At 45.9% G+C, this 576716-nt stretch overlaps 3 protein-coding genes and 1 long non-coding RNA gene across 10 annotated transcripts in view; 1 reads left to right on the forward strand and 3 right to left on the reverse strand.

The window, feature by feature from the left end:
* Positions 1-37814: 37814 nt before the first annotated feature.
* Positions 37815-180678, reverse strand: LOC146859368 (sterol 26-hydroxylase, mitochondrial-like). 3 transcript variants are annotated; one of them, XR_014980096.1, is made up of 9 exons: positions 180208-180678; positions 117261-117451; positions 104565-104764; positions 93123-93320; positions 77755-77918; positions 72878-73044; positions 69141-69222; positions 48401-48580; positions 37815-45226 (listed from the first exon to the last, which is right to left on the reverse strand). XR_014980096.1 is itself a non-coding variant. In XM_085650052.1 (6 exons), exons 1-6 carry the CDS (start codon positions 180457-180459, stop codon positions 72874-72876), a joined length of 1176 nt encoding a protein of 391 aa, XP_085506178.1. In that variant the 5' UTR covers positions 180460-180678; the 3' UTR covers positions 70829-72873. The 3 variants fall into 3 exon arrangements, 1 of the variants encoding a protein (XP_085506178.1); XR_014980095.1 differs by having other exon boundaries at positions 48401-48601; XM_085650052.1 differs by lacking the exons at positions 37815-45226; positions 48401-48580; positions 69141-69222 and having other exon boundaries at positions 70829-73044.
* A 73-nt stretch (positions 180679-180751) lies between these two features.
* Positions 180752-426098, forward strand: LOC146859369 (uncharacterized). 3 transcript variants are annotated; one of them, XR_014980097.1, is made up of 9 exons: positions 180752-180888; positions 257211-257386; positions 286915-287105; positions 331616-331753; positions 357249-357304; positions 363918-364000; positions 392622-392677; positions 392773-393037; positions 425671-426098. It is a non-coding gene; the product is annotated as an uncharacterized LOC146859369 (long non-coding RNA). The 3 variants fall into 3 exon arrangements; XR_014980099.1 differs by lacking the exon at positions 363918-364000; XR_014980098.1 differs by lacking the exon at positions 286915-287105.
* Positions 293933-433861, reverse strand: LOC146859370 (sterol 26-hydroxylase, mitochondrial-like). Of its 3 annotated transcripts, none has more exons than XM_085650049.1 (10): positions 433662-433861; positions 432886-433136; positions 362958-363148; positions 344891-345090; positions 327023-327220; positions 325898-326061; positions 322351-322517; positions 302465-302546; positions 301202-301402; positions 293933-300160 (listed from the first exon to the last, which is right to left on the reverse strand). In XM_085650049.1, the coding sequence occupies exons 2-10, from the start codon at positions 433123-433125 to the stop codon at positions 300041-300043; spliced, it is 1563 nt and encodes a 520-aa protein (XP_085506175.1). In that variant the 5' UTR covers positions 433126-433136; positions 433662-433861; the 3' UTR covers positions 293933-300040. The 3 variants fall into 3 exon arrangements, with proteins under 3 accessions (XP_085506175.1, XP_085506177.1, XP_085506176.1); XM_085650051.1 differs by having other exon boundaries at positions 433388-433861; XM_085650050.1 differs by lacking the exon at positions 433662-433861 and adding an exon at positions 433380-433587.
* A 49183-nt stretch (positions 433862-483044) lies between these two features.
* LOC146859371 (sterol 26-hydroxylase, mitochondrial-like) overlaps positions 483045-576716 on the reverse strand; it is a 152503-nt gene continuing 58831 nt past the window's right edge. Inside the window, exons 2-9 of the mRNA XM_085650048.1 lie at positions 569275-569465; positions 554972-555171; positions 537594-537791; positions 525887-526050; positions 520859-521025; positions 501258-501339; positions 495270-495470; positions 483045-494313 (exon numbers count right to left, since the gene is read on the reverse strand). Coding sequence (XP_085506174.1) covers positions 494182-494313; positions 495270-495470; positions 501258-501339; positions 520859-521025; positions 525887-526050; positions 537594-537791; positions 554972-555171; positions 569275-569465 — 1335 coding nt within the window. The 3' untranslated portion in view covers positions 483045-494181. The remainder of the gene's footprint in view (positions 494314-495269; positions 495471-501257; positions 501340-520858; positions 521026-525886; positions 526051-537593; positions 537792-554971; positions 555172-569274; positions 569466-576716) is intronic.

Consider the following 576716-nt stretch of genomic DNA (forward strand, 5'->3'; position numbering starts at 1 on the left):
CTGTTTTGGGTAGGTACATAGTTTCCTAAGAGACTGTTGAAATCGTTAGAAGTTGGAAAACCAACGAGGTTAAGAGAGAGGAGCTCCACATTTGTGTGAGACGGCATGGAAAGAAAAGAACTGATGTCAGCAGTCAGGGGTAGTGCTAATATGCAGCTCCACTTGACCACTTCTAGGATGATGTGGAGTCAGCGTGGAGCTGCATGATGTCTGCAAGTAGGGCAAGAAAGCATTGCTATAAAAAAGCTCCCAGATCCAGGCTGACACCTAGGGAGATATTCTATGGTTAGGAATCTGTAGTCCATTAGTTATGTTATGTTATAAAGGACTTCAAAAGTGCACGTACACCAAAAGGTTTCATGGTGCCAGGAGCACTAGCCGCAAGGCAAAGAAGCACATTAGTCATAAGCTTGTCTGAAAAGCCACGTTTTTTGCAGAGTTCTGAATTGCTGATAAGTGGTTGATGCTCATATGTTATCTGGAAGGGAGTTCCAGGCACCAGGAGCCAACACAACAAGCCTGGTTCCCCCAGCTGTCTCCTAAGAAATTTGGGGACCTCTAGGAGATAAAGATGTGCCGATCTGAGGTTGCGTTTTACTTATTCTGAAAGAAACAAAAGAGGGACTTTTACTCTGCCGGATTTTGAAGATCGTGCAACCTGTTTTGAACAAGGTTCTTTATGTGATTGGAAGTCAATGAACGTTCCTTACCCGGGGTGTAGTATGGCAGTATCTTGGCTATTGTTAGATCAATCTAGCAGCCTGGTTCTGAACAAGCTGCAGTCTTTGGCTCAAGCCTTCGAAAGTCCCAGGTAAAAAGCGTTCACGTAGTCAATACGAGACATCACACATCCAAGTACAATCTGGATGAGGACTTCAGTCGAGAAGACATTCCTGTTTTTTTATTTCATTTTAAGTAACTGAAAGAAGCAGGAAGAAGTCACTGCTGCAATCTGGGGTTTCATTGAAAGGTCTTGGTCAATAAGTATACTGATGCTCTTATCTGCCTTTTGGGAGGGGACCTAACTGTAGATGCCAAAAAGAGGGACCCCAGCAGTGCAATTTATTTGAAACCATCATCCCCTTGGTTTTATCCGAGTTCAGCTTTAGTTGATGACTATTCACCCAGTCCCGTATAAAAATCGTAGTGCTCTGGAAAAATGCTGTTGAATCTGGAATGTCCACGAGATTGAATACTAGCTGCAAATCACCAGCATAGAATGGTTTAGCATTTGAATGGTGCATTAAGTGTTCTGCAGCAACAATGAGATGTTTACTCCTTCGGTGACCTGTTAAATGAGAAGGAAATAGCCATACTCAGATGGGAAAAATTGCAGGCAAATAGTAATTGTGGTTTTCAATGTAAATCTAATAGATCCTATTGTGGTTCAAATACAATCAAATCCGCACAAAACGGGATCAGAAAGATTGGGCAGGCGTCTGAACCCTTTTGGACCGTGCAGGAGCTTCTTCATTCAAGTACAGGGAGACTCGGTGAATTGGTGGCCGTGCAAAGCTATTCGATGGAGCGGACGATGGCTCCTCACTCCCTGGACACAATAGCAGGAATGCTTTCCAGACGACAACCTGGAAGATATATGGCATGTATCCATCAGTTTGCTACATTACACCATTCAGTCTCCCAAGTTAAAAAGAGACCACCGCTATAGCATCATTAGTTTATATGGACTCCAGCAAAAAGAACTAAGAGGAATCCCTGGTGTTTCATGACTGCAATGGAAGCGCGATCTGAGCTAATGCTCTACCAATGCTATTCGAGTTGCTTTCATCTTCTTTTCGTAAGTGGTGGGTAAGGGTTTTGTTTGGTATTCGAGCAGACTATAAACTATTCACTAATTCACCACTGTAGCACCAATGTACCACTTTGGAGGATTGATGATCTCACGTGAAGCGCACTCACTATGGTGATGGAGTTGGGTGGTGGTAAAGATGCCCGAGTGGCAATTGGAACTCATTTAAACGATTTGTCACGGGTCTAAATGCATTGCACGAGGGTGAGGTGGAACAAATTGTTATTCATTCCCTTCCAGTCCGTTGATCGCTCCACCCTCACTGGTGTTAACCTGGTGCAGGGTCACGCATTCCAGAAGAGGATCCAAACTGTGTGCATCACCAAGTGTTATGCCCACTCCACGGCGGGTACATGTTTGCAGTGGTGAGGCTTGGTGGCTATATGAGGAGGAAACATGAAAAAGCCCCAGTAGCCACAGTCCAGGTACAGCAGAGCTACCTACCTCTATTCCTATTTCTATTCCAGGCTGGAAGTCCCATAGAACATTGGGTCAGAGGAGCAGTTCATGTCCCCCAATTGCTGGTAGCTCAGGTCAACTCTCCTCTGCTGGCATTTGTTTCTGTACAGAGGCTGTGGAAGCGGTTCTGGGATCTTCAAAGGAACACAGCTTCATTTGTGTTAGATAATTCAATATTGCGAAGCCTGGAGTATCCGAGCGGAATGCGCATTGGATCATCATAAGCAGCAGAGAAGGATCCGCGCTAGGTGGCACTACCCTGCAAGTATGTTACTATGCCAACATGCACGACTGGGCAGAGGATCACCATTGAGGCAGGTGCCAGTGGATGAAGATGCAGAGCAGGATCTGGGGATTTAGGAGGAGACGATCGCCCCCTGACCACGGCTCCGCCAGACCCCGATATAATAGTAGTTACCCAGACAGATCAATTCTCAGAGAGGAGATTGAGAGATCGGTATGAGAGGGCGGAGAGGAAACCCTGAAAGTGGCGTGCTGGAGGAAAGGAAAAGATATTGGCTGCAGGATATTATGGGGCCTCAAAATGTACGAGTTTCCCTTTGATTTCCCCCCCACCCAGCAGAAAATGTAATTAAGTTTCACAAGTTGATTTACTTAATGAGTGTCCACTAATGTATGATACGTAGAATAATAGCTGATAATAATGTATGTATTGCATAGTCTTGTAAATGGCAAAAAGAATAAAGATTTTTTATTTTTTTAAAGATAATTAGTACGGTGGAAGGATTGAGATCTGGGCAATGGTAGTCTGTGTACCTGTTTCCGTGTTGACATAACACGGCTGTAATAGGAAGTTATCAAGCACATCTAATGTAGACTGGATGAACTGGTTTTGTCAGTATTTAGCGTGTGTTTTCAATGTAAATCTAATAGTGAGTCACTATGGAAGAGGTGCCACTGATGTCTTGACACCCAAGGAGCGTGCATTGAGAGGCGGTGGCTTCAGAGCTGACATGTGCGATGCTTCCCCTGGCTTGTCCCTCCTGGAGTCCTTTCTGGAAGATGCAGTCCGTCCAGGCAGAGCACGGGAGCTCTTCGGAGAGTTCACTCTGCTGTTCCCTCCTCCCAAGGCCCCTGGACCCAAGCAGTGTGCAGCCAGCTGCATGTAGTGAGTAAAGGAAGTCATGGCGTGCATGGACCCCTGCTGAGAGCGAACAGAGCTGCTTCATCACCACACCAGGACCATCAAAATATGTAGGACGAGCCCCATAAGATTGCGAAATTATTCTAATGTATTTAGCAGTGAGCGGTAAATCCCACGTAAGGGCACTGCTTACGCTGCTGATGTATTATGTATCAGAGATGTGAGCCAACAGACAGAACAGCTTTAATAATATATGTACAAGTATTTACCAAGCACTAACCTTGCTAGCGAGCGAAGTGGCCCTGCACATGCGAAACAGAAAGGAAAAAGAACTTTACGCAGAGACTTCAACAATGATTGTACAATAACCCGGCCTCGCCCACACTGGTGATGCTGGTGCAAGAAGCTGGTGCAGGGCCCGTTCTTATGGTTCGTGAAGAAACCGGGGTGAGACAGTAAAACTCCAGTGAAGCTTGCACGCCACAGCTTTAATCTGGCGACTCGTTTCACTCTCACAGGGGCTCCGTCACAGCCAACAGCCAAACACTGTGCCCAATCACCTTTGGAACAACACAAATCAAAACCGCGCCATAGACATGAAAGAAATAATACTGTTTCAGCAGGCTAAAACAAATATCGTGAAAATACATTTCTCCATAATCGTAAATGTCGTACATTTTTGATAATGGGTATATAGCAAAAGCATTTATGAGATAGGGATGTCATCCCAAATCAAAATACAATGAAATCAGCTCAGATCAAAAGGGAGAAGAGAGGAGTATTTGCAAGAAAAACGTTTTTAACATTGCATGAATGGAAACATGTCAAACTACATTTAAAAAAATTACCAGGGAGGCATGGCTGTACATAGCTCAGAGGTTAAAGTTAAATCATGACATATTACCTTGCACATTCAACGTCAGTAAATAAGTTACAGCCAAGTGGCTGAAAAACATAAATCCCTTTAGACTCCCTGTGGTTGTGAGGCAAACAGCAAATGTAAGCATGAAATTGTTCTCATGTTTATAAACCTGCCTAGTGGCTGATAGGGTCGCTTCTACTAGCTCCCCTGGTTGAAAGGGGTTTGACCATGTTTTCACAAAAGAAAAATAATTAAGATGTACAAAAGGCTTGCTATAGAGCATACAATAATATTAGAATCTAAAACTATTGACACACATCCACTCACCATAGGTTCACATCAACACCTGTATCAACAACACATGTACACATCTGCCTTATCTCTTCACTATTGGGAATTCTACCACGCATGAGTATTATAGGGACACTAACATAGAAGACAAAGAAAAACAATGTATTCATCAGAAATCTTGTATATAAGGAAACTGTGTAAATGATCTATTCAAGAGCAGATCAGACAGCGAGAGAAGTTGTACAGACTACACTTATCATACGTCACATGTAGTTCTTCATCCCAATTGAGGCCTCTTGGGATTTACTCCCAAGCAGGATGATATATTCAGACTCCAGAAGTCCGCGTCTCCTCACCCTGTCGCCTCCATGTACATTCTGCAGGACCCTGTCAATGCCAAAATAAGATAGCAGATCAGCATTATGGACACTGGCCCAATTTCTGGCAACTGGATAATTCACATCCAAATTCTTAAAAGCTCTATAATGTTCTAGAAATTTACACTTAAAATGCCGTACACAACAAACACTCGAAATAACTTCCACCTACCCACAAGGAAATCTGCTCCAAATCTCTCTTCCTAGCAGACACACGTCACATTCACCGGACCAACAGCAGAGGCCGCTCCTTTTTCCACCTGGCGGCTAAGACCTGGAAAAACCTCCCCCTGCAACTCAAGGCATCTCCATCACTCCAGCAGTTCAGGAAGGACCTCAAGATTTGTATGATCACTCTCCCAGCGGATCGAAACAACTACAGGTGATGTGGTCGTGCTCTTCAAATTCAATTGATTGCAAACTCTCTTCTATACAGGGCATATGTTACTGCCAACTGATATCCATGTGGACATTGCATCACATACACCACAATCATTTCTACATGTAATGAATTTGTTCATGCAACGTCCCGTAGGTAGTGTGTACTCTCTGTGGTTCATGCAGGCTTTGCATCTAGCACATTTGTAGGAACCCCTCTGTTATTGTAACCATCCTTGTCTATCTGTCAGTTTCGTAGTGTAGCTTTGTACCAAAATGTCCCTCAATTAATTATACTTGTGGTAGGTTGCTAATGGGTGGGGTGGCATGACTCTGCCAATAGGTGGGTCTGTCTTGACCAGGTGCTAGTGCCTGTAAATATTTTTCTTAGGGCAGCAGAATCACTGTTGTAAGTAGTGATACGCCTGACCGCATGAGGATCCTGGTGCTTTTCTTTCCCGTGTTTACAGACAAACCCCGGATGTCTGGGCTTCTTTGCCACTGGCATCTTTCAAAATGTTGTAAGGGTAACCCCTAGCTCTAATCTGGAAGTCATCCGTCCATCCTCCCCACTGAAGCCCTGTGTAATGCTGAAAGCCCGTTTGGCACTCAAAAGTTCATATGGAATGCTCCACTTCAATTTATGTGGGTGATGGCTATTGGCATGGGGAAAGCTATTGTTTACTGTCTCCTTGTGATATAAGCCCTTTTGTATATTCCCATCGACAATCTTGATAGATACATCTAGGAAATCGATCTCCGAGTAGTGGATCTTGTGTGTGAAAGCAAGGTTGAAATCATTCTGGACAATATGTGTCAGGAAACCATGTAGTTCATGTAAGGGACCCTCCCCTATCATAAACAAATTGTCTATGTTATGAATCCAAAATGTAGTGTGGTTGGTCCAGCTTTCATTTTCTTCTACCCACACATGCTGCTCCTCCCACCACCCCATAAACATACAAGTGTAGCTTGGAGCAAAGCAACTTCCCCTAGCACTCCCAACTAACTGGCGGTACCATACATCATTAAACACAAAGAAATTTTTTTCGAGGCAAAAACACAGTACTCTCAATAACATTGAGTCGTCAAACTTATGTATTGGTTTATCTGTGAAGGGATGCCTTCACGCCTGTATACCCAATTTGCGATCAATGATTGTGTATGGGGGTACCACATCTAGGATGACAAGGGTGTAACTAGGCTGCCATGGTATTTCCGAGACTTGGGTGATAATATCTGTGCGGTCCCTGCAACACGATGGTTAGGCCGTACTGCGAGGACTATTTTAACACCACTGTAGAAAGGTGAGGCAAGGCTGACAGATACATAAACAAAGCCTGTATCGTATGTGTTTGTGTACGTGTATTTAATCCATAAAACAAGTACAGTTTAAAGGGTGTTAAAGGTTGACAAACATAAAACATGGCTTCACCATTAAAAAAAAGCAGGCAATTAGCAAATTAAGGTTTTAAACTGATCCAGCGGCGCACCAACAACAGATACTCCAATATCATATATTCACCTGGGCCCATCAAACACACTTACACTCAAAGTCACCTGGTTAGCCGCTGGGAGTTTTTGTTTGTTTATTCCATGGATTGATCAGTACTGCAAAAATTTGTATTTCACCCTATTTATTATCACTGATCAACAAGTTCTTTCCATTGGGTGGATGAGCCAAATTAGTTGGAACTAGTTGATGGTGACGATGCACTTAACCTATTTTGCAAATAATTCATCTATAATAATAAAAACAGACTCCGGAAGTTTTCAAAACCTTTATCTAAAGTTTAAATGTGAGTGAACTATTCAAATACACCACGGACACCATCAATCATTAGGGAGGAAGAACCCATCAATTCAAATACTCTCACGCTTCAATAGATTGACGTTGCTCAGAAAGGAGAGGATAGAGACAGCAGTACATGAGGAAATAATACGAATTTTATAGTTACCACAGATGGTGTGAAGACCAACCCCCTGGCCAAAGGACTGGTAAGGGTCCCTGGGAAAGATCAGGGACAAAGACTTCAGAACAGGAATCAGGACAGGATAGTGAACCTCTGTAGACCGCCGAACACGTCGCACCCCTCTCTGACACGCTCTTCCTCCTCGAGATTCTTCTGCGATCTTCTTTCTAATCAATTGCTTTAGATCTGTAATTTTGTATTAAATCTTCTTCAGCATCGCTGCATCATCAATAACTCAGACAGCATCTTCCCTCTCAGCATTCTCTCAGGATCACGCACACCCAACTAACTAAACTACCTTAGGTATACCTTTTGGGATTCATGTACCACCCCCTAAAGTTTCAATATCGTAAAAATATGAACTCTGATTGGACAGGCAAGGGGTGTCTTGGTCATCACACCATGATGGCATAGCACTTTCTTTGTTATCAAACCCATCCCCTTAATAATATGCATTTTATTTTATTTCCCACCCAAGTTTACTCACAGTTGATACCATTTTATCAATAATGTTCGTATGACTTTAGCCACTACAGGTCTGACATCAGAGTTTCCCCAGGGTTTAGCAGTTGATGGCCTTGGATTTGGTCCAATCATGGGATCATTCTTCCAGGGGAAATAGCGGTCACACATGCGCAGAAGGCTGTCTTTCAATCACTCAGGTTGCGGCAAGAAGGCTCAAAATATGAACTAATAAAAGGTGAAGAGAGAAAATATTAATTCAAGTAATAAATGATTTCACTGTATACCACCTGCATCTACTCTATTCCCCTTTGTTTATTTAATACTTTCCCTGCATTAGCTCTTAGTAAATAAGGCGTTTTCTAAATTGCAAAGCAGTGCCACGCATATGGGTCTTGAAGATGCCATGTTCGTGCATTTTGCTCATGCGTGAGAAATTCCCTCCAGAGCTTGTTAAACGTCAAATTACGTAGATGTAATTGACGCATGCGCAGTAAAGTTCTCCCTGCTAGAGCTGCGCTTTTAGTCAGCTATCCGTATTAATGGTTAGAAAACACATAGGCAAGCTTCTCTGTCTTATTTATGTAGCTGTAAGGTGCAGGGATTAATCATGAAACATAATTACTAATTCATGTTAATAAGTTAAACGAGTGAATTGAATTCGAGCAAGTTTACATAAACGAGTCCTTGCTCCAGCAATCCTCTCCCTGATGGCATCTTATGCCATCATAAACTATCCACCCTAAAACAGATACCAACTTTCAGGATTCCCTAAGCTCCATTTCAGTTTCCACTTTCCTTTCTTTCTCATTATTCTCAAAATATTTCATGTCTTTATTAAGTTTGCCTTCATTTCTTCCATCTCTATTTCGTCATTTTTCCTCTTTATTTTCCTTCCTTTATCATTTACTTCATATTTCCTTCTACTTCTACAACACTTACACAAAATCATTATTGTTAATGCTATTATTGTCACACCTACTAGGGGCAGAATTATCTGACCAAAAACTTTTCCCTATATTAGTAAACCAAGTCCCTGTTGAAGTTATACTTTTTGTTATTCTGTCCCACACACTGTCAACCTCCTGTGGGTTAAAAAAATCATGAAAGTTTGTAATATTCTTTATGTATTCTTTTCAAGAAAGAAAAAGAGGGGCCCCTTCAGAACCAAAGGACTAGGGCACTGTTCAGTGAAAAGGAAACAATCCTCTGGTCAAAGTTACATCAATCTATGTGCTCAACCCTCTGTTGTACTAGAGAACCAACCCTTCTAACTGTCTAGAGCTAGAGACGATTGGACCATGTATAATCAACAGGCAAGTTTAAAAACAATAAATTTATCCAAAAAACAAAATAGAACAGAGAACATGGCGGCCACGTAAGCACGTAGGTCGTAGCTCCTGAAGCTCCCGGTCGAGCCGAGCCAAGCATTGTGCCTGAAAAACTTATTTATTATCGTATATTTGTATACCCTTCCGCTCCTATGCGCCTTGAACGGGGGTATTACCTGAGTTCCTTGAGCCCTGAATCGCCCGGTATCCTCCGGAATACGGACAGCGGTCCGCGTTGTTTTTCAGCCGCCCTGGAGCTCAGGAAGAGCCGCAGGGCAGCAGCGCGAGGCTATCCCGGGACCAGCAGTGGCAGCGTCAGCACATACCCGGTGGTCACACATCTGAATTGTTTGGGAGTTGGAGCTTCCTCGAGGCAATTATCGGCCATCTCCTGCACCAAGGTGGAAAAATTACAGAATGCGGAAAGTAGGCGACCTAATGAGGAGGGAGTGTTTTGCAACAATGCCAGAAAGGGCCCCTTAGCAGAGGGAGGAGAGGAGGATCAAAGTAGTCAAAGTGAGCGTACGGAGAAAAGAGGCGGGCAGATCTTAGAGTGTGATTTAGCCTCCTCGAACCTTACTACTGCGACTTCTGAATACTCTCAGAAGGGGCTACCCAAGGGTAGTACAAAGCAAGACACTAAAAAGAAGGGCAAAAAACAAAAGAAGAGAGGAGATTATATAGAGCCAAAAATTAAGATCACACCATCTTTACGCTCTTTTTTCAAAGTCCAGCCTTCAGTACTTGCCCTAAAAAGACCTTCACAACCTACATCAGTAGATTTAAAATTAAGGTCTAGTACAACTGTAGTGACTAGAGTTAGCATGGCTACTAATTCTACTCCCGTTGTTATGAAGAGTGGTGTGGAGAATGGTATTAATTCAGGACAGGGGAGCCCCAAGGAGGGTGTTGTAAATAAGGATCTTACAAACGCGGATATAACCGAACTTCCTCATGAGGTGATTAACGCTATTGACAGCCCGAATATAAGCGATGGGGGTCATGTTATTGTTAATATTGAAAACGGGCAAGATACCAACATTGTGCACATTACAAGCTCAGACATAGATTCAGCGATCAACACAGCTTCTAGCAGTAGAGATTCGGTTACTCAGCCATGCATGCCTCTGGTTAACCCGCTAGAGACAATGATGGGGAGCTTATCGGTGGAAATAAGGAGCGGATTTGCAAAGTCAGAGGCAAACCAGCGTGAGATTCGCGGGTTTTGTGAATCTCTGGAGAAAAAACTAGATACATTAGCAGACAGGACCGAGATCCTGGAGAGCACAGTAGAAGAGTTAAAAAAGGACCTCGTCAACAATAAAATAGAACTCCAAGCATTGCGTAAAGAGGAACAGGGGCTTTTGGAGAAGGTTGAACAGTTGGAGAATAACTCAAGAAAAAACAATCTGAGGTTACTTAACGTTCCAGAAGGAAAGGAGAGGGAGGACCTAAAAACTTATGTAGTCGCTCTCATAAAAGCAGCAGTTGAGGTGGAGGAGAGCGAGATGGAGATTGCCAAAGACATTCAAAGAATACATAGGGACCCCTTTAAAAGAGCCCCGGGGAGAACAAAGGCAAGGAAGATCTTGATAAACTTCCATACGTATGCTCTTAAGGAAAAAATATTGATAGCCGCGCTAAAACTCAAAACCCTAAGGGGTCCCGATTTTTCTTTTGAAATCCGATCGGATTTAGCACGAGCCACACTAGATAGACAATGGGAACTTGGGAGGCGCATGGATGACTTTAAAAAAGTGGGGGCAACTGTACAGCTCAAATTCCCAGCCTCTCTACGAGTTATGTTTAATAACAAAATGTATATGGTTAGGAGCATAAGAGAGGCTGAGGACTTGTTAGGAAGTATTAAGGGGGGGAATGGAGACGGAGGGAGTAAGGGAGGAAACTGAGAAGTGAGGAGAAGGGAGGAAGAAAGAAGAGGTGGGTTCTTTAGGCATTTATATTGAATATACACTATACACTATAGGTACACATATAGGAGGCGATTTCCTCTTCTTTCTTTCTTTCTCTCCCTTTGCTAAAATTTAGGCATTTTCATACACTTAATGAGATTTAATGAGACTTGGCGAGACTGGGAGGCCAATGGAGCAAAATCTAACTTGGACCAACATCATGTCCAAGAGGAAGAAGCAGGGGTGGGTTCTCCAGGGGAGGGTGGGTGAGGGAATGGGGTCACAGGGTGGGGAGCATATGGGTAAAAATATAAAAATAAAATCCTCAGACACCTCAGTATTAGTGCTTATATTTAGCATTAAATTATCAAAGATATGTCCATACAGATATTATCCTGGAATATAAATGGGTTACGGGTGAAGGGTCGAAGGGCTAAGCTACTCCAATATCTAAAAGACTCCCCCGCACAAATATTGATCCTACAAGAAACGCATCTATTGAAAAAAGAGTGTTTAGACATCTTTGGAAAATTAAGATGGGTACAACAAGTTTTTTGCACGGATCAAAGCGGGAATACCAGGGGGGTGGCCATAATAGTAAAAAAACAGGCAAAAGTCTGGGTAACACGTACAAAAACAGATAAAGGGGGTAGATGGATTATTGCAGAAGCTAAAATCGACGACAGATCATTGACGCTAGTAGGCTATTATGGACCAAATTATGATGATTGTGAACCTTTGACGAACCTATTCTCTAACCTCTTAGATTTTAGTGGTCCGATCATTATGGGAGGGGATTTCAATGTGGTGCTAGATTTAAAACTGGATAAATCAAGTAAAACTAGAACCATTCCAACCCCAAATTCACGTACATTATTAAAAAATTTGATGACTCAACACACAATATGTGATCTTTGGAGAGAAAGAGCAGGGTTTCAACAGGGAATATCATTTCATAATAAAAAATATGGCAGTAGGTCAAGGATTGACTACTTTCTTGTGGATTGGGGTCTCAGAGAAGATATCTTAGACATCAATTATAAGGCGGCTCATTTATCAGACCACTCGGCAGTATTTTTAACTCTAAAAAATAGCAGTGAGCGTGAAGAGATTAGATGGACATTGGATAGAACTATATTAATGGATACCGAAGTAATGGAAAAGCTCAAAGCTGACGTAAGAGAATTCATAGAGATTAATATAGGCTCGGCTTCAAATGGAATAGTGTGGGATAGTCTAAAGGCCTTTTTAAGGGGTAAAATCTCTAGTATAATGATCCATACAAATAAAAAATACAGAAGTGAAATATCGCAACTAGAGGAAGAGATGAAAAACATAGAGCTACACATTAGTGGATCTGAATTAGAAGAACAAGAGGAGCTGGGGAAGCAGCTACTATCTAAGAAAAATCAACTATTAGAGATTCTCCAGTTAAGAGTTAAAAAAAGGTGGGAGACCAGTAAGTTGGCACACTTTGAGTATGGTGAGGGGGCGGGAAAACTTTTAGCTTGGAAAGTCAAGTCAGATCGGAGCAGGAATAGGATTAAGGAGATCAAAGAAGAACGGTCTGGAGCCATACTTAACAGGGAAACGGAGATAAGAGAGACTTTTAAAGACTTCTTTAGTGATCTATACACAGAAGAAAAGGAGGATCTGGTAGGAACTGAGGTAAAGGATTGGCTCAAGGAATCTATTAGTCCTATAGATATTAGTCAACAGAATATTTTAAATCAAGTAGTTAATAAGGAAGAAGTAATTAAAGTAATTCATTCCAGTAAAGGAGGCAAGGCGGCAGGGCCAGATGGCATTCCAACAGAGTTGTATAAGATCTTAGTCGACGAGATATCCCCACTCCTAACATTAGTGATAAATGAGATACTAGAACAAGGAACACAATTACCAAAATCATGGAATGAGGCGACGATTACCCTTATTTTGAAACCGGGTAAAAACCCTGTATTTTGTGAGTCTTATAGGCCGATATCACTCTTAAATTCAGATTATAAACTTTTTACTAAAATGTTAGCTGACAGACTAGCCAAAATTGCAGGATATATCATCCATGAAGACCAGAGAGGTTTTGTGAAAGGAAGATATCTACACGAGCTTTCTTATGAGCTTGTTGGGGCTATCGATTTTGCAACTTGCCTTAATACACCGTTAGCTATAACAACTTTGGATGCCTCTAAGGCATTCGATAAGGTTCGATGGTCTTACCTGTTCTCTGTATTAAAAAGTTATAATCTGGGTGATAATTTCTGTCAGGCTATAAAACACATATATAAAGATCCGATGGCAAGAGTATTAGTTAACGGCAGATTATCTTCTGCCTTCAAGATCTTCAGAGGCACAAGACAGGGATGCCCCCTCTCTCCTCTGCTATTTAATTTATATATGGAACCCTTGGCCTTTAGAATTAGACATTCAGCCGACATTCCACCATTTTGTCAGGGTAATTGGGTTAAAAAAGTCGCCCTTTATGCTGATGACCTCATGATATACTCATCTAATTTCGACGCCGCCCTGCCTATTATTATGCGTATAGCGACAGACTTTGGAACAATATCGGGGTACTCTGTAAACGAACTTAAGACCGAAGCTATGATATGGAACCAGGTTAGCTCTAATCCATTAGTTAAAAAGGAGATACGGTATCTTGGTCTTAGAATAGTCCAGGATATTAATCAAATTGCTGAAACAAACTTAAGAAGAGTGTCCAAAGAGATTGCACAATTAATGAAAAACTGGATATATCTCCCATTAACTATTTTAGGGAGAGTCAACCTGGTAAAAATGTGTATCATGCCAAAAATTACTTTCATATTTAACTCATTACCGTTACATTTTAACAATGCTACTATACACAGTATCCAGCATGCAATTAACTCCTTTATTTGGGCTAATAAAGGGATTAGGATTTCTTGGAAGAAGCTACGTAGAAGAAGGGAGAAGGGGGGTTTAACTTTACCCGACATTCAACTATATGCGTGGGCCTTCCAATTAAAAAACTCCAGAGTGCTGCTGAAGACCTCCGATAGATCTGTAATAGGTTCAATGTTTACAGCTATGCTAAAAGAGCAAAAAATTAAACCTGATGGCTTTCTTTTTAAATTTGGAGATCCTAAATTCTTCAAAAAAGTTAAATTGAAGGTACTGCACTCAATGGCATCAATGTGGTATCATATACGACGCTCGTTGAAAATGGACTATTATTCTTATTTTGCCCCGATCTGGGATTCCCCAGGGACCCCTGAGTGTCTTAATGATAAATTGGCACTATCAATCAGAGAAGCCAAATTAAACATCTGGGGGGACCTGTTTAGAGATGGACAATTATTATCTTGGTATGACTTAAATGGATTGATGATGGGCTCCCTCTCAAAATTTAAGTATCTACAATTAAAAAGTTGGGCGCAAAGCAAGACATCGACATTGGGTACTAATTACACCCTGGAAGATCAACTGATAAGTAAGCCACCGGGAAGTAAAGAAATATCTCTTTGGTACTGGCACCTTCAAGACAGCATGGATGGAGAATTCACTTTGGCGGAGAAGCTGTGGGGAAAATACTTGCCTGGCAACCAGTTACAGAATATTTGGCAAGTATCTATGCGCACTCTTTATAACACAGTTAAACCCGCCTTTTTAAGAAGAAACCATCTCTTTTCACTTCATAGGGCTTATATATCACCAGAGAAACTTTCCAAGATGGGGAAAGGAACCCAATCCAGTTGTGCAAAATGTGGGTTGGAAAAGGCAGCCGATGTCCATATGTTCCTCTTATGTCCAGAAATTAGAGAGTTCTGGAACAAAGTAGAAACAACCATGACAGGCATTTTGGGTCGGCCAATAAAGGTAAGCCTCTCTCTGGTTATTTTTGGAGTGGATGATGAGATAACAGGTACTACTAGAGATCTGCTGTTTTATGCTGTATTATTGGCCAGAAGGGAAATCTGTCGTAAATGGGTAAGCAATATAAACCCACAGCATTTGGATTGGTTGGAATCCCTAACATATATGTCTCGAATGGATCTCTCTGGGAAAATGTCAAAAAAGAAGGCCTTCTGGAATCTATTAACTGTCTGGTTGGAGGGTGAATGAAGTATTGGTTGAGGCTATATTTTACGATATTAGTATGATTTCACGTCCAATGATTACACCGGCTAACACTCCTGCACTGCTTTAGGGCCGGTAACGTTTGTTTTCTTGCAGTACCGGTATAATACCGGGTATGAGATACAGCCGCAGAAAGGTCGGTGTTTATTGGAGTATGCCCGTTAAGAGGCCAGTAACCAAAACAAACGATAAGGGCAGAAAAAATGGACATCTTTCTCTTTTACTGAGGTGAATGAGGACAAAAAAAAAAAAAAAAAAAAAAAATATATAAACATAAGATTTATTCACAACATCTCACATGTGATAACACAATAGTAATTAGCATTGTATCTGGCAATATTCACAAACAGTACATAATTAAAACAGATTCACAAAAAAAACATAGACCACACATACTAAAAGGAAGAGAGTAAAAAATAGACAAAGTATGTCATTAGACTTTACATATCCGTGATATCATACTAATTTCTGCGTAGAACTTATTGTTTTTATGGTTTTCAACTCGTTCTGTCGCCTGTGTTCATGGATTATGTAGTTAAAAAGGCATCGACGCGTTTCGATGGTTTCAAAATATTTCCATCTTTATCAAGACAACATGATGGACTCTCTTGCGTTGATTAAAAAAACCTATTAATATAACCAAATAGAAACCTAGGTCAATATTATAAAGACCAATATTCTTCATATGATTTCTGGGGTTCAAATGAAAGGGTGGTTGGTTCTGTCCAAGCTTGTAATTGTCAATTCTTATACAACGACCGTCCTATCTTAAGAATGGTCTATAGGTTATTGGCTAAACCCCAATGTAGATAATCCAAAACGGCTGCTCCAATGTTCTCAGCCTGGTACTGTTCCCTTTTAAATTGGGATCAATTTGCATAGATGCACCCACCCGCGTGGATTTAGTCAGGAAGAAGGGTTGGTTCTCTAGTACAACAGAGGGTTGAGCACATAGATTGATGTAACTTTGACCAGAGGATTGTTTCCTTTTCATATTCTTTATGTACCCTTTCATTTCTTTACTTTTGTCAGGAATATAAGTGCAACAATGTTGAACTTTCGACATTCCACAGACTCCGCCCTCCTTTGCTAATATGATGTCAAGTGCAAGACGATTTTGTAAAACCATTGATCTGATCGCAACCATTTCTGTATTGATCATCAAGAAACCACCAGCAGTATCAGTCGATAGACGATCAACTACTGTTGATAACTGACAAATTCTATGTGAATTTAGTATGACGCCCACTGAAGGTATTATTGAACTAATTCTGAAAAACGGGTTCTCTTTGTTCATGTTAGTTCATTAGAGTTTTCATTGCTTCCAGTGATTCTTTTTATATAGTATATTTTCGGAAATACAATTCCCAGGTAGCAGCTTCCATACCATTGTGCAGGTAGCTTAAAATAAGCATGATTACCACGCACATAATAAATGCCAGGAAATACAGAATCAGTTCCCCCTTTTAGTCCGTAACCTCCCAAGATTAGGAAGTTATGTTCACATTCACTGGAACCAATAAATATGTTATTGTAATATGTTTTTAACCTATGAATGCAGATCTTGCCTTCCTTTACAAAGTCCAGGGACATCGCAGCATGAGTCTAATGCAGGAATACCAAGGTCCAGGGATCCCAGTTCCAGAGGAAATTGCCCAATTTATATATAACTTATCTCTCGCGGAGGTTGACTCGAGACACTGGACCTCTATGGTCTCAAAAAAGAGTACATGCATTAAGTTATGAGTCAATTCACTCCTTCTTGATTTGGTTTTAAAATGAAGAAAATCAGTATAGATTAATAAATCCAAATTATTGTTTTATTTTGTTCAAACAAAAAAGTTCTGTTTCAGGTAATCCAATCATTCAGGATTGTATTCTATATTATTTCTTTCTTCACATTTCATAACTTAATACATCGCAGCATGAGCCTTGCCAGCGGTATAAATTCCCTCCCTTTCAGCCTATGTTGGAACATGAGTTTTCTGTTCAACAGCTTTCTTTTGGAAGTTCTGCCTTCTTTCCTCAACTAAATTCAGGAATATATTTCCCTCGTCACGTAATGTGCATGTTAAATTGTTTTGTGTGCTTTAACTAAATCTATAGACTTCATTGTCAGAAAGAATTCACCCATGAACTGTGCATTCCGAGCACTAAGTCCTGGATTCATGTTCCCTCGAATAGGAAGTTCTGGAAATAATACATTTAAGTTTGAATAATAATACTGTAATTTCCCGGTTGCATAAAACAGACTTGCTATACCATATGCCAAAAGGTATGTGATGGTATGTGACTCCCTCTGACACAGACACTGGTAACTTCATACAAACATAACAACTACTAACTTCCATTGTGTCAACATATTCTATTAATAACTTTGTGAAGACATATAATGATGTGTCATTATCTTTCACTGTATGATGGAAATCTCTCTCATCTGTTGCTTGTAATTCTACCCTATCTCTTTTATATGTAGCTGTGTTCTCGTTAGTACCTGTGTCATTCTTCTTTTTTTTTGTCATAAGTAACGGAACTGCTACTGTTAAAACTAACCATATAAGTATCACTATTGTAATACTACATATGAAGGCTTTACAACATCTTTGTACACTATTTTGTTTCAGTTGCTCAGTAACTCTCTCTCTTGCCATTTTAATCTGTGAGGGTAATTTCTCCTCTTATTTTAGCACCAGAATTTACAGAATTTAATTTTAATGAACTCTCTCTCTTTTTCTTTCACTGTTGTAGGATTCTGATTTTCAGATTCCTCTCATGTCCAGATTCTCAAACTCTTCCAGTATATTGTAGGTCCACTCAGGACCTTGATATTTATTGTTCAGAGTTTTCAATCTTGGAGTTCTTCGTAAGTTTCTCTCTTTCTTTTGTCTTGTTCGGGTTTGACTTGAGATCTCATGCACTTGTTCTAGCTTTTCAATTATCCTTTTCAGAACATATCTCAGTCTTTTCACTCCACCTGGCCAGTTGTCACCTTTTCTGGCTCTTTTTACTTGTACTGCACTTTCATCCTCTTGGTCTTTATTCAGTGTTCTTTTCTTATTATAGAGGCTTGGCACAACTTGTTCGGTCTCAGTTGATTCACTTTCTGACTGTTCCTGTTTAGGATTTTTGTTTATCATCTCATTCACCTTCTAGCTGGCCTTGTTTAGGACTGTGTTTAGCTTGTCCTTCCTCTTCTCCCCAAACTTGTTCTTCTTTTCCTAACTGGTCCTGATCAGGTCTTATTGCAATTTGCTTGGCTGATGCCCAACTGTGTTGTTCTTCTCCTAACTGTCCCTTCTCAGGATTAAAAATAGTTTCAGTTTCATTTACCTGAGTATGTTCTTCTTTCCCTGTCTGTTCCTGCTCAGATTCTGGATTTGCTTTGTTCTCTTCTTCCTGAGCGTGTTCTTCTACACCTATCTGGTCCTCACTATCGTCCTGTCTGTCTAATCTTGTTCTGCTTCTCGTTTGGACAATTCCTTCAGGTATATTAAATTCCGGTATCCATCCCTTCTGGCTTGTGCTTGACTGTTCCAAGTCTTCTATTTCAGAATCCAATTCTCTAGATTCTTCAACTTCACAACCTTCAGCTACTTCAACTGTCTCAGTCAGTTGTTCAGTCTCAGAAGGGGCAGGTACCCGTTTGGTATGACTAGCATGTATCCAATTGGGTAATCTGCACACTTTGCTGCACTGGTAGTAACGAGTATGACTTGACGAGGATCATCCCACCTCGGTGCTAGGCACATTTTCCTGGCGCTTTTCTTCACTACCACCCAGTCTCCAGGATTCAAATCATGCGCTTGCATTGGCTGCCTGGCAAATGTGTCTTCTCCAAGCTGGTGAGAGACGGAATGCACTAGGTCAGGCAATCCTTTGCAATAGTCCATTACCAAATCATCATTTATACTCATCAATTTATTTCCAGCAATAAATGCTTGTCTCATTGCCCTTCCCATGATGAATTCATGGGGACTTAGTCCGGTTTTCCTGTCAGGAATACTTCGGAGTCCCATCAACACAGTCTCAATTTGATTGTGGCATTCATTTGTTCAACCACTCCAGAAGCCCCTGGGCGGTATGCACAGTGCCTTTTCTAATCAATTATGAATGCTTCACAGATCACTCGAATTACCTCATTGTTAAAATGAGGTCCTCTATCTGATTCCAAAGTGACTGGTGAACTGAAACGTGGGATGAGTTCTCAACAATAACTTGGAGACTGTGAGACCATCATTTCTCCTAGTGGAATAGGCCTCCGCCCATCGGGAAAATAAACACACTATAACAAGGACATACTTCAGTCCTTTTCATGGGGGTAACTCAATGAAATCTATTTGTAGTCTCACAAATGGACCTTCGGCCTTTCCAATTTTTACCCAACTGACTACTGTTTTTCTGGCTGGGTTTTGCTGTTGACAAATTAAGCATCTCTGGCAAAGGCTCTCAGCGACCACCCTGAACTTTGGATTATACCAATTTTGTCTGAAAAGTCTAATCATGGCATCCCTTCCTACATGTGTGTCACCATGATACAATTGGGTCATTGGGGAAAGTAAGCAGTCTGGCATAACTGGTTTACCATCAGATTACACCCACACTTCATCTTCTGGTGCAACCTGCCCTTAACCAGTTTTCCTTTTCGCTCACCTCAAACTCATCCTGTAACTGCCTCACCTCTTTCCATGTTTCTGGAGCTGAGAAAAACATAAGTTGGCATCTGTTTTCACTCGTTTCAATTTTTCGATTCAGTGCCATATTAGTTTTAGCACAATATTTAGCAATTTGGTCAGCATATCTGTTCCCGGCAGTCACATAGTAATTTCCTGACTGGCGAGCAACACACTTGACCACTGCTACTTCTTTTGGCAACTGAATAGCTTCCAATAGCAATTTCACTATTTTCCCATTTCTTATTGGAGATCCTGACGAAGTCAGGAATCCCCTATCCAGACAAATCTGGCCATAGTCGTTCACAATATCAAAAACATATTGACTGTCAGTAAATATGGTTATCCTCCAATTTTTCCCAAATTTACATGCATTAATCAAAGCCATCAATTCAGCTACTTGTGCAAACTTTACTCCTGGTAAATGGGATGCTTCAATTACACCTGAAATTTTACAAACTTCGTAGGCAGCATTAAGTCCTCCTTCAATCCTCCGGCACGAGCCATCTACAAATAGCTCGTGATCTGGGTCTTTCAGGGGCTCTTCCCTAATGTCAGGTCGGGGCTTTGTACACAGCTCTGTCACATCCAAGCAATCATGATCTATCTCATCCATCACCTCTTCATGGGTGGGATTTGGCAGTAAAGTGGCGGGGTTTAATACTGTACATCTCACTACTGTCATGTTTTCTGCTTCCAGAATCACCCTTTCATACTTAGTCATCCGACTGGGAGTAAGGTGCTGAGTTGAAGTTCTGGTTAAAAGAATTTTAACTGAATGTGGGACGAAAACCTTGATAGTATGTCCCATCACAATAGGTTTACTTTGTTCTAGGCTCATACAAGTAGCAGCAACTGCCTTTAAGCAGCCAGGTAGAGCTGAAGCTACAGGGTCTAAAGTAGCAGAAAAATAGGCTACTGGACGTCTGCTCAATCCATGTCTTTGGGTCAAAACTGAAAGTGCACAATTTTCTCTTTCACAACAGAACAATGCAAATTCTTTTGTGTAGTCAGGCATGCCTAAAGCAGGGGCTTCACACAGAGTCTCGTAATCTCATCAAAGCTTCAACACATTTATCTGTCCAAACAATTGGGTCATTTGCACATTTTCACGTCATCTGGAATAATGGTTTTGCTAACAAGGAGAACCCCTATAATCCATTGTCTACAATATCCAACTACTACCAGAAACATTCTCATTTCTCTTTGAGTGTGAGGTAGTGACATTTGTTTTAATATTTTCATTCTTTCTGTAGTTACTTTTCTGACTCCTCTTCCCAAGGTGTGGCCTAAGTATTTTACTCCTTGTTTACAAAATTGCAATTTCTCAGGAGATAAGTTGTGTCCTCCTTCTGCCAAATGGTTTAACAATGCAATTGAGTCAGTGACACAGTCCTCACGAGTCCTTGATGCGACCAGCAGGTCATCAATATAATGCACCAGGACTGACTTTCGGGGCATGACTAGTGTTTCCAGACACTTTTTCAAGATCAGGTTAAAGATTGAGGGACTCTCTGTACACCCTTGAGGAACTCGGCACCATGCCAAGACACAGTCATCAAACTTAAATGCAAACAGATACTGACTATCTGGATGCAAAGGAATAGAGAAAAAGGCATGGCATAAATCAATTACTGTAAACCAGCCTGCATTCCAGGGTATCCGATATAAAATCACTGCAGGGTTTGGTACTACTGGACAACAAGGCACTACAATTCTATTTATTGTCTGCAAATCCTGCAATACTCTGTACTTTCCATTAGGCTTTTTAATTCCTATTATGGGCGAATTACAAGGGCTGCTCATTATTTCTTTTAAAATGGATTGTTCAACCATTCATTCCATATCTAAAGCAACTCCTGCTTTAACTTCTGGACTCATCTTGTATTGTCGGGTATTTGGATAGACTGCACCTTCTTTCACAGTTACTTTCACAGGATCTACATTTGCCATCAATCCAGTTTCTTTTCCTGTAAAGTCCCACACCTCTGCGTTCACTGTAGTTCTTAACTCTTCTGGTAATTCATTTGAGGTCATTAGAGAAAACATTTCATTCACTTCAGTACCTTGCTTTGATAACATTATCTTATAGACTAGATCTTCATCAGGGGTTTGGAAAGCAACACCATTCGGTGTGCAATAGATTGTGCAGTTCATCTTGCACAGCAGGTCTCTCCCTAATAAATTCACAGGACTAGAATCACAAACAACAAATCGATGCATATCTTTAAAGTAACCAATATGCACCTCCATTGGCCTTGTAAGTGGGGTTTTAATGTGTTGGTTCGAAACACTGACGACTTGGATGCTATCTCCCGAGAGGGGTAGGTTTGGGATGTCTGCTGTTCTCACAGTAGAACGGGTAGCACCAGTATCCAATAGAAAAGTGATATCATTACCTTCCACTTTCCCATCAATAAATGGACCTGACTGATCTACCAGCAAGGATGTGCCAAGTACGCACTCGTCTTCCTCCCCTTTCAGGCACCGTTAATCATCTGAGTCACTGTCAGTACTTTTCAAAAGATATTGTGAAATCAAAATTTTCTTACCACTTCCTCCTGGAAATACGGCATCTGTGTGGTGCTTTTGAGGGTTCACAAAGTTTGGCATAGGAGCTGGAGGCACCTGATACTGTGGATTAACTACCTGCTGTGGCTGATTCACAACCCCTTCAGTCTGCGTCTGTGGGTTTAAATTTTGATTTGACCCATTATTATTCTGAAAATTCGGACACTCATTTCTCCATTGTCCAAGCTTTCCGCATCCGTGACATGGAAACTTCTTTTTCACATCCTCTCAATTTACCACCATTCATTCCCTGATCACTCTGGTTCAACCCTTTGTCAGTCTCTGCATTTAATTATAATTCCTGCTGTTCTGCTAATTTTACTTGTGCCCACATCATCTTCTCTTTTAACTTTTTAAGTCTGGCTTCAAAATCTTCGCCACAATATTTGGCGTACTTCAAAATATCATCAATGCTTTTGCTCTGCCAGCAAAGCATATGCTGTTGAATCATCTGACTAATCTCTGGTCTCAAGCCATACACAAACCGATACACAAAATGCCCCATGTCCTTATCTCCAATATTCTCAAAACCGTTGTACTGCTTGAACACCTGTAACAGCCTCTCATAATAGGCATGTACAGACTCATTTGATTCTTGGGTTGTCCTGTCTAGCTTTACCAAATGTGTTTCCTTTGGAGGAATTTTCCCTTGTAATAAAGTAATTACTTGGTGATACTTTTTCATCACATCATCTGAGGGTGCTCCTGTTTTAGTATCCCTTGGATACTCCTCACTTGGCCAACCAACTGTGATTTTACACTCTGTCCACAAATCTGCAGGTACCACAATGCCAAACAACCCATCCAGGTCCTTCAACAAAACCTTCAACACCTTCACAAACCTTTGAACCTGCTTGTACCACTCCACAGGTTTTTCTCTCAATTTCGGAAAATCATTTGTAAATGACAAAATATCCTGTCTGCTCCATGGGACATGAACTAATCCTCCACCAGGAACTTCTGTCGTGGCACACAACCTTTCTACCTTTTCTGTCTCTTTCAATAAGAAAGCAGATGTTGACGCTTCCCTAGCCTTTGCTTCCTCTTCCTTTTTTGTCCTCCTAGTTTTCCACTTGTCCATATCTCCCCACTTCTGCAAAATGTTCATTAATTCTTTTACTTGTAATTTTCAACCAGACACATTCATGTTTTCCAAATCCTTATCTTTAAATTCCAATTGATAGGGCTTCAGAAACGCCTTAGATTTCCCTATGTCTATTTCAATTTCTGCTGCCATTTCCATCAATTTTTCATGATGCACCTTTGAGTTTTGTGTAATACTCCTACATTCAAACAACAATATTTCTTCATTGTAATCATTCAATCTTCCTAATTTCACATTTCCAGCAATCATTTCCTCTAACTCCACTTTCAACTTATAAATGTCTAAAATCTTTGGGACTGAACTAAGTCTTTCTATTCCCTGTGACCACCTTTCCAAATCTTCTGGAGTGACCGCTGCTGTTCTTTTAGTGATTGGAGGTGCCAACTGTTCCTCTTTTCCTCCCATGATCAGGTAAACTTCTTTTTGGAGTTCCAATTACTGGTTCTCCTATAGGGAGATCCATTAATGAAATGACTGAACTGCACTCACTGGCTTGATCTTCCGCAATTATTATTTCTGTTCTGGAGTTGCTCATTGGGGTAGGCACAGTTTGAGAATTTTGAACATTTGCTTTATTCCTGAATAATGGTATAACAGGACCCATAGTTACAGGTACTGACAGGGCTTCTGTGGGCAAATTTAATTGATTTATTTTCTGTATCAATTATTCTCTATTTTTGTTCAAAATCTCAATTTCTATTTCTTGGAGCACACTATTGAGTTATCATGCAAACTTTGCGGAACTAAAGGAGTTCCCAATACTGGGGCACTTGGGGTGACTACTCTATTGAGTCCTTCCTGATATGGGGGAGGATTTTTCATTAAAATATCCTCTAAAAATTCATCCTCTGATTCTCCATACCCGGTCACACTCATGTGCTTGGTTTTCTCTCTACACTTTCTTCAGCCGTCAGCACTGGATATAACCCTTCTGATACCATTGGTCTTCTCCATTGTTTCATCTGATCTTCTTGTGATCCATTCATATATCTAGGAAAAAATCCCTTCATTCTCCCTCTTCCATGTTTCTCTCGCTCGTATGACTCAGTTTCCCATTCTTCTAAAGTTTCATACGGAGTTACTCTAGGTCTTGGTTCTAAATCATTCATTCTCAAATTCTGAAGAACTCTCCCATTAAATGTACCATATTCTGGTAAAGCTAAGACTCCAGCACCTTTGGTGTAATTTACCCAATTCTCTAACCATACATAGGTATGATAACCTCTCTCCAACATCATGAATGAAGCAGGTGTTTTTGGTGGAGGGATAAGAATCCCCTCTCTAGTCCATACGGGCTTGTCTTTCTTAAAGAAATTCTTAATTCTTTTTATTAATGACATTTTTCTCTCTTCTCTATACATTTGGGGTAAGTATCGATGTATAAAGTTGTAATCTGCAAATCCTAAAAATCTCCTATCTGGGCGGTTACTTACAATAGCCTTTTCCCAATCTCGCATAATTTTTCTTTTGCCAATCCTAAAGGAGCTTCTATTTTCCCAATCTAATCAAACTCGGGCTCACACTTGTGGTTTGACCAATCCCAGCACGGCCTTTTGTGACTTCAGTATCACTCCTTACGACTGACCCCTCCTTTACAATCTGCGTTTGTCACACACGCCTGCTGTTTCCACCAATCCCAGCGCGGCACACTGTGACGTCAGTCTAACTCCAGCAACTGACTCTCCCTTTACAAGGTAATGCGATGACTTTTCTCAATACTTTTCAATAAATTCTTCGTTAGTAACAACATAAAAACATTCGCTACTCTGCCCGTTCCACTAAACAAAGGATAGATTTATTTTCACTGCGAGTAACACATTGCCCTTACTCTTTATTGAGTAAGAACTTCCGTTTACTCTTCCTACACTGCGAGTAAAACTTTCTACTCACTCTTCATTGAGTAAAGTCTTCCATTTACTCTTCACTTAAGCTCAGAAGAACCTGCTACTCCTTCGGTATTACCCTTTCTAGGTTATGCATGACCAAAGTGTCACCAGCGAACTCTTTTGCTGTCACTCTAGCTCAGAAGAACCTGTTACTCCTACAGCGTTATCCTTTCTAGGTGATATAACACTAAAGTTTCACCAGCGAACTCTCTGCTTTCAATCACTCTCACTTTTACACAAAATAGTCCCTAATTTTAACACTGCCAGCCCTGCATAGCTTCTCAGTGCTATTCCAATAGACGAGTAACCTCAACGCAGCGTGGTTACTTCCACAACCCGCTATTCCTTCCCGGGAGTTCCAGGTATCACCATACCCGTGTTTCCAGACAACATAAAACACGGCGCGGAAGGATTTGTTAAAACATAAATTAATAATCAATGATCAATAACCAATACTCATCACTAAACTAGTCAATAATAACCATAACTCTGCTACCAGAAAACTGATCCAGCGGCGCACCAACAACAGATACTCCAATACCATATATTCACCTGGGCCCATCAAACACACTTACACTCAAAGTCACCTAGTTAGCTGCTGGAGGGCTTTGTTTATTCCATGGATTGATCAGTACTGCAATAATTTGTATTTCACCCTATTTATTATCACTGATCAATAAGTTCTTTCCATTTGGTCGATGAACCAAGTTAGTTGGAACTAGTTGATGGGGACGATGCACTTAACCTATTTTGCAAATAATTCATCTATAATAATAAACACAGACTCTAGAAGTTTTCAAAACCTTTATCTAAAGTTTAAATGTGAGTGAACCATTCAAATACACCACGGACACCATCAAGCATTAGGGAGGAAGAATCAATCAATTCAAATACTCTCATGCTTCAATAGATTGACGATGCTCAGAAAGGAGAGGATAGAGGCAGTAGTACATCAGGAAATAATACGAATTTTATAGTTACCACAGATGGTGTGAAGACCAACCCCCTGGCCAAAGGGCTGGTAAGGGTCCCCGGGAAAGATCAGGGACAAAGACTTCAGAACAGGAATCAGGACAGGATAGTGAACCTCTCTAGACCGCCAAACACGTCGCACCCCTCTCCGACACGCTCTTCCTCCTCGAGATTTTTCCGCGATCTTCTTCCTAATCAATTGGTAATTTTGTATTAAATCTTCTTCAGCATCATCAATAACTCAGACAGCATCTTCCTTCTCAGCATTCTCTCAGGATCACGCACACCCAAATATCTAAACTACCTTAGTTATGCCTTTTGGGATTCATGTATCAACCCCTAATGTTTCAATATCGTAAAAATATGAACTCTGATTGGACAGGCAAGGGGTGTCTTGGTCATCTCACTATGATGGCATAGCACTTTCTTTGTTCCCAAATCCATCCCCTTATTATTATGCATTTTATTTTTTTTCCCACCCAAGTTTACTCATAGTTGATACAATTTTATCAATAATGTTCATATGACTTTAGCCACTGCAGTTTCGACATCCGAGTTTCCAGGGTTTACCAGTTGATGGCCTTGAATGTGGTCCAATCATGGAATCATTCTTCCAGGGGAAATAGCGGTCACACATGCGCAAAAGGCTGTCTTTCAATCACTCGGGTTGTGGCAAGAAGGCCCAAAATACAAACTAATAACAGGTGAAGAGAGAAAATATTAATTCAAGAAATAAATGATTTCACTGTATACCACCTACATCTACTCTATTCCCCTTTATTTATTTAACCCCTTCGATGCTCATGACAGAGCGGTTCCGTCATGAGCATCGGTTGGGCTGTGCTTATGACGGAACCGCTCCGTCATGAGCACAGCCCCTGGGGGAAGCGCTGGCGCTCCCCCCCTGGGGGCTCGATTTTGTGACCAATTGGGGGGTTGGCAGCAGAAGAGTTTCCGCTGCCACCCCCGAGCTCCCCCACGCTTCCCCATGACGTCAGTGCGCACAGCGCGCGCCGACGTCATCAGGAAGCGTTGGACGCGCTGGAATTCATTTCTTCCAGCGCGCCCAACGGAGAAGGTAGGTGTTTGGCTCCGGTGTTGCGGGGGGGGGGGGGGAATTGGGATGCCTTGAGGCATCGGGGGAGAGTATTTCCTCTCCCCTGATGTCTCAATGCTGGGCATTCCTGCTTCACGATCGCGCACAGCGTCGCGATCGTGGAGCAGGGATGCCCCACTAGACACCAGGGATGTGTTGTACTGTGTTAGGAAGCGACCCCTTGGGCAAGGGTCGCTTCCTGGGGGCGAATATTCATGTTAAGACTTTTCTGCCCCCCCCTGGGGGCAGAACGGTCTCATAATTAGCCGTTTCTGCTCCCAGGGGGGGGAGGGGCAGAAAAGCCCACTAGACACCAGGGATGTCTTTTCTAGGTTTAGGAAGTGACCCCTTGAGCAAGGGTCGCTTCCTGGGGGCGAAAAATTTAATTCAGACTTTTCTGTCCCCCCCGGGGGCAGATCGGTCGCATAAGTCGCCGTTTCTGCTCCCAGGGGGGGGGGCAGAAACGCCCACTAGACACCAGGGATGTCTTATCTAGTTTTAGGAAGTGACCCCTTGGGCAAGGGTCACTTCCTGCGGGCCAAAAATTTAATTCAGACTTTTGTGTCCCCCCCGGGGGCAGATCGGTCGCATAAGTCGCAGTTTCTGCTCCCAGGGGGGGCAGAAAGTCCCACTAGACACCAGGGATGTCTTTTCTAGTTTTAGGAAGCGACCCCTTGGGCAAGGGTCGCTTCCTGGGGGCTAAAAATATATTTAAGACTTTTCTGCCCCCCCTGGGGGCAGATCGGTTGATTATGTAGCCGTTTCTGCTCCCAGGGGGTGCAGAAAAGGCCACTAGACACCAGGGATGTTATTTTTTGAGTAAAGGAAGCGACCCCTTGGGCAAGGGTCGCTTCCTGCGGGCCCAATTATTTATCAAGACTTTTCCGCCCCCCCTGGGGGCAGATCGGTCTTGTGTGTAGCCGTTTCTGGTCCCAGGGGGGGGCAGAAAAGCCCACTAGACACCAGGGAATTAGTTTAAATAAAAATGGAAGTGACCCCTTGGGCAAGGGTTGCTTCCAGCGGGCAATCTTTCATAATATGTATTTGGACCCCCCGCCCCTGGACAGATTAGCCTGGTTTTTTTCCTGCTGTTTTCTGCCCCACCTGGCACACAACCCGATTGACCATTTGGGTAGTTACATAGCATATTATAATGTTTGTTATATTTTTTGTGATTTGCAATTGTAATGTTTTTTTTTTTTTTTTTTTTGTTCTAGGTGAAGGCTTTTGCTCTTTCCAGTTTGCGGTTTCGTTACTGGTGGTTCTGCTGTTTGTGTAGTTTGGTAAGAGACTTTTTTTTTTTTACAATGTAAATGTGTTTGATTTCTCTGCATGAATTTTTTTTGCAAATGGTGTAATAATAGCAGTATGTTTGGTTTTTTGAGTGTCAAAAACTGTTTGCATTGGTGCTCGATGTGTATTTTGTTGTCTTGTGAGTAATTTGTTTTTTTTTCTTCTTTCTAGTTGGATATCATTGGTTTTTGTTGTGTCACTGCAGAGTAGGTTCTGGTGAGTGCAGCTGTCTCTTGTAATTGAGTGTATAGTTTTTGAGTACATTGATCTTTGTGATAAAGGTACACATTTCTTTACTTACTTGGTTTGCACATTGTTGGTTGTTGTTGACTTGTTTGTGCAGTCTTCTATCTTAGTAAGTATAATGGCTAGCCGAAGGATTACTGCTCAGCAGGTTGTTGGTTTGCTGTTTAAGTCTTCCTCTGACCATGGTTCAGAGACTGACTCTGCATCTGAGGGAGAGGAGGCAGGGGACGATTCTGGCAGTGAGTTTTCTCTCCATATGGAGTCATCGGATGATGAAGATACTTTTAGTGCGGATGAAGTGCCTGTGTTAGAGGAGGAGACTGATGTGCCGATAGTGTGGCAAGAGGCATCTGGGCTGCAGCCTGGGGCTGCAAGGCTTCCCGTTGGTGTAGTGCGGCAAGAGGCTTCTGGGCTGTAGCCTGCGGCTGCAAGGCTTCCCGTTGGTGTAGTGCGGCAAGAGGCATCTGGGCTGCAGGCTGGGGCTGCAAGGCTTCCCTTTGAAAGTGATGACCTCTGGGTTGTGCCTGGCATGGTGCAGCCGGCATTGCCAGACTTTACTGGTGTTCCAGGGTGTAGAGTGAATACTGAAAACTTTTTGCCAATAAATTTTTTTCAGTTGTTTATGGACGATGTGTTTTTAGCAGAGATTGTTGAGCAGACTAATTTGTATGCCGAACAGTTTTTGAGGGACAACAGTGCCAGTCTTAAGCCACACTCTAGAGCTACCCGGTGGACTCCCACAAATCTTGAAGAGATGAAGAAGTTCTTGGGTTTAACTTTTTTGATGGGCTTGCTAAGGAAGCCATCAATGTCTTCATATTGGTCTACTAGTCCCTTGATGGCAACTGCTATTTTTCCGGCAGTCATGAGTCGTGACAGGTATTTGCTTCTGCTTCGGATGATGCCTTTTGTTGATAATGGTTTAGCGTTGCCACGAGATCACCCTGAGTGACCGTCTTTTTAAGATTAGGCCTGTTCTTGATCACTTTGTTGATCGATTTTCTGAGATCTATGCTCCTGGGAAAGAAATTGCAGTGGATGAGTCTTAGGTGTTGTTCAAGGGCTGCTTGGTTTTTAGGCAATACATTCCTAGTAAGAGGGCACGCTATGGAATTAAGCTGTATATGCTGTGTGACAGTAGGGCTGGATATGTCTCTAATTTCAGGGTGTACACCGGTAAGGAATCCAGGATTAACCCCCCTGGTTGTCCGTCCACTTTTGGAGTGACTGAGAAAATTGTTTGGGACCTTGGTAGAGGATTTTTTAACAAAGGCCCCCATTTATATGTAGATAACTTCTACACTGGTGTGCGGTTGTTCAGGGAATTGGCCAAAGTGGACACTGTTGCTTGTGGTACAATCCGCTCTAACCGTAAAGGTTTCCCAAAAGAACATGTTTGTCAAAAGCTTGTGCGGGGACAGTGCAGTGCGTTGCGAGGAGCTTCTTGCTGTGAAGTTTTCAGACAGGAGAGATGTCTACATTCTGACTACCATCCATGATGAAAGCACTGCACCTGTGAGTGTTTGGTGTCAGGTCGCTGAAGCGCGCAAACCTGTGTGCATTTTAGACTATAATAGGCACATGGGTGGTGTTGACAGAGTAGATCAGAGGTTGGAACCTTACGCTGCTCTTCGTAAGGCTTACATTTGGTACAAGAAGTTGGCTATCCATCTTTTCCACTTGGCAATGTTTAATGCTTTTGTTGTGTTCCAGGATTCTTGCCCTGAGTCAAAGATGGCTTTTGCTAAGTTTCAGGAGTCTGTAATAGGCAGCCTTGTTGTAGTGGAACAGGCAAGTGTTCCTAGAGTAGGAGTGGTGGAGGATGTTGCTAGATTGAGAGATCGCCACTTTCCTGAACACATTCCTCCCACCCCCTCAAAAGATTTTCCCAGTAGGAGATGTAGAGTCTGTTGGCGAAGAGGTACGCGGAAGGAGATTCGTATGTACTGCCCCGACTGTCCTTCTAAACCTGGGCTGTGTGTCCCTGCTTGTTTTAGAGCGTACCACACGCAAAAGAATTTTTGGGAGCATTTATGAGTGGTAAAGTGAACTGCCTGGTCTGTATTCTTTGGAAAATTTGATTCTGTTTCAAGGTTGGCGTTAGTGCAATGTATTTAGTTGCTGATTTTGTGTTTGTAGATTTGTATCTATTTGCGATTTGTTTGTGTTTTTATTTTTTTCTAAAAAAATCCTAAATGTGATGGCGGTGTGTGTAGGCTGGCACTTGGCTGTTGGTGTGTGTGGACTGGCACTTGGTTGGTGGTGTGTGTGGAATGGTGCTTGGCTGGCGGTGTGCGTGGACTGGTACTTGGATAGCGGTGTGCGTGGACTGGCGGTGTGCGTGGACTGGTCCTCGGCTGGTGGTGTGCGTGGACTGGAGCTTGGCTGGCGGAGTGCGTGGAATGGTGCTTGGCTGGCAGTGTGCGTGGACTGGTACTTGGCTGGCGGTGTGCGTGGACTGGTGGTGTGTGCCGACTGGTGCTTGGCTGGTGGTGTGCGTGGATTGGCGATTGGCTGCCGGTGTGCCTGGACTGGTACTTGGCTGGCGGTGTGCGTGGACTGGCGGTGTGCGTGGACTGGTCCTCGGCTGGTGGTGTGCGTGGACTGGAGCTTGGCTGGCGCTGTGCGTGGAATGGTGCTTGGCTGGCAGTGTGCGTGGGCTGGTACTTGGCTGGCGGTGTGCGTGGACTGGTGGTGTGTGCGGACTGGTGCTTGGCTGGTGGTGTCCGTGGACTGGAGCTTGGCTGGCGGTGTGCGTGGATTGACGATTGGCTGCCGGTGTGCCTGGACTGGCGATTGGCTGGCGGTGTGCCTGGACTAGCGCTTGGCTAGCGGTGTGCGTGGACTGGTGTTTGGCTAGCGGTGTGCGTGGACTGGCGCTCTGCTAGCGGTGTGTGTGGACTGGCGCTCGGCTGGCTGTGTGTGAGTAGTGACTTTCTGCTGGTCACTACACACACTGCTAGCTGAGTGCCACTCCACGCAATCCATCAGCCTGTGTAGTTGCTGTGTCAAGATTGTGGGCGTGTGAAAGTGATGGGCCCTTGAATGGCGCTGTGTGCTGGTGTGAGTTTTGTTATGTGATGGGCCCGCGGCTGGCGGTGTGAATGGTTTTGTATGTCTCACACGTATGAAAGGTGTATGAATGGCCTGTAAAGAGGTTTGTGCCTTGTCGTGGCTTTGCAGCTCACGAGCTGAGTCAATGGTTCAGTTTCTCGCCCTTTCAATTATTAACAGTGCATTTCATTTTTGTGAAATCACTTGCTAATACAATTGTATCTACTGAACCATCACTCACCCTCATGCCAAATTCAACCAGTATGTGTGTGTGCTTGAGGATTAGATGGCTGTGCAGTCATATTTGTTTTTCTGAAGCAGGGTGTACCTTGTCCCTTTTTGTGAATTTTGTAATGTGTTGCTTTTGTGCCTGGTGGTGTGAATGGATTTGGGAGAAAGGGGGTGGTGATGGACAGAGTTTCTGAATGATGCAGAATACTCTTACCAAGTCAAGAGATCATGGTTTTAATCCATCACCGTTTTTTAGCTCACTGCACCATCCCAGCTCAGAACCTGGCTACATGCAAATTAGTCTGTACCTGTCCCAGTGCATGATGGGAACAGGGCAAACCAAACTACCAAGCCAATTCTTATACTGGGAAGGAAACAAGCTTCCGGGGACCGGTTTCTGGCATCACAGCCTTCGTCGGCCCGGCTTGCCTGAATCCTGATGGTGCAATGAGCAAGGGACTCACGTCTGAGCATACCCTCCCACACTGAGTGTGGATAAAATCGATTTGGGAGAAAGGGGGTGGTGATGGACAGAGTTTCTGAATGATGCAGAATACTCTTACCAAGTCAAGAGATCATGGTTTTAATCCATCACCGTTTTTTAGCTCACTGCACCATCCCAGCTCAGAACCTGGCTACATGCAAATTAGTCTGTACCTGTCCCAGTGCATGATGGGAACAGGGCAAACCAAACTACCAAGCCAATTCTTATACTGGGAAGGAAACAAGCTTCCGGGGACCGGTTTCTGGCATCACAGCCTTCGTCGGCCCGGCTTGCCTGAATCCTGATGGTGCAATGAGCAAGGGACTCACGTCTGAGCATACCCTCCCACACTGAGTGTGGATAAAATCGATTTGGGAGAAAGGGGGTGGTGATGGACAGAGTTTCTGAATGATGCAGAATACTCTTACCATGTCAAGAGATCATGGTTTTAATCCATCACCGTTTTTTAGCTCACTGCACCATCCCAGCTCAGAACCTGGCTACATGCAAATTAGTCTGTACCTGTCCCAGTGCATGATGGGAGCAGGGCAAACCAAACTACCAAGCCAATTCTTATACTGGGAAGGAAACAAGCTTCCGGGGACCGGTTTCTGGCATCACAGCCTTCGTCGGCCCGGCTTGCCTGAATCCTGATGGTGCAATGAGCAAGGGACTCACGTCTGAGCATACCCTCCCACACTGAGTGTGGATAAAATCGATTTGGGAGAAAGGGGGTGGTGATGGACAGAGTTTCTGAATGATGCAGAATACTCTTACCAAGTCAAGAGATGGTGTGAATGGTCTTGTTTGTATCACGTATGAAAGGTGTGTGAATGGCCTGTAAAGTGGTTGGTGCCTTGACGTGGCTTTACAGCTCACGAGCTGCGAGTCATTGGTTTGGTTTTTTGTGCATTTAATTATTGACAGTGCATTTCATTTTTGTGAAATCTCTTGTTAATAAAAATACACTGAACCATGACTTGCCCTCGTGCCAAATCCAACCAGTATGTGTGTGTGTTTGAGGAATAGATGGTTGTGCAGGAATCTTTGTCTTTAGTTTCTCTGCCAAGGTGTACTTTCCATGTAAGAATAACCCACCAACTGTAGATATTGTCGAAAACCCATGGGAGTTCATGGTGATGTCTCTCTTGTGAATTCAAAAAGTTTTTTTATCCCCAATGTCCTGCAAACCTCAAAATGTCTGCCACATTTTCATTGCAATATTGTTCCAAAATTCTCACGCTGTAGGAATGAAGCAATAGTTATGTCTAAACAATCTGGTTTTGCAAGGGGGGTCACTTGGGTTTTTGGCCCGGTGCTCGGTGGCCATCTAGGGAAACCTAGACACCCGGAGGCTTCCAGGGAGGTATGGCTTGCGTGGATCCCCCAACGTTTCCTTACCCAGAATCCCCTGCAAACCTCAATTTTAGCTGAAAAAAATCCCTTTTTTCACACATTTTGGTGTGGGAAAGTTGTGGCATCACCGGGCTCACACAAATTTTCCACCACCCAGTGTTCCCCCAGGTCTCCCAGTAAAAATGGTGCCTCACTTGTGTGGGAGGCCCAAGTACCCGCGGCAGGCAAGGGCCCAAAACGTAGTGAGGCGAAATCAACATTGCCTATCCAAAAAATGTTTGGGCCCTTGCCTGCCGCGGGTACTTGGTGGGAAATTTGTGTGAGCCCGGTGATGCCACAACTTTCCCACACCAAAATGTGTGAAAAAAGTGATTTTTTTCAGCTAAAATTGAGGTTTGCAGGGGATTCTGGGTAAGGAAACTTTGGGGGATCCACGCAAGCCATACCTCCCTGGAAGCCGCCGGGTGTCTAGTTTTCAGAAATGTATGGGTTTGGTTGGTTTCCCTATGTGCCGGCAGAGTTAGGGTTCAAAAACTACAGCTATGCACTTTGCCAAAAAAGGGTCATTTTTCACTGCAAAATTGAGGTGTGACCACGTTGTGTTTTGTGCCGTTTCCTGTCGCGGGCACAAGGCCGACCCGCACAAGTGATGTACCATTTTTCTCGTAGGACTTTGGGGAACACGGGGTGGGTGGAAATTTGTGGATCCACGCAGATTCCAGAACTGTCCATCACAGAAATGTGGGGGAAAAGTGTTTTGTCAATTTTTTAGGTTTGCAAGGGATTCTGGGTAACAGACCCTGGTGGGAGGCACTCAAGTCACCCCATCCTGGATTCCCCTGGGTGTCTAGTTTTCAAAAATATATAGGTTTGCTAGGTTTCCCTAGGTGCCGTCAGAGCTAGGGTTAAAAAACTACAGCTAGTCACTTTGCCAAAAAAGGGTCATTTTTCACTTCAAAATTGAGGTGTGACCATGTTGCGTTTTTCGCCGTTTCCTGTCGCGGGCACTAGGCCGACCCGCACAAGTGATGTACCATTTTTCTCGTAGGACTTTGGGGAACACGGGGTGGGTGGAAATTTGTGGATCCACGCAGATTCCAGAACTTTCCATCACAGAAATGTGGGGGGAAAAGTGGGGTTTTTTTTTGCCAATTTTTAGGTTTGCAAGGGATTCTGGGTAACAGATCATGGTGGGAGGCAGTCAAGTCACCCCATCCTGGATTCCCCTGGGTGTCTACCTTTCAAAAATGTATAGGTTTGCTAGGTTTCCCTAGGTGACGGCAAAGCTAGGGTTAAAAAACTACAGCTAGACTCTTCGCAAAAAATGTGTACATTTTCATTGTGAAAATGTGGTGTGTTCACGTTAGGTTTTGAGCCACTTCCTGTCGTGGGCACTATGCCTACCCACACAAGTGAGGTACCATTTTTATCGGGAGACTTAGAGTAGTTCAGATTTGTAAAGCAACTGTTATTACCTATTGATTTGTGATGCATTTCTCCATTCCAAATGAAAGACATTGTGTAAAAAAAAAGTCAATTTGAAAAATGACCAATAATTCTCATGCTAGTATGAGAATTCCCAATTTCGAAAATGCGCAAATATGCACTGTTTCTAAACTCTGTAATTTGTTCCCATTTCAGAAATACATAGGTGTCTTTCATAACGATTTTTCCATGTATACATTTTCCCACAATAATTGCTATATACCCGGAACATAATAAAAAACCATTACAAAATGCTGCTCAGTTTTTTACTCTGGGTTCGTTGGGCTCTTGGTGAACCTACAAGTCCTATATATCCCCACAACCAGGAAGGTCCAGCGGATGTAACGGTACATTGCTTTCAAAGTGATGTCATAATTAGAAGAAGTTACAGGTGAAAACGTTGACACAAAAGGCTGCTTTTTTCAACTAATTTTCAATTTTTCCTATATTTAACTGTTAGTTTCTATAAAGAAAACTTGATAGATCTACACAAATGACCCCTTGCTGAATTCAGAATGTTGTCTACTTTTCAAAAATGTATAGCTTTCCAGGATCCATTATTGCTTTTGTACCCATTTCTACCATTAACTGGTAGGAGGTTGGAAGCACAAAAAATAGCAAAAATAGGGTATGTCTAGCGGAGAGTGCAACGTATAAGGAGAGGGGGTGCCCACGTAAATGGGATCACAAATGGGGGAAGTGGAACAAGTATAGAGGCAACATCTGTGTTTCTCCGGCAATCGAACTTAGGAAGGAGAGACAAATACTAAGGGAAGGAGCTACACTGAACCAGCAAAATCCTGAGTGAAGGGTCCCAAGAGGCCGTCTGTAGGGGGGAAACAGGGTGAAAATGAACAGGGTATCCTGGCGGGTGTCACGGGGGACGCTCCCGATACGAGGAACTGTAATAATGTTCGCTGTAGGGGTGGTAAGAGGCGCAGAGAAATGGATGGTAAGGCAATAGTATACATTTTCGCATTGTCAAATGTATTTGTTATGCTCGCTGTCTTGGTTATTAATAAAAAGTATTTTTTTTTAAATAAAAAAAATAGGGTATGTCCCAGAAAAATGCCAAAACTGTGTAAAAAATGTTGGAATTCTGACAAAAATCTGTCATTCCCTAAAAGCTGGAGAAATGGTGATTTCAGCACCACAAACCCTTTTTTGATACCATTTGCAGAGAAAAACCCAGACGCTTTCATTTGCAGCCAGTTTTTCCCATTTTTCACAAAAAAAACAAAATGTTGCTGTATTTTGACCAATTTCTGGGAACCCTCTAGGAGAATCCACAAACCCTGGGTACCTTTAGAATCCCCATGATGTTGGAAGAAAAGGACGCAAATTTGGCATGGATACCTAATGTGGTCAAAAAGTTACAGGGGCCTAAGCGCGCACTACCCCAAATAGCCAAAAAAGGCTTAGCACAGGAGGGGAAAAGGCCTAGCAGCGAAGGGGTTAATACTTTCCCTGTATTAGCTCTTAGTAAATAAAGCGTTTTCTAAAGAGCAAAGCAGGTGCCATGCAGGTGTGTCTTGAAGACGCCATGTTAGTGCATTTTGCTCATGCACGAGAAATTCCCTCCAGAGCTTGTTAAACGTCACATCACGTAGATATAATTGACGCATGCGCAGTAAAGTTCTCCCTGTTAGAGCCGCGCTTTTAGTCAGCTATCCGTATTAATGGTTAGAAAACACATAGGCAAGCTTCTCTGTCTTATTTATGTAGCTGTAAGGTGCAAGGATTAATCACGAAACATAATTAATAATTCATGTTAATAAGTTAAACGAGTGAATTGAATTCGAGTAAGTCTCACATAAACGAGTCCTTGCTCCATCAACATCATGGCCTAGCCCTACAGTATTACAATGAAAATGCCCCGCACCCAATCCATCCTCTAGAGGACAATGCGTATTGAACAGAAATACTTGTTGTTTCGATTCCCAGAAGCGCAGCGTTACCGCGGGTGCCAGGAGACTCAACACTTGTTGAGGGTGCGCAACCAGATTCATTTAGCCCGATCATGCAACGGTTGATATTTCTTTGCAAAGCAGAGCAGCAATTTAACTTGAGGTGCTATTACAAGGACTGCACACACACTACTAACAGTAAGTCGCAGAAGATTTGTGGTTACTTTCACCTTTAGATTGTGCTAACTTCTGGACAACCAGTATCCCATCCTAGTCACCAAAATAATGTACTGATAATCGCACACCCTTAGTGAGTAATTATTTAAGACTGTGACAAGAGTCAAAACTCACCACAAATGAAAGATCGATTTTTTTGAAGAAATATGTTATTTATAGTGGTTAAATAGGTAAATTGTTGTCACACACACACAAATGATAGAGCAAACAAAACAAAGATGTTGTGACTTTGGTGAGGAAATGTGACAAAAGTGCTTATAAGATTTAAACAAAAATAGACAAATTCAGATGCACAGAAATATATACAAGATGTATGTTCATCTCTTTTTATGTACACGGGTTCTAACAACACCTTTGAAATGCCTTCCTCTTAGTAGAAGGGTGAAGAGACTCGGGGAACAGACAGAAAATGAAGCGTTGACATTTTGACACAAAGGTGTGCCTGGTGAAATGAGTTTTTCATACATATAGGTCGTATGCACTGTGGATAAAATCCCTCCATATATGTAGGATATGTGACCCCTCCTTTCCCACATGACATTCAGACATTTAGTCATTTAACAACTGCACTGCCATGGCCTCAGCAATTGTTTAATACATCAATGTTGACCTCGTCCATCTATGTAATGTAACATGCGATTTGGACCTCTTCAGGGTAATATTTTTGTTAAGACTTTCACACGAACAATGTTTAAATATCTCTAGTTACGTGGTTTATACAAATCAAGACTAAATGTGGATTCCTTTGGTCATATCACTGTCTAACCACTGTGTACATACACAACGACTTAATTGCATTTGTTTATAACGTTCTGTTGAATATGAGAATATTCATTCATCTATGTAACGTAAACATGTGTTTTCGCTCAATGAAATGTTATTAAGATATGCACCTTATTAATACTACCCATTACCTCAAGCTTCTACTGAGTGTGAACAATTATGCCACTATACAGATACATGACAACACAATTAATTGCAATTGTTCGTACCATTTTGTGTCTTTAGAGTATGAGATATTCCCAGCACTTAATTTAAAAGAAACTATTTCCAAAAACTGGTTTGCATGGTTCATCATGCTCTATACTTATTTCAGTAAAAATACGCCCAAACTCGATCAGTTCATACTTAGAAGACACGCGTCCACGCCCTGATGTGTTAGCAATCTTCAGTCTTTGACAACCTCTCAGCATGCACGCTTGTGACTGGAACAGTTGCTCTCTTGGTGAGGTCGTGAATCTCGTTTTCTAAATCTTTTCTCCACCCTGCGGGTAGCTCGAGTTTGCATAATTCCACAGGAGGGGAGTATGATTTTTTGTAACCCTCTTTTACCAACTGGATCACCTAAGTGTCTGTTACATCTGCTTCCCAGTATGTTATAAAGAAAGTTATCCGACCTCCACATGGTTCTCCACAGACCTCAAGGACTCCAAAAAATCTCGCCGAACTCTAGAGAAAGCCTGGCGCCAAGAACGGACTGCGGAAAACCTCGAGGCCCTTAAGACCGCCACACGCAAACACCACCAGCTCATCCGCATCGCCAAGAGAACGGCCTTCAGAGACCGCATAGACAACAACGCACACAACAGCAAGGAGCTCTTCAGCATCGTGAAGGAACTCTCCAACCCAAGCTCCAACTCCAACGACATCCCCCCCCTCACAGGACCTCTGCGACTCCCTCGCGGCCTTCTTCCACCGCAAGATCGCCGACATACACGACAGCTTCGCAAACCAGACGCCTCCACCAGCCGCAGAACCAACGCCCCCCACTGCCCTCCTCAGTCGCTGGACCCCCGTCAACACCGAAGACGTCACCCAGATCATGAACACCATCCACTCCGGCTCTGCATCCGACCCCTGCCCTCACCACATCTTCAACAAAGCAGACACCATCATCGCACCCCACCTCCGAGACATCATCAACAGCTCCTTTGAATCTGCCACCTTCCCTGAGAGTTGGAAACCCGCTGAAATCAACGCCCTCCTTAAGAAGCCGACAGCAGACCCCAAGGACCTCAAGAATTTCCGGCCCATCTCCCTGCTCCCCTCGCCGGCGAAGGTCACCGAGAAAGCAGTCAACAAGCAACTGACCAACTTCCTCAAAACCAACGGCTCCCTCGACCCGTCCCAGTCTGGCTTCCGCAACAACCACAGCACCGAGACCGCCCTCATCGCCGCCAAAGAAGACATCAGAACCCTGCTCAACAACGGAGAAACCGCAGCCCTCATCCTCCTAGATCTCCCAGCTGCCTTCGACACGGTCTGCCACCGCACCCTAAAAACACGTCTCCACAACACAGAGATCCAGGGAAAGGCCTTGGACTTGATCTGCTCCTTCCTCACCGACAGAACCCAGAGAGTCCGCCTACCCCCGTTCCACTCAGAGGCCACCAAGATCATCTGCGGCGTACCCCAAGGCTCATCACTCAGCCTGACACTCTTCAACATCTACATGAGCCCCTTCCCCGACATCGTCCGCGCACATGACCTCAACATCATCTCTTACGCCGACGACACCCAGCTGATCCTCTCCCTGACCAGAGACCCAGTCACCGCCAAACCCAACTTCCAAGAAGGAATGAGGGCCGTCGCCGAATGGATGAAGATCAGCCGCCTGAAACTGAACACAGACAAGACGGAGGTCCTCATCCTTGGACCATCCCCCTCCGCCTGGAACGACTCCTGGTGGCCCGCCGCCCTGGGCACAGCACTGACACCCACCGACCACGCACGCAACCTAGGTTTCGTCCTGGACTCATCGCTCACTATGACCAAGCAAGTCAACGCCATCTCCTCCTCCTGCTTCAACACCCTCCGCATGCTACGAAAGATTTTCAAATGGATCCCCACGGAAACAAGAAGGACTGTCACCCAAGCCCTCGTCACAAGCCGGCTCGACTATGGCAACGCACTCTATACAGGGACAACGGCCAAGCTACAGAAAAGACTGCAACGCATACAGAATGCCTCGCACGCCTCATCCTGGACATCCCCCGCCACAGCCACATAACCGCCCACCTGAGAGACCTGCACTGGCTCCCCATCAGCAAGAGGATCACGTTCAAGCTCCTCACCCACACACACAAAGCGCTCCACAACGCCGGACCCGAATACCTCAACAAACGCCTCTCGTTCTACGCCCCGACTCGCCAACTCCGCTCAGCCAGCCTCACCCTCGCCACCGTACCACGCACCAGAAGAACAACAACAGGCGGCAGATCCTTCTCCTACCTCGCCGCCAAGACCTGGAACTCCCTCCCCACCTACCTCTGACTGACCCAAGACCTTCTCACCTTCAGGAGACACCTCAAAACCTGGCTGTTCGAGCAGTAGCAGCACCCCCCCCACCCTCAGCGCCTTGAAACCCTCGCGGGTGAGTAGTGCGCTCTATAAATGTACTGATTGATTGATTGACTTCCCTTGGATAGTCATGCTGAAATGTTTGTTGGAGCTGCAGATGTTACAGGATTCTGGTGCTGGGGATCTTGAAAGAGCATGCCACGGCCACATCCTCTTCCTCAAAAGGGCTGACCAGAAACCATTCCCAAAGATGAACCTCAAAAACTTGGCAGAAACCAAATACTCTCCCTCTAAACAAAGACTTCACCAGGATCAGCAGCTTATGGTCCTCTGCCGATGTCCAACATATTCTCCAGCTGTGAACCCATTTACCTAGAAACGCTGAAAGGGAGATGAGAGAGTAGGGCCTTCGGAGGGGTACCGGCTTTCAAGATTCTCATCCAGACATAACTTTGAGCTGAAATGATTGAACCAGCAGCTGATGCGATCGTCGAAAGTGTGTCAAATGTGAGGTCTGAAGACCTGACTTCCTGTTCCATTTCCAACAATCTAGAAGAAGCATCTACCCTCCATCCCGGAGTTCTGCCAAAATGTGGAAATCATGTAAGAAATACTGGACAGTGTACAATGTATAGGAACCCACTCAAATTAAAAAGTTAATTGCCGAATAAGCATGTTTATTCGCTCCCTCCAACTTTTTATCCATTTGAACTGGGGGGGGGGGGGGGGGGTATGCTCTGAGAATATGGTGCCACTAGAAGCTAGACCAGCCATCTAAGAATGAACTTTCACAGCTGTTGGAAATTCATCAGCAAATTGCTGTAGAGGAGATTTCCTGAACAGAAATCTAGGAAAACCAGTCCGTTCCACGTCAGACCATTCCCTAAATAGAAGTCAGTGAACGGCGTTACGGATTGGCAGACTCTTAGGTTATTTTCTCCTATATTGATTTAAAAAAATCACCATCATCTACCTCTGCACCAGTATCAGACAAGGAAAGGCACTCACGGATATGTTTCAGAACTTCTTTTAAATCTGAACCCTAAATGTAGCGGCCTCTGAGCTCCTCATCTTCAGACTTGTCAGGGTCAGCAGAGTTTGAAGGTTTAGGGACCTTTGGAGGAGGCCAGCCCTCTCTAGCTACAAAGGCTGCCTCCATGTCTTTATTAATAATCTGCTGCAAGACTTCCCAATCGCGAGAAGGGCTGCTCCCTGCTGTAGCCTCATGGTCTTTTGCTGCTGGGGAGCCCTGATTGTCTGAATTGGATGCTCACTTACCCTCCATAGCTTTCACCAGGCCCTATGGAGGAAGTGCAGTTCTTTAAATACAGCAGAAACTACTTGCCAAGCAGCACCACTTACAAACCAATCAAGAAAACGTATAAATGAGCAGCATAGGTGCCGGCACTGACACTAATATCACAGTGGTCACAGAGAATCTTATAAACAATGGTAGGTGCTACTCCTTTAAAAAAAAAAAAATTATGTGATCAGCTTCCTCGGTGGTTAGAAGCGCACCACATAACCATGTGGCCTGTGAAAACCTGATGCTGCCTTCCGTCAGCCCAACAGGGAGGTAGAAGTTAAGAACCCCACCAATGGACGCACCAAGAAGTGAGCCGGTGGGGGAAAATGTTGTATCAGCCAACTGCTTCCAGTACTCTTTGCAGTGGAAGAGGCAACATAAGTAAACGTAGATGCTGCCTCTTCGATCGCCCAGCGGGGGAGGCAGCACACCGTAACAAGCAGCAGTCAAACAGCTGTTGATGCAGGCCGATACTATGCACTAAAGCAAGTGTGCATGAAACTGAATGCAAATGTATATAAAAATGAATAGACCACTGTCAGGAGGGATAAACATCCGTCGAGTATATAGAACGAAAAAAACAAGAAGTTGTGTCACAACTCCACCCATATGGGAGCATCAATGGACATTTCCTGTGACCTACTTTGGTAAGTTTTTTATTGGAGATGTAAATTCGGTTTGTGAGCCAGAAGAGCTACTTTTGTTAGGACTGTGGCGGAAAAGACGATTAAGGTAGGTAATGATGCAGTAGGTTTTGCTTGGTGCGGGCTGGCAGCATGATGAGCCAAGAGAAGTCAATGAGGATCGGATGATGTGATCATATTTCTTCAGGACATGGCTGAAGTGTGCTGTGGCATGCCCTTCAGTGTGGAGTACGGGAGGCCGTGAAGAATGGCAAGTCCACCATCCAGATGCAACTGTAAGATGGCTTGAACAGCAGTTCTGAAGTTGCTTTCTGGTAGAAATGGTTCGACCTTCTTTTGAAGAGGGAACTGGTACCAAGCAGACTGCTTTTTGGCAATGTATACTTTGAGGGTGAGGTTGGTATCCAGGATAAATACAAGAGACTTGGCATTCAGGTAAAGTTGGGGTTCAAAGCCATGATGGTTTATGTCATAGAGGCCGATTTATCTTTTATTATTAACACATTCTCTAGAAATATTTTTCTGAACCATAAATATGAAAGTATTGTATTTGTGGAACCTTAAGTACAATTGTACCTCTCAAGTTATGAGGGAAGAGACATAGAATAAAGTAACTAGGGAGAAGCAAGGGGAGTAGTTTTCCCACGAAGAAACAGATGCATCCAAATATTGCAAATAGGTGTACTTTGAAATCCCTTTCTCTGGGAAACCAGCCACAGCAACTTCTGAAACATGAGGCTATCCATTTGACATGGTTGTTAGTGGATACATATTCATGCCTTCATATTTGTAGACAATTGCACCAAAAAAGCTCTCTAACGAGCCGGGATTCCCTCATGGATGAGATCATCGAATGTTGTATATTAGTTGTCTAACTAGGCTCTTGTACAGTAAATCATGAATGACCAGAGTGGCAACGGTGGGCTGCATCACCAGCACTTACGGCAACGCTTCCAGGCTATGCTATTCAGCATCAGCATGGATAACTCATCACTCAAACTTCTGAATTAAATAGAAGAATTGATATGAACTAAAATCATTTCAATTTTGAAATTGTATCTAATCACATTTCAAGTCTGTTAAAGTCTTAACATAGTGCATCCCCTGGATAATAAAGAGTGTCTTTTCTCAGGTGAAGAGCAACTTATATTGAGACTTTAAAACATGTTGATCCAGCTCTCAGGGCAGAACTCTCCAATCTACTCGGTTATCAAAATAATGGCTCCAAAGTTGTCCGTAAATATTCAGATGACAATAGAGTGACACAATTCCAAATTTCATCTCTTAAAAGTCTTTTCAAATTTTAGATTGGCCAATTACACATGGTTTAGCCTCATTCTGTTGCTATCTTATGTGCTTTCAGTCCCATGAGGAAGTGCTATGAAGAAAATTCGAATGGATTCCGCTGCATTTTTGAACTTTTCTCGGTGTCCATTGGTATCAATCACTGAGTTTACCTTTTATCTCAGTATAGCTGTGCTTGTGTTTCTGATTGAGCAGTGGTCTTTAAACTGGCCCATATGACATAACCAGATTCGGTCAAAACCATTTGCAACTGGTCAACTGCAATTTCCACCAGAGAGAGAGAGAGAAATGAATTCCTTGAAAGTGTGCTGGTGCACCAGTATTTTTCCCTTAAAGACAGAGATCCTATTCTCGGCCTATTAGAACTCTATGATACCGTTCGATGTCCATTGTATACGGTGACAAAGCTGGGAAGGCAATTCAGATGTTTGTTTGATAATTCTGAAAAGTACATTTGTAGTACCTAACATTTCGTGCCCTACCAGAAGATGGTGGGTTGGAGAAAGGTCTGAATCTGAAGACAGCGAAAGGACTATTAAATATGAATTATAAAAGTAAAAAGTCAGATTTTACATTCTTATGCAAGAGTAACTCAGCACCTGTTATCTCAACAAGTACTAGGGTGAAGTCAAAGCAGACATTCACCATTCGTCTGTCAGAAGCATCCAATCTGCCCCACACTGTATTCCACTACTCAGCTAATCACAGCCTGGATTTAACTGGAAATGTCATGCAAGGTCCATGGAATATTACTTGGACAAGGCACATGACCAAGACCAGTATCACTTTCATTTGTCTTGCTGGGGTGCAGTTTCATGACACCCCACCGCCTCCAGAAACTCCATCTACGCCATTCAAGTCCATGATGCTCTGTTCAGTCATCTTCTGTTTCTGTCCAGGAAGTCGAGGGAGATCGCCTTGTCTGGGATCAGGATACCCTCATTCACAGCTTTCACTTCCCCTGAATCCGATGCTGGGATCATTTCAAACCTTTGCACCAACTGCCGATTTAAGGAAACACATGGGGAAATAAAACGACTGAGTTTAGTAGAGCCTCACATATACTGCAGAGTTTACAGAAAATACAAAATGCTGGCGTTTGATCTGTTTCTACTAGATCAGAACTTGGCAAACAAAGGAACTGGTGGAGCACAGAGAAAATATAGTAAATTGCCCACGATAACAGAATTTGGACACCTGGACTGTAGTCTCCTCCCCGGTCTTTGCCCTTTCAACATTTCAGGAATGTGTAGGATTATCTTCCAATATGGCAATATTTATGGTTCCAGAGTTGCTCCCGCTCCTCTGGGAACTTCTTGATGCTAGAATATGGCATGACACAAACCAAAAACAATAGAAAGAAAAATCTGCTATTTACGGAAATAAAAAAATAAAAAAAACTGTTGAAAATGACAAACTACATGAAATTTACAGTACTTCCCATGTTGAAAACAAAATGAGGACAGACCTGTAGATTAAAATGTAAAAACAATAATGTTACACAGTTTCTATATATGTGACATCCTCCATTCGCTGATGAACAACCACACTCCACTGCTGCACCTAAACACACCCTTGACCCTAGGCTACACCTCTCCTTCATAAAGAAAAGCGAGATCCTCTCCTCGCAAAAAAGAGCACATTTCAAACCCTCTGACCTCAGTAAGTATTGTACCATATACCCTCCTCTCATTGTACAAAATATTCGAAAGGGCAGTATCTTCAAGATCACCTGGACACAGCCAACCACAACCAACCTCTACAATAGCAATGGGCTCTGCGTATCTTTTTTGTGTGTATCAGGGCTTCTATTTAAGTGGTCATGATGTTCTCTGCATACGAGATAATGACCACTGATCATCATTGATCTGTTGAATGTATTTGACATGGCGGATGACTATCCACCTGAACAATGTTCATAGAACAACGTTCATGGAAATCCAACGATCCGTATTTGCAAGTTTCATTGCATTTACTGTAGGACACACCCAAATTGTGCAAGAAGCAACCTTTCGATTCCCTCACTGTATTCCAGTCACATGTGACTGCACATCTTCCTCCATGATCTTTACTCACTACACAAAGTCCCTGGGAATTGGACTGCATCTGTATGCTGATGACCTCATGGCATGCTCAACATCTGTAGCCTCAATGGAATGCATCCATGTTCTCAGCATATTTCCAATGCAACCTAACAAAGACCTCGTTCATGCTGCTCTTCAAAGATGAACGCAATGTAGGCGCTTTGATCTTGTTTAAGGACAACAGCTTTTCACTTGGTCTTGATCAGATCACTGGTTCCCTATGTAGACAGGTCACCTATAATCCAATCCAACCCGCTGCCAATTTACTCTTTCATTAAAACCCTTTTTCTGCAGTGTTTTCATTTTCTAAAATGTCTTCAAGTAATCTTCTTATCTATTTTTGCTACCATATCTACAAAATAGATCCAGGTCTCCTTTTCCTCTTCCACATTGAAAAATAAAATCCAAAGCACCTGGTAACAATCCATGCTGCTCAGGAAAAGCCCCCCGCTTCCTGGTTGCAATCTAGTGTCTTGTGATAGTTTTTTGCTCATGCTAACTTAGCTTAACGGATGTGCCTGTTGCTTAGCGTTAGACATGTTGAAGGATGGCGGTGCTGTCCAAACTAGTTTGCTCAGTCGAAACTGTTTACATTTTTGTCACTTGTAAAAAACATGCATTATTTATCTTGAATTCTGATGGGCACCTACTTGCGCTCTCTGAGAATTGATCATGTAAGCGATACTTAGAACTGTGCGTAGAAAAGTATAAATTTGAGACTTCACTTCTCTTGGGGAGCTTGGCCCCATTGCTGATATATGGGAAACCACTGCATCTATAGTTTCTGTGATTTCACAGATATCTTTTGAATTAAACACTGAACAGCCTTAACCCAGTGTGATTCAGCATTTTGACAACTCATTCTTGCAAGACATACTCTTTCAATCCACTAACCACTGCACAAATTCAAAACTGCCAATAAAGAAGCAGTCATTTTTAAAAACAAATACATATGTATTGGCATTGTGAGCTATTTGACTCATTCTTGCATTCATGCACACACCAATGCCCATATGGAAACAAGTCAGTGAATGAAAAACCACTTTCATTTAGAGAAAAACCCAGGTTTAGTGGTTTTATCACCCCCTACTTTTACTATTATTGGTAATCTATTATGAACCAAGATTGTTCAATGAGTTAACACTGCCTGCTAACATCTGTGATGATATACAGGCAACAAATTTGTTTCAGGGCGAGGCCAACTCAACATTCTATCCTTCTGGAGGCTGTAAAAACTGAGTACCATTAAACTGGGTATTAGTAACAGCTGTTATTTACCAAAACAGAAGAAGACAGGTTGTGAGCTTTTCTAAGGGATTTTAAAAGTCAGCCATCCAGTTACAATGACTTGCGTAAGAGATGTGGTCTTAGGGTTACATCACCAATTGTGGAGGAACGGCACCTGTAATGTGGCACGAAGTTCCACAGTAGGCTAAATCATGTGGTCTTGGGTATATTACTATTTTCCTGTGCTTAGCATGCCAACCGCCCACTGAACTGGTCAACCAGAAACGAGCACTATGTGACAAGTCTAGAATAAATGATGCAGTATAAAAAGATGGTGGAAGAATCCATTTTGAAACTAGGTTGCATTTAAAAAGAAAACTGATTTGTTTGCAGTACAATTATCTTCTTTGATGCAAGAATCACCTATACACAGGTTATTCATAGAAGCCATCTCTCTTGTTTCTCTCCCTCACTTTCCACATCTGCTCCAAAGAATGTCTCTTCAATCTTATGAGATACCTTTGCCGCTAGTAAGTTCTCCCACTGAGTTGAGAGGCTGCTGCAGAGATCAGTGTTTATCATACTAGTAAAAGAGGCAAATTCCTGACTCAGCCATCCATTCTCCGGAATGTGAGAACACTTGGGCTGAATATTAATAATTAATCAATCTATAATATATAATAATAATTTGGAGCAACTATGATTAAGTGCCAAATACAAGACAATATAATTTGTAGTGTGACCTACATCAGTAGGCATCATATGGCCCTCCCTTATCCACCCACATCTCAGTCATGATTTCTAGTCAGCCTTGATACCGTTTGGCAAAATTCTTACTTCCTTTAGAATCCACCATCAACCTACCCGTGAGAGGGTCAAGTACATTTCCATTTCTGAGATCCGCCGACCCACACAGGCCCGGACTCCAAACCCAAATGGAATGGAGCTGAATGGATGGGGCTTCAGGTCTGTGTCCCGCAGCCAGCGACGGGGCAGGAAGCAGTCGGGCTCCGGAAAGTTGGTTTCATCTCGAGTGAGGGCAAACTGGCAAAAGAGGAAGGCAGTCTAAGAAACCGAAGACAAAAAGTAAACCTTGTAAGAAAACCACCACAAATACCAGCATAAAAAAGAAACATTAGCTCCCTAGGTTTTTAGGGAGTAGACACGGACTGCATGGACAAGTAATGTGAACTTAACTCCCATCTCACTCCAGCAAACAAGCTGCAATAGTGAGATCCTCTGGAGTCGGAAGGACTAAGGAGCAAGATTTCAAAAAACACTTTTGCCCGAGCGACTAACCCAAACATGTTTCTGCTGATAACATGTGCACAACCACATCTTCCACAAAAGTTTCTTCAGTGTGAGATTTGCTAATAACAGAAAGACTTTCAAGATTGGTGACTTGAACTGGTAGTGGGAGGTTGTCGCCAGTCATGGTTTCTGCTTACATCTACTGCCCCTGTTATGTTTATCCTGCATTGTGTGGAATAAACCTTCATCCTGTCCAACCATGCCTGTGCCTCAGCTGTAGTGCTATATGTATTGGGACCAGAAGGTGACCTTTGACTACCAGTGTTTTAAATGACTATATGTTTTTTTACTCACTCCATCTTGAATGTACAACAATTTTGTGCACATTTAATTTGCTTTTTGATTGCATTTTGTGTCTCCTTATAGCTTCAGAGTAGGATTGTTTATCTTCTCAGCCAGAGCAAAACTGCCTTGCCTGAAACAGAACATGTGGGATGTGCAATTGAAAGCATGAGAGACAGAAATGGTTGGAATGAGCTTCCCGGTCTCAAATTATAGTGCTCAAGGCAGTGGTGTGCAAATGTGCATTATGCTGTACATTGGGAAATGAAGTTTTACCTTTTCGCTTTAACAAACCCTAACTCCATTTTGTATTCTGACTTAATCTGGCTTGAGTTCTGCACACACAAGCAGGCCCCCAGATTACTCGCGGTTATTTAGGTTGTGCATGTTCAAGATTGTTTTCCTCATTGAGGGTGTTTTTTGTACTTGTGAGATGTTTTCTACTTTTTCGGGCTTAACCAAGATAAGGGGCTGAAACATGTAGTGTGGGAGCGTGATGGGAATGCGTGAGGAATCATCGACCTTGGGAGGCTTGCAGGAGCCTGGCCAGCACCAGTAGATTTACGCGACGTAGGGGGTGTCTTTTTCGCAACTTCTCACGCATTGAGATTATTATAAAAACTGGGGCTTCATGGCTCGAAAACCGATTTCTCGTAGAGATAGTTATTTCTACATGTATTTTTGTGTGTTAAGTGACCAACCTGTGAAGTATTTCTGTTCTGTATTCAAGTACATACAGTTATTCTCCTATACATGTATTATTTGCTTGTGTTCTATTTCCTTGCAAATGTTCCATTTTTATAATCTGCTTATGTTTGGCTCCATTATTATTATTTGGCCTGTGAGTGTTCTGACTTGTATGTGTTATTATTTATATGTGTTTTATCCCATGCATTTGACTATTTTGTGAAGGTTTCATTATTAGTTGTATATATCACCACCTAATATCCAGTTAGGTAGTACTAGCCGAAAACTGAATAAAAACAGTGTGTGGAAGCCATCTTGGTTGTGGCATCCATTTTGTTAGCCATGAGATTCTTCCGTCTTCACTGTTGCTTGCCTTTCTATTCTGCTCGAGTCATCAGCTTCAGTTAACTCCTTCTATTCTAAGCTCAAGCAATGTATGAGCTCAGAGAGGCCTGTAACTGCTAGAATGCACCGGTTTGAAAATGTAACTGTCCATCATGTCTTACTGATGTAAGCAGTTCTGTTTCCCCTCCCACTGTCCTGACTAAGTGATATCCATCTGCCCATGTTGGTCTATAACTATTTCTGTGAAGAACTGAACCTTCTATTGGAGTCTCCATGCTTACTCTGCAACAAACTCAGTATAAAAGACCCATGGTCTGTATATTCAAGCCACTACCTCCTGGAACACTTGAGGGTGTTGTAAGGACGTGGTCTCACTCATTAGTGAATAAACTTGTTCTTTGAATTCGAGCTTTGGTGCAAATCTCTTCTATGTTGGTTTAAGGACCCGTGGACAGATAAGGGTGACCCCTGCACCGGTGGGCCCCTAAAAAGGCTCATTTCCACAGTTTGGCACCCGACTCATGGGGCTCTTCGGAGACGCGGCCGCCCGAAGGAGTGGTCTTGATGGAGGAATGGAATATTGCAGAGGAGGAACCCTGCATGAGGATAACCTTGTCTTTGCAGACCAAAGTGACTTTTTCCGGTTTTCCTGATCTGACCCTCCGGGTGGTAGCCGGTTCCGACTGAGATTTCCTTTGGCGCACGTTTTAGGTCAACCAAGAGATTGGCAGTTGGGGGCTGGAGACTTTTGTTTGGTAAGGTCGCTGAAGCGGCACTCTTGATTTCAGATTTGCTTGCCAAGATTCTGGTTTTGTTTGTTTGTTTATTTATTGCAATAAATAAAGGTAGGTAATGTGGGGATTTATCTCCTTATGATGTTTGTTTGAATGGGTATACTTGGAAGAACATGCCTGCATTTAGTAAAATTCATAAGTGGTCATACGGTGAGCTCTTGAGTGTTCCGCCAGGCCAATTGGTAATTCGGTCTCTTCTTGCAAAGGCTTGGGGGTTTTACCCTATCTTGTTTTAAGTGGGTCTGCGGACCCCTGTAATAGGCATGCCTTCTGGAATAAGTATGATTTGGTAAAGACACAGAGTATTTGCGAACACTCTGCCAGACCAACTGGTAATTCGCCTTATTTTGGAAAAGGTCTGGGGCTAGAGCCCGTCTTCTTGAACATTAAACCGTCTCTGGGCTGTTTTACTTGTCTTGGTGCAGTCTCTGGACTGCTTTTGAGAGCTCATTTGTTTGTAAATATGATTTACAATTGGTTTGGTTTGAGTACAGTCTGTGGACTGCCTTTTGTTTTAGTCCCGGTGTTGATTTGTGGTTTGATTGTGTGTTTGAATGTCTATGAGGTTTGTGGACTGACACCGGTGGTGATGCTTGTGAAGTACTTGTTTGAGTGAATAGCGACTGTGTTCTTTGTGTAAGGATGGCTTGCCTCAGCAAGCTGTGTTGTGTGTTATGAGTTTGTGGCCCCTTCTTGAAAATGTCTGGAATGAGCTCAATTTGGTTTGTTGTCATCATTGTGTTCTGCAGAGGCCATTGGAAGAATTACACTTTAAATTTGAATAAATAATAATGAATAAATAAAAATATGGTTTGATCAGAAATACTAGTAACAATGTACATTCGTTTTTACATAGGAAAAGTGCAACTTTTGAAAAATGTAAAGAAGAATGTGCGTTTAAATTAAACAGTGCAGTGTATTTCTGTGCTTAGAAAGACATGTATTTTAAAAGTGCATGTAGGAATGTGCTCTCTTTCTCTATGAAAAAGAAGGGGGGAGAGACCAGAGCGGACGAAGGAGGGTTTATTTCTGGCAGGTTCGCTCTGGCACTTTGACCTTGGTAGACATTGCGAAGGAGGGGGCTAGAGTGTAGAGAGAGAGGGGAGGCTCTGCTTATTATTTTTGGCAAAAGACCAGACAGGTTCTATGAAGCCATACGAGAGAAGGATGGGCAGCAGCGTCTGTGGGCCATGTGCAGCTCCTGACACAGAGAGCAGCTTTGCCATGCATGCAGAATAATGGTTTCAATTTAAGGTTGCTGTGCCAGGGCCAGATGAGGAGGCAATAAAATAAAGTTTGCATTAATGCGCCATCATGTCAAACAGCACAATAAGCTAAAGGAATGGCAGTTTGTCATTGGATTAATGTTTTCTAGTCAGCTCAATGTGGTTGTACAGCAAGATTTACAAAGTGGTACAGTCCAATAGAATTGGACATGGCCTCTTTGGTGTGATTTCCCCTAGTTATTTACCTCTTACAAGTCTGTTCATGCCCAGCTGCCAAAGGGGGTAAGTATTGTCGACAGGAGGTCATCTGGTTAGGTTACCAACTGTTGAAGGGGGTAGGAGACTAGTTCCTGGGCAAATTAAGGGTAAGCAAAATTAAGTAACAAGCTGTGTTTTTTTTGCTTGGTATATGTATTATTGTGTCCTTTTTTCTTGGTTTATGTGCCTATTATGTGTATTATTGTGAGCTATTCTGCGTGGAATGTACGCAGGGCAGCTTGTTGTGTACTCTCTCTCGAGCCTGTCTGAGCTGTCTAGGAATGGCCATGAGACAATCGGTTGGGCTCGCTTTAGTCATTCAATTCACAGGATGCTGTGAATATGTTTTTGAATAAATAGAGACAAAGCACCTCACCAGTGCACGTCTAATTGGCTATTAAGTAATACTGTTTCAACAAATTGTTAGAATTAACAAAATGAATTAATAAATACGCCATGTTACTACCCCTCCTTTCTGTAAACTGGTGGAATTGGATAAGGATGAAAGGATGGGTAGAATAGACTGATGTTCCCTTATTTGACCTTTAAGGGGGAACTATATATTGGTGGTTTTTGTTCAAAATTCCCAGGTGGCAACACCATTATTGTTGATGTTATTGCAGCACTACGTAAGTCGCAGAGGCATCACGAGTCCCTCATCAGTTAGTCTATGTAATCGAGCTGACAGCCCTTGCTAAAACTGATGAATAGGTTTCTCCCCTGAATAGGATGTTACATGGCCCTGAATATGATATTACTTGGCCCGGATCGTGAAAAGTATGATGCATATGGTTCACAATGCTAGGAAAGATGCCCAGATGCCCTTAACACACATTTTAAGAACAAAATGTTCTTTGCTTGTTTTCTTGTCTGCCACAAAGATCTGCTGGAAAATTCATGTACCTATTAGGTTATGTTTAATTTATCAGTTATTCATGTAAAATGGATCTCTGATACATTCACAGTTTTAGAGTTTCCCGCTACACCTATAAGCGCAAAACATGGTTGTTCTTATGCAAGGAAAATAATTTTAGAGGTGTCTGCAGTTTTGCACAATAGTGAAGGTTCACAAAGTAGAAGATGTATCATGATTTCTATGACTTTTAAGTACAAGTTTGTTAAAAGAATAGTTGTTTTGAAATTCTTCAGAAGAATAATATAAGGGTGTTTCTGAAATTGAATATCCTCTTTTTATTGAGTATTTGTATGTTGTGTCTAAAGATTTCCATGCTGCTCCCTAACAGATATCTGCTGCCCTACAACCATTGCCAGAGAGGCCAGGATATCAAGTGAATGCAAGTCTGCACCTTTGTTTGCTGATAAGGAGGTGCCTGGGCACACTAGGTACAATCTGCGGCCCCGACGAAAGAGCAGTGCGCCAGCAGGGCAACACAGGAGTTAGGGAAGGACTAGAGTTAAGGGTACTGGTGCTGTGTCTTTGGTGCCTGTTAGATTAGACTGAAAAATGGCCTGATGCCCTGCCCTTAGCACTGGTCTCCATTAGATCCATACCCCATACTCGATCTGGCCTTACACCTTATGAGGTGGTTTTTGTCATACCCATGAATATTTGGGGGGTCCCAAAGCCACGCCCTATACATGATGAGTGACTACTTGTCACAGTTGACTGACAGCTTGCTTTCTATTCATCAACAGGTCCGAGAAGCTCTTCCTGACAGGTCGCAAGGTGATGGTCATGATCTGCGACCAGGTGATGGTGAAGGTGTTCCAGCGGTCGATCAGCCTGGAACCTCGGTGGCGGGGTCCTGAGCAAGTTCTTCTGGCGACCAGAACTGCAGTCTAAGCGACCAGTCGGAAGAACTGGGTCCATTCTACCCACTGCAAGAGGGTGCCGTCCGCCTTGGTGGAACCTGCTGCGCTGCAAGATCAGCGCGATATCCTGGACACCAAGAGAGGCCGAGCTGCGTCACCTGAAGGATCTGAGGAAGTCTTCCCGGACCACACGATTCCTGGTACATCTCGATATCAGCTGCAACCCCGGAAGAAAGACACTTCGTTGCTGAAAAAGACTGTTTGAGCCACTGTCCTGGGTTAGTGAAAGTTTGAGTAGCAAAGGGGGGCGGACTCTTTTAGCGATACTCGTCTCAACCTCAGTGAAGAAACCAACGGCAGCCCAGGACCTTAGGGCACCATCTGTTTTTCAACGTCGAGAGGAATATGCCTACAGAGAAGAAATCAACTGCTGCAAGGGTCTGTGATCGAAAGACAATGTTCATTATTGGACTCACTTCAATTCTTGTTCTGATCGCTATAATAACATGGGTTGTAGAGGGAGTAGCTCCTGCTCGAAATCTATTGACTGCTACTACTCTTGTCCCTATTGAACACCACTACTTCACTCTTCCTTATTATGAGAAGAAGCACCGAATGTCCTATCTCAACAATATGTTCATTCAAATGTTGCATCACACCCACAATGCTACGAACACTACCAACTGTCGGGTGTGTAGAATGATGCCAGCCAACCAGAAAAAGGGAGGAACACCTTTTATTCCTCTGCCGTTTTCACATAATGGCTTCTGCAGAGCCTGGTTCACACGGTTATGGGCGTCTCAAAGTGCTAATATTACTGACACTGGTGTAGGAGAACTTAATGCTAAGCTAAATAAAGTCTGCTATCCTGATGAAGAAGGAGAACCAAAAGTCAAAGGAACTGTATGGGAAATGGAGGACTACCGCCGAGGAAATTCCTCCACACACTATGTTTTCCCTAACACTCGAACTGCCAAGGGTAATGGACCTCCTGTTACAGCTGTTAGTAGAGCTCGAGCAGACCTTTGTGTTAACAGTATTGGCAGTATTCCTGTGGGGAAAAGTGATTGTACTCTGGTGTTAAATATTACTGGAGCAAACAATAGCAGTTTTTTGTCATTACACAACACCTATTTTATTTGTGGAAACAAGGGATATTACCTTCAACCTATTGGTTGGTTGGGTACATGTTTTGTGTCCTTTTTGCTACCACCTGTGTTCTTAGCAGCTGCATCCTACCATAAAGACTATAAACTGTTTAATGACATTTCGAAGAACTGATTTAAGAGGACAATAAATCCTGATGAGGTGGATCAAACTGATACTACATTGCAGCAGTACGTTGACTTTAATTTGGGACTGTTCTTTGTTGGTGCAGCCTTAGCAGAAAGATAAGGCATTTGACGCATGTTGTAGAGGCTGTAACCAATCAGACAGCCATGGCACTTGGAAATATCACAGAACTACAAATTGAGAGAATTGTGGTGCTCCAATACAGGATGGTTTTGGATGTTGTATTGGCTGATCGTGGTGGAGCATGCTGCATCATGGGGAGCAGTTTTTGTGTCTACATCCCTGACCACGCCCCTTCAGTTTTTGAAGCAATTTCTAAGCTACATAAAAAAGCCACTGAAATCCATCAGGATTCAGGAACATGGACTTTGACTGGATGGATAAGGACTATTTTTACTGCTTGGGGCTGGAAGTTATTGTCAGCTCTATGCATATTTGTTGCGATACTTTTTTCCTGCACTTACGTATCCAATGTGGCCCAATGCTCTGTTCCCTTTGTGCTTCCACCAGTACCTCATGTATACCAGCTAAATGAAATGTCACAAATGCAAATGCCCGACTAGTAACAGACCAAGAAATTAGTGAGCTAATGATGATTGACGTCCATGATATCTTCCATGCTTCTCCTAAATCATAGAGATGTCTAGAGCTAATGCTAAAAGGGCCGTCTGTGGAAATCGAACATAATTGCTATTAGGATAAGCTGAAGCATCTTGATTGTGGCATCCATTTTGTGAGCCATGTGATTCTTCCGTCTTCTCTGTTGCTTGCCTTTCTATTCTCTTAAGTCATCAGCTTCAGTTAACTCCTTCTATTCTAAGCTCGAGCAATGTATGAGCTCAGAGAGGCCTGTAGCTGCTAGAACGCACCTGTTTGAAAATGTAACTGTCCATCATGTCTTACTAATGTAAGCAGTCCTGTTTCCCCTCCCACTTCGCTGGCTAAGTGATATCCATCTGCCCATGTTTGTCGATAACCATTTCTGTGAAGAACTGTACCTTCTATTTGAGTCTCCATGCTTACTCTGCAACAAACTCAGTATAAAAGATCCATGGTCTGTGTATTCAAGCCACTACCTCCTGGAACACTTGAGGGTGTTGCATGGATGTGGTCTCACTCATGAGTGAATAAACTTGTTCTTTGAATTCCAGCTTCAGTGCCAATCTCTTCTTTGTTGGTTTAAGGACCCGCGGACAGATAAGGGTGAACCCCTGCACCGCTGGACCCCTAAACAGGCTAATTTCCACAAGTGTCTCCAACGCATTCAAGCGTGATTTTTTTATTTTATTTAGAGCAGCAACAATTTCCTAAAGCGTTTCAAAGCTTCCTGCTCCTTGATCACGGGTTAGGTTACATACAGCTTCCGGATTTTTTTAAAGGAACACCACGTGTGATACAACAGTGTAATAGACATAGAAAACAAACTTTTCAGATTTGTGACTGATTTTTCATAACAATGTTGTTGCAGGATTATATTCAAAATAATTCTATTACAACAAAGTAATACTCACTTATTAACTTGCATCAACTGCTACATCTTATTCACGCACAGGCCTGCATGTGTATCGGCCCCTGAAAACCATGATGTTCATTTCATACCGCCCTAATAGACACATAACTCCTTAATATGGTTGTTGGACCTGCGATGGGCAAGCCCAGCACAAAGGGGGGTAGCTTGGCTCGAGTGACAAGGCGGTAGAAGGCTGTTGTGTTAAGCCGGCTATGACCAAATAATAACTCCCTGCACACCACATAAAAAGAAGGACACCACACCACTGTTATAGAAAAATACGTTTCGTTTATGTAAAAGTTCTCTGGGTTGGAAGAAGTTCAATTAGTTAATCACATTCACCTTTCTTACATGGGTTTGATTAGCTGTGTACTGGTTGCGTAGGAATAAATGGTTGGACTCTAATAAATAAATATACTGGATAAATATCAGGATTCAATACATTTGGAATAAATATCAGCAATGACTGGAATAAATATCAGCAAAACATCACAGTTGCATAGCAAGTTAGATACCGATCGTTTCACATAAATATCTCAGGGTCATACTGGTATCGCTGCCACCAATTAATCACTTTCAGGGTAAACACATTTAGATTGCCATTTAATGCGGAATGCGCGCTCTTACAGTTTTTGAAGTGTTCACGGGTTCGGGCTCTCTGGGCACACGATACTCGTGATAATCCTTTAGTTGCACTTAAGCATATTGCGCGTGTATCTGGAAGATAAAGACATACAATGACTACGGCAATTACACTCCGCGGCCAGCCGGTTTAATACTACTGCGGCCGGAGGAGTCTGTGCGCTTCTGTCAACGCAGGCGGGGTCTCCGAAGGCGGCTTCAGTTCACGAGTCCTCAGACCGTTGAACGGGCTGCCGGAGGGGTCAAACTACCTGCGCGCACAGTTCAAAATTGGAGCCGCACCTCAGTCCCGGAACAATGCGGCAACTTCAGGGGAAGAGACGGTCCCACCTCACTTTAGCTGCGCCGGTAAGCGCTCCAGTCAGTATGGCCCTTCTCCCAAGGGCGAAGGGGGGTTCCAGGGGCTCCGCGATCCTCCCTCAGATCTCACTCACGGGGGGGCTCCCGCCCACAACAACAGTCCCCAAGTCACTCGGGCAGGGCAGAGACAGTACTCTCGCCCAAATGAAGGCCAGCCTTTCCCCGCCCCAGCGCAGCACCTCACCTTCTGTCCACGATCAGCGCTTCGACGGCGGTGGGTTCGGAGACGTCCGAACGCCTGCCAGGAGGCACTTAAGTTGAAGGGGCCCTGTCAAGGGTCGCAGTCGCGATCTCACCACTGGGGGAGGCTCTAACTATGGCCAAAGTCTCTGAGGGGCAATTGGGCACTCGCTGGCCAGGCGCTGAAGGCGAGAGGTCACTGCTCGCGCTTCTGACTGGAACGCCAATCAGGGTCCACGCCAACAACCTCGGCTGTACTTCTGCCTGCGCTATCAGCTGCCTCAGGGGGGGGGGGGGGGGACAGGGCAGGTGTCAATCTGGTGTCAAGTCCTCTTCTCCACTTTTTCTCATCATGGCCGCCAGGGACTTGGCCTTTTATAGCCAGTGCCCTGGGGTGCCAGCACGAGCCAGAAGGTTCTAGAACCTTCCCGGGCTGTGTCAATGACATGGCCCTTCCAAGGTGTCTTTTTGGTCATTAGGAGCCACCATACTGGGCTTCCTAAGGCAGCCATTTTGTGTACTTGTAACTTCTGAGGGGATTCCTGTCAGGTTTGCAGGTTACACAAAGTGCGCCAAAACCTCCAAAGGGTCAGAGGTCAGAAGGACTCCAATGGGAGTCACTCTCATAGGGGACAATGGTGTCCACCATTTTAGGGTTGACAACCTCAGTGTGTAATGCCACCGGTTCCGTCAGGCGCCTTGTACATAGGTGCCAGGAACTTGGTGAGCAACTGAGCGTCAAGGAGCATCTAACCCCATGGGACAACACACAAAAAGGTCCTGGTAGACAAATAAAAAGCGACAAATTTTAGGAGGCACGGGGCAACAAAATAAATCATGGTGTGAGGGGACTCTCAGAAGCAGACAGGTCTAACAATGGTACACCACAACAAGGAGTTATATGCCCATGTAATTATTACTTTGTAATATTAGAATTATTTTGAATATAATCCTGCAACAACATTGTTATGTAAATATGGTCACAAATCTGCAAAGTTTGTTGTCTATGTCTATTACACTGTTGTATCACATGTGGTGTTCCTTTAAAAAGATCTGTATGTAAGCTAACCCACGATCAACAATTCAGTTTTCGGCTAGCACTACATAACTGGATATGAATCACAACTTGGTGGTGATGTTCAAGGGTTTGCTACCCCACTGCGTAGCTCACCGTGATCAAGAGGCTCGGGAATTAGCGACACAAAGAAGTTGGAATATATATGTATATCTACATTTGCATGTTGTTTTATCTGACTCATTTGACATCTGGGAAAGTCTGTTAGAGAGAGTTGCACTAAAAAAAAAACACGCTTTATTCTGAAAATGGTACGGGTGCCATTTATCTGAGAAGGAGGATCCAACACTACAAGCCCCAACGGGCCTTGAGGTTCTCAAGGCAGTCCCTCATGCTTATTCCTAAGTTTGGCCGCTCTCTGGCAAGTGGACGCTCCTTTCAGGTTTTAGCGGCACGTTTGTGGAATTATTTGCCCTTACATCTCAGACAGGTCCAGAACTTGCTGCTTTTTAGGTGACATCTAAAAACTTGGTGGTTTCAGCAATAGCACTCTGGTAGGCAAGGTCGTGGTAGGCAAGGTCGAGTTCATCTTGTTGGGGTTTCTGGTGGTTTAAGCGCCGGGACACTATGTGAGTAGCCATGCGCTTTATAAATACCTATTTTCATTTCATTTCAAAACTTTCTCTTGATGTACCTCATTTGGTGAGCGTGGAGCCACCACCCCTTTGCAGGGGCTTTCCTGGTTTATTGAATGCCTCTGCTGGGGAGTGCTGAATTCCTTTTATTTGGGAGTGTAAAGCAAAACATCAGTTCATTGGGAGACTGCACTTCGCTAGCAATTAGAGGGCCAGGAGCAGCAGGCATCCTGATCCCAAAGTAAGGACATGTCAGGGAATCTTGGAGTCTGTGTCTGGTCTGAGGCAACCATCGACTACATGTTAACAGATGTTGTCATAACACTCACCTAAATTGCACCATCCATACATAGTAGTGTTAGGGGGGAGTTTTACGTGGAAGTATACTTAAACACTTAGCGTTTTTAGCTTGGCTGTGCCATCACAGTGAAACTGATTTCTAATGTGATGTGGACATTGAAAGCGGGTACGCATCCCCCCCACTGAAGCTTGGAGTGTACAGGGAGTATGGGAGGTGTAGGTTTAAACCCTAATGAGGTTTTGAGCATGGGTTCAGAAAAGAACTGTAAGGATTTGGAGAAGCATGTAAATTGCGGTGTCTGGTTAATAATCTTGTATGGAGGTTTGGTACAAAGATTAGGACAGCCCCGGAAGCTCTTACACACTGTATATGCCCAGGAGGATACACAAAGCATAAGATTAATACCCTTGGGAATTTTTGGGGGGCATTTGAATTTCAGAGGCAAAACATATAGGTCAGTATAGGTGGCTGAACAAAGTTTTAGGTTGGCCCCACAAGGCGGGGATGGGTATCAGATTTTTACCCTCTGGTTAATCTCCCAGTGTACCCGGTAATGTGTGTTTTCAACCTGGTGGTGAGGCACACGTGAGCAGTCAGAGAGTATAGTAGTATAGTATTGTTTATTGTTTCAATTAACTAAAATTGTTTTTTTTGAGTTTAGATAAAACCTAATCATTTCATTTAACAAAACTGTTATTCATATATTTGACAATCATTTCTTTAAAACATTCTAATGGTTACTACTTTAAGAAAAGATGGGACCGCAAGATCAAGACTACAGTTTGTCTCTAGTCTTTAGCTGAGTCATTATATAGCAGAACTTTCACCTTGTGGGCAAATTTCGCTAATCTTGCTAGTTCCATTGGGATCTCTAGCTTGAAGATAAGTTTCATGGCGTCTGTTCAGGTGTGTATCCCATATTTTAAAAACAAGGGTTTCAATAAAATGCGACGTGCAGGATTCAAACGGTGACATATGCAGTCTATGTGGGCCATGGACTCCTCATGCTGATGGCACAATCTGCAAGTAGTGACTACCTCTAATGTTTTCCAATGGCTGTTGATAGTCTTTTATCGGTAGTATCATCAGTCTCACAGACAGGATTTGCTTTAAGATTGACTTGTTCAAGGCGGAATCAAGGTATGGCTGGCTCATTTTATCGTGGAAGGAACTGGCTAATAGCCTGATGTTGCTACTGGAGGACTCTAGTTCCTTCAAGTCCTCTTCCTTTGATAGCAATCTAACTTGTTTCTTTAAAATGTTTTTTAAAATTCCAGATTGATAAATAAAATCCTGCCAATTGGACATGTCAAGGTGCAATTCAGTGCAAGCAGTTAGATGGCCATTTACCCTGTCATTTTCCATGAAACTTTCCTTTAAGATTGCCTTCATTGTGTTTGGGGGGGGCAGCACAAACCCCTCGATAATAACGAACAAACGATGCCCAATGTTCATAGCGCTGTTTATTAAGCCCAAATTCAAGACGTACCAAGGTGTTCCGAGCATAGGCAGGGATGTGAAAGATCTGTTTAAATGCCCGGCAATTGGCGCGTTCCATGATGTTAATTGATGCCGCTGGAAATGCTAGTTGACCGTATGTAATTGTCGGGAGTAGCATGGCTCTTATAACCTTTCTAATGGGACCTGTTGTTGGACTACTTAGTTTGGAGTTTAGTTTGCACAGGGCGTACGTCACTGCCTTAGCTTTTGATTCAATAGATGCAGTGTCTATTGACTATGACTTCCCACTGCTCATAATCCAAACCCCTAAGTAATTGTATTTAGTTGTTGTAGCTACTTTCAGGTTACCCATTTGCCATTGTTTTTTTTGTTTGTTCGCATACTTACCGAAAATTACTACTTTTGTTTTCCCTACATTTACTCTTAGATCATTTTCATTATTATAGATGTTTAATGCAGCCAGTAATCGTTGCATACCCGTTTTGGTATGGTCCATAAGCACCATGTTGTCCGCATACTGCAGTAAAAACAGTCTGGTAGGCCCAATTTTCGGGGTAACAAATTCGCTTTGGAAGTTGTTTTGCCAAGGTCTGCAGTGAATGTAAATGTATTTGTACTTATATAGCGCACTTCTACCCAGGGGTCTCGTAGCGCTGTATTCATACCGCTGTGGAACCCTTCCTGGTTTTCCTGTGAGATGTCCACTCCTGGGCACCCCCAAGGTGAAGCCAGGCATCCTAGCGCTGTGGGGGCCGTTGTGGAGATTAAGCAAGCTATTGCCCAGAGTTGCACAGTGGGACTCATGATTAGAATAGGCACGAGGCGAGAATGATCAGGTCCGGGGAAATTGAATCCAAGAGACGCCGAGGCAGGAATTGAACCCTGGTCCCAGGCCAGACCTCTGCATCAGGGTCTGCCGCTCTAACCATTGAGCCACACTTCTCCACAGTGTAGAGATTGAAAAGCAGGGGTGCCAGTACACACCCTTGTTTTAGACCACGATCTGTGTAAATCTTTTTGGTCGCCGAGTTCATCGTTACTTTCACTCGTACCCAGGTTCCAGTGTAGAGAGCAGTAATTGCTTTCAACAGTGTAGTCGGAATCCCCCAGTCTTGTAATTTCCTCCACAGCAAATTCCTATTGACGCCATCGAATGCTGCAGAATAATCCACAAAGAATGCGAAGAGTGGGGGCTGTTTTTCCTCGATAGACTGTGCTACCAGGTAGGCAAGGGCTAAGATGTTATCTAGTGTCGAAACTCCTGGCCTAAAGCCGGACTGATATACTGGAAGAATTTCATTTTCATTCGCCCAATTTTGCAGATCTTGCAAAAGGAGATTTGCATATCCTTTTGCCTCAATATCCAAAAGGGCTATCAGCCTGTAATTGGTTGAATCGGTTGGAGCAAGGAGCCTTTCCAGGCTTCAGGCACCGTTGAGTTATCCAGACAGAACTGATAAAGTGGAGTAAATAGGGTTCCCCAGAAGTCGCTGTCTTCTTTGAAAAGGCTTCCAGACAGGCCATTGGGTCCAGGGGCCCCATCCTTTCTGATGTTTTTTATTATTGGCGTTACTCGATTTCCTACTTCAGAAGTTTCAGATGGTTCTTCCGTGCCACTTATACGAGAATTGGTCGTGCTGGAATTAGTGGAAACTATTTGATGGTATACTGGTCCATGGTCTGGAGCACTGCAGTACAGAGTTGTCACGTGGGAGACCCATGTATGGCTGCCGACCCCATTGCGCCGGTCGTGGCCGTGGCCGGACAGCCTGTTGATATATGCCCAAAATTCAGCCTGTCTATTGGACATCAGAGAGAACTTTGTGTGTTTAGCAGCAAGTTAGGAAAATACGTATTTTACACACAAAGGAAGCAGTCCCAGAAAGACATGGCTAGTGGAATGTCCTGTTGTTGTACAGGGATATACTAAAGTAGATGTTTAATGACCTCCGAGCCAAAGATATAGAACCAATAGAATCATCTCCTTCGGTGGCTCCAGCAGTGAGCTGCACAACAGTTGTGGGGACCTCGGCTTTGAGAGTTCATAACCATGCCTTCTGGAGAGATCAACATCTCATAACTAGCATTTACAAGATGCTGTAAACTGTGGCGGGTGCAAGGGTACCTGGTGGCACAGAAGCCCTCCTTTCTAGAGGTTATCCTAGTATTTAGAAAGGGCTATACACAACATTATGATAATCTTGAGAGGGCTTTTGATGCCATAAGGCATAAAGAGACTCACGTAAAGACAATATTAGATGCCACTATTCTGACTTGCAAGGAGCAGCTATTGTGGTTTCTATGTCTCATGGACTTTACTCAAAGTTTGTAGTGGATTACTCAAGCAAGGCTGAGCCTTTGAGAATACTGTTGAAAAACGTTTGTAAATGGTGTGGGTAAGGAAGAGAGCAAAGCTTTTGGGTTTCTTAAACAGGATCTTGTGAGTGTGCCTTGCTTGAAGCCCATTAGATGTGGGAGCAGTGCATTGCGGCAGTGGACACTGGTTACTGTGCACTGGAGCAGTGCTAATACAACACATCTGTAGAGGGAAGGTATTGTGGTGTATGGCTCCAGAGGATTCAGAGGTTGAAAAACATTTTTATGCTCATGGAAAGGAAACATCTTGCATGCACCTCGGATTTTGAGAACTTCTGTATGTTCTTGCGGAGGACAAAGTTAATTCTAAACACCGATCACATGCTATTAGTCGCCATTCACCCGCCTGGTGGTGAAGGAACACTTACAGCTAGGTTGGCTTCTAAGCTTCAGTCTTTTCAATTTGAAGTTGAAGGTAGCTGTATACGAGCATACTATTGTGAAGTAGCCTCCACTATTGACGACAATGGCTCAGATAAAAGGGAATGTGGCAAATGAGCCAAAATTGAATTGTGTGGCCGATAGTGATCCTGTTTTTATAGAGTTGGAGATTATATAATGACATGATGGCCTTAAAAAAGAACCAACAGGGAAAACTTCAGTAGTTTGTTAAGATTGTAGGGGGGTTAGCATCGATTAGAGGTATTCTTATGAGAAGAAGTAAAATAATCTAGCCTGGATGTTTTAGGAAGAAGATCAACTTGCCGCTATGTTCAGCTCCTCGGGTTGAAGCACCGGATCCTCAGTTGATAGCACAACCTGTATCCAGTACTGTATCAGCGCCAGGATGCTCCTTTCGGAGTGTCAGTTAGCGCTTTATAAATAGCTCATTTCATTTCATTACTTGAGCCATTCAGGTAATGCAACTGTGAGGAGTATCGCCATCAACCAGGTGCTCTCTATCAAATTCAAATAATTTGTATTGTCTTAACCTTTATATGTTTTGTATGCTGAGAACAAGTGCACAGTCAATCTTCCTGCCAGTTCAATGCTATGAAGGGATGTGTACTGGTAAAAGAAAGAAAGCGGGGAATAATGAAAAGAAGCAGTGGCAGAACATGGTAGGGATGACCAGGAACAGTGAGAATCAGTGTGGATGAAAGGGGTAATATGTATGCATTTACATAGCACAAACCTGGCTGTAAAACATCCTCTTTGGGGGGGTCTGGAGATGAACTACAAGATTGTGTACATCAAGTGGGGATTACACAAATACATTTAACACACATTTAGACAAAGGAGATTAAGTGGTTTGCCCAGAAGCACACAATGTTGTGGCTAGGTAGCACCAAGGCCGGGATTCGAATCTGGATCCCCGGGTACCAAAGGCGGCAGCTCGAGCTGCTAGGCCACATCTACTCCCCAGACAATAGGGAAATATGGAAGTAAGAATGAAAAAAAGGTAGGGGATGAAAATGGGGCCTGAATAGAACAACAGCAAAAGAACACAGTTAGAGAATAATCCTCCTCCTCATCATCATCGTGATACCACATCCAGAAAGATCCTGTAAGTTGCCAACCTGGATTGCGGCAGGAAGCTGAAAGTGAGGCAGACGAAGACAGCCCAAAGATAAGGCGGCTACAGAGGATGTCGAGTGGCAGAGTAGGGGAGGCTGAGGAAGGGAGATACCCCTGAAAAAACCCAACCATTACCTGTCAAAACGTAACAGCTGTGGTGATGCACCAAGGAGCCTTTAGGCAGAGTGCAGGGTGGAAGAGGACATACGGGGTGATAATCCAGGGAAGAAGAGGACAGGTGAGAACAGGTAGGGATAGTGCACTGGAAAAAAAAAAGAAAAACAAGGGGGAAGAACCTGTTAGGAACGCCACAACAAACAGTGCCGATGGCAACAACAAAAACAGAGAGAGAGAGAGAGAGGAGCAGTAGGCAATGGTGTGGAAAGGGAAAAAGGCTACGGAAGTGAAAATGTGGCAGGCTACAAGCTCAGACTCTGAATTTGAGGTCATGTGGCACCACGGCTAAAGTGTCTCCATCACACCAGTTTGTTGGTCATTGTGGAGCATCAGAAGTGGATGCACGGGTGAGCAGCAAAAGTGGGATAAATATGTGCTCACTGGGATAGCATGAGCTGGCACCTGGCAAAGCTATTCTGTCTTACAGTTGTAATGTGTGTATGCACCCTGTACTTCAAATGCCAGAAACTGCAGCCAGGCAAAGTCCCCAGTTAAGAATTCCTAGTTATAGAACATATACAGGATGCTCAAAGGATAGTGAGGAGCAGACTGCACTATATCAAGGAACGTAGAGTGGTGAAGAAAGTCTGCACTGGGACTATTTTACAGTTGGGTGGTGATGGATAATTTACTCATTTTTTAAGAATTCACTCTGTGATACGGATACCGTACTATCCCTATAGTGGAGGAAATTCATTGTAGTGCTCCGAGGAATCCGAGGATTTTCCACTACCCGCCAACTTTTAATCACTTTTGCTGTGTTTTGGACATGTGCAATCCAAGTGTCCTAGACCAAGGCAGAGGATCAACTCCGGTGCACCCAATATTGACCACATACCAACTGATGAGCAGCAGCAGCAGTAATTTGTTTTGGAATGTATGATTCAACACATATAGATTATAGATTTATATTTATAAGAGGCTGGTTAATGATCCATACAACCTCCCTCTTCTGACTGCAGCAATTACTCCAGTTGCTAAAGTCTGTTAGTTACAATGATCCAGAGGGGGGTGAATGCAAACTGCAGGTGAATCTGTGCTAAAGAGAGTGATAGGTGTTAACCGCCCCTTAGTCGACCACGCCTCTATGCACAAGTCAAGTCACCAGTGCTCTGAAGGGCCTCCTCAGGTGGACCAGTGTAGGTCACACGTCGACCGATATTCAACTGATCTTGGAAGACTGCACGATCCCTCTTCCAGAGAGGCAAAACTAAGGACCACTAAACATCACCTGCTGGTCAGTATGGCAACTCCAACACTATGGTGGCACGTGGCAGACTAGGGAGCGTCACACCAGGAGTCTAGCTCTTTAGCTGGAAATGCCCAAACATTGGGGAAAACACCACAGGTGTTCCAACATTCAGAGAAATACAAACATATTGTAGTAACTTAGCTTTAGCTGATGCAAAGAAAGGAATGTTAGAAGGACCATAGGACACACAGATTGCCCAAATAGTGCCTCCTTTGGTCTCCAAGTCACATATTGACTGAGAACTTTCCTACTTTTTTCGCCCTTTACTTCTTCCTATCTTTCTTTCTCAGCCACTGGCTGAACAAACTCACCGCCGGCCTCATCTGCTCTCTCTCGCTCTGCAAGCCAACCAACAAGTTCTTAACTCGCTCAGCTGGGTCAATTCATTGCATCTGACCACAAACACAACTTCCCCTCCATCTTACGAACATGTACAGGGGTTTGATAACTAAGTCATCTAATTATAGGTCAAAATATCCTTGGGATCGGAAACTGCCACGTGGACCTCCAACCAATCCCCACCTTCTTAAGCAGATGATGACATCATTAACGCTAATTTAGGTTTACATGATCCAAGCAGCCTGTGCAGACACCAAGAGGTCAATAGGTCCCACAAGCAGACACCACAGTCTACAGGCGTATCGCCTTGACATTGAACTGCTAGACTGCAGCCCCGAGGGTACAACATTAAAAACAAACCCTCGACTGGACTAGCACTTATTGAGAACTCATTGAATACCAAAATAAAAGATCACTCGTCCAGCCTGGAATTTGAGAATTTTTGAATTAATTTCGTTACTTATTACAAAACTTTTAATCTGTGCAATTTTTACCAATAAAAAATTATAACATGGTTCAGCAGTTCTGCAAGTCCGTAAATGAGTCCCAGCTGATTTCTGAACTTAGCAAAATCTTACTTCAGCGGCAGTTATCTCTGTGGTGTCTCATAAGATCTCTGTGGGACATGTAACCCGAATTGCGTCATTTTGATGAATTCCTAAAATGAAGGAAGTCAGCCTAAAGAAAACAGGCTAATAAAACTTCATTTTAGGGAAAATCTTCTATGACGTGAAAATATATGTATTTTTTTAAAAGGTAAATGTAGAGAAAGCAGTGGACAGCTTGCTGGAGAGGTTATAAGGGAAAGGGATTGGTATACAGGACAGGGGTACCGTAGAGGAGGAGTCAGGGGTTTGTATACAAAAAAATAGAAATAAACCTGGAGTGGGAGTATGGGAATTGCAAAAATAAATGGGAATAAAATGGGATGGGAGTGAAATGGGAGTAAGTGTTTTGTTGCAAAAAAAAAAGTAAGGGGTTTGTAAAAAGAAATGAGGGAGTAAATTAGAAGGGGAAGTACATGGTTTTATATTAAGAAAGGAGTAAATAGGAGGAGAGTAAAGATTTTTTAGTTTTTTTAAATTAGCCAAACAGGAGAGAAAGTAAGGGGTTTGTTAAAAATATAAAAGTGCAAAAGGGAGTAAGGGGTTTGAAAATGCGAGTTGAGTGGGAAGGGGAATGACTTTAAAAAACAGGAGCAATGCAGGAGTGATTTGCAAATTAAAATGGAAGTAAAGCAGGAGGGGGAATATTTTTCTGATAAAAAGGAGTAAAGCAAAGAAAGAACTGAAGCTGGAGGAGGTTGAATAGAGAAGTTTGAAAAAAGGCAGTAAAGTGGGAGTAAGGGGTTTGTAAAACATGGGAGGCAAGCAGGAGGCAGAGTAAAGGGTTAAACAAAAATTAAGTACAGCTGGGAGTGGAAGAAGAAAGGGGTAAAGGATATGTAACAAAGGCAGTATATTGGGAGGAGTTAAGAGTTTGTAAATAAATAGGAGTACAGTCGAAAACGGAGTAAGAAGTTTGGGAAAAACTGGAGTAAAGTGGGCAGGGGGAATTAAAAGGATAATGAAAGGCAGAAATAAAGTCTTTAAAACAAAACCAGATTTAAAGGGGTGGTGTTTTAAGCCACAAAACCAAAATCAAACATGAAGAAAGAAACGTTTCTTTAGGAATCACTTTCAGCAGCCTGGTGTCAATCTGGTAAAAGTCATCCCAGAAGAAAAATTGTGTCAAGAATGCTTCAACAAAATAAACTTGTCAGAACCATTTTCTACACGTTGTTTACATATAACACCTATGAACATGGAGATTAGTCAATAGTCAAAGAAAAATCAAATAACTCTTCTCCGTCAACGGATCACAGCTTACCTTTCTGGGGAAGTGGTAGTCGCCAATCACTATGTCTTTCTCAAGAGCAATTCTGCCATTCAACGGAACCACTGGATAGAGTCTGAAAGAAGCAATCAGAAAATCACCTCTGTACTCATCCGAGTAATAGTGCACCTGCACGGAGGGATGGTTAACTGAGAAGTGAAAGAGCCCACAAACCTAAAAATGTATCTAGTCATGATGCCATCTTTGCTAGCGTTCCAGTTTCCCAAAAGGTATGACAAGCTATTAACCAATGCAGCTCAAAACTATAGCAAAAACTGAACCTTCTACACCATCAGGTTAAAAGTAGGAATCGGTCACTACAAGATAGAGCATGGTGTGGTGAGATGGGCTTTCTCCATTTTGCTGTCCAGGTTATCGGATGCACAATCATAAATGTGGATAGATACAAACTATCTTAAACTATATATAATTTTAACATGGTCAATGGAGGGAAGATTTAAAACACCACATCACCATAGGTTGGCATGGAGAGAACACTAACATTCGAGCATGGTCTTCTGAAGAAGCCTCCAAGGATGCTTCAACCATCTGGCTTTTCTAAAGGTAGAAGAATAGGTGAAGTTGTTCGCTGGGCAATATTACATACCGAGGCAGAGAATAATTTTTTGTGAATTACTTTATCCACCAACCACTATGTTTTAGCAGAGGGAGCAGAGAATAATCTCAGTAATATCATTTAGAACACAAACGTTTACTTTTTGTTTCTTAAGCATGGAGCGTTGATGCGACTAAGACACAGCAGATCCCCTTAAGATGGCAAGTACGTGCAAACGGGACTATCTCATTTATATCTATATGGTTTACCCAGGTTTAACTGCAGCAAAACGTTTGTTGCAACCTGAATGGAGCACTCTTCTGAACCTCACATATGACTCCCAACACTTCACACAGAGGGCACACTACATACCCACACGCGATCAGCCACGCATAAACAACGCAGCAATGTCTCGCCACAAAAGGTTTGCGGCCATGATTGGTGAATGAGTTTTGTCTAATGTATACCTTTTTATTCATTTTATTGAAGTGTATCTTTCATGATGTAACAATCGAATAAAGATTTTTTTTTTTTTTTGAAAAACCTTTATTGACATGTCAATCAAGAACAAGTATGGGCCTACAACCCCCCGGGGCCGGCCGCTAAGCAATCAGAGCAACAAAGATCAAATGTAAACACAGGCAGCACCTCGGGGAGCAGAATCTTCATGCTAATACTGTGAACAGCGCAGGTAGGACACCAGGAGAAAAAAAGGTTTTCATTTTACAATGGAACAAGACAGAAGGATCAGGTGCCGAACAATTTCCCAACAGCGATAAAAGGTATGCAGAGTAATAGACGTAAGCAATAAACAGCAATCTATTGGATCAATGGCGCAGACACAGGAAATTCAGGATGGGGAAGAATATCATAAACAGTTGCGCCTGCAGTCCCCCGCCCGAACTCCCAGAAAACACCCCGGAAATTGTGGCACACATGAAACGGCAACGAGTCATAACAAAGGAGGTGTATCACACTGATCCCAGAAAAAGAAAAACAAGAGAAATCAGAGAAGAAAAAGGAGGCCATGGAAAAGAAGGTGAAAGACTAAAGAATCCCCTCCCCCAACCCCCCACCCTGCACCTCTGCAGATGAGTACGGCCCCCCCCCCCAGCAGTGTGCCTGTCGCCCTAGAACCAGACCCGAAATATAGAAGAATAGGGAAAAGGAAGTAGGAAAAGAACCCCACCAGACGGGGGGGTATAGAAAGTGTTAATAAACTGGAGGAGGGCCTTCAAAACATACCCCCGGCTTCTCCCTCCCGCACGGTAAGTTTTCCCCAAAGTAAACAATAAACAGCACAAAATCGATCGTATCAAAGAAAGATGGGGAACATTATGCACCTATTATGCTAATAGCTATGCCATGAGAGCACGCAACCCCTGAGCCCGCCCGTCCACTAGATGACCACCCCTGAAGGATCAGTCTTATCCCTGACCACTCTTTGCAATTCTGCCCATGCCTACCCCTCGACCCAGCGCCATGTCCGATGTTCCAAGGTAGAGGAGTGTCCAAAACCGACCGAGAAGCGACGCACACAGGTGGGGTGGAAGTCTCTGAGCACCAACACAGTCCGCATCATGGAGGGACGGGCTTCCCAGTGCCGCCCCAGGATCTGCACTGCACTCGAGGTCCAGGAAGGCAGAAGCAGCCAAAGTAGACAATTGTTGCTGGAATTGTCCCCGGGTCGCCGGAGGCTGTGTACGGGACGAGGCCACCACCTCCCACTCAGGTCCAATACCTCCGGGACAGATCAGACCCTCAGCTAGCCGATCACACGGTAGCATATTGTCCGGAGTGTCCAGCGGTGCGCTAATCTCAGGGGTGGCCGCAACAGTGTCCTCCTGTGCGCAGTGTGGGAAGTCCCTGTGTACCTGAGGACAGGCGGGCCGCCGCTGTCCCAACGCTGATGCCACACCGTCGAGCTTACTCCCCAAGACCCCGACGCCATGAACCAAGGAGGAATGAAGAGCACCAAGGGCCTCGAGGAGGTCGCCGTACCCCAGCACAGCTCTCTGCGATCGCTCCGCCACACTCCCAAAAGTCACACACTCCCAATCCTGCTGCGACCCAGTGGACAGGATGGTAGGCCGCATCGCAACAAGATGGCCGCCAAGTATGCCCGACCCGTATTGGGGCCGGGACCCAGGGACAAGCGCCTCGAGGTCCACGTCGCTGGAGAAAGGGTTCCGGGGGCAGGCAAAAAGTTATCCATTGCGTTGTCACGGGCAACAGTCGTCCCCACCACTGACCAGCTCCCGCGAAAATCCGGGAGCGGCCCGCAAGGATCAGGGCGAGATACGGGTGGCGTCCAGGCAGCTCACCATCAAAGGCAGGGGCAATCACCGGAGGATCTGAGAATTGCACCCCCGGGCATGCACTCGGTCCGCTACGCTTGACAGTAGGAACAACCCCGACGAAATGTAGGCCGAGTTTGGCACCGCTCCGGTGGACCGACTCCACCCAGTCACCACAGGCCGCTGTTGTTGAACTGCCACCCGGCCAGGGCGTCCACTCGAGGTCCTGGCTCCAGGGCTGCACGGGCCGCAAAGTTCAGATGCACATTTCTCCGGCGATACCGCAGCCAGAAACCTCGGAGTCACACGATCGGGTGCCACTCTCCTTCAGAAACACAATCGCATAGCACAGGCTAAGGATCTCGTGCAGGATATCCGTGCGGGATGCGGAGGTTCACGGAGCCGGGAGTCTACGCTACCGTCCCGGTCGCCATCTTGGCTCCTCCCCCGAATAAAGATTTGTTGATTAATAAAAAAAAGAATGAGTTGCTGCGCAAATGCTAAAATAGAATAATCTACCACCACCAGAATCGTAATAATTAGCTTCCTTTTAAGGCCTTTGTAGACTTAAAGATCCAGGCTCTGGTTTATAAATGCCTTTAGGGAACTCTTACATGGTATCTTTGTAAGCAAAAAAACAAACAAAAACAAAAAATTGAAAAATGTGGACAAGCCAATCTCCGAAATCAATTTCTACTGCATATTTGAAAGAAAAGTACTTGCTGTCCGTGCACAAAGCTTTGAAATCCTGGCGGTCTCTGATCTTATGATTGCACAACCTTTTGACTGTCCGCGTCTAGATACGTTTATTCGGTTTTGAGCACAATCTAACTAAATAAATCATTCCCACTAGGTGTGAACCCGATGAGCCCCTTTACCATAGCGTCTCCTTGATGACGGCCTTCAGAAGTGGCATCTTGGTGATGTCCCCCATAGTGGGAATTTGGCCAGCAGGAACCACCCTGATCACCTCCTGGAAGAGGGTCCCCTGAAGCTCAGGATCCCTCGCGAGATGGTACAGGGTCCAAGCCAATGTATTGGAAGTCTGTGAAGTGGAAGAAAGAAAGATCAGGCATGTGGGGATGAATGTGGCATTGACTTAATGATCAAAGATGCGAGACTAAAGTAGAATGACTGTAACTCCATCCACATTTCATATGCCAGCGATATCCGGAATGAAGGAGTCTCCATTTAAGTAAAATGATGTGTGGAATGAGTGATTCTACATTGAAGGTCATGAGGCCACTGATGTGGGGAATGAGTGAATCCACTGAGGCGCAAAAAAACAGTGATGTGGGGAATGAGGGAGTCCCCACTGAAGTTTCTGTAGACAGTGACCAGCAGAATAAATATATGCCTGAATTAAAGCATGAGAAACCAGTGCCGTGGGAAATCAGTGAGTCTCCAAATGAAGTGTGTTAGGTCAGTGATGTGGAGAATGAGTAAGCGTTTATTGAAGTGCAGTAATGTGGGCACTGAGTGAGTCTCCATTAAAATGCAAGACGCAAGTGCTATGGGAAATGAGTGAGTACCAAATGACGTGCATGGGTTCAACGTTTTAGGGAATGCGGGAGTCTCCACTAAAACATTTGACGCCAGGGATAGGAGGCGGCATTTCAACTCAAACGTGCTGAGATCGCTAGCGCAGAAATTAAGCTCCTTGGAGGATTCACACACCAGGGATGTGGAGTCAGCAAGACAGTTGTAAGGGCAAGAATTTAGTGGCTATAGCGTTTTCGTCAAACGCAGTGCATGGATTATTCAAACGGTATAGTTAATGAAAAGAATTAAACGTATTTCATCAAAATGCCTGGAAAATATCAAGACATGGGGGCAGAAGGGGATCCTTTAGAAGGGTGCAGAAAAGAAGCTGTGAGTGTAGCACATATTGAAACAGTGATTATTCTTGTGAGAAAGTTAAAAGAACAGAAAAAGGATTTAGAACGTGGAGAACATGAAGTGACCAACACGACTGGGAGATGGAGTCTAAATTCTTACAAGGCAAAAAACCAGAAGCACACTTATATACACTCAGAGTTCAGAGGATATGAAAAGAAAAGCCTTGCAATTGGTGCTAGCATAAGAGAGTTCAAAACTAAGCAAATTACGAAACAAAAGGATGAGGATGATAGAATGCTAAGGTTGGGAGGCCACAAGAAAGTAGGATGGGTAATCAAAGTGACCAAAACTTGAGGTAAGAAACAAAAGAGCAGATTAGACAGGAGCAGTGAATGAGAAAAACCAAGCAATGCATGGAGTGTCTGAAAGAACCAACCACTGGTGAGCACTCCTAGCCACGTTTTCTATCGCCAGGGACCCATTCTGGGCCCAACCAGAAACAGTCCAACCCAGACTCCAGGAAAGGGCATGAACTCCAGAAATATTTCACTTGTTTGGACTCAGTGACGCATAGCTTGCATCCTATGGCAAAGAACACGCTGGGACCCACATCTGGACCTTCTAACTTGGGGTAATCCAATGAGCAATATATATAATAATGTCTGGGACAATTGAATGAATATCAAAAATTCATAAATATTCTGGGCCTCAGTCAGTCCATTGTTTTCTTGCTCACTGTACCATTTCAGACCGGGAACAGCCATATGCAAGTCAGTTGTGGACCGCCAAATAAACAGAAATTCAACCTGACTTGCCCTCCATTCCCTCCACCGTGGAGGACCCTAAATGTTGAAACCTATTTAAAGCCAACTGTGTTTTGATCAAAGGGGGCATCACCTAGCAGTGCGAGTCAAGTTACGCCCTTTTGGGCAGCACCAACGCCGGTTCGCACATGCTTGGCACAGATGAGCTAAAAATAGAAGTCCACACAAAATAAAAATGGAATGTACTTCATCGAAAGTAAATGCCAGTGGGTAACATTAGGTCCGTCATTTCCATACATCGCTCAATTGCTATCAATTTAAGACAACCCTCAGTGCGGTCGCCATTCCCAAATGTAAGCCCAAAGGTAACTATGTAATACGGACTAAAGCGCTATCTCATGGTGTTCAGCACCTCAAGACCCTCACGGGTTATTTGCTGTGCTCTATAAATGTCTGATTGATTTGGTTGTATCTCAGAATATCCTTTACAAAAATATTGCCTGACATAAGTTGAACCCTAAAAATAATTTACAAAAATATCATCCCATTGGGTGTAGATTTTCAATTACTAACCCCAATACGGTGATGAATTGCAAACTATAATGAGGACATGAGATTTAGGTCAGATGATATTGTCCTGACGACAATTCGATACACCAACATCTCAATGGCGAGGCCCCAAGAAACCTGAAACAAAGCTTGGGGTGCTTTCGTCCCCCATTCAGAAAGGATGTGGCCTGGCATTTGCGGTTGGACTGTTTGCTTTCAGGCACATCCAAGCCTTATAAGCAGAGGATTGGGTGCTTTCTTTAAAGACACAGACGAGGTAAATTATTTTAGAACACACTCTGCCTAGAATGATTCCCAGTGTGTATGAATAATTTAAGAGTTTGCAACCGAATGGAAGTGAAGAATCAATACCAGTCGTAGTCTTGGAAAGAGGAAAAACACGGGGCAAGGAAGAGGGGATGGGATGTGAGCAAAATATAGACCACAAGAGGTTTGAGTTGAGAAATAAACTCACCTTTATTAGAGTTGGAGTGAACAGAACACTAGGTCATCTACAACTGGATTGCAAATAGGCACGAGGAAATAATATCATGTAGTTTACAAGAGAGAAGAGAGACAAAGATTTTTTTATTTATGGTATCCAAAGGGAAAACAGATTAGAGAAAGAGATAACAAGCATAGAGGGATGCAAAAGGAAAGGCAGACTAGAGTGGAGGTAAAAACAGACAAACACATATCAATGCAGGGGAATGGCCTCCCTCATCAGGGATATCCTCAGCCCGCACCCATCTGTTGCTTCCCCTTTCACTCGGTTCAGCCGGACATTTTGTGCCACTTTACACAACTGGTTTGGATTAAACCAATAAACTATCATTATTCTCCTAGGACTTGTCTCCGTCCTAGATTTGATTATTAACAACCCCACACATCTTAAGGTTGATAATTAAATTTTGTTGGCATGTGTGACCCTAGATTTGTATATGAAACAAATTGATCAATCAATTCTAATACCAGGCTTTAATGTTTATTCCCATGACTACCAAGTAAAAAGGTTGTGCAATTGCTCAAGAAGAGAGAAGCAATTATAGTTTAGATATGGGGCCTATGTGCACAGCTGGAGCTATAAAGGCGATTGCTTCATGACTTGGCTCCAGCAGTGCTCCTGGAACACAATTGAAAGACCGCCAATAACCCTGATCATTGGGTAATCATTCTGCCAGATGTATTTAATGCGTGTGTGTTTCCATCAGTGGGATATTCAGGTGTCCAATTCTTTTCTGATGTTGTGGCTGAAGCTCCTCATTGGTCACTCCAAAGCCTCAATCACAACCCTGGTGCAGCTTGCGTCAGGGAGGCAGAGAGTACGACTAGTATGGTATATAATCGCGTACACCGTGATGCGGAGTGTGAAACCCACCAGTGCAGAGAGAAAGAAACTGGATGAGGCAAGTGTACTTTATAGGTGTGGCTACAACCCTATAATTCACACTTTCCTCATCAGGACATCTAGTAAACATAAATGGTGCAAGGCGAGACACGGTGTAAGAAACATAGGGCAGTGTAGTTCCAGTCAGGCAGCGGGGATGGGAGAGACTCGGGGAAGAGCACTGGAGTAGACCAATAGACAGAAGCAGATATGGCATGCGAAAAATACAGAGACCAAAAAATGCCCACTCTCCAGGAATATGGAACTGCAGGGCAGGGCAGGTGGTGTCAGCAAGTGGTAGTAGTATGAGCTGAGCAGGAATGGAAGAGACATGGTGGGGCAAGGGTGTGCATAGTGCAAAGGAAGCAGGAGAGTGCAACATCGGAATAGTTCATATCAGGCATCAATCTGGAACAAATGGTTCCTTAGCAAGAAGCCACAGCGATGAGACAGGATTCATTCATTTAGTGAACTTGAGAGAACCTCTGCCAATGCAGCGATGGATGCCTGGAAGGGGGAGCAAACCCTAGCTGAGATCCCTTTCTCCAAGTGCCAGTATTGCGACCTGTGTCCTTCAGCCACAAAATCTGGTAGATTGGGATATGGATAGCGGGAGCAGCAGACGGCGGTGCATGGGGCTGCTTTACACAGCTCCTGATGCTGGCAGCTGTCACTCACAGATTCAAGCTATCTCTCATGGACAGCTTCCACGGTACAATGATTGATGGAAATCACTTAATGCTTTGCGATTTGAAACCGTGGATGCATTTCAATGAAATTTACAGTGAAAGGGGCGCACCCTTCTGCCGCCACTCTGCCTTGCAGTTCACATGGCTTTGCGATATGTTACTTGTGGGTTGTAACAACACCCCAACATTCATAACTTACAGTGATGCATTTTGTGTTTTTTTTCTCCAGAAAAAGGGCTTCCATGTTCACAGGTCCTGAGCTTTGGGTATTATCACTATCTGGACAAAATGTTGTTCGGTGAAGCACACTTTAAAAATAAATTGAATTTATTTAGTAATTGCACCTGAAAAATGTTTAAAGCATTCCATTAGCTGAAATATACCCTACCATTTAGCATTTGATAGAATTAAGCAGAATTACAAGATATTTTCCATTCTAACCGCTAGTCTGTGTAGGAGGGTAGGCCTTTCAGTCTGACTTCTATGTCCATATCCTGTTTTTGTGACCAGGAGCAAGCTCCACCTACCGTATCAATGCCGGCCTGTAGCAGCTCCTCAATGATGCCGTATGCTTCATGGATGGTCATCTTTGAGTCCGTGAGCAGGTGCGTGAGGTAGTTCCCCTCCACTTCCTTCCCACTCTCCAGCCGCGACTGGATCTCCTCCATCTTTTTATTGATCAGTTTCTTGGCTGAGGATGAATCAATTATGCTGTCATTAGGACACTATAGGATTGGTTGACTAAATAAACATGCCTGTGCTGCATGATAACCAACATAAAAGGTTTGCTCACTTGCTACACAATGAACAACCCCCACATTGGCTAGTTGCCCTTACAACTGCCTGGGGGCCGGTGCTGTGCAGTTCACTTAATGATGCCAGTCCCTAATAAATATTCAGGAGTTCAGAAACCTCCTGCATATCATGGGCTCTATTTGCCAAAGAACAATAGTATCATGGTGGCTTAAAAGATATAACACTCATGATTTTAAGGACTTCGTGTCACAAAACAATTACAGCTCCTCAGATCGACACAACATATAATTAGTTTCTCATGAATCATACAGGCAAGCACTGGATCGCTACAAGTGAACTGGGGATTCTATGTGCATTGGAAGAGACCCAAGCCCTTAGCGAATGAGTCCCAAGATTAAAGGTGATGAGCCCATGGAATCTGTTCTACACAAATGCATCAGACCGGCTGAACGCAGTACCATGATCATAGGTCCATAGACCCAGAAGTCCATCCTAAGGGGGGAGAGAGAGTGTGAGAGTGTGAGAGTGTGAGAGTGTGAGAGTGTGAGAGTGTGAGAGTGTGAGAGTGTGAGAGTGTGAGAGTGTGAGAGTGTGAGAGTGTGAGAGTGTGAGAGTGTGAGAGTGAGTGAGTATGAGAGTGTGTGAGTGAGTGTGTGAGTGAGTGAGTGAGTGAGTGAGTGAGTGAGTGAGTGAGTGAGTGAGTGAGTGAGTGAGTGAGTGAGTGAGTGAGTGAGTGAGTGAGTGAGTGAGAGAGAGAGAGCTAATCTGTCCTTAACACCTCCAAACTGTCTCTCTGGAACTTCTCTAAAGGGAGGTCCTGGTTCCAGGAACGATCCTTCGCATTGACGAGTGATGACCTTCTACGGTATGCTGGCCCTCCCAGACCAGGAGAGGTTGGTTCGAGGTGAGAACATGATCTAGTGTGTGAAAGGTCATTTATTTTGCCTTTTTACATAGTGGCACAGCAGGACGTATGACGGGAAACAACGAGTGACACATCTCAACATGTGTTGGACCTTGTTACAATTACAGCAATGTAGAGAGGAAAAGTGACAAGCTTTGGTAAAGCCAAAAGATCTGGATTATTATTAGAGTGGGTACTGGGTAACTGATGGGCGAGTTTGTGTGTTGCGCTATGCAGATGTGAGAATGACTGAATGTGAGGGTCAAGTTAGTAGGGTTAATAATGTGAGCGATGGTGAATGGAAAATGGATGAAGGGGCTCATGTATGAATGAGTGAGCAAGACAATAAGTGAGTGCATGGATGGCCTCAGTCCTGTTGATGGCAGAAGGCTAGCCTACATTCCTGCCACTGCTGTTCGATCACACGTTCTTCCATCATCCACGCAACCAGTCGCTCACCCATTTATCTGTCCATAATCATCCACAGTCCCCTGCTGCATCCGCCCAGCCTGGGGTTGGATACTGAGGCAGGAGCATTTATTCAGGCGAAAACAGTCAATGGAAGGCACTTTCTGGGGTGACTGTACCCACTCTAGGACTCTCCCTATCCACGTCCACCTTTCACTCCCACCATGTCCCCTACAGTTCTTGCTATAAGCGACAACTGATTTGCAAAGCTTGTGGGCAAGTCAGTCCGAGAACCCAGCCCTATAGGTGCTCAGATACCTCTCTATGTTACTTCTATAGAAACAAACCTCAGATTACAGCTAACAACCCACATGAACACTACAGCATGAAGGAATTAATGAATGAAAAGATTTTGTAAAGCGCGTGATAACCCTAAAGTGTCTTAGCGCTATAGGCAGAGCATCAGAACCAGTCAGGTGCTGAAACTCAATAGATTACAACAGCGAAATGAATCAACAGCTTTGGTAAATAGCCAAGTCTTCAGCTGCTTCCTAAATTGCATCAGAGAAGGCTGACAACGCAGCATAAGCGGTAATGAGTTCCAACATTTTCTTGTCCCTATGGAAAATGCCCTGCCCCCTGCTGCCTTCATGCCTGCTGGACCAGAGACCGGGACGCACCACCAGCTCCAGGATTCTTTGTGGCCAGGAGCCGCTTGAGTCACCGCATTGCACCAGGAGGCGCCTTAAAACCAGCCGCGGGATCCTGCAGCGCGGGACCCGCTTCCTGCTGTCTGCTGCATTCATCCCTGTTGAACCAGAGACCGGGGGGCACCACCAGCTCCAGCATTCTTCGTGGCCAGTAGCGAAATAAGTCACCGCATTGCGCCAGGAGGTGCCTTAAATCAGCCCGGGCCAAGTGCGGGTCTGTCCTGCGCCCGTCAGCGCCCAGAAGAGGCTGGGCTGGGCCACCCCCCTAATACCTCCAGTTCGAGGACCTGGGCTGTCTCATTCCTAAGGTACTATTGTTTTTTAGGTCTCGCCTAGCTATTGCGTTTACGCAATCGCTATGCGAGACTCTAGTAAGAGGGACATTTCAAAGTGCTCCCAAAAGGGGATTGCATGGCGAGCACGTGCACAATCACGTGCATCATGCCGCCATGCAATCCCCTTTTGGGAGCACTTCAGCCCACTGGCGCCCTCGGCATCATACTTCAAAGGGTCCGCTCCCCCGCCTGGAATGCGCTCCCCCGCCCCCGCCACAGCATGCCGAGAGATTGGGCAAGTTAATCACGGCATCTCAGCTTCTGCACTGTGTGATTTTGCCCAAATTCTTTTTCACGAAGCCGCTTTTGTGCACATCACAAATGACCGCACCTTCAAATGTGCCAGTTCGGCAAGCTGTGAAATGCGCCTACATGTTACAGAAATGCATTCTTTTAACTTTAAAGACATTTGATCATGTATTTGTTTGTGTCACAGCTCGCCAACCTTCACCCCTTCCCTCGCTCGCTCTCTCCCTATTCCCCGCCTCCCCTTTGCTTTCTCCCTTCCCTTACTTCCCCTTCCCTCATCTCCTCCACAATCCGAGCTTAATCACGGCGTCTCTGCTTCTGCACTGTGTGATTTTGGGCAAGTTGAACTACACAATGCACGAGTTCGGAAAGCTCTGAAATGCGCCTACACGTTACAGAAATGCATTCTTTTAACTTTAAAGACATTTGATTATGTATTAAATCCGAGCTTAATGACGGCGTCTCAGCTTCCGCACTGTGTGATTTTGGCCAAATTCTTTTTCACGAAGCCGCTTTTGTGCACATCACAAATTACCGCACCTTCAAATGCGCCAGTTCGGAAAGCTCTGAAATGCGCCTACATGTTACAGAAATGCATTCTTTTAACTTTAAAGACATTTGATCATGTATTTGTTTGTGTCACAGCTCGCCAACCTTCACCCCTTCCCTCGCTCGCTCTCTCCCTATTCCCCGCCTCCCCTTTGCTTTCTCCCTTCCCTCACTTCCCCTTCCCTCATCTCCTCCACAATCCGAGCTTAATCACAGCGTCTCTGCTTGTGCACTGTGTGAGTTTGGGCAAGTTGAACTGCACAATGCACGAGTTCGGAAAGCTCTGAAATGCGCCTATATGTTACAGAAATGCATTCTTTTAACTTTAAAGACATTTGATCATGTATTTGTTTGTGTCACAGCTCGCCAACCTTCACCCCTTCCCTCGCTCGCTCTCTCCCTATTCCCTGCCTCACCTTTGCTTTCTCCCTTCCCTCACTTCCCCTTCCCTCATCTCCTCCACAATCCGAGCTTAATCACGGCGTCTCTGCTTCTGCACTGTGTGATTTTGGGCAAGTTGAACTGCACAATGCACGAGTTCGGAAAGCTGTGAAATGCGCCTACATGTTACAGAAATGTATTCTTTTAACTTTAAAGACATTTGATCATGTATTAAATTCGGTTGTGAATATTACTGGATACCCCACACACATGCCGTAAAAATATGTACTTGAAGCTCCGCCTACTCTCCGCCCATATTTTTCATTGAATTATGTAATTGTCGTTTGTAAATACTGCCTTCTGATTCTTAATAGGCTTGTTAGTCCCTCCTTAATACAGCCTTGTCTTCATTCGTAACCTCCCATGAGGACTGGCCCTTTTTTTTTATAAGCAAATTTTTTTATTTTTGCAACTAAACATACAAAAATATATGGACAACCGTCCAAGCAAACTGGCATCAAAAGATATTGGATACAGTCAATGACCTTCATCAGCACAACCTCCCGCCCCCTCCCCAACCACTTCACTCGCCCACCCGCATTGACACCCCTATATTATACCCGCCAGCCACTTCCCCCACACTCTGCGAAACTTCTTAGGGCAGCCCCGTGCCGAATACATTGTGCGCTCCTGCGTTGCGCACCAGTCCACCCCCCTCCTCCACGTAGCACACTGAGGACTGGCCCTTTTACTTCTGTTACACAATATATCTTATTTAGTCTGTAAGAAATAGTTTCTTTGATGCGTTTGTCCTGCTGCAGGCATAAACATGCTTTCCTGCAACATGCAGTGCCATGTGCACTTCACTTTTCAAGCAGCCCGGGGAAATAGCGGCCGCTTCTTTCAAAGGAAATAGGTCTTGCATTTACAGGAGATGAGCTATTGGCATTGTAAATGACAATGGCTTTCATTTATTTGTTAATTATAACAACAGATAAATAAAAGGTATTCTCAGTTACAATGCCAATAGCTTAAACTCTTGCAAATGCGAGACCTATTGCATTGCAAATGCTTGTTCTTTTAGCTTTTGACTGCCCCATACTTGTATCGCCTAATTCCTCTTACCGTCCCCTGCTGTATTGACTCATTGTCTGCTTGGCATGTGGAAAAGGAAAGTAGCTAAGGCTGCCGGGAGGTACCACAAAGAAGAGATCCAAGAAACGGTCCCAGGTCTCGAAACTGGGAACGAAGGGGTGCATGGGGCGAACGTGCTAGATCGCATTGGGAACATCATTGCAGATTGTGAGGGATTGCTTACGACACCTGTTTCGTCCATTGACACCCCCGCCCCCGCTCAAAGGGCTTCTCACCCACATACCTCTGCTGGGTCCAACACAGGGTATGGGAACATACCAAGTTTATTTAAGAAAGTGGCTAGCAAAGTACATCCAACGCCAATCCTGGAAGTGGTAAAAAAGCCCCCTTGTAGCCTTCTGTGCCCTTCGAGTGAAGCCGGCATCCCCGATTGTGCTATGTTAGCCGACCTCCCCCTGAGTAATCGCTTTGCACCTCTTGCAGAGCAATCGGCCACAAACGATGTAAATAGTCACCCGGATCGTACAAGTATAATAGACAAGGAGTTAAACATGAACCCTTCCCAGGGCGAAAGGACGGCTGCTAATGAATTCTTAGCCTCTAATTTAGATTTTCAGAGGGAAATAGTAGCTCTCAAAGGTTCTATTGAGACTTTGCCTGTCTTAGTGTCAAAACTGTACCATTAACTAGAAGAATGTAGCATATCCCAGTCCCCCCCCACCAGTGCTCACCCTAAATATTCACACACACTCAAGGATGGGCCCTATCACTTCCCTTTGCATGCAAACCGGACATAATGCTTTGAACTCTAATTCAGCCCCTCAGTTTGGCCCATTTGGTTGCAATGATAGGGCTTCTGGTACCTTAACAACTGTTCATGGCACGTATCAGGAAGAAGAAGGGTGTAAACATAGGGGTGCACCACGGGACCCGGCGGGGCATGGGGTGCTGACAGAGCAGGTATCGCAGAGATCGAACACAGGCTGTAATAGGGTACCTTCACCCTCCCAGCCACTTCATCCCATACATACTGCTCCCTTGCCCACAACTATCTATATGACCAATTTTCCCAAGGTCGACAATAATAGCTATAAATATGAGAACGACGAAGTCTTGAAAATAACAAAGCTTTACATTAGTTGAGGCACACCAGGGGATGCAGATCTATAATAAGGGATGACAATGTGCAGGCAAAAAGATGCATCCTAAAACACAGCTCTGTTGATGCAATAGATCTTATTCTAACCAGTCAATACTTGGTGCATACCTTAGTTGCCCTGGAAGCTAGAACTCATCCACCACCCGTTACAAACATCCGGCTGAAGCTAAACATCCCTACTACGACCGAATTAGCTAAAGTTACCCCACAGCCCCATAGGGACGCTCCAATTTCAACTTTGTACCAGAACGATTGACTACATCCAGTATCTGCCAGGGAACCCATGCACATCTGCAGTATAGATTGTTTCTTCACTTCCCCTATAGCATACAGTCACCAAGAGGGCCCCTTCCAAGGGACTGAGACTATGACACCCAACTGAGTTCAAATATAGTATGTCAAAAAATAATGGTGGAGAATGAATGTGTTGTAAGTACTAAAGTAGCTCCACTGAAAGAAACAGTCTGTACGGATCAGGCCCAAGCCTATAAAGGCAATGTTAACATCATTAATAATATCAGTGAAAATGAAATCTCCTTATAAATGTAGACACAAAGCTCTAGACACATAATAACTTCGTCCACCATGATGGCCGATTTAAATCTTTCCAGCCATCCACATCAGGAATTTTTACATATTATGACATGGAATGTAGCTGGGGTAAGGAGTAAACTGCGTGACACTACTTGGCTTAAAAGTATACAACAGTGTGACGTGGTTTGAATACAAGAAACATGGCTTATTGATAAAAAAAATGTATCAATGGGTTTAAAACAATCTCAACAAATGCGATTCTCTCAAAGGCAGGTAGGGCTAGCGGAGGCCTGGCAACACTTATATCATTATCCTCTAGGCTGATACTAAAAAAATCATATATTAAAGCACAGCATTTCCAGTTTTTACTTTGTTCAGCTAAGGGAATACAGGAGATTATAGTGATTAACTTTTGTAATAATATTTTTAATGCTTCAAGACATGAGGTTATTACATCCTTAGACGAGGAGTTGACTGAGTTCATGAAGAGTGCAGGGCCGGATTGTCTTTGAATCTGGGCGGGAGACTTTAATATCGAACCATGTAATCTTATACCTGGGATTCAATATGGTTATGAGGAGGAACCTAGGTGGTAACTCCTCACATTTTCCACATAATAATTATGGGGAAAGTATAAACCTTGTAATGTCTAAGTATAACTTGGAAATTACGGAGAAGGTTGCACAGGAGACTGACCACGAGGGTAGGGGTATTACCCACAATTTTGAGGGAGTCAGGTCAACATCATGTATTGACCATTTTATTACTTCAACTAATCTTAGGCCCCTCATACTTAATTATGGTGTATGCCCTAACCTAATAACTGATCATCACCCTTTGTTATTAACTCTAAAACCTCCCCTTTTTAAAAAACTCGAACCATGCATTCACGCTGCCGATGTAAAAACGCAGGGTGAAAATGGGATCTCTATTAAATGGGTGAGAGTTGATCCAAATGCGTTTTCAAACAGGATTGTACAAAAAAATAATGATCACATTATAACCTGCCTAGATAAATCTTCGAGTAGCATGGACATAGTTATGGCCTTCCAAAACATATCTGTTGCAATTTCATGTAATTTGAAAAGGAAGCCTAAGACAAATATGCCTTCTTCCCCAAGATGGTTTGATAAGCAATGCGCCAGATTAAACAGGGACTTAAAGTTAGCTCTAAAAATTACCCCCCGTAATAGGGAGGTTATTAGTTCCCTGCGGAAACTATATAAACAAGCTCTTATCCAAAGAAAAATGGAGATTAGGGATAATGATTGTGAGAACTTAATTAAAGCCGCCGAGGCTAAAGGCTTGACACTCTTTTGGAAAACCTTGAATCGACCACTCTTCATGGAGGCCCAATCTGCCAAAGTTAATACAGTGGTGACTCCAGAAGAGCGGTTAAGCCATTTTGAAGCAATTTTTAACGAGAAGCATCAGTGTACTATAAATAGAGAAAATAATACCACTATTATTTTAAATAACATTAAAGTAGAAAGTATAAGCCAAGAGGAGATCAGAACAGCCCTCATGAATAGTGCTAGTGGTAAAGCGCAGGCCCAGATGGGGTCCCCATTGATGTTTTTAAGTTTAATATGGATTTTTGGGGGCCCATCCTGCACACATTTTTTTATGCAACAATCAATGGGGTGATACCTGCAACCTGGGCTGAGAGCCTGATAGCCCTCATTTTTAAAAAGGGCGATAGGAGTAGTGCTAGTTGTCATCGCCCAATATCTCTGCTCGACTCTACATCTAAGGTAATGGGCAGAATGATGCTGGCCAGGCTGGAGCAGTGGGCAGAAGAAAAAAACATCTCATCTGTAGCCCAGTATGGTTTTATACGGGGCATCGGAACAATTGAACAGTGCCTGGACCTTGAACTAATAATAGGAAAATATACTCTTGCAAGGGAAGGCTCCCTTCACCTTTGCTTTGTAGATTTGTCAAGTGCTTTTGACTTGGTAAATCATGCAAAGCTATGGCAGACGTTGGAAGGGATGGGCGCCCCACAGGATATAATAAGTTTTTTTTATCTCAAATTTACGCATGTCTGACTGCGAAGATACGCTATGGGAAAAATGGGGAATGCACAAAGCACTTTAGTACTACACTCGGGATAAGACAGGGCTGCACTCTTGCGCCTCTTTTATTCTCACTTTATATAAATTATGTTGACTAATTTTTACAAAACCTAAGGGTAGATGTTCCTAAGGTCGGTATGCGGGTCACACCATTATTATTGTATGCCGATGACGCTGTCCTAATTTCAAGGGCAGCAAACGGCCTACAAACACTGATGGATAATTTTAGTAATTTTATGACGGAAAAACATTTAAACATGTATTAGAGTAAAACTTTAGTTATGTCATGTGGGAAAAAGAACATCAAGACCAAATCACATTATATTAATGGCATACTAATAGAGAGAACATTCTCTTTTTCATATCTGGGGATTCTTTTTAATAGTAAGGGCACGTGGAATACACACATAAATCTATGTAATTTGAAATTTGTGAAATCAGTGGAGGCCATCTTTAGATTCTCCCAAAAAATTGGTAAAAAAACAGTACGGGAGATTCTGAAGTTATATGGGGCAAAGTGCATTATCGGGAGTTGTTACGGGGGGGCCCTTTGGGGCTTGGCAGATGTATCACCGTTACAAACCCTGGAAAATAACTTTTTAAGAAGAGTGTTAGCCGTACCGACCTCCACGTCTTCTATCATTTTAAATAGGGAAACTGGCTCGCCATATATACACAATTTGATTAGTATGGCCACTTTAAACCTGTGGCACCGTATCTGGACTAGGGAAGAAACGCACTTTACGGGGGATATAATATTAGATTGTGTGTCCCAAGACCACTGTAAGAAAATACAGTGGCTAAGCTATATCAGTGGTCTTTTAGAAGAATGCAACCTGGCCCTGAACTGGAAGCAACCCGAAGACATACAGAATCTTAGTAAATTGGAATTAAAAAAAAGAGTCTCCTCAACGTTAGGACGTTGTCGAGAGATGTGGTCTCGGGTACTATGACCACTGTATTGTTTTATCTTGAAGGGCCAATTGCTATGGGTATACAGCCATATCTTATTTTTATAACTAATGTCCAGCATAGATTCTACCTAACCAGATTACGGATAAATATGCTCCACTACCTTTTTGCTTTCCCTAAGAGGGGTAAGTGGTGCGCCAATCTCCCTAAATGTCCGTGTGATGGTAGGTCTACTCAGAGTACCCTTCACTTTTGATTTTCTTGTAATTTTTATAAGGAAATTAGAAAAAACTTTTTCCGTCCTATTTTTTGAGAAAATTGCCTGTATTCCTTTAAAGCTGCTTTTAATTATATTCGAAAATTGGAGACTGTATTAATTTGCAATGCAGTCACTTGTTATATTATATCGGCCACTAAACAAAGGAATGAACTTGTATACTTGGAAAAAATGAATAATGAAACAAATTAGATTGTATTTGATAGAAGTTCTCTCATGCAATGTATAATTGGATAAGAACTATGTTCTTTTTTTAACTATAAAATGATTATTGATATATTTGTACATAAATGTATTCTTTTTTTTTAATATAGTATGCTTTTATGGACATTATGTATGTACCGAATAAAGCTTGATTTGACTTTGACACCCAACTCACAGCCTGTCTCAGCTATAGCCGTATTCCCATTGATGAGAGATCATGTGCAGGCTAGTGGTTTAGATACACTTAGCTACCCTCCAATAAAGCCGACTGATCTAACTGCCTTACTGCCTCCCCAAGCTCTCTTCCTGATGACAAACAGCAGGACGTTGAAAATAGTGTTGTGGAATGTGGCGGGCTTAAGGGGGAAGCCCGATTGCCCTTACTGGCTCGAGTTTATCAACCAAGATGAGATCTGCTTATTGCAGGAAACATGGGGCCTGACCCCCACTTTCATCCCTGGGTTCATGACCTTTCATAGACCGGCAATTCCATCTAAACATGGCCGGCCGTCAGGTGGGTTGCTCATCCTAATTAATCTCTCAATAAACTGTGTCATCAGGGAGCTGGTCAGCAATAGCTCAGACATCCTTGGGATTAGGCTAAATAGTGGCAAGGGCAAATACATTGACATTTATAATGCCTTTGCCAGAAGTTCTAGAGGAGGTAGCTCCCCAACTCTCTATGCCCTGGACAAGTAATTGGAGGCTAGGTACGACAGCCACCCCCTAATAGTTGGCGGAGACTTTAATATTACATACGAGCCACTAGACTGGGTTGACTCCTATGAGGTGAATGAGGAGGACAAAGTGTGATTGTTACCGCCTCTAGAGCTCCCCCTAAAAAAAAGTGGTCGCAAGCAGCTTTGAAACTGAATGTTATATCAGGAGGGGGAGGTGACCTTCAGTGGACCAATGGGTCAAGTAGGATAGATTACTTACTTGTGGATCTTACCCTATGGCCTCTAGTACAGGACATGGTCATCATCCAGTCCTGTGATAGTAACCATAATCCCCTTAGCCAGACTGTTGAACATCCATGGGGTGAAAAGGGGAGGGTCACTTCTACCTCATTGAGCACCAAGGAGGTAATCCCTACAAATGGTAAACACCAGCTCAAATGGCCCGCAATCATGGCAGACGAACAAAAGATCAAATTAATTAAAAATAACCTAGAAAAGCATTTGGAGAGCCTGTCACCAGCGACCGATGATTTGACTACACAGACCAGCTGCAGCGCTTTACACACAGACTTATTTGAACACTTAGCTAGATCCTTTTATGTTCACACCCATAAGAACAGACCTAAACAGGGGAGATCATTAGAAACATATCTGTGGTTTACCAAGGAGTGCAGGGTATTGAGAGGGAGACTGTCTGTAGCCATCAGAAACAGGGACACCCCCATAATACGCAAAATCAGGAGGCACTACAAACAGGCACAAACCAAAGCCAAGAGAGAATGGGATGAAAGGAGATGGGAAGAACTTGGGATGGTCATCCTGCACCCAGATAGCAGGATGTTTTGGTCACTTTTGTCTAAGGGCAATTTTGAAAGATCGCCCCCTTTGGCCAATAACATCCCAGCTATGGAGTGGCATAAACATTTCAGTGATCTGTACTCCATCACTAACATTCAAGATAGACCTCCGATGTTTCTTGACATAGGTCATTTAGTAGGAAGGCTCTCGTTCACCAGAGAGGAAATTTTAAGGTAAAAAGGGGCTTTAAGAAATTGCCGCCCTATGTTCGGGTTGTAAACTTGCCGACTGTCCCATACAATATATGCAAATGCACTAGCACTTGAGTTATGTGGTTCTAGTGCCCCGCCTTGTATTGCTGGAGACATCAAAATTATGGCCCTTTTAAGAATTGTATCATTTACGCTCTTTTGCACGTTGTTGTTATTGTGCCATTCACGGCTATTTTTTTATCTTCAAATTGCTCCATTCGCCATTTAAATGTTTCTTTTAAGTCAGAATCTATTCAATTATGACTTGTGTGGCTGTATCTCTTATTGTTTTTATCAACCGAAATAAAGTGGATTTGATTTGAAAAGATTTTGTAAAGCGTGTGATTACACTAAGGTGTCTTAGCGCTATAGGCTGAACATCAGAACCAGTCAGATGCTGAAAAGGAATAGATTATAACAGCGAAATTAATCAACAGCTTCTGTAAATAGCCAAGTCTTCAGCTGCTTCCGAAATTGCATCAGAGAAGGCTGACAACGCAGCATAAGAGGTAATGAGTTCCAACCTTTTCCTGCCCCTATGGTAAACGCCCTGCCTCCCCTTCTTGCTTTATTTGATCTGGGAATGACGACAGATCGTGAGGAGCTGGATCGGAGATTCTGCTTGGCCTATACCAGGAGAACCGATCCTGAAAGTACTTATTGCCAGTTTCCTGTAGGGCCTTATAGACTATACACATAGCCTTGAAAACAATCCTTTTTTCACAGGAAGACAATGAAAATCCTGCAATGATTAAGCTACGGAGTTAAACGTAGGAATTTTGAGTAGCAATGTCACTGCTACATTTTTGTATTCCCGCAATTTCTTTATCACACATTTATGAACACCCAAATACAGAGCATTACAATAATCCAGCTTTGAGAAAATAAGTGCTGTTATCACTGTTTTTTGCAGGTCAAGGGTAAAAAACGTAAAGAATTTTTTCAGGACCTTCATCACAAAAAGCCTGAAGAGGTGACTGAATTGGTTTCGTCAGAAAAGGATAAATTTGAGTCAAAAATAACTCCTAGATGTCTTACTTTCTGGACAGGAACAGGTTACGTGCCGAGGCTCGACGGCCACCATGAGTCATTCCAGAAGGTGGTCTCTTTACCAAAAAGCATCACCTCGGTTTTATCAGAGTTCAGTTTCAGACAATTGTTTTGCATCCATAGTGCAACTTGGGACATAGAGTTACAGAAATTTCTTGCTTCTTTGTTTACGTCCGATGAAATAGATACCACTATCATGGGCATAGGAAAATACAGCTAAGACAAAGCTACACCAAGTAGTGGATTAGTTAAGGAGCTGGAGGCGTCCTGTGCATCCAGTTCCTTAGCATAGGTTAAGACGTCATCTGTATTTAGTATGTTTATTGGAAGATGGAATTAACTTTCGACTGAAAAAACTTTGCCAGCTTGTTACAAAATGATTTATCTGGATTTAAGAGCTCTGATTACTCCATTTAGACATGGATTGAACTGTTTTAATGAGTTCTCGGTTTGAATTTTTTGCTGAATTTATGCTGTTTTTATTAGGCACTCATACTGTACAAGTAGTTCTTTATATTTTGCCTTTTTGTTTGGACAGTACTCCTTCCCCCATAGGTGCTCTTGATGCCTGCATTTTCCTTGAAAAGCATTGCCCGGCCCACCATCCAGTAGCAGAACTAACTACTCCCACAGAAATAAATACCTGTGACTGGGACAAACTGGACAACTGGAGCTTGCAACTCAATAACTGTCTATGGCAGGGATAGTTGAAGCTCCGGAGACTCGCTGCCTGGTTTTGCCACGCTGTTACCGCCCTGCTGCGCAGCAGCGGCTCACAAAAAACACTGTGAATCTCGACTGGTAAACTAGACCTGGCCTTTAAACCAATACCATGAAATAAAGGTCGAATGTGAACAGTGAGTTGTAGAGTTAGCTTTAACTTCTGCCTGCAGACTAATCACAGCCTCGGACAACATATGTGAGACAGCGCTTGAACAAAACAGGAAATCTACAAAACAACTCATGACCGACATCTCATACACGGGTATCCTGACTTTTTAGGAAAGCCACTCAAAGAAAACTTTGGACTATTTTTTTCTTTTCATGATCATCCTTCAAAAATGCCACTTACTTCAATGCAACTCAATTATACTTTGGGAAAGGAGGGAGACAACCATCTTTTTTCCTTGACAAGCCCTTCACCCACTGGAATCTGGAGGGTGGAGACGCAGGTCAGGTGGACTGCCAAAGTGTTGCGGTCAGGCCTTGAAGGTGAGCTGGCTGCCAGCAAGCTGAAATCTTGGTTCACACCATCAGGTTCACATGATAGCCAGATGAAATGAAGGCATTATCTCCACAATGACGAGAGCTCTAGGTTTTCTTTCTATGCCAGACTCGAGCACTTGCCTGCTGCTCATGGCTTCCTGCTTCCCTGCAGCACCTGAGCAGCAGAGTGGGGAACTCCAGCACCAAGTGGAGTAAGCTATTAATAACCTGCTCCCCACAAGTGCCTCAGAAGAAACTCATCCAGGGCTATGTCAGTGACAGACTCCTTGTTAAACACAACTGCAAATGTTGACCTGCACAATACTCCTGTGGGCTGGTCCAACATGTGAAAGACACATGAAACTTTCATTGGCTGAACGGGGCTGCCCAATGCAAACAAATCGCTGACAAGTACTTTCTCAAAATCACTTTTTGTATAGTTTTTAGAAGACTGATAGTATTACTTCCTGTTTTTTTGTCAGGTTTATGTATTGCAAGTAATATTACTTGAAGGCGTATTATGGTAAGACAGGACCAGTTGATGGTTTAATGTTTGTCAGAAGGCTACTGGACGCTATGTTGCTGAAACTACCACTGACAGCATGTGGCAGCTCTGAGTAGAGCTAAGTAGGAGCTAGGAACAGTGGAGAGCTTCAAATGGTCAGATCGGATCTTCGAATTGTCTGATGTTCATGGAATGTAGTGAAGGAAGGACTAGGGGAACAGGACTGAGGGTGTCGCAGAACATAAACTGGTTGTAAAGGCCACAACACCAGCAGATTACTGTGATGGTAGAGGACTGTGATAGCTAATGAATGGAGCCATCTTACCCCTTTGTGTTCGAAAGGAAGGTGGATTAAGGTATCCATTTGGGTAAAAATACGAGTTTAAAGATTATGAAGTATTAGGAGTAGGAGACCAGCTTGAGTTTTTAGAAGGTACACATCAATTGTTTATCTAACATACTTCAGCGGAGTTCATACTAATCTCTAACTTTACACTATGAAAGTAAAACGTAAGTCGTACATTTCTATTAAAGAGGAATCTACAGTAGGTAATGGGATTAAACAGAAAAATTATTTAAAACAACGGTTTTAAAAAGAAAACACCCTGAAGAGAATTAATTGAAATTTTAAATCTTCATTGAGCCCAGACTTTCCAAATACATCAATTTCACAAGATGGTCTATAAAGCCCTAGTTGAACTTTGCCATGAAAGAGTTTAAATGTAGGTAATGCCCATAGAGGTTAATTATCAGCATTTTTTCCCAACCCACACCTCCACTGGTCAAAGCTACCTGAATGCGACACTTCAGCCAGTTTTGTTAGCCAAAATCAGTACAGACCTGCCCAGCCTCACCATAAGCCTCAATGATGTCCGAGCCTTCCAGGAATCGCTTCCAGTAGGGAAGGATGCCCCTACTCCATGTGGGGAGGAAATCAACGTATTGTGCATTCTTCAAAACTTGCCCAATGGAGTTGATAAACCTCACGGTTTCAGGAGAGACCTCTTTTTCCAGGCTGCCAATGCGGATATTGAAGAAGATACTGCAGAGACCTGGAAAACAGGAGAGTGTGCACTTGAAATGGGAGCAGACAGATTTGCTAAGGAAAAAAGGTATAACCTATTGATGCATGTGACCTTCACAACGGAGCCTGACAAACAGGACACCTCCGAAAGTGGAACTGAAATTGGGTGTTAACCCCTTCGGTGCTCATGACGGAACGGTTCCGTCATGAGCCACGGTTGAGCTGTGCTCATGACGGAACCGTTCCGTCATGACCACGCCCGCGCAGAAAAGATCAGCACAGCAGGGGAATCCGTCCAGCATGGAAGGGGTTAAAGAAAACTTCAACTGTGTGGTTGTATAGTGACTTGATCAAGTATGGTCACTTTGGTGAACCAATGAGCATGGCTGAAGAGAAAAAAGCTGGTGCAATGGCTTCTTGTATGCCTTCTCCCCCAGAACATTATAGAACTGGATAAATGACAATCTTAACTCCAGTCCTAGAATATTTGGGAACAAATACAGGAGATCAGGTTTCCACACAAAATGGACTCTCTTAAACTGCTGTGTCCCTTGTCCCGATCCCTACCCAAGATTCTGCACGCCCTATTCCCTTCATTTATTTTATTCGGTCACGGCTGCGTGCCTTCCACATATTGAACCTATTCCCTGTGCCCTTTCCACTCTCAGCCTTATTGTTCCTCCTCCTTTCTGCTCTGTTTCTGTGTCCATACTTACCCTTGCTCCTAATGTCTAACTGCATCCAGTCTGCAGTATTGTAAATGCTATGCTCAGTCTTGTAGAAAAAAGAGAATTGACCCTTTAGAAATGAAATAACTGAAGGAAAAGTACAGCCAAACTATACACAGAGGTCTCTGTTGCATCCACGTTGGCAGTATCAGAAGTTCTTAGTAGGACACAGATGAAAACTAACAAGTTGCCTTTGGCTCAAATCTTGCCCACCACATGCTTGTTCAATGCTCATCTTTTAAACTCTGTCCTGAAGACTGTTCCAATACTGCTCTGCCTCCCAAGGTTACAGAAAAGTTGAAGCCTCTTCCAGCCATGTTACTCAACAGCTATTTTCCTCAGGGAGCCCGTCAAAACACTCTGCAGCTAAGCGCGTCACCAGATTGACAGTGAAGCTATTTTAATAATTCAACAAAGGCCCTTTCACTGGACAGAAGATTCAACGCAGCGTTCACAGCAAAAATAATATTGGGGACGAGAGGGAGAATCTACAATGACGTTTGGTGGAACATCCCTCACCCATTGCTCCAAAAAGCAAAAGTTCATAGACGCAGAAGATTTTTATCTGAGCTTTGTATCATTTGCCAGTGTGACCCATACTCTGCTTTGAATATTCAGGAAAACTGCAGAGAATGGTTTCAATGATCAATTTCACTGGGCTGTATGTCCTGCTGATTGATGTTGAAGGAATTTTCTTCTAAGGCAGTGAAAGGGTGTCCTTTTCATCTCATCCGCTAGGTCAGGCTTCTTCCTAGAGGCCTCGTGATATGGCAGATGTAATATGGTTGGTTCGTTCCATAAAAATGGTTACACCTAAATGGCAGGCTTCCATCTGATCAACTGGAAAATTGCATGACACAATCCAGTCACTCATTCAGTGGACTTTCATCCCATGTGAGAGTCCATCACTGCATCTAAAATGAAATAGACTTTTTGATAATAAACTGATCAGAATCCTTAGAAATTCACATTCTCTCCCTACAGAACAAAACCATTCAGCGCAAGCAAAATGCAATCTGCAGTCCCTGAGCATTAAAGCATATGATGAAAAGACACGATGCTCTACACTATATTTGCCAAAGATAACCTTGAAAAACGATTGCAATCCTCTGAGAATCTACCAGAGGGATTTCCAGAAAAACTATTTTAAAGGTAGCAAACCAAAGAGTCCCCTGGACTACCATATGAAGTGCAAAGATACCTGGTCCTTGTCTAGCACCGGAGATTGTTTAAGAAATTAGGCAACTAATCAGACCCTGAAACATGCCACATTTAAGCGCAAAGCAAATTGTTTTAGTACGGGAAATGACAATCAAAACAATGTTTTTGTACTCAAAATCATATTAAAAGACCATCATCAAATAGAATTGTTGGATAGTGGAACCCAAAAAAATTATTCTATCCTGCTGGCTATGAAATGTCAGAACTACCCTTAAAAACACAGCATGATCAGTGATGGGAGCTAGGCCTCTTAACTCTGCTCTACATAAAAACTGCAAAAGGCGTGAACTCAGCGAGAATGATCATCCAAAACAGGAAACCTGGTCAAGGCCTGGGCGCTGTGAAGGTCTCTCAAGTTCCACGTCTTGACTGCCATATAAAAGGACAACTACTGACAGTACCCACGGTACCAAGCTGCACGTAACAGGACTAATGGAAGGTGGACTGTGTCTCCTTAAGAGGGTCCCAGCTAAGTAAAAATGATGGAAAAAATCCTCCTTTTATAGCTTTGGATTGAAAATAATATAGAAACAGATATGCAAACGCATCAAACTCTCCCTGAGATCAAGGAAGCAAAAAAAGAGATAAGAAAAGACATCTAAATGGAACAAAGGCTGCTGTGAGTGAAAAAACTAATGTAAATAAAAAACAGAGAAAAATTAAGGTTTATCTCAATCATCACTTGGTAATGTCTCCATTACATATGGTTCACACAGGAAGTAACATCACAGGAAACGACTCCACTTCATTTTCAATCGGGAACCTCGGGTAGAATTTTGTTGACCAACCACCATCTAGGAAAGGGCAGTTCATAAGGCTTGAACATGCCTCTCTCTTTCACAGCATGACCGCCAGAGACCATCCAAAGAGGAAGACCTAGTTCAACATCTCATATCAGACTCCGCAGTCCCTTCCCACTCAAAGCTCCTCGCGGGTCTCGGAGTACCCCTCCAAATGACCAGACCCTGCACCTGGCCCTCGTCCTGTCCAAAGCAGCTGAGCACCACCTTTTGCAGCACTGCTAACACACATCACAGGTTATACTCAAGCTTTTGGAAATGTTTTGCCTGAATCCCCGCGAGGACTCAAGGTTGTCAGGCGGTCATGGCTAGCAGCATGAGCCATCCCATAGCGGGTACAGGTGATGTGGGAATGACTGATTTAATTTAGTTATGCAAGACTTTATTCAGCCTGGCACTATGGACTCTCTTGGGTTTCTGGATGCTGTTCACCCTATTTTGACTTATTTGTGTGTGTGTGTGGGGGGGGGGGAGCTGATCCCCTTGGAGTATACTGCTGCCATGATTGGGTAAATCATACCTGCAGTCTGAGTATACAGGACAGAGAGACACCTGACGCACGCTCTGACGCAGCACAAATCAGTCCTCGGACCCAAGCCCGAGTCCCCTCCCAGCCCGCCCTGCTGCTGTGTCATGGTAAAAGTAAACCTCGGCCTGCCGTTGATAAGAGTGCGCGCACCCAGCCTTCAGTTTTGGCGCACTGCGTCTAAGATGGCGGGCCACACTGACAACGCGTAGCACGCACTGCGTAAGGTCATAAACAGACAGCAGATTCAATATTTCTGAGAGCTTGCAGTTACTGTAAACACATAACCCAATGTCAGTTCCTCGGAAAGCTGGAATGCCTCACTAAAGAGCATCTGCGTTCACAATGACTTCTGGCTGAACCTTTTGGAAACACACTTGACAAAGATTGGGACGTTACTTTTTCACAAACTGATACATTTTATTTCAACACGGCCCATCGTACTTTCTCTTTAAATGTAACAGCCGCATCCTGTTTTCCAGCCCCACGCACTATCAGGCATTTCAATCCAGGATCTTTCTTTGCATTCAAAGGTTTGCTATTCAATTCTCACTGCTTGTGTCTCCTGCCACCAGACGTTAAAAGAATCAAGCCCAGAGAGCCGAAATCAGCTTTCTATCCTTCTATCTGTCTGTCAGTAAATTGGCCAAAAGGAACACCTAATATTTGCCCAGTTAAAAAGGCAAATTAGCATAACACAACAATTAGTTGTTACTTGTGCAACCTACCAGAGACACGGCACATTTTATTATCTGTGATGTAACCCACACCTGCAAGTGCCCGTGCAATAAACGAAACCCTCATCATATTTTACTATTTCTAGAAACATGGGGCTGAACACTGGAATATCAGTTTGTTTTTGTACTGTACAGATTTTCTTTTTCAACTGCTCCTGACAAAGTGTCAATCCAACTGCGACGCGTGATTAACAAACATTACTCATGGGACGCTGCAAATATAGAAATTTCACTTATTTGCGTACTCAAAACTTGGCAGCAATAGCCCTCGAACCCAATCAATCCTGAGCGCTAATGGGTTTACTTCCGATTCCGGTTTACGATTTCCGGTTTGCAGAAGACCTTTGCAGAGGCTCTGGTGACTTCTCTGGTAACCCTACTTAAAACGTTGAAGGGGGCTGGAGTAAGTATTGCAGACAATGGCAGAGGACATCGCCCCAATACATGAACAAGAGAACATGCCAGAATGTGACAATCATCCTGGCCTATTGCAATCTCAAATGTAGATGCAGAAATATTCACTTGGGTGCTTGCATCCCAACTAAGATTGGCTCATTATCTCCCCATCGTGGTCTACCCGGATCAGTCATGCTTTCTGAGGGTTCATCCCACCCATCACAATGGAGAGGCAAAGTCACAGTCACATGGAATAGGTCATGATTCAAGAAATGTTAAGGAAAGTCACTACCAACCATGGTGCATCTGCCCCATCACGAGCCCTCTACGAAGAAGATCGACCCAGCGAATGAGATGAAAGAGGGGACACTTTCACTGCCTTAGAAGAAAACTCCATGAAAAATCAATGGGCAGAAAACCTTGCAGCCCGGCGACACCGGTCATAGAAACCATTGCACTGTGAAAAGGGAACCTTCTGCAACTTTCCTGAATACTCCAAGGAGGATATGGGTCTGGATGAGAAATGAGACCTCATCCAAAAGACAGACTACGTTACCTTAAATACCCCCACTGCCACTGATGTTTACAGCCTTTTAATTAATAGCTGTTGTTTCTGTGATTGTTAATGTTTTTGAGACCCGGCGTGGGTATTCCACGTTTTAGAATACGCTGCTAGTGAACTTGATATATACAGATCAATATGATCACACTAAAGGTAGATCGGTTTTATCTGGTGCGATAAATATTACATCTCCTATTGGGCTACTTTAAGGCAGGGCCAGCATTCTATTGGAGTAGCAGTGGAGTAAGCGTGAGCGCTTCCATAAAGCAAGGCAAGGTAGCATCTTTATGATGATAACTAGTAGTGAAACCTAATTAGTGAAAACAAAATCCAGAAAATGGGTAGCTAGGTTTTTAGGTTCTCTTTGAAGGAACCCTTGTCTTTGGTGGCCCATAGATGGAAGGGAGGAGCATTCGAGCTACAGGTGGCAAGGGCAGAGAAGGAAGCGCCGCCCCATTTCTTCCTCCTGGCTTTTGTCATGACAGCTAACAAGGCATCTGAGGAATGCAGAGTTCTCGCTGGAGGATAGTGTTATGTTATGTTATAATTTGATAAAGCGCAAACAGCTGCCCCAGCAAAGAGGCGTCCCGGCGCTAAAGAACCACGCAAACTCAGCGGAGGACAAAAGAGAAAGCAACTAGGAGACCTAATAGGAGGGGAATAGGTGAGTTTTGACGGCTTTCCGGAAGGCAGACAAATTTTCCAATGAGCGGATGTGAACTGGCAGGGAGTTCCAAAGTTTGGCTCCCAGCACTCTGAAAGAACGTCCACCCGTGCGGGCGAGCTTAATGCGGGGGACCATCAACAGATGTTGGCCTAGGGAGCGTAGGTTACGCTGAGGCACATAAGGTGAGAGGAGTGAACGGAGAAGATCAGGGCGTCCAGTTTTAAAGATTTTAAAAATCATGATAAGGGTTTTAAACTGGATACGAAATTCAATGGGAAGCCAGTGCAGCTTACGGATTGTGGCTTTGGCTGAACATCTACGTGGAAGACCGACCAAGGTTCTGGCCGCAGTGTTCTGTACACGTTGCAATCGTGCTATCTCTGCTTTGTTGGCGCCCAGAAGTAAGACATTGGCATAGTCCAAGCGGGAGAGAATAGTGGCTTGGACAATCACTTGGCGGACCTTGGGGTCGAAGAAACCGAGTATAGGTTTGAGGCTCCTCAACAGTCCCACACAGGTGGCCGCTACTTTTTTTGTGTGGGTCTGAAAATTGAGTGAGGAGTCCATCCATACGCCAAGGTTTTTAACCAAGGATTTAGGGGGTGGAACGGCGCCCAACGACGAAGGCCACCAGTGTTGATTCCAGTGGCTGGGGTTTTTTCCAAGGAGCAGCACCTCTGTTTTGCCTGCATTAAGCTGCAGGCAATTGTCTGTCATCCACTGGGCCACCGCAGCCAGACCATCTCTGAACCTAGCGGCTGAGGTGGATGGGCCTTCGCTGAGAGTGATGGCTAGCTGTGTGTCATCAGCGTATGACACCAGCGTAAGGTCCCATTCTCTAGCCACTGCCGCAAGTGGTTGCACATATATGTTAAAAAGGGATGGGCTGAGTGCAGAGCCCTGAGGGACTCCCTGTCCGATGGGGTGGGGCTGGGAGAGGAATGGAGGAGCTGATACCCGGAAAGTTCTGTCTGTCAAGAAGGAGCGGAACCATTCCAGTGCAAGACCTGAGATTCCCGCCATAGCCAGACGATGTAAGAGAATGTTATGAGATACCGTGTCAAAGGCGGCGCTGAGGTCCAGAAGGATCAGCGCAGCACTTTGACCGGCATCAAGTATCGTCCGGAGATGTTCCGAAGTGGCTAGGAGGGCAGATTCCGTGCTGTGGCCCGGTCTAAACCCGTTTTGAGAGGAATCTAAGATGTTATTTTGATCCATGTGTTTAGACAGGATGATGTTTACGTGGGCCTCTGCAAGTTTGGACAGCCATGGGAGCAGTGAGATGGGTCTAAAATTCTCCAGTTTGGAGGGGTCAAGGGTCGGTTTTTTAATTATAGGAGAGACCCATGCTTGTTTCCAGGCAGTCGGGACACTGGCGGAGGAGAAAGAAAGGTTCAGTATGAACGCCAGGGTAGGCAGGAAAAAGTCTAGAGATTCGACATAGTGAGTCGGTCTCATAGGGTCTGCCGGGGAACCTGTTTTGACCTTTCTACATAATTTAGTAAGGTCCTCATGAGAGACTTCATGTATGTGCCTCAACATGGTGCCGTTGCTGATGGATGTAGAGAAGCTGGACGAAGTAGCGGAGTGCAGTGGGAAGGATCTATAGATTTTTTGCACTTTTTCAATAAAGAATGTGGCAAGGTCCTCACATCGCTGCGCAGAAGTAATGCTGGAGGGAGGAGATCTATTACTCTGTAGCTCTTCTACTAGTTTGAAAACAACTTTGGCGGGGTTAGGGCTGGTGTTAATTTCTTCAGCATAGAAGGCAGCGCGTGCAGAGCAGATAGCTTTGTGGTATCGTTTTTGTTTGGCTAGATAGAGCGCTTTGTCACTGTCATTGTATTCTCGCCTCCAGACTCTCTCAGCTTTCTTACATTCCTTCCGCATGGATTTCAAGGTGTTGTTATACCATGGGTTGGAAGGGGAGCTGCGTCCCTTAGTCCATTTGAGAGGGATGAGGGCATCTAGTCCCTTAGTGATCCAGTCATGGAAGGCAGCATATGTTGTATTAGTGTTTATATGTGCCCTTTGATGGAATTCTCCTAGGGTGGACTGCAGGTCTTTGGGAGCAAGTTTGTGCCATGGTCTTTTTAGGCGGCGGGTAGGCTCAGCTTTATAGAGCATTTCCTTAATCGAGATGGTAAATTTAATTAAGTAATGGTCTGTCCATCCCATGGGTTTGGGCGTTTCGGTTATAGTCTCTGGGATGTTAGTGAAAACAGGGTCTAATATATGTCCAGCAGAGTGGGTAGCGTCCAGGATCAGAGGGTAGAGTTGTAGGGCTGACAGGTCAGCCAGAAGGTTTTTAATGGTGGAATCTTGGTTCTGGTCGAAATGGAGATTGAGGTCTCCTAATAGAGTGAAGTTTGCTGAGCCCACCACAAGGGTGTTCGCCACTTCAAGGAGAGCATCAATGAATGTGGACGTAGGTCCGGGGGATCGATAGATGTACAAGCCAGAAAGGGAGAAGTGAGGGCCCGTTGTAATCTTAAAACGAGCACTTTCGCAGCTCGAAATGTTTTCTTTAGTAAAAGAGCAGAGAAATTGCTTTTTATAGATGACAGCAATGCCGCCGCCTCTGGTGTCTCTGTTTATCGATTTCATATGGTAGTTATCTGAGAGCGTGAGGTTAGAGACACTGGTTATATCGTCATGGAGCCAGGTTTCACAGATGAAAAGAATGTCGGGCTTCTCTTCGAGTAGGAGACTATTAACCTCAGGGTGGTGTTTATAGAGAGACCTAACATTTAGATGTAAGATGGTAAGAGGGGTTTGTTTATGCACAGCTTGGAGATGCCTAAGTAGGCAAGGGCTAGGAGTGGAAAAATGACAGGACTTACATTGAAGACATGTCTGTCCAAGATGTCCGGATATCGTCTCGCAGCTCTTTCCAGGGTTCAGGGCAACAAGGCGTTCTCTATCATAGTGGTAGGCTTCCCGTGTAGTTTGGCCAGGGGGACAGGCGAGAGGCGATGTCTTGGCGATGACGGGCGCAGACGGGCTTGCCTTAGGCGCGCCTTCGGCGCGCAAACGGCGTGCCCGCTGCGCGTACGGTAATGGCACATGTTTATCGAGGAGGTGAAAAAGGGCGTGGGGCGTGGCCTAAAGTGGGCGTGGCCTCGCCGCCAATGGCGGCAGGGAATGTTTTGTCCTCGAGTCTGCACCAGCACTGAATCCGCTAAGAGGTAGCTTCAGTGACAGGCGGCAGAGTCCTGAAGAGCCAGGAAGTGCAGTGAGTGAGTTTAAAATACAACAAAAAGCACACAGGTAATTTTTAAAATAAACACCGTAGCGCTCCCGGCTTCCGCCTCAGGAGGGTACGTGGGTCTGAAGATGGCGCTCGTATTCAGCGCTTTTATTCAGATTAGGGCGGGGGACGGGGCCTAAAGTGGGCGTGGCCTCGCCGTCAATGGCGGCAGGGAATGTTTTGTCCTCGAGTCTGCACCAGCACTGAATCCGCTAAGAGGTAGCTTCAGTGACAGGCGGCAGAGTCCTGAAGAGCCAGGAAGTGCAGTGAGTGAGTTTAAAATACAACAAAAAGCACACAGGTAATTTTTAAAATAAACACCGTGGCGCTCCCGGCTTCCGCCTCAGGAGGGTACGTGGGTCTGAAGACGGCGCTCGTATTCAGCGCTTTTATTCAGATTAGGGCGAGGGGCGTGGCCTAAAGTGGGCGTGGCCTCGCCGTCAATGGCGGCAGGGAATGTTTTGTCCTCGAGTCTGCACCAGCACTGAATCCGCTAAGAGGTAGCTTCAGTGACAGGCGGCAGAGTCCTGAAGAGCCAGGAAGTGCAGTGAGTGAGTTTAAAATACAACAAAAAGCACACAGGTAATTTTTAAAATAAACACCGTGGCGCTCCCGGCTTCCGCCTCAGGAGGGTACGTGGGTCTGAAGACGGCGCTCGTATTCAGCGCTTTTATTCAGATTAGCGCGAGGGGCGTGGCCTAAAGTGGGCGTGGCCTCGCCGTCAATGGCGGCAGGGAATGTTTTGTCCTCGAGTCTGCACCAGCACTGAATCCGCTAAGAGGTAGCTTCAGTGACAGGCGGCAGAGTCCTGAAGAGCCAGGAAGTGCAGTGAGTGAGTTTAAAATACAACAAAAAGCACACAGGTAATTTTTAAAATAAACACCGTAGCGCTCCCGGCTTCCGCCTCAGGAGGGTACGTGGGTCTGAAGACGGCGCTCGTATTCAGCGCTTTTATTCAGATTAGGGAGGGGGGCGTGGCCTAAAGTGGGTGTGGCCTCACCCTCAATGGCGGCAGGGAATGTTTTGTCCTCGAGTCTGCACCAGCACTGAATCCGCTAAGAGGTAGCTTCAGTGACAGGCGGCAGAGTCCTGAAGAGCCAGGAAGTGCAGTGAGTGAGTGTGCAAGTCTGTTGGCCAAGTAACTGGGACCAGACTTGTAAATCGCTCCATGAATCACCACAAGGCCCTTGAACTTTACTCTTCACAGATTGGTCGCCAATTCAAATCCTTGAGGAACAGAGAAATGTGGCAATATTTCCAAAGATTTAAGAGAAGCCGGGCTGCTGTATTCTGCACCAACTGGAGTCTCTTGCGTTAGTATGCAGGGAGGCCCCAATAGAACGCACTGGCATAGTCCAGATGTGAGGTTATAGGACCTTGAATAGTCATTTTCTAGCAGTGGGAAGGGATCAAGAATAAGAACTTTTTTAAGGATCTTAGAAGGCTGAAGCACGTTCCCAACACACTGAGCACCTGGGATCTGAAGGATAGCTTATTATCAAATTTGACCCCTAGGTTGCGTACGACAGACAGGGGTAGGGGCATCCCTAGGATGGAGGAGGAGTGTCGAAAATGAACACTTCGGCTTTGCTGGTATTGCATTGCAGATTACTCGGGCCCATCCACTGAAATACTGTTGACACACGCTACGAATCTGTTCTGAGCGCTGGGAGTGTTGTCCCACATGAGTAGTACACGTGTATTGTCTGAGTAGGACACCAGCTGTACCCCAAACGATTCCACCAGAAGTGCCAAAGGAGTCATGTAAACATTAAATGCGTTGGGCTCAGGGCAAAGCCCTGAGGAACGCCAAATCTTAACGGCTTAGGGTCAGATGCAAAAGGTGGCATCCAGATTGACTAACTTCTGTCAGATAGAAAAGACCCAGACCATGGCAAGGTGGCACCCCATCCCGATATTACTCATTCGTTGAAGAAGAATAGGGTGGGAAACCATATCAAACACAGACGACAGATCTAAGAGGAGGAGAGCCACTTGCTTCCCCTGGTCTAATGCTAGCTTGATGGTGTCAGATACCTCCACCAGTGTTGCCTCTGTGCTGTATCCAGGATGGAAGCCCGATTGAATTGGACGCAGCAACTGAATTTCAATTTAATCTTACTTTTTTTTTAACCATCAACTTTTCCATCGAAGACAATTTTTAAACTCACCTATAGTCATACAACTCCACAGTGTGTTAAGGTTTTCCTCACCTTCTGAATATAGGCCTGATCTCAAAGTCAAAGATCTATGGGATAGTTTATCAGTTGAGAGGAAATACCCTATCCTTGAATGCGCAATTGCAGATTCACACTGTTTATCATAACCCTCATTCCACCAAGCAGTGCTCCCCTCCCACCAACAAGACAAATTTCACCTCCATACTTTCCAAGGCAAGTTTGTAGAGCAGGTCGGTCACATTGCCCACGGTGGTGCCGGACAGGCTCTCCTCCCTTGTGCACTTAATCCTAGTGATCAGGTCTGTCACCACTTCGTTGATGGATTCGGTGTGCAGCACCACTTCTCGAGACAGCAGCATCCGCTTGTTCAGGGCGGCCCTAATCTTGTACCACTGCTCTCCGTCCCTGTGAAGAAAAGGACAAATGAACCTCCTACCACTTAGAAACAGCACGGAGGAGCTCAGAAAGGGTTGTGGCGAGTGGGCGCTCGCCCAAAGCAAAGGGTCACCATGACCCCCCGCCCCCCAATGGATTTACACATTCCTTATGCATAGCGTCTAGTGTCATTCTAGTGGCCTAAAGAAGCTTTCGGTGGGGAGGTCTCCATTTGATTTCAGCGACTTTTGTTTGGTGCAGCAGTGATTTGGATGCCATTTCAGGACCTCATATCATCATGAAAAAGAGGTCTTCGAGCGCAAGGCAATCAGAGTCTTGGGGAGTTTGATTTATAGGGCAGCTACCCTTCAGAAATTGAGTTTCTATGGAGAAGCATCTGCATCTCCTAACGCTGTATTTAGCTGCGAAGTCGAACAGCACCTGGCAGAGAGGAAGTATCTAATGGGAGTTTTAAGATGCCAGTGAGCCAGTAAGGTGCAGTGACATGTGGGTCTCCTCCTTAGGAATGTGAAGGCAAAGCAGAGTGTTTGGAGTTGTTTTTGCTAAACTATTGGGAGTAGCGGATATGAAGCTCCTGGAGTTCTGAGGAACTCAATTGACTGTTTTTTGTTTGAGGGGGGGAGATAACTCTAGATGCTGCTTTGTGAACTCTTCGCAGCATGCACGGATGATAACGGTAGACAGGAAGGTCAGAGCAGCAAATTAGTTTTTTAAGGGTTAGTAAAGGTTTGGAGGTGGAGGGAGGATTGGTTGTGCCACTGGGAGACCTTTAAACGTGCCTGTGCGTCATCTGCGCACATAAAGCATGAGGGGGCAAGGGTTCTGAGATGGCTGATGGTGGGAGTAAACATTAGTCAAAGAGGCTGCCTTCTCTGGCATCAGGAATGTATGTCCACCCTTTGGCCCCAAGTTTTAATGAGTCTTTTCAAGGTTGATAATAAAACATTGTTCTGTTAGGTACATTACGTTAGAAGGTTTTATAGACTTCAACATTCACCACAAGGCTGAAGCTAGACATGAGGTGGTTGCTATGGGGTCCATCTAGGGTTTGGTGGGAGTTGGACATTTGCTGTAAACTGACAGTTTTCATGATGCTTCTTTCACCACATTCAGAGGTTCGGTAATCCATTCCTTTTCAATGATAAACCCTCAACTGACCTCACCCATGGAACCTTTACAGCCAGAGGCTCATCCGTCATAGCAGGTCTATGGACTTTGACTCGTTCCGAGGAGTCTCCTTTCCTGAAAGCATGGCGGCATTGTTCCTCATGGGCCCTCTGATTGGAGACTAACTGAACTGGGCTTAGGAGTCCTCTTTGACGTTGATTGGTCAGAAGCCAGATATCGCCTGTGGGATCAGCAAGCATGACATCACGCTGTGCTCTGCTGTGGTCACTTTAAAGGCACAGTGAGGCCCCCTTTTTCCTATCAAGTAGATTAAATACAATGTACTGTCGTGTATAGCCCTTTTGTAGAACTCTGCCTTAGAACGAGACACCCTTTATTACTCTATACCTAGATATGTTAGTAGTTTTCAATATCTCGGAGGCATGCAAAGGAGTCCTATGCACTCTTTTCATGCATAGAGGCTCCATGTACACAAGTATCCCACTGTTGCCCTGTATGTATAATGCATATGATGCAAATCACAGTAGCGAATCATACCCCCTAGGCCCGTATTTCCCAAAATATATTCTCAAATACTTATCCTCATGCACGCCATGAGATAAAGAGCTGCCTTTTTTGCACATTTGGTTTGCCTTGTGAGAGTTACTATGAAAAAGGTTGCTATCTGCTAGAGTCTTCGTCTAGGGATCTGTGATCCAATGGACAGCTTGTGTATTCAGCGAGCAGCTCGCCGCACCTGTGGGCATTGCAAACACCTCACTGACTGTTCTGAGGGCTCTTCTTGGTGAGACCGCCACTTTTATGCCCTCGGTCTTATCGGCGGAACAACATCCCTGAAGGATGAAGTTTATCATTTGCTTTCAGCCTAGTAGAGTGACTTGGCCTGCTTCACCCACAGGCGCTGCACAAATATCAACATGGACACATGAAGTCATTTCACTTCCACTGTCCACATTTAGGTAGGTCTGCTGTCTTCAACAAAATCCATGGACTGGAGAGAGCTGGTCCAGGACACTTTCCACCTTCATTATCCGTTTCACTGTTTGTTATAGGAGGCCCCTGTACTCCTCTGTGCTGTCACCTTGACCAGCCCTACAGGTTTTTCATTGGGTTGCAGGGACATCACAGTTCATTTTCCCTGTGCCTTCTCGTGGCTTGAACTAATCTTTAGTCTCCGCCACTGCACCCTACGTCATCCCACAGTACCAGGCCCTCGTGAATAATGGTTCTTCTGCTGTACGCTTAAATTCATCTCATTTCCCAGCCATGATGCATCTCTTTCCTCTTCAACTTTCTTACTCAGCTGCACTATGCCTTTCTATTCCCCAATGTTTAAAGCTAATGACGTTGTCGCCTTCTCTGTACAGCTCTTTTCAAGGCTGACAAAATACTGGCATGGTGGCATAGAGCATAAAGCCCAATGCTCCCATCATGCATATAAAAGATAATGCGAGGAGAAGCGGAAATAAGTACGGGCATTGGTTCCCGTTTGGCTAAGGCATAAAGATAGCAGGACTGGGGAGACTAGATGTGTACTCAAGATTATGTCCCACTTACTAAGGCAGAGGCAATCACAGCCATACCTTGTATGCAGAACGTACGGCCAACTATCAAGGCCTTTTCTATACATCTCTACCAGGCCTTCCCTGGTACTTTGCAGACAGTGGATTGAACTTCTTGGAAGCACACAAGAAAAACACAGCTCAGGGTAACTATGAGGTGAAGTAATTCTGGTCTTAATTTCAAAGCTAGATAGAAACCCCACAGATGTGGGACTTTGCATAGCACTGTCTACGATCAATGCAGATGCAAAGATACGGAGAAAGATATTAGCAAATGGGCTACTACAAGCAATACGGCAGCTACTGCATGGCAATCCATCTGGGTTCATATCACAGAGAACCAAAACACATACGCTGCAATGGCTCAGATGTCGCACACATTCTAGAGGTAAAGACCAGACAAATCACACTAGCGTGGTCGAACACCGAGAAGGTATTTGATGCTGTTGGCTGGGCATACATGTGGAAGGAGCTAGACAGCGATAGCACATGGGCACGAGATGCACGTTCCTAAATTGGTTTAAGTTATCTACAAATCCTACTATATAGGTTTGCACGGGGACTGAGGTCTCAGAAAACTGGACAATGGAGAGGAGGCGGCAGCAGAGGTAGGGCGTGTCTCATGTTGCCGCTGTTTGCTTCTGCAATCGAACCGCTGAACGCCATTTAAGAATTACTCTCAGAGTCTGGGTATAAAAACTAGAACTGTGAACAATGTTGTTTCCATGTACATGGATGATACCTCTATTTGTTTGAAGAGACCCTCTGCAGTCCTTGCCTATACTGCTGAGACAGCTACCGAGGTATGGATGAGTAGCAGGACTACAGACCAACTGGGCAAGTCAAAACTGTTTCCATAGGCAAGACTTATCGACTAGATGGAAGGACCTATCCAGATTTGGGAGTCAAATGAGAGAGCGCAAGGTTTAGATACCTGGGCATTCAAATCATGCACGATGCGGGAACACGGCACATGCTTTATGCGAATAAAGTGGCAAAAGGGCTGAATTGTTCATTTCAGTATGGGATGGTCCCCCACTGTAGGGCATAGCAAAGACTTGATATAACATTCATTGTTTTTCTATTTTAGGTATTGCCCCTTTGGATTATACATGTTCTTTTATTAGGTGTATGCTTAAAAGACAAAATGTATAGTTAATAGTTATGGCCAATAGACTGACGTCCGTCATCACTACTGTAGTCCACAAGGATCAATCTGGCTTTGTGCCTAACAGGAGCACGCGCCACAACCTGCGGAGATTATATGGTGTGCTCCACCTAACAAGGGCCCTTCGACCCAACAAACGGCATTGATGGCGCTGGACGCATTGATGGCCTTTGACAGTATAGAGTGGCCTTATTTATTCTCAGCGCTCATCCGGCTGGGCTTCAGCCCCAATTTCTGTAGCTGGGTGAGACTTCTCTACCAAGACTCACAGGCCGAGTAAGAGTTAATGGAGAGCTGTTAAGGCCCTTCCTGTGAAGGGGCACCAGACAGGGCTATCCCCTATCGCCACTGTTTGCCTTGTCGCTGCAGCCCTTAGCTCACTGGATTAGGACTGACTCGATAATCTGGGGTATAGAAGCGCCAGGGGGCTGGGAGGAGAGGGTTTCGCTGTACGCGGATGACATACTCCTATATCTTGCGAGGCCATACTAGTTCATAGCAAGGGTACTCCACATTTTCGAGCTATTTGGGAGCTACTCCGGATACGCCATCAACTGGTCTGAGTCGGTGGTCTTCCCGCTGTCTGGCAAGACTGCCCCCACCCGAGACTGCTGGCGAGGTGTGCAGCTCCAGTCGTAACGGAGGGGTTTAAGTACCTAGGCATTCATATCACCTGCAACCACCAGTTGTTCCTGAAGAGGAATCTCATCCCCCAACTCTACAGGCTTCATACTGATTTCCTCCATTGGCGCTCCTTGCCGGTGTCCCTCATGGGCAGGACCGCCCAATTTAAAATGATGGCCCTGACACGCCTATTATACGTCCTGCTGAATAACCCATGTCTAGTACCCCTGACAGTCTTTAAGCGTGTGGCCCAAGAAGTTCGGACACTGTTGTGGCGGGTGGAGGGGGGTTCACCAAGAATAGCACTCTACAAGCTGCAACAAGCATTTGCAATGCAATAGGTCTCGCATTAGTAAAAGTGTGAGCTATTAGCGTTGCTGATAATAATGCAACGCGAATAACAAACATTTAGTAATGCGAGAAGACAGGAAGTTGGGAGAGCCCTGGTGGTGGAATGTGTGGCCGAATAAGTGACCTCTAGGTGATGCACGCATGAAGGGTGAGCAGGAGCTCGAGAAGGAAGGAGGGGTAGGAAAAGATGGATTGACAGTTGTGGAGGGTGGGGGCTGAGAAACGGAGTGTGTGAGCCGACGAGTGTTCTCTGGGATGTGGGGCATGAGAGAGCAGAATGTGAGGACGGAGCGCGGTCTCCATGATGGATAGTGGGGAATGCGTAAGCTCAGAAATATGTCCCATGGAGAGAGGGGTTAGATTAGGGATGGAGAGTGGGACAAGGTGGAGCGCACTTTGGAATGGTGTACCTGCGTGGTGGACGGGGTAGGTGATCTCAAAGATAAAGGGTCTGTGAGGTGAACTCAAGGAATGGCTGAGGGAATGATGGGTGAGATCATGAAACAGTGTGTGGAGGAACAGCGAGAGAGGGCGGCGTGCATGGTGATGGGTGAGAGGCTTCGAGGATGGAGGACGCGCTAGTTCGGTATATGGGAAGGTGGGGGAATTCCAGATCGTGCGGTGGAGACGGGGCAGTGGGTGAGGTTGTGGATGGAGAGTAGGTGAGATGGCGCGGGGGTGGAGAGAGTCGGCCAAATGAGAGGCTTGGGGAGGTTGCTTAATGAGAGTGAAGGGCAAGGGAGGCTCAGCGGGTGGATAGCAGGTGAGATCAGGGCTTGCAGACTGTGAATGAGATCAGGCGACAGAAAAATGACTGAAAGAAGTGGGAACGGAGAGCATAAGGCAGGTGAAATGAATACACGGAGCGAGAGGGTGAGATCGGAGCATGGAGAGTGAGGAGGAGTGGTGGGATGGGGTTGGGGAGGTGACATTGTTGCATTGTTTCTGCAGAGCTTTGTATTTCTTCAGCCCTTGTTCCATATTCTGAGTCAGACTCATTTATCATCATGAAGCGGGAGCGCGTCCGTGCCCAGAGATGATATTTTTAGCCCGAAGAATGATGTCTGCTGCACTGGGAATGGTGTGGGCTCCGAAACACCAGGAGGGCTGTGCACGCGCGACTCCGGGGACAGCTTGCATCATCTAGTGCTGACAGATTTCACCCTGCTCAGGTGACCCGAGCTCGGCAGCAATGCCTGCGAGTGAACTCTATGCAGCAGCGGCTCCAGACGGAAGCAGGGTTCCCACATCATTGTTTGTACAGGGCAGCAGGGCTCTCAAACTATAGGTGTGGGAGCTCCCAAACGCTGACCTTACCTCATGTCTCCCAAAAGAACATCTTAAACATCCGATTGCTCCTACGTGGCTGCCAACTAAAGGCAAGTGCAATATTCGAAAAAAATGCAGCTCCGGTTACCTTAGTGCAGAGGTCTTCAAACTTTTGTAGGTTGAGCCGCCCCAGTTGAATTTCTTTTAGATGTTGGGCCCCCCCACCACACGACAGAAATTTCTGGAATCTGGTACACTACATATTCGACTGCCACGCGCATATCACGTGCCATATTTGGCAAATAATGTTCAGCACTATAAGAGTGTTTAGTAAACTGCAGGTTTGTGAATGGGTGTGGAGGAATGACAGAGGCCTATTACACAGCTCAAAACACAATTTTCCAAGATAAAATGTGCGCAAATTCTTTGTACTAGGATGCTTTGTTTTATACAGGACATAGATTAATAATAACACCACCAACATAAATGTGATGGGTGTGCCGGTTTTAATCCACATAGACTGTCAATCTCTGGATGGATTTTTGCTACTGCCATCCTCAGGTTGTGCTCCTCATCCAGTCTTGAACGGTACTTAGTCTTTAATACCGCAAGAGCTGAGAACCCAATCTCACATAAATAGGACGAGCTGACAGGGAAGAGAGTTTTGATAGCAGTTTCTCTCAAAGCTGAATACTCTGCAGACATTTTCAGCCAAAACAGTGACTGTAAGGGAGTACGATAAGTTGCTTACCTGAAGCAGTGGGGGTTTAGGACACGTCGGGCTTACGTTAAAAAAATAAAAAAAAATAGAACTGATAATAAATTAAAGATGTTGCCTATTTTACTTCAGAGCAATATCGTCTGACAGACTTTGTGGTGGCAGGGACATGTAAAGGAGTTTGGGTGCCCTGGGCCAGTACTATTTTGGGGGCCCCTGTTCAGAACAGCTTTGAGATTAAATGATTCCCTTTCAGCTCTGCCATACCCTCTTTAGCCAGGCTACTAACGGTGCACAGGCGCTATGTTCGAAATTCTAAAAGTGTTTACATTTAATATTCAGAGATAGTGATGTGTGTTTTCACTGTTGTAACAAAGCAGCAGCCCACTAATTTTACAACAAATAATATCTGGGATATCCTCCAATTTCTCATATGTGAGGACCTGTTTTGATCTAAAATAAACTTTTTTATGGTTGTTGCACGAAACAAAAACATTTCTCTGCAAATAGTAATAGACTCTCTCACATCAATCACATTAAAAAGAAATTAAACAAAACAGTATTTACAAGAATCTGTTTAGGAATTATTCCAGGCCATCAGGGCAAAAACGGAGCTGCCTCTATCAAGGAACCCCCTGAAAGGCTGGATTGCAGTGCATGTAAATTTGTCCTGTTGTAATTTAGGACGAAAACCTTGATGGGGCATGACATGCCCATACTTGTGTACAGGGGTGCAACTAGACCCAAACTTGGGGGGTGGCTAACACTCCCATCCAGGGCTGGCCCTAGTACTGGTCGCACACAGTGCAATGGTCTGTTTTGGCGGCCCCTCCCTCATTTCCTCCTTCTCCATGAATTTCCTCACTACCGCTCACCAACAATGCACCCCATCTCGCTATAGCACCTTTCTGGCAAACATTTCATTTTTTTTATAGCGCTACTCACAGTTTACCCACACTCAGTTCTTTGATCTGGATGGTATACGTTCTTTGTAGCAGGCACATTAAACCTCTGCGCTGTGTGGGTGGCATGAGTACCCATGTGAGTGCAGGGTGAGCCATGCAACAGTGTGAGAGTAGGGTAAGAGGAGCAAGTGCAGGGTGAGTGAGGTGAGGTGACCATATGAATTTGGGTGCGGATGTAAGTGCAGAATGGGACAAATGAATGTATGGTTAGTGATGGTCTTATTTGAGTGAGTTTGCACATTGAGCAGTAAGGGGGACATGTGAGTGAAGTGTTGCATGAGTGCAGGGTGAGTACTGTGCTTGCGTGACTGCAGGGTGTGGTACAGGGTGAACAGCACAAGTGCATTGTGAGTGCAGAGTGATTACTGAGTTCAGGGTGAGGAGTGATCAGTGTGAGTGCATGGTGATCAGTGTGAGTGTATTGTGATCGCTGTGAGTGCAGGGTGAGCATGAAAGTGAAGGGAGAGAATGAGGAGTGAGTTGTCTGAATGCAGGGTGCATTCCCAGACACTTGAAGTAACTCAGCAGGTTATTGACGGCAGCGTAGGGTTTCAGATGTGTTGAACTATTGCTATTATGGCATTACCAGGGATCAGGGTGGAGGAAATACATGTGCTGATCTTGCAACAAACTTTGTTTTATGATTAGGGTTGCCAGCTCATTATTTTGTTGTCCCATGAGGTACAAAAAACAGTCACCTAAAGCTGTATTGTCAGCACTTGTCTGTGCATACTTTGAACAGCAAATATAAATAGAAGCACATTTAATTGTGTTCTATAGCTGCCTGAATTGTCCATGACTGATAATAAAATGGAACAAAGACAGAAAAGTCACATTTCAAATGTGTATATATACTTATTTATTTTTAAGCATATATAGTGTCAAGACCAGCAATTTGCAGGCTGTTTAACAAAAACATGGCTGGCTGGCATTTTTCTGTTGGTAACTTGATCCCTGTGGGGTTGTGGCGTCTGCCTGTGTAAATTTAAAAGAAACTTTGTCTCCTTTCTGCTAAGAGCTAACCCTCCCAGGACGGGGTTAAACTTGTAGAGCTGAAATGCTTCAGCTGCAGTGGGAGGCAGGATGTCTCCTCTCCTAAAACTGAAAGAAAGGAACAGACAGTCATTCAGCTGCTGCAAGAAGTCTCCTCTGATATGAAATCGAACGTGAAGGATTTGCTTTCGGTTTTAGCAGAGGAGACACTGCCTCCCACTGCAGCCCAAGTATTTCAGTGCTACTAATTAACCCCCTCCTGGGAAGGTCAACTGTTAGCTATTTACAGGACAAAAGCGCAAGTTGTGCCTCATCTATTTCCCCTCCTTCCCCCCTCCCCCCTCCAACCCTCTTATCGGAGCTCGCCAATAAAGAATTCCCATTTGAAATGGGTGAAGACTTGCGAGGCCTCTGACAGTAAAGGTCCAACAAAGGTAAACTCTTAGCTGGAGTGCGCGCCCCCTGAGATGGTGTCGCGCCCCCCCAGGGGGGCGCGCCCCACAGATTGAAGAACTCTGCCTTAGTGCAATGCGGCGGGGGCTCAGCAGTCGGAGCGATTTCGTCTTCGGGACGCTCCCCGGCCTCAGACGCAGCTCCGCTTCCTGGAACGAGCGTGGGGAAGCCCTCGAGGCTGGGACCAATCCCAGTACGGCAATGACGAGGCGGGAATCCCTGAAGGCTGAGACCAATCTCAGCGTGGCACGACAATGCGGTCAGCGGACTCCGGGCCAGCAGCGGTGAAGTGGAGGCGCAGGGGCGAGGGAGCGAGGCAGCAAAGAGAACGCGCTAATTAGAAACACATGTCTGCTGCGCGCAACAGACACCGCCGGGAAATGGGCGGTTATATTTCTAAAGAAGTTGGGACATTAACACACCTTTCATCAATGGCGTGCCGCCTTTTTCACAAAGACGCATGCTAAAGCCAATAGCAGCTGACAAAAACAAAACCACATGCACGAGCGTTTGGTCAGCTTCCAGAACCCCCTTACAAGACATCTCGCGCTGCACGAGCAGTGCTGCACGAGCAGTGCTGCGCACTGCAACGCTAGGCACGAGACCTAAAAAGGGGTGTACATTGGGGTCTGGCTGTCCCACATATTAAGCTATACTACTAGGCCTCACAGTTGCTAGTTATAAATCATTGAGTCTAAGCCGACAGCAAAGAACCGGCTTACAGGGTGGATAGGGGCTCTATACCAGGAGGTAACTGGCAGCTACTTCTATATACCGGAGGGCAAGTCCAGAATGTCCTACACATACCATGACAGAGTTTGGTGCTGGTACGAGGCAAACAGGTTTCTGGGGGGGCAGGGGAAACAAACCAGCTGGACGCCCCTGTGGCCCGTGGACCCACTGAGGGAGGTGGCCACATTAAAAGGCTATAGAGGATGGCAGATAGGCATTGAATGTCTGGGAGACGTATGCAGGAGCAGCGCTCCTCTCCCTTTCGAAGACCTACAACAAGAATATAGTTTGACTCCAACGCAAAGATATCCCTACTTGAGGCCTATACACGCCCTACAGAGAGACATCCAGCGGTGCACACTAAATCCCGACCACTCCCCTTTGTAAGATAGACTGCTGATAGATCGCATTCCTGAAAAAGCGACTTCAACAATATATCGCAAATTAATAAATACCATACCAGACCCTCTAACGGCCCTCCGTGCTGCATGGATCGAGGATTTAGGAAATATAGAAGATGAGGAATGTATAGAAGCGCTGCGGAGCCTCAGGGAAATCGCAATTCGTACAAAATTCCAGCTGGTACAGCTCAAGATATTACATTGCTTCTACTACCCCCGCACACACCTACACAAATGGGGTGGGGAACACACAGCACTTTAGGGGCTGCCAGCGGGGCTGCCAGCGGGACCCAGGGTCACCCGGTTCTGGCGGAAAATTACGACAGTAATGTTCAAAATGTCCAGAGAGGAGGTCCAAATGGACGCTAGGTGGCTCCTGTTAATGATCAAGGGAGAGACGGACCAACCCAGATACGTCAGTCCCTGGCTGGCTCTAGCGGCAGGGATCGCAAAACCAAACATCGCCAGATGGGAATTATTCTCATCTTTAAGAACCAATATAATACATGGAAGCTTACAATATCTTTAGCAATGCCTGTCTTTAATTTCCTTATTGCAGAAGGCTTATGACATCCCTAGTTGTCTGTAGTAAAGAATGGACGTAGTTGCTCAAATGTAATGACTTATTACAACTGAATTGTGACGTCACAATGTCTGCTCCCAGCAGCCATGGGAAAAGGCAGGTCTCTGCGCATAATTAAAACAGCACTTTAAAAACTGAAAGTGAAACGTGGCTTTTCTTTCCGCCCTATTTTTTTTACGGATAAAAGTGATAAGCAGAAAGAAGATCCGTATTGCGAGATGTTTATTTTAGCCTCCCCATAGGTAACTATAGGAAAGATAGGATATCTCTGCATGTTTCTACCCATTCTGAGATACATAGTTGTTTTTTTATATACAGCAGGCTTGTAGTATATTGATTCTAATATCTTGTGGCAACAAATCTCCAACTGCTTTTTGGCGTATTATTTAATTTTACACTAGAGATTCTAATTTTACTCTTCAGGTTTACAAACATTTGATCTCTTTTATATGAATGCGCACTACATCGAGAGACCATGTGGTTTGTGGGAAGTGTAATTGGATGAATGTGTGTGTTATTAAGAGTAAAGCGCCCAAGGAACACCTTGGAGTTCCAGGACCTCAGAAATGAACTCTGCCTTCGGCCTCGTTCCTCTAAATGGTCACAGAACTCCTCAGTAACTTGCAATATTCTGTGAGGCAGCGGGTACTTTATCCCATATATTATAAACAGGAAACCTAATATCGTGGTGCTGGCACACTAACATCACAAGATATTTCAAAAGAATAATTAAGTAACCCGCCAGGGAAGATTTTAGACAGCTTAATACTCATTGGTGACAAATGTGATGTTCAAGAGATCTTGACTTCTAATTCAAACAAGCAGATTCGGGCTTCTATCCTTAGAAAGACGGAAGATTGATTAACATTAACTGGGTCACAGCAAAACCTGTTATTTACAGTGCTTCTGGACGGACGAAGTGAGGCATGAACGTTACATAAAAAGCTAGTTATTATTAAAGTTATTTTGTATATTCCTGCATGGTCAGGAGACAGATGCAAAGCCTCAGAATTTGGTTTAGGAGTCTGGAGTACTTTGATCCTGGGTAAACCTAGTGCTTTTACGAGTTATTTTCAGAGAGCAATATAATAAACAGGTAACATAACAAGGAACATAACAGGATAGTTTTAAAGGAAAAATAACTATTGGCTTGATGTATCAAACAACTTCTCCTTTTCAATGCCTATAGGGAAACGAGCCGATACTTAAATCCCTAGATTGACCACGCCTCTGGATCGCTGGTGACATTTAGGATTTTGAGACTATAGAGTTATGGGTGTCACAGCTCTAGTCCAAGGCCCCTCCGTGCTGCAAAGTACCCCTCCCCCTCACTCACACCCACAGGAGAACCATGGAAATCCAGCATCTTGGGAAGCCAAGGTTGTCCCCAACAGAAAACACTATCTGGGGTGGGTGGGCTTGTCCACAGAAAAGGTAGGTAGGGTTGGGGGTGGCCTGGTTGTCAAGGGATAGAGCTTTTAGAGACACAGCCCAGTCTGACATTCTCTTGGCAAGCCAAGCCCTGGACATCAGGAGTTCCCCCTTCATCTGTACTCACGAAGTTAGGGGTCCTTTAGCGTGATCCCTCAGCTCTCGGTGTTCCTTCAGGGCGTCCATTTCAGACCTCATGGGGCGCTTGCCCTCCTGCCGCAGGACGGCTTCGATGAACTCTGGGCTCGCAAGGCCCACATTTCCATAAATTCCGAGGCCAGTCCGCCATATCGGTCCATACATCTTCCTCTGCACAATCTAAAACCCACAAGAGACAAAATGTGACTGTGTTGCTACAACTTGAATGCGCGGTATTCATTTATGCGCGACATGAAATCCGGAATAGGGGACTTGACCCAACGTCCACATGAGGGGGTCAAAGCTGTGTCACAGATTTCATGTAGGACTGGCAAGTACTCATCATTTTGTCTTAGGATGAAAGCAGCACAGACCCTGATAACGAGCCATCATTATTAATGTCTTTAGAGCATCCTTCAGTCCCGTCACCACTACCTCTGAATGGACCACATAGATGCACTACTGTGATGTCTGTTGTGCATCGTTCAGTAACCAGACAGATGCACTACTATAGAGCCTGTATTACAACTTTTGGGCCTCCACTATGTATAAATGGACCCTACAGACCTGCTACAGTGCGTCTGCTGCGCATCCTTGACTTCCCTTTCCACGAAATCTCAATGGACCCTACAGACCCCGCTACTGTGCGCCTGCTGCGCATCTTTGACTTCCGTCTCCACTACATCTCAATGGACACTACAGACCGTTACTGTGAACCTGCAGCGCATCCTTTTTTTATTAACATTATTATTCAATAACATAACAGTGCAGATCCGCATGTGTTACAGCAACCTCATAGTTTTCTTTACAGTCACTCATTCAAATCACTTTTATCGCGATACATCTATATTCTCATACCCTTACACGTCTTCGTCCGACCCACTATCCTGTTCTGGGGGTGAACAAATTTCTCCTCTATGTGTGTTCCACTTTCCCCACACCCTAGCCCATTTGCGAGGGCAACTACGATTTACAAAGGTGGCCTTCTCCGCCACCATGACAATATCCATATCTCTATACCACTGCGCTATTGTTGGTAGTGTTCCCACACCCCATTTCTGAGCTATGTTCCTTTTTGCTATCATCATGCCAGTTGTGGCCCACAGGCGTTCAGCATGGTTAAGGTCTGTCGAAGCCCAGACGTTAAGCAGACAGCACTGGGGCTCGACTGGAACCTGCTTCCCGGTGACCTCTATAATCGTGCCTATCACCTCCTCCCAGTAGGTCTTTAGTTTCGGAAATTCCCATAGCGTGTGATAATATGTACCAATTTCCCCGCATATGCGCAGACAGTTAGGTTCAGGAGCCCTCCCCATCTTGTGTAGTACCGTCCGAGTGAAGTAGGTCCTGCAGCGCATCCTTGACTTCCGTCTTCACTACATCTCATGACCCTACAGACCCGCTACTGTGCATCTGCTGCCCATCCTTGACTTCCGTCTCCACTAAATCTCAATGGATCCTACAGACCTGCTACTGTGCGTCTGCTGCGCATCCTTGACTTCCGTCTCCACTAAATCTCAATGGACCCTACAGACCAGTTACTGTGCGCCTGCTGAACATCCTTGACTTCCCTTTCCACTACATCTCAATAGACCCTACAGACCCGCTACTGTGCGTCTGCTGTGCATCCTTCGCTTCCGTCTTCACTACATCTCAATGGACCCTACAGACCCGGTCCTATGCGTCTGGTGTGCATCCTTGACTTCCATCTTCACTACATCTCAATGGACCCTACAGACCCGCTACTGTGCGTCTGCTGTGCATCCTTGACTTCCATCTTCACTACATCTCAGTAGACCCTACAGACCCGCTACTGTACGTCTGCTGTGCATCCTTTGCTCGTTTGGTTTTTTATAAAAATCATATACATACCTACAAAATAAATCAATACAGTACATAAAAAAATAGACTAAAAACAATTCAGAAGTTTATTTAAAACAACACTAAGGCCGATATAATACAGTTAATTCGGTATTGTATCCTTAGCTCTTATCAAAAAACTAGACATGGCAAAATAAGTATGTTGATCCTGAAGCATCTGCAAAAACATAAGAGCAACTTTTGTCTGTTTAAAGTTACATTCGTGTAAAAGCGGTACCAAATAGCATTACTGCATACAGCTGTAAAATTTACCCAAAAAAACAAAAAGAGATATATTATATATGAATAGACACCGTCCCACTCTCCGAATTTAAAAGGAGACACAGGTACAGACCACAACGTGCTGCTGATATCCAGTTTTCAGTGCAACTTTACTCCGTGCAACTTGACATGACGCGTTTCGGTCATGTTTCCACGGCCTTGATCACATGGTAAGCAACAGGCGGAATTTCCCTTGGTAGAGTGATTACAGCAGGTCTTGCAGACAGCGCATGCATGCTGCCAAAGTTCGACCTAAAAGAGTCCCTGTGCATCTTCTGATAGCGACACAAAGGGGAAAGGCTGGAATTGGATGGTGTCCTATAAATAGTTCAGACCCAGTTTCTCATGACATAAAACTATGTTGTAGAGCCAAAAGGAGTCTGAAGAATCTATTTTCTTCAATTTGTAATCAAGACACTTTGGAATAACCCATATTCCAGCACCATAGCATGCAATAATTTCTCAAAGATGTAAGGGAAAGTTTAGAACCAAGTCTAATGGCAAACTTAATTACTTCCAGAGAGATGGGACAAACTGCTGGCGTCTCAAAGTTAAGAGGGATTCTCACTTGGTAAGATTGTCAAAAGGTATTACCATGTACAAGTAGGAGAAAGAGCAGGGGTGGGTGGAGCATCACTACGTGGAATTCTTCAGAATTGAATAAAAACGCAGTGAAATTCCGCTTCGCTCAACCTAGATAAGCCACCAATCCAGGGTAAGGCCAGGCATAGGGGGCCATTGCGGGGCACCAATATGGGAGAGATGGGCTATCGCTGCCCGAGGTGGAGCATAGCTCCTGGGGATGATGCCGGGAAGCTCCTGACTCCTGTGTAATGCACAAAACAAACAGACAGCACCTCATCGGTCCATCCGGCGGCACCACTGGCTGAACCAGCAAAAGTCATTGCAAGGGGCCCCCTGAACCTTCAGCACTCGCCACCAACCTGTCAGGTTCAGGACATCGGAGTGTTTCAGAGACACTCTTATTGGCTGCAGCACCTCAAAGTCGATGACGTTCTCCCACTGCCTCCTGCAGCCAGCCCCCGAGTTTCGAATGGATTACCTCTGCCAGCCTGGTCTGCAGCTCTTGAGACTCACTCAGAGCTGGATGTGCCAGAGCACACACATGACAGCCACAGGACGTTCAGAATGGAAAATGAATCCTGCAGGTAAGGTCGGCGACTGTGAGCCACCGCCGCAGCTCTGCGCATTGGCCCTGTGATCTGGCTCCTCAATTTCCTCCTATGCCACTGTAAGGAAATAACTTTCTACGGTGGTGGGTTGCAAACTCCACTACGCGGCGGCAGTCGAAGCTCCGCGTTACAAGCGGAATGCGGAGTTGCAAAACTCTGCAAACTGCAAAGCGAAGTTTTACGCCCACCCTTGAAAAACAGAGTTAACCGACCCAATGGCTTTATTGTTGATCCAATAGATCCTAGTTTTCGTTTGCTTGGGACCTACAACCATACAGAAAGCCTTGGAAATATGAATACCCAAATCCAACTGTACCACAAAAATTAACAAAAACATCATAACATCTGGAGCTTCTTTGATCCATTGACTGTTCTAGCTACAAGTACAGCATCATCGGCAAACAGAAGTGCTGGAATTGGGCAGCAGCCCACCAAAGGTATCCTCTGTCTGAACTTTCCTACACAGACTCCGAAATCATTAACATATAGAATGAATAAGAACAAGAACAGGGTCAAATACCTGACAAACTCCCCTCCAAGTCAAAAGAGTCCATATTTTCCCTACATAGGTTAACCCTTACACTAGCAGAAAGATTACTTTGTAGCCAACAAAGAAAATTAACAATAGTGTTTCCAACCCTTCGTAACCTACACGATTGAAATTAATTTGAACCAGTCAACTTGTTCATAAGCAGAGCAGAGGTCCATGAATGCCAGATGCAGTGAACCTTCTTTAGCAGAGGTGCACTTATTGATTAAGAGGTGTAAATTGAACTGTTGTTCCATGGTGTCAAAAACTGGACGGAAACTATATTGGAGATCAGCTAAGATGTTAGCATTTTTGCCCAGTCAGATAGTCTTTTTGTAATGACCCTACCCAGGACTTTAATGGAGTCTATTTGGGAGATAGGTCAATAACAAGCAGAGTCTTCTTTATTGCCCTTCTTGTATACAGACTGCATGACCGAGTGGGCTCCAGATGAGAGGTGACTGGAATTAGCAGTAGCTTGAAGGATATTAGTGAAGGCAGGAACGCTTACATTAGATTTGCTTTTATACTAATTGTAGGAAAGTAGGCCGGCATTCATGGTTACCCTCAATTTTCGACTGGTGTCATTCTGTTTTATGACTAGTCTGACTAGGAGCCTGCTAATCAGGACCCCAGTCACTGTGCTTTCTCCCTAAATTAAACAGCGGTAAGTACTTTGGTAACTTCCTAATTGGCTACTGGTGTGCCCTTCTAGGTCCCTTGTATATGGTACTAAGGTACCCAGGGCATAGGTACACCAGGGGTCTCCCATGGGCTGCAGCATGTATTGTGCCACCCATGAGAGGACCACTCAAACTGTGACTACATGCCTGCCATGGCAGCCTGTGTAAGCTGGTGCTAGCACCACTTACAACAAATGTAAGTTTTCTTATAACTGAGGTCACTGCACTTAAAACCTACAAGTCACCCCTAAGGCAGGCCTTTCAATGCTGAAGGCAGGGTGCTAGGTTAGAAGTGTACTGTGAGAAGTTGGCCTGGTATATGATCTCCACTAATTAAAGCGGTCACCTTGCACCAGTCCAAACAACCTTTATGGTGATTTAAGAGGTCAAAGATAACCTTAGAAAGCTATCCAAGTGGTAAATGTGGAGAGCAGCCTTCAGGCTTAGTCTTGAAGGTTAGATAAGCAGCTTGTTTTACCAGAATGCAACCTTATTGTAAGTGCTGAGGGGTCAGTGTCCAGCGGGAGCACCAACAAGCTTTGGCAGCGGCAACCCACGAAGAAGGTCGAGTAAGGGTACGGTCTGGCCCAGGACCAGGAGACTTACCACAGCAAGGGGAGTCAGGGCAGCTCTGGAGCAGCCAGGGGAGCCCAAGAAAAGCAGTGTTATCCCTCAGATGGACCCACAGGTCGAAGGCACAGGAGTAGCGAGGGGACCTCTAGCAGTTTCACAAAGTAACAGCTTGCAGGGCGCAGAGTGTGAGGAGGCCAAAGTCCTTTGTACGAAATGTGCGCTTAGGTTGGGGCTATCGATAGCCCAATGCACTTGGTGGAGAATGTCAACAAGCATATGCGCTTGCAAAAGTACGCAGTGCACAGGGGTTCGGGTTATGCTGTCCCCACAAGGGATACTGGCCTCAAACTTGGTCAGAGGGCAGCTCGACCTCAAGAAATGTAGGCACCCACCTCTTGTGTTGCTGGAGCCTTCGGAGTCTGCAGGAGCTCAGGATCAGCAGGCCGGTCAGTTGCGTTACGGTGTCTGCGAATGCAGGGGAGTGACTCCTTCACCCCAAGGGAGATAACTTCAGTTGTCCTTGATGCTCCACAGCTACTTTGGACGGAGAGGGAGACAAAGTCGAGTCCAGTCTTAGTCCAGTGTGTCCAGACGGTCGAAGATCAGTGGTTTCTTGTTCAGAATCTGGTCCACGTCGAATCTAGGGTCCTACAGCCAGGTAAGCCCTTAAGTACCCACGGGAGAGGGTTCAACAGATTCAGGGGACAGTCCCAGGGTAGGGTCAGGACAGTGGGGAGGATACTCCCCTGTCCTTTGTCCAGTTTCGCGCCAGAGCAGGAGCCAACGGCTCCCAGGACTGATTTGAACTGGACTGTGCACAGGGACACAAGTGTGCCCCTCGTGCAGACTTTCAGGCACTTTGGAATTGCACCCACCCAGCACCAATACACTAAATCCTGTCTGGGAGGTGGTCACACCTCCCTGGGACAGGATGCCCATTGTCCTGCCTTCCTCTGCTGGAGCTTGGCTCAGCAACAGGATAGCAGAAATGTGTCTCTGATTGGCAGCAACCATTTTCTGCTGCCCGTGTCGAGAAGGCTGATACCGGGAAGACCAGGGACCCCACAAAGCTCACTTCAGAACGGTGGAATCATACCTCCCACACCGGTTACCAGTGTGGAGGTATGATGCCAAGGCGTTTAATAACAAATACAACATGTTTTATTGCAGCCGTTTGAGATAGGATTTTACGCGAGCATAAAATGCACCTCTACCTATATGTCTGGCTGTGTCACCGACAACCTGGGAGAATGGTCTTTGAAGGCTGCAGTTGTGCTCTGCTCATGCAGGGGCACCCTCTCATGTAAACCCAGCACCCTGCCTTCAGGATTGTAAGGCCTGCTAGAGGGGTGACTGATAGGTTTTACGTGTCGTGACCTATAGACATAGTAAACCTATATCTAAAGTAAGTGGTGCATGCACCATCTTACACTGGCTGCAATGGCAGGCCTGTAGTTCCATTTTACATGGCCTCTCATGGGTGGCCTAATACATGCTTCAGCCCATGGGAGGCCTCTGGGGTACCTATGCCCTGGGTACATGTGTACCGTTTACTAGGGACTGACAAGGGTACCCCAGTATCCAATCTGGAGTGTACCCAAGTACATGGCATAACAATTTAGGGAGATTAGCAGGATCCCAGTCAGACTAGTCAAAAACAGTGTAACAGCAAGCAAAATGTGAGGGTAACCATAAGAAGCAGATCCTACTTTCCTACACAACCCCCCCCCCCCAAAACGCAAGGAGATGAGACTAACCTTGCCCAGTTGAGTCTTCATGTTCTAAGTCGAAATATCTGGAGAGTCCATCTGCATTGGCATGGCTACTCCCATGTCTATGTTCCACGGTATAGTGGATCCCCTAAAGGGAAAGGACCACCTCAAAAGTTTGGGGTCATCTGTTTTAGCCATAAGAGGGGCTTACGGTGTGTCTGAACAATGAAGTGAGTGCCAACTAAGTATGGCCTCAGCTTCTTCAGAGCCCAAACCACAGCAAAGGCTTACCTCTCAATGGCTGACCAAGATTTCTCTCTTGGGGTCAAACCTCTGCTAATAAAATCTACTTGTTAAGGCTGACCCTCTGCATTAATTTGTGACAACAGAGCCCCTACCCCAACTCATATGCATCTGTTTGGACAATGAATTGTTTGGAATAGTCAGGCCTTTGCAGAATGGGAGCAGTGCACATGGCCTGCTTGAGATCATCAAATTCCTTCTGACAGCTAACTGTCCACTGAACTTTCTTGGCCATTCATTTTGAAGTAAGATCATTCAAGGGAGTCAATATAGACCCATATCCTTTCACTAATCTTCTGTAGTACCCAGTCAGGCACAAGAAAGCTCTGACCTGTGTCTGGGTAGTGGGAGCAACCCAGTCCATGATGGTCTGGATTGTGCTCTGCAATGGTTGAAACTGGCCTCCACCCACAAGGTGGCCCAGGTACACAACCTTACTCTGCCCTATCTGGCACTTGGTGGCCTTGATAGCGAGACCTTCTTTCTGCAGAGCCTCCAAACATTCTTACATTCTTCAGGTGGACCAGGTGATCCTCCCAGGTGGAGCTAAAGACAGCTATAGGACTTTATTCACCAGCCTTTGGAATGTGCATTTGTCAAACCAAAGGGCATGACAATAAATAGATAATACTCACTAGGGTTTGAAAATGCTATTTTTGGGTTTGGCATCCTCAGCTAGTCTGATTTGCAAATATTCAGCAGTGAGGTCAAATGTGCTCAAGAACTTGGCTGAGGTCAAAGAGTCAATGAGCTCATCTGCCCTAGAAATAGGCTGAGCATCAGTCCTAGTGACTGCATTGAGCCCCCTGTAGTCCATACAAAACCGAATTTCTCTCTTAGCACCCTGGTTATGAGGTTTGGATACCAGGACCATTGGACTAGTCCAAGGGCTATCTGAGGGTTCAATCACTCCCAATTCCAGGATCTTCTGTATGTGTAAGTGGAGAAGTGTGGCTCAATGGTTAGAGCGGCAGACCCTGATGCAGAGGTCTGGCCCGGGACCAGGGTTCAATTCCCGCCTTGGCAGGTCTTGGGCTCATAATTCCTCGGACCTGATTTCTCGCCTTGGTGCCTATTCTAATCATGGGTCCCACGCTGCAACTCTGGGCAATAGCTCCACAACAGCCCCAACAGCGCTGGGATGCCTGGCTTCACCCTGGGGATGCCCAGGAGTGGACATTTCACAGGGAAAAACCAGGAAGGGTTCCCTAGCGGTATGACTACAGCGCCGGGAAACCCCGAAATGGGGTAGCTGTGCGCTATACAAGTACAAACACATTTACATTTACATGTCAGTCCTGATGCAATCTCTGACATGATCAGGCTGCCTGTAAATCTCATTTTTAATAGGTAGACTCTGAGCTGTGTCCACTTCATGGGTACACCAGGTGGTCTGACAAGGAGTCAAACAAAAGATATGTCTGTATTGATTGAGGACCTTCCTGCAATTATTATTATTCATTCACATTTGATAAAGCGCGTGGCTACCCTTAGGCATCCCAGCGCTAGCGGCAGCAAGAGAAGGAGAACAGTCTCAAGGCAGGTTCTGAAAGAGCCATGTTTTTAGTTGCTTCCGAAATGAGAGATGATGGGTCAATGAACGGAGATATGTCGGAAGCGTGTTCCATAGTCTCGTCGCATTGTAAGCTAACATACGGCCTCCGGCTCGTGCTCTTTTGATTTTAGGTACTGTTGCCAAGAACAAATTAGCTGATCGCAGGCATCTTGAGGGACGGTGAAAAGCCATAAGGGCAAAATTGATTTTAGGGCTAATCCCCCACAGGGTTTTGTGCGCTATGCATAAAGATTTGAACATTATGCGTTCTTTTATTGGTAGCCAGTTCAATGATTGCAGTGCAGGCTTAGCAGACTGATCTGGGGATGTTGTGCAGCAGCCTGGCTGCACAGTTCTGCACAACCTGCAGTTTTCTTGTGGTGGCCTTTGGGGTGCCCAGGTAGAGAGAGTTTCCATAATCTAACCAGGACAACACCAGTGCCTGTACCATGGTCCTTCGTGCAGTTTCAGGAAGCAGTGGGAGAATTTTACGCATCTGTCTGATGATGCTGTAACAAGAGGCTGCTAATTGTACGGCTTGGTGGTCAAATTTAAGTGACCTGTCCAGCCATACTCCCAGGCTTTTGATCCTTTCTTTGGGTTTTGGAGACGGGCCAAGACATTTGGGCCAACTCAGTGCAGGAGTAGTGATGGAGTAGTAAACAAGGATCATTAACTCTGTCTTGTCTCCACTGAGCTTGAGACACAACTGGTCCATCCAGGTGGCCACCGTTCCCAAGTAAGATTCCAAGTTAGCTGGCACCTTCTTTGGGTGGCTTAAAGCTACCACTAGCTGTGTGTCGTCTGCATAGATCACAATCTGGATCCCATATGGCAGGACTAGCTCAGCAAGGGGTCTTAAATAAACATTAAAAAGGGTGGGGCTCAATGAGGACCCCTGTGGGACTCCACATGTGAGTGGTACCCTTCTTGAGACCTGATAGGATCTATCTCTTATAAAGGATTTGATCCAGGTGAGGACTTTGCCTGACACTCCCACCATTCTGAGTCTGTCAAAAAGGATGTTGTAATTGACCGTGTCGAATGCAGAACTCTGGTCAAGCAAGATGATCGCCACTGGGCCTCACTGATCAAGGATTTTCCGTGATTCCTACACTACTGCTAACAAGGCAGTTTCTGTGCCATGGTTAGGTTGAAAGTCTGTCTGGGAAGTATGTAAAATCGAGTGGGATTCAAGGTACTTAGAGGATTCTGTTTACACGTTTCTCTAAGATTTTACTAGTCATGGAGAGAAGCAAGATTGGCCAATAGTTGCTCCACAGTTCAGGGTTAAGGTTGTTTGTTTTTTTTAGTAGTGCTCTTACCATGGCATTTTTCCATGACCTGGGAACTTAGCCGGAGATTATGGAAGAGTTTAGTACTTCCAATAGCACTGGTAGTGTGACATACTCCACCTTGCGCAACATTTGCACAGGCGCTGCATCAAGGGGGGATCCTGAATTTGTTTTAGTGAAGAGTTGGGATAGAGTAGGCGTGTCTATAGTGGGAAGGTGTTCTAGATGTGAGGAGCCGCCCCGAAGTTTCTACTTCTATGTCCAGGTTCTTGGGGCCAGAGGCGTGTGGAAACATGTTGTAAATATCTAAAATGTTATTACTAAAAACTTCTGCTTGTTCGCTGCGGCGCGGATTCTGTAGGTAATTCAGGTGAGGGGCAGTTTGTCTGGTTTTTCGCTATTAGGAAGATTTCCCTTGGAGCATTGGCTGCCGCTGTGATTTTCTCCTCATAATATTGTGCCTGAGCTCTCTTTGTTTCTGCCGGATACATTTTGATAGCTTCTCTGTACTTCTGTGTTTTTTCTAAGCTGTATTCTTTATTCCAAGCTCTATCTAGTTTTTTACATTTTTGTTTAAGTTCTCATACTTTAGGGGTGTACCACTGTGATCGCTTGTCCTTAGACCTTTTTTGACTCAATTTGTGTGGTACAATGGAGTCCAGGGAAGATTCAATCCATTGGTTAAAATTGTCAGAAGCTATACTGGGGTCGGGTCTCCTAAAGGTTTAGAATTCAGTAAAGTTGTGGACCAACCCTCAGGCATAAGAAAACAAGTTACTTACCTGTAACTACACTTATCCAGTATTGGTATCTTTCATAGATTCACATGCCTGAATCATTCCCCATCGCCGAGATGGGAGTCCCGTGGTAAAATACAAAAGTAGTGCCAGAAGTAATAAATAGGCCAAAGGCTATATCTTAGTAGCCTATCTACGTCCTTGTATGAAAAGGACTAAAAGTCAGCTCCAACCAATCAGCTATCGGCACCAACCGATCTGCACCCTCTAGAACACTCCCAACAGAAGCAGTTCTCCTCAGATTTTCACCGCACGTCGTGTGTGAAGGGAGTCTCCCTGAGCTCTGCTCAGTTTCTTCAGCTATTACTTATCCAAGATTATACTTCAGGTTTAATTTCTCTGACCCTGGCGCTAAAATGGCAGTATTATGGCAGAAAACAAGGTGATAGACTATGAAATATGACTAACCTTTTCCTCAAAAACGCTCATGTTCTGAGAGATGAGGCTTATATTGGGACTACAGAAACTTAAATCTGTCACTTCTGATGAGGACAATGAGGATTCCTTCACCTCATAGGAGAGGTCAAAGGGAGAGGTCGCGCCAAGAGTCTCCAGAGCGCTCGCAAGAAAGCCATAAAGAAGACTTACCTTGAGTCTTGATCAGGCATTTCTCACAGAGGCAATAAAAAAAAAAACCTCCTCAGAGGCAGATCCTACAATTCCTATTCAACCCTGACACTACATCATGGAAATCCTCATAACCTGGCAATAAGGAATCTATAACAAAACTCCATGCCTGCTATTACTGCCTCACCAATATTGACCTCATCTACGATGGCCTTGTCTACGATGGCCTCCTACGACGATAGTCTACGACAGCCTCATCTACGACGGTCGTCGATGATGGCTCATCTACGACGGTCGTCAACGACTGCGTCATCTACGACGGTTGTCGACGATGCGTCATCTACGACGGTTGTCGACGATGGCCCATCTATGACGGTCGACGACGATGAACTCATCTACAACGGTCGTCGACGATGGGCTCATCTACGACGGTCGTCGTCGACTGCGTCATTTACGACGGTCGTCAACGACTGCGTCATCTACGACGGTTGTCGACGATGCGTCATCTACAACGGTTGTCGACGATGGCCCCATCTACGACGGTCGTCGACGATGGGCTCATCTACGACGGTCGTCGACGACGGGCTCATCTTCGACCGTCGTCGACGACGGGCTCATCTTCGACCGTCGTCGACGACGGGCTCATCTTCGACCGTCGTCGACGACGGGCTCATCTTCGACCGTCGTCGACGACGGGCTCATCTTCGACCGTCGTCGACGACGGGCTCATCTTCGACCGTCGTCGACGACGGGCTCATCTTCGACCGTCGTCGACGACGGGCTCATCTTCGACCGTCGTCGACGACGGGCTCATCTTCGACCGTCGTCGACGACGGGCTCATCTACGACCGTCGTCGACGACGGGCTCATCTACGACCGTCGTCGGCGACGAGCTCATCTATGACGGGCTCATCTACGACGGGCTCATCTACGGCTTCATCCAGTCCAGCTGAAAGGACATTACATTCATTGGATGCAAAAAGGGGTTTGAAGTTTTATCTTCAAAGGACTAAGGATATTAGAAAGACGGATCAACTGTTAGTGACCTATGGTCAAGGAAAACGGGGAACAGCTGTTACAAAGCCACAATAGCCAGATGGGTCGCATCTGCCATTCAATTCTGCCACGAAAAAGCCAACAAACCTCTCAAGTTGAAAGCTAAAGTGCACTCCACCAGAACTGTCGCTGCATCCACAGATTTGTTCGCTGGAGTTACGTTGGGCAAGAATGTCCACACGTTCACAACACACTGCTGCCTCCAATCTGCACAATAGGAGGATGCAGCAGTTGGACAAGCTGTGTTACGTCATCTCTTTCACCAAGGTCAGATTCTTATTTCTTTAATGCTTGTCTTTTAGTAGCTTTCTTTACTGTTGGATTGCTTACAGTGTTCGTGCTCCTATGTTTATCAGCTTATACGTTTCTTATGCTGATATTCACTGTATGATTATTGCTTTTATGCTTTGTCATTGCAATGTTTGAAGATTGTGGATGTATATTGGGAGTTTTAAACTACATGTCTCCCGCCATCCTCAAACGACAGTACAATTGGGAAACTGCTTGCTATTCTGATTCAGGCATGTGAATCTATGAAAGATACCCCAATACTGGATAAGAAAACAAGTTACTTACCTGTAACTACAGTTATCCAGTATTGGTATCTTTCATAGATTCACATGCACCCACCCTCCTCCCTGTGGAACCAGTTCTCAGTGATTTTAGGGATATTTACTTACCACTTGTGCTTGGAAAATCTGAGGAGAACTGCTTGTGTTGGGAGTGTTCTAGAGGGTGCCGATAGCTGATTGGTTGGAGCTGACTTTTAGTCCTTTTCATACAAGGACGTAGATAGGCTACTAAGATATAGCCTTTGGCCTATTTATTACTTATGGCACTACTTTTGTATTTTATCGCGGGACTCCCATCTCGGCGACGGGGAATGATTCAGGCATGTGAATCTATGAAAGATACCCCAATACTGGATAAGTTTCGCCCACGCTAGGTACCAGCTCCTAGAAGGTTGCCTGTTAGTAGTTGGGAGTTGGAGACTTCCTGTGCATCGGGATTACAAAATGGCCAGACCATGGCACTGGAGTGGGACTGTCTACTGAGAGCTGATCATCATTCGAGAAGACCGGATCTAGGATGTGGCCCTTATGCGTTGGGCTCGTGACTTTTTGTATTAGTTGTATGGCCTTTAAATTTTGGGCAAGGTTCAGAGCCTCAGATTTGCTAGGGTCCTCTAAGTGCAGGTTAAGGTCGCCTAGAATAGTGAAGTTAGGTGCGGTACTTGCGAGTGTTGCAGCAGTGTCTGTAAGGGATTCTACAAACATCCCACACAGGCCCGGGGTGATAGATCAGAATTCCTGATGATGAACAGGTGGGAGAAAAGGTGAGTGTGAATGCCATGCTTTCGCAGTCCTGTATGATGTCGGCCTCTATACGCCCCTTCACATGGTTCTTAAAAATAACGGCAATCCCACTGCCCTTCTGTAACACCCTATCTTTCCTTAGAATGTGATAGCCTGGAGGTAGTGCTTGTACCACATCAGGTTCGGCGTATTTATGCAGCCTAATTTCTGTCAGGAACAGAGCATCCGGCTGTTCTCTGCTCAGGAGTAAGTTGATTTCTGGGACATGTTTTGGCAAGGACCTACAGTCGAGGAGAAACAGTTTAAGCTCTGTCGCGTTCTGCGTTATGGCATACCGATGCTGGGCGTAACTTAAATAAAAGGGGCAGTTGGAGCAAGATCTGGGCCCCCTTAGGATATTAATAATAGAGTACCTGCATATGTCTTTGTGGGGTGTGCGTAATGCATACAATTGGAACGCCGAGTATCTTAAAAAATCTTTTGTTGGGCCAGGGGTCCTGGCCCCTGGTCCCGGATGGGCGCAGACGGGCTTGGCATAGGCGCGCCAGCTGCACGTGTCCGCGCTGCCATGCCACTGAAGTAGTCAGTGGCTCCACCTGCCTGACCTGTGCCCCGCCTCCTCTCGCCGTCTCCCTCCACACAACTGGAACTTTCCGTGGTGGACCAGGGATTGGCGCAAATGGTGTAAAACGGAGCGCTTACTGAAAAGTGAGTAAAAGCCTTAAAAAAGTTACAGCCCCTTTGGGTCCACGTTAAAATATCCTAAACCAGTTCATAGCAGATTTAAAAATTGCCTAAAGTGCTCTGTGCAGATGGGAGCGTGTGTTCTGTGCAAAGTTACAGCGTGACTGTTCACTCAGCTTGCTTGCTCGTCGCTGCGCGTCCACGCTGCTATGCGACTGAAGTAGTCAGTGGCTCTGCCTGCCTGACCTGTGCCCCGCCTCCTCTCGCCGTCTCCCTCCACACAACCAGAACTTTCCCTGGTGGACCAGGGACTGGCGCGAACGGAGCGTTTATTGAAAAGTGAGTAAAAGCCTTAAAATTGACAGCCCCTTTGGGTCCACATCAAAGTATCCTAAAACAGTTCACAGCAGACTTAAAAATTGCCTAAAGTGCTCTGTGCAGATGGGAGCGTGTGCTCTGTGCAAAGTTGCAGCATGACTGTTCACTCAGCTTGCTTGCTTGTCTGCTTTTGCTCAGTGAGGCTGACTGCCAAGGCTACACCATCAACTGAGACATCATCTGGGTTCTGAGAGAGGTCAGGGAGTGGGTCACTCTTTTCCTCCTGTCCCTCGTCAGTAGCCATGCGCAAGCCCATGTCTGTCCTGTTCACATAAGGTTTGAGCCTGTTTCAATGGAGCACTCTATGGGGTCTCCTGGGAGTTCCAAGGTCCACCAAGTAGGTGACCTCTCCCTTCTGTTCAAGAATAGTATGGGGTTCACTCCACTTGTCTTGGAGGGCTGCTGGGGCCACCGGCTCCAACACCCATACCTTCCGTCATGGCTGATAAACAATCAGTACAACCTTTTGATCATGCCAAGCTTTTTGCCTTTCTTGACTTGCCTCAAGGTTTTTGCTCGCCTTTTTCATGTACTGAGCCATCCTGAGTGTAGACCAAGTACATAGTCCACAATGTCTTGTTTACGTGGTTTGAGAGATAACTTCAATCCATCTTTTACTAAACACAGGGGACCCCTAACTGGATGCCCAAACGGAAGTTCAAAAGGGCTGTAGCCAACCCCCTTCTGTGGGACCTCTTTGTAGGCAAAGAGAAGGCAGGGCAACAGGACATTCTATTTTCGCCTGAGCTTTTCTGGGAGGCCCATCATCATGCCCTTGAGGGTTTTGTTGAACATTTCAACTAACCCATTGCATTGTCGGTAATAGGGTATGGTGAATTAGTAGTTCATTCCACACTCCTTCCACATAGCAGTAATGTTACTTGACTTGAAGTTTGTACCTCTGTCAGTTAAGACCGCCTTAGGGAAACCCACTCTGGAGAAAATTCCCAGGAAGGCCCTGGCCACCACAGAAGCAGTGGGGGTTCTATGGGGTACTGCTTCTGGATACCTAGTGGTGTGGTCCACCACCACTAGTATGTAACTGTGCCCAGATGCAGTAGGAGGGTTCATGGGACCAATAATATCAATCCAAACCCTCGCAAAGGGAACCCCCACCACAGGTATGAGGGGTGTGACATGTTGGCCTGGTATATGCTGTCTACTAGTTATAGTGGCCACCCTATACCAGTCCAAAACAACCCCTTATTGTTATAGGTTAGAGACAACCTTTATTGAAAGCTATCCTAGTGGTAGCTATGGAGAGCAGCCTTCAGGCTAAGTCTTAAAGGAATGTAAAGCAGCTTGTTTTACCAAAGATGAGAAGAACCTGAAAGCAGAGGGGACAGATGCTGGGTCACTAGCCAGTGACCAGGAAGGTGATAGGCAGATGCACACCGATGTCGGGAGATTTCAGGTGAACAAGGTGAAGCTGGACTCTTCAGGCACGAGGACCAGGAGGCGTAGAGGACGGCCAGGAACTGTATTCAAGCTGTCCCACGAAGATGTCGAGTGCTGCAGTGCTGGTGCCCGGAATGGACACAACAAGCCTTGGCAACAGCAACCCACGCAGAAACGAGAAAGATGCAAGGTCTGTGGGACTCACCACTTGGTGGGGAGTCAGGGCACGTCTGCAGCAACCAGGGAAGCCCAAGGAAATACAAAGTTACCCCCTCAGGGACCCACCAGTCAACGGACCAGGGATCGCAAAGGGACCTAGAGATGAAACACAAAATGGCGGGCGGCCCAGGGGTCACTCGGAATGACCAGGCCGACAATCTTCGGTGGGGGCTACAAGTTAGCCCAAGCACGATTTCAAGAGACGTCGAGAAGTCAATGCACTTGCAGAATTGCACGGTGACCAGGAGTTCCACGCTACTCGCGAGGCTACGGGTCTCAGCTTTGCTGGGGACTCGGGTCGACCTGTGAGATGTCTGGAAATCCTCTTCCTGGGATGCAAATACTTCGGAGTCCGACGGGAGCTTCGAAAATGCAGACCGGCAAATTGCTTCGTTGGTGCCTGCCAAGCAGGGGAGTCACCCCTTGACCCCAAGGGAGATTTCTTCAGTCCTCTAGTCTGGAGTAGAGCGTCGAAGTTCCAGGATTCAGCTTCAGAGTATATATATATAGTTTCGTTTCGTATATATACAAAATCCTGACCCTCCAATGTCAAAGAGGGATTCTTTAACAGGTACGGACCACAGTCTATGTTGCATGCCAGAGAATACACCACAAGCGATTTCAAGGTGCCAAATATCCTTCTTTAATTCATCAGACAAGTGTCCGCCTCAGACGCATTTCGATCGCCTTTGCAATCTTGGTCACATATTATATATATATATCCTATATCACAGTAAGGGGTGCATGCACCACCTTACCCAGGCTGCAGTAGCAGACCTGTGCTGTCATTTTGGGTGGCTTTCCAGGGGTGGCATAATACATGCTTCAGCCCAGGTGTTGCCAATTTGTGGACCGGCAAGGGGGAGAACATGGCGGCCACGTAAGCACGTAGGTCATAGCTCCAGAAGCTCCCGGTCGAGCCGAGCCATGCATTGTGCCTAAAAAAAAAAAAAAAAAAAAAATGTACTTAATTACCACATATTCGTATACCCTTCCGCTCCTATGCGCCTCGAACGGGGGTTTTACCTGAGTCCCTTGAGCCCTGTTTCGCCCGGTATCCTCCGGAATACGGACAGCGGTCCGCGTTGTTTCTCAGCCGCCCTGGAGCTCAGGAAGAGCCGCAGGGCAGCAGCGCGAGGCTATCCCGGGACCAGCAGTGGCAGCGTCAGCACATACCCGGCAGTTACACATCTGAATCGCTTGAGAGTTGGAGCTTCCTCGAGGCAGTTATCGGCCATCTCCTGCACCAAGGTGGAAAAATTACAGAATGCAGAAGGTAGGCGACCTAATGAGGAGAGATTGTTTTGCAACAATGCTAAAAAGGGCCCCTTAGCAGAGGGAGGAGAGGAGGATCAAAGTAGTCAAAGTGAGTGTACTGAGAAAAAAGGTGGGCAGATCTTAGAATGTGATTCAGCCTCCTCGAGTCTCACTGCTGCGACTTCTGAATACCCTCAAAATGGGGCTACCCAAGGGTAGTGCAAAGCAAGACACTAAAAAGAAGGGCAAAAAACAAAAGAAGAGAGGGGATTATATAGAGCCTAAAATTAGGATCACACCATCTTTACGCTCTTTTTTTAAAGTCCAGCCTTCAGTACTTGCCCTAAAAAGACCTTCACAACCTACATTAGTAGATTTAAAATTAAGGTCTAGTACAACTGCAGCGACTAGAGTTAGCATGGCTACTAATTCTACTCCCGTGGTTATGAAGAGTGGTGTGGAGAACGGTATTAATTCAGGACAGGGGAGCCTCAAGGAGGATGTTGTAAATAAGGACCTCACAAATGCTGAAATACCTGAACCTCCTCATGAGGTGATTAACGCTACTGACAGCCCGAATATAAGCTATGGGGGTCATGTTAATGTTAATGTTGAAAACGGGCAAGATACTAACATTCTGCACATTACAAGCTCAGACATAGATTCAGCGATCAATATAGCTCCTAGCAGTAGAGATCTGGATATTCAGCCATGTATGCCTCTGGTTAACCCGCTAGAGACAATGCTGGGGAGTTTATCGGTGGAAATAAGGAGCGGATTTGCAAAGTCAGAGGCAAACCAGCGTGAGATTCGCGGGTTTTGTTAATCTCTTGAGAAAAAACTAGATACATTAGCAGACAGGACCGAGATCCTGGAGGGCACAGTAGAAGAGTTAAAAAAGGACCTCGTCAACAATAAAATGGAACTCCAAGCATTGCGCAAAGAGGAACAGGGGCTTTTGAAAAAGGTTGAACAGTTGGAGAATAACTCAAGAAAAAACAATCTGAGGTTACTTAACGTTCCAGAAGGAAAAGAGAGGGAGGACCTAAAAACTTATGTAGTCGCTCTCATAAAAGCAGCAGTTGAGGTGGAGGAGAGCAAGATGGAGATTGCCAAAGACATTCAAAGAATACATAGGGACCCCTTTAAAAGAGCCCCGGGGAGAACAAAGGCGAGGAAGATCTTGATAAACTTCCATACGTATGCTCTTAAAGAAAAAATATTGATAGCCGCGCTAAAACTCAAAACCCTAAGGGGTCCCGATTTTTCTTTTGAAATACGATCGGATTTAGCACGAGCCACATTAGATAGACAGTGGGAACTTGGGAGGCGCATGGATGACTTTAAAAAAGTGGGGGCAACTGTACAGCTCAAATTCCCAGCCTCTCTACGAGTTATGTTTAATAACAAAATGTATATGGTTAGGAGCATAAGAGAGGCTGAGGACTTGCTAGGAAGTATTAAGGGGGGAATGGAGACGGAGGGAGTAGGGGAGGAAACTGAGAAGTGAGGAGAAGGGAGGAGGAAAGAAGAGTTGGGTTCTTTAGGCATTTATATTGAATATACACTATAGGTACACATATAGGAGGCGATTCCCTCTCTTTTTTTGTTCCTTTTTCTTTCTTTCTCTTTGCTAAAATGTAGGCATTTTCATACACTTAATGAGACTTGGCGAGACTGGGGGGCCAATGGAGCAAAAATCTAACTTGGACTAACATCATGTCCAAGAGGAAGAAGCAGGGGTGGGTTCTCCAGGGGAGGGTGAGGGAGGGAATGGGGTCACAGGGTGGGGAGCATATGGGTAAAAATATAAAAATAAAATCCTCAGACACCTCAGTATTAGTGCTTATATTTAGCATTAAATTATCAAAGGTATGTCCATACAGATATTATCCTGGAATATAAATGGGTTACGGGTGAAGGGTCGAAGGGCTAAGCTACTCCAATATCTAAAAGACTCCCCCGCACAAATATTGATCCTACAAGAAACGCATCTATTGAAAAAGGAGTGTTTAGACATCTTTGGAAAATTAAGATGGGTACAACAAGTGTTTTGCACGGACCAAAGCGGGAATACTAGGGGGGTGGCCATAATAGTAAAAAACAGACAAAAGTCTGGGTCACACGTACAAAAACAGATAAAGGGGTAGATGGATTATTGCAGAAGCTAAATTCGACGACAGAACATTTACGCTAGTAGGCTATTATGGACCGAATTATGAGGATTGTGAACCTTTGACGAACCTATTCTCTAACCTCTTAGATTTCACTGGTCCGATAATTATGGGAGGGGATTTCAATGTTGTGCTAGATTTAAAATTGGATAAATCAAGTAAAACTAGAACCATTCCAACCCCAAACTCACGTACATTATTAAAAAACTTGATGACTCAACACACAATATGTGATCTTTGGAGAGAAAGAGCAGGGTTTCAACAGGGAATATCATTCCATAATAAAAAATATGGCAGTAGGTCAAGGATTGACTACTTTCTTGTGGACTGGGGTCTAAGAGAAGATATTTTAGACATCAATTATAAGGCGGCTCATTTATCAGACCACTCGGCAGTACTTTTAACTCTAAAAAATAGTAGTGAGCGTGAAGAGATTAGGTGGACATTGGATAGAACTATATTAATGGATACCGAAGTAATGGAAAAGCTTAAAGCGGACGTTAGAGAATTCATAGAGATTAATATAGGCTCGGCACCAAATGGAATAGTGTGGGTAAAATCTCTAGTATAATGAACTATACAAATAAAAAATACAGAAGTGAAATATCGCAACTAGAGGAATAGATGGAAAACATAGAGCTACACATAAGTGGATCTGAATCAGAAGAACAAGAGGAGCTTGGGAAGCAGCTACTATCTAAGAAAAATCAATTATTAGAGATTCTCCAGTTAAGAGTTAAAAAAAGGTGGGAGACCAGTAAGTTGGCACACTTTGAATATGGTGAGGGGGCGGGAAAACTTTTAGCTTGGAAAGTCAAGTCAGATCGGAGCAGGAATAGGATTAAGGAGATCAAAGAAGAACGGTCTGGAGCCATACTTAACAGGGAAACGGAGATAAGAGAGACTTTTAAAGACTTCTTTAGTGATCTATACACAGAAGAAAAAGAGGGTATTGTAGGAACTGAGGTAGAGGATTGGCTCAATGAATCTACTAGTCCTATAGATATTAGTCAACAGAATATTTTAAATCAAGCAGTTAGTAAGGAAGAAGTAACTAAAGTAATTCATTCCAGTAAAGGAGGCAAGGCGGCAGGGCCAGATGGCATTCCAACAGAGATGTATAAGATCTTAGTCGATGAGATATCCCCACTCCTAACATTAGTGATAAATGAGATATTAGATCAAGGAATACAATTACCAAAATCATGGAATGAGGCGACAATTACCCTTATTTTGAAACCGGGTAAAAATCCTGTATCTTGTGAGTCTTATAGGCCTATATCACTCTTAAATTCAGATTATAAACTTTTTACTAAGATGTTAGCTGACAGACTAGCCAAAATTGCGGGATATATCATCCATGAAGACCAGAGAGGTTTTGTGAAAGGAAGATATCTACATGAGCTTTCTTATGAGCTTGTTGGGGCTATCGATTTTGCAACTTGCCTTAATACACCGTTAGCTATAACAACTTTGGATGCCTCTAAGGCATTCGATAAGGTTCGATGGTCTTACCTGTTCTCTGTATTAAAAAGTTATAATCTGGGTGATAATTTCTGTCAGGCTATAAAACACATATACAAAGAGCCGATGGCAAGAGTATTAGTCAACGGCAGATTATCTTCCGCCTTCAAGATCTTCAGAGGCACAAGACAGGGATGCCCCCTCTCTCCTCTTCTATTTAATTTATATATGGAACCCTTGGCCTTTAGAATTAGACATTCAGCTGACATTCCACCATTTTGTCAGGGTAACTGGGTTAAAAAAGTCGCCCTATATGCTGATGACCTCATGATATACTCATCTAATTTCGATGCTGCTCTGCCTATTATTATGCGTATAGCGACAGACTTTGGAAGAATATCAGGGTACTCTGTAAACAAACTTAAGACCGAAGCTATGATATGGAACCAGGTTAGCTCTAATCCATTAGTTAAAAGGGAGATACGGTATCTTGGTCTTAGAATAGTCCAGGATATTAATCAAATTGCTGAAACAAACTTAAGAAGAGTGTCTAAAGAGATTGCACAATTAATGAAAAACTGGATATATCTCCCATTAACTATTTTAGGGAGAGTCAGCCTGGTAAAAATGTGTATCCTGCCAAAAATCACTTTCATATTTAATTCTTTACCGTTACATTTTAACAATGCTACTATACACAGTATCCAGCAAGCAATTAATTCTTTTATTTGGGCTAATAAAGGGATTAGGATTTCTTGGAAGAAGCTACGCAGAAGAAGGGAGAAGGGGGGTTTAACTTTACCCGACATTCAACTGTATGCGTGGGCCTTCCAATTAAAAAACTCCAGCGTGCTTCTGAAGACCCCCGATAGATCTGTAATAGGTTCAATGTTTACAGCTATGCTAAAAGAGCACAAAATTAACCTGATGGCTTTCTTTTTAAATTTGGAGATCCTAAATTCTTCAAAAAAGTTAAATTGAAGGTAATGCACTCGATGGCATTAATGTGGTATCATATACGACGCTCGTTGAAAATGGATTATTATTCTTATTTTGCCCCGATCTGGGATTCCCCAGGGACCCCTGAGTGTTTTAATGATAAATTGGCACTATCAATCAGAGAAGCCAAATTAAACATCTGGGGGGACCTGTTTAGAGATGGACATTTGTTATCTTGGTATGACAAATGGATTGATGATGGGCTCCCTCTCAAAATTTAAGTATCTACAATTAAAAAGTTGGGCGCAAAGCAAGACATCGACATTGGGTACTAATGACATCCTGGAAGATCAACTGATAAGTAAGCCACCGGGAAGCAAAGAAATATCTCTTTGGTATTGGTACCTTCAAGACAGCATGGATGGAGAATTCACTTTGGCGGAGAAGCTGTGGGGAAAATACTTGCCTGGCGACCAGTTACAGAATATTTGGCAAGTATCTATGCGCACTCTTTATAACACAGTTAAACCCGCATTTTTAAGAAGAAACCACCTTTTTTCACTTCATAGGGCTTACATATCACCAGAGAAACTTTCCAAGATGGGGAAAGGAACCCAATCCAGTTGTGCGAAATGTGGGTTGGAAAAGGCAGCCGATGTCCATATGTTCTTTTTATGTCCAGAAATCAGAGAGTTCTGGAACAAAGTAGAAACAACCATGACAGGCATTTTGGGTCGGCTAATAAAGGTAAGCCTCTCTCTGGTTATTTTTGGAGTGGATGATGAGATAACAGGTACTTCTAGAGATCTGCTGTTTTATGCTGTATTATTGGCCAGAAGGGAAATCTGTCGTAAATGGGTAAGCAACATAAACCCACAGCATTCGGATTGGTTGGAATCCCTAACATATATGTCTCTAATGAATCTCTGGGAAAATGTCAAAAAAGAAGGCTTTCTGGAATCTATTAACTGTTTGGCTGGAAGGTGAATGAAGTAATGGTTGGGGCTATATTTTACGATATTAGTATGCTTTCACGTCCAATGATTACACCGGCTAACACTCCTGTACTGCTTCAGGGCCTGTAACGTTTGTTTTCTTGCAGTACCGGTATAATACCGGGTATGAGATACAGCCGCAGAAAGGTTGGTGTTTATTGGAGTATGCCTGTTAAGAGGTTGGTAACCCAAACAAACGATAAGGGCAGAAAAAATGGACATCTTTCTCTTTTTCTGAGGTGAATGAGGACAAAAAAAAAAAAAAAAAGAAATACATGCTTCAGCCCCTGGTAGGCCTCTGGGGTACCTATGGCCTGGGTACATAGTGTACCATATACTAGGGACTCACAAGGGTACCTCAGGATCCAATCTGTGGTGTACCTAAAGTACAGGTAATCAATTTAGAGAGGAAGCAGCTAGGCTGGGGCCCTGAATAGCAGGGTCCCAGCCAGACTAAAGTCGAAAAACAGTGAAACACCAGCAAAAAGTGGGGTTATACATGTGAAGCAGATCCTACTCTCCTACAAGGGGGCCTATGTGGTACCACCTGACTTACCACTGGCTTGACAGATGGTACAGGAGCGACAAAACTCCTGTGTGTCCTCTGACATGTGAGGCCAGTGAAAATGAGGTACAAGCCTGTCCCAAGTCTTACTTTGGCCTAGGTGTCCTGCCAAGGGAATGGCATGTGCCAAGGTGAGTGGAAAGCCCCTAAACTTCAGATGTATAACCAACCTCCTGGTGGCACCAGGCTTGGGGTCTCTACCCTCTGAGTAAAGGAGTAGCTCATCCCAATAGATCCTGTGGGATCCACTGACACGCCTCAGCAGCAGCTTGCTGTCTGAGGGGTTCAAGAGAGGGGCAGGATTTCTGCTCCTGGCTCAGGTCTGCCCTGGAAGGGCCCCCTGTCCCAAAGAACTCAATCTGATCAGGTTCTAGTTCATCTGAGACAGTTACTTCACAGGGACTGAGATCATCTCCCTCAAGAGACTGATCCTCCCTCAAGAGACTGATCCTCTCTCTGAGCCTGGGGGAAAGACACAGCCTTACCCCTCCTGCTTCTTCTCTTGGAAGGAACCTGATCCATTTTTTCAGAATCCAGGGCCTGTTTAGTAGAAGTCAGTTTGGCCTGTGACCTGGACACAGCAAAGACATCTGCAGAGATGCCCAGGATTTGCTGCATGAGTCCTAAGTTCCACCTCAGGCTGAAGTCTCCAAATTATTGCCCAACAAGCATTACACTGAAAGGTCTGAGCGAATCACAACTTTCTTAGGGCCAGTTGCCCCTCCCCAGCTGATATTAACAACTGCCAAGGAATGATCAGTCCTGACATTGTTAGCATTGGTTACTTGGTACATCTCACCAAGATCTGGATAGGGTCCACAAGATCTTTTGTCACCATAGTGACACTTGCACCGGTGTCCCTGCATGCCGTGGCCTCCTTACCATTAATCAAAGGCTGCTGCCTGTATTTGCCCAGGTTACTGTGACTGATAAATAAGGTGGCAATATCCATACCACCATCACAGACAAGTACAGCCTGAGCTGGAGTTCTGACTAAACCAGAACCCATCTCAGAGCCCAAGGTTAACCCTACTAATCCCTTGTACCCTGTACCAACCCTTGAAACTGGACTAGAGGCAGCAGTTGCCTTAGGGGCAGTGGTGGTTGGAGTTGAATCCTTGGCCTTTGGACAATTGGCATCTTTTGTCCAATGGGTCTTTTCTTTACATAATTAACACCAAGGTTTCTTTTTGCCTTTTCCCTTGTTAGATTGTGCCTCCTCCCAACCCCCCCCCCCCCTATATGCAGGTTTTTGGGGCCCTGGTGAAGACTTCTGGTCTTTATTTTTGTCCCCACCCTTATCTGAGGTTTTAGAATCTGTTTTCTTCTGGTCACCACCATTGGTCTGAGTTTTCTGCTTCACCCTGGTTCTGACCCACTTATCTGTCTTCTTTCCCAATTCTTGGGGAGAAGTCAGATCAGAGTCAACCAGGTATTGATGCAGCAGCTAATTTTGGCAATTATTAAAGACATGCTCCCTCATAATCAAATTGTAAGATCCTTTAAAATCATCCAAATCAAATCAAATCAGCTTTATTCGATGCTATACAAATCACCATAAAAGCAACATAAATATGCATACAATACGTTCATTTGTTCGATCTGACATTTAAAAAAGAAAAAACATATATAAGGTCTTCACCAAAGTAAAACTCAGTTCATAATTCAAAGGCCCACAAAACATTGTCTATTTACATATAGGCAACTACTTTCCAACCTACACATTCAATTTTGGTGCATAAGAGTAAGACAACAATTCTTAAAGTGCTAGTGCTATGAGTTGGTGAGTACCATAAACAACAAAATTTAGACAATAATTTCTAAATACAATAAAATAATTTTTAGTCTAGAAACAGCATTTCTTAACTTAATCCTAATTTGACCCTAAGTGTCCCCTTGTGCTTCTTATTTTGAATGCAACTTTTAAAAAACTTGTTATACTTGCCAGGGCCAATGGTTCTTCAGCCCTTTGCAAGTATAATAGGGCGGCCTTTGCTTGCCTAAATTTCCCATTTTTTAGTAATCTAACTAAGTAACGACGTCTAGGGAATGAATAAAAAGGGCATAACAATACAAAATGAAGGGTATCCTGCGGAGATTTGTTATTGCAGCCGCAAGCACCTTTCTGCTCAACGGTAGCAGTGTATCCTGATGGATCCGCTAATACATGATGAATTAGGTTGAGCCTAAAACGAGTGAATAGGAACCTGGTCTGCCCATCATATATTAGACCAAGATATGGTTCCATAGCGACTGCAGTCTTGGTCATACTATGGGTACTAGCTAAAGGCTTTCTGCCTTCTGTGTTGACTCTGTTTTCTGCAGCTTTTTTCAAGAGCAAATCCTTAATCCTATTCTTATCTTGGGATATTATAATACTTGGGTTAGTAAAAAAGTCTATACAATCTATTCCATCCAATGATGTTTTTACATAACTGAGCCACGGGATACGCATCCCCCTGTCCCTAGTCAAACAGTCTGCTATAATTTGCCGCCCTAGTTCTGCGTCAATATTGGTCCAGATCCTAATTCAGGCCATAGCAGGTCTAATCTTAATTAAATCCTCAATATATGATCTCCCTAGTTCAGCATGGGTGATGTATGCCGATGAACTTTGAGGAATTTTAAGTATCTTACGTAAAAATTTGTTTTCCTCGATCTGTATTCGCTGCGTCCCAGCAAACCCCCATACTTCTGCTCCATACATTATTTTAGCACAGCAGACTGAACCATAGAGGTACATAACCTGCTCAGGTGACCAACGGCCCAGCCTTCTTCCGTGACTCATGATTGCTCCTGTTGACTTAATCAATTTAATACTCCGATCTTCAATTAAAAGTTTAAAATTTAAAAGCCCGTCAAATAAAAGACCCAGGTAAGAAAAAGTTTTAACTTGTTCTAGAATGTGTGACCCTATATGGTAGGTAAATTCTTTGCACGGTTTTGCTCCTGCTAACAATACATAGGACTTGGTTAGGTTAGCTGACAGATCTAAAGTGCCCATAAAGTCTACAAAACCGTCCATTAAGGTCTGCAGGGTTTTCGGTGTGCGTGCCAAGAGGACCACGTCGTCCGCATACAGTAACACTGGTAGGGGACGATGACCCACCATTGGGGTGTCTGCATTCAAAGTGCACAATGATTTTTCTAATTCATTAATGTACAAGGAGAACAAGAAAGGGGCCAGTATGCAGCCCTGTCTTACTCCACTTGTACAACTAAAAGATCCTGTAGTGTCCCCGACCGGATTATACCGTACCTTTGCGGAGGTTTTCCAGTGTAAAGCTCTCAAAATGGTTATAAGTTCAGGGTCAACTCCCAATCTTGTCATGAGTGCCCATAACTTTTCTCTATTTACACGATCGAATGCCGCCAAGAGATCCATAAACCCCAGATATATCGATTGGTCGCTGGCTATGGTATATTTTGCCACCAATAGGTAAAGGTTCAGGCATTGATCCGTGGTTGATCTGCCTGTCCTGAAACCATATTGAAAATCTGAGATTATGTGATATTCTTCGGCCCAATCCAATAAGCGATTTAAAATCATTCTACCTAAAACCTTAGCTGTTACGTCGATCAATGATATAGGACGGTAACACTGCGGATCATTTTTTTTACCTTTTTTAAAAATAGGTACTATGGTGGCTGTAGACCACGAGCGTGGCATACCCACTGCAATGGCCTCATTAATTACACGAGTGAGGATTGGTGCCCAGAATTCTACCTTATATAAAAACAAATCAGGTGGTATGCCATCTGGGCCAGGTGCCTTGTTTTTTGTGAGCCCCAGTATTCCAGCTTTAACTTCTATAACAGTGAATTCAATCCCTGCTCTCCATGGACACATATCCACTTCCACCAATGAATTCACAGTTGAGAAGTTATATAAACTTTTAAAATGAGTGACCCACTGATCTGGGGGAATAGTCGTGCCAATCACAGGAGCTGTGGACTCCTGGAAGCAAGGGTTATTTATAATTTTCCAGAAAGTGCCTAAATCTCTCTTTTCCGCCGCTTCCCTTAGAGATTCCCATGTTGATTGTTGTAAGGCACATCTTCTTTGTTTTGTGGCTTTTTTATAAGCAGCCCTACATAGGGCTATTTGCGATTTGTCCCTAGGTCTCTGTTTCAGACTTTTTTTTAGGTCCTTCTGTGCTTGTGAACATTCTTTGTTAAACCATTTGGGCACATTACTGTGTTTCCATGAGCGAGTGGATTTCAAAAGTTTGTCTATATGGTTAGCCATTAACTCAAATGCGTTAATCACATCCAGACCTCCCGCTAGGGGGTCGCTACAGGTTTCGAACTCTTTTCTCCCCACCCTAGTGAGGGTTTCATAAAGAGCGTCTCCATCGATACGGGCCCATCTTAGATGTCTCCCTTGATCGGTTACTTTCTCGAGACTATCTATCTGTTGGCCTCTTCTATCTTTGAAGGCTAGCTGATTTTTAATCCAAAGAGTGAGTGGGTTATGATCACTAAATATACTCCAGTCAGTGGTCCGCTCCTTTATCCACTGCAGGAATGTGTTTGAGACTAATATAAAGTCTATTGTGGAGTTACACCCCCTCCCTTTAAAAGTTGTTGGGGCACCATTTCCTTCTTCCACTGATACCAGGTCGAGCGTGTATTTTAGTGAGTGCGTTTTCACAACTTTTTCTAACTCCCTCCCCTCCTTGGTATGTTCAAAGTGCAGACCTTCTGATGTGGTACACCCGGACAACATTCCCCTGCGAAATGTTATATTTGAGCATAGGTGACAATTTAAATCACCCACTAAGATGATGCTAGGGCCACTATAGAGTTACCCTGCTCCATAGCACTGGTCAAATGACTGTTTAAGTCAGATAGTATTGAACCTTGCTTGCTAGAGGCTGTGGCATTATAAAAATTTACTAAAATAATGCACATTTTATTTATTTTAAGTCTCAAGCCTTGGAAGTAATGGGAACTCCAGTTCAAATTGGTCCACACACCTTCCAGTTTTAGATCCACATAGATGGCCAGTCATCCACTAGCCCTTCCCATAGTTAGTTTTTGTGCCGGAACCACAAAACACCCATATCCTTCTAACTGAAAGGGATCATAATCAACCACCCATGTTTCCTGGAGACAAATCACATGAAACCTTGCTATGTATTCCCTCCATTCGGGGTTGTCAAATTTTGAGGCTAGGCCGGCTATGTTCCAGGAAACTAATCCTAGATCCTCAGTCGGCAACTTCTCCTTAGTAGTTGAGTTACTATTCATGGGAATGGATAGTCAGTCAACCTCCTCCAGTCCAGAAAGTGTTGCAAACTGATTTGAGGTTGTAACATTAAACGTTGAGCCTATCGATGGCTCAGTGTTTGAGCGTGTTAAGCACTCATCTCTGCCCACCAGGGTCTTGGGATAGAAATAACTTAGATCATGGGTAACTATCCCTCCCTCCTGACCCCCTGGATACCAATCTCTGATATGATTTACCACCCTGTGACCCCTAAAGTTAACAATGATTGCATCACCCTTTTCAGTTTTTGGTCGGCGACCCACCCACCCTAGCCTTCTGACATGGATAATTTCCCCGTCTAAATTGGCGGGTAATGGCCTGTTCACACTAAGCCAGTGCGTTACCTTATTCTTGAGGGTCTGATGGCTTTCATGATTCTCATTTGCTAGCTCTGGGACCTTTGTTAATACGATGACATAGGGTTCTGCCTCTGGGGGAAGATCTATACACGGAGATGAGCCCTCAAAATTCCTATCTATATGTACTCTCCCACCCAACTTACTACGCTCAATGTTCCTCTTATTTGTGACTCCACTCCCCCTTGCCTTCATAGAGTCCGAATTCATATGTTGCATGGTCGGACTAGTCTCCCTATGTGGGGGGGTTGTCTTAGCACTGTTTACGGGATTAACTGAGTTCATCAGTGGCTCGGGTACCAGACCTGACGTATTCAAGGTACACTTTCTCGCAGTTATTTCTCCCAGTGCTTTAGTATTGGCCACGCCATTTTCCTGTATTGACACTAGCTGTTCGGTCATTCTTTTTACCCTTTCTGCCAAAGGTGACAACAGAGATTTAATTAATGTTTCTATGTCACTCATTAGCTCCTGATAGGAATGTGCTGCCAGGCTTTCTGAACTAATCTTAAACTCACCAGAATCTATAATACTTGTGGTGCGCATAGGATTATTTAAAGATTTAGCCCCATCTTTTTTTCCCTTGCAGGTACCACGTGTTTTTTTTCGTTTTGCACAATTATTTATTGGGTTAATTTTTTTACTTGTACCATTTGTCTGTGTGGAGGTCTTTTTTAGCTGGGGCTGGTCCTCAATAAGATCTTCTAAATCTGTCTCTACACTGCTATCTAGAATGACAGAATCTTTCGTGCCCAATTGAGTGTCTGCCTGTATATGAAGCTGTGGGATAACCTCTATATCATTTGTTTGTTCAGAATGTGTGATACAGCTGGTGTTATAAGATGACGTGGTAGCTAACTGAATGGCCCCCAATGAGGAACGTTTCCTCTGTAATTCAGTTGATATACGTCTTTCTGTGTGCACAATTTCACGTTCCAATATTGAGGTTGCCCTTGTGATAAATTGGTCTAGGGTGCCCCTGACAGATCCTCCCGCCAATGATTTCCTGTTTGTGCTAAGCCTGGTATTCATCGCATACAATATAGACCAATAACTTCCAATGTGTACAAAATTATAATTTAACTTAGCGTATTGGACTTTAATAGATAACTACCCCTCTTTGGGGTTCTGTCCCCGTACTTTTAAAGCCACTCAATGCACTCAATTTACTCTAACTCTACAAATGGCATGTGTTTTCAGAGTGGTAGTTTTTACGGTTTACAGTATTAATAAGCTACTCTAGACATGGGACCCCAGACAGCCAATTTCTAGTACATGTATGCCACCAGCTTTTAGCACAACTGTACTCACATAGCAATGTCCGGCAGTCAATGTTAGAGGGTATGCCCAGCCCGGCCTTCGACAGGCAAGGACGGGCCCGCCCTTGGCCCGGGCTTCGCCCGCGCGCGTCCCGCGCTGCGGTGACACCTGGCGGCCTAAGTAGTAGTCCGGCGCTGCCAGGTGTCGTCACCGCAAGCGCCGCTCGCCAGGGATGCCGGGAAATGTAGTTCCGGTGTGCCGTTCCCCTCACGGCAATGGCGGAGGTATCCGCGAGCAGGGCAAAGGCAAAACAGAGGAAGCAGAGGAGTATCCCCACTGAACTGGCCGTTCCCCTCACGGCAGGTAAGATATCAGGGCAGCAGGCAGGTCTGGTGCAAAGCGTCCCGCGCTGCGGTGACACCTGGCGGCCTAAGTAGTAGTCCGGCGCTGCCAGGTGTCGTCACCGCAAGCGCCGCTCGCCAGGGATGCCGGGAAATGGAGTTCCGGTGTGCCGTTCCCCTCACGGCAATGGCGGAGGTGTCCGCGAGCAGGGCAAAGGCAAAACAGAGGAAGCAGAGGAGTATCCCCACTGAACTGGCCGTTCCCCTCACGGCAGGTAAGATATCAGGGCAGCAGGCAGGTCTGGTGCAAAGCGTCCCCTTTGGGGCGTGGCCAAGATGGCGGCTTGAGCGGACGCGTTTCTCGGTCTCTCCTGCCGGCCGTCCTGCAAAAGCACCGGCGACCGGCTACACCCCGAGTCTCAGTGTTGGTGGGCCGGTCGCTGCATCGACAGCTCTGGGGGCGGCATTCCCGCACGGGCGCGAGTCCCTGGCCCCCGCATGTAGGTGAAAGTCGAGCCTGTGCGATCCGGCCGGGAGGAAGCGAGGCGCCATTAACAGGTGGAGTGCGGGAGGCCTGACCGGCGGCGACGTCCGGAGGAGGGCCGGAGGCCGGCCCGCACGCTGTGATCTCCCCCTGCCTGTGTACGGGGGGTGTGCGGAGGAGAGCGGTACCGACCTCCCTGTGGCCTGCTGGTGTGGCGGAGGTGCGGAGACCCAGGGGAGCACCCGGCGGAGAGGAGCACCCGGGGACCCCGGCGGAGCCGTGTGAGCAGCGAGATGATCGGGTGAGCGGTGGCCTCTGGGAGGAGCTGGAGGAGGCTGAGGGGAGCGGGACAACCCGAGCCATCGGAGACACGGAGAGGCCTGCCCGGGGTGCCCGGGGGAGGACGGCCAGCGAGCGGATGGCGAGAGCTTTGCCTAAGACGGCCGCCTAGACACGCATTTGGGACCCGCGGGCCTGAGGGCCCTCCGCCCTCACGGAAGCTGTGGACCCTGCGACGGCTGCAGACTGCGGGGAGCGACATCGGCTGGCGGCTTGGCGAGGTGAGGAGGCCTGGACGCCCCGAGAAGCGGTTGGAGGGAGCGGGCATTGGCGGGGGCCCGGTGGCTTGCAGTGATGCTTCTCCACCCTGGGGTGGCATCGAGGAGCAGGCTGACGCCGGTGAGGGCCGGAAGAGGCCCAGCACGTGTGCAGGAGCCCCGAGCCTCGGGCCTACGGGCAGGCGGCGGTGATGTAGAGGCCTGGTAGGAGCCGCCTGTGGGACGCCTGTGGGACGGGCCAGCCGGCGGGGGACAGTGGTTGAGTAGGCGGCACGAGCAGGTGGCCTGGAGCTGGAGGGCACGCGAGGTGGCACTGAGGGCGCAGCGTGCCAGAGTGGAGTCTGACATCCGCCCCGTTCCGCTGGGGTGGATTGCTGGCAAGCGGTAGGGTGCGGCAGCGGGCCACGGGCGGCGGGGCTGGGCCCTCCCATGCACGGACGACGACAGGAAGGTAGGGGCGAGTAATGGTGCCCCCGAAGCAACGGAAGGACAAGACGCTGAAAGAACTGTTTGCCCACCCCCCGGCGGGTTCCGCGTCGAGAGCCATGGCGGCGGCGGCGCCTAGCCACTCAGCGGCACAGCAGGAGGGTTCTGAACAGATTACTTCCTGGAGTCCATGTTCACAGCCCTACGAGCAGATATTCAAAATCTGCAAAAGGAATTCACAGCCGATCTCAAAGAGGTCCGTAGAGACGTGGACAGCATCGGAGAGAGGGTCGCGGTGCTGGAGGAGAAGGGCGACGGGCGGGACACAGAGCTGGCGGCGCTACAACAGGAACTTATTCGGGTCCACGAACAGCAGGTGGACCTCCAGTCCCACGTGGAGGACCTTGAGAATCGTTCCCGATGCCACAATATCCGAGTTCGAGGAGTAAAGCTTACGGAGGACACGAAAGATCTATTCGGCTTCACGACAGCGCTCTTTAACCACATCCTGGACCGTCCGTTAGATGCGGACCTGCGGATCGACCGGGAGCATCGCGTGGGTCCCCCCAGGTCGGGGGCCGCCGCTCCCTCGGACATTCTGGTGTGCATACAGGACTATCGCACCAACGAAGACATACTCCGGAGAGCACGTCAGAAACACCCTGTGACTTTTAGGGAACATGCCCCGGTCCTCTATCAAGACCTCTCGGCGCTCACGCTCCACAAGCGCAGACGGTTCCGGCCGATCACGGCACATCTACAGCAGCGCAACATCCCATACAGCTGGGGGCATCCTTTTCGCCTAGTGTTCCGCATTGAAAACACCCTATACCAATTGCGCTCCTTGAAGGAGGCGGCGCAGCTACTGGAGATCGAGCTGCCGGCGGAGGACAGCGGAGACGAGGGTGGCTCGGCGGACAGGCTGCCCGAGCGGCCGGGGTGGTGCCGACAGGGACGTGGCAGGCGCGCCAGGAAGCCCCCGGCGGCGGAGATCCTCAGAGGCCAACAGGCGGCGTTGGAGACTGTCTCTGCGGGGTTGCGCGCCCCCTCACCCACCTGAGCGGCAAGCTGCGGTGCCTGGCTCGCTGGCTGGGCTGTCGGCGGGAGAGACGCCTCCCCATTGGGACACTTTATTCCTCGCCACTTCCTTCTCCCCTTTGGGAAGATAGAGGACATTGCTGCAGGACTTTTTTTCCTTTTTCTTTCGTTTAATTGTTGAAATTTGGTTGTGGGGGGGGTAGGGGGATGGGGGGTGTTATTTTCAACAGGGTCCGGGGTTCCACGTCCATCACTAGGCGGGGTTGCAGCTGTTGGCGGGCTGAGGAGCGGGCGCGTAGGTCACACCTGGGGCGCTCCCTTGTAGGGCATTGTATAGCAGGTCGAGGGCCTTCTAGGCTCTATAGATAAAGCACATGGCCCCTCATACACTTAGGGTACTATCACTTAATGTCCGGAGGCTTAATAATCCGGTCAAGCGGAGGGCGGTCCTGTCCTGTCTAGAGAACACACGGGCGGACATCTGCCTCCTGCAGGAGACGCATCTCCTAGCGCGGGACTGCCATAGGCTCAGGTCCCATAAGTTCCCGACACAGCTCTTCTCCTCTGGTCCTACCAAGGCAGCGGGGGTGGCGATTTTGGTGGCCCAGCGGTTTCGTGGGGAGGTTTTGCAGAAGGAGGTGGAGATTAGGGGACGGCTCTTGGCCTATAGGTTCGTTCTGGGGGCCCAGACCTTCACCATTGGCTCCATCTATGCCCCGAACGAGGGCCAGGAACGCTTCTTACAGGCCGCACTCACAGAAGTCATGTCCACCAGAGACCGCAACGTCCTTTTGGGGGGCGATTTGAATCTCGTTTTTGACAATATACAGGACAGGTCCTGCCAGCGGACACATCAGGCGGGGGCGCTTTCGGCGGCGGGAGTGGCCCGCCTACGTGACTTGGGACTGTCCGACCTGTGGCGGAGTTTTCACCCCCGGGATCGCGAGTTCTCCTATTACTCTCACGCGCACAAGACCTACGCCAGGCTGGATTATTTCTTGGCGTCATCCACGGTACAGGCATTGGCCACGGAAGTGGAGATAGGGGTAGCCTCCCTTTCTGACCATGCGCCGCTCCTCCTGGTTCTGGCTCTGCCGCCAGTGGTGCGCCCGGACAGAGTGTGGCGTCTCCGAGACACTTTGCTGCATCGAGAGGAGGTCATGGTGCAGATACGTAGGGCTATCAAAGACTTTCTCGACCACAACGCTAACGCCGACACGACCTTAGCGACCCAATGGGCGGCGCTGAAAGCCGTCCTTCGGGGGGAATTCATTGCTATTTCGTCTGCCGACAATAGGGAGCGGGGGCGCAAAAGGGAGGAGCTCACGCGGGCGACCAAAGAGCTGGAACAGATACACCAGAGGACGGGGGCTCCCCGGGTGTGGCGCCAACTTAAAGCCGCCCGACAACAGTTAGCGGCTCTAGATCAGGATAGAGCGGAGTACGCCGCCCTACGCCTAAAACATGCTTACTATACCGGGGGAGATAGATGCGGGCGGCTATTGGCTCATAAGCTACGGGAGGCCCGCAACAGGCAGGGAGTCCGGGAGCTATGCCGGGAGGACGGCACGAGGCTCACGGACGACCGAGAAATAGCTGAGGCGTTTCGTGCGTACTATGCCGACCTTTACACTGGCTCTCGCCTGGCGGCCGATCAAGGGGCGGACTATCTGAACTCGATCACCCTCCCGGCTCTGTCTGGAAGCCAGGCGGACCAACTGGACAGAGACATTCGTCCGGAGGAAGTGATCGCTGCCATCGCGCGACTGAAACTGGGGAAAGCCCCGGGGCCGGACGGCTTCACCGCGATCTTCTACAAACAATTCTGCGCCCAGTTGGCTCCCCTGCTCACCAAACTATTTAACTCCTTCGCGGCGGAGGGTGCGATCCCGGCGGATCTACTGGAGGCCCATGTAACGGTCATTCCCAAGCCGGGGAAGGATAAGACCAGATGCGGGGCCTATCGCCCCATTTCCTTATTGAACGTCGATCTCAAGCTCTATACGGGAGTTTTGGCCAGCCGGTTGGCGCCTTGTATGCAGGGCCTCATAGACCCGGATCAGGCGGGGTTTATCCCGGAACGTCAGGCCCCCGACAACACGAAACGAGTCCTACACCTGATTGAGAAGGCCTCCAGGACGACGGGGGAGTACATGCTTCTCACGATCGATGCAGAAAAAGCGTTCGATCGGGTCCATTGGCCCTACCTGGAGCAGGTGTTGCTGAAGATGGGCCTGGGGGAGAGATTCCGCACCCATATCTTTAACTGTTACAAATTCCCCTCGGCAGCGGTACGAGTGAATGGGCACACGTCCTCCAGCTTCCGGATAGAACGGGGCACGAGACAGGGGTGTCCGCTGTCGCCGCTGCTTTTTGCGGCCTATATGGAGCCTCTAGCCCAGAAGATTCGACAGAACCAAAATATCTCTGGCATCAAGTTTGGGGGCTATATACATACCATCAGCCTGTATGCGGACGATGTGCTGCTCTCCATCGCTAACCCACGGGAATCCCTCCCGGCCTGCATGGCAGACCTGGACACCTTCGCGGGGGTGGCTGGGTTTAAGGTAAATATGGATAAGTCGCAGCCTCTCAGCCTCTCTTTGACTCGGCCCACCCGGGAATACCTGCGGTCCCTGCTTCCCTTCCAGTGGGAGGAGGAGTCTATTCCCTATCTGGGGATACAGCTGGCTCCGACGCTGCCGCAGGTGGTGGCCCTCAACTACGCAGCTCTGAGCCGGAAAATCCATAGGGAGCTGGGGCGCTGGAAGTACTGCCCCCTTTCATGGCTGGGCAGAATCGCCGCGGTCAAGATGACTGTCTTGCCACAGCTTCTCTACATATTCCGCACGATTCCCCTATACCCGCCTACCGGTTGGCTCCGACGGACGCAAGCAGAGCTGGCCCACTTCATATGGAACGGGCGGAAACCGCGCATGAAGAGGCTGTTATCCACTCTCCCTCCTGAGAGCGGGGGGCTGGGGGTTCCCGATCTTCAGCTATACTTCCGAGCCGCACAGCTGCGCTACCTAGTGGAGTGGAGTCGCTGGGAGTCGGAGAAACACTGGCTGTTCCAAGATCAAGCAGTTGCAGCCCGGCCCCTGCAGGAGATTCCCTTTCTACGTAGGGAACACAGGCCCCCTAACCTGTACGCCTCACACATCACCCGAGTGCCTTTAGAGATCTGGGATCGAGTAAGCACTACGCATGACTTCACCACGTTCCCTTCCCCGCTTACTCCCTTGTTTGATAACCCGGAGTTCACCCCCGGGATGAACACGGAGGTGTTTAGCCGATGGAAGCAGTCGGGTTGCCGCTTCCTTTATCACATGTATGACGGGGAAGGTGTCTATCCCTTCACACAATTCTCACAGGAATACGGACTGCAGGAGACGGAGAGGCTCCGTTACTTGCAAGTGCGGCATTGGGCGCTGGACAGACGGGTGCGCCCGTTGGCCGATCGGAGATTCTCACCGTATGAGAGGTGGCTCCTCACGCGCACCTCGGATAAACAATTAATCTCCGACTTGTATGGACTGTTGCAGGCCCGGCATACACATACCTTCAACGCGGGGAGAACGCGGTGGGAGAGAGAGTTGGGTCGAACCTTGACCCACAAAGAGTGGGAAGGCATATACTACAGAGCCCGCCACTCTGCGTACCATATGGGCCTTACCGACACGCTCACGAAAGTGGCGACTTACTGGTACTATACCCCAGAGCGGCTCCATGCCATGGATCATCAGAGGGAAGCGTGTTGTTGGAGAGGATGCGGGCAGGTGGGCACACTGACGCACTTACTGTGGGAGTGTGATTATATCCGGCCGTTTTGGGCGCAGGTGCTTGATGAGGTGGACAGGCACTTTAACACTGAGATACCACGTTTTCCTGTCTACACGCTGCTGGGCCTGCCAAATCCCTTGACCTACCCGCTTCGTTCTAGGAGGGGGAAGACTGACAGCTATAGCACTGGGTTCTGCGACACAAACTATTCTCACTCATTGGAGCACTAACAACACTCCATCCTTCACTGAGTGGCTGCATCGGTTATGGCACGTCCTGGGCATGGAAAAACTCTCATTGACGTTGGCAGGGGAGGGTTCTAAATATGGGGAGCTATGGAAACCCTTCTTGGCAGTGCTGGCCTCTGAATTCCGGGAAGTTACTTGTCCCCGATACCTGCGCTTACTGCGCCTCGCCGAGGAGCAGAAGACAGAATAGCGCTTTCAGATCGAAGGGGTCCCCGAGGGATGAAGGGAGATGGGCGTGGAACGGAGGGTGGAGGGGGGGTAGGAACGGGGGTGGGAGGGTGCAGGGGGGGGGTTCTTGGGACCCTGGCGCGGGTGCTGCTACAGAACTGTCTGGAGGGGAGGCACGGGCTCGCGCCACGGTCCCAGGGACAGGGGTTCTGTTTCATTTTGGTTCTTTGTTCAATTTGGGAGCACCACGGGGAGCTTATAGTCTCAATGGGTCGTCTGCTGTCGGGCGCGGCCTGGGGCCTCCTGACTATTACATAAGGCCTTTGGACAACAAGTATGTGCTCCTACCCACATTTTGCAGACGCGGCCGGCCCGGAAGGGTTGTAGGCGACTTGCTGTGTATAACTGTGAACAATGCACTATACTCTGTCGCTCCTTGATGTTAGCAGCTACACGGTACGCCGGCCCTCTGGGTTGTAGGCATTTCGCTTATGTTCCTTGGTTTGGGCTCTGACAATCAATAAACAGATTTAATCCTAAAATCATCCACTTTGCTGCCAAGCAACCAGCCTTCCAGAGCCTTAATGGCACTGTCCACAAAGTCTACCTAGTCCTTATTCTGCGTCTTCTGGGTGTCTGTGAATGTAATTCTTTAATGTTCAGTGGTTAAGCCAAACCTATCAATAAGAGCACTCTTCAGGACTGAATAATTGTCAGCATCCTCTTCTCCAACAGTGAGGAGCTTAACTCTACCTTTGTCAGCAAAGGAGAGCCACAAGATAGCTGCTCACTGCTATTGAGGGACCCCACTGTACTTTACAGGACCTCTCCAAAGCAGTTATCCATTTATGGATGTCATCACCAACATGGTGGGGAGGGACAATCTTGCACAGGTTCCTATTATCAAAGGAATGTTCCTTAATTCTAGGGACACTGTTGCTGCCACCATGGGACTCCAGTCCCAACTTTTTCTAGCTCTCTGGACTTCTAGGGACTCTTTATCAAGGGCCAATTGCTCTTGCCTGTGCCTAAGCCTAGCTTTCTCAAGTTCAAGAAATTGGTATTCCCTATCAAAAGAGTGGTCCCTCTTGCTAGATACAGAGGTCCCTACAGACTGTCCCGAGTGATTAGACTCTGCAGAGGGAGGTCTAGATCTCCTTGGTAAACTCCACACTCTTCCAGAAGGGGTAAAGAGGGGGGCTTCTTGGCCTTCTCCATCATCTCCCTGAAGATCTGAGTTATCCAGGTGGGAACCATCTTGTTCCTCCTGGCTAGGGTTTGAGTCTAGGTCATAAAAGGTGTAACCTCCTGACCGGTCCACATTCCCTGTCCCACCCACTCTCTCCTGTTCATATGACCCAGGGGTCTTCCTAAGGTCATCAAGAAGTAACGTCTCTATCAGATGTTGAGCGTTGGCACTTCACCCTGTCTTCAGCTTTCTAGAGGCACACCGGGCTTTCAGTTCGTGGAATGAAAGCTCACTGTATCATGAGAGAGCAGAGAGCCACTGGCATCTCCTTTAGAAGACATACTAAGTGTGGTGAGGTGTTATACATACCTAACCTAGTAGGAACTAAACTCTGAGGTTGGAAAAAGGGTATGCTAGACCCTTGACTTACCCAACCCCAAGTTCAGTAGAACTTACTTATTCTAAGCTAGTATTACATGCACCTAGTAGTTTTCAGTTAATCAATACAAAGATTTATCTGGTAAAACAAAGCAAGCTTGAATCCCAACCGCTGCACACCAATGTGAGAAGTTGGCCTGGTATAAGATGTCCACTAATTAAAGTGGGCACCTTGCACCAGTCCAAACAACCCTTATGATGATTTAAGAGGTCAAAGATAACCTTAGAAAGCTATCCAAGTGGTAGCTGTGGAGAGCAGCCTTCAGGCTTATTCTTGAAGGAAGGTTTAACAGCTTGTTTTACCAGAATGCAACCTTATTGTATTGGCTAAATGAAAGGAGAACCACACAGTACTTATAAAAATGTGTATTTATTATTATAGCACACACTAAATACCTCACAGTATCTACTACATGCAGATAAACCAAAAGCACACAAAACTTTAGCACAACAACAATCGTAAATAGCACTAATACACAGTGGGCTCCAGGGGGAGACCAAACCATATACTAAAATAGTGGTATAAGAACCACGACTCGAGTCAAGACAGTGTCTAGAGGTTGTAGAATCACTGGGACCCCAAGGACCACCCAAGGTGAGTAAGTAAGGACCCCATGGAGGACAGGTGCAGTGTGAGAACACAACTGCGTGCTACGTACAATTCAATGGGAGAGTCGCGGTAGCAGTTTTCAAGTTTAAGGATCCTTCCTAGTGGATTACGGAGAAACCCTTTGGAGAATAGGAGGTTTGAGAGCCACCCCGCCCGTGGATACCGTAGTACCAGTTACCTATCCCAGGGAAGCCGGGTGCATAGGGCTGAAGTAGTGTCGGAAACCGCCGATCTCAATGGAGGACTTCAAGAAAATGCCACTGCAGGAAAGAAGAAAAGTGTCATTCAGAATCCAAAGGTGGATTCATGTTGAAGAGTACCTGAAAGCAGAGAGGACAGAGTCTGGGTCACCCAGGAGTGACCAGGGGTTCAGTAGATGAATGCCCACTGATGTCGGGTGCTTCAGGTGTGATGATGGAGACCTTGAATCTACAGCTGCAGGGACCAGGAGACGTTGAAGACAACCAGGAGCCGGATACGAGCTGTCCCACAAAGGATGTCAAGTGCTGAGGGGTCAGTGTCCGACGGGAGCACCAACAAGCCTTGGCAGCGACAACCCACAAAGAAGTTTGAGTAAGGGTACGGTCTGGCCCAGCAAGGACCAGGAGACTCACCACAGCAAGGGGAGTCAGGGCAGGTCTGAAGAAAGCAGTGTTGTCCCTCAGATGAACCCACAGGTCGAAGGCACAGTAGTCGCGAGGGGACCCCTAGCAGTTTCACAAAGTAACAGCTTGCAGGGCACAGAGTGCGAGGAGGCTGAAGTCCTTTGTATGAAATGTACCCAGAGGTTGGGGCTATCGATAGCCCAATGCACGTGGTTGGGGGAACGCCAACAAGCATATGCACTTGCAAAGGTACACGGTGCACAGGGGTTCGGGTTATGCGGTCCCCATGAGGGATACTGGCCTCAAACTTGGTGAGAGGGAAGTTTGACCTCAAGGAACATAGGAACCCACCTCCTGTGTTGCTTGAGCCTTCGGAGTGTGCAGGAGCTCAGGATCAGCAGACAGGTCAGTTGTTTAATGGTGCCTGCGAATGCAGGGGAGCGAATCTTTCACCCCAAGGGAGATAACTTCAGTTGTCCTTGATGCTCCACAGGTCCTGCACAGAGCCTGTTTGGTGCACGGGCACAGACGATGCTTTGGACAGAGAGGGAGACGAAGTCGAGCCCATTCGAAGTCGAGAGTGTCCAGACGGTCGAAGATCAGTGGTTTCTTGTTCAGAATCTTGTCCATGTCGGATCTAGGGTCCTACAGCCAGGTAAGCCCTTAATTACCCACAGGAGAGGGTCGGACAGATTCATGGGACCCTCCCAGGGGAGGGTCAGGACAGTGGGGAGGATACTTCTCTGTCCTTTGTCCAGTTTCGCGCCAGAGCAGGAGCCAACGGCTCCCAGGACTAATTTGAACTGGACTATGCACAGGGACACCAAGTTTGCCCCTCGTGCAGACTTTCCGGCACTTTGGAAGTGCACCCACCCAGCCCCAATACACTAAATCCTGTCTGGGACCTCCCTGTGGCAGGATGCCTATTGTCTTGCCTTCCTCTGCTGGAGCTTGGCTCAGCAGCAGGAGGGTAGAAATGTGTCTCTGGTTGGCAGCAACCATTTTGTGTTGCCCAGGTAGAGAATCTGGTACCGGGAAGACCCGGGACTCTACGAAGCTCACTTCATACCTCCATACCTGTACACCGGTTACAGGTATGGAGGTATGATTCCAAGGTGTTTGATACCAAACACAACATGTTTTGTTGCAGCCGTTTTCGAGATAGCATTTTACGCAAGCATATAATGCACCTCTACCTATATGATTGGCTGTGTCACCGACAACCTGGGAGAATGGTCTCCGAAGGCTGCAGGGGTGCTCTACTCATGCAGGGGCACCCGCTCACGTAAAACCCAGCACCCTGCCTTCAGGATTGTCAAGGCCTGCTACAGGGGTTTTAAGTGTAGTGACCTATATAGTATACTTATATCTAAAGTAAGTGGTGCATGCACTATCTTACACAGGCTGCAATGGTAGGCCTGTAGTTCTATTTTGCATGGCCTCTCATGTGTGGCATAATACATGCTTCAGCCCATGGGAGGTCTCTGGGGTGCCTATGGCCTGGGTACATATGTACCATATACCAGGAACTGACAAGGTTACCCCAGTATCCAATCTGGAGTGTACCGAAGTACATGGTATAACATTTTAGGGGGGAAACAGATAGACTGGGGTCCTGATTAGCAGGATCCCAGTCAGACTAGTCAAAAACAGTGTAAGATCAAGCAAAACGTGGGGGTAAGCATAAGAAGAAGATCCTACGTTCCTACATGTACAAACCCCAGAGTTGAGTCTCCAGGCTTTGTAAGTGCGGTCAGCCATTTTTATATATAAAGCAGACATGCGTCAATACACAACAGCTAACTATATATTGGCTGTGCCAAACCTGGGCATATTTGTTATCAAACAAGTAGGAAGCATACCGCAACACCGTTGTCGGTGTTGGAGGTATGATTGCATGCACTAGGGGGCTTCTCCTGGAAGCACCCAGTACTCCTGGTAACAGCCGTCCAGGGTCTGCCAGCAAGCTAGTGCTGCTGCCGACCCCAAACACGTTTCTGACCCCCGCTGCTGAGCTGCACCAAGGAAGACTCCTGCTGCTCCTGGTCTAGCTGTTCTGCAAGTCTTCTTCGTCGTCTGTGCATGTGCTTCTTCCAGGTTCCTCTCCAGGCCTGTGGGCATCTAGGACACCCATAGGAATCTCCCTTGGAGTAAAGGAATCTGAACGCACCGCAACGAAGCTGACTGATCTGCTGCTGCTGACGTCACACTGACTTTGCAAGGCCGAGGAACACAGGTGGTGGTTGTGCAACTCCATCGAGGCCTGACCTGTCCCATCAGCAAGTTTGAGTCCAGTATCCCTCGTCGGAACTGCTGGAACTGAACACCTGTGCACCGCGTCGACTTGCCGTTGCCAAGAATTGTTGGCTCTGTAATCCAGAGATCTTCCGGCTACAAGAAGCTCAAGCCTCCAGCATCTCTTCCTGCCAAGATCTTTGTCCTCACCGCATCCTCTGCACCGTGGGGCTGCATCCTTGGTGAGCTGCTCAAGGTCCTCGTGGACTCCAGTGCCTTCGGCCTGTGGGTCCTCTTGAGGGTCTTTGGCTTCAGTGGCCTCCACTGCTTGCTCTGGGCCTGCTATGACTCTCCTGCAATTGACGAGTCCCTTGGCCCTTCGTGGTCTCAACGTTGCTACTTTATCGTTTACCACGTCTGTTGCTGCTGCCAAGGCTTGTTGGTGCTCCTGTCCAGACACTGACCCTCTGGTTCTCAACTTCCAATGTGGGACAGCTCATGAATGGCTCCTAGTCTTTCACAGCATCGCCTGGTCCTCACAGCTGCCGCGACAAGGTCACCGTCATCACTCCTGCATCTTTGGTTACCAGTGGTCATTGCTCTTCCGTATCTCCAGGTGACCTCCGAGTGACATCGACTCTGTCCCCTCTGCTTGCAGGTTGTTCTTTTCAAGAATCCACAATTGACTTGTATTGAGTATGCGGCTGTGCTTCCACTCTGCACAGAGACTCCGTGGGGTTCCTGGGTTCTTACCTCGGGTGGTTCCTTGTATCCCCAGCTCTTCTGAGACTTCTGGTCCAAGTCCCGACTTCAGTCGTAGTTCGCATTCCACTTCTATGTGGTTGGATCTCCCCCTGGAAACCACTGTGTATTTGTGCTTACTTTCCTGTTTGCAATTGGAGTATTGTGTGTATTTGTGTTGATATCTCAGGATAGGAGATATGCCAATGTGTTAGTGAGTGTGTATAATAAATAGACATATTTTTATAACTATACAGTGTGGTTCTTTTTTGTTTAACTTGCACTATATAATTTGATCTTGTAAAACAAGCTGCTTAACACTACTTCTGGACTAAGCCTGATGGCTGCTCTCCACATCTACCACTTAGAGAGCTTTCTATGGTTTTCTAAGACCACTAAAATCCCTATAAAGGTTGTCTGGATTAGTGCAAGGTACTTCACTGAAATAAGTGTGCCCCATAATCTAAGTCAGCCTCCCACACTAATCCATTGTGACCCCATTGGGTTCAGGAGCCTTTCCTTTGGGGCTGTTTGCAATTGTCTGAGAAATTCCAATAGGGTCGAAAATAATAGAAGGGTCTGACAAGGCAATGGACGATACATCCTCATTTATGGACATGTGGATTTAAGATTACCCGTTGAACAGAATAAATATTACTACTGTGAGCGAACCACCTATTAGCCTTAATGGGAGTTACAAGAACAGCAGTATTATCACCAGTAAAAAGGGTAAAAGTGAACAAAAAGGCACTGTTAGACTTGGGGGTCTCTAGTTGGCACAGGTATGCACTTGTGACAAATAGGGACCCTCGCCTCTAGTCAGGGTAAGGGGGTGCACTCCTAAAATAACCCCTGCTCACCCGCTTGGTAGCTTGGCACGAGCAGACAGGATTATCTCAGAGGCAGTGTGTAAAGCATTTGTGAACACATACAGTAATACAGTGACAACACTACAGATGGACACCACACAGGTTTTATATCAAAAATAAGTATTCTTCATATAGATTTACCACAAGACCATTAAACGACAAATACACAATACTGTTACTTTAGATGGTAGAATTTTGCTTAGTTCTCTTTAGTTCTTAAATGCGACACTTTAAGTCAATGTACCTTTTAGATGCGACACGCAGGGCAACGAAAGTGTTGCAGCGATGTTGATGCGTTGAAGATTTTGGTGCAAAGAAATAAAGACGTGAAGATCTTCCAGATGCAGCACGCTTCTCCGATGTTGCGAGAAGACTCGATTCGATGCTTCAGCTGCAGCGGCGACACTTTACGCGATGCGACAACAGCGACACTCTTCTCCGACGTTGCGAGACGCTTCCGCTCGATGCAATGCTTTAGCGATGACAACAGCTCTGACGGCGGCACGCTTCTCCGTGGATGCGGGGCGCTTTTCTTGATGCGGTGCAATGCGACAACTACGATGGCTGCGATGGCGACGCGCTTCTTCGGCGTTGCGAGACACTTCCTGGATGATGCGAGATGCTTCCGCTCGATGCGACAGCTGCAGCGGCGACACACTTTACGCGATGCGACGACAACAGCTCCGACTGCGGCACACTTCTTCTTGAATCGCGCTTGCAGCTCCTTGCGACACGCAGCCCCTCAGAAGGCCCAACAACAGCAGCAGGCACTTCCAAAGAACTCTGGGGAGCTGGGGGGTGAAGTCTGTTGTTCCTGAGACTTCAGCAGGAGGCAAGCTCTTTTCCAAGCCCTTTGAGATTCTTCACAAGTTGAGCAAAAGTACACACAAAGTTCCTTTCTCCTCTCTTTGGCAGTAGGCAACCCCTGCAGGCCAATCTCCCAGTTTCAGGGATAGTCTCTCCTCAGTTTTTTCTTGGTTCCTCTCCTCAGCAGAGTTTCTTCTCGTTTCCCAAAGTGATCTAAATTCTTGGGATCAGGGTCCCAATACTTATACCCCAAAATCCTTTGACCTCTGAGGGCAGAGGTGCCTTTGTCTTGTTCAAACCGGTGCTGGTCAGTCCTGGAGCACTTTGTTTACAGACTCCTTCTTTCCTTTTAGAGTGCAGGGCAGAGACATCAGACACACTACAGGAGGTGGAGCCAGCATTGTGGAGGGAAGGCACAGCCCTATTCAGGTCCCAGGTGCAACTCCTCCCACCCATCTAGATGCAGATCTCTCTATTCACAACTGGGACACCTCACCCTGTCTCCTGGAATTCCCCAGCCCTGTCACTCAAAACTCCAGACAGGGAATACACAGCCTAGCAGAGGCAGGTCTGAATGGTTAGACAAGAAAATACCTACTTTCTAAAAGTGGTATTTGCAAACACAGAATGTTAAAACCAACTTCACTAAAAGATGTACTCTATCATTCTGAGTTCAGGCATAATAAATTTGAATTTCTACCATGTTCCCTGAGCCAGTTAGGATTATAAAATGTAATAACCAAACTGCCCATTCTGGCCTATGGAGAACAGCTAGCCTTGCAATAGTGAAAAACGAAAATGGCTGTAATTCACTATTCGAACATGCCACACACACCAGGGCATGTCCTACCTTATACTTACAATGCACCCTGCCTTTGGGCCTACCATAGGGGTGTCTGATATGAAGAAAAGGGAAGGTTTAGGGACTGGCAAGTGGGTGCACTTGCCCGGTCAGCATGACAGTACCAGACAGCATGCAGGCTCTGCAATGGCAGACCTTAGACACATTTTTACAGGCTGCTTCTGTGGGTGGCACAACCATTGCTGCAAGCCCACCAGCAGTATTTGGATTTACAAGCCCTGGGCACTCCTGGTGCACTGTACTAGGGTCTGACAGGTAAACCAAACCAACCAATCATGGAATCACAAATCATACATCAATTTACAATAGGGAGCACTTGCACTGTGGCACTGGACAGCAGTGGCACAGTGCCCTGAGCAACTAACTCCAGCAAAAACATATGAGGCAACAGCGAAAAATGGAAGGGAGACCCACGCCAAGGTGCCAGGTCTAACAAGCACCTTAGTAATTCATTGCACAAGCTGCCTCTAATTTTTCCCAGGCGGCATATCAAAGGATCGATTCCCCATGCCTTAAGGGCTTTTCTGTAATTATCTCTACATATGGTGACAACAGATTTATCATGGGGTCTTTTTAAGTTCAGACGTAGAGTGTAAAGTGCATCAGTGCATAATGTATCAAACCATTTCTTGGGTTCTGAGTGTTTTCATGTAAATCTAACAGCAAGTAGTCTTTGGCCAGGTTAGAAATTCTTTGAAAGTTCTTAATGTTTCTTGTAATCCATGATCTGAAAGAAACACGTTAGTTAGATTCCTCACCTTAGAATATCCCCAGGTGTCAGACTGGATCCGGAAGATTTTTCGTCAGCAATACCCCTTGCGCGTCGCTAGGCGTCGTCTGCGGCTCCGCGTCCGTCGTCGGCGTCGTGCGCCGGGATGACGTCGGAGTACTTAGACGCCGCCCTCGCGCGCTGACGTCAGTTCTTCTTTTTTCCGCGCCAGTAAGCGCAGATCCGGGAGAGCTACCCCTTTAGTCAATTTTTGACTAACTTTTTGATCCTTTTTGATCCTGTCATATCGACACCGGTGCCGGTAGGATGCCTGGGTTTAAAGCCTGTACGGACTGTAACCGATTGATGTCGGTTACGGACCATCACCGCCGGTGCCTGTACTGTTTGGGCCTCGACCACGACGCGGAGTCGTGCTCGGACTGTAAGGCCCTGACCTCGAAGGCTAGACGGGAGCGGTCCCGTAAGCTCCTCGAGATTCGCCACTCGGCTCCGCGCGCCTCTCGATCCCGGTCCAGGAGGAGGTCCAAGGATCGGTCGCGGAGCCGCAGCCGACGTCACCATCGGTCGTCGGGATCAAAGTCTTCGGGTAAGTCGAAGCATTCCAAGAAGTCCAAGAGGCGACACCGCTCTTCGGACTCCCCTCGCCGGTCGCGCGACTCGGTTGAGGGTCAGGGTGGTTCCACCCCCGCGGCTCCGTCGGAGCCGCAGGCGCCGCGTCCGTCCCCATACCCTCCGGTCCCTGGGACTAACGCGACGCCGGCGGAAGTCAGTGCCTACCTCTCGGCCATGAGGAACCTGGCTCCGCCGTCGGCGCCCGCTGGTGCGCCTTCGGGCCCCGCGGACCCGACTGGGCTGCCTTGCCAGCCGGCGGCTCCGGCCCCGGCGCCGTTGACGGCTCCGGCCTCGACGCCGCAAGCGCCCGAGGGACCCGTTCTCGAGTCCCCGTCGACGCCGGTCGACCTCGTCACGCCTCCTCCACCGGCGTCGACTCCGGTTCCACCCCAGACGCCGACGTCGACCCCGATCGACGTCGTGCCCCAGTTCAGTCCCGCTCCGGGCCCGGCGTCGATGGACGCCGAGATCGGCGCCGCTAGAGACACATTTTGTCTACCGCCCGGCTCCGTTACTTTCTCCTCTACACCAGGAGTCGGATGATGGGGACTACTGGGAGGGATCCGAGGATCCTATGGCCCATCAGGCCCAACTGTCCCAGGACTGGGCAGATGAACTGGGGGAGGCCAGTGGTCTGGATACCTCGCCAGACACTGGATTCATCTCTCCTCCGACTGTGGCTTCGGAGGAGGGTGCTGCTTTCTCCGTGGTGCTGCGCAAGGCGGCCGCAGCCCTTGGGCTCGAGCTACCTGCCGTGGCTGTGAGGACGAACGTCCTCACTGAGGTGCTTCAGTCTGCAGCAAGCTCCACTGAGCCTCTGCTGCCATTCAATGAGGCCCTCACTGACGTTCTACAGGGCACCTGTTCCAAGCCCTCCACAGTTCCTCCTGTGGACATGAACGTTGCCAGGCGCCACCGCCCTGCTCCGGGCGACCCCAGTTTTCTGTCCCAACACCCTACCCCCGAGAGCCTGGTTATCCAGGCCTCCACCTCCCAATCCTCTTTCCCGACCGCCCCGCCGGACCGGGATTCCAAGAGACTGGAGCAGTTTGGCAAGAAACTGTTCTCTTCCCTTAGTTTGGGCCTGCGGTCTTTGAACACCGCTTGTCTCTTGGACCGTTATTCCCACTCTCTGTGGGATGCGGTGGAGGACGCGCTGCCCCTGTGTCCGGAGGAGGTCCAGACACGTCTTACCCAGGCTCTGGCTGATGGGAGGGATGCAGCGCGACATGCTATACGTTGTGGGCTTGACACCACGGACTCGCTGGGTAGGGCCATTTCTACCACTGTGGCGCTTCGACGTCACGCCTGGCTGCGGTCCACGTCGTTTTCCGGCGATATCCAGAGCACTCTCATGGACATGCCGTTTGATGGCACTCGCCTGTTTGGCGAGAAGGCGGACAGTGCGCTGAACCGCTTTAAGGACTCCCGGGCTACGGCCAAGTCCTTGGGCCTCTCGGCCCCGCGGTCGCAATCTTCCGCTTTTCGCCCCTTTCGTGGCCAAGGAAGGGGTGCCTCCTCACGTGCGCCTAGCCACCAGCCGCAGAACCAACCTGCGCGCGGTCGTGGACGTGGTTTCCGCCGAGGCGGATCTGGAGGACGACGAGGTCAGCCCACATCCACCCCGGCAGCATCCGCCTCAAAGCCTTCCTAGTCCGAGCTTTCAGGCCCATTCTACGCCAGTGGGCGGCAGAGTTCGCCATCACCTGCTCCACTGGCGGTCCATCACATCGGACAGGTGGGTGCTGCAAATCGTCCGAAGGGGCTACTCCCTCCCCTTCGAGACGACCCCTCCAGCCATGCCACCGCAGCACCACCGTATCTCGGGGGATCATTTGCATCTTCTCCACGAGGAGGTTTCCGCCCTCTTGGCCAAGGGGGCCGTTGAGCGCGTTCCGAGCCCAGAAGTAGGTCGTGGTTGTTATTCCCACTACTTTCTGGTTCCCAAGAAGGGCAAGGGGGGCCTACGCCCTATCTTGGACCTTCGGAACGTCAATGCCTTCCTCCGGAAGGAACGGTTCAAGATGTTGACTTTGGCTCAGGTTCTAGCTGCCCTAGACCCCGGAGACTGGATGGTAGCGTTGGACTTGCAGGACGCCTATTTCCACATCCCCGTCCTGCCGGCCCACCGGCGTTACCTGCGGTTCACGGTGGGCCAAGAGCACTTTCAGTTTACCGTGCTCCCCTTCGGCCTCACCAGTGCCCCTCGGGTGTTCACGAAAGTGATGGCGGTGGTCGCAGCTCATCTGCGCAGATCAGGGGTTCCAGTCTTCCCCTATCTCGACGACTGGTTGTTGAAGGCGGGCTCGCCCCAGGCAGTCGTCTCCCACCTCCAGACTACGGCGGATCTCCTGCATTTGCTGGGGTTTTCCATCAACGTGCCGAAGTCACACCTGAGTCCCTCTCAGAAGCTCCTTTTCATCGGAGCGGTTCTCGATTCGGCGCAGTTCCGGGTCTATCCACCGGAACAGCGGGTCCGGGATATACAGGCCCTGATTCCCATCTTTCGGCCTCTATCCTGGGTTTCGGTCAGGCTAGTGTTGCGGCTTCTGGGGCTGATGGCCTCCTGCATCCTACTAGTGCATCACGCCAGGCGGCGCATGCGGGCTCTGCAGTGGGACCTGAAGTTTCAGTGGGCCCAGCATCACGGCAACCTGTCCGACCATGTCTTGATCTCGGAGGGCACTGCACAGCAGTTGCAGTGGTGGCTCACGGACCGCGATTGGGTCATGGGCAGGAGCCTCTCCCTTCCCCAACCGGAGCATGTCGTAGTGACGGATGCGTCCCTCCTGGGATGGGGTGGCCATATGGGAGAGGCGGAGATCAGAGGTCTCTGGTCTCCGGCGGAGTCTCGTCTCCACATCAACCTGTTAGAGTTGAGAGCGATCCGACTTGCACTGAAAGCCTTCCTTCCCTCTGTCAGGGGCAGTGTCGTGCAGGTGTTCACAGACAACACCACCGCCATGTGGTATTGCAACAAACAGGGCGGGGTGGGGTCGTGGACCCTTTGTCAGGAGGCTCTGCGCCTCTGGACGTGGCTGGAACACCAGGGCGTCACCCTAGTGGTTCAACATCTGGCGGGCTCTCTGAACGCCAGAGCGGACGAACTCAGCCGCCGGTGCATGATGGATCACGAATGGCGTCTGAACTCCGAAGTGGCGCAAGGTCTCTTTCAGCAGTGGGGAGAGCCTTGGTTAGATCTATTCGCCACCGAAGAGAACGCGCAATGTCAGCAGTTCTGCGCGTTGGAATTTCCAAGGCGGCACTCGCTCGGCGACGCTTTTCGTCACGAGTGGAGTTGCGGTCTGTTGTACGCCTTTCCGCCTATACCACTTCTGCCCAGAGTGCTGAAGAAGATCAGGCACGACCGGGCCCAAGTCATCTTGGTGGCTCCGGATTGGGCACGAAGATACTGGTATCCCGAGCTACTCAGTATGTTGACCGAACCCCCGATACGTCTGCCCCTTCGGGAGGATCTTCTGTCGCAGCAGCAGGGGACGGTCCTCCACCCGAACCTGTCCAGCCTCTTCCTCCATGCGTGGAGATTGAGCGGCGGCAGTTGATGCCATTTGACTTGCCTCCTGAAGTCTGTGATATCATTCTGGCAGTCAGGCGTCCCTCCACAAAGACGGTATACGCCTGCCGGTGGAACAAATTTGTGGCATGGTGCACAGCAAAGGCTGTGGATCCCCTTTCCGCCCCTCTTTCTGAGGTTCTCCTCTTTCTTCTTTCTCTGGCCCGGCAGGGCTCTGCCCTGGGCACCCTGAAAGGTTATCTTGCTGCCATCTCCGCCTTCTTGCGGCTTCCTGATCAGCCTTCTCTCTTCAAGTCCCCTGTGGTTACACGCTTTCTAAAAGGCATTACTCACACGTTCCCTCCTGTCCCTTTTGTAATGCCTCAGTGGGACTTGAATCTGGTCTTGACATTCCTGATGTGCGCTCCCTTCGAGCCTCTTCACAATTGTCCTCTTCGTCTTCTGACTCTTAAGACTGCTTTTCTGGTAGCCATCACCTCGGCTAGACGGGTGAGTGAGCTCCAGGCTTTGTCTTCAAAGCCTCCTTTTCTGTCTGTTCATCCGGACAAGGTTGTCCTTCGGCCTCGTCCCTCCTTTCTTCCGAAAGTGGTGACTCCATTTCATCTTGGGCAGTCTGTCACCTTGCCCACCTTCTTTCCGCCTCCGCATCCTTCCAAAGAGGAAGAGAGGCTCCACCGTCTGGACCCAAAACGTGCGCTCTCCTTTTATTTGGACCGCACAAAGCAGTTCCGGGTGGACGACCAACTTTTCGTTGGATACGTGGGTGCTAAGAAGGGGAAAGCTGTGCACAAACGGACCATCTCTCGGTGGGTCGTTCTGTGCATCAAAATTTGTTACTCTTTGGCAAAAAAGGACCATCCTGTTGGGCTGCGCGCCCATTCTACTCGGGCCACAGCGGCTACTGCTGCCTTGGGACGGGGAGTCCCTTTGCAGGACATCTGTCAGGCGGCGACGTGGGCTTCGCTACACACGTTTGCCAGGCATTATTGCCTTGACAGCCAAGTCCGGAGGGATGGCTTCTTTGGCCGTTCTGTCCTCCAGGACTTTCTGGTGTGATCTTGGTTCGCAGACCCACCACCGGGGATGGTATTGCTTGGGTATCTATTCTAAGGTGAGGAATCTAACTAACGTGTTTCTTTCAGATGAACAAGTTACTTACCTTCGGTAACGATGTATCTGTAAGAAACATTAGTTAGTTAGATTCCTCACCGACCCACCCATCCTCCCCGTTCTGCGAACTGACATCTAGGGTGAAGGTTATCCTTTTCAGGCCCCTAGATTTTATTTTGGCACCAGTGTCGGTCTTTGCATGGCTCTGCGTTCCTGGCGCGGAAGGCTATGTACAAGAACTGACGTCAGCGCGCGAGGGCGGCGTCTAAGTACTCCGACGACGTCATCCCGGCGCACGACGCCGACGACGGACGCGGAGCCGCAGACGACGCCTAGCGACGCGCAAGGGGTATTGCTGACGAAAAATCTTCCGGATCCAGTCTGACGCCTGGGGATATTCTAAGGTGAGGAATCTAACTAACTAATGTTTCTTACAGATACATCGTTACCGAAGGTAAGTAACTTGTTCTTTAAATCTAATTAACAAAACAACTCTTAGGCACATGTTCACAATAAATCCCCTAGGAAACTCTCTGGGTTAACCAGTTGCCAGTGAGTTCTGTGTCCCTGGTCTTGTAATGTCTGGCACAGGTTAAAATGCTAACATCTGGAGCATACAAAGTGATGGTACATCCCGATATGTAGTGATCTGAGTAGAGACATTACAAGAGCTTTAGATGGTAACATAGTGGAGTTGTTAGTATTGATACAGGTGATTGACTGCATCAGTTACGGGTATCGGAAAGTTAACAGTGATAGAACAACATGTATTGTGTTGAAAAGGCACATATATTTGCGTTGCTAAATGGAGTGCAGCTTTTTAGGTTGAGCCTAGGCAGCTCACATGCGCTGTCTGCAAGACCTGCGGTATTTTATAAAAGACTTTGCTCCCGCCTAACGCCTTCCCATTGGTTCAGTGCAGTGTCACTCTTCTTTGCCGCTTCCTAAATGGTTGATGCAGATATGTGTCACTTTAGTTTTTTCCTCATGAGAACTGGCCAAGTACAGTTTCCTTCCGCTTCTTTTGTTAATTTGGTGTTTTGAATAACTCTTTTCATGTTTCTGGTGCACCACGACTTCAGGTGCAGCCGCTTTGCTTTCCACCCGTCGCTGCGTCCAGACGCCATCTTGATTTGGTGTGAGGCAGCAGGATCCCTCTGCTGCATTGAGCCGATTTCAAATCTTACACTACAACCACTGTTAAGTGAACGTCATAGGCAATCTTTTTTCCCTGGCCCAGCGAGGCACCTGCTTCATGAATGTCATGCTTTATTTTTCACATAATTGTTGGGATCCGGGTAGCAGACCATACAACACCAACGGTGGCCAGTGGTGATGCTCTCTGTGGGTGTCCATGCCTTAATCTTGAGGTTTAGTGCCTGTAACAGGTCATGGGCATGGTTGTAGCACAAGAAGACGCATTGGGCTGTCTGGCCTGCCTTAGGGCAGCTCTTTTTCATTTGAGTCTCCTGACGTGCATGAAAACTCCATTTGGCAGTCCACTCTGGATTATCCTTCAGTCTGGGGCTAACTGTTACTGCACCTACTTTAATCCTTTTGCTAGTCTGTTCCTCCTTTTGTCTCTATTTCGGAGTCACAGTTGCCCCTGGGCCATTGGAGCTGTGCCTCTTACCTAAAGGATCCGCAGATCACCGGTGTGGACTGAGACAGTGCCATTTTCTTCCTTCGACCCATCTCTCTGCTTGAGGTCTTGTGCCCGCATCTGCTTCTCCTCCATCAGTTCAAACCCAGTCTCCTCTCTTCTTCTGGACCATCTTCTGATTCTAAAACTGCATCCCTCTCTACTCTCTTCCCCTCCCTCATATAATCTTGGCTGTAGTAATGTGTCCTTCACTATGACCACTGGGAAACCATTGGCTGGGTCCATGCTTATTTGTTTTGTGTATGGAATGTTCCTGGATCTCATAATTTCAATGTTTCTGTCAAACATCTTTGGCTTTTTTCCACTATATTATACTGGGTCAATTGAGGCCTCCTTCAAAACAAGCATACTCCATCCACTGCCCTGGAAAAATGGTGGTAAATTTGTTTACTAGCTGGCACCAACGTCTTCCCCAAGAAAAAGGCTCACATCATTCAGGTGCTACCTAAATCAATTACCATGAAATAAGACATTTGAAGACTTCTGTTCTTACACTTTAAATGGATAATGCAAGTTCGATATATCCATGCAGTGAGTGCGAGGTGGACACTTTCTTTCCCTTCGCCTGTTTAAGCTCTTACTCTGTGCTTGCATGATTGTGCGCATTCATTTTTAAGGCCCCAGTTTCAACACTGAAGCCTTGCAAGACTAAAAAATAGAACTCAAGGGCCAGAAACAATTCATCTTTGGTCTATGTATAGCACACCATTGCCTTTTCTAACAAGATTGGAGTGAAGACATCTAAGCATAGTGAAATCGAGAAAGCTGTTGCTGGTTTAAGCCTGCCTCAGAGTTCAGCATGCTACTGTTTAAAATCATAGGTTCAAATCCTTTTGCGGTCAGTTCATGTTTACAAAGTATGAGAAGTGAGTGGGGTAATAGTGGAGTGTTTTGAGGCATGTAGGTTTGATCGGTTAACGGATAAAAGATTAATGCGTATATGGGTCACTGAAAATAGAGTTTAGCAGACACAAAGTTATAATGTTAGAAATGTAACTTTACTCACTAGCTCCCTTCACCTAATCTTTCAATTTTAGCATTATGTTTCACTCACTCGAATCTCCATTGCTTAGTTTCTGTAAAAGTGAAGTAAATCTTGTTCAATAGCTTGTCACAAATGATGCAGCTGTGTCTCTGTTCCCAGTGGTAATTGTTCATTCTTAGTCCTCTAGACAGTGCTGCAGCTGCATCTGTTACCAGTGGTAATTCCTCATTCTTAGTCATCTAGCCAGTGCTGCTAGCTGCTTCTCAGGTCCCAGTCGTAATTCCACAACCTTAGTCCTTTAGCCAGTGCTGCTAGCTGCTTCTCTGGTGCCAGTGGTAATTCCACATCCTTAGTCCTTTAGCCAGTGCTGCTAGCTGCTTCTCTGGTGCCAGTGGTAATTCCACATTATTAGTCCTCTAGGCAGTGCTGCTAGCTGCTTCTCTGGTGCCAGTGGTAATTCCTCATTGCAAGTCCTCGAGGCAGTGCTGCTCCCTGCTACTCTGGTCCCATCAGTAATTTATCATTCCAAGTCCTCTAGGCATCGCTGCAGCTGTGTCTCTGTTCTAAGAGGTATTTCCTCATTCCAATACCTCTAGATAGTGATGCAGCTGCTTCTATTGTCTCATTGGTAATTCCTCATTCTTAGTCCTCTAGACAGTGCTGCACCTGCGTATCTGTTTATACATACACTACACTCCAAACTAAATCACATTGGTAAAAGACATTGTCATTTACGGCGCCAATAGCTCTAACTCTCAAAAATGTGTGACCAATTGCTTTGTAAATGCTGGTTTCAATTGCTGTCAATCTGGTTTGTACTTGCACAAATAATCCTTTAGTCGACGATTTGAAGTTCATCAGAGTGGTATCAACCTTAGATGTAGTTTAAGTGATTAAGTGTTTCCTTGTTTGAGGAGATCCAGAGTCTTGATATGTGAACTTAAGTTTACCCCTCGATGAAGAGTCATTTAAAAACACTTTTTTAGTAGGGGATACTTTCACTCACTTAACTCAGTGAAGGGATTTCGTGTACATCAGCTTCAATGGTAAGGGAGCTCTGAGATATACATGGGTTGATAGCCATTAAACTAGTGTCCATGACATGGTCATTAATGATAGCTGCAGTGCATTCCTGGGTCATGTAAGGTTTCACTGACACCACAAAGTTCCTGTTCCACTATACTTAGTTCTTTAAGAGCACCAGCTGCACTGGTTAAATAATTTACAACAGAGGATGTGATGGAGCGGTCTTTATCCTCAACAGATGTGGATGGTACTTTCCTCTTCCTCAGGATCACAGAAAATGACTGGATCAAAAACACAAGGACCAAAAAGTGTGGGCTGGAATCTATTGTGTGCAGATGGCCTGGTCTTCTCCTGGCACATCCCTCACAGCAGGAATGGAGAGCTCTGTAAGTAGCGCCCGATGCATGGCGTCAGCCTCCTCCTCCAACGCTTTACGTGTGTTGCAGACTGGAAGGTGTAATCTCACCCTGCCCGGTAGTTCAAAGCAGCAACAGTAGTTCGAGCGTCCAACGCAAAGGGATGGAAAGCACTGTAGGAAGGGCCTGGGCAATGGTGTCCGCCACCTCCCCCACCTCCCACTGTTCATTGCAGCACAGTGTTAGTCTTACCTTCAAAGCAGCAAGAGCACGCAAAGCATCTTTCTTTTCCTCGTCTACTACTGAGTGCAACCTACAGATGCACTAGTGTGGTGTCTACAATGTATTCGTTGGTTCCACCTCCACCAGTTCAGGATGGATCCTATAGATGCACTACTGTGCTTGGAGTAATACTTCCTTAAGTTCCGCTGATGCCACTTCTGAATGGAACCTATGGATACACTACTGTGGTGCTGGTTATAAGTCCTTCTGTCCTACTACCACTGCTTTTGAGTGGACCAAAAAGCACTACTGCGCTGTCTATAGTGTGCTTCTGGATCTATTTCAACTACTTCTGAATAGACCATGTAGACGCACTACTGTTGTGTCTGAAGTGCATTCTTCAGTTCCCCCTTCACCTCTTTGGAAGGAACCCTTGAGCAGCGCTACTGTGGCGTCTGTAGGGGACCCCTCGGTTTGTCTTTCGAGTGGACACAATACATGTACTACTGTGCTGTCTGCACTACTTCCTTCGGTTCTGCCTCCACTACTTCTGGATAGACCCGGATGTGCACTTCTTGGGAGCCCGTAGTGTTTCTTAGGTATTATTGCCTTAGTCGTCCTATAGTTTCAGATACTTGTGGTTATGTGATCTCTGGGGGCTTCACCACGGTCAGGTTAAGTGACCCTAGTTTTGCCTTCTGGTTCCATCATTCAGTCTCACAGAGCAATAAACTTGGTACGGTTACTATGGTAAGTATACATGTAGGTGCCTATGCCGTACACATATCTTTTGTGCATGACATGCATGATCAATGCCACAATTTCACTGCAACAATTTCACTGCAACAAGTTTGGAGCACTTTATTCATACCTCAATCACAAACTACCATTCTGCCCATGCAAACCAACTAAAAAAAACACTACAAGCCGTGCATAACGCAGCAGTGCCTTACTCGTCCACACCAAAGCCCGTTGGGCCTCAACAGATATCAAATGGATAGGTAAAAGGCTTACCCATGTTCTAAGCGCATGTCCATCAGAAGATGATCCGTCTTATGTAGGAAACATTGATTTCTCATTAGTATCCTTTGGAACGGTGAAAAGCTGACTTGTTGTTCACTTGGCAGGGTGAAAGACTTAAGCGTGATTATTATTATTATTATTATATATCCCTCAGACGAGAGAAAGGGTTCAAGCGTGATCCAGATTATGAATCCCTTGGAAGTGTGAAATGGTTATAATTGATTCCCAATGCCTATCCCTTGAAAGGGTGAGAGGCTTACCCAGAATTCTCCTTGTATCGCTTGCTAGGAACAAGGCGTATGCACGATGATCATTATATACATATCCACTGGAACTGTATAAAGGACACACAGCTTTCTTGTTACATATTCCTTACATGGCCACGATTCTCATTGTATGTGCCATGGAGGGTTAAAAGTCCTATGAATGATTCACACTGTAGAGCTCTTAAAAAGACCAAAGGCTAAGGTAGGACAATCACTCAGTATCAATGAAAGGGTGGAAGGCTTACTCAGTGGAGTGTTAGTAGGCATATACACGAGTCTCTTTATACATATCCCTGGATGGGCTGAAGGCTTTCCAGTGATTGCCATTATATGTTCAATCTAATGGTGAAAGGTTTAATCAAGATTCTCATTATATATGCCTTGGAAATGTAAATACATTTCAAAACGTACCCCTTGGAAAGGAAAAAGGGTATCTTGCAAGCTTACTCATAATGCTCACTGCATGTCCTGTAGACGAGCGAAAGGCTTACTCATGATGACTGTATGTATGTCTCATGGAGGGTGAAAAGCTTACACGTCATTCTCTTTACAGAAGGAAAGAACAAAACTATTATAAGGCTGATTACAGTATTACAGCTTTGAATTGATAAAATACCAACCAAGCCAACCTGAAATTAACAAAAGCAACCCCTGACAAAGCTATACCTCTCTGAAGAGCTCTAATGAGACCGAAACATTTGTCATTGGTTGCTTTTGTTCATTTCAGGTTGGCTTGGTTGGTACTTTATCAACTCAAAGCTGTAGAAACTGCCTGGAGTGGTAAAAGGCTTGTGTCATTTTACAGCTTGGCATGGACAGCACAGTGCTAATCCTATGCTTAAAAACGTATCTGTAAAAATGGCAGAAGACTTTGTCCCTTTCTATCACGGCATAGATGGCACTGTGCTAGTCCTATGCTTAAAGACTTGGATACAAAGGCAGGCATTGAAGATGAGCAGATTTAGAGTGTCGCTGGTGTTGAGGGTGCTCTCTCTAGGAGAAGCTTTCCACCTCAACTTGAGAACTACCCAGAGTTTTCTGCTTCTTTTTTGCTTAATTTATGTGTCACTATGCCTGAAAGGGTATCATTTTAACTCGTGCTAGGTGCTCTGTTGTGTCTGGACAAAGCTATACCTCTTGACAGAGATCTAATGAGAGTGAAACACTAGTCAGGGGTTGCTTTTGTTCTTTTATGTTGGCTTGGTTTGTATTTTACTAATTCAAAGCTGTGCCTGGAGTGGCAAAAGGCATTGGCCATTTTACAGCTCGGCACGGACAGCACTGTGCTAGTCCTATGCTTAAAAACGTAGCTGTAGAAATGGCAAAAGACTGTGTCCCTTTCTATCTCAGCGTGGATGCCACTGTGCTAATCCTATGCTTGAAGACTTTGATAGAAAGGCAGGCATTGGAGGTGAGCAGATTTAGAGTGTAGCTGATGTTGGGGGTGCTATATACAGGAGCTGCTTTCCACCTAAACTTGAGAACTACCCAGAGTTCTCTGTATCTTTTTTGCATAATTTATGTGTCACACTATGCCTGAAGGATATCGTTTGGAGATGTATATATATATATATAAAAAAAAAACTTTACCCTTTTTTCCTAGTCCCTCCCACTGATATTGGCAAAGTCTTTAGGCCAGGCATGAATGGGATACGTAGCATTTGTTCATGTAACACACTTGAACAACATTTGTGAATGCCTGGGTTTCCATATGATGGCACACTTCTTGGCTTTGCCAGCGTTTTTTGGGGGGTATTTGAACAACAAAAATAGAGGGTTCTCAGTCAGTTCCCATTTTTTTTTTTGGTGGAGCCTACTAGAAACTGCATGTGCTGTCGGTTGCAAAGCATATTGTGGCTTACCAAGAGGAATGAGGGGTTAGGAGTCTGCATATTGCTTCCCATTGGTTGGCTTTCCTTGTCACTCATTTGCCTGCTTCTTATTGGTGTCTCAGCTTATCAATCTTCTGTTTGCCCCTCCCATAGACCATTGGATCTTTACAATCCGCCATGTTGGCATCATTGCTTCGACTGCTTGCATTTCAAGATCTATTTTTATTTGGAGCACTTCACTAAAGTGTGTTTGTTTGCATGCAGTCTACCTCATCTCTTCTCCTGTACTCTGTGTTGCTCTCTATTGCCCATCTGCTTCTATTCGCCCCCTCCAACTTGCACATGGGCTTTTCCCCACTGGGACCTGTGTATTACTTTCCCCAAAACCCCATGTGGCTTTTGCGTCCTAGCCGGACCCCACTCCCCCCACTTCTTTTGCATGTTTTATTTTCTTTTTAGTTACCAATCCAACTCAGATCTGTGACTCAAAAGAAAAAAAGGCACATGTCATTTTGGAGGAACAGCGCATGTGGCTTCAAAATGCCGCAGGCAGCCGCATCCAAGGGTTTTTTCTTTTAATGCATCTCGCAACACACCTCCCCGGATGCTGTGCAGCTTGGCCAAAAACACAGCAAAGCCAATAGGCTAATAGGCAGGGCCGGCTCTAGGGCGGAGCGACCGGTACGGGTTCTGACTTTGGGTGAGGGTGCCTTTTTTGCAAGCATATTTAGATTTTTAAAAGCACCTGCTGCCACGTTCCTGGCTGCCAACAATTTTCAGGCAACAATAAAAATTTAAAAATTACTCCGGAGATTAATGTTCTTCATGGAGAGAGATTGGAGGTCTGTCTGGAGGATGTTTTGACTTATGGTAAGGTAGCGCAGAGGGTTAATATGCCTGATGCGAAAAATTGTGTACCATGCAGATCACAAAGTACATATAATGAAAATAGGTCAGTGGGTTACCGATTTTTTCATAGAGATCCTTTTGTTACTTGAGTTTATAAATTAAAATCCTAATATAGAGCAGTGTGCTATTAACCATCACCATAGAGCTGCATGCCAACTGCAAGGTATAGAGTGAAGCGTTATTATATTTTCCCCAGTCTTTCATAATCCTAATGTTGCAAAAAGGGTTCATTTGGGTAAAAATTATTATTATTGAAGTGAACCCCTAACTATGGTGTTACTTTTTAAATTCTGAGCTTTTGCTTCTCAAGACTAAACACTCAAACTATACTGCCTACCAGTATGGATGACGTGCAACTCCTACATCTTGTAGTCCTCTGTCTTATCTAACGTTTCCTATACACTGATTTGCACACCTATGATTGATTGTCTCTGTGGAGTGTGTGTGATGCAAAGTGCTCCGACACTTTACTCTGGGATGAGTGGCGCTATAAAACGAATTAAATGCATCAGAGAGAGTGAGTGGTTATGAAGACTTGAAGGGCACTGTTAAAAGGTGGTGGTGAGGGAATCCGTGGTGGAGGTAGTCACCACCTCCACCATGGATGGGGAGGGGGGTGCCAACAAACAGTGTCGCACCGGGTACCACCAGCACAAATGCCGGCCCTCCTAATAGGTAATAAATGTGAGAACCAACGGCTTTGTTGATTATGGTTTTCTAAGTCCGGGCCTAGCCCCTGCCTGGCCCCGTCCCACTTAAATGACTGACATTAGGTATAAATAATGCTTACCTCACCTGAATTCTTCGTGCTCCACACCTGCTGCTCTCAAGGCACGAGTCTAGGGTACACGCGGGTACACGGGGTCCACCCACTATTTTCACAGGGTGGACCACGTCCACCCTGCCAAGATGTTGGGCCCCACAGAAATATAATGAACGTGTCCCAGTGTAATTTTCAGACACCGGGACACGTTCAGCAGGTCCTGCACTTTGTCTGCTTTCCATTCCCAGCAGCAACATGAAGGCGAGGGGATGGTTCACCTCCAGCTGTGCTAAAGATAAAGGCAGAAGTTAAGGGGCCATAAGGCCTACTTTTGATAGAATATTGGACTGGAGGCCTGGAACCTCACACTTGCATGCAAATGCAACAGAGAGGGAACAAAAGCACATAGCTTGTTATCTTTTCACAGGTACTTAAGAGATGCATGCTTTTTACTTTGTTCAGTCCCTGTATAGAAGTGCATGCACTGTAAGAACGTCAGATGGGTTTGTCCGTCCCAGTATTTACACAAATAATTTAAATAGCCCTATTTTATGTGTTTTATAGCGCTACTCATACCAATGCAGAGTGTTAGAGCGCTTTACATAACATACACATTATCCATTCAAAATAAATCACGTAAGTGTGCAAATCAATGTACAAGATGTGTTACATGAGACAGTCAGATTTACAAGGTGTAAGAGTCAAATGTCCTTCATAGCTCACTGTGGTCTACTAGAAGGATTACAATTTATGAATCGCAAGTAACAAAAGGATCTCTGTGTTCAAAGCAGTAATCCACTTACCTATCTACATAAAATAAAAATCTGTGATCTGCATGTTACATGATGTGCTTTGCAGGAGACAAGTTTAAAAAAAAAGACATTTTATTGTATTTTCAGTTGGAAAATGTTATATCATACACATATCAGAGCACCATTGCATAATTATGTGGTACATTTATGTCCACAACATTGTATAAGATGTACACCAGGTGTGTTGCGATAACACGAATAATAAACCTGGAGAAGGAAGTAACAAAATAGAGGTTTAACAATCCTAAAACGCCCAGTCCCACCCCCCAAGATTAATGGGTGATTATGTTGTGCAGGAGACAACTTAATCTTCTTACTACTTTGATTCTAATTTGGGACTACACAAAACACAGATATCTCCAACAAATATGTTAACATCCAGAGTTATCTAAACGTGATTATTATTCCCTAGGATTTACTGGGCACCTCTGCAGCAGATGCCTTAACCCCATAAAATATTTTAAAATGCAGACTTTGCAACCAATTAAGCAGAACTGATCTACTACCATGCTGTTCCTTGTTGCCAATTTCTTTGTTGTAGGGGTTATAAAAAAAAATATTAGTTGGCGCCCAGATTTTGCATCAGGATTGCGCCACTTTTTTGGCACACCCAGTCCTCAAATCTCATTTGTGGAATATCATGGTGCACTTAAATTTACTCATGATACACCTGATAAACATGTGTGTGAGATCTTAGCATCTGATGTCACTTCTTGGGCTGTTACTTCCAGTGAGGCCACTTCCTGTGATGCCACCTGGAAAGTCACGCGTCGTGACGTCATGTGCTGTGATGGCACGCTTCGTGATGTCACTAGAATACTGCCTAAGTTGGTCAGTCCCGCAACTTCTTTTTATAGGACTTGTGCCCTGCCTAGAAGTAATTAGTTTTACATAGCAGCACTACACATCATTTATTCAAATGCATAGAGCCAATGTTTGAAAAGTGATACACAAACTTTCAATACATATACTTCTGCAGGAGAGGACTACACTGTGAAACGACCCCTACCTGTAGCTCGTGAAGGCGACGCATGTACCCCTTGACGTAGAGCCAGTAAAACGCCTGCAGCCGACTGGGCCCTGGAAGCTCCTCGTAGGTCTTCAGTCTCTTCTGGGCACCCTCGGACGCCAAGGTGGTCGTGGCCCTCAGCTGGGCCCGATAGGCCCAGGGCAGTCGGGCCCCTCTCTCCAGGGCCATGAGCATGGGTAAGGCTGGGGGGAGCACTGCAGCAAGGGGTGCTCGGAGGCAGCACATGGCCATTTAGGCTCCTTCTTTTACAAAAAAAGCATCCGTGCCTGGTGCAAACGAATAGGGGGGGGGGGTCCATTCAGGTCCTGTAAGTCACCCCAGAGCACCCGCAGCGTTCACCGTGTGCTCTTTCTATGAAGCTAGACTCCACACAGATGTGAGGGGGGGGGGGGGTGATCAGCTGAGGGCAGGCGCGTGCCAGGGGAGCCCCGCCCCCTGATACAGCCACTTCAAATGGAGGGAGGACCAGGCACCGCCAGATATGGAACCCACGGAGCTCTGAAACAACCCGTCTGGGGACTAGCGAGAGAGAGCCCGTCTATAGAAGAGAAGGGAGCCCCGGCCTCGGGCACTCGCAGCCTCGGGACAGTAAGGGGAGTGCTACCCGAAAAGAGAAAGAGGAGGGACGCAGCGCCACGCGAGTCCATGTCAACAGAGACGGCAAGTTCCTCTCCTACCATTTCCGTGTTCAGGTGTGCTAGAAGAGCAAACTGACATAGACTATGAATCCCAGAATGCATTAGTTTTGTGATAAAGTATGCTGTGGCTAACTGTCGTGTCGTCTCGCCTGGCGTCGCCTGGCGCGACGTCGGGACAAGGTCAGGCCGGGTGGTGGGCGGAAGGGGCGGAGCCGCGGGGAAAAGCGGCAGTTACGAGCTGGAAGGGGAAAATAAATACTGTCCCCAATGCGCCCGTGTCTGTGTCTCCTTCCTGAGCGCGAGGGACACAAAAGTGGCGACGAGGGTTGGATGACCCCCCTCGTTCATCTCACGACGGGGGAGAGGCGCTGCTGCTGCCAAGTGAGCTAAATTGAATAACGCGTGAGGCAGGGGGCTACACGTGCATGCAACCTGAAGTGCTGAGAGCCCAACGATCAGGACACCGCCACTGCCCTAAGGAGAGACAACTCACGAGCAGGGGTAAGCTCTGTCACAGGCTCCTTTGAGAGAAGTGAAGCATGCCTGCATGAGTCCCTTTCGGCGGCCATCTTGAAGTCAGGCAAGCCCCATTGACTAAGCCTAATCCTGATGTGGCGGCCATTTTAAAGTCAGGCAACTCACTGAAAAGACCCCTGAAACCTGTAAAAAAAAAAAAAGTGAAAGTAAGCGGCTGCGGACGTCACCGAAGCCTCGCAAAACTACATTTGCGCCCCCACCATGTCAGACCCTGACTCCTCGCAGCAAGCGGCGCCTGGCCCGGCTCACAATGCCTCACCGCCTGGACTGATGCCCATGGGAGTATCGTACCTGCGCCCCCCTGAGCCACTACCATTGACGTCTGGTAGCAGCATGGGCCCCGCATGGAAGAGCAGGCTCGAGGACTTCATGAAGGGGTCACAAGTCCGTGACCCCGACCAACAGCTCATAGCCCTACGCAATCTCGTAGGTAAAGACATCGGACAAATCATCACAGACCTGCCGTTGACCAGCGCTGCGTCATATGACAGTGTAAGAGACGCGCTGAATAAGAAGTTCCTCCCCAAACGGAATCTAGACTATGAGCGCCTCACTTTCAATCTCGCGTCTCAGGAGCGAGACGAACCCATGGGCGACTTCATCTCCCGCCTCAAGCGTCTAGCCCGCTATTGTGAGTTCGACAATTTCAACACAGATGACGCACTACGTCTACGCATTATTTACGGATGTCAATCTGGCTCCCTACGTCGCCGACTCCTGAAGAAACACTACACTCTAGATGAAATAGAAGAACTCGTGCGCATTAATGAACAAGCCGAAGAACACGCAAAGAAAATGGAGGCCAGTAAATTCGAAAAAAAAGAACAGGCACTTCGTGTACACTCTCACGCAGAACCGAGACGTCACTCAGACCGACACTCATCGGGGAGATTTGCAAGACAGCCTCGCGTGAAGTCACCTCGCCGAGGGACACAGAACAGTCACTCCCGTAGACAACCTCCACAATGCTACCGGTGCGGCCAAGATTACCCTCACACGGGTCAATGCCCAGCCATCGGACAACAATGCCATCAATGCGGGAAAGATGGCCATTTTGAAGCCGCTTGTCAAGCTCGCCGCACGGAACCGAGACAGGCGAGGCAGAATCCAGGATCCCATTACTATGCAAGGGCTGTACAAGGCCGACGAGACCATTCGACAAGCTCGTATACATCCAGTACCCAGTCACATAGCTCCTACAGATCTCGGCGCTCAACGTCCAGAGAGTCATCCTCCATCACTCCGATATCACAAGACAGCGAAGAAATACCCGCGACTCCACATTCAAATAGGAAATCACACGGCCAAGTTCGTTTTGGACACAGGTGCATCGCTCAATTACATCTGGGCCACTGAATACCAGAGCATGAGTCTCAAGCCGAAACTGGAACCAGCCGCAGTGCGTGTCTACACGTGGATGTCCAGAGAACCACTGCCGTGTTTAGGGCGGTTCCCTACCACATTGACCTACAAGGACAGGAAAATCCAAGCGTACATCCACGTGATCAAAGGCCCTGAAGCAGCAGACTGCCTCCTCAGTTTACCAACGGCGGAACGCCTGCAGCTGGTCGAGATCTTATACAAAGTAGACGACTCACCAGACATCATCAACAAGTTCCCGAAACTATTCCACGGTCTAGGGAAGCTAGCCCACTTCAAAGTCAAACTACACATAAATGAGCAAGTAACACCAGTGGCCCAGCATCACCGTAAAGCGCCTGTTCACCTACAGCAAGCGGTGGATGAAGAACTACAAGACCTCTTAAAAGCAGACATCATTGAGAGATCAACCGGACCCACTCCGTGGGTGTCTCCGGTTGTGGTCGTATCCAAGAGGGGCCAGGGCAACAAAGTACGCCTGTGCGTTGACATGCGAGCCCCAAACACAGCCATTGAACGGGAGCGACACCCAGGACCTCACATCAGTGACATGATCACACGCCTGAACGGAGCGACAGTTTTCTCGAAATTAGACCTCAACAAAGGCTACCATCAACTTGAACTACACGAGCGGTCACGTTACATCACGACTTTCACCACACACCAAGGACTCTTCCGATATAAACACCTCAATTTTGGAATCTCTTCTGCTGCGGAGATCTTCCAGGAGGCTGTCAGGCGCGTAATACAAGACATTCCAAACGCTTTCAACTACAGCGTCGACATCCTAGTGTTCGGAGAGACACAGAAAGATCATGACAAAGCGCTGGACCGGGTCTGTCATGCCCTACTCACCGCCAACCTCACACTTAACCAAGAAAAATGTGAATTTCACAAGTCAACTCTCAAGTTCTACGGCCATATCTTCTCGAGGGAGGGCATGAGACCGGACCCTGACAAGGTGTCAACGCTCTCGGACACTTCACAACCTCACGATGTCAGTGACGTTCCTGGGGATGGCCAGCTACTGCGCCCGATACATCAGGGACTATGCCACAATTAGTTATCCCCTCAGAGAACTCACTCGACAAGGACAAAGCTTCCAACGGTCAGCTGCGTGTGACCGAGCGTTCCGCAAAATCAAGGCAGCTGTGAGTTCAGCCATCAACCATGCCTATTTCAATCCCAAACGAAAGACTGAAATCACGGTCGATGCCAGCCCCGTAGGGCTAGGGGCAATTCTAGCACAATATGATGATGATGCAGACCAACGGCACATCATCGCGTATGCCAGCTGCAGCCTCACTGACACCGACACAGCCTACTCCCAACCGGAAAAAGAAAGTCTGGCAGTCGTGTGGGCGTGTGAGAATTTCCACCTTTTTGTGTATGGTAAACATTTCACACTCATTACCGACCACCAAGCACTGATCACCATCTTTGGGAACCCCAAGGCGAAAATGCCTCCGCGAATCGAACGGTGGGGCCTCCGTTTGCAAGATTATACATACACCATCATTCACAAACCGGGGAAGGCGGAGAATCCGGCGGACTACATATCACGACACCCCCAGACTCTGACGCAGGTGCGCCACTCTGTGGCTGAAGAATATCTCCATTTCGTCATTGACCGAGCCTGCCCACCAGCTGTCCCACTTGAAGCCATCATCGAGGCATCGGCAAATGACGCCACAATTCAAAACGTCATGCATCGGGTTCGCACTGACTCGTGGCGACATCTAGAGGACCCGAAGATCAGTGACACCATCAATATGCAGGAACATGCGGCATTAAAGCACGTCAAAGATGAACTTTCCATCAGCGACATGGGCCTGTTATTAAGAGGTCAGAGAATTGTCATCCCTACCCAGCTGCGACAGGGAACTGTAAACCTGGCACACGAAGGACATCGAGGGGTAGTAGCCATGAAGAAAGCGCTGCGAGAGCGTGTCTGGTTCCCCTCCCTCGATCAGATGGTAGAGTCCACGCTCCGAGATTGGCCACATTGTCAACTAGTAGGGCGTGAAGAACCACATGCCCCCCTGCAAATGTCGGACATCCCAGATAGCGTCTGGCACCATGTAGCTGTCGACTTTGGCCCATTGAAGTCCGAAAAATACATCATTGTTATCATGGACGAATATTCTCGCTTCCCCATTGCCCACCAGACTTCCTCTACCAAAGCGACCACTGTCATACCTGCAATTGATGAAGCCTTTGCCGCATGGGGCATCCCCATGGTGGTGAAAACTGATAACGGTCCACCATTCAATGGACAAGAATTCGCAGACTTCGCGAGACATCTCAATTTCAAACACCGGAAAATCACTCCCCTGTGGCCTCAGGCCAATGGAATGGTGGAGCGATTCATGGCCACCATTAAAAAGACTATACAACAAGCTGAGCTAACTCTACGGGATATCCAGCCAGCACTGAACGAGGTACACCGAGCATACAGGACCACTCCACACAGCACCACAAACCAATGCCCGGCTACCCTGATGCTCGGGCGGGCCCCTCGTACCCGGATACCAACCGCAGACGCTATCACACGATCCAGAATCACAACTTCAGACCACGAAACCCTGGTCGAGCTGGATCAAAACACGAAGGCAAAGATGAAAGAATACACTGATCACCGCAGACACGCCAAAACATCTGACATCCAAGAAGGAGACTGGGTACTAGTGAGACAAGAAAGAAAGTCCAAAGCAGACAGCCGTTACCACCATCACCCACTACAAGTAACGCCAAGGAAAGGGACTATGGTCACGGCTGAGTCAGGAAACAAGAGAGTGACCAGAAACGTGTCACATTTCAAAAGATGCAACCCAACAGCCTACACCTGGGCTCGGAGACCTGACTGGGACACGGACGTGTCAAGTCAAGAAGAAAGCAGTCATGAAGAACCCCTACGAACCTTGGGGACACGTGACCAGAGAAGTGAACATCCTCACAGTCAATCACGACCCAGCCGACCTCGACAGGACATTCGGAAACCTACCCGACTCATTGAAGAACTATAACAGTGACGCTGAATTTCTAAAATACAAAAGGGGGAGATGTCGTGTCGTCACGCCTGGCGCGACGTTGGGACAAGGTCAGGCCGGGTGGTGGGCGGAAGGGGCGGAGCCGCGGGGAGAAGCGGCAGTTACGGAAGGGTAAAATAAAGACGTGTCCCCAATGCGCCAGTGTCTGTGTCTCCTTCCTGAGCGCGAGGGACACAAAACTAACGACATGACTTCAACCCCTAAGCTGATCCATGACGAGAGGAGAAGTTTTACACTCGGGGAGGGAAGGAGGACGGTGGAAAATACAATAATGGAGAAAGGAAGAGAAGGGAGTGGGACGCGTTGAGAAAGGAGAGAGGATGCTGCTGGAGAGAGGATCACCCCATAAGGTGTAGCTCTGATTGGGTTCTCTACAGTGCTTGGCTCATCAGGCAGGTATGGCAGCATAGGTTGGTTACAGCTGCCTGCCCTTGGATCGCCGGTAAGATAACCCACCATATTGCATACTTTTGTATGGAATATGTGAGAAGGTGGCCTGATATATGCTGTCCACTAGTTCCAGTGGGCACCTTGTATCAGTCCAAACAACCCCTTATGGTGATAGGTTAAAGACAACCTTTATTGAAAGCTATCCTAGTGGTAGCTATGGAGAGTAGGCTTCAGGCTAAGTCTTGAAGGAATGTAAAGTAGCTTGTTTTACCAGTCTATAATCTCTTGAATGATCACATGAAAAGACAACCACACCAGGTATATATTCAAAATATATGTATTTAAGATAAATCACACCCCTCTAGTCTCTTTATGAGACTGGAGTTCGAAGTACTTCCGTTAAAAGTGTTTAAGCATCAGTAAAAGCACAAATACACGTTTGGGCCCTAGGGGCGTACCAAACCATATACTAAAATAGTGGTATAAGAACCACGACTGAAATAGGTAAGGTGCTGGGTGTCGGCAGGTAGGAACCCGCGGTTGTGTTTCCACACTGCATACAGCTCCCGTGGGTCTCCTGTGTCACTACTTTGGGTGGTTCCTTGGGGTCCCAGCGATTCTAGAGGTAAAAGGCACCTTGCCTATTTCAGTTGTGGTTCTTATACCACTATTTTAGTATATGGTTTGGTACGCCCTTAGGGCCCAAATGTGTATTTGTGCTTTTACTGATGCTTAAACACTTGTAACTGAAGTACTTCGAACTCCAGTCTCATAAAGAGACTAGAGGGGGGTGTATCCTTCTCCCCTTGGCGTTCTCTGTTTCGCTAGGGACGCCGTCTCCCACCCTACCGCTTACCCGGCGTGTGGGGTGACAAGTTTCATGGAATGTTGCAATATTTTCCTTATGTGTTGCAGGCGGAGTTACAGGGTGATCTGGAAGCAGATGAGTACAGAGAGGTACCCCTGCACCGCACAATAGCGGTGCCAGAGCCAAATAGCAGGCGCCTCATTGCAGGTTCCTGGAAAACCGCATCAGTGCCCTGTTAGTCCTTCGGGCGGTTGTGGGCCTGAACAAACGGGGGCTTGCCTTGCTACGCTCCGCCCTGAAAGGGGCGTGAGTAATAAGGGACCAATGTGTCGCGTGATACTGAAAGAGGATCACCCCATAAGGTGTAGCACTGATTGGGTTCTCCACAGTGCTTGGCTCATCAGGCGGGCATGGCAGCATAGGTTGGTTACAGCTGCCTGCACTTGGATCTCCCGTAAGATAACCCACCATATTGCATACTTTTGTATGGAATAAACCTGCAGCAATATTTTTCAGAAACAAAAGTTGTGTTGTGTTTTTGTTTATTCAGCATGTATGCTCTGTTGTGTGGGTGGGGTGTGTTGCCAATATTGGCACGAAGCCAATCCTGATAGCACAAAGCCAGTCCTAGCATTTTAGCAACCAACGCTGCGCATGCTGGTGTTTTCAGCCGCAGGTAAATGCGAAACTACATGCCTCAGAATGCAACTGCACTTGTCTAAGCAGCTAGGCTGATTGAAGGGGGTTCTGTCTCTGTGTCAGGGCCGGACCTTCCTCAGACAGCACCCCGGTGCAAAACAGAATTGGTGCCAGTCCTAATAGGCTTCCTCCACCCCCTCCCAATGGTGATCCAAGTGGGGAGGTGGGTTGGGAGGCTTTTGTGCTCACGGGTCATGTCCTTGATGAGGGAGAAGGAAGGTGGCCTGGAAGTTAGGGAAAAAAATATTAATTCCAGGCAGCTCAGGAGGTCAGCTACCTGCTCCCTCCTCAACTGTAGGCGGCCAGGGCCAGCTCGCCCGCCCGCGCCAAAAGGCGGGTCCTGCGCAAGGCGACGGAATACTTAGCATTCAAAGGAACAGGGGTCTCACCTTGAAATATCATGAACCACATAACATTGACATACAATGAAATTTAAATGTCAAAAATTCAAATGGAAGTTAAATTGCTTACTCACCCTTGCTTTTCCCTGTCTTTCTAGAAGGCATTTTCGTTTCAGGCATAACTCAGAGGCACAACTAGAGCCAAATTGGGGGGGAGGGCTAATTCTTCCAGCAATAGGTAGAGTGGAGATGCAGGGGCTCTAAGAAGGGGTGAAAAAACAACAAAGCCTCATTAACAAGCAAATGGTCTTTTAAAAACCTGTGAAGTACTCTGTTGCGGCTGTGTGTGTGCCCGGGAAGCTGTCTCAGCCCGGGCTGCCACACACGACGGGGGCTAGGGGGCTGAAGCCCTTTGAGCCCAATGGGCGTTGCGCACCTGGCATAACCCCTTATGTCCTGATGATGGTCCATACATCAGATTACGGGATCAAACCATAGTCAATAGTACCATGACTTCTACTATTGTGTATGTACTTAGATTTATGAGCATTGGTACTTTAGAATATATGTGACTTGACCAATTTGTTCTTATTGTAGTCACATGAAAAATGTCAGAGGTTAGAAGTTCTCTAACTTCCTCTCTTTGTTTTTCGCACCACATTGATGCAATTATGTTTTAGGACATGCAATTTAACTTCCATTTGGATTTTTGACATAGGTTTTATTGTATGCAGTGGTTAATTTGTAGAAAAACATGACAGTGGGCTCTCGTCAGGAGGCAACTTTCAAAGCCGCCTAAAACTGAACCAGCCACTAACCATAAAAATGGGGAGAGGATGTGACATAATGGCCAGAGCTACTACCCTCAGTAGCTATGGAACCAGGCTTGGGTCTCAGCGGCTCCACATCCTGTGATTCTGGGCAAATCGCTTAATCTCCCTGTGAATGAATAAATATTATTGATATAAAACATAACTAGTGTTCATGAAAAGCGCTGGTGTTGATGATTAATTGCCAGTGCTGAGCCCCGGAAACCACCGGCTCAAATTAAGCACTGATTGTATGTCTATGAAAAATGGTTTATGATATTTCTTGGCAAAGGACCCCTGTTCCTTTAAAATACTTACACCCACCCTCGATACCCCTGGGTTTCCCTTGTTAGGTCATGCCTAGGCAGCAGTTGTTATCTCCTCTATAGGTTTTTGGCATGCCCATGAATTGCCATTTGTTCGTTGTTGTGCCATTTAGAAATACAGGGTTTTTATTGGTGCATTGGGTCTGATTCTCCCGCATTTGCGTGCTTGGGTCACGCCCAGGCAATTTCACTCATTGTTTGCTTGCGTTTGCCATCCCAGTACGTCCTCGGTTCTTCCTGGTCATCCTGATCTGCCTTTTTATTTTGTAGGCTATCAACATCGTTTTAGGCTTTCAGGCCGTTTCACGGACCAATGCTCTGTTCGGCACCTGTACAGTGGCAATTTCTGTCCAGTAGCTGTTGCGCTATGCCAATAGCTCTTACTCAACAAGCATTTACAATGCAATAGGTCTCGCATTTACGCAAGTTTGAGCTATTGCATTGTAAATGACAATGCCTTTTATTTATGTTTTGGTTTTTAAAACATAAATACAAGACATTGTCATTTACAATGCCAATAGCTTCAACTTGTGTAAATGAGAGACCTATTGCATTGCAAATGCTTGTTTCATCCCAGCTACTTGGCGCTGCCCTGCATGGGAATTCCTACCTGGAGAATGACAATGCTGTCCAGAACTGCTCATTTCTTCCTGACTTCAGACCTTGCATGGCCTCCACTTTTACCCTTACTTTATCAGTACCACAGAATCAATACTTCGAGGTTATTTTTTGCCCAAATATACTTCTGGGGGACAGTTCCATTGATTTGCAACACAGGAAGTAAATCAAGGCCATTACACTACAAGTCTCATAGGCAGGACCACTGGAATAACGCAATATTGTTGCCGCCGTGTTCTCGGAGTATTTACATATTTTCCACACTTGTTGCATGATTCAGATCTTCGGTAACAGTTGCAAACATTGATTCTAGCTCAGATGGATCAAAAGAGGCTTTAAAAAAGCATCAGCTGTGGTCCCCCGGGGGGACAGACGCTTTGCAAACATTAACAGTCACCATTTAGTTGCTGACAGCTGTATTTGGGTGTTATAGTACTGCTAATGAGGAGAAACGTTTGCCCACATAGTACTACTGTGTTGTAAAATGAAAAAATAGCAAAATATTATGACAGAATGTGCCATATTACAGTGCATCATTGCACCACTTCTGTGTCTGATTAGGTTTGTACCTTTCCAGTTCCTGTAGCACCTGTTCTGACCTGGGTCTCAAGCTATACAGTAGCTCTGCTGACCTGGTTCTCTGGCTCTACAACAGCTCTGCTGACCTGGTTCTCTGGCTCTACAACAGCTCTGCTGACCTGGTTCTCTGGCTCTACAGCAGCTCTGCTGACCTGGTTCTCAGGCTCTAGAGCGGCTCTGCTGACCTGGTTATCTGGCTCCAGCGTGGCTCTGCTGACCTGGTTCTCTGGCTCTACAACAGCTCTGCTGACCTGGTTCTCTGGCTCTACAACAGCTCTGCTGACCTGGTTCTCTGGCTCTACAGCAGCTCTGCTGACCTGGTTCTCAGGCTCTAGAGCGGCTCTGCTGACCTGGTTATCTGGCTCCAGCGTGGCTCAGCTGACCTGGTTCTCTGGCTCTAGAGTGGCTCTGCGGACCTGGTTCTCTGGTTCTACAGCGGCACAGCTGACCTGGTTCTCTGGTTCTGCTGACCTGGTACTCTGGCTCTAGAGCAACTCTGCTGACCTGGTTCTCTGGCTCTAGAGCAGCTCTGCTGACCTGGTTCTCCAGCTCTAGAGCAGCTTTGCTGACCTGGTTCACTGGCTCTACAGCAGCTTGCTAACCTGGTTCTTTGGCTCTACAACACCACTGCTGACCTGGTTCGCTGGCCCAGTTGTCTGGCCGCAGAGCAGCTCTGCTGACCTTGTTCTCTGGCTCTACAGCAGCTCTGCTAACCTAGTTCTCATGCTCTAGAGCGACTCTGCTGATCTTGTTCTCTGGCTCTACAGCTGCTCGGCTGTCCTGGTTCTCTGGCTCTACAGCAGCTCTGCTGTCCTGGTTCTCTGGCTCTACAGCAGCTCTGCTGTCCTGGTTCTCTGGCTCTACAGCAGCTCTGCTGACCTGGTTCTCTGGCTCTACAGCAGCTCTGCTGACCTGGTTCTCTGGCTCTACAGCAGCTCTGCTGACCTGGTTCTCTAGCTCTACAGCAGATCTGCTGACCTGGTTTTCTGGGTCGAGAGCACCTCTGCTGACCTGGTTCTCTGGCTCTAGAGCAGCTCTGCTGACCTGGTTCCTTGGCTCTAGAGCTGCTCTGCTGACCTGGTTCTCTGGCTCGACAACGGCTCTGCTGACCCAGTTCTCTGACTCTAGAGCGGCTCTGCTGACTATGTTCTCTGGCTTTACAGCAGTTCTGCTCACCTGGTTCTCTGGCTCTAGAGCGGCTCTACTGACCTGGTTCTCTGGCTCTACAGCAGCTGTGATGACCTGGTTCTCTGGCTCTACAGCAGCTCTGCTGACCTGGGTCTCAGGCTCTACAACGGCTCTGCTGACCTGGTTCTCTTGCTCTGCAGCAGCAAAGCTGACCTGGTTCTCTGGCTCTACATCAGCTCTGCTGACCAGGTTCTCAGGCTCTAGAGTGGCTCTGCTGACCTGGTTCTTTGCCTCTAAAGCAGCTCTGCTGACCTGGTTCTCTGGCTCTACAACGGCTCTGCTGACCTGGTTCTTAGGCTCTACAGCAGCTTGCTGACCTGGTTCTCTGGCTCTAGAGCGGCTCTGCTGACCTGGTTCTCAGGATCTACAGCAGCTTGCTGACCTGGTTCTCTGGCTCTAGAGAGGCTCTGCTGGCCTGGTTCTCTGGCTCTAGACTGTCTCTGTTGACCCGGTTCTCTGGCTCTAGAGCGGCTCTACTGATCCGGTTCTCTGGCTCTAAAGCGGCTCTACTGACCCGGTTCTCAAACTCTAGTGCGGCTCTGCTAAACTGGTTCTCTGGCTCTGGAGCGTGTCTGCTGACCTGGTTCTCTGGCTCTACAGCAGCACTGCTGACCTGGTTCTCTGGCTCTACAGCGGCTCTGCGGACCTGGTTCTCTGGCTCTACAGCAGCTCTGCTGACCTGGTTCTATGGCTCTACAGTAGCTCTGCTGACCTGGTTCTCTGGCTCTACAGCAGCTCTGCTGACCTGGTTCCATGGCTCTACAATTGCTCTGCTGACCTGGTTCTCTGGCTCTACAGCACCTCTGTTGACCTGGTTCTATGGCTCTACAATTGCTCTGCTGACCTGGTTCTCTGGCTCTACAGCACCTCTGTTGACCTGGTTCTATGGCTGTACAGCAGCTTGATGACCTGCTTCTAAGGCTCTACAGCAGCGCTGCTGACCTGGCTCTACAGCATCTCCGCTGACCTGGTTCTCTAGCTCTACAGCAGCTCTGCTTACCTGATTCTAAGGCTCTACAGCAGCTCTGCTGACCTGGTTCTCTGTCTCTACAGCAGCTTGCTGGTCTGGTTCTCTAGTTCTACAACACCTCTGCTGACCTGGTTCGCTGAACTGGTTCTCTGGCCCAGTTCTCTGGCCATAGAGCAGCTCTGCTGACCTTGTCCTCTGGCTCTACAGCAGCTCTGCTGACCTGGTTCTCAGGATCTAAAGTGACTCTACCTGACTATGTTCTCTGGCTTTACAGCAGTTCTGCTCACCTGGTTCTCTGGCTCTAGAGCGGCTCTACTGACCTGGTTCCATGGCTCTACAGCAGCTCTGCTGACCTGGTTCTCTGGCTCTAGAGCGGCACTGCTGACCTGGTTCTCTGGCTCTACAGCAGCTGTGATGACCTGGTTCTCTGGCTCTACAGCAGCTCTGATGACCTGGGTCTCAGGCTCTACAACGGCTCTGCTGACCTGGTTCTCTTGCTCTGCAGCAGCAAAGCTGACCTGGTTCTCTGGCTTTACATCAGCTCTGCTGACCAGGTTCTCACGCTCTACAACGGCTCTGCTGACCTGGTTCTTAGGCTCTACAGCAGCTTGCTGACCTGGTTCTCTGGCTCTAGAGCGGCTCTGCTGACCTGGTTCTCAGGATCTACAGCAGCTTGCTGACCTGGTTTTCTGGCTCTAGAGAGGCTCTGCTGGCCTGGTTCTCTGGCTCTAGACTGCCTCTGTTGACCTGGTTCTATGGCTGTACAGCAGCTTGATGACCTGCTTCTAAGGCTCTACAGCAGCGCTGCTGACCTGGCTCTACAGCACCTCCGCTAACCTGGTTCTCTAGCTCTACAGCAGCTCTGCTTACCTGATTCTAAGGCTCTACAGCAGCTCTGCTGACCTGGTTCTCTGTCTCTACAGCAGCTTGCTGGTCTGGTTCTCTAGTTCTACAACACCTCTGCTGACCTGGTTCGCTGAACTGGTTCTCTGGCCCAGTTCTCTGGCCATAGAGCAGCTCTGCTGACCTTGTCCTCTGGCTCTACAGCAGCTCTGCTGACCTGGTTCTCAGGATCTAAAGTGACTCTGCTGACCTTGTTCTCTGGCTCTACAGTGGCTCTGCTGACCTGGTTCTTTGGCTCTACAGCAGCTCTGCTGACCTGGTTCTTTGGCTCTACAGCAGCTCTGTTGGCCTGGTTCTCTGGCTCTAGAGCGGCTCTGCTGACCTGGTTCTCTGGCTCTACAGCAGCTCTGCTGACCTGGTTCTCTGGCTCTACAGCTGCTCTGCTGACCTGATTTTCTGGCTCTACAAAAGCTCTGCTGACCTGGGTCTCAGGCTCCACAACGGCTTGGACAGTTTACCCTCCAGAGCTAATTTCTCCCTGGCGAAGGCCATCTCAGCCTACGCCATCTGTTTCTGAGCTAAGACCCTCTCGGTCTCCAGCTTGGCATGCTCTATCCTGAGCTTCTCCATGTCCAGCTGATGCTCCCTTTCTTCCCTCCTATCTACCCACTCCTCTGGGGACAGGGAAAGGGATGGTGTGCTGCTCCTGACACTGGACCCAGCAAGGGACTCCCTATCTACTGGCGTCCCTGTCAGGTTACTTTCTTCCTCCTCTTCTGAATCTTCAGGGCTCCCCACAGACTCACCACCCTCCTGGTGTGAGGCCCGGGCCCTTATCCTACTGCGCTCAATACCCCATTGACCCTTTTGCCATAGGATCAGGCTGCTTCTAAGTTCGGACTGAGTGTCTGACTCATCCACCCCTATGTCTCTCTCTTCACAGAACCTTACCAACTCCAACATACTGTACCCAAACAGATCACAGAAATCAAAAGCTGGCTCCATTTTGGCGGACGTTCTTGAGAAAAGATTACACAGGGAACCTAGGGGTCTGAGCTTAACAGGAACACACAATTCACAAAAAGGGTTCAGCAAGCTCTCTATCCCAGAGAACTCACACTCACTTGCCTAGTGCCACACACCATTCATCCACACACAACCCTCCCCTCGGACTGGTAAGGCAGTTTCTACCTCCCCTGATTCCTCAACCTGACCACACGTGACACAGGTACCAAACTCTGGGTGCAGGGCGGGGAACAAATGTACTGGACACTGTTATGCTGCCACCACTGGATCCCACCCTTACTGGTGAATCCAGAAACACATTTCCACAGAAATGACAAAAACAAACTTAGCACAATAATCCCTATACCATGTGATTATCTAAATGCAGAGTTTTGTGGTGCAGCCAGTTGCTGCTGCAGTACAGCGCAAACGCAAGTCCAAATCCCACCGCTGATCACCAATGTTAGAAATGGGATTTCCGGTTGGCTAGGGCTTGCGCCAGAGCCAGGCAGAAACCACCACTCTAGTCAGGGCTGGGGAGTTACACGCCAAAGATAACCCCTGCTCACCCCCTTGGTAGCTTGGCACGAGCAGTCAGGCTTATCCCGGAGGCGATGTGTAAAGCGTTTGCGCGCGCACCCAGCAACAACACCCAAGGCCCACCACAAAAGAAACTCCACACAAGGTATTATATAAAAATAGCCTTTGTATTACCAAAACACATTAGATAAAAACACACACTTTACAATGTGCCAACAGGCACGGGCAGAGTTTACAAGGGATTATATGTACAGGGGACAGGGCCACATGGACCACTGTCAGGAATTAGCACTTTGTAGGAATTAGCACTTAGAACATAGGAATAATGCTTTAGAACATAGCACATACAATCACTGTAGCACTAAATAACATATGTAGCACACGACCAGTAACTACTGGTAACAGGTAAGTACCACCTACGCAACCCTAACCACCTTAGGAAAATATTGTGCAGGGAACCAGGACCTCACTAGCATCACCTGTACTAGGAGAAAACAACCACCTAAGTATCACAATACCTGTAGGGGTATACGCACATTACACATGATGCATCACATTCAGAGGTGTAAACACAAGGCACATGACGCATAAAAACATTCAGAGGTGCAGGTTAGGAACAATATCGCAAAACTCACATTAGCCACTACTTGTGGCAGTCCCTAGGCCAACTGGCCTTGTCGGGGCTAGAACGCCCTGTGTCCAGCAGAGTCAGGGCGCGCCTGCGCAGGCTGCGCAAACCAGGGCGCACAAGGCACAACCTACACGTTGCAGCTGCCCACTAAGTGCTGGGCAGCTGGGAAAGGGAGCGTGGGCACCACGGTGCCCTTTAACACAAATATGCCGCACTCACGTGGAGCCTCTCCTGGGCTCTAACCACACGAAATGCCCCCTAGAGCCTTCGTGGCTCAAGAACAATGTGCCCCCAACGTTGGAGTCCTGGTCCTGGACTCGAGCAATAATGCCCCCGTAACGTTGGAGCGTGCAAGCTCTATAGAACAACCAATGCGGGGGACGGGGGAGCCCTCTAGGCTCTTTAAACAAATACTTTGCCCCCAACGTTGGAGCTACACTGAGCTCTACACAAATGCGCCTCGTGGGAGTCCCTTCTGGGACTCTGAGCGAAGGGAAGGAACTGCCACCACGTTGTAGCGGCCCGCAACTGCGGCGCCGCTAAGAACCCAAGATAAGGAGGGGAGGTTAGGCCTCCAGGACTCCCGCCGTAGCGCGGGACGCGCTGGTGCCAGAGATCATTCTTCCGTTAGGAAACGCGGCCAGCCACAGCCCATCCGGACCTCCCCCCCTCCCCCCAGCGCCAGTACCTTCGGATCTGCGGGGCAGGGGAGACCTCCCACTGGCCTCGACTCCGGGCGACGCTGCTCCGCTTCTCGGAAGCTCCCCAGGGTCAAGGTGCAGGGTTGCTGGCCAGCCAATGGCAGCACGGCCCTTCGCGGTGAGCCCCCAGGCTCAGGAACGCCTCATCCAATGGCAGCGCGGCCCTTGCGTCGAGCCTCCAGGCTCAGGAGCACATCAACCAATGGCAGCGCGGCCCTTTCACGGAAGCTCCCGGGCCGGTGGCGCTGATTCCTTCGGGACACAGACTTTCGCCAGCACAACACGGGGTAGGCTCCCGTTATCTCTACATAAAAGTCCCTGGCGGGGTGGGCACCCGCTGAGGGTATAAAAATGTCACGAAGTCCCTGGCGGGGTGGGCACCCGCTAGGGATATAACAACAGCACACAATGCGGGGTAGGCTCCCGCGTCACTCTCCCTGCTCGGGGGAATCCCCACGGCGGGATTTCCTCGGGGAAACCGGCCACTTCGCGCTGCGGCAGTCAGTGGACGCGCTCCTCCGTTGGTGGTTACAGAGCCAAGCGCTCTAGCGAAGTATAAAACAAAGCGCCCCCAGGGTGCGGCCGGCAAAAAGTCCAGGAACAAAGTTTTCCTCTGTGTGCAGCAAGGCAGGGGGGCAAGGCTGGGCCCGGAGCCAGCTCACTGGGCCTCCAGGCAGGGAGGTAGACCAAGTGGCGGTCCTCTGGCCCAGCAACAGCAGCAGCCCCCTCAGGCAGGATCCTGGAAGAGAACAACATCAGTGGGGACACAGCCCCATTTTTATACACCTTTCCCCTTTGTTTCAAGGTGCAGGGAAGGGGCGAACCAGTTACAACTGGTTCCTGAGCACTTTGTTTTGGTCAGCCCCTCTACCTATTCAGAGAGCAGGCCAGGGTCATCAGTCGCACCACAGGGGGCGGAGCCAGCATTGTGTGGGGAAAGCCCAGCCCTATTCAGGTCCTAGGTGTACTCCTCCCACCCATCTAGCTGCTGATCTCCCTATTCACCACTGGGCGACTCCTCCTGACTGGGGATTCCCTAGCCCGTCACATGACCTCAGTCAGCCAATCATGCGACAGGCAGTCTCTACACATTTATGCCAGCATCCAGAAGTGGCACTTCCATACTAGCTACATGCACGCCGCACACATCATCGCGCAGCATTTCATCACACGAATCTGTACATACCAGACTCGACCCTGTACACCCCACGCATCAGGAACTACCAGGGACACATACATTCCCCATGCATTCCTATGGGAGGGCAGGCCTATCTCACCACATGCACTCAGAGTGCGCACGCACTTTACTCTGGGACACAGGAATCACTACCACCAGGTCACCAATAAAAGCAAAAAGTTCAGGGGTGAACCTGCCAGAAGGGCCAAGTCCAACAACCTGGTTCTCTGGCTCTACAGCAGGACTGCTGACCTGGTTCTCTGGTTCTACAGCGGCTCTGCTAACCTGGTTCTCTGGCTCTACAGCGGCTCTGCTGATCTGATTCTCTGGTTCTACAACACCTCTGCTGACCTGGTTCGTTGACCTGGTTCTCTGGCCCAGTTCTATGGCCATAGAGCAGCTCTGCTGACCTTGTTCTCTGGCTCTACAGCAGATCTGCTAACCTGGATCTCAGGATCTAGAATGACTCTGATGACCTTGTTCTCTGGCTCTAAAGTGGCTCTGCTGACTTTGTTGTCTGGCTCTACAGTAGCTCTGCTGACCTGGTTCTCGAGCACCTCTGCTGACCTGGTTGTCTGGCTCTGGAGCAGCTCTGCTGCTGTTGTCCTGGTACTCTAGCTCTACATGGTTCTCTAGCTCTACAGCCGCTCTGCTGACCTGGTTCTCTAGCTCTACAGCCGCTCTGCTGACCTGGTTCTCTGGCTCTCCAGCAGCTCTGCTGACCTAGTTCTCTGGCTCTCCAGCAGTTCTGCGGGCCTGGTTCTTTGGCTCTACAGCAGCTCTGCTGACCTGATTCTCTGGCTCTACAACAGTTCTGCTGACCTGGGTCTCAGGCTCCACAACACCTCTGCTGACCTGGTTCTCTGGCTCTATAGCAGGACTGCTGACCTGGTTCTACAGCGGCTCTGCTAACCTGGTTCTCTGTCTACAGCAGCTTGCTGACCTGGGATTCTGGCTCTATAACACCTCTGCTGACCTGGTTCACTGACCTGGTTCTCTGGCCCAGTTCTCTGACCGTAGAGCAGCTCTGCTGACCTCATTCTGTGGCTCTACAGCACCTCTGCTGACCTGGTTCTCAGGCTCTAGAGCTACTCTGCTGATCTTGTTCTCTGGCTGTGCAGCGGCTCTGCTGACCTGGACCTGGTTCTCTGGCTCTACAGCAGCTCTGCTGACTTGGTCCTCTGTCTCTATAGCAGCTCTGCTGACCTGGTTCTCTCGCTCTATAGCAGCTCAGCTGACCTGGTTCTCTGGCTCTATAGCAGCTCAGCTGACCTGATTCTCTGGGTCTAGAGCGCCTCTGCTGACCTGGTTCTCTGGCTCTAGAGCAGCTATACTGACCTGGTTCTCTGGCTCTAGAGCAGCTCTGCTGACCTGGTTCCCTGGCTCTAAAACGGCTCTGCTGACCTGGATCTCAGGCTCTACAGCAGGACTGCTGACCTGGTTCTCTGGTTCTACAGCGGCTCCGCTGACCTGGTTCTCTGGCTTTACAGCAGCTCTGCTGACCTGGTTCTCTGGCTATACAGCAGCTCTGCTGACCTGGTTCTCTGGCTCTACAGCAGCTCTGCTGACCTGACTAAGGCTCTACAGCAGCTCTGCTGACCTGGTTCTCAGGATCTAAATTGACTCTGCTGACCTTGTTCTCTGGCTCTACAGTGGCTCTGTTGATCTGGTTCTTTGGCTCTACAGCAGCTCTGCTGACCTGGTTCTTTGGCTCTACAGCAGCTCTGTTGGCCTGGTTCTCTGGCTCTACAGCAGCTCTGCTGAGCTGGTTCTCCGGCTGTAGAGCGGCTCTACTGACCTGGTTCTCTGGCTCTAGAGCGTGTCGGCTGACCTAGTTCTATGGCTCTACAGCAGCTCTGCTTACCTGGTTTTATGGCTCTACTACGCTCTACTGACCTGGTTCTATGGCTCTACAGCAGCTCTGATGACCTGGTTCTTTGACTCTACATCAGGTCTGCTGACCTGGTTCTCTGGCTCTAGAGCGGCTCTGCTGACCTAGTTCTCTGGCTCTAGAACAGCTCTGCTGATCTGGTTCTCAGGCTCTAGAGCGACTCTGCCGATTTTGTTCTATGGCTCTACAGCAGCTCTGATGACCTGGTTTTTTGACTCTGCAGCAGCTCTGCTGACCTGGTTCTATGGCTCTACATCAGCTCTGCTGACCTGGTTCTCTGGCTCTAGAGCGGCTCTGCTGACCTAGTTCTCTGGCTCTAGAGCAGCTCTGCTGACCTGGTTCTCTGGCTCTAGAGCAGCTCTTCTGACCTGGTTCCCTGACTCTAGAGCAGCTCTGCTGACCTGGTTCCCTGGCTCTACAACGGCTCTGCTGGCATAGGTCTCACGCTCCACAACGGCTCTACTGACCCGGTTCTCTGGCTCTACAGCAGGACTGCTAACCTGGTTCTCTGGTTCTTCAGCGGCTCTGCTGACCTGGTTCTCTGGCTTTACAGCAGCTCTGCTCACCTGGTTCTCTGGCTATACAGCAGCTCTGCTGACCTGGTTCTCTGGCTCTACAGCAGCTCTGCTGACCTGACTAAGGCTCTACAGCAGCTCTGCTGACCTGGTTCTCAGGATCTAAATTGACTCTGCTGACCTTGTTCTCTGGCTCTACAGTGGCTCTGTTGATCTGGTTCTTTGGCTCTACAGCAGCTCTGCTGACCTGGTTCTTTGGCTCTACAGCAGCTCTGTTGGCCTGGTTCTCTGGCTCTACAGCAGCTCTGCTGAGCTGGTTCTCCGTCTGTAGAGCGGCTCTACTGACCTGGTTCTCTGGCTCTAGAGCGTGTCGGCTGACCTAGTTCTATGGCTCTACAGCAGCTCTGCTTACCTGGTTTTATGGCTCTACTACGCTCTACTGACCTGGTTCTATGGCTCTACAGCAGCTCTGATGACCTGGTTCTTTGACTCTACATCAGCTCTGCTGACCTGGTTCTCTGGCTCTAGAACAGCTCTGCTGATCTGGTTCTCAGGCTCCAGAGCGACTCTGCCGATTTTGTTCTATGGCTCTACAGCAGCTCTGATGACCTGGTTTTTTGACTCTGCAGCAGCTCTGCTGACCTGGTTCTATGGCTCTACATCAGCTCTGCTGACCTGGTTCTCTGGCTCTAGAGCGGCTCTGCTGACCTAGTTCTCTGGCTCTAGAGCAGCTCTGCTGACCTGGTTCTCTGGCTCTAGAGCAGCTCTTCTGACCTGGTTCCCTGACTCTAGAGCAGCTCTGCTGACCTGGTTCCCTGGCTCTACAACGGCTCTGCTGGCATAGGTCTCACGCTCCACAACGGCTCTACTGACCCGGTTCTCTGGCTCTACAGCAGGACTGCTAACCTGGTTCTCTGGTTCTTCAGCGGCTCTGCTGACCTGATTCTCTGGCTATACAGCAGCTCTGCTGACCTTATTGTAATGTAATGTAATGTAAGTGCCAATTTGTATCGCGCGGCAATCGCTCCAAGGAGCATCTAGGCGCCCAGAAAGGGCCACCAGATGTTAGGTAGTCCCTATGCTTACTTGACCGAGAACCCGAATTACACTAGGCTTCTGGCAGTTATATCTTGGAGATTAAAGATCCAGGTTTTTAGATGTTTACGGAAGTCTATTTCTTTATCCAGTAATCTCAACTGGGGGGGAAGAGTATTCCATGCTTTTGCTCCCAGTACCGCCAGAGATTTGCCCCCTCGAGTTTTGAGTCTGAAACTCGGGACGGTAAGCAGGTTGGCCGTTGAAGAACGCAGTGCTCTGGTTGGACAGTATCTGCTGAATTTTTTCCTCAGATAGGACGGGCCTAGGTTGTGAACAGCTCTAAAAGTAATTAACAGTACTTTAAACAAAACCCTTTTTGTAATGGGCAGCCAATGTAATGCCTTGAGGGCTTTGGTTGCAGATGATCTTTTCGGCCATTTTAGAACCAGCCTCGCTGCTGCATGTTGCACCATCTGAAGTTTGTGTGTGACAACTTTATTTGTACCAGCATAGAGGCTGTTGCAGTAATCGATGCGCGATGTTACAAGTGCAACCGTAACTGTTTTCCTTGCTTCAAGGGGCAAAAAATCAAAGAACTTTCTCAGTCCCTTTATTACCCCAAAGCACATGCCTGCCACTCTAGCTGCTTGTTGTCTAAAAGACAGGTCAGAGTCAAAATGCACCCCCAGATTACGGGCCGAGTTGGTTGTATGAGGTGGTATTTCAGCTTTTTCTGGCCACCATAATCGTGGGGTGAACTCATTTTTTGGGCCTATAGGCATGATCTCTGTTTTACCTGTGTTGCATTTCAGGTGATTTAGGCGCATCCATTCAAAGGTGGCCGTTAGGCAACCTTTGAGCTTATCCTCCCAGGCTTGGTTATCCTTATCCATTACCAGGATAAGTTGTGTGTCATCGGCATAGGCTATAACGTCTATGCCAAATGACGATATCCGTTTTATCAGGGGTGCAGTATAAACAGGGTCGGGCTCAGGCTCGAACCCTGCGGAACTCCCGTCAACAGCGCTTTTTCACTGGAGCAGAATTCCCCGAGGGTCACCACTTGCCTCCTGTCACTTAAAAAGTTTCTTATCCACTCAAGCACTGTCCCTGTGACACCAGATGTTATTAACCGGTCTAATAGGATGGCATGTGAGACCGTGTCGAAGGCCGCCGATAGGTCTAATAAAATCAGGACGGCCTTCTTGCCTTGGTCTAGGGCTGAGCGGATAGTTTCTGTAGTGAACAGGAGGGCCGATTCGGTGGAATGTTGGGCCCTGAAACCTGCCTGGTTGGGGTGCCATACATCACTATCTTCCAAGAAACGAGTAAGTTGTTTATTTACAATTGACTCTGTGACTGCACAGAGCCGGAAGTAGTGAGATGGGTCGTAGGTTCGACAATGTGGTGGGGTCAGGGAGTTGTTTTTTTTGCAGTGGTTTCACCGCTGCCAGTTTCCACTCTGGGGGGACTTTGGCTGTGGACAGTGAGGTGTTGACAATGGCATTTATTATTGGATTGGCAATGTCCACAATGAGGTGTAAAAGTCTAACTGGGCATGGATCGAAGGGGGATCCGGATTTTGTTGCCAGAATTCCTCTTTTGGTATCCTCCAGGCTAACTGGAAGGAAAGTTGACAACTGCGTGGCCCCTTGCCTCACTATATCATCCTCTGTTCTTGGCTCTAATATAGGGACATCGAAGTCCTTCGTCAGCCCCTGTACTTTTCCCTCAAAGAAATCTGCGATCTTGTCACAGAGTGCCTGCGAGGGCGGGATATCCTGCGCTAAACATTTAGACTTATTAAAGCCGTTTACAATTTTAAATATTTCCTTTTGTTTGCTGCTGGCTGTTTCTATTGCCAACGAGAAGTACCTTTTTTTAGCCTGTTTAATTAGCGCATGATAGGCATTTTTTATCCTTTTGTATTTGCTACGTTCTAGGCTAGAGTAGTATTTCCGCCAGCTTCGTTCAGCTCTTCTAAGCTCCCCTTGTTTATCTTTGAGATCTCGATCGAACCAGGGTGCAGATGTTTTCTTTCTACCCTGCCTCGTTCTGTTTTTTCCCTGCCCAACTGTACCTTTCAGATCATTCATCCATGTTCTGAAACTGATGGGATTTACAGGTCCTACCAGCTGGGGTCTACAGTTCCTGGCTATAGTTATAAGTTCTGGGTGGGACAGTATCGTTTTCCATTCATCCCTTGTGACCTTGCTGTGTTCCTTTTTATGATCGTTTTCTCGGTAGGACATAAGGGGAAGCATAAAAGGAATCAGCATATGGTCAGTCCAAATTTGGGGTCTAAGGGGGTTAGTTGTCAAAGTGTCTAGGTTAGTGGCAATGCAGTCTATTGTATGCCCTGCCTCATGGGTGGCTAGTGTGTCTCGAATAGTGAGGCCCAAAACCTCCATGGTTTCCCGATAGGAGGCAGCAGGTGCATCGGTTGTGGACTCTAGGTGGATGTTTATGTCACCCATCAGAGTGAAATTAGAATATCTAAATATCAATGGGCTGAGCACCTCTCCGATGTTACCCAGGAAGCCAGCACAGGGTCCTGGTGGGCGATAGATCAAAGCCCCCGAGAAGGAGAAGTTATCATTAATTTTAATTATGAAACCCATCCCTTCTGCATCTGTTAGCTCTTGCAGTGGTATCGTCGAGCAGCTGAGGGAGTCCCTATATATCATGGCCACTCCTCCCCCGCATTGTTCATTCTCTCTATCTACTCTTTGTATTTCATATCCAGGAGGCAGGGTGTGAACCACATCAGGGGTGCACCAGGGTTTAAGCCATGTCTCCGTAATGAAGAGACAATCTAAATTGTCATCTATCAATAAGTCTTGGATATGCTGGGCATGCTTCGGTACAGATCTGGCATTTATTAGGGCTGCTTTAAAGCTATCCTGGGGTGTTGAGAAGGCCGAAACTTGGGACCACAGAAAAGTGTGGCGACAGGCCTGGCAGCTCACTGGGCCTGCCCAGTATGAGGGATCGAGTTTATTTGAGCCACAGCAGGGCTTTGTTTGTAAGGCAAGCAGATCTTGTCTATCATAGCACCTGGGTATGACATTTTTCACAGGGTCCCTGGCCCTGTGCCCGGCCTGTGCGCGGACGGGCGCAGACGGGCTGGACTCTGGCTTGACTCCGGCGTGAATGCGGCGTGCCCGCTGAGCGCGTCCGCTGCGCGGAGTCATAGCCGTCTATTTATATACTATCTAGCCCTACCCAAAATGGCCGCCGCCGTATTCCTTCCGTGTCCCGGCAAGACCGCCCTGAACTGGCCGGTTGGTCTGGGGGGAGGCTGAGGTGCTGTCCGTGCAGCGCGGAATTCGGGGGGGTACAGGAGGTAATTTTAAAATATTAAACAAATCTATGCCTCCACCCTCAATTGGTGGGGGTAGGACACAGAGGGAGTAATATCACACAAGAATATTTAAGAATCAAGTAAAAGCATCTGCCCGGCTCAAGCCTCAGGCATCAAGTGGCATGGTATCTCTGGCTATACAGCAGCTCTGCTGACCTGGTTCTCTGGCTCTAGAGCAGCTCTGCTAACCTGGTTCTCTGGCTCTAGAGCAGCTTTGCTGACCTGGTTCTCTGGCTCTACAGCAGCTTGCTGACCTGGTTCTCTGGCTCTATAACACCTCTACTGACCTGGTTTGCTGACTTGGTACTCTGGCCCAGTTCTCTGGCTGTAGAGCAGCTCTGCTGACCTCATTCTCTGGCTCTACAGCAGCTCTGCTGATCTGGTTCTCAAGCTCCAGAGCGACTCTGCTGAACTGGTTCTCTGGCTCTACAGCATCTCTGCTGAACTGGTTCTCTGGCTCTACAGCAGCTCTGCTGACCTGGTTCTCTGGCTCTACAGCAGCTCTGCTGACCTGATTCTCTGGCTCTACAAAAGCTCTGTTGACCTGGTTCTCTGGCTCTACAGCAGGACTGCTGACCTGGTTCTCTGGTTCTACAATGGCTCTGCTAACCTGGTTCTCTGGCTCTACCGCGGCTCTGCTGATCTGATTCTCTGGTTCTACAACACCTCTGCTGACCTGGTTCGTTGGCCTGGTTCTCTGGCCCAATTCTCTGGCCATAGAGCAGCTCTGCTGACCTTGTTCTCTGACTCTACAGCAGCTCTGCTAACCTGGATCTCAGGATCTAGAGTGACTCTGCTGACCTTGTTCTCTGGCTCTACAGTGGCTCTGCTGACTTTGTTGTCTGGCTCTACAGTAGCTCTGCTGACCTGGTTCTCGAGCACCTCTGCTGACCTGGTTGTCTGGCTCTGGAGCAGCTCTGCTGCTGCTGTCCTGGTTCTCTAGCTCTACATGGTTCTCTAGCTCTAGAGCAGATCTGCTGACCTGGTTCTCTAGCTCTACAGCCGCTCTGCTGACTTGGTTCTCTGGCTCTCCAGCAGCTCTGCTGACCTAGTTCTCTGGCTCTCCAGCAGTTCTGTGGGCCTGGTTCTCTGGCTCTACAGCGGCTTTGCTGACCTGGTTCTCTGGCTCTACAGCGGCTCCGCTGACCTGATTCTCTGGCTCTACAACAGCTCTGCTGACCTGGGTCTCGGGCTCCACAACGCCTCTGCTGACCTGGTTCTCTAGCTCTATAGCAGGACTGCTGACCTGGTTCTCTGGTTCTACAGCGGCTCTGCTAACCTGGTTCTCTGGCTCTACAGCAGCTTGCTGACCTGGGATTCTGGCTCTATAACACCTCTGCTGACCTGGTTCGCTGACCTGGTTCTCTGGCCCAGTTCTCTGACCGTAGAGCAGCTCTGCTGACCTGGTTCTCAGGCTCTAGAGCTACTCTGCTGATCTTGTTCTCTGGCTGTGCAGCGGCTCTGCTGTCCTGGACCTGGTTCTCTGGCTCTACAGCAGCTCTACTGACTTGGTCCTCTGGCTCTATAGCAGCACAGCTGACCTGGTTCTCTGGCTCTATAGCAGCTCAGCTGACCTGGTTCTCTGGCTCTATAGCAGCTCAGCTGACCTGGTTCTCTGGCTCTAGAGCAGCTTTGCTGACCTGGGTCTCTGGCTCTAGAGCAGCTCTGCTGACCTGGTTCCCTGGCTCTAAAACGGCTCTGCTGACCTGGGTCTCAGGCTCCACAACAGCTCTGCTGACCTAGTTCTCTGGCTCTACAGCAGGACTGGTAACCTGGTTCTCTGGTTCTACAGCGGCTCTGCTGACCTGGTTCTCTGGCTTTACAGTGGCTCTGCTGACCTGGTTCTCTGGCTATACAGCACCTCTGCTGACCTGGATCTCTGGCTCTACAGCAGCTCTGCTGACCTGATTCTAAGGCTCTACAGCAGCTCTGCTGACCTGGTTCTCTGGCTCTACAGCAGCTTGCTGATCTGGTTCGCTGAACTAGTTCTCTGGCCATAGAGCAGCTCTGCTGACCTTGTTCTCTGGATCTACAGCAGCTCTGCTGACCTGGTTCTCAGCATCTAAAGTGACTCTGCTGACCTTGTTCTCTGGCTCTACAGTCGCTCTGCTGATCTGGTTCTTTGGCTCTACAGCAGCTCTGCTGACCTGGTTCTCTCGCTCTACAAAAGCTCTGCTGACCTGGGTCTCAGGCTCCACAACGGCTCTGTTGACCTGGTTCTCTGGCTCTACACCAGGACTGCTGACCTGGTTCTCTGGTTCTACAGCGGCTCTGCTGACCTGGTTCTCTGGCTCTTCAGCGGCTCCTCTGACCTGGTTCTCTGGCTTTACAGCAGCTCTGGTGACCTGGTTCTCTGGCTCTACAGCAGCTCTGCTGACCTGGTTCTCTGGCTCTACAGCAGCTCTGCTGACCTGGTTCTCTGGCTCTACAGCAGCTCTGCTGACCTGGTTCTCTCGCTCTACAAAAGCCCTGCTGACCTGGGTCTCAGGCTCCACAACGGCTCTGTTGACCTGGTTCTCTGGCTCTACACCAGGACTGCTGACCTGGTTCTCTGGTTCTGCAGCGGCTCTGCTGACCTGGTTCTCTGGCTCTTCAGCGGCTCCTCTGACCTGGTTCTCTGGCTTTACAGCAGCTCTGGTGACCTGGTTCTCTGGCTCTACAGCAGCTCTGCTGACCTGGTTCTCTGGCTCTACAGCAGCTCTGCTGACCTGGTTCTCTGGCTCTACAGCAGCTCTGCTGGCCTGGTTCTCTGGCTCTACAGCAGCTCTGCTGACCTGGTTCTCTGGCTCTACAGCAGCTCTGCTGACCTGGTTCTCTGGCCTGGTTCTCTGGCCCAGTTCTCTGACCGTAGAGCAGCTCTGCTGACCTGGTTCTCAGGCTCTAGAGCTACTCTGCTGATCTTGTTCTCTGGCTGTGCAGCGGCTCTGCTGTCCTGGACCTGGTTCTCTGGCTCTACAGCAGCTCTACTGACTTGGTCCTCTGGCTCTATAGCAGCACAGCTGACCTGGTTCTCTGGCTCTATAGCAGCTCAGCTGACCTTGTTCTCTGGCTCTATAGCAGCTCAGCTGACCTGATTCTCTGGGTCTAGAGTGCCTCTGCTGACCTGGTTCTCTGGCTCTAGAGCAGCTTTGCTGACCTGGGTCTCTGGCTCTAGAGCAGCTCTGCTGACCTGGTTCCCTGGCTCTAAAACGGCTCTGCTGACCTGGGTCTCAGGCTCCACAACAGCTCTGCTGACCTAGTTCTCTGGCTCTACAGCAGGACTGGTAACCTGGTTCTCTGGTTCTACAGCGGCTCTGCTGACCTGGTTCTCTGGCTTTACAGTGGCTCTGCTGACCTGGTTCTCTGGCTATACAGCACCTCTGCTGACCTGGATCTCTGGCTCTACAGCAGCTCTGCTGACCTGATTCTAAGGCTCTACAGCAGCTCTGCTGACCTGGTTCTCTGGCTCTACAGCAGCTTGCTGATCTGGTTCGCTGAACTAGTTCTCTGGCCATAGAGCAGCTCTGCTGACCTTGTTCTCTGGATCTACAGCAGCTCTGCTGACCTGGTTCTCAGCATCTAAAGTGACTCTGCTGACCTTGTTCTCTGGCTCTACAGTCGCTCTGCTGATCTGGTTCTTTGGCTCTACAGCAGCTCTGCTGACCTGGTTCTCTCGCTCTACAAAAGCTCTGCTGACCTGGGTCTCAGGCTCCACAACGGCTCTGTTGACCTGGTTCTCTGGCTCTACACCAGGACTGCTGACCTGGTTCTCTGGTTCTACAGCGGCTCTGCTGACCTGGTTCTCTGGCTCTTCAGCGGCTCCTCTGACCTGGTTCTCTGGCTTTACAGCAGCTCTGGTGACCTGGTTCTCTGGCTCTACAGCAGCTCTGCTGACCTGGTTCTCTGGCTCTACAGCAGCTCTGCTGACCTGGTTCTCTGGCTCTACAGCAGCTCTGCTGACCTGGTTCTCTCGCTCTACAAAAGCCCTGCTGACCTGGGTCTCAGGCTCCACAACGGCTCTGTTGACCTGGTTCTCTGGCTCTACACCAGGACTGCTGACCTGGTTCTCTGGTTCTACAGCGGCTCTGCTGACCTGGTTCTCTGGCTCTTCAGCGGCTCCTCTGACCTGGCTCTCTGGCTTTACAGCAGCTCTGGTGACCTGGTTCTCTGGCTCTACAGCAGCTCTGCTGACCTGGTTCTCTGGCTCTACAGCAGCTCTGCTGACCTGGTTCTCTGGCTCTACAGCAGCTCTGCTGACCTGGTTCTCTGGCTCTACAGCAGCTCTGCTGACCTGGTTCTCTGGCTCTACAGCAGCTCTGCTGACCTGGTTCTCTGGCTCTAGAGCAGCTCTGCCGACCTGGTTCTCCGGCTCTAGAGCAGCTTTGCTGACCGGGTTCTCTGGATCTCCAGCAGCTTGATGACCTGGTTCTCTGGCGCTATAACACCTCTGCTGACCTGGTTGGCTGAGTTGGTTCTCTGGCCCAGTTCTCTGGCTGTAGAAAAGCTGTGCTGACCCCATTCTCTTGCTCTACAGCAGCTCTGCTGACCTGATTCTCAGGCTCTACAGCAGCTACACAGACGTGGCTCTCTGGCTCTACAGCATCTCTGCTAACCTGGTTCTTTGGCTCTACAGCAGCTCTGCTGACCTGTTTCTCTGGCTCTACAGCAGCTCTGCTGACCTGGTTCTCAGGATCTAAAGTGACTCTGCTGACCTTGTTCTCTGGCTCTACAGTGGCTCTGCTGGTCTGGTTCTTGGCTCTACAGCAGCTCTGCTGACCTGGTTCTTTGGCTCTACAGCAGCTCTGTTTGCCTGGTTCTCTGGCTCTAGAGCGGCTCTGCTGACCTGGTTCACTGGCTCTACAGCAGCTCTGCTGACCTGGTTCTCTGGCTCTACAGTGGCTCTGCTGACCTGATTCTCTGGCTCTACAAAAGCTCTGCTGACCTGGGTCTCAGGCTGCACAACGGCTCTGTTGACCTGGTTCTCTGGCTCTACAGCAGGACTGTTGACCTGGTTCTCTGGTTCTACAGCGGCTCTGCTGACCTGGTTCTGTGGCTCTTCAGCAGCTCTGCTGACCTGGTTCTCTGGCTCTAGAGCTGCTCTGCTGACCTGGTTCTCTGGCTCCACAGCAGCTGTGATGACCTGGTTCTCTGGCTCTAGAGCGGCTCTGCTGACTATGTTCTCTGGCTTTACAGCAGTTCTGCTCACCTGGTTCTCTGGCTCTAGAGCGGCTCTACTGACCTGGTTCCATGGCTCTACAGCAGCTCTGCTGACCTGGCTCTAGAGCGGCACTGCTGACCTGGTTCTCTGGCTCCACAGCAGCTGTGATGACCTGGTTCTCTGGTTCTACAGCAGCTCTGCTGACCTGGGTCTCAGGCTCTACAACGGCTCTGCTGACCTGGTTCTCTTGCCCTGCAGCAGCAAAGCTGACCTGGTTCTCTGGCTCTACATCAGCTCTGCTGACCAGGTTCTCAAGCTCTAGTGTGGTTTCCCTCTATACCAAGCCAACTGCTCGCAATATTCTTCTACAATACACCAGTTATCACCCACGTAGTCAGATAGACAGCATTCCTTTTAGTCAATTTCTTCGGTATCGCAGGAATTGTACTACTATGAAAGATTTCGAAGTGCATGCGGAGCAACTTAAAACTAAACTGTTGGACAGAGGTTGCCCTAACAGGTTTGTTAGGGACTCCTACAAAAGAGCAAAATACTATGACAGAATGGCTCTGTTGCAATCTAAACAGACCAAATCAGAGGAGAAAATTGTGTGTGTTACCACTCACTCCATTATCAATCATAAGTTGCGCCAAATTATTAACATCCAGTGGCATATACTTAATTCAGACTCTCAGAAAAGTACTCTCCCCAAACCTATTTTTGCGTTTCGATGCAATAGAAACCTGAGAAACGTGCTGGTCAAATCAAAAGAACCTCAAGGTAACAAGTTTGTTCAGAAATCCATTCTTGGAAAGGACCCTGTTATGGGAACACACAAATGTGGCCACTGCCACGCGTGTGTGTTTGCCATAGTAGGCCATGTCCTGAATTGGGGTAAACGTACTTTTAATTTTAAGAACATGACCAACTGTCGCACCAGTAGTGTTATTTATCTTATCCTGTGTCCCTGCCACAAGGGTTACGTAGTTGAGACTGGCAGGGAATTCAGAGTAAGATTTAGCGAGCACAAATCAGCTATATCTAATCACCGCACTGGAGCCCCTATGGTCTCTCATTGGTTGGAATGTGGACACTCAGTGAAGGATCTCCGTTGGACTATTCTTGAGCACATACTACCTCCTAAGGATGGGAATATCGATGCTTTCAGACGCACACAAGAGGTATTCTGGATCTATACTCTCCGGACAGTTGGGAATGGACTCAACGAATTGCTGCCTTGGGAGAATGCTATTATTTGATCTCCGCCTCTGATTCCATTTTTATTTAATTTATTTATCGCCGATTTACTTTTTATTTGTTTATTTTTTCTGTATTGTGAGCTCTTCTTTGGTCTTTATCCGTATCCAGTACTCTGTTAATATGGCCGACTTTTGGGTGATGCTTTCCCCTAGTTTTGTCATTTGAGCCGTTTTCTATCTCCATGAACGGGCTCCCCTGACGCGCATCACGTGATCTCGCGTTTCTTCACGCACGGTATTTCAGCAGTGCGGTTTGTGTCCAGGCGTTTACACCGCCGGGGCTTGATTGAGGGACCCCGCTCTTTGACAATTGGATGGCGATACATGCGGTAAGCCGTCGGCGTGCTCACATACAGTCTCTTTACATTTTTGAAATGCATCCTCTACGGTTCCTTATACTTAGATACTCTTGGTTTCTCTAGGTCTTGGAGATTCACGAGGTACCCTGGCATTACTTGTAGCGCCACGCATGATTTATATTTAAAATTATACTTGGTGAGTCATTTATATGTTATCCATCTTGTCTCTCTTTAACTAGATAGACTTTTTTAGGGTATTTATCCCTGTATCTCTGTTCTTAGATCTTTAGGGACACGAGAGGATGCATTATATTATCCTGTATCTTTCATCATTGTGGATCTACCACTAGTGCGTGCTTGTCTTATATTTGAGGTATGTCTGTCTCTTTATGACTTACGTGCCTCGACCGGCATGTAATAATTCAACTCTTTTTTATTGTTTGTTTACTCGATGTGCTGCACGCTATTTTTCATCTAATATATGTTCTTGTTGAATAGGTTATAATCACATTACCCTTTGGAACATAGAGACTTTCGAGGAACTTTATATTATCCCGATTATTTATCTTATGACTCATACATTATTACCATCTGATGCCGCACTTGGTGAGTCATTCATATGTTTGTCTAGTGTTTTCTTTTTTCTATTTTAGGCGGTTTAAATTAGTGTTCTCAGCCTTTGTTTAGATTTTGATAGACTTCAGAGGATAGGTAATAAAATTCTGCTTGACCATTTCTCAGTATGTGGGACCATCTATTAGCACGTATTTCTCTAAGTTTTTGAGATATGATAGCTTCTACCTGTTTTAGAGATTACTTACTAGGGCTTGCCAATAGAACTTATTTGTGTTGGTGTGCCTACTCCCTGTGATATGTAGGCTACTCTTTCATTCCATATATGCTTTTTTGCAGCAAGTTCTAAACTTACCATCTCTTTATTCGTACCTGTGATCGCATAATCCTGTTTCTAGATGATATTCCATTATTCATTTAACAGGTGTGCTTTTCAGCTAAGAATTGGCCTTCCGGTTACAACCTTCTAGCGTGATGGATATGCCAGATTTTTAAGCCTCGCTTACATTTTGGACTTATATTCCTGGATGGGAAGACCCTCCGTTTCTAGGTACGATAAAATGTTTTCTTTCTTTAATTGTTTTTTTCTACACTTTTATTTTTTTGGGGTTTATTACATGTTTCTTCACTGTGTCACTTTCTCTTTATAATTATAAAACCTCTGGAAGATATAAATTACTTCACTTGGGTTATCTTTTTCTTTTCTTTTTTTCTATTCTTTGGTATCTATATTGAAGGTTATTTACACTATGTCACTTTCATCGTCTTCTTTAGTACACGGTCTTTTTGGTGACGGATTATTATTCTCACTTTGGTTACCTGAGTTTGGGATTGCATCCGTGTCTGCAGTTTTCTTGTATTTTATATTATTCTAATTTTGGTTTTGTGTTCCACAGACCTTCAACGTACTTTGTGCTTCATACCCGACATGTAAATTCTTATTCAGTTTTGAAAGAAATTACTTGGTTTAACTTATTGAGACTGTCAAATGTATTTGCGCCCTGAAGAAGGAGCTCATTTACAAGCTTGGGATCTCCGAAACGCGCGTCGGCGCTTTACTGTCTTGGTTATATTGTATTCTCTCAATATTTCTTTACTTTTGGCTGTCGTTTTGATATGTTTGAATCAACTTTAAATATTGTTTGGCTGTTTCATTACAGTTGGGTTTGTGCATGATTGTTTTCTTTCTATAAAATCCATTGTGTCAAAGTCTATTTTATAATGTATTTGATGTATATGTAATAATTGACCATCAGTAGCAATTTTGCTACCACAGTTACAGTAGTATGTACAGCCTCATTTTAGAAAAATAAATGAAAATGTGAAAAAAATAATACAAATTTTTTTTTTTTTTTGTTTGGTCTGTGGACACAGTTTCATTTATGGACTTATTGCCTATATATATTGTGTCAGTGGGGGGAACGTGTTCCTGTTTTTTGTATTGATTATTCCCTGACTACCTTCCCCTCCCATTCATTGGTTCAGGGTCCCTCTTTGTTGTACTATTGATATTCCCGGCACGTTGCTGTGAGGGTTGTTCGAATTTTGGTTCTGGAGCAATCCCTACTCTTTATCTTTGTCTCTATTTGGATTCTAGTGTGATTCCTGTCTCACTAGTCTGTTATAAGTTGGTGTTGGTCTAGTGTGATTCCTGTCTCACTAGTCTGTTATACGTTGGTGTTGGTCTTGTATGTATATTGAATTTCTGTTATTTCTCCCTCTCCTATTAGGGGTTTCCCTCTTTTTTTTTTTTTTTTTTTACAGGAGGTTGTGCCATATAATTCTTTGCATTATATATCGTTCCTGAGTTTAGTTCAGACTCTTTCTCAGTATGGAAAAAATTAAGTCCTTTGGGTTCAGTGATGAAGATTTCTCTAGACTATTGGGTGGCAGTTCCAGTTCTGATCGTCAATTTACCATTAGCAACAGCTCCAATGATGAATGGTTCAGATTGCTTAACCTAAAGAAAAAAGCGAGAAGGACCGAATCACACGCGGAGTTCATGTTGGAATACTTGAGAGCCGGAGTAATCCCTAATGGACTCCGAGTTAGAAACATTCCCGGCCTTTTCGTAGAAGTCAGAAAGTTCTTAGAAAAATGATAACTCATAGCGAACAGGTGCTCCAAGGACTTAATGATGCTCATCATTGAAACAGCAAGAGAAATTGTAGAGACCCTGCTAAAGGAAATTGCAGAGATTGAAGATACTCTCAAGAAAAACAACCCTGTCGAAGATGCTAAAAAGAAACTAGAAGAGATCAATACTGAGAGGAGTGTGGCTCAATGGTTAGAGCGGCAGACCCTGAAGCAGAGTTCTGGCCAGGGACCAGGGTTCGATTCCCGCCTCGGCCGGGCTCGGGCTCAATTTCCTCGGACCTGTCTATTCTCGCCTCGGTGCCTATTCTAATCATGGGCCCCACGCTGCAACTCTGGGCAATAGCTTGCTTAGCCTCCACACCGGCCCCAACAGCGCTAAGGATGCCTGGCTTCACCCTGGGGGTGCCCAGGAGTGGACACTTCACAGGGAAAGCCAGGAAGGGTTCCACAGCGGTATGAGTATCAGCCCCAGGAAACCGCAAAAGGCGACACCGCAAGGAGTCCGTCTGGTGACAGTGCGCTCTATAAGTACCTTGACACTTACCTTTACATTTGAGATGATCTCTTTTTGTGATTATCTCATAAAAAAGAAAACTGATAAACTCAAAAAAGATATTAGGTACTTTTCTGAGGAAAGAATTTATCCCTACCTAAAAAATGGCTATTACAACTCTGAATATGAGCATATACAACAGGGGGAACGCCAATATTGGTCTAATAAAAATGTTCTCACATTCTCGGATACTTCTGGCTCGGATAATGAGGGAGGCACCAACAACTCTGGGAAATATGGGAACTATGGATATAGAAGACCTAATTCCAATGGCCCCTCAAGAAATGGCTGTTTTTTAGGCAACCGACAGGGACCGGCTCGAGTGAGATTCAGGAACGAGGGCAGAGGGGGCTACCAACCATCAGAGAACTCGCCCCAGTTTCTTCAAACTCGATGGAAACAGTACTGGAAGGAATAGGCGAACTTTCCCATTCCCTAGCGGGTGGGACGGAACATACTAAACCTATCCCTATTTTTAATTTGTCCAAAACAGTGCTTGATCACCCTTCCATGCAAGTTCTTTCACGGGGCCTCTCCTTCGTACCTAGTACTTACCTTGACCTTTTCAAAATGAACATAGACATTCAGGTGTTTTTCCGTAAAATTAGACTCAGGAGATATTTTGAACAGAAACCCTTTATTGAAACCGATAACAAAACAGGATTACGTCCCAAATCCACCTTCACGCCTCCTCTTGACCAGGTTGGTGCTGAAGTAGGTATTTTTTAAAGAGTGGTCAGCAATAAAATCCATCAACTTCTTGCTCATGTTCCCAGGCCTCCTTACAACTTGGAGTATGAAGAATATCAAGCTCTTAAACATCTAGCTGATAATACTGAGGTTACCATAAAACCCGCTGACAAAGGGGGTGGTATTGTAGTGCTAGACAGTTCGGCTTATAAGAATCACATTGAGACCATGCTCAGTGTACCTGAACATTACACTGAAGTTAGGTCTTTTCCAGAACAGAGAATTAAAATGGAGATTCCAGAAATCACTCAAAGAGCGTTAGACAGAGGCTCTATATGTACACAGGAATTCGATTATCTCAATGTCCCTTTCCATAAAATTCCTATTTTGTATGGGGTTCCCAAAACCCATAACAATTCTATCTCTCCCCCCTTCAGACCCATCGTATCTACTATTGATACTCGTTGGCTTCATTAAGGATACTGGTCACCTTATTAACTTCATAGAAGGTTTCACCTTTAATCCACACACGGATTTCCTGGTCTCAATGGACGTTGAGGCCTTGTATACTAATATCCCCCAAGGGGAAGCTTTAATAGCTGTCAAAAAGGCCTTAGAGACTGGGGATATTAACTGTGATCACTTGTTTGTTTTGGAATGTCTGGCCATTGTCCTGAAAGAGAACTTTTTTGAATTCGAGGGTAATATCTATAAGCAGATCCAAGGAGTAAGTATGGGTGCGGCCTGTGCGCCCAATGTTGCCAACATCTATATGGGATCCTTCGAAACTAAACATATCTTCAATGAAGTTGCCCCTTTTAGTGAGAACATCTTGTGTTGGCATCGCTACATCGATGATATTTTTTTTATTTGGAGAGGCCCTGAGCAACAACTCGAAGAATTTATGCTCTGGATTAATCTATGTAATCAACATCTTAGATTTAGCCCCAACATCAGCAAAGAGAGAATCGAATTCTTAGACATCTGGATTCAGGTCAATGGCCAGAATATAGAGGTTTCCCTCTATACCAAGCCAACTGCTCGCAATACTCTTCTACAATACACCAGTTATCACCCACGTAGTCAGATAGACAGCATTCCTTTTAGTCAATTTCTTCGGTATCGCAGAAATTGTACTACTATGAAAGATTTCGAAGTGCATACGGAGCAACTGAAAACTAAACTGTTGGACAGAGGTTACCCTAACAGGCTTGTTAGGGACTCATACAAAAGAGCAAAATACTATGACAGAATGGCTCTGTTGCAATCTAAACAGACCAAATCAGAGGAGAAAATTGTGTGTGTTACCACTCAGTCCAATATCAATCATAAGTTGCGCCAAATTATTAACACCCAGTGGCATATACTTAATTCAGACTCTCAGAAAAGTACTCTCCCCAAACCTATTTTTGCGTTTCGACGCAATAGAAACCTGAGAAACGTGCTGGTCAAATCAAAAGAACCTCAAGGTAACAAGTTTGTTCAGAAATCCATTCTTGGAAAGGACCCTGTTATGGGAACACACAAATGTGTCAGCAAAAAAGTCCAGAGGTAGAAAAATATACAAACACAAAACAAAACCAAATGGGCTCGGAGTGCCTGAATGTAACTAAACTAAAGCCAAGCTAAACTAACAAAGTCCTTACAAAGAGGACATAATCCCATCACCCACCGTGGTGGCATGCTTCATCATATGGGATCTCCTCTCAACCAAACCTAGTTTGGCTGAGGAGCTACTACTCCCAGTGTGGAACTACGGGAGGAGCTCGCGGATGTTTTAATCTACGCTGGTGGAAAATGATCTCCTAAAGATCGATGAAGCTGTCTTAAGTGAGGTGAATATAAGGAGTGCAGTGTAAAGGATGTGAGTTAAAATTGACTACAGGAACAGAAATAACTTTAATAAGGAATATCCCTGTGCCAACGTTAAAAACAAGGTAATAGCGCGGACTGGCCCAATGACCAAACGCACTAACAAAACCAAAAGACGGTCTACATGTTTCAGCCTATACCGATCAAAAAATTGGATCTAGGCTTTCATCAGGACCATTATGACAAAAACTACTGCACCTACACCGAAGTGCACAAAGCACCAATTGGTACTAGTATTAAGATGGAAACAGGCCGATACACCAACCTTGTACCGAAGGATCAAATTCACTAGTTTAAAGTATCCTGTCAGTCACAGTGGTAAGTACCTGTGTAAATAAAACTAAACAATCAATAAATGGCTAGGCAGTGTAAAACAAACAAAACACAAGCCCACATGCACCAAGACCATCGAACTGCAATGTCTCAGTCTTACCCGTAGTTAAATCGGGACTACGCCTGCCGCTCCTGGTAACAACTCAGGGCGTGAGACAACTCTCTGTGAAAAAAATAGATAAAAACAGCGTATAGTGTAATGAACTAAAGCCAACAGACACATACCACACCACTCAGACGGTGGTTATTAATGTTGAAGGAGGATAAAGGTGTATCCATCTCCTTTCAGACGTAAATAGATAATTACAGGTTAAGTCCCACTGTGCAAGGCCAAGGAATAGAGCCCTTCACAACCCATCAACTGGATAACGGCAGGACCTATCGTGGCTGGACTTGGGAGCCACTCTCAAACAGGGCGTTTTACCCCAGGCTTTAAACTTTTCGTCAACATATACACAAACTGTTCTCTTGTTGAAAAGTAAAGCAAAACATGGCCATCAGTTTGCTAAAGCGGGATGTAAGTGCATTATGACAACAACCTGATGGCTTACAAACTGCAACAGAGGTAAGGACTTGCAATCCGGAATGGATTTAGTCAACCGGACAAAGTACGAAAAATGCCAGTGTTACACCAATTGAGGTGTGTTATTATTAATGCAACGGGGGATGTCTTGTTGTAATACTCGTGTCTCAATTACACACGAGACAAAGATTGCGATACAGGGACTGCCGCTCTACAAAGCAGGGATCCACAACCATGAAGGCACTCCGGGGAGGGAAGAAATAACCAACCCAATCAAAGTTCCTTGTCCGGGTCAGTTCGCTGTTGCACTTCAGAACTGCTAAAGCTAACCACGGCGAAAAATGCAGGAGCCAGCATAACAAGAGAGTCTCCTATCTTTCCGGCGCTGCCCCGGGCCTACTTCCTGAATGCTAGTGGCGGCCCCGGACTATTGCCACCACTGTGTTTAAAAACAGCAGCTCGAATTCAACGCGTCAATATGCGCCGATCTGCGCATGAATGATGACGTGGCTGGTTGACCTAGCAGTCTGGGTAATGAAGTTCTATGTTCAAACAAGGACTACAGAGAGTCCAATGGTGACTGCGATGCAAATCACAGAATAAACATCGTAACTGTACATGCAGAAAGGTCAACAAGGCAACACCAGAACTTCCAACGGCATAGTACGACAACATGATACGACAACAAACCGCATGAGGGCACAAGTGCACAGTGCTCAAAATGAATATCAGCACGGTGTCATAGAGCAAAAATTGTACCGACCCCCGACAGTTCATGACCAAAGGTCGATAGATTTGTGTATTGGATACAGTCATCCATTAGCCTTGAGCTGCTGGGCGTTTTCATAGTTTTTCGATTTTGCATATAGTTGGGATGTTGGCACATTGGGGTTTGACTGTGTCCTGCCGGCACCTGTGATGTAGGGGCATGATATTCACTCTGCGAGCAGTATCGCAGCCACGGCTGTATTCCCCACCCTGCTTCTGCCATACACTACCCAGTTTTTTGGAGCCTTAAGCAGGGGTCTCCTTCACATTACTCTGAGGTATGGGTGCACCTGACCATTACTTCGGAAGCATTGAACCTTTGGTCATGAACTGTCGGGGGTCGGTGCAAGTTTTGCTCTATGACACCGTGCTGATATTCATTTTGAGCACTGTGCACTTGTGCCCTCATGCGGTTTGTTGTCGTATCATGTTGTCGTACTATGCCGTTGGAAGTTCTGGTGTTGCCTTGTTGACCTTTCTGCATGTACAGTTATGATGTTTATTCTGTGATTTGCATCGCAGTCACCATTGGACTCTCTGTAGTCCTTGTTTGAACATAGAACTTCATTACCCAGACTGCTAGGTCAGCCAGCCACGTCATCATTCATGCGCAGATCGGCGCATATTGACGCGTTGAATTCGAGCTGCTGTTTTTAAACACAGTGGCGGCAATAGTCCGTGGCCGCCACTAGCATTCAGGAAGGAGGCCCGGGGCAGCGCCGGAAAGGTAGGAGACTCTCTTGTTATGCTGGCTCTTGCATTTTTCGCCGTGGTTAGCTTTCGCAGTTCTGAAGTGCAACAGCGAACTGACCCGGACAAGGAACTTGGATTGGGTTGGTTATTTCTTCCCTCCCAGGAGTGCCTTCATGGTTGTGGATCCCTGCTTTGTAGAGCGGCAGTCCCTGTATCGCAATCTTTGTCTCGTGTGTAATTGAGACACGAGTATTACGACAAGACATCCCCCGTTGCATTAATAATAACACACCTCAATTGGTGTAACACTGGCATTTTTCGTACTTTGTCCGGTTGACTAAATCCATTCCGGATTGCAAGTCCTTACCTCTGTTGCAGTTTGTAAGCCATCAGGTTGTTGTCATAATGCACTTACATCCCGCTTTAGCAAACCGATGGCCACGTTTTGCTTTACTTTTCAACAAGAGAACAGTTTGTGTATATGTTGACGAAAAGTTTAAAGCCTGGGGTAAAACGCCCTGTTTGAGAGTGGCTCCCAAGTCCAGCCACGATAGGTCCTGCCGTTATCCAGTTGATGGGTTGTGAAGGGCTCTATTCCTTGGCCTTGCACAGTGGGACTTAACCTGTAATATCATTAATTATCTATTTACGTCTGAAAGGAGATGGATACACCTTTATCCTCCTTCAATATTAATAACCACCGTCCCAGTGGTGTGGTATGTGTCTGTTGGCTTTAGTTCATTACACTATACGCTGTTTTTATCTATTTTTTTCACAGAGCGTTGTCTCACGCCCTGAGTTGTTACCAGGAGCGGCAGGCGTAGTCCCGATTTAACTACGGGTAAGACTGAGACATTGCAGTTCGATGGTCTTGGTGCATGTGGGCTTGTGTTTTGTTTGTTTTACACTGCCTAGCCATTTATTGATTGTTTAGTTTTATTTACACAGGTACTTACCACTGTGACTGACAGGATACTTTAAACTAGTGAATTTGATCCTTCGGTACAAGGTTGGTGTATCGGCCTATTTCCATCTTAATACTAGTACCAATTGGTGCTTCGTGCACTTCGGTGTAGGTGCTGTAGTTTTTGTCATAATGGTCCTGATGAAAGCCTAGATCCAATTTTTTGATCGGTATAGGCTGAAACATGTAGACCGTCTTTTGGTTTTGTTAGTGCGTTTGGTCATTGGGCCAGTCCGCGCTATTACCTTGTTTTTAACGTTGGCACAGGGATATTCCTTATTAAAGTTATTTCTGTTCCTGTAGTCAATTTTAACTCACATCCTTTACACTGCACTCCTTATATTCACCTCACTTAGGACAGCTTCATCGTTCTTTAGGAGATCATTTTCCACCAGCGTAGATTAAAACATCCGCAAGCTCCTCCCGTAGTTCCACACTGGGAGTAGTAGCTCCTCAGCCAAACTGGGTTTGGTTGAGAGGAGATCCCATATGATGAAGCATGCCACCACCGTGGGTGATGGGATTATGTCCTCTTTGTAAGGACTTTGTTAGTTTAGCTTGGCTTTAGTTTAGTTACATTCAGGCACTCCGAGCCCATTTGGTTTTGTTTTGTGTTTGTATATTTTTCTACCTCTAGACTTTTTTGCTGAGATATTGTAAGTAGGGGGACTTGTCCAGGTTGGTTGTCTGATCCCTCAGACCCTCTCTTCAATTAGTTTTCCCAACACACAAATGTGGCCACTGCCACGCGTGTTAGTTTGCCATAGTAGGCCATGTCCTGAATTGGGGTAAACGTACTTTTAATTTTAAGAACATGACCAACTGTCGCACCAGTAGTGTTATTTATCTTATCCTGTGTCCCTGTCACAAGGGTTGGGTAGGTGAGACTGGCAGGGAATTCAGGGTAAGATTTAGCGAGCACCAATCAGCTATATATAATCACCACACTGGAGCCCCTATGGTCTCTCATTGGTTGGAATGTGGACACTCAGTGAAGGATCTCCGTTGGACTATTCTTGAGCACGTACTACCTCCTAAGGATGGGAATATCAATGCTTTCAGACGCAAACGAGAGGTATTCTGGATCTATACCCTCCGGACAGTTGAGAATGGACTCAACGAATTGCTGCCTTGGGAGAATGCTATTATTTGATCTCCGCCTCGGTTTCCATTTTTATTTAAATTATTTATCGCCGATTTACTTTTTATTTGTTTATTTTTTCTGTATTGTGAGCTCTTCTTTGCTTTTTATCCGTATCCAGTACTCTGTTAATATGGCCGACTTTTGGGTGATGCTTTCCCCTAGTTTTGTCATTTGATCCGTTTTCTATCTCCATGAAAGGGCTAACCTGACGCGCATCACGTGATCTCGCGTTTCTTCACGCATGGTATTTCAGCAGTGCGGTTTGTGTCCAGGCGTTTACACCGCCGGGGCTTGATTGAGGGACCCCGCTCTTTGACAATTGGATGGCGATACATGCGGTAAGCCGTCGGCGTGCTCACATACCGCCTCTTTACATTTTTTAAATGCATCCTCTACGGTTCCTTATACTTAGATACTCTTGGTTTCTCTAGGTCTTGGAGATTCACGAGGTACCCTGGCATTACTTGTATCGCCACGCATGATTTATATTTGAAATTATACTTGGTGAGTCATTTATATGTTATCCATCTTGTCTCTCTTCAACTAGATAGACTTTTTTAGGGTATTTATCCCTGCATCTCTGTTCTTAGATCTTTAGGGACACGAGAGGATGCATTATATTATGCTGTATCTTTCATCATTGTGGATCTACCACTAGTGCGTGCTTGTCTTATATTTGAGGTATGTCTGTCTCTATATGACTTGCGTGCCTCGACCGGCATGTAATAATTGAACTCTTTTTTTTATTGTTCGTTTACTCGATGTGCTGCATGCTATTTTTCATATAATATATGTTCTTGTTGACTAGGTTATAATCACATTACCCTTTGGAACATAGAGACTTTCGAGGAACTTTATATTATCCCGATTATTTATCTTACGACTCATACATTATTAACATCTGATGCCGCACTTGGTGAGTCATTCATATGTTTGTCTAGTGTTTTCTTTTTTCTATTTTAGGCGGTTTAAATTAGTGTTCTCAGCCTTTGTTTAGATTTTGATAGACTTCAGAGGATAGGTAATCCAATTCTGCTTGACCATTTCTCAGTATGTGGGACCATCTATTAGCACGTATTTCTCTAAGTGTTTGAGATATGATAGCTACTACCTGTTTTAGCGATTACTTACTAGGGCTTGCCAATAGAACTTATTTGTGTTGGTGTGCCTACTCCCTGTGATATGTAGGCTACTCTTTCTTTCCATATATGCTTTTTTGCAGCAAGTTCTGAACTTACCATCTCTCTTTATTCGTACCTGTGATCGCATAATCCTGTTTCTAGATGATATTCCATTATTCATTTAACAGGTGTGCTTTTCAGCTAAGAATTGGCCTTCCGGTTACAACCTTCTGGCGTGATGGATATGCCAGATTTTTAAGCCTCGCTTAGATTTTGGACTTATATTCCTGGATGGGAAGACCCTCCGTTTTTAAGTACGATAAAATGTTTTCTTTCTTTAATTGTTTTTTTCTACACTTTTAGTTTTGTTTGGTTTATTACATGTTTCTTCACTGTGTCACTTTCTCTTTATAATTATAAAACCTCTGGAAGATATAAATTACTCCACTTGGGTTATCTTTTTCTTTTCTTTTTTTCTATTCTTTGGTATCTATAATGAAGGTTATTTACACTATGTCACTTTCATCGTCTTCTTTAGTACACGGTCTTTTTGGTGACGGATTATTATTCTCACTTTGGTTACCTGAGTTTGGGATTGCATCCGTGTCTGCAGTTTTCTTGTATTTTATATTATTCTAATTTTCGTTTTGTGTTCCACAGACCTTCAACGTACTTTGTGCTTCATACCCGACATGTAAATTCTTATTCAGTTTTGAAAGAAATTACTTGGTTTAACTTATTGAGACTGTCAAATGTATTTGCGCCCTGAAGAAGGAGCTCATTTACAAGCTTGGGATCTCCGAAGCACGCGTCGGCGCTTTACTGTCTTGGTTATATTGTATTCTCTCAATAATTCTTTACTTTTTGCTGTCGTTTTGATATGTTTGAATCAACTTTAAATATTGTTTGGCTGTTTCATTACAGTTGGGTTTGTGCATATGATTGTTTTCTTTCTATAAAATCCATTGTGTCAAAGTCTATTTTATAATGTATTTGATGTATATGTAATAATTGTACATCAGTAGCAATTTTGCTACCACAGTTACAGTAGTATGTATCATTTTAGAACAATAAATGAAAATGTGAAAAAAATAATTTTAAATTTTTTGTTTTTTTTGTTTGGTCTGTGGACACAGTTTAATTTATGGACTTATTGCCTATATATATTGTGTCAGTGGGGGGAACGTGTTCCTGTTTTTTGTATTGATTATTCCCTGACTACCTTCCCCTCCCATTCATTGCTTCAGGGTCCCTCTTTGTTGTACTACTGGTTCTCTGGCTATACAGCAGCTCTGGTGACCTGGTCCTCTGGCTCTACAGCAGCTCTGGTGACCTGGTTCTCTGGCTCTACAGCAGCTCTGCTGACCTGGTTCTCTGGCTCTAGAGCAGCTGTGCTGACCTGGTTCTCCGGCTCTAGAGCAGCTTTGCTGACCTGGTTCTCTGAATCTCCAGCAGCTTGATGACCTGGTTCTCTGACACTATAACACCTTTGCTGACCTGGTTTGCCGACTTGGTTCTCTGGCCCAGTTCTCTGGCTGTAGAGCAGCTGTGCTGACCTCATTCTCTTGCTCTACGGCAGCTCTGCTGACCTGGTTCTCAGGCTCTAGAGCGACTCTGCTGATCTTGTTCTCTGGCTCTGCAGCGGCTCAGCTGACCTGGTTCTCTGGCTCTACAGCAGCTACACGGACCTGGCTCTCTAGCTCTACAGCATCTCTGCTGACCTGGTTCTTTGGCTCTACAGCAGCTCTGCTGACCTGTTTCTTTGGCTCTACAGCAGCTCTGCTGACCTGTTTCTCTAGCTCTACAGCAGCTCTGCTGACCTGGTTCTCTAGGTCTAGAGTGCCTCTGCTGACCTGGTTCTCTGCCTCTAGAGCAGCTCTGCTGACCTGGTTCCCTGGCTCTATAGTGGCTCTGCTGACCGAGTTCTCTGGCTCTCGAGCGGCTCTGCTGACCGAGTTCTCTGGCTTTACAGCAACCCTGCTGACCTGGTTCTCTGGCTCTACAGCAGCCCTGCTAACCTGGTTCTCTGGCTCTACACGGCTCTGCTAGCCTGGTTCTCTGGTTCTAGAGCGGCTCTGCTGACCTGGTTCTCTGGCTCTAGAGCGGCTCTGCTGACCTGGTTCTCTGGCTCTAGAGCTGCTCTGCTGACCTGGTTCTCTGGCTCTAGAGCTGCTCTGCTGACCTGGTTCTCTGGCTCTACAGCAGCTGTGCTGACCTGGTTTTCTGGCTCTACAGCTGCTCTGCTGACCTGGTTTTCTGGCTCTACAGCTGCTCTGCTGACCTCGTTCCCTGGCTCTACAACGGCTCTGCTGACCTGGTTCTCAGGCTCCACAGCAGCTTTGCTGACCAGGTTCTCAGGCTCTAGAGCGGTTTTGCTGACCTGGTTCTCTGGCTCTACAGCAGCTCTGCTGACCTCGTTCCCTGGCTCTACAACGGCTCTGCTGACCTGGTTCTCAGGCTCCACAGCAGCTTCCTGACCTGGTTCTCTGGCTCTAGAGCGGCTCTGCTGACATGGTTCTCAGGCTCTACAGCATCTTGCTGACCTGGTTCTCTAGTTCTAGAGTGGCTCTTCTTGCCTGGTTTTCTGGCTCTAGAGCGTCTCTGCTGAGCTGGTTCTCCGGCTGTAGAGCAGCTCTACTGACCTGGTTCTCTGGCTCTAGAGCGTGTCTGCTGACCTGGTTCTATGGCTCTACAGCAGCTCTGCTTACCTGGTTTTATGGCTCTACAACGCTCTACTGACCTGGTTCTATGGCTATACAGCAGCTCTGATGACCTGGTTCTTTGACTCTACAGCAGCTCTGCTGACCTGGTTCTGTGGCTCTACATCCGCTCTGCTGACCTGGTTCTCTGGCTCTAGAGCGGCTCTGCGTACCTAGTTCTCTGGCTCTAGAGCAGCTCTGGTGACCTAGTTCTCTGGCTCTAGAGCAGCTCTTCTGACCGGGTTCCCTGACTCTAGAGCAGCTCTGTTGACCTGGTTCATGGCTCTACAACGGCTCTGCTGGCATGGGTCTCAAGCTCCACAACGGCTCTACTGATCTGGTTCTCTGGCTATACAGCAGCTCTGCTGACCTGGTTCTCTGGCTCTACAGCAGCTCTGCTAACCTGGTTCTCCTGGCTCTAGAGCAGCTTTGCTGACCTGGTTGTCTGGCTCTACAGCAGCTTGCTGACCTGGTTCTCTGTCTCTATAACACCTCTACTGACCTGGTTTGCTGACTTGGTACTCTGGCCCAGTTCTCTGGTTGTAGAGCAGCTCTGCTGACCTCATTCTCTAGCTCTACAGCAGCTCTGCTGATCTGGTTCTCAGGCTCTAGAGCGACTCTGCTGATCTTGTTCTCTGGCTCTGCAGTGGCTCTGCTGACCTGGTTCTCTGACTCTACAACGCTCTACTGACCTTGTTCTATGGCTCTACAGCAGCTCTGATGACCTGGTTCTTTGACTCTACAGCAGCTCTGCTGACCTGGTTCTATGGCTCTACATCAGCTCTGCTGACGTGGTTCTATGGCTCTAGAGCGGCTCTGCTGACCTAGTTCTCTGGCTCTAGAGCAGCTCTGCTGACCTGGTTCTCTGGCTCTAGAGCAGCTCTTCTGACCTGGTTCCCTGACTCTAGAGCAGCTCTGCTGACCTGGTTCCCTGGCTCTACAACGGCTCTGCTGGCATGGGTCTCAAGCTCCACAACGGCTCTACTGACCTGGTTCTCTGGCTCTACAGCAGGACTGCTAACCTGGTTCTCTGGTTCTACAGCGGCTCTGCTGACCTGATTCTCTGGCTATACAGCAGCTCTGCTGACCTGGGTCTCTGGCTCTAGAGCAGCCCTGCTAACCTGATTCTCTGGCCTTATAGCAGCTCTGCTGACTTGGTACTCTGGCCCAGTTCTCTGACTGTAGAGCAGCTCTGCTGACCTCATTCTCTGGCTCTACAGCAGCTCTGCTGATCTGGTTCTCAGGCTCTAGAGCGACTCCGCTGATCTTGTTCTCTGGCTCTGTAGTGGCTCTGCTGACCTGGTTCTCTGACTCTACAGCAGCTACACAGCCTGGTTCTCTGGAACTACATTAGCTCTGCTGACTTGGTTCTCTGGCTCTACAGCATCTCTGCTGACTTGGTTCTCTGGCTCTACTGCAGCTCTGCTGACCTGGTTCTCTGGCTCTACAGAAGCTCTGCTGATCTGATTCTCTGGCTCTACAGCAGCTCTGCTGACCTGGTTCTCTAGCTCTACAGCAGCTCTGCTGACCTGGTTTTCTGGCTCTACAGCAGCTCTGCTGACCTGGTTCTCTGGCTCTAGAGCAGCTTTGCTGACCTGGTTCTCTGGCTCTACAGCAGCTCTTCTGACCTGGTTCTCCGGCTCTACAACGGCTCTGCTGACCTGGTTCTCAGGCTCCACAGCAGCTTCCTGACCTGGTTCTCTGGCTCTAGAGCGGCTCTGCTGACATGGTTCTCAGGCTCTACAGCATCTTGCTGACCTGGTTCTCTAGTTCTAGAGTGGCTCTTCTTGCCTGGTTTTCTGGCTCTAGAGCGTCTCTGCTGAGCTGGTTCTCTGGCTGTAGAGCAGCTCTACTGACCTGGTTCTCTGGCTCTAGAGCGTGTCTGCTGACCTGGTTCTATGGCTCTACAGCAGCTCTGCTTACCTGGTTTTATGGCTCTACAACGCTCTACTGACCTGGTTCTATGGCTCTACAGCAGCTCTGATGACCTGGTTCTTTGACTCTACAGCAGCTCTGCTGACCTGGTTCTGTGACTCTACAGCAGCTCTGCTGACCTGGTTCTGTGGCTCTACATCCGCTCTGCTGACCTGGTTCTCTGGCTCTAGAGCGGCTCTGCGTACCTAGTTCTCTGGCTCTAGAGCAGCTCTGGTGACCTAGTTCTCTGGCTCTAGAGCAGCTCTTCTGACCGGGTTCCCTGACTCTAGAGCAGCTCTGTTGACCTGGTTCATGGCTCTACAACGGCTCTGCTGGCATGGGTCTCAAGCTCCACAACGGCTCTACTGATCTGGTTCTCTGGCTCTCCAGCAGGACTGCTAACTTGGTTCTCTGGTTCTACAGCGGCTCTGCTGACCTGGTTCTCTGGCTATACAGCAGCTCTGCTGACCTGGTTCTCTGGCTCTACAGCAGCTCTGCTAACCTGGTTCTCCTGGCTCTAGAGCAGCTTTGCTGACCTGGTTCTCTGGCTCTACAGCAGCTTGCTGACCTGGTTCTCTGTCTCTATAACACCTCTACTGACCTGGTTTGCTGACTTGGTACTCTGGCCCAGTTCTCTGGTTGTAGAGCAGCTCTGCTGACCTCATTCTCGGGCTCTACAGCAGCTCTGCTGATCTGGTTCTCAGGCTCTAGAGCGACTCTGCTGATCTTGTTCTCTGGCTCTGCAGTGGCTCTGCTGACCTGGTTCTCTGACTCTACAACGCTCTACTGACCTTGTTCTATGGCTCTACAGCAGCTCTGATGACCTGGTTCTTTGACTCTACAGCAGCTCTGCTGACCTGGTTCTATGGCTCTACATCTGCTCTGCTGACCTGGTTCTCTGGCTCTAGAGCGGCTCTGCTGACCTAGTTCTCTGGCTCTAGAGCAGCTCTGCTGACCTGGTTCCCTGGCTCTAGAGCAGCTCTGCTGACCTGGTTCCCTGGCTCTACAACGGCTCTGCTGGCATGGGTCTCAAGCTCCACAACGGCTCTACTGACCTGGTTCTCTGGCTCTACAGCAGGACTGCTAACCTGGTTCTCTGGTTCTACAGCGGCTCTGCTGACCTGATTCTCTAGCTATACAGCAGCTCTGCTGACCTGGGTCTCTGGCTCTAGAGCAGCTCTGCTAACCTGATTCTCTGGCTTTATAGCAGCTCTGCTGACCTGGATTGCTCACTTGGTACTCTGGCCCAGTTCTCTGGCTGTAGAGCAGGTCTGCTGACCTCATTCTCTGGCTCTACAGCAGCTCTGCTGATCTGGTTCTCAGGCTCTAGAGCGACTCCGCTGATCTTGTTCTCTGGCTCTGTAGTGGCTCTGCTGACCTGGTTCTCTGGCTCTATAGCAGTTCTGCTGACCTAGTTCTCTAGCTCTACAGGAGCTCTGCTGACCTAGTTCTCTGACTCTACAGCAGCTACACAGACCTGGTTCTCTGGAACTACATTAGCTCTGCTGACTTGGTTCTCTGGCTCTACAGCAGCCTGCTGACCTGGTTCTCTGGCTCTATAACACCTCTACTGACCTGGTTCGCCCACTTGGTACTCTGGCCCAGTTCTCTGGCCGTAGAGCAGCTCTGCTGACCTTATTCTCTGGCTCTACAGCAGCTCTGCTGAACTGGTTCTCAGGCTCTACAGCAGCTACACGGACCTGGTTCTCTGGCTCTACAGCAGCTTGCTGACCTGGTTCTCTTGTTCTAGAGTGGCTCTGCTTGCCTGGTTCGCTGGCTCTAGTGCGTCTCTGCTGAGCTGGTTCTCTGGCTGTAGTGCGGCTCTACTGACCTGGTTCTCTGGCTCTAGACCGTGTCTGCTCACCTGGTTGTATGGCTCTACAGCAGCTCTGCTGACCTGGTTCTCTGACTATAGAGCAGCTCTGCTGACCTGGTGTACGAAGTTGGCCTGGCATATGCTGGTCACTAGTTATAGTGGCCACCCTGCCCCAGTCCAATTCGACTCTTATGGTAGATAGGTTTAAGACAACCTTTTAAAGAAAGCTATCCTAGTGGTAGCTGTGGAGAGCAGCCTTCAGGCTAAGTCTCTGAGGAATGTAAAGCAGCTTGTTTTACCTTATAAACTCTTGAATTACCAAATGAAAAGGACACCACACAGGTATATATATCAAATATATATGAATTTATTCTTAGATATACACTCTACTAATCTCTTTATGAGATTAGAACCCAGATACACATTCAAATGTCAACACTTCTCAATAAATTAAGCACAAATATGGCTGTAGCCCTAGGGGCGTACCAGACCATATACTAAGAAAATGGTTTACCAAACTCGACTTGCAAAATGAAAAGGCCTAGGGCCTTGGGAATCACTGGGGCTTCACTTCTGCAGTGTTAGCAGGTAAGTAATCAGCCCACGGGAGACGCGTGCAGTGTCTAAACACAGCCGCGGGTTTCCTATTGGTTTCAATGGCACAAGTCGCGGTTTGTAATTTAAAGTTTTAGGGCACTTCGGAGAAGTCAACAAGCAAGCCACTCACAGGGTAAGTATTTCGAGGGCCAACACACACTTGGGCACTGGAGTGCACGAGTTACCTCACCCACGGAAGCCGGGTGCATAGGTGTCTTTTGGTGTCGGGTCGCGATGCTGTTTTCAATGGAGATCACTGAAGACTTGCTGCTTGTGATGACTGGAGAGGTGTCCGCTGGAATCCGAAGATGGATTGAAGTTGAAGAGGACCTGAAAATTGAGGGGACAGAGTTCAAAGTCACTTGACAGTGACCGGTGGCCAGCAGGATGGATGACCACTGATGTTGCATCGCTTCAGGTCGTCGATGGTGATTTGTCTCTTCGCTCACGAGGTCCAGGAGAGATCGACGATGACCAGCAGCTGGATTTGGAGGGTCCCACGACGTCTGCAGCTGATGACGGTGTCGGCAACCGGATTGGAGCCAACAAACCTTGGCAACTGCAATTCTCTTGTGGAGTGAAGATTGAAGGTGATGCAGACCAGCAAGGTCTGATGGACTTACCCAGCGAGGGTAAGTGAGGGCAGGTCCGGAGCAACCAGGAGAGCCCTTGAAGTCGATGAGAAAGTCTTCGGGTGAGTCACTAGCCAACGGGCAAGCAACCGCAAAGACGCCTTTGCAGGAAAAGTTCCACAGGAGCCCACGGTCACTCGGGACGGGGTAGGCCGCTGATTTCCGGTACCAGTCCTGCTAGGGACTTGGACTACAGATGGTCCAAAGTTCAAGTTCGTAGAACGTTGTTTAGGGTTTGCACTCGAAATCAGTGCACGGTTCCCTGGTATTGCTGTTCCTCATCACTCGTGGGGTCCAGACGCCACAGCTTCGCTGGGGACTCAAAATGGCCGCCGAGAGATCAGGAAATCCACTTCAGGGGACGCAGGGACTTCGGACTCCGGCGGGAGCGGTGAAGTTTTTAACCGTTGATCAAAGTTACTGGTGCCTGCCAAGCAGGGGAGTCACTCCTTGACTCCAAGGGAGATTCTCCAGTCTTCCAGAGATAGTGGAACGTCAAAGGGCCAGGATTCTTCTTTGTAGAGCGTCGTCCAGGTGTAATCTAAATTGCATTGGCAATGCTTGGTATCTTATAGTGAAGATAGGGGAGGGACTAGCTCTATGACCACTCCTCTAGGAGGGTCAGGGTAGTGGGTGGTTACACCCACTTCCCTTTGTCCAGTTTCACGCCAGAGCAGGGGCAGGTAGCCCCTGAACCGGTTTGAGCTGGCAAATGCACAGAGGAGCCTACTGCTCCCCCAGTGCAGGACTTCAAAGCACTAAGAGTGCACCCACCCAGCTCCAATACACTAAATCCTGTCTGGGAGGTGGTGACAACTCCCTGTGACAGGATACCTTTTGTTGGGCTTCCTCCACTGCGAGTTTCGGTCAGCAGCAGGAGGGCAGCCCAGTGTCTGTGCTGGTGGCATCCATTTTGTGATGCCTGGGCTCTAAAAGATTTCTATCGTTTAGTACAGTGGGTACATGTCGTCCCCTCTAGAAGGGTGGGATCATACTCCCACACCAGTTACTGGTATGGGGGTATGATTCCAAGTTGTTTGACACCAAACACGACATGTTTTGATGAAATCATTCCGAAGTTAGCATTTACCGCGAGGTTATAATGCACTTAAGAGTATATGGTTTAACCACATCCACAAACAGCAGCAGAGAATAGACTCTGCCAGCTGCAGAGGGGTCTTGCTCATGCAGAAGCACCCCCTCACATAGTAAACCAAGCACCGTTCCCTCAGGATTGTTAGGGCCTGCAAGAGGGGTGACTGATAGGTTTACATGTGTGTGTATGGTGAGATATAGGAACCTATACCTCAGTGAGGAGTGCTAACACTACCTCACACAGGCTGCAGTAGCAGGCCTGTGGTGTCAGATTGTGAATGCTTCCCAGGGGTGGCATAATACATGCTGCAGCCCCTGGTAGGCCTGTGGAGTACCAATGCCCTAGGTACCTAAGGTACCATATACTAGGGGCTCATAAGGTACCACAGTATCCAATCACTAGTGCATCTAATATGCACACCAAGTTGTTTAGAGAGATCAGTGAGACTGGGGCCCTGATTAGCAGGGACCCAGTCAGACTATAGTCAGAAACCAGTGTATACATCAGAAAAAAGTGGGGGAAACATAAGTGCAGATCCTACTCTCCTACACCTGGTTCTCCGGCTCTAGAGCAGCTTTGCTGACTTGGTTCTCTGGCTCTACAGGAGCTTGCTGACCTGGTTCTCTGGGTCTATAACACCTCTACTGACCTGGTCCGCTCACTTGGTACTCTGGTCCAGTTCTCTGGCCGTAAAGCAGCTCTGATGACCTCATTCTCTGGCTCTACAGCAGCTCTGCTGACCTGGTTCTCAGGCTCTAGAGCGGCTCTGCTGATCTTTTTCTCTGGCTCTGCAGCGGCTCTGCTGAACTGGTTCTCTGGCTCTACAGCAGTTACACAGACTTGGTTCTCTGGCACTACAGCAGCTCTGCTGACTTGGTTCTCTGGCTCTACAGCATCTCTGCTGACCTGTTTCTCTGGCTCTACAGCATCTCTGCTGACCTGTTTCTCTGGCTCTACAGCAGCTCTGCTTACCTGGTTCTCTGGCTCTACAGCAGCTCTCCTGACCTGATACTCTTGCTCTATAGCAGCTCTGCTGACCTGGTTCTCTAGCTCTACAGCAGCTCTGCTGACCTGGTTCTCTGGGTCTAGAGCGCCTCTGTTGACCTGGTTCTCTGGCTCTAGAGCAGCTCTGCTGACCTGATTCTCTGGCTCTATAGCAGTTCTGCTGACCTAGTTCTCTAGCTCTACAGGAGCTCTGCTGACCTGGTTCTCTAGCTCTACAGCAGCTCTGCTGACCTGGTTCTCTGACTATAGAGCAGCTCTGCTGACCTGGTGTACGAAGTTGGCCTGGCATATGCTGGTCACTAGTTATAGTGGCCACCCTGCACCAGTCCAATTCGACTCTTATGGTAGATAGGTTTAAGACAACCTTTTAAAGAAAGCTATCCTAGTGGTAGCTGTGGAGAGCAGCCTTCAGGCTAAGTCTCTGAGGAATGTAAAGCAGCTTGTTTTACCTTATAAACTCTTGAATTACCAAATGAAAAGGACACCACACAGGTATATATATCAAATATATATGAATTTATTCTTAGATACACTCTACTAATCTCTTTATGAGATTAGAACCCAGATACACATTCAAATGTCAACACTTCTCAATAAATTAAGCACAAATATGGCTGTAGCCCTAGGGGCGTGCCAGACCATATACTAAGAAAATGGTTTACCAAACTCGACTTGCAAAATGAAAAGGCCTAGGGCCTTGGGAATCACTGGGGCTTCACTTCTGCAGTGTTAGCGGGTAAGTAATCAGCCCACGGGAGACGCGTGCAGTGTCTAAACACAGCCGCGGGTTTCCTATTGGTTTCAATGGCACAAGTCGCGGTTTGTAATTTAAAGTTTTAGGGCACTTCGGAGAAGTCAACAAGCAAGCCACTTACAGGGTAAGTATTTCGAGGGCCAACACACACTTGGGCACTGGAGTGCACGAGTTACCTCACCCACGGAAGCCGGGTGCATAGGTGTCTTTTGGTGTCGGGTCGCGATGCTGTTTTCAATGGAGATCACTGAAGACTTGCTGCTTGTGATGACTGGAGAGGTGTCCGCTGGAATCCGAAGATGGATTGAAGTTGAAGAGGACCTGAAAATTGAGGGGACAGAGTTCAAAGTCACTTGACAGTGACCGGTGGCCAGCAGGATGGATGACCACTGATGTTGCATCGCTTCAGGTCGTCGATGGTGATTTGTCTCTTCGCTCACGAGGTCCAGGAGAGATCGACGATGACCAGCAGCTGGATTTGGAGGGTCCCACGACGTCTGCAGCTGATGACGGTGTCGGCAACCGGATTGGAGCCAACAAACCTTGGCAACTGCAATTCTCTTGTGGAGTGAAGATTGAAGGTGATGCAGACCAGCAAGGTCTGATGGACTTACCCAGCGAGGGTAAGTGAGGGCAGGCCCGGAGCAACCAGGAGAGCCCTTGAAGTCGATGAGAAAGTCTTCGGGTGAGTTACTAGCCAACGGGCAAGCAACCGCAAAGACGCCTTTGCAGGAAAAGTTCCACAGGAGCCCACGGTCACTCGGGACGGGGTAGGCCGCTGATTTCCGGTACCAGACCTGCTAGGGACTTGGACTACAGATGGTCCAAAGCTCAAGTTCGTAGAACGTTGTTTAGGGTTTGCACTCGAAATCAGTGCACGGTTCCCTGGTATTGCTGTTCCTCATCACTCGTGGGGTCCAGACGCCACAGCTTCGCTGGGGACTCAAAATGGCCGCCGAGAGATCAGGAAATCCACTTCAGGGGACGCAGGGACTTCGGACTCCGGCGGGAGCGGTGAAGTTTTTAACCGTTGATCAAAGTTACTGGTGCCTGCCAAGCAGGGGAGTCACTCCTTGACTCCAAGGGAGATTCTCCAGTCTTCCAGAGATAGTGGAACGTCAAAGGGCCAGGATTCTTCTTTGTAGAGCGTCGTCCAGGTGTAATCTAAATTGCATTGGCAATGCTTGGTATCTTATAGTGAAGATAGGGGAGGGACTAGCTCTATGACCACTCCTCTAGGAGGGTCAGGGTAGTGGGTGGTTACACCCACTTCCCTTTGTCCAGTTTCACGCCAGAGCAGGGGCAGGTAGCCCCTGAACCGGTTTGAGCTGGCATATGCACAGAGGAGCCTACTGCTCCCCCAGTGCAGGACTTCAAAGCACTAAGAGTGCACCCACCCAGCTCCAATACACTAAATCCTGTCTGGGAGGTGGTGACAACTCCCTGTGACAGGATACCCTTTGTTGGGTTTCCTCCACTGCGAGTTTCGGTCAGCAGCAGGAGGGCAGCCCAGTGTCTGTGCTGGTGGCATCCATTTTGTGATGCCAGGGCTCTAGAAGATTTCTACCGTTTAGTACAGTGGGTACATGTCGTCCCCTCTAGAAGGGTGGGATCATACTCCCACACCAGTTACTGGTATGGGGGTATGATTCCAAGTTGTTTGACACCAAACACGACATGTTTTGATGAAATCATTCCAAAGTTAGCATTTACCGCGAGGTTATAATGCACTTAAGAGTATATGGTTTAACCACATCCACAAACAGCAGCAGAGAATAGACTCTGCCAGCTGCAGAGGGGTCTTGCTCATGCAGAAGCAGCCCCTCACATAGTAAACCAAGCACCGTTCCCTCAGGATTGTTAGGGCCTGCAAGAGGGGTGACTGATAGGTTTACATGTGTGTGTATGGTGAGATATAGGAACCTATACCTCAGTGAGGAGTGCTAACACTACCTCACACAGGCTGCAGTAGCAGGCCTGTGGTGTCAGATTGTGAATGCTTCCCAGGGGTGGCATAATACATGCTGCAGCCCCTGGTAGGCCTGTGGAGTACCAATGCCCTAGGTACCTAAGGTACCATATACTAGGGGCTCATAAGGTACCACAGTATCCAATCACTAGTGCATCTAATATGCACACCAAGTTGTTTAGAGAGATCAGTGAGACTGGGGCCCTGATTAGCAGGGACCCAGTCAGACTATAGTTAGAAACCAGTGTATACATCAGAAAAAAGTGGGGGCAACATAAGTGCAGATCCTACTCTCCTACACCTGGTTCTCCGGCTCTAGAGCAGCTTTGCTGACTTGGTTCTCTGGCTCTACAGGAGCTTGCTGACCTGGTTCTCTGGGTCTATAACACCTCTACTGACCTGGTCCGCTCACTTGGTACTCTGGTCCAGTTCTCTGGCCGTAAAGCAGCTCTGATGACCTCATTCTCTGGCTCTACAGCAGCTCTGCTGACCTGGTTCTCAGGCTCTAGAGCGGCTCTGCTGATCGTTTTCTCTGGCTCTGCAGCGGCTCTGCTGAACTGGTTCTCTGGCTCTACAGCAGTTACACAGACTTGGTTCTCTGGCACTACAGCAGCTCTGCTTACCTGGTTCTCTGGCTCTACAGCAGCTCTCCTGACCTGATACTCTTGCTCTATAGCAGCTCTGCTGACCTGGTTCTCTAGCTCTACAGCAGCTCTGCTGACCTGGTTCTCTGGGTCTAGAGCGCCTCTGTTGACCTGGTTCTCTGGCTCTAGAGCAGCTCTGCTGACCTGGTTCCCTGGCTCTAGAGCAGCTCTGCTGACCTGGCTCTATAAGGGCTCTGCTGACCCAGTTCTCTGGCTCTCGAGCGGCTCTGCTGACCAAGTTCTCTGGCTGTACAGCAGCTCTGCTGACCTGGTTCTCTGGCTCGGATGTATGACGATCCAACGCAAACAAACACAACGCACACCACTACATCGCATTCATTACATCGCACACACCGGTACATCGCATGCATTCACCACGCAAACCACCAAATCGCACGATGCCTTCACACGCATGCAAAAGACATTTACAACGCACACAAAGACCACGCATTGCAGCACTCCGCAAAATTCTCCCTAAGGGCCCCACCAAAGTTAGTACAATGCCCGACACTCACGGCAAAACAGTACCATACACTAACATAAACCCTAAGCCTAAACCCTAAAACACTGGCATATACGCCCCCTAACCCTAAGCCCTAACCCTAAAGCCTAAAACACTAGCATATACACCTCCTAACCCTAAGCCCTAACCCTCAAGCCTAAAACACTAGCATATACGCCTCCTAACCCTACGCCCTAACCCTAAAGCCTAAAACACTCCCATATACAACAATTAACCCTAAGCCCTAAAACCTAAACCCCCCCCCCCCCTCCACTGCACTAACTTTCAACTTCCCTAAACCCTAAAATAGCGTCGATCTTACCTGGTTCCAACGTTGTCTCCCCTGCCGCCCGTGTCCCCGCGCCTGCGTTCTAACAGCGCCCGCGATGCAATGGCACCCGCGATGGAACGGCACCCGCGATGGAACGTCGTGCGTAGTGAACGCACGCGGCGTAACGTCACGTGCGTTGTGACCGCCTGCGATGTAAACGCATGCGATGCGACGCATGCGTTGCGATGGGTGTTCCCCTCTCTGGCTCTACAGCAGCTCTGCTAACCTGGTTCTCTGACTCTACAACGGCTCTGCTAGCCTGGTTCTCTGGGTCTAGAGCGGCTCTGCTGACCCGGTTCTCTGGCTCTAGAGCGGCTCTCCTGACCTGGTTCTATGGCTGTACAGCAGCTCTGCTAATCTGGTTCTCTGGCTCTATAGCGGCTCTGCTGACCTAGTTTTCTGGCTCTACAGCTGCTCTGCTGACCTGGGTCTCAGGCTCTCCAACGGCTCTGCTGACCTGGTTCTCTTGCTTTACAGCAGGACTGCTGACCTGGTTCTCAAGCTCTAGAGCGACTCTGCTGATCTTGTTCTCTGGCTCTGCAGTGGCTCTACTGACCTGGTTCTCTGGCTCTACAGCAGCTACACAGACTTGGTTCTCTGGCTCTACAGCATCTCTGCTGAACTGGTTCTCTGGCTCTACAGCAGCTCTGCTGACCTGGTTCTCTGGCTCTACAGCAGCTCTGCTGACCTGGTTCTCTGGCTCTACAGCAGCTCTGCTGACCTGGTTCTCTGGCTCTACAGCAGCTCTGCTGACCTGGTTCTCTAGCTCTGCTGACCTGGTTCTCTGGCTCTACAGCAGCTCTGCTGACCTGGTTCTCTGGCTCTACAGCAGCTCTGATGACCTGGTTCTCTGGCTCTAGAGCAGCTTTGCTGACTTGGTTCGCTGGCTCTACAGGAGCTTGCGGACCTGGTTCTCTGGGTCTATAACACCTCTACTGACCTGGTCCGCTGACTTGGTACTCTGGCCCAGTTCTCTGGCCGTAGAGCAGCTCTGCTGACCTCATTCTCTGGCTCTACAGCAGCTCTGCTGACCTGGTTCTCTGGCTCTACAGCAGCTCTGCTGACCTGGTTCTCAGGCTCTAGAGCGACTCTGCTGATCTTGTTCTCTGGCTCTGCAGCGGCTCTGCTGAACTGGTTCTCTGGCTCTACAGCAGCTACACAGACCTGGTTCTCTGGCACTACAGCAGCTCTGCTGACTTGGTTCTCTGGCTCTGCAGCGGCTCTGCTGAACTGGTTCTCTGGCTCTACAGCAGCTCTGCTGACCTGGTTCTCTGGCTCTACAGCAGCTCTCCTGACCTGATTCTCTGGCTCTATAGCAGCTATGCTGATCTGGTTCTCTAGCTCTACAGCAGCTCTGCTGACCTGGTTCTCTGGGTCTAGAGCGCCTCTGTTGACCTGGTTCTCTGGCTCTAGAGCAGCTCTGCTGACCTGGTTCCCTGGCTCTAGAGCAGCTCTGCTGACCTGGCTCTCTGGCTCTATAAGGGCTCTGCTGACCCAGTTCTCTGGCTCTAGAGCGGCTCTGCTGACCAAGTTCTTTGGCTCTACAGCAGCTCTGCTGACCTGGTTCTCTGGCTCTGCAGCAGCTCTGCTAACCTGGTTCTCTGACTCTACAACGGCTCTGCTAGCCGGGTTCTCTGGGTCTAGAGCAGCTCTGCTGACCCGGTTCTCTGGCTCTAGAGCGGCTCTGCTGACCTGGTTCTATGGCTGAACAGCAGCTCTGCTGACCTGGTTCTCTGGCTCTATAGCGGCTCTGGTGACCTGGTTCTCTGGCTCTACAGCAGCTGTGCTGACATAGTTTTCTGGCTCTACAGCTACTCTGCTGACCTGGGTCTCAGGCTCTTCAACGCCTCTGCTGACCTGGTTCTCTTGCTTTACAGCAGTTCTGCTGACCTGGTTCTCCGGCTCTACATCAGCTTTGCTGACCAGGTTCTCAGGCTCTAGAGCGGCTCTCCTGACCTTGTTCTCTGGCTCTACAACGGCTCTACTGACAGGGTTCTCAGGCTCTACAGCAGCTTGCTGACCTGGTTCTCTAGTTCTGGAGTGGCTCTGCTTGCCTGGTTCTCTGGCTCTAGAGCGTCTCTGCTGAGCTGGTTCTCCGGCTGTCGGGCGGGTCTACTGACCTGGTTCTCAGGCTGTAGAGCGGCTCTGCTGACCTGGTTCTCAGGCTCTACAGCAGCTCTGCTGACCTGGTTCTCAGGCTCTAGAGTGACTCTGCTGATCTTGTCTCTGGCTCTGCAGTGGCTCTGCTGACCTGGTTCTCTGGCTCTACAGCAGCTACACAGACCTGGTTCTCTGGCACAACATTAGCTCTGCTGACTTGGTTCTCTAGCTCTACAGCAGCTACATGGACCTGGTTCTCTGGCTCTACAGCAGCTTCCTGACCTGGTTCTCTAGTTCTAGAGTGGCTCTGCTTGCCTGGTTCTCTGGTTCTAGAGCGTCTCTGCTGAGCTGGTTCTCTGGCTGTAAAGAGGCTCTACTGACCTGGTTCTCTGGCTCTAGAGCGTGTCTGCTGACCTGGTTCTATGGCTCTACAGCAGCTCTGCTGACCTGGTTTTATGGCTCTACAACGCTCTACTGACCTGGTTCTATGGCTCTACAGCAGCTCTGATGACCTGGTTCTTTGACTCTACAGCAGCTCTGCTGACCTGATTCTATGGCTCTACATCACCTCTGCTGACCTGGTTCTCTGGCTCTAGAGCAGCTCTGCTGACCTAGTTCTCTTGCTCTAGAGCAGCTCTGCCGACCTGGTTCTCTGGCTCTAGAGCATCTCTTCTGACCTGGTTCCCTGGCTCTAGAGCAGCTCTGCTGACCTGGTTCCCTGGCTCTACAACAGCTCTGCTGACATGGGTCTCAGGCTCCACAACGGCTCTGCTGACCTCATTCTCTGGCTCTACAGCAGGACTGCTGACCTGGTTCTCTGGTTCTACAGCGACTCTGCTGACCTGGTTCTCTGGCTATACAGCAGCTCTGCTGACCTGGTTCTCTGGTTCTAGAGCAGCTCTGTTGACCTGGTTCTCGGGCTCTAGAGCAGCTTTGCTTACCTGGTTCTCTGGCTCTACAGCAGTTTGCTGACCTGGTTCTCTGGCTCTATAACACCTCTACTGACCTGGTTCACTCACTTAGTACTCTGGCACAGTTCTCTGGCCGTAGAGCAGCTCTGCTGACCTAATTCTCTGGCTCTACAGCAGCTCTGCTGACCTGGTTCTCAGGCTCTAGATTGACACTGCTGATCTTGTTCTCTGGCTCTGCAGTGTCTCTGCTGACCCGGTTCTCTGGCCCTACAGCAGCTACACAGACCTGGTTCTCTGGCACTACAGCAACTCTGCTGACTTGGTTCTCTGGCTCTACAGCATCTCTGCTGACTTTCTTCTCTGGCTCTACAACGGCTCTGCTGACCTGGTTCTCAGGCTCTACAGCAGCTTGCTGACCTGGTTCTCTGGCTCTAGTGCAGCTCTGCTGACATGGTTCTCAGGCTCTACAGCAGCTTGCTGACCTGGTTCTCGAGTTCTAGAGTGGCTCTGCTTGCCTGGTTCTCTGGCTCTAGAGCGTCTCTGATGAGCTGGTTCTCCAGCTGTAGAGCGGCTATACTGACCTGGTTCTTTGACTCTACAGCAGCTCTGCTGACCTGGTTCTATGGCTCTACATCACCTCTGCTGACCTGGTTCTCTGGCTCTAGAGCAGCTCTGCTGACCTAGTTCTCTGGCTCTGGAGCAGCTCTGCCGACCTGGTTCTCTGGCTCTAGAGCATCTCTTCTGACCTGGTTCCCTGGCTCTAGAGCAGCTCTGCTGACCTGGTTCCCTGGCTCTACAACAGCTCTGCTGACATGGGTCTCAGGCTCCACAACGGCTCTGCTGACCTCATTCTCTGGCTCTACAGCAGGACTGCTGACCTGGTTCTCTGGTTCTACAGCGACTCTGCTGACCTGGTTCTCTGGCTATACAGCAGCTCTGCTGACCTGGTTCTCTGGCTCTAGAGCAGCTCTGTTGACCTGGTTCTCGGGCTCTAGAGCAGCTTTGCTGACCTGGTTCTCTGGCTCTACAGCAGTTTGCTGACCTGGTTCTCTGGCTCTATAACCCCTTTACTGACCTGGTTCGCTCACTTAGTACTCTGGCACAGTTCTCTGGCCGTAGAGCAGCTCTGCTGACCTAATTCTCTGGCTCTACAGCAGCTCTGCTGACCTGGTTCTCAGGCTCTAGATTGACCCTGCTGATCTTGTTCTCTGGCTCTGCAGTGGCTCTGCTGACCCGGTTCTCTGGCTCTACAGCAGCTACTCAGACCTGGTTCTCTGGCACTACAGCAACTCTGCTGACTTGGTTCTCTGGCTCTAGAGCATCTCTGCTGACCTTCTTCTCTGGCTCTACAACGGCTCTGCTGACCTGGTTCTCAGGCTCTACAGCAGCTTGCTGACCTGGTTCTCTGGCTCTAGTGCAGCTCTGCTGACATGGTTCTCAGGCTCTACAGCAGCTTTCTGACCTGGTTCTCGAGTTCTAGAGTGGCTCTGCTTGCCTGGTTCTCTGGCTCTAGAGCGTCTCTGATGAGCTGGTTCTCCAGCTGTAGAGCGGCTATACTGACCTGGTTCTCAGGCTGTAGAGCGGCTCTGCTGACCTAGTTCTCAGGCTCTAGAGCGGCTCTGCTGAACTGGTTCTCTGGTTCTAGAGCGTGTCTGATGACCAGGTTCTATGGCTCTACAGCAGCTCTGCTGACCTGGATCTCAGGCTCTACAGCAACTTGCTGACCTGGTTGTCTGGCTCTAGAGCGGCTCTGCTGACATGGTTCTCAGGCTCTACAGCAGCTTGCTGACCTGGTTCTCTAGTTCTAGAGTGGCTCTGCTTGCCTGGTTCTCTGGCTCTAGAGCGTCTCTGCTGAGCTGGTTCTCCGGCTGTAGAGCGGATCTACTGACCTGGTTCTCAGGCTGTAGAGCAGCTCTGCTGACCTGGTTCTCTGGCTCTACAGCAGCTCTGCTGACCTGGTTATCAGGCTCTAGAGCGACTCTGCTGATCTTGTTCTCTGGCTCTGCAGTGGCTCTGTTGACCTGGTTCTCTGGCTCTACAGCAGCTACAGACCTGGTTCTCTGGCACAAAATTAGCTCTGCTGACTTGGTTCTCTGGCTCTACAGCATCTCTGCTGGCCTGGTTGTCTGGCTCTAAATCACCTCTGCTGACCTGGTTCTCTGGCTCTAGAGCAGCTCTGCTGACCTAGTTCTCTGGCTATACAGCAGCTCTGCTGACCTGGTTCTCTGGCTCTAGAGCAGCTCTGTTGACCTGGTTCTCGGGCTCTAGAGCAGCTTTGCTGACCTGGTTCTCTGGCTCTACAGCAGTTTGCTGACCTGGTTCTCTGGCTCTATAACCCCTTTACTGACCTGGTTCGCTCACTTAGTACTCTGGCACAGTTCTCTGGCCGTAGAGCAGCTCTGCTGACCTAATTCTCTGGCTCTACAGCAGCTCTGCTGACCTGGTTCTCAGGCTCTAGATTGACCCTGCTGATCTTGTTCTCTGGCTCTGCAGTGGCTCTGCTGACCCGGTTCTCTGGCTCTACAGCAGCTACTCAGACCTGGTTCTCTGGCACTACAGCAACTCTGCTGACTTGGTTCTCTGGCTCTAGAGCATCTCTGCTGACCTTCTTCTCTGGCTCTACAACGGCTCTGCTGACCTGGTTCTCAGGCTCTACAGCAGCTTGCTGACCTGGTTCTCTGGCTCTAGTGCAGCTCTGCTGACATGGTTCTCAGGCTCTACAGCAGCTTTCTGACCTGGTTCTCGAGTTCTAGAGTGGCTCTGCTTGGCTGGTTCTCTGGCTCTAGAGCGTCTCTGATGAGCTGGTTCTCCAGCTGTAGAGCGGCTATACTGACCTGGTTCTCAGGCTGTAGAGCGGCTCTGCTGACCTAGTTCTCAGGCTCTAGAGCGGCTCTGCTGAACTGGTTCTCTGGTTCTAGAGCGTGTCTGATGACCAGGTTCTATGGCTCTACAGCAGCTCTGCTGACCTGGATCTCAGGCTCTACAGCAACTTGCTGACCTGGTTGTCTGGCTCTAGAGCGGCTCTGCTGACATGGTTCTCAGGCTCTACAGCAGCTTGCTGACCTGGTTCTCTAGTTCTAGAGTGGCTCTGCTTGCCTGGTTCTCTGGCTCTAGAGCGTCTCTGCTGAGCTGGTTCTCCGGCTGTAGAGCGGATCTACTGACCTGGTTCTCAGGCTGTAGAGCAGCTCTGCTGACCTGGTTCTCTGGCTCTACAGCAGCTCTGCTGACCTGGTTATCAGGCTCTAGAGCGACTCTGCTGATCTTGTTCTCTGGCTCTGCAGTGGCTCTGTTGACCTGGTTCTCTGGCTCTACAGCAGCCACAGACCTGGTTCTCTGGCACAAAATTAGCTCTGCTGACTTGGTTCTCTGGCTCTACAGCATCTCTGCTGGCCTGGTTCTCTGGCTCTACAGCAGCCCTGCTGACCTGGTTCTCTGGCTCTACAGCATCTCTGCTGGCCTGGTTCTCTGGCTCTACAGAGGCTCTGCTGACCTGGTTCTCTGGCTCTACAGCAGCTCTGCTGACCTGATTCTCTGGCTCTATAGCAGCTCTGCTGACCTGGTTCTCTAGCTCTACAGCAGCTCTGCTGACCTGGTTTTCTGGCTCTACAGCAGCTCTGCTATCCTGGTTCTCTGGCTCTAGAGCAGCTCATTTGACCTGGTTCTCCGGCTCTAGCGCAGCTTTGCTGACCTGGTTATTTGGCTCTACAGCAGCTTGCTGACCTGGTTCTCTAGCTCTATAACCCCTCTACTGACCTTGTTTCGCTGACTTGGTACTCTGGCCCAGTTCTCTGGCCGTAGAGCAGCTCTACTGACCTTATTCACTGGCACTACAGCAGCTCTGCTGACCTGGTTCTCAGGCTCTAGAGTGACTCTGCTGATCTTGTTCTCTGGCTCTACAGCGGCTCTGCTGTCCTGGTTCTCTTCCTCTATAGCAGCTACATGGACCTGGTTCTCTGGCTCTACAGCAGCTTGCTGACCTGGTTCTCTAGTTCTAGAGTGGTTCTGCTTGCCTGGTTCTCGGGCTCTAGAGCGTGTCTGCTGACCTGGTTCTATGGCTCTACAGCAGCTCTGCTGACCTGGTTTTATGGCTCTACAACGATCTACCGACCTGGTTCTATGGCTCTACAGCAGCTCTGATGACCTGGTTCTTTGACTCTACAGCAGCTCTACTGACCTGGTTCTATGGCTCTACATCGCCTCTGCTGACCTGGTTCTCTGGCTCTAGAGCAGCTCTGCTGACCTAGTTCTCTGGCTCTAGAGCAGCTCTGCCGACCTGGTTCTCTGGCTCTAGAGCAGCTCTTCTGACCTGGTTCCTTGGCTGTAGAGCAGCTCTGCTGACCTGGTTCCCTGGCTCTACAAGAGCTCTGCTGACATGGGTCTCAGGCTCTACAACGGGTCTGCTGACCTCTTTCTCTGGCTCTACAGCAGGACTGCTGACCTGGTTCTACAGCGGCTCTGCTGACCTTGTTCTCTGGCTCTACAGTAGCTCTGCTGACCTGGTTCTCTGGCTCTAGAGCAGCTCTGCTGACCTGGTTCTCGGGCTCTAGAGCAGCTTTGCTGACCTGGTTCTCTGGCTCCACAGCAGCTTGCTGACCTGGTTCTCTGGCTCTATAACACCTCTACTGTCCTGGTTCGCCCACTTGGTACTCTGGCCCAGTTCTCTGGCCGTACAGAAGCTCTGCTGACCTCATTATCTGGCTCTACAGCAGCTCTGCTGACCTGGTTCTCAGGCTCTAGAGCGACTCCGCTGATCTTGTTCTCTGGCTCTGCAGTGGCTCTGCTGATCTGGTTCTCTGGCTCTACAGCAGCTACACAGACCTGGTTCTCTGGCTCTACAGCAGCTCTGCTTACCTGGTTCTCTGTCTCTACAGCAGCTCTGCTGACCTGATTCTCTGGCTCTATAGCAGCCCTGCTGACCTGGTTCAGTAGCTCTATAGCAGCTCTGCTGACCTGGTTCTCTGGCTCTACATTAGCTCTCCTGACCTGGTTCTCTGACTCTAGAGCAGCTTTGCTGACTGGGTTCTATGGCTGTACAGCAGCTTGCTGACCTGGTTCTCTGGGTCTAGAGCGCCTCTGTTGACCTGGTTCTCTGGCTCTAGAGCAGCTCTGCTGATCTGGTTCCCTGGCTCTAGAGCAGCTCTGCTGACCTAGCTCTCTGGCTCTATAAGGGCTCTGCTGACCCAGTTCTCTGGCTCTAGAGCGGCTCTGCTGACCAAATTCTCTGGCTTTACAGCAGCTCTGCTGACCTGGTTCTCTGGCTCTACAGCAGCTCTGCTAACCTGGTTCTCTGACTCTACAACGGCTCTGCTAGCCTGGTTCTCTGGGTCTAGAGCGGCTCTGCTGACCCGGTGCTCTGGCTCTAGAGCGGCTCTGCTGACCTGGTTCTATGGCTGTACAGCAGCTCTGCTGACCTGGTTCTCTGGCTCTAGAGCGGCTCTGGTGACCTGGTTCTCTGGCTCTACAGCAGCTGTGCTGACCTAGTTTTCTGGCTCTACAGCTGCTCTGCTGACCTGGTTCTCTTGCTTTACAGCAGTTCTGCTGACCTGGTTCTCCGGCTCTACATCAGCTTTACTGACCAGGTTCTCAGGCTCTAGAGCGGCTCTGCTGACCTTGTTCTCTAGCTCTAGAACGGCTCTGCTGACCTGGTTCTCAGGCTCTACAGCAGCTTGCTGACCTGGTTCTCTGGCTCTAGAGCAGCTCTGTTGACATGGTTCTCAGGCTCTACAGCAGCTTGCTGACCTGCTTCTCTGACTCTAGAGCGTCTCTGCTGAGCTGGTTCTCCGGCTGTAGACGGTCTCTGCTGACCTGGTTCTCAGGCTCTAGAGCGGCTCTGCTGAACTGGTTCTCTGGCTCTAGAGCGTCTCTGCTGACCTGGTTCTATGGCTCTACAGCAGCTCTGCTGATCTGGTTCTATGGCTTTACAACGCTCTGCTGATCTGGTTCTATGGCTCTACAGTAGCTCTGATGAACTGGTTCTCTGGCTCTAGAGCAACTATGCTGACCTGGTTTTCTGACTCTACAGCAGCTCTGCTGACCTGGGTCTCAGGCTCTACAACGGCTCTGCTGACCTGGTTCTCTGGTTCTATAATGGCTCTGCTGACCTGGCTCTCTGGCTCTACAGCACCTCTGCTGACCTGGTTCTCTGGCTCTACAGCAGCTCTGCTGACCTGGTTCTCTGGCTCTACGGCAGCTTGCTGATCTGGTCCTCTGGTTCCACAACACCTCTGCTGACCTGATTTGCTGACCTGGTTCACTGGCCCAGTTCTCTGGCCATAGAGGAGCTTTGCCGACCTGGTTCTCTGGCTCTACAGCAGCTTTGCCGACCTGGTTCTCTGGCTCTACAGCAGCTCTGCTGACCTCGTTCTCTGGCTCTACAGCAGCTCTGCTGACCTGGTTCTCTGGCTCTACAGCAGCTCTGCTGACCTGGTTCTCTGGGTCTAGAGCGCCTCTACTGACCTGGTTCTCTAGCTCTAGAGCGGCTCTGCTGACATGGTTCTGCAGCTCTAGACCGGCTCTGCTGAACTGGGTCTCCGGCTCTACAGCGGCTCTGCTGACCTTGTTCTCTGGCTCTACAGCAGCTCTGCTGACCTTGTTCTCTGGCTCTACAGCAGCTCTTCTGACCTGGTTCCCTGGCTGTAGAGCAGCTCTGCTGACCTGGTTCCCTGGCTCTACAACAGCTCTGCTGACATGGGTCTCAGGCTCCACAACGGCTCTGCTGACCTCTTTCTCTGGCTCTACAGCAGGACTGCTGATCTGGTTCTCTGGTTCTACAACGGCTCTGCTGACCTTGTTCTCTGGCTATACAGTAGCTCTGCTGAGCTGGTTTCTGGCTCTACAGTAGCTCTGCTGACCTGGTTCTCTGGCTCTAGAGCAGCTCTGCTGACCTGGTTCTCGGGCTCTAGAGCAGCTTTGCTGACCTGGTTCTCTGGCTCTACAGCAGCTTGCTGACCAGGTTCTCTGGCTCTATAACACCTCTACTGACCTGGTTCGCCCACTTGGTACTCTGGCCCAGTTCTCTGGCCATACAGAAGCTCTGCTGACCTCATTATCTGGCTCTACAGCAGCTCTGCTGACCTGGTTCTCAGGCTCTAGAGCGACTCTGCTGACCTGGTTCTCTGGCTCTACAGCAGCTACACAGAACTGGTTCTCTGGCTCTACAGCATCTCTGCTGACCTGGTTCTCTGGCTCTACAGCAACTCTGCTTACCTGGTTCTCTGTCTCTACAGCATCTCTGATGACCTGATTCTCTGGCTCTATAGCAGCTCTGCTGACCTGGTTCTCTGGCTCTACATTAGCTCTGCTGACCTGGTTCTCTGACTCTAGAGCAGCTCTGCTGACCTGGTTCTCCGGCTCTAGAGCAGCTTTGCTGACTTGGTTCTCTGGCTCTACAGCAGCTTGCTGACCTAGTTTTCTGGCTCTACAGCTGCTCTGCTGACCTGGGTCTCAGGCTCTTCAACGGCTCTGCTGACCTGGTTCTCTTGCTTTACAGCAGTTCTGCTGACCTGGTTCTCCGGCTCTACATCAGCTTTACTGACCAGGTTCTCAGGCTCTAGAGCGGCTCTGCTGACCTTGTTCTCTGGCTCTAGAACGGCTCTGCTGACCTGGTTCTCAGGCTCTACAACAGCTTGCTGACCTGGTTGTCTGGCTCTAGAGCAGCTCTGTTGACATGGTTCTCAGGCTCTACAGCAGCTTGCTGACCTGGTTCTCTAGTTCTAGAGTGGCTCTGCTTGCCTGGTTTTCTGGCTCTAGAGCGTCTCTGCTGAGCTGGTTCTCCGGCTGTAGAGCAGCTCTACTGACCTGGTTCTCTGGCTCTACAGCATCTCTGCTGACCTGGTTCTCTGGCTCTACAGCAGCTCTGCTTACCTGGTTCTCTGGCTCTATATCAGCTCTGCTGACCTGGTTCTCTGGCTCTACATTAGCTCTGCTGACCTGGTTCTCTGACTCTAGAGCAGCTCTGCTGACCTGGTTCTCCGGCTCTAGAGCAGCTTTGCTGACTTGGTTCTCTGGCTCTACAGCAGCTTGCTGACCTGGTTCTCTGGGTCTAGAGCGCCTCTGTTGACCTGGTTCTCTGGCTCTAGAGCATCTCTGCTGACCTGGTTCCCTAGCTCTCTGGCTCTATAAGGGCTCTGCTGACCCAGTTCTCTGGCTCTAGAACGGCTCTGCTGACCTGGTTCTCAGGCTCTACAACAGCTCGCTGACCTGGTTCTCTGGCTCTAGAGCAGCTCTGTTGACATGGTTCTCAGGCTCTACAGCAGCTTGCTGACCTGGTTCTCTAGTTCTAGAGTGGCTCTGCGTGCCTGCCTCTCTGACTCTAGAGCGTCTCTGCTGAGCTGGTTCTCCGGCTGTAGAGCGGCTCTACTGACCTCGTTCTCAGGCTGTAGAGGGGCTCTGCTGACCTGGTTGTCAGGCTCTAGAGCGGCTCTGCTGAACTGTTTCTCTGGCTCTAGAGCGTGTCTGCAGACCTGGTTCTATGGCTCTACAGCAGCTCTGCTGACCTGGTTCTATGGCTTTACAACGCTCTGCTGACCTGGTTCTCTGGCTCTACAGCAGCTTTGCCGACCTGGTTCTCTGGCTCTACAGCAGCTTTGCCGACCTGGTTCTCTGGCTCTACAGCAGCTCTGCTGACCTCGTTCTCTGGCTCTACAGCAGCTCTGCTGACCTGGTTCTCTGGCTCTACAGCAGCTCTGCTGACCTGGTTCTCTGGCTCTACAGCAGCTCTGCTGACCTGGTTTTCTGGCTCTACAGCAGCTCTGCTGACCTGGTTCTCTGGCTCTACAGCAGCTCTGCTGACCTGATTCTCTGGGTCTAGAGCGCCTCTGCTGACCTGGTTCTCTAGCTCTAGAGCGGCTCTGCTGACATGGTTCTCCAGCTCTAGACCGGCTCTGCTGAACCTCCGGCTCTACAGCGGCTCTGCTGACCTGGTTCTCTGGCTCTACAGCAGCTCTGCTGACCTTGTTCTCTGGCTCTACAGCAGCTCTGCTGGCCTGGTTCTCTGGCTCTGGAGCGGCTCTGCTGATCTGATTCTCTGACTCTACAGCAGCTCTGTTGACCTGGTTCTCTGGCTCTACAGCGGCTCTGCTGACCTGGTTCTCTGGCTCTACAACGGCTCTGCTGACCTGGTTCTGGTTCTCTGGCTCTACAGCGGCTCTGCTGACCTGGTTCTCTGGCTCTACAACGGCTCTGCTGACCTGGTTCTCTGGCTCTACATCCGCTCTGCTGGCCTGGTTCTCTGGCTCTAGAGCGACTCTTCTGATCTGGTTCTCTGGCTCTACAGCAGCTCTGCTGACCTTGTTCTCTGGCTCTACAGCAGCTCTGCTGGCCTGGTTCTCTGGCTCTACAGCAGCTCTGCTGACCTGGTTCTCTGGCTCTACAGCGGCTCTGCTGAGCTGGTTCTCTGGCTCTACAACGGCTCTGCTGACCTGGTTCTCTGGCTCTACAACGGCTCTGCTGACCTGGTTCTCAGGCTCTACAACCGCGCGCTAAAACCCGAATACAAATACCAGAGAAGCTGCCGCCATTGTGAAAAAAATATAGGGGCATATCGGCAACAACCGGCGCTAATTATCGCTAAGCGCTAGGATAAGTATCGCCGGCTAGCGTGGAGCTGAGATAGCGTGCTATTAGCAACACTTATCTCAAAAGCGATAAAAATCCTAGCGCTAACTGCCAAACGTGAGATTATCGCTGGAAACCCACCGATAATCCCACAAAGTTTGGCGATAGCTTGCTGATAGGGCCTCACATACTTAGCCATGATATCCACCTTCCATAGGATATCATGGCTAAGTGAGTTTCAAAGCAGGCGTAAGGAAAGTAGCATTAACAGAGGTTATCGCTACTTTTCCTGTCGCTATGCTGCTTTGCGTGAGGCCTGATAATAGGAGATATGTCGCTTAGCGACATTTCTCCCGTTATCCTGGCGAGGAACACCCACTTTGCATCTCATTAGAGATGCAAAGATGGGCGTTAGGAATTCAGGCGCTAAGGCAAGGTTTCACGCGATAGCGTGACCTTGCTGATATAGCGATAACATTATTGCTGCTTTTCGGCCGAAAACGGCCGCAAAAGCGGCGATCATTTTATATCGCCGCCTTGTAGATATGCCCCATAGTGCTTACCGACTGTAATGAAGGAGACAGTGTAACAAGTAAAAGATCCAGTCCTGATGGGCGGTCCCAAATGGAGACAGGGCGGTAACAAGGAGGGACTAAGAAGCCTCATTATCAATCAGAAGCCAGCATTTACCATGGATAATGATGCCAGCCAATGAAAAATATGGGAGTGGCTTCCTCACCACTTCTAAAACATACCCTTATACAGCATGACTCGCAAAGCGACAGCTCATTCCCTGCAACGCTAGGCTCGACCTAAAAACATGCAAGACCTATTGCATTTCTAATGCTTGTTTCTTAAAGCATGAGATACTTGGCAGCATTCGAAACAACACACCTGCACGCAGCTGTCAAAGTGCTTAAAAAAAGTATGGGAACTGTAATCTAGAATACAATGTGCACAAAGTTAGAGAGTGCCGAGGTGGGGTTGGACGCAGCTAAAAAGAACATCATTTCGATAACTATGTTGCAGGCCTTTCACCTACAGGTAATGCAAAATATAACCACCTTAGATGAACAAGCATTGGCAAAGCCAACTGGTCTCACTTTTATGATCTATTGGCTAGTAAACTGGGCTGGACTGGGAACCCAAAGCAGTCCTGGCAAATTTTCTCACACGCACCCCCATTCAGTGCATAAAGAGTACAGTGAGCAGGTCTGATCACTACAAAGGAGGTCTGGGGGGCTTCTCAACCCAAGAAATCTTGGGAAAAAATGGTGCATTCTACTGCACATTTTTCATTATGTGTTCAATTGTATTTGCTTTTAAGCATAGTAAGTGATTACCTTAGAGTGCACCAGCCTAAGACAATCTTTGTTGGGACTTTTCAATGATACTATAACCCTCCGACAGTGCCTCTCAGCTCTCCATATCCCCTCTCTGACATGTATTTTATTTGCTTTATAGTACCTCTCATACCAGGGTGGGATGTCGGAGAACTTTACATCGCACTTACTTACAGAGACAGAATCACACATGTGTAAATTAGTGTATAGAAAATATTTTATAAGGCAAAGGGGACTACAAGGTACAGGATTCACATGCCATCCATACTGGTAGGCACTTTTTAAGAGTGCCTGGTCAGGAGAAGCACAAACTCAGGATTCAGAACTGTCAGGCCAGGTCCTCTCTTGACCGGAAACAAGTATCCCAGGACCGTTTTCAGGGTATCACCCCTTATCAGCCAGGACAGCCTGAATCCAGTGGCATGGCGAGCACAGGACCCACTTCTGGGCATCCTTGTCCATCTAAACGATAGATTTAGGCCCAGATCTCTATACTGGGGGTGAATGTTTCACATTGTTCAGCATTATGTCCATCATTTGTTCTTTTTACATTTGCTGCTTTAAGTGGGATGGTTATGCCCAGAAGTGGGTCTCATGCTCGCCATGCCAACCAAGTCAAGCAATCCTGACTGATGAGAGGTGGCAACGCAAAACCTGCCCTAAGATGCTTGTTTCTGGTGAGGGGAGGACCAGGCCTGGCAGTTCGGGCGGGACTGTTCCCATGGGAAGAAAGCAAGCTCATGACTGATTTGCATAGGGCTCTGTCCAAACTGGAATGGCGTGGTGAGCAAAAAAACGATGGATTTAGGCCGATATCTTTGTACTAGGGGTGAATATTTGACATTGTTCAGCATTCCGTTCATCACTTGTTCTTTTTGCATGTGTCGCTCTTAGTGGGATGGGTATGCCCAGACGTGGGTCCTGTGCTTGCCTTGCCACCGTAGTCCAGCTATCCTGGCTGATGAAGAGTGATACCTTTCAACCTGTCCTAGGATGCTTGTATTCGGTCTTAGGAGTACCTGGCCTGGGAGTTCAGGCTGAACTGTTCCCAAGTGGAGCAGGGTCAAGACTGATTTGCATATCGCTGGGTCTAAACTGGAATGGTGTGGGGAGCATAAAACAATGGATTTAAGCCCAGATCTTTGTACTGGGATGAGTGTTTGACATTGTTCAGCATTCCGTCCATTATTGTTCTTTTTGTGAAGGCCTAATAGTAGCATTTAATTTACAGTCCCAGGGCACCAGCAGTGCACTTTACTAGGGGTTTATGAGTAAATTGCATATTCCAATTGTGGATAAGCCAATGTTACCACATTTTAGGGAAAGAACACAAGCACTTTAGCACTGGTTAGCAGTGGTAAAGTGTGGCAAATTCCAAGGTCAGCAAAAACGTAGTCAGCAAAGACAGAAGGTCTGAAGGCAAAAAGTTAGAAGAAACTACGCCAAGGCTGCCAGGTCTAACACCTCCATCCTAGTTCACTGTCATAATATATTCCGTGATGACTCGTACTGATTTGACCTGTTGGGGGTATCGATAGCTGTGATTGACATACTGCTTTTCCTGAAATATCCCCTCCCCCTAGCACATCGGAAGATGGAGCCCCGAATGTTTCTATGAATGAGGGGGTCCTATAGATGGCAATAGTTTGACCTCTTGTTCCACAGTCTTGTCTGGTTTTTCTTCTATCAGTCAGATGGGGGAAATCTTGTCCCAGCCCAAACAAGGTAACCTTACTTTACTCTCTTGGAACATAGCGGGCTATAGCAATAAAAAAAGACAGTCAGGTTTGAGAAGATGAATGACGGAATGCCTGCATTATTTGCCTACAGGAAAACTGGGAACCAAATCCAATTTTATAAACGTTTCTTCTGTACCCAGGCAGTTCCTTCGAATTCCGGTAGAGCAGAGGGGGCCTTATTAACTCTCATTGCTAATACTATTGCTTTTGATATGGTAGTTTTCCAGAACAGCTCTGTCTACTTTCACATTGTCATAGCTAGAGGACGCGAGAGTTCTGACCTACTGATACTAAATTTCTACAACAACAATTTTGTAAATCCAATGGAAGTGTCTACTGACATGGGTCGTATCATGGAAGACTTGCTTTCCTAACACCAAAACCACTTTTCATTATATGGCTTGGTGATTTTAATACTCATATATGTAAATACTCTGAGTCGAACATATGTGGGACAACTGATCAGAGGGGAAACACACTTGTCCATTTCAATCACCAAATTTAAGGTGATGCCTTTAACAATTTGATGATAGCATGGGATTTAAATATTGTTAATGTTAATTCCCCGTTTTTACAGGGGTTAAAGGGGCCCACTTCAGATCTTCATATAGACGAGGCTACTTGGCTGACCCATTTTCAGAAGATATTTTGCAAAGAGACGAGGAGACCCTGGAGTTTCCTATGGAAGGCTCCCCGGCAGTGGAGTTCTCTTTGGACGAGATAAATCTAGTATTATCCCAATCCACTGCATTGAAGGATGCAGGCCCAGACAGCGTCCCGGTGGATGTTTTACTGACCAGTAGGGAGTTGTGGGCTCCAGTCTTGACTATAGCTTTTAATGCTTTAGAGAAAAATGGCCCTCTCCCGTCCTGGAGTCAGACTGTAATAATTCCAATCTATGAGAAGGGAAATGGAGCTGACCCAGTTAATTACTGCCCAAATTCCCTTCTAGATAGTACAGCCAAATTAATGGGCAGACTATTATTAAATAGACTGGAGAACTAGGCAAGGGAAAATAATATACTTGCGGAGGCCCAATATGGCTTTAGGAGGGGGAGGAGTACGACAGATCAATGCCTCAACCTCGCATTGATCACAGCTAAATATGTTACTGCAAAGAAATGCCAAATCTATATGGCGTTTATGGACTTGTCCGCAGCCTTTGACTGTGTATCCCACAGTAAACTGTAGAAAATTATGGATTCAATGGGCGTGGACTCCTCCATAACTCGCTTTATTAGAACCTTATATAGCTGAGCAGAAGCCGTGATCCGATACGGGAAAACTGAGAATGCTCGAAGCCTTTCAGGATTGAAAAGGGGGTGAGCCAGGGCTGCGTTCTTGCCCCCTTTCTTTTTTCCCTATATACGAACAAGTTACCTGAGGTCTTGAGCAAAAACCGCAAGGATGCCCCAGTAGCAGGTCAAATAGGAGTCCCGGTCATGCTTTACGCGGGTGACGCGGTCTTGTTGGCAAGAACCTCAATAGAATTACAGTCTTGCATTAAGTCGTGCTCAATAATACAAAGAGGTTGCTCTACCTATCTGAATTGTATAAACGCTAATAAGTCGTTATATCAAAAAGTCACTCAGGCTAGACCATATATGGAACAAAAGGAGGGCGAACAAATCAGTTATTATGACAACATTTATTTTTGTCTTGTTAATATTCACAAAACAATGGTTCAGTATCAGAATTCGTAATTATTATATAATAAAATATATACATCAATAATAGCCCCAACAAAATGACGCTTTAAATGGACAGCCTGACATACCTCATTCATACAAATCGAGGATTCAAAAAACCCATTCACAGCATAATTCCATACTGCACATTCATCACCAAAACATTCTATCTGCATCAAAGAGATCGTCCCGACCAAGGGTTGATACACGTAATTTAGATCGATTTGAGGGACAGGAAAACAAGAAGACACGCAGACGCGTGTTTCGGTGCTATCCCCCCCTATCTGGAGTGTCACCTTCTTCAGGGCGTAAAACACATATGTTTCAGGGGTTCAAGGGGCCTGTAGAATGATAAAAAGATATCCGAACATATATATGATTTATTTGTTAGAATATAACAAAAGATCTGTTGCAAGTACATAGATGAAGAAGATGGTACTCATTAATCACCTTACAACGCATAAATGGTGTAGCCTGAGGACATCAAGTCGTACTCAACCGATATGGCTGAACTTGGTTTACCTGGTAACTAAACCAAGTCATATGTGATGGCCCTTTGCATGGAAAATAGGAGAAAACCCAAGCGATTTCATATAAACGGCAGAACTTTAGAGAGAGTAGAAAACGTTTCTTAACTGGGCATCCTCTTCGATGACAAATTAAAATGGTCTGCAATGGTCAGTAAAAGAGGGAGTCAGATGTCTAGAAGTATAGCTGGCCTCTGGAAGTTTGCTCTAAATTTGGGGAATAAACCAATCAAAGAAATACTAGAAATTTACTCAGCAAAGACTCTATCTATAGCGACCTATAGGTCGCTATAGATAGAGTCTAGGGTGTAGCACACGTTGACTCTCTCCAAGCCACAGAGCATACTTTTAAAAAAAGATTGTTGGCCATTCCCAGTTCTTTCCCAAACATCATAGCTCATAAGGAATTGGGTGTTTCATTTATTTCTGACACTATAAAATTGGCCCCTCTAATGGCATGGCTATCAATTTGGAAAAAGGAAACTGTATTTCTAAACCAAACAGTGTTAAAGTATGTTCCATCCCTCGATCGAGTCCCTTCGATCTCGTGGCTAGCCTATGTGAAAAATCCTTTAGAGTGCTGGGTTTAGAGTATTTGTGTGACTCACCGTCCCATTGTGCATCCTTTCCTAAAAGCTGTTTAAAGGAACTTTTTATTGCCAAATGTACACAGGATAGATGGCAGCACGAGCAAACCAACATTTCAGTTAAAGCCTATCGAGCGTTACCATATGTGGCAACTGGGCATCTATCCTACCTTTCATTTGTCACTAATGGCAGACATCGTTTTATTTTGGTGAGATTCAGACTCAACTATATTACCTTAGACCATTGCTCCATTAGTATTAAATCTCTTGAAAAAACCCTTTTTGCATTATATAAAGAAACAAGATTAGCAACGGAATGTAAAAAAGCTTCAGTTGCTAGATATATGCAAATTGAGAATGTGATCCCAGCGATGCCTAGATATCTTTTAAAATCAATTGGCTGCTGGGAAAGGGGCTTACTCTTCCGGCTATGGACAGACACAATGAAATATCTGTTGTCATTCCCTACCAGTTTTACTGCCAACCTCGATCTTTTATACTGTCCTTGTAATAACATACATAAGCAATCAATGTTACATTTTTTATTTTTCTGCTCTTATTACTCACTTCTCACTAAAAGATTCCTTACCCCATATTTTAAAGCTCGACATGTAACTGATTATAAGGCAGCCTATGGGATGGTGCTAGCTATAACTGATGATGAACTATGTTTTCAGGTTGGATCCTTTTTGAAAACGGCGGTGCGTACTCGTAACTCTATGCACCCTGGTTCATTCAAATGGTTTTTGTTTTAAATTTCTGACCCGAACGTTTTTATTTGATTGTATTTTTGCTAATTTTAATGTATTCATTTAATGATTCTGATTTACGTTTTTAATAGGATTGTATAATTATGACCTATCTACTAACACTGGAGACCACTTTTATTGTAATGAATTGTGTCTCTTTTAAACTTGTACTTTTATGGATATGCAGTTTTTATCTGAATAAAGTTAATATTGATTGATTGATTGATTACATTAATGTCTGGTTACCCGGCACAGACTTACACGGTAAATCAGTTGGTGCACTGTCCATGTGATGGCTCCTCTAAGCAATCCATCTCGCACTTTCCTTTCTTTTGCCTTTTTTATAAGGCTGATAGAGCTAAATTTATTATTCCTTTATTGAAAAAATGTAGTTTAAATACGCATAAGCAGTCACTGGAAACACTACGAGCACTGGAAAACACTTATGTCTTTTATACAATTGCATCTTATTTATTAGCCGTTTTAAGGATTAGAAAGATGAATGCGCCAATATAATGGATATTATTTTTTTTTTTTAGTTTTATATAGCGCGTACTAGACCCGAGACATGGGGTATCAGAGCGCTTTACATGAGCACCAGTTTCGCTACAAAAGGACACATTCATTTTTGTTAGGCACGGGGAGATTAAGTGATTGCCCCGAATCACAGGATGTTGAGCGTCATTGCCGAGACTCGAACCCGGATCCCCAGCTTCGAGGTCTACCGCTCTAGCCGTAAGGCTACTTTTTAAGATCTTTTCCTATCTTGAGCTTGTATCTGCTTGCATTTTTTAAAAAAATCTGTTTGATTTTAAATATCAGTAGGCAAATTGCACTGAATGACTCATTTCTGCTATACATAAATTAGTTTAATTTGCTTACCAATTGATGCCTTACTGTTTTACATAGATTTTATCAAGAATATCATTGTGCCTTGCTTTTGGATAGACTAATGAATTATTGGAAAATGAATTGTATAGATGTCAGGATGCTTTTATTTGATTATATTTTATGCATGTTTCATATGTATTTTGTATGCATTGTTTAAAATGCTAAATAAAAGAATGATTGATGATTGACTAATACTGCGGTTTCTTATTCTAAATAAAGAAGTGCAAGTTTACTCTGACAATTAAAGAGCTTTCCCAGAGACTTCTCTCAGCATGGTGCTTAACCAAGGACCTTCAAACTGTCCCAAGCTGTCAGTATACAATGCATGGACTAACATGCTTGAATAAATTCTGAGAGTCCCTGAGTCCAATGCAATACTTCTATGCGAGAATCCTGAAATGTGTTCTTTAGTAAAAAAAAAATTCTTTCTTGTACCTCATTGGTGCATATCCTGAGAACTATGTCCTAGTGCATTGTCCTAAGTCCTATAAAAGACACTACTTTCTGCATCCCAGGGCTCAACCCTATTTCCCACTTTTAGAAGGCAAATCTATGCCGGATTTCCTATAGAATTTTACTGAGTTCTTTGTTACTATGAATTGTATGTGTTTGCTGCTAAACTTATTGATGGCATATATCTAATGTATTTTTACTATAATTTCCTTATATAATTTTTCAAACGAAAACCTGTGTCTGTCATTTTTATTAGAATGTCTCAGTACTAATTATTAAACTTGATCTCGAATGTATTATTGACGGGTCTAATCGGGGAGCTCCAAAGTCCACATAGGGACTACACCACTTCTAGTCATAGTCATTGCTGTGCTTTTGGCATGATGATTATTTAAGATAGGTTTGCATACCGACAGATCTGGTAGCAGAGGTGATGGCTCTGATTGGATCAGACCAGTAATTGACGAACTAATTGGCCACAGAACTGAATACTGCACCTTCATGGACCAGATGTCTTTTCCACTTCGATTTAAATTGATCCAGTCACAACCCAATACTTTTCCGGGAGACATGGTGGCTTAAGGAGTTCGACGTGAGTATTAAATGGGATTTGTAGCCATGTGAAAAGTGAAAAAGTTGCGGAGCAGTGTATGTTGGGAATTGCAGTAGTAACATTGTGGTGGATTACAGTGGAAGAATTGTGAGAGCAACTATTATGTGGCTTTAGTTTTTGGATTTGTCAGAACAATTGTTATGGTCCTGATGCTATTCTTTCATTTTTAAGTTGATAAATGTACAGATTTTTATATGTAGAACAGAAGAGAGGTACCTCAAGCTAGAGAAACAATCATTTACGTCCAAGGGCGTGCCTACTCCCACAATGTCTGGACCGTCAAGCTCTGGAACGTACATTTTGTTGCCCAAAAAGACCTCATATGGAGTCTGCCCACCCAGAGATCTTTTATTTTATGTTATGCTGATTTGTAAATCGTGTGGCTAATCAAAGACTTTCCAGCACTGAGTGAGGCATAACCTGTGATGGTGAATCAATACTCGGAAGAATGGCTAGCGAGGATATAGCGAGGTCTTAAGCATTTTCCTGAAACAGATCTCATTCGATTTGTTTCTCAGGTGGGCCAGCATAGAATTCCAAAGTTTTAGGGTCCAGTATGATAAGGACCTGCCGCCTCATCTGGTCCTTTGAATTCGAGGCACCTTTAACAGTTGCGCTTTAGAAACCTTTAGAGTCTTTGAAGGGGTATAAGGTGCCAGAAGGTCCATAATCAGAGAAGGGCCTCTTCGATGTATTCCTCAATGTGCCAGGCAGAGTGTCTTGAAGTCAATTCTTTCTTTTACTGGGAGTCAATGCAATGTGGCCAATGCACTTTTTAATGAAGGGTTTTGACGTGTAGTACTTATATAGAATCCACGCGTTTAGACGACATATACTGTAGTATTGGAGTCAGACTGATTCTGGACACCCCTACCGGATATGTCAGCCTGTATACCAGCTATCTCACAGTGCCACTAGAAACTCCTCTTACCACGGAGAGAATAGTTCTTGGCAACCATTGAACATGACAACCCTGACCCCTCAGAATTGTGCAAACAAAGTACTTCTTTTCGCTCATTCACTCGTGCTCACTTTGTCTCAGAGGGATACACAGAATAAACGGTGGGGACGTTTTTCAATAAGCATTTATTGAACCAGCGTCATTCTAGTGTAAAATAGGTGTGCTGAAACAACCATTAGACAGTAACAGATATAAATGATAATAAGCACCAACAGAGTAAAAGGATGGTAGATTTCTACCATCGTGCTAAAACAATGAATACAGGCAAGTATATACAATACATGACACAAAGATACATACTCCTACGATGTGTCCCTAACTAGATGTACCTAGCATGTATGTGGGTGTAAAGCCAAGAATCCCTCTAGGATAAAGTCAACCCCATTACCTGAAGTGAGAGACTGTGGGACCCCGTCTTGGTCTCGAGATGGACACCCCGCAAGAGATGTCAGACCACTGCGAGCTGGAGTGTCTGCATGCAGGAGCCTCAGCATCTTGCATCAGTGTGTCGGCATGGAAGTCCTTTTCTCCTATGACTACCTTAGCAAGAGATGGTGTATATATACTCTAAGTGATACCCCCTGGGGATATACCTCGCTGTGTCATGTCGGACTGGGATGACGAAAGGAATGACCCTTATACATAGTTATTATAGTTATTATACAGGAGATGGGTAAGACGGCAATCAAGTCAAAACAGCTTTATTCGATTTTTAAAAGAAAAACCATAAAAGCATACATATAAAATAGTTCATTATTTACAAGAAGCAGTACAAATTAATAACAGTTAAAAACATATCCTAATTCATGGAGATCCTAAATCTTATAATGGTTTTAAGAAATGTTGAAATAGAGAAAATGAGGAATTCGTCATCCAGCAATTGCAGTTTAACCAAAGCCACTCTACATTGCCTCAGCCCTAGTTTTTTTAAAACGGGTCGGAGCAACCTTTTCCTAGGTTCTGAGTAATATTTGCAAAAAAGGATACAATGCAGAGAAGATTGAACGGAAACCTCGTCACAGGGACAGGGAATAAGTTCCTTAGACCAACAATTCATCACAGGAAAAGTCACTAATCTAAAAAAGGCATCAACCCTAAATCGGGTTAAAAGCATTCGAGAATAGCAGCTAGGGACAAGATTCAAGTATGGCTGTATGCCTTGCTTCTGAATAAGTAAATGGTTAGCCATAACGGAGCTCTTACATTTCTCCAGCAACCAGCGTTTCTCTGACAGAAAGACCAGGCATAATTTCTTAAGTTTTTTTCTTGACAGTTCTGCCATGGTGTCTGGGGATTCAAAGAATTCCGGATGGCCCATCTCAACAAAGAAATTTTTTAGATATTTGAACCAGGAGATTTTTGGAGACCCATCTAAGCCAAGACAGTCCTTGATTATATCCCTGTTCAAGCCCGTCTCGGTGCCCGACCAAACTTTGTGCCACAACAGAATGGGCTCTAGGTTAATGAGGTCAGATATATACGGTACGCCCAGCTCTTGATGACAAACGTAAGAGCAAGTGGACCCAGGTACTGCCAGTAAAAAACGAAGAAAAACATTTTGACAGATCTGGATGGTCGAGGCGTTTCCTATACCCCAAATTCCTGCACCATACAGTGCGGTGGATACACATTTGGCTCTATAAATGTCCAACAGCACTGATACAGGACGACCCCCTACCGTGTTAGAGAAATGTTTGACGGCTCCTATAGCTCGTGAGAAGGCTAATTTTCTTGATTCCCTTGCTGCTAGCCAAGTGCCCTTTTTATCAAAATTAATACCCAGATAGGAGAAAGTGTTGACAATCGCAAGTTTTGTGTCGGATAAAAAAGAATTGCAGCGAAGGTTCTTCTTTTTTGTGCAGCACATAGTAAAAGTTTTGCTGATGTTGATCTTTAAACCCCTATTGCCCATGTACTCTGAGAATTTGCTAATCGATCTTTGTAGGCCGATTTGAGTCCGGGCCATAATTACAGCATCGTCTGCATATAAAAGAATGGGGATGTGGGAGTTGCCGATTTTTGGATAGTCCTGCTTATCTTCCAGGAGGTGAGATGCGACTGAGTTAATATATAGGTTAAACAAAAAAGGAGCTAAAATGCAGCCTTGTCTCACGCCCTTTCCTATAAGGAATTTGGAAGAGCACTCCCCCTTATCTCCGAAACGAACCCTAGCACCCGCATCTCGATATAATTCTCTGATAAAAATTAGAAGGTTTGGGTCCACACCCATGTCCTGCATGGTTAGCCAGAGTTTGTTGTGGTTGATGCAGTCAAAAGCCGAGCTTAAGTCCACAAATGTGAGGAATATATTTTCGTTTTTTGCCTCAACATATTTGGCTACTAGCAGAGCTAGATTCAATCCTTGCTCAATAGTTCCCAAACCTTCCCTAAAACCATATTGGAACTGGGAGAGAATACCTTTTTCGTCGGCCCATGTTTGCAGTTTATTAAGTATAACTCTCCCCGCGATCTTCATGAGAGAATCAAGTAAGGAGATCGGTCTATAACACTTCGGTGTGTTACGATCTCCTTTCTTAAAAATGGGGACCACGATGGCTTCCTGCCAAGTCCGTGGGAAACCCACTTTAGTAAAGCTGTTAAGAACATTGGTTAAAAGAGGAGCCCATAATTTATTGTTTGCCTTATATATATATCCACGGGTATTCCGTCCGGGCCCGGAGCCTTTCCCGCTGGGCTCTTATCAATGGCTATCAGAACTTCATCGATAGAAAAGGCAACGTTAATTGGAAAGTGCAGTCTATCCTGTAATCTTAAATTTTTCCCCCCTTCTGTAACTACTGTGGGGTCTTCTTGATAGAGTTCCCGAAAGTAAGTCACCCAGGTCTCTTCAGTGATTGCTATTTCAATAGAGTCTGTTTCATTATTAGTAAAAAAAGGAGCGTTCACTGCTTTCCAAAAGGCAGTATTGTTTTTAGATTGACAGGCTTCTCGGAGGGTGAACCACGCATCCTGTTTAATTTGTTTCTTCCTTTTTTTAACTGCCTTTTGATAAGCGGATCTGGCCGATCTGACATCCACCATTACTCTGGGGTCTCTCTTTAGTTGGGTCAATAAGTAGGCGTGAGTCCTACTACACTCTCTGTCGAACCACCTCTTGGTTTTGTTAGCCCCATGATGAAGAGGTTTTGTAAGTAGATTCCCAATTTCCGCAGAGATACTAAGGAAAGCATCGGTCACTTTTAAAGGATCGGCGCTCTCAATTAGACAAGTATTGAATTCATCTACCCTGGAGTGGATTAAAGTACCAAGAAAGGCCGCTGGTTCTACTTTGTCCCATTTTAAGGTATAACCATTCCTCCTGGCAAGCCGCAATCTATGGTTGTATAGATTCTGAACCGTAGAATCAGTGTTGCTTTTAGCCTTCGGAATGGCCAGGGACAAACTGAGGGGTAGATGATCACTCATTGCTACCTCGCGTAATTCAAACGAGCAAATATAGTCAGAATAGCGTTTAGATATAAGCAGGAAGTCAATGGTGGAGTTACATCCTCTGCCTATAAAAGTGGGGCTGAATGGGACTGAAGGAGAACAAAGTTCGTTAGCAAAACCCAAATCTAAGGAGAAGAGTATGTCGTTTAGATTTTTTCCTAAAGGGGTGTGGGAAAAATGTGCAGAAGGAACGCCCTCCCTTTCCCCCAGGTCACATATGTTTTGATCACTGAGTGGACATAACGTGTGATTAAAATCGCCAGTCCAAATAACACAGGTATCAGAGGAATCCTTGGCGTCCAAGTTTTTTAAGGATTCAATTAGTTCCTTGAGTGTTGAGGCCCACAGATCTTTCGGTATGTTGTTATAAAAATTTATCAGATCTATATGTAACTTTCCCCCAAGCGTGATGTGCAGAATTTGGTAAAAAGCAGAGGCTGGAGCAAAGGAGATTTTTATGTCTTTTACACAGTTGGAGACATAAGTGCATAGACCCCCTTTGTTTCTCCCTCTAGTGGTGGGTATTGCAGGAGTGTGATAAGTTCGGTAGCCCATCATATGAATGGGATCAACCGTCCAACATTCCTGGAGGCAAATGAACGAAAACGTTTTCAAAAAAGTGATACAATTTGTGTCTCCTAGTCTGGAGGACAGACCTGCAATATTCCAAGACAAAAGGGTGAGGTCAGAGCATGTGTCAGCCTCTTGCAAGGAAGGAGGAATAGAAATTTCACAGGAAACAACATTGACAACCGGACCACTGTTTGGACTTAAGGGATAATTCGGAGTCTCTACCGTCATAAAGTTGCTAAAAGTAGTATCAGGATTAACCAGAGGGGGGACTATCAATTGTGCTGTCTGTGGATCAAATGGTTTTAACTCATCCTTATTTACAGCCGTCCCTACAAGTTCTGAGGCTGGGGTGTCATTAGGGGGCAGTCAATCAACCGCATCTAGGCAACTGTACCTATTTGCGCATGAAAAAGACTCCAACCAGTCCTGGTCGGTTATAGCCATCCCGCCTCTTTCAAAGCTGCCGTTAGCTTTACCTCGCCCAACCTGAACCCACCAGTTGTTATTAGCTTGGGGAGGATAGAAATAAGCAAGTGGGAAAGGGGTAATGCTGGTAAAATGTAAGGAGGATTGTGTCTGTTGGATGTGTTTAACCACATGAGGGTTGCTAAAATTGATCACAATACAGTCCCCTGTTGTATCTTTATTTCTTCTGCCCACCCAACTAACTCTCCGCACAAACAGAATCTTTGCGTGGGTGCCAGGAGGGAGTGATCGGTTGTTGTTGAGCCAATGCATTGTTTTGTTCTTTAGCTCGTGATATGACTCAGTAACATTAGCTCCAATACAAGGTACACCCGTCAAAACAATAACATATGGATCGGATTCTGGTGGAAGATCTAGAATGGGTAGGTTATGTACGTTTTCATTGGGCAAAACCCTACTGCTAACTTTCGCATTATTATTATGTACCGTGTTGTTAGTAACTATTATATTAGCATCTGGGGATTTCTGCTGAGGTATTTCTGCTATAAGTTGATCTTTAGTGGCACTAATGCTGGTAGATTTTACAGTGCAAGCAATAACCTCACCGGTTCTCCGGGATGTATCTAATGGCAGAGCCAAATGAGGAATAGTCAGGAGAGGAGAGGTTTTCTCCATAGAGTTACTTGCAATATTAGCTGGTGCGAGGGATTTATTATGCTCTCTATGTAAATCTATCTTCATTAGTTGATTAATTTCAAGATTTGTTAGAGCAATTTGTTCTATTTTTTTAAGGCGCTCTTCTATCTTGATGAGCCTGTCTAAAAACGGTCGGGTAGAGTTATCAAAAATTTCCCTTATTTTTGAGAAGAAACTCTCATCTATTTGCGTGGATTTGTTTGGGGTTACTTCGTATAGATTTATTCCCCTTTTTACCACGCGGGGCAGCCTTTTGTTTTGGTTTGGCCCCTAGGGTTGAAGCAGGAAGGGGGGAGGTGACATCAGAGATGGCATGTGATTGAGCTCGAGTCGAAACACCGTCAGATTGAACATTCACAGCATCAGACAAGATGTCAGATCTGTTGGTATTTCTAGCAGTATTAGCCCTTATCCTTTCCAAGCTAGAGTCCATAGTTAAGTCAATACTACCCCCCTCGCTAATCGTACCATTATTTGTGCCAGAAATAGTATTATAAGGCGCAGGTGAAACAACTGTGGCAATAGTCCCCAAAGAAGAACGTTTGGCAGTAAGCGAGTCCAACGAGAGACGACGCTCTGTTAAATCAATTTCACGTTCTAAAATGTTGGCTGCCCTAACAATGAAATTGTCCAAAGTTCCAGCCAGAGTAGTATTGGTAGCGGTGCCCTTAGCCCTAGGCATTCTTTCTGCAAGTTCTGATATATATATCTCTCTCACTAAGAAGGCCGAGTTGCAGGGGGGGTGGCCCAGCCCAGTGTCTCCAGTCTCGAACGGCCTCAAACGGCCCGCTCTTTGCCCGGTCTTAGCCCCGTGCTAAGACCCGCGCGCGTCCCGCTAGCGCGTGAGGGCAAAATTATGTTTATGAAGAGAAAGGAAACGGTGTTGGGGGAGGAGTCGGGAAGAGGACCAGGTGCGGATGATCAGCTTCCCGCACAGCACCCTGGTCCTCGCAGTCCCGGTTACGCCGGTCGCTCACCGTAAAACAAGCAACCAGCAACGTCCCCTCACCACAGCAGAGCACAGCACAGCACAGGGGGGCCAACAGCGTAGAGCGTAGAGTCAGGGCATCAACAGGGCGTCCACAATGACCCAGGCAGTGAACAGCGAAGTCCCGGTCCCTCGAGCGGCGCCCGCGCAGCGGGGGCCGCGAGGCGTGATGGAAGATCAAAAGGCTGGGGTAAGAATCCAGGCAGTCCTGGCAGTGACGAGCAGCACAAACCAGTTTCTCCAGCGAAGCCCGTAATGCAAGGGCTGCACCGCCTGATGAAGGTGTTGGGGGAGGAGTCGGGAAGAGGACCAGGTGCGGATGATCAGCTTCCCGCACAGCACCCTGGTCCTCGCAGTCCCGGTTACGCCGGTCGCTCACCGTAAAACAAGCAACCAGCAACGTCCCCTCACCACAGCAGAGCACAGCACAGCACAGGGGGGCCAACAGCGTAGAGCGTAGAGTCAGGGCATCAACAGGGCGTCCACAATGACCCAGGCAGTGAACAGCGAAGTCCCGGTCCCTCGAGCGGCGCCCGCGCAGCGGGGGCCGCGAGGCGTGATGGAAGATCAAAAGGCTGGGGTAAGAATCCAGGCAGTCCTGGCAGTGACGAGCAGCACAAACCAGTTTCTCCAGCGAAGCCCGTAATGCAAGGGCTGCACCGCCTGATGAAGGTGTTGGGGGAGGAGTCGGGAAGAGGACCAGGTGCGGATGATCAGCTTCCCGCACAGCACCCTGGTCCTCGCAGTCCCGGTTACGCCGGTCGCTCACCGTAAAACAAGCAACCAGCAACGTCCCCTCACCACAGCAGAGCACAGCACAGCACAGGGGGGCCAACAGCGTAGAGCGTAGAGTCAGGGCATCAACAGGGCGTCCACAATGACCCAGGCAGTGAACAGCGAAGTCCCGGTCCCTCGAGCGGCGCCCGCGCAGCGGGGGCCGCGAGGCGTGATGGAAGATCAAAAGGCTGGGGTAAGAATCCAGGCAGTCCTGGCAGTGACGAGCAGCACAAACCAGTTTCTCCAGCGAAGCAATCATTTTTTGTAGGGTGCTGATCATCCCAAAACAGGAAGCTGCACGTTTTCTTTGCCTGGGCTTCTATAGTTAAGGCACTGTCAAGCCACATTCCTAGACTCTTTATGGGTCAATGGGGGTTGGGGTGGTCCTAAAGTACCTGGCTAGTCTCTATTCATTTGAGGGTTTGGTTTGTTTCCGAGCACCATCACCTCCGTTTTATCTCCATGTAATTTAAGTGAATAGTTCATCATGCAACTTTCTATAGGTAACGGGGCCAGATGTTGTTCGACTAGGCCGGTCTCTGGGGAGAGTGAGATGACAAGTTGTATATCGTCTGCGTAAGACAGGATCAACACTCCACATTCCTTGACAATGTCTGCTAAGGGGCTTAGAAAAATGTTGTTGAACAGTGTTGGTCTCAACGAGGAGACCTGTGTGAGCCCACATTTTAATGCAAAAACATCAGAGTAACAAGGGCGCTCAGATATTTGAAAGGACCTATCTCTCAGAAATGAAGAGAGGCAGTTCAATGCAGCAATTTTTATCCCAGAGTCCTTCATCCTGTCAACCAGCATTGCATGATTGACCGTGACGAAGGCGGTGCTTAGGTCAAGAAGTATGATTGCAGCTGAGCCTCCTTTGTTGAGCAGCAGTTTCGATTCCTCCGTGATCATTAACAGTGCTGTCTCCTTGCTGTGCTGAGTCCCGAAAGCAGTTTCAGTTGGCTTAAGGAGTGAATTGTCATCCGCGTATCTTCCCCGTGGCTGGGGACAGGGAGACAGGTCTATAGTTTGCCTGGACGATGGGACCAGATTAGACTTCTTTAGCAGAGGCTTGACTACTACGTGCTTCCACCCTTGGGGAACTATTACAGTAGAAATACATATGTTGAGGGGCTCCAACACTGGGGAAGGATTGCTTGGGCTCATTGAACAAGAATATGGGCTGGGGCAGGATCCATTGAGGAGCCAGATTTGACTTTATCACCTAAGTCAGGGAGTGACTCCATTGTGAGGGTGGGAAGTTTAAGAGACAAGTACTCCTCTTCTGTACAGCCTGAATGCAGGGTGGGATCGACAAATAGCCTCTTGTCTGTTGCAGGTTGCTATAGACTTTGTCTTGAAAATAAACTGCAAGGGCAACGAGTTTTCAGCTTTCAGAGTGCTGAGCGAGTTGACAATGCAAAAAAAGCTCCCCATTACCCCATACAGGTCGTGGATCCAACTTCACCATGTGTCTAATTGTTGGACCTGGCCCTTTTTGCAGGGCTAGCCCCAAACATTTTGCCTTCTTCCTCCTATCTTTTGGACTCAGTGCACTTTACCACTGCTAATCAGTGTTAAAGTGCATGTGCTCTCACCTCTAAAGCATGGTATGATTGATTTACACCTGTTTGGCACATTTAATTTAGTTGTAAATCCCTTCTAAAGTGGTATCCCATATACCGAGGGCCTGTAAATTAAATGCTAATACTGGGCCTGCAGCGCCGATTACACCACCCTCAGAAATAGCCTTTCAAACCTGTCTCAGACCTGCCACTGCAGTGCCTGCATGCACAACTTACTGCCATTCTTACTTGGCATTTAAAACTACTTGCCAAGCCTTAAACTCCCATTTTATTGCACATAGGTCACTCCCTTAGGTAGGGCCTAGCTAGCCCTATGGGCAGGGTACTGAATAAGTAAATGGTAGGACATGTGCCCTTATAGTGTGTCAGGTCCTGGTAGTGACAAACAGCCTATTTTGTTTCTCACTATTGTGAGACCTACTCCTCTCATAGGCTAGCATTAGGAATTACCTTTTATATGTTTAAGTGGTAATTCCTGATTTGAAAGGAGTAGCATTACCATGTTTAGTATATTTAGAATGGTAGTGAGAAATCATGCTTACTGGTGTAGGTGGATTTTTTCTTACTATTTTAGAAATGCCTCTTTTAGAAAGTGAGCATTTCTCTGTGCCTATAACTATGTGCTTTGCAGTCTGACTCCAATCCATGTCTGGGCATGGTTGACAGCTACACTTTGTGCATACTTTCCAGACAACCACAACACAGGAAGGGCTGGGTGTGACATCAAAGACATTATGCATCCTTCTGCATACTGATCGTCTTCCTGGGCCTGGAGAGAGGGAGGAGGCGCACACTTACATTTTTACAGGCTGTGTCCTGCCCTCACACAAAGGGCTGGTGTATCCCCTGCTGAACGTCTGGAGCCAGAGCTGAGTTGAAGGGGGTGTTGTGCACTTGATCCAGTGCAAAAAGCCGGGGAAAGAGGGAGAGCACAACCGTCCTCCCTACGTCGCAGACCCGCCGTCACACTACCTCATTCTCACACGCATTCATTGGTGGGGCCCATAACACCAACACTCATACGTCTCTCTCTTTCACGAGTCTGCACACAGGAGGGATGATATAATTCTTACGCTGGACGTGTGGGTGGAACACCTTATAACCTATAGGGAGAGAAAAGTTATTTTAACAAATATACATTAGCAATCGTCGCCTATAGATGCCTAATCCTAAACATCAAGGCACTCCACCCACTTGGTCGACGGACCAATTAGTTGGATTGGTTGATGGTGATTTAGAACCAGCTAAAACACATTTAAGATTCAGAATCCTTATTTCCCTTAATGAAACACCACAAACTCATATTTTCTTGTTAATCAATATTTGTTTATCTATATTTTCATAATGATTTATATTTTTATTTGTTTCGTCAAAAGTTTAGAATTTCGAGATCAATTTAAGTAAATCACAGAACATCATATTTACCTAATCTGGCTATCTGGGGTCCTCTAATTCATTGGCTCTGCATAACCAAATTTGTCGTAAATTGTCTGAATAAAGCAGGCCAAATGTTCAAAGTCCTCTGCTCAGCACGTTACAGTCCCAAATTTTATCAAAGGACCAGAAATCATGCAAGCATCTATCATAGCCCATGGATTTAGAAAAAGTTTGCAGTCATCAAGTGGTCGGGCAGCATCTGAACCATCAGGAAAAGGCGTTGTGTCGCTCTCTATTCTACTACCCTTTCAGGTTAAGAAGATACATTTTTAGGCCTAGAACAGTGGTGATTGGCTGGTTGGGATTGTTCGATTCTTATTCCCAGCGCCTCAGTTCAGTCCGAGTTGTGAGGTCACTAGTCCACATTAGTATCGGCTTGTTCCGGTCTGTTGTATTCTGGATTGTTCCCTTATCTTGGCAGACCACCAAATTCTTATCCTTGACCAGGGACATGATGTATAAAGGTTGCTAAGAAGTTCATGATTCCGTCCCGATATGCGTAGTTAACTCTACGCTTCACGAGACGGTGGCCACTTCTGGGTACGGTGACAGCGGCCATTTTGGATTAGGCCCAGATGTCAACTTAAGCGAAACAAACACAAAAGAATAATTAATGTATAGAAATGATGATTCTAATGTTAACCCCTTACTAATCCCTTTATGTTTTTGTATTAATCTAACATATAGCGACATTTAAAGAAATCATATTCACCTTTTCGATCCTCCATGAAGGTGCAAACGTTACAAAAGCAACATAAAGCATGCGATATCTAATTATCACATATACTACTGTTAATATGCGTACAGATTTTAGTTACATGAGTTATTTAGCCATGCAAATAGCAGTTTCCCACGTGTAATTTGTTTTTAATAATGTTGAATTAATATACATGCAGCACTCGTTTAATAATATAATTAATAGATTATCTAATTAGTATCTCCATGCAAAATAGAGGAGGTATACAAAATTTTGCACTACCTGCTCCATCACATTTCTAAGGTTTCTTTGAAGTCACCTCTAAATCAAAGATATTTGGAGTATAAGTACAGGGGCTCTGACCCCATGATTTCTAGAGCACGTTTGGAACAGGGACTGAACCTCTGTGAGAGGGATTGCTGCGCTGCACAAAGGACTCATCTGGACTGACCCTGACCTTCTGCTTGTTGCCCTGCTGCCAGCTGATCCCGGACTTTGGATGCACTGAGCCCTGCTGGGTTACCAGAGGAATTGCTATAGAGCTACCTGCTTCATTGTGCTGGCCTGCCAGCTTGACCTGTGTGTTCTTTTGGGACTAGTGACTGCCCAGATCTGGCCGTGGCACTACGAGTCCGGCCCCTCTAGTCACCTACAATTAGCACATGGGGAGCACTTAATTCCCCACTTTGCTCTGGCTAACACTTGGTGAGTGCGTCATTCTTTAGGTTTTATGATCAGCACATGTAAGCGATCTTCAAGGCGCTCTGTGAGCACCACTAGACAAGACCTTCATTCGTTATCGCCTCACCACCCAGAGGGAGGGCAACGTCGCCAGCGTCACCCTCCTGATTGTGAGGACAGAGAGTGGGGGGAAGCAGTGCGCCAAGGTACTGAATCCCATGAGGGCAGAGCAAGGAGATCACTGATCACCACACCCCTGAGGTTGCACCACGGGAACCTCCCTCAGCTCAGCCCGTGAGGTCAAATGTTGTAAAAGTCTTCTGCTGGCTGCTAACAATGTGAGTAGCCTCGGTAGGAATTCTCTCATGGTCTTGAGCACTAGCGTGTGGCAGAGTGGCCTTCAGTTCCCTTGTCTTGGAGGGGAGGGCAGCGGAGAATCCAGTGGCGCTCCTCCGCTAAGGCATAGGAGCTTCGCCCCACTGCTCTTTGAGCATTGTAATTTTTTTTAAAATAAAAGTAGAATAACAAGAGGGCTGGCTAAACCGTCATGCACACTAAGCATGTTCTCCACCTGTCTGTGTTGCACAGCTCGGTGGAGAACATGCCTAGACTCCCAGGCACTGCCAGAGTGGCCAAACAGGCCGCTCAGACCAATCATGTTGCTGCAGTGTTGTGATTGACTTGGAGATTCTGGGAGCCTGGGTGCTTCGGGTGCTGCCAGTGTCGAGTGAGGACAGAGGGGTGTGCGGTGGCAAGTTTGTTTTATTTACTTTTTCATCCCGCCCCACCACCCATTTTCAGAGTAAGCCACCACAGGCAGAATCCTTGTTTTATTTGGCAGGCTCTCAGTGTCGCCTATACCTGAAGGCCATATGGATCACCCTATGGCCTTCACAGTGACTTGAGTGTACTGTGTGCTTTACCTATGGTAAATCAGAATAGAGCAGTTGTTCCATTATTGGGCTATGCCCCACACCTACTGTGTTTTCCGTACCTTGGGGGCAGAACTCCCTGTGGGAGACCCCGATAAGTGGCATAGAGCCGTTATATAGTATGGTAGTCGCGCAGGTGCTCCTGTGCCCTCCACTCATCCCTGAATGCAATTGTTTTCCCAGGGTCCACAGGAATTACCGAAGAATGTAAAAGGAGCTCAGGTACACTGTGCCCTATTTTTTTACTGCAATGTAGGTGATTCCCCTAACAATATGCATTACTTGCACAGTATATGGGGATTCATATGCTTTTCCCTAACCTGCTTTTCAGTGTGTGCAGTAATGTGGATATTTTTTGATTCATGTACTGCGGGGATACGTGATGATCCCTGTGAATTTATAATCTGCTGCATTTCATGCCCTAAGTGTTCCCTGATATTAGGATGCATGTCATTTGTGCCTTACATTGCCAGGGACCACGGGTACTGCCTACATAACTATATTGGATGCACAGTATTTCTAATGCCTGGTCTACTTATGGGATTTATGCCATTTCGATCTTTGTTTACTCAGGCTAATAAGTACTGTTTCAGTAATTGCAGGAGGGCCCCGGTGGTGGAGAACCTCCTTGAGATTTAGCTTTTTGTTTAGGCTTGGATTTGTCCCACTGTTTTTTAACACACTCTGGGTACTGCTTGGCAGTGTCCTTGTTAGAGCTAGGCTTGCCAAAGTGTGGTTGAGTAGGTCTGGTTCCCAAATTATTGTGACCCAAAGAAGTATAGACATCAGCAAATCAGCAATAATTATAGGTATCTCACATTCCTGGTTGAGTGGTGCAACCTGCGTGAGTTGCTGGGGGATAGCCAACGATTCAGCTTCACCTTTAATGTCGGACAGAATCATTACGGACACCACAGGAAAGTTTCCCAGGGCAGCAGCTTCCCCGTGTTTGTTCATTATTTGTTTCAATACTTCCGGACTGACATAGATGGAGAACCATGCAATATGGTATAGACTGCTGCAAAGACTGTGCCCCAAGTGTTACAGTCACCTATTCCAAGAATCATTCAATAGGGTAAGCACACAGTGACTATTCTGTGCTTGTCTTGTGGTCCTGTAGGGAGAAAATCTGCTTCGATTTGATTGATTTTTGGGCTATCCAAAATGTAAGATCTAATGATTTGTGGGAATTTTGCCTATAATCGAATGTATAATTACCGGACTTATGGTAGGCACTGCAGGCAATTGGGCTTGCCCTGGCGGGTCAACCCTTCATGGTACAGGCAGTAAGGTGCGTGAAACATACTGAGTTAAGCGTATATGATTATCATATAACCTGTGACTCGCCCCCTTGGATAGTCCAGCAGAGGGACTGGTCTTGGAACGGGTGCACCAGCCTTGTGTAGAATGAGTTTACACTTATGATCTGGACCACCTAACTACAAATACCAGGTTTGGGGTCCAGTGCTAATCACTGATCTATACCTGTGCTCACATAGTGAGGGTAGGCCCAGGTAGATATATCATTTGCCATGGCAGGGCTAATCATTATATACAGTTTGCTAGTAATTTTGATTACTTTCTTAGTTGTATATGTTTTCAAATTGAGGCACAATTGCTTCATAATAGACAGCGACACTTTAAAAAAATATTGTAAACTTTCTTTGTGTCTTTCTTTTGTCTATAATGGACATGCATGAGTGAGAAACTAAAGGTGATTATCTGTTTCCACGGTTCCCTTGGGGACTTGAGGGTTGTGCTCTAGGTTGCCTCAATCACATGATATTCTGAGAAGATTATGAGTTCATGTGAGGCAGTGTGAGCTAGTCAGATTTGAACCTATAGGTACTGACATAGTAAAGACTCAGTCCCTACATTCTGACTTTCTATTATTATTATTAGAGTAGTACTTGTGTGTTTCCATAAATGCCCTTACACCAGCCGCCGGAGACGTCCGTGGTGTTGGGGATGAATCATCCACAGTATTTAGGGAGCATCTAATTTTGTCTGTTGGTTGTTCAAGCTTGAACCTTTAAAAGGATAAACTATTTTTTGTGTTTGCCTCTTTGTTTTTGTTAATGTTTTAATCATAACCCAGGTACAACCGATTCTAATTGCTGACAATTATAGACCTGCAGTCCGTGGACATGTAACATTACATGGCCTCACAAATGCAGCCGGTGGTGATTTTATCTTCGTGGTTGAAGCCAATGATGGCTATTGTTTTGAAGTATTTTATTCTTGGGTCAATTTTCCAGGTTTGGATGCCAATGGACATACATTAAGAACAAAAAAGGGTACAAAGTTCCTCTAGTGCATAGAAGAGTTAGTTCAGGAAGTGAATGCCATCAGAACGGCCTAGTGGTAACTTGGGAAATTCCCTTGGTTTGAACTAGAGCTCTCACACACCCAGCAAGCTGGGTGTCATGCTTCATCATATGAGCTCTGCCCCTCGTCAAGGCGGCGCTGCAATCCTTGACGGGCACCCGAACCGGGGCTCTTTATCGGGGATCTTCTGTTCCTGCCGGTTGGTGCATGGGGGTAAGGGGGCCTGAAATGTGTAGATGTGTGAAGTAGTGAGGTTAAAAAGGGTCAGTTAGTCCTTGTCAATAATTTATTCGGAAGGTAAACTACCCGGTTAAAATTGGTGTAGAGTGGCTGATGTACTAGAGAAGGTGTCTAATCATGAAGCTCTACTCTATAGATCGACATGTTTCGTGCCTCGTGTGTCAGGAGGATCTAGGCACTTCTTCAGGATCATAAGCAACTATCTACACTACATGACATGACCATGCGTCCGGTCAAAGTTCGCATTACCGAACATAGAAGTAACATTCGTTGCCAACGAGCCACCACAAGGATGTACAGACACTTTACAGAGACTCAACATTCCCCAGATTCCTTACACTGGATTGTATTGGAAGCTCACCAACATATTTCCAAACAATCTCTATTTAGGATTGAACAGAGATGGGTACACAGATTAGCGAGCCACACTGAGGGTTTGAATGATGATATTCCATGGAGCTCCATCTCTTAATCATCCTGTCCAATAGTCCCATCATTACTGCACTATATGTAATATAGGCTATCCTCCATTAGTTGGCATATAGTTTGGCATTACTACATTGGTGCTGTCCCCCCCCCCCTCCCCCTTGTTTTAGTGCTAATACTTGCCACACTATTGACGACATTGGGATACCCCTCGCAGACTATTCTTTCTAGCCTGCGTTGTTTTGGAATCTGGGTACCGACCCTACTAATAATCATTAACCATAGTGTTATTACTTGTTAATCTCTGACACAACTAACCCTCTGTAAAGGCATACCTCACGATATTTGTACAGCAACTTGTCCACACATGACACCATCTACCTTGGTTACTTAACAGTCGGTATATGTAGAATAGATCTTCTCCCCTATCCAACATGTCCGCCACAGTTGTTTGCGATACCATGTGACCTTACGTCTTACGTGATCGCTACGGTGACGCGTCACGCCCACACCACACCCCCGTTGACGTCACGAAGCAGGAAACTGCAGGTATATCTCTCCGGGTTACTCACTCGCAGTCACCACCCCGGTTCCTGGCGGTTTTGGGTAGGTGTACAGCATAGTGTGATTCAACGCGGGTGAGTATTCCTTTGCTCCGCACTCCTGTCACTTCACTCTGCTCTCGTGAGCCACTCTGGGCCCGCCTGGTGAGCTTCTCCTCCGCCTGTACTCCGGCCGTACCCTCGGCCCCGATCAGACCGCCCAACACACTCCTTACCTTGCGGTTCTTTTCCGGTACCAGGGGGTCGCGCCATACACGGTTGAGTTACCACCCGGCACCCCGTCAGTGCCACTGACTACCGTATCACCTCTGTTTGATTCATTTTATTTTATTTTTGAGTTTGACTGATTGCCTGTCTCTCTTGCGTCTTGTCCCTATCCCCCATCCCGCTTTTTTGACGCTGTTCATTCCTACAGGACCCAACCGGTGTCCTCTAGTCACCGCCAGGACTGTTGCTAGCAATTTCTAGCAACCCACTAGGTGAGTCCGCAGCTACAATCCCTTGTCCATGAGTATTTTATTTTCTTATTCTTCACAAAATTTTTTTTTAAACCAAAATGTTTTTACTGCACGCTCTTCCTTTGAACTATACACTGGGTGTCAATATACACCATATGCTATAATGATTAAGCAGTTGTTATATGCTCATATATTCAAACCTTAATTCTGTGGTTTTTAACTTGGTGATAATCCTTGTTGCTAATTAGAAGAGTATTGTTCAGAGTGTCATCTGGAATTATATTTTTTCTCACCCGTGTCCGCAGGCAATGCACCTGAAGACGTGGTAGGTAGCACACACCTCTCCACGTAGTGTAGATAGTTGCTTATGATCCTGAAGAAGTGCCTAGATCCTCCTGACACACGAGGCACGAAACATGTCGATCTATAGAGTAGAGCTTCATGATTAGACACCTTCTCTAGTACATCAGCCACTCTACACCAATTTTAACCGGGTAGTTTACCTTCCGAATAAATTATTGACAAGGACTAACTGACCCTTTTTAACCTCACTACTTCACACATCTACACATTTCAGGCCCCCTTACCCCCATGCACCAACCGGCAGGAACAGAAGATCCCCGATAAAGAGCCCCGGTTCGGGTGCCCGTCAAGGATTGCAGCGCCGCCTTGACGAGGGGCAGAGCTCATATGATGAAGCATGACACCCAGCTTGCTGGGTGTGTGAGAGCTCTAGTTCAAACCAAGGGAATTTCCCAAGTTACCACTAGGCCGTTCTGATGGCATTCACTTCCTGAACTAACTCTTCTATGCACTAGAGGAACTTTGTACCCTTTTTTGTTCTTGATTATTGGGGCTTGTACACTGGACCTCATTAAAGAAGCCCATCTGCCTTGTCCCTCTCTTTGCATTATTGTACCAGCACGGGTTCCCACCCGTGGGACATTAATCTATAGGTTACCAGCGGATTTCAATTAATCCAGACTGGACCCTCTATCCTTCCTTCCGGTCCGACTTACTGACCACTTATCTTTATTCTCATGGATACCCAGGGGCTTAGCTTCGGCGATGATGCCATCTCAGATATACTGGAGAGAACACCTTCCCTCCTACTAAATGATGGCAATATGGCCTCTGGCTCACAATCTGACGATTGGAATGCTTTGATGCAACTTAAAAGAGAGTGGTTAAAAATAACTCTCCATGGTGCGCTAATGACGGAATATTTACGTGCTAACATCGCACCCACTGGGCTCATCATTAACAACTTCCCTAGATTATTTCTAGATGATGCAACCTTCAAAAAGGAATGGTCCCTGGTTGCGTGGAAATGCACCAGGGATTTACTAGTGCTGATCATTAATACAGCTAGACGCCTAGCTGAAGCCCTCCTAGTCAGAATACAAATTGCTGAGGGAGCGCTCAAAACCACCATCCAGATTACAGCCTACAAGAGTAGACTTGCTGAGATCAATGCAGAGATTACCGACAACAAAGAATATCTGATGAAACAAAAAATAGCGAAGCTTCAGAAAGATATCCTAAAATTTGACAAAGAGAAAGTGTTCCCTTATCTGAAGGCCGACTACACCTCGGTCAAGAATAGTTACTCATCTGATGAGAACTCCGATAGAAGAGACTCCTCTGATAGCAATTCCAGTACAGGGAGCTGGGGCAGTAATAACGCACGGAGAAATCAACACTCTAACTACCATTACAATGCTCAGACTTTCCAGGGCCCTCCCCTGTTTCCAGGCCATCCTCCACCACCACCATATTGGCAATATCCACCATTCCAACCAGGACCACCTCAGTTCTTCAATAATGGCCCCCCTTTTTTAGACAGAGGTTGGGGCAGAGGAAGAGGGCGCAACAGAAGAAGCTCTCAAAAACGGGTGCAATGGCAGGACCAACCAACAACAGGGATGGACACACGCAGCAAAACGGTGAACAAGAGAAACTAGTGGTGAACCTGTCACCACGCATTCTCACTGAATCTGAGACCTCAATACTGCAAAAGGGGTTAGGCTTTGTCCCCACCCCGAAAGTAGACAAATTCAGAGACCTTTGTGAAGTACAGAAATTGTTTCGCAAGATACGACTTCAGTCCTTCTTTCAGGACAAACCCACAAGCACAGAGGATGACTCTGGTTTGAGGAATCCCTCTACCTTTACCCCTCTCAATGCTATGGTCCCAGTGGAAGTGTTAACTTTTGAGAAGGCAGTATTAAAAGATCTAGCCTTAATACCTCTTCCTTCTCCCTTCCACAACCTTTCTAACATTGAAATACAAACTGCGAATGCACTTGCTGCAGATCGATCGATAACCATCAAACAAGCAGACAAGGGTGGGGCAACTGTAATACAATCCACAGTTGACTATGATACAGAATGTAGACGTCAACTCAACAATGACAGATACTACGCTCCTATCCAAACTGATCCAACCCCACGCCTCGCGAGTGCCATCTCTATATTAGTACATGAGGCTGTTACTAATGGTTGGATCAGTCAACGTGAATCAGCCTTTCTGATTGCGAAAGAACCTAAAATACCGTATTTCTATACTTTACCCAAGATACACAAGGGTACAGTTCCGGTTCCTGGACGTCCTATTGTCTCTGGAATAGGCTCAATACTGGAACCTTTGTCCAAATTTGTTGACCATTTCTTGCAGCCCCTAGTCAGGAATACACCATCTTTCGTAAGGGACACTACTGACATCCTCAGAATCATTGAATCTATAGAGGACCCAGGAGACATTGATTTTTTGATTACCCTAGACGTAGAGGCCCTCTACACAAACATTCCCCAGGGGGAGACTCTGACAGTTGTAGAAGCGGCCCTCAATTCCCTAGATTGGGACTCACCCACTCCAATCTCGTTCATCATGGAGTGTGCATCCCTGGCTTTGACTGAAAACTTTTTTGAGTTCAAAGGCCAATTATATCATCAAAGCCAGGGCACTTCGATGGGGAGTACTTTTGCTCCCAGCTTGGCCTGTCTATACATGGCGGCCTTTGAAATGAATGTCATCAATAACACCAACAATCCATATGTCCACCACCTGAAACTGTGGAAACGTTTTATCGATGACATTTTAATCTTTTGGCATGGTACCATTGACACATGTATGGCTTTTATAGGTTGGATCAATCAACAAAACATCTTTCTAAATTTCTCTCACACCATTTCAGAAACCAATGTTGCATTTCTTGACCTTAATATTAGATTATCTGAGGGGGAGCTCTCCACGAGTCTATATAGGAAACCCACCGATCGCAACAGTTTACTCCTATACCAGAGCCACCATCCTAAGGCTCTCAAAGATAATCTGCCTTTTGGACAGTTCTTGCGTATCAGACGCAACTGCACATCCACCACTGACTATAAGAAAGAGTCCACCATTCTAGCTACTAATCTAATGACTAGAGGTTACCCTACCAGAGTGATCAAAGACTCTATGAAGAGAGCTAGAAATAACCCTAGGGAAACACTACTAGAAGTCCACTCCAAACCACCAGTAGACTCGATTACCTGTGTCACCTCCTACACAGCTACCTCAGTTCCAACTAAGAAGGTCATTTTGAAACATTGGAACATCTTGAACACAGGAGACCTAAGGATACCTAAACCCAGATTTGCCTACACTAGAACCCATAACCTACGAGACATTTTGATCAATACAAGACCCAGGAGCCATACTGATATGACACAAACCACTCTATGGGGTTTACCAGCTATTAAGGGACATTATCCCTGCGGTACTTGCACAGCTTGCAAGTACACAACACTAACCAAAGAAGTGACATTACGACCTAACTTCAAGTGGTGCATCCAGACACACACCAACTGTAACACTAGACAGTGTATCTATCTGATCACCTGCCCGTGTGGTCTACAATATATAGGGATGACCATGCGTCCGGTCAAAGTTCGCATTACCGAACATAGAAGTAACATTCGTTGCCAACGAGCCACCACGAGGATGTACAGACACTTTACAGAGACTCAACATTCCCCAGATTCCTTACACTGGATTGTATTGGAAGCTCACCAACATATTTCCAAACAATCTCTATTTAGGATTGAACAGAGATGGGTACACAGATTAGCGAGCCACACTGAGGGTTTGAATGATGATATTCCATGGAGCTCCATCTCTTAATCATCCTGTCCAATAGTCCCATCATTACTGCACTATATGTAATATAGGCTATCCTCCATTAGTTGGCATATAGTTTGGCATTACTACATTAGTACTGTCCCCCCCCCTCCCCCTTGTTTTAGTGCTAATACTTGCCACACTATTGACGACATTGGGATACCCCTCGCAGACTATTCTTTCTAGCCTGCGTTGTTTTGGAATCTGGGTACCGACCCTACTAATAATCATTAACCATAGTGTTATTACTTGTTAATCTCTGACACAACTAACCCTCTGTAAAGGCATACCTCACGATATTTGTACAGCAACTTGTCCACACATGACACCATCTACCTTGGTTACTTAACAGTCGGTATATGTAGAATAGATCTTCTCCCCTATCCAACATGTCCGCCACAGTTGTTTGCGATACCATGTGACCTTACGTTTTACGTGATCGCTACGGTGACGCATCACGCCCACACCACACCCCCGTTGACGTCACGAAGCAGGAAACTGCAGGTATATCTCTCCGGGTTACTCACTCGCAGTCACCACCCCGGTTTCCGGCGGTTTTGGGTAGGTGTACAGCATAGTGTGATTCAACGCGGGTGAGTATTCCTTTGCTCCGCACTCCTGTCACTTCACTCTGCTCTCGTGAGCCACTCTGGGCCCGCCTGGTGAGCTTCTCCTCCGCCTGTACTCCGGCCGTACCCTCGGCCCCGATCAGACCGCCCAACACACTCCTTACCTTGCGGTTCTTTTCCGGTACCAGGGGGTCGCGCCATACACGGTTGAGTTACCACCCGGCACCCCGTCAGTGCCACTGACTACCGTATCACCTCTGTTTGATTCATTTTATTTTATTTTTGAGTTTGACTGATTGCCTGTCTCTCTTGCGTCTTGTCCCTATCCCCCATCCCGCTTTTTTGACGCTGTTCATTCCTACAGGACCCAACCGGTGTCCTCTAGTCACCGCCAGGACTGTTGCTAGCAATTTCTAGCAACCCACTAGGTGAGTCCGCAGCTACAATCCCTTGTCCATGAGTATTTTATTTTATTATTCTTCACAAAAAAAATTTTTAAACCAAAATGTTTTTACTGCACGCTCTTCCTTTGAACTATACACTGGGTGTCAATATACACCATATGCTATAATGATTAAGCAGTTGTTATATGCTCATATATTCAAACCTTAATTCTGTGGTTTTTAACTTGGTGATAATCCTTGTTGCTAATTAGAAGAGTATTGTTCAGAGTGTCATCTGGAATTATATTTTTTCTCACCCGTGTCCGCAGGCAATGCACCTGAAGACGTGGTAGGTAGCACACACCTCTCCACGTAGTGTAGATAGTTGCTTATGATCCTGAAGAAGTGCCTAGATCCTCCTGACACACGAGGCACGAAACATGTCGATCTATAGAGTAGAGCTTCATGATTAGACACCTTCTCTAGTACATCAGCCACTCTACACCAATTTTAACCGGGTAGTTTACCTTCCGAATAAATTATTGACAAGGACTAACTGACCCTTTTTAACCTCACTACTTCACACATCTACACATTTCAGGCCCCCTTACCCCCATGCACCAACCGGCAGGAACAGAAGATCCCCGATAAAGAGCCCCGGTTCGGGTGCCCGTCAAGGATTGCAGCGCCGCCTTGACGAGGGGCAGAGCTCATATGATGAAGCATGACACCCAGCTTGCTGGGTGTGTGAGAGCTCTAGTTCAAACCAAGGGAATTTCCCAAGTTACCACTAGGCCGTTCTGATGGCATTCACTTCCTGAACTAACTCTTCTATGCACTAGAGGAACTTTGTACCCTTTTTTGTTCTTGATTATTGGGGCTTGTACACTGGACCTCATTAAAGAAGCCCATCTGCCTTGTCCCTCTCTTTGCATTATAATGGACATACATTCCAAGAAAATCCCACAAATCATGTGGATATACCATTTTGGAGCTGTAGTGAAAGAGTCACTTTTGTAGTCTGGCACCCTATGATGACCTCCAACTACCACCATTTTAATTGATTTTAGTGTGTTATTTTACCCTAGCCTTAATGTAGGATGGTCCTGCATATGCCTGCTTCTCTTCTGTCCTGTAATCTGGCTGTCTTTCAGTGGGAGCTGTTACGGATTGGAACAGTCTTGCCAAGAGCGTGTGGGATGTGCATTTGAAGGTGTGCAGTTGTGCAGGAATGTGTATTGTATTGTGCATTGGTGAGAATTATAAGTTCTTACTATTAGCTTTGACATGCTTTCATGTCATCTTGCTTTTCAATTCCATCTTGCTTTAGGCCTTGTGTGCATGGCCTAACTAACTCCATTTTCATGACTGAAGCTTTTTTTTGTACTTGCACGTAGCTGCAAAGTGGGGAGGGCATGTTCTGCTCTTCCTCCTGTTTTCACACTTTACTGACTAGAGAATACTGGTTCTTATCAGAGGAATGTACATGGTCCGTCTCGAAGGGCAGATGTGTCTATCTCAGATTGAACCCTGATTGCTGAGCTCTGATCCCGGCTGTGTGAAGACTTCCCCCGGCCAGAAATGGGCAGTGTATGCATCAGGTGATGTATTGAGTTTTGTAGTTATTGCCACTGTGATGTGAGCTAGTGGCTGTGATCGTTTGAGGTGTTTTCTTTGAGGTGCACATCCAGAGTGATCCTCTACTGTGTACATATATATATATATATACATATCTTTCTGATCTCTTGCAGGACGTCCAGTGTATCTTATCTTATATCAGTTATTGCTTGTTTATTAATCAGTATTATAGTTTGCTCAGTTATTGATTCATGCCTTTAGATTATAAGTTTGCTACATATATTTGAATCTTATGCATTTGGTATCTGAGACAGCCTTTGTTTAGAGAGTATTATTTAATAAACCCTAAGCCTTATTCTAAAAGTGATAGAGTCTTTGCATTTTGCTAAATAAAACCCCTTTTCAAAAGGTGCTGTTTGTTTTGTGCCAGGGGTGGTAAGACATGCTCAAAAGTGTATATTATTCAAAGGTGCAGTGGTATATTTGCCTCCCAGGTGGGAGTGCAGGGATTGGGTGTGGCTTATTGGTGAGAAGCCACATTCAAAACAGGAGCCCCCCCAAAAAATCGATCAAATCAATGCTGTGTTTCTTCTTACAGGAACACAAGACAAACACAGAATATTGACTATGTGCTTGCCCCATGGAATGGTTCCTGGAATAGGTGACTGTAACACCTAGGGCACAGTCTTTGCAGCAGTCTAAACTATATCACATGGTCAATCTTGCAGGAGGTATTGAAACAAATACAGAACAAACACATGGCAGCTGCTTCTCAGGATTTGGGGATGAAACTTATGGGAAACTTTTCCTTGGTGTCCCCAATGACTGTCCAACATTAAAGGCAAAGCTGTATCATTGGCTATCCGCCAGTGACTCAAGCAGGTTGCACCGTTCAACCAGAAACGTGGGCTACCTAGAATTATTGCTAATGTCCATGCTTCTTTGGGTCACAATAATTTGGGAATCAGTTCTACTAAACCACAAGCCTAGTTCGGACTAGGACCCTGCCAAGCAGTACCCGGAGTTTGTTAAAAAAAAAAAAAAAGAAAATGGGATTAATCCAAGCCAACTCTAAGGGGCATATCAACAACAACCGGCGATAATTATCGCTGAGCGCACTTTGCGCTCGGATAATTATCGCTGGCTAGCGCCGATTATTATCGCTGAGATAGCGTGCTATTAGCAACGCTTATCACATCAGCGATAAAAATCCTAGCGCTAACTGGCTAACATGAGATTATCGCTGGAAATCCAGCGATAATCTCACGTTAGCTAGTTGATAGGGACTTACAAACTTAGCCATGATATCCACCTTCCATAGGATATCATGGCTAAGTCAGTCCTGAAGCAGGTGGAAGGAAAGTAGCGATAACAGGGGTTATCGCTACTTTTCCTGACGCTATGCTTCATAGCGTTAGGCTTGCTGATAGGAGAAATGTCGCTTAGCGACATTTCTCCTGTCATGCCAGGTCAGGAACACTCACTTTGCATCTCATTAGAGATGCAAAGCTGGGCGTTAGGAATCCTGACGCTAAAGCAAGGTTTCACACGTTAGCGTGACCTTGCTGATTAGCCGATACAATTATCGCCGCTTTTAGGCCGAAAACGGCCGCAAAAGCGGCGATCATTTTTTATCGCCTGCTTGTTGATATGCCCCATAATCTCAAGGAGGTTCTCCGCACCTGGGGCGCTGTGAGAGGAGCGATGATTTGCATGATTTCACACAAAGGCATCAGATAGGTGTCAGATTTCTGATACTCATTCTCCTCATTTCTTTTTGGGACTTGTCTGATAAGCAGTACAATAGAGGAGGGCATTCAGATTGCAGACAGAAAGAGTATGTAAAACCAAAGAGGGAATCACAACGCTCGTCTGACGTAAAGACAAAAAAGGAGGAAAAACCGCCCCAATTTCAGAAAAAGAAAGTTGCGGCTAGAACCACAAAAATGCCATAAACACTGAGAACTCTCCTCCTGAACAGGAGTTGGGCGGTGACTCTCCTCGACAGCACAGCAGAGGTCAATATAGTGCATAGGAATCTCCAGGAGTTTCTGGCAGCAAGAGCAACTGATAACTTCATTACGGTGGAAACCCCAGATAGGCGAGTAGCCCCTCCAGACGGATTGTATAATTATAATATACAAATTGAGGGTGACATAAAGCACACAATTAGAATGATTTTCTGGGAAAATGTAACATTATTATGCAGTATCCTTTTAGCGGAGGTCGATTGATTGTCCAAATATCCCCACAAGGTGAAGATGTAATTCTTCCTTCATTTTCTGCACTTGCCCCGGAGGGCGCCAACAAACCTATGCCATAAGATGGGCTCTAGCACAAGCCCCAGCTTTATTTCACAATCATGTCAGCTGGGATACAGACTCTCCTTCTCATATAATACCCATAAGGTCCAGCCCACAAGTGCAACAATAAAATGGGGATGCTAAAGCACCTGTTAGAGAAATACTCTCCTAACTGGAGTACCAGGGAGTAATTTAACTGTGTCTCTCAAATACATAATCCCCTTTCTCCTGTCTTGAAACTGGATCATTCATATCACATTGTCTTTCACTACATACATTTAAAGAGTCATACAAGCACTTTTGCAATACAAAATACGTACAGTGTAGCACTTATAAATGATATAGTTTGTAAACAATACAACACAACCTTGGATATCTCCAATGTTTTTTTCTGCCACAATCTAGCACCTGAAAGCAAGGACTGGACTGCCTTCTTGGCGTTTATTTTTCGGCGTCGCTTTTCCCATTTGCCTAATAAAACATTTCTCAATGTCCTATTTTTAGGGTACAAACTTATGAGTGATGGAAAGAGCCTGCATCACACTTCTTGGAGAAGTGTGCTCTCCTGCAACCTCCGAATACACTTAAGAAACTGCAATCCTTGTTAGGATTACTTTATTTTTGGCAGAACATACATACCTGTTTATGCACAATGCATTAAATCATTTTATGAATGAATTAGTCCTGATTTCTCTGGTTCACATTGGAACGTACAGTGAAGTACTGGGTATTTTAGACCCAGCGGTGCAGGGACACACACCCTATGACTTCTGGGTTCACCCTGTTCCAGACCTACAGAAACACAGTGTCTTCTGGGTGAAGTCAAAGATCGTTTATTGGCTGCAGACCAATTACAGGTATCCTAGAAGTACAACAGCGTGTATGTTCTCAGGAGACTGCTGAAAATCTTAGGAACGGACTTCATCTTAAATACCCTTTTTCTTGCCTCAAGCATACATTCCTAGGTTTATGATATGGCCATTACAAGTATACATTACAAACGAAAAAGCAGAGTCATGATGACCATCCCACATTCCAGTTCGGCCAGCCCACAATGATTTACACAGTAAGGTTCAGATCCCACATCGGATGTCAATAGACCCCCCAATAAACATGAGCATCTCCTGTTTTGGGAAACAAGTCATAAAGCAGGAACAAGCAGGTGTGAAAGAGATTAGCCGGAGGGTTGTGTAGAATGAAAGGGTTTTATGATGGGTCAAGCCCTGATGCTAATCACAGGTGGACGGAGGAAGGGGAGCTCGTGAGACCAGTTTGACCTGGGGCAGCAGAGCCAGCTGCCCAGGTCACAGAGAAGTCAGAAGAGAAGCCCATGTACTGTGAGGCCCGTATTTACTCCATTATAGCAAGTGAGGGCAATGACAAGATGGCCACTGCTTCCAAAATGGAACCCGCGTAGTGAAGCAGAATAGCGTGTACACAGTGCATTCATAGCTAGAACGATATATAAAGCACTCGTACATACCGCATTAACCATTTGCGGTTTGCTAATACCAAGATAGACAGGGGTAGGGCCCTGTCCCCTACGCGGTCCCGAATATTAAAGTACGACAACAGACACACTCAATTCTTTACAAACGGATTTACTGGCAACACGCCACTTATGTACACGTGTAAATGCAACAAACATAGTCATCCATATAATTGCGGGTGCTGTTGGCTTCACCTATGTCACCTTTAACGAAAGTGAGACAGTACCGATTGCATATAAATTGCATCCACTAAAAAAATACTGGCAGCTGTGCAGATGGGCATTCTTAAGGAGCGGCCACTTGCACAGGCAAAAAGCATTATTGTCATTACTCCCGTTCCAGCCTTAGAGGCTGTCACAAAAGCTAGCATTCCATATGCAAAAGCCCTCCATCTTAGATGGATTCAATTGGCAACATCATTAACAGCTATGGATGTAGACTTTGTCTTTGACCCGCCTATACGGACACAAGAATTTCTTCCATATGAGCATGTCTATCCCATGTCTGGCAATGTTTTGCCACTTGAGCAGTATAAATTTATATTTTATACTGATGGTTTAGCCCAGCACCAAGCACCAACGGAAAATTCCATCCACAAAAAACTTGCCCACAGTCCTTAGGGGACTGCACCGTGCAGTTAACTGAACTTAAAGCATTGCTTCTTGCACTGGAACATACCGATCCCTAATTCCCCACACTGATAGTGTGTGATTCGTATTACTGTGTTCAGTCTTTTAATGACAATTTACATTATTGGTGGCAAAATAAATTCAAAGATTCTAAAGGCAACACAATAAATCGTAAATTGCTTTGGGGGCCACAACTCATATTATACATACACTGAGTCATCAACGTGTAGGAGCACATGTTGAAGGGAATTCTTTGGCAGATGAAGCGGCCAAATCAGCATTTGCAATTGCAACAGTTGCTGCAATTACTCGTTCTCAAACGAGAATAGATGACCACATACTGGCTGCCATTCATGCTAACCAAGACACACTCCTTTACCTAGGGGCTTTCCAGTTAAATATCTTTTAAGTGAACAACCTTTCGTTAGACAATTCCTGGGGTTGGTGATAGTCTGATTCCTAACCAAGACAGCAGACTAGCTTTAGTGATAGCTGCGCATGAAGGTGTAGCTTCTGCAGATGCAGGTGTGGCAGCCACAATTTTGTTGCTACAGCAACATTATTGGTAGCATGGCTTATAGCAGCAGGTCAAAAAATCTGTCCTTTGTTGTGACATTTGTTAACAAATTAAAGCTTCTACCATGGCTCGCCCACCGCAGACACATGTTGATTTCCAACAAACCTTTAGGCTGAATTTATTTGGACCATTGTGGTCCTTCTGTTTAGGATGGAGCGTTTAAATGCAGTTGATGCTTGCACTGTTATTAAGGATCTGCAAGTCTTGGTCAGATCACATGCATGCTGTACAGTCAACTCGGACCAGGGCCCTGCTCTCACTTCAAAAGTCTATCAGGATCCTATAGCTTCCCTGGGTGTAGAGTTCATTATTCTTCTCCATGTCGGCCAGAGGGTCATTCTGTTGGGGTAAAGATGAAATGGGACTTAAAGCAATCCTTAACTGCTAGAGTATTAGGTACAGGGTGTAGTTGGAGCCACCACCAATATAGCGGGGCAAAGATCCACTTAATAATATACCTAAAGATCTCGGAGTGGCCGGACCCCATATGAGGTCCTCTTTGGCATCAAAATGTACATTCCAAACCTTGAAAGTCAATAAATTGTTGTAGCAGCCACACCCTTAGACGTAAATGATCATTGTGCTATCTTACAGGATTTACCAAACGTCTGTGGCAGCCAATCCAACGGGCAGTTGAAGATGTCTGCTGCTGCGGGAATCAAGGAGAAGCCAGAACCTTCGGGCTGGATTCCAAAACCTGGGGCTCTCGTTTGAGAAAGGATTGAGGTGAAGAAGGAATTCGGCCTTTCATACTGTGCACCGGTACCATTCTTTAGCATCCAAAGGTACAAGAACAAAAATTCTGCCATTGCTTGCTGGTTCTAAAAGCAATCTTTTGGCCTCCATTGATCACATCAAGTTACATCATGTGGCAGATTCTAAACAGTAGGCCATGGGGAGTCGTTGGTAGTTCCTTAACTCTTCTCATTACCATACAGGAAATTTCTTTCCTGCTTGTGAGCACCACCAAAGCTGTTTCTCCCTAGCTTGGGGGATGCGAGGGAGGGGGGAGAGGCAGCAGAGAATGAACTTCAGTTAATTCCTAATTCCACTTCAAATACCAGCCATATGACTGAAGTGAGAACTGTACTTACTACTGCGTCTACTGCATCTGATGTCGTTCATTCTGAACCACTCTTAGTGGAACTTCTAGGGGCATATTAACAAGCCAGGCGATAAAATTATCGCCGCTTTAGCGACAGAAAACTGCCGCTAAAACGGCGATAATGGGCTTGATAATATGCTCTATGGAATTCCAATTGAAAACCATGTTAGATGTCCTTCACATCTAATGTGAATATTTCAGCTGTTTCAGTAACTGATGGAATTGTTTGTGAAAAAGTACCTCATGATATAGTTGGCCCAACAGAAATACTATAAATACCTTATGTTTTTAGGGTTTCTATGTGGGATGTATTTGTACCTGGGTTACATTCTGATGATTGGGATGTTGAGACAGTAAACGTTATGCTCACAGAGCTGGAATACTACACTGTTTTTTACTCAGAGGATCTTTATCTTAATTCTGCTAATTATGGTGACATTTTCTGTTACCATCATTATGGACATCACTATTTACATCAAGCTAGTGTTCAGCGCACACTTTTTAGTTATACACAATGGGAACATTGTCCGACTCCCCCAGAAGGGAGCTCAAAAACATTTAAGGATACATTTACATATTTTTCAGGATATGACACATTAGACCCAAATCGTTTTAATTTAAACATGTCCCTACACCACCAAAAAAGTATATGCTTAAACAAACCAAGCTGATATATCCAGATTTGTTTGCCACTCAATTAGCTGTAGAAGGCTACGATTATTGGAATGATACCATTGACATGAAATCAATTTAGGTTGCCAAACCTTGGTAAAATCAGGATACGGACACCTTATTTCAAACTTGCTTAATTCAAAAACACATGAGTTTTTTGAATGATACAGTTCAGCAGACTATGTGTCTATGATTAGCTAAAATTATAGACATGAATGCACCAAACATTCCTTCCATTGCACAATTTGTCATTTGCCAACATCGCACTAATTAAACTGAAGAACAACTCAATAGTATGATGCAGAATGGTACATTTTACTCCACTTTTTAAGGTCCTGATGGGTTGTTAATGTGGCCAGTGGACACAAATGTCTACTATGCTCATTTCTTGAATTCCACACAGTGATTTAAGGCAAGCAGAGCCGACCCTCGTTATTCCCACGCTTAACACCCAGGTCTTGTCACTACCTTTTCGGTAGGGAAATGGCGTCAGCAATGGTTGGTACATTCCACACTGTCTCCAGTAAAACAATATCTTTCTCTCCTGTCAGAAGACATAGACCCGGCTGATTTCATATTGGGTCCCAAGTCTCCACGTTCAAAAAGATTTATTTATGCCACATATAATGAAATTTGGACACTATCACAAATAGAAGCTGCTGCATGATTAAGACAAATTGATCAAGATAATTTGCATGCTATTGTTAATAATAGTATTAATACGTTTACAATCTGAATAATATTGTGTCATCTGTTATTGATATTATGCAAAGTGGAATGTCTTCGTTGTACCATGGGCAAAGTCAGCTTAGATTTATCATGTGGTTTAGTTGGACACTTCAGGTCCTCAGAAGTGGCTGTTACTTTAATTTAGCATAGCTATTCTTGCCTTTCAACTTGACATGTTAACAACAACTCATCACCAAGAACGATGCCACATACACAATGTAACATTTCAAGAAGTTAGAACAGCTTTCATTTAAAATAGCAGAGACTCCCTCTGCTCCCTGGTTAATATATGGCATAATATTTTTGCTAATTTCAACATTTCAGTTCACAGCTTGCATGAAACATTTCCCAGTTGGTAGGCATGAACCCCCTAGAAGGCAGCTTCATTCATGAATTGTGGTCACTCCCATTCTCTTATTGTTGTGAAAGAACCAGTAAAGAGGTTTCTGCTTACTGGAAAGGAATGCAACACTCCTGTTTGTCGCCCACTCGTCTGTAAACATGTTACCATTCATGGCATATGTAATGCTTCGGTGGCAAATTTGGCTTTTCTAAAAAGGAATACCAGCCTGTTCAATTCTCACCCGCATCACTGTCCTGTCAAATGGAAGCTATGTAATGTTCGACCAAGGCTGTTGGCGCATGAAGGATTCAATATATTTTATCAGTCTCCCAGATAGTGACCTGTTGGAATAACGTGCTATTTCCTACCACACAAGGGGGTTTCGATGCCTCATTGTGACTTTCAATTTATACTTAGGGCAGATTTTAACAAGCTAAGAAAACTCAAATGCCCATTGTTTCAAAAAGATGTAGCATTAACATCTGCCCGAGAAATCTTTAAATTGCAGGTTGCAAGGACGTCCAGTGGAATACAGTTCTTGTTAAACACTAATCTCCCATTATATTTTGGTGAGCTAGTGCACTGGATTTTTAATGCACCCAATACTGCTGGCATAGAAAACCTTTTTACAGTTATTGGGACTGGCTTAGTCAGATCCTTCCAGAAAATCTTTGACGTAATACTGGCCTTTACACATTCCCTTTTTTCAAGTGTGTTCAGGGGCATAACTTTGGTGTTATTCCTCATTTGTGGTATTTTGGGTCTATTTTTGCTTCTCAGCAATGGATGTGACTTTTCGAAGCCCTAATTTCAGCACTAACTGAGGGTAACATCCAGTAAATAAGAGCAAAACAGACAATGGCACATAATCCACTCATTCTGCACGAGACATTGAGGAAAATGAATATGCAGAAAACATTATAAGTATTTGGTCATTTGGGCTGATAACATGTCTACCAGTGGGTTGCATACATTGGCCAATGTAGGGTGGAGTCCAAGGTATGCTGCGAGTCAGCTCCTGTAGGTTCCTTGGGCTGGCTGGCTGTAACAGGGGAGGCCAGAAGCACCAAGAAGGGCTCCAGGCTTCACTAAAGCTTTGAAGAAATGGGCAGTTTGCATCTCCATTGTCGAGCTGTCAAGACTGGTCTGGTCATGTTGAAGAGTGTGACCTGCTGTGAAGATGTTAGCTTCAGGGCAGTTTGGTTTTATATTTACAGAAAGAAACAATGTCAACTGCCAATCATGTCAAACACTTTACCAAATTTGAAAACATTGCTACTCAGGTTGGAGTGATTTGCTTCTTTTCTGAACAAATACGAGTGTTGATGGCCAGAGCAGCCTCGTCTGGGTCCCAGCATACCTTGCAAAGGCTACTTGCACTCCAAAAAAGGATTCTGGAAGAAAACCATGTGGAACTCACCCTGACTGCCCTTGAAGGAGAAAAAGGATGAAAAAGTGGGAGATAAAATGTATTCTGCTGGAAATTCAGGATGACTTTTCCACAAAGGGAGATGTTTCTTTATTAACACAGTACACCCACAAATAGGGGCTCCAATAGTAATGGCAATCACTCTTTGAGTGTGCACTCTCTGGTGTTCATGATCACTTATTTTGCTGTTTATAATCACTCTGGAAGCAGCGGGGGGTCCTGGTCCTGGAATCTCTGGTCTTTTCACAAACCAGCCATGGATTTTAGCTCTCAGTCGCAAATGAAGTAAGAGTCACAGGAGGTGGATGGCACACAAATTACTAGGCTCCAGTTAAGTTCCAAGAACTAAGACTAATGTGCCAGTACTCTAGAGGGCAGCTCTCCCTTAGGACTAGTGGAGCAGTGAGTCATATTTCGAGTCTCCTGTGTTCCTGGTGACTTAAAGAGTGTACCCTGTAGAGTACAACTGCCACTGTTTGGGGTGCCCCTTAAACTGAGGATCTCAAACACAGTCAACGTTTAAAAAATACACATATAAGGACAAAGATTTCCTGACCTCACATTGCATGCTGGGAAATCTCCTAAGAGTATTACCCCATAATATCACTAAACATGACAGATAGTCTCATGGAACTGAACTTCATTGTGAGAAGGATTGAGGGGTGAGGTATGTGGAACAAGGAGGAGGCATGATGGATGTTGAGTGAGGAGTGACCGGAGAAGATTGAGGGACCATTATTGAGGGTGGAGATGAGTCAAGAGGGATGAAGCTAGCGGAATTAAGTGTGGAATGAGAAGTGGATGAGAAGTGAGGGATGAGAAATTGGTAAAAAGTGATGGATGAGAAGTGAGGATGGAGTCTGAGGGATATGTGAAGAATAGGTGATGAGGCTTAAGCGATGAGGACTGAGTAATGAGGGACAAGGATGGAGGAATGAGGTCTGAACTTTGAGAGAGGACTGTGGTATGAGGAATGAGAGACTGATGTTTGGGCAAGGCAGAATGAATGAGGAGTGCATGATGAGGTGATCACAGGGTTCCTGCTGTCCATCAGCACCATGACACATAAGCCATATCATCATTAACAACAGCTAGCATTGTGCGGGAAACATGGGTTTGACTTTGATGGCAAATTTTGGTCGCACTTAATGTGGATGGGACCCAGCTTCTACTTTTGTTTTGGTCTCCCTCTGATTACTGTGAGTGGCTACTCACTGCAGGCATAACAACCAGTAGACCACCTGCTTGAAGAGTAGATTAGACATGCTGGCACTTCCTAATTTGCATTATAGTATCTCACATAGGTATAGTGAGGAAACAGTTGAAAGAAAATAAAAATAGATTAATTAGTGAATTGCTACAGTAGGGACATTTGTTGTAGCCTTTCAGTTTTTGTTTTGCAGTTCAGGGATTTACTGCCAATGGGTGGCCTTTCATCCAGGTGGCGCTGTGGAAGTTGGTTTTGGTGGTTGTGGGTTTGTTGGTGAGGGAGAGGATCAGCTGGAAGTCGTCAGTGTAGGAAACTATGTTGAGTCCGTGGCTTCTGACTATGTCTGCGAGGGGAGCCATGTAGACGTTTAAGAGGGTGGGGCTCAGGAAAGAACCCTGGGGCACTCGGCAGCTGACCTCTTTAGGTTCCGAGAGGAACGGGGTACTCTTACTTGCTGAGTCTGGCCAGTGAGGAAGGAATGGATCCAGTCCAGTGCCTTGTTGCGCATGCCGGCATCGTGGAGTCTCGTGATTAGGGTGTGGTGGGAAACAGTGTCGAAGGCAGCCGAGAGGTCCAGTAGGATGAGGGCTACAGCCTCACCCCTGTCGACGAGGGAGCGAATGTCATCGATGGCGGTGAGGAGTGCGGTCCCTGTGCTGTGGTTGCCTTGGTAGGGTGGTGGCGTGTGGTGGGCATGGCAAAGGCGAGATGCATCCCGTGGTGGTCGGTCCAGGAGAGTTTGGTGGTGTGGCTGTACCTGATGTTCCTGCTGGCAGAGAAAATGGGGTCAAGCGTGTCCGGCTGTGTGGGTTGGTGCAGTGACTAGCTGCTTGAGTCTGATGTTGGCGAGGTTCTCAAGTAGGGAGGAGGTGTTCTTGTCATTGAGGTTGTCTATGTGGAAGTTGAGGACTCTGAGTAGGATGAAGTCGGAGAATGCAAGAGCTTGGGGTGCAAAGAGGTCTACGATGGGGTCTGTGAAGGGTGGTCGGTGGGTGTGTAGACGAGGGTGCCGTAGAGGGAGGTATTAGGGCTGTTCTGGATCTGAAAATGGAGGTGTCCCATGGTCGTTAGAGTGCGTGGTTAGTTGGAGGTTGTTTGCCCAGGAGGAGTCATTGACAGCACCCACAAGGTCAGGGCGATTTTGTAGCTGTCGGAATGGCAATGGCGATGTACGGCCCAGAGCAGGGTTTTTTTCCAGGTTTCTATGAAGAAAGCAATGTCGGGAGAGGTTTCATCGAGGAGGTCCCAGATATCCATGGCATGTTTGTGGAGGGATCGCACATTGAGGAGGATGCAGTCGATCTGGTCCGGTGCGCTGATGGTCAGCAAGAGGGGCTGGCATGTATGAAGGTGTGGTTGCAGTTCCGGCAGGTGAAGGGTCCATGGGCCTGTGAGTGGAGGAGGGCCTCGTACTCCTGACCTCATATGCCTGACCTCTGGGTCAGCAGCAGTAGGGACAGCAGCAGCTCCTAAAGGGTTAGTGCATAGTGAACTCTCAGCGCAGGCTATCACAGAAGTAATCGTAGAGTGATTTTTGATCCACAATAATCAAAGAAGTAATCAAAGAGTGATCACTGATACACAGTAATCACAGAAGTAATCATAGAATGATTATTGATACACAGCTATCACAGAGGTAATCATAGTGTGATAATTGATACACAGCTATCACAGGGAGGATACACAGCTATCACAGGGATAATCATAGAGTGATTATTGATACACAGCTATCACAGGGATAATCATAGAGTGAATATTGATACACAGCTATCACAGGGATAATCATAGAGTGATTATTGATACACAGCTATCACAGGGATAATCATAGAGTGAATATTGATACACAGCTCACAGAGCGTGATTTATACACAGATATCACAGAAGTAAATCATAAAGTGATTACTGATACAGAGCTAACACTGAAGGGTCATAAAGTGATTATTAATACACAGCTAATACAGAAGAAGTAATCAGATTGATTGTTACACAGCTACTACAGGTAAACCAACACTATAGAGAAGGGCTGTAATCATGTAACAACTAGCTTGCGATGGTGTTGTTTCGAACAGTTGTAAATCAACCATTAACCTTAGTATACACAAATAATGAAAGGCCAACTCTAGATTTGTGTGTTAACTGTCCTTGCAAGGGCAATTTATAGATATGTTTAAAAATAAGTAGTTTGCAAGAAAATATTGTACATATAGACAGTTGGTTGTATTTATCTCAAAGACAGCCTTATTCTTGTACATTAGGACAGCCATCCAACACCTGCTGCATGGAACATTTTCAAAGCACAAATCTTTCTTTGCAAATTCTTGACAAGGATGTGTATGTAACAGTTGATATTACTGTAATAACTTGATCCATAGTCTTGTTCCAGTGAGAGTGAGTCAGCATCCGAAGGACAGATTGGTTCCGTCCTTGAATAATGAGTAATTTAATCAGTGAGGTAACCCAACATGTACGTGAATGAATGCACTCTGGTCTGCGGTGTGGCTATTAACAGGTAGTGGCCGGTTTCTCTTGCATGTTGGACAAGTGGGAACTGTATTAATTTAAAAAAACTTTTTATACGTTTAATACTTAAGTCCAGATTCTTATCACAGTTCGGCAAAACTGACTCGAGAAAACACTGCATATTGGCTCACAAATGTTATGTTACAAGGACTTTACACAGGGAAACAATCCTGCTAATAGTCTTCAATATGGTTCTATTCAATTGCATGTAACTAACATGTTCCATCCTGGTTAGATGCCATATATTTTTTAAGCAAATACATATGAAGAAATATTGTTAATGGCAAGTTATGATTTCTTCTGCTCCTAAAATATTAATAGATGATTAAAAACACTTACAAAATGACTCAAAAACACAGTTTAAGTAAAGTTACAGGTACTAATAAAATTGAAAGACCCCTGAAAACTTGCGCCATATCTGAGTAAAGCATAAGGTACACCCCAAATTCAATGCTCATGACCTCGCCCAGGATATGATACCCGATATCACAACAGACAGTGATGACATAATTGGCGATATTACATATTTGCGTACGATTGACATTATCAATGACACAACTATGGATACAATATCCTTTCTTTCTTCTGATTTGTGTTATTTAATGATGTTTTATTGTTAGGTCCTGCTACTTATTAGTAGAAATTTGGAGAAGGCATGAACATTACATTTGGGATGCATCAAAAGGAAAAGATAGAACTCCAGGAATGTACGAAAAACATTCCATTCAGATATAGCAAACAACCAGTCCTTGTACCCAAGGTTAACGTTGAGAGTTGACATGTTTCAACCATGAGTGAGTCTTTGTCTGGCCTGACATTACCCTCATATCAAATGCAATACTTGTGAACTCACAATGTTTAGACCAATAAGCAACAACTGACAGCATAAGTTCATTAAATAACAACACAGACCTAGAGAAATTAATCATACTATAGCCCTTTATGTATAATTAATAATGATAATAGTTAGGTGGTATGTCATGTCATCAGTAGCATAATTTGTCATGTCATCTGTCAGATTGTGGGGGAGTTCATTAGCATATGAGTATAGATTTTACTGAACAAGTTATGGTTTGCATGACGGTTGTACGAGTTATGGCTTACAGAGCCAACCATAACTGGGGAATTTCAGAGGTTTCAGAGGTTTTTAGGGACAGTACCTAATCATAGCTATTCTCTAGTTGTGTTTTTTTAAAGTTATTCATTAAAAACATTAATGTGCAGGTAGTTTCAAAGATTCTTAACAGACCCCTGTATACTTAAACTCTAGAAGGACGCTTAATTTGTGCCGGTGCTTTCCAGTGCGGAGCACCGGCACTTATTTTTCAGGGCCGGGTCTACACTGTGCACGAAATATATATACATTATTGGTTGCGCTGCGCACTGCTTACTAAGTTCTGACACAGGTCCCAGTCTCCCGGTGAAGAGCCTCATGTGACTGCGTGGGTGTAAAATATTTCAATTGAATGCTTCAGCTTGCCGCGACCCTGATGCCCTCCTTAATGTGAGCCACACAGCACTGCCAGAAACTGCCTGGGCCCCTTCCTCGGTGTAAATTTATCACACCTCATTTTGAGATTGTTCATTAATGAAGCTATGTTCCTTTGCATGACCTACTCTCCTCAATCATAATCTTCTTTAAGAAGTTGCATAATCGTTTGCCTTATTTTCTATTATACTTTTGTACGAATACCTCATTACATAGATCATAACGTCAACTGTCAGTCGCATGCATACAATTTAAGAATACTTGATCTCTTCTAGCCCAATCCACCCATCATTTGCATGAATTTATTAGTGAATTTATATGTAAGAAACTGAAGTAAGTGCATGGAATGGTAACCTTGTGAGCGCAAGATTAAACCCAATAACCTCAGGACTAACCAGTAACCATGAGTTCAGGAGTAGCGTGCTACAAGCTGGAAATCTCTACAGTGCCTCTGCAGGGGTAGTAGGTGCTATATAAATAGAATTACAAAATAAAGCAACTCCATAAGGAGAAGAAATCTGTGCAGTTCGCAGAGCAGCAACAATTGTACTTCTTACTGGTATTGGACTGCTTTGATCTGCTGAGAAAGGACCATAGAGTGAAGCTGCCGCCATGGGTTCTGCCCCTCCCATTACAGGTCCCAGCCTTTCACTGTAAAGGAACAGTCCCGCAGGACAGAGCTCCACTATCCTTCATATCATACATCATCACAGATGCGTTGTGCTTTGTGCCTGAATGTCACATGTTGTGGTGGTGATGCCTTTGTGGCAAACCGCTATCGTCTGAGAGGAAAAACAGGAATTATTCAGTGCTAGCCCCAGCCGAGAGAGCACAGATTCTCATTACAGAGCAGGCTGAGCAATCGTGCTCGGCACTGTGCTTTAAGATGTCATACTGTTAGCGCAGGTTGTGGTCATAAATAGTGAAGTAAAAATAAAATAAAAATATCGCAATACTGCCCACGTGATGCCTTTGCACATGCCGACTCTGACAGCAAGATGTTAAAGTAAGGAACAGGACAACCATTCGAGAGAAAAAAACTGATTTATTAGGAGAGGCATGCAGCTAGCTTTTAGAAATGCAATGAATACAGTTCCTGCCCCACTAATACTCTCAACAACCTATGCCACTGCCCTTATGCACCCCTAAATTATGAACTCCCTCAAGCAAACAATCACAGCATCCACTACCATTCTGCTTCCTTTCCTACCACCCACTCACACTTCTTTCATATCTCACCACTATAGTTAGTGGGTGGAGCCAGAGGAAGTGGGTGGAGCCACAGGAAATGGGCGTGGCCTCCTTTAAAAATGTGAGCACCTGGACTTAATTTTTTACAAATTAAGCACATACCAATTACTCTATAGCAGTCTGTACGTTATCAATGTCTGTAGAAAACAAGGGCCTTGGTGATTGGAGTCTCTCTCTCTACATGCCCAAAACTCTATTGAAGCCAAATTCATCTTTCGTAGTGAAGTCTCATTACCCAATGCCATTATGTCTTCCAGCTGTTTAGCATCTAATCTCTACTTCTTTTGACAATCCCACATTGGCATTGAACACTTCGGTGCTCAATCCACACTTTCATAGTTCAAGCTTTTGCTGCTGAAATGTGCATTTCAGCCATTTCACAAGCCACAGACCTACTACTGGGCCAAAAAGTGAACAGACAAGAACGTGAACTTGGCTGGGTGGCTGACCCTAATATGTTAAAAATTATTTAGCTTATTTTTGTGTGTATGTTTTTGAAGTTCTCAAGTTTAAAGATGTAAACATTACAACATAACAGAAACTTGGTACAAACCCCAATTTTAGCTTTTCGGGACTCCAAAAGCACGGCGTTTGTGGAATTTCCCCTCTTTAAATGCCAAAATGTGCACTTACTCAGAACTGAAATGTTCCTTTTGCCTTCAGATGACTCGTTCTCTGCAATTTTAATTCAATGTTACAACTTACTGATACCTTGAATCTGAAAATCAATCAATTATTTACTAGGCACTGGTTTATATTTGCCTGAATTTGGGGTCACAGATCTAAGGCCTCATTAACCGTTTGGAAGATGGATTTTGTCTGCCAGTGTGGCGGAATAACCACTGTGGCCATGGAGAGGTTAGGAAACCGATCAGATAAAGGTTGCAAAGAGGGTGCAGTGGGAACCACGCTGTGGAGAAAACCTCAGCGGAATGTCCACCAATGCCCGTCATTACTGACAGACTATTCACCACCAAGTGTGGACACTGGAATTGGGGTGCAATATCCGAGCCAATATATCCAGTTTTCCCAAATTCCTAGGGACTCCATATTTAACCTTTCTATGAAAGTCTTCCAATAAACAGCAGAAGAGTGGGGCCCAAATTCATGAAGAGCCAGCAAGAGGGGTCACTCTTGTTTTTTAGAAGAACCCTCACTCACCAACCTGGTTGGTGACATGCTTCATCATTGGGTTCCCACCAGAGAGGCCGAGTGCCTCCCTGGTGTGCTTCAATGCCTGATTACAGCGGAGCGGGTTTTTTGGGTTTGTGAGTGTGAAAGGTGAAGGTGAAAAAGATTAAAAATGCCTTGATCTTATCCAGATTTTTTTTTATTTTTGGAAGATCAGGCACAGTTTAAAAGCAGTGTGGTGGATGTTTGATACTGGATAAATTGACCAGTTACATCCTTGTGTAAAAATTAAGTGAGGTCAACATGTTTCAGCCTCCTTTCGCCCTTAGCGAGGCTTTCGTCAGGACCAGATACCATGGCGGTATGCGCACACTAAGGCGCACCCTAACCTGTGGTAGAGACACAACGATTCAACTTACGATTGTAGGAAAGCCTTCTGAAAATATGAAAGCCAAATTAATATAGAGTGTAGGATAACCTTACATCATAGGTCCTAGTGGGGGGCGGTGACTTGTAGTCACACGTCCGGCAAAGCCAAGAACCTGGAGACTCCCATTTGGCGATGCAGCGTGCGCAATGTAATTAGTTTTATTGATTTATTTATTTATGTACTTACCTCAGTTCGGCCGTATGCCAGAGTTTACTACCCCCCACCTTGCCCCTCCCCTGCCCTGCCCCACCGCCACACAGCACTCCCTCCAGGAGCCACTACTGTCTAAATCATACAGAAAATTTGGAGGTGAATGGTTCTCCTTTATTAACGTAAGACTTCTCAGCACTAGGGGTGGTTAGAATGGATCTTCCAGTAACATAATGTGTGTTTGAGTGCATGAATGCACACATTTTGTATTCCCAATTCTACATATTCACATGGCATATCTGTATGGCCCAAGTAGCCTGGTTCAGCTTCTGACACCACTGTTCCCACCAGCCTTTCAGTATGGCTTCCACCGAGGCACCTTCTGATTTAGAAGTGCAGACTTTGCTCCTAATGGACCTGCAGGCCATAACCCATAGCCCAACGTCAATAAGGTAGGGCTGATAGTGTCTTCCCACACCTACTGAAGAAATGTTGATGGCTTTGCTGGGGAATGATGCAGTACACAGCCAGAGAAACGGCAATCCAAGTGGGCCTATTTTTTGCAGCAATCAGTGAAGAAATTATCGCCATAATCCAGATGTGATGCTTCCTATATATAGCCTCTCCCAATCGCGAGCAGCGGTCCCTCTGTTTAGTCCTTCTATATAGTATAGGGTTTTGAAGTGTGGCTTTTTAAACCTCAGAATCTAAACCAGTGATCACCGTTGTTGAGTCCTGCAATGCTAAGGCCTTTTTTCTCATCTAGAAAGAAGGGTCTGGCTAGAAGCTTCTGACCCTCATCCATGCCCTGCAGAAACCGCTGACATTGGGAGTGCTAGTATGTCCCTCCCACACCCACCAAGCCTATTTCCAAAGACTCTGCCTTCCCAGGAGGCATTTCAGTTTAAATGTTAAATGTTCTTACAATATATCAGGCTAGAGAAGCTGTTTACAGTCATCTGGTCACCACTACGCATACTCTTTGAACCATCCGTGGTCATGTCCCGCTGTAGTTGCTTGGTGGCTAGAAGCGTGGCTCTTCTGTGGAGCATAGTACAAGAATACCCTCTAATAGACTGGCAGCATGATGACAGACTGGGCTCCGGCAGATCCAGGGTCCCTTGAATCTCCCTTTCTGTTGAGGATCCACAATAACATCTGTGGAGGAACATCTGGCATTGTAATTGAGGCTGATTCGATGGCCAGACGAAGCGAAGACCTTCATTGCTCACAGTCCCTGCCCAGCCAAAGAAACCATTAATTACCGCTGTCTGTCGATGAACTGGAGGTTGATGGGTTTGTCGGACACAAGAACAATGCGCGCCACAGACTTGACATCACCCAGACTCGGATCAGGCACCACTTTAAACAGCTGTATGATCTGCAATGTAACAACAAGGAAAAAATATTGTAAGTTACATGCTTCAGGGTCTGGTAACCTGAGATCTTCTGGGCCATACCATCAGTGATGAGTCGGGGAGTTGGTAACTTCTCTTTTAGACTGTACCATCAGGCATTATGCAGAGATTTTTAACCCGAGATCTACAGGGACTTACTATCTGGATGCTGAGGGTTGGCAGCTGGGAATAGTTCAGCCGTTCCATCAGGAATGTTTTAAAGATATTTTGGGCCATGCTGTGAGGTACACGCTGAAGCTGGTGGCAACTTGAAATGGACTACAGCGTACCATTAAAGAGATATCGCGAGACATCACAATGTCAAATTGTAACTTGGGAGGGTCTTGATCCAACTGTTCTTGAGATGGTCTTGACTGTATTATTCAGTATGGGCAGAAGGGCTTTGTAGCTTCAAATGCTTTGGGCCATACTAAGAAGTGTGAATTGCTGGTATTTTGGGGCATTAAATCAAATATAAACCTGTTCGGGGGTTCAAGCTGTAATGTTCTTTTACATACAATAAAGAACAGATTGCAGGAGATGGTAATTTACGATGATGTGGCCTGTCTGTTAGTTCTGGGGTGCACAGGTCTGCGATCAGAGATAAGAAGTTCTAAGGTCCACTGCAAGCGACATTGGTTTTACCTTTAGAAGTACTATTATCATTAGGAGGTTATAAAGATTGTTTAACTATGTGAAGTTCTATTAACATCTATGGACTGCAGAAATAGTTTTGCCTTCAGATGCTCTCAGTTATAAGCTCTGCTCAATATTACCAGGAAAATACAGCAGTTGTGACCAGAGAGGGGCAGGATTATCTACAGGGGTTGTAGCCTGAGATGAAAAGCTGACCACTGATACCTTATATGAATGAATTCATGAATGAGTATCTGAAACAATTATGGATTGAATTTATTAGTGGATTAGTGACCTGACGAACAAATGAGCCTACATGGGAGTGAATGAATGGGTTAGTACCAACAACTCTCAGCGTATGGAGAGCAGCATGTGCCTCTGGGACTCACCCGCGACAAGGCCAGGTGCATCTCCAGTTCAGCGATCCGGCGGCCCAGGCAGGCACGTACCCCGTACCCAAAGGGGATGGAGCTGAAAGGATGGTGCTTCATACCACCGCTCCTCAGCCATCGCTGGGGCAGGAACCGGTCTGGATCTGGGAAGTTGGTTTCATCTCTGGAGAGCGCATAGTGGCACAGACTGAACTGCGTCTGGGAGATTGAAGATAGAAAGTGGGGATGGTGAGACAAAAGCCATATTCACTGAGGAGCAATTAATATTGTAAGTTTACTACTCCTCGACATTAGGCGACTTTACACTTTCTCAAGCTCAACTCTTCTAAATGGAAAATTATCTGTATCCTTGCTTCTAAACCCTTCTTGATTGACTCTGCTCTGCCCCTTCCCCAACTACTTTCCCACACCCCCACTCACAAACACAACGCTTGGCATATTATTCGACTTCCACTTGTGACTGTACCACGTTACCACCAGCACGGCCGCAGAAGCCAGACTGTTTCACACCTTCAACCTCATGCTGAATACTGCTAGCCCAACTTTAATTCCCTAGTCAGGAGGATACGCAACTCCAAAAATGCATGTTGTTGGTCCACGTTTCACCCCTGCAAATTTATCCCAGGATGGTTTAATCCTTATGATGATGTTTTGCAAATAAATAGTCCCGCGCCCCGTACAGGGGAACTTTTGGTGAGCAAACAGCCCATGCCTGTCTGAGTGCATTTTGTGATTCTCTTATTGAGGCAGGTCAACATAAGAAGCAGATTGAATTTCTGCAACATTTTGCTTATACAAGTACATCAGCCTTACCACCCACATACTTTTCCCTCGCCCATGTCCAATCACTGTTGACATACTTGCTGGCTGCTAACAGTAGAGCAGAGTTTAGGCTCATCCCCATGGTGTTCAAGGCTGTCCACAGTCTACATCCCTTCCATGGTTGAGATTTTATCGGCACACAGCTAGACACGGGCTGTCATCTTCTCACCTCCACCTTCTTACAGTGCCTCACCTCCTCCAGTGCTTAATCACAAATTATTGTTGTAGTACCCGCCCCTTCAAAATTAACCCACGATGACCACGCCGTCCCTTTCGGGTTATCACCCTCCAAGATTCCTTGGTAGTGATTGGTCCGTGATTGACTCTGGTGCACCTCTACTCACCTATCGGGAATTCTGTGCAGGGCCCTACAATCAGATCCAAACAGAGGTGCCTGAGGGTAAACCAGAGCTCACTGAAGGGTGAATTCAAACTTACATTTTGTGGGAAGCAGTAATCTCCAATCACCATCTCCTTCTCCACCACGACTCTGCCGTTATTGGAAATCACAGGGTACATCCTAAGAGGAGGGAAGAGAAAAACGTCAGCCTTCGCCGTGGTCTGTCTGGCTCCCGGCGTGGATTACAACTAACTGAGGTGATGCCCTGTACAGTAGTAGTTCACTGTGGTCAGGGCCAGACAGAGGCCAAAAGCAGCCCAGGCAGGCGTCATACCGGACCCATACTGCGTGGGGTAAACCAGTGCAGCAAGTGAGCACACCACTGAAGGTGGGTTAAGAGTGGTTCTTCCTAAAACAAAAGGGAACAATTGTACCTTTTACAAGCATTTTTCATGGGATTCTGCCTTTTTCTCCTCACTCCTTTCTTCTGATTTCTTTTCTCTTGATCCCTCTCCTTTCTCTAATCATCACATCTTCTGGACTTCCACCTCAACCTATTTTCTTCTGCTGTATCCTTGTTAATTTACTTCCCTTCTTCTTCCACCTTTCTACTCACTCTCCCATCTCTTTTTCTTTGCTCCTCTCACTTTCTTCCTCAGTGAGGACCAGGTCTTGGGGTACCATGGGCAGTGAGAGAGAAGTTCCATGCTGCAATAAGTGGGCTACTCCATCCCCTGAGCTGGGTCAGCTCCATACCTGGTGGGCGTGAGAGATGAACCAAGGAGCTTTGCCCACTCACCCAATCACAAATCACCGATGGCAGTCCTGAAATGACTTGTCTGTCTGATATGATGTCTCATTCAGTCTCTTCTCCTGGAATGTCTTTAGTCACACATACACGTACTCACTCATGATGTTTAATGCCTCTCACTGGCATTGTCTCTTCCTGTCTCGTGCTTGCCGTCTCTTGCTCAAATATTTCACTACTGTTATTTCTATTATAACTTAGCGTTGAGAGGAGGCTTGCTGTATTATTGCACTATAAAAAAGTCCCTACTATGATCTGCTTTAATTAATCCTTCTTGATGTGTATTTCTTACTTTTCTGCTCTGTCTCTTGATGTCTGATGACTTAAGGATGCATCGTGCTGCTGTACTCAAAGGCTAGCTGTCTGCAATCCCTTGGCACCTCATTGTTCTTGCGATTATATCTTTTTCTCCCCATCACTTCTTGCTTCCTTTCACTTACTTCTTCGTCTCTTGCTTAGATTGTTTTTTCTTGGTTTAGATATACAAGCAGGCACTCTTTTTTTTTATAAATCCTCTTTATTAGGTTTATACAAATGCATTGGCATTATATAACGGTATGTTGGTATGCTGTGACAACACCCCATGCAGGGGACCTTGTTAGACGTGAACGAGGTCGGCATGGGTACCAGTAAGAAGAACAAGCATTGGCAAAGCCAAAAGGTTTCGCTCATGCAAGATCTATTGGCTTTGTCAATTTTTTTTACATATTGCACAGCTGCGCAAGCTTAAAGTAAAAAACAAAAAAGGGCTATGACGAGGTCAATGCTGGCTGATCCATAGCGCTATGTATTTATTTATCTTAAGTCATATTATACAGCAGCCCGCACTACTGTGCAACATCTTTAAAAAATATGAAAGCCACATAGCTCGCACTGAGCTAGTTGGCTTTGTGGATGTCTATAAAGATGTTGCACAGGAGCGCGGGCTGCAGTGCAGCAAGGCTTAAAGTACATTTTAAAAAGTGCTATGATGCTGTCAAGGCTGGCTGTGTTGTAGCGCTTTATTTTTTTTACTTTAAGACATGTTGCACAGCAGCTGGGGCTACATATATAGCGAAACCTATTGGCTTTGCCAATACTTTTTTTCCTGTATGGGACAACCAGGGAAAGCCTTCTCCCCAATGCCAAAATCCTGGCTCAGTCTTTAAGAAGCAGGTTATAATAGACACACTTGTAGTCCTTCTCCACCTCCAGGCATCTATTCTTGCAGACCACTATTCAAGCATATGCTGGACTACGTGTAGCCCATACCCTACATCCACTGAGTGCTGCGTGGCACCTGTGCCAATCAAAAGAGCCAGTCTGCAGTTTTAAGACAGATCTCATTAGATCAACCTCTGCACAGCAGACAGAACCAGTGAAGCGAAGGTACTGCTGGTATCTTATCCTTACAGATCAGGACATAGCACCTGTCTGCAATGCCGGACTGTGAGAGCTCCCAAACACCAAACGAAGGACTCGAGGTTTGCAATGGTGAGGCTGTGGAAAGGACGCAAAGCGATACCAAAATGGGATGATGGACGGAGCGTTTGAGCAAATCAAACACTCACGCCCAGTCAACTGATCTGGGTTTAATCCATCATCATTCTTTAGCTCACTCCGCCACCCCAGTTCAGACATGGTCATATGCAAATCAGTCTGACCCTGCGCCTCATGGAAAGGACGCAAGACATTTGTTCATTAACTCCATCCTCCCTTTCTCCAAATATACATAGATGTATATGTTTAGGAAGAGCAAAATATTAAATAGCTCAACGCACTTCTTCGCACTCAGTACAGTACTTTGTACATCCCGTGAGTCGCAATTCTGAATTCCACCCAACAGAGCTGACTCAGCCTTCATCCTCATAACGACTGAAACAAGACTGGCCTAGTGGCCGGGTACAACATTCCTTCCTCAGCAGTCATAGCACCTCCTTTATTTTTAACCCAAGCAGGTCCACCCCAGTTGACTGGGAGCAATGGATAGACATGTTTGAAAAGTATTTAGAAGCTTTAGATTTACAGGATTTCTACTACTCTGCTGATTGCGCTTGGCAAAGAGGGAAAGAGTTGTCAAGTATTTACCTGCAGCACTAGATCAAGGTGGAGAACACATTCAAGATCCCTCTGAGGGAGCAAAGAAAATGCTGGAAATACGATTTGCTCATGAAACCAATATAGTTATGACTAGGTTTAAGTTTAATACTCAACCTCAGAAAACAGCTGTGACAAAGGGTTGCGGCAGTATATCCCATATTCAGAAAGATATCATAGACGTTCTTACAACTACCAAAGGTTATTCCAAGTTAAACAAAAGCATTCCACACAAGCATTTGTGCGTGTCCTAAGTTGTGTACCAGATGTGGAAGTAGAGCACACAATTCTGACTTGAAAGTGCTTTGCTTTGGGTAAAGAGCGCAGGAAGTATGGATGTAAATCACTCCTTGTACCCATGTGAAATGACAGTTATAAGAACAAGGTAGCCACGGCAAAGAAGGATCTACTTGAGTGGGAAAGGTCAGATAAAGTTCTGTGTGTAAGTGAAGTTGAAGGCAACATAGGAGGACTGTGCAGAAGTAATGCTGAATTCAATGTTAAAATCCAAAAACAACTTCATGGTGGACTCTGGATCCCTATATACCATAATATCTAGGGATCTGCTCTTGTTTGGGAGCCCATGTAAGATCACTACCCAAAGATGAAAACCCAGGTGGGCATCATGTGGAGAAAGCTAACATAATTTGATATATGAAATAAATTGAATTCAGGATCAGCAGGTTGAAGGGAAAGACGATGTAGCAGTAAGTAGGCTCCCAATTTTAGGATGGGAACATTAGTACAACCTACACCTAATCATGAATCCCAGAGCTCATAACCAAGTCATGGTGCGAGACAGACTGGGGGAATTGAAGGGGTATGTGCACAAACTAGTGACACTTGATGCTATCCTTGTACAGCACAAACGGAGGAGGGTACCAATTGTGGTTAGGGGCAGATAAGAAAATACTCCATGATATGGTTCAGGGGGGGGGATTATGGAACCTACAGAAACTTCCAATGGAATTTCCCCAGTGGGTATCATCAAGTCTGAAATCTGAGATTCTGTGACGATGTTCTGGGCCTCAATCAACACAAAGGGGTTGATAGTTATCCCCTACACAATATTAGTGAGTTCATTCTTTTAATGAAAGGTGGTAGGTTCTTGGTAAATTGGATCTTAAAAGTGCCTATCACCAGGTCAAACTACACAAGGATTCAAGCCCTTCGCACCATTAATAACGATGAAAGGCACTTTTCGATTTAGCAGGATGCAGTTTGGGTTATCATGATGGGGAGGTGTTCTAGAGTATGGATAATGTGATTTACTTCCAGGATTGCATTCTGGTGTTTCGTGTCACAATGTTGTACTGAAACAAGTGCCGGACAGACTTGCTAATGCTGGCCTAACTCTTAAAAAGAAAAAGTGTACAATTTTAGTTGTGGAAATCGGAAATTTGGGATACACATTGTCTAAGGCAGGTGTCAAACCGAAAAAAGGTTTAGTGCAAGTAATAAGACTTGTGCCTGTTCCTCAGGACAAACACCAACTGAGGTTCTAATATTCGATGTTTGCAAGGAATTCTGATGAGAAGACTGTAAATGTTGAGAAAAGGGCGCTTGGGAAGAGGGAGGCCAGCAAAAGTGTTTTGAGAATATAAAAGATGGCTAATGTGTTAGCACACTGACACCAAATGTAAACCAATACTTACTGTGAATGCCAGTGCTATAGACATCGCTGCTGTACTATCCCAAATGCAAGCGGACGTGGAGAAGACAGGAACATTTGCCTCTTGTTCGCTGACCAACACTGAGAGGAATTATTCAGGTATTGAGAGAGAGAGGCAGTGTGGGGTGCAGAGTATTTTTTTTATTTATTTATTTTTTTGCAGAGTTTTATATAGCGCGAACTTGACCCGAATCCAATCAGGTATCGGAGCGCTTTACATAGCACCAGTTATGTTACATGAGGACAAACATTCATTTTTTTTTTGTTAGGCACAGGGAGATTAAGTGATTTGCCCAGAATCACAGGATGTTCAGCGTCCTTACCGAGACTCGAACCCAGTTCCCCAGGTCCGAGGTCGAGCGCCCTAGCCGTTAGGCCAACTCCTCTATATCTGGGATCTTCAGATTTTACTTTGTGAGGATAATAAACATCTAATGAAAATACTGCTTCCAGATGCAGCAGGAAAAGGTTTGACAAGGCTAGCTTGTTTGAAAGTACGTCTTTAGGAATATGGTTACTGCATTGAACATATTCCTGGGTGGCGTAATTTTCAAGTGGTTTGTTTGTCACGTTTAACATTACATTGGCAACTGGTGGATGAAGAAGCCGTTGAGACACTTGAAAGAAAAATGAGCAGTAGCTATTATGTGGAATGTGGTGGAATTGGGTCACGGAGCCAAATCCGAAGAGGAATGGTACCAGACTATGGTGGAGGATTCCATCTTAAACTGTGTCTTGGAAGTACTTGCAAAGGGAGGTAGGAGAGAGAGTGCTGTACCATGTTCTGTGCAGCCATACATTAAGACGGCAGATGAATTGTCTGTATTTGTTGAGAACCCCATAATCAGAGGGAACAAGTTTGTTCAAGTTTGTTCAACCTGAGAGTCTTAAGACTAAGTTGCTCAATTTAGCACATGAAGGCCATGAAGGCCTTGTAGGTGAGACACTACTGGAAAAAAAAGGCCTAGAGAAAACTTTCGGTGGCCAGGTATAGAGAATGACAAACTAGGTGGGGGGTAATGGTGTGTTGATTGCCTTGAAGGTGAGAAAAGATTGAGAATAGGGAAGCACGTAGTTAAGGGGGAACTACACAATCCACCTATAGCTTGGCATTGCTAGTGAACGGATTTTATTGGACCATTGGGAAGTTCTGTCAAGGAGTTTAAGTTTGCGTTGGTTATGGTGGATCTGCACTCCAAACAGTTGGTTGTTAAGTTTCTCAATGAAGGTACCACCAAGGCTACCATACGGGTGTTAGCGGAGATTTTCAAAAATGAGGGTCTTCCCTGTATTTTCATAACAGACAATGGCACTCAACTAGTTTAAAAGGAAATGAGGATATACTTATAGTTTTGGGGATCAAATGTTTACCCAGGGCTTTGACAACCCCCAAGCAAATTGTATGGCAGAGAGAGCTAATCGTATGGTGAAAGAAGCAATTCAAATTGCATTAGCCAGCAATGGTGATATTAGATTGATGGAAAGTGTCTTAGTATGGGTGTATCACTCTACAAAAAAATAGCGTGACCAATGTTGAATAATTTGTTGTGGTGTGGAAAAGGACACCCAGCACCAAAATGGTTTCATCGTGAATAAAAACTTTAATGGGAGACATAGATACAGTGTTTAATTTATATATTTACTTCTGCTCTTCATTCTAGTGCTATCCCTAATTCCCAGCCCATTTTTCGGCTTTAAAAGGTTTAAAAAATTCTGGAACTGATTGTTTTGTCTCAATTGTTCTCTTTTCTCTAGGTCAGCAGTTTTATTTCTCCTTATCATCTTGGGTTTTGCCCTGTAATTCTACTGTGTCTGCACTTCTCTATTATTATCTCTCTGATCGCTGCCTTTCAGTTTTTGGGAAAGGGGTTGGATCCTCTCGCCACCCGGCTCTGCAAGGCATTCCCGACGGGCTCCCCTCGGTCCACTACTATTTTCTTTGTCTACTATTCCATTACATTCTGTTGCTCCCTATTTTGTTTCTAATACACACTTTTATGCTGATGAGTCTCAGATCATTTTCCTCTGTCTTTGTAATCAGGTCTTTTTGCCATTAAAAAGTGGCGGTTGATGCTTTTCCTAAATCTCAGTTTTTATAAAACTGAGATTCTCTTTTTCCCAGCTTTTGTGGATATATCTACTCCACCTCCTATTTACTTTTCAAGGACTCTGATTACCTTTTCTTCATCAGTTCGGAATCTGGAAAATGTCATTGATTCTTCACAGACCTTTTCTGAGCCACTTTCGTCAGTTGTCCAAAGCAGCTTCTTCCATGTTTATAATATTCATAAAATATATAATTTATTCATAAAGTCAAATCTTTTCAACCTTTTTCTCCAAACAAACAGTTTCTTGATAAAAAAAAAATTCTTCCATGGACTACGTTTGCCTTTTCTTGTTTTATCTTCGTGTTCCCAAATATCTCTTCACTTTGATTCCATCTAACCAAAACTCATTTGGCTTCACTTTTCTCGACTACTGTTGGCTACTTTTTATATGTTTACTTTGATTCAATCCTCGTCTTACAGTTTTTATGTATGTATACTCACTTGTTCCATTTTACCTATTTTCTCTGATGTCTGTATATACCACAACTCCTTTCCATTTCCATTCTGGATAGAAATTTCTTTTTTGTCCCTTGTCTTCACACAGCTTGCAACATATCTCTGGAATAATTTCCAAATTCCTATCCACCCCGCTGCTATGCTACCCTACTCTTTCTTTATCTGTTTTCCTTTCTGTCAACTGAAGGGACATCTGCTGACTGTAGCAGAATGGGAGTAACCTAGTTGGATCCATATCAAATCTTATTTTGCATTTTCTATAATACCCTCTGCTGTATCCTGGATAAATGCGTTATATTAAGTAAACAAAGAATGGACTATAGCCATTAACTGTCCTAGACCCTATTTTAAAAAGTCGCACTCGCAAACCAGCATCTGTAACCCGTAGCAACAATCTCATAGATGTAAAGTTTGTGATTTGAATGTCATAATACATAGGAATGGTTCTAAAAAAAGCGGTTTAATTTAATATGTAATAGAAAATATTGCTGTATGAAGTCATCTTGGGGCTTTGGCAACGTTGACAAAGTAGTCCACCTTTCGCCTTGTGGTTTATCATTCCACTGGGAGTCCTAAAAGGATTCATTGCCCCTTAGATAATAGTTAATTTGTGATGATGGCTCCACTAGCACCTACACTAGGACTCGTTTAGTCCCTTCCACAGGGAGTGTTTGATAAGCTGTGTAAGGCCTGTTGACTAATGCACGGCACCACAGCCGCTCGTCTTGGCTGGCCTCCCATTGCTCGTCAGTTGCCTGGAAAGGTTCAATGGGGTGGAGATAGGCTCTGTGATTTAAAGTTCAGCTCCAGAGGTGAACGAGGGTGGCACCCATGGGGTACGTGGGCAGTGGCATACTAGCCAAAACCAGCCTCTACCTGCACTTATGTTTTTTACCAACTAAGCATTGCCATGACTGAATATTGTAAGGGTAATTTAAGTCACTGTGAACCATAGAGAGGAACAATACTGAACTTAATTTGTTATGCACTGCTTTTTACTTTGTTTTCTATCTTTGTTGGCAGGCTTGGTAAACTCACAGTTAAACTACAATACATTATTACGGAAGAGTAGAAAGTAATTTTCTTATTACATGAAAAGTGCTGTCACAACCAAACTGTAGTAAGTAACCTGTGGAAATATGGATTTTTATGGTCGGTTATGTCCCCTATCTTGGACCCCAACGGTTTCATGTATAAGTCACAAGTACATGTATGTTCCCTCCAGTTCCAGTTATGAAGACGCAAACACATGTGCGTCCACCGTCAACATGTCCTCTTTCAGATCCGCCATGAATGGGCTGGATATTCTATTCCTAAAGTATGAAAGGCCACCGGCTTTATATGGTTCATTTATCCCATTTTACAGTCCAGGCGAGTAGGCCCTGATTCTGCCACCAAGCCTTTTCTTGCCTTCTGCCTCTGAAAGCTCCAGTCTGAGCCTGCATCTGTGACCATGAACTTTGTCTTACTCCATGCGCGGCTAACGGTGCCTGATCCAGCCCGTAGCCTGCCAGAAAACTGTACTTCACCTTCAAGATTATCTCCTCCGCCCCTCATCCGATGCATTCCTGTCTAGCAGTTTAGGTAAACATTCCTCCAGCTACCGTGCAAAGGGGCCAGGCCTCGCTGTCCTCATGCAAGTAATTCATAAACCCTGTTACCATGGAATATTCCTACCCCCTCGCATCTAGTGTAGACACTTAGACGCTTGTACACGCACTAACAGTCAGTATAGTCAGTATAGAATAAGATTCTATCCTAAGAGACCTCTCTTTTTGGATAACACAGTTCTTTAAACATAGGATATTAGATATGATTTGGGATTAGGTTGACATAACCCCAGACTTTTGTCTCCACATGTAGAGCTAAATGTCAAGTCCCATTCTCCCCCTAGTTGCACGTCAAATCACACGTCATGCTGCTGCGCGCGCATCTCTGCCAAGTATTTTTTGCTGACATTGCGAAATTCTTTCATGGAACCACCCATTTGTGACATCATACCTAATGACGTTCTTTAGTTACGCCTAGTTACACCCATTTTAGTTACGCATGTATATCTTTATCTCTGTTATCAACTGTTACGCCTCCTGCATCTGTTTCACTGTAATGCCTCTTCTATAAAAATGATTACCTGTCAATAATGTATGGTCCTTCACTTCCTGAACCTCCGTGGTGATGGAATATGAAGCCAACAATTCGAATTGTTATTGGAATAAAGCCCGTTCCAAATCTCTAATACCACGGATTCTGCCTCTTATTTTACTGAGCTATTCTTATTAATTTTCCGCATCAAATTAAGTACCGGTAATTAAATTATTTACCACATATATGGCGCCCGAACAGGGACACTTTCTCATCTCACGCGCCGGAGGTGCGTTGCAGACCCGGTCTCCTGCCACAGCTGGACGGACAACAACGCGTACCCACAGGATTTCCTGTATCTCCCTCCTGCCGAGCGGGGGTAACTGAGGCTGCGATCAACACCCAGACGAGGCGGTGAGAAGTGCGAAGTATCCCGACCAGAGCCTAGCTGAGAGAGCAAGATCCGAGGTATACAGAGGCCCACCAGGTTCCGAAGTTCCGAAGTTTCGAGTCGAGTCCAGTCCGGTCCAAGTCCAGTTCAGTTCAGTTCCGAGGCCTTCCGTTCCGAGCTACCCGGTGAGTACCATTGCCGGGGAGGCGTTCTGACGTGCACATAGGTTGTGCCGGTCAAGACGGGTTTGGGTACACAAATCCGGTCTGCACTGTTTCAGCAGTGTATCTGTACTGTTTAGCAGTATATCTAGTATGTCTAGTATATAATTCAGAATTACCTAGTTAGTGCCGAGTATTATGCTTAGTGACTAGATCCCTAAATGGCCATCATTGTTGTTCATTAAATGTTAAATGTTAAATGTTTTAAATACGTTCTGCATATTGTGGTGTGAATGACTGTTCATTATTGTGTTTTGTTGTATTAAACGTGTTCAAAATTAGGTATCAGATCAGTTCTCAATATGCCGCTCTTTTCGAAATTAAGACAGATCACAACTAGAAAAGGGGTACTCGAAGAAGCTGTTCCCATTCCTCCTAGGGACACTCCAGGGTACTTCATGTATCATAAACATGGCCTAGACGCCATATTATTTCTTGATTTATGGGTAGACTACACCAAGGAATTACCAGAAAGTCAGAGGTGGCCCGCAGCTGGGACCTGGGATGCAGATTGCATCATGAAAGTAGAGGAAGAATTATGGAAAAAGAAAGCTAGACAATCACAGAAAGATGCCATTGAATTATGGCGTAAAGAATCGTATAGACGTACAGAAAAAGCACTCAGACAGGAAGAGAAGAGTAAGGAGAATTCAAATAAAGTCCGAGAAAATCTATTAATTGAAGAAGGTACCCGAGCAAAAGCAGAACAAGTAGACAGACAAAGAAATGCCCTTATGAATGGTATGTATCCTCTTCTGGCCGAAGGGTTACCTAAGGCTACTCCGGAGATACCAAAAGACTTGCCACCTCCGTTGTTTCCGATAAAATCACATCCCAAAGGGCATCCCAGAACCGCAGAAGATGTTTTCCTTTCCTCTTATTTAGATGACGCAGCTCCCGAGTATGCTAATACTGCACTACATAGACCGCCTGCCGAGGGGGTTCAACGCCAAGACCCTCCGTCTGTACCTCCGCAACAACAAACTCCGACACAAGTTCCGGCAAGCACATCTGTTTCTACAGCTGTACCCACACCTATGGTTGCTATATCACGTTCAACGAATCCTTTCACATCCAGCACCCCAGGCGGTGCTACAGGAGGTACAACAAACATTTTTTCCACGCCACCCAGAGTAAATAAACTTTCCTTTCAAGAATTAGCCCACCAACGTACGCCCAAACTAGTAACTCCCGACATGCTTAAGGAACTTCTAGTAGATTGTAGATATGACCCTGTGCCCGGCAAAGAGGATGAAATGCTGCTGGCATCATTACGTATCCGACGAGCTGCAATATATTTAGGGAGGCTACCAGGAATGACTACACATTTAGAAAATATATATCACTTTGTCCAGTCAGGGCGAGATTCTGAAAGTATTAATAGAGCCATGGAGTACCAGAAAGTGGAGATACAGGGGGAACTGTTACGTTTCCTCATAAATTGTGTGATCAGAAATCAAGACCGACCAGGGGTAAATCCGGAAGAAATGCGGATTCTTACCACATGGGGTCGGAATATATCAGAGGGGAGACATGATAGACTATTAAGTATAGTAGCTATGTGCCGAAAGATCCGCAAAGAAGTAGAACGAATACACGAAGAAAGATTGGCGGTAGACCAGCCTGAACAAAACGAGGAGGAGGAAGAATTAGAACTGCCCACAGGACAGTTAGAAACCATGGCCTATGTAGGTAGAGGAAGATCTTGTAATAATACTAGATGCTTTACTGATCCGATACGTCCGATACGTCCAGAAAATAACAGAAATTTCCAAACCCCTATAATAAATATAAGGTCCCCCGAACATTCGTTCCAAGCCGCTGACAAATTACTCCGAGAACGAAGGGGTTATCATATACTCGATTCTATGGACGAACAAGAATTAGCCAGGTCAGCCGTTCACTGGGTTGACAGTCCCGGAAAATATAGTGATGATACACTAGCACACACGTTTTTGAACCTCACCCCAGATGAACAGCGTTTAGCTGGTATCTACATGATTCAACAACTCCTTATATTATATAAAAGCCAACACTCCGATCCTGGTCCCTTACCTGATATATTAACTGAATTACTCACGAATAAATGGAGAGGTTCAGGTACTGAGTTAATTAGAGAAATACTAGAATCCAGAAAGCAGTACATTCTTTTTGTATGCCCCGAACATGTCTCACTGCCCATCAAGGAAAGAACGACGTATTATATGGATAGACAGAATCCCTTACGCGAAGTCCACCCGATAAAAGGTGATGACAATCAGTTTAAACGTGTGTTTGTATACACACCCATATCTAAAATGGAACTATTAGAAATGAAGAAAGTGGTACCCAGTCATGACAAAGACCCAGCGGGTTTCCACCGTGAAATTAAAGACATGTTGCTCATGGGAGAGTATACCTATCCCGACATTATGAAAATATTAAAGGTATTAATGCCTGCGGGCATTTATGAAAAACTCAAAGAAAAGGATTGGGAGGTGGGAGACCAAAAGATAGATTGGACAGCATTAGAAAACGAAGAAACAGCTCGAGGTCCAGGTTTAGGGCTTGGGGAAAAGACCAAAATACTACCAGGTTTATTAGTACAGGTACTGCCACGTTTATTAACTACGAAAAAGGAAGACTGGGGTGCAATCTCAGCCTGTAAACAAAAGCAAGATGAAGACACTAGTGATTTTTATGCCCGATTCGAAAAATGTTATGGTATAAATAGTGGAATAAAAGCAAGTAGCGAATCGTATCCACATCTGTTTGTGACAAAATTAGTTGAAAATGCCCTGCCCCAAGTTAAGAATAGAGTATTGAAATTCGAGAGTACCTGGCAAGGTAACACTCCGTCACAAATGTTACAAATGCTACAGTACCATCACAATAGAATTAGAGAGGAACAAGAACATGAACAAAGACGCATGAAAGACACGAAAATGAAAATGCTAGTTTCCCAGACAGTTCCAGCTGACGGTCATAAAAAGGGTATGACACAGTCCAGTGTTTCAGCAGGTTCTGTAAAAGGGACATGCAACTATTGTAAACAGCCAGGTCATTATGTACACGATTGTCCAGTTTTAAAACATAATATCGCCATAGGTAATACAAAAGAAAGACCACGGCCACTTAGACAGGATCAGAACCAACAAGGAGCCCCGCAGCATGCACAGGCCATGCCAGCTCCGCAACAGTCTATGCCAGCTCCACCACCGCAGCCTATTGCTGCCACACCAACAACGACACGACAGATGTACCAGACCGCACAGTATGACTACCCTGATTATCAACGATACTCATGAAACAGCCTAGAGAGGGAAGTTGGCTTACCCCTTATGGAGGTCCCTGTAGATCAAGAAGGACCTTATGTACACAGTAAACTATTAGGCCAGGATAGAAAATTTTTACTTGATACAGGGGCAAGCCGAACAACCATAAAACGTAGTGAAGTTCCAGGGGCACCCCTCTCAGGCTCACAGAATATTTCCCTTGGTTTTTCAGGAAAACCTATCATTAACGAAGTATCACAGCCTCTTCCACTTACGATTGGTCCCTTGACACGAACTACAGATTTATTGCTTACTAAATCATGTCCAGAAAACCTGTTAGGTATAAAAACATTGAAAGCTCTAGGAGCTATAATATGTTGTTCTCCGGAAGGAGTAAGATTGTTTTTACGTGATTTCAAAGGGCACTATGTGTCCCGAGACATGGATCACCGACTGCAGACTTTACCCACACATTTATGGGCGCAAGGCCCTACAGATGTTGGTTGCATGAACATTACACCATATCGAGTCACACTAAAGACAGGAGTGGTACAACCACGTATGCGACAATACAAGTTACCCCCAGATGCTGTAGTGGCTTTACTGCAAATCATTGACGAGCTTATTACCCAAGGAGTGGTTGTGGAAACCGACTCCAATGTATGTAATTCCCCGATAATTCCGATCCTTAAACGAACTGATCCAAAAGCCCCGCCAGTATATCGATTGGTTATTGATCTGCGCGAATTAAATAAATGTATTGTACCACAATACCCCGTAGTTCCAGACATTTCTTCATTACTGACAGCCATTGATTCCGAAGCAACATTCTTTACTGTAATTGATCTCAAGAATGCCTTTTTCAGCGTCCCAATAGATCCGGAAAGCCAATACTTGTTCGGATTTAGTTTAAATGGACGAAGCTTTAAATTCACACGCGCACCTCAAGGATTCACAGAAAGCCCCAGCATCTATAGCCAAGCACTGAAAAGAGAACTTGACAGTATCCACATGCCAGTCAACACTGCCCTGCTTCAATATGTCGATGATCTGCTGATCACCGCTAGAAGCGAAACTGAATGTGAAAAAGCTTCACTGACGGTTTTACAATTTTTGGCCGAAAAGGGGCACAAGGTGTCCCCTTCTAAGCTGCAATTCTGTGTCCAGCGAGTTGTTTACCTTGGGCACTCGCTGTCCAAGGAGGGAAGGCAGCTTACGTCAGATCGCATCCAGTTAATTGCTAACATGCCAATACCCAAGACACAAAAGGAGGTACGGGCTTTTATAGGCCTCACTTCATATTGTAGGCAGTGGATCCCTCAGTATGCATTTCTAGCAAAACCACTCATTCAGTTGACAACACAGGAGGCGGCCACATCGACTGTCCTCCCTTGGACTCAGGAACATACACAAGCTTTTGAAAGCCTAAAGAAAGCTTTATGTCAAGCACCTGTCCTAGCAACACCATGTTACAGTAAACAGTTTACACTCTTTGTTACAGAACGCGAAGGTACTGCTTTGTCAGTACTCACTCAGGAACAAGCAGGATCACACAAACCATGTGCTTATTTTTCTAGTACATTAGATCCCGTAGCTCAGGCTCTGCCTGCGTGCCTGAAATCAGTGGCAGCGACAGCTTTAGCAATCAGACAAAGCGATGCCATAGTGTTAGGACATCCATTGACAGTACAAGTACCACACACAGTAGAGGTTCTTATGAACCGAACGCAAACACAACACTTGACTATAGCAAGACTTACCGGTTACGAATTGACATTGTTTCAGCCACACATAGAAATCAGACGTTGTAGTACATTGAATCCTGCCACACTTTTGCCAGTAAACGGAACAGACCCACTAGCACATGATTGTATTGAAGTTATTACTATCACGACGAAACCCAGACAAGACTTGACAGACGTCCCATTGTCAGATCCAGACCTGACGTTGTATGTAGATGGTTCATGTATGAGAACAAGTACAGGAGAGCTAGTGGCCGCGTATGCAGTCACAACAGACACTGAAGTCATGAAACATATTGCATAAATACCTTGTCAGCTCAAGCAGCAGAGCTCATCGCTCTGACACAAGCCTGTATTCAAGCCACAAATAAGAAAGTCAACATATACACTGATTCACGTTATGCATTCGGAGTTGTACATGACTTCGGCGTACTGTGGCGAGAGAGAGGTTATTTAACTTCTCACGGTGCCCACATTCAGCACGGACCCCTCATTCATGCCTTATTAGATGCAATACATCTACCCACTGCAATATCAATTATGAAATGTAAAGCTCATACGAAAGTTACTGATATCATTTCCCAAGGCAATGACCTAGCTGACAGAACAGCTAAACAGACTGCTCAGAATAAAACTCACACATCTGACATGACAAAGACAATAGTTCTGACACCAACACATTGCATGACGGTTAAGGATCCCGCTCTTGACGTAATTGACATACAGACACATGCTACACCAGATGAAATAAAGAAATGGACTGAATTAGGAGGGATCCAAACGAATCAAGGATGGATGACGAAGGAAAAATCTATATGGTTTCTTCCCGACTCTATGGTTCAAGTTATCATTAATACAATACATAGTCCAGCGCACCTAGGAGAAAAGGCTATGCTAGACAGCATTCAACACATTTGGTTCAACAAACATTTACGAGCAGCAGCTAAACAAAAAGTTTGTACCTGTATGATCTGTTGTCAGTTTAACCCAGGTAAAAGCATTCCCGTAGAACAGGGTGGATTTCAGCCTCCTGATCACCCTTTTGAAGTCCTCCAGATGGATTATATCCAGATGGAACGATGTCGAGGATTCAAATATGTTCTTGTAGTTGTTTGTGCTCTTTCCCGTTGGACAGAAGCCTACCCGGTCTCAGATTACACTGCCCCGACTACTGCCAAACAGTTGGTTCGAGAATTCTTCCCACGGTACGGTTTACCACGTGTTGTCTACTCAGATAACGGCCAGCCGTTCTCATCCGAACTAATGAAACACGTTTCACTTTTGTTAGGCTATCAATGGAGATTTCACTGTGTCCGACACCCCGAGGCAGCAGGTCTCGTGGAACGACATAATCAAACTCTGAAAATTAGATTGTCCAAAATATGTAGACAGAAAGGTGTCGATTGGGTAGTAGCCTTACCAGTTGCACTCTTTTACATGAGAATGGTAGCGCACTCTCGAACAGGGCTATCCCCTTATGAGGTGATCTTTGGCAGACCACCAAATATGTGGGGGACGCCTATACCACGCAAAATAACTGATGTTGACTGTAATATGCTGACAGATTACCTGGCTTCCTTGATGTCTGCACTACAATCTTGTCGTTCACAGGTAGCTGCAGCCTTTCCCGACAACACTGAGGTGAAACCCCATGACGTAGTTCCCGGGGACCTGGTGTTAGTGCGGAATTTTGACCGGAAGACTCAGCTGGATCCTAGGTGGAAATCGCCTCAACTTGTACTACTCACCACGAGGACAGCCGTGAAGATCGAAGGTCGCAAAGGATGGTTACATTCAAGTCATATCAAGAAATTTCATGGACTACCGTCTGATGTAAACGTTACACCTCGCGTGTCTTCACCGATTGACTCAAAGCTTCCTTTGGTTGAACAAAGCGATAAGGAACTATACAAACTAAAATTACGGTCTAATAAGTCAGACAATTTGATTGTTTAAGTCCTCTCCAAGGTGAATCGGTCGAATTTGTCTCTGACATGTATCCCCTAGACCCGAATAGAGAAAGAAACCGAAAGATGCAGTTGAAAAAACATGCGTACTGTAAATCACTGCGTAGTCATTGCACAGTGACGTTATTAAATTTGTTTTTCTTATGTCTTTTAATAATAGCTGCAAGTATATTGTTGCACATATATTATCCTATTTCTAAACATGTTTACAATGTTACTGCTGAACATTCTTTTAGTGAATTACCCCCGCATGAGTTGTCCTATAGATTTGCGCTGCGCAATAACACTTTTATTAGTATGTTACATCATTCCCATCAGACTAGCAATGCTACAAATTGTTGGATATGTGGCCGACTCCCTCCCTATCAGAACTATAAGGGAGTTTTGCCCCTCTTTCCATATCCGTTCACACACAATGGCTCCTGTGGAGCATGGTTTAGTTTAATTAATTCCTTAGATTCAAACTCAGTAGCTTATCAAGACAACTGGGTATGGGGAAACCTGAACTTAGTTTTGCTTAAAGTCTGCTACCCTAACAAGGAGGGACTTCCCAAAAGAACAGGAACTGATCTAGAAAATGAAGTATATGGATTAGGTAATTTTACACTTAACCTCATGATCCTGAACGTTGAATCTGAAGCTACACCAATATTGCCCGCCATGTCGGTATTCCCAGTAAAAGGGGAACTATGTATAAGAAAGAATGGCTCCATACACATGGGCCATAGTAAATGCACCACTGTGATAAAATTCAGTGATCAAGGCAAGTCTACATTTAGAGCTTCTCGTCATTCCTACTTTATATGTGGCCAGACCGCATATATACGCCTACCTCTAGATTGGGATGGTACCTGTTACATAGCATTCCTCCTACCACCTGTTTTCCTAGCTCCTCCTGATTATCATAAAAATACTCATTTAGTACACAATAGACAGCGGAGAGATCTCCCAATCGTCGATTACACTGAAACAGCATGGGAAAAATACACAGATTTCAATAAAGGTTTCTTCCCCTATATAGGTACAGTCACTAATAGTAAGTTGATACGTAGATTAACCAGAACCCTTGAAGCAGTAGTGAACGAAACTATTTCCGCCTTAGGCAATTTAACAGAAGAGCAGTCTGCTATGCGGATTGTTGTGCTTCAGAATCGTCTTGTCCTTGACGTCATCCTGGCCGATAGGGGCGGAGCTTGTAGGGTCATCGGATCAAGTTGTTGCATTTTCATACCAGAAAATTCACCGTCAGTATATAAAGCCATAACCCGCCTTCATAAGATTGTAAGCCAGATACACCAGAGTCCAGGCACCTGGACTTGGTCCGGTTGGTTCTGGGGCGTGTTGTCAGCCTGGGGATGGAGAATGCTCTCCTTCCTAGGTATTGGCTTTCTCATACTATTCAGTTGCTGCTTATGTCTACAATGTGGGCCAGCGATTTGTGGTCTGTGTGCCACCTCATGTATCCCACATCCAAGTTTTCGTTCGAGATCCCGGAAGAAGAAAGAAGAACAAATGATGTTATATGAACAGATCGATGGATTGATGAAGATTGATATCTCCTAAGGGCCAGTAGGGGACAAGGAGGGAATGTGGAAATATGGATTTTTATGGTCGGTTATGTCCCCTATCTTGGACCCCAACGGTTTCATGTATAAGTCACAAGTACATGTATGTTCCCTCCAGTTCCAGTTATGAAGACGCAAACACATGTGCGTCCACCGTCAGCATGTCCTCTTTCAGATCCGCCATGAATGGGCTGGATATTCTATTCCTAAAGTATGAAAGGCCACCGGCTTTATATGGTTCATTTATCCCATTTTACAGTCCAGGCGAGTAGGCCCTGATTCTGCCACCAAGCCTTTTCTTGCCTTCTGCCTCTGAAAGCTCCAGTCTGAGCCTGCATCTGTGACCATGAACTTTGTCTTACTCCATGCGCGGCTAACGGTGCCTGATCCAGCCCGTAGCCTGCCAGAAAACTGTACTTCACCTTCAAGATTATCTCCTCCGCCCCTCATCCGATGCATTCCTGTCTAGCAGTTTAGGTAAACATTCCTCCAGCTACCGTGCAAAGGGGCCAGGCCTCGCTGTCCTCATGCAAGTAATTCATAAACCCTGTTACCATGGAATATTCCTACCCCCTCGCATCTAGTGTAGACACTTAGACGCTTGTACACGCACTAACAGTCAGTATAGTCAGTATAGAATAAGATTCTATCCTAAGAGACCTCTCTTTTTGGATAACACAGTTCTTTAAACATAGGATATTAGATATGATTTGGGATTAGGTTGACATAACCCCAGACTTTTGTCTCCACATGTAGAGCTAAATGTCAAGTCCCATTCTCCCCCTAGTTGCACGTCAAATCACACGTCATGCTGCTGCGCGCGCATCTCTGCCAAGTATTTTTTGCTGACATTGCGAAATTCTTTCATGGAACCACCCATTTGTGACATCATACCTAATGACGTTCTTTAGTTACGCCTAGTTACACCCATTTTAGTTACGCATGTATATCTTTATCTCTGTTATCAACTGTTACGCCTCCTGCATCTGTTTCACTGTAATGCCTCTTCTATAAAAATGATTACCTGTCAATAATGTATGGTCCTTCACTTCCTGAACCTCCGTGGTGATGGAATATGAAGCCAACAATTCGAATTGTTATTGGAATAAAGCCCGTTCCAAATCTCTAATACCACGGATTCTGCCTCTTATTTTACTGAGCTATTCTTATTAATTTTCCGCATCAAATTAAGTACCGGTAATTAAATTATTTACCACAAACCTAGATACAGTTTTCTATACACCTAATGAATATATCAGTTCTGTGATATGGTGGTGACAATTAAGTAATTTCTGTGCTAGACTTTCTGTCAATTACAACCACAAGTTCCTTACTCCACACAGATCTTCCTAATTCTTGTCTCCTTGCCATTTAGAGCATCACACCTGAATGGTAGAACCTCCATACCCTTGCCTTCTCAGCCACCAGCCTGTGAGACTATCTTTGATCTCTATTGACATTCCACTTGTCTCACAGAGTGTGCTGAGGGACATGGAAAAGACAGCAAGATAATCCCAAATGTAGAAACTGTATTTGATTGTTGGTTGTTTACTAACAATTGGATTTTCCTCATTAAAAATGTGCACTTTACTATCGGAGACCATTAATATGCCCTCACTGGTGTGGTGTGTCAGGAGTTTACCGTAGAGTCTCTTTGACGACAGCCTTGAGCAGCGGCATTTGGTTGAGGTCTTCAGCAGTGGCTATCTGGTCCCCTTTGATAATGCTAGCCACCTCCTGGTAAAGGGAGTTTTGGATCTCTGGATGCTTCGCCAGCTCATATAGTGTCCAAGTCATGGTGTTTGAAGTCTATAAACAGTGAAACCAAGAAGGAAGCATATCACAGGCCTGTGAGTCACTGAAGCACAGAAAATAAATGACTTTAAAATACATAAGAACGAACTGAAGCCCTCGAGCTCACAAGAAAGTGTAAGTTTCATTTTAGTGTAATATGCCCCCAGATGTGGGTAAAGGGTAAGCAAAATTGGATTTTTTTCCTCATGAAATTCTATGGAATGTTTGTAAATTTAAGCTTTCATTTTGAAATGTGGTATGATGGTTCCTTGCATCACTTTTTCTATTTTTTAAGCACGTGAACACATTGCGTTAGAATTGTTAAGTGAGATACTGGCAGGAGATTGGTTGAAGCAGAAAATTTCCCTTGACATCACATTTTCTGTGTGAATCAGTCTCCTGACTGTTCCTTGCAAGACATTTTGTTGCATGAGGTGCACACTGGCAAAGCTACAAGATATTCCATAAAGGATATTTCAGGAAAGTTCATAAATTTTACAAATTTCAACAGCATCTTTAAAATTTCACACAGGCCCACTCTTTAAGAGACTCCTTTCAAGTGAATAAGGAATGTTGTGTAAGAAATGAATCAAACCTCCTAAACGCAGAATTGCAACTTGATGAATGTTAGTGGGAGAAGCCTGAGGGAGCAGCTCAAGAAAGATTGCTAAATGGTCAAACAGGAGATTTGGGGCCGGATTTAGATCTATGTGGATGGGTTACTCTGTTGCAACGGGGACGGATATCCCATCCGCTGAAATATAAATCCCATTATAACCTATGGGATTTATATTTCGGCAAACTGTATATCTGACACCGTTGTGACAGAGTAGCCTATTCACCGAGATCTAAATCAGGCCCTTAGATTTTTCTTCGCTAATAACTTGGGAATGTCTGATCAAAACAGTAAGATTGGTAGGTAAGTGATAGGAGAGGCAGAGAGGGAGAGAGAGAGAGAGAGAGGGAAAGAGGGGGAGAGAGAGAGAGGGGGAGGGGGAGAGAGAGAGAGGGGGAGAGAGAGGGAGAGAGAGGGAGAGGGAGATGGAGAGAGGTAGAGAAATATGTAATCATTATAATAAGAGGGTGGTGTTTTGTCACTGTAGAAATCAATGATAAAACCTTGCACAAAATATTAAAGCCAGTTCTGGAAGCCACTATCATAAAAGGATACAGATCAATTAAAAGTGGAGCCATCAAACACTTGCCAGTGTACCTAACTCATATCAAGAGACTGAAAGAGAGGATGGAGAGAAAGATGACATTGACATTTAAATGTCCCAGATTATACATGTTCTGGGAGGGATGTGGTTTAGGCTAGAGGAGAGTATTTTTCAAGGGGAATGTCTGGAGCAGTTGAGATAAGATCCTCTTCATAGGAAGTGTGAATCATCAGCAGATTGGGAATTATTAATATCAGAAGACTAAAGGTGCTGGGACAGAGAGTAACATAATAGTTGGAAGAGACCACAGTTGGAGCTTGAGACATGAACCAGGAAACATGTGAAGTCAAGGAGCCATATGCATGAAGCGAGGTGGAGACCGGACATTCCCTGTGAGTGACCAAACCACTACAGCCTGCCCTAGGGGATACGTTCGCTGCCCCTGCACCTGCCCCTGTCCTTCCTGCCCTCTGTTTACTGTCCACGTGCTCCTGCCCCTTCCTTACTGCCCTCTGTGGTCTGTAGTGTTGCTGCTGCCCCTGCCCCTAGCCCTCCCTGGTCATCTTGCTACCCCTGTCCTCCGTTCTCCATGTTTGGGCCCCTGTCCCCTCCCTGGTCCGTTGTGCTCCCACTGCCCCTGTGCCACCACTGCCCCATTTCTGCCCCTATCCCTGCTCTCACTCTTGTGTGTGTGCCCCTGTCCAGTCACTCGCTAGTCCACTACTTTGACGCAGCCCTCCGTTGCTGCCCTTATCCCCGCACCTCCAGGAGCTCTTTCTATTGGTTGATGATTGAATGCCACCTTACTGAGAGAATATCTCATGCAAATATATTTTTAAATATTTTCAGTACCAGGTGCTTGGTACTCCAATACTCTCCACCAATTCTTTTTTTTAAATTCATTTAGCATTGCCCTGGTAGTCAGGGTGTACCTATCCTGTCCCCTTATGGCCTATTCGCAAAAAAACGTTTTTCGGAACCAAGTCATGTAATGATGGACGCACCATTCAGTTTCTGTAGGGTCAGCCAATCGAACCTTTTGGTACGGCTGTACTGAAATGGCCAAAGGGAGAAAATGCTCCCAGAGCCACTTGAAGGCCCCATATTTTAATAAATGTCCCTGTGGGCCTTCCGAGGGGCCAACCATCCAGATAACACTTCTTCATGACCACCCAGAATACCTCCTTAAACACACACATTTCTCCAAAATGGCAGAACAGATGTAATTCCGTTCAGCCAGTTTTCTCTATATCGAATCCCCAAACGTCCTAAGGAAATTAACATGGCAAAACCACAGTTTGGCCCCCGCTTGATGGATCACTCCAAAACATTCTAGGAAGAAGTGTCGATGGATGAAGTTTTTTTAGGGCACCAACATTATTAGTGAAGCACCAAAGTTATTAGTGAAACTCAAAACACTCTTCCTATGGAAACGCTGACATAACTATAATTATACAGTGGGGACCACCTCTTTGTGACAGATTATATATATATATATATATATATATATATATATATATATATAGAGAGAGAGAGAGAGAGAGAGAGAGAGAGAGAGAGAGATTTGCATTACAGTATAAATGAAATAAAAGGTAATGACAATAACGTGTCATCAAGAGGAACAGTTTTGAGACCGTAGCTCAATTTAGGCACAAGCTACAATTGAAGGTGTTGGGCTTGCTGTTTGAATGGGTCGGGATGTATAAAGTATTAAGCATTTGGGCTGAGGGGTGGGGACACCAAAGTTACTCTCCACGCTGTCCTACATATGGCTTATGGAGGTCCTGATTGGAGAGGAGATCTGTGATTAACGTAAAGGTATGCATGCATGGGTATAAATATTATGCAATAACATTAATTTAGATTTAAATTTACATTGAAAATAAAAACATGTTTGGAATAAAATCGTGCAATTTACATAGTTTCAAGAAAAAAGATGAATTTTTTGGGGCAGCAGCCCACACGTTTACCAGTGAGAATGTGCTACACGAAAGAGAAAATTGGTGCAATCAATACAGGCCACCGCGCAGAATGAGACGAGAAACCATCAAAGTGTTGAACAATAGTTATTTGCTTAGAATGGTGTATGGTAGATGGTATGCAAGTAGGGGAGTTACAGAGAATGTAAGAGAGAGAGATGAGTAAACTCGTACTTTGATAAGGTTCTAGTAAACATTTTAAATTGGTTTGCCACTCTTGAAGTGTGGTGTTCCTTGGTGCCATAGGTCCACCTACCGTGTCCACGCCAGCCTGCAGCAGCTCCCCCATGCTTCCACACACCTCATCAAGAGTCAAGGCCCCGCTGGACAGCAGATAAGTGAGATATTCTCCCTGCATTTCCTGCCCATTGTCCAATTGATCCTGGATCTTCTCCATCTTATTATTGATCAGTTTCCTGCCTACAGGTAAAGAAGTAAAGATTCAGAAGACCCCAGCGCCTCACAGCGCCTTCACTCATGACTTTTCTTTAATTGTTTTTGAGGCTTGTGGCAACTAAAAAGAAGAAAAAAGGATGTAGTTCCTGACATTGGATGCCCCCTCCTCCTACAGAAAAAGCACTTCAACACCTCATCATGGGTAGCAAGCGCTATACAAATGCAAGACCTTTTTTACCTCTTCTACCCTTTTGTTATCCTTGTTAATCCAAATAACTGACTAACATATCCACCACTCAAATTGATTTCATATTTCACTATACTAATTCACCACTAACACCGTATGGGTTCCAGAGTAGTGTGCTACTCGCCGACAAAGCGCTTCAATACCCCATTAAGGGTAGCAAGCGCTATGTAAATGCAAACCTTTCCCCTCTTCTATCCCTTCACTATCCTTCGCAATCCAAATAATTGACTAAAATATCCACCACTCAAATTACTTTCCTATTTTCACTATACTAATTTACCACTAATCCTTTCTGGGTCCCGGAGTAGCGGGCTACTCCCTGAAAAAGCGCTTCAACACCTCGTCAGGGGTAGTAAGCACTATATAAATGCAATTACAATACAATACAGATGTTTAGGACATTTATGCAAGGGTACCCTGTACAAGGTATACTGAGTGGTGGGTAAATGTGGTTTGAAATTTGACCTCCTCGCTACATACCTTTCAGGGTCTGGGGATGTTTCTATGTCTGGACAGAGGTGGCGAAATGTCAGAGCTGACAAAGGATGTGGGCCGCCGGGATTAAAGTCTTATGATGTTACATCGTGTACAAAGCAGTTCCAAGTTCTGCTCTCATTCTCACAGTGCTGGGCAGTGGTATTCACTACAAGTCAGTTTTCACTAAACACCAACCTTGTATGAAACCAGCCCCCCTCATCCCCACCGCCCCCCCACACTTCTTAGGAGTCTTCCCCTTACCATAATCAAAGATGGTGTCCCAAGCCTCCAGGTAGTTCTTCCAATACGGCAAAATTCCCCTTGTCCATTTGGGCAGAAGCTCGGTGTAGACAGAATTTCTCAACATGAGGCCAATAGAGTCGATAAACCTTTGGGTTTCCGGGGAGATTTCCTTTTCCAGGCAGCCAAGCCGGGCCTCGAACAGGATGGTGCAGATACCTGTCAGCGGGATGGGTGGATTATCAAGTTTAGACAATGGAAGCCTCAATCCAAACTTCAACATAGTAAAATTAGGAACAAAAAAAATAATTAATGCTGTTTGGGTCTAGACACAATACTCACTTGCTTCAATATGTCTTCTACAGATGCAACCCATCTAGCTACTCAATAAAATCCTCAGTTGCTTACATAAAGACATTTTGGGTCCAATTATAAGTTGGAAAAAGCAAAATCCCAGTGCACTCTGGTGGCACGTTGGAGCGGTTGACTTTTTCCTTAAAGTCAGACCCCTGGCAAGGTCTTCTTTGGACAAATACTCTTATGTCCTCAACAACCTGCAGGTTTGGGGGTGTATGCATTGTCCTGTCCAGGACTTCCAAGCTTTACAGTTATACAGGCTAAGGATAAAACTAGCAGCCCTTAGTGAATTATAGGGTAAGATGAACAAAGCCATTATACAGATGCTAGCATTGTAATTTACAAAATCACAGGTTATCTACTGCAAATGGCTTTTCAGTAGGTATTAAACACATTGTGTGAAATTTTGAAAAAGCATTGCAGGGTCACAAGATGGGTTACTGATTCAAACCAAATCATAATTAGGAAGGGGCATTCCCTCCTATTGTGATTGGGTATGGTATGAATACTGTGTGACGGCAATTGCAAAATATAAATCTGTTGTCAACACCTCAAAAGGAGGTGGAAACATATTCATGAATCATGTACACAGCCTCGCGGGGTGTAGGCAGCAGTTCAGGAGGTCCTTTGTCTGCTCCCCCTACATACCCAAATGGATTTTTTTTTCTTTCAAAGCTGCACCATTCATTCTTACAAAAAAACTGCTCCCTATTTGGCAATGCAAACATGGGTGTGGTGGCCTGCTGTTCCCTGCAAGCCACCATTCCTGTGTTTGTAGTCAATCACAGGGAGTTGTACAAAGTGATGGCCTAATTAATATTCATTCTGCTACACACTGTGGCTGAAGATCTTGTGATATGATCTATTCATTCATTCACTGATATGCAAAAATAAAGATTGGTCACAAAACGTTTGGAACTAATTTCTGCAACCAGTCTTTTAGTAATCTGGTCCTTAGATCCTAATTTGAAAGATTTTGGGGATCTTCAACTCCTAAGAGTGTGGTGTTGAAAGCAATTCTGACAAAAGTAGGACAGCATATGGAAATCTATTTATGAATATTTTTAGGGTAAGATGCATTTGTAGTCTAGTAAATGATCCTGTTCAAAGTCTAACAGGAATTGCTTTTGAGGAACTATTAAGGAATGAGAAGAATTGGACGACAGAACAGGAAAAACGAAGTCATATTTAAGAGAAGAATGAGACGTCCTCTTGGTCGGAAGCTCGAGAACCAGATTGTGCTATTGTGTTAGATACAGTTAAATGTAGAGTAATACAGGTTTATCCACAATAATAGTATCTAGTATGTCCTTAATACTGTGTTCAATTTATTAAAATGTAAATCTGACTTAAATACATATCTTTTTCTGTTGTTTGTAATTAATCTAATATTACATCAACTTTTATTTATGATGTGATTGGGTTTGTTTGAACAGCGTGTCAGGTACACTGAGGTGAAGGACTTATGTGCTAGTTACACAATTTTGTAGACCGCAGGAAAATTATTTCCTCTCTTAATGAAATACTCCAATACAATGTGGAGAGAGTTTTTTGTTTTTTATTATGGCCTTTTGTAGAGCTTTTTGGTTATGTGGTGCAAATTGCTGTCTGATCCAAAGTATGCAAAGTCTGTAATCTGAAGTCAACAGAAGACGTGTACAAGTGCCAGTCTTAGCGCCGGTAGCATTTTCCAGTCCCGTTTGTACCAGTTCTCCGGCACAATAAAGTACTCTGACCTATTTGAGATATTAGTAATCACTACTGCAGGCTAGTACATTGACCAGAGGCAGTAGCATATTGGTTCTATAACACAATATCAATCTAAAAAATATTGTGTTAAAAAATATGGTACGGAATTATCAAGAAAGAAAATATCAACTTTACATGCTTATAATGTAAAGTGCAAAAACATCAACTACCAAAATATCTTGGTCCAAAATATTAACATTATATGGGTAGGTATAGTATTTAACTTAATTCAACATTATTTTAAATTTAAAATAAAAGGCAAATTATTTTGTAACATTGTAAAAGTATCTAATACATGCTAAAAGGTAACATACATTAATTGATTAACTTTGAAAGAGTGTTCTTAACAATAAATATAAAACTTTAAAATAATTATACTATACAAATAATGGTTAAGTAAAATACATTAATTTATGTTAAATGCAACACAATATAAATATGTATATGTATTACTATTTGCAAAATATGTAAAAACATTTTACATGTATTAAACCTTTAAAAATACTTTTTGAAAATATGTAACAAAGATTGAATTTTTCAAAATATAAAAAATAGGAAATAGGGGCGTGGCCACGACGCCGACCAAGATGGCCGCCTGACGCGGGACCTCCGACGCACCGGAGCTTCTCCTTTGTCCCGGTTCCTCTCCGAAGAACATTTCACCACCACAAACATTGGATTCTCATGTCGGAATGCAGCGCGCTTCTGGTGAGCGCCTTTTGATGCTTTTTTAGGACCTGGGTGCCCCTTTTTTCACCACATTCGTTCTCTCCTCAGAGAGCGGCCGCCATTTTGTTTGAGGCGCGATGCTCGTTTTTCTGCTGCCTTGGCTGCACTTGCTCTACATTGCCCTTTTTTTGGGGTTCTACGCCTCCTGAATGCTGTTTCATCCTTTCTGGGCTCTGCCATGCCACATGGATATCTTCTAGCTTGTGCTGCCCTACGTGGATGGAATGAGGTAATTTCTGATAAATGACTTTATTGCTATGTTCCTGCCTCCTTTTTTGATTGCGCTCATCACTGCCTCTGACGAGGGACGTCCATGACCTGGTTGGTTACTGGCCCTGCGCTCTTCATTTTTTGCTTAGTTTGGCACTGGCTTGTCTCGGCTTACTCTGGAACATTTCTTTATTCATTCTACAAGCTCTCCTATGGTTACTGCTCCACCTCTATGCGACTGAATGCCTTCACTTTTTTGGTCTTACCTCACAGTCGTCCTCTTGTTTGCTGCTTGTCATTTCTGACTGGCTTCTATGGGCAAGCTACGTAATCCGAAGTTCGTCTTTACCCCTTCGGGGAACTCTCCTGTGGTAACCTCTTCACCTCATACAGCGACGGATCTTCTCCCAAGGTAGCACCAATGGCGGGAGTAACCCTCCCTCGATCCTCCTCAACACAGCCTCCTTCAAACAAATCCTCACCTCCGTCAGCTTCATCTTCCAAGCGCCTCAAACAAGATGCGTCTTCGTCGGAGAAGCCATCATCCCCTATTTCCATGGAGATGCTTTTTGAGGAAATTCGTGCCCTTCGGCCTTTTGTTGAGGAGACCAATAGTAAGATGCAGTTTCTTGAGGAGAAATGGTCATCTATAGACAACAGAGTTACAGTTGTGGAGCAACAGGTTTCGGACCTTCATTCTACTTCCCAGAGGGTTTCCTCCTTAGAAAAATCTGTTCTGGCGCTACAGCAACACACGGAGGAATTGGAAAACAGGAACAGGAGGAACAACCTCCGTATTTATGGTTTGCCGGAATCTTTAGAAGGGGACGACCCTGTGCTCTTTTTCTCCTCCTTTCTCCCGAAGCTTTTGGATATGCCATCCACCACCTCCCTCAATATTCAGAGAGCGCATAGACTTGGTCCTCGCTCATCCACGTCAACCAGGCCAAGAGGAGTCATTATTCTTTTTTTGAAATTCACAGATCTTCTCTCTGTCCTTTCAGCGTCCAGAGCCAAGCGTCAGATCTCCTGGTTGGGTCAGAGAGTATATCTTTCCCAAGATGTTTCAAATGCTACTGCCTCTCGTCGGAAGGAATTTTTGACCCTGCGAGCTCCATTGAGGTCCCTTGGTGCTAGATTTGGTTTATTTCACCCATGCACTTTCAAAGTTACGTTACAAAATCAGACTTGGACCTTCCAGGATCCTGCTGAACTCAAAAAGTTCATTCATATCCGCTCTAACTCTGCTATGGAGACCTCCTCCTCTTCTTGTGGCTGATTGTTGTTTAATTGTTTTACACTTTCAGATTACTTGAAATGTCTAACTTTTGCTTCCCTTACAGGTCACCCATTTCTGTCCCTGTCTCTGTTTCCGTTTATTAATTTTCTACGTATTAGATTATAAATAGGTTTTTCTTACTCACATGTTTCTAACTTCAAATACCCTCATACCTTTGTCGAAGAATTGTGTCCAGTTTTTGTCCTTCAACATTTGTATTTTCACCCTTGGTTCGTCATAGTATGTCTTCATGTTCTCAAATGTTATTCATTTTTTATTCATTTATCTAGATGGACCGACTTCCTCTCAACCTGGCTCTTCGGTTATGTTCTTTGTTCCGGTGCAATCCGGCCTGGTCTCCCGTCTCGGGGGATCTGTCTCGTTGAGTGTCGCCATATCCCCGTTGTCCTATTTCGTACTCCCCTCAGGTATGTTCTCCTCAGTCGTCCCTTTGGGATATGTGCTGTCTCTCCTTGTACTTACTTTCCTTTTCCGTTTCCTTTATCCTTTTCTCTTCCCTGTACTGGTTGATCAATTCCGATTCTCCTTTGTTTCTATTCACCCTTTTTCCTCTCTTCTCAACCTATTTCATCGATATCTCTCAAAGTTTTCTCCTTTTCGACTTGTCTTTTGCGTATGCCTTTTCTTCTTTACTTCTTCTGTCCTACTTGATTCTATGTTATTTGTTAATTCAAAGTTATTACATGGAATGTAAAAGGTTTTATTAACCCCATTAAGCGGCAGAGAGTTTTGTCCCATTTGGCCTCCTACAATCCAGATATTGCTCTCTTGCAAGAAACTCATCTTAATGATGTTGAATCTCTGAAGTTAAAAAGAAGCTGGGTGGGTACAGTTTTATTTTCACCCTCTGACAACAAAAAGAATGGAGTTGCTATCTTCTGTCACAAGAGGCTTAAATGTACGGTTCTGTCTCAGGAGACGGACTCTGAAGGTCGTTGGGTACTGGCTAAATTATTGATAAACTCGATTCCTTTGACTGTTTTTAATGTCTATGGCCCTGTACAAGCAGACTGTTCTTTTTGGCCTTTGATTACAGAGAAATGTGTTCAATACAAGGATGTATCATTTGTTTTTGGTGGTGACTGCAACCAGATTGTTGATCCGTTCCTCGACCACAAATCCACAGTCCGTTTCACACCACATAAACCCCACAAACAATTTCTTAGTACTATCTCACAATCACATCTTATTGACTCTTGGCGTCTTTCACACCCTGACACGTTGGACTATTCCTTTTTCTCTCCTCCTCACTCATCCTTCTCTCGTCTTGACTATATTTTCCTCTCTAATTCTTTATCTCAGAACGTTCTGTCTTCTTCCATTGAACCTATTGTCATCTCGGACCACGCTCCCATCGTGACAGATTTTGACCTACTCCCGCCACAGCCTAAACCCTCCCGGTGGCGCTTCAACAGTGCACTCCTCACTGATCCCAATTTTTCTTCTTCTTTTCGCTCTTTCGTTGAGGAATTTTTCTCTCTTAATTCAGACCCTAGTATTTCCCCTCACACTCTGTGGGACTCCTTTAAAGCTTCCGCGAGGGGTTTCATCATTGACTTTGTCTCTCGGAAGAAGAAACAGTTTACTCAAAAGCGGAAATCCTCCCTGGCTCATATAAAAACTCTGGAGCACCAGTTCTACACTTCTTCTGATAAATTTATGTCACCGGATCTCCTGCGAGCTAAGTTAGAATTCAACAAATTAACTACAGATAATGCTTCTTCGATTCTCCTTCGCAGTAGTGCACGGTATTACGGAGGTCGCAATAAATCTGGTAAGCTCTTGGCCAATTATCTCAAGTCCCGTAAGGAACGCACTCTTATAGACTCTATATATTCTTCTGCTGGCACTCTTCTCCACAAAGACAAAGAAATCCTTGAACAGTTTCAATTGTTTTATCAGAATCTCTATACCCCAGAGTGTCCTCCCACTCCTTCCCTTATTCAGAGTTATTTTGAGAAGCTCCCTACACCGTCTAATTCTCACCTGAATTTTCCGGACCTTGACCTCGATCTCTCTCTCCATGAACTCTCTGTAGCCTTGTCAGCCCTTACTAAGGGGAAGACCCCTGGCCCGGACGGCTTTCCTGTGGAATTTTATTTACATTTTTCAGATATTTTATTACCTAAACTTTTAACCCTCTTTCAATCATTCTCTTCATCTGGCAAGGCTGAAGGCACTTTTCAAGATGCTTCCATCTGTCTGATCCCCAAAGAAGGTCGCGACCACCAGTTTTGTAAAAACTACCGACCGATTTCGTTAGTCAATGTAGACTACAAAATCTTTGCCAAATTACTTGCAATGCACCTAGACCCCCTTATGCCTCACCTCATTGGCAAAGAGCAATGCGGCTTCGTTAAGGGCAGGCTTACCTCGGACAACTCTCGCCTTCTTCTTAACGTCCTAAATAAAGCTCCCTCACTTTTAACCCCTCTTGCTGCTATCTCTGTTGACGCAGAGAAGGCCTTTGACAGGGTTGACTGGTCTTTTTTGTTCGCTTCATTGCGGTGGCATGGCTTTGGTCCCAAATTTATTTCCCTTGTCTCTCTCCTATATTCTGCCCCCAAGGCCTCGGTACTTGTGAATGGACAACTTTCTCCATCTTTTAATCTTCAGAGGGGTGTTCGCCAAGGTTGTCCTCTTTCCCCACTTCTTTTTGTCTTATCTCTTGAACCCTTCTTATCCTCCATTCGCAATAACACTTCCATTTCTGGTTTCCCATATGGCTCCAATCAATTGAAACTTTCTGCCTTTGCGGATGACATCTTACTATTTATTTCTGACCCTGAATCCTCCGTTCCGCCTTTATTATCCGAGTTTCATTCCTTTTCTTTGGTTTCCGGTTATAAGATCAACTCGGACAAAACCGAAATTCTCCCTCTCACCTCATCCTGTCTCCCCCATCTTTTCTCTGCTACTGGTTTTGCCTGGAGTAGCTCCAAGATTAAGTACCTTGGCATTCTGTTTTCCAATTCCATCTCATCTTCGGTTAAATTGAATTTGTCGGCAGTTATTTCCAGGATTGATCAGTCGCTCTCAGCCTGGAATGCCCTCTTTCTCTCCTGGTGGGGTCGTTTGGATTCAATTAAAATGATGATTGCCCCTATTTTAATTTATACCTTCTCTATGCTACCGGTTCACATCCCTACATTTTACTTTAAAAAAATTGATTCTCTTCTTTCTCGTTTTCTCTGGAAAGGTAAGAAATCCGGAATTTCCATTGCCACTCTCCGTAAGCCTAAATCCAATGGTGGGGTTAATTTCCCTGATTTCCGTCTTTATCATAGATCCTTTTCTTTACGTCAGGCTTCGAGATGGATCTCATCAACTCTCTCTCCTTTCACGCCCCTCTGGCTTCTTATTGAGCAATCTTTACTATCACCCTTTTCCTTTGCCGAGGTGATGCGATTCTCTTCCAGGAATCCTTTTTCTCTTTGCCCCCTATTCAAACATACCTCTTCTCTTTTAAGCCCTTTGGTTCTTCCCTCCGAGGTCACACGTACATCCTTCTTAAATTCTCCTATTTGGTATAACTCTCTTATCCTTTTAAAAAATAGACCCATTTTTTGGAAAGCATGGAGGGTAAAGGGCGTAATGTGGGTCAACCAACTTTTTGATGGTGTATCTCCTTGCTCTTTTCCCCAATTTCAACTTTTATTTCGGTGCCCTCGCTCCTTTTTGCGGAAATTCACAACCCTCATGGCAATTATCCTTGACCGTTTCTACTCTCTTCCCTCTTCATCATCATCGTCGCCTCCTCCTTCTCTTCTTAATATTCTTGCTACACTCCCTAAAGCATCTCTCATCTATAAATCTCTTCTATCTCCTAATCCCAATCGTGTCAAATCTAAAGTGGAGCTTTCTTGGGAAACGGATTTTTGTTGTACTTGGTCAACTACTCTTTGGGATAAGCTGTGGTCCAGATCTCTAAAAATCTCCCGCTCTGCTTCTCTTACTCAATCCTTATTTTATCTGTATCACAGGCTCTACCTTTCTCCGCTTTCTTTATCCCGCTTTTCTCCCTCCTCTGACTCTAAATGCTGGACTTGTTCTTCTTCTGATGCTGACCTTTTCCACATGTTCTTTCTGTGCCCTGTTGTCTCTACCTTTTGGGGGAAAGTGTGGTCATGCCTCTCTCGTATCTTCCCTCTTCCTTCCTCCTTTACACACTCATTTCTCTTTCTGGGTAGCCTTTCTGACTCCTTGAATCTCCCTGCTCATCTACACGGTCTTTTTGACCGGACGCTTGCGCTTGCCTTCCAACATATTTCTTCCAATTGGAAATCTCTAGCTTCTATCTCCTTGCAAGGTTGGTGGAACTCATTATGCCACTTTCACAGATTGGACGTCTCCTTTGCCTCCACTTGTAAACCTGTTCGTAATGTTGATTTTTTCTGGTTGCCTCTCACCACGTATTTGGACTGTTTGGCCCTAAAGAAACCTATATGTCTCAATGCAGAAAATTTTAAACCTCCTTGAACGTCTGGAACTCTCTCCTTTTGCTATTCAGTATAAGTTTTGTTTAATTTTATTGCTTGTTTTATGATGGTAATTTCGCATCGCTGATTTCTTTACGTTTTTTACGACTTTTACAATTTGAAAATGTGTCGTAATTTTTAGATATTGTATGGTTTATATTAATATCTTTATATCTTCCTTTCCCTTTCCCCCTCTTTTCCTCCCTTACCCTATCCCTCCCTTTGCCTCCTTCAATGTTAAAAATTCTCTTAAAATGCTTTGTGGTTTCTAATAGTGATATTAGCAATGTTAAGTTTCTCAATGGTTTCTGTATTATTGCGATGTATGCTGATATCTCTCTTTTGTCATCAACTCTTTAATAAAGCTTTCAAACATAAAAAAAAATAGGAAATAGTTTTAAAAACAAAACAGTATAAAAATAACCAAAAGAAAAAAAGTAATTTAAAAAATAAGTATGATCAAAATTTCCACGATAAAGTAACCAAACTAACTCAAATTCATAAAACAAAAATAACCAAACAAATAGATTATTCTAACTAAAATCCTACAATAATTGGGAAAAGTACATACACTGGGCCCAATTACGATGTCGGTCGGAGTTGCCTCCGACCGACACCACAATTACAATGCGACCCACCTGTGTGTGTGTGTGCGTGGGGGGGGGGAGGTGAATATTTACTATTCCAACTCTAGTCTAACAAATGTTGTAGAAAAGTGTATCCATTTGTGGCAGGGGAGGTCACATTTACAATACCAACGCCAGACCAACAAACACTAGGTAAAGTGCAAACATGGGTGTAGCGGGTTAGATTCACAACACATTAAATGGCACAGCATTGGAGAAGTCCATGTAAAGCCTTTAATTTCAAAAGCTTCTTCGCTTTAGATTTTATTCAAAGTTGTCCATTTAAATGCATAAAATCCACAACCAGCCAACACGTGTTTCTTGCTTCAGAAGGGCTGTTTTCTGAAAACAGAAATGATATTATCTAAATATCGAAAAAGAAAATAGTACGCGCACTCCCTCAAGTTGCCGGAGATTCTTTAAGGGTGTACCGTGCTCACGGGGTATCACTCTCCGAGGTGGAGTGTATATGTAAACATGAAAAGGCACCCCCAGTGATTTGGGGTGTGTCCCCCAGGCACAGGTGAAAGTCCGCAAACGGGGTTTCTAATTATTAGAACAGGTTTGTGTTTTTCTCGAACAAAGGAGAAAAGGAGTTCATCACAAGTTAATATATTCACAAAGTGAAGCTTTACTGTTTTCTATTGCTTCATAGAAAATCAAGATGCCACTTTTAATCCATAGACGAAATGTCTCCTTTACAATTTGCAATTACATTGTCATTCCCAATGCATTTCGGCAAGATTGCCTTCGTCAGGGGATATCTACAAGTAATGATACATATCATGAGTGTAATATACGAGGATAAAGTGTTGATAGTTAACCAAATACGTGAATGGTCAGTGGTAAGTGCGGGTTTAAGAGTGAGAATGGAAACCGTGTGTCCCTTGACAGTGAGCATATAGGTAATAAAAAAATACCTAGGTGATGGATTAGCGGAGGGGTGAATAGCATGCGACTAATTACGGGATGTGGTGAAGATATAAGTGGCCTCGGGTGGTGTGGTGTGTACGTTGGAGGTGTTTTGAGTGAAATAACAAGTGAGTGGCATGCGAGGTAACGGACAAGGTTGTGCTATTAATGGTAACGGGTGTGACGATCGTTAAAGATAATTGATGATCAAACGACCCCTAAAGTAAAATGGTGTTATTAGGTTGTATTTTCTTACCGAATGCGCAGAGCATCGACGTGTGGGGTCAATGGTGGGTTAGTGCCGGATCTCGTCCGGAGACTGAAAAAAGAGGTGATCACGTGGTGCGGTTCAATGCGTTAAAGAGCGAAAGAAGACTATGCGGGTGTAGTGGATTGCTGTGTGAAAAAAAGACTGTGAAAATACTGGGATAATTTAGAAAGTTAGACAAACGTGACATGAAAAAAAGAGAACAATGTGTGAAATATAAGCGGTTAATTTTCGAGGAGGATGAATAAACATTGGAGGATGAAGAAAACAAGAGTAAGCAGTTGTAGGGGAAGTGAAGTAAGGGGAAAAAAGTAAGGGAAAAAAAGTAAGAGGAAAAAATTTTGTAAAAAAGAAGAAAGAGGAAAGAAGAAAGAGAGAGAAGTTGCAACACTTGGGAACAGAAACATCAAAACACTGAAAATGGTTATAAAAGGGTGTAAGGCTATTGAAAAAACACAGAGACTTAAATGAAACAATGTCTGGAGATAGTCCATCAATTATGAATGGTGGATAATGAAAATGTTGTTGTCGTAACCACTATAGGTAACATGTGAATTCTATACGATCATTCATTCCATGTGGTTTCATAGAGTTCAACAAATAAATCCAATGGTTTTCTCGTTGTAGTAGGAATTTGTGGTTGTCTCTCCCTTCTTTTTTGTCGACGGTTTCCAGGATACAGAATTTCAATTGGCTGATTTTGTGTGCTGCTTCTGTGAAATGTTGGGCAACTGATGACTTCAACTGTTTAGTTCTAATGTTAGATTTGTGCTCGTTAAGTCTAACTTTGATTTTTCGTTCGGTTTGTCCAACATAAATCATGCCACAGGGGCATTTAAGCATATATATGACGTTAGAGGTGTCACATGTGGCTGTCGTTCTGATTTTGATTTTATGCCCTTTCATGGGGTTTGTCACATATTTGCCTTTGATGATGTTATTGCAGTTGTTGCAGTTTAGGCACGGGATGGTGCCTTTGAATGTTTGCTGGGTAGTAGGTTGAGATTGTTTCAAAATTTCCCCAATGTTTTTGTTCCTGGTGAAGGCAAAAATTGGTGTCTCGTCAAATATATGATTGAAATCCTGTTCCAAAGTAAGAAGTTGCCAGTGTTTCCGGATGATGCGTTTGTATGAGGCGCTCATGGTGGAGTATTTGCATACTACTGTGATTTGATTTTTGATGTTTTTGATTTGAGGGTTGAGAAGTTTGTTGCGTGTCTTGGTTGATGATCGCTTCAGTGCTTCTTGCAGTACATGATCCGGGTATCCACGAGATCTAAATCTCTTCATTAAGGTATCCATTTGTATGTTGGTTCTGATGGGATTTGAGACGATTCTTTTGATTCTGAGCATTTGGGAATACGGGAGATGTTGTTTGAGGGGTAAGGGATGAAAACTTTGATAGTGGAGAGTGTTGTTCCTATCCGTGGTTTTCCTGTACAGATCTGTTTCAAAACCGGTAGAAGATCGTGTGATATTGACGTCCAAAAATGTGATTGAATGGGAATTGGTGTTGGAAGTGAACTGTATACGTTGATCAATTTGATTGAGTTGTTCCAAATGGTTTTCAAGGATGTCAATGGGGCCCTTCCATACGATGAAAATGTCATCAATGAATCTCAGATAAAGCTTTAGATGGTCAGTCCATGCTTGGATGGAAAGGATGTTGTCTTCTTCGAACCGATTCATAAAGATATTGGCGTACGCTGGGGCTGCGCAATTTCCCATGGAAGTGCCCGTTAGTTGCTGAAACCACTCGTTATTGTGTTGAAAGTAACTGTGTAAGAGAGTGAATTGCATCAGTTCCATTAGAAAGACTTGTAGATCCTGTGGGTAGTTGGATTGTAGTAGTGCTTGTTCAATGGCTTCCAAACCAGATTGGTGAGGGATGGAGGTGTATAAAGAATTGACGTCCACTGTACATAGGGTGATGTTTTCATCTTCAGTGATTGTTATTTGGTTTAGTTTGATGAGGAAATCAGTTGTATCCTTAATGAATGATCTCATGTTGTTGACACTGGGTTGTAAGTGACGATCGAGATATTTGCCCACTGGCTCGTGTAGGCTTCCTCGTGTGGTGACTATTGGTCGACATGGTGGTTTAGTCGGGTTTTTGTGGATTTTGGGTACCATAAATATTGTAGGGCTTTTTGGATTTGGTTGTATGAGAAATTTCTTTACCTTCTCGTTGATGGTACCCATTTCAACAGCTTTTTGAATCAGGAGTTGTAAAATTCCCATGTATGATGTTGTGGGATTAGATTCCAATTTCATGTATGTGTTTGTGTCCTGTAGGTGGGCCGATACTTGAGAATTGTAGTAGTTGGTGTTGAGGATAACTTGTGCACCCCCTTTGTCGGCTTTGGTGCAGATGATGTCTGGATTTAGTGCGATGGCTTTGATTATGCCCAACTCTTTGTTGGTGAGATTGTGAGGTTTGAATGTCTTTTTGGTGTTGAGTTTCGCTATGTCTTTCTTTACTATAGATTCAAACAAATCGAGACTTTTATGGCTGACTGGTGCCATGTAGGTGCTTTTAAGTTGTAAACCCATGAGGGGATCTTGTTCTTGTTCCTTGATAGGTTTTAGAATGTTGTCAAAAAAATGGCGTAGTCTAAGCTTTCTCATTAGTTTGAAGAAGCTGATGTCGAGTTCAAGCGTGCTACTGCCTGAGGTTGGCACAAAAGATGTCCCTTTTTGTAGGATTTTCAATTGAATGTCACTGAAGTGATAATCGGAAATGTTGATAACTAAGTTCTCTACTGGTTCATTCTTTTCTGCCGGTCCTTCTTGCCAGTGGTTGTACGGGTTTGGGGTTGATCCTTGTCTTTTTCTTTGGTTTTTTCTACAGCTCCTCCAGGGTCGTCTTGTTCTGTGTGGCCTACTTCTAAAAAAGAAGAAGAGGAAAAGTTTTCTTCAGAGGTTAAGGTGGTTGAAGTAGTGGTTGATGTTGTCGGTGTGTCGGTCGGGACCGTGGTTTGTGGTGGGCCATCTCTGGGTGTGTATCTTCTAGGTTGTTGAGTCCGATCGCTGTCTGAAGATGAGGTGTCAGTGTTGGCAGAATAAGGTTTGTTTTGTCGACGTTTTGCATATATTTCGGCCCAGGAGTATACTTCTCCCATCTTATAATCTGTTGTATCCCTGCGAAATTTACGGATTTTGCGTTCGTTGACTTCCGCTGTATGCTTGGCTAATTGGATGTTGATATTCTCGAGTGTGTTGGTGAGCTCCTCAGGTGTTAAGGACTTTTGTAACTCGATTTTGATGTCGTTGATATCTTTGGTGAGTTCTTCTAAGATGGATGACAATTCTTCTATAATCAAGAGAATTAAGTCTAACGAACATTTGTTCAAAATCGCCAACCACTTGTCTTTGAACTTCTGTTGATTTTTACAAAGCGAGGGTTTCAGTGGTACTCTAAGGCCCCTTGGTATTCTTTGTGCTTTATGGTACCTGATCATAGTACTGGCATGTAAGCGCTGATTTATTTCTTTTTTGGAAAGGTAGAGGAGTTGACGGATGTTCTGTTCTTTGGTGTTGTGACTAGAATATGTGGTTGAATCCTCGTGTATAAGGGCGTAGATTCTGGCGGCTTCGTCATGCCTGAAAGCGAATGTTTCCGCTCTTGTATCCGTGAGGTGTGAAATTTCATCAAATTGCATAGTTGCTTGGTTGGTGTGCTGCGTGCTAGGAGTCGGAATGAGTTATATTGAAAAAGAAAATAGTACGCGCACTCCCTCAAGTTGCCGGAGATTCTTTAAGGGTGTACCGTGCTCACGGGGTATCACTCTCCGAGGTGGAGTGTATATGTAAACATGAAAAGGCACCCCCAGTTCAAAATCGCGAACCACTTGTCTTTGAACTTCTGTTGATTTTTACAAAGCGAGGGTTTCAGTGGTACTCTAAGGCCCCTTGGTATTCTTTGTGCTTTATGGTACCTGATCATAGTACTGGCATGTAAGCGCTGATTTATTTCTTTTTTGGAAAGGTAGAGGAGTTGACGGATGTTCTGTTCTTTGGTGTTGTGACTAGAATATGTGGTTGAATCCATTTCGTCTATAGATTAAAAGTGGCATCTTGATTTTCTATGAAGCAATAGAAAACAGTAAAGCTTCACGTTGTGAATATATTAACTTGTGATGAACTCCTTTTCTCCTTTGTTCGAGAAAAACACAAACCTGTTCTAATAATTAGAAACCCCGTTTGCGGACTTTCACCTGTGCCTGGGGGACACACCCCAAATCACTGGGGGTGCCTTTTCATATTATCTAAATATCAACATATTAAAAAACTATTGAACAAAATTGTAACTAAAGACATAATACAATTTTCTTCAACTAGCCCAAAACATAAACATACAATATAATACATATAAATACCATCTCTCCACAGTATAAAATTCATATATGAAGAGGAGCGGGAAAAAGAACAGTTTTTTTTATTTTTTACCAAAACGTTTAGGGAAAATTCCAACCTTCTTAACAAATGATGCTCCAAATAATACATTACAATGATATTAGTCCTCTCAACCAGGCTGAGGCTTACCACGATGCACCTGGGGCCAGCTAAACTCAATGGTCAACCTTGTCAAATATTTTACCTTTGTACTTGGGGCCTGATTGAAGTATCATTACCACCAGGAATGCTGTCCACCCGCCGAATTTAGATGCTGTGATTGAACCCATCTGACGACCCTGTGCAATAAGGGCATGGGAGGCAGACCTGTAATTCCGGCCACCTGCTATAGATGTTGGGAATTAGAGGTCAGTTTTCACTGCCTGTCACCGCCAGGAAAACCCTGGCATTGATGGGCAGTGAAAACTGCTTAATGCTCCCCTCGCCATGCCAGAGGACTCCCATATTAGGGGAGCATTTTCTTTTTTAAAATAGAAAATCCTGCTTTGGGGTTTTCTTTTTTAAAATAAAAAAGAAAGCTGCGAGGTGCAGGGCTCCGTCCTCCTGACAGAGCCCTGCAACAAGCAGCAAAATGAATTGACAGTAACCACCGTGATGGCAGTTCCCTGCAATGCTTTATAAAGGAGTGAACGCTTGCCACTCATTTATAATTTTGGTGGCCGGTCCTTCCACCAGGGAAACAGAGTAATTTACTTCATCGCCCTAGCGGAACAGGCCATCCACAACAAAACAAATCTGGCCCTGTTATACCTGTAAGGCTTAGGGTGGTCTTCCCCCAAACGATTTGCCTTCTCCCCTCCTATTCTGAACTGGTTTTTGGTAGACTTAGAACTCTGTGCACTTTACTACTGTGCTGAAGTGCTTGTGCTCACGACCTACAAAATGCTCAAATTGGTTTACACCTGACCGGTATATATAATTTACTTATAAGTCCCTAGAAAAGTGGTATACTATATAGCTATGGCCTGTAAATTAAATGCTAGTAGTGGGCCTGTAGCGCTTATTGTGCTACGCACTTAGTAGCCCTTTAAAACATGTCTCAAGCCTAGCAGCAGTTTTAAACTTCCAGTTCGACTTGGCAAAATAGCCCTTTTGCCAAGCCTATAACTCACTTTTTAATACATGTACATCACCCCTAAGGTAGGCCCTAAACAGCCCATATGTCAGACTTCAGTGAATTTAAAAAGTTTGACATGGACTTTTACGTTTTACATGTCCTGGGAGTAAAAAAACTCACAAATTCCTTTTTCACTACTGAGAGGCCTACCTCTCTCATAGGATACCATTGAATTACCTTATTACATTTAATAAGTGATAACTTGTTTGGGCATAGGTAGGAAAGTCATGTTTGTGGTCTGAGAAATTGGAATTTAAAATCATCTTTACTGGTAGTCAGATTTTGAGGCCAAACTTCTCCGACAGCCCTGGAGAGTAAGGACCGTTGGAGAAATGGCTAAAGGACTGCCTGCCCAAATTAGATGGATGGACAAGTAGCCATATTTTACTGTTTCTCACCGCCAGGCAAAAACTAGCGGTGAGGGACATTAAAATCATAATAATGCTCCCCACACATGGGAGAAGACTCCCATGGCAGGGAGAGTATTATTTTTTTTCTTAACATAAAGAAAATCCTGTTTCTGAATTTTCTTTATGTAAAGAAAAAATAAGTACTCTGCTGCGGGGCTGCGTCCTGCGGATGTAGTCCCATCGAACAGAGTAAAACGCATTGGCAGGAAACACCATGATGGCTGTTCCTGGCAATGCTTGTATAAATGACCGCCTGCTTGGCGGTCATTTATAAATTAGGTGGGCGACCCCTCGCCATGTGAATGGAGAAATGTAGGGGGGGGAACAGTGGGCCATCTGCCCAGATATAAATCTGGGCCTAAGTTCCAAGGTAGAAATCTTGACCAGTCAGGGACACTGAAAGCATCCGACTGATGCGCCGACGCCCTGAGTGTGAACTGAACTTTTCCTGCTCAGACTTTTTCCAACCAATTCAGTGGCTTCAGGTGGAGTTCGCTCAAAGCCTACCCAACCTCAGTGGGACCTTCACAGATACAACAGACTGCCTTACCTTGCTGAGAGATTCTGGCTTCCATTTTCCAAACTAAGCCATAGAGTAAAATCCTTGAACCCTATCAGCTGGCACGGCCTTGAGGCCTTCCCTGGCATAATAAAACCACTATAAGGTCATAGTATACAATATCATCATATAGTCCATGAAATTACTATGTTATATATTGTAATAACAATGTCGGTTTCAGGCGCGCTGCATAGCGTAACATATTATCATAACGTTACATAGAACATGAAATAAGAACATTACGGGCTACCCACCGTACCATATTATCATGGGATATAATTTACCATAGGTCATGATAACATCCCATCCTCACCGCCAGTGAAAGGAAGCAGAGGGCTCGACAGGTAAGTTTATGTTTCCTTATTGAAGTCCGAGGTAAACGAGCGGTCAGAGCAATCAACACCACCAACTGCTGCTCCTGACCATTCCACATGCCACCATTCCATGCCACATGCCACCATTCCATGCCACATGCCACCATTCCATGCCACATGCCACCACTCCATGCCACATGCCACCATTCCATGCCACATGCCACCAGTCCATGCCACATGCCACCAGTCCATGCCACATGCCACCATTCCATGCCACATGCCACCATATAACCCGTAGTCAGGGTGGCATGTGCTAGTATTTAAAGGTACAGAACCCAACAAAAACATAACAATATCACAACCTATTCCTAACTTACAGTAATGTGCTAGAATATAAAACTTATAAAAATGAAAAACTGCACAGCTTTTTTCCATTTTCCTTACTTTCAAACGCAAATCTGTAGAGTAGTTGGGCCACATCTTCGACATTGACTCCGGAAGTGCTTTCTCCTCTCAGGCCTCGAATCCTCGTGATGAGGTCAGACACCACGTCATTGATGACGCCAGTGTAGCACACCACCTCCCTGGGCTTCAGCATCCTCTTGTTCAGGGTGGTGCGCAGACTGTGCCAGCGATGGCCTTCTCTAAGACAAAAAGAAGCGATTTGAGAAGGTCAGTGGTACTTCTCTGGGCACCTACTCTATTTAAACTCCAGTGGGCGAGCGAGGAAGCGAGGTCTTGAATGATCTACGTGGAGATTAGCACAGAAACTGTAGATCTGTGTACTGCTGAAAAACTAGAAAGGTCAGTGGCTGGTTTCATCACCAGTGATGCGACCGGTCTGCCAGATACAGCTGCTGCCTTTTGGGAACATTTGGATTTCGCATTTTATGGTGGCTAGAATGAGAGTGGTCCCCGGCACAACCAGCTAACCCCACACCAAAACCAGGGGAAGTTCAACTAACATGTTCCCAGTCAGATCTGTAACAAACCACAGGTCAAACCCACCATGCTTCCATCATCAGAATGCAAATAGCCTATCATGGGCAATGCTTAGTAATAAATAGACTGCAGACCTTTACTATGTACTACCTGAAGATTACTCTAGAAACGTCTTGCTTTGAAATTCATAAAAGCACATGTATTTGAATTCACCCGAGTTAGAGACAAGTATAAGGTTCATTTATCCTAGTTTCAGAGAAGCAAGGGGTTGAAACTCGGTTGGAAAAAGCAGAATAGCTGATCAGAGAAACTGTGAAGAAAAGGATGAGCCTTCTGTGCTAGAGAGTTGGATAGCATGGTTGGCAGAAATGTAGCTCAAAATGAGTCCCTTGTATAAATCACCAGCCATACTCTCTCTATGGTGGTTCTTTTTGCCTGTAGGCCATAGGTTTTCATCTTAGAGGGTAGGACATTTGTCAGCGGACCTCTTGTGTCTGGCATTTACTTCTCATCACTCAAATAAAGCAGGTTTCCATCTAGGTATCTATCCCCTTCCACCTGCATCTGCGTCTCATGTTAAGGAATTTTGTTCAAACAGGGGTAAGAGGTTGTTTCCCATCCACAAAAATGCACAACTCAATTAGACTTTTGATCAGGTCGATCCATGATTTAGAAAATGTCTGTTCCTGCAAAGCAGTTGCTGGATCCCAGCAATCACGATTGGACCAAAGACTCTGCCGATTGAATTGCGGAAAGTCACAACTTGTAGAAATCACTAGACTATTGTCCCTTACAAAGCAGCATTGCATGTAGCATCATAGCTGGCTCAGAAGGAGGATTATACCGACTCAAACGGAATCTGCAGCAAATGAAGACCTTGACGGTGAGGGCTGCAGACGAACCTCCATTGTGAGCCTCAATGTTCTGATCAGCCTGGTCAGGCGCCCCAGCAATTTGCGGACGGAGTGCCATTAGTTGCGCCATGATGGGCAGAAGACCCGCCTTGAACTGGAAGTGGACATTGACATCAACAAGAGGTGACGAGGGTCCCTCTCCTGCCTTCTTCTTCGCAACTGTGCTGCTGGGTCGAGAGGCATTAACAACAGGTGCTGACATAGAGTCAGCATCCAACAATCTGACATGGACATCAACACTGAAGCGTCAAGCAAATGCTGCAATCACTATCTCAATAGTCTCGATGGAAGCAGATCCCTTTAGCCGAACCCCGGGCCTTTCATTCACAAGCAGAGACCGACCCCAAGGTGTTGCATGTTTTCAACAATGACTAAAACAGTCTGGTCAGACGCTTATAATGTTGAGGATCCCAAAAGCAGTCAAATATAAGAAGGCAATATCACTGTTCCCCATACCCAGTAGGGTAATGACTCCATGGGCGTTCTTAACCTACCACTTTTCCAAAAGGACATGATTGACCCATATCCATCACTTGCAGATTCAGGATCACCCTCGCTTCTAAATGCAATTTAAGTGCCAGTCAATGCACTCTATTATTCAGATAAAAAAAATCGCCCAAAAACGTATGCAATTTAATAATCTATTTGTACGAGTTCAATCTGATCATACCAACAAACTGACTGTACATGCTCGCCAATATTGGACAAAAAGTGTTCTCTGCTAGAAAATCATAAGCAACTTATAGGCGGAAGTGAAACGAAGGTCCACAAGTCAGAAGGTGGACCATCTTATAAAACCAAGAGGTGTGATTATGAAGAGTTCCTGTACTCCAGACAGTTGCACCATGGCAATACAAGGAAGTTCTAGCCACCTCCACCCCCCAAACAACGTGCAAATAATCCGACTGTGGTGGTCGAAGTACACCAGATTAGAGAGATGGGGGATGCAAATGCCTCCAGTAACTATGTAAAGGCATTAACTGATGAAGGTTCGGTTGCACCAATCAGGGAGTCAGTTAAGCATAGTGTATGCAAAGACATCAATCGGGTCAGAGAGGGAAACTAGCCGGGCCCAAATCTAACAGGGGATCCACCGATCACAACGGACAGTTTCACTACGCAAGCCACAGTAATAGGGGACCCATCCTCATCGACAACTGGGTAAATCAAAGACATGCCCCGCCTCAGGAAGATGGAAACAGAGAGGCTGCATCAAGACAAAAGCAAAGACCTCATTAGAGCGAATACTGAATACAAGGACAAATTCTATCCAATTTTTGATCAATGTAGAAATCGATGAACAAACTGCAAAGGGACCCACCCATCAAGGTGGAAATACCAGAAACATGAGGGGCCAGGAGAAAAGTTCACGCCCAGCATGGAGGCTGAGCAAAAAGGTCATTGGACGAAGGTAACAAATAGAAAGAAACAAGCTGATCAAGGAGCAAGCTACAAAAGATACTGCACAGGAGAACCAACAGGACAGAAGACCCAGAAGAGTGCAAGAAGCACAGCCTCCTAGAGGAGGATTCTCAGAGCTTCCAGGAGCAGCAGGGATTGCAGGGCTGCAATCTGAAAATGAATTGCAGTCAGTGACAGCAGGCGGGGCAGGCAGCCTCATGGAACCGGGTGTAGTCATAGCGAGCAAGGGGAAGCCTCCTCGGGCAGAGACCGCAGCGACGGCTTCACAGACGGAGTGTGAGACACCTCAATCCCAAGAAGACCCAGAGTATCCGATTAGGAAACCTGCACTCACAGCAAACTACTGCAGGCGGACACGAAACCCAGCATCCCTCCACAAAACCCAGCATCCCTCAACAAAACCCTGCATCCCCCCACGAAACCCTGCATCCCTCCACGAAACCCTGCATCCCTCCACGAAACCCTGCATCCCTCCACGAAACCCTGCATCCCTCCACAAAACCCAGCATCCCTCCACAAAACCCAGCATCCCTCAACAAAACCCTGCATCCCCCCACGAAACCCTGCATCCCTCCACAAAATCCTGCATCCCTCCATGAAACCCTGCATCCCCCCACGAAACCCTGCATCCCTGCACGAAACCCAGCATCCCTCCACGAAACCCAGCATCCCTCCACGAAACCCAGCATCCCTCCACGAAACCCAGCATCCCTCCACGAAACCCAGCATCCCTCCACGAAAGCCAGCATTCCTCCACGAAACCCAGCATCCCTCCACGAAACCCAGCATCCCTCCACGAAACCCAGCATCCCTCCACGAAACCCAGCATCCCTCCACAAAACCCTGCATCCCTCCACAAAACCCTGCATCCCTCCACAAAACCCTGCATCCCTCCACAAAACCCTGCATCCCTCCACGAAACCCAGCATCCCTCCACGAAACCCAGCATCCCTCCACGAAACCCAGCATCCCTCCACGAAACCCAGCATCCCTCCACGAAACCCAGCATCCCCCCACGAAACCCAGCATCCCCCCACGAAACCCTGCATCCCTCCACAAAACCCTGCATCCCCCCACGAAACCCTGCATCCCTCCACAAAACCCTGCATCCCTCCACGAAACCTTGCATCCCTCCACGAAACCCAGCATCCCTCCACAAAATCCTGCATCCCTCCACGAAACCCTGCATCCCCCCACGAAACCCTGCATCCCTCCACGAAACCCTGCATCCCTCCACGAAACCCTGCATCCCTCCACAAAACCCTGCATCCCTCCACAAAACCCTGCATCCCTCCACAAAACCCTGCATCCCTCCACAAAACTATCTGGTGCAGCATCCAGAACAAACCACAGTGCAGACCCTGCAGACAACAGAGAATCAGAGGACACTCAAAGACGCAGCCCTCAAGCAGAAACAGGTCATGAGTAAATACACAGAAGTTGACAGCATTCAAACAGGATGTCTATCCCCCACTGTTGTCCCTACTGAACCCTCTTTGGCGGGCACTGCCTCCATGGACATTGGTTGTAAGGGGTGCCTGTTGGACCAACGATAGCACTATACAGCGCAAGCGAACCAAGCTCGGCCTAGTTCAGGTCCTCAGACACATCAATGTAAATCACCGCGGGTTCATCAGCATCCAAGGGGCCGATGGTGGCTCGCAGCGGCCCTCTCTACCAAAGACAGCGGCGAACGATTCACCCAGAATACAGATCCTTCAACTGCAATGGAGAAGGATTTAAACATATATTCATGGAAACTGGGGTGGGGGGTGGAGCTTAAATAAAAAATAAATAAAAATATAACGACGATCATGGCCTGACAAGTTCTTGCAACAATTTCATATAATTGTGCTGCAAGAGACATGGGCTCAGACATCAGTGGCGCTACTAGGATATATAGAATTAGTGAGCCCAGCAGCATAGGTAAAAAAAGTCAGGATGTCCAAGGGATGGGATGTCCTGTCTATCTGTAAAAGCAGTGGATTAAACTTGCACCACCCCGACAGCTCTTGAAAACTGAGCCAGGGATCCTGCCAGGGAGTATAAAAGGATGGGCTGCGGATCCAGAGTTGCAACAGATACTCATTAATATATACATCAACTATAACTTTAAGGAAAAAAATATTGGTAGAAAAAACTCAGGCCTAAACGGACATAAACATGTAATACAAGAACTCTGAAATCATAGTGACAGAAAACTTTAATATCAACTTAAATCAAGATTTTGAATTTAGAGACTATGAGGTGAGCAGTCTTGGAGAAATCGCAGATCAGCCCCTTCCGGCCCAGCTGCGGCGACACACATCGGGAACATTCTGTCCAGCAGCTGGATAGGAATGCTGACCGGCAGGTTTGTGGGCTTCATTCCACCCTCGTGGACTCGGGCCACGAGAACAGGGATTCCTACCGGTAAACACACACACTAGCAACCGCGTCCCTCTTCGGCCACACTCGGCGATTCAGAACTGATCAGCGCCCAGAAAGCGACCATCAACCCCAGTCAACTGCGATATCGCAACCAATGATGCCAGGATTTCCGGCAACGAAGGCACCATCAGCGGAATCACATATGGCACATATGAAGAGTGTGGCGGAACGACGAGACCTGCCAGCGACTGACAAATGGGGGGTCTTCTTCTTGAGGAATTGAGGAGGAGGAGATCTGATAGGCAACTGGGAGAGGTTTACGGAATGCACAGTAGCAGAATTCACACAGTCCTACTGCGCTGCATCTTGCTCCCAGGAAGCATAATCACCAAAAAGGTTTTGCCCAAAAATAAAATGTATTAAAAAACAGTTAAATAAGCACCTGCAACAGTCTACATGACAGCAGCTAATATTAGCATAAAAACTGTGCAAGAAAAAGCTTAAAAGGGAACTCTGGCAAATCAAAAAGAATCACTGCGACAAATACTGACCCACCCTGGCATGTGCCAGCAAGAGTAGGAACTGTGCAACTGCTGACAGATAGCCAATCAGAAGGAGTGTGGACCACACAGGGTGAACAAAGCAAATATTAGCAAACAAGACTGGCTCAAGTTTCTGCCAACTCACCTGACAGTCACAGAATCCGAGCAGTATACACAGGCAGAAGCCAAGCGACAAAGAGAATGTCAATCAGCCCATCAATAATGACAGCAACTCAATGGAGAAACCGACAGGTCGTGTGCCGCCTTTGAGCGAAGACACATGCGGAGAAAACGAGCAAGAGGACAGTCCACTATGAGCTATGGACGTATTAATAGAAATATACAAAACAAATCACTGTAAAGTCCTGCACCGATTGCACACCAGGACCAAACGGGATATCACAAGCCATCCTTAAAAAAACACCCTATGTATGGGCAGACAAATGAGTATCACTTTTTAGTGAAGTACTTCCCAAACAAGAAATCCCAGATGCCTGGAGGGGCTCGATAATTCACCCCAACTTCAAGGAAGGGACAAGAACCCAGGTAAGCTGACTGATATCCCCCCTACTGGTGGAGAACCTCAAAGCCTGGGCTGAGGAAAAAGGGCTAATACCCCTAAATAGGACAGGGTTTTGACAAAATCAGGCTGACCCTCAAACTTGATAGCAATGTCCATCCTTATGGCCCGGGCTGTCCGCTCGTGGACAATGCTATACATGTGTTTTGTTGACTTTAAGGTAGCCTTTGACCGGTTCCCCAGGAACTCTGTCGAAAAATGTGAAATCATGGGCAAACCCCACAAAGATTTGTATTCGGCCACCTGAACAAGGATAAACCAGGGATATGGCAAGTTTCTCTCTAGAAAAATCAACATCACAAGGTTTAAAACAGTGGTACGTTTTAGTGCCTCTGTTATTTAATCTGTATATGTCGGATCTCACGTCGGCATTGGACTCGGTAAATGCGGAGCCCCAAAAGTTGGGAAAAGTCTACTAAATAATATGCTGTACGCTGGTGATCTGGTGATGTTGATCAAAGCAAGAGTGGGCCTCGAGCGGTTGATTGATAAACTAAGTGAATACACCAGGTCGAAGAGACTCAGAGTGAACCTAGCTAAAACAAACAATAACATCTTTGGAAAAAGAATGAATAAAACTGTGACCTGGCAGCTTAGAGGCGGACACATCAATAGAGTGCTATCATAAAAGTATTTAGATGTGTGGATTCATTCAAGAAGGAATTTCGCAGGGCAAAAGGAATCAATAAGAAACCAAGTTCTCGCCTTGATACCTTCAGGGTCCCAATCTAGAACCAATTCTCTGGATCACGAAGGCGAAGCAGATGCAAGCAATAACTGACAGAAGTGACAATGCTGGGAGAAGATGTAACGCTTCTCAATGCAACATCATACAAATCAGCACAGGACCATCTAGAGTTTGGCCCGCTTAATCAATTCATTGCCAGTCCGTGTGCATTTATTATATTCCGTCATAAACTGAGAGATTCGAAGCCAGATACATTGGATTATTTTAATTGGCAAGAACTGGCAAGCAGATCCTGCAGCCTGGCTCACTAGCATGTCTTGGAAAAAGTCCTAGACATGCTACAGGCGAGGGAGTTATGTAATCGGTGTATTACTCACTCACACAGGGTTTTAAAACATCATCACCACCAGCGCTTAAAGGCTGAGAAGATTGAAGGACAAAAATTTAGTAGCAAAACACAGTCATGCCTGGATGGTCATCAATACAAGAGGAAAACAGATGTGCATGGAAGCAAACTACTTAACACATATTAAAAGTTGATTTCTTGCATATCCGATTTAAATAAATTAATCTTCTTTGATCCTCCAGCTTTTAGCGATTTTGTTAATAGCTAATTAGCTGTGAAATTGCCAAAGGTCCACGATGGCCGCAATTTCCACTAAATTCACCACAATAAAAGAAACTATCTCCCGTAGGGGTTTGTTCTCTTTTCTTGAAAATGACGCTTTTTTGTGGCGCAATACATTTTCAGGAAAAAACAAATCAAAGACGCGAGTAAAGAAAAAACGCAATTGACAAAAGGACAATGTATAGTTTTTTCCCTTCGGTCAATGCCTGGTAACCCTGATGCGAACCATCTCTGGATAGGGGAGTGAGGGGACTGCCAGTAGAGTTGCAACCTTTCCCACAGAGAAATCCTGGACAATTGTTTACATTTTAAGATTCTACATAAGCCCAGGCATGGTACATAAATAGAACTTTAGACATAATAGTCGAGTTTCTTTGTTAACATGGCCTGTCTATCTTTGTTTACTTTAATTATCAGTCAGGTTGCAGTAAGGCAGCTCTGGAACACCTTTTAAAGTGCTTTCTTCTCATATTTACTGTTTTTAGCATGTACTGATAGCGGGGAAAATACCGGCTTTAGGTATTTTAAAATGTTTTGTACTAGCCGGGACATTAAAATACTGGTCATGCTGGCAAAAATCCAGCCAGATGGCAACCTTAAGGTGCACATTTCCAAAGAGGTGATGCAACGCAGGGCTGCAACTAAAGCTGCTCTGCTGTTTTTCAGGAGGGAGAGAGCAGATAAGTGTCATATCTATTAAGACCTTAATAGATCTGGCACTTACCTGCTCTCTTCCTAGCGTCTGAGCACAATCAGGCTGTCTAGCACCAAGCACATACCTTTAAACCATACTGCAAAAGTGTCTTAGGCATGTCTAGCATATGTTTTGCACTGGAGGGTACCTTTCGACTTCAATAAATTATGCCTAGACAAACTTTAAAAGCCTTCCCACTTTGGATGTGTGCAGTATAAAAGGTTGGCGAAATATAAGCATTTCTCAAAGTTAATGCCAGGGGCAAGCAACAACAAGGATAGTGGGTGGGAGCAAGCAACAACACGGACAGTAGAAGGAATCAAGCAACAACACAGACACCAGAAGTGGGCAAGCAACAACAAAGACAGCTGGTGGGGGCCAGTTCCACATGGACAGCTGGTGATGGCAAGCAACACACATACAGCTGCAGGGGGCAGGCACCCACATGGACAGCAGGTAGGTGCAAGCAACACAGACGAGGGGGGTTGGGTGGAGCAAGCAACATGGACGAGGGGAAGAGGGAGAGGGGAAGGAACATGGAAGGGGGAGAAGTGCACAGGGAGCCAGCTGAAAAAATTGCACTCTAACGCCTAACAAAGTAAGCAGTTGAATGACACAAGTAATGTACACATGCTCCAGGGAAGGGAAGAACACACAGAGAGGAAGGAAGCCTTTGGCAGTTGACCAATGAGAAGCAAGTAAATGAGAGTGACAATGAAGTCAATCAATGGTAAGCAATCGACGGTGGCTAAGCTCAGCAATAAAAAACAAAAGATCTTGAAGAAAGAGCGCATGTGCTATCTAGCCAATACTTCAAAAGCAGTACACAGAGAGTTCAAGATTACAGGAACATGGGCCTCAAATGTACACTGAATGTGGCAATTTTATCCATTTTAGAGTGCTGCTGCTTCCTAAAATACATAGGGTACAAACATTAACAGTCATTATATGCCTGGAAAAGGCAAGAAGGAAGCTGCAGACAGGAAGAAAAAAAAACAAATGTTCAATTGAATACTCTGAATTATGGAATCACAGGGCTGCCCATTGATAGAATTGATTCTGGCATCCACATATGGTCAGTCCTCACCCTCTTTTATTCAGTTTCATTTCAAATTACACAAATCACAATGCAGCTATCCACATGGAAGAACGGCAGCCTAGATACAGCTGCATGGAGACCACTCAGAGGGTCCCCGGCCCAGTGCAGTGCTTGCCAAGAGGAGGCAATCTAGCAGCATTGAGAGCCTAGGCTAGCAGACTAAATGATGCTGATGAAAGCCAAGCTGCACAGTAGAAGGCACTCTGCATCTGATTAACCTAAGTTCAGAGAACTTTCTACAGTAATAACTGTGTATCCGGTTCTAAATGGCGGACTAATCTCATGTTGCAAGAGTGTCAGTAAAAAGAGGGAGGAGATTGTTGGGACCAGAATGTGGTAATCACTAGAAGGCACTGTTCCGGGGTGGGTATGGTCGTGAGTCAACCAAGTCCAACCACAACAAGAGAAAAGAAAAAGAGATAGATCTAAGGGTCTTTGGTCTAGGGTGAGGTACTCCGGATGGGGGGAGACAGCAAAAGTGTCTCTTGTTGCCCTCACACACCCCGAAGGATGTCATGCTTCATCATCGGGCTGTGCTCCTCGTCGGGCCGGCGGTGCAATGCCCTACGGGTCCCCCAAAGGGTCTCTTTAGCGGAGATCTTTTAGAGAGCTGCCGATGGGTGCATGCGGGTATGTGGAGGGAGAGTACCGGGGTCAGTGGTGAGGGTAGTGTCTGCAAAGATAAAAATACCTAAGGGTTACCTAGGGGAGTATTTTAATAAAGAGGTACCCTTGGTACAATAAAAATCGTGAGTAAATTGTTACTTTTCAAGACGTAATGTGTCTGTGGTAACTGGAGAAAATGGTCGACATGTTTCGCGCCTTAAAGTGGTCAAAATGATCCCTGGCGTTTCATCAGGACCAGTAGTGGTGAATAGTGTGGAAGAGGTGCACAGACTAAGTGTAGTGGGAGGGGTAATAATCACCCTCTCACTAGGCAACAGGGGGGGGTTTAAGTGTCTCCTAAACAGGTAGTGTGTGATAAAGGAGTCTGTTGTGCCCCCTTTGCACTGGACCCATAAAAAGAGTTGGGATTACTCCTTGAGTTTAAAGCGGCGTAGGAGGCCCACACCATCTAGGGGGGTTGCTCAGGTGACGGCACTGGAAACCTGCCCGGTCCAGACGCCAGCTCGAACCTACGGGTGCGTCACTCTGCCTGAGTGCCTGACTCCTTATGAAACCAGTCCCCTGACATTTTATTCATGGTGTCACACTAAAATATTGTGTACGCAGAGCCCTAAGCATGCCCCTGGCAACATGAAGTCCAGACCTGGAATTACCAAGCGTGGCTTCTCAGTGGCACTGAGCTACTGTCCATGGCCTGGGTGCATCACAAAAAGCAGTGGTGGCAACAGCTGTGTTTATTTCGTCTTTAATGTGAGCAGATTGTTTTCTCTGTGCCAAGGTGAGGCAATCCTAGTAGCTCCTCTTGTGTAAAATTCAGTGGTTACGGAAAACCAGAACCGTGAGCTGATATTCTTTGGGCATGTGTGTGCCATGAATGTGTAGCACCTGTACAGTAGTGGCACTCTGTTGGCTGTGTGAGTCTGAGTACTGGGACCAGTAGGATCTACTTTGGATGCCGCTGGTTTGGGATGGCAGATCACAGTGGATGAGAACAGCTTCACCAAGAAAAGTATGCTTGAAAAAGAACCAAAATCAGGTCTGAAATCTTGGACAGCGAGTCTGCATGCCCTGTCTGGAAAGTGTATTCAAAAGTGTGATGTAAACCATCCCTGTTTGTTCCACGTTCAAGTTACGAAGGAAGGGAGTGCTCTATGGGGTACTCAAAAGACTGCTCAGTAACCATGGCTGGTGTCTGCATGTCAACCGTCTTCCAGATGTGATGGCCTGCTGAGCATGTAGCCTTTTATCATTACATTTTAAACTCCCTCTGATCTGGTTTTCCACTAACTTTTGGGCTGAAAAAAGACTGCGGAACACCTTGTTGTTCTACCCTGCCGCTCCACTCCTCAAATCCTCCTGTACCTAAGCCCCTCTCTGCTCTCTCACATCTGACCTGCAAATATCAGCACATTTGGTGTCCCACAGCAGTTCACTCTGGGACACAAGACAGAAAGTCCCAAAGCAGAACAATCCCATGGAAAACAGGATGGGTGGCCACCCTCTACTGTTAGGATAATCTTGACCTATGCTTTAGGATGTTACCACAGAGGATTTGATAGAAAACAGACACTCCCAGATACTTAAATATGCTTATTTCAAAGTGTGATACCCTTATAAAAAAAGTTTAGATCAGTTTAAGGCTAGATAGGAACGATTGAGAATAGAATAAAGTACTGCAAAAAAACTCAATTGTGTGCCACAACATTTCCATTTTTGTACTGCAAAATTTGCTCATCTGTGCCACAATATCTTACTAAATGTATAGATGTTTTTTCACAAATGTAATTTGTAATTACAATATAGCACTGTTGTTTGCCCTGAAAATCTATGGAAGTCATTGTGAATCCACATTTTTAAAGGGATTATACCTTCAATGTGGCAATCATAGTGTGCTGCATGTCCTTTTTAACCTCCAATAGGCTGTGAATGTTCATAATGAGATCCAAGTGTTTGAGAGACTCTACTTCACACAGTGTTGCTAAGTCATAGAAGGATGGATTCTAGGACAAGAAAGCCAAACAACCCTAGGTTTGACAACTCACACACATCATGCCAGTCCTAACCCGAACATCTCTAAATAACTTCTCTTCACTCTATTTCAATTTGTCATTTTTTCTTTAATATGAAAGAAAAATATTTTCTAAACCCTACTTGAACCAGTAGTGTTAGATAATTGATGAGCAGTTTGGCCTTACAAACATCAATACATGGCTAACATTCTAGAGTAATTAATTGTTTTAAAGGAAGTATCAGCTATCATTGTGGTAACAAAACATTATATTATTTTTTACTCAAGGTGAAGCAGCAAGAGATCAGTCCTCAGCCTCAACTGTGTTGGCTTCTCTGCTCCAGGTAAGAAAAGCACAAGCCTTCATTGGGAGCAGGGATCCTTGCAAGGAGGGTGATCTTCAAGACCAGCCTCCCTCATCCAGTTTGTGTGGCCCCTGCTCTACACACTTCCCTCTCACTAGGAACAAAAGATCTACTACAACAGCAGAGTCCTGTCCCCATTGCATACATCAGTGCCCTTGGTAAGGTCCCTGTGGTCCAACATACTCAACAACTGTGGCCATCCCAATTCTGGCTTCTTTGGCCACCACAGCCGCAACATCTGCTGTGCAGCCTTGACACACTACACCTGTGACCACCCACTCAAAGGCATAGGGTTGTTTTGCAAGGCCTTTGCAGGACCTCTTGTGGGGAGGGAAGCTCAGGCTGTGGTCACCAATTAAAAACACAGCAAGTAGAGCCCTGATGGGCACAGCTATGCAGCAGGAAAATCAACTGTTTCAGATTATTGATTTCCTAAAAGCCCCGAATGAACCTGTAAGGGCCCAGAATGAGATCCAGAACCCCAAAATGATCTCCTAGAGTGTCAGCCGAGTGTCCACATTTTTCATTCTAGGGTGGTGCATGATGGCTTCAGAACACTGTCTGCAGAAGTGACTTGACTTGGATGAAATTTATAATCACAAAGGAAAACAGAAGTTAAATTATGTCAAAATCGAAATCTTAGCCTTCAAAACCTTCTCCCAAGTTTGCTATAAAATTCAAAAAACCCTCTATAGTGCTGTCAATGGAGAAATCTGTGACAAATGCAGCAACAACGAAAAATAATCTATAAAAACTATGTCAACAACATCAAAGACATCACCAGCAATGGCATTGAACATAACATCTACGGTCATCTCTACTACTACTCGGCAGCAGGGTCAAGGTCACCCTTGATGAAGAGATGGACAACAACCCCGTCAATGACCGCAATACCAGCGTCCACAGCGAAAACACCAAATACATTGATGACAAGAGATAAAATACCTTCAGGAAAGGTAAAAGAATTATCTGTCACATTAATGCATGAGTATGTCTCCCGCAGTAAGACTTGGACTTCCTCCAAGTCATTTACTAGATGATTCAGATGAGGATGAAGGGCCATTTAGACCTGTTCATAGCACTTCAGAAATAAAACGTTAAATAACAAGAAGAGGAGGAAGGTGATTAATATTTTGAGGAGGAATACTAATCTTCTCAGGCAGTTAGACCCAACTAATGTATAGATCAATGCCAACCCTACACTCATCAACAACTTCAAGAAGAGATGATACAGGTACCAAGAGCTTTAGTTCATGACTTAAAGTTCATGTTGGATGATTATTATAGAAAGGTTTCCAGAGCCTACAAAATCTACGTCACCTAGACCACCACTGAGGTTGTCTCAATGGTTGTCACCGATCTCCTCATGTTCAACCACCTACTCTGCATAGTCTCTTAATTTTCCAGCTCTCCATGCAGCTAAAACACCAAGTTCGGGCCTAGCAATTCCACCAGCAAATGATATGTTCACTGAGGAAGAAAGAGAAGAAGGCGTAATACCGGAGGATCATAATGTACCTAAGGAATGGAGTGACAATTTAATTCTAGTACCATCACCTCCTGCTCCACAACCTGTGGATTCTCCTCCTTATGATATTGAAAGATTCCACAATCTAATGGAAAGAGCAGAAAAAGATTTGAATTGATAATGCCTACAAAACAGTAAGACAGTTTTTTATGACTTTAAAGAGCCTTTTACGCAATCAGAAGATCAGTGCATGTTGTTTGTAGATTTAACTTGGGAGGAAGGGGTTAAGAGCATGAAAAATGCAGCAACTGTCCCTGAGATCCTGCCTGGATTAGACAAGAAATGTAAATCCCCAGAAAATTCATTGAATTGTTTGGAGACACAAAACCAGATTAGGTGAGAACACAAGCTGCTCAATGCTTTTCGAACATTCTTCCACACTCATTTTCACGCCATCTGGTAGAGAGGGTAGGTTTTGGATAATATAGGTAAATGTTTTTCCACTATTGTTAGAGCAGCCAATTCCTTAGCAATCCTCTGTCGCTATGACAGGCAGATGTGCTCAGACATCACTCCGTATGTTTACCAAAGGATGCTAAACCTGAAAAAAAAATTATCCCACAGGAAGGTGAAAGAACGTCATCGGCGATGATAGATTGCGAGATGGACATCGGTTCTACAGAATTCCTACAGTTTGCAGATGTGGCTGTTCTCTGCGGACAGGAAAGCCACTTGGACCTGCCATATGATGGAGAGGCATTATTTGAGAAACACGTTAACGACGCCGGACGATCAATTAAGACAGACACAGACACTGCAAGGTCGTTGGGTAATTTGCAGTTGAAGCACATGCACTTTTGGGAAGCAAGGGGCAGAGGGCACCTCTCTCACAGAGGAGGAACAATCAGTATCAGTCCTTTCAACCGGCCACAATATCCTCAGCACCAGTATAGGTAACCGCTACCAGCAGCCTATGCCAAGCAAACAAAGAAAACAAACACAGTTCCCCAGGAAGGGACATTAGAAGAAGACAGTGAAGAAGTGGAAGTGCTGGCTACTTTGACATATTCCTTAATACTACTGTGGGGTAAAATCTCAAATTATTTAGAGAATGGAGACAAACAGACTGTTGAATTTTGGATCTAATCACCTATGGTTAGTCTTTGGAATTCAATAAAAATACCCCATAAGTCCCCACAAAAGACATCACAACATCATCTTCATCTCCGTAATTTAGAGATATTAACCATGCTCAGCAAGGGAGCCAAAGAAAACGTTACTCACAACCAGAAGGAAATGGGTTTCTATTCCCTTTTTTTCTTAATAAAGAAAAAGATAAGAGAATGGAGACCCATTTGGATATGAGAAAAATGAACAGATATTTAAGAAAACAATCATTTCACATGAAAAATATTCACCAGTGAAGGTATAAGTCCCAAGTCTAGTCTTCTTGATGCAGTAAAATTGGCTCCAGCATCATCTAACAAAGAGGAACTTAAGTTATTCTTAGGTTTAATTGAGTATATGTCCAAATTTGTGAGAAACTTTGCTGAGTGTGTACACTATCTTAGATCTTTGTGAAAGAAGGGTACCCCATTTGAATGGAATGTGGATTGTCAAAGGGAATTCACGCATGTCAAACAAGCCATTGCAGAAGCACCCCTCTTAAGCACGTTCAATTCCAATGCCAAAACCTCTTTAAATACTGATGCCAGCATGAAAGGATTAGGGGAGTCTCTTACTCAAAATGTTGATGGTGAAGAGAAAGTTATAGCCTTTGCATCCAGAACTCCTAGTGCCCCTGAGCGTAACTATTCCACCACAGAAAAGGAGGCCCTTGCCTGTTTTTGGGCAGTTAATCATTTTAATTTTTTTCTGTGTTTTATCCCATTCACTATAAGAACTGATCACAAACCTCTCCTACCTTTATTCTCCACAAAATCTATCGAGAAGGCCAATCCCCGCATCTCTAAATGGGTATTGGGTTTACAAGGTTTTAATTACAATATGATATTTGTACCACACAAAAAGAACCTGAACCTGGTTGCAGATTGTCTGGCCAGACTTCCTATTGATGTTGAAGATGCTCACACAGAACCCTCGGATTGTGCTATTCTTGCTATTGACATTCCTGCCATCAGTAAAGATGAATGGGAGAAATTTGCACAAGACGATGACACTCTTGTTCCCCTCAAAGAATTCATTTGTAAAGGGTGGCCCAAGAACCTCAAAGATGTTCCTGAGAACCTAAAGCCTTTTTGGATTGTAAAAGACAAATTATCCATTATTGGTAAAAACATACATAGGTGCAACAGGATCTTACCACCCAAGGGCATGTATAGAGCAGCAGTAGAATAACTGGGAGTTGGAAGGAGAAGCCACCAACATGGTGAGCCCCAGTGGCAATGCGGGTGATGGGGCTGGCCTGGAAGCCACTAATGCATCGGTTTCTGAAGAATCACCCAGTCCAGCGGTTTGTTGTGGCAGGAAAAAAAGCACAGGCCACAACATCTGTTCCTGTGGCGCCACCATCCCCACTATCACCAGCACCACCCTCACTCATGTCTCCCTGGTCCAAGGACAACACCTAGTGCATAGATGGACTGGGGTCTACTTTGCCCTGGACATCCTCTGCCCCATCCAGTCAGCACTGCTATCAAACGAGGCCCTAGCGGTCTCTGGGGCCAGACTACCGGACAGCCTATCACTGTCTGTTTTAGTCTTCATGCCTTTATCTTCCCTCCACATCAGAAGAGATTCCTCTCGTCCTATGGGGCTCTCAATCCTCCAGGAGCAGATGGATATCCTGCACCTACCTTTTGGGATACAGTGGGGTTTTTAGGATTTGGGGGGGGGGGGGTAATGACAGGGGTTCTTTAGAAGGATGACGACTGGAGGGGGGAGGTTTTAAGGTATGGTAATATTTAGGGGCAGGTCGTTCTCAGGATAGGTGGAGGTATTGGATCCAAAGGAGAACTTGGGGTGGGCTTTGGAACAGGGTTAGGGCTTCAAGTGGTGGTAGGTGGTGATTTGGGGCTGGTGTGCCGGAAGCACCGGTGTCAGCAGAGGTGCAGGACGTCTCTGTGAGGCAGACTGGGCAGAGCACATGTCATCCAGGATGCCTAGAACATGTGGGGGTTGTTGACTGGCACCCTGGACATGCATGCAACAATGCTGTCTGTCCCCAGAGAGACTCTTTTGAACCTCTAGTGCTTCCTCTGGGGTCATTGCTGGCAGGATGGGGTAGGTTTTGTGGTTGTTGTGGGCAGAGTTTGGCTATGTATGCTCTTTTTACTCTTACACAGGTGTGGAGGAAGAAGAACCATATTTCTCTCAATGGAAATTATACTTGAAATACAGCAGTCAGAGTAGTGGCTTTCCCTTACTCCTTCCTTGCACAACCTACAATAAATTCTCACCAAGACCTTCAGATTTGTTGTCACCCAAAGACATCCTTCTCCTTCCTCCCCGTGAAGGTGAATGCAGGTCCTGTACCAGGCAAATACCTTTATCCCTGAGGTTTGGCTACTTTCCATTTGTCCATTACACCTCTGTAGTTCGCCCCTCTGCAATACATCACAAAATACTCAACAAAATACACCAAAAATATATAAATCTAGAAAAATTATTATTTTGGCAATCTGGGAATGAGCAATGCTCTGGAGGACAAATACAGAAACCAAATTCTTTTTGTCACCTGTGTGATCCCCTGTCACTCGGTTAGTAGGAAAGGTGAGGCCATTTCACTGTTACACACAAAGGTTATTTAAAGTTATTTCAATCCAATTAGTTGCAAAGCGCCATTATGTTCTCAGTGACAGGACTTTTATGCTCTACTATTCTAGCAACTCCAAAACCTTGCAGAGTAGATCATTACAGAGTACAATGGAACACAAGCTGTGTTAGAAACCAAGAGCTTCAGATCTGATGAAGTCTTTAGATTTTGAATGGTAGCACTGATCCCAATCTTGCACCTATTTCCGGCGGCAGCGGGTGTAGGCTTAGGACCGGATGTATAAAAGGGTTCTACCCATTGGATGTCTATGGGAAATGTGTTGATACATTAGGGCCTCAGCTCTGTGTAGTCCATCGCAGGTTTGGTAATTTCTCTAAATCACTGATAGAAACAGATGCAGTGGCCATGGCCATCTCTGCGGTACTTACTCAGTCAAAGGCCCATAGGCCAGTTGCCGCTTATCCCGATGCGCTTTCCAGAGGGCCATGTCACACCTCATGGGGTACTTGCCCTCCTGCCTCAGGACAGTCTCCAGGATCTCGGGGCTGGCAATGTTCACACTCTTGTATTGCCCAATGGTTGTCTTCCAGATTGGCCCATACAGCTTCTTCTCAATAAGCTACAAGAACAATGAAAACACTGGCACTTGGTCAAATGTTATGATGCACGTTCCTATCATAGAGCTTAACTTTGCACAAAAGGCCTCAAATATTGTATTAAATAAGTTCTAAGGGTATGCTGCTACTTCTCAAAAACATGGAGGAACGTACAAGGGTGCAACAAGAGAAATGTGTCAGAAATGTTCCTGAGGGTCAGAATTGTCCAATTGGCTGTTGGGCTCCCAAAACACTCTCCATAGTAATATAAAAATGCAAATATTGTGTGCAAAAGGATGAACATCCTAGCATTTCTAGGGTAGACGGGCCCCTCTGCCAATTTTTGCTTTGTGACCGGCGCTGTACTTTTTCCCCCCTATGGACTCAGCATCTGAAAGCTCCCGGAGGTGATCGTTTGTATCACCAGAGTCTGAAGTCCAGTACCAGGGCACAGGGCATTCTGCCTGCATCCTCAAGAAAGGGTCTATTGACCACCTTCAGCCAAATCTGGCCAGTCCCACCAGTATTGTTCTTCACTTTGAGTGCATGTGTGAATGTGTTTCATGCTAGTGTGTACAAGTTCACTATGAATGGGTCACTTGTGGGGACATCGCAGCCAATTATCTGTCAATAGCGCGTAAACATGCCCTTTGGGTGAACGTGCACTCTACAAAGACACTTATTACTTTATGGCACTGTAATGTCCCTGCTTAGCTGCAGGAAAGATCCTGTTGTGAACGTCAACATTGTGACTCTTGAATACTTGTACATATCTGTATGGTATTTCTACAGGTCGATCCTAGCCAAAAGGCAGCAGAGCTCTGCTCATGGTCAAAGCCAAGCTTAAAGTCAGTGAGGAAGCCAAGGTGCAGAAGGTAAGTGCGCTTCTTCCTGTCCGCTTGGTGCTTTCACTATTACTTGCGATCAGAAACATCCATGAAGATGTGGTTGGCTTGGCTTTGAGTTGGGCACCCCTTGTGACTGCCCCCCTGTGATTGGCCCTAGTTTCCGATCACTGCTCCTAGATTCGATAAATACTGGCCTTCCTGGCCCTTTAGGTTATATTTGTCCGGAACTCTGAGAAAGCTCTGAAGCATCAACTGGGAAATAAATTGGATTAGGAAAGAGATTATGAAGTTACTGCTCCTTCAGAGTCTGAGGCTCAGAAGGAATCCCAATGCTGTGCCCTACCTTAAAGAAGCTCTTCGAAACCTCCTAATAGAGGAGCCGAACTGCCCTGACTGGGAGAAGAAGCACAGCTGAGGGACACCTTTTAAAAAAAAAAAATTTGTAATTCTTTTTATTAGTTTTATTCGTAGTTATGCATACATTGGTAATCAATATTTCAGCAAGCACTTAATACAGCAGTACATTAACAGGGGGAAGAAAGTCACTTTTACATATTATCTTCTGCTCAATCTCTACTTTGCCTCATTTCAAGTTCCAACGTTGGGGAGATACAGATATTACCACAATATACGTTCCATTTGCCCCATTTCTTGTCCCACTTCTTTGGGCATCCCCGAGTTCTAAAGACTTCCTTTTCTGCAATCATACATTTATCAACTTCCTTTAACCATGCCTGCGTAGTTGGAGAACTTGCTGCCCCCCACCCCTTAGCTATTTCTCTTTTGACCAGGGTGTATCCAAGTGTGGCTAGTTGTTGTTCCACTTCTGTAAGATCCGTTGCCGCCCATATATTAAGTAGGCCCAACCCTGGTGTAAGAGTCAGTGCTTTCCCCAGGGCCGTTTGTATATGAGTCGTGAATTGTATCAACCGGAAGCGGAGGGTGATGGCCGCCTCTCTAGGGGACATCAGGGCAGCCTGCCAATCCTCATCATCGAGTGATCCCAGGTCTCCCTCCCACTGCTCTTTAAGCTTATGTAGTGTATCCGGTATGTTATTACACAATTCGTTATAGGTCAATGAAATGGCTTTGGAATGTAGTGGCCCATCTAGCAGCCGATCTTCCAACGGTGACGACTCTGGTATCTCTGTCGGGTTTGGCAGGGCTGTGGTGAGGGCGTGCCGGATTTGCATGTATCTAAACCAGTGGTTCCCAAACTTTTGACTCCTGAGGACCCCCATTGAGTCACCACTGGAAGTCGGGGACCCCCAAGCAATTTGTATGATTTAAATTTCAAATATTAAAACAGTCATTCGAAAAAAAACACACGTGTGCACACAAAACAAATACTCAAATTACTAAGGATTTTGGGGCCAGATGTATGACTATTTCATTTAGCACCTCGCAATTTGCGACACATTGCGAGTCGCAAATTGTGAGTCGCTAAATGAAATGTACAACAGTGTGTTTAACACGATTTGTGATTTCCAATGGGGTCGCAAATTGCGAGGCTCATTAATATTAATGAGCCATTCGCAATTTGCGAGCCTATTGGGAATGCCAACCTTCCCAGGGATGGTGGCCTGCTGGGCTCAGCAAACCACCATGTCTGGGACTGCTTTTAAATAAAGCAGTTTTTAAAAAAAAAATGCAGCCCGTTTTACATGCATTAAAAAAAGAGAAAATGAAACATTTTCGTTTCATTTTTTAAGGGCAGGCAGTGGTCCCTGGGACATGCAAAACATTATTTTGCATGCATTTGCAAATGCATTACCATCTACTTGAAGTAGGTGGTGATTGCGAGTGTTTTGCGACCGCAATTGCAGTTGCAAAACATTTGTACATGGTTTTGAAACTCGCTATTTGGAAGGGAATGCCCCTTCCAAATAGCGAGTCGCAAAACCTATTTAGTGAGTCACAAATAAATTTCGACTCGCGAAATAGGCTATGTACATGGCCCAATAGGCTTTTGCATGCGCAAACGGGTTTGCGAACCCATTTGCGCATGCATATAAAAACGGGTCGTACATCTGGCCCTTAGTATTTTATATTGAAGGAATTTGCAAAAAAATGAAAACATTTCATGGGAAGGTTGGTGCTGCATCTCCGTGACTAACTTTAAATTATTGGTTTTATTTCGCAGTACGAAGCTCCTGCTCCTGCCAGGGCCAGACTGGAAACCCAAAGCAGCCTTGGCAAATGTTTTCAGACCAGTCCCCACACAGTGCACACAAGTGCGGGTAGTGAGCCTGACCACAATAAAGGGGGCATTGGGAGGCTCTCCCCCTAAAAAATGTAGGAAACAATGGTGCATTCTGCAACACATTTTTCATTATATATTGAATTATATTAGCTTTTAAAGAATAGTAAATGAAGACCTTACTATGAACCAGGATGCGACAATCTTTGTTGGGGTTCTTCAATGATTCCCTTATTATCACCCTCCAACAGTGCCTCTCATCCCTCCATAGCCCCTCTGTCATATGTATTTAATTTGTTTTATAGCATCTCTCATACCATTGTAGGATGTCAGAGCACTTTACATCACACACATATAGAGACAATGAATCATACATGTAAATTAGTGTATAGAAAATGTTACATAAGGTAAAGAGGTAGGCATTTTTAAAGAGTGCCACGTCTGGAAAAGCACAAACTCAGGATTCAGAACATAACAGTGGCTAGCACTGACTTTAACATTAAAAATGTATTTCCACCCAAATAATCCTTTTAAGCAGCATCAGGATAATGAATGACTGGGAAAAAACACAAGTTACTAACTTGTACCATGCAATTTGCAAGCAGCTCTTTGATGACAGTTTATAAGTCCCTCTGCTAGATTACGATTGTCACTTATGAAGTGCACAGTAACAAAAGAATCTCTGTGACAAAAGCAGTAACCCAAGGACCTATGCACATAAAATACTGCTTTTTAAAATGCATGTTACACGTTCTTTGCAGTAGGCATATTAACCCTGTGTGCTACATTAGTTAAGTCAAAGCTGCCACTGGACAAAACTCATTTCTCTCCAGCAGGTGCATAATTCACTGGCATTATCTTGACACTTTTATTGTTGTTCGGAAGCTGCTAATTATACAAGAAACGTTGCTGTGCTTTTAAAACTGCTGCCTACGGACCCCTGGGAATGTGTCACGGACCCCTGTGGGTCTGCGGACCCCAGTTTGGGAAACAATGATCTAAACTGTCCCCCCTGCGCCATCTTATATTGGTCCTGAAGCTCCTTAAAACTGAGGATCGACCCCTTTTTAGGTCTCGCCTTGGCAGTGCATGCGCTGTCTCAGTGAGACCTAAAGTAATCTCTATATGTTGGCAAGCAGCCGGTAGTTTTTTCTGCTGCTTGCCATTGGTTTAGTGTTGGCGTACTGGTTCTTACCTTGTTTTTCAGTGGCCGGGGGCTCCGGTGTCAGCCTGCTTGTGCTTTCTTCCTGGTGGGTGCTGGGCAATCTCTTTTGGTGACTTCCCCTTCGCTTGAGCACGAGAACGTAGCCTTGCTCATGCTCACATTGGCAACGAAGAAGTTTTCTGCTTCAACTACGGGTCCAGTGGAGCTTCTCCGACCTCCGTCCTTGGCTTTCTATTGCTGTTTGGCTTCAGCTGCTGCTGCGCTCCAGGTAAGCATGGCTGCACTGCAATTTGTGTCTGCCACTCCAACGCTCACCGCCTCAGAAGCTGCTTTTTTGGCTTAGAGGCCTTCAGAACTTGACAAGTGTCGGGGCCCTGACTGGCCCCCTCAAAGGCCTTGGGACAAAGCTAGAAGAGTTTACACCTGTTACCTCATCTTTCTTGCCTCTGGCCCTGTTGACAGGTTATTATGTGGTGTTCTAGGCAACCTCTTCAGGCCTCTCCACCTTTGCCCTCCCCCGATGGAGAGAGTAGGCTCGCAATGTCCCTTAGAGTGCGTCCCTGTTTGCACACACCCTCGGCACCCGGTCTTCGGCTGGTGTAATTCTCGCCCATCTTCGGCTGAACCTTCAATACATGTACTTGTGTGTGAATAGGGTGGGCTTAAAATCAGGAGAACACACAGCGCCCTCTTTGTTAGAGCAAATGAAACAAGCATTAAAAATGCAATAGGTCTCGCCTTTAATTAAGTTAAAGCCATTTGCTTTGCTGTACAATACCATTAGCAAAGCAAATGCCTTTAACTTAATAAAAGGTGAGACCTATTGCATTTTCAATGCTTGTTGATCATGTCTCCGACCACGGAAATCCCGATGATGTCCCACTTATCAAAGCCGGGTTGATGGCAGAGAGAACGCAACTTCTGGGCATACCATAATGTCTTTGCTTTTGTGAGGACGTTTGACCACCCAAGTCGGGAATTAGCCTGATGCCAGATAGCTACAGTATGGGAGAGAGGCCCAAAATATCGCCTTCACTTCACTTTAGAGTTCAGCACTCCCAGGTAACCAGATCACTTGGTCTGATATCTGTCTAGCATGTATGCAGGATCGTTGGGAGAACGGTATATCCACTGGTTTATCACCACTAGTTGCGAGGCCCAGTAGTAGAGTCTAAGGTCTGGGAGGGCTATTGCTCCATCGTACCAACCTTTCATCAGTTTTTTGGTAGCAATGCGGGGGGCCCTTCTTTCCCAGAGCAAGGTTCTAACCTCACTCTCCACCGCTGAGAAATGCGTGTCCGGAACTCAATATGGGCAATTCTGGAGAATATATAAGAAGCGGGGGAAGTGCCAGCATCTTAAACAAGGCAGCACGACCAACCAGAGACAGGGGCAAGGATCTCCAATGTTTAACATCTGTTTTGAGCCGGGCCAGTGGGGGGGCCAAGTTACGATCATAAAAGAGGATAGGGTCAGATGTGGCATATATTCCCAAGTACCGAAAGCCCTCCACTGCCACCTCGATTGTGCAATTTGGTGGGAGACGTGGGACCTGCCCCCGAAGCATAAACAGTACAGATTTGCTCCAGTTTATTTGATACCCCGAGTATTTCCCAAAGTTCGTGAAGATGTCCAGAACACCGCAAATGGACTTATATGGGGAGGCTAGGTACAGCAAGATGTTGTCTGCGTGAAGGGATATTCGATCTTCCTGACCCTCACCATCACATCTCGACGGATCCAGGCGGCCAGCGGTTCCAGCATCAAAGAAAATATCAATGGGGACAGAGGACATCCCTGCCGGGTTCCCCTTCGCAGTGTGAATATTCGTGAGGTATAGTTATGAACCCTCACTTGGCCCTGTATATCTGTGTAAAGTAGTTTAATCCAGCCTAAATATTTCGGCCAAATTCCATCTTTGCCAAGACTTCGAATAGGTACGGCCATTCTAGGGAATCAAACTTCTTAGAGGCATCTAGAGATAGCACCACAGCATCTTCTTCCAGGAATTCCCTCCGCGCCAGCACATTGTTAAGTCGGTGGATGTTTAGTGCTGTATTTCTCTCTGGCATAAACCCAGACTGGTCAGGATGTACCAACGATGAGATAACCGGAACCAATCTGGTGGCTAGAACTTTAGCTAGGATCTTAGCTTCCGCGTTGATCAATGAAATCGGCCGGGATGAACCGCACTGATCACCAGGCTTCCCTGGCTTACGGATTACAACTATAGATGTTACTCGCTGGTCACTAGGCAGCTTCCTTTGCTCGTATCTTTCATTGTACATGGCGCGCAGATGAGGGGTAACATGAGAGGCAGTTACTTTTAAGAATTTGATGTGGATCCCATTGGGCCCCATGGGCTTCCCAGAGTGAATTTGGCTTATGGCCTTTTGAATCTCTTTATCCGTCAAGTCACCCTCCAAAGCTTCTTTGTCCGTCTCAGTGAGAATTGATATATTGCTGTCAGAAAGGAGTTGGCGAGAATCCTCTGCAGTATATGTAGTGGAGGGAGAGTAGATCTGCTCTAAGTGGCCTGCAAAAGCCTCCGCTATATCTTTGGGATGTGTTATGGTACTACCATTAGACATGGTCAAACTTATCACCCACTTCTCCCCTTGCTCTCTCTTTTCTAACCAGGCCAGTGTCTTCCCAGCCCTGTCTCAGAGTTCATATAAACGGTGCTGCATATTGAGGTGTTTGGTCAACATATGTTCTCTTGCTTTGATCCTATACTCTTCTTGTTTTATTGCGAGGTGATGCAACGTGTCTTCTGAGGACTTATCGGTGCCATCTAGTTCTAGTTGACGAAGCTCATCTTCCAGTTGGGCTAACTGGCTATGTTTTTTTTGGATGTAACCCACCTTTAGGGACAATGCATGCCCCTTTAGGACCACTTTATAGGCCTCCCACAGAATTTGCGCTGATGTTACCGAGCCAACATTTTTGCTAAAATAATTACAGGTTTACTGACAGAGTTCTGTTTTTATATCCGGATCTTTCAGTAACCACGGGTATAGAACTATAGTGGATCGTGGCTGCCTCTCCCAGTGTGTAAGTTCAACTATAACTGGAGATTGATCTGAGATACCTCTCGGCATAACATGGGGTTTTTGAAAATTACCAATGGAGGCTGCGTGTGTTAGGAAATAGTCATTTCATTTTCATTTCATAAGGCTTTATGCGGAGCAAAAAATAATGTCCATATAAGCACATACATAGTAAAGATTGATGGCATTACAGATCATCACAGTGGTCAACAAATAATTAACAAACAAACATATGAAACAAAACGAGGGGAGAATAAAATAGTTAAAAACTCATGCTTTTCCTGATATAGATAGCTTTTAGTAAAAATATTGCAGTAAAAAAACAAATATCAGGATGATGCAGATTAAAAAGCAATTTAAAAGAATCATGAAGTGTCCTAACACCAAATTTAAAAAAAATAGGTTTTAAAAAAAACTACACGTAAATTCCCATACAATGGGCACATCAAAAGAAAGTGCATCGTGCTTTGTGCTGTCAAATTGTCACAGGGGCAAGGGCCAACGGGCTGCTTGTTCACAGAAGGGAAAGCGACCATTTTATGCACCATCCCCATTCTGAATCTAGTTAAAACAAACTTGTGGGAAACTCTGTTCACCATGGTGAGATACGGCTGATAACCCTTCAATTCATTCATAATATTATATTGCACACAGGTAGATAGAGTGCCATAATTACCAATCCTATTCTCAGATTTACTCAGCAGAAAAATATGCTTCATTTCTGACTTAGAGATTACTGTGGCCCCATATCTATCAGTTTTGATATCAATACCATAAATCTCCTGGAAACTGTTGACAATATACTTAATCCATGGTATCTTTAAATAATTGTCAGCAGTGAGGCAGTCATTGATAATGGCTCTATTTAGTGACGTCTCCTCTTTCAGCCAAATTGACCGCCACAACAATAATGGCCTAAGGAGAATCAAATCATTTAGAAATGGGATACCAAGTTCACAATGGACTAAGTAATTTGAGGCAGATTTGGGTAGGTTCAGCAGTTTTTTCAAGAAGACATTCTCCTCCACCTGTAGACACGCAGCCGTGGTGAAGCCCCAGATCCCCGCCCCATAAAGCGCAGTAGAGAGGCATCGTGACTGGAAGATCTTGAGCATATCACTTATTCGTTTATCACCTAATTTAGTTGCAAAGGTGAACACCCCATTAGAGCTTCTAGCCATCTTGGCTCTAACACTAGTGTGCTCATTAGCCCAACTACAATTCTTAGAAAAAACAATTCCAAGATAGCTGAAATTATCAACTAATTTAACCCGGTGTTGATCGATATAATAAGAATGAGGCTTATTCTTTCCGAGACCGCATTCCATGGTATAGGTTTTGGTTTTGTTAATCACAAGCTTTCTAGATGTAATAAACTGTGAAAACCTATCCATTAGGCGTTGGAGACCTATCAGGGTCCTGGACAATAAAACGGCATTGTCCGCATAGAGTAGAACCGGTACATTGATGTTATTAACTCTAGGGGCGTCAGCCGCTAGTGACTGTAGGACACAGTCCACTTCGTTTATGAAAAGGGTAAAAAGCAGGGGGGCAAGAACACAACCCTGCCTTATGCCCCTGCCGATCCGAAATTTGGTGGTACACTCCCCATTTGAACCGTACCTAACACTAGTTCGGAGTTTTTCATAAAGACGGGCCAGGAAAAAAATAATACCCTCAGGGGCCCCCATTTCAATCAGCTTAGCCCAGTGAATAGCATGATCCACCAGATCAAAGGCGCAACTTAAATCTGCAAAGCAGAGATAAATAGAGCCCTTTCTAGCCTGGGTATATTTCCCAATTATGAGTTCAAGATTCAAGCATTGCTCAATCGTCCCACGGCCCTTTCTGAAACCATACTGGCAGTTTGCCAGGATGCCATTGGTTTCTGCCCATTCTTCCAGCCAAACCAAGAGTACCCTACTCATTATTTTTACAGAGGAGTCCAACAGGGAAATGGGGTGGTAGTTCTTTACATCCCCCCTGTCGCCTTTCTTATGAATAGGTATGATAATTGATTCCTCCCAAGCTGGGGGCACCCCAAGGCAGACTGCGGCATTAAAAACCTTAACCAGTATAGGGCCCCAAATCTCTGGTACAAACTTGTAGACATCAATGGGCACTCCATCAGGGCCCTGGGCCTTACCACCTTTACTTGTGGTAATGCTATCTAAAACCTCCGTGATACTAATATTCAGGGGCACTATGGGCCAGCAATCATTTTGATTGAGCAAAACATTACCTGAATCGAAAATAGTAGAAAAATGGGAAACCCAAGAATCCATACTAACCATTGAGGTTAATTCCGGGACCTTCTCATCTTTTAAAAAGGGGCAATTAACCGTGGCCCAGAATAGTGAACAATCTTTCAGTTCGGCAGCCAGTGACAATTTATCCCAGGCCTCATGTTGTAATTCTATCTTCCTGCGCTTAACAGTATTCTTATAGTTAAGTCTGAGCTGACACACCTGGTCCCTATCTCTAGGTTTGATTGCCAGAGCATCTTTAAGCTCTTTAAGAGCGCAGGTACAGGCACGATCAAACCAACCCCTTGGTTGTTTAGACTTACCCTCACTTAATTTGGTAAATTTTCGGGCTATAATAGTGTTAATTCGGACAAAATGTTGGACAAGATCGGCAGTGACGTCATCCTGCACAAGGATCTCCGTAATTTCAGGTAAGCAGCTATTAATAATAAAATCGGACGTCATTTCCGATTTGTCACCTTTCCATCGTAACCTAATACCATTGGGTCTATGTGGTTCGAAATTATCTATAGTCTCTGGTATGGGTACAGGTTTTTTGTTCCACAGGACAGCCTCTACAACAATACAATTATGATCACTAAGCATGATATCCACGACCTTAGGTGCCAAACTCAATGGGACAAGACTTGAAGACATACAAATAAAATCAATGACAGTATTTGCCCCCCTCCCTGTAAATGTCGGGATACTCTCATCTTGATCATTCTTTTCAGTAACCAATATTTCCATGTCAAGGGCCGCTAGGAGATAATTCAGGGAATCCCCATATTTATTATGAGGAAAATGAAGATCCACATCCCCAAAGCGGTTGGTAATCCCACACAAGCTATGACTAGAGAGGGGGCAAGCTACAGTATTAAAATCCCCTGCAAAAATAAATTCAAAAACAACATTAGAACCGTTGACAATATCTTCAATTGCACTACTCAGAGCATCTACCACCAAATACCTACTACTATCAAAAATATTATTATAAAAGTTAATTAAAATAATATTTCTTCCATCCTTCTCTGAAAGCCATACAATCTGTGAGTGGGCTCCCACTAGAACATGTTTCTTGACAATAATGGGGATTTTGATGGAAATTAAAACCAAGAGCCCTCCCTTAGCTCTACCAGAAATGGATGCAGTTGCAGGTAACTGGTAAGAAACAAAACCATTATAACCTGAAAAATGTTTGCACCATGTTTCTTGAAAGCAGCAAATGTCAAAGAGATTAATAAACTCTGACCACCCCAAGCTAGTTTCTTTTGAAGCTAGACCAGCAATATTCCAGCTTACTAAAAAGCTACTTATAAAACCAGAGGATGTTTTGATGCCTTCAACCAGGGAGGAAATGCTTGAGCTCAAGCTGGGATTGTCAACTACATGAAATACTCCTTTAACCCCCTCAATATCGTCCGCAGAACTGATTAACGGGCAGAGGTCAAGGGGAGTACTAACATTTTCAGATGTCCCGGGAGTGTTTCCTTCTGGCGCCACCCCACTGAATGCTACCCCATCTTCGCAGGGTGCCAAATCAGGAACCAGTCAGTCGTTACAGTCTAGATTACTCAAACATTGAAACCGATTAGATGTAACCACCTCAGACCTATTGAACACATCAGAGGCACTACCACTACCCCTTTTAAAAACATTAGAGGGTTTACTGACAACATGTTGATAGAAAAACCCCAGCGGTCTGAGTAAAATACCCTGTTCATTCGAGGGTCGAGAGGTGGCTCTAAGCAAAGTGGTGGTAGCTAGTTGTGGGTCGTTAAAATTGACGATCACACAATCGCCACCATTGCTTTTGGGAGAGTTCCCTATCCAATTAGCTCTAGTAGTAGTTAAGATTTGATGAGACAATGCTACTGGGTACCCACACTCTCGATTTAACCAAGCCACCGTTTTGTTCTTAAGGGACTCATGAGTTTCTGGATTACTACGAGACCCATTGACCTGAAGTGGTGGAACGTTTGTCAGAACCACCACATATGGTGAACATTCCGGGGGTAAATTAGGTCTAGGATGGCCATAACTTTTAGTCTTATCGGCAATATTCCCTGGCTTATCCACCACAGTGGATATAGGTGGTGTATTTGGACCCACCGCTAAGTTCGGTATGGCTGTGATATTAGGGCAAGGATCCTCGTTGTTAAGAGTTTTCGGTTCTGGTGCCTTAACCATTAATGGGTCCTCTGTATTAAGCTTGGTCCCTGGGTGGGAGTTTAAAAGCCCGCCCAGCCTCTTAATTTCTTTTGAAAGAGTATCAAGTTTATCCATTAAAGGCAAAATAATCTTATCAAGTTTCGTATCTATTATACTGACCAAAACCTCTAATTGCTTGGAATCTAATTTTACTTGGGTGTTTTCAATTTCTATGACTGGATCACTCACAATGCACTTAGATAGGGGGTCTAATCTTTTTTTGTTATGGTTCCCCCCCCGTTTTGAAATAGTTGGCCTACCAGCGCCCTTCCCTGATCTTAGCACTCTTTGCGCTCTCGGAACCGGAGAGCATAAAACCAATGGTACTTGGGGTGGGTCTGACATAGTCGATATAGACTCTGGTTCTGAAACGGAAACCATTCTAGATGGTTCAGGGCATTTTGAATTGACACTGCCATCCCCGGGTAAGATAGGCAAAGAGATGGGTGGGTTAGGAGTATTAGGAAGAGGATCCAAAGTACACCCCCGGCCTAGAGAAAGTCGACGTTCTTTGTTAATTTTATCGACTACTTTCACAAGGTAATTGTCAAGGGTGGCTATATTGGATCGCCCAATCTCCTTAGTGGCTGTAGACATGGTTAATTCACTAAATAAACAATCAAAAGAGTAATAAAACTACACACTCTGAATAGCCTTGGTCTGGATCAACCAGAATCTCTGTATCACTAAAATAATGAACCAATACACGACGAGCAACTGTCCGTGTTAAGAATTAAGTAATTCCTGGTGCACTTGTACACATGGGACCAGGTACAAATACGATCAATCACTGAGAGAGTCACTGGAACGAAATGTAGCCCAGCCCAGCCGCGGCCAGCCCCGGACGGCCACAGACGGCCCGCCCTCTGCCCGGGCTCAGCCCGGCGCCGCCCGCGAGGCGGAAGCCCAGCAGCTGTTTATAGCGCCTCCAGGCGCAAAAGTACACGGGGCGGCTTCCTCTTCCGCCGCAGAGTATGCTGGGGGATGTAGTCTCCTCTCCTCACAGCGGCCGCGGTGAAATGGCGGCAGCGGGAGGGAGACGGTCAGCAGGCACAAAGATCGTTTCCAGGGCAGGCAGGTAAGGTGACAGCTACCAACACACCAAGAGAATAAGGACGCCCGCTAAGCCAGAAGCCCAGCAGCTGTTTATAGCGCCTCCAGGCGCGAAAGTACACGGGGCGGCTTCCTCTTCCGCCGCAGAGGATGCTGGGGGATGTAGTCTCCTCTCCTCACAGCGGCCGTGGTGAAATGGCGGCAGCGGGAGGGAGACGGTCAGCAGGCACAAAGATCGTTTCCAGGGCAGGCAGGTAAGGTGACAGCTACCAACACACCAAGAGAATAAGGACGCCCGCTCAGCCAGTAGCCCAGCAGCTGTTTATAGCGCCTCCAGGCGCGAAAGTACACGGGCGGCTTCCTCTTCCGCCGCAGAGGATGCTGGGGGATGTAGTCTCCTCTCCTCACAGCGGCCGCGGTGAAATGGCGGCAGCGGGAGGGAGACGGTCAGCAGGCACAAAGATCGTTTCCAGGGCAGGCAGGTAAGGTGACAGCTACCAACACACCAAGAGAATAAGGACGAGATGAGCTCCTGTGTGCATTCGAATAGTACGTGTATTGGATATCATTGGGTTTCAAGGTACGCCACACATCTATTAGACCCATGGCTGTAGTGAATTCTTTCATATGTACATTGGGACATGTCCCCACCCGCCGGGGGTATCTATCCATATCATCCTCAATGGTCATGTTATAATCCCCTCCCAGGACCAGTGTGCCCACTGGAAGGTCAGTCAATATTCTGCCGAGAGCGTTCAATGCTTCCTTACCCAATGCAGGAGGAAGGTATACTGAAATTATATTAAGCGCCCTTCCCTGACAATGTGCCTCTAGGACAGCAAATCTACCCCCCACCGAGTCCGCCCAGGTATTCTTTACAATAATAGCTAGGTTCTTCGTAACTAGAATCCTAGTTCCCTTGGATCCAGTGGTAAAGTCAGCGTGTACCAGGAGTTTGTAACCCCATCGTGCGAGGGCTTTGCTTTTGTTTCCAATCATGTGCGTCTCTTGCAACAGCACTATGTCCGGGGCCTGTCTTTTCAGGTATTGTTGGACGATTCCCCTTTCAATTTTATCACCCAGTCCGTTTACGTTCCAGGTAAGTATAGAGATCGACTAATCCTTTCTACCCCCCATCATCTGATGTGGTGACAGTGAGAGTACGACAATTTAGCAGAAGTGCATGCTTAACAATCCCCCCTGCTGGTACAGTCAAGGCGTGACCTGGCTCGTCTTCCCAACAATTGAAATCAGGTTTGAACTCTGTATGCGGCAGTATGCATAGACTACTTTGTGAATCAAACTTTCCTAAAGACAATAAACACCCATTCCTCCACCCCCTTACCTCCTCCCTCCCTGCCCGTGGATTCAGAACTACCCACTCCCCAACTAGGCAGACTGCCTCTCCCACTCCCGAAAATACCGAAAGATGTGGGTTTGCGGTCCCCTCATCCCCGCCTATAGCTATTAGTGGTATACCTCCATTCTCTTAGCTCCCAGCCCAACCCATGTAGGAACAAAATAACGCATTTCACAAGTGAGTCTCTGCGACAGTAACAGTGCTATATCAAGTGTCCTCCGGACCAGTAAGTCACTATTATAATAGCAACATTCTCACCAATGTCTTGGAGCGTACATGAAAGTAGATTTTCCTGCAGTCCCCATCGTCTACACGGCTGTACCACTGAAGTTGTATCTAGTTGTCCTTAGCACTAACGGAGCCTTCTTCTGAAAGAGTCCCACCATTCTCTCTGTGCATCCTTGAGTCTGCGTTTCGATTTCGACGGTGACCACCGACTCTTCACCATCCCTCCAGCCATTCCCATGCGTCCTCCGGCGAGGTGAAGAACCACGTCTTTCCGTCTGATTCCACTCTAAGTTTCGCTGGAAACAACATGGCGTATTTTACTTCTCGGTCCCGAAGCTCTTTCTTCACGGCCTGAAAACTTTGCCGTTGGGCCTGGACCTTGGCCGTGAAACCTGGGAAGAACGTAATTTCGCTATTCTCTACCTTGATTAGGGGCCCAGCCCGTGTCGTTTGCAGAATGATATCTCTGTCTTTATAGTTAAATACATGGGCTATTAGTGGTCTTGGAGGGGCGCTGGGTTTTGGCCTCCCTCCCGGGACTCTATGTGCACTTTCAATTGAGAAATATTTGGAGAGACTTTTGGGCTGCAGATGTTTCACTATGATGTCCTCCACAAAGAGATCCGCCGCTGGCCCCTCAGCCCGTTCCGGCACACCTAAAATGCGGATATTATTTCTGCGGGCCCTTCCTTCATAGTCATCCAGCTGTTGCACCATCCTCGCGTGGTGGCTCTGAAGTTCGGCAACCTGGGTTTGGAGATGTGCCGTGTCATCCTGCAGTGACGACGGGACTATTTTGAGGTCTTTAACTTTCTCGTCCGTTTTTCAAAAGTCGGCTCACAGTAGGGATACTTCAGTGGTAACAGAGTCGACGGAGGACCGCACTCCACTAATGGCTTCCAGCATGTCCTGTAGGGTAGGTTCTGACTGCGGTCCCGACTCTTTTTGTGACCCCTGCTCCTCCATTCGCTGCGTCTCCTGGTCTTTCCCGGCCTTATTCCATGCGAACTTTGCGAGTTCGCCCTGTACACTCGCTTTTGGTCCCCTTCCCGTCGCCATGTCGGGCACAGTTACCTATGAGGAAATAGTAGGCAGGAGGCGCCGGTCCGAAACCTCCGATCACCTGGGAAACAAGGACAGTACTTTCGCAGGCCCACTGTCAATTGTACCTGGGACTATCCTACAGGGACCTTGGTATCGCTGTAGTGTAAGGCTCCAGTGGGTAGGTGTCAGGTATGTGTGGATGCCGTCTGGGCTCTATCAGCAAGTGACCCTCCCAACGGGGTTGCCTGGGCGTGGATCTCTCTGGTCTTCGGCACCCCGCAGCAGTAAGGCCTGCAGGTCTTTCTTGACCTCCACAGCCGCATCAGTCACCCCCAGGGCATCAGGGAGGGGTCAGTTCGCAACACTGGCACCTTTAGCGCGATCCTTGATATCAAAGGGACAGTGGCCCCCTGCCCATTCGCTATTTCAGTCCTTAGCTATCCTGCGGTGGTTACCCCCGCCTCTCCCAGGAACCACAGGGGTGAATGTCAGCCACTGGCGTAGCGCAAGTCCGCTCTGATCTGCTGGAGGGCGCGCTGTGCGTGATCGCGCCACAGGCAGGAACAGTGGGGGGGCCCAGACCACAAGCCGCTATTAGGCCTTGGACTCACCGTACCCCCTCCGCAGACCACGGTCCACCGGGCTTTGCCGAGAGCACCAGGCAGCTCAATTCATGCTGCGCCACACGCTGGGGCCCGGACCTCTGGCCACAGCATATGCGGCTCCTCGTCTCCCCCTCTAACAGTTTATTGCGGCCTACGAAGCCGCCAGCAGCCGCCCATGGGCACTTGGGGGTATGCGGCTGCACCCACCACAGGCAACAACTGTCCCAGCCGCACTTATCAGCCGCAATGATGGCTGTGTCCTACTTCCTCTTCTGCCAGCGAATCGCTGTTTTCTTCTGCGGCGGCACCTGGGCTCGATGCGGCTTCCTTCGTTTCAGGCCTACCAGGCCCTCAAGCCGGGACCTCTAGTAGCGGCCTCACCCGGCGAGTCCCGCTTCACCCACACGCCGCCCTCTCCTCCCTGCAGGCTCCGACTTCCACCTCTGCCAGGTACGTCAGCTTCCCCGCTGTTCAGGGGAGTCCTAGCCGGTCAGATAGTGGCAAACTGCGCTGGCATCTCAGGTATATCGCCCAGGGGTTAACATGCCGCCATTGTCGTCACCCGCTGTCTGCCGCATATTTGCCCCGGATTGTCAACTCTTAACGGGGCCAATGCAGCCAGTTGTCTGCCCACGTTGCTCTTGGGGCTGGAGAGCGTCTTTTCTCCGATTATGCTGTCATTTCGGGGTCAGGATGATGCCGGATATACTGCGGGGATGCGGAGCTCCTCTAGCTAGCTGCCATTCGCTTCGGCTGCTAGCCACGCCCCCGAGGGACACCTTCTTGAATGATAACTCAAGGAAATTATATTATAAAGACTGACGATTTGTGTCTCTTTGCCCAAGTCTAAGAGAGCTTTCGTAACTCAATCTAAGACTAATTAGAAGAATTTTGACCTGGAAACAATGACCCAATCAGTGATTAATGCCTTGTCCAACTTTAGGTGCACCTCCTATGAGGCAGATCCTACCTCCCTGGATAACCTCTTTGACAATGTTTTGGCTTAAGATTTTGATGAGATTCTGCCATTGCGGAATTGAAAAATAATCCTTGCTCAATCATCCAAAAAGTAACATCTCCATTGAGTTTATTCATTAATTTATATCTCTCCTTCGCAATAGGTTTAGAGTATCCTAGAAGGGCCAACCCCGGGTCCGGTACCAATGATAGCTTGGTGATTTGCCCTAGTTCTTTAAATACCTCCCCCCAAAAGGCAGAGATTCCCGGACATGTCCAGGCCAAGTGAAGGAAGCCCGCCGGCTGCACTTTACAACAGTCGCATCTTGGGTCGTCCCAGAGGCCATACCGATGTAGCCTCTCAGGGGTGTAATATACCCTGTTAAGGTATTTGAAATGGACAAGCCTATGTCTCCCATTTAGTGTAATACACTTGGTGTTGGTGCAGCAGTAGGCCCACATTTCATCCGTTATATCCATGTTAAGATCACACTGCCAAGCCAGACGCACTTTGGTGTAGTGGTTAGCTCTATATGCCATTGACGTGTTGTAAATCGTGGACACTACGCGTTTTGGGGATTTAGCACGTATAATTTGCGTTAAGGCCAACATTTCCAGCGGTTCCAAGTAATCGTCACCTAGAAGCGCCCTCAACACCCGGTGCACTCTATGAAATTGGAACCAGGTCAGTAAAGTGGGTACCGTCTCAGTGGGGGGGGGGGGGGGGGGGGGGAGATCTTCCCAAGCTTTCGCTGTTCCATCCAGAAATAAATCGCCCACCGTCTTTAAGCCCAGGGAGTTGAGTGCCAATATAACCCCTTTATCTTTACAGGGCGTGAGCCATAAGCACCAATCTAATGGTGTCAATGACGAATATGCATGCGCCGTGGAGTTAATCGAGTCCAACATTCCCGTCAGTCTGTCCACATCCTTAACCAAGAATGCAGGTAGCGGAAGTGGTGAAGCAACTTTCCGCTCTATACGGAGGTGGGGAATGTCCGGAGAGCCTTGTATCCAATAATATGCATGCGCACTCTGTGCAGCCCTGTAGTATAACTCAAAGTCCGGAGCACTCAGTCCTCCCAGATGGTACGGTAAAACTAATATCTGCCACTTAACCCGCGGCTGCTTGCCCTCCCATGCTAACTTAATCATTAACGTAGTGAGGCGACTAAAGAAAACCCTTGGTAGGACCATTGGGATATTGGTAAACAGAAACATCAGGCGCGGCAGCACCACCATTTTCATTATGGATATCCTTCCCAGTAGGGATAGCGGGAGTTTTATCCATCGTTCAACATCGTCTTCAAGCTTACTATAAGCAACACCTTAGTTCTCTCTGAACAATATGTCAGGATATGTATGCACTTTTAACGCCTAAGTACCTCACCGCCTCCTTAGTCCAATGCAGAGGGATTATGCTGGGCGTGTTAGTCGTAAGCGAGAAGATAATGGATTTGGGCCAGTTTACCTGGAGACCAGATAAAGCACCAAAACGGACGACCTCTCGCAAGACTGTAGCCAGGTTAGTGTCCGGGTTTTGAACATACAGAAGGGTGTCGTCAGCGTAAGTAGAAAGTATAATGTTATAATGTGGATAGTTGAGACCTCGGAGCTGATGGTACTTCCGGAGCTCGCACGCAAGTGGCTCTGCTAACAGCACATATAGCAACGGGGATAAGGGACATCCTTGTCGCGTGCCTCTTGTAATACTTATGGGCTCGGTAACTATATTTCCAATCTTAATCCTTGCCGTGGGTTTATTATAAAGTGTGCCCAGCAATTGTAAAAAGGTAGGGCCGACGCCCATCCTGGTCAAAGCCTGTGTCATGAAGGGCCATTCAACAGAGTCGAATGCCTTCTCTATATTAAGAAAGACTGCTACTGCTGACGACTCCGGCCTAGTGTCTTGTAATACCCCGAAAACTGTGCGCAGGTTATAGGTCAAGTTCCTGCCCAGGACGAGTCCGGCTTGCTCCGGCGTGACCAACAGCGGGACCAAGGGGACCAGTCGATTTGCTAAAATTTTGGCAAAGATTTTCGTGTCGACATTTAGTAATGACAGCGGGCGGTAAGAGGCACATTCCTCCGGAGGTTTGCCAGGTTTGAGTAACGCAACTATAACCGCCTCAGACATTGAGGGTGGCATTGTACCCGTGACGCACATATCGTCAAACAGGGAGGTCAACTGCGGCAGGATTTGATAGAGAAAAGCCCTATAGAAAGACTGTAAGCCCATCAGACCCAGGAGCACTCCCCGCTCACATACCAGACAGAGCCAGTAGGATTTCGTCACGTTCAATTGGCCTAATGAGGAACTCCCTGTGCATGTTGGTAAGCCACAGAAGTCGTATATGTGATAAGTAGTCTAGTATCTCATTATCAGAAGTCGTTCTACGTGTGGAATACAAGTCAGTATAATATTGGCAGAATCTGTCCGCCACATCTGAGACTTCCGTTAAGAGCTCTCCTTCCGCAGATCTAACCTCAGACACTATTATTTGATCCCGTTTTTTTCTAATCAATTGGGCCAGGACAGACCCTGGTCTTTCGCTCTCACCATACCCACGAGCTGTGGCGTATTTTCCCATATGTTTCATTTCATCATCCGCTGTCGTATGGTAAGACTCCAGCAGTTTCGAAAGTTCCGCCTTGACAGAGTCCTCTGGATCTATCAATAGTCGCCTCTCTATCGTGCCAATTTTCCCTTCAAGGTCGGACAGCCGTTTACGTATGGAGCGCAGTACCCCCCCCCCCGAGTGCTTTGATATCGTGACCCCTCTGATGTAGACCTTAAAGGTCTCCCAGACCACTTGATAGTCCTCTACAGAGCCCACATTAGTCTAAAAAAAACATATCAATCGCTTCCGCCAGTTCCTCCCTAAACACTGTGTCCAACAGGGAATATGGTGGGAACCGCCATGTAATGGGGGGGGAATACGCCTACGAGGGGTGTCTATGACCAAGAGAATAGGCGAGTGAACCGACATGAACGGATACTATCACCCAGAGAGTTGGCTGTGAACCAATAATCAATACGAGTATGCAGAGCATGGTGAGCCGAGAAATGTGTAAATCCCCCCTGGCTAGGATATTTTGTGTGCCATACATCCCTGAGACCTAACCGGACCAACAAGGACTCCAACATCTTGGCCGATGCTGTCATACTTCTATGCGGACCACCCGATCTGTCAAGTTCAGGGTTGAGAACCAAATTAAAATCGCCTCCCCACAACTGTTCACCCTCACTAAGAGCACCCAGTCTGTCCGACAGCGTACTAAAGAAGGTCGGGTCGTCAAAGTTAGGTTCATAAACGTTAACTAAAAGTATGTCCATGCCTTTCCCGCGGCACCTCGAAATTGCATATTTGCCGGCAGGATCTGTGAACAAAGGGCAAAGCACAAGCGAGGATTTCGGATTGACCCAAGTGAGGACTCCACGTGCACGTGTGGGGAATCCTGCGTCATGTATATTGCCAAGTAACCCTCTGCTACGTAACTTAGGTGAGTTGGGTGGGAGATGGGTCTCCTGTAGAAGTGCGATGTCTATCGCATGTCGTGCCAGAAACGAAAGGACTTGGCGAACCTTTCTGTGGTCGTTTAGTCCCCTAACATTCCATGTTAATGTTCTAAGAGTCTCCGTCCCGGTGGCCCTGTTGCCTACAGGAAAGTGCGTCATGTTGTCGGTGTGTACTGCCATAACGCAATGTGGAGTGTCACATTCCAAGAACATATCACATGTAAACAACCATGATTGAACATTCCATAGTCTCGGAGTCTCAAAAACAATATCAGGCCCCACCCACATCAGGACCCCCCAAACTGTGGCCTGATGGTAAGCACCCCCAACGTTCCCCAAACAACCCATCCCACCACACATATCAAACTCAGTGCAGTTACCCCATTGACCTGCTGCCCCCCTCCCCCCAACTAGTTTACTTGACTGAACTTTCCCCTGGTGTGATTCACACGTGGGCGGATGTTGCTCGCTATCTTATCAGAAAAAACTGCCTGGTCCATGTAGAGCCATGCCCCGCACACCGTCTAAACCATATTGTACAACTACATGTCTGAATGAACCCACCTAGTCCTCAAATGGCAGTGTGTCCATATCGTATACGCCTGGGCGCCCAACAAGCAAGTGAAGGCTAGGGTATGTAAAATCATTCAAGAGTCCCCATAAGGGTTCCTCAAATGCGGACACCCAACTAGAGAATGTGGATGACCCTCCACCCCTCCAATAGCCCTCACGGAGAGGGGGGGGGGGAAAGACACCACAGTGACAACATGTTACCACCTGTACTAGTACCCGGACATCTCTCCTCCGTCCCCAACTGCCCAACTACTCTGATTTACAGAACACAAATCACAACAATCCCGATTCCCAGCCCATCCCCAGCATGATACTCAGGTGACTGCAGGTGGTACTCTGGCGTCAGTCCTGCTCATCCATGGAACCTCCCGTCGCCGACTCGAGCTGCTGCCTCTCTGGGGTACTACAACGTTCCCTGGACCAGTCTTTCAGTGCCTTCTGCAGGGCCTTGGGGTCTGTGTAAAAGTGTGATTTACCCTGCCTGTTGACTCATAGTTTGGCCGGGTATAGCATGGCATATTTAACGCCAAGGTCTCAAAGCTGTTTTTACAGTGGGGCAAACTGCCGTCGAGCCTCCTGGACGTGAATCGTAAAGTCCGGGAACAATGAAAGCGTAGACCCTTCATATCGCAGGGGTTGTTTTTCCCGCGCAGTCTTCAAGGCAATATCCCTATCGCGGTAGTTAAGCAATTTTGCGATGATCGGCCTGGGCGCAGCACCCGGAGACGGGCGTGGACCCAGGGACTGGTGCGCCCTTTCCACCACAAACATGAATGAGAAGACGTCATCGCCTAGTGGAGATATGAGGAGTTTTTCTATGAATAGTTCCATGTTGCCTGTGGGGGTATTTTCAAGAAGGCCTGTGATTCTGAGATTACAGCGACGTAAGCACGCTTTTAAATCCTCTGTCTTATCTTGCAGGACTTTTATCACTCTGCCTAGTTGCTGATGCTCGGTGTCCAGGGTGGTTTGCGACTCTTCGACCTCGGTAATCCTGTGCTCGGACATATCGAGCCGCTCAGCGTGCTTATCTAGTCTTTCTGCCATGCAATCCATTCTATAGGACAGGGCGTCCATCTTAGTGCCCCGCGAGGAGATACCACTCTGCAAACTTTTCTCCATTGCGATCAGCATGCCTCGAATGTCCTGGTGTGACTCCTCAGCAGAGTGACCATGCATGCTGGCTTCGTCTTCAGTCGTGGCGTCTTGAGAATTCGATCGCTTTTGATCGAACGAGAGTTTCGGCTGAGACTTGTCTGTTCTTCCCATTCTAGTCCTTCCCAAGCACCGGCACGCAAGCTGCAGGGTGCAAGTCAGGCTTGAGGTGCAGTTATAGTGGTCAGCGTGTCTAGTTATGGCCTCCTAAGGACTCTAGAAGTCTGCCGTGGCTGCACTCAGCAGATCAGATATATCCTCGCACCTGTGAGCTATGTCCCGGGCGTCTTGTGATCTGGCCAGCACCGTGGGGAAATCGCAGCTCAAGCGTGTCTAAAGATGCGGACTCCTCAGCATTGAACTGCCGGCCCCCACAGTCCAGCGCCAGGGCTTCCTCAGCACCCTCACCTCCAACTCCAGCGGTAAGGCGGACACCCTGTTGCCCCGTGTGGTCGAACCTTCTAGTGAACCATGGGGGGGGGGAGGGAGACCATCAGATAACAACCCGTAGCTGTGATCTTAGCTGAGAACCCCAGCGAGGCCACGCTCATCCGCCACCACAGGCAGTGCCGAAGGGGGGGGGGTAGGGAGGCGGGCCGCTCTGGCTTTCCAGGCCCCAAAGACTGCCTGATATGAAGACGTGTAGATTCCTCGCAGCGCAGACACAGGCCAACCATTCCGGGAATTGCCCCCACAACTGCGGGGAGCCCTCAATGGCCTAAACGCTCACCGGCGACACGGCCATGCAGAGGAAGCCCCTACGCACAAGAACTTGATGGCGGGGCAGGTCCCTTCAAGACGTCCAGCTGCAGCCCCGTGGGGGAGCCGGGAATCCAACTCTGTCCCACCCAGCCGACTCCTGTTATGGCAATGCAGCAGGCGCCCAGGCATACAACCCCGGGCGGGCATTCTTTTGCTGGTCTGCTCACCTCATATCCACCACGTCGCCGCAGCCCTGTGAGCGTCCCGAAGTCGTGCTGCCACGGCGCTCCTCAACCACAGAGGGAGGCACTGCTCCCTGGGTAAGCGCTCAGTACGGGAACCGCTCCGCACTCCTCAGGAGGGGAGGGGGTTTGTCACCTGCGCCGTCCCCCAAACACAGGCCCAGAAGCGTTGCACTCCCTAATGCCAGAGTGCAGGTCCCCTCACCGCTCCACTAGAGGTCGTGGATCTCGGCCCGGCTAGGCAGTCATGCGCAGACTCCCACAGCTCCGCCAATAACGATCGCAGCAGGGCCGGAATCGGTACTGTACTTTCCGGATCTCCTCCGGCAACCAGGACACTATTTGGGGCTCAATTGTATTCATGTACTTGTCCCATAATTGATCGGTAGTTCCACGGTGTATCGGAGCTCGTAGCTCAAGCGGCCATCTTGGTCGCGAGCAAGCTCCGCCCCCAGAGAATCAAATACTTTTTTAGCATCAAGAAAAAGCAGCCCTGCCTGTAATTGAGGGTCTAATGATGTATCACTGCTGGGAGAGTACTTCAATTTAACAATGTTGGGTGGTTGGGTATAACATCAGTCTGGTCTGGAAGAACCACACCGGACATAAGTGGTTTTAATCTAATAACAAGGATGTTTACAAATATCGCATTGTTGGGGTAACAAATTAGAGTAGTCTATATGATGCACAGTGGTCTTCTAATCTGTCTGGTTTCAGAAGTGTTATCCACATGTCCTTTTATGTCATTGTGGGAAGTCACCATTCCAGAATGGCTTCTTTATACTCCTTAAGTAGGTGGGGGCTTATTAAATCAGAATGAGCTTCATAAGATTCAAATGAAATCCAGTCAGGCCCAGGTACCTGACCCACTGTCTTATTACCTTTAATAAATCCTCAAGGCAGACATGTGAACCTTTGCTATCATGCAAGTGTGACATCATTAAGATAGCCAAATAAATCTGCTGCACTGTAGTAGTGTCTCTAGACCGATCCCACAGTGGTGTGAATGCATGCAATATTTCTAAGTGTACTGGCCAGCAATCAACTGGGAGTTCTACATTCCTCCAGTCTATGGGCCTGAGTTTTGCAGTGTGCTGTATCCCTAAAACTTTACACTTCTAAAACAAACCTGCTGGTTGAGTGGATCAGGAATGGTGTTAACCTCAATTTCATGAGGCAATCTGTCCCAAGATAATGTACAAATCAGCATATCAAAGTACAGTCAAATAAGAAAAGAATGAGTCAATATGGGAGTCAAAGGGCAGAATTTGAAGTTTTATGAAGATTTATTACAAAAATGTGAAATGTACAACACATTAAATAGTAAAGTGGAAATACAACCAATCTCATTCATATGCATAAAATCATTACAGTGAAGGCTCTCTTTAATAGAGGAATACAGCGTAATAGAAAAAATCCATAAAAGACCAAGTTTCAAATATGCAGGAAAATCAGTAAGAACTCAGACAGCATCACTAGTAGCATAGGAAAGATCTTCTGGCTCACCCCCAAAATCGGGCATTTATGTAGGAATTATGTAGAAGAGTATAAAAACTGCTGAATCGTGGTATTAGTAAGGGAATACATTTTCAACAAATCAGAATACAGACTTTAAAATCATTGTACAGCCTTACTACCAAAGCACTAACCTACTACATAAATAATGAATAACCTGCTGACCTAATGTCATTGGGAGGTGTCAGAACAAACTAGTTACATAACAGTAAACCATTGTGAATAAATGCAATACCACACACAAGAGCCTTGGAAAAATGTAACATTCCATGCCAAAGAGTCTTCTTCAAGAACAGTGTCATTCAGAAATAAACAAAAATGACTTGCTTGACCACGTGCAGCAGACATAAACAGTGAATGTGACATACATATTGGCAAGATGATGTTGAAACCTAATTGAGGCCTAGTTAGAATAAGCCAGGATAATACACTTCATATTGTTACAAATGCAATAGCATCAGGTCAGTATACATGTGTAACTGAGCGTAGATTAGGATTGTTAATAATGCACAACTTTTTATTAATACACAATTCCTCAGCTTGCTTTCCTAGGAATCTTCTTTACTGCTCTGCAATCTCCCTGTAGCTATTTAATGGTTCGTTCATTCAGCAAAGGGTGGCATAATTTATATACCATGTATAATCTTTTTCCAACTACCCAAGAGAAATTTCAAGTCATGTTAATCGTTCTCACAGCAATTTCAATGTCGCTGCTTCCTTTGGTATGCCCTTACCCACAACATACACTTTAAAGGCCTGCCGAACTGTTGTCCTCCGCAGCACATAGATCAGGTTTAGGTCCGAATATTCGGTGATTGCCTTGCGCAGCTCATTCCTGAAAGAGAAATCTAATTAGGCTTCTGCTTTAGATCTCTATGTGCCCGTGTGTCCGGTACCTTGCTTACAGTTCTGTACCAGAACTATTAGGGAGTCTGATAAGGATCTGCCACTGTGCCTAATCAATGACGTCAGGCCCATAGACACCAGCCAATAGACTATTCTTGAGCTTGTATCGTGCACAGTAGATTGAGAATTGTATCATACTGTGGCTGGATGCTGTGCTCACCAAACATCCAAAAAGTGACTGGCATTCATGATTTACACCATCATTGCAGACTGCATAGGAGGCCTAGTCCTATAAGTTGATCTGTCTAAATTCAAATTCAGCATTTGGTTGAACTCTTCTCCCGAAGTTCCATTGTCGATACGTATATTTAGGAAAGCGTCAAATTTAAGGCAGTATTCATTCACCAGTGTTACTTTATTATTATTTAAATATTGTTTACACCACTTGCCATGATAGCTTCTGACTGTGAACCAGGGCTCAGCTGTTTCTTATATCATGTTTCTTGTATCGTAGTAACGTCCACATTAAATGATTCTATGAATGTTCAGCCCTCTAACATTCCAATTATTCATTTTTAACTATTCTTTTATAATGCATTGTATTACCTTCACATATACCAATTGCACAGGTGTTGTACCGGGTGCGCCACTACATGTAACATATTGATTCACATTTTATGCTCTTAGGCGATTTTAATTTGCACTTCAACAAATTGAGTGACATTGAAGCCTCAGAGTTCAAATAAACTATAGACTCTTTAGGTCTAAATCAATTTGTTGTCAAGCCAACCCACCAGGGTGGTGCTTATATATTGGATCAAGTCTGCTCCAACGTTGCTATATGATGGAGGATCCGCAACCCCTGAGCTGGTCAGACCACTATTTAATTAAATACACCTGGCAACAGCCAATAAAATTACATTCAACCCCGGACAGTTTGTCCCATAAAAGGAAAGCCTTTAATAAATGAAGAACTGTGGAGTTTGAGGGCTCTTGAATAGCGTATACCGGGCTTATTAGGCAAAGTGGAGGAAGATATTAGAAGGTATAATGATTGGATTAGAAATGCAATAGAGAAGTTGGCACTGGATCGTCCGTGCAGAGCAATTAGAAGGAAGCCTTCTAGTCCGTGGTTCTCTGACACTCTTAAAGCAGGCAAAAAATGCTACAGGGCATTGGAATGGAAAAGGAGGAAGGAATAGATCTCCCTAGACAAAGAGGCCTATAAGCAAGCATTAAAGGAATATCATGCCTCAATAATTAAAGCTAAACAAGCTGATAATGTGGAGAGGATTACAGACCCGGGAACAGTTTGAAAGAGATCTTCTCGATTAAGTTTTGTAGCTCAATCTGCACGTGTTAGATCCCACTCAGTCTCAGTAGAATGGTGTGAACAGCTTGCACTTTTTTTTAATAGAAAGATTTTAAGTATTCAAGCCAGTTTGTCAATGGGCTTAAGACCAGCTGAAGACCCTTGGATAAATCTGCAGGCCAGGATGTTTCAGCCCTCTAAAGCAAAGTTGAGTACCTTTGAGGCCACGTTTATGGATGCTCTCTGCAGGCATTGAGGGCCATTAAATCTGGGTCTCCTGCAGACCAGTGTCTCCCTAAATCATTGGCATCAGAGGCTGACAATATTAATCTGGTGGCCAATATGATTCTTAACACATCAATGAGGTCTGCCACAGTTCCCAGGGTGTGAAAGGAGGCTAAGATTCTGGCCCGATGGTGCGCCTTAGCAGCTTCCGAGTCCAAGTCGGAAAACTCCTTGACCTTTAGTTGGAGCTTCTGGGGTACTTCTGTCGAGTCATTCGTTCGCACCTCACCTTCTAGGACAAGGATCTCCCTCTCCAAGCATGCCATAGCAGCCCCTCTTTCCTTTTGTCGCCCCGCAACATGGGCCAGGACTAACCCCCGTATTACGACCTTGTAGGCCTCCCGTAGTACTGACGACGAGTCAACCGAGCCATTGTTTTCTTGAAAATAGAGATCCGTCTCAGCCATAATTTTGTCTCTAGCGGAAGGATCCGTAAGATACCAGGAGTTGATCGGGGCCCACCACTGGCTCTCCAACTTCCAGAAGACAGAGGATGGGCGAATGGTCGGAGATTCCCCTAGCAAGATGCTGAATATCCCGGACCATATGTAACTGATGGGAGAGGGTCAGCACATAATCTATCCGGGACATGTTACGGTGTGGCCCCGACAGAAATGTATATTGGAGATCGGTAGGGTGTAAGCCCCTCCAGACATCAACAAGGCCCATTGCGCCAAGAAAGCTATGGATCCGCTTACTAGAGGGCAGCAAATCTCTCTGGGGCCATCGATCAAGTGAGTCAGAAACAATAGAATTAAAGTCGCCCCCAATCAGTAACCTGCCTTCTGGTAAACCCAGAATGAGGTCGCCAAGGTCAATATAGGCTTGGGTGTGAAGGCCTGGCGGTATATAAACCGAAACAAGGTTAAGCGTGCACCCCTCCTACATCCCCGAGATGGCTACAAATCTACCCAGAGGTTCATTACGAGGCCAAAGTAAGGGGAAACTATTTGCGGACCAGGATGCCCACCCCCCCGTCCCCCTCCCAACCTCGAGAGCCGGAACCGAAGGCAACCTCCCCAACCCCAAAAACCAGTCCCAAAGACTCCCTCCCTGCCTCCCTGCTTGGCGGTGTCAAAACCTCCCACCCCCCAATCTAGCAGAGTGCCTATCGCCCACCCTCACCAAACTTGTGGGTGCGTGCTTCAACCGAGCACCCGTCCTGACAACTAGCAACTGGTACGCACAATTTAAGAAAGTGAGATTGATAAGGAGCAGCTGGCAATCCCCCCAGAAAACTATTTATGATACTACAAAGGGCACACGGATCTATGAAAAGTCACATGGAGTCCGTTACGGAAAAGTCCCCAATGAGGCTCTGTACCGGTCCAAAAATGTGGCCAACATCGCCCCCCCAAAAAAAAGGGGGGTAGGGTGGGAAGAAGGCAATGTTACATTGTGTTCACGGATAAAGGAGAAACCCCACCAGGTCTATGAAGCCCATATACAGACCGATCACTCCAGTCCACTAGTCGCTGCCTTGTGTTCCACGGGCGGGGTACCTTTGCCGGGAGGACTCGATCCCTTCTCCATTCTCGCTCTCGGAACACGATTGCTCTTCGGGCCAGTCGTACGCCATCCATCGAGCCAGTCCCAGGCCTCCTCCGGGGTGGTGAAAAACCAAGCCTTCCCCTCCGACTCCACCCTCAGCATTGCATATTTCATTTTTTTCTCACAAAGCGTCTTCTTCACGTCCAAAAAGCTGCACCGCTGACGCTGCACCTTGAGGGTGAAATCCGAGAAGAAAGTGATGCGACTGTTCTGGAAGGCCACAGGTGCCGCTGACCGGGCACAGTGCAGGATAGCGTCACGGTCCCGGAAGTGTCAGGATTCACTATCTGCTTGCAGGAACGTCAGAGGCATGAAGCAATATCCACTACTTCCCCAAACTACCCATTGCATCCAATAAAGTCAAAGTGCCAAAGGTACTCTGGGGAAGAAGGGAAACACAGCAAGGAACAGGGGTAAGATCCCTCGTCGATACTCTCTATGGCACCGGACCCGTCAGGGCGAAGAACATGACTAAAAAAAACAAACAGATAAATGCAAATAATGAATTTGTATACAAAACTCTTTAATGTATGTCTCCCTTCAATTCTCCTAGTGAATTGTCTTCTTACCTTGCACTAAAAAAAGGCTTAACTCTATGTTTCACTTCTTCTTGGACATATGTGTGAGACTTCTATAGGATTCTACAATAAACCACAAAAGAAAATGCTAGAAATACTCTAAATGTGTATAAGAAAAGAAATCCAGGAAATATTTCTGTAGTAATAGTGAGGCCCACCTTATAGTGCGTCTTGCTTTGTACTTTAAAGTCTCATGTCAGAAAATAAATGGAACCTTATCTTCAGGTATCTCCTTTCTTTTGTGTTTTAGGTTTTTACAAACAAAGAAAAAAGGGAGGGATCCCACAGTGCCAGGACCAGAATGAGGTGAGTACTATCACATTGTAATAAAGAACAAAAAGCATGGCAGGAGCGCTGTTACCGTAATGACTTAGAGTGTCTTTCTTTGTTTTGCGTTGCAGGTATTTTAAATTCCACCCGGAGGAAGTTTGCCACAGCCCTACCAGGACCGCCATTAGGAACTGCTGCTGGAGCGCCGAGTGAGGAGACCGCCTGCGCGATGAGGAAGACGCCGTCAAGAAAGGCCTAGGACCAACAGCAATCACCGCTGCTGAAATGCCGATTCGGAGAGGCTACGCGGGTGACGTCCGGGGAAGAAGGCCCGCGACCCGACGCTGCTCCGAGCACCGAGGACCACCGAGGAGACAGCAGGCTCAGGAAACTAAGGTAAGTAGAAACAGAAATGCTGAAGAGTTCAGAAGAGCGCGAAGCGTCAGCAGTCGAGGGAGGTCGGGCTTTAACACACCTGACCTCCCTCCGCGCATGCGCTTGAGCGAACGGCGGCCATCTTAGTAGTTCAGCGGGACCGGCAGTCCCGACAGGAAATTGAAGATCCTGGCCAGCAAAGGCCGCGGGGAAGCTCCGGGCCGCAGCCGGCCGCCCGGCACGCAATGAGCCCTCTCAACAGAAAAGAAACTGGAGAGGCCAGTCGGTTTCAGATAAGTTGTGATCAGTTACTCCGCAAAGAGGTCCATAGATGGCTCCTCTGCCCGCTCCGGTACTCCGAGTATACGGACATTATTTAGCCGGGAGCGCCCCTCATAATCGTCCAGCTGAGCCTCCAGTTTCGTCGCGTGGATCGCCATGGCCTCCATCTTGCCCTGCAGGTCAGATGTGTCTTCAATCAGAGAACTCATCTTTACCTCCACATCCTTCAGCCTTGAGTTCATCGAGCGCATGTCTGCCCGAATAAGGGACACTTCCGAAGACATTACATCAATTTGCGACTCCAATGAAGTGCGTACCATCGTAATGGCCTCCATAATGTCCTGCAGCGTCAACTCTGTCTTTTTCCCACCGACCAGCGGTTTCACAGGTGCATCTGGTCCCTCATTCAGACTCGAGCCGGGGCTACCATCTCAGGCAAATTTAGTCAGCTTGGCCTGCACTGCTGCTTTTGAGCTGCGCCCACCCGCCATCGTCAGGAAATGGAAAAGCGAGGGGTAGATGATTGTTGCGTGTAGGCTGCGCTCAATTAGAACGTCCAACGAGCCGCAGCTAGCCTGGTCCTGTAAAACAATGAGGAGCGGTGGGCACCAGCACAGATAGGCACTGGCCGCACACTCAGGCACCCCCTATAAGGTATCCCGCTCCGCAGCGTCCAAAGGTGATACTGTTTCCAGGGCTCAAGACCTGCAGGGCCCAATAATGTCCACGCGGCCCCCCGATAAGGCGGGGGCCCAGCCCCTCCAACAGCACTCAGGGGACCGAGCTGGCCGCTGCACAATGTGCCTCTCCCCGGTCCTGCGGAGAGAATCAGGACAGTCCCTATGTCCCGGGTGTGTTCAGCCTTCAAAGAGAACCGGACCCCAGCCGGGGCACAGGCAGTGCAGCACCGGGGAGGCGGGAGGCCCAGAGGGGGGAGTCACACCAGAAAGAGAGTCACTTCACTCCAGGGGGAGGGGCCCCAGGCCGCAGACTGTTCGGTTGTTGGCCACCCCACCCCCAAACAGCACTGGTGGCCCCAGGTACTACCCCCGGCCGGGAAATGGATCGAAGGGCCGCCATTCACCGGGATTGCCAAAGGAGGCAGGCGAAGTCCCCAGCAACCGGCGGCGAGCAAGCAATCCGGTCGGGCTCCGGAATTACGGCGTATCAGATTCCCAGGTCAGGCGCTGTGTTCATAGACGCCGGAGCACACGATTCTTCAGACCCCAGCTGCCGGGATCGCTCTCCAGTCCTCGGAGCCCCACAGGTCCGCCAGATCCAGTCCGCGGGCCGTCGTGTTGCGCAGCCCGCATCGACAGAAGGGCGCCACCTCCCCAGGCCAAACTTGCAATCAGCGGTAGTTCCGCGAATCCTGAATGGAAAGTCACCGGGATTGCAGCATTGGGTCCCCAGGGTCATCAGCTGCACACCGGAGTAGCACTATACCAGCTGCCGGATTAATTTATGATGGATATCGCAGAGAACGGGCGCGCTCGGACGGAGCCACCTCAAGAAGAGGCCATTTCCCCTGACGGTTGGCCACGCTCCCTCCGTTAAGGTATTTGAAGTGTATTAGACTTAGTAGCCAAACATCAGCCAACAACAACTGTTCCTCTGTAATATCGACACCCAATTCTTCTCGTCATTCCTGATATGACTTAACCTGCGCCAGGTTGCTTCATGTCCTCGCCAAGGTGTATAGTGTTGAGATCCCGCACTGCGGGGAGCAAGCCTGCAATAAGTATGTCAGTAGAGTTAGCTCCTGTGGCTCTAACATCTGTTCTCCCAGTAGTGCACGCAGCGATTGTCTTACGCGGGGATAGTGATATTTAGTAAGCCATGATGTCTCTGGTGTTTGTGTTTGCAACTGTTCCCAGGTGTTGACCACCCAGTCTATGAACAAGTCCCCCATGCACCTTATGTTTAGCTTGTGTAGTGCCTAGAACTGCTTTTTCCTCCCCTGAAGGAAACCAGCTGCACCACTCGACTGGCAATTTCGGGGAGTATAGGAATGTGATCTTCTGCGCATCAGCAGTCTTTCTTAGTTGGTGTCTAGTGACCCCGACAGGGTCAATGATATGGAACCGCCGTTGTGCTTTGCTTAGCAAGGATCGCAGACAGGGGAGAGGGCTTACCTCATTTCTCTCCAACTACAAGTGAGGTAGTTCCTTTGGGCTGTTTCCAGTAATATACGTGGATTCGCTGCGCTGCACTACAATCCGCCTCAAAGTCTGGGGCATTCAGCCCACTTGAGGAATAGGGTTTTACCAATGTCACCCATTGGACAAGGGTTTGTTTGCTTACCCAAGCCAGTCAGATAAATAAAGAGTGAAGATTGCAGAAGAACGTCTTCGGTAGTAGGATCGGTATGTTCACAAAGAAAATAAGAATCGCGGTAGCAAAATCATTTTCATTAATGCAAGGCGCCCCAGCAGTGATAGTGGCAGTCGGATCCATTTCTCAATTATATCTGTGAGTCGCTGTACTGCGCGCCTATAATTTTCCTGCAATACCACTTCCGAGTCGGTGTGTACCTGTACCCCCAGATAACGCATGAGATCCATAGTCTATGTCAATGGATATTGCACTGTGTAGGGGCAGTATTAGAGGTAAGAGGAAATTTAAGTGACTTGTTCCAATTTATACGCAGGGCTGAGTGGCTGCCAAATCTCTCCACCTCTCGCAACTTTGGTGTTAAATTTCGATCTGGATCGCATATGAACAGTAATGTGTCATCTGCATACTCGGATATTATTAAGTTATAATGTGGAAATATTAAGCTGCGCTGCTCATGGTAGTGTCGCATGGCGCAAGCTAGTGGCTCTGCCACCAATGTTTACAAAAGCGGAGATAGCGGGCAGCCCTGCCTAGTGCCTCTCGTGATTGCGATAGGTGTTGATAGTAGTCCATTCACTCGGACACGTGCCACTGGTTCTGCATACAAAAGGGGGTGGTGATGGACGGAGAATGAGAACCAATCAAACACTCACACCCAGTCAACAGATCTGGGTTTGATCCATCACCATTTTTTAGCCCACTCTGCCACCCCAGTTTAGACATGGCCATATGCAAATCAGTCTGACCCTGTGCCTCATGGGAACAGTCCAGCCCGAACTGCCAAGCCATGCCTTCCCTGGACCGGAAACAAGCTTCCTAGGACCGGTTTCTGGCATTTCAGCCGTCTTCAGCCAGGCTTGTTTGAATCCAGTGGCAAAGTGAGCAAGGGACTCACGTCTGAGCATACCCTGCCAACTTATGGCGAACAAAGCGGTACAAAAGGGGGTGGTGATGGACGGAGCATGAGAACCAATCAAACACTCACACCCAGTCAACAGATCTGGGTTTGATCCATCAAACCCAGATCTGTTGACAGGGTGTGAGTGTTTGATTGGTTCTGATGCTCCGTCCATCACCACCCCCTTTTGGACCACTGGTTCTGCATACAGACTTTGGCCAATTTTATAAATACCTCCGACACCAACGTGTCTCAGGACTGCAACCAAAAAATTCCATCCACCAAATCAAACGCTTTTTCAGCATCTTAAAAAAAAAACACTGCCGCTCGGACTTTAGGGACTATGCTGGTAATGGTGCAAAACAAAGTGTGTACATTATCCCTTACACAATTGGGCACACTCATGCACATATACCTATGGGAAATACTTTATAGATCAGTGCATTATAGCAATAGCCCCAAACTACTCTGCAGAGTTTTAACACTGTCAGGAGTACTAGGATTATGTGGCAAACTTTCTGTGTGTTGTAGGGAGAAAAGTTTTTCTCTCATGGTGCAGCTGGCAATGGGCATTGATTTGAATTAGAATGCTTAGGATTTTTTGAATGAGCAGATTGCTGAATGGTCATAGCAAGGGGAATTATGCTATTCTGTTTGTACTGCAAATACTGCATAATAATAGAGTAACCACATTAGCTGCAACTTTTCTGTAGCTCAAATGAGTTAAAATGATACTTAAAAATGTGCAGCACAACGCTGCATAGTATGGAATATATATATATATATATATATATATATACACATACATATATACACACACCTGTAAACTTGTAAACTGACCATGTGGAGTCTTGAAAAACTGGTTGCCTCTCGGTTCTCAATTGGGGACATATTTACGAGAAAATTTCAGAGTGCGGAGATGCGTCAAATTTGGCAGCATAGCGCTCTGACATTTTCAAAGTGCATGGCTGGCCATATTCACAAGAAAAGAGCGCACCCCTGTATTTTCCCTAGTGCTGTGCTAAATCTAGCTGCCTAATGCCAACACAGGCACCCTTGCACCATAGTGCAAGCGTGCCTGCATAGCAGGGAATGATTGTTTATGTGCAGGAAGGCGTCCCTCCCTTTACATAATCACTAATTGCAATGTGTTCCTTCTATGTGTGCTGCAGAATGCAGATCACATAGAAGTAGCACATCGTCATTATTCATATATCGTAATTATTTAATGATTGTTTATGTGCAGGAAGAGACACCTTCCTGCACATGAACAATCATGAATAGCATTTTTACTATTTCTGTGTGTGCTGCAGAATGAAAAAGCCAAGCAAAAATGAGGTGAAATAAAAGTATTTCTCCTTGTTTTGTCATTCTAACGCCTGCTCTTGGGGCAGCCTCAAAAGCAATGGGTGTTACGGTTGAACGCCCACAGCAAAACCCATTGCACACCTCTTTCACGCCAAGTGATGCATGTAAAGGGGCCTGATTTACAAAGCAGCGTTAAGCCACAAAACGTGGCTGAACGCTGCTATGTAAATATTGAGAAGGGTATATCGCCACCAGAACATTGCTGGGTTCTTTAACTTAATTACCACAAATGAATTGGGACTGTGATATCCCTTGCAAATATACCTCTGGGTTTCTCTTCCAGCCATGTTGGAGGCCCTGTATCTCTTACAGAGTGATTGGCAGTGCCAGGGCTAACAGAGTGCTAGTGTGCCAGCGATTTATACAACACAAATAGTGCATATGTGATAGGCTGAGCATAGCCTGCCAATCATTCCATTTATTTTCATGTCAATATGAGGGTCTGGTACTGTGTGCTAAGGCAGTTCTGTACAACTTTAGACTATTAGAGTAAAATTGGAACACGTCTAATGATTCACTGCATGAATCCCTATAAAGTGAGCCATCTCGGTTTCAGAGCTTGTGGCTAGAGTATCTCAAGAAGGTCAGTATGGACATATATGCTTTGTAAAGTGCACAATGACTCCCAGAGTGATCTCTTGATACTGATGGCAATGTGTACTGTTAATGAACTCGGGGGTGCTCATTTTATCGATGTGGGTTAAAGGTAGGAAAGGGCAACATTTAGTTTGAAGGGGCATAATCTCACAAACTTTACTGCATTTCACATCAGACTTATTCCACAAAATGCCCACTATTACACCATGTTACATATTCAGTGTTCATTTATTTAAAAATGTGATTGTAGGAGCACGGTAGCAATGTGAACGAATAGAACATGGGTGGCTGTTCACGTCACATGCAATTGTTCACTTTTTTAGTGTCAAATGGACCCTGAAAATGAATTTAAGTAAGCATTTCATGCAAAAAAATATCACAAAATACCAGATCAGCATTTTGTATCATTTCTGAAAAGAAAATTGTTGGGGCCGTAAAGTCCTCTGCATGGTAATGGACGTGTACCCCTACCCTGAGTGCCCAACTGTACTGTTGTCTGGATCCCTACTGCTGAATTTTGCGGTCATAGGCTCATTTGCTGGCATAGGATCACACGTGCATGCCATGACATAGGCCTGTCTCACGGATTGTGGTCTTGAGGGTCCCAAAGCGCTACCATCATAGTGGTGGAAGGCTACTTCCTTCACCAGAAGTTAAGCTGCACAACGCGGTGGTGGCAGTATACCGTGTAGTGATCAGCAGTAGTGAACAGGTACTTTTTACCCTGTAACTGTAATGAGGCCTATAGGTTCACTCACCTTTTTAAAAGTTCTGCCGCTGTGTGCTTAACTCACCCTTACCCTACATCAGGTAGATGTGGAAGTGCTACGCAGCGCAAGAGTTGTGACTCGGCTCTGGGTGTATGTGTGCCTGGGAAGGGTACAATACAGGGATAGGGCAGTGCTGAGCATTGCTTCATGGTGAGTGTATGTGCTGGGTGTGTATGTGTACCTGCGAGGAGAACAGTACATGATGGTAGTGCTGTGCAGTGCATGCATGGTGAATTCATGTACTGGGTGTATGTGTAACCACGAGAAGGACAGTACATGAAGGAAATAGCGTTGTGCAGTGTGTACATGGTGAATGTGTGTGCTGGGTATATAGGTCCCTGTGGAGGCACAATACATAGATGCAACAGTGCTGGATAGTGTGTGTGCTGTGTCTGTGTATGTGCATGTGCACTGAGTGCAAGTGTGTCTGTAATGGAGGACCTTGGGTTCCCTTTTGGAAGACCCGGGCATGCATGGTAAAGACATGAGGCGGTAGAGGAATCTTCCCAGACAGATTTGTGTATTGCTGCATTTCTGTGAGCGGGGGGAGGGGGGACACTTGGGAGAGGAGAGATAGGCCCCACAAGGGTGTTCTTTGATTCAGTGAGACAGGGAGTTTGTATAGAGGTACATGATGTAGGGTTTGGTAGAGGGGTAACGAGAGAGTGATAAGATAGAAGAGGTGATATGATGATCGAAAGAGACCTAAGAACGAAAGTTTATTCTTTAACTTAATTACCACAAAATACCTGGGAGCATGAGGGTTACGGTGGGTTATATGTGGTTCAAGATTCTCTGAAGTGAGAATGCCCATCAGGCAAACAGAAATCTGTTCTTCTGGCTATCTTGATCACTTTACCAGGGGGCCCTTTGGATACTGGAGGTCTTGGGCAATCGGCCAATTTGCCCAGCCCTTAAAATCGCCCTGCGACAAGCACCAGAAATCCAAGAAACATCAGAACTGGTGCAATTTCTCACATAATGCTATAGAAGAACATGAGGGCAACCAAGAGAAAGGGGCAACAGCTCTGTGTATCAGGGGAGCATAGTGGGATGTGCAACAAAGGCTCAAAGATGATATGCAGCAAAGGACTAACTAGTATTCTGCAAGATGGAAGTGCAGGATAGCATGCTTCAGCTCAGAAAAGTGCAATGGATGTTGTGCATTTAGGAGGACAGGGTGATTGGCAGTAAGAGGCATAGACTGGTATACATTGGAGGACATAGTGTGATGTTGAGCAGTAAGCACAGGCTGATGTGCACATGCTTAATGTCCATTGGTAGATGTGCACATGGGGATATCAGAGCCTTCTGCAGAACAAAATGGTATGTATGGGTGTTGGTCTCTGTACATGGAGCCTGTGTGTGCTGAACGCTTGTGTGCAGGAGTGTCTGTATAGTTGTTGATTAGCATCAAGCATAAATACCTTCTCTCATTGACAGGAAAGACTGCACCCTCTCCATCCATGACATGTAAAACAGAGAAGAGATTTTAGCTCTAGGTATTTGTAAAATCTAAATCCATAGATGGATAAAGTTAGATAGGAACCTCTAACTTTAAACCGACACTCCGCTTTACCAGTATGGCATTCTTTTAAAACAACGGCTCCATCCTTTAGAAACAATGACTATTGAAGGTTTTTAAATACCACTTCCAGATGAAACTGCTACCAGAGGCAGTCTACATACAGCTGCATGGGTACACATTGATCAGACTGTTGGCAGGGATGCATAGGGCCTGTATCTGTTAGTCTGTCTGCATGGGTGGTATTTGTTACTATATATATATATATATACTGCATGTTGGTCTGTGTGCACGGATACCTTTATGTTTGTGGTTCTGTCTTTACAGGTGGCTTTATGTCTGTGTGCATGGTTGTCCATATTTTTCTTTGTGTAAGTGTCTATATCTGGTGTCTCAAGAGAAAGCTGTACAGAGGTTCTATGCAAGATAGGGAAGTAAAATGAAAAGATATCAAGCGTGGCTCTTGCTCAAGCTGGTATAAGACCCCAACCCACCAGCCTGACTGGGATCCTACTGCTACTGCTGTCAAAGATGCCTGTCTGACTGTTTGATGGCAGAGCTGGTTGAAGTATACTATTTGCGTGAGATCCGCAGAGTGAGAGAGGGTTTCATAAGGCCCGTGTACATGTGCACTGTTCTTCCATCGTCTTGTAGTTCTGGCTCTTTAATGAGCCTGTCTAAAGACTGAAACACAATGTGCACGTCTTGCACCTTTAATAGAAACATAGTGCACATACGCAGCCCAACATGCTTACCCTTCCAATGGCTTTATAACAGAGGGTCAGGGACAGTATTTTATTCAATCTCTTTTTAGATGTGCTATTAAAACAAACAGTTGTTACATAGAAAATGGGTGCCGTGGGACTGACCCGACCACATATCAAGTGGCCCTCCTGTGTGGGCTTTGGGCAATTGCCTATTTTTACTATGCTTTCAAACATGATTGACTCCTCTACCATCCCGGTCTCTGCTGGACAGATAAAAGAGGCTCAGAAGTAGTGTGTTCACTTTGCATGTCATCCTCTTGCCTGCATGCAGTGCCCTCACTGATGGTAGTGAGGCTCCAAGAGAGGCAGTTCTGAGGATTCATAAGTCATATTAATATCATTCACGACAGCCAGAGCCCAGCCCCCCCCCTTGCTTCTGTCTGTCTTCTTGCCTCACTCTCTTACTCTGGAGACAGCAACGGTTCTTTCAGTTTCAGTATTGGTAATGCAGGCAGAGTTGATGCCGCAGATCACGTGCACTGTCACAAATATCAAGCTTAACCATATTTTATCAAATAATGGAAGCTGAAAGATCTGGGCTTTCAGTTGGGGGGGCCAGAGCACATCATGTCCTGGGCAGGCCCCGCACGCCCCACCGTCCGTGACTACGACTCCAAAGAGTCATTTTGGAACCGAAGACATGGACACTGCTCATCATGTGCCCAACGCAATGCAACGACCTGGACTTTGCTGCAGGACCTCCAAAGACCCGCTTCTGCGAGTATCGGACACCACATCACTGGTGATGCACCGGCCCGACCCCATTGCATTCCCGGCCCTGCATGGCTGTCGACCGATGTATCGCCTGCAGCCCAGCAGTTCAACTACGACACCACAAAATCAACTCACTGCACTCTGGACATTGACACATCACTGGCGCTGCACCGCCTTTGGAAACCAAAGCCTCGCATCCGCATCTGGCGCATCACCTACTTAGGGCAATGCTTCGTCCCAGAGTTCCAACACCTCAACGACCTTGCACTTCCTCCAGCACCGACCCATCACCTGCACCCACGATGCATCCTCTCTATTGCGCATCGCATCGACTCCAAGCATCGACGCATCCAAGGAACTGTCAGCAGGTCTGCGTGACTCCTGTCTACGGCCCACGCTCCATAGCGATAGGACTGAACTTTTTGATTCGCCCTGGTCCAACGCAACTAGATAGCCCCAGTTGGGGTTGTTGACTTCTAAGCACTGCATTTTGAGTTAATCTTGAAAAATTCATATCTTGACTTGTGATTGTTTTACTCAGATAAATATTAGCTATTCTTCTAAACTGGTGTGGAGTACTTTTGTGATATTTTCGCTGTGTTACTTTGTGTGTGCACAAATACTTTAAATATTACCTCTTTAGTTTAGCCTGACTGCTCTGTGCCAAGCTACCAGAGAGTAAACATGGGTAAACTTTAAGTGTGTACTACACTTTCCCTGAATGGGACTGTGGTTCCTGCTTGGACAGGGTGAATACCACTGACAACCAGAAACCCCATTTCTAACAATGAGGAAGAAGCAGGTTGGCTTAAGGCTGTAATGAAGAACATATTTTAGTGTAAGACTATGGACAGGTCATTGCCCTGCTTCTTTAGAAGCAGAGGTAGAATGTCTTTTTAAAACACAGAGTTACAATACTGTAAGAAATAGGGTTATTGTTTAAGTGGGATGAAATGCTACTCAAGCATCAACCACAATCCTTGTCAGCATGAACCACAAAAGTCACTGAAATAACCTGTGCTTAGCCCTGTGGCAGCTTGGCGCAAAAGCTTTCAGGCTTAACTTAGAGTCACTGGGTAAAGTTTTTATGCTGCAAACAGTAATAAAGTGAAAACACAAAACAAGAAAAATCCAACCCAATTTTGAATAACACCAAAACAAAATTAAATCCTATCCGTACAACCGAATACTTTTTTTTAAAGTTTTCAGTGAAATCTAGCACCTAAAATATCAAAATGCCACTGCACATATCTGGTTGCGTTAGACTGGGACAAAGTCAAAAGTTAAGGTTGACCATGATGGAGCAGAAGTCAAATACACAAGGTGGATTGGACCAGGTCTTGGCTGTACTTCAGGCTGAGATAAAAAAAAAATTTAAGAAAAGGTCCAAGAGAAGGTGAGTTTACTGGGGCAAGGCAGAAGGCTGCATGAAAAGAGAAGTCGTCATCGCCAGGGAGCGCTGGACGAAGTCTCGATGAAGCCATTGACAATGGCAGGAAAAAGCTCTGAGCAGAAGAAGCAGGATTTTCAGGCTGAGGAGTTTGTCACCATCAATGGGGAGCTGGTCACCATTGAGCCCGGTGAAAATTTTTACCTTCAGACTTAGACAACTTTTTGGAAACCATAAATCTACAGCGTGACAGAGATACAAGCTGTAACACAAGAGGGCTCCATGAGGCCAGACACTGTCACTGAGAGGTCCTGGTAACAGGATTTGCTTCTGCGTACAAAAACGTAGCAGGAGCTACTGCAAAGTCAGACCAACTGGCAATGCACCTTGGGCGGATCGACCGTCGAGTAGCTCCTTGTCTTCTGTCAGTTCTTCTAGTACTTTCAGTGAAAAGTTTTAGAAGTCCCACATTTTAGGGATAGGCAGGAGCAGGACCTTTAACACCCCTTCCAAGAGAGCAGGACCTGGGAGGCACCATTTGATGGGGGCGGGGGAATGGGTGGTGGAGGGATTAAGACTCACTCCTGCAAAGATGAGGTGCAGATTTCAAGGTCTCTGGGGCTTGTTGTGCCCCTGTAGCTCTTATTCACAAGAGAGTGAGACAAGCAGATCAGTTGCAATCTCCCAGATACAATCACATCACAAAGGGCAACTGCTGGCGTCTGTACATCTGCTATAGATATTCAGATGACAAAAAGAAAGAGGAACAAAAGAGGAACAAAAGAGTAAAGGGTCCCACTCTGGTTGAATATTTATCCTTCAACTATCTTAGGGTGAAGGGATATCAAAAGATATTGGAGAAGACGCCTCACTCACTTATTGCGACAGGCTTCATCATAGGCGTCTTTCCACAACCAGGTAAGATGGCATCTGACGCGGGTATAATTGAATGAATAATGTTAAAAAAAAAAAAACCCTGTTCTTTTGTATCACATTTTTTATCTAGTACCCCAGGTACCATATGAATAAACATATGGTTTGGGTATACCTGTAGGTATTTTTAATGTCACTCATCTATTTCCCTGAATGGCCAGTCAAAATGTTATATAAGAAACCCCATAAAATCTTTTGGTTGAGTCCACCCAGGTAGTACCATCTTAGCTGGGTGTGGAAAGACGCCTATGATGAAGCATGTCACAATAAGTGAGTGAGGCGTCTTCTCCAATATCTTTGGGTATCCCTTCACCCTAAGATAGTTAGAGGATCACTATTCAACCAGGATGCCCCTGTAGCTCACACAGAAGGCCAGCCAACTATCCCTAGGTCTCATGTCTGGTGGTCCTGCGTTCATGGAGATGGACCAATTCTCCTTCAAGCATCAAGGCAGACCAGGGAAGTCCTCTGGGGAACAAGGCTTTCCTCAAGCAGCAGGGCAGTCCTCTGGAAGTAGCAATGCAGACCCCCGGGAACAAAGGAAGGCCTTAAGCAGCAGGGAGGTCTTCTAGGGGTCCAGGAAGTCCTTCTAAAGTCTTCTACAAGTTTAGAAGTGTACTGAAGAGGTGTTCTGGAGGTGCTTTATTTATACCTAGTGCCAGCCTTTGAAGTGGGGAAATTCCCCATGCTACCCCCCACATCTGGTTCTGGAATGTTCTTCCCTTAACCTACCAAGGCTCCAAGACGTCAGGGGTGAAAAAATGCCAGTGCCAGGTTCCTTAGTGTGTGTGCTGGAGACAGTCCTTTGAACTGTAGGTGGGCAGGGAACAGATCTACCTGGTAGGCTGGCCAAGTCTGCCAACACCTAATCCCCCTTTGTCTCACTGGGAGGACTGCACAAAGCCCATTCATCAGGCATTTCAGTGTGGTGGTCTGCATTTCTTCACTGAAATATAGTGCCTTTATTAGCAAGCCAGAGCGGAGCGCTGCTAATTAAACCACACTGACAGAGTAAAACCTGTTCGCTGGCAGCAGGGTGCCTGTGGCATGCTTGGGGATCAACTCGCTCAGCTGCCTACAAAGTATAACATGATATTAACCAGACACTCTGGCACAGGACCTCTGATTAACTCAGGACGTCACAAGTGCATTGCCCAATCGCTGCTGCTGAGAAAGTCTTGCAGGGCACACTGTGTGAGACCCGCACCTGCAGACCATAGGTGTAGCATTGTTTAACTTTGGAAGCCTGCCTGAACAGCTAGGAACCTGCCACCAGTGCTGCAACTCCCACCGCATAGTACCTCTAGGGCCGGACAGGACCCAGCAGCGTAATGATCACCCGAACCGACTTCCATCTTACTCACGGCGGCCGCCGGAGTGGTTGTCTGGTGCCTTAGCACTGCAGCCTGGCCCCAAGATACGTGATTTTCACAGCTTCAGAGCCTGGCAGCTTTCTGTAATGTCATTCCCTTTTGTAATTCAAAACTCTTCCTCTGTACGAGGTCTTGTGTCTTTCATAAAGCTACCTATTCTTTTGGGCAAGGCTCCCTGATGAGATCTTGGTCACTGTGGTGCCGCAATACACTGCGGAGGCCTCGGGGTGAGCACAGAAGAAGGAATCAAAGACAAGTAATCCTTGGGAGGGGGCGCAGTGCATACGGCCTCTGCTTTCAAACCCTCGGTGTAATGTAGCACCTCCTCATTCTGTCAGTGTAGGTGCTGAGGGAGCAAAGTGCATGATACTGTAACCTAGTCTGGTGCCATTTGATGGTCTACAGCAGAGGTCTTCAAACTTTTGTAGGTCGAGCCCCCACAGCTGAATTCTTTTTAGATGTCAGCCGCCCCCCCCCCCCCCCCCGCACCACCTGAAAGAAATTTCTGGAATCTGGTACACTACATAATCTACTGCCATCCGCATGTCCTGGGCCATATCCAGCAAATAATATTAAACACAGTAAAAGTGTTTAGTAAACTGCATGTTTGTGAGTGGGTGAGAGGCTTATTACACAGCTCAAAACACAATTTTCCAAGATAAAATGTGCGCAAATTGTTTTTACTAGGATGCTTTGTTTTACACATGTAACACAGACTTTGACAGAATGATAACACCACCAACATTAATGTGACGGGTGTGCCTGTTTATCACCACAGAGACAGTCAATCGGTGGATGGATTTTTGCTACTGCCATCCTCAGGTGGTGCCCCACATCCAGTCATGAACAGTACTCAGTCTTTAACACTGCAAGTGCTGGGAACCCAATCTCACATAAATAGAATGAGACGAAAGGCAAAATAGTTTTGATAGCAGTTTCTCTCAAAGCTGAATGTTCTGCAGACATGGTCAGCCAAAACTCTCCCAATGAGACTTTGCTGAATTACATCTGCAGAGCGCGGTCACTTTGGAGATCAATCGGTTCTTCCTGCATGCGGATCGGGAGATGGCACCCCACCTCTGCCAGAAATGGTTGAAAGACCCAGTCACTGAAGTGATCGTTGTCCTCAGTAAAATACTTTTGTGAACTGTCCCTGAGAGAAGTCAGTGTGATTTTTTTTTTCTCAACAACACTTGAAAGTTCAAATTCAGTCTCCCACAAGAGCATCTGCTAAACATGGAAGTGGCTCAAACAGGCCCTCTTCAACTATTCTTCTCCATAATTCCAGCTTCGTCTAGGATGCAGTTATTCTTTTATTCATGGTAAAAGATTTCATCTCCTTGCAGAGACAGATTCAGGGAATTTAATTTCTCGAAAATGCCAGCAAGCTATGCTAAAAACACAAGCCAGCGGGGATTGCATAGTTGTTCTGCCTTGCAGGGGTCCAAACACAGAAGAAACTGACGAACTTCATTCCTAGTTCAAAGATGCGAGTCAGCTCTTTCCCCTGGGATAACAGCCATCATGCTCAGCTCCCATTTCTACACGTATTTTTGGCAATGTGGTATGCTACTTGGTATGATGCTTTTAATGCATTTGCTGGAGTATTTACCAAATGTTTCATTGCTTCTTTCTGCGGAGTTCTCTTGCAACTTCCTGGCAAACAAATCACTGCCTTTTTTTGCTAGCGATTCATGTTTAGTTTCAAAGTGACATCTTAGTTTGGCTGGCTTCGTTAGCTAAGATCACGCCACAAACCACACACTGTAGTCTACTTTCTCCACTAACAATGCAGGTGAAACCGAAGTCCAAATAGGCGGCATCATATTTCCTTGTTTTTGCAGCGATTCTCTCTCCATCTGTTTCCGTTTCAGCCTTTCGCTTGAGCACTCTGCCATCTTTTGGGAGCAGGAAACGATCCATGTCAAATGTGTGCTTAACCTAAGATACAAAATCCCGAAGCTGCATCTTAATGAATAGTACGGGTCTGCAATTTTACAGCTGCATGAGATACAGCCGTTTTTTTAACTTCGTAGTTTCAAAAAAATCTTTAAACAATTTCTTCTTATATTATAAATAAAACAATTTTGGATAAAATAATACTTTTGTGGTAAGTGGTGTATTTTAAGCAAACTTAAATACAATTGGAAATGCAACGACCTACTATTTATTTACATGGGCTCGGTTACCCTTTTCCCACCTGTGATACTGCCTAACAAACTTGTGGTAAATGTGATGTGGTGGAAAATATCAAAGTACAGCATGTGACCGAGCGCAGTGGACGAGCGCAAACAAAGAGGGTGGGGTATGCTAAGTGTGATTGGTTTATGAAAATAATTAGTTCAAACGATGCATTGTGCAGCATAAAGTTTGAGAAAAGTTAATACATAATTAAAGATAATGGTTTTAAAATCGTGCATTTTATTGCTAAAGTATTCCTCAGGTATAATCCCCAATTTCTTTTTCCAAAAAAGCCTACAACCCCAAAGTCAAGCCCACGGATACTTAAACTCATGTGCTACCTAAAGGACCTGTACATTGATAATAGGGACCCCAAAAGATGGGGGCCAGGGGAGCACAGTGCATAGTGGAGTACAGCTGCAAAAGCAGATGATTCAGTTGCCTATGCGGCACCAGTAGTCACAAAAACTGGAAAAAAAGTTCTTTATGGCTTTTGGCACTTACAAACTCACATAAAGATTTGGAGAAAATGATGTGTCAGGCTTGTTTAATATTAACAAACAAACATATTTGCATAAAAGTTTCGTGGGGTTTTACCATCAACACCAGAGGCTCAGGTTAAAATGGAAAATACTTTAATCAATTTTATACGTAATTGCCTATGGCCCAGCAACTGTCCAGTTGAGATTAATATTCAACTCTCAAAGGGGTTGTTTTCCTTGGGGTTATTTAAGGATCTGCAGAGTCACGTTGAAGTCAAGGTGCTCAGAATCTGGTACACGAGGAACAAGTCTGCTTTAGAAATCATTAACAAACTTTCTAGGCAGCACTATTATGGGATAATTGCCCACCAACCAGTTATGGATCCGAAGACAAAGGTGTAAGTCCACATTTTACAGCGAATAATATCTGTGACATAATCCAATTTCTCATATGTGAGGACCTTTGCTGCCCCCGTTCCGCCCGCACAGCTGCACTTCTCCAGAATCTACGCCGCCGTCTTGGGCTCGTGTTGTCCGGAGCTTCTCCTTTCAGGCTCGGTTATTCATGATCCACTGGGCAGCGGATGATCCCAACTCTACTCCGGAGCTCTTCCTAGCCCCCGGGATATCCTCCGTCAGGTGTCTGGGCCCCGGCTACCTCCGGTATATCAGGGTAAATTGCTGGCTGGTGTGGAGCTGCAGGCTCACGCGACCACCATCTTCAGCTGCCAAACCCCACCCTCCGCTTATTACACAGTTCAAATCAGAATTTTAGAGCGCAAATTGTTTTTACTAGGATGCTTTATTTTACACATATAACACAATTTGGCAGATTGATAAGAACACCACCAACATTAATGTGACGGGTGTGCCTGTTTTTTACCACAGAGACAGTCAATCTGTGGATGGATTTTTGCTACTGCCATCCTCAGGTTGTGCTCCACATCCAGTCTTGAATGGTACTCAGTCTTTAATACCGCAAGCGCTGAGAACCCAATCTCACATAAATATGATGAGCTGGAAGGCAAAACAGTTTTGATAGCAGTTTCTCTCAAAGCTGAATGTTCTGCAGACATTTTCAGCCAAACCTCTCCCAATGGGACTTTGCTGAATTGCATCTGCAGAGCGCGGTCACTTTGGAGATCAATCAATTCTTCCTGCATGCGGATCGGGAGATGGCTCCCCACCTCTGCCAGAAATGGTAGAAAGACCCAGTCACTGAAGTGATCGTTGTCCTCAGGAAAATAATTTTGTAAACTGTCCCTGAGAGACGTCAGTTGATTTATTATCTCAGCAGCACCTAGAACTTCAAATTCAGTCTCCTCAAGAGCATCTGCTAAACATGGAAGTGGCTCAAACAGGCCCTCTTCAACTATTCTTCTCCATAATTCCAGCTCCTTCCTGGATGCAGTTATTCTTTTATTCATGCTAAAAGAAGTGATTTCAGCTGCTTGCAGAGACAGATTCAGGGAAATTAAATTTCTCAAAAATGTCATCAAGGTATGCTAAAAGCACAAGCCAACGGGGATTGCATAGTTGTTCTGCTTTTCAGGGATCCAAACACAGAAGAAACTGCCGTACTTCATTCCTTAATTCAAAGATTCGAGTCAGCACTTTCCCCCGGGATAACCACCACACTTCTGTATGAAACAGCAAGCCATCATGCACAGCTCCCATTTCTACACATAAAATTGCAAAAAGACGAGCTCTTCTGGGACGGGTATTTATAAAATTTACTATTTTTATAGCAGAATTCAGCACATCCTCACGTTCACTGTCCATGTTTCGAACAGCAAGGGCTTCCCGGTGCATCACACAGTGGGTTCACAGAATATGTGGAGCCACTTTCAACACATTAGCTTTTAGGGTGGCCCTAGCACCACACATTGAAGGAGCACCATCTGTGCAGATTCCAACACAGTTTTCCCGTTTTAAGCCATGGAAACTCAGGAAGTCATTGATAATGTCAAACAAATCAGATCCTGTTGCTCGCCCCTTGTTTGGCTTGCAAAATAAAAAAAATCTTCCAATAATAGTGTTTCAAAACCGTATCGAACATAATCAATTAAATTAGCATCATTTGACACATCAGTTGCTTTATCCAACTGCAAAGCATACAAACTTGATTTCAACCGGGCTATAAGCTGTCCATGGATATCTTCTGACATGTCAGGGATGCGGCGGCAAACTGTTGTGTCTGAGATGGGTATACTTTTGAACTTCTCTGCTGCTTTTTCACCAAGCATTGTCCTAGCCACGTCGAGCAATGCTACGAGAGTCACTTTATCTCCATTTACAAAGGGCCTTTTGCTTTTGGCAATGGGGTATGCTACTTGGTATGATGCTTTTAATGTATTTGCTGCAGTATTTACCAAATGTTTCATTGCTTCTTTCTGCTGAGCTCTTTGCAACTTCCTGGCAAACAAATCTCTGCTTTTACTTGCTAGTGCTCGAATGTTTCGTTTCAAAGTGACATCTTAGTTTGGTTGGCTTTGTTAGCTAAGATCACAACACAAGCCACACACTGTAGTCTACTTTCTCCACTAACAACAATGCAGGTGAAACCGAAGTCCAAATATGAGGGATCATATTTCCTTGTTTTTGCAGCTTTTCTCTCTCCATCTGTTTCTGTTTCAGCCTTTCGCTTGAGCACTCTGCCAGAAAAGGGAGCAGAAAACGATCCATGTCAAATGTGTGCTTAACCTAAGACACAAAATTCCGAAGCTGCATGTTAATGAATAGTACATGACTGCAATTTTACAGATGCATGAGGTACAGCCGGTTTTTAACTTTGTAGTTTCAAAACAATCTTTAAAAAATATCTGATATATTCTAAAACAAATTTGGATAAAATAATAATTTTGTGGTAAGTGGAGTATTTTAAGCAAACTTAACAAATACAATTGGAAATGTAACAACCTACTGATAATTTACATGGGCTTGGTTACCCTTCTCCCACCTGTGAAACTGCCTAACAAACTCGCGGTAAATGTGATGGGGCGGAAAGTATCAATCCAAGTACAGCATGTGAACGAGCACAGTAGAAAAGCACAAACACAAAGAGGGTGGGGTATGGTAAGTGAGATTGGTTTATTAAAAAAATGAGTTCAAACGATGCATTGTGCAGCATAAATTTCGAGGAAACTTAATACATAATTAAAGTTAATGGTTTTAAAAGGTGCATTTTACTGCCACAGTATTCTTCAGGTATAATCCCCAATTTCTTTAGCCAAAAAAGCCAACAACCCCAAAGTTAAACCCATGTACTACCTAAAGGACCTGCTCATTGATATTAGGAACCCCCAAAATATGGGGTCCAGAAGAGCACAGTGCGTAGGAGAGCACAGCTGCAAAAGCAGAAGATGCAGTTGCCTAGCGGCGCCAGTAGTCACAAAAACTGGAAAAAAGTTCTTTATAGCTTTTGGCACTTACAATTTCACATAAAGATTTGAAAAAAAATGATGTGTCCAGCTTGATATTAACAAACGAACATGTTTGCATAAAGGTTTCTTGGGGTTTTGCCATCAACACCAGAGGCTAAGGTTTAAATGGAAAAACACTTTAATCAATTTTATACGTAATTGCCTATGGCCCAGCAAATGTTCACTTGAGATTAATATTCAACTCTCAAAGGGTTGTTTTCCTTGGGGTTATTTAAGGATCCGCAGAGTCACGTTGAAGTCAAGGTGCTCAGAATCTGGTTCACGAGGAACAATTCTGCTCTAGAAATCATTAACAAACTTTCTAGGCAACACTATTATGGGATAATTGCCCACCAACCAGTTATGGATCCAAAGACAAAGGTGAAACTCCACAGAGAGAGTGCTGAACGAACACCTCATTGAGAATTCTTTGGTGGTACGATAAGATGCTTGCTTGAAGCAGTGGGGGTTTAGGACACATATCAGGTTTATGTTTACAAAAATAGAACAAATAAAACATGAATGATGTTGCCTATTTTACTTCAGAGCAATGTTGTCCGATAGACTTTGTGGTGCAGGAACATCTTAAGGATTTTGGGGGCCCTAGGCCAAAACTATTTGAGGGCCCCTGTTCAGAACAGCTTTGAGTTTATGATACACTTTAAGCTCTGCCATACCCTCTTTAGCCAGGTTAATAACGGGGCACAGGCACTATGGTAGAAATTCTAAATGTGTTTACATCTAATATTCAGAGATGGTGATGTGTGCTTTCACTGTTTTAACAAAGCAGCACCCACTAATTTTACAGCGAATAATATCTGTGACATACTCCAATTTCTCTTATGTGAGGACCTGTTTTGATCTAAAAGAAACTTTATGGTTGTTGTATGAAACAAACATTTCTCTGCAAATAGTAATAGACTCTCACACATTAAAAAGAAATGAAAGAAAAACAGCAATTACAAGAATCTGTTAAGGAATTATTCAAGGCCAACAGGGCAAAAACAGAGCGGTCTCTATCAGGGGTCCCCCTGAAAGGCTGGGGCAGAGGGCCAGAGCCCACTATGCCAATGCCTTAAAACGTTTCTGTGTGGTGAGCAAAAGGATTCGAGTCCAGCTGCACAATGAACTGGCAACATTGCAGTGTATGTAAATGTGTACTATTGAAATTCAGAAGGAAACCCTTGATGGGGGAACGACATGCCCATACTTCTGCAATTTATGTTTAAATCTTTTATTGGCATTTCAAAATACACAGTAGAAAAAAACTTCAACCAAAGGAAAGAATAGCACCCTGTTCAGTCTCAGGTTGATGCGCAAGTCTCTCAGTACTTCTGCAATTTAAAAAGAAACTTTGCCTCCTTTCTGTGAACAAATATCCGTCCCAGGACGGGGTTAATTCCTAGAGCTGAAATGCTTCAGCTGCAGTGGGAGGGACGGAGTCTCCTCTGCTATGAAACCAAAAGCGAACAGACAGACAGTCCACAGACAGGGTGGGAGGGGGGGGGGGGGGGCAGGAAAGGGGTGGTTGCGCTGGGGTCCCGCATAGTTTTAAAAATGAAAAAACAAACAATAAACTTACTGTTGCGCCGGGTCCAGTGTCTCTGCTCCTGCTCTTCTCCGACAGCAGCACAGCCAGGCCCCACTGACCAATCCCAATGCTGCTATGCAGCACCGTGATTGGTTTTGAGCATCCTGGTTGGACCAACCAGGAATGGGAGCCTGGGCTTGTTCTCTATACAGGCTGTAATGCAATCTGCATGTAGAACAGGGAAAGTGAGTAGGACTAGTTTGGGCAGCCCAAGAGGCACGACCGAACAGTCACTGCACTCTTAAGAGTAGGAAAACCATTCCTTCCCTGCCCTGCTCCGAGAGCAGAGCAGCCCCGCCCACTGGCCCGCCCAGCAGCGGGAAGCATAAAATGATAATAACTTAGAGTTATTATCATTCCATGCTTCTTCTTCACACTGCTAAAAGACAGTGGGGTGAAGCTCCTCCGCCATAGCGGAGCAGCCGCCACTGCAGAAAGGAAGCAAAGATTTTCTTTAAATTATAAAAGCATGGGCATGTCGCGTCCCATCGATTTCTGCTCCCTCCCCTCTCCAACCCTCTGTGACCGCTGAAACGCCCCCTCCACCCCAGTCCTTCCCCCAGACTTCGAAAACTGGGCAGCACTAAATGGCCCAGCAGTGTGTTCAAATGGCTGTATATATATTAGGGTGAAATTCTATTACAAAAGCCATTTTCTCTTACCTGTTGGTAACTTAGAATCGCCCAAGGTGTCAAGAGACCAGCAGTAGAACGCCAGTGCATCAGCAGCAAACTCCTCCACAGCAAGGCGGTAAAATGCAGGAAAACCTCGACAGGCAAAGGACAGCAAACAAAGAAGAAACGAGGAAGAAAAGGCAGCAAGCACGAAGCAAACGGCAGAAGGGCAGTAGTGCCACACTACAAAAAAATAGTAGTAGGAAGGAGCTTTACGCATGCAAATTTCGCGGCACTTCCTGCCATCTAAGATGCTGTCCCCCTCATTGGTGGAACATCATTAGTGTGGTTCCTATGTGCTGATTGGCTGCTGTGCCCGAGATCTCAAATCCAAAATCCCCATTTGAAATGGGTGAAGAAATACAGGAAGCAAACGTACTTGCGACGTGGGACAGTGGGAAACAATAAGAGGTGAGATTTTAGGGTGGAGTGTGCCCCCACCCCCCGGGGGGGGGGCACCCCACAGATTGAAGAACTCTGCTCTAGAGGAACTCTTACTCGCCTCGGAGAGGCAAGACCTGCCACTGTGGAGGACTGGGTCCCCAGCCCGGAAGCTGTCAGCAGAACTCTGGGCTAGTTCATACACATGTGTAGGCCCCCCAAAAGCAGGATCCCTTTGCAACCGCTAGAAACGTGAGAGACACCACAGATGTAGCAAGGGTTGCAAGCAGTAGCACCTATATAAGGGCGGTGACCCATCTGTGAGGTTATTTGAGCAGGAAGGGAGAACGGGGCACTCCAATTAATAACAGACCTAGCAGGAGATAATTCGGTAATAAGGGTCCATGCACGAGCAATAATAACATTCTGGGTAAATTCTTTCTCAGAATAAAGGATACGCATGCTTGAAGGAACCAAAGATTTAGCCACAATGCACGATGTCAGCAACATGTACAAATAGGCTCTCTCGAGTACACAACGTGCAGAGCATCACGTTTCAATAACGGAATACCTTCCAAGGCTTCTTGTTTTTACAGTAACTTTTATTTATCATTGCGTAATCTGTCGTATCAAACGTCTTCAGTAAGGTCTGGCTTTTTAGTCAACAGTACAAAGAAAAGTTAATCTACATGTCCCAGAATGCCACTTTATATTGGATGAGAAATGTCATAAATGGCTGAAAATGTAACACATTATAAGGCTACTTTTGGAAAGCAGTTCACCTACCTTGGCACAACTAAATGTTGCTCTATAGCTATCAGCTCAGGTCCAACTCCCTGACCTTCACATGTGTGCACCCGGCGCCCGAACGTAGTCGAAATCAGCATTGCAGCTTGTTTGTACTTTATGCTACAGTTCATATTTGCGTTTTTTATAAAATATATTTTCCTACTGCTTGTGCTCACGTCAGCAATCCTGCAGCCTGATAATATCATGGTTACACATTTGTTGAACTACGATCACGTTGCAAGGTCACTAATGCCCTTCCACTTCCGGTACTTTCCAGCAGTTTTCAGATCTTTTTAGAGTTTCTTTTTGCTCAAACAGGTGTCATTTCTGATATTTATATATGTTTCCATCATCTTCATTGCTTGATTTTGCTCACAAGAATGTTGATGAATTTCACTCATAATTCCACTGAAATTATAAAATGGTCATACATAAGCAAGCTGAAACATCGGCAGCTTTGTGTGACCCAGGACACAGGAAGCAGGCACCAAATGCTCTACCCTTCTGCTCGTCTCTGCTCTGCCCTGACATTTACGGCCAGAGACGTCAGCATTAGGACTGGCTAACCAGGTTCAAAATCCAACATCTGCTCAACATTCTGGGATTCTGGGCAAATCACTTTACCACTCAATGCCAAAAAAAGTGACCATGTTTAATGTAAATATTGCTGATATAAAGCGCTCCAATGCCTTAGGGTTGAGTTTGTGTTAAACAGAAATTGTAGAAAAGTGCACAAAGAGGTAAAAACAATCCCTTAACATAATAAGAAGACAAAATCAAACCCATTTAGTGACTGATTTTTACAAAGTTAAACCAGAAAGCTGTATAATTCATGGCTTCCCTGTTTAAATGTTGTTATCTTAGGCATATATTACATTTCACAAGCACTTTCAAATACATGATTTCAGAATACCAGCTGCACAAAAACCTACTGTGTTTGATTTAATAGACCATAATGTTGCTTGGTGGTGATCTGGGACGCAGACAGGGTTCACATAACAATTGTCCTGCCTCTTATTTTATTCAAGGCACTGTCACCAGCGTAGGGTGGGGGAGAAATGGTTCTAAATCCATGTTTAAGAAACTATCACTTTTCATAAGTACTTCTCAGTGCAACGCTGTCATGTGACCTATTAATGTCAAAACTTCCAAATGTTAATACAAACATTTTCAAGGTCCAGCTCGTGCACGGGCTCTAAAAGCCAAGGCAGACCCTTGGCCGGCTGTCCGTGCTTATTTGTTGCATAATCACCTCTGGGTTGAATATGGAGTCAGAGGTGTCATATGAGATATAACCACCAGGCGCATGTCTACATGCAAATAAGGAATGCCTTTGCTGCGTCTGTTCATTTAGTATCTTTAAGGCTTTGAATATGTTTTTTATAAACAAGCCAAAGTGTTCTTTTTTTCCATCTGCCTGTCATGCATTCTCTCGCGTTCTTTTTCAATCCTGAAATTATTCCTTGATCCCTCTTTAATATTTGCATTATCTCCTTGCTTTTTCCGTTACTACGATGCTTTCCTCTTCCTTTTAATTCTGTTTAACTCGTGTTGATTTCATTCAATTTCCTTAAAGTAATGTTTTCGTTTCTTTTTGCATTCGAGATCTCCCTTCATTTTTCTCCTTTGTTTTACATTTAGTTAATACCTTGAGGCTGTCCCTTCAAATAGTCAGAGGTCATGGCGGAATAAACAAATGAAACAGTTCAGTTATTTATAGACACCCTTTTTGAGTGTCCCAGTAAGCACTAAGCAGAGAGGTGTGTGGATTCCAGACAGCTGCTGGACCGGTGCGCAGCTGCCTCTGCCAGCTAGAGCCGAGGTTTGCCTCTCCTGGGTTGGGCAGGGCTGCTGTGGCATGTCCGAGAGGTCCAATAGGCAAGAGCTCCGGAGTCTGCAGAAGAGCAGGAGATACAGGATACCGAGGGGATACCAAATATTACACAACACCTGTGCCACCATCGGAAACCACCGGTTCAAATTAAGCACTGCTTGACGGTAATTAAGTCATTTCCAGCTGTGCTCCTACAACCTTTCTTTAATAAAGCCCTTTGACTTCAAACAGACAGTGAGGGCCCTGGCCCTTGAGCTGGGGATAGGAGATGGGCTCTGCCACATTTCACCCTTGTCCCTGAAAGGAAGAGCACCATGAGATGGACTGCGACATATGACCTCATAAGAACGGATTGCGCCAGAGACCCAATCAGACAGACTCCAGCTGAGCTGATAAGGACAAGCATTGATAGTCTGTTGGCAGCACAAAGACTGCCCCGGCAGCCTGCCCACCTATCCGGAGCAGGTTCAACAGCCCGACTTCCAGAGCTTGGAACATGTTATTATTTCATGTGGACATAATGCATGTACAAAGTACAGGCTTGGGACAATAATCACCGATAAACAATGACAGTGGTGGGGGCCTCGACTGTCGGTCAAAGTCCTGAGATCATTTCTGAGCGATTGTACCCGGAGGCACTTTTTAAAAGAAATTTACAGAGTGGCATCAATGTGGGTGGAAGCGCCTTGGAACCATTCCTGCCCGGAGGGGAGAATGTCAACGCTTTGACTGGGCAGAGGCCAGTAAAAGGCCTGTACCATTTCAGAATGAAGGTTCCCAGAGGGCGGTTAGAGCAAAAATAAGGAAGAATGCGGATTTGGTGCAAGACATTGGACACATTAAGAACAGGGCACATGAATCAATATTGAACATGAGCAGTGGTGGATGTTATTTACCGGGGGTGGCGGGGCAGGGGGAGGAGGAGGGGGCTAGTAAATAAAAATATATATATATTTTTTTTAAACACGTTCAGGCCAGCCGCTGCCAATCAGTCCGCTCGCCACCACCTCTCGCGGCCAGGCTCCTGACTCCCCTAGCCAATTGCAACACTGCAATGCAGTGCTGTGATTGGTCTGAGCGCCGTGGTTCGGGACTCAGGCGGAGAATGGGAGCCTGGGCATGTTCTGCACCCAGGCTGCAATGCCCGAGAGGGCCGGCCAAATAGTTATGCGCACTTTAGAGTGGAGCAACCACTCCTCCTCCTGGCCCCTGCTCTGGGAGTCCAGCCCCACCCCGGGAAACGAAAAACGAAAATGATAACGCTGGTTATTATCATTTTAGTTTTCCTTTCTGCTGCTCGCAGAGCAGTGGGGCAACGCTCCACCACCTAAGCGGAGGAGCCACCCTCGAACATGAGACGGTGCAAGGAATTGTCCGAAAAAGAAGCGACAGACTATGGAAAAAAAACACATTATGGATGTTTAGGAAAATTCCTCTTTTTGAATGGTCACACACATTTTGTTTAGCCGATGCGCTTGGTTTTTGGACTCTGTACACTGATACCCAGACCCCAGTGCATGTGCTCTGAACCCTAAAAACTTGTTAAATTGTTTAAAGATCGTAATTGGCACCTTTTACTTGCCTATAAATCTCTAGTGTATGGATCCCACTGTATCCAGAGTCGGTAAGTTAAATATTGTTGTAAAGTCATCTTTGTGCCCTGGACACCCTCCATTTTTTCGCTGACTGTGACTGGTGGTAACTAACTGTGGCTGTCCCTGGGCTCTGCCTAACAAGGCCCTGGGCCAGTGCTATGTTGAAAACATTTAGAATACAGTGAAAACGTGGGGTACATTATGGGATAGGGTACCCCAATGATTAGCATGACCTCCCCTAAAAGGCCCCAGTACATAATAGGGTAGGGAGATTGAAACTGCCTTTAATAATAGGGCATGGCGGTTTAGAGATCAGCGGCCCTTTCTGCACTTGCACGTGTGCACTGCTGAGGCCTGAGGTCAGTTTAAAAGCAGCCCTGTGTTGCAGCACTACATTTAATAACATGTAAATTGTGCCCAAACTCTACTTTGGCTTTTTGGGAACTTAAAAATGAATAAACTGCAATATTTTGGCAGATTAGGTACCCCCAGGGTGACATGGGTGACCAGTGGTGTGGGCGGGGTCAGGTATTTATGAGGAGGGCCCTTATAAGATGGGCGTTATATGCCTTGGGTTTAGTGAAATTGCACATTTCACATCCCACATTTTAGTAAAGTGCTTCCCAAAATCGACTTTGTGCTAGAAGCACTGTGAAGTGAGGATCTGCAATATGTTTGCATATTCAGAACTCCTAAAGTCTCACCTAGGTGTTCCAGGGGTGGAGTGGGTGAGGGGGCCTATAAATATAGGCAGGATCCTTATAAAATATGTTTTATAAGCCCTGGTGTTGGAGAAATTGCCCAGTTCAGTTTCCCCATTGCAGATCCCCAGCCACATAGGTTAACATAACAAAACGTTACTTATAATTCCAGCCAGGAGAATCAGAAAATATAGTTCAAGGACTTACTAGAATGGTATAGATAAATTCAACTACCAGTGCTCGGTCCTGATTGGCCAGAGTTAAGTGGATTAGCCAGGCTCCATTGATGAAGTGATAAGTAAACCCTGGAGTGAAGGAGCCATTCTGGGGGGAGAGGATTCTGCTAAGTAGGAACGCCAGAGCAGGAGGAGGGGTCATAAACAATAATCTTCAATAGAAGGGGGGAGACCGGTAGGAGAAACCAGTTTCATTTACACCCCTACTCGTTGAACCCAGCCAGATGGCATGCTTAAGGAAGGAATGTGCAGATGCCAGGGGGAGGGAGAATATGGAAATGAGCCATCCTGGGGGTTGGTAATCAAGCTCTTGCCTCTTGAATTTTGAGAAATAGTGCTTTCTGTGAGACCATTGTGCCACACTTTGGAGGAAATGGCTATGCCCTAGGGTGTTGACCTGCACCTCATTGGACAGAAGTGTCCTCCTGTGTGACCCCCCGAGAACACGGAACAAGTATCTGAGCGGGGCAGTGCCTCTCAGATCTGCTGTTTGAAACCAAAGGAAGAAGAATGGTCCATGCTGGAAGTCTGATTTGCACCAACCAAGCCCTGCACTCTGACTGACTGCACCTGCTGCACAATCTGGAACTACAGTCCTGTGGATCAAACCGGTTTAAAAAGGAGTAAAAAGTGGACTACCTGCAAGCTACAGGTTAACAGAGCTCACCTGGACCATCACCACCAAGAATCCTCAACCTGGAGTATCATCAGTGGATTTGTATAGCTTTTTCCAAGTGGATTGTGGGAATTGAAGTCCCAAATTTTCAAAGGACCATCATGATATGTCCAGACCCTTGTAGTACGTTTTGGACACTTTCGAACCCTCAAAGGAACTTCAGGAAGAAGTTACAGATGTTTGGAGCAACTTTAGAAAAAAGCTCCATAAGTGGGCCGACGCGACCTGGCCAGCCAAGCCGGCGAACCTCAACTGCGAGCAGACCTGTCCTCCAGGTTCGCCCCAGTAAAAAGCTTCGAAGGTCCAACTTCTAGAGTTTGACGGGGAGTTTGCTGATACCCAAGCCAGCAAATCCTCATCGAATCCAGCCTGGTGAAGACCATCGAGGGACACAGGGAGAAAAAGCTCCGTAAAAGTTTCAAAGTCCGAACATAGAAAAGGTGACCGGGACCAACCGCGAGAACCAAGCCGCCCACCTTCAACCGCGGCAGACACGATCTCTGGTTCATCCCGCTGGAAAGCTCCAGAGTTTGACCGGGGTCTCGTCGCAAGGCAAGCAGGAGAACCCTCACCAAATCTGGACTGGCTGAGAGCTTCGAGGGACCCATGAAAGAAAAGCTCTAGAAAAGGTTTCCAAGTCAGAAGTAAAAACTGTGGCCGAAACCTACCGCCAGGGATAGCTGCGCAGGGCTCCTCCACGGTCACCCTGAAACTTTGAATTTGTCCCGATCTAGCATGACCAGATATCCAAATAGGCACTATAGGTTTCTATGTGCTATATAGTGCTAAATCTTCAAAAAATCATATCTCCGGTTCCCTGCATTGGAATCATTTCATTTTGGTGTAATTTTAAAGATACAAATATTCCCTAGTTTTATAAACTGGTGTTGGATTTTTATTGTGTGTTGTGTCTTAATTGTTTACTGAATTGGTGTTTTTAAATGCTTTCCATACCGGTCTTTGAAGTTAAGCCTGCCTGCTCGCAGCCAAGCAACCAAGGTTTGAGCATGGGAATACCTTTCTAAGTCCTATTCTGAGCCCTATATTGTGTTAGTGATATTATTGCCAGTGGTAGATGAATATTTATCTCTGCTAATAATCCACTCTCCAACAAAGACCACTAGTGCACTGCAGCACATAGTGTGCCACCACTAAAGTGAAAAGACAAAGAACGTATTCTTGTCAGTCCCAGCAGCCTGAATGTGCAGTTTTTAAACTGCAAATTTGACCTGGTAAACAAAAATAATACATCCTTTGCAAGGCTTCAAGGCTTAGACCTTTCTTTTTAATATTTATAGGTCACCACTAAGGGAGGCCCTAAATGCCCACACAGCAGGATGCATGGTATTTAAAAAGTAGCCCATGTGTGCCTAAGTATTACATGTCCAGTCAGCGAAAATTACCAAAGTCATTTTTCTCGGTGGCTCGGCTGGCTATCCTATAGAAAAGCACTGGGTTAGATTATGACACCTTATAATGCATAATTCCATTTTTGGGAAACTATAACCATGATTCAAAAACTCAAATTAATAGTAATTTAAAATCCCATCTACTAATCAAGTCGGATATTAAATTACTATTCTTAAAGTACTACTTTTAAAATGTTGATATTTTCCTGCCGAAATCCTCTAGTTAGTATCCTTGTCAGAGTTTGTCCCCAGCTGTCACCTTGCAGCTTGCTGGTCGGTGCGAATGGCTCCCTGGAAAGGGAACAAAAGAGACTTGGCTGGGACGAGGCGTCTCCTCCTCCTGACAGGATGGCCTGGAGGGGGCACTAGTTTCTAAGGGACATGCCTTGTCACAGGTAGATTTACCTCATGCTTCGGCCTACCCCTGCCATTGTCCAAGTAGAGTTCCACCACTCTACCCCACAATGGGCGGAAATCTGTTTCAGAACTAGTTTTCGGGGGTGGGGGGGTTCTCATGTTCCTAGATACCTCAGGAGTGCTATAAAAGTGGCTATGGATACCTCTGGGAACTTTTACCCCATTGGTTAGGGTATGGCCAGGAGCCTCCCCCACCCACAGACTAGCACTGGCCATAAATGAGGCACCCTCTTCAGAACATCTCTGGACCTGCGGAAGACAAAGGAAGAACTGCACCTGTGGAGAGAACCCCCAAAGGCTGGACCTGCTCCCCACTAGTACCCAGACCTGAAGAGTGGAGTCCAAGGATAGTTTAAAAGGATTTATTGCAGCAACAGCACAGGAACTGCCCTCAGCCCAGGAAGTCAACTCCCATGTCCCCATATTCTAGATTTACAACAACGTTGATACACAATACATTTAGAAAATAACAAGTCTCTTAAAGAGGGACAATGAGAAGTACATGTAACACACCTCCCCTTATCAATACAGAACACACACAACAACCAAAGACACGCACCAACTACCAAGGCAACACACACACACATTTTCCAAACCAAAAGACACATTATACATAATCTTTAAACTGCTCAGGAGACTTCCTGACACGATTATCAGATTTGATCCTTGTGGCCACGCTTTCAAGAGCTCCATTTCCACAAGGATTATCACACCTCTCCACCATTTTAACATTTAGCCACCCTCCTTACATTACATACCTCTCAGTCTTGAGTGGACACACTACTTTCATTGACTCTGATTACTCATAGCGTGTCCAGAATTAGGCTCATTCTTAGACATCACACCTGGCCTGCGTACCCGGACGCAGTTACCAACCCTCAAATTCAGATACCTTAGTTTTCCATTTGGAATCATACACTAGTTTAGCCTTATCTTGTTTCTTTCCTACCTTTTCCGCCCCCTCCTCTTTGGCTACTCCCTCACCCTTGTCTAACTGCCTCCTTTTGAACCACTCAGGAAACAGGTTAGTTACAGGGATCCCTACCTTTAAGTAATTTGAAAGGACTAACTTCAGTTGTGGTATGTGGCGTGATGTGATATAACCACAATTTCTCTCCAAGTTTGTCTTTCCACTCACCACCAAAATCATGTGCCCACAAGATTCTTTGCTTTAATTCACGGTTGACCATTACCACTTGGTTTATAAAGGAGCAGTAGTCACATGATGTACATTACAAAATCTGAGAAATTCACCCATCTCCTGTGACTTAAGTTGCACCATATTATCAGTTACAAGTACTTCAGATGGGATGTTTGCGCATTCTAGCCACGCCTCTGGCTCCGCCCACTGATCCAATCCTCGGGTCATTCCCGCCCTCTGGTTCTCGGCCCACAGTTCCCCTACTTTTTTTCCCCCACTTCGACCATTGATATATCGTGAACACCACACCAGTAAAAAGTACCATACCTATGATATTATAAATTCCAATAAACTGTTGACTAGCAGGTAGCCCACTGTACAACCTGATTAATGAGTAATTATCACACTGTTGTTAACAGGCACATTTTGTAAATATAGGACCTACATTTACAAACGTTACTAAGGATTCTGTATGGTCCCGTTATTTGCCAACTGTGTCCACTGGCGGACTCGGAGCGGAGGAGGTCCATGCGGTAAGTCGTGAGGGGGTGACACCATGAGTTACCCGCACCGGGTGACACCAACCCTAGTGACGCCACTGCAGCCCTGTGTACTGTACGGGTGAAGCTAGGACAGCTCGCTGGAGGGCACCTGTGCGCGGTGCTAACTAACTATAGCAAGCAGTCCCCTTTCCCTGACTATGAACTAATTAGTGGAATTGCACCCACTGACCTCACGTTGCTATTTTTGATTGGTTAAGCAACAATATATTAGGTCGCGCTCAAAATGACGTTTGCGTGCTGCCATTTTGCGTTTGCCGGTTACTCGAAGGACTACGTATACTACAAGAGACTCACAAAGAAGGTAAGCCCTCAAGCGTGTACGAATATGATAAATTACAACGGTCTTTAACAGCTATGATCTACTAACTGTAGAACCTAAATTAGCGTAATTTATCGTTATGTTTCGATCCCTCTAGATACCACGACGCAGTACTGATATTGACTTTCTGTCCCGTGAGTTGACCTGCTCTACAATTCAACAAAAGGTCAGCTATTAGAATGATTAAATATCGTGGGAACCCTAATTTGTGCGAGCTTTTGATCGCCCGTTTTTGATAGAAGAACTAGATTGTAACAGTGGCCATCTGGCACTTAACCATGACTGTTTAAACGTTAATTTTATAAAAATCATAATTGATACGTCGCCTGTTGGCGAAAACATCTATCTCTCCTTCCCTTTTTTCAAAATAATATCCTTTTGAACGAATACGTAGCATTTGCCCGCATAACTATTAAAGGGGCAGTACCACTTTAGAGCATATTTTATCAGATATGTGAACGCTTTTTTGGTGACTGCGCCCCCAAATTAAAAATGAACATCGTGGGACCACGTGATATGTTGCTACCGCTCAGAGAAAAACAGACTAATGAAATCTGTTTTGTTGTTTTTTCCAGCAATAAAAATAAGGGGACCTCTTATTGGCGTTCCGACTAAATTCGAAAATGCTGGTACTCTAGCTTGGTACTGTGTCAGTGCCTTTATCTAGTAACCGTGACTCGTGGAGAATAGTAGAAAGATCTCTTCCCCGCTTATCAGGTAACAGAATAGTGTACTCATCCAGTCTTTATAATTAGCCTATCTTGTCATGAATTACATAACATCAGTCCTTTGTATATTTTTTTATAAAAGGATATCTCGCATAACTACAAACCATGATTGATTGGATGTCCCATGTGTGACGGGTTACACTGACTTTTCAAGTTTTAAAAAAAAGTAAGCCCTCCTTTGAATTAAGATATAGCGATATAAATACTGCACAAAATATGACCACTTTGGTTATACACTTGGTGCTCTAATACTCGACCGGTGGTGGCACTTGATGAACTACTTTCTCTGTTTCTTTAAAAGTTGAGTCACAAAGCATGCTTCTTTACATGCAATACACTAGTTGTATATATTTAAGGATGTCTATATCAATAGAATGACAATAGCAAAATTCTTTGTTGATGATTTTCCCCTTTCTCTCTGAATTTTCCAACTTTACTCCTTTTCATAAAGACTATTGGTCAGTCTGTGTTCACCCAACATGTGAAGAAATTCCTTTTGGCTATATCAATAGGGAAGATTAGTCCAATTATTTATGACTTTTTATGTATGTGTTGTTTCAGGTCTTCCTGGGGCCTTATCGTTTTTTGAAATATACTTCTGGTCCTGATGAAGGTGGCAACATTGCCATCGAAACGCGTCGACCACTGACCTTGTGACGTTAACATCCTGCTTTTGCAGTTGTCTCATTGATTATAGAAGACATTTATGTATTTCATGCTCCAAATGTCTAGTATATGAGAAAAACTTTTTTCTGTTGTTGATTCTGTTAGATGTATGAATGTGGAATGTGTCGGTATGGATGTGGATGAGAAGGTATGATGGTACAATAATTTTTCTTTATTATTTATGTGCCCTAGGATTTCTGTTTATATGATGCAGTATCACTGTAATGAATTTAACCAGTGATTCTTAAATATTATTTAAATGTGAAAAGAAGAAATTGATTAAGTTGATCTAAGACAAACTGAAAAAAGTTAAACAATAAAAATCAAAATTATCAAAAAAATTACTATAAAAAAATATTTTGTGTGTAGCATCATTGTTTTTAGGCCTGCTCTCTTCCCTGTTTGCAATTAATTTGTTTGTTTGAAAAAAAAAGAGGTCGTGAGGGAAGCTTTACTATATGTTAGTGTTTATTTCCCCTTTTTCCCTGACCTGAAGTTCATTTGAAGGGGGTCCCATTTTCTTGCTGGGCACCTGTGCGCTGTGCAGCCCTGTGTACAGTACGGGTGAAGCTAGGACAGCTCGCTGGAGGGCACCTGTGCGCTGTGCAGTATGTGCTGCCGTGTTTATGGTATGGGTGAAACTAGGTCAGCTCCCAGGAGGGCACCTGTGGGCTATGCAGTAATGTGCAGCCCTGTGTACAGTACGGGTGAAGCTAGGTCAGCTCGCTGGAGGGCACCCGTGCGCTGTGCAGTAATGTGCAGCCCTGTGTCCAGTACGGTGAAGCTAGGTCAGCTCGGGAGGGCACCTGTGCGCTGTGCAGTATGTGCAGCCGTGTTTATGGTATGGGTGAAACTAGGTCAGCTCCCGGGAGGGCACCTGTGGGCTGTGCAGTAATGTGCAGCCCTGTGTACAGAACTGGTGAAGCTAGGTCAGCTCGCGGGAGGGCACCTGCAGAGACGTTTTAATGCAGGGGCAAAGTGGGCTCTGGCCCAGGGCCCCAGCCTTTTAGGGGGCCCCCTGACAGAGTCAGCTCCATTCTCCAGAGTTTTGCCCTAATGACCTTGATTATTTCTTAAACGGATTGTTTTAAATACTGTTTTCCTTTAATTTATGTTTTATGTGCCTGATGTGTGAGAGTCTAGTACAGCCATTTTGCTGCGAATATTGTGTTTGTTTCATGCAGTATACAGAAAAAAAGTTTTTTAGATCAAAACAAGGCCTAACATATAAGAAATGGGAGGGCGTCACAGAGATTATTTGCAGTAATATTGGTGAGCTGCTGCTGTTACAATATTGAAAACACACATACCTATCCCTGAATATTAGATGTAAACACATTTAGGGCCTTATTTATGAGAAGTGATGCATCGCTGGGTGAAAACAGGGATGTGTCACTTCTTAGTGCACCCTCCTTGCGACATGACGGATGCGTCATATTTACTGTATGTCACATCATGTCGCATGGAGTTAAAGATACGTCAGTATTTCTGGCGTATCTGTAGGCGCAAAATTGATGCATTGCTGGGGTGTGTCTGAAAATAGACACAAGTCCAGCAATGTGTCCTTTCACATGGGGGAAGCCCCATGTGAAAGGGCCTGCATCAGTCTTACACCTGCTGTGAGGCAGGTGTAAGATATTGACGCAATGGCCTCCTAGAAGTGGCGCACTGAGTTTTCATAGATTTCAATGTGCCACTTCTACGAGGCTTTTTGCGGGGGAACACCCACCCTGCATACATTATACCTGGCGCAGGTATAATGTGGTGCACGGGTTTACAAAGTGACGCATCTGCCTAGATGCGTCATTTTGCCAATAGGGCGCAACATGGCACATTTTTGTCGCTGCCTGTGAGTCACAAAAAGTGACACACCGGCTTCATAAAAGTGAAACAAGGCCTCATAAATAAGGCCCTTAGAACTTGGACGAGTGTTCCTTTGCACTGTCAGGTACCTAATGAAATTAAATTAAATAATGTATTTAATAAAGTGCGCAGCCACTCAGACTAGAGTGTCCTGGCACATGACAGCGGGAGGAAAACGTGCGTGGAAGACCCATCAGTTATTAAAAAGCCAGGTTTTTAAGTTCTTCCTGAAAGAGAGTGGGTCTGTGGTTAGTCTCAGAGACTCAGGGAGTCTATTCCACAATTTTGCGCCTAGAAAGCAGAGGGATCTGCCTCCAGTGCGGGCACGGCATATTTTAGGCACGATGGCCAGGTAGGCATTGGAAGATCTTAGGGGTCTAGATGTTGTGCAGTGATTAACGCGCTTATTTAGGTAGCCGGCTCCTAAGCCGTGGAAAGCTTAAAAGAAGATGGTCATCGCTTTGAAGTTGAGCCGTTCTTTTATGCGGAGCCAGTGTAGAGACTTAAGAATAGGGTTCATACTAGGTCTGGGTTTAGGTCTCAGGATGGCTCTGGCATCGTTTTGTACTACTTGTAGGCGCTAGAAAAGGGCTTTGGGAAGACCGAGGTACAAGCTGTTGACATAGTCAAGCTTTGATGTCACCAGAGCCTGCACCACGATCTTTCTACTCTCATGCGGTAACAGTGGCAGGAATTTTTTTAGCATCCGGAGTATGCCAAAGCAAGCGCCAGTTAGAGTTTGGATTGGAAAGCGCATGGAGAGTGTCTTGTCTATGACAATTCCTACGTTTTTGACTTTCTCCTTTTCCGTGGGCGGGGGCAGCAGATCTTTTGGCCACCAAGAGCTCCAGTCAGGCGTTTCTGGATTACCAAAGAAAATAACTTCAGTTTTGTCAGGATTGCACTTCAGCTGATTGACCTTAAGCCAGTTAAAAACCTTTGTGAGGCAAGACCTGATCATTGCACCATCAAAGTCAGTTCCTTTTTCACATGTAAAAATCAGCTGAGTGTCATCAGCATAGGAACCAATTTTGGCGCTCTCTTCCTCTACCAGAAATGCAAGGGGGGTAGATTTATATTAAAAAGGGTAGGACTGAGAATGGAGCCCTGAGGGACACCTACATTCATGGCCGGAACTGGGGATGAGAAAGGTGGGAGCCAGATGTCCTGAGATCTATTTGCCAAGAAGGATGACATCCATGTTAAGGCGCCCTCCCAGGTCGATGTCAGCAAGTCTCTCCAGGAGCCTCTCATGTGGGACCGTATCGAAGGCCGCCGACAGAACGAGCACTATCAGAACAGCCTTGCCTCCCTGGTCCAGCTTACCCTTGAGAAATTCAGTCACATCCAGGAGAGCGGACTCCGTACTGTAGTTAGCCCTAAAACCGGATTGGGACTCATGAAGGAGCTTCCCATCATCAATGTGTTTTTGAAGGACCTTGTTTACATGCTTTTCTAATACTTTGGAGAGGGCACGACGAAGGGAGATTGGCCTGTAGTTGGCAGGGTCCGTCAGTTTGGCGTTAGCCTTTTTCATCAGTGGAAGAATCTTAGCATTCTTCCATAATCTCGGCATGTTGCCTGAGGGGAGGGAAGCATTAAAGAGCTGGTTTACCGTGGGGTTTATGGTGGGAGCTAATAGGTTCAGGATATTCGCTGGACATGGGTCGGTAGGAGAGCCAGACTTAATGCTTTGGAGAAGGGTCAGTGACTCTTCAAGCTAAAACTCAGGGAAACTAGTAAAGATGGAGGATCCAAGAGGTGAAAGTTGCTATTGGAACTAAGGTAGAAGGTCAGTTCTTCCTCTGAGATGTTACTGAAGGCTTGTTAGATCACAGAGATCTTTTTGTGGAAGAATTGAGCTATTTGCTTAAACCATTCTTCCGTACATGGCCCTTCCTTTGTGCCTGCTTTCGGGACAGTAAAGGATTTAACTATGCTAAAGATTTCCTTACTCTTATTTTGGGCATTTTCTATTTTGGTTTGAAAGAAGTTTTTCTTGGCTGCCTTCACAAGAATGTAATGAGCTTTTAAGGTGTCTTTATACACCTTCCTGTCCTCAGGTAGATAGGATTTATGCCATTTCCGTTTCATTTTTCTACAATTTCTTTTGCTAGATCTGAGGGAACTGTTAAACCACGGAGCTGGTGAGGCCGACCTCTTTGAGGAGCGGGAAACAACTGGTACCACTGTACCAATGTTGGTACGGAGCTATGAATCTATTGAGAGGGTGTCCGAGTCGGGGCAGCCAGACAGCTCCAGTGAGGAACAACCGAGGGCATCTGCTAACATCGGGATGGATATTTTATGGAACGTCCTGTAATTAGGGACCCTCTGCCCTGTGTTAGCCCGAGGGGCTGTGGCAGAGTTGGGAATGACACATTTTAATAGGAGGTGGTCAGACCAGGTAATGGGAAGAGGAAGGCTTGCTTATATGTCAACGTTGTGAAAGATTTGGTCTAGGGTATGGCCCTTCTCATGGGTGGCCGAAGAAATAGATGAAAACATGTTGCAGGCCTGCAGCGTCCCCAACAAGGAAATTGTTTGAGGGTCTTTTCCTTTGTCCATAAACATATTGAATTCTCCCAGAATAAGGCAGTTGTTGTATTTTAAGGCCAGGGAGGTGGGGGCTGTATTAAGCATAGTAATAACACTTCCAATTGCACCGAGAGGTCTGTAAATCAGAAAAACAGCTATGCTATGATGGGGGGATAAGGTACAGCAGAAGCCTAAGGACTCTGCACCCTCGATGTTTTCCATTGGTATGGGAGAGCAGTCTAGTTTTTAATTTTACATTATGGTGACACCGCCCCCCTTCCCACTTTGTCGGTCTCTTCTAAAGATTTTATAACCCGTAGGGATGGCCAAGGTGATAGTAGGGTTGGAGGCTACAGACAGCCAGGTCTCAGTGAGAAATAAAAGATCAGGCTGTTCGTCTAAAAGTAGGTCATAAATGTGTGGTTCATGCTCTTGTGTAGAACGACAATTTAAAAGGGTGGCCTTTAAGTCCTCTGTTTTCTTATTGTTTTTACACTTATTGTTGCGTGGGAGGATCTTGGATGCGAGTTTCCTAGGCTGGAGGAGAGACCAGTTGCACTTATTAAATCGAAAGTCTACCTCCAAGCTCGGATCAGCGGCTGTACACTGACATAATGTAGCCGCCAAAGGCTAAGCAGTTTTTCCCTATTGTAATATAGTGGAAGAAACTCACCGGAGGGGAACTCGGCAGCATGGCCAGAGCCAGACGCCTCCGGGATGCTGACGGGCGCAGAGAGCCTTGCCTTTGGCACACCAGCGGCGCGCCGAAGGCACATGTCCGTTTGCATCGGGAATATATAGGCTAATCCCTTTGATGAAACTGGACCGCTAATGCAGCTGAGGAAGCGGAAAATACGTGGGCGGAAGTGAGGAGCCCGATAGCAGCCCCAGCCCTCCGCACAATCGGCATATCAGCCACGGCGGACCAGGACTGGAGAAAAAGCGAGATGCGAATCGGAGCAGCTAAGGAGGTGCAGGCAATCAGAATCAAGTAAAGTGCAAGTGCGCGCAGGTAGAAGAAATTGTTAAAAAACACAGAGTAATTAAGACACAATATACAATTTAAAAAGTATTAAAAACCTAGTAGCAGGGCTGGAAACACTAAATCTTACCGCTGTCAGCTGAGCTGCACGCGTCTGTTTGCCTATGATGCAAACTGGACCGCTAATGCAGCTGAGGAAGCAGAAACTGCGTGGGAAACAGGGGCTCAAATTGGATCATAAATTCAAAGCTGTTCTGAACAGGGGCCCCCAAAATATGTTTGGCCCAGGGCCCTCAAAATCCTTAAGATGTCCCTGGGCACCTGTGCGCTGTGCAGTAATGTGCAGCCCTGTGTACAGTACGGGTGAAGCTAGGACAGCTCGCTGGAGGGCCGCTGTGCAGTATGTGCAGCCGTGTTTATAGTATGGGTGAAACTAGGTCAGCTCCCGGGAGGGCACCTGTGGGCTGTGCAGCCCTGTGTACAGTACGGTGAAGCTAGGACAGCTCGCTGGAGGGCACCTGTGCGCTGTGCAGTATGTGCAGCCCTGTGTAAAGTACGGTGAAGCTAGGTCAGCTCGGGAGGGCACCTGTGCAGCCCTGTGTACAGTACGGGTGAAGCTAGGTCAGCTCGGGAGGGCACCTGTGCACTGTGCAGCCCTGTGTAAAGTACGGGTGAAGCTAGGACAGCTCGCTGGAGGGCACCTGTGCGCTGTGCAGTATGTGCAGCCCTGTGTAAAGTACGGGTGAAGCTAGGTCAGCTCGCGGGAGGGAGCGAGGGAGAGTATATCATGCCGGGATTCCTAATCACCGATTACACATCTTTAAAACCTAAAGCCCCCAGAGCAGCTAGTGCATAGATGAGACCTCAGTGGGGAAAACGAGCGCTCGTTTATTCCAGCTATTCTTTTTCTACGCGGGGTGAGCAATACAGAAACTTCTTTTCCAAGAAAGGCGCTGGTCTGGTTCCTGTCACACACGCGGAAAGGTGACACCTGTTTAATTATCTCGTTCTGTTCACGGAGCGAAAACCGGGTAGAAACCGCTTCCAGCAAAAACACAACCTAGAAAAACAACCTCCGATTCAGAACACGTGTGACGTTGACTATTCGAAGCAACTGCCCCCACCCAGAGGCGCAACAGAGGCAAAATTTCCGGGGGGGGGGGGGGGGGGGGGCTGAATCTTTAAGCAATAGGCAGAGTGGAGCTGCAGGGGCTCTTAGAAGGGGTGAAACAGCAGCGAGGCCTCATTAACATGCAAATGGTCTTTTAAAGACCTGTGAAGTGCTCGGGTGCGTGTGTGTGCGAGTACCCGGGAAGCGGTCTCATCCCGGGCTGCCACACACGATGGGGGGGGGGGGGGGGGGGGGGGGGGGCTGAAAACATTTGAATACAATGGGTGTTGCGCGCCTGCCCCCACCTCACTGTCAGGGCGCAGTGTTGCAAATAATCTTTGACCCACCTCAGGGGCATTTATTCATGTTAATGCCCTAAGTAAACTGAACGTCTGGGCTGCTTCCCTCCTCCCATCTCCGAATTCTCACCGGTGACATGAAGCCAGCGAGCATCCGTTAACGGGCTTTAATGTAACAAACCAGTGCATTGTGGGACCTGTAGTCGTTATCTGCTACAGGTGGGCCAAATGACTCCCATGCCTGTATTGATGACGTCCCCAAGAGTTCAAAACTTGAAAGAGCTTCGGGCGTCATTTACAAAAGAGGGGTGGGTTACCTGGAGTTCGTGGGTTCGCAGGACGTAGCCCTTGACGAAGATCCGGTACAAGGACTCGACCAGGCTGGGTCCTGGTAGGTCAACGAAGGACTTAAGCCTCTTGGTGCCGGCTACCGCTCGTGCCGCGACCACGGTGGCATAGGCCTTTGGCTGGCTGGCACGTGCCCACGGGCCCTGGACGGGCATGCTCCATCGCCCCATAGCCTGTGTTCTGGTCCACGTAGAGGCTGGCAACGCCATAGTGTCGGGTCCTAAAGAGAGAGAGAGAACCAACACATGAGTGCCTGGGGCGGTAAATCTCCATGAGGCGCTATATAAATGACCACACGCGCGCGCACTCACTCACAACCGTAGGGGTGCGGGTAGGAAAGAAACGAGCTGGAGGAACGAGCTGGAGACAGCAGGCACACAGCGCTACATACACACAGCCATCAGACGAGTGCCAAGAAACTGCGTCCTCTGCGGCATACGCTACATAAATTGCCACAACTCACTGACTCACAACTGCAGGTAAGACTTGGGAAGGAAGCCCCCGGAGAAGAGAGCGGGCAGGCGGATTCACCGACAAAAACAACCAGCGAACGAGTCGCCACAAGGTTCCATAACCACTCGGTCTCTTCCGCAACGACCCGCAGGGCCCAAACAGGAGGAAGGCAGGGCCCAAACAGGAGCGGGGGGCAGCAGCCAGCCAGCTCCCCTAGAACAACATTCAAAGCGTGCGGTGGGCGGTGCAAACCGTGGCGTGCGGGAGGCGCTATATATATGATCTCACTTACTCCTGTGGAGCAGCGGTAGGGACGGATAGACAGCGCGCCTCAGAGTCCCTCTGTCGAAGCAGTTCCAGGCAGTAAGCCTATATTTCAATGCAATTTCAAGACTTTGACCGGAGCTGCGCTTCCGGGAGCCAGGCAGCAGACATACACAGTCTTGGCACGCTACGCTTAAGTGCGATGGTCTACGCGTCCACGGTTAGGGCGGTGTAACTGGTTCGGCCTCATCTGGGCTGAACCTGAGGGGAGGTACTGACCACAGGGGGTGGGGCACGGTGTCCAGCTTTCAGGCAGCAATAACATGTCAGAATGTCTCTTGTGATTAAAGTTCCTGCTTCAAAGAGAGGTCTGAGTTTTGTCTCGTGGCAGTTTTGACTGGCCATAAAGGAGCGCAGAGGGTTAATGTGCCTGCTGCAAAGAATAGAGCTGTATTCTATGTGGCTAACTGGGTGGATTAGTAAAGCCAGCGTTTTAAAGCAAATACAATGTATGTGAGAGAGGGGCATAGGAGAGATGAGGGGCCCTTTCGCAGGGTGGTAGTGAGGGGGCCATGGAAGGGTGGGGGTGCCAAAAAAGATTTTGCACTGGGCACCACCAGGTCGAAATGTGGCCCTGTCCACTGCAGAAGGGCGCCAAGGGACTACTGCAGTCTCTCTATCTATCTCTCACTCACTCACTCACTCACTCACTCACTCACTCACACTATATATATATATATATTCACTGAAAAAACCATAGGTTTCACACATGTTATAGTTAGCTGGACATTTTACTGATAAAAAACCAATGAAATTCCCCCGTTATAGTTACTGTAGGCAACTATAACTCACGCGACCGTAATCCTCTGCTGATGCTAATACTGTTTTTAGACACTTATTTGCCCATGTCTTCTTCCATTAAATTTTAGCTATACATATATTACAAATATTTTTTTTTCATAAAGACACATATGTCATCAGCAGAGGATTACGGTCGCGTGAGTTATAGTTGCCTACAGTAACTATAACGGGGGAATTTTGCCCACTTAACGCAGTTCGTTCCGTGCGCGCACGGTGCGCTTCGCGCACCGTGCGCGCACAGTGAGCACGCGGTGCGCTTCGCACACCGCGCGCCCACTTTACGCAGTTAGTGCCGTGCACGCACGGTGGGCACGCGGTGCGCTACGCGCACCGCGTGCCCACGTTGCGCTGGATGGGCCATGTACGCACGATGCGCTTCGCGCACCGTCCGCACACGGAGGACATATTATGCGCTTCGTTGTGAAAGGTAAACTATTAATTGTTCATTGCACATTTATGTCATGCACAAAAGGTGCCCTGCGGGCACCTTTTGCACACGGGGGGGGAAAATGTGGATAATTTTTTTTTTATAATTAATTTTTACCGTACGCGTATGGTAAGCGTAATCGCCATTTTTTCGAAAATATATAAAATTGAATTTTTTGCCTTGGGGTTTCTTTTTGGACACCTTAATCAAGGCTAGGTGGTTAGGAGCTGTCTAACCTGCCCCTTTACATGTTTTCAACCTTTCAACCTCAGAGTGCGAGAGAGAAAATGGCGGCCGCCGCTTCCTGGTTTCAACCGATTCGAATGTTTACTAAGATCTAACAGCCAATCAGAATCGCGCTCGCGCACGGCACCGTACACGTACGGTAAGCTTACCGTAAGCGCACGGTAAGCGCACCGTAAGCTGCCACAGATATATATATTGATTTAAATGCTATTTTCTCAGGAACTACTGAACAGATTTACACCAGACCTACAAAAAGGCACTTCCTTGACCTGTAGACTACCTCTCTGCCAAATTTCAAGTAACTCTGTTCAGCCGTTCGGGCTATAGCTGTGTCTAAAGGTCCTATGGAAAAATGCATGGGAAAAACGCGTTTTGGGACCCCCCCTTTTTTCTCAGCCCCCGCTTGACGAATCCCCCCGAGACTTTCAGGGTAGGAGCGGAGCGTAGCGCCCCATTAGTTTTGAAAATTTCGTGAGGATTCGTCGACCGGCGCCAAAGTTATTCCAAATAGAATGTTGCGGTTTTCCTATGGAAACAGAGTCCTAACTATAACTACCTACTGGCGACCGCCAGTAGGTAATATATATATATTCATGCCACGTTTTCACCTGAACTGCCGAACTCAGGGCGGGTGCTGTGTCCGTGCACGAGGGTGAGACTCGTGTATGTTTCACAACAACTACGAAAAGGATTCGGAGCACTCGCGGGGTAATTTAAGAGTTTTATTCTTCTCTCTCCTGCATACGCGTTTCGGCGTTGTGCCTTCTTCAGTGCTGGATTTGAGAGTTCTTGCTGCACAGTGCCTGATTGGTTGAAGTACTGGGACCATCAATCTCATTGGTTGTTGGTGAGCCAATGGGTGGGCTGAACGTATGTTCATGGTTCACACAGTGAAATTCCGATATTGCCTCAGACTTCATTACACTTGTGCAGACCCTTCGCCTCTGCCGGTGGATGTTTCCTTTTCCTAAATTCCCACAGGCGTCAGGCATATGGCTTGGCGTTTTGGGTTTGAATAACCCACGGGCTTCAGTGGCCCCCGGGAAAGTCGAACAGCGGTGGTTCAGGCTGTCCAAAATATCTTCATGCCACGTTTTCACCTGAACTGCCGAACTCAGGGTGGGTGCTGTGTCCGTGCATATATTTCCTACTGTAGGCAGTTATAGTTAGGAACATAGTTTCCATAGGAAAAGTGTTCTTTGTTTAACTTTAATTGCGTTTAATGACGCATCACAAGATTTTTTTAAAAGTCCCCTTTTTGGTTCAGTTGCTGCGAAGTGATCCGTCAAGCGGGGGCTGAGAAAAAAGAGGGGTCCCAAAACACGTTCCCCATGTTATGTTCATGGCGATTTTTGGGCAGAAAGCCAGAAGTTGATCCAGAAAGCGTGCTATTTGTGATTGGGTGTAAATCCCTTTATTTCAGAGATATGTTTAAAAAATATAACTATCTGGAAGTCCAAAATCCTACTGAAACCCTACTGAAATTTGATTGGCTGCCAACTCTTTAACCAGGAAGTGTTGGCAACCGTCTTGGGAACAGAGTCCCACAAAAAGAAAAGGGGGCAGGGTAGAAACACCCTGACTACCTGGGGACCCACTGGGAACCTGCAAGGCCAAGAAAAAGCATTTCTCTTTTCTACATTTTTGGAAGGATCCGCAAATCCGGGCCAAAAAAACCAATGGAAGCGTGGGCCCCCACGCTTCGTTCATTATCGGCCTTTGGGTGTGCCAGGTCCTGGGGGCATTATGCAAAAAAGGAGGGGGGCACACATCCCTCCCCTTCCTGGGGCTTATTATACCCTTTGGACCACCATCTCCCTGGGACTTCTTTAAATGCTAATGCTGGGGAGGCCCGTATGGCCTCCCCCTCTGCCCTGGAGACCACCAGCTCCCTGGGGCTTTATTGTAAATCAATATCTTGGGGGCTACCACCTCCCCGGGGCTTTAATTTGAAAAAATGCAGGGCGGGCTGCGTGGCTCCACCCTAAGGCTTTTTTTTTACATTGGGAGGGTGTTTGGCCCCCTGCAGCCCCGGAGACCACCGCCTCACTGGGGCAAATGACAAAAAAGGTGTGCCCCCCCTCCTGGAGCCATGATGGCCCTAGGGACTGCCACCAGCCAGGGCTGTCTCCTGCAGTGTCCGGAGTGCCCACCACCGGGACATTGTAGTTTGCTATGGCTAGGCAGGAGCACTGCTCCCACCAACCCATAGCAAACGCTGCTCTGCTTCATACAAGCAAGAGCTTGTAAAATGCTCTCGCTTGCACGAACCAGAGCAGAATTGCTTTTGGACAGAGGGAGCTGCATGTTTAGCAGCTCCCTCTGTCAAAAAGCAATTCCAGTTCTCTCAGGACGCGGGGAGCCGGCAGGGATCGCAGGAGCCTTCAGGCTTCCCCTAACCAGTAGTGCGCCAGAAGGCGCATTTTCAGAGTGGTGGCGAAAGAGGGCGTGTGTTGTAATCTTTCTTTTATTACATATGTATTTTATGTGAAATATTATCTCTTCCCCTCTCTGTTTTCCCTTTTATCCTTTGTTAACTTGGTATTCAAGCCCCCCTTTTTCCTTCTCCCCCTTTGGTATGTTCCACCAGTTGGAAATGAAGCTCACCTTAGAATGTTGGGTGTGAGGCTTTTGAGAGTTGTGAGAGCTGCCTCTGCTGACAGTGAAGACTCGTCATAAAAGTCTTGAACTTATTCCAGTGTGTGGTTTTCACTTTACAACACTGGCGACGATCTGTGTAAGGGGTCAGATGCTACAGTCTCCTCCCCTTTTGTTTTGATGGATGTCTTCCGCCGACTACAACCTGATCAGTTGGAACCCTTAAGTACTCAACTTGGTTAAACCTTGTTTTCCACAAAGTAGAGGTACTGTTTCCCACATCTTCTCACCTTATTTTCTTCCAACTCTCATTCTACCTCAGCTCGGCATTGACACTCCTTCTGACCTCATCAACCGCTGTCTGCTCCTCCTTCCTTGTGTGGTTACCAGCCCCTGCGTATAGATGCTTTGCCTCCCTCCTCCTTTAGGCGGGACTTGTGGATTTCTCCGCCTCTACTATAACGCTGGGCAGCTGAGAGATCTCAGTGGCAGACGAATACAAGACTCTGCGATAAAACTTGCTGACACTTCCGCAAACCAAATTGACCGCAGCCCGCGGCCTATCACAGAGCTGACCTTGTGATCCAACCTCAACTGTGACAAAGCGTCACACATCAATAAGACAACCTAAACAGCGACTAAAAAAACTCAAAATGAATGTGGAGTAATGAGGCTATCGCCTCAGTATCCAAAAACTCACCACTGTCAGATGGAATTTGACAGGCGAAAACAAGACACACGGATCTCAGTGGGTGTGGCTGCCAGCCTGCGGGAAGAAACGTGTACTTCTCCCCGCCCTGCTCTGCCCCAGCAAAAGCTCTTGGTTGCACAGAGTTTCTGTAGGCCGGCATCTGGGCGGGTATTTTCATGCCGAGTCTTCCCGGACAATCTTCATGCTAGTTCCTGTGGTGCAGTTCTGCCAGTATATTTTCAGCTGATCAAGGTATAGTTCCCTTGGACACGCACACAATCTACATTTTGTACTATAAGCATTAGAGTAGTTCCTGCATTTTCTATTGTGGTGTGTGCCCATTGCGGTGACACGCACACCTGTTCCACGTGCATCTGTTTTAATAGTCTGGTGTCAGTTCCCCTGGTGCGGTCCTGTTTCAACGACTCACACACTTTCTTCTGTTCATGACACACACAGTGATCCACACACTTCATTTGGTTTGGGAACTCTCTCACCTAAGCATTGTACCTTCCCAGGCTACATAGTGGTTCTGGCATTTCCTGCTCTGATACAGGCCCATATCAGTGATCCACCCACCTGTTCCTTACGCAATCGTGTGTCAGCCATCCTAGTGTGGAGTTTTTCAGTGATTCGCACACTTTCTTTATTCTACAGCGCATTGTGTTTGTGTTAACTCTCTTCAGTGACACACACACTATTGTGTTTTCTATTACAGTATCCTGCTCCTTCAACTTACAAGCGTGGTGCCCTCAACCTGTACAACGTTCTATTTTATGTTAATAAGTTGTTTATATTTGCAATGTGTAGGATGTGCTTAGTGTTTCTTCTCTATCATAAGGGCGGGTATTGATTGTTTTATTGGGCCACTACATTAACCTTCCTTTTATCTTTACTTTCTTTCTCTTACTATATTCCTACTTTCTTCTTTAGCTTCCTGTGTTTTCCTCCCCCTGGAAGTGGAAGCATGTTCCAGTGTTACCCCTGGAGCAACATGTTTGATTGTGTGGTGTGACATGCTTCACACTATGTCTACCAAGATGCACCACTACTAGGAGTCACAAAACGCCGAAGGGATTAGGCCTTCTTTGATTTTTACCACAGAAGCTCACTTGATTGACAAAGGCCATAAACACCCCCGTTACCTGATTTCTCGTCTTGCAATCCTGATACTAATTAGCAAGTAACGATTCGAGTGACTTTTGCTCTGCAATCCCGCATCCTCGGATTTCGTCCACCCCATTGTTAAACCAGAGGATTATTCCCTGTTCTTTCTTGTGCTTCAGCTGAAGATATCGATTGTTGGTTAATCGCGTCTTTTTAGGTCTCGCCTAGCGAACGCAGCGCATGCGCTGCTTCGCCTTGGTGAGACTATTGTTGTCGGTTTGGTGCGCGAAGGGAGACAAAACATGTGCGCGCCTGGACAGGCGATGTGCAGGTCTTGCGTCGTTTGAGCACAACCCTCCTGCCCCGCACTTTCACGGCGACAGCTCTTTTTTTCGTGTTTGCTTTCCCCTCCACCACCAACATTGTCCAGAGCTGCGTGTTGTAGAGGGGACTATACGCCAGCCTTGTATGGAAGAAAGTGTAACTTGAATTGTGTTGTTTATATGCATGGTCGTTCTGTTGACAATCCAAATTCAAAGTTGAGACCTCCGCAAACTCGCCTGTCCAAATAAATATTTCTGTGTTGTGAGTATTTTGGTGATATGGGAGCATTTCGCCTTTATAGGTGTCTGGAAGATCAGGTACTGTTATTCCCAGAATAAGCATTGGTTTGGTGACCGCGAGCTAGCAGGCTGTGACCCACATCGTGATGAGCAAACGAGTTACGCCATTGCCGCGGTTAAACATGAAGACCGTTTTATTTCATGAGCGTACTCCAGTTGTCGAGTTGGCCCATCGTTTTAGCACTGTGGCAGTTCAGTTGCTAACTTTGCTGCATAATCAAAGCAGTTGAAAGCTTGTGAAGAATTAGATGTCGGCCGGGAAAGTCTGTCGGGCGGTGGCGACTTGCCCAGGATCGCACAATATGTCTTTTTAGAGGTGAAGGCGAGACTATGTTAGAGGGCCTTCTCTGACTAGCTGGGTAAAATCATTTTATAAGTTTGTGCAGAACTCAGACTTGGTAAAATGTTGTAGATCATGTGTATTTTGCCACTTGCAAAAAAATAGAAATGCGTACAAAATGTTTCGGATACTACATCGAAGTGAGTGTGTGTGAAGACTTCCATAATAACTGGATTTTATATTACCCCTTATACCGCGCTTCTGCTAAGCTAAGCTCTGTAACAAATGGCACTATTACTCAATTTACTGACTTTCCATCGGTGAAAGGCAGGTACACCTTCCCAGGGGTTCAAACTTGTGACCTTCAGATCACTGGAGTTGTTAGTGGTAGGTGTTAGCTAACGAGCAACTTGCCAGCATCAGTCCTGCCGAAAATGACAGCTCTGAAAAGGCTCAGGGGATTAGTCCTACAGGCCTGCCTTTGCCTTGTCTCTAAACGTGTGATGACTTCTTCTAGGCTCACTGGTAATTTGTTCCCAAAAATTACCACCTGAGTTCTTAAGTTTCTCTTCCCATTGTGGAGAGACTGAGCTTATTAACATCCAGGAGGGTTAAGCTTTCAGACAACTGCACTTGTCGAGCAAGTATTCTCTTATTTAGTCTTGCTTGACAGTGCAACTGTGTCTATGAACTATTGTTACCAATTATTTAACATGTACATAGAGTGGACTTTGGTTCCACCCAAAGAAGTATCACTTTCACCGTTTGCTATTGGCAGTTAGGTGTATTAATCCACCTCCTATGAACTGTTTGCATTGTGCAAGGCCCTGTTTTACATATCAAAAGTACACCATCGCCCATTACATTTACAGAAAGCAATACATTTTTTTGCCACCGTTTTTTTTTTTTATTAGACTGAAATAAAAATGCACTCCAGGATTATTGTCTCTTGCCAAAGCATGCAAGTGCAGTGCTCTGTGGGTTACGCAGGAAATCTGAAACCAAATCCTATCCCTCATGCATGCAGGGTGTATGAGGGCTTAAGGATATAGTCGCTTGTTAAGCCTCTCAACAAACCAAAGGCTCAATATGGGTCACCTTGAGACCCTCACGGGTAAGTAGTGCGCTTTACAAGTACTGATTGATTCTCTGACAGCCTTTTCCTGGAAGTCTTACCGCCATGAAAAGGCTGTCAGAAAGAGATATCGTAATCCTGATAGTGATGCCTGCCTCGGCACCACCGCCATTCAGGTATACAACTCTGACTGCCGCCTCGTTGGGATCTCCGATCCTGGCGGAGGCGGCGGTCTTCCCTTTGAGCGTTGCGTGTCTGACCGGCGGAATTGTAATTCGGCGGTGGGACCAAGGGCTGTCGGCGCTCGGACTGCCACTGAGGGCAAGCAGAGGGCTGTGCAGGTAAGCGCAGTGGGGCGGTGGGGCTGGGGGGATTTCAACAGACAACCACGAGGGAAAATTAAATAAATAGATCATTTTCCCTCATTGACGCATGTCTAAATCCCCCCCACCCGGCCCCACCCCTCCTGCCTGCACAGGCCGCTGCTGCAGATGGCCTGTCTGTGTGCGGTTCGACTACTATCCTAATCAGACCCTTAGATTTGACCTAAGGTGCTGAGCAGGCCTGAAACTAGTGTGCTCTCAAGAGACACAATTCAGGCAATCACATCTAACTTCAGTTATCTTGACCTTTCACACTTGAGAAGGGTCTCCAGGTAAAAAGTACACATTCCCTGTAAACACAAAAAAAACATTGTCTCCATTGCTTTTTACTGCACAGACTGAAACCCTATACAATATTCTGAATCTGTTAAAAGGGTGATAAAATAGTTTGCCTGCTCTAATTGTTCATTCAGTTCTATGAATGAAGATTCAGAGCAGGTAGATAATATCACCAATATAATCACACAGACACAATGTTTCATACCTATATTAATGAGGACATCCTAGGACAAGTTTCTTGGTATCACCCCTCATCAGCCACACTAGCTTGATTACAGTGGAATGGCGAGCACAGGACCCACATCTGGGCATACCCATCCCAGTAGCGGCTCGTGGATGGAGTTCGGTGGGGCAGTGAGGTGGGGTGGGGTGGGGGAGGGGCAGGGTGGGGAAATGTAAACACCGAAATATGGATGAACGGAGGTAAGTACACATTTAAATTAATAAAACTAATTCCTTTGCGCGCGCTGCATCGCATTTTGCGATGCAGCCCGCGCAGCAAAATTCGTAAGTAAATCTGACCCCTCTAAAGTCCAACACTTTCTCCAATGTGGTTACGTTTGTAGCAGGAGTAGTAGATCTGACCAAACTCCAAAGCGTTCTCCAATGTGGTTTGTAGTCGGCCCTATACTTGGGCCTACATGTTACAAGGGACTGTGAATTGTTTCTCCAAGGGAAATCACATAATGTCCTTAATAAGTTACGAGACTACTGAGCTTATTGGAAACATTTGCCTCTTTCCCTGTTGGGCAGGGCTGCCATGTACAAATGGGACTCAGCACAGCTGTTTTACACATGTGACCTGACTGGCTTCGGGGGTTGGGACCTAATAGGTATGTAAATTCGGTGATTTGTGGAGCCCCAACACCCTGAGGCCTTTCAAATAGAAAAAGCATAAATTATCAGAAAATGAGTTATTCATATATATATTAGACTCAGGCCTGCATTGGAATCTGACATACTGATGAGCACCCCCATGGAGGATGTCAGCCCTCTGGAGGATAGAATTTTGACAGAGCCTCTAACAAAAAAGGCTATTTCTCTTATATACCAAAGATTAATTAATAATGTGCCAGATAATCCTATATATCTCCGGGCAAAATAGGGTAAAGGATCTATGGGAAATAACAGACGAGGACTGGTGTGAGGCCCTACACGGACCCTGGGAAGTTGCAATTAGGGCTGGGCTCTGGTTGGTGCAATTAAATATTATCCACAGAAAGTATCACACCAGCACCTTGTAAGCAAAGATCTGACGAGCGAGTACGAACGAATGCCTGTGAGGTTGTGGACTGATTGGTATGCTCATCCACACCATATGGGAATGCTCCACAACTTGAGTGTTTTGGGACTAAAAAAAGTTCTCTAAAAGGCCACTCTGGTGATCAATCTTCAACTGCTCCCAAATAAAAGTATGTGTTCTAGGAATATGGGGCAATGACACGTAATACATATCAGTAACTGCTTTGTAATTTGGGCCGGCGTGTGGTATTGTGAAATATTGCCGAGCTATGGTGGAGGGGTGTAGCTCATCTGACAAAAGGAACAATAAAGATTTGGATGGATGCATAGGCACTGAGAGAGTTGTTTATGAGAGCCTAGTTTATCCCTGTAGGAGAGTAGGGTCTGCTATCCTATGGTCACCCCAAATTTTTGCTTTTTGGTTCACTGGTTTTTGACATATAGAGGCTGTGGGCCTGCCAATCAGACCCCCAGCCTGCTGTTCTCTCTACTAAATTTACACTATGCACCCTAGGTGCATAACCAATTGGAAGTGGATCACCCTGTGAGCCCCTGTACCAGTGTACACTAGGTACCCAGGGCATTGGTGTATCTAAGGCCTGCCAGGGGCTGAAGCATGTATTATGCCACCCCAGGCTTGGCCTAACAAATTTGACACAACTGGCTGATCACTCAGCTGGGGTAAGTTGGTGTAACCACCTCTTACTTGGGTGTAGTATACCTATACCTAACCTTAAATGGGACACATGTTAACCTATAAGTCACTCCTATGGCAGGTCTTAACAATCCTGAAGGCAGAGTGCTTGGTTCCATGTGAGATGGTGCTCTGGCATGAGCTGAGCCTGTCTGCAGTGGTCGGAACAACTTCCTTCTACTGTTTCCAGATATCGTCATACCATATACTCTTAAGTGCATTGTGAACCTCGCGGTTAAATGCTAGCTTTGGTTTGGCTTTATCAAAACATGTCGAGTTAAGTGTCATACGAATTGGAATACTAACCCCTCGCCAATTCTGGCGACGGGGTTAGCATTCCACCCTCCTAGAGGGACACGACATGTACAGTACCTGAAACCCGGGTAAAATCAGACATAGCCTCAGCTCCACAAAATGGATGCTGCCACCACAGACAAAAGTCTGCCCTCCTGCTGCTGGGAGTCCTTCCAGCTTGGGAGGTGTGGACAAAGGGTTTCCTGCCAGGGGAGGTGCGTGCACCACCCCAGACAGGATTTTGTGTATCGGTCAGGTAGGGCTTGAAAGAAACCAGACATGCCTGAGGCTCACAAGGAGCCTCGGTGCATATGCCAGTTCAATCCGGTCCTGGGGCACACCAGTCCCGGGCCTGGGGTGAGCTGGACAAAGGATTGGGGGTGTAACCACCCCCCTTCCTGGTCCCACCCTTAGGGAGGGACCTAGCAGGTAGTCCGGCCCCTAGAATCCGCTTAAAGGTAGGAGCTGTGTCCTAAGACTTCAGACATCCTGGAATCAACTTGAAACTAAGAAGAAGACGGGAACTTCGACGCTCTGCCGCACAGAGGACTGAAGCCAATCTCCCCTGTGGTCAGGGAGTGACCACCTTGCTAACGCAAGCACCATCCAGCGAATCAATGTCTGCTTTGCCGCCGCCGGAGCCCGAGCCCGAGCCCAGAGACTGACAAGACCTGGACCTCCAGACCTCTCACCGCCCGATCCACAGTCCCTGAAAAGAAGAGACCCGTGGAGGCACCGAGACACGTGGAGCCAGCCATCTTGAAAAGACCACGACAAGCTGCAAGCGCAACAACCGAGGCTCCCTCCAAGTTGTGCTTTGGGATCTGAGAAGCCCAACACCCGAGCAGCATCTGCACCAAAGGTGAGCCCTCCAGCATCTCCACGATCTGCGTGGGGCCCTTCTGCATTTTGCCACTCGACGCGCCTAACCGGTTGCTGGCCCGCTGGCTAGTGGCCATCTTGGCGACGAACTTCAAGAACTATACCACTGGTCTGGTTGCTCCAGACTGGCCCTTGCTCCCCTCCAAAGGAGCAGTCCCTCTGACCTTGCTGGTCAGAATCATCCGCTCATTTCGTTTTCCACAACAATTGCTTTTGCCAAGGCTTGTTTGCTTCGATCAAGTCGCCGACACCGCCGTCAGCGAGAGCCTGCGTGGGACAGCTCGTGAACCGACTCCTGGACGTCGTCGACCTTCAGGGACCACGTGGCTGCAGAGACAAGCTACACCTTCCTTCCTGTTTGCACCCGACATCGCCTGGTACCCACCTGGTGCCACGCTGGTCACTGGCTAGTGACTGTGAACACTGTCCCCTCTGCTTACAGGTCTTCTACAACTCCGATCCACTCTTGGATCCACCGCATCCCTTCCGGACCGACCGCCTGCAGCATCTTTGTCTTCAGGCTCCATTGAACAGATAGAAGAAACCCGACGCACTTCGACACCTACGCACCCGCTTCCTGTGGGTGAGGTAAAGCTGGCACTCCGGTGCCCAAGTGTAGAGTATCATCTCTAGTGTCTGTGTTTCGAATCTTGAGTTCATAGTCCATCCGGAAGATCCTTTTTGCAGTAACTTTGTAACTTTTACGCACCCATTGAAAACCTATGGGAGCTCGCGTGTGACTATTTGCTCTGCACACGCAACCCGTGGACCTCCTGGTCACTAACTGAAGTTAGCTCCTTGTAGGCCCAGCGATTCTAGAGGCCCTAGGCCTTTTCCCTTTTCTGTTCGTGGTACTTATACCACTATTTTAGTATATGGTTTGAGCGGCCACCAGGGCCTATCCATATAAAGTGCAACTTCTGTGTATTCTACTGTCATCTTGTTTGACGATTTGTGCTCCTGTGCTCATAAAGAGTCTAGGGGTTACTTTGAGAAATAAATACATATATATTTTCAATATATATCTGTGTGGTGTCCTTTCATTGGTATAAAAGGGGGTTACATTTGGTAAAACAGCCTGCTTAACACGCTTCACGAGTTTAGCCTCAAAGACTGCTTAGCCTACGCTACCACTAGGGCAGCTAGTCCGAAAAGGTTGACTTTCAACCACACCATAAGGGTTGCTTGGCATGGTACAAGGTGGTCACTTTAACTAGTGAACATCATATACCAGGCCAACTTCTCACATTGGTGAGCAGCGGTGGGATTTGAGCTTGCTGTGTTTTACCATTGTAATCTCTTGGTTACCAATTGAAAGATCACATAGGTACCTGTAGGTACATATAAAACAAGATTAGATATACTTGAGTTCCTTTTTTTTTTTTTTTTTTTATTAAACAAAAAGCTGAAACACAAAATTGCTTGAAATGCAGGCACGTGCAGAATAGGGGTATATAATGAGCACAATTCAGGAGTAAATTTTAAGCAAATTCATCGATAATTTGAGAAAAAAAGAAAGAAAGAGAGAGGAAAAAAAACAAGAAAAAAAAAAAAAAAGAGCAAAGGGAGAAAAAAGAAAAATACTTTTAATTGCTTAGATCATCCACCCAATCTCTGATTGGTCTCCAGATCTTTAATCCCTTAAGTTTCCCTCTCTTCCCCTTATGAGCATAGAGGGCATTCTCCAAATGAAAAACATGTAGCAGACGCATTTTCCATTGCCCAAATGTAGGAGGTTTTGGGTCGAGCCACGAGGAAGCGATGCATAATCTGAGTATAGACATCCCGATAAACAGGAACTCCTTGTCCTTATCCTCTAGGATTGATAGCCCGAGTAGCATAAGTTGGGGGGATAGCAATACCCTCCTATTCAAAACATGTTGCAAAAACGTGGTGATCTCCAATCTAAGTTTATCAAGCTCTGGACATGTAGAAAAAATATGTACCAGGTCTGCACCCAGAGTTTTACATCTAAAACAGTGGATACCCTCCAGCCCGCCCCATTTGAAAATTTTGGCAGGAGAGATATAGAGGTCAAAAAATGTTTTAAAACATTGAGCGCGAAGGTTAGCAGTGAACAAGACAGTATTAGCTAAAATGATAACATTTTCAAGGCATGAGTCAGTGACATCGAGCCTTTCCTGCCATTTATTGGAATGCTTTTCAATATCGTCAGGTAACCCTTCCCGGAGTATCCCATATAGCTTCGAGATTGTAAGAGGATCCCTGCCAGTAAGGGCTTCTAACAGCGGGATCACAGTAAGCCCAGTTGTACCCCCAGTTTTCTTAGTAATAAAGTCCCTAATTTGTAGGAACTTAAAGAATTCACTATTGGACAGGTTAAACCTATTTTTAATTATTTCGAATGTGGCCAATTGATCTCCATCAAGCAGGTCTGCTATATTGCGAACGCCGGCCCTTAGCCACCGGTCGAAATAACCATCCAACAATGATTCAGGGACCTGACTGTTATTGAAAAATGGGGTGTATCGACTAAACCTGCCCATGCCTAGTTTTTTCCTGACCCTAGTCCAGTTTTGGAATGCTGTAATCAGAGTCTTGAAACGGGTTCTTTTGTAATAACTGGGCTCATACATTTTTAGAAAGCAACCGCGCACTCCCGGACCCATTAGCATCTCATATACAGTGGGCAATGCATTTAATGACATAATGCAATTTTCAGCAGATCGAAACAAGGGCCAGTAATATTTAAGTGAGGCCGCCAAATAATATAATCTGAAGTTTGGCAGTCCGAGACCACCTCTTTCAACTGGTAATGATAAAAAACTATTTGCACGACGCGTTTTTTTATAGGACCAGATAAATCTCGCTATCTCTCGCTCAATCTGTTGAAACCAAATATTGTGTATTTCCAGGGGTATTGTACGAAAGATATAGAGTAATTTAGGTAGAACTACCATTTTTATCATATTACATCTGCCAATAATAGATAATTTCAGATTATCTCATCTAACCATGTCTTTCTTAGTTTTATGTATTATAGGGGTTAGGTTTGCCTCTACTATCTCCTCAGTTTTAGCCCTGACTCGGATACCGAGATACACCGCCTCCTCTACTATTCTATCATCTGAAGAAGTCATAAATTTATTAACAATAACCTGGGTTTTGTCTCTGTTAAGCCTGTAACCAGAGATTCGGCCGAGCTTCTCGGCCAGCATTTCGACTTCAGGCAAAGCGGTAGATAAATCCGACGTAACGACAGCGACGTCATCGGCATATGCCAGGATTTTAATATCCATATGATTTAGTCTGAAGGGGGAGATATTCTCTGAGGCCTCTAAGAGCTTGAGAAAAGGATCCATATAGAGTGCATATAGCAAGGGCGAAGATGGACATCCTTGTCTTGTCCCGCGCTCTATTGGGAAAGTTTTGGAGGAGGCACCCATAATCTGTACCTGTGCTGACGGTTTATAGTAAAGAGCCTGCATTGCCCCGATGAAGCCCTCTCCTAGGTTGTTAGCTTTGAGGCATTTCCATAAGTAATTCCAAGAGACACGATCAAATGCCTTTTCGGCATCTAGGAAGGCCACTGCTAATGGAAGTTTTAAAGCATCAGAGGCATCAAGCATTGTAATAAGTCTCCTTATATGGTCCTCTGTCCCCCTCGCCTGTATGAATCCATGCTGCCATTGGGAGACCAATCGCGGCATGACTCTGTTAAGGCGAGAGGCAAGAATCTTGGAATGTAGCTGAGCGTCGCTATTTAAAAGTGTTATAGGTCTATAAGAGCCCATATTTAACGGGTCCTTATCCTTCTTTAGGAAGATGACGATGTTTGCCGAACCCCAAGTGGCTGGTGGTGTGTCTCCTCCCTTAATAGAATTGAAAAGATCAAGGAGCTCCGCCCTTACCTCCTTGAAGAAAGTTTTGTAGAATTCTAAAGGTATAGCATCGATGCCTGAGGCTTTAGATGATGGTAAATCATATAATGCCTTCTGTAGTTCTTCATCTGAGAATTCTACTTCGAGGTGAGACGCATCCTCATCTGCCAATTTTACTTTAGGCAGGAACATAGGGTCCCAATCTTCGTCAGGTATCGTGTCTACAGCATATAATGCCTGATAGAAATCTTTGAAAGAATCTCTAATCTCGTCCTCATCTGTGATTAAAATGCCATTCAGATTTTTTATTTGATTTATATGTCGGGCAGAGCTTTGTTGTCTGGTCCTGATTGCAAGTAATCGACCAACAGATTCACTATATTCATAGCAGTCTTGCTGCTTAGCTAGATATAGACCTGCCAATTTATTTAGATAGAGGTCATTTAGAGTAGACTTGGTTACTAGAATTAAATCCAGAGTTTCAGTAAGTTCAATTTTATCTCTTATTTTTACTATTAATTCCGTCTCGAGTTGGGCAAGTTTCGAATAGTGAATCTTCACCTGATCATTATATCTCTTCCTTTTGCCTGCGCTGTAACTAATAGTTTCCCCTCGTATCCAGGCCTTAAAAGTATCCCAAACTACTCCTGGAGATGCCGTACCCCTATTAATGCAAAAAAATTCCTCAATTCTGCTTCTCATAACATTTCTGTAATCTTCATCTAAGAGTATAGCCCTTTCAAATGACCATTTTTTATTTTTATTTGTCATACCATCAATGAAGAATTCGAAGATCAGGGGGTTGTGATCGGATAGGACCCTGGGTAGTAATTCGATTTTTGCATCCTTTACTAAAGATGGTGAAACCAGGAAATAGTCCAGCCTGGCACATTTTTGGTGCGGGGCTGAATAGTAACTAAAGCCCGGATCCATACCCCTTAATTTAGGCCAAACATCTACAAGCCCCAAACCGGTTATTAAGTCATTATTAAGTCATTTAATGCCCTACGCACTTGTGGTTTACGATCACTAGTGCCAATGCCACCAGTATTCTTAGACCCATTAATATTTAAGTCACCGCAAAGTATGTAGGGCTCTGGCCAGGACGGGCGCTCGCTAGATAAGAATCTCAACACTGAGGGATCATCTAATACTGAAGAATAAACTGAGCCCAGCGTGAGGTGGCCCGATCCACATTTAATGACCATAAGAGTCCATCTGCCCAGTTTATCCACACTTTTATGATCACAGATCAACCTATTATTGCTGGATAGTACAGCGACTCCTTTTGTCCTGCAATCCTGAGTAGTGTGCGCGAGTCTCTTAAACCCCAGAGTATCTAACAAATTACAGTCTTTGTTGGAGATGTGCGTCTCTTGTAGACATAGCAAATCTGCCCTGAAGAGTTTAAAGTCTTCCTTTGCCCTTCTTCTCTTATTCTTATCATTAAGCCCACATATATTGATAGTGGCTATGCGAAGATAAGGGCTAGTCATAACTTATTATTGTTACTCCCCTCGATATAATAGATTCATTCTGATATGGTTTATTTTTTCTCTTTTCTTTCCCCTCCCTATTTATAGGCTTGACGTAGATCTGAATAATGTTCCTGCTAAGTTCAGCATTCAGATAGAAGATCTGTAGATAAGCCTTACCCCCCCCCCTAGCTGTACTGTGCCTGCCGAAAATATCAAGAAAGCAACATTTAAACTGAGCAAAAAAAAAAAAAAGCTTGCTGTGTTTTACCATTGTAATCTCTTGGTTACCAATTGAAAGATCACATAGGTACCTGTAGGTACATATAAAACAAGATTAGATATACTTGAGTTCTACTGAACTTAGTTGTTGTAGAGCAAAGGGAGTAGCACACCCTGACTACAACTACTAGATAGGTTTAGTAGGTAAACCCAAGTGTAGGTAGATTGCAACACATCCACCCACACTTAAGAGCAATGGCTGGGGCAGAGGGGTCCAATGTACCCATCTCTGTTGAGAGTGACCCCCAGAGGGCACCATCCATCTTTGCTACCCTTAATCAAAAGGAGCTCAGGCAGTTGGCAAATATCAGGGGCCTTAAACAGCCCAAGAATCCTACTTCTGCTGAACTCAGAGAGCTTTTACAGGCTGATGAAGATCAGGAAAGCCTCCCAGTTAGGCCCCTTAGGGACAGGAACAGGAGGCCCCCCTTCTGAAGATGCTACTGAAGTACCCCTTTCCAATAGTCATCCCTTAGATGAGAATCATACTACAGAGGGGGAAAGTGGTGGGGATACAGAAGGTAGTGAGGATGAAGGGAGAACTAGCCCAGTGCCAAGTGTTATACGTGGCCCAGCTAACTTAAGGCTATTGGGGGCTGACAATGGGATCACCCCATTGGATCTCCCCAGTGGACTTAACCAGGGGTCTGGGAGGCAAAGGAATCACTCAGGTGAATCTAATGCTTCTCATGCCTCTAGAGGCTCTCAAGGTCACTCCAGGAGAAGGATGACCACCCCTCAGAGGAGGGAGCATGAGGCCAGAATGCAAGAAGCCCAGCTGAGGATCAGGAAGCAGGAGCTAGAAGTAGCCCTGATGGAAGAGAAACTGAGCAAGGCTAGGCAGCATAAAGAGAGTGGGTCTATACCCACTGGTGGCAGCATTGTCCCTAAGGACAAAGATAGGGTCTTTGATAATAGGAACCTGTCCAAGGTTGTGCCCCCCTACAAAAGTGGGGATGACATCCACAAATGGATGACTGCTCTTGAGAGAGCCTGCAAAGTACAGCAGGTTCCTGAAGACCAGTGGGCAGCAATCTTATGGCTCTCCTTTGAGGGGAGAGGCAGAGATAGACTCCTTACTGTTAGAGAAGAGGATGTCAGAAATTACAGAGTCCTGAAGAGTGTCCTAGTTGATGGGTTAGGCTTAACCACTGAACAGTATAGGTTAATGTTCAGAGACACCCAGAAGACAGACTCAGGACTGGTCTGATTACATTGAATGTGCCACTAAGGCTTTGGAAGGTTGGTTGCTGGGAAGTAAGGTATCTGATTATACAGGATTGTACAATTTGATGATGAGAGAACAGATTTTAAATAACTGTCAAAACCAGCAACTGCATCAACACTTGGTTGACTCTGATCTGACCTCTCCCCAAGAATTGGGAAAGAAGGCAGACAAATGGGTCAGAACCAGGGTTAAGCAAAAGAACCAGAACCAGGGCCAAGGGGGTGATCAGAAGAAAACAGACCAAAAGGGTGGAGATCAGAAATCTAAAGACCAGAAGTCTTCAACAGGGCCCCAAACTAGTACTAAAGAGAGTGGGTCCCAGCCAAAAGGGAAGAAGAAAGAAGGTCAAAAGAAACCCTGGTGCAACTCTTGCAAAAATACAACTCACTGGACTAGTGATTGTAAAAAGGGTGGAGCCCCCAACACTGTTGCCCCTAAGGCACCTGCTCCCAGTACTACTGTTAACAGTGTTGGTCTCCAAACAAAGGGTGTAGTGGGAATCACTATGGGAACTGAAGGAGATTCTGACTTAGACAGAACCCTGACACAGGCAGTCTTGATCTGTGATGGGGACATTGATTTGTCCCTGACTGTGAGCCCCAGTAACCTGGGCAAGTACAGACAGACTCCTTTAATTAATGAAAAAGTGGCTCAAGCCTACAGGGACACATGTGCCAGTGTCACTATGGTGACACCAGGCTTTGTGGACCCTGGACAGTACATACCAGGTGAGAATTACCTGGTGACCAATGCCAGCAATGCCACTACTTCACATAGTGTGGCAGTTGTTAACTTCTCATGGGGAGGGGTAACTGGCCTCAAAAGGGTTGTGGTTAGTGCAGACCTCCCAGTAGAATGTTTATTGGGCAATGACCTAGAGAGTTCTCTATGGTCAAAAGTGGAGTACAGGACACATGCAGAGATGTTAGGTATATCACCACATGTCCTTGCTGTGACCAGGTCACAGGCCAAAAAGTGCCTTACTGAACCTCAGGTCTTGGATCCTGGAACAATGGACCAAGCACCTACCAAGAAGAATAACAGGAGGGTCAAGGCTGTGCCTTCCCCCCCTGCCTCAGGGTGATGATCAACCTTCCCAGGAAGCTGATCTAGAGGACCCTGAAGGAACTGTCCCCGAAGAGCTTGAACCTGATCAGGTTGAGTTTCTGGGGACAGGGGGACCTTCAAGGGCTGACTTGAGGCAGGCTCAGTTATCCTGTCCCTCTCTTGAACCCCTCAGACAGCTGGCTGCTGCTGAGGCTGCTGGGAATGCTCAAGGTACCCATAAAGTGTATTGGGATGATGGGCTCCTTTATTCAGAGGCTAGAGACCCCAAGCCTGGTGCAACCAGGAGGTTGGTTATACCTCTGCAATTTAGGGGCTTCCTTCTTACCTTGGCCCATGATATTCCTTTAGCAGGACACTTAGGCCAGAACAAGACTTGGGACAGGCTTGTCCCTCACTTTCACTGGCCTCACATGAATGAAGATACAAAGGAGTTTTGTTGCTCCTGTGTGACCTGCCAAGCCAGTGGCAAATCAGGTGGCACAACAAAGGCCCCCCTAATACCACTACCTGTGGTGGGGGTCCCCTTTGAAAGAGTGGGAATAGATATAGTGGGTCCCATGGATCCTCCCACTGCATCTGGGCACAGATTTATACTGGTGGTAGTGGATCATGCCACCAGGTATCCAGAGGCAATTCCCCTTAGGACCACTACAGGTCCTGTTTTGGCCAGGGCCCTGCTGGGAGTATTCTCTAGAGTGGGGTTTCCTAAGGAGGTAGTTTCTGACAGAGGTACCAACTTCATGTCAGGATACTTGACAGCTATGTGGAAGGAGTGTGGTGTCAACTACAAGTTCACCACCCCTTATCACCCACAATGCAATGGGCTTGTTGAGAGATTCAACAAGACCCTAAAGGGTATGATCAAAGGATTACCTGAAAAGCTCAGGCGAAGATGGGACATCCTTCTACCCTGCCTTCTGTTTGCTTACAGAGAGGTCCCACAAAAGGGGGTTGGCTACAGCCCCTTTGAATTGTTGTTTGGGCACCCTGTAATAGGCCCACTGTGTTTAGTGAAGGAAGGATGGGAGTTACCTCTCAAAAAGCCTAAACAAGACATAGTGGACTATGTACTTGGTCTCCGCTCCAGGATGGCTGAGTATATGGAGAAGGCATCCAAAAACCTTGAGGCAAGCCAGGCCTTACAGAAAGCTTGGCATGACCAAAAGGCTGTCTTGGTTGAGTTTCAGCCAGGACAGAAGGTATGGGTGTTGGAGCCAGTGGCCCCAGCAGCACTCCAAGACAAATGGTCTGGACCCCATACAATCTTGGAAAAGAAGGGAGAGGTCACCTACTTCGTGGACCTAGGAACTCCCAGGAGTCCCCATAGGGTACTCCATGTTAACAGGTTAAAAGCATATGTTGACAGGGCAGACATGGGCTTGCTCATGGCTACAGATGAGGGACAGGAGGAAGAGAGTGACCCTCTCCCAGACCTGTTGTCTCAGAACCCTGAAGATGGCTCAGTTGAAGGAGTGACCCTTGGAGGCAACCTCACTGCCCATCAGCAGACAGAATGTAGACAAGTTCTACAATCATTTCAACATCTGTTTTCCCTAATACCTAGCCAAACTGACTGGTGTACCCATGTGGTGGACACTGGTGACAGTCTGCCTGTAAAGAACAAGCTTTACAGACAACCTGACCACGTCAGGGACTGTATAAAGGCTGAGGTACATAAAATGCTGGAATTAGGTGTCATTGAACTCTCAGAGAGCCCCTGGGCTAGCCCAGTGGTTCTGGTCCCCAAACCTCACACCAAAGATGGCAAGAGAGAGATGAGGTTCTGTGTGGACTACAGGGGTCTCAATGCTGTCACCAGGACAGATGCACACCCTATTCCAAGGGCAGATGAGCTCATAGACAAACTAGCTTCTGCTAAGTTTTTGAGCACATTTGACTTGACAGCTGGCTATTGGCAAATCAGATTAGCTGAGGAGTCTAAGGCCAAAACAGCATTCTCAACCCCAGGTGGGCACTACCAATTTGTGGTGATGCCCTTTGGTCTGAAGAATGCACCTGCCACCTTCCAAAGGCTGGTGAACCAAGTCCTTACTGGGTTGGATGACTTTTGTGCAGCATATCTTGATGACATTGCTGTCTTTAGCTCCACCTGGGAGGATCACCTGATCCACCTGAAGAAGGCTCTTGAGGCTCTGCAAAGGGCAGGCCTCACTATCAAGGCTACTAAGTGCCAGATAGGGCAGAGTAAGGTTGTGTATTTGGGCCACCTTGTAGGTGGAGGCCAAGTTCAACCACTGGAGAGTAAGATACAATCCATAAAGGACTGGTCCCCTCCAACCACCCAGACTCAAGTTCGAGCTTTCTTGGGCTTGACTGGGTACTACAGGAAGTTTGTTAAGAACTATGGGTCCATTGTGACTCCTCTTAATGATCTGACATCCAAGAAGATGCCCAAAAAGGTTCAGTGGACAGTAAGCTGTCAAAAGGCATTTGATGACCTGAAGGAGGCCATGTGCTCTGCACCTATCCTGAAAAGTCCTGACTACTCCAAAGAGTTTATTGTCCAAACAGATGCTTCTGAGTTGGGTGTGGGAGCTGTGCTGTCACAACTTAATGTAGATGGTCAAGACCAACCCATTGCTTTTATTAGCAGAAGGTTGACCCCCAGAGAGAAGAATTGGTCAGCTATTGAGAGGGAGGCCTTTGCTGTGGTGTGGGCCCTGAAGAAGCTGAGGCCATACTTGTTTGGCACTCACTTCAAGATTCAGACCGACCATAAGCCCCTCTTGTGGCTAAATCAGATGAAGGGTGAAAACCCCAAACTGCTTAGGTGGTCCATTTCCCTACAGGGGATGGACTTTACAGTGGAGCACCGGCCAGGTACTGACCATGGGAATGCAGATGGTCTCTCCAGGTACTTCCACTTAGGACATGAAGACGAGACTGGTCAAGGCTAGTTTAATGTCCCTGCGTTTGGGGGGGGGGGGAGTTGTGTAGGAGAGTAGGGTCTGCTATCCTATGGTCACCCCAAATTTTTGCTTTTTGCTTCACTGGTTTTTGACATATTGAGGCTGTGGGCCTGCCAATCAGACCCCCAGCCTGCTGTTCTCTCTACTAAATTTACACTATGCACCCTAGGTGCATAACCAATTGGAAGTGGATCACCCTGTGAGCCCCTGTACCAGTGTACACTAGGTACCCAGGGCATTGGTGTATCTAAGGCCTGCCAGGGGCTGAAGCATGTATTATGCCACCCCAGGCTTGGCCTAACAAATTTGACACAACTGGCTGATCACTCAGCTGGGGTAAGTTGGTGTAACCACCTCTTACTTAGGTGTAGTATACCTATACCTAACCTTAAATGGGACACATGTTAACCTATAAGTCACTCCTATGACAGGCCTTAACAATCCTGAAGGCAGAGTGCTTGGTTCCATGTGAGATGGTGCTCTGGCATGAGCTGAGCCTGTGTGCAGTGGTCGGAACAACTTCCTTCTACTGTTTCCAGATATCGTCATACCATATACTCTTTTTAAAAAAAAAATAATATGTTTATTGGCATTTTTGGTGTACAGCTATACACAAAGTAAAACAACCAAACCGACAGGTCAGTATTGAGCACCACCCCCACCTCGCCCGCCCTCCACCCCCACCCTTCTCTCATCACACCGGAAGTCTGTTTCGGACCTATGCCGCGGCTGACATCAGCGTCTTCAATATATACCATTGTCAGTGCCCTAGGGCTGTGGACGTCATCCATGAACCATGCCGGCCCCCTCCATTTCACCGCCCCACTAGAGTCCCCCCTCCAGGCCGTGATACCTCCGCCATCTGGACCACACCCTGGTGAATTTTTTGGGGCAGCCTCTCGCCTTGTACGTGACCCTTTCTGCCGCCATGTAGATGTCAAGACCCCTCCTCCACTCCTCCAAGCGGGGAGGCGAGGGCGCCCCCCAGTATTTTTCTACGTCTCTCTTCGCCACCACCAGAGCCAGCACAAGGAAAATCAGCAGCGGGCGGGGGAGGTCCACATCATGTGTCATACCCAGTAACACTAACTTGGGGTCCTCCTGTAGTAGCACCTCCAGCACCTTACTCAGCTCCCCTAGGATCCCCCGCCAGTACCCCTGAATCTGCGGGCAGAGCCAAAGTATATGAAGGAAAGTCCCTCCCTCCCGCCCGCATCTCAGACACGACGTGTCCCCCACCCGTCCCATTTTGAACAGTCGTCGTCTATCAAAGTACGTTCTATGCAGAATATTGAATTGGATCAACCGTAGCCGGGACTTAATCGCCACCTCTCGTGGGTGCATGAGAACTGTATCCCAGTCCACCTCGTCCATCTCACCCACGTCCGCCTCCCAGGTCGCCCTAAGCGCCCCCAGATTATCAGGCATATTGTTCATGAGGGTCCGATATGTGAGGGACACCGCCCTTTCCACCATGTGTTCCTGCAGCAATCTTCCCTCTAGAGGTGCATATTCGGGAAGAGAAGCCGTCTGTATCCCTTCGGCCTGCCAAGCATGTTTCAGTTGCGCGTACTTATAGTACTGCGTGGGGAGCAATCCAAATTCCCTGCGGAGCACCGAGAAGGATTTCAACTCCCCCCTCACTAGCACGTCTCCCAGTGTCGACACCCCGATGTTATCCCATTGCGTGAACCCCCTCAACTTGTTTAGTTCCGGTAGCCACGCGCAGTGCCATAAGGGCGTCTGTCTACTTAGTTTCCTGTCCCAACCAATCTCCCGGGTCGCCCTTTTCCAAATCGCCAGGGTGATTTTAGTGGCCAGCAGTAGCCGTCCCGTACCCTTGCCACCATATAGGTAATAATGACACGAGTGGGCGCCCATGACATGTCTTTCCAAAGCAAAGGTCGGGTGCATTGCCGGGGCGTGAAGCCAGTCATTAATGTACGCCAGGTGTTCCGCCCAGTAGTAGGCCTCAATGTTGGGAAGCGAGATCCCTCCGCTATACTGATGCCTCTGCAGGGTCGTTATCGCTACCCTGGGTTGTCTACCAAGCCAAAGAAAGCTACGGAGTTCCGAGTCAATTTCTCGAAAGACCCGCCGAAGGACCGGATAATATTTGTTCTGTAACGCATACAGGAACCTGGCCAGCGTTATCATCTTAAACATGGCGGCACGCCCCAGCAGCGTAAGCGGCAGCCGACGCCATCTCTGCGCATCCTCCACGAAATTGGACAGAACCCTCCCAACATTCCTGTCGTAGGAGACAGTCCGGTCTAGTGTTATATACACTCCCAGATATTGAAACCCCTCCGTCGTCGCCTGGAGCCTGTCTGGGAGACTCGGCCAGTCCCCCCGTCCCTCCGGGGCATATAGCACCGACTTATGCCAGTTCACCCTGTAACCCGAGCGGGCACCATAGCGCTCTAGCTCGGAGAAAATTACCGGGATTGTCGTATCGGGGTGCGTAACATATAGAAGGACATCGTCCGCATAGAGAGATATTTTTTCCTCCAGGTCATCCAACGGACCCTTCCGAAAACCACGAATCTCCGGGTGTTGTCTGACCCGCGCCACCAGCACTTCTATCGTCAATGTAAAGAGCAGGGGGGACAACGGGCATCCCTGCCGCGTACCCCTGCAAATAGGGAATTCCCCCGATGTAACCCCATTGACCCTCACCCGCGCCCTCGGGCCCGTATAAAGTAATCTCACCCATTGGCGGAAGACCGGTCCGAATCCCAGACGCCCCAGGACGCCCTCCAGGAAGGGCCAATGCACCACATCGAACGCCTTTTCCGCATCTAAGGAGAGAAACCAATGAGGGTCCCGCCGGCCCCTTACCACCTGTAGCCAATTGTGCGAGCGCCTCAGATTCAATCTCGTCGCCCTACTGGGGAGGAAGCCCGTCTGATCCAGGTGGACCAAGTCTGGGATCACCCGCCGCAACCGGAGGGCCAGCACCGTCGCCAGCAACTTCACCTTAGTGTTAAGCAGCGAGATCGGGCGGTACGACGTGCACTCCTCCGGCGGTTTCCCCTCCTTGAAAATCGGGACAATCGTGGCCAATCTAAGATCCGGGGGGAGACACCCCTCTTCCCGCGCCCCCTCAAATAACGCCAGCATATGGCGGGCCAGAAGATCCGCCGTTTTTTTAAAGAATTCCGCGGGGAACCCATTCGGGCCCGGCGCCTTCCCCACCCGCAGCTTGGCCAACGCCTTTGTAACTTCGTCTAGCGTAAGGGATGCCTCCAGCTCCTTGATGTCTCCATCTGCGAGCGCCGGTAGATCTAGATCCGTCATGTACTGTAGCGCGTCCTCTTGCGAGCCCAGGTCTCGAGCAGCATAGAATGCCCGGAAGTGCTCTGGAAAGGCTTCCGCGATCTGCGCGTCTGAATTCACTAAATTCCCCCTATCATCTCGCACCCGTTCTACCCACCTTGCATCTCTCTCTTTTCTACTGAGCCACGCCAGGAGCTTGCCTGACTTATCACCGACGTCATATAAACGGTGGAGTGTTGCCAACGCCTGTTGTTTGGCTGCTCCCGCAGCCAGATCTCGGTACTGCCGCTGAGCGTCAAGCAACCGGCGCAGTGTCTCCCGCGCCGGGTCCGCAAGGTACTCCCTGTCCAACTGAAGAACCTGGCTCTCTAGTGCCTGTAACTCCCTTTGCCGTTCCCTATTTTCCTCTGCAATCCTATCCTGGACTCTATCCCGCATGACCGCCTTCATAGATTCCCAGAGGGTCACCGGCGACGACACCGAGCCCACATTGTCAGCTAGGCAGACTCTAACATCTGCCCGAATGCCCTTCAGCACCTTCGAATTCTGGAGGTCCCATGCTGAGACTCGCCACTGCCCCCTCCCCGATACCCGGGGGGCCACTGTCACCAGAAGGGGAGAATGATCCGAAAGGCCCCGTGCTTTATATTCAGCTCGCAACCCCTCATGCAACATGTGACGTGTCATGAAGATATAGTCCAACCGGGAATACACCGTGTGGGCCCCTGAAAAAAAGGAGTACTCCCGCCGTGTAGGGTGTAACCAGCGCCATACGTCCGTCAGACCCAGAGTCTCCATCGTGGTGGCGAGGGCCGTCCGAGGCCGGTCCCTTCCCCTATCACCCGTCCTGTCCAATGCCGGTGCCAGTACATCATTGAAGTCGCCCCCGAGCACTTGCACCGTGTCGGATGTGGCAAGCAGTATTTCCGCCACGCCTTTTAATGTGGACGCCTGCAGTTTAGGTGGAGCATAGACCGACACTAACGTGTACTCCCTTCGGCGCCACACTCCCCGGACCCCAACGTAAGTTCCCAGTGAGTCTGTCCATGTCTGTGTCACTCGAAACGGGTTAGTTTTCCGGACCAGTATCGCCACCCCTCTTGAACCCTGGGTAAAGCCCGCATGTGCTAGAACCGTGTAGTGACCCCGGGCCAGGAATCCACATTTAGTCCCCAGAAGGTGCGTTTCCTGTAATAACGCTACGTCTGGGCCGGCCCTCCTAATGTATGCGTTTATCAGTCCTCTCTTAATTTTGCTACCAAGCCCATTGACATTCCACGTTAGGACTGAGAGCCCTCCCTCTGCTACACCTTGTGTTACCGTCGTGGTAGGCATTGTAATTCCATCCGTGTGTGCTGTCTCGGGGGTACCTCGCTGGCGGGCAAGCCCCGTGGTGCTACGTGTGTGCCTGAAATGACCTGTCTCCAACCCCTCTTTGCCCAACCGTCCCTAACTGTCCCGTCCCCCCCCCCTCCCATCCCAAAACAAACCCCAACTGGAAATCCCCAACACTCTCCCACTCCCACCCCCTCCCCACCTCCCCCCCCCATCAGTCCCATTGCCCACAAGCACAGGACTGCTGGCGGAGTAGGCCTGTCACCCTCCCTCACTATCCCACCCGTCGTTAACCTATCTCGTGCCCTCTATGGGAACAGCACTAGAACCGTCTCAGTCTGCCCGACCCAAGAGCACCATACATCAACGACCAGATGAGAAGACTACCAAAAGATTTACCCAAACAGGAAATAACAACCAAAAAACAAAGAGAAGGGGGGTGTGTGACCACTTGCGTGCTCCATCTGGCCAGAGCTGCAATCAAGATTGTCCGGTCCAGTCTCTCTCAGGAGTGGGAGTCTTGGGTGTCAGGCCTCCGCTCCTCCGTAGGATTGGGTACATCCCGCTCTAGATCTCGGATCGCCACTTCCAGCGGGTGTATGGAGCTCTGCGCCGTCCCTTCTCGTCCCGGCCCGTGGGTCGTATCCTCGACGTCTTCCTCCGAGCTACCACTGTCCGCCAGGCAACTAAAGCGAGATCCCGGCACTCCAGCCCCTCCGGATGGCGGGGAGGCCTTCCTGCGGCGTCGTGGCGAGCCATCTTCCGAGCAGGGCGTTTTACGCAACCTCTTCCCAGTTCTCCGCCCCGACTGTCCCCGGGATCGCCAGAGTGTCAGCTCCTTGGGGCGTGTTCCACTGCCACTCGGCCGCTCCCGGCCCTTGTCCCTGTCGGCGGGGCGGCCGTCCGTCGTCAGTCGTGTCTCCAGCCATTGCCAAGCCTCTTCCGGGTGAGTGAAGAAATGCGTACCACCATCATAGATCACCTTTAGCTTTGCCGGGAAAAGCAGCATGTAGGTAAGGCGGCGGTCTCTGAGCTTCGCTTTGACCGCGTCAAAGGCCCTCCTCTGTTTTTGCACCTCCTGGCTGTAGTCTGGGAAGATCATAATGTTCGTGTTTTCTATCCGGAGCGCCCCCTTCTTCCGGGCCTCCCGCAAGATCAGATCCCTGTCTGCAAAATTGAGGAACCGGGCAATGACAGGACGCGGCCGCGCCCCCACCGGCGGCTTCACCAGGAGCGCCCTATGCGCCCTTTCGATTATAAAGCAGTTCGAGAATGGGGCCTGCGGGAACGTGTCTGTCACGGGGACCACCCGGACTCCGTACTGGAAGGAGGAGAATGGTGGTCCCCTCCAGAACTGACCAGTGACTTGTTTTGTGTCCCTCAGGACGACCCGTCGCCAGCCGAGACTTCAGACGGCACGGAACACTGTGCCTTTAATTGGGACGTCTTCCAGGATAGCCCCGCCCTCTACTCCACCGTAGACGGCCGGTCGCCAATAAGAACCCGGGAAGAGAAGACAGTGGTGTGTGACGACACCGGAGGACGGAAGGAGACAGAGCACGACGGTGAACCGGAGGAGGAAGACGGGACAGAGCGAAGCGAAGGACCGAAGAGGAGCAGAGGACGCGAGGAGGAACGGAGGCCGGAGGCAGGAGACCGCGGCATTCACGCTCCGCCGAGCCACGCCCCAGGAGGAGGTGCGTGGCTATCCCAGGTACGGGATCGCTTCACGGGTTGGGTCGGGAGGCGGGAGAGGAGAGCGCGCCACTGAACGCCGCCGCTTGCCGCCGTACCTAGAGCTGCACGTCCTTCCTTTCACTCACCCCCTTCACGACCGTTCGTTGAAGAGCACCTTATCACCAGTGTATTACCCTCACTCCCTTCCCTTACATATCGTGATAATCAGAACACTCGTTCCTAACAGCCACCTCTCCTTCTTTATTTCCATTGGCACGGCGAGAGCCCTCCTTAACTGAAGCCAGGAGAAGGAAGAAGAGGGACGCTAGCCCAGGAGGAGGACCAAGAACACCGCCCCGACCCTGACGTCCTACCACCGAGGGAGAACACATCGCGAACTTTAGTGTGAACCTTCAATAAAACACCTCACCCCATCCTCCCGTGTTCGTGTCCTCTGTGCGACCCGCTTACAGTGTCTTTCAGCCAGGTGTGGAGAAACATCGCCATGTCCGATCCCTCAATGCCTTCCCTAAAGCCCACAAAGCGAAGGTTATTACGTCTCGCCCTGTTTTCCGCGTCGTCCGCTTTCCATAGTAGTTGTCGGTGCGATGCCTGCAGTTCCGCCACATCTCTGCGGAGATGGGTGATGGTGTCCTCAGCCTCACTGATCCGGGTTTCGGCCGTCTGCACCCTCTCCGACAGGTTGCGGAAGTCCTGTCTCAGTAGCGTGACTTCGGAGCCCACCTCACCGATCTTAACCTCCAGCGCCGCCCTGGATTCCTGAATGTCCGTCCTGGAGGTTTGTATGGCCTCCATCAGCAGCTCCGTGTCCGAACGCGCCGACGGGGGGGGAGGCGGCGCCCCCGTTTGCGTCCGGGTGCGGGTAAAGTCGTCCATCGGCCCCTGCCAGGCAGGCTTCTCAGGCGGGGCCTTTTTCCCCATCCCCGACCTCGGGCTCCAGTCTCCAACGGGCCCCCGGTCAGTAATTTGCCTCGTGGTCTCTGGGGGGGTGGGGAGGGGGGCCGCGTCCTCCTCCTCTACCCCCGCAGGATTCCGCTGCAACGTCCACTCCACCCCGTCTGCGCCGTGCTCCTGGGTGGGCCTCTGTCGTAAATTCAGGCGCGGCCGCCGCTCGCGCCGTAGGCAATGAGGGAGGGGAAACAAGGGTCCAGCCGCGCCGCTCCGGGCCGTGTAGAGATGTGCCCAGGGTCCACCAGTGTCACCGGGCCTTCGTCCCGCCGAGGCCACAGATGGTCGCAAGGCCGGATGTCTGACCAGGTGTCCCTCGCCGCCTGTCCTCAAGGGCTCCGTACCCGGGGCAGCCGGCGCAATGCAGTGGCGCGCCTAGCGGATCAGATGCCCCGCTCCTCGCCTCACAGGCCTGCCAATTCCCTTCGCAGAAGCAGTCCGATGCGGGCGCTGTCCCAAGTTCGTCGGAGCACCGAGGGGAGGCGACACGCGTCCCAGCCCCCCCGCTCCAGCCCGTCACGTCTCACCTATGCAAGCGATCCCCCATCTGTGCATTTGGGGCAACCAGGCTGCCTCTGGTCGGTCTGCGCCTCCCTCCGTCCGGCCGCGGCTCCGTCCTCTAGGTCGCGGCGGCCGCCGCCATCTTGCCGCCTCCAGGCCTCGGTCAACCCTCGAGCAGCTCCACACGGGATCCGGCTACCAGGCGCTCCGCGGGTCGTCCCCCCGCCACCGTGAATGCCTCCGTTCTCGGGGCATGAGATTCCTGTGTCCTGCAGACTGCCAGATGTCTGTAACTCGCCGGATTCAGAGCAGCTCCGCCGGAGCTCTCACGGAGCACGTCTTACTCGGCCATTGCGCCGGCCACCCATACCATATACTCTTAAGTGCATTATGAACCTCGCGGTTAAATGCTAACTTTGGTTTGGCTTTATCAAAACATGTCGAGTAAGGTGTCATACGAATTGGAATACTAACCCCTCGCCAATTCTGGCGACGGGGTTAGCATTCAACCCTCTTAGAGGGACACGACATGTACAGTACCTGAAACCCGGGTAAAATCAGACATAGCCTCAGCTCCACAAAATGGATGCTGCCACCACAGACACAAGTCTTCCCTCCTGCTGCTGGGAGTCCTTCCAGCTTGGGAGGTGTGGACAAAGGGTTTCCTGCCAGGGGAGGTGCGTGCACCACCCCAGACAGGATTTTGTGTATTGGTCAGGTAGGGCTTGAAAGAAACCAGACATGCCTGAGGCTCACAAGGAGCCTCGGTGCATATGCCAGTTCGATCCGGTCCTGGGGCACACCAGTCCCGGGCCTGGGGCGAGCTGGACAAAGGATTGGGGGTGTAACCACCCCCCTTCCTGGTCCCACCCTTAGGGAGGGACTTAGCAGGTAGTCCGGCCCCTAGAATCCGCTTAAAGGTAGGAGCTGTGTCCTAAGACTTCAGACATCCTGGAATCAACTTGAAACTAAGAAGAAGACGGGAACTTCGACGCTCTGCCGCACAGAGGACTGAAGCCAATCTCCCCTGTGGTCAGGGAGTGACCACCTTGCTAACGCAAGCACCATCCAGCGAATCAACATCTGCTTTGCCGCCGCCTCCCGCTGGAGCCCGAGCCCAGAGACTGACAAGACCTAGACCTCCAGACCTCTCACCGCCCGATCCACAGTCCCTGAAAAGAGGAGACCCGTGGAGGCACCGAGACACGTGGAGCCAGCCATCTTGAAAAGACCACGACAAGCTGCAAGCGCAACAACCGAGGCTTCCTCCAAGTTGTGCTTTGGGATCTGAGAAGCCCAACACCCGAGCAGCATCTGCACCAAAGGTGAGCCCTCCAGCATCTCCACGATCTGCGTGGGGCCCTTCTGCATTTTGCCACTCGACGCGCCTAACCGGTTGCTGGCCCGCTGGCTAGTGGCCATCTTGGCGACGAACTTCAAGAACTACACCACTGGTCTGGTTGCTCCAGACTGGCCCTTGCTCCCCTCCAAAGGAGCAGTCCCTCTGACCTTGCTGGTCAGAATCATCAGCTCATTTCGTTTTCCACAACAATTGCTTTTGCCAAGGCTTGTTTGCTTTGATCAAGTCGCCGACACCGCCGACAGCGAGAGCCTGCATGGGACAGCTCGTGAACTGACTCCTGGACGTCGTCGGCCTTCAGGGACCACGTGGCTGCAGAGAAAAGCTACACCTTCCTTCCTGTTTGCACCCGACATCGCCTGGTACCCACCTGGTGCCACGCTGGTCACTGGCTAGTGACTGTGAACACTGTCCCCTCTGCTTACAGGTCTTCTACAACTCCGATCCACTCTTGGATCCACCGCATCCCTTCCGGACCGACCGCCTGCAGCATCTTTGTCTTCAGGCTCCATCGAACAGATAGAAGAAACCCGACGCACTTCGACACCTACGCACCCGCTTCCTGTGGGTGAGGTAAAGCTGGCACTCCGGTGCCCAAGTGTAGAGTATCATCTCTAGTGTCTGTGTTTCGAATCTTGAGTTCATAGTCCATCCGGAAGATCCTTTTTGCAGTAACTTTGTAACTTTTACGCACCCATTGAAAACCTATGGGAGCTCGCGTGTGACTATTTGCTCTGCACACGCAACCCGTGGACCTCCTGGTCACTAACTGAAGTTAGCTCCTTGTAGGCCCAGCGATTCTAGAGGCCCTAGGCCTTTTCCCTTTTCTGTTCGTGGTACTTATACCACTATTTTAGTATATGGTTTGAGCGGCCACGAGGGCCTATCCATATAAAGTGCAACTTCTGTGTATTCTACTGTCATCTTGTTTGACGATTTGTGCTCCTGTGCTCATAAAGAGTCTAGGGGTTACTTTGAGAAATAAATACATATATATTTTCAATATATATCTGTGTGGTGTCCTTTCATTGGTATAAAAGGGGGATACATTTGGTAAAACAGCCTGCTTAACACGCTTCACGAGTTTAGCCTCAAAGACTGCTTAGCCTACGCTACCACTAGGGCAGCTAGTCCGAAAAGGTTGACTTACAACCACACCATAAGGGTTGCTTGGCATGGTACAAGGTGGTCACTTTAACTAGTGAACATCATAAACCAGGCCAACTTCTCACAATCCCCATAAATATGAAAAGGTAGGGGGTCCATGAAAGATATTGGGGTTACACCTGACGTGCCACTTATTTGATGTTCTGACTGGTCTTCTTGTGCTATTACGTCTATGACATGGTATTGAATGATCTACCAAGTTTCAAGCTGTACCTCAAAAATTGCTGTTTGAATGCAGGTGGTCCCATGGTGGGAATATTCCACACCTGCATCGGAATTACATGTGCCTCATCAATATGTGTTATTGCTGCAATTAGATGTATAAATATGACAAAAAATTATAAAAAAGTAAAAATAAAAAAAAAATTGCATTTGGATTAGGACATCTAACTCACCCTCCAATGTCCGCACACTCCCTAGTATGGCTTAGTCGAGTGAGAATAATAAGTCTGACCCACCAAAAGTCCAACATTTTATCTAATATTAAGTTCATGCTTAATTTTATTTTTAAATGCACTTTTCAAATGCAAGTTTGTAATAAAATAATTCTATATTTTATATACATGTTAGCAAGATTTCTATAGAAATGGTCATGAATATTATTAACTTTTTTTTTTTTTACAGAAAGCGCTTTCATTTTTCCATTTTTATTTCAACTTCTTTAAGTTACAAATATTGAAATGAATTCATTTGCATTTTAGTATTTTTAATATAAATTTACATTTTTGTAATATAATTTAGAAAATAAATTGCATATATTTACTTTTTTCCTCCATTATGTAATTTTTTTAGCAAACAAATACATTTGTAGGGGAATGTTAACACCGTGCATGCCAGAATGCACTTGCTGCATGCAATGAAGACGTTTGTTGTATTCTTGCCGCATTTTATTACAGGCAATGTTGAAAGGACCTTAGATTTCTTCTCCTTAACAACTACTTCAACACACGCACACGCAGTTCTACATTCCCTCAGTGGCTAGTTCCTTCAAGATGGACACATGTTTCTTTCAGTTTACTATTCTGTCCTTAATACCATTCCTTGATGCATTCTTGTTTTATACTTGTATAACCACTTAACCTCTTCGCTGCGGCGCAAATTCCGCCGCAGCGTGCTGAACATTCCAATCGCGGGCGTGGTCATGACGGCTCCTGGCCGTCGTGCGCACACACCCACCGTGACTCATGACGGCCGGGAGCCGTCATGAGCATGGAAGAGGATAATGCTGTATTATTCAACTATGACTCTTATGAATCCCCTCATGTATTTCTTGTAAACGTTATTACATAACATGTAAAGCGCTCTAATACCTTTGGGTCTAGCTAGCGCTATATAAACTAATAATAATTATGGGCCTTTATTTATTCCTTTAGTCAGTATAGTACAAACGTATTTTTTCATTTTTATTATTGTGCTTTATTTTTTGCCTGCTTTATTGTAATCTATTTTCATTGTTTTTGCACAGCATCAACAGTACAGTTTAGTGGTCCCTTGTTGATGTTCTCTGATAGATGTAAGTTTAATTTTAATCTATTTTCTATAGGTAATGTGTCTTGGTGGATGGTACATTGTTTATTAGGTTAGTATTTGTATGTTTGTGTTTTAAAGGTATAGTTAATGTGGGTTTTTGTGGTGTGTGCACTAGCCTAATGTGATTTAGGATTACATTTACTAACCCTTTGCGTTAATTTCATAGCTCAAACTCGCTGCAAAATGTTATGCTGGGATTTGCTATCCAACGTAAATCAGGATTTGTATTGGATAGTTTCCCAATGTAATGCAAAGTTGCGTTATGCACTGCTTAGCATTACTTTGCATCATGAGTGGTACATGCGCAACCACTCATGGGTTTTGATGTAAATCCAATCAACAAACATTCTTAGACAGGGATTTGTGCCAAAATCTTATGCCTCTTCAAGGCAGACATAACGTGGAGAAATGTTTCATTTCTCCTACTTTACATTTGTGCTGTAATGTTCAAGACACACATAAAAACCAGGAAAAGTGTTAAAGGATGGTTTTGTACTCAAAGGGTCCCCTTCCTGTATGAAAACTATTCCTGAAAAAATCCACACATCCTTGCACTATGGCACGGCACAAGGATATGTGCATTGTTGCAAAGCAGCCTAAAGTGCACCAGCAGAGGGAGAGAGGAAAACAGCACCATATCATAGCAGATGTTTTGCTGTTTTGCTCTCTCCCTTTAATGCAACTGTGTATCATGAATTGTTCACAAATCTGTGACTTAACCTTTATGTATTTTTTTATGCTTTTTGTTTTAATGTTCCTTAGATACTGGAAAAAGTGAAACAATATGTATACTAGAAGGCACTAGGGTCAGCAAATTGGAATCTCTTATGTATTCTTCAGATACAAAAGGCAAGAGCAGGATGTAGGTCTTTCATCTTTCACGCCGCCAATGTATGGAACTCTCTGCCGCACCTGCTTTGAGCTGCTGTATCCAAACCTATTTTTAAGGCCAACATAAAAAACATTTTTATTTAAAGAATAACTCTATTTTTAAAGTAGAACAGTGTTAAAGTGGCAGTGTATTTATGTTTACCAGTTTGAAGCCGGGACACTTCCTCTGAACGCAGCTGTTCACGCTCTATAAATTAATTTTCATTCAATCACTTATTCAATGTTGGAGAGTGTGTTGGATTTTAACTTATCTCTTTTTAGATAACTTGGTTTCTTTCCTACTGTTTACATGGGGTATGTTTGTTTCGAGGATGGAGTTTCTGTGTTTTCTTTGACAGGTTGTTTATTAGATATCAAGATTTATTTCTTGCATGGTGAACACATTTTTTTTTTTTTCAGTGAAAAATAGTTGGAGTTCTTTAATCAACTAGTTATTTTTGCTTATTTTCTTTAGGTTTTTCTGGATGTGTTTTTAATGTTTTTGGGGATTTGGACAGCTTCCCTAGATTTTATTTGGTTATATTGGATGAATTATATTTTTATTTTTCCTTTTTGTTGGGCTACATTTTATTTTCCCAATTTTGCATGGATTATATTTTGCTATGGATGTAGTATTGTATATGGAGGACTTCAGTGACAAAATTGTGAGCAGTTCTACATTTATTTATTTGTTGGGTTAGAGCTTTTAATTGCATTCTGTTTGATAATAGTTTGCTATTTTGTAAATATGTATGAGGTATTCTGTTGAATTATGTAGTTTGTCATTTATGTGTGGTTAATTTTAATGTATGCTACTTTTTTATATGGGGTGGTTTTTATAAGTACTAATAATTATAATGTTTTTACTATTCTAAAATTATTTTTTTAATTGTTATGCAGAATGTTAAACATTTTTGATGAATTTATTATTTCTAAAATTGTAGCAGTTTATATTATTTAATTCATTTAAGTCAGGTTTTAGTTTTATTTATTAAATGTTGATTTCTTGGACAGTATGTGTTATTTTTAGTTTTTCGGGGGATTATATTTTGTCATATGTTCTAGGTGCTCCGTGTGTTTCTCGAACGATTGTCCTTGGTCTTCTTATTAGTCTTTTTAAATTTGTACTTCAGGTACTTGGCCAATCGTATTTTCAGAAACTCTGGGAAATTTACTTTTCAGCATAGTTTCCTGGGAGTTCATGTGAGCTTGTGCTTGCTTCTCATAAGACCAGTAGGACACTACTAACTTGAATTTCTGTCACGTGTGAAGGGTGACTGTTTCCCCTTACACTTTCAACTAAATTTTCTTTGGTGGTGGCTCATCCATTCCAAGCGCTTTCTTTGCTTTAAGTGGATCCCAAGGACTTAGTAGTTGCACCTTTTGTGATTTGATACAGGTTCCAGTTCCCAACATTACATATGTGGATTTCTCAATTATTGAAATACATGTTAGCATTATATATATTATATGTAATTTTAAAGTTAATTATTTGTATCTTCATTCAGAAAGAGTCATGGTTTCCAGCAGTAGTAGCTTCTTCTATTGCAGTTATTTGGAAGTTTTCATTCCCCTTTTTATACTAGTTTTTAAAATGGTAAGCACTATTTTTAGCAATATTTTGGTTGAGGATATTTACATTTTTGTAGTTTTTGTTGTATTTTATTTTGTTGTCAATAGTTATATTTTTGTCTTTTATGTAAAGGGTGACAATATTTGTGTTCTCAATATTTTTTTAAGATATTTTTGTTTCAATATTATTTACGTTGATATTATGTTACAAAAGAGTCAGAGCCCCTCATTGATAACATCAGTGATGACATCTCAAATGACATCACTGATGACACTACTAATGACATCAACCAAAGCTTTTTGAAAATGTGCTACAGGCCTGGTGGACTGGAGGTATTTTAATAAGCTACACCTGTACCCAATCTTCTATCAGCAGTCAACTGATAATGGACCTTACCTTTGGCAATTGGAAGACATATTTCATATCTATTAACATACCGGTATGCAAAAGCCTAACAAACAAGTGCCTCCATAAAATGTAATGGGGACACCCGCTTTTTAACCCCCGGGCAATCTTCACAAAGTGTTTGTTCTCTATTCACCTTAATGGGATAACCCTCTTGAACACCTCCCATGACCTGCAGTTTTGAGTCAAGAGGTTGCAGGTATTCATTAGCTACTGATAAGGCTCCTTCAGCCAACCCTCTCTATGGACATCTCTCCGTAGTTTGCTAAAATACACTATGTACTGTTTAGATCATGTGTCTTTCAATGCAGAGGCCCCTTACATTTCAGTATGGAAACATGCTATTGAACATGCAACAAGTGATGACCTGGGATTTCATCAAATGCATGTTTCTATCATAGTTGTCTGTTCTGTAAATATTCATGAAGTTATAAGGAAGACTATGCAAAAAAAAACCTTCTGTGACTAGTTTAGAAGTTACTCCAGAGATGTCATAAACACTATGACCATTCTCCTTCATCCTTCTGTTATTTTATTTATTTTAATCACTTGCTTATAGGCTTCTTTATTTTGATTTTAGTTGGCCTGTCTGCACTTTAGTTCACAGTCCGCATGTTTGTCATATTTCACAGAATCTGTGAAAGTGGTATTCATATCTAAACACCCTGTAGCCTGAATTGCTACTCTATCAGGCACCACAAGTCTAGTACATCCTGTCAATATCTACATATCAAAGTTTCAAAAGTAGACACTTCAAGTAACATGAGCTAGAGAGGACTTGAAAGCGTTGGGACTTTTTACATAGGTCATGTATTTTGATTCCCACTAGTTTAGACGAGTTAGATCTAGCTTCTTAAAATCCCCAATTGATTCTGCACTGCAGGTTAATAGTCAGTGGCCAATCTTATATACGCCCCCAGAACTGACCGCTGAGGTGAAACTTAGCCCAGGGTGCATATCCAGACAGAAATCCAGATGAGCGCAGCACCACGTTCCACTGCCTAAATCAAAGGCTCTAGCTGTACTGACTGATGCCAGAATTGGGATCTCAAACAGACACAATCTCCTTGCCCTTGTGCCCGAAATAGCTGGCAAAATATTCCAAACAGACAACAACCCTTGTTGTCCCAGGTATGCGCATCACCTCAAACTCGAGGAAAAGGGTTATTATTTATTCATCTGAACTAGCATAGCTCATAGAAGTAGCTCTGTGAGGGTGCTGGGCTATAAATTGGGATAATGATCCAACTTTTACCTGTTGTTTTCACTGTTCTTGAAATGCTTTGCTCCTTCTAATTTGTATCTTCTGTGATGTTACCAAACAATATTTTGTGCAAAGATTCAGCCGTTTTAAAATAACTATTTCAAAATAAATGTCAACATGCATATCTAGTTTCTAGTGATCCTTGAGTGTGTAACTCATGAATGAACGATCGTAGGCATTGCCACTGTGTCTCTGAACCCTTGAAGAGACTGTTCGTATCGCAGAAAGAGCAAACAGCATGCCTGCAGGAATGCTCAATTGATTGTGTAGGGCTATAGTGACCTGGTATCCCTGCTCTAGTGATGGTGCACTGAACTCAGTCCCTGCACTAGAGACTCTAAACCTTGTAGACCTGGGCCAGAGCCCTAGGATAAGCAACACCTGCATAGCAGGGACCAAAGAAGCAGCCACTGCTTTAACCACAGCAAGGATTTCAGCAATGACTAAAGCTGCCACCACCTAAGGACAACAACAGCAATCACAACCGCCCCCATACCAATGACAACAGCAGAGACCACAGTTGTAACACAGGGGCAAAAGCAGCTGCAACAACAGCAAGAGCACCAGCAATGAGAACAGCTGCCCCAATGCAGGGATCCCCAACTTAAACAAATGCCAGGAAGGTACGGACAAAGACAACAACCACCTTTGTAACTACTTAGAAAAAGAAGTGTTTACTAGAATGCCTGAATTAATCTCAGCCACTGGTAATTAACCTGAACCACATTCCAGTCCTTTATTTCTGCTGACTGTGCCACTACTGATAGGGATCAACCATACCCAAATCCGCCTTGGTCCCGCTCCAAAGGAAACGTCCATCCCAAACTGGGTAGCTTTGTCCCCTGTGAATGGGAACACAATCAACTACAGACTGGTTGTGGCCTGTTAAGGATCATCAAGGTACAGAGAAAAACCCAAATTGACAAAGCTGGCTTTCAGAAATACCACAAAAGTGAACAGATTATTCCTGCCTGGTCTGTGTGCAGTCTGTCATTTGTTATGCTTCCTTTGCCTGTGTGTAGGTACTGAAAGTACTTCCTTAACTTCCCCCTCAACCAATCTACCCCTCCATTGCATCACAGAGACCCTCCATGATTCCACCCCTCCCTGCACAGTTGTTTGGCAGACATCATGCCTGTCTTTATCCTCTAATCTCAGTGTGTCCAGGGAAATGTTGGAGAGTTTAAGGACTGCTACCTGTGGTGACCTCTGTCACAAAGATACCACCAAAAGATGGAGGTCTCTTGAGGTCACAGGACACCAATCCTCCAATTATGTTTCACTTAAACTGGGTCATAAAGTGTAAATCAACCAAATGAGAAATGAAACAGACAATGGTTGCTGCAAGTGTATACTCTGTATTCCGAACCCCAAGACTCCTTCCAAGACACACAATAGTGAATACTAAACAAGCATTAGTTAATGCATTAGGTTTCGCCTATGTGATTATGTAGTATCTTGGTATCCTGTTAATCACATGCTCAGCCAGTGGAATGTTACATTTATGATGTATTTCGGAATGTTGGTACTCTGTGAAGAAATGCCACAGTTGAGATGGGGCTGAGCAGCTTGCTGGCTGCTCCTGGTGGAGCTCATCTACATATCTACAATAAATCATCTTGAACTTCATCTCTCTGTCTAGACTTGATTACTACATTTTTATGGTGACTAGGATAGGACCAGGAGCAGCTTGCTGGCTGCTCCTGGTGGGGCTCATCTACATTTTTATGGTGACGATCTGGTAACTTACCCTCGTTCTACGTGCTCAACTAAAAAAGTAAATGTAGTTTCTTGTTGCTTCTTTTTAAAATATTGACTTCCTGAACAAACTACGACTGGAACAAGGACTCTGGCACCCCGAGCCCCACCAGTGACCACTACACCAGTCACCCCCAACCTGTACGTGCCAGATCCCACTTCACAATACTGGTGAGCTAAGTATTGCTTTTGCTTTACAGCCACGTTTTATTGTTCTAAGTCTTGTGAATGTGTGAGGACTTGGTGTTGCTTCTTCACCTCACTGCGTTTCCTGTGTGTCAACTAGTGAGTTCATGCACTTCGTGTCAAGAGTGCCCACATATATGGGACAGCTTCAGTTTGGAGATTGTGATTCTCTTCCTTCTACTTGTGGGTGTGGGAAATCATCACACAATCTATTTTCTTTTTTTTACACCAAGTGTTTTCTGAATTGAAGCTGAACTGATGTTGGGTGATTCACAACTTACGTGCTGTGTGTACTTTATGTATCATCAAGGTAGCGCTTGTAAAGAGTGTGAAGCGGCTCACAGCTTCAACATGTGTTTTTGCCTTCGGAAGCCTTGTGGATCATTATTAAAGTTTCAACTTGAGTTTTCACCGTTTGTTTTATTCATCTTTGGGATAATTGCTGCTGTGTACTCGGTGTCAGTTCAACCGTTCCCTGACATTTTAAATATTGTTCTCTGCACTCTCACACTCAGCACATTAACTCTTGCCTGCGCTTATCGGTCGTGTTTCAATCTCATCAGCTGCCTATGGACGCCCTCCAGCTTGGACGTGCAGTGGGCCATCCGGCTCACCGTCAAATACGTGCTGCCATCTTTCGTTTGGATGCATCTCTGCAAGACTGGAGGCACGTAGTATTAATGAGTTCCCAAATCTTTTTATTTTTATGCCAATCACGCTGTCAATAAAGCTTACGCTTGTTGACATAACCAGGGAATTCTCCAGTTCTGTAACTTCTATTCGAGATTGTATGCTGCAGCATACTCAATCTGAAGCGTGGTTCCTTTTGTTGTTCGTCGTTGGGGAACTAGATGAGGCATTCTGGTCATGGTAGCTCGTCTTGTCGTTGGATCCTTTTGTGCTACTTACGGTCGAGTTGGGTGTAGAAATCGCACTCCTCATGTTTTGTAGTAGCTACAAGGTACTTTGACAGCGCTGTTCTGGTTTTTTTTTCTTCTTCAACGTGACCTTGGTGACCTGTTGTTGTCTAGTTGGCAGTTACTTTTTAATCCACATTCTCCTTAGTTCTGCGACATGTGCTGTCTTTTACTGACTGACTTTGTAGTGAGATTCGTGACACGTGTTGTAGAATTTAGGATTTATTGAGTAAATACAGAGAAGTAAAATAAGGGTGCTGGTTACACCGCTGCTAAGCATTCTTTAAGATTAACACATTCTACGTTCTACCTTTATATACACATTCTACCGGATGTCGTGATAACCTTCCACCCACAAGGTTCTAACTAATTAAAGGAGCAGATTACTACTGACTTTGTTCCTTCTATGCCAGATTCCATGAAATTTGTTGTCATTGGACCTTGTTTTGTGTCTGCCTTACCAAGTTTGAGAGACAGCACTCACAGGAGGACATTCTTCATCAAATTCGTTACAGTGTGGTTAATTACATACGTCAAAGCCTTTGCTTTGTCTGTCAACGTTAAGGTTTATAGTGATACAACTTGTTCCAATTTTGTGCAACATGGGTTTAGGTTTTTTTGTGTGAGCATAGGTATTGTTTGTGCAACTTGGTTGCGAGGTCGCTCACCGGTGTTCGTTACATCGCAGTTTTCAATTGTACCTATATCGTTTTGTTTATGCTTACTTCAATATGGTTTTTATGACATTTCTGGTCTACAGAGCCAATTAGCTTATGGTACTGGAAATCTATCCAGAGTTTAAGTTGTACAAAATGTACAATTACAGCACATTTGTTAGTGATGCCACAGCTTAGGTTCTCTTACTTAAGGGACATCCCAGTCTTCCAGTCTCGACATTCACAGTCTACTCTTTTGCGTTAGGGATGGGGGTGCGGATGGGTACTAGTCCCATTTACAGAAGTTTGTGTCAATAACCCTTACATGGGGTTTGTTTGGGGGTCTTTCTCATTTTATATTGTTTCACCCTCACACATGGTTTTGAGCAGTCTACTTTTTATTTTTCCCTTCATAGGGACGGCAATGGGTTTTAGTCCCATTTGCTCACAGTACTCTAGCCCTTTTCAACTGTGTTTGGTTCCTATTTTCAGGGTATTTATGCAAAGGTGTTAGTCCTATTTGCATCACTTGCACATCTCTATTCTTAGAAACAAGTCATGGGTTCACACCCATATATTCTGGTTGACAATAGCTTTGCTCATTGTTTTGGAATAGGTCATGGGTTCACACCCATATACATTACCTCACCACAGTCAACCTCCCTCACGTTTCGGTTAAGTTTTAGGTTCAGTTTTTACTTACCCCACAGAGGGTGTGTAGTGTGGGTTGTAGTCCCATTACTACAGTGCACAACATGAGACCTTCATACGAGGTTGTCCTTCCCAGATTTTTACCCCACACAGGGTGTGTTGTTTGGGTTGTAGTCCCATTACTACAGTGCACAGTCACATACTTTGATACATCTTTACCTTTACATAGGGTGTTTTGCTTGGGTCAATCCAACTTTTCTCAAAGTTATGCCTTATCGGTTTATATTGTTGATTTTCCTATGCATTGTTGTTTACATTTTATTATCTTTACAACATTTTTTAACAGAGAAGTATGAGTGATCTCATTATATTCTCTTCCCTTCTTCTCTGTTTTATTTCTTTCTCCTTCAATACTTTGCCACCTCTCATTCCTGTCTGGCCAGTAGGTATGTATGGGGTAGTCATTGGTTCTTTCATGTCCATTCTCTTTCTCGCTGCTGTCATTAGCTGTGTTTTTCGTTCAGTTTCTGTTATTTATAGAAAGAAGAATGGGTTACATTTGTCTGTCAATTCATGTTTTTAATTTGTTGATTCTGCTTTTTCTACTCCCACCTTTCTTTCTGTTCTCTCCTCGTTGTATATTTCCTTGCATCGTTTTTGCTGTCTCTGTATTTCTTTGGTTCTCTCTTTTAGTTAGCTTTCTAAATAGTTTATTTATGTATAAGAAAGGAGGATATGTAGTATCTTGGTATCCTATTCATCACATGCTCAGCCAGTGGAAAGTTACCTTTATGATTGTAGAATGGTTCTTCAATGAGGAGGCTTAGACTTCAAAGATTAACAAATCCATAGTGAAATTTATTCTTGGAGTAGAGAGACCCACGACATATCCAAAGCAGGTTACAAGTCAGAATGAATAACAGAAGACTTGACATTCTAGATGCTGGAACCCTTAAAGCTGCATGTTCCAATACATTTAAAGACATACAAGAAATACAAATAATAACAATAAATACAACTCGTAACACCCCCCTTCCTATAGATAAAAATAAATAAAAATTACAGAGAAGTAAATATCGAAATGATATCAATAGTAAACAAAGTCTTCATGACGAAAAGGTGGAGCTCTAATCCTAGAACTATACCTAACATTCTGTTGTCACCAGATCCCTTAATATTATCTGGAATATTATTGTCATTCAAACAACTAGGAGGAGGAGGCACAGAAATATTATCACCCTCACCCCTATTTAGTAATGGACTAGAGTAGTCAGAAGAATTATTAACATCGTCATGACTATGGCTTAAATCACTAAAGTTGAACCAATCAGAATGACTGAGTTTTAAATTGAGATTTTACTTTTTCACAAATTATTTTAGCCTGTTCCTCTGTGAGTTTAATCACAGCGTTATGATTCCACCACCCACGATCCTGTAACATGACAGCCATTTTGGACACCTTAACAATCCTGGCAGACTCAGAAAATCTTGATTGACCTTTACCAACCTTAATAGGTTTCTTTATTAGAACCCAATCACCAGGAAAAAGAGAGGTAACTTTAAGATGTTTCCTTACATCATAATTAGCTTTATACAACTGCTGTCTTTCTTTCACATGTTCCCTAACTTTCTGCAAATCAATTTCATGAGACTTACTGTTTCCTAATTTCCCTTTCAGTCATGACGGACTGAATAGAGAGATCGGTTTCCTACCCCTCAATAACATATAGGGAGAACTATTAGTGGTTGAAAGGGGTGTAATATTGTAACTCCATACCTTGTCACTAATATACTTGTGCACATCCAAACCGTTAGCTAAAGTGGTCTGTACACCTTCTTTCAACATTTATTTGGCTCTTTCTACCAAACCATTTGAGGCAGAGCTATACAATGGTACTAAAATGTGCTTAATGGAAACATCATTCATGAAATTTTCGAATTTACCAGATGTAAAATGGGTCCCTTTATCAGTTACAATCTCAGAAGGGAGCCCTTCAATCAAGAAAAGACGTTGTAAAAACGAGATAACTGATTCAGAATCTGAGTTTTTAATGAAAGAGAAATATAACCACTTGGAGAAGTAGTCAATTATAACCATCAAAAACTTACTATCCCTCCCCAGCAAGTTGAAAGGGCCAGAAAAATCCAATCCTAATTTCTGCCACGGACCACTAGACCATTCAACTGGGCATAAAGGGAAGTAGAAGTGCGCCAGTGTTTATCAGAACATAAACATTCAGGACATTTATCAATAAAGGACTTCACTTGTCCATCTATACCTGGCCACCAGTACACATCCTTAATTTTCTGGACAGTACTTGAAATCCCTAAATAACCTTCTTGAGCAAGAACAATAATTTTACTTCTCAAACTCTCAGGTGGTACAATTTTATCATCCCTAAGTAAAATGTTGTTAACTATAATTTGCGAGAAACATTTGTCTTGAATAGACAAGCTTCTATCACATGGCCAACCCTGGACTAAGAATTTTTTCACCCTTTCCAGACAAAGATCCTTACGTCCACATTCAATCCATTCATCTTCTGATAATCTGCTGATTTGTGTCAAATCATTAATAGTAAAAACAACATCAGGGTCGCAATTTTTGTCAAGATCTGAAACGTCACCCTCTAACGGAATACAAGACAAACTCTTGTAGTCTGGCCAGCAGTCTGATCAATCTAGAGGAGGCTTTGTTTGAGCTACTGTCACCTAACATGTAAAATAATGGTTTATGGTCTGTGAACAGTTGCAATCCGGAACCCCAAATATACATTTTAAACTTTTCTACAGCCCAGCAGCATGCCAGAGCCTCTCGCTCTATAGTGCTATAATTAGATTCAGCACTATTTAATGTTCTTGAAGCGAATGCTATAGTGTACTCATTACCGTCAATTATCTGGCTTAAAACTGCACCCAGACCTTTTGAGCTGGCATCCACAGTGACAATACAAGTTTGACCATGAGAAAAAGCTCTTATCGCTGGTGCCTCCAAAATTAATTTTTTAACAGAATCAAATGACAACTGAGTTTCGTCAGACCAGACATACTTCGCATTTTTTTTTAACAAATCTCTGAGAGGTTGTACAATGATAGCGTAACTCTGGACAAAACGAGCGTAATATTCGCTAAGCCCTAAAAAGGCTCTTAAAGCATCCTTATCTTGGAGTCTGGGAGCATCTTTGATAGCGTTGATTTAAGATAACTTGGGTCTTATACCATTAGAAGAAATATTATGCCCTAGGTAGTCTACTTCTTGAGTGACAAATCTACACTTGTTTTTGTTAATAGTCATACCGACTGCCTCAAGTTTTTGTAAAACCTTGTCAAGTAGAGAGTAATGTGATTCTAGGGTAGCTGTATGAATTAAAATGTCATCCTGAAAGGCTTGCATTCCATCTATACTGGAAAACAGTCTGTCCATTAGACGTTGGAATACACTAGCCACGGATGCTAATCCAAACGGCATGCGTTTATACATGAAAACACCAAAAGGAGTAACAAATGTGGTTAAAGGTCGAGACTCTTTAGCGAGTGAAATCTGATGATAAGCCGATTTTAGATCGATAGTGGTGAAATACTTGCTACCACCCAGATTCGCCAACATCTCTTAAATTCTGGGAAGGGGATGGCAGTCCACTACAATATTACGATTCAGAACTCTCAAGTCCGCACATAAACAGATCTCATCTGAACTTTTGCGGGCTACAACGGCAGCGGAAACCCATTCCAAGGATTCTACAGGTGTTATGATATCTTGTGAATATAAATCATTAAGTGTTTTTCTCAAATCCTCTCTAGCAGACAAAGGGATTAGTCTACATTTTTGAACAACTGGAACAGCATTCTTTTTAAGTTTAATAGTGTGTTGGAAGTCTTTAACCAAGCCTACCTTATCCGAGAATACACTGGAATATTTTGATAACTAATTAGTTATGTCAGATTCATTGTACCTATTGAGAACACTAATAGAGCCATGAGCAATCGAAGAAACTGGTAGATCACCTAAAACAACAGGCTCCAGGTACCGGTTTTAAGATAATCCCAAGATCAGCTTGATCTTGCCAACCTAAAATGTCACGGCCATTCAGGGCAACATAAATTTTGGTGTAAATTTCCCTACCTTTAAATATGATGGAATCAGAGAAATAACTCTGCATGGTGATATCGAATTCACCAAATGCCTTACGGTTGACATCTGTAGGTTTGAGGAGAACTATCGACCAACATTAATTAAAGGTTTTCTCATCTAAAATTGTGATCGGGGACCCTGAATCAGCCATGATATTAACCTCAATGGGGCCAATCAACACACTGCATAAAGGACCTTTGCATCTTTTTATATCTCCGCGTAAGGTATTAACCTCAATAGTGATAACATGTTATTCATAGCATTGCAGAGCTCATCTTGTTCAAAATTGACACAATTAAGTTTACTCTTATGTCTGGTTGATTTGCATACCGTATAAAAATGACCAATCATCTTACACGTGTTGCACCTTTTCCCTTGTGCAGGACAATTTACATAATTCCCCATATGATACTTTGAACCACATCTGTAGCATGAACCTTTTTTTCAACCGTAATACTAGGTTTTACTTTTGTGGAAACAGCATTTACATTAGGTTCATTAGGAACAGAATTGGGGTTAATCTGCATAACATCTGAAGTAGTCGATGGTTTGTTGGCTGAATCTTGTGTTAAAATTTTGGATGAGACTACAGAACGTTCAATGCTTCTAGCAATATCCATTACTTCATCCAGGGAGGGATTTTTACACGTTAAAATACGTTCCTGTATTTTCTTATTGTGGCAATTGAAAACTAATTGGTCACACAAATATGTATCTAAATGAGAGTCAAATTGACATTTCGCTGCTAAAACACGCAAAACTGACAAATAATCCTCAATGGATTCTTCCTGTGTTTGTTTGCGTTTAAAAAATAAATGACGTTCAACCATAACAGATGGTTCGTCCACATAATGTTTACCTAATCTGGCTAGAGCCTCAGAATAAACGTTCCACCTTTCATCACTAGATGGAGCCGGAATGACAGGTAAATTATCAAAAACATCTTGTCCTGCGTTGCTTAAGTGGTTGAATAACAGAGCTTTTTTCCTTGTCGCAGAATACTCAGAGGCATCAATGGCTTCAAGGTAATTATCAAAAATTCTAAACCATTTGTGCCATGGCATAAATGGTTTACCAGGATTTGGAAGAAATGGTGGTGGTTGCATGACATTATTTGATGAGGAAGACATGGCCCAATCAATTGATAAAATATAATATAATGTAACCAGTAAGTATTCTAATACTGAATTGTATTTTAAACTGTGTATACCATGGAAGTAAATATCATGTAATACATATATCTATAATAGCAATACTAAAAAGGAAAGCAAAGTAAGTAAAGTTTCATTAAAATTAATAAATAAATGATAAAACAAGAATTGACAGTCACCACATATCAAATTGAGCGATGAGAAACTTCATGGAACGTGTGCCTGTAACGGTAGAAAAACGCAGCTGAAATTATAGTTGTAGCGAAGATCGCATGTATTCACTCGATGAAATGCAAAGAGAGTACTGAAATTACAAAATAAAGCTGCCCGCCGTAGCGTGAATAGATGTGATGACAAACTGACGTTGAAACGTGATGATCCTTCACGTAATAGAGGTTGGAAGAGGAGAAGACGTTAGAATGAGCTTTGTGTTAAGCGCGCCGAAGAATGGAGATGGGCGTCAAATGTAAACAAGTTGAAATGGCAAAGACCAACAGTAAATAAGGTACCTTAAGTTCTTTCTTTTGAAATGCCGGGCGCAACAAAATCTAGCACTACGACTTTAAACAGACCTCCGTGCTAGAACATGTCTCCGCCCACAGTCACAGCGCCAATCTTCAACATGAGCTCAAAAGCTGTATGATACCTTGATGTCAGCTGCGATGTCGATGTTAGATACACAAAGCCATCCACAAAGTACATTCGCACGTGTTGTCAATCCTTCCGATTAAATAAATTTGATAAAATCGGAGATCGCAGACTCGCGGCAGATGCACCTCACAGGTGCGAAGTGGAGATGAATTTCATTAACGCTTGCACTTGACACAAGTAGGTCGGTGGGTGTCCAGTAAAATACTCCGCAAAGGGATTAGACAACTCGTCGCCAATATATGTAGAATGGTTCCAATACATTTAAAGACCAACAAGAAATACAAATAATAACAATAAATACAACTCGTATCAATGATGTATTTCGGAATGTTGGTACTCTGTGAAGAAATACCACAGTTGAGATGGGGCCGAGCAGCTTGCTGGCTGCTCCTGGTGGGGCTCATCTACATATCTACAATAAATCATCTTGAACTTCATCTCTCTGTCTGGACGTGATCACTACAGATAAATAATAAGGTTTTTTTGTTGTAAGCTGTAACTTGATGAGTAGTTTCAGGAAGTTTGTTAAAGTGTTGTGACTTATGTAAAAAAGGGCAATATATTGTGATGTTACTAGTGGTATTTTAAAATGGGGAGATGGTAAATGGTGGAGGACAAAGATTAAAAAACACATGTACCTAAAATGTGGGCTGAAAGTGGTGCAGCTATGGGAGAATAGGTAAAGGGTGGATGAAAAACCATACAAGTGCAACGTAGACACTGTTGTTGCAAATCCAAAAAAACAAGATTACAATAACTAAAGGAAACAGTGCCGTTTGGTTATTGTCCATTGTTAGGATAAAGAAATACAAATTAACTTTACATTTTTCAAATGAGCATTTGAGCAATATAAGTAAAAGAAACACACAAAGTGAGATTATTGTTTTATTGAGATAGGAAAGTTTTTTTTTAATTACAGATTTCTTACAAAGTTTTTATTATTATTTTGCAGTGCACATTTTTATTATTGTAAAAAAACTTAAACATGAACATAAACTCTGAAACAATAATGAAGCTATAGTTAATATCTGCAATTGCTTGTCATTGGGATTGTGTTACTTATGGCTTTACAATTTTCTTTAAACAGTACACTGACATTTCCCATTATTGTGCTATATACTTTGAACTTTGCATGTTGTAACACATACTGTATTTGTTATAATAAGTCACAGTACCACTGCGCCGGGTTCTCTATTGAAATCATTACCCTAGTGCATGTTAGATAACTGCACTTTGCCTGTTTTAGGAATGTGCAGTTGAAGTTCTCTATATTATATAACAACAAAAATACAGGAGGCTGTTTGAACTACTTTGGACAACTCAAATCCTTAACTACGAGTTAAAAGTATGTAAATAAATAAGAATGCATTTTGCATCCACTGAAAGATGAAAGGCAACATTCTCACTATTAGGAAATAACTCCTTCTTCAGTTCACAGAATATTGCTAAATTACCACCTTGCTTATTCATATGGCCAAAGGAAAATTCAGCAAATGATTTATCATGTTTTTGGTGCTAGAACAATACAATCTGCCCAGTAAAGTCCAGTAAAAAAATAATAGATACCTTCTGAAAAAGAACAGCGCCACAAATTCCATAACGTCACCAAAATTGTTTGCTCACAAAGATAAGCTTTGACGCAATTGGACAACAATGCCCAGCAGCTGGAATTTCCGAATACACTGCTCTTGAAATTATACAGCCTCTCTTCCCGGACAGAAGAAGGAACGGGCTGCAATCACAAAACTCGAGGAATTCTTTTAGAACAGGAACATGACCGTGTTTACAAGTAATGTTATACAGAAAATGTTCCAATGGATAAAAGAGGTTAAAACCTCCCTTCGAAGCACCACAGAGCGTGCTCATGTAAAGCACTCCAATCACTTCATTCGGATTTACGCTATATGATTTTCCAACAACAAACACATGCAACAAAAAATAAAATTATTTTATTAGCGACAAACATATGACACAGAAAACAAATGCTATTTTATTAGCGAAACAATATCATAAAGAATGTGAATTTCTTTTTAAAGTTCCACCCGCTAAAGCAGATTTAAACAAGCACGTTTTAAATGCATGCAGCCAGGTGAAGCTAAGTATCGATAAACAGTAAATGCCGTGCAGTCTTAATGTAAGAAAAAAAGTTCCACCACTTTTGGGCTGGTGCCACTGCACCTGCTGCACCATTCAAATCATAACCCTACTGCCTGCAAGATAACTGCACTCGTGACTCTGTTTATTTGTAAAATATAGCAATAATCTGTGTTTAGTGGGATGTCTAGAGCTTTTGGTCCTGGTGCCGCTGCACTATTGAAATCATGGCCCTAGTGCCTGCTAGATAGCTGCACTTATGACTGCCTGTTTAGTTCTAAAACATAGCAATTTTTGGTGTTTAGAGGAGTTATGACACTTTTTGGACCTGGTGCCACTGCACCTGCTACACAATTCAGATCAAGATCCTTTTGCCTGCAAGGTAACTGCACTTGTGACTGTTTAGTAGTAATATATAGCAATATTAGGTGTTTAGAGGAGTATGACGAATGTTGGCCCCAGAGACACTGTATCTGCTACACCATTCAAATCATGACCCCAGTGCCTACAAGATATCATTATTTGTAACTGCCTTTTTAGTAGTAAAATATAACAGTATTTAGTGTTGAGGAGTTGACAACTTTTGTCCCTGGTGCCACTGCACCTGCTGCACCATTTCAATCACGACCCTATTGCGTGCAAAGAAACTGCACTTGTGACTCCGGTTTAGTAATAAAATTTAGCAATAATCTGTGTTTAGTCCGGTCCCTAGAGATTTTGACCACAGTACCACTGCATCTGCTGCACTGTTCAAATCATGCCACTTTTAACTGCAAGGTAATTGCAATTGTGAAGGCAAGTTTGTAGTTAAATATAGCAATATTAGGTGTTTAGAGGAGTTCTGACAATTTTCGGGCCCACTGCGCCTGCTGCACCACTTAATTCATGACCCCAGAGGCTGCAAGATAACTGCACTTGACACTACCTGTTTAGTAGTAAGATATAGCAATATTAGGTGGTTAGAAGAGTTCTGACAACTTTTTGGCCCGGTGCCACTGCACCTGCAGCACCATTCAAATCATGACCCTAGTGCCTGCAAGAGAACCGCATTTATGACTGCCTGTTTAGTAGTAAAATATAGTAATAATCAGTGTTCAGTGGGGACCTTTTGGTCTGGTGCCATAGCACTTGGTGCATCATTGAAGTCATGGCCCTATTGCCTGCTAGATAACTGTCTTCATGACCGCCTGTTTAGTAGTAAAATTTAGCAATAATCTGTGTTTATTTGGGTCCCTAGAGCTTTTGACCATGATGGCGCTGCATCTGCTGCACCATTCAAATCATGCCCCTATTAACTGCAAGGCAAGTGCAATTGTGACTACCTGTTTAGTAGTAAAATATAGCAATATTTGGGGCTTAGAGGGGTTGCCAGAGCTTTGGGCTCCGCCGGCACTGCACTTGATGCACCACTGAAACCATGACCCTTCTGCCTGCGAGATAACAGCACTTGTGAGCATTTGGTGTTTAGAGGAGTTCTGTGAACTTTTGGCCCCTGTGCCACTGTACCTGCTGTACCTTTCAAATCATGACCCCTAGAGCCTGCAAGATAACTGCACTTGTTACTGCCTGTTTAGTTGTAAAATATAGTAAATAATCAGTGTTTAGTGGGGAGCATAGAGCTTTTGGTCCCGGTGCCACTGCACCTACTGCACCCTTTGAAATCATGACCCTTGTACCTGCTAAATAACTGCCCTTATGGCTGCCTGCTTAGCAGTAAACTTTATCGATGTTTAGTGGGATCCTCAGAGCTTTTGACCACGTTGCCACTGAACCTGTTGCACCCTTCAACCCATGCCCCTTTTAACTGCAAATGTGACTGCCTGTTTAGTAGTAAAATATAGCAATATTAAGTGTTGAGTTCTGACAACTTTTGGGCCTGGTGCCACTGCACCTGCTGCACCAATCAAATCATGACCCTAGTGCCTGCAAGATAACTGCAATTGTGACTGCCTGTTTAGTAGTAAACTAGAGCAATATTTGGTGTTATTAGGAGTTATGACAACTTCTGGCCCTGGTGCCACTGCACCTGCTGCACCATTTCAATCATGAACCTATTGCCTGCAAGGTAACTGCATTTTTGATTGCCTGTTTAGTAGTAAAATATAGCAATATTAAGTGTTTAGTTGAGTTCTGACAACTTTTGGGCCTGGTGCCACTGCACCTGCTGCACCAATCAAATCATGACCCTAGTGTCTGCAAGATAACTGCAATTGTGACTGCCTGTTTAGTAGTAAAATAGAGCAATATTTGGAGTTATTAGGAGTTATGACAACTTCTGGCTCTGGTGCCACTGCACCTGCTGCACCATTTCAATCATGAACCCATTGCCTGCAAGGTAACTGCATTTTTGACTGCCTGTTTAGTAGCAAAATTTGGCAATATTAGGTGTTTATGTGTGTGGCTAGAGCTTTTGAACCGGTGTCACTACACCAGCTGCACAATTGTAATCATAACCCTCATGCCTGCTAGATAACTGCACTTGCGACTGCTTGTTTATTAGAAGGATTTGGTAATAATATATGTTTAGTGGGGTCCCTAGAGGTTTTGGCCCAGCGCCACTGCACCTGCTGCACCATTTAAATCAAGCCCCCTTTAACTGCAAAAGAAAAAAAGTTTGAAACTCCAACACGGTTGGGAATGATTTGTTAGGCCACGGGAAACTCATGAGAAACAGAAGGGAGAACAGGCTACAAGCAATAGAAATTGAGGAAAGTAAACTAGCAAGCATACGGACCAATAAAAAGTGAAGGCAGGATGTAAGCCCCTTTTAAGATATATTAAAAACAATAGATTTCACAAGCACAGTGCAAGAGGCGAAAACTAAAAAGGCTGACTGGAAGTGCAAAGACCAGTATGATTTCCAGCTCCAACATCAGTCCTCTACATAAAGACACAGAGGATCAAGCCCGACAAAGTCTGGTAGCGTTAGAAAGAGCAGACGGCTTCCTTCCTTCCTTAAATAACAGCCCTGCACTAGGAGATTCTCTCCTGCCTGCTACACTGTTATTTACCCTGGGAAAACCAATGTCCAGTTCGTAATCCTCCATGAAGGAGTTCCGATGCCAGAGCACTATTGTGTCTTATTAAAGCAGAGGTGGAAATAAGAGGTGTGACTATGGTAAGGGACTTTTAGATGGTGACACCCACCTCTAGAAGTTACAACTGAGCACTCTTGCAATAGAGTAGGTCATAGCCCGTTAGAGGAGTATGACACAAAGAGGCCCATTAGTATAGCGGGCGGATCGCCACCGCCCGTATGGGGTGGCGATCCGCCCGCTAAAAAACACAGCCCGCTTCAAAATTCCCCCCGCCACATTGCCATGGCAGGGGGGACCCCGGCGGACGAAAAGATCATCCGCCGGTTTTCCGCCTGGTCGCAGCGTCGACCGGGCAGAAAAGCAGCTAACATGGTGGCAGTGTCAGGGAGACACCGCCATCCATATTAGCATACATGTGGGGATGTGCCTTTCCATGGCGGCATCGCCACGGAAAGGCAGGCGGTCTTTACCATTGGGGCCTGTAGCGGGCCCCCAGGGATTCTGGGGGGTGCACATGGGGGGGTGCAGTTCCATGCACAACATGGCAGGCACCGTGCGGTTTCTGCCACGTTGTGCATGGAAGTGCATGACATGCCTTCCTGGCATTGCGGCGGGCTGTGCTGAGAGCACCGCCCGCCGCAATGTTAGGAATGCAGGATGCGCCCGGCAGTGTGGCAGGCGCCTCCTAATGTCTGCAACGGGATCCCCGCACCGATGGCGGGCGGTCCCATTCCCCGTCAGGATGGCGGGCGGACAAAGGCCGCCCGCCATCCTAATGACCCTCAAAGTGTCTGCCCACTCCCTTCTGTCTGGCCTCCATTTTGGAACTTTAGTGGAGCTTAATTTTTGCCAACTCAAATGGAGACCTGCTCAAGAACACAGAACAGCCGTAACTAACCCAAGACATCCGTTCAATCCTGACTCCACTTAATGCTGAATCCTAAAACTTTCTGTGCATAAACTACGCCCACGCCTGACCTCTAAAATACTTCAGAATCCCTAAACTCAGCCCATTCCTGAGCTCTAAAAACCCTTTGTCATCTCTAGACTCTACCAATGATTGAAGCTTTAAAACCCTCACCAGTGCTAAACTCCAACATTCACAGAGCCATTAAAGATCCTCAACACCCCTTCTTGAATTATAAGTTGACAACGTTCGCGGTTGGGTTTCTCTCAAATATCTGCACCTAATTTACAGGTAAAGCTTGGAGACACATGGAGTGAGTCTCTCTCTCTCAACAATCCTTTCCCCATAGGCGCTGGAAGTATGGGAGCAGGGTGTTGCAACACCCTCTAAATAACCATGCTGGAGTTTCAAAGTTGAAAGAGCAATAAAGATGGCTGCAAACGCTGTTTTTATGTTTTCACTTTTGCTGACAAATTGCTACTTATTCTTTTAACATTGAAACTGGTGTTTGCTTTTCTTTCTCTGACTGCAAAGCGAGAGGATTTTGTAGAATTAATTATGTGACAGTCTAGCTGGTGTGAAAGGAAAGGCTGCAGGATGTCACTTTTTCTAATGTATAACAAAATGTAAATACCTATAAATGAACTGAACAAATATTTCAAATTATATTAGCGGTTAGGAGGGCACGAACAAAGCACTTTTTTCTTTAATTCTGAAGTTTGTTGAAACAACTATTTTAAAAGGATTCAAACAAATCACGAAACTTAAAGTGGTGATTAGAAAATGCCAAATATTCACTGAAACCTAATCTCAACACATTATGGTTTGTATGCCGCATAATTTTATCATAAAACTCTCCCCCTTTGCACATTTAGTGGCCGCTTCAGGGTCTGCAAATGTCAGTTGTTGAACATGGCACTCTCTGCAGGGTCACCCCCAAATATTTTACCTTCCTCCTCCTACTTTTGCTGAATTTATGTTTGTTGACCTTAGGACTGGTCACTTTACCACTGCTAACCAGTATCAAGGCTTGTGCTCGCTCCTTATAACAAGGTAGAACTGACTTATAGCTAATTAGCATATTTAATTTACTTGGGAGTCCTTAGTAAATTGGCACTACCCGTGCCCGGGCCAGTAAATTAAATGCTACTAGTGTGCCTGCAGCACTGATTGTGCCACCCACTTAAGTAGCCGTTTGGACATGTTGCAGGCCTGCCATTTCAGAGCCCGTGTGTGCAGTTTTAAACTGCAATTATGACTTGGCAAAGTAAACCTTTTGTCAAGCCAAACATAAAACACATATGCCACCCCTAAGGTAGGCCCTGGACTGCCGCCCTGGTCTCTTCAACCATGCACAACCAATATAGAAGCTACTCACTCAACCATCTCAAAAGTGCTTTGAGGCCCCATCAAAAGGAAAGAAAACCCCATAGAAATAAAACACAATACAAAGGGAACCAACTATGGCAAGGCAGCATACAGCTGCAGCATGATAGGGACAGAATGCTTCTGTCTTTTTGGGATGTATTGTGCCCTTAGACTTTGGGCTGAGCTGTTCTTTTAGAGCAAGAGTGACTTGTCCCCCCCCCCCCCCGCAAGTCGTTGTTTCAACTTGCGGAGTAATGGTATGCGGAATCACAACGTGGTCATTGTAACAACCGCATTGTAAATCCCTGCGGACAAAAAGTTTTGTGGTAAACGTTGTTTACCCTTTTCATTACCTATTGGGTTTTACTTTTGGCCACTACCAGTGACAACTCCACTGAACCCTGCTAAGGCAGTACGCAATCTAGGAGTTAGCTTTGACTGTAATCTGAGTTTAGACTCCCAAGTAAACAAGACAGTTGCTTCGCTCTGATGAGAGTGCTCCAAAGGATCCTTCCACTGCTTCCTAAACAGACTAAACCGCTGGTAGAAGGGAGTATTATTCTAAAGCCGACTGGATTATTGCAATGCATTGCTGTTGGAGTCTCCTAAAAATCTGATAGGGAGACTCCAGAGAATCCAGTCAATGGCGGCCAAACTGGCATTAATGAGACCACAGCGGTACAAAAGGGGGTGGTGATGGACGGAGCATCAGAACCAATCAAACACTCACACCCAGTCAACAGATCTGGGTTTGATCCATCACCGTTCTTTAGCCCACTCTGCCACCCCAGTTCAGACATGGCCATATGCAAATCAGTCTGACCCTGTGCCTCATGGGAACAGTCCAGCCCGAACTGCCAAGCCATGCCTTCCCTGGACCGGAAACAAGCTTCCTAGGACCGGTTTCTGGCATTTCAGTCGTCTTCAGCCAGGCTTGCTTGAATCCAGTGGCAAAGTGAGCAAGGGACTCACGTCTGAGCATACCCTGCCAACTTATGGCGAACAAAGGGGTACAAAAGGGGGTGGTGATGGACGGAGCATCAGAACCTAATGAGACCACGCCAGTCCTCAGCGTCTCAGGCCTTGGCCGAGCTCCACTGGCTCCCAGTTATGCAGAGGGTATAATTCAAATCAATGTGCATAGTCTTTAAGGCTCTGTACGGCATTGGGCCCAAGCCATTACCGAGCAGATTTGAATGGGATGTTCCCCCACATAATCTTCGTTCTTCCTCAGCTAAACTGGTGAGAGTATCCAGGTTTAGAAGAGCTAGATCTGGAAGAAGAGCTTTCAGGATTGCAGCAGCCTCGGCTTGGAACAAACTCCCAGCCGAGCTTCGACAGATAGGTAACCTGCTGCCGTTTAGAAAGAAGTTAAAGACCCGGCTCTTTCCCAGGGCGTAAGTAGACGGCCATGAATTTTTTATCCTTCTTGTGACCCGATTTTTTGCTATTACAATCAAGGTTAATTGATCTCACGTGTTCAAGCGCCAGGATACCCGTAGGGTCACCGTGCGCTCTATAAATGCGGAATACAATACAATACAATACACTTGGGCAGAACTTTCCAAAGGTCTGAATAGAACAGATTAATTAACTTATCCCTGTGTATCTGTGCATAGGCGATAAAATGGATAGGGGGGCAAGGCGTACGATGAAGGTGAGAAACAGAATATCATGCAATGAAACATTAGGATGAGACCATCACAAGACTCAATGTGAGCAGAAGTCGAAAACCAAGAGGATGAAGGAACCATGCAAGATGAGGCTTGTCAGGCAAGGACGAATAGAAGCGGATAAGGCGGGTACAAATTTCCTAGTTACAAACATTCAGGCTAGTCTCAAAATGTTTGGAAATTTAGGGGCATATCAACAACAACCAGCGATAATTATCTCTAAGCGCACTTAGCGCTAGGATAATTATCGCCGGCTAGCGTTGATTTTTATCGCTGAGATAGCGTTGTATTAGCAACGCTTATCTCAATAGCGATAAAAATCCTCACGCTAAGTGGCTAACGTGAGATTATCGCTGGAAACCCAGCGATAATCTCACGTTAGCTTGTTGATAGGGACAGACAAACTTAGCCATGATATCCTCCTTCCATAGGATATCATGGCTAAGTCAGAAAAATACCAGACGTAAAAATGCAGCGTTAACCGCGGTTAGCGCTGCTTTTTTTGTCTCTAACAGGGTTAGCGATATTCTTGATAATAGGAGAAATGTCGCTTAGTGACATTTCTCCTATTATTTTACTCTGGAACGCCCCCTTTGCATCTCATTAGAGATGCAAGGGGAAGCGTAGAGTAAATGGGTGCTAACATGCAAATTTGCATGTTAGCACCCTGTTGTTGATAGGGTGCTAGTTTTATCTCTGCTTTTTTAGCTTTTAAAGCCAAAAAAGCAGAGATAAAGCCCTTGTTGATATGCCCCACTATTATGTATAACAGTTGGTACTGCCTTGAGTAAATAAAGGGCACCATGCAAACAACATGCACTTCCTTTACTTATTTCCGTAGGAGTAAATAGATCCCAAAGGATTCATGATGCTACATGTTAAGAAGTGGAGTTTTATCGTATAAAAAATATGAACAAACTCACCCAAATAACAAAGAAGACTATACATTATTCAGAGGCGGAAGAGAACTGATTAATTTGAATTAATTTCAGCTTGTTGTCTTAGCGGTTAGTATTTTGATTATAGTAACTAAATTCATCTTACTTTTTACATTTTAGGAAATGTATCACACAAATGCATGATATACGCTGAGAAAGACCACTACACCAACATTTTGTAAGGGATCAAAACGCATTGTTTCTTCAACATATGGTGTGTACGCGTCTTTATGGAAAGAATTTGTTATTTTACTTTGTTGTATAATTATTATAAATTCTGCTTTGAACTCAAATGGCGACTAACACATTTGTGCTACTGTTGACCTTTTGTGTGCAAGAAAGTGAATAATTGTATTGTGCTTATCAAGGGTAAATGCAACTACCTTTCACCAGGATTTAGTATTGGTAGTCTTTTAGTACTAATACACCATTAGTGGTTTTTAAAGAATGGTTACCATGACACTGGGAACACGAGGAACGTGAAGCATATAAGCTTTCCGTTGTTACCTATTTGTACTTACGGGGCGATTAATTACAACTGAAAACAGAATAAAGGCCTGGGTGTACCAAAGTATTTTGTGTCATTCAAACTGCAATTTGCAAAAACAGTGTTTGTGACCGCAAAATGACACCTGACTAGTAAACCCTTTTGTGACTAGAAAGATCTTTTCTGAGTCGTGAAAGGTATTTTGCAAACTCAATCTGAATTATAATAAAGAGGGCAAGTGAAATGGGCATCTCCTATTTTTTGTGAAGTGTAATAAGATGTATCAGCGGTTTTACAACAGCAATTTCAGTAGCAAAACACAGAAATGCTACTGCATCCTTAAAGGAAATAGTAAAAGATTTGCAAAGGGGAGGATGCACTCATTGGACAGCTTCTAATTTTAGGATCACAACGTCTGCTCCCCCAGATGTTAAAAGCAAACCTTTTATTTTTTTAAAGCGGCAAAGGTTTTTTTTTTTTTAACACTGTTAGCACCGGTTGCATTAAAAAAAATCCCTTGTTGGTCGCCATCCATGTAATTTTAGCCAATCCCAGGGAATGGCAAAGCAACCTACCTAATTAAAATTAATTTATTAATCATTAATATTCATTAAGTAGGTTGCAATGTCCTGTGACTGGAGATTTTACAACGCAACCTAATAACATCGCAAAATCAGAGACAGGTCACAAGCAGTCTGTGCACAATTTGCAATTGCTGATTGAAACTAGACCTGGGGGAAATTATGATGTTTACGCCATATCCTTCAATACAAGATACAGTTCCCGTAATTTTCGAATGCAAGTAGCATTTTAGGTAAATTCTTTACCCGAGTGAAATTTTTATGTAATTTTTATACCACAAACCTACACATACGAACATGAGCAGGAGTGTTTTAAGTGCGGTCAACCAGAAATCACCTCACAACAGCATTTTCGAGTTGAATTTTTATCCAAACAGACCATACTGATAATTTGTGAGTGCAAGAAGCATCTCACTTAATTTTGCGTAATTTTGTGGAACTATTGTATAATTATGCTACGCAAAATTATGCGATTTATGCCCACCCCAATTTGTAAACTGTCTCTCTGTAGAACTGGCCATTTGACACCAAGTCCCTAGGTGTCAAGTCCTGTTTGGAGACAAGAAATGTAGGAGACACAAAGAACAACTGTAGCAGACCATCAAAGCTGGGAGGAATATTCTGGACAGGTTATCCAAAATTCGTGATGAAACTGAAGCTGAATATGTTTATTTCAGATGTTTTCCATGTTTTGTGCTTTCTCTTATCAAAGTAAGGATTTGTCTTACAAGAGAAATGCCAGCAATTTTCTAGGAGTTCAGTGCATTCATTTGGAGGAGAGAAGACAAGATAGAAGCCTTCAAAGTTTATTGTAGATCAGTTTTCTATGAAGGAATTTCTGTTAAAACCCTGAGAAAGTCTTCCAGCAAAGAATTGAGGCAGGTGCAGTTAGGGCCCCACTGGTTATGGCTGACTATGTGTGGCTACTGCTCCTTGCCCTGGGTCCTCAGGATGAACTGTAGGTCAATCGGCTTGTCTGCTACCATGACGATGCGAGAGAGGGCTTTCACATCCACCCCTTTGGGGTCAGGTCTCACCTCGAACATCTGTATTATCTGCAGGAAAAAAACAGAGACAACAATGTTCAGCTGGAAGTTAAATGAAGAGGAATTGCTCCAAATGTATAGCCTTTAGTTTTACATTGACAATAAAAAGACATCCCTGGCAGTCTCTCAATCCTCCCAGAGCCAACTTAGCACTAGAGTTAATAAGTTCATATAAGCATTCTCTCACCTTTTATATCTTTCCAGAAAATTGTAAAATGTACTTCAAATGCCCACTACTGGGGGAGATATAAAAGACGTGTGGATGTTTGACACCCTGAGACAATAGCACACTGGGAAATTTGAAGATGCCCTTACAAGCTCTTGCCTCTGGTAGGCTGGTAAATTTGGAAATGCTTACAATCTGTCAGACTGCGTCAATTTGTGAAAAGGTCAATCCGCGTTTGGTTCTATGTACACAACATATGCACCAGGGGTATGTGTGGGCATATGGTCATTGTACCTACAACTGTTAATGTTTCACAGTGGAGCTGAGAGGATTGAGACTTAAAGAGATCAACAATTCTGGAAGCCAGTGTATCAATCAGGAGACATTTAAGGGGTATCATTTGGGGAAAGGTGAAAATGAAGAAATGGGTCCAGGCGATTGATATTCTACAATAACAAGAGTGAAGGTAATGCTGGGGTCAAGCAACAAGTGCACTATTGGCATTTTGGCATGTGTTTACTGAAGATGCATTGAGGGTTTAATCATTTCCAAAATCATACTCTTGGAAATGGCATTTTATGGATAACTCTAGTTATCTAAATGAAAACTAGTGACAAGTTGTGCTGTAGAAGGGCACATGCCTCCTAGAAAATATCAGAATGGGTCAAAACCTCCTCATCATACATTTTAGTCTGAGAAAAAAGCATTCCTCCAGCCTCAGGCAATATATAAAGATCTTTCAGATTCATCATTTGGATGAGCCTGACACGGGTAATGAGAGTTTGAGGGTTGAACTCACCCGTGAGAGGGCCAAGTGCATCTCCAGCTCAGCAATCCGCCGGCCAATACAGGCTCGGACCCCGTACCCGAAGGGAATGGAGCTGAAGGGATGGTGCTTCATGCCACCATCCCGCAGCCAGCGCTGGGGCAGGAACCGGTCTGGATCGGGGAAGTTGGTTGCATCTCTAGAGAGGGCAAAGTGGCACAGGGCAAACATTGTCTGTGGAAAGAAAGAACAGTGAGAGAGGGAGAACCCAGGCTTCACATTGGCCCAACATGACATTTCCTTCTTGCAAACTATGCACTGAACTAACGCAGCCTTTTCCATTTCCCCGTCTCTTCATCAGTGTGTGCCTCAGACTGACTCAAATGATACCGTACAGCCGGATTTAGAGTTTGCCAGTTCTGAAAATCCTCTGGTTTGTGGACCAAGTGCCATTTGAGGACTATGTGTTACTGAGGACTATTCACTGAAAGAGCGGTCTCTACCACCGGAATAATATGTACGAGGGAAGTCCGCCAGCTTCTTCAGACGAGGAGAAGCTTCCAATGCATGTAGTAGCACTTGCTCCACAATTCAGAGATTCTTACATTAGAATACAACAACTATTCAAGCTTTTAGACCTTACACCCCCGCTGGTATATACTGGGAACCGAGTCAGGCTGGCCTACTGGAAGGTCTGACTTTATAACACATCATTACAGACGAAAGACTAATAGATTGGGACAGAGTCAGCTACGCTTGATATTTGCCACTGACTCTATCCCAACCCTGGCCACCTTTTCATATGTAAAAGGTCAGAAATATTACTATCCATCCATAGGCCCTAGCCGTTCCAGATATATATCTAATATACACAGATTTAATTTTTCCTGGACATGCTCATAAGTGTTCTACCAAAAATATCAACTTTAAAATATCGACCTGCACAACAATGCTAAGGGAAGTATATGTAGAGTTAGAAAAATAACTCTAACCCCCCTGTGTATGCTTACCATGACAATATTGGCGAGTTGGTATCTTGTAGTCGATGTTGCTGCAGATCGATATGTTGACATGAAACTGGTTCATGCCATACCGCAAAGCACATGTGAATGTTCTGATTTAGACATGAGGATCAATTGAGACGTGTGGTTTGAGCTGTATTTAAGGACTGTTGCTTGCCCCATGTGACCAAGCAATCCTGTCATCTCTGGTTACTCCCACCCTCGTGGGTGCAGGAGTTAGAGTTCACCTATTGTATTGTAATTCAGTTTACCTGGCTTCCCCAGTTATAAATAGCACTCTGCTAAGCTTTACCACTGTCCTATGTTGCATGATAAGAAGTCCTTTGTGAGAGCTAGGCTGGCACATGCCACCCTAGCGCCTACCTAGGACATACCTGCTCCTGGTCCTTCAACCAGGCAAGGCCCTTTCAGACCCCGCTCATCCCTGCTCAGTTTCACTCATCACTCTCACTCCTTTCCGACAGTTTGCACATCACTTATGCTCACACTGTCGCAAATTACCACAGTTTTTGCCTCTTTGCTCTTTCTGCCCACTTCTCTCACCTTGTTTGCTCTTTTTCTTCCATTGCTGCCACTTTAGCTCTCTATGCCCACTTTTATTAACCTCTTTAGTCCTTTGTCGGCCAAAATCTTTGTCTCTTTGCTCTTTCTACCAGTTTCTCTTACCTCATTTGCTCTTTTTCTGCCCGGCACCTCCTAGGACCTACTTAGTGAAGGCTGTATGCTGAAGACACGCCAAATGCAAGCACGTCTACACCCATTCGCAACCTGCTCATTGCCAGCTCCAGGAACTCCGTTCTCCTCCTAACCACAGCGGGTCGTCATGTTCTCAACCCTGGCCGCCCTCACCACACTGCTGCTGCACTGTGCAACAATAAATTAGCATTCTCCTGCACCTCATGAAATTTCTCATGTATCCCCAACACTAGCCTCGCTCACACCAGTAGCTCCCTCTGCCCTACTCTATTACCTTCACATGGGTCAGTCCTCACCCACATAACACTCCACAGTCTCATGCATGCTCTTCAACACCTGCTTACTTATCAAACATACCACGGAGATATGGGACATGCAGTATGACCACATCCCGGACCGGCTGTTCTTCACAGAAACCTGGCTGAATATGGCATCAGCCCCTGACATTGCTACAGCCATCCCCACCAACTACAAGAATACCAGGTAGGACCATCAGCACATTTCCGGTGGCAAAGTCGCTATCATTTTCAAGGATGCCACCAGCCTAGCCCAAACACACCAACAGCCTGCCGGAAACCATCAAAAGTGCAACAGCTAGATCACTGAATTAGCCGAAACCTTGGCCGCCATCAAATGCAGCAAAAGCAACAAAATCCAGACTGCAAGCCAGCTGGTACACAGAGGAACTCAGGATGACAATGCATCATTTCAAACATCTAGAGCACATGAGAATGACTCCGGACATCGAGGACAAGGACACCTTCAAATCTACCCTGAGATGCTACCACCAACAGATCAAGAACCCCATGCACACCACACTAGCAGACCGAATCAGCACCAGCCCCAACAGCAGTAAAGAGATATTCACCATTGTGAAAGATTTCACCTCACCAACTACCACCTGCAACAACATCCCCTCACAGGATATCAGCAACAAGCTCTCAGGATTCTTCAACAGTAAGATAACCTCCAAAAACAGCAACTTCATTTGTGAACAGGACCTCCCAACTCAACTCGCCATCTCGACCAAAGAGGAAACCTTGACTGCATGGCTTGCCATCACCACGGACAAGACTGTCCTCACCAAGAAGGCATTCCCTATCATGCCTTCACCAGAGGACACCAACACATCTGCAAAGCACTCCTACTGATCCTAAAAGCTTCCATTTCTTCAACCAGCTTCCCAGGCATTTAGAAAAATGCCACAGCCCTCCTACTACTCAAGAAACTGTCGGCCAATTGGTCTAAACTCACCAATTACAGACCAATCACCTTAACTGGCCAAAGTCTTAAGGAAACTCATCAACCGATGTCTCACCGACCACCTAAGCAACCACCAACACCACACAGTCAGACTTCAAACCCAACCACAGCACTGAAACAGCCTGTCACTACAGATGAAATCCACATGAAACTGGGCAGGGGTAGCTGCGCACTTTAGTAATTAATGTATTAATTCAGAAGCTACAACAGTCCTCATCCTCCTGGACCTCTCTGCACTGCAGCATTCAACACAGTCTCCCACCCCATCCTTATCCGAAGCCTACAAAAGATTGGGATCCAAGGACCCGCTCTTTGCTGGATTTGCTTTTTCCTTAATGGCAAAACACATACCAGTAATCCTTGCCCCTTACTCGTACCTTTACTCTTGGGACACCAACAACCTCATCTTTAGAGTTCCAAAAGTTTTGTCTCTCAGCCCTCTTAAATGCATACATGATCTCTCTAGTCACTGTCATTCGTGCCCACAACATTGACGTCCTCTCCTATGCCGACGACATGCAACTCATACACTCTCTCTTGGATAAGACTCCCAACACACAGCACAAGTTCACTGCCTGCATGACTAAAATCACCAACTGGACAAAGTCTAGCTGTCTCAAACTCAACAACGAAAAGTCTGAAGTGATTTGCAGCAAGAACACCTCACCACGGGACTCCAACTGGTGGCTGACTGAACTAGGAACCACCCTAAGTACCCTTGCCAGGAACTTCAGGATCATCATAGACAGAAAATTGGACATGACCACACACGTCATCGGTGTCACAGCATCCTGCTTCCACTCCCTGAAGATGCTGAGGAAAAAATTCAAATCGCTCCTGAGCAACACCTACACAACTCTTCAAATAACCACTCCCCAGCCTGCTCTTGGCAAGGCTAGAATCACACGTATTCAGCACCAGAATACCCACCCAGAAAACAGTGCACACTCAACATTACATGACATGACAGGATATAACAATCGGCAGTCTCTTCTACAGTCAGAGGGCACAATTTGTGCTTGGCTGATGTTCAGGTGACATTTCCATACCACAAATTCTTCAGCATTGTAGTTTATCATGTTAACATCACCACTCCATGGCAACATAGAACCATGTTACAAGGCTACCCAAAATATATTCTGTTTATTACATAAGAACAACAGAGCTTTACCCGACGGTGATATAGTCCACAACTGATCCTTTCATAGTTCACATAAGGCTTTCACATAATCCATGAGAGAACTTCAACCAGCCTACAACAGATCATTGTACAGGCCTTTGCATAGTACTAGATTCTCAAAGGCCCTGACAGATTATTGCATATTCTTAAACACAACATCTAAGGTAGCGCTACATGTCATAAAATATTCAGACCAATTCTCATATAACCCTCCCATAGCCACAGACGACTCATGTATCCCTCAAGAGCACCTCACCCTATAAATAACGAACCATCAACTCATCTACCCTTCCACACAAACATGCTATCACAAATCAATCCTCTCTCAAACAACTCTTACAAAACTATCACATATGAACTGACAGAGTCTAATGTAGTCAACAAACGTACTGCATATTGTCCTTCCCAGACTCTCACATCGCTACAAAGGACCATCACATAGCTTCCACCAGAAGCTCACATATCACTAAAGAGATCCTCATACGGTCCTAACAGACCATCAACCAGTTGCTCAAGTAAGTTTCAACAGCTCATCGCATAATCACTAATGGACCCTAAACTCACATAACATAACCAACTGACTCAACTACAGTCCTCACAAGCCCATCACATTCCCACTGTCTGACTTCCCAATAGATATTACAAAACAATCAAAACCATCAACTGGCTCTCAGATAGCATTTAACATAACAAAATGCAATATTGCCCTCACATGGCCCTCAGCACAACATTTCCTAATATAAAATCCAGCATACACATATTAACTGACTAACTCTCATATTGCCCTCTCAAACCGTCATTTAACCACCTGATCTACAGCTCCTATGTCCCCCAGCAATATCCACTGATTGACTCTCAAATTTCCCCACAAGACCTCCACATATGCAGTGAATAACTCTGTTAAAGCCCTTAGGAAACCTTAACATACCCACCACCTGAGTATCACAATGAATTCAACAGACCACTAAACTAACACAGCTCGCAACACAATATTCTCTAAAACGACCCACAAACCATTATCACATATCCATCAACTGACTCTCACTTTGTCCATTTACAAAACCGTCACAAATCCAGTCTCACATATAGCCCTCAGACACTCATGACCACAAAGGACTTTGACAAACCTCCACAACAGAAAATGACATATCTTTAAATAGGCCCTCAAACACACAAAAAAAGACTATCAAATATCAGCCAAATGACTCCTCATAGAACTGTCAAAAAACCCTCACAGTCACAGACTATGAACCGACAAAAGCCTCAATGCAATCTACCCTAATTTAAGCACACCTACATTTGACACTTAAATGCCTCTTAAAGGATGGCCTATTACAAGCCCTCAACTCGGAGCCCTCCCCACAACATACTATCAACAGACCTTTACATAGCCACCTTACTCTTATATAACCCACACACAACCTACCTAACATACCCACCATCAAATACACACCCAACCACTCATAGCTCTCGATAAACCTTCAATGCACATAGGCATCAGCACAACATATGCTAATATAACCCACAACAGACCATCACATATCTACCCACTGACTGAAGTAAAGCCCTAGATCTATTATTCTCACTTGACTCTCAGATTGTCACAAAAGACTCCTGAATCATCTCCAACAGAGCTTCATATACCCCTTAACATATCCTCAAATAGTCCCTGTTTGGCCAAAGCGGAGCCTTATACATCCGACAAGGCCTCATAAGACCCCTTATAGACCTGAATAGGCTGTCATGTAACCCTCAAAAGACACAACAACTTCACATAGTCCTCAACAAATACCCACATATCCCCATATGTATTATGCTTCCGAGCCTAGCACAAAGAGGGAGTGGGAAAAGCAGACTTACGTTTTTGGGAAAATAATATTCTCCGATGCTTATGTCTTTCTCAGTAGAAACCCTGGAATTAGTTGGAATAACAGGGTACAGCCTGGCAAAGCAAACACAACATCATTATTGACTAGGAAAGGGAAAATCATAGAGTTGAACTACATCACTTCTCATAGTGAGATTATTGCTTTTATATGGATTTTTTCACAAAAAAGGTTTTTTGTTGTAGGTTTCTTTGCAGCAAATTATAAGAGTTAGTGGGTGAGCCGGGGAGCAAGCTGGCCAATGTTTCCAGTTAAATATGGGGTATTCCCTTCAAATCTTGTTGTTGTTGTTGTTACAGGAATAGCGACCAAAATTGTACAGAGACAAAAAGAGAATTTTCTGAAAAAGTGCCTGTGCCCACCATAGATTCACAGGTCTGGTGGCTTAGTGTACTAATGCGTCCCCTGCAGGGGCCTGTGTTAGACCTCATGGTAACAGGTTCAAATCCTGGCAGATCCACTCAGCCTTTCATCCTTCTGAAGTCGATAAAATTAATACCAATGAGTTGGGTAACAATGAACATCTGTTATTCAGCACCAAGATACCCTTCTGGGTGAACGTGCGCTTTACAAATACACGTTACGCACAATTTACATAGAAATGTATCTTGGCCTGCTGCAGCTCCCAGTCAAGAGAGTAGTTTATGGGCCGAAGTGTGGTACTTTTGCATAATGGTTGGGACAAATGCATAACCTATATATATGAGGAGAAAAGGTATGCAAAAGGTGGAACTAATCTTCTACACCTCCAAAGGGTGTAACTACATTACTTTGACTGCATTTCTACACATGAGCAAATGTTAATATAAATTACCAGTACTAACACAGACAGACACACACACACAAACACACACGTGTGCGCACACACACTTGAATACATAATTAGTAACTGAGTAATATTGTCCATTACTGCCATCAATGGGTTCTAGTTATATCATAAACCACTAGGACGAAGGTCCAGTGGTTAGTAAAGGTCATCAGCGCCCCAAGATCGCAACATAGGACCATATTATACATCTAACCATTATGTATTTTTATATTACATGATTGTTTTGGAGCAGAAAGCCTTGAAAGGCCATTTTTTTCAAAGTGAAACTTATGGGATTAGAATGTGTAGGCGTTATTTACCTTTGTTGAAAAACTTCTAACTAAAAATGTGAATGTTGGTGGATTTAAGTGTACTGATGCTGCTAATACTGCCTACTCATGGTTTTACTCCATCAGCTACATAGTTTGCCACAAAATGTGCACATTTCACTAAAACATGTTGTTTATATCTCAAAAGGATAAAAATGATAATGAGCTGCATAATTTGTATTTAGGCTGCATAATTAGGTCCTGCACATTGTGTAATCCTTGTAGCCCTGACAATGTTAAACCCCTGCAGGGTGATTAAGGGGCTTTCATTACGATGATGAAATACCTATTTCACAGGCAACTGTGAAACATTTCCCACATTTCATGGTCCACTGTGAAATGTGGGTTTTTTACCACTTCATTTTGTGTAATAAAAAGCACCAAAACATTGACTTGTTTGAAAAGGGTAACACAAGAATGTTTGAGCCTCTCTAATAAGAGATGGTATGGTAAAATGAATGTATCTAAGGCACAAATAGAAGCGATTGAAAATCTGAAGAAGGATTCATCTATTGTTATAAAGAAATCGGACAGAGGGGGAAATGTTGTGGTGTTGTCTAGGAAGTTGTATATAGAGGAAGGGATGAAACAGTTAAATGATGTGAAAAAATCTGAACAAAGTAACAGGCTTGAATATGAAACATCTATTAAAAGCCATCAGATTCAATTGAATAAGTGGAATTAGAAGGGTTTATTAGAAAGAGAAGAATAGGACTTTCTGACCTGTAAATTCCCCAAACTGCCTGTTTTGTACTTACTCCCTAAAATACACAAAGATAGCCACAACCCCCTAGGAAGAACAATTGTATCTTCAAGAGGCAGCTGCCTCGAGAGTACATCAAGATATGTAGATTACTTCCTTCAACCCCTAGTATAGAGGCTCCCGTCGTTTGTAAAAGACACAGGTGATTTTCTTAGAAAGATCAGTAATATTGAATGGAGAAATGAATACGCACTGTTATGCCTAGATGTAACAAGCCTTTACACATGCATCCCACATGACCTAGGAGTACAAGCTTGTCGCCACTTTCTAAAAAACAGGTCACTATCTTATCTCTTCCACACAGAGATGTTACTTGAGATGATGCAAATTTGCCTTACCCAAAACTATTTCTTATTTGACAACAAGATCTTCAGACAGACCCTCGGAACAGTGATGGGGACCTTCTTTGCTCCTAGCTTTGCAGGTCTCTATCTAGGGTACTGGGAAGAGCAGGTTGTCAGTAAACTTGACCTCAACAAGGAGAAAGCAGTGATGTGGGTCAGGTATATTGACAATATTTTTTGTGTATGGAGTGGCAATGAAAGTGAAGCTAAATTGCTTGTTGACATATTAAATGACAATGAGCTGAATCTTAAGTCCACAAGCAACTTCTTGAAAGAAAAAATTTAGTTTTTGGATTTGTTATTGATGGTGAAGGACGATAGACTTGAAAGTATGCTGTACCGTAAACAAACTGCGGTCAACAGTCTTTTACATGCCCGGAGTTGTCACCCCATGAGTCTTATCCAAAGTATCCCTCTAGGAGGATTATTACGTGCTAAACGTAATTGTAGCACAGAGGAGAATTTCAGGATAGGGGAATCTTTGATGACCGAGAGTATCTTACAGACAGGGTACACCCGTTCTACAGTGAGGAAAGCTAGTGTAGAGGCTGAGAAGAGATCTAGATGTTCATTGTTAATACCTAATGGGCCAAGCAAGTGATGAGCCTGGACATAAAATTAGGTTCATCACCACCTTTCATAGATAAACCAAACAAGCGAGATAGGGTTTTGGAAGGTTCTGAAAATGGATAAAGATATTGCAGGTAGTATCGAAGCATCCCCTCAGATAACCTTCTGAAAGGGCAAATCCCTAAAAGACGCACTATGTCGAGCAGTAATAACATAAGTAACAAAATCACTGGGCATTAAAGATTTCTTTACATGTAGAAATTGTAAAGTGTGCAAATTTAGTAAAAATTGTAAAGAATGTAAGCTTTCCCCCAGTTGTAAACCGTAGAAAATTGTGAAACATCGCACATGCAACACAGACCATGTTGTATATGCATTGTGCTGCCCATGTAAAAAATCATATATTGGCAGCACAATACACAAAGCTAAGAAGCGCATCCTAGAGCATTTGCGCTGGGATAGACCATACCCCGTAGCAAGACACTTCCAAACACACCATAATCAAAATGGTAATTTACTCAGCTTTTGTGTATTGGATACGGTTGGAATATCAGAACGGGGAGGAAACAGGGTCCAAGACCTCAGACGCCTTGAGTCAGACATTGGCACCAACAGGACACAATTGTGATGAAGAACTATCAGTTCATTTGGGTAAATAGTTACTCTTTGAAACTGTTTTTAGATATGGAATCTTGTTCGTTCCACTTTCTGCAGTAGTAAATGTGACAATGTTACAGTATTGTATTGGAACTATGTATCTCCAGTTTCACGAAAAATAAGTTATGGAAAACCTGCTTTTACCTCGCACCTATGTTTTTAATTATTATTCACTGTGTGTTCTTTACACTGTGTGTATACATTGATGTATTGTAATATATTCTTCGCTTATTCACAGATGGCATGTAAATTGCAGTAATGAGAAGACATTGGAGCTAAATTATCAACGTGTGTGTCCGAACATGGAAAGTGGTATCTCCCTTCAAGGAATGAATTGGCCCACTTGGGCGAGTATTTGTATTTTTTTATTATATGTTGTTTTGAGATGCCCGTTTTTCATCTTATAAATTTTGTGCCCACTGGGGCTGGATATTGAATCAGGGTCATACTCTGGGTACCTTCCGATATTGCCCACTTTGGCGAGTGACCTCATTTTGAACCGTAACCAATCCCTTTATGTAGAATTTAAGGCGCCCCCGTGGTTTATCTTGACATCGTGTGCCCACTGGGGCTAGATTTTCTGTTGCAGAATGTAGGCTGTCCTATATTTGAGGACAATTGAGTATGCGCAATGGCACTGGTTGCATACTGTTTTGGGTCTCTATGGGTCATAAACTTAAATAGAAGCTTGAGACGGATGGGCTATATATATATATATATATATATGTTCATACAAACATTAAAAAAATACCAATAAAGTTGTTTTAGGTTTGATTTAGCATGTGGCAAATTAGCCAGACACACAACTGCAATTCATTTTCCTTCTCATTGCAATAAGGGAAAGAAAATGTTCAATTCACTTTGTGAGATGATTATTATAAATTATTAGATGTATCTGAGGCAAATTATGAAATTAAGAAGATACAATGTGTATCGACTTTCAAGTGCTGTAACTTGTAAAGATTGAGTCTTTTCACTATGTTGTTCAACTGGGTCTGATCACTTTATTTAAATCAGTGTATTGCAGAAACACAGTTACTCGTGAGCAAGGAGCTCTAGCTCCGAAACGCATAGGGTGTTTTGTGTCTACGCCTGAATAAAATACCACCTTGCAAAATTGTGTCCACGGCCTGCTGCTTGGTGCCACTGGATTCAAGATAGCCTAGCTGATGAGGGTTATGAACCCGAAACCGGCCCCAGGATGCTTGTTTCCGGTCCAGGGAAGACATGGCTTGGCAGTTCGGCCTGGACTGTTCCCATGAGGCACAGGGTCAGACTGATTTGCATATGGCCATGTCTGAACTGGGGTGGTGGAGTGAGCTAAAGAATGATAGATTAAACCCAGATCAGTTGACTGGGGGTGAGTGTTTGATTTGTTCAAACGCTCCGTCCATCATCCCCTTTGGTATCACTCTGGCAGGAGCAGTGGCCCACCAGGGAGTAAAGATTGGTCTGAAGCCAACCTTGCCATCGCTGTGGATAAAACTGCTCAATCATATCTTGAGACTGCTATAGGGACATTTAAAATAGACTTGTTGAACTCTTTTAAAAATGCTTTGGATCCAATGTTGACCAAATTGTCCTCTATAGACGAGTATTTAAGTAAAATAAAGTGCTTTATAGAGGGGATGCATGTTGACACTGTGCTGAGGAAGATGGCCCAAGTTGTTTCAGGCTCATTTGAAATAGAGTTGTCCACTGGGGCTCAAAATCAGATTGCGCATTTTGGGAATTCTAGCTCAGACCCCGATGATTTGGCCATTAAAATTGACAAACCCCTTTCTGAAGTCCCTCGTAATTACATTGGGCCACAATCAAAGTGCGTACAGCCATCAGCTACTATTAATAACGTGCAGCACCATCAATCCCTAAACGCACAAGAAAATAAATGCAGACTCCACTTACCCCCAGAGCTTACTCCCTTATCTGCTGTGCTAGTAAGGTGGACTGAATCCCCAGATGGCCTAATTCGTAAGGTCAAGCACTGGTGTTCAAGGTTTTCTGAGGAAGGGGCAAAAGCTGCATCACACATTATTATGGCGAGACGGGTGGGGTGGGTGAGACAGGGAGTAAAGTCATTTGAGGGAGATTGTGTTGTTAATTTTACCAGATCAATGTAGCAAAATCATTGTTTAAAGAGTTTTGTACGCCTGGAATGGGCAAGATTAGAGCGCTTCCCCTGGGGTTTTTCTGTCACCCACCCACGAGTTACATAACTGAGAGTTTTACATCACGATGGAGGAATCTCGCAGTAAATCCTGAAAGGACACACATGGGGCAGAGAAACATGTATCAGCTAAAAGAGAAACATACTTTTACTCAGTCCCGAAACCAGGAAGATATAACCTTGCCTATACCAGGTACAGTTCCTGACTTGAGATCCCGGGGGGCTGTGTTAGATCTGGCTAATAGATTTGCCCCACTAAGTCAGTTAGATACCAATGATTGATTAATCAGTCATAACGACACACTGGTGCAGACGTCCCCAAGTCAGCTCACCACCAGCCCGAGCATTCTGATAACGGCATTGGTAAAGGGTGCAGATATCTTGAATATTATAAGCTGGAACGTAGCTGGTCTTAAAGCAAAGAAAGACGACCCCGGGTGGACAGCCCTGTTGAGGGAATATGACATACTGGGCTTTCAGGAAACATGGGACTCTGAAAATAGTTTTTGATTGGATGGGTATACTACCTATAATGAGGCGGCCCAAACCTCGGCTGCTGGCCGTGCTAGGGGTGGTCTATTAACGATGATTTCGTTAAAAGTGAAGGGCAGCCACCGCAAATTCGAAACAGGGTCCGATAATTGTTTAGCGGTCGAGATCAGACCCCTACAAGCTCAGAAAATATTGGTTCTCAATTTTTATAATTCATTTCAGAAGGTCTCTGTAAACGAACATTTATGTAGTCTTAATGGCTTTTTGGACCAATACAGGGAGAAGGAAATAATCAGTCCCGTATTATTTTACTTGGTGATTTTAACATTCATTTGTGTCACAAGAAGTGTCAGGTCTTTAACGAACTGGGGCCAGGGGGCAACTCAGATATTCATTTTGAACATTCTCCACAAGGGGGACTTTTAGAGGATATGATAGCGGATTTTGGGCTGGCATTGCCAAATATATCAGAAGTGGGAGTGAGCATCCCTTCTTTTAAAGGCAGGGGTTTGTTTTCCACCATTGATTTTATATTCGTTAACACTACCATGATTCCTATGGTCCTGGATTATACTGCAAGGTGGTCCCCTCATGGTGACCACAATTCTATTTGTATCAGTTTAAAGGGCTGCTTAAAAATTATAGAAGCGGTAGAATCAAGAACCAGGGCTTCCGTGATTAAGACCAAGGCCGTAGACTGAAATGGCCCAAAGTGGTGCCAGATCTTTTTTTACATGATCTCTTAAACATCATATGTAACAAGATAGTTATCTGCCAAGATAGTTCACAGGGGGGTGTGGTGATTGCCACAGCTTTTGACAGGATATGTAAGCATGTAGCCAGTGCCCTCTCCTTACCTAACAAAAATGGTACCACTAAAAAAGAGAGGTGGTTCGATCATAAATGCACCTCCGCCCATCAGAAATTATTATGTGCCCTAAAACAGAAATCACAATATAGAAGTTTAATAATCAGGGCAAGGGCTGAGTACTATCAGGCCAGGCATACACGCAAATTGAAAATAAAACAAGAAGCATTGGAGGACTTGCTGTCTGTCGACATAATCAAGAGCTGTTCCAAATTTTGGGAAATAGTAAATAGGCCCCTTTTCTCTGGCCTTGAGAGTAATGTTGTTGAGTGTAACATCTCGGAAGAACTCTGGTTCAACCATTTCAAACCTATCTATGATAGTCGCAATGAGAAGATGAACACAGGGCCCCCGTGTTTGACATCTGAATATAGCTTGGGTTTTTCTGCACAAGAAGTGGCGTGGCTATAACCCAAATAACAGGCAATAAAGCTTCAGGCCCGGACGGGGTCCCGGCTGATCTCTTTAAAACAGATGTTCTTCTATGGGCAGAGTTATTGGCCAACGTTTTGAACATGGCATGTCAATATGGAATGCCCAAATCCTGGTCCATATCAACTATAGTCCCGGTTTTCAAAAAGGGTAATAGAGGGGACCCAGGGTGTTATAGGCCTATATCCCTGATTGATTCCACGGTCAAGGTGATGGGAAGGGTGGTGCTAAACAAACTAATCGAATGGATTGATGAACGTGGTATATTTTCCGATATCCAATACAGTTTTAGGAAAGGCAGAAGCACCCTGGATCAGTGTCTTAATCTTTATCTCATAATAGGAAAGTACACTGACACCAAAAAAGGATCCCTCCGTATTGCGTTCATGGATCTATCCTCGGCATTTGACCAAATAAATAGATCCAAGCTGTGGGCTCTGATACTAGCAATGGGTATGGACAAAAATAATGCATGAGAAGAATATAACATCTCCCCTCTTAAGAAATTTCCAGACAAAAATAAAGTTAACATTATGAGCATATGTAATCATCATATTTTTTTGGCATTATCCGAATACGTCTGGAACCAATTCTGACTCTTGATGAGGACACATCCCCTGAACCAGAAACAGGATTGTGTGCGTCAGCATCCAACTGGACTTTTGATGACACCGCCACTTCAGTACCAGAGCATGGTGCCACTTTTCTGGTGTTCCACCATTTCCCATCTGATACTTTCACACAATTACCCTTCACAAGAACTACCTAATTGGGGCAGGACCATTTCAAACAACCCTTTCTTGCTTGGTCACCTAAAAACACTCCCACAAACATGCCCTCAGTGAACAGATGCTTGGGCTTCACAACCTTCTCATTGTGCCTTTGGCAATAAGCTTTCTGATACTTATCCACTCTACATTGTACACCCGTCAAATCAACCTCACATTGTCATTCATAAATGTATTACAAGGATGTTAAGACTGCTGTAGGGCCTGTAAGTCAGTCCAAGTAAGAGAGTGCATCAAATCTATTAGATGTAGGTAAAGGGAATGAGACAGGAGAAGCACGGTGTGGTGCCTGAACTGCTGGCAAGACCTTAGAGAGTGGTTGACTAACTGTGACTGCCTGTATTGAATTGTCTAGGTGTATATTGGCATCGCTGTGGCAGTTAGATGGAGTTACATCATGTGCGCTACAGACTGAAGCGGAGTTGGATGGACACTGCATAAGGTGAAAGAGGGGTCTATAGAAAAAGCCTAACTGGACCAAGGAGATAAAGGTAGTGGCCCGATTACTATGTTCAGCATTAAATAACAGATGATGTGCCAGGTCTGGAAGACTAAAATTAATCACAATACAATTTCCCTGCAGGTCTGGGCAGTTTGGCCCAATCCATGCGCATCTCAACGTGCAGGATGTCCTTAGCGTGCCGGAATGGCATGCCTCTACTTCATGCCAGCCAATCTAAGGTTTTGTCGCAGAGCTGCTGATAGGATTTGCGTTGGTCCGCACACATTGGGGGAATCCATATCAGGACGGCCACGTACGAGGATGCAGCAGGAGGGAGATTAATAACTGGCAGTTGTGACTGCGACTGTAAATGGACTGAAGCTGCTCTGCCCTCTGGATCTCTTGTGGTGTTATTAAAATAGTGAGTGGAAGTGGGTAGTTGGACTGCTTTCTGGCCGGTGAGGAATATGCTACTTACCAGTATGCATCTGTTCTTGGCATGTAGAGCTGCAGATCTACACACTGTGCATAGATCGCCATCTGGTGTTGGGCCCGGATGTTTGCACTTGTTTTTGTCTTGGAAAGTCTTTGGAAGTCACGAGGTCCGTGACTCCTCCTTTGGATCGTATTACGCATGGGCTTCGGCTCCATCCTCCGATTGTTTTTCGCCAGCAGGGAAATGATGGAGCTTAGTAAGAAACAGGAAAGATGTCCATGCGTGGTGTATCTAAATAAGATAATACTGGAAAAGTGAAAGGTAGCCGGGGAGGCGGGTGGGCGTGTGTAGATCTGCAGCTCTACATGCCAAGAACAGATGCATACTGGTAAGTAGCATATTCCATTCGAGGCATATGAGCTGCAGATTACACACTGTGCATAGATTGTAAAGCAGTATCCACCCCTAGCGGCGACCACCAGTATCTGTTGCAGTAGTTTGAAATAGTGTTTTGAGTACAGCCTGGCCCACACTAGCTTGTTGTTTAGTTTGCACATCAACACAGTAGTGTTTAGTGAATGTGTGTGGTGTAGACCATGTAGCTGCTCTGCAGATATCATCTAAAGGAATGTTTCCTAAAAATGCCATTGAAGCCCCTATCTTTCGTGTAGAGTGGGCTTTAGGAGGAACAGATAATGTACGTTTTGCTTTATGGTAACAAATCTGTATGCATTTGACAATCCACCTAGCTATCCCAGATTTTGATATGGGGTTGCCTTTGTGTGGTGGTGAGAAAGACACGAATAATTGTTTGGTCTTACGAAAGGGTTTTGTTCTCTCTATGTAGTATAGTAGTGCTCTTTTGACATCTAAGGTGTGAAGAGCTCTTTCTGCAACGGTTTGTGGCTGCGAGAAGAATACTGGCAGCTCTACAGATTGATTGAGGTGGAAGGGAGAAATTACTTTAGGGAGGAATTTAGGACTGGTCCGGAGAACAACTTTATTAAGATGCATCTGGAGAAAGGGTTCTTGAATGGTTAGTGCTTGTAGTTCACTAACTCTTCGTAGAGAAGTAATGGCTACAAGGAAAGCAGTTTTCCATGTTAAGAATTGTAGCTCACATTTATGTAAAGGTTCAAATGGAGGCCCCATTAGTCTTGTGAGAACGATGTTCAAATTCCACACAGGGGAAGGTGGTATTCTGGGGAGAATTATTCTCTTGAGTCCTTCCATAAAGGCCTTTATGGCAGGTACTCTGAAAAGTGATAGGTGTTGTCTATTTTGTAGATATGCTGCTATGGCAGCAAGATGCAATCTGATATAGGCTAGGTTGCATCTTTGGAGGTGTAGTAAGTAGTCTATGATGTGTTGGATAGACGCATCTAGGGGATTAGTGTCGTTGTTATGGAAGTATACTACAAATCTTTTCCACTTGGTTGCGTAGCATGCTCTAGTGGTAGGCCGTCTAGCTTCTTTGATGACGTTTATACAGTCAGGAGGAAGGTTAAGGTAACCGAATTCTAGGACTTCAGGAGCCAGATCGCTAGGTTGAGCTGAGCTGGGTCCGGGTGTTGGATTTCTCCATGATTCTGGGTTAAGAGGCGTGGAGAGAGGTGTAGTTTTTGGTGCAGAACTACTGAGAGTTCCAGCAGTGTGGTGTACTATGGCTGTCTGGCCCAAGTTGGAGCAACTAGGATGAGCGTTAATGAGTGTTGCTGTAGTTTGCGCACCACTAGTGGAATGAGTGGGAGAGGCGGAAAAGCGTACGCAAATCTGCTTGACCAGTTCATCCATATCGCATTGCCTTTGGACAATGGGTGAGGATACCTGGTGGCGAAGTTTGGGCATTTGGCGTTTTTTTGGGTGGCGAAGAGGTCCATCTGTGGTTCCCCCAAGTCTGATAAAATGGTTGAAGAACTTGTGGATGAAATTCCCACTCGTGGATTTGTTCTGTTTGACGACTCAAGAGGTCGGCTATTGTGTTTTGGACTCCCGCGACATGTTGGGCTAGGAGAAAAATGTTCTGAGGTATAGCCCACCTCCATATGTTCTGTGCAAGTTGAGAGAGCTGCAGAGAGTGTGTTCAGCCTTGTTTCTGGATGTAATACATGGTTGTCATGTTGTCGGTACGGACTAAGACAGTCTTGCCTGATATATGTTTTTGAAAAGCTTTCAGGGCTAGGAAGATGGCTAGTATCTCCAAATGGTTGATGTGGAGTAGTTTTTGTTGAGGTGTCCACCTGCCTTGCATGGTGTGATGTAGTAGGTGAGCTCCCCAGCTGGAGAGCGATGCGTCCGCTGTTAAGACTATTTGAGGAACTGGCTCGAGGAACGGTCGCCCTTTGGAAAGGTTTTTGGTGTTCCACCACTGCAGAGAGCGATGGGTACGACCGTCTACCAACACCAGATCTGTTAGCTGACTTACATTGTCATGACAGACCTTGAGCCTGGTTCCATTGGCGTGCTAAGCACTCTTGGAGAGGACGCATCTGAAGTCTTGCATGAGGTACTATGAATATGCAAGAGGCCATCATCCCTATGAATTGCATGAACACTCGAGCTGGAAGAGAGTGTTGCGGTTGCAATCTGGTGAGAAGAGCTTGCATGTTTGCTATTCTGGCGGGACTAGGATAGGCGAGCCCTCTTGAGGTGTCTATTGTGGCACCGAGGTATTGTTGCGTGTGGGACGGTTGGAGCTGGGACTTGGGGTGATTTATTGAGAATCCCAGGTCGTGAAGTTGTTGAATAGTGGCGTGAGTGTGTTGTACACACTGATTGTACGATTTGGCTTTTATGAGCCAGTCGTCTAGGTATGGGAAGACATGTATGTTTTGTCTTCTTAGATGTGCTGCCACTACTGCCAGACACTTGGTGAACACTCTTGGTGCTGTGGTGACTCCGAATGGGAGCACTTTGAATTGATAGTGTTGACCGTCCACTACAAATCTTAGATATTTTCTGTGATCGTTGTGAATAGGAATGTGGGAATAGGCGTTCTTGAGGTCTAGAGTGGCAAGGAAGTCGCCCTGGGAAAGCAGAGGGAGGACTTGCTGAAGTGTGACCATGTGGAAATGGTCTGAATGTATGTAAATGTTTAGCGGTCAGAGGTCTAAAATAGGCCTTAGAGATCCGTCCTTTTTTGGTATGAGGAAATAGAGGCAGTAGACTCCCTTGTTTTGTTGGTGCAGGGGAACTGGTTCTATTGCACTCTTTTGTAGGAGGGAGATTACCTCCTGCTTTAACAGTAACAGATGTTCTTGTGACATTGGACGGTGTTTGGGTGGGATGTTTGGGGGGGTAGATGATAGTTCTAGACAGTAGCCTGATTGAATTATTTCATGGACCTACCAGTCTGAAGTGATGTTTATCCAGGCAGGGAGAAATTGGTGGAGTCTTCCCCCGACTGGAGTGGAATGGTCTGGGGGAAGTGGAGGGAAGTCATGGGGTAGGTGTTGAGGCAGAGCGGGAGTTGTTATTTTTGCCTCTGCTTTTACTGTTATTGCCTCTGTAACCACCCCTTTGGTAGCCTCTAGCAAAGGTGGATTGTGCGGGAGCTTTGTAAGAGGTGGAAGGGCTATCTGAGGAGTAGCCTCGATGGGTGCTTCTGAATGATGAGCGACGAAAGGATCGTCTGGGAGCTTGCGATTGCAAGGCTCCCATAGATTTGGCGGTGTCTGTGTCCTTTTTAATTTTTTCAAGGGATACGTCTACGTTTGGCCCAAATAAATGTTGCTCATCAAAAGGTTGATTTAGTATAAACCCGATATCCGTAACCAGGCATGCCTGCGCAAAAGGACACTGGTGTTGATTGCCCTTGAGGCGGTGTCTGCTGCATTAAGGCACAGCGAATAGAGGTATTGGTGATAGTTTTACCCTCATTGATTAGTTCACTGGCCCTGTTTTTGTATTTGTCAGGGAGGTGCTGCATTATAGACTCAAGTTCGTCATAATGCGCCCTGTCATATCTGGCGAGGAGCGCTTGGGTGTTTGCAATGTGCCAAATATTTGCTGCCTGTGCGTTTGCCGGAGGCGTCTAGGAGATTGGATTCCTTGTCTGGTGATGGTGTGTCACCTGACGTTTGGGAATTTGCCCTCTTCCTGGCGTTAGAGACTGCTAGTGAGTCTAGTGGTGCGGGGCCCTTAATGTATACTGGGTCAGTAGGGGCAGCTTTATATTTTTTCTCTATCCTTGGGTTAATGACCCGAGCTCTGACTGGGTCTTTAAATATTTTTGTGGCGTGCTTAATGACTTCTTTAAGCATGGGTAATGTTGCAGTGGACCTTTGTGTGCTGTCAAAGGTATCCATAAGGAAATCCTCCTCTACTGGTTCTGTATGCAAAGCCACCCCGAGGTATTGAGCAGCTCGTTGAAGGAGCTGGTTGAAACTGATATTGTCCTCTGGGGGGGAAGGCCTGGAGGGATAAATATCATCTTGAGGGGTGTAAGGGACATCTGGGACACTATAATCATCCCAGGGGTCAGGGGAGCCAGTAGGGGTAGGGTCCCCAGGGGGTTGATCATCTGCACCTCCTTCTGCATCGTCTGATGTGTCATCATCATCATCTATTGGGGTAGGTCAGTGATTCCCAATCTGTGCGCCGCGGCACCACAGTGCGCCGTAAAAACTATCCAGGGGCGCCGCACATCAAACGCACATTTAGGGAACCACATTTATTTGTTAATCCCGGCATATCAATAGTTCAAGACGGTACTTGTAGAGAAAGACCAATTTAATTTTTGAGAAAGTCTACAATCCACAGTAGCAGTGCTTGCCTGCACACAAACATGGAAATACTCCAGAGGGGCACAGTACCTACAGCGGCCGCCGGGGTCGGGTCAAAGTCACTTCTAGTGTTTGTAAATAAAGCTGCGGTGGCAGCTGCTGTACAGAGACCTGGGCTGAATCTGGCAAGCCGCGGATAGAAGAGCAGGCTGAGACGAGCAGGCTGAGACGGAGGAGAAAGAAGACTGGGTGGAGAGAGGGGCTGACAGGAGGGGCTTTACAAGGGAGCAGGGAGGAGGCGCAGACCCTACCAGTGGAAGCCTTTACTGAAGTGTTGATTACATGTTGGTAACACTGTGATGGCTGCTATGGTAGAGCTGGAGACTGAATAGTGTGTCTGGCGAATAAACCCTGCCTTTAAAGAAGCTTTCAGTGTACAGCAGCACACTCTTGACCTGTGTTTTTGTGAGGTACGAATTCTGTGAAGCTTCAACATTAAATAACATAAGAACAAAGTATTAAGGACAACAAAGACTGGAATAACACACTGACTAAAGTACTTCGTGTGCACAGATTCAAAGAGGACAGACACGTACGTCCCTTCCCACTCCACAGAACTTGTTGGGTACACAAAGATCTTAGTTGCATGCACCTTAACCTCATGTTATTTCAAATTGCAGCCCATTTGCAACATTTAAACATGCAAGAACATATTTACTACCACATGTTCTTGTTGCCAATTGCGTTGCAGCAGTTACATATAGATTATGCAAATGCCCACTATTTAACAATAAAGCTTTATTCGTACAACCACTTTAAACAAGAGTTTTCCCTTTAAAACAAATACGTTCAAAATCATATACTTTAAGAAACTGTACTGGTTACTGTTACATTTGGTGATTGCATGCTCATTCATTTGTGGTCCAAACTTGTGCCTGTAGTGTGCTCACCCCACTTGGAGCTGGGGCTCAGCGTTATCACCGGAGCAGTTTCTGCAGGAGATCACTTTGTGTGTGTGTCTGCTTCACAGCTTTTACTTCTCTCTGCTGTAAGGGCCACAGTGCCCCTGTGTTGGTCCTACCAATCCTCTTGTAGTAACACCACAGGGCAGTGAGGGACCTGACCCAAATGATAAAGAAAACTATGGAGAATATGTCCTGGCAGCATCCTGGTAAAGTGAGTAATGCACTGCACTGGACAGTGCCTTTCCGTATTGGCTGTTATTGTATCTGAAGCTTTACCATAATTTGCAGTGAAATATGCTGCACATAGTAAATTGTAACACATGCTACTTCACTTTTGGCATTTTTTGTTATTTAGTGTTTGTAAATACCAGGTGTCCCTGTACCTGCAAGCTGAGGGTGAATGGAAGGAGGCATATCTCTACCAGTGAAGTGGTTTGCTTTTCCTTCCCTGCTAGACTAGCAAGGCTCTCAGAGAGAGAGAGAGCGAGGGGGTGGGTGACAGGATCAAGGGCCATACGCCACATTAGCCTGGTTTTGTGATTGCCGCCACTCAATTCCATGCTTCCAGAATTTCACACGCATCATCATGCAACCTATACAATCACACTATGCAGCCAAAATGCCACATTACCCCACCCATCCAAACAATGCAGTTTGTAGCATAAAGCAACATATGTTAGTGACAGAGCACCACGTGCACAAGCAGGCATATATGCAGTCTGGTGTTAAAGCAATAGTTCTTCAAAACCCATTTGTGAGTGAAATGACTACATGGAAGTACTGACCTAAAGGTCTTACCATGACCTGTCACACAAATCAAAGCCTACCACTGACACACTTTCCCAGACTCCATGATTATAATACCTTCATCGGCTTCATCCCAAATATTTTCAGGGAGAAAAATGGAAGTACTCCCGAGGCTGGGCTCACATCCCCCACCAGCCCAATAAAAGTAACATAATGGGGAGCCGTGGCCAAAGGCTAACTGGTCAAGTGAGCCGGGGGTCCAAAAAGTTTGGGAACCACTGGGGTAGGTGATGGTGTGGGAGAGCGGTGTGGTAGGAGAGGAGGAGGAGGAGGAGGAGGAGGAGGAGGAAGAGGAGATGGAATCCGTAATGGAGAGGTGGCAAAGTCTCTCTTCTTTGGTGGTGGACCAGGTACAGGCATGTGTAGTGGTCTTTTTTTGATACTGAGCATTAAATGGCCAGTCTTAGGATCCTTCATGAGAGTCTTGTGTTGGATCTGGTCGAAAAGGTTCATCTGTGGGAGACAGATCCATCGGTGTCGAGGGCTTCGGTGCCGCAAGTTTTTGGGCGTCGTCTCGGTAGCGGTACTAGTCTTGGAACCGTGTAGTATTGCAGTGTCTTTGAGAGTTGGAACCGGGTGCTGTTTTTTCGGTTCAGAGGTTTTTTGTTTGGAAGTGTCGGGGCCTTTCGGTGGGCGGCTTTTAGTTGGCTCCGAGGGTGTTGTCGGTGCCGAAGAGCTGGTGCCGATCTTCGATGCCGAGTGCTTCGGTGTGGGAGCAGCGGTCGGCGTGGATGATGTCGAAGACGCCTTTTTCTTTGGTGCCGGAGTTGGCTTGTCGGTACCGAGGGTAGGCTGACTCGAGCCCGAGTCGCCTAAAGGCTTTGCAGGCTTCTTTACAGGGCCCGAAGGCGGGGCATGGGAAGCAGTGTCTCGGCGTGCACCCGGGTCCGAAGGTGGGGGTGGTACCGAAGCCTTTTTCGACATTGTGGAGGGGGTGGGTGGGTCGGGGTCGACGTCTGTACATACGGCCCTTTGAGCTGGAGTGATGTCTTCGACGTTTGAATCGTCTGCTTCGGAGGCGCTGATGATGGCTTCCTTGAGTGGACCCTGCTTCGGAACATCAACGCCCTCTTGAAAGATGTCGTCGGGGATCGAAGATGACGAGTGTGCCATTGTTCTTCGAGCTCGTCGGTCCCGGATGGTGTTTTTGGAGCGGAAGGAGGCACAAGCTGGACAGTCCCTGGCCTCGTGTTCCGGTGAGAGGCAGAGGTTGCACACCTCATGTAGGTCGGTGTGGGGAAACTTCGACGCACATCGAGGACACTTTTTAAATGGCGTCCTTTCCATGAGCCGGAGATGAGGCCCTGGTCGGCCCGAAGGCCTTCGTCGATGACCGGAATCGAAGACTTCGAGTGGAAGGGCGCGTGTGGTGGGAAACGCGATCGAAACAATACCGTCGAGATGGGAAGGATTGCGCGTCGAAGAGAAACCGTTAACGGTTCCGAGCTGGAACGCGAGAACACATCCGAGCCCGATGGCGGAAAAAAACAATCTGGGGATGGAGCCGAAGCCCATGCGCACTATGATCCAAAGGAGGAGTCACATACCTCGTGACTTCCAAAGACTTTCCAAGACAAAAACAAGTGCAAACATCCGGGCCCAACACCAGATGGCGATCTATGCACGGTGTGTAATCTGCAGCTCATAAACCTCGAACAGAGATTTTTATTACAAGAGTGATCAGCGTGGGCTAGAAGATTGCTAGAAATAAGCGGGACCTGTGTTGTTGGAATACGCTTCCCAGGAGCATCATTTGGGTTCTTGTTCGAGGCACAGTGCCTAGTGGAAGTACTAACTGAGGCTCCTTTGGTGGGGCCTGAGAGGATGATACAAAGCACGACCAAATTTCATTCAATAGTAGCCAAATGTGCAACCAGAGGAGAAAGTACAGTGTTAAACGTTGAGCACAGTTTTTCTGAGAAAATCTTTAGGTGGCTAGCAAGGAGGCCGTTGAAGGCATCGATGAAATAAGACTTGTCAACCTGTGAGAGTAGGACCGAGGTTGGGACTGGAGCCTCTGAAGCTTCTGTACTTGGTGCTAGAACAGACACGGGTTCAGACACAGACACATGTATGGTCTCGGGAGGGGATAAAAGAGGGATAGTCACCTGTTTGCAATGCCTTGCCATGTTTAGCTCTCTTTGGTAATGTTGTAAGCAAGGACTTATTCCCACCGTTGGACATAACGGAGGGAGTGGCTATTGGGAAAGTCGGTGTAAAATTCATTGTAGGTCCTTGTGTGGAGAGAGTCCCAGCATTGTTTTGGGGTAATACTATAGACATGCCAGAGAGCAGAAGAGGGAACAGGCCAGGTACTCCCCCGATTAGACCATCCAAATTAATGGAGAGGAGTCTGGCTGAGCTATGACACGCGCCTCCTGGTGCGGAAACACCCCTGGCAGCGTCCTGCCTTGGTGGTTGCTGGGGCTTGTGGTCCGGTCTGGCCCCCTCCTGCAGCGTAGCAACAACTCCCACACTGCTGGAGCCCGGCTAAACTATGTAGCGCGCCTCCTGGTGCGGAAACACACCTGGCTGCGTCCGGCCTCCGTGGTTGCTGGGGCTTGTGGTCGGATCCTGCCCCCTCCTGCAGTGAAGCAACAGATCCCGCGCTGCGGGAGCTATGCTGAGCTATGTAGTGTGCCTCGTGCCATCTCCTTGGAAGGGAGGGCACATCGGGGGAGAAGTATGGGGACAGAGGCGCACTGACATGGGGGTGGAGGGGGGGGGGGGGGAGACGAGTTGGGGTTGGGAGATATTCCTATTGTACATGGGGATCCGTGTTGTAATGAACAGTCATTGTTGATTTGGAAAATAATAAAAAATGTTGCAACAAAAAAAAAAAAAGTAGTGTGCCTCCTGCCGTGGAAACACCCCAGACGGCGCCCTGCCTCGGTGGTTGATGGGGCTCGTGGTACAGTTGGGGCCCCCTCCTGCAACGAAGCAACAACTCCCCATGAACACAGTATGTTCTACAAATGGTCTTGCTTCAAATGTTAGGGAGGATGAATAAGACTATCACATCATCCCAAATCCAAACTTAGAGCCTCATTTAGAACTTGGTGGCCTGGCCACTGAATCTTTCTGGGAGAAGACAGTGCTTCCACCATGTTAGTAGCAGTCAGGCTAGCAAATTTCGCGTTCTAAGATGTTTACATGGTTATGTTTGTCTGAAGCAGTGCCTGCATCCATGAAGGAGATATCCTGGGACACCAATAATCCTTGATGGCATGCTTGCTTCGTGTACCAGTTGTCTCTTAGATCCCCCTGTAGATGGACACGCAAAGCAGGGGGTTGGAGGGCAGGTTTAGGGCTGACATAACAAAGCTCCTTGTTGGTGTGTGACAATTCTAGCTCCTTACTATTTCTACATAACCATTTATTTTATTGTGCCCAGTAAATATGTAAACAACATTATGTGCACTCTGTAAACATGAAGACTCCACTCATATGTTCCCTACCAAACTCCCAACTCTCTTTTGAATCCCTATCCTATTCATACAAACCCAGCACTACAAAGGCCTTCTCATGAACACCTTATAACCGTGCATGCCTAGCGTGTATCCTTGTTGCCCTACTAAGCCCTATGCTGTATTTTGTCATCTGGTCAGCACTATGTGATACAGCTATACGTTTCAGCTAAATATAATATATAACAAATATAAACAAATGAAAGTTAGCAGTACCACAGTGTCCAGCTTGCTGTCTAATGTGGTGGGGAAGCTAGGATAGTGGGGCACATAGAATCAATTTGCTGGGGCATGCCTCATTAAAAGCTGGTCACTGGCGTGTTCTTTGAGGCACCACAGAAGCACCCAGGACTTACTGGTCCTAGGCACCTTCGGTCAGCAGTGACCTCACCATCACAGCCTTCTGAAGCCCATCAAGGCATTAGAGACTGACCCCTCACCCTGCCCACACACAAAACATGTGCATCTTCCGAAGTCCCACACCTGGGACTCCTTGCCTTAGCTCAAGGGTTTTACCTTAGTGTTTCCTTGATAACAGCCTTCAGCAGCGGCATTTCTGCAATATGTTCTGTGGTTGGGATCTGGTCTTCTGGGATGGCTCGGATCACTTCCTGGTAAAGGGCGTTCTGGATCTCAGGTTCCTTCGCCAGATGATACAGGGTCCAAGACAATGTGTTGGAAGTCTGCACAGACATGAAGGAAGGACTTACAGGGGCTTTGTTTGGCACACTTTAATACCTACATATATATAGTTATCTATTGAAGTAATTTGTGATAGAAACACTTGCCTCAAAGGCCTCAAAGAAGAGAGGAAACATTTCATACCATCCTTTACCCATGACCACTTTATTAATGATACAAGCAATAGGCATGGAGATACTGTTTTCATTGATTAATGCCTTATTTTAGCAATTATTTCAGAAGGACAACTGCCTTTATTTCTGTTGGAGTCCAGGAAAACCTCAGCAAAGTTTTAATGCCTCTAATTTGAACAGTCCTTGGGGGTCATGTGGAGTTTGATGGAGCGGCGGCATTGATTCTTTTTTTGTAAATGTATCAGGTAGATGGATTGAAATTCTGGAATGGATCTGATCTTCCAGTCTTGGCGATCTAACTATAGTTCCTTTTAACTATCAATAACATTCAAAAGAAAGAAAGTGACTGAGAGTTTGGTGGAATGAGAGGTCCGCCATATATCAGCAGTGATCCCACCGCAGCAAACTCGCAGTACCTTTCCTCATTTACAAGTGGGGGAACTGCATGGTTTACGACAATCGAGCCTCAGCGGGCTCTGCCATCAGAAACCTTTGGCCTGATGGTTGTTCTGCCTAAGAGAAGATCGCCCTGCCCTATGTCAGGCGGCCTGACAACAGTCACTAGAATTTCCTGCCTGCTATTGCCATTTGAGTCTTGGCGATGCCGAGTAGGCCCGACGCACAAAGAAAAAAATCAGTACGAACCAGGACCATTGTTTTTTGTTTTATCAGAACAAACTCCGACTTTGGAAGTGTATTCTTAAAAAATAAACTGGCAGATTGTGCAAACCTGGCACCCACTCAGCAAACCTTTCTGCTTTCGTTGGGTTGTTCTGAAGGCTTAGAGATCCCCCTGTACGCCGACGACACCCAGCTGATTCTCTGTCCGACGAAACCACAGCCACCAAGAGCAACTTTCACAATGAGATTAACGCAGCCACCTGGATGAAGGAAAGCTGTCTCCAACTCAATTCCAACAAAACCCAAGTCCTCATCCTGAACTCAACCTCTCCACCTGGGACGACTCCTGGTGGCCTGCAGCGCTCAGAACTCTCCCAGACACACCGACCACACGCGCAACCTCAGCATCATCCTCGACTCCTCGTTCTCAATGAACCGCCAAATCAACGCCGTCTAATCCTCCAGCCTCCACACGCTCCGCATGCTACGGAAGATCTTCAAGTGGAACCCCACCGAAATGAAGTGAACCGTCACCCAGGTGCTTCTAAGCAGCAAACTAGACTACAGCAATGCACTCTACGCCAGCACCACCCAAAAACAACAAGGGGAACTGCAGCGTATCCAGAACGCCTCAGCCAGACTTATCCAGGACATCCCCCACCACAGCCACATATCCAGTCACCTGAGAGACCTTCACTGGCTCCAGATCAACAAAAGAATCACCTTCAAGCTCCTCACACACGCCTACAAAGCCCTTCACAACACTGGACCTGCATACCTCAACCACCGCCTCTCCTTCTAAACACCCACCAGACATCTCTGCTCCGCTCCACCTGGGCTTTGCTTGCTGCTGCACTCATGTTTCTTTCATTTGTTCTTTTGCTTTGTGCACGTTTGCCCTAATAGTCACTAATGCCACACACTGCCCACATTAAAATATCTCCAGAAATTTGCGCACATACAAGTGTCTTTGAAAAGCTGCTTTAAAACTGCTTAAGGGAAGACAATATGAGGGCACACACTCTAAAACACTGTATTTTTAGAACTGGTTTAACAGAGCGGCAGCAAGCGCAGTCAGTGGGCAGCAGACACCAGTCGCTGCCTAGTGCAGTGCCTTTTGCTCCAGCCAATGGTTGCTCTCCTCGCCCTCCAAATCAGGAAGTGAGGGTGCTCACTGCACGTGCTGTCAAGATGTGTTTCTGCGTGGGCGGTATCATGAAGGCCCAGCCGCAGTATGAGGCAGCCCTACCAGCAGGTCTCCTTGAATGAAGGGGTGTCATACATGTGCATCAATGCTCCATTCCTCCACCCAAGGGCTCATGCATGCTGGGAGAGATCCTGTCCAGAACCAGTGAGAGGGAGAGACACAGACGAGTGGAGGCCTGCTAGGTGGAGGAGGGAAGGGGTACAGCAGTGGCCTCCCTGGCACCAAAAGAAGCCTCAACTCTCTAGCCGGCTGGGCCAATGCCCAGTAACTTCTAGGTCCGGCATGGGCCTAGTCCCTTTAAATGCTAATCTACCAGTCAAAATATGCATCTCTCAATAAGGTTCAACAATTACAATCACAATGGTCCCTATTATCAAGCTTGTGGGTCACCAGTGCGAGCAGTGCCCACGCTATTATATGTTAGATTAAGGCACACTGCACCCGTCTCAGAGCCCCTTATACAACCCCCATCATCCCACACCAAGTAACTGCCAAGCTTGGAATCAAGTAGCGCAACCGGTGTAGGAAATCCACTAATCAAGCAATTCACCCCGTTTTTGAATTTCTGTGTTTTGTTTTAATGCAAGTATACATTTTTTGATTCTTGTGCTATTTTCTTACTACTTATGGAGTATTCTGATTTTGATATTACATTTCGTCTAAACAGGCGTGTGGTTTTATGGACATTATGCAACACAACATGGGTCTTTTCAAACACTTCACCTTGCTCAGCATTAAACGCTTTTTTGCTGAAACATAATCTAGACATAGTAGACTTTTGTATCCCCAATGGTCACCTCCGGCCTTCAACCTTCATAGGGAGAGGTGGCAACAGTAACACCGACCACTTTCTTATTTCAGAGAGTGATGGAATGACTCCAAAGGAGTTACAGGAGGGAGTGACCTGCATCAGTGCTCATCATCCAGTCACATTAACTTATATTCAGTCCCCGATGCAGGTACAATTGATAACGTAACCTCTGCTTGTTTGATTGGCATATCAATGAAATGGGCTGGTGTTGATCCCTTTAGTTTTTTACACAAGTTGGAAGCCAGGATCATGGAGTGTTTATGGCAGATCTGGCTTCAGACAGTAATCATGGAAGACATTGGAGGCTCGCATCTCCAGATCTAATTCAATGAGCCCAATATGGACTGTGAGGTCTAAGGAGGGAAAACAGAGGTTAGTTTAACCACCCATGCTCCCAGGCGCGAAACAAGCTTATAAAACGACCACATTTGAAACCTAGGGACTTTGTGTCTGCTTGGGAAGCTAGACTTAGATACAAGATGACAATAAGTAATAGAAAGAAAGAGATGCAAGTGGAAGCCTGGGAGACTTTATTACAAGCTGCAGAAACTAAAGGGAGCAGCTTATTCTGGATTGAGGAGCATTGGTCCCCATGGGGCAGGTCCTGAGCTGGTTCCACTATTACCGCTGCTGCCTTCTTGGTGATTGATGGCCGACATGTCATTGGCTCCTTGGGTCTCCAGTCACCAGCTGGAGTGGTCTGTCAGCTGGCGAAGAGTCAGCCTTCCTCTCCCTTGTTAGACCAGTCTTCCCTTCTCTACATGAAACCCACTATGTCCCTTTTCCTGTCTTGTACTGAGCACCACAGAGTATCAGTGGAAACCTGGCTTGGAAGTATGCTTGGCCTCAGTACAACTGCTCTGGCCCCATCCACAAGGGTAAATATACACATGCAGGTTTACTCACATGCATATTTGCTCCTATACCTAGGTGTAACTCCACTTTTTTGCTTTGCACCATTTTTGAGAGGAGATTTACACCTAGCTGTAGACTTACATGTCTCCAACCCCGCAAAAGAAGTGGTGGTGTCTCTTACAACATCATTTAGAGTTGCAAAGTTACTGCTATCAGTTTTTCACCTCTTAGTGGGGTTCCTCGCTACCTGGGTGAATCTCTTCCTATATGAAAGTATTGGAACCTTTTAATAATGTTTACTATTACAAACAATAATAAATCAAAAATATGTTCAAGTATTTATTATTAACCTGGAAATAATAAAATAACATTTCACAGCATATTAACAGACTTAAACTATTTAATTTATAATCATCACTTTTTAAACAATAATTTAAAAATGTACTCACCGCTACTTATATTTTTGCTTTTATTGGATATTTAGTACATGTGGTTTTAACTTGGTTAAAAGTAATTTATATGGTTAATTTTAAGACTGTTTAAAAATAATTTTAAAAAGTTTAAATTATTTTTTTAATTATTTGTAATATTAAATAACAACTGTGTTTACCATTACATGCTATAGGAAGCTACTTTAATTCCCTGCTTCCATTGTTGCAGTACCAGTGGTTGGTCAGGTGCTGTGCAGAATTACTAGACGGCTGTGCTGGAGTACAGTTGCGAATGTTTTGACACCTTTAGGGCTGCTGTTACTTAAGCAGGTATTTTGTGATTTTTAATTGCGTTACTGTTTCACTACATTTCACTAAATTCCTCCCAGTTAATAGTAATTATTCTCCATTTCCCTACCATTCCACTGGGTCCTTCAGACACCGACTAATAATTTGTGTACATGTGCTGAGATTTCCACCAAAATTGCAAAGATTACTGCACAGAGAAGTTAGGAGAGGCAGAGACACACAGCCGCAAGTTTTGAGATTTGCACTTTGTAGTATGTGAGTAGTACTTATGCAGTGATACTTTACCTACCACAATATGCAGCTTATGAGTCAGGCCTCCCACCACAGTGACCAGAGGCGAAAGTAGATGCAGAGACAATTTCCAGAGCCACAGTGCTAAAAGCCTGCACCATCCCAATCCGCTCCGTACTGTTATGGAAGACTTTTCCTTCTACACTGCCAGGTGACTACAAGCTAACAGGCTGGGATGCAAGACCTACATCAGGAATTACGTACAGTGTCGACTCCGGCCAACAGCAGCTCAGCCATGCTTCCGGTCACCTCCTGCAGCGTTAGCTTTCCACTGGAAACCAGATAAGTCAGGTACTCGCCTTCCACCTCGGTGCCCTGCGCCAGGCGCTCCTGGATCAGTTTCATCTTCTTGTCAATGAGTTTCTTCCCTGTGTACGACACCAGAGAACAACCATCAGCAATATCGTTAACAAGAACGTTCATTCCACGAAGGACTAGAATTTGTTTCCAATTCACTGTCAAACGACTAGAAAAAGACAGATTTGTTGGCACATTCAAACATAAACATGATCATTCATGCTCGCTCCCTGCTCTTTCCTCTCTAGTAGCCGATTGTCTTGAGCCCTCCTCCAAAATCGAAGCACCACCAGAACTTAGTTGAGAAATTATTTCTTCTTTATATTTCTTTATGAGATGCAAACCTGTAATATATAATTAGATATGGGCAGAAGCTGTTGTGTGATTAATCTCATGTTAAGCCCCTTTTTAGGTCTTGGCTAGGTAGCGCATGCGCTGTCTCGTTGAGAGATGCTGTATACAATATAGTGGGGGAAGCTCCGCCCACTTTCCAGCCATATTTTTAATTGGCTTGAATCTTAATTTCTCCATTCAGATTGGTGCTTGGCTTGTTAATCCCACCTTCTGACGTCCATGTCGTCATTTTTATCCTTACGAGGCTATCAGCCCCTTTACTAGAAAAACAGTTTTGTTCCCCTGCCTCTCCCCGTTCCCTCCCGCAGTCTGTAATTTTTTTGACCACAACCACTCCCTCACCCCCTCCCATTCGTGCCTTCTTTAATGCCTGCAATTCCGTTTAAAATGCAATAGGGCTCTCGTAGATACGAGTCCTATTGCAGTTTCAATGTTTGTTTGTTAGGTATCACCTAGCTATTGCGTAGAAATCGCTATGCGAGACTCTAGTAAGGGGCTCCCAAAAGTGCTCCCAAAAGTGGATTGCATGGCGAGCATGCGCACAATCACGTGCATCGTGCCGCCATGCAATCCACTTTTGGGGAAGCGCTTCAGCCCACTGGCACGTGCACTGGCGACGGGAGTGCGGTTACGCGCACAATGACGAGCAGAGGCGCCATATGGCTTTCCTCTCTCGTCATGGTGTGCGTACATCGCACACCACTCGCCAGCCAGCCTGCTTTCACTTTTGCGGGTTTGTGTTTCTAAGTAGTTTTGTGTGATTTCCGCACCACTCGCGGGCTTACCTACTGCTCCCCCTCTCTCTTCACGTGGCCACTCCCCTTCCTGTATGCGAGGCTCACCGGGGTCGCGCTTGTTTTGTGATTGGTGGCAGTATTTGCACTCTTTGTCTCGCATGCGCGAGATGCCTTACATCATACGCATGCGTGACAAAACAGTGGCGATTCAGTGTAGGAGGCAGAGACAGCACAAGCAGCGAAGCAACAGCCGGCCTGGCCAGTCACCGGTCGGTGCTCCTTGCTTTTCTGCTTCTGATCTGCTGCTTCAGGAGACCTGAAGACAAAGCGGCCCCTCCCTCCCAGCTGTTGTATTTATTTATTGATTTAATTATATTTGTTTGTGTGTGCGACCTCGCTTTAACCCCTTCGCTGCTGCGGACATTCCGCTGCAGCGCTGGGGGGGGCAGGGGGGCAGCGCGGCGGGCCTGTGCTCATGACGGAGCCGCTCCGTCATGAGCCACAGTTGAGCTGTGCTCATGACGGAACGGTTCCGTCATGACTCCGCCCATTTGCGTTGTCGCCCCGCACAGGCGGGGAAACAGCGCCGCGCAGGCGGAGCGGCCGCCGGCAGGATTGTCATGACGGAACCGTTCCGTCATGAGCACACGACAACCGTGGCTCATGACGGAACGGTTCCGTCATGAGCAGGGAAGGGGTTAATATAATTAATGGTTCACACTTCACAAACGTGCAGTTTGCGTGATGTTTATGTGTCTGTACCCCTCCGTCACCCATCACAGAATAGATTCTTCTGCGTAGACGCGCTCCCATCACCTAACTGCAGGCCTTGGCATGTGATGGAGTGGGAAAACGTGAGTGTTTTTTTTTGCTCATAAATAATGGGGAGCAGGTCTGAGAAGTACCCCTTTAATCATCCTGACCAGGGAGCCCGTCTGCTTCTAAACAAACAGGGAGGGCGGGCACCGCTCGTTTTGAGTTCTGCAGAATAAAAACAAATCAGGCTTGAGAGCAGCAGAAACATTCACTCCTGGGCAGAGCTTTTCTTTTAATAGTTGCAGAAATATCCCATGGCTTGGTAGAAACTGAGCCTGCTGTGGAATAAAAGGTGCAAGTCTTTAATTGTGACACATTTACAACTTTTACATTCTGAGGCGGGGTATTCTGCGGCGTCCGATATACTTGTTTATGCAATCGCATTACACGTTTGCATGCTTCAGCAAGCGGTTCACCCCACTGATGCCCCTAGGCACAGACTGAATTACTTACACAAGCATTTTGGTCCCCAGCGAGCCATCAATTCTCCGATACTCCTTAAATGTGCCACTGGTGAATGCTGGAACGTACCTTACTATTAATGTTACGACTGGGTAAAGAGAAATGCTTTTTTTCTCTTCACCGGACGACCCCTTTAATTGCTCCCTCTTCATTATTTCCTTCTCTTTGGAACCTCCGACTTTGCTCTCCCCTTGTCCACCAATTCTCAGATTGTACACGTGTCCTTTTAAGCCCAAACTCTTTCCCGTGTTCCGCCTACCCGCTCCCTTGGATCCATCTCCCAACTTCCTCCAAGAGAATCCACGAGGCTTGAACCGTAATAAATGTCGAGATTATTTAAAGGATTTCTTTTATTTCTACCATTGCACACAAAATTCCAATTTCACTCGGATAATCAATCTTTATTCTCTTTGTTCGATTAATGCTGACTGTGCAATCAGTGTGTATTTTACACTTAAAACATTTCATTGTTTGATTCTGTGTCTCGTTCATGCCTTTGGGTGTTAAGGCTTGTCATCTATTAATTTAGATTATATTCTTTTGAGTCGTTCTTTGTTCTCACTCGCCCCTTCTGGGTGGTGATTATACAAGTCTAAAATATGGAATTTCACTTCAGCAATGCTGTGTTGAATTTAGAAAATATGTTTTGCCACTGGATAATGCATATGTTCAGTCTAACCGACTATCACTCTCCTGAGGTGCTCTGCTCTAAAATCCCAATCTGTGTGGGCATTTCCTCATGTCTATTACCACATTTGTGTCACATATAAAATTGTGTCATTCTGTTTGCTTTGTTCGTCAAAGAAAGATTCACTGTTGGTCCTTTTATTCCATGTATGCAATTTGAAATAAACAGGCAAGCATAGGTTCCACCTTGTGTTTTTGCCAATGGTTATTTAATTTCACTAGTATTCCATTTGTCTGTGCAAATTAATATGTCCCTCAAACTGCACCATCTTTCAAAACCAGGCAGTGGTTTCACTGTGAATAGGTATGTAAAAACATACCAAATCTCATGTGGTTAAAATGCTCAAAAATGATCCTTTTATTCTTCTTTTCAGATATCAAGTTCTTGGTCACAAATGACCTCACATGATCTTTCTGCTGTTATTTATTTTCTTATCAACAACATGTCCATGCTCTGTAACTATGTTTTGTTCTTGCGTCTAACTGTAGCTCATTATGTTATCATCATGTTATCTGACTTAAGATTTACAGAAGCCTCTCTTTTTGCTCAAATGTATTTTAGGCAGATATGTTTTTTCAATCTCCAATGTGGCTGTATGGTAATACTTTAATTAAACTACTTGGATTATAATTCCCTGGGTCTAAAACGATATTTCTATCTCTCGCTTTTGCTAGTGTCCCTTTGACATCCATAAAGTTATGTTTTGTTTTTCAAAGCTGTAAAGATGTTTCAGCACCCAGGCTAATGTGCTTCATAGCTAAATACATATAAGGTTCCAAAGGCGAGACCGATTGCATTGCAAATGCTTGTTTACTTACTCCTATAACTAGGTGTGACTCCACTCTTTTGCTATGCACTATTTCTGAGAGAAGATTTTCACATAGGTGTAGACTTACATATTTCCAACTTTTCAAATATGGGGGATGTGATTCTTAAAACAGAATTTACAAGTGTAACGTTACTACTAGTAGTTTTTCACCTCTTTTTTAAAAAAAATTAGTCACATTGCTGAGTTTAACACATTTTGCGGGCAAATATTAATCTAAGGCTAATATTACCTCTGTGCCTGCACCAGGAAACTCACAATATAATGGGGTGTCATATACAATTATGATTTATAGAAGAAAAAAGAAATATACGGATAATCAGGCGACAAAGATCACCTTAAGAAAACCTGACATTGCACAGACACAAACAGTTAGATATCAAATACAGGAAGAGATGGGATTATTTTTGCAAATAGATGCTGTGTGTACACAACTCAGTTGCTGCCTCAGTGAGAATATGGCTACACACATATTAAGAGACATACTACAGAAACTTCAACAATTCTATCAAGAATCATATACTGGTGACTTAATCTCTGAAGATGTAGATCAAGTCATATCTCAAATACAGCTACCCCGACTCAATGAAGATCATTGAATAAGTTTAGAAATGGATATTACAATTGAGAAGGCTAATAACGCTATTGAATCTCTTCGACATCAGGATCCTGCTAGACAACGGCGAGACAGCGGCCCTCATCCTCCTGGACCTCTCCGCCGCCTTCGACACCGTCTGCCATTACACACTACGCACACGCCTCCACGCCTCCACGACGCAGGGACCTGAGACAAGGCCCTGGACTGGACCACCTCCTTCCTCTCCGGCAGAACTCAGAGAGACCGCCTCCCCCCGTTCCGATCCGATGCCTCCGAGATCATCTGCGGCGTCCCTCATGGATCTTCCCTCAGCCCGACGCTGTTCAACGTCTACATGGCTCCACTAGCACGCATCGCCCGACAGTACGACCTCAACATAATCTCTTACGCCGACGACACTCAGCTGATCCTCTCCCTCACCAAGGACCCCCGCACCGCCAAATCCAACCTCCACCAGGGAATGAAGGCCGTTGCAGACTGGATGGAGGACAGTCGTCTCAAACTGAACACAGACAAGACGGAAATCCTCATCCTCGGGTCCAACCCCTCCGCATGGGACGACTCCTGGTGGCCCACGTCACTGGGGTCCCCCACAGCCCCCACCGACCACGCACGCAACCTGGGAGTCATCCTCGACTCGAAACTCTCCATGACCAAACAAGTCAACGCAGTCTCCTCCACCTGTTTCAACACCCTCCGCATGCTCCGCAAGATCTACAGATGGATCCCAACAAACACGAGGAAAACAGTCACCCAGGCCCTCGTCAGCAGCAGACTCGACTACGGAAATGCCTTCTATGCCGGAGCCTCGTCCAAGCTCATCAGCAGACTACAGAGAATCCAGAATGCCTCTGCACGCCTGATCCTCAACGTCCCGCGCCGCGACCACATCACCCCCCACCTGAGGAACCTGCACTGGCTCTCCGTCGACAAAAGAATCTCCTTCAAACTCCTGATCCACGCACACAAGGCACTCCACGAAACCGGACCAGCCTATCTCAACAGTCGACTCTCCTTCTACGTACCCAACAGGAAACTCCGCTCCGCCGACCACGCCCTGGCCACGGTCCCACGCATCCGGAGTACTACTTCCGGAGGCAGATCCTTCTCCCATCGCGCCGCCAGGACCTGGAATATCCTCCCCCTCTACCTGCGACAAACCAAAGACCTGCTGACGTTCATGAGACAACTCAAGACCTGGCTCTTCAACCAATAGCAGCACCCCCCCCATCCCAGCGCCTTGGAACCCTGACGGGTATGTAGTGCGCTTTACAAGTTATGTGATCGATTGATTGATTCCTATTTAAAGGCTACGGGTGAGGAGGTTATGCCCATTGAATACTACAAGAGTTATTAGGAGAAAAGTTTTCAAAGGGCTCCCAATGAGCACCTGGGTAAACTGTCATGCAAGCCCTCGTCACAACCAAGCTGGACAACAGGAACACCCGCAATACCAGGATCAGCATAAAACTCACCCGAAGGCTGCAGACCATTCAGAACTCAGTGGCCAGAATCACTGTCAGCCTCCCACGTCACACTCACACCACATCTCACCTGAAGGAACTCCACTGGCCTCCTATACACTAACTAACACAATTCAGATTCCTCACCCACACTTTCAAGGCACTAAATAACACTGGCCCAACATACCTCAAGAATTTCATCTGCTTTCACAAACCATCCAGAAACCACCGCTCGTCCAGACTCCTACTTGCACACATCCCATGCATTCAGAAAAAATCTGGCGACCAAGCCTTCTCGTGCATCACTCCTAAAGAGTGTAACAACCTCCTGCTACAAATAAGAGCTTTCTCCTCACTTCTTGAATTCCACAAAAAACTGAAGACTTGACTTTCAAGTATTCCCACTAGGTCTATCTTTGGCTAGACTCCCACCTGCTCAGCGCCAGGAAACCCTCCTGGGAGATTGTGCGCTCTACAAATCTGCATAACATAACAAAACATAACACAACATATTCAAAGTCACTGTTCTTACAAGTTATTAAGACCACTGAGGCTGGTATAGAAAAATCAAGAGGTTGGTACAATATCTGTATTGCAGCATTCTTGAAAAAAGGTATTCCGGCGGAGGAGTGTGGGTCCATATCGAGCAATCTCACTTTATCAATTCTGATGCCACAATTTAATCAAAAATAATCAGATCAGTTACTTAGTACACAGCAACACAGTTTCCTACCTGGCTGAGATACTAACACTCGTATAAATAATGGTAGCACCCTGTTTGATGCTGCTAAATAAAGTCTTATCCAAACGGGGTGCTATGGTACTACTGAATGCATAAAAGGCATTTGTTCGCGTTTTCTATGGACAATTATGAACAAAATGATATTCAGTGGTAAGAACACCCGACGCACGAGTGTTACATGACGAACCAATAGCTCTGGTTATTGTTATGGGACAGATTTCAGTGTATACTTTTATAAACCGGGGCATGCGTCAGGATTGTCCCAATTCCTCATTACTATTTCCACTGTATTTGCGCTACATTTGGAACCTATTATGCTGACCATACTTAGAAGCCAATTAACAACGGGTGAATGACATTCAATTCCAGCTGTTGGCTTATGTGGATGATATCGTTGTATTCAGCGGTATACTCAACAACTGCAATGATTGCAGCTTGCATAACAGAGACTGAACCTAAAAAGGTTGGTGACATCTTAGATATATAGACTTAATGAAACTAAAATTAAAAAACAATCATAATTATAATTATGCAGCGGGTGATCATCGTATTGTTAATACACCTACTTATTTGGGAGTATCTTTAATCCCAGATATATGAAAGCCAGTGTTAGCTTCCTGGGCTCAAATTACATATAAAATCAATTATTTTTATCACTGTTGGAACTGGAAGTGCTTTATGAAGATGCCATCGAGGAGGAAGTTTCCACCCTTAGAAACGGTCTCCTTAGCTTCTTGCTTCAAATGGTAATTGTTTTGTATCAATTATTGTTAGAAATGGGGGTATCTAGTTGGCAAGGGTTTGCACCTTTGTTCAAGTAGGGACCCTTCTTCCTAGTCAGGGTAAGGAGTATACACTCCTAAAATAACCCGTGCTCACCCCGTTGGTAGCTTGGCATGAGCAGTCAGGCTTATCTGAGAGGCAGTGTGTAAAGCATTTGCACATAACCAACAGTAATACAGTGAAAAAAGGACACCACACCTATTTAGAAAAATATCCAATATTTTTATATATCCAAAACAAGACCAAAATGACAAAAATCCAACATACAGTACTTTAAAAATAAGCACTTTGCAAGAATACTTGAAAAATGCTGTTCCTTGAAGTCGGTAGCTCTGCCTGGTGCTACCGCTGTGCTGTAAACAAAAGAATCCAACAGTTCCGTCTGACCGCGTCGGTCAGGGGTGTCAATAGACTCGTAAACAGTACCTTTTGTGTTGCGGCCGACATGTGAGTGTGGGCAGGTCGTGGCAACCGTCGCAGTTGCAGCGTAAGGTGCCCTCAAGTTGCGTGCAGGTAGCGGCTCGGTGACGGTCATCCAGCGGCGTCGGTGAGACCAAGGCTGCAGTGCGGAGTGAAGGCGGTGCTAGTTGCGGTGCCGACAGATTACGGTGCAGGCGACAGAGCCGGTTGCGGGAAGCTGGCGTTGGTCGGACTGTGGTGTGGTCGTGTGACTTACGAGCAGTGCCCCCAAGCCACGGTGGTCATGGTCAGCGTGCAGCGACGGTGGTGGCGGCAGTGGTCGGTGAGACCAGGGTTGCGGTGCGAGATGCAGCGATGCCCTCTGCGGTGCCTTCAGGACACGAAGCCAGAAATGGAGTCGGTTGCTTTTCCCTTCTCTGTGGCAATTTAAACAGCGGTTCCAGAAGCGGTACCCAGAGTTTGGTGAGGTCTTTGCAGTCCCTGAGACTTCAGAACAGGAGGCAAGCTCTACTTCAAGTCCTTGGAAATACTCTGCACAAGTAAAGAAAGTTCAGTCCTTTCAATGCCCAAGGCAGAAGCAGCAGCTGCAGGCCAACCCAACAAAGCACCAACACAGCAAAGGGGCAGTACTCCTCCTGGCAGCTCTTCCAGCTCTTCGTCTTGGCAGGTTCCTTGATTCCAGCAAGTTCTCTGTGAAGTCTTTTATCTCACTGAGACTTTCAACAGGAGGCAAGCTCTACTTCAAGCCTTTGGAGAAAACTCTAACAGTAGGATGATGAAAGTACACTCCAGTCCTTTCCCTGCCCAAGACAAAAGCAGCAAGCAGCAGGCCAACACAGCAGAGCACGCAGTAAAGTGGCAGTTCCTCCTAACAGCTTTTCCAGCCCTTCTTCCTGGCAGGTTCCTTCGTTCAGCAGGAATCTAAAGTTCTGGGGCCTGGGCCCCAATATTTATACTCAGTTTCTCTTTGTTCTCTGGTGGCTGCAGAGAAGCTCTTTGCCCAGCCAAAACGAGTTCTGTCCTCTCTGGTGCAGCTGCCCGGCAGGAGGAGGAGACAGCATTGTCCAAGGCAGACCAGGCCCATTCAGGTTTGAAAGAAATCTCCTCCCACCACTCTAAATGCAGACCAGGCCTATTCAGCCCAGCCCTGACTCATCCAGGAAAGGCAGGACACACATCACTTTCTCCCCCCCCCATCCTGGTGGCCGTCTGAGAGAATGCACATCCCCTGTCATTCAAAAGCCAGACAGTCAATCCACAAACCAGCAGAGGCACACAGGATGGCTAACCAGGATGGTTAAGCAAGAAAATACCCACTTTCTAAAAGTGGTATTTTCAAACATACAATATAAGAATCCTCTTTACTAAAGGATGCATTTTAACATTCGGAGTTCAGGCATACTAAACTCCATCTTTCTATTTTGTCCCAATGGGAAGTTATATTTATAAAATATTATAAATAAACTCCCATTCTAGCCTATGGTATAGATGGCCTTTCAATGGTGAAAAACGAAATTGGCAGTATTTCACTATCAGAAATGCCACACACCTCAGTACATGCCCTACCTTTCACATATACTGCACCCTGCCCATGGGGCTTCCTTGGGCCTACCTTAGGGGTGTCTTACATGATAGAAAAGGGAGGGTTAGGGTCTGGCAAGTGGGTGCACTTGCCAGTTTGAAATAGCAATACCACACTGCGCACAGACACTGCAGTGGCAAGTCTGAGTTACATTTACAGGCTGCTCATGTGGGTGGCATTGTCAGTGCTGCAGGCCCACTAGCAGCATTTGATTTACAGGTCCTGGGCACACACAGTGCACTGTACTAAGGACTTAGCAGCAAATCAAATATGGCAAACATGGAATCACCAATCCATAAACACAAGTTACACAGAAAGCATATGCACTTTAGCCCTGAATAGCAGTGGTAAAAAGCCCAGAGTCCTAAAACCAACAAAAACAGGATAAAAAACAGGAGTCCAAAAAGCAAAAAGTCTGGGAGTAAATCCACTGAAAAAGCCAAGTCTAACAATTCTTTTTAAGGGCAAACACTGTGGGAGTATTCATTTAGAGAAGATAAGTTAACTGTTGCTCAACTCAGAACACATGTACTCGCCACCTGCACCCATCAATACAGGCAGCCTCAGGAGGACTAGTTTGACAGGCAACTCTAAGTCTTGATGAAGTCAGGGCTACACAAGACATTTAGCATGTCGAAATCAAGACATGAAGGGCAGTAACTCGCCCTCATATGTTTAGGGTAGGTTTCATACAAATAAAATAAACAAGGAGCTCTATAGCTCAGTGGAGTCTCCTACACAAATCAAACACTGCCTCCAGTCTTGCAATCCTATTGGTTTGTATTTGGCAAAAGGTCACCATAGCTATGTTGCTCTATGCTTTACATTTGAGAACCCATCTTTTCAGCCATGCCCTTGTGAATACATTTGGTTGACAGAACATTAAGGTACAGAATCGTCCATGAAGCAACGTGAACACACATGTGGAAAAGTATTAGGAAAATAATCACATTTAATGACAAATCTCCCTTGCTACAAAGTGGGCAGGATTGTGGATTGGGTAAAAAAAAAAATCACATTTCAAAGCAAAAACCCATTAGTTGAAAAAGCACAATTATGTACTAAATCACCCTAAGTGCAACATCAACAATCAAACTTAAGTACACAAACTTATGTAAGTGATGGATCATCCATTATGCACAGTCAGCAGGGGTGTGGTACTACACATGGGTGCTAAAAACAAGTACAGATAAACAACATTAAAAAAGAAGACAGGGCGTCCCTCATACTTTACTTCTGTTTTTGCACACCGGATTCACATTACTGTGAAGGACCTGAAAGATACAGTTCTCAAGACAAAAAATGCCTTGCCAGGATCTATTTGCATACCCATGATGCCCTGGGATCACAACGTATCTCTTTTCTTCCTCCCTTCAATTGCAGATGAAATATAAAAATAGGAGTGGACAAGGCCGTGCAGCTTCTAATCCAAATGCCACCCTGTGGGTGAAATACTTTGGAACTAAAGCATTCGATGCCACACTGTTCAACTGCTGTGCTATCTAAGGGATTTGTAGAGAGTATGGCGACCAAGAGGCATCCAGAGCTAGTAGTGAGGGGTTATTCCACAGAGGACAGAGAAGACACCTGAAGAGTCCCTTCCTAGAAACAGCCTGATTCCTGGCATTCACTTTACATTGCATATGCTGTGGTAAAGAGCGCCTCTTTCTACACTTACTACTGCAAAATCTAGAACGGCACAATACTGAAATGGCCGCTACAAACTGTGAAAGGCACTTTAACAAGCAATAGTTGATGGGCGGTGACCAAAGCAAGCTAGCGGCTGAAGGTGGCCGACCTAAAGCCCGCTCTCTGTGTACTAGTGTGTGCTGATGAAACGGGCCTGGAAACAGCACACTCTCTCTATACAAAGTCACGTAGCCTGCCTTCAGATATATGCTCTGAGATGGAAAACTTTCCCTGCAACGAAAGTGAAGAATTTTAATCTGAGGGGAAAAGAAAAAAAAGAGGTGAAAAAAGGATTTTATCTAGAACTGTATCTCTTTCAACAAATCTATATTTTTCAGGCTGATGAATTTGAGCCTCCAACGCTTAAAGTGATGCATAAGTGCGCGAGTTGTATGCTCACTGTAATTGGTGGGTTTTAATGCAGTTTAGATGACGTTGGCCAATCGGACCTTACCAATGTTGAAGATGGTATCCCAGCCCTCGAGGTAGCGGTTCCAGAAGGGCAGAACGCCCCGCGTCCAGGAGGGCAGCACTGTGGCGAACACAGAGTTCTTCAACATGTATCCGATGGAGTCGATGAATTTCTGCGTCTCAGGCGGGATCCGCTCCTCCAGGCAGCCGAGGCGCGTTTCAAAGAGGATGGCGGAGATTCCTGTAAAGGGGGTGAGGCACACCGGCTGCAGAATTAACTTCATGTTACAAGTCAAGGACAGAGCCATTTCTTAAAGGATTTAATCACACAGTTTTGGAAAATAATACAACAAAAACCTTTTCGAAAAAAGTTTGAAGTTATTGGTCAGCCATAGCAGTATGCCACCATATAAATACAAGGATTCACAACATCAAAAAAAATCCTTACACAAAAAATATAGAAAAGTACAGAATGAATTACTACATCTAACATAGGCCAAGAATGACATTAAAATAAACAGTCACATTACTGCATTAAAAACCCACGCAATACAATAAGCTCTTGCTTGGTTCAGCTGGAAACAATCCCACAACAGTGCAGCTTTATTAATACCAGGATCAAGAGATTGTCCACGTCAGCATCCTCTCCAAATGAAGCCGCTTTAAGAACACTGGATCCTGGGGTACAGCACCTCAACTCTTACTGAGGGCAAGCTGAATATTCCTTACTCCAGAGGCTGCTAAGGTAGGCTTTGGCCCCAGCCACCATTATTGATGGTGAATTTCATATCCAGTCACACATTCTTGAATCAGTAATCTGAACCATCAGCCTGTCACTTCTTCCAACCTGGTACAGGCTCTATGGAGGGATTGTGGAATCTATAAAATGGGAAGCTAAACTTGCCAGCCTTGCACAGGTATTTGAAGCTCCCCGGATTGCAATACTCGAATTAAAAGCTTGTGATCCATGTGCAGCAAAATATTCACTCCCCAAATGTAGGTCCTACAATGTTCCGGTGCCCTGGCTGCCACCGATGCCTCTCTCTCTCTCTGTGATGGAATCCTACTGTCAGTGTGCGACCGAGTGAGAGGCAAAAGCTACAGGCTTTTCATCGCCTGCCATCGTTTGCGACAACACCACATCAATGCCCACAGCGATGGCACCTACTGTGATGAGTGTTTTGCAAATCAAGCCAAATTGTGGCAAAGTTTCTGAAAATGCAATCTCTCTTCACACTTTCAAATGCGGATACTTTTCCAAATTCCTGTCAAGCTTCACCTCCTTTCACAACAAGAATGTTGAAGGTTCTGTTTTTTCTGAAAAGCTCTTGACAAATTTTGCATAATATTCCACAAGACCCAAAAAGGACCTCAACTCTTCATTGTCTCATGGCTGGGGGTATCTTTTATGGCCTTTATCAAATCCGGTTTGGGCCTAACACCTTGCACACATAATGCATTGCCCATGTATTCAACTTATTCCTTTCTAAATTGGCATTCATCCTTGCACAGAGTTAACCCTGCTTTTTCTACCTTAGCCAACACTTGCTTCAGAAGCAAGCTGTATTCCTCCACAGATTCGCCAAATATCAGGAGGTCATCTTAAAAGAAGGCAACTTGTTTGTGACCCTTATGTATACCCGTCATGACCCATTGGAATATGCTTGTTGTCAAAGCCAATGAAAAAGAAAGGCAGTTAAATTTAAATTCTCCCTCAGTAGTTATAAAGATGGTCAGGTTCTTAGTATCAGGGTGCAACTTAACCTAGGGGGTACACACTTTCACCATTTAACATCAGAACCATGTGCCCTATATGTGTCAAAGGAAACCTGTCCATTACGAGGTTCTGGTTGAGGGTGTGGAGGTTGACACAAAACCTTAACTTGCCATTGTTTTTTTTGTGTGATTACTGTAAAAGAAGCTTACTCAGCAAGTTCGTCTGGCTCTATTAGCTTATCCTTCATCATGCTGTTCAACATTTTTTTTACCTCCTCCCTAAAGGCGATCAGTAATCTCCTGGGCCTATGCTTAACAGGCTGCATTGCGTTTTAGGATGATTTTATTTATATGCCCTCAAGAGCCTCTAGATAATTTCCTAACGATCTTTGGCATTTTCTATAATCTTCTCTATGCTTGTGTCCTCTACCACTTTCACCTGACAGCTCTAAGATTAATAATAATAATAATAATATGGAGATCATATTGGTGGACCAACCCAAAGATGAGGGCCCACATTGCGCAACATTAACTTTGCCTCATATTTTCCTTCCTCGAAAGACAATAGCCCACATATACCGCAACACAGCAACATTTCCACTCTCATACCCTGTGGGACTGATGACCTTGGGATACAATGAAGATCTGCCCCATGTTTCCATCTACGGAGCTTCAGGTGCACAGGTGAACATTGAGCCTGAGTGAACCATGAGTTCTCTGTGCTTCTTATTTATCAAAAGTCCGCTTTGGGTCTGAATTCCTTCACCATCTTCTCCCACACACAATACCCTCTCCAGACATCTGTCATTTACGTCCACGGATACAACATTTATTTTGTCCTTGACCCTACTCATCCTTGACAAATTCCACTGGATTCCACGTCTTCTTCATTCTTTATTCAAGGCGAAGCAGGTTTTGGAGTCAAAGTCAGGAGCAGCCTGTGGGGTAGGGGGACAGAGTGAGGGGGGTGGGGGGGGGTGTAGGGAGTCGACATATGACGACGAAGTAAGCCAAAATAAAAAAAACCATTAAAACCACTGACCTTGCGCTCACCGCATCGCCGAATCGTCGATCTAACGAGCAAAGGTAAGGGGTCAGTTCTGGACTGGCTGTAACGGGCACAGGGCACTTTACCGGCAGGCTGTTTTTTTTTTAATTTAAATTTACCTCATCGTCATCTGTCGACTCGCCTCCACCCTGCCCCACCACTCTTATCTGCACAAGCCGCTAGTGTGCACTTCCACATCTGCTACATAACTGTTCTCCATCATATTGTCTGTTTCTGGTTTGAGCTTGTTTGTTTCAAGAAGGTCTAACAGTGGAAAAGTTATTTTTTTAATATACCACTGCCATATCATCCCAGTCATAGTGCTTTGTCTCAAATCAGCAGATGTCGTCATTTCTTGCTTCATCATAAAGTCGTCGAGTTCCATTTCGTTCATGCAGGTGCAGGCTTGCTTGACAATCTTGGCTATATTACTTGCCCCTTTGAGGATTGGACTCTTGGCAGCCCAAAGCCTTTCATGCACGTTCTTGGAAGTACACAGGGCTTATATTGTTTTTTTTATTAGTTCATCCATCATTTCATCCAATTGGCATTTGATGGTGAGTTCTTTTAGGTGACCCACCAATTCCTCTAAATGTTCATCTTGTCGTTGTGTGTAAAATGTATGTCTTGCCACAGCGATATTAACTGCCTTGGGAAATCAAATCTCTGGTAATTGTTTGACTTTCTTATGTGGGTCTTGAATAGGTTGACTGTGTTGATCCAGTGCCACTGGTAAGTATTTGCATATATGTCGTCCTTCTTAACCCAACCCATTATCAAAATTGCCTGTTTCCTGATAGGACTGAGGTTTTGTCCATCCAAAGCTACTGAGTAATTTCCTGATGTGTCTAACTACTGCTCCCATTCAGTAAGGGGTGGGCCAGAATTTGTTAAAATGTATGGTGGGTTCCCTCCATGTTATATATACTTTAATGTCACTTGTAATTTTCACTATGGACAGTAGGTGGCAGTGTTGTTCAGTATATAGTGTTTAGTCCTTGTTAGATATTATAAAGTACCTCGATCATAAATAATGCTGTTTTTCTACATCTTCCTCCTTGCTGTGGAAGTAAGCGATAAATTCCGATGACAGTGGTAAGTTTAAACTGTCTTGTTAATGTCATAGTGCCAATATCGGCCACACTCACCAGCCCTCACGCAGCAACATACAGGTAACGTAAATAATCAGACAAGACAACTTTTTGGTGGAGAAAATTGCTGCAGGTTTATTAACATATCAAATATGCCAACATGGTAGGTTATCTTACAGCCAACTTGCATCGTGGCCTTAGCCAATCGGTGTTTAGCGGTTGTGGTGAGGGGATAGCCCCTCCCAATTCCGGTGAACCGTCGGTCCACCTTCTTACTCAGACCCCCCCTACGAGGGGCGGAGCGTTCAAGCGACCCCCGGTTGTACAGGTTTCCAACCGCCCGTAGGACAGACAGGGCGTCGTCGCAGCTCAGGGTCCACTGTAAAGACTTCCTGGGGATATTAGGCCTCAGCGCCCTTTGTGCTCCAGAAGAGGGTACCCCTGAGTACCTTTCCGCCTCTGGATCACCCTGTAACTCCGTCACAGCCCTGAGTGTGGTGACCGTCGCAGCCAGGGCCCCCCACCAAGGCCGGCATTCCTACTTACATCCTGCTATTTCTAGGGTCTCTCCCCTATCCAGCAAGCACAGGTCCATGCTTATACTGGACAGATGTGCCCCATCGTCCTCAAAACACCCTGTGAATTTGGCGTGTAGCACCCATGTCTAATGAAGCCAAATCCCCTTTGCTCAGTGAATTTACGCATAGCGCAGATGAACATTCTGCGCGCAGGCTCCATCGCCTCCCCCGACCGAGCTCCATGCCACGGGAGCCAGGAGGTGAATTCAGACCACTAAAGTTCACCTGTCCCCAACTGGTTGCTAATTTGCACCTTGTGGTCTTCGTGGTCTTCTTCTAGGGTGCATTACTTCGCCACATTGACCAGACAATTTCACAGTTCTTTTCGAATGATCCCTGGCGAACATAGAATGGTGTCACAACATGTTTGAGGGAATAAGCGTATGGTGCCCGTTTATTAGACACTGTGCCCTTTTGTGAAGTGACAACTTACGCAGCCTACCCTGCTTGATGAACCTTCGACCGGTCACAGATGCCCGGTGCCTGCTATCCACCTGTGACCCTTGATACTTACACCAGTAATGGTTTCGGACTACAAGATTCTGTGTCACATGTTTCCCTGTAGACCCTTTGGTGGATCCGCTGGGACTCTTCGGCATCCCTGCAAATGCTGTGTCACGCACTACGGCCCTTTAATGCCCTTTCCCGTCCCTCAAAGACACCGGACAGCCTGATGCCCCCCGCAGCTTTGGTGAGGGATTTTGGGCCCAGCACACCCCAGTCTGTGTTTCCAACATTTATCTTCCTTAGAGCCTCCAGTTAGTGTGAGTGGCTATCCCTGGCCTGGCAAGGCATGTCCATGGCCATTCCCCCCCTTGGTGACTATCCTGTCATGGGATATGTGACATTAAGCACGGGTGTCCTTGTGTATCTGCCGTGTAAGAGGGGGAACAACATGAACGAATACTTGTCCCTTCTTGAGCAGTGGGAACGCCGAAACAATCCTTCTTCAATCATTATAGCCAAATTATGCTCTGACCCCATGTTCCCCTCAGCTTATAGCACCGCAACCCACTAGTTAGCTGGCAGCTTCCGCTAATGCCTGGCTCCCTGGCTATAGAGCGGGTGTTTGTCTGTCCTGGATGGTCTTGAGGATCCATCTCTTGGTGCATGCTTGCAACCCTTAACCTGATCACATTAGTTGGACAAGCCCACTGCCTGGCTGCAAGCTTAGCTAAGCCCCTGCGGAAATCGCCTGCCTGTGCGAGCAGACCAAGATTCATCGCTCCCCACTCCATCGCCATCTTTCTTGCTTCCCAACGTTGGCGTTATGCCGTATATGGTGTTTAGCTTCCCTTTGCTCCTGGGGAGAGCAGCCCTGTCTGGCGGTGTGTGTACTGAAGGAGATGTGTCCTGGAAGTACCATTGATATGAGTTCAAATGTCACTAGTTCGCAGTACTTGGTGTGTTTAATAAAACTAATAACAGGTCCAACCATTCACTCGGGCATTCCCTGCTTACTTTAGGCATGTTGGATTGAGGGGATTCCGTGAAATAGGCAAGCTATCTCCCTTGGCATACCATCCCTTTAACACAGGTTTTACCTCTTTAGGCATGTCACTAATTGTCTCCATTATGCGTTTAAGGCCAGTTTGAGTTCTGCTTAGGCAACATCCCTTCTAACACACCGTGTTGAGTAACTACTCATGTTTATCTCTTGTACAAGTCGCCCCCGTTTGCCTGGCACTCGTTGGACCCAATGAAGCTTTTAACAAGCACCCTATACAAATGTATATACATGTTGCGCAACTTGGGACACTATTACTTCCTCACTACGTACTTCCTGGCATGTAAATACTGCCAAAGGTATCCCCCACCTTAGTACCTGAATAACCACTAAATAAATACTGTCTAAAATAAAAGATTACCAGTGCACCTAGCCAAGGGCCCTCCACTGCGTGTGAACCCCTGTTGTTGAGTTTTCGACTGTTGAGTTTGCCTGCCCACATCAGGACCCTTCAAGTAAAACCAGCCAAACCAATCGCAGGCCCTCCTGCCAAGACACAACCTACATGGCCATTAATGTGCCAAAATGTGTCCAATGAGATTAAACAAGTTAGAGGCTTTATTGTATCAGCCAGACCCGAAGTGGAGCCAGAGCTGAATGGTCTTAGTGTGGGTCAGACTGGTGGAGGTATGTGTGGCTAATGCAGGCCCAAAGATCTGTGCAAATTGCTGATGCATCACCATAATGCCAATGGGCCTGAGTATAAGAAACGGGCGATGCTGTGATACAACTTATGTAAATGTGTGTAGTTTTAAAACCGACAGTTCATTTTCAAGTACATGTAATACTTCAGATCCAACAAAGTATAGGTTAACAAGCCTGCTCCTCCTATTGCCAAAATTTTCCCCGCCTGCTGGCCCCTGTGTTCTAATTGTGTTTGCATCCATATACATAGTTCAAGCACCTGTGTAGTTGACTGTAAAATGTGTATCACCGTGACTCTATTGGGAGGGTGAAAGTAGATTGAGTCCTTCCCCCTGCAGGTTCAAAACCTTATTGTATAACATGTATACTACTCTGTGGATAACGGCGTCAGGGTGAGGGACAAAGAGGCCGCCAGGTGGGCGGGGGAGGAACTTATACCTCTCCCCTTCCCCCACCTCGGCCGGAAGTGATGAGCGGGACCCTGAAAGAGTCTCCGGACACTAGGCTATCCAGTGTGCCATCCTGTGGCACTAAAGGGGCCGCCCTCTTATGAGGGTCCCCTGTGGGGACGTCGTCGGTCAGCCCACATTCTATACCTACAGACAGTGTGGCTGGTGGGAGCGCGTGTTGAGTGTTGCTGTGCTCTGCCTCGGAGCCTTGGCTCAGTTCGGGCTGAGTTCCAGATATTACGGGCATCTGCACACCCTCGAGCGCTGGTGAAAGGGAATTCTGTGCGTGCAATGAGCCTAACGCGCTGACAGCTGTGTCGTGCCCGTACTTGTCTGCCATTAAAGCTGACAGATGTGAAAAAGTAATGGTATATTGCGGCTAACTTTCTGTCCGACAGGAGCTCCCACCTGGACGATGCAAGCAATGTTGATGTAAAGACGTTTTTCCTGGTTTCGTCTCGCTTGTTGTGGTCTGGATAAGTCCGTCCTGCTTCTCTCTTTGAATAGATGGTCTGGGTCTCCTGGCGGCTCCCCGTCCACACCGGATGTTCTGCTCTTCATCCAGGTTTATTTGTGCACAGAGCATACCAGCTGCGGTGCCCCAAGCTAGCCAGCAGCTCAACTGGCTCGGAGGCCATGGTAACAGAGCCTCTGATGTCACTGTTCCTCACAGCATCCTGGCACAAAGTTAACTACTACAAAATGCAAAGTAAAAATAAATTACACAAGAACAAACCCTTTTAAACAGCAGAAAGAGGTGTATTTGAGGTGTTGCCTTAGTCTACCCCAACTCTATTCGATTTTATACACAATCTTGCAACCACTTTAGATTATTATCTGGAATTATGCTGGGGGTTATGTTAGAAAGTATAAAGAGTTGGTGCTTGCTCTCTCCTTTATGGCTCAGTGCACAAGCACTGGTTATACCTTTCTGGGCTGCACATTCAGGGCCTCATTTACAAAGAACTGGCGTAGGGCAGCGCTGCAAGTCATTTTTCTGCGCTGCTCTACGTCAATTCGAAAGGGTAGGAATGATCGTATTTACAAGATAGGGTGCATTTCTTTCCTTTAAGCAGGCGCACAATTTGCAGCCGAGCGCCAATGCAAGCACCCTTGCACCATGGTGCAAGTGTGTGTCTGTTGTTGGCAGGATTGTTTTTGTTGAGGAAGGGACACCAAACGACAATCACGAGAGGTGTTTTGCTCTTTCTATGTGTGCTGCAAAATACAGGACATGTGGAAAGAGCAAACAAACAAGGAGGCATGTTTACATTTTTCCTCGTTACGCCTGCCCTGGGCAGGCGTAAGGTTTTGGCGCAACCCCAGGTTTAGATGATTTTGTAAATCTGGATCAGCATCGAAATCCATGCGTGTTCCGTGGGAAGAACCACTGGAACGCCCATGGAGCACCTCCTTTACGCAGTATAACGCCATGCAGCGCTGTGCGCTGCTTTGCCGTACTCCTTATCTAGGAGGCCGTGCAGAGCCATGCAGGGTGGCTTTGCGTCGCCTCATAGATATGATTGAGAGGCTTGCGCCACTGGATCTTCATAAAATGTGATGCTCCAGCGGCGAAGGCCTTTCGTAAACGAGGGCCTCAATGCTATGGCTGCTCTTTCCGCTTCATGGATGTCTGTGAAATGATAGTTTCCACACTTGGCATCGTGAAGCCCTTTGCGTAACTATGGCCACACTTGGAATAATGTGGCACAGGGCCGGACTGGCCGTAGCGGGCACCGGGCAATCCCCCTGTGGGCCGCACGGGTGGGGGCCAGTTTTGGGCCCCTGGGGGCCGTTTTTGTTACAGGGCTGTACAGGCGAAATCGGCCCTGTAACAAAATCGGCCGAAAACCGGCCCTGGCAAAGAGCTCGGCGGCACCCCCAACCCCCGGGAGGGGCCAGCCGAGCACCTTGCCAGGGCCGGTTTTGGTTCCCAGTCCGGCCCTGATGTGGCATCACTGCAACAACGGTGCTAGTCTCTGTCATAATGGGGAGGTCTGGCACAATGAGGGCCATTTGTGGCACATTGTGAAATCTTCTGCATGATGGATCCCACCCCAGGCATGATGCTGGTCATCCTGATCATATGGACATCTTTGGCTTTATGGAGCAGTCCCCCTGACCAACTGAAGATGATGCAGCAATGGTGCCCAACTATTATATATTGTGTACTTCTTAAATAACTGCGGACATCCCAGGAGTAGCACCAATGACCATCTTTGGCAAATAACTAACATCCAGCGTATCTGATGATGATACACGGATACAACAGGCAGGGTCCGCCTATGTGTAGCAGTAGTGCACATGGAGAACCCTTGATGAAAGCGACACACTGATGTCTCAGGACCAAACAAATGTTTATTAAAAATGAAAAGTTGGTATTTCGAAACAAAAATACACAATTTTTTTTTAATACAAAGGGTAAGCTTTTATTTGGAGTTGAATGTATTTATTCAAATGAAAATATTTCATTTGATAGTAAATGTGTATTGTAAGACATCGGTAAGCTGTTGTGGGAAACATACTAGTATTTTCAAAACATATTAGGAACGGATATGCGTGTTAAAACTCATGGTGAGTTTGGAAGACTATTGATTTCTTTGGTGTCAGAGAATACTTACTGCTATGGTTGCTATTGCATTACTCATTTCGTCATCAATACTAGTAAGGTTTTTTATGTTGGTCTGGTTTCATAAGATCACCGCTACTGCTCCCTCAGGCTAAAAGATGAGTTGAACGTTTTTGTGGTCTAAGTCTGTAAGTCCGGTCTAGCTAAGTTTTCTAGAACCTTACAGATAACGTGGACAGATGTTTGGGACATTATCTGTGCTTCTGCCTGTGTTCTTAGCCTGTAAAAGCTGTCTCGCTCTGTTGACTATGATGGTTTTGGGGGAGTGGGCAGAAACCCTACTCTCCTGGAATTTTCGGGCTGGTGGTAGGGTCTGAGAACGTAGGGCATATGGATTGGCAATGGGAGGAGGGGAGGGGCTTAGATAGATTCTTGGGTTATGAGAAACGGGGTCCAGGTGCCATTTTGAATCAGCACGCCACCGTTGGCAGGGTCAGTGTTAGCGCTGTAGGGTCAGAGTTAGCGTTGTGTGTTTGCGTGTGGCAGTAGTGGTCCTGATCAATGCGCAGCAGGCGCTGCTGGTGTTGCAGCAGGCGGGCAGGACTGATCTGCTGGTGGCTGGGGCACTGGAAAAGGCGGGCGTTGCCCCTGTGGAGCACTCAAAACGAAGATCAGTGGACGTAGTGGCAGCAGCCGTCATGGTTTGCGCGTCTCGCGCCCGCAAGCTATCAAAAGGTGGGTAGAGTGTGGGCGGCGGGAAACGTGCAGGCCATCTATTTCAGCCCGAGGCTCAGCGTGCTGGTGGGCGGGGGGGCCAAGGTGTGGGGCCGGGCTGGGGCCAGGGTTGTTCCAGTTGAGGGGGAGGGTTCCGGCGGGGAGGGGGAATGCTCCAAAGTCAGCTTGAGTTATACGCAATGCAGCGGGGTGTCTGGGCGGCAGAGACAGCAGGGGTCGCGGCGTGCCGCCCAGAACCTACCTTTCGCGGAAGAGCGGAGGGAGGTGTAGCGGTCTAGCTTATTCTAAAATATCCCTGTCCCGGAAGCACCACCACACAATGTATCACTCTCTGGCCAGGCGTGGCCAGAGAGCATAAATAAAGGAGCCGGGGTCGCTCGTGACCTTCCGACTCATACCATCGACCATGAGTGTTGTGTCATTTCATTACTAGTAATATTGCGTGCATTGGCATAGTGCGACATCAGGTGGTGCCTACCTGCCAAACGACAGGAGGCAGGCAGCAGGGGTGTCTCTGCGGACCGTGAGGTGGTGAGTCCTCATGGCTCTGGCCTGCACCCTGTGGTGCAGCCACAGGGTGCAGCGACGCCGTTGGGCTGTGAGGAGGCTGGGCAGTGTGACATGGCGAGGGCAGAGATTGCACTGCTCAGAGCCTGCCGCTGGACCGCTCCACTCTGCGTAGGCAGGTCCTGGCTGGGCGGAGCAGTGAAGAGGCAGGATTGGGGAGAGGGAAAGGGCAGAGAACGCAACTGGTGCCCGCCCCGTGTCTGATGTGGGGCGAGTTGGAGGACGTGGAGACAAGCACACCGTCGATCCAAAAGAAGAGACCAGCAGCGGCAGGACGGATGGCTTTGGCGTGGGCCCCGATCTTGAAGCTAGGTAAATTTGGGGGTGACCCGAAAAGGGGGAACAGGTGGTTTTGCGGAAGTGGGGGTTCAACCACAGGCAATGAGGCAGAGGTGCAAAGGGAGGGTGGTCTGCGGCTGCGGAGTGTTAAGTAAATGCAGGAGCGGGGTACGCGTATGGACATAGAAGGGGACATGGTGCAAGCCACAGAGACAACCAAAACTGGGGGAGGGGAGTGGGGCAGCGGAAAAAAGGAGAGCAAAGATGTGAGAAGGAAGAAGATGCCATATATGGGGATCACTAAACCTTTGGGGGTGCATTTGAAGGCTGCTACTAAAGAGCAGATTTGGAAAGGGGAATTTGTGGAGTTATTTAAGTTACTTCATCGGGAGATATGGGCAAATAAGGATAGAAGGAGGAGGAGCATGAGCTGTCACATAGGCCCAGGGAGCCCGTTAATATTGAAAAATGGACAACAGCTTTTCTCATATATGCAAACGTGTATTGCGAAAAGTATCCAGTGAGGTGCGTTGCTCTGTTTAAATATCTGGGTGTAGTGTGGAAGGCGCAGGTGACTTTTGGAGGTTTGGTGTGGCTTGTTACGATGAGGAATTTTGGGCACGTGTGTGGAGCAAGAGGATGGGTGTGGGGGCAATTGGATTATGAGTTATTCTTGCAAACTATGACACCGGAGAGGCCAGCCCCATCGACTTATACGGCGTGCGACTGGCTGGTTATCTACAGGTCTTTTCGAGGGCGTCCCACCCAGACAGGGGTTGGTGCGGCAGGATGGGGACAGACAGCTAAGGTTGGAGCATGCTCGTCATTTAATAGGGGACTGTGCTTGCGGGAATATTGCAAATACCGGCACAAGTGTTCAAAATATGGTAACAAGCACATGCTTAACCAGTGTGGCGGCCAGGAAGGGTTCTCTGGGTCACAGGGAGGTGTCAGGGGACAATGGAGTGGATACAATGACCAAGGACGGTGTAGAGGAGGTCAGGGTTCCATAGGCAAAGGCACGTACACCGGTTAAGTTGGACTTCTTGGACAGATGGCTGGTCATGCTGGGATCTGAACAGGAGAGGGAGTGGTTGTTAACAAGATTCCAATTTGAAATCAGTCAGAGGCCACAAGGCGTTGGTTTGGAGAAAGTTAATGAAGGAGGTGTCAGAGGACAGACTGGAGGGGCATTTTCCGGACTGGCCACTAGTGAATTTGATGATTTCGCATATTTGGGTGGTGCCCAGAAAGGAGGCGTGTGAGTTTTGCGTCATTCATCACCTTTCCTGGCCTTAAGGGCCCTTGGTCATTTCTGAGGGGTGTAGCAAAGTGCAATATGTATCAGTCGACTTGTAGTCAACAAGGTGGGAAAGAGTGCCCTTATGGCAAAATGTGACATCAAATCAGCTTTTCGGTTACTTCCTGGTAACCCTGCTGACCATGAGTTGTGGCATTCAGTTTGGAGGGAAGTTTTTTGTGGACAAGGATTTGCTGATGGGATGATCAGTTTCCTGTTCTCTGTTTGAGGCTTTTGGTTCCTTTTTGCAAAAAATATTTGTCCAAGTGGCCGGAAAGGATGTGATGGCACTATTTGGATGATTTCTCCATGGTTGGGGCTCCACGTTCCAGGGATTGTCAGGAGAGTTTGCAGTTGTTCCAGGGTTTAATGCAGGACTCGGGGGTCCCTTTCGCGCCAGAAAGATGGTGGGGCCTGATCAGGTGATTACCTTTTTGGGTGTGTGGCTGGATTCAAACAAGATGGAGATTTGTCTGCCCGATGATAAGAGTCGTTGCTTGGAGCTCTTGGATGCGGTTTTATACACGGCAAAATTGCAGGTGAAGGACGTGCAGATTCTGTTGGGGCACCTGAACTTTGCCCCAACAGACTAAGGCGGTCAGAGCTGGCAGGACATTTTGTAGAAGATTGGGTTGGGCACTGTCCGGGACTTCAATGCTGCATCACAGAGTGAGAATCACAGCAGGGGTCCAAAAGGATTTGAGGCTTTGGCGTACTTTTGTGGATGAGTGCATTAGCATTCCAATGTAGGGACTTGAGGAGCAGATGGAGTGTTCTTTGGAGATGATTTTCAGATGACGCTGGCAGACACGGTTTTGGCCTTGTCTGGCAAGAGTGGTGGTGCGCCGCGGAATGGCAAGAGGTGTGGTATCAGTTTCCTGGATTTTTTTCCTCTTGTGGTGGCAGTGTGCTTGTGGGGGCACTACTTTGCGAACTGGACCGTCTGTTTTAATGTGGATAGCATGGCACCGTTGACATGGTTAATCGGCAGTCAGCAAAGGAGCCAAAGGTGTGGCAGTTGTTGAGAGTATTTGTGTTGGAATGTTTGCGGCACAACGTTACTTACAGGGCGCTACACATTCCAGGAATACACAATAAAATTTGTGATGCGCTCTCTCGATTTCAGTGGACGAGGTTCCATGGGTTGGCCCCAGGGGTGGACAAGAGGAAGAATGTGATGCCAGACCACTTGTGAGAAGTAGGCAAAAGCGAGTGATGCAGCTGATCCTGGGTTCCCTATTGGATTCTACACGGAAAGCTTTTGGGCTGGCGTGGGGGTGTTTGTGGTCAGGGGCGGTCCCCTGGGGAATTTCGGATGGAGGTCAAGCTCGACCGGATGATGTGGTAAATTTGGTCATGTCCTTGATTGTCAAGGGTTTGTCGGCAGTCAAGATAGCTGGTAAGTTGGTGGGCATAGCCTTTTTGGGAAAACTGTGGTGGGGATACGAACCATCAGCGGGTGACACTGGGAAGTGCATCCTGTAGGGGTGGCGGACGGAGAGGGGGAAAAGTGACCGGTTGAGACGGCCCATTACACTGCGAATTCTGGCGCCACCAAGAGTGTGCTGGGATGCATGGGAGAACCTGTGTTTTTGGTCATTATGGTGTGGCTGTTTATGTGAGCTTTTCGTGTTACAGAAGTGTTTGGCTATGCGATGCGCGGACCGATGCTTTGGCATGGGGTCTTTAGGCGGGGGGGGGGGGGGGATTGGGAGAGGGGGGGTAGTGCAGGATTTGATGCCCAAGTCCAAGACAGATCAGTCAGGCAAGGGCCTTTGTGTGATATTGCAGCGTACCCCGATGAGTCGGTTTGCCCATGCGCTTAGTGGGTAAGGTTGAGAAAACAAGGGGGTAGTCGGGAGGAGATTGGAGAGCATTTCTTGGATTTGCAATTGTTGGGGGTCCTGAGATAAGCATTGGATTTGTTGGGCTGCGAGGCTAAGGATTTCAGGACACATACATTCCGGATTGGGATGGCGACAGAGGCCGAGGGCAGGGGTTGGACGGTGGGGGAGATTCACCAGGTGGGGCGTTGGCGATCTAGCTGGTATCGGCGCTATGTGCATATTGGGTGGTTGTTGCACGACGACCAATAAAATGAGTTTGTTTTTGTCCTAGGTTGCATTGCAGGCCCACTACGAGGCCATATAGAGGTTTGGATCTGCTTGAATTCTTTTGTGAAGTGGGCAGTGAGGCATGCTGATTCAAGGCGAAGAAGAAGCCAGCTGGGTCTGTCTGAAATTGCGGGACTTGGTAAAAGGAGCCCATGGCCCGGACATTTTATTGGTGCACCTAAGAGAAAATGGCTTAGTCAAGATGAAAGGTTTGGCTTTCGTAAAAGCTATAAAACAGAACTTGCTAGGGATTAAGACAGCGCGGCCAGGCACGACGGTGGTATTCACTGAGCTGGTCCCACGGAGAGTATAGAGGTGGGCTAACCAGCCAGGGGCGATCAACAGAGCGAGGCAAAAAGGGAACAAGGAGTTGCAGAAGTTTTGCAAGGTGCAGGGTTTTTCTTCTTGGAAAACAGTGACATCACATATGAGGCACCTGAGTTTTTTAGGGATGATGGGGTGCATTTGTCTGTTTACGGGGTGGAATTGTACCTGATGCAGATCAAGAGTATGTTAGCGGGGATGCTGCATTTGCTAATAGGAATGTAAGTTTGTTTTTTCCCTGGGGGGGAGGGAGAGACAGAAAAACTCTGGGGGTTTTCTGGTGGCGGTTTTTCCCACATCAGTCAAAAAGGTTCGTAAAAGAAAGCACGGGTCAATGTTCAGACCCACGGGGAGTATGAGTGATGAGGGGATTCAATTTTTTTGATTGGTTTGGTTTTAAAAGAGGGTTGATTAGGGGAGGGGGAGTTTCTTTTGTTAGTTAATAAAATGTATGTTTCATTAAAGCGGCCTTTTCCACACTACAAAAGTGGTCAGTAGTTATTAAAGATGCCATCTCGCCCGATGATGGTGTTTTGGAGGGGGTGGGGGGGGGGGGGGGGCAGGAGCCCTACCCTCCTGGGATTTTCGGGAGGGTGGTAGGGTCCGAGAGCGTAGCGCATAGAGATTGGCCAGGGGGCGAGGGGTAGGGCTTGAATAGGTTCTTGGGTGACGGGTAACAGGGTCTAGGTGCCATTTTGAATCAGTACGCCCCTGTTGGCAGGGTCAGAGTTAGCATTGTCCCGCCCACCCGTCCCCCTATTTTGTTTGTTTCTTTCAGCAGTATTTGATGAGGTTGGTGCACAAGACAGGGAGGTAGGGTGTTTTTTTGTCGGTTTCTGTGCATGGTGATTTTTCCTACATCAAAGGTTGGCAAAAGAAAGCACGAGTCAATATTCAGACCCAGTTGAATTCTGTGGGGGAGGGGAAGGGGATTTGTGGAATGAGAGGACAGCAGTGGCGGATGCAAGACGGGTGGATGCAGGGGGTATGAGTGATGAAGTGCGATTGGTTTTTGATTGTTTTTTTTTTTTTTTGATTGGTTTGGTTTGGATTTAAAACTGGTTGATTAGGAGAAAGGGAGGGTGCTTTTTGTGAGAGCTAGGCTAAATGGGCTTTACTGCCGTTTTGTGCACCTGTTTCATTAAGCGGCGTTTTCCACACTACACAAGTAGTCCGTTGGGTATTAGAGACGCCATCCCGCCCGATGTACCGAGACTGAGATTTATGTAACATTTAATTTTTTAACGCTGCCCCGTATAACTGGTATCTAAACATAACACATGACTGGTACTCAGTTTGGAAAAAATGAACCATGTAACAGTTACCCCCTACAGCCTATTCAGAGTGTATTTTAAGAAAGTAGAATGCCAGGAACAGAACAAGTTTCATAGCAGGAGGTAAATGGGCTCCATTCCAAATTTTGGCCAGAATGTGATACTGCCACCTTATCCGCATTTCTGAGGGGTGGAGGTTGCAAAGGAGAAATAAGACCTCACCAGAGAACACAATGCAGCATCGGTACATCCCCAGCCAGTTTTACTGCACCCAAGAACCACCGCCCTCGAAATGGAGGAGAGCTAGGGTGTTTACACTCCTGGTCTCCTGGCGCTGAGAATTCATGACGCCATAGATTGTCCAAACAGCTTTGCTTGTGTGGAAAATGCAGTTACATTTAATGTTTAGTTATCAAACATTTCAGCCTCAGGCACTTGGATGGGATTAACTTATTTTTCTATTTGATGTTCATTAATTCACGGGATAGAGGCTCGGGTCACATTGCTAAGTGAGGGAAAGCAATGCAAACTAACCTATCACCCTGGAGGCACACAGGAGACAATGCTTTGGTCCATGGATGAGCTACTGTGGTCACCACTCTTGAGATGGCCTAGAACCGTCACAGCCACAAGTTGGATCACTTGAATTCAGATCTGTAAGGTGCCAGAGACCCCAAAGGACAGGCTACATCGATAGGTAATCTAGGAGTGCCAACTTCGCTTATAATGAACCCTTTTGTGTTTCTATTCAGGCAAGTCAGGCTACTTATTTAGGACAAAAAAGCCAAGAAAAAAGTCACAGCACAACACAAGACATGACAATACACAAGACAACGCGACAAAGCACGATATAACACAATCAGAATCATCATGCCCCTCACAAGTCGCACCCATCGCAATTCATTTTGAAGCTTATAGAAGTGTTTCACCCATTTCTGTTTATCCGCTCGCTTCGTTATGTATAAAATGAGTTTCTCACACACCTTTGCTCCTCCCCAGTGCACCTCAACCTGGCTGCCCAACTGTCTTCCAACCACTGGGACACTGTGAATAGTCTGCAAAGGCTCAGAAAACGAGGAACCCACAGTACAGAACAATTCTGAGGTTTTGCCAGAATGATGCAGTCTACATGTACTGCAGGCCATGATGTCTCACCTTCAAAAGAGAACCTATAGACCATGATGTCTCACCTTCAAAAGAGAACCTATAGACCATGATGTCTCACCTTCAAAAGAGAACCTATAGAGGACATTGGCCATATCGCACACCATCACACCAGAGGAGCTTGAGCTCCTCATCTTCTGGAGCCTGATGAGAAGGTCAGTCACCACCTCGTTTACGACCCCCGTATAGCGCACAGCCTCCATCGGCTTCAGCATCCTCTTATTCAGAACCGTGCGCAGTTGGTACCACCTCTTCCCTTCTCTGTGAAAATAATCAAACGTGTACAGGTGAGATTTTGTTCCTAAATTACTACATGATTCTGTGAAAGGAAACACTGTAACCTGGTAGTGAACTCAAAGAACACTTTCATGAAAAACTGTGTAGTGAAATCTCTGGAGTTGAAGTGAATAAATGTGTAGGGTACTCAAACCCAGAGCTGTGTGGGTGCTGAATCCAAGGCATTCACCACAAGGAAGCACAAGAGAAGCTTCCAGCCTACTCTTTAAGTGATGCAGACAATTAATGTCTCAAAACTCAAATGAGAGACCATTTTTACCACTCGGCACCCATTATTAGCAGTAATTTCATACCTCACCCCCCTTTAAACCCTTCCCAGCGCGTCTTCCGACCCTGGGAATGTACAGCCGTCTCCTGTCCAAGAGTACTTATTTATATGATCCTTGGCTCTTTCGATGTATTTCTAAATACTGTATGTTCTATTTTGTAAGTTTTAAATTAATCATTCGGAGGATGTTTTCTAATTTGATATGTATATCACATTTTATTCTACTTTTATGGTTTTTATTTCGAAAGCTGAATAAAGTTTACATTGATTGGTTGATACAATCACCCCCTGTCTAAGAGTTAGAGGGGCTTATGAGGTGATCCTCCTTGATGGACTACCTTAAAGATCATAGTCAGGGAGCAGATCTTCTCTGGCTCATCCACCGAATGTCACTGGTGGGTTCACAAAGCGGCGGTAACCAAGTCAGCCTGAATTACTCCTGCTTTCCCCAAGGAGCAAGAAGAGGTGATTGAAGCAGCAGATGGGATGGAGGCTTGGTGTGGCTGATCTGGTGTTCGGGATTGGACGGAACTGGTCCTGGCGAGGTGAAGTCGCCCAGAAGCTGTGATTTGATATTGGAGGGCCAGATGTCATTGTAGATCCTCTCTCACATTATATTTAAGTGTGGAACAATTAAAAGGAACATTAATCCTGTGTGTTATGGGGGATAGTTCATCTTGATTTTAGGTAGTTTTGGGTGGTGGTCCACAATGGCGAACGGTAATAGACTGACGAAGTTCGATCCATTTAGAGGATGGGGTCCACTGGGCCCAGAAATGGCTCGGGAAAAGCGCCCCTCCCACCAAAAAACTGAAATCTGAAATTTCAAATTCACAGCTGGGGAGCGCCTTTTAAAAAATATTTTTTGATACTGCGGTGGAAATGACCATTCACTTTTTTTATGTTGTGGAGGGCTGCAGGAAATGCAGCAGCCCCAACATTAAAAAACACAAAACACAGTAAGTCTCCGGGGTCAATGAATCCATGTCCCAAGGAGAGCTTAGCATATGTTGTTAAAGCACTCTGAGCTGGAGCTCTATGCTCGTCACCTGGCGTGCGGGGAGCCTCTGGTTGGTTCTATGGCTGCACTTGGTGGCCTTAAAAATGTAAAAAAATATTATTTTAAGACATATTTAAAGTATTTTAAAAAAATGTTTATTTAAAATATTTTGTGATAATCATAATAATTAAAGTTGCAATGTGTGAAGTTACAAAATACAGATATTATAGTTATTGGTGACTTTTTGAAAAAGCCAATAGCTCTGCTTTATACAGGCTGATGTGCTGACCTCTTGATAAACAAGTAGACCCTTGCTTTTTAGGTCTCGGCTAGCGAAGGCTGCGCTTGCGCAGTCTCGCTCGCCAGATTTAATAATTTTCAGAAGTGGGGCTTGAACCCGCCCCACTTCTTCCCACTTCTCCATTGGCTGGCCTCGTAAATGCTGGTCAGCCATAGGAGAAGAGCTTTGTCTCTCCAAACAAGCCCCGTCTTTTTCGGATTCGGGGGCGTGTTTTTTACTTTCTTTCTCTCTTCTGGAATGTAAACATTCCAGCCAATGGCAAGAGGAGAGAAAGAAAAACACGCCCCCGAATCTGGAAATGCCGCTGCGTTTCTCTGAGGCATTTCTGCTTGACCTCGGAGAAAGACGGCGGTGTTCATGGCTCTCGCCAGGTAAGGCAACAGACACCGAGAACCCCTCTTATGCTAGTGAGGAAACTAGGCTCCGTTCTTATCCCCCGCTTGCAGCGAGGATGCGGGCAGCACAATAGTTGCCTGTTCCATGTCAGTGCCCTCTTTTGTTAGTGTGGCGCCTCCCTTCTTGTGGACATGAAAAGGTAATTAAGTCAGACGGGAAATGCCTAATTTCGTTCTGCTGACGCAACCAGTTCTGTTGCTCAGAAATATAAAAAGTTGTTGTGGTTCATGTTTTCGACCGGACGGCTACTAACAATCTCATGACGGAGCAGGAGGGGTGATTTTTGACGGTAATTTTTCGTCAGGGAATGCATAGTTGTGGTTTCAAAATGACGCCCTCGGTTCTTGGCGTGCTTTTGTTTTCCCTTCTTAATCTCTTCCTTGTACACGGAACCTTTCCGTGTTCGGTGAGTTTGTACTACAAGGCACTTCTTGGCCTGTGCACTGGTGACTGCACCAGTATAATTAACAATCCTGGTACTTGTTTGATCTTCTGTACACGAGCCGGCAGACTAGTCCTATCCTGCTGTCTGTTCAGCACGCAGTGGTAGGCTTCAATTATCTTCCTTCGGTACTTGGGACCGTGGTTGATCTTCCAGTATGAGGACATTCTCTGCTTGTGTATCTGAGCATCCGCGTCTGCTCCCGATCACCTTTCTCGGACTCTTGTCTTACTGTAACATCCCCTCATTCAGCAAACTCGCATGCCACCAGGGCACCACATTTCTATTACACCTGGATCCCTTTACCCACAACCCTATCATCTGTAGGCATTTAGTTCCCATTCTAAGCGTCACAGGCTTGCAAACACTGTTCCTGTTCACTGACTACCACACCCGCAGGAGGGTGGATTATGAACTGGTGTGTGCGTATCTCTGTAAAATGTGAATTGTCTTCTTATGGTTTTTGGTGTTGCTGCTAGCATAGCGCTTGGTGACACGTTTTAATACTATTATGTTTAAACTATTGTTTCTTTAAATGTTTTAAAAACATAAACATAAACAAAAATAATGTCATGAGCAATGCCAATAGCTCTAACTTTAACAATGCCGAGACTGTTGCATTGTAAATGCTTGTTATATTTTGCTGAGCTGACCATTTGATTAATCCAGGAGGTCGGCTTTACCTAAAATTACACCCTTTATATTGTTATATGACAAAGTCACTCATGCAGGGCAGGGCTGTTCTTTGTCAAGGACCAGGAACCCCTTAAATACTATACCTGGGAACTGCACCCTACATACATATAAGACCAAGAATTCCATAGATACTCTGTATACAGCCCGCAGACTGCATCTAAGGCCAGAAAATGCTTGTTTACTATGTCAAGGTCTAGGAATATCTTCCATGGCATGTTGAGGGTTGCAGATTACACCCAAGAACAGGAATCTCTTTTGTACTGAGTTAGAGATGTGTAGGCGACACCCAAGTCCAGGAACACATTACAGACACTGTCAGGGATCTGCAGACCACACCTAAGGCAAAGACGTCCTACTTTACTCTAATAAAGGGCTGTAGACGACACCCAGGATCAGGAATCCGTTCCTTACTCTTTTAAAGGTCTGCAGACAACAGTTCATTTCAGGAGTCCTTTCTTTACTCTAAGGACCTGTAGACTACGATTAGAAACAGGAATCCGTTCCTCACTGTGTTCAGGATCTGTCGATTACCGTCAAGACTAGGGATCTCTTCCATACAATATCAAGAGCCTGTAGACTACACCTAAAACCTGGCCTCTCCCTCTTCCTGCGTTAAGAGTCTGTGGACTACATTTAATCCAGGAATCTCTTTCTCACTTGACATACGCACATAGCCTACACCTAAGTGGTGGAATTCATAACAAACTCTGCTAAGTACACCTGAGACAAATAATTTGATGTATTCTTTTAGGAACCTGCAGGCTACATCTTAGACGGGGCATTCCCTACATATTGTAATACTGTTGCGATAAGTAACCCTAACCACTATGAATCCACATTATATACCTGTAGTCCGCAGGAAAATGCTCAACATTTGAGGCGCCACACACAAACGTGCTTTCTCCTTCTTTATTTAGCAGGTTGCAGGGAGACAAACATCGCTTTGGGCAGAAAAACGTTCTCCAAACATGTTTCTGGCTACCAAGCCCTTGATCACTGGAGTCTGTGTGGGAGCAGGCTGCATCAAATTTTCTGCCGCACTCGCAGCTCAAATTATAGTCCCGCCCAGTGGGCGTGCCTCCTAGCTGCATTATGGAACTTGTGGTGCAATATATTTATCCATAGTGGTGTGCAGCACACTCTCACCTTTCCTTATATACCTGTAGTCTACAGTTAAGATGGGGAATATCTCACGTACTCGGTAAGGGACCTGTAGATTACACATAAGAACAGGAGTTCCCTACTTACTCTATAGAGGACGAGTAGATTCTATGGCAGGACCGGAGGCTTCAGATTAGGCTTTTCTTTCTCCGTTTATTTGTGCTCCAGCAGCTTTACCAAAGATATGTAAACAAAAAGAAACTCCATTTGCTATGATGCCAGGGCACAATGTGAGAAAAATAGTCCAACAGTCATGAGCCAAAACCGCGTCAGGAGCACCAACAACTTCCTTCGTAGGACGCTCTGTACTCCTCTTTCTTCGCTGCTCCAGCAGCATTCAGATAAGTGTTTACTCTTCTCTTCGTTTTATACTATAAAAGGCATTCTTTCAAGCTTATCGAGTAGTTTTAATGGTACGCGTGCTATATAATCATAGCCTGGCTTAAGCGCACAGTTTGTTTGCTTTGCAGGTTTTTCAAGGCCGCGGGAGTTTTCTCGCTCCTTCGCGGCCGCGTCTGTGCTGAGAGGCTCCTAGCGCGGTGCGGCCCTCCCGCCGCCAGGGGTCCACACGCCCATCAGTTTTCACGCGTTTGGAGCGCATTACCCCCCGTGTAGCCGGCAAGTGGTTTTCCTCAGTTACAGTCGGAAGAGGCTTCACACGGGGGAAGTTAGTGCTTTGGATTTTAGTGCTAGTAGCGCTTGGGCAATATTGCAGCAAGCCCCTGCCTGGCGCAAAAACACCGGTAAAACAGGTAGGATCTAATATATATTCAAGGGACCAGCCCAGGCAGTTATACCCTCAGAAACAGTAGAGAGCAGGGGTCCCAGGCAGGCAGTGGCAGCTGGTGACATTTGAAAGGGGTGAGGCGTAAAATTATTGCCAGGCTGCACAGCAGAGAGCTCAGCAAGCGAGCCCAAACAACCCACGGATAAATGGTGCATTTTCAAGCAAATTTGAGGAAACAGGAATGTTAATAAAGCAAGACGATCGAATTATTTATCATTTAAGAAATTGTCAATTTTTATGAGCTATAGAGGACAATCTTTGCAGATGCTGATGGTATCATTTGCCTATATTAACTTTTGAACACACTGATACACTTGTAATGGTTTTAACTATACAATAAATACATTCATTGACTGTGCAGTGCTGTAAATCAGTATGACACTATTTCCTTAAATTAATTTTCTGTTTTCATGCATGAAATGCCATTTAAAAAACACAAGTGCAGAAAATATGAATGTATTTCAAGTCATAATCTGTGTAAAAAAGGCCTGCATGTAACCGCAAAGGCTTCCAATGTATTGTTTTCCAAAGGTATAAGGAGATGAAAAGCAGAGGTGGAGTGGTGACAAAATGAGAAGAGAGGTGTAGAAAGACAGGTTGGGTAAAGCGAGTAGAAGCACAGAGCAAGAGGTATGGAGAACTGAAAGATGATTTGTAGAGGTAAAAGATGAAGTAGATAGACACTGAGAAATGCGCATGCGTGGGCGTCCGTGCATGCGCATTTGTGAGAAGAAGTTGCCGGTCAAGCAGGAAGAGGGAGCCCCGGGACGCCGCACCGCAGGTAAGGTATTTAATTTACTTTTAAATTCTTTAATTTATTTTAAAATTAGGGCGGGCGGGTGACGGGCAGCTCTGCTTCGCCCGCGGCGTGTGCGTAGCGCTGCCTGCTATGCCTACTTCGTAAACTACGAAGCAGGCAGCGCTACGTACACTCCGTGGGCGGAGCGGAGTACTACGCCCGGCATTACTAATAAACCGTTGTAGGCATGAGTGAAAGGGTGAGGTCAATTAGCGGCACTTTTACATTTATATTACTTGTCACCTCTGAGTTGCACATTACAATTTTACATTAATGTTTATAAATTGTGATGAGAGCGCACAGCAACGGAAGTGCAATTAGCAGCGACTTTCAAAATTAACGTCATCTGTATTTCTAAACTTTAAAAGCAGCGGCGGCCGGCATGCTGGAGGGACGGACAGAGGGGGTCGCGGGGCGGGGGGAATAAAACAAATAAAATAAAACGTACCCGAGTGCCAGATACCGCACCGCCTCCGCTCCTGGCCGGTCACACTGTACTGGTGCCGCTTGAACAGGAAGCAGCCAGCAGGCAGCTTCCCTCCCCTACGCAAACCAATCACAACGCTGTAATTAGTAGGCGCAGCAGGAGAGCGCCCCAGCCCGAGACATTTTGTCTGCATAAAGAACAAGCATTGGCATAGCCAATAGGTCTCGCTTTTGGGACCTTATAAGTATTTAGTTATGCATCACAATATCCTTGGTGCAATAGCGTTAATGTTGCATGGCTAAAAGCATATAAGGTCCCAAATGTGAGACCTATTGGCTATGCCAATGCTTGTTTTTAGAGGGCTGGCATGCATTTTTAAATGTAGGCTAGTAAGAAAGGTGCCAAGCCAAGAGGCAAGGACTATATAGAAATAAGTTAGTAAGAGAGGTGAGTTATAAGATAGCACAAATAGAAAGGTGAAGCACAGAATGACAGGTGTTTTTAACGTAAGTAGCGAGGCAGAGAAGCAGGTAGAGCCGGTGGGATTAAAATTCGAACGTTATGAGAAGTAGAGAGAAAAGAGGTGAAGATGAGGTAGAGAGATGAGTGTAATACAGAGGATGGGCGAGGGAGAAGTATAGAATGTAGAATTTGGGAGAGAGAGATGGAGGTAAGACTGATGTATTAAACGAGTGAGACGTAAGCAGAGATTGAACGGCAATAGTGAATGAGATAGAAAGAGAGATGAAAACAATGGTCGTGATAGATGGAGTGTAAGAGGTAGAGAGAGTATTGTAGAGATAAACAAATAAAATTATGAGCAAGGTGACATTAATAATAGGCGAGACCTGGTAGTCCAATTGTTGTGGTAAATTGAGAGGCTAGATAGTGTCTGTGAGGTGGGGAAGATAGAGATGAGGCAGTGAGTTGAGAGGCAGAGAGAGAATTTAAAGAGAATGGTGATTTAGAAAGGCATGCAAGAGGTAGTTAAAGGTAATGTAAAGATGTTAAAAAAGTGTGTAATAAATGGTAGAAAGTGTAATAGAAAGTGATGAAATTAAGAGGGAGGTGAAGTAAATGTAAGAGAAATGATGTGGGATGAGATGCAGAGGGAGAGAGTGGAGAGAGAGAGAGAGAGGAGAGGAGAGAGAGGGGAGTGGAGAGAGGAGAGAGAGGAAAGAGTGAGGAGAGAGTTAGAGGAGAGAGTTAGAGGAGAGCGAGGAGAGAAAGGAAGAGCGAGGGAAAGAGAGTGAGAAAGAGTGAGGGAAAGAGAGGGAAAGAGAGAGGGAAAGAGCGTGAGGGAAAGAGCGTGAGGGAAAGTGCGTGAGGGAAAGAGCGTGAGGGAAAGAGCGTGAGGGAAAGAGCGTGAGGGAAAGAGCGTGAGGGAAAGAGCGTGAGGGAGAGTGAAAGAGAGAGGGAAAGAGGGAGAGCGATGCAGAGTAAGAGGGAGAGAGATGCAGAGTAAGAGGGAGAGTGAGAGGGAGATTTGAGGAGAAGATAGGGGCAGAGAGCTGATTGAGAGAGATCTAGAGTTAGGTTCGCAGTGAGGTTGTAAGTTGAGTTTATGAGAGGTAAGTGCAGTGGTGCACTGAGGTTTATTGAAAGAGAGGTGTGACGTACAGAGATTTTTTAAGGCAAGAGCAATAGTGTGGTAGGTACCTAGCCATGTATAAATATATTTCTAAAAATGGAGTGTTTATGTAAAGGAATGAGATATGGGACATAAAGGTGGATTAGGGTTTTAGAAAGAAATGTATTTACTGGTATAGAGAAGTGACAGTTATTTACAGAGTGCTGTATGTTGAGATGTAAGTTAGATAGAAGTGCAGGGATTTTTTTTCTGGTCAGGTAGATTCCCCTTGTGTGTAAATACCAAAGAATTATTTTCCTTAAAATAAATTAACTCTTAAATCTGCTGTAATCCATAAACTAATGCAAACACTGTACAACGCTGAGATGAGCCCGCCATAGTCTCCTTAAAATTAGACCCACCTAACAATACTGTTTAAGGTAGTTTTGTTTAAAAAGTAAAAATTTTTATGGTTCGTTTTTTTGGGAGTGGAGTGTCAAGTGACTCAGCTCAGAGGGGAAACAACAATTAAGGAGGATGTCTCCGCGTGCCTTGTGCTCGGCTGGCGCCTCGGGCATGTTTACTGCGCGAACGCATGGGAATGCAAAGCCAATAATCAAGCAGGATGTCTCCGTGTGCCTTGTGCTCGGCTGGAGCCTCGGGCATGTTTACTGCGCGAACGCATGGGAATGCAAAGCCCTTAATCAAGCAGGATGTCTCCGCGTGCCTTGTGCTCGGCTGGCGCCTCGGGCATGTTTACTGCGCGAACGCATGGGAATGCAAAGCCAATAATCAAGCAGGACGGCTCTGTCTGCCTTCACGCCCAGTGGCCACTGTTGTCTGTTTACTGCGAGAATTAAAGAGGAAAAAGACCGAGAAGGAGAGAGACATTCAGCTAGTAGACTGTGTAATGTTTAAAATATGTGACGAATGTACTATAAAAAAACTGCTTTAAAAAGTCATTCCTGTTGTATAAATTACTAAGAAATATTCAATTGCAGAGGCCTTTTCACATCAAAATGAATGTTTATAGTTTTTTCCTGGGTGCCCTGTTTTGGTTACTCAAGAAAGTAGCATTTCACTAGATATCATGCACTGAAGCGTTTTTTCAATGACAATGTTGTGAGTAATACGGGTATGTGGGTGGCTGGCCACTTTGCAGGTTGGGAGTGATCTGTGGTTGACGAGTTTTATGATTTACAAGGGCTGACTGCAGCATAGCGGCTCATTGCGTGTCCGGTCTCAAATTATATGTGTGCGCTGGCTGAATTCAGAATTGTTTTGTATGTTAATGCCCATGTCAGGCTACCGCCAGAAAACAAGCAGAGCGGCATGAGTCACAGCGATTTGGAATAAGTGTCCAGTGAGAAGTACAGGCAAATGAAACTAACGAAAAGGGAGGGGGAAAAGGGAGGGGGGAGATGCGAGCAGAAGTGACAAGAAGGGCTGGGTGAGAAGGGAGGGGGGAATGCGAGGAGCCTGAATACAAGTGGCGAAAAAAGAGGAGGAGAAGGGAGGAGGGAGATGCCAGCAGAGCGTCAAAGGGCTGGGTGAGAAGGGAGGGGGGAATGCAAGGAGCAGAGGAGCAGCTGTGCACGTGCACGCCATCGTGCACGCAAGCTCTAGGCCAGCAAAACCATGTGGGTACCACTGGTGCCAGGGTTCATATCCCTTATTGTGCTTCGGCAGTGATGATCATTTTTGTCAAGTGATGGACTCCTCTATCCTGAAGGCGGTGTCTCAAGTGGTTGCGCCACTGGAGAAGAAAACTGAACTACTTCAGGCTCAGCGCCAACAACCCCTCTCTGCGAGGGAAGATTCGACAGGGTCTACAAAGCCCCTACCTCCAGGTGGGCTCTCCACTAGCACCGTAGATTCCAAAAGGAAGCGTCCTGAGGAGGGGTGTGTGGATTCGGATGCTTTTGAGCGACTGAAAAAGGTGTTCATGGTTGCCCAAACCCCCTCAGAGCCCATTCAACCAGCGGAGGATCTGGCAGGACCCTCTGAGCTCCCGGTTGCTTCGCCTGCGGCTGACCCAGATGAGTTCCCCTAAACCTCTGATGGGGATGGCGAATCGAGTAGGGCCTGGCGCTCCGCAAAAGGAGATAAGTTACCCCCTCCTGAAATGGATAGCGACATGCTTAACCCTGATGACCTCCTCCACCTTAGGTCTTCCACGTGGATTCCAGTGCCCCTAAAGTCGCTGCCTATATGGCCGTCCGGTTATGAAAACTGTTAGATCAGGAGGTCAGAAGCTGCCTGACGGCGGAATGTCCAAGACCGGCCCTGGATGGTAAAGTGGCAGTCACGCCAGAAGTGGATCCTAAAATGGCCACTTTCCTGGATAAATTCATTCATGACCCCAAGAAGGGCATTGACCGCTCTTGGAGAGTATGCCAAGGTAAGCTCTTAGACACGGCGGACCCCTTGGCGAAGACCCTTGACATGGCAGAGGACGCCAAGGTCTCTGGTACGCTCAGCTCCCCAGAAGAACTATCCGGCTGGGCCCAGAGGGTGAACGTTTTTCTAGGGAATGCCAACACAGTGATTTCTATAGAGAGGCGCAGGTCTCTACTCATTAAGACAGACCCTAAACATGGGGAATTGGCCACCTCAGAGGCTGGCCCAGTGGCAGAGGGCAATCTCTTCGGAGATCCTTTCGGGAAATAGTTGGGCAAGTTTGTAAATACTTTCAACTCTCTGGATAAAGCCCAATCATCCATTAAGCGGATCTTCACCCAGAGTGTTTTTGGCGCAGCCGGTCATGGCAGGGGCACTCGACCGGCCGCCCTTACAACCGAGCCTCCTTCAAATCATCGGAACCGCGTAGAGGACAGTGGCAGGATCCAGAAACATTTGGTAACTTCTACCCAACCAGATCCTACCCACACCGTAGAGGTGGCAGAGGCAATGTTTCCTATAACAACCAACAAGGTGAGACTTCAGTTCTTGGGGGATGTCAGCATCGGGGCAGATCACAATATTTTCTTCACAATTGGTCTTCTCTCACCTCAGATACCTGGGTCTTACAAACCGTCGCAGGCTTCTAAATAGAGTTCTTCGAACTACCGACCCAACCTATTCGAACGAAGCCCTTGTATTTTTCAAAACACAAGACGGATTTGATAGACAAGGAGATCTCGGAATTGTTGCTCAAGGGAGCGATCCTCCCTGCGACCTTGCATCCCCGGGGTTTTCTCAGCAACATTGTTCTCGTGGAAAAACAGGATGGGAGTTCAACAAGTGTGTTGTCTACCGCCACTTCAAGATGGAGGGGATTCACCTCCTTCGAGATCTCCTACAACCGCAAGATTGGATGGTGCGTCTGGAATTGAAAGCAGCTTACCTAACAATTCCAATATTTCCCCCACACAGTCGTGTCCTGCAGTTCCAATAGAATTCACAGGTTTTCGAATTCGGGTCCCTTCCTTTCGGTCTGTCCTTCGCTCCTTGGTGCTTCACCAAGGTAATGAAGCCAGTGGTGAAGCACCTCCGATTGGAGGGCATTCGGTTGATAATTTATTTGGACGATATACTCATCTTGGGTCAGTGTCCCCATCATTTGCTCAACCAGTTACAGCTGGCGGTATCGCTTCTGGGGTTTGTGATCAACGAACCCAAGTCCGACTTTGTGCCCTCTCAAAAGATACAGTTCTTGGGTTTCATGATAGACTCTGTCAATGCCACGTTATCCCTTCCATCTCACAAACTTTCCAAAATTCAACACAAATTGAGACGAACATTGGCGAAACCAACAGTATCCTTAAGACACCTAGGGTGGTGGGCTCTCTATCCTCATCAATAGAGGCCATCTTCCCGGGCCCCCTTCACTACAGGGCCCTTCACCGTCTAAAGACGTTTCACTTGCGCAAGGGTCTCACCTGCTCTCAGGTTGTACCCCTCTCACAGGAAGCCAAAACCGAACTTTAGTGGTGGATCTCCCACATGGAGGCCTGGAATGGCCGAGCCATCTTCGGTTCTCAGCCCGACCTGGTGATCTAATCAAACACCAGCGGCTCCGGTTGGGGCGCCTGCTGCGGGGAAGTCACCACCGGTGGAAAATGGTCCTCCTCCGAGCAAAATCTTCACATCAATTGCCTGGAATTAATGGCAGTTTCTTTTGCGGTGAAATGTTGGACCAAGGACTAGCCTTCCTCAAGATGGACAATGTGGCAGCAGTACGCTACATCAACCACCTACGGGGCACAAGGTCCAGAGCGCTATCGGATCTTGCTCGGGATCTCTTGGAATACTGCCTGTCCATCCAGATATCTCTGTCGGAGGAACATCTCCCAGGTTCATCCAACCTGGTGGCGGATTGGTGCTCCCGCCATTGGAAGGATACCAGTCTATGGAAACTCCAGACCTCAGTCTTCCTAGAACTCCAGGCTCATTGGGGCCCCTTCTCGATAGACCTCTTTGCCTCCAGACTGGATACCCAGTTGCAGAGGTACTACAGTTGGCATCCGGATCCGGACGCTCTAGTGATGGATGCCTTCCTTCAGGATTGGAGCGAAGAACAGAGGTACGCTTTTCCCCCCTTCGCGATGATAATGCGTTTGACAACCCAGGTGATGAGACAGCAGGCGGATCTGGTGGTGATTACCCTGATCTGGAGATCGCAAGCCTGGTTTTCGGTTCTAATGGAACTTTCCTGTGATTTTCCAATCCATCTACCCCTCGGTCCTACTCTCCTCAGGGGAATCCCCATCACCTCCTTGACACAAGCGGACTTCACCTGATGGCTTGGCGAATTTCCGGCAATGCTGGAAAGTGCCAGGCCTTTCGGTGGACACTGCCTCGCTTCTTGCAAAGTCCTGGGCAGAAAGCAGCAGTAAGCGATACCGCTCGGCTTGGTCCCTTTGGGGGAGTTGGTGCATTCGACAACAGGTGGATCCGATGGGGGCTCCTATCGTCTACGTCCTTAACTTCCTAGCTTCTTTAGCGAAGGACGGTTTGGCCTATCGGTCAATTAATACCTTTCGTTCAGCAATCTCGACAGGCCACGATATGGTGGATGGCCACCCTCTTGGAGAACATCCTTTGGTGTCCAAGCTTTTACAGGGCATATGGCTATCGGTTCTCCCCGAACCTCGTTACTCGGTCCTCTGGGATGTTAATAAGGTTCTCAACTTATTCAAATCGTGGCTGTCTAATAAGTTTTTATCCAGAAAGCAAATGGATGGAGGACATCCCTTAATGCTGCGGATCGGTCCTTTGACTCCACCTTCAAAAGGTTTTATTTCAAGCTGGTGGTTTCCCTGGACTCTTTGGTGGTGGATAAGCTTTAAACTAGCCTAATCTGAAGCCTCCAGTCCTGCCATAGAATACAAAACGTCCTAGCTATCGTAAAGGAAAGTTTAGATTCTATTAAGGACACGGAGGCGAGGATAACGCCCTCCCAGAACACCTCCGTAGCTGTGGTGAGTGAAGTGTTTTCAATTTCAATGTTCCTATATATCCTGGATGGTATTTGATTTCTGAACTACGTTACCAATGTTTTTTCTTTTGAGACTGTACATAGGGTTTACATTTCTCAAATTTACAACTATCCTTCTTTAATTTAGGTTCGGACACTACCAAGCAGGATTAAATGGGAAAAGGCTTAATGTGGTCGCAAGAAGAAAGAGGAGTACAGAGCGTCCTACGAAGGAAGTTGTTGGTGCTCCTGACGCGGGATTGGCTCATGACTGTTGGACTTTTTTTCTCACATTGTCCCCTGGCATCATGGGATATGTAGTTTCTTGTTGTTTACATATCTTTGGTAAAGCTGCTGGTGCAAAAATAAACGGAGAAAGAAAAGCCTAATCCTTGCCTCCGCGTCCTTAATAGAATCAAAACTTTCCTTTACGATAGCTAGGAAACTTTGTATTACATATAACCCTTTAAATATTCTCTTAGGGACAGGTGATCTACAGCTAAGATAAATTCTACTGGTCCCTAACAGAATACAGAAAGGGTTCCTGGTCTAAGACCAGGCATCCCTTTGTCAGGGACCTGTAAACGACACCAGGAATCCCTTACGTACTCTGTTGGGGCCCTTCATACTACATCTTAGGCCAGAAATCCCATCGGTACACCATTTCCATTTGAAAGATTTCCTCAATGTGGGACCAGCAGAACACACCCAAGTCCAGAAAACATGTACATATTAGGGGCTGTGCATTATAGATCAGAAATTTAATCACATTATGAGAAAAACAAAGAACAATTTTCTTACTCAGTCAGGGGCCCATATGCGAAATCTCTCAGGTCTCGGTGTTCTTTCCACAGCGCCATGTCACATCTCATGGGGTATTTCCCCTCTTGCCTCAGCACCATCTCCAAAATCTCCGGTGAGGCAATGTTCATGTTCTTGTATGGCCCAAATGTGGATTTCCACATGGGTCCATACTTTTTTTTGAAAATCAGCTGTAAGACACAAGCCACAGATACAAGACATCATTGAAACAGATCTTGTTTTGGTATCATTTTAGCTGTGCAGGCACAGCCAGTGTGTTGAACAGCAGTGGTTATTAATCTGAAGGAACATTTTAAATGCTTTCACTTAAGAATAACCACTTTTAATGGACAGGAATAGTATTTCTTAGCAAGACAGTGGACATTCTGTGGGATAGCGTTAGCCAACATAGTTGTGAAATGCTCTAACTGTACAACTCTCATTGTAGATGAATCTAGTGGCAGTTTCCTGGATGACTCTTCCAAATTATGTATCCAACACAATGCCTTGCAATGACTTTCGCTCAAGAAGGTCCCTGGTCTTATTGCTTCTAGGGACACTTGGGTCTTAAATGTTCCTGAACACTCACATACCCCTGAAACTAGCATGTGCTGTGCCATAATGCTTAAGAGTGAGTGGTGCATAAGGAGGTGTGATTCCTTGACACACAGAGACAGGATTGGGAATAACGACCTGTTGAAAAGAATGCATTTATTTGACATGTTCAATCTAACAGCTAGTCACACACAGGTCATGGACAGTTAGAACAGCTAGGAATTACAACTACTATACCGAAACTGCTGCTTGCCGAACAGGTGTAATGCTTTCCAAACCAATGTGGTATAACTAACATGACTACTCATCTAGTTTAAGTACTACGCTCTGCTGCCACATCCAAATAGTCAGTAATCACTGATGGCCGAACAAACATGCAATGCTTGTCACTGTGTGTCACTGGGGAGTGGAGCTGGCCTAACGGCTAGGGCGGTCGACCTCGAATCTGGGGAACCGTGTTCGAGTCTCGGCAATGACGCTGAACATCCTGGGATTCTGGGCAAATCACTTAATCTCCCCGTGCCTAACAAAAAAAAACAACAAAAAAAAGTGTCCTCATGTAACGTAACTGGTGCTATGTAAAGCACTATGATACCCGATTGGATTTGGGTCAAGTTCGCGCTATATAAAACTCTGCAAAAAAAAAAAGTCACTTCCTGCGATGTCACTCCTGTTAGTCCTATAATTTTGATGACATAAATAAAGCCACTAACAGCTCATATGTCTGAACATATGATGCCACGGGTAGCACCATCATTCAGGCAAGATTTGTAAACTAATTTCTTTGATATTTCCAAAGGTGGCTCATCCATATGAGTGTTTGGGGCAAGGCCCTACCAGCCCATGAAGAGGCAGGAATAAGAGATGGTTGTTTTCCTACTGCAAAGTCCAGAAGTAGAAGTTCAGCTGAGCAGCATGTACACATCCGTTCATGGCTTTCTCTAGTATTTTAGCCAGAAGAGGCAGGCACAAAATGGGCCAAGAATTTTCCAAATGGTCAAGGGTGAGGGTTGTTAGAATAAAAATAATAATGAAATATGTCTTTGTTCCTGTTCACGTAAAGTTAGCATTCGCTGCACCATTTTATGTACAGCCGCCATTTTAAATCCTGATCGAAACCAATCCTTTGCCTTTTCCGAGAAATGGCCTTCCTTAGTTTATGTTTCTTCAGAGCTGAGTTTTGCTACATTAATTAATACACTGTTCTTATTAGCGCATACCTTTTTTGATAGATGTAGGCCTTCTCCCACTTGTCTAGTGGCTGGCACAGGCAGGATGACCTTGACCAACAGATAATGTGTGCTCGGCCTCAGAATCGAAACTTACTCCTTAGTTATTTACTGTTTAGCTGCCTCTGCTTGGAAAATTCCATGGTGGGCGGGCTTCTTCTGGTTCTGAAATGTACATAATGTATTGTTATGCTTTCTGATGTCAGTACCTCTGCAACACTCCTAAGCGACTGGGCAGATCGGGCTCTGAGTGTATTTGAATAAAAGAATATTGGTTTGTATTCTCTACTGTCTGACCGACTCTTCACTTGGTATGGAAGGCTGAGAGGTGGTTGTGAGAGAGCCGGGTAATCCGATTTGGGTCATTTCCTTCAGTTGGCACCCGAACAGGGACTCCTTCGGTTGAGTGGCCCATTCCCTTTCGCGGACAGGGTCCAGGCCATCGTCGACTCGGACGGACGGATCAGGGATCCCTGCACAAAGAGTTCCTGGTACTCGCAGCTGACCCCTTCTTTACCGCCGGACGGTGCCTCGCCCAGTGGTCATCCCGACTGGAGTCCTGAACAGCAAAACCCTTGCATCTGACCGTTTGGTCTGAAGAGTCGGCAGTGGAGAATTAATTTGTTTGACCTGCGTATACCAGGTGACTTTGTTTTGGTTCTTTGTGGATATAGTACCATTTTGATTTGTATTTGGTACGGTCTAAGGACAGTCTTTTGGATAAAAACAATTGCAATTGTTTTGCTAGGCATAAAATAGTGAGCTTGTTTTCTTTTGAAAATGCCTAGTTTCAGTAAACTGTTGCCTTGTGTTGTCGTTGTTGTTCTACTTATGCTCGATTGAAAGAAAGTCAGCCGGCGCCTCCAGAAGGCACTCAGAATTTTGATATGTATGTGAAGCATGGTTTTGCCCTATTATGTTTAGTGCATTATGGCACAAATATACGAGGGACAACGCCGAGTTGCAGTGGCCACTGATGAACAAATGATTGAGTATTTACAAGAACAGTTGTTTAAGAAAAAAAGTAGGCAGTCTGTTGGATTCCCTCAGAAACTGGCAGAAGGCAGCTAGGCAGAGACGAATTTTCATTTGCCTGATCCTAAAAAAAACCCTATAAGGAATTGACTGAGACGGCTGTTATATTTCATATCGGTACCCTAATATAGGTCCAGGGAGTATCGTACACTTTCCCTACATCAGCTCCCATTATTTCATATGAACGAGCCTTATAAGGACATAACTCCAAATAAGGACAGAATGCCTTATATGAACATCACGCCTTAAAAGGGCTGCAGCCTTTTATGGACTTTACCTTTCACCTAGTTCCACGCCGAGGGTGGGTTTTTCCCATTCGATATTGCTAAGACGTCATCTTTAGTGCACATGAATAATTGATGAGTACACTCTCCATGAGGTACACTTCACCTCTCCCATCGACGCACAAGGTTTAATCCCCAACGTCATCCTGAACAATGGATAACACACTTACATAGACTGTATAAATACAGCACCTCTTGCTATCAGAGAGCAGGAGGGAACCAAGACTTTGAGGCCGACACACTGACCGGAGATGCTGCGGCTCCGGCTTACCATTGCTCCAGCTGACAGTGGTCTGACAATCCCTTACGGGGTGTGCAGTTCAAGTCCAGGACAAAGTCCCACACTCTCAGTATTCAGGTATGGGGTTCCGATTAAAGCCTACTGGGATTCTTGGCTCTTAGGCTTAGGCTCTATAGCACCTACTTACATGCTAGGTACACTCATGTACATCTAGTTGGGCATCTTAGGAGTATGCACTTTATTTTATAAATGCATTTCCTATTCCTGTATATGTTCATGACTAATTGAAAAATGGTAGAACAATACTATTTCTTTTTATTCACTGTACTGCTGGTTCTATATCTCTGCTACTGTGTTACAGTCGTAACAGCGCACTTATTTTACATGAGAAGAGCAACAGTACAATAAATTCTTATTGTAAAAACGCTCGACTGTTTCTTCTCTGTATCCCTCTAAGAACAAAACAAGCATGCACGAGTGACTGGGTGAAAAGTAGTATATTGTTTCCACGAGTCTGAGGTTATTGTGTTCTGAGGTTGCCAAAAACTAATCTCTCTGATAACAGGAGAGTCTAGTGGCACTGCGAGCTTGCTAATGCAAACCATAGGCTAACATATGCGGCGGGGGTGCACGGAGTCAGTCTGCCACCAGACCCACAGTATATGTTATCCGTAAACAGTGTAGGTCCTGCATGACAGGGTACTACTAGGACTACACTACACAGCCTCTTCTACTGTGATGACTCTGGCTGATATTGAGATGATTTTTGGTTTGTTGGTTCCTGTTGATATTTGGAGACGGGTACATACACAAGATCATGTTGTGGAGTTGGGAGGTACATGGGACCAAATTAAGACATGAGATCAGGAAAGGAAACCAGGAGACAAACCCAGAGCTGAGATACTAGCTTTGCCTGGTCGTATTATTACATATATGCATTCTTTTATTCCGCCGAGAAAGGTGGATTGGGATAAATTGTCGGCTTGTAGACAGAGAAAGATGAGAGTGTGTCTGATTTCTTCACTCGATTTGAAGACACGTTTTTGGATTATCGTGGGCAGGATTGGTCTATTGGGGGAGGTGTTCGGTTGTTTGTTAACAGATTTGTCTCCAATCTGCTTCTTGAAATAGCGACTCGATTACAGGTGTCTGAAAGCACCTGTTCCACATCTTCCCCTTCTGTTATTCTGAATATGGCACAGTATTATGAACATAGGGTTAATGAGGAAAAGGAGAGGGCAGAGAAAAAGCATAAGTATTTAAAGACAAAAGTGTTGCTGCAGCAGGCTTTTAGAGGGAATAGTAGAGGAAGTGGTGGTCTTGCCAGACAGCTTCCACGCACAAGTAGACAACCTAATACTCCGCCCTTAGGGCCGGATCAGTGCGCTTACTGTAAAGAGGAGGGACATTGGCGTAGCAAGAGTCCGGTGCTTTTGCAGAAGGTGGTGGTCCCTAGAGGACTAGGTTATCGTGGACAAGGTCGTGGAGCTGGAGGGGCTGATAGGGCTCAGAATGCTGGAGACTCACAGGGTCGTTCTGATAATTATTTTGATGACCCTTGTGAGGGACAGTATTATCATGATGATTATGATATGGATGAAGTGACAGGAATGTCTTACACCTAGGACAGCCAGGGACAGAGTGGGGGACCAGTTCCGATACCTGTAGATCAGCATGGCCCTTATGTAACTGCAGAACTGTAAGGTTCGACTAAGTAATTTTTGGTGGACACAGGTACAACAAAAAGTTCTGTTTCTCGAAACATGGTCCCTGGGGCTACAATAATGTTTCGGTAGGGTTTTCTGGTATACCGGTTGTAAGCCCCATTTTAAAACCTCTTGTATTAACTATTGGTGCTTTCACTGTTTCTGATGACATTTAATTGTGGTGAAAATTTGATGGGTTTGGATTTGTTGAATAAATTGCATGCTGCGATTTATTGTACCCCGGCAGGTGTCTATATGACAATGGGTCCAGCTGTAGTGCGCGCTAAACAGTGTTTGTCCAAAGATACGCCTCTTCCTGTTGAATTTAAAGATGTGCCGCCCACCTTGTGGGCGACAGGAGACACAGATGTGGGGCTGTTGCAAATACCATCAATATCAATACAGGTTAAGGATGGTGCTGTTTTGTCTCTAAAATACCCCAGGCAGGTGAGCGAGCCCTATTGCAAATTATACAGGACTTGATTAAGAAACGAGTGGTCGAGGAGACAACAGCTAATATTTGTAGTAGCCCCATTCTTAAACGGACGCCCTCAGGTTCTCTTGATGAGCATGAAGATTTTTACCGCTTTGTGATTGATTTGCGTGAAGATAATAAAATAGTAGTTCCCCAGTTTCCAGTGGTTCCTAACATCACTGCCCTTTTGACTATGATTCCTTCTACTTCAAAATTCTTCTCTGTCATTGATTTAAAAAATGCATTCTTTAGTATTCCTATTCATTCGGATAGCAGGTATCTGTTTGGGTTTGCACTAGCTGGTCGGAGTTTTAGATTCTGTCGAGCTTCACAGGGCTATACTGAGAGTCCAAGTATTTACAGTCCGGCTTTAAAGAGACAATTAGATTCCCTTTTGCTTCCTACAGGTAATGTATTGGTGCAATATATTGATGATCTCCTTATCGCTTCTGATGCAGAGCAGGGTTGTAGAGATAGTACAGTTAAATTGTTATTACATTTAGCCCAACATGGACATAAAGTTTCCCTTTTTAGGTCTCGCCTGGCGTTGGAGCGCGCATGCGCTTCTCGCCCTGCGAGGGCTATAGTAAACACTCTAAGAAGGGGAACTTTAATACACGCCCCTGTGTCTCGACCGTTTCCAATTGGCTTAGGTCGTGATTAATGTTTTTTCTGTGCTTCTGGTTTGCTGGCTGTCACTTTTGTTGATGCCCTTGCAGTTTCGTGATGCCACCCATCATGAGAAGCGCATCTGTTTTCACTTAGCCCCAGCGTGATGCAACAAATACAAGCGGCTGACTGAAAACAGATGACGAGCGCCTTTTAGGTCTCGCCCCTCTGTCCTAATCGTTTCTGATTCGATCACGTTGTGATTAATGTTTTTATCGTGCTTTTCATTTGCTGGGCGTCATTTTTGTTGACGCCCTTGCTGTTTTTTAAGCCCACCCATCGGGACAAGCGCACGCCATCTTTAATCACGCTGTCTTCACGCTGTATTAGCATGCGGCAGTCGTCTCTGTGATTGGTGGACCTTGTCAACCAATCACAGAGACAACTGCTGCATGTGAATGCGGTGTGAAGGCAGCGTGTCGTGTGCGCAGAGCACCGGCATGTGTACCTAGCTCTCTCCACACTGAATTTGTGTGCGATTCAATTGCCTGTAGCTATTTCCCTGGAAGCTAAAGCTCTGCAGTCGGAATGCAATAAGGGTAGGTTACAACTGTCCTGTACCCTCAACTCCAAATAATCTCCTGACCTGCACACCGTCACATGTGATACCCGCGTCGGAGGGGGCTGTCCTCCCACATCGCTCTCAGACTGCATGTCAGCTGTGTAATTGGAGCAGTCTCCGTGAACTGCGCACGCAGCGTGTGATGTGACAATATGTCGAGTGTGTACTCACACCGCCACAACAGAGATATGTATTCACTTTGCCATCATACGAAGTTAATGCATTATCCCCTTTTTTCCCCGCTGTCTCTCTAGTTTTTCTCGCCCTCTGCCTCCTATTTCTCCTCTTTTCTGTTGTCGACCGTTGTCAGCCGAACTGTGGTCACTAGCGTCTGTGCGTGCAGGGACCGAATATTTAATTATGCATGGCCCTTCCCTAAAGGTAATGGAACGTTAGGAAAAATGAAAATATTCTGATGTGCTACATTTAGACTAAGTTCTCGCCAGGAAGAAGGATGTTGGTTTGTGCATAAAACCCAACTTATCTGCATCGTCTCCTCGGTACATAGCTGAGTTTTACTGCCCATGACAATAACTTATCCATGCATTCCTTGGAGTAAATGTATAGGGAAACCCATGTGAGGTCACGGACTCATAGCCCTCAGGAACAAATGCAACAATCCTGCGGTTCAGTGTTTACATCATTCTTTATGTGACTGGCAAATCCGTATTATAATCTGTCTTCCT

The sequence above is a fragment of the Triturus cristatus genome, chromosome 3_2 (assembly GCF_964204655.1).
Source record: "Triturus cristatus chromosome 3_2, aTriCri1.1, whole genome shotgun sequence".
Lineage (NCBI taxonomy): Eukaryota > Metazoa > Chordata > Amphibia > Caudata > Salamandridae > Triturus > Triturus cristatus.

Bases quoted from the DNA above. Each gene is read 5' to 3' on its own strand.
- LOC146859368 (XM_085650052.1), bottom strand. From the start codon at position 180,459: ATGGCCATGTGCTGCCTCCGAGCACCCCTTGCTGCAGTGCTCCCCCCA. The intron at 77,919-93,122 runs GTGAGGCTGGGC...ATTCATCCTCAG, and splicing joins GGACATCATTGAGGCTTATG to CCAAGAAACTGATCAATAAA. The intron at 73,045-77,754 runs GTAGGTGGAGCT...TCCACTTCACAG, and splicing joins TACAGGCCGGCATTGATACG to ACTTCCAATACATTGGCTTG.
- LOC146859370 (XM_085650049.1), bottom strand. From the start codon at position 433,125: ATGGCGTTGCCAGCCTCTACGTGGACCAGAACACAGGCTATGGGGCGA. The intron at 327,221-344,890 runs GTAAGGAAAATG...TCCCGCTGACAG, and splicing joins CTACAGATTTGCGTTTGAAA to GTATCTGCACCATCCTGTTC. The intron at 302,547-322,350 runs GTAAACTCCTGA...CCCTCCTCTTAG, and splicing joins GTCGTCAAAGAGACTCTACG to GATGTACCCTGTGATTTCCA.